Source organism: Neovison vison, chromosome 1 (assembly GCF_020171115.1).
Source record: "Neovison vison isolate M4711 chromosome 1, ASM_NN_V1, whole genome shotgun sequence".
NCBI classification, from domain to species: domain Eukaryota; kingdom Metazoa; phylum Chordata; class Mammalia; order Carnivora; family Mustelidae; genus Neogale; species Neogale vison.
In genome coordinates, this window is record NC_058091.1 from 283,124,132 (window position 1) to 283,700,847 (window position 576,716).

Below are 576,716 nucleotides of genomic sequence, written 5' to 3' on the forward strand. Positions count from 1 at the left end.
TGTTATAGAAACCCAGGCCTAGGGGATGCGTGGGTGGTTCAGTGGGTTAAGCCTCTGCCTTCAGCTCAGGTCATGATTTCAGGGTCCTGTGATGGAGCCCTGCATCTGACTCTCTGCTCAGCAGGGAGTCTGCTTCCCCCTCTCTCTGCCTGTCTCTCTGCCTACTTGTGATCTCTGTCTGTCAAATGAATAAATAAAATCTTTTTTTAAAAAACGAGGCGTATCTTTTGGAAAGGTGTTTTCATATTGGTGTACTTGAGCTTAGTAACCTTAAATTGTAACTGAATGGTGAAGAAATCTTTGCTGTGAAATAATAAGAAATATATGTATTGGTCTCTGTTCCAGGTTCCTGATACAGAGCTACTAAAACCCGTGTACTTTTCTGAGTGGTGGGGTGATAGGAATGTCTTACACAGAGCTCCGGAATCCCTTGGAACTTCCTAGGGGATAGGAGCATCTTTTATTCTAAAAAGGCAACAATTCATGGGTTCCTGGATGGGGATCTTGTTACCAGAAAGTTCAAGCCATGATTAGAACTTAGAGCCCCACCCCATATCCTCCAGGGAAGGGATAAAGTATGGGGACTGATTTAATAATTAATCATGAATATGTGATGAAGTGTCCATGAAAATCCTTAGACCCAGGTTTATAATAAACCAGTATTTTAAGTAAAATGCTTTACTGAGTTATGTGAGCTGTTCTTCTAAATTATTGAAATCAAGGTTGGATGGTGAAAACCCTAATTTATAACTGGTCACTCAGAAGTATGAAGATCAAGACTTGAGACTGACATTTAAAGTGGGGGTAGTTTGGGGGTACCTGGGTAGCTCAGTTGGTTAAGCACCTGCATTTGGCTCAGGTCATGATCCCAGAGTCCTGGAATGGAGTCCCATATCAGGCTTCCTGCTCGGTGGAGAGCCTGGTTTTCCCTCTCCAGCTCTCCTTTGCTTGTGTTCCCTTTCTTGCTATCTCTTTCTCATAAACAAATAAAATCTTAAAAAAAAAAAAAGTAGGGGCAGTTTAGTGGGACTGAGCCTTTAATTTGTGAGAGCTGATGCCTACTGCAAGCATAGACTGTTAAAACTGAATTGAATTGTGTGACAGTGTCTTGAGAATTTGAGAATTGCTTGGTGTGGAAAACCCACACATATGGTGTTGAAGAGTTTTGAGTAGAGTAAAACAAATAGATTTGTTTTTCTTTTATTTGTCTGACTTGCTGCAATGAAAGAAGTTATTGTTTTTATTGTTCTAATGTTAGCAGGATTACCTGAGAAGGAATAATTTCCATCTTGGGAGATTTGCTTATTTACACAAAAATATAGACTCCTAGAAGACTGCATAAAATCCTATAGCTGGGCAGCTGTTGAATCCTTGGCCTCATCTCTAGGAACAACAATGTGGAACTTGTGATGGGAGAAACAGATTCTCATTTGGAGCAGGTTTAGAATTCACCACCTCTTGAGATTGAACCCCAGCTGCCCTCTAGAGGACTCAATAGCAGAGCATGTGGGCCTGGGACAGCCTGGGTGGCTCAGTGCATTGAGCAACTGCCTTTGGCTCAGGTCGGGTTCCCAGAGTCCTGAGAACCCTGCTCCTTGCTCAGCAGGAAGCCTGCTTCTCCCCCTCCCACCACTCCCCCAGCTTATGCGCTCTCACCCTTTCTATCTCTCTTTGACAAGTAAATAAATAGAAATCTTAAAAGAAAAAAAAAAAAAAGAAAAAGAAAAAAAGAACAAGCTGGCCTGACTTTTCCATTAGGCAAAATGCTTAGAGCCCCACAATACTTTCATGGGCCCACGAGTGTTTTAATTTCTCTTATTTTTTAATTTTTAAAAAGCTTTTATTTATTTATTTGAGAGCGTGCAAGCACAGAAGGAGAGAGAGAGAGAGAAACAGGCTCCCCACTGAGCAGGGAGCCTAATGTGGGGCTCCATCCCTGGACCCTGGGATCCGGACCTGAGCCAAAGGCACACCCTTAACCAACCGAACTATCCAGTGGCCCGTGTTTTAAAGTCTTTAAACCAGAAGAAAAAAAAATTAAATTTTAGGTCAAAGAAAATGTATAATATTTAACATTAATATATTTTCTTAAAACCAACGCACACATGCATGTTTTCTGTTTTCTGTTTTGTTTTCTGGGTCAGGGGGCCCACGAAGGTAAAAGTGTGTCTAGTGTTCACAAAAATCACAATACTGTCACGGGAGGGGCGGGGACGCTGTTCCAGCAGGACGCTGTTCCAGCAGGAAACCGCTGCAACTCCTGATTGGGGGCACACTTGGGGCCGGAAGCTTTGGTGTGAGTCAGCCGGGGCGCCGAAGACCCGACAGCAGGGGAGGCGACTGCCGGGGCACCTGAGCCCGCGCCTGGCGGAGCGCTTCCACGCCGCGTCTGCCTAGTGCTCCCCAACATTACTTCCCTGAATTCTTCTATCGAGGTTTATTTAACTCTCCAGTTTTAAGTCACCTTCATTTGTTCCATGACAATGTCCCAAGGTCATCTATAAAATTCAGTGGCTAAAAGTTGCATTGGTTTTGAGGCATTATTTCGTAATGGCATTTTACCGTACACCAAAGCTTTTCTCTCAGGCGCTTGGGTGGCTCAGTGGGTTAAGCCTCTGCCTCCGGCTCAGGTCATGATCCCAGGGTCCTAGGATCGAGCCCCGCATCAGGCTTTCTGCTGGGCGGGGAGTCTCCTTCCCCCTCTCTCTGCCTGCCTCTCTGCCTGCTTGTGATCTCTCTCTCTCTGTGTCAAATAAATAAAATCTTTTTTAAAAAAGAAAGAAAAGCTTTTCTCCTATGTTTTGCAGAGGTGGTTGATTCCGAATTGGACAGCTGAGGCGGAAGGAGGGTCCCTCCGAGCGAGGGGTGGGTGTGAGGGCAGCAGAGCTGGCAGTTACCGCGGACTCGGGGCCAGGGTGGGGGTGGCGCTTTCCGGACCTAGGCGACCCCGGAGCCGCCAGGTGAGCGGGGCGGGAAGGAGGGCTGCGCGCGGGTGGGGGCGCGGGCGGCGCGGAGACAGGAGAGGCCTCGTAGCCGGCCCGCGGCGTTAGGATGCCGGGTGTGGGCGCGGACCCGGCCGCCGGGCGAATCTCGGCATCCTCCCAACCGGTGTCTAGGCTCCTGCATTCTGTCGGGGCCTCCAGTCAGGCCCGTGGTCCACGCGGACTCGGGAGGCTGACCCCGAGGAGGAACCTGTGAGGGCCGGGCGGAGCGGTCACCAAGGGGCCAATTGCGGAGCAGCAGATTTGGGGGACAAGGAGAAAAGTCTACCTTCCTTCAGGATGCGCAGCTTTCCTTCGTCGCAGTAGACAGCTCCAGAATTTCTGGGATGGGGCGGGGGCGGCATGATTCTCCTGGGAACCTTTTTTTTTTTTTTTTTTTAAGATTTTATTTATTTGACAGACAGAGATCAAAATAGGCAGAGAGGCAGGCAGAGGGGAAGGCAGAGGGGGAGGAGGAAGCAGGCTCCCTGCTGAGCAGAGAGCCAGCGCAGGGCTCGATCCTAGGACCCTGAGGTCACGACCTGGGCGGAAGGCAGAGGCCCAACCCACTGAGCCACCCTGGCGCCCCTGCTGGGAATCTTGAACTTTCCACTGTTTTTGGGTAACTCTTCACACTCAGGCTCACAAAACGTCAGGTCTATTAGGGAGAAAGAGAAGGAGATGGAGGGGGAGGGAGAGAGAGAGGAGGAAAGGAAAGGAAAAAAAGAATGGGAAAGGCTTTGGGAGGAGGGTGGTAAGAGACTAAACTAGGAGTGCTCGGAGAGCTAGGAGGCTTGGCTGGGCATTAAGCACCGCCCCCACCACCCGGTCCGCTGTTGGGGCTGGTTTCCTGCCCACTTCAAGGAGTGTGGCGGGCTCTTTCCTGCATTCTTTCTGAGAGTCACCCCGTGTTTTTCATTGCCCCGCTCTTCTCCCTTCCTTTCTCACGTTAACTTCTGCTCACCCGAACACCGCCGGCGGTGTTACATCCCTGCACCTGGTAGGGATCCTCGTAAGGAGAAGGGAAGTCGAAAAATTGCCGTTTTCATGCCATTGATTTGAGCCAAAAGTGGGAGAAAAGTTATTCAGCATCTTTTCCACAACAGTTTCTGAATGTGTCGGCGCCTGTTGGCGGCTTGGAGTGGGGCAGTGGGGCTAGTTAGGCCGGAATGCCCCGCACCTAAAGCCTTATAAGTTGCAGCCAAGGCTGCCCCCGTCCTCAATAATTTTCCCATCTTTCCTTCTATAGCATATTTTCCCGAAGCTATGGTGATAGATCGAATAAAATGAACCATGCTTATTTATCTGAATGCTATTAGGAAAATAAGTCTTCTACTAATATATGTTAATAGAGATGCATTAAAATTTTTGTGTAAAAATGTGGGTATATATTAGTATATATAAAGAAAAGATGTATTTTCAGGGCGCCTGGGTGGCTCGGTCGGTTAAACTTCTGAGTCTCGGTTTGGCTCAGGTTATGATCTCAGGGTGGAGAGATCCAGCCCCAGGTTGGATCCCGCTCAGTGTGGAGTTTCCTGGAGATTCTGCCTCCCTTCGCCCCTCCCCCTGCTGTCTCTCTCCTCTCGCTCAAATAAATAAAATCTTAAAAAAAGAAAATATGTATTTTCAGATGAAATAGAGAAATCAAACTGTAAGGGTTGTCTTGAACATTATCTTTAAGTTTTTAAGAAATTTCTATGAAGTTTTGCACAAAATTTGCATTAGTCTTAAAACCAAAATCTCACCAGATTCCTTGTTATTATTTGATCTTAGGCTTCCATTTTTTAAAAAAGATTTTATTTATTTATTTGAGAGAGAGAGAGAGAGCAGGGGGAGGGAGAGAAGAACAAACAGACTCTCCTCTGGGGCTTGTTCCCAGGACTTTGAGATCGTGACCTGAGCTGGTCAGATTCTTAATTGACTGAGCCACCCAGATGCCCCAAGCTTGTAGTTTCTCCCCTTATGTACATGAAATCTGGAATTTTTATCTGCACCCATATAAATTTTTGATTCTTGTTCTGAGCTTCTTGATATAGTACCTTTAGAATTTATTTCCATACACGTTCCAAAGGTTTCTGCCAATACAAATTATCTACCTATTGCAATTGTTTTGGTATATGAGCAATAAATCCAAATTTAGATTTTACAGTTGTCCCTTTGGGTCATTCTAGCATCTGCATCCAGTTATGGGTTTGGGATGTTTGTGGTTATAACTTGAGGGGAATGGACATTCTTCAAGCTAATTTTCTCAGGTGAGATCTCAGTGTCTTTAATCAAGAAAGGGCTAGCCTCCTCAAACAGAGGGGTTCTTTCTTTAAAGGAAGCTCAGAGAGTTGTAGAGATTCAAGGTTCTTGTATTTACAAAGATCCACCAGAATTAACCCATTTGAATCCACAAAGTTCTATTACTTGCTGATCAGCGCCGCCCCCCTCCTTGCACAGGAGAGGTGTGGTGAAGATGTGAGTTCACCTTATATTTTAATTCTGCCTCTAAAAGGATCAAAGTTGGGGTCTGATTTTTGACTCTCTCATCACTGTATTTGTAAGAAATAAGGCTTCTTTTAGGGGCATTACTGAAATTTTTGGTTCAAAAAATTTAAATCCGTGAGTCTTTCACTTTGTTTTTGTAAATCCTGCAATTCAGTGGAGGTAGCCATCACAGCCTACAGTGCCCATCAAAATGGTCAGTAGAGACAATTAGATATCCCGTATTTTGACTTCAGTAGATTCTTCACTACAGACAATAAAAGTTATTATCTGTCCACCGTGTTTCGGTACAAATGAAGCAATCATCGTGTTCAAGTTTAGCAAATTTATCAGCACTCATCATCTAGGGCTATGCTTATATTTAGTTCTGAAAACCAATTCTAAATTCTCATTTTTATTTTTTAAAGATTTTATTTATTTATTTGACAGAGAGAGAAATATTGAGAGGGGGAACACAAGCACAGGGAAGCTGGAGAGGGAGCTGGGGCTCCACCCTAGGACGCTGGGATCATGACCTGAGCCAAAGGCAGACGCTTAATGGCTGAGCAACTCAGGCACCCTAAATTCTTGTGTGTGTGTGTGTGTGTGTGTTTAAAGATTTTTAAAAAGATTTTATTTATTTATTTGTCATAGGGCACAAGCAGGCAGATTGGCAGGCAGAAGCAGAGAAAGAAGCAGGCTCCCTGCTGGACAAGGAGCCTGATGCAGAACTTGATTCTAGGACCCTGGGATCATGATCTGAGCTGAAGGCAGCGGCTTCACCCAGGTGTCCCCTAAATTCTTGTTTTTGAGTTGTTTTCTGAAACTGTTCCCGGTCACAGTTACTCTCCCAGTCAAGTTCGGTCAGGAAAGGAGGAAGTAGCTAATGCTGTGTGAGCCTCATTAACTGGGCTCCTCTTATACTGCCAAAGCCATAAGTGGCATGACTACTTCCTGCCTTGGCTCCAGGCAAGGGTGCCTTCCACTGACAAAGACTAACTGCAGCTTTGTTGGCAAGGAAAATTTGGAAATGCAGTTTTCAGATGTCTTGGCCTTACTATTCAAGGGAGAAGATGGGTTAATTGTGACTGAGTACAGAAGTACCCAAGCCACACTGTATAACAAAAATCTGATGAGTCTTAAAAGATCACACTTAAGAAATGCAATGCGTTATTACTGTAGTGAATACAGGATTACAGAATTTTAAACATCTTATTAGATGTTGCTAATCTATAGGTGCTGATGTCCTCTGAGTGATCACAATTTAAAAGTTGGGACATTGGGGCACCTGGGTGGCTCAGTTGTTAAGCACCTGCCTTTTGCCCAGGTTCTGATCCCTGGGTCCTGGGATCAAGCCCCTCATCAGCTCCCTGCTTGGTGAGGAGCCTGCTTCTCCCTCTCCCACTCCCCTTGCTTGTGTTCCCTCTCTCACTGTGTCTATCTCTGTCTAATAAGTAAATAAAATCTTAAAAAAAAAAAAAGCTGGGACATGACTATTTTCATTCCTGTCCATGAAAAATGGTACAACGTCAGTTCAAGGAAATATTTAATGTGTAAATCTGAGGATCCTTATGAGCCTGAGGCCTTAGCCAAATGACCCCTCTGCTGGCATCCCCCCTCTCTCTCGACCCCAAGCCCACCCATCTGATTAGCTTTGAACTTAGTCCTCTGAGTGGGCTCGGAACCAGAAGCCTGTTTCAAGGGACATTTCAGTTAATCTTTGTTGAGAATTTTTTAAAAAATGTATATTTCCAAAAGTGGTTATCAAAGGATAGCATAACACTTGTAATTAGAGGAAAGCTATCTGATATTCAGATATCAGGGACTCCTAACTAAAACTCCACTCTATTAACTTTTTAAAAAAACTTGACTCAGCATTCTAGTTTCTACCTCTAACCCTACATGGTTATTTCCCCCCCCAACTGTTTTCCTTAGTATGATTTCTTTGCAAACATGCATGATATTAAGCTTAATCTAGGTTTCTGAACTGTATTAAGTATTTAGTACATTTAGTATTTAGTACAATACTAAGCTAAGTATTTTTCTTGTTCATATTTAGTACAATTCAGAAACCTAGGAGAAATTTTATCTTTTTATCCCTTTTCCCTCCCTTCATCCTTAACAATAATCCTAACCTCAGAGGAGTGATTACTTAGTGTCTTATTACTTGTCACCTTCCTGATAAACTCTCCCCTTTCCCAGGGGAGAGTTATCTTTCTTTTCTCTTTCCTGAGCAGATGTTCCAGGTAAGTCCATCCAGAATGGTTCTCTTGGTATTTCCTACATTTTGGGGAAAACAGAATCTTCTCACAAGTTCTCCTGGGGTTCCCATTAACATCAGGACATTCATGGATTTGGATTACACTGTGAAATCTGAACTCTGCTTTCACAAGACCAGGCTCAGACTATCCCCAAGTAACATTGCTTTTCTCCCACAGGGACACATGTAGTTTTCAGCCAAGAGTTTATTACGAGTTAAAATTGGTTTCCCAGGTTGTCAAACCCTTATAGACAGCCCAACTGTCTTTGCAGAGGATAAGAAGCCAAAGTTCATATGGACTTATATCATTCAGGCAGCCCTCAATTCAGTCCATTGGCTGTTTTTATTACCCCCCCCAACAAGTCTCAAACCCCATAGTATCAGTCCGGGGTTGGAGTGCGACTGCAGTCCAGTGACTAGTATTTTCTTTACTAGAGCTATCTATATACCAAGCATCTTTAGGAATAGGGTATGTGCCTTCCTTTACTTATGGGGGGGGGCTCTCCATAAGAGGCTGGGAGGGATATTAAAGGTTTCATATTCTATGGACCCAAACATAGCATGTAATTCATCTCCCAATGGACTAGTGGAAAGAACACTCCGTTGTTGTAAGTAGGCATCATAGAGGCTTGTGCTATGACAGGTGCCGGTCTTGCAAACATCCCATCCATCCACCCCTTTATAGGCAAACCAGGCCAGACATTTACCAGAAGAGCAGCCATTAAGGGCTCCACTTACTAAAGGGTCTTATTGACTCAACACTTGTTCAGTAGGAGAATATCAGATCTCTGCTCCCTGCCAGTGTTGTGACCAAAAGCCCGATGGAGTTAACTTACCATGCTGTTCCTGCCATAATGGCCAATTCATCTAATCTTGTGTAATACACCTAGGGTCCAAGGATACGAGGTCAAGGACCATTCCATGATCAGAAGCCTGTGCTTGAGCAACTAATATCTTAGCTTGGTCAAAGGTAGCTTGACGTTCCTCTACCCAATGCCAATGCACTCCCTTTTTAACCAGATGGTGTAGGGAGTGCAGGCACGCTAAATGTAGTCCTAAGTGTTGGGGATTATGTGCTGGGGGACCACCCAGGAGGAAATATTTGAAAATCACAGTCCTATCTCCAGAACAGATCAAGGATGTTATACCCCAAGACTGTACTTAAGTGTGTGATTAAACAGAAAGAAAAAATGGGGAGGGTGCTACACTCAAGAAGTCTTCAGATCATGGAATGGTCATCATACTGGATTTGTCCAAGATAGTGTTAGCCTAGTGCACACATTGGGTAAGTACAGTTACTAACAGAGAAAGGGAAAACAAGGCACTGATTGTTCTGGACATAAAAGTTGAAGTTAGTAAAAGACTTCTATGGGTAACTGATTGTATTTTGCAGTGACATTAGGAAAAGAAGAGAAATTGATCACAGGGAGGATGAGAGGATGGATCTCCAGCATCATGGATAGATCAGAATCTTTGATGATAAATCCAACAATCTGAAAGGTTATCCCCTCTTAGCAATGGCCTGGGTGAGATGAATGAGGGTCGTCTTTCCAGGCCAATGACAAAGTAAAGGAAAAGAAAAGTGGGAGAAAGTATTTCATGTTTATAGTATGAAGTCTTGATCCCCTGTCTTGGGAAGAAGGTATCTTTCTTCCTTGCAATTTATTTCAGAGGTCTCCAGGGTCTACACAGGACCAGATAGCAGGTGGAGCCTTTGCTTCAGTTGTCAGATGTGTATCCAAGGCTCAATGCCTTCTAATTTTGCAGCAGTGTCCATGGTCAGGGACACCTGGCAAAGTCCCTTCCAACAAGGCTCAAGGGCTGTTTTTGTCTAATAATATTTCCAGAGTACCCAATCACCAGCCTCCACATTGTGACCAGCAAGATCCTTTAAACTGGTATCTGGGGAGGCTTCTTTAACCTATTGTTGATGGGGTTAAGCATAAGACATTAAAGACTTACTCAGCCAGTTATATTAGCATGAAATAATAAAGGATCAGCAGAAAGCTGTATTCCAATAGACATTGGTATGTTGGTAACTATCTAATGTGGAATGAGTTTATGTTTCACAAAAGGGTATCACTAGCATTCAGCAAAATCAAAAGCATATCTCAGGTTAGGGAAGTCCAGTTGTTTTGGCAAGTTAAGAGGTTTTAAGTTAAAGGATTCCATTAGTTCTCTCAACCTTCCTGAAGACTGAGGCTGATAGGGACAATGATAATTCCAAGAAGTCGCAAGGTTTTCATTAAAGTTCATATGATTTGCTTGGTGAAGGTGGGTTCTTCCATCACTGGAGACTAGGAAAGGTATACCAAGTGCAAAACACATTTTTTTAAAAAGATTTTATTTATTTATTCGACAGACAGAGATCACAAGTAGGCAGAGAGGCAGGCAGAGAGAGAGGAGGAAGCAGGCTCCCCGCTCCTCCCTGAGGAGCAGAGAGCCTGACCTGGGATCATGACCTGAGCCGAAAGCAGAGGCTTTAACCCACTGAGCCACCCAGGCACCCCAAAACAGATTTTCTAACAGTTTCTTTGCTACCAAGAGGACATCAGCTTTGCAGCAGGGGAAACCTTCAGCCCATCTGGAAAACCACATACAATAAAAAGGACATATTCATAATCCATAATAAGGGACAACTGAATGAAGTCCAGCTGCAGGTGTTCAAAAGGTCCAGAAGGAGGTCTGGGAACAAAACCAGTTTTATAGGACTATGGATTATGTTCCAAGATTATTGCTGGTAAACTATTTTTGCAAAATTATGAAAATTTTTCCATCAATGTCTCTTCATAATTTGAGTCATCTTAAATGTCCTAGGGTGGGTGAAGAAATACAAAAACCAAAAAAATGGGGTTTGCCAGAGAGCTGGGAAGAACCAAGCAGGTGTCTTGGGTTTCCCACAGCCCTGACTGTTCATTTAATTTACAACCATTGTTCACCCATCTTAATTTCTCTGATTCAGGAGGAGAGTGTTGTCATATTACAAAGACATTAAGATGACAAAAGCCTGGCTATGAGGGGACATTTCTTGCATAGGGAGAACGGACTTCATCCACATGTGCCACAATCTAAAAATACAATACAAAGAAGGCTTAGTATTACTTATTTGACAATAGTTCTCATGAAATTTACATGTCAAATAAGCCTAATTTAACAAATACTTTACACTTATTTACATGTCAAATAAGCCTAGTTCAACAAATACTTTGAAATCTTGCATGTCAAAAAGACTTGATTTACAATTTGACTTTGGGGAGTTTTTAAATAATATTTTAGAAAAGGTTTTAAAGTGCTTGTCTAAATAGGACCACAGATTTTTTAAAAAAAGATTTTATTTATTTATTTGACAGATAGAGATCACAAGTAGGCAGAGAGAGAGAGAGAGAGAAAGAGAGAGAGGAGGAAGCAGGCTCCCTGCTGAGCAGAGAGCCCAATGTGGGGCTCCATCCCAGGACCCTGGGATCATGACCTGAGCTGAAGGCAGAGGCTTTAACCCAGTGAGCCAACCAGGTGCCCCAGGGCCACAGATTATTATGAAACTTAATACTTAAAAGATAAAAACACTTGGGAAGTATAGTTAGTCGGTGGAGGGAGGCAGTGGTGTGCGAGAGGTTTGGTATTTGATGGTAGTATAGGCCCAGAAGCCTCTCTAATGCTCCCTCTGTCCCTCAAAGGAGTCACAGTAATATCCCTTCAAGAAGTCCCTTTGCAGACTTCCAGCTTTGCCCATGTCATCTCTCAAAATGTGGCCAAGAGCTATCTTCTGAATGCACACCTGGAATGTCATTATACCTTAACTCCATATATCTGATGGGTCCATAATCAAAGGAGCAAGACTGATACAAAGCGAAGGTCAAGCAAAGCTTTACTTCACTCCAAGCATCAAGAATCAAACCCACTGTCCGGTCACCTCTTGCAGAGAGGGCGACTCCTCCCTGCCTTACAGATTAACTTTTAAAGGGCAAAGGTCATGTGGTTGAGCCTGGCCACACACGGTGACCAATGAGATTGTAACACACAGAGAAAGCTGCACAGTCATGCTAGGTCACACACGGGTGGCCAATTGAATTACAATTTACCCTATAGTAGATAATTGAACTAGCCCATCACCTTGGTCATAATTGGCGCCCAAAAGGCGGGGCCCAAACTCCTTGGTAGCTAGGGAGACAGTATGCACCCTCCAAGATTGAATGTCTTCACCTGGCCTGACCCGCCCTTGTGTTTGGGCTCTGTTACCTGGGACTGGTTGATCATATTTTACTAGTTTCCCCGACTTGCTTTTAAGTAAGTTCCCCTGGGGTGTGGGGGGGAAGGGTCAGTTTAAGTTTTGCTGCATAAACAACAAAATCACTGTTTAACCAGATGGAATCGCTCTGGCTAAATAGGCACTTACATATCCATCTACATCCAAAAGATTGGGTTGGTATATTCAAGGTTGGAGGGAGTACTGCTTGTGATTATTACACAATTTTATGGTCTCCCAATCCTGAACATTACATAGAAGGATTAACAGTTAATTGTGTATTAGCATTTCAAGGATATTACCTTCCAAATGATATGGAGAATTTCATCAGTTCTGTTATGTTACCCATAAGGGTGAAATTCATGGAAGAAGTACACCTTTCCAGTATCCAGCTTCTCCAGTTGAAGTTACTTGCTATGGAAGATGAAGGAAATTCATCTTGGTAACCAAAAAGCTGGCCTTCCTGAGTTGAAAACTGAGAGAACTGTGAAAGAAAAGGAACTATTAAAGTTAATTGTTGTTCTGGAAAAAGAAACACCACAACTTTGAGAATAAGTTGGAAGCATGGAAAGAGAACTTAACCATCAGAAAGAAAGACATGACCAACTGCAAGCACAGCAGAAAGGTCTCATGGAAGAATCACAGAATTAAAAAGGGAAAATGAAGAATTTAAGAAGAGATACAATGATGCTACATCCAAAGCTCTCCAGCTTGAGGAAGATACTGTGTCAGTGAACTGAAAAAGAAACTGAACTAGACAGATTTTTTAAAAAAGATTTTATTTATTTATTTGACAGAGAGATTGCAAGTAGGCAGAGAGGCAGACAGAGAGAGAGGGAAGCAGGCTCCCCATGTGGGGCTCAATCCCAGGACCCTGAGATCAAGACCAGAGGTTCAACCAACTGAGCCACACAGGCACCCCATGAATTAGACAGTTTAAAGGACAACCTCAGGAAGACACAATATGAAAGAGAAAAACTGATGTCAGTTACAGATGGAAAAGAATGAAAAGGAACTTTATAAGATACATTTGAAGAATACCAAAATCAGAAAATACCAAACTAGTGTCAATGGTCCAGACTTTAAAGAATTTAGATGGGAACAAAGACAGCGTGATTACTCAGGGGCACCTGCCTGGCTCAGTAGGGGAAGTGTTTGCCTCTTCATCTTGGGGTTGGGAGTTCAAGCCTTATGCTGAATATAGAGATTCCCTCAATAAATAAACTTAAAAAAAAAAAAAGGCAAGCATGATTACTCATTTCAAAGAAGACATTGGCAGGCTGTAACTCTGTTTGGCTGAAAAGGAAATCTGCAAAGGACTTTCTTTGTTTACACTCTCAAGCAAGGAAGATACTTTTTTTCCCTCTCTTTTTTTCTCTTTCTTTCTTTCTTTCTTTCTTTTTTAAAGGAGCAAGTTCATAAGCAGAGGAACAGGTTCAGGCAAGAAGTTACCTTTCTGGCCAAAGAACTTAGTGCTGCTGTAATTGTGCAAGATAAAACAATGGCAGATCTCCACATTGCACACTTGGGAAAAAAAGCGGATGCAATGGCAGAACTTAAACTGAATGCTGTGGAGGGAAAAAGGTGGGTGGCGGGAAAGACTGGTGAACTGAGAAGAGAAGTTGATGATTTGAAACTTTGTCTTCAAATGGTAACAGATCATTACAAAGGAAAAAAAAATAAATCGAGGAATGCCAGAGGCTCCAAAATCAAGCAAATAAACCAATCAACCAAGAGCAACAGTGTCTTCACAAGGAAAACTGGGAATCAGCAAAAACGGGAATGATGCCTCCATAAACACAGACCCAGCTCGTGCAGGCTCTACTCAAGATGAGATAGAAAGTCGCCACCATCCGCAGCCAAGACAGATCCTGACAATGTAACAGAGGGGTAAGTCTGTGAAGTGACCAAAGAAACTGCTGACAAAACAGAAAAGTATAATAGAGGTAAAGGCCTCTTGCAGGATGAGAAAACAAAATTCAATAGATGTGCGGAAGAACTGCAAACACGGAGCTGAAACGGAAGGAGCAAGTGAAGTCTGCTGGAAATGTAACACCAGCGCTAGCTGAAGTGGAAACTTACAAGACAAAGATACATGGTCTAACAGCACATTTGAAAAACTTCTCTGTGGAGAAGGAGCTTAGAAGGAGTCTAGCAAATCAAGCAGAAAGGAAAATGGAAGGTCAGAATTCCCAGAGTCCTCAGATCTCACAGCCCTGCTCTGAGCAAAATGGTCATGTGGCCGCAGTGCCCAACACACAGCCGGTTCTGCAGTCTGGTGATGCTCGTGCGACACAGGAAACCAGAGATGGAGCCGAGAAAATCCAAAGGCCACCTGTGAGAGTACCTTCTTGGGAACTGGAAGATCCTGTTACCTGCTGCCAGCCTGCTGGAAGCGTTAGTGGGCCTGCTGGAAGCGTTAGTGGGCCTGATGGTTTAGAAGACCCTGAGGATAGTAAAGAAGATGAGAATATGCCCACTGCTCCCCATCCTCCAAGTCAGCATTTACATGGGTACAGAACAGACGTGTGCTGTGATCCCTGCTCTGACATTCACAAGAAGTGTCCCCTCTGTGGGGACACTCTCAACTATGATTTTGGCTAGTTACTTTTTCTTATGAGTTAGCAATATAGTGTAGCAATTGAAAGAAATCACCTCAAATAGACCACTATGGATACCACAAAGTATCACTTCTATGCACCCTCTGCCACACTTCTCTGAACAAGAGCTACTTTTGATTTTTGTGTTCCTAGGGTCAGGGTCAATCATTGATTTATTACTAAATAGAATTATAATCTCTGTTAATCTCATCAGTTTAAAAAAAGTTTTTCTGGGGTGCCTGGGTGGCTCAGTTGGTTAAGCAACTGCCTTCTGCTCAGGTCGTGATCCTGGAGTCTTGGGATCAAGTCCCAGTCCCACATCGGACTCACAGCTCCAGAGGGAGCCTTTTTCTCCCTCTGACCTTCTCTACTCTCATGTTCTCTCTCTCTCTTAAATAAATAAATAAAATCTTTCTGTGTTTGTATCCTTATTTAATCCCTAGTTTGCAAAACTATGTGACTAAAGAAAATGGATTATTTCAATGTTACCACATTGAAAATATATGCATGTAGAGTGTGCTATTTAGCAGAATATTTACAACATTCTGTTGACCTTCTTGATTGAGTTTGACTAAATATTATGCAATAGAAATAGTTTATCATAAAAAGAAAAGAAACTTTATACAATCTGTTATCAAAAACATACCAAAAATCCAAGAAAACTGTCCTTTTACCAGAGAAAAAGCAGAAAGTTAAGGAATTTTAATCTTAGCCATTGGACAACACATTAAAATTCCTTTTCAAACTTTCCTTTTCTATAACCCTTCCACAACTTTCTTTTCTACATTCCAATTTTATCTTGCTTTTCTTCTTTAAACAATCAGCTTCACTTTAAGACAAAATTACTTTCTTTTCCCTTAAGAAAACACACCCCCATTCTTCACACTTTGTCTTACTGAAAAGAACTCCTATGAAGATGCGGAATTCCCTTATTATTTCCAGTAGCTTTAATTATATCTATTATTTACAATTCTTAACACTTAGAAATCTTAATTTCTAGGGAAAACTAAGAAGTAAGTATTGTGAACTGAGGATTATACTCCCACCCTTTAAATTTGCAAATTTATAAATACATTCCATAATTTCTTTGTTTTTTCTTATTACTTATTTGACAGAGTGAGAGAGAGATCACAATTAGGCAGAGAGGCAGGGGGGGGGAAGCAGGCTCCCTGCTGAGCAGAGAGCCCAATATGGGGCAATCCCAAGACCCTGAGATTATGACCCGAGCCGAAGGCAGAGGCTTAACCCACTGAGCCACCCAGGTGCCCCCTTTTTCTTTTTTAAAAGAGAGGTGGGGAGAGGCAGAGGGAGAAGGAGAATCTTAAGCAAGCTCCATCCCTAGCAGAGTCCGAAGTGGGGCTCTATCTCAGGACCCTGAGATCATGACCTGAGCAGAGATCAAAAGTCAGAGGCTTAACTGACTGAGCCACAAAGGCAACTCTATATTTGATTATTTCTAAAAGCATATGCATTTTTCAATTTTCTCACATAGGGTCAACACAGCCAAAATCGTTAGTTTTTGTGCAATGACAGGACTAGATGATGCCTAGGAACTTGACAGATAAAACTGGGGCTGTGTAAATGTGGGGTATAAATGTGATTGTGAGAGTGACAATCTGCCTTCTCAGGGAGAATAATGTCATAAAGTCCCTCAGCCTAAAGGGAACTCTCTTCCTTAAGGAAAATTTGTTCCAGGGAGACTCTAGTGGCTTTGCCTCCAAAAACAAAAACAAAAACAACATAAAGGTTTCCTTGTACGGACCGGCTTGACTGGACAACGGAAAGTGGGAGCACTAGTGCCTGCATCACGTTCAGGTAGTTCATGGGCGGCAGCAACGCCTGGTTCGGAATTAAGGGCTTCGCACCGACCATGCAACTCCTTGGTGAGGGCTGGTGGTTACTCCGGCAGCGCAAGATGATCTGGGAGAGGCGATGTTGGTTTTGGCCACACCACAGGCATTCGCTGGGCGGGCGCTGGTGGTGTCCCAGCCGTGCCACTCCTTTCAGGGAGCCGCGGGACCCTCGGGCAGCTCCACGCGGGATCCAAGCACGGTTTCTCTTCATCACTAACGTTGGGAGCACCCAGCCCAGCGGCGGGTTGGGGGCAGCACAGCTCCCTCCCCCGAGCCGGACCCCACCTGCGCTGGCACCGCTCTGCCTGGGCCCTCCCTCCTCCCAGCTCGGTTCGGTGTCCCCCGTGCGCTCCAGGACGTGCGCAACCCCATCTTCTGGCAAGCACAGCCTGCCTGGCGCTCTCTCGGTGGTGGTGGCCCTGGAGGCACGGGGCTGGCATCGCCCCTCTTTTCGCCCAGCCGGGGTGGGGGGGTTCGTTTGAGGTCCCAGTGGAACGGGAAACAGGGCATCTGGGGACGGGGGCAGTACGTGGGCTGGCGCCGAGCCAGGAGGTCCTTGGCCGCAGCACCGCTCCTGTCCCCAGCCACCTGCTTCTTGCAACCGCTTTTCCTTTTCTTTTCTTTTTTTTTTTCTTTAAGATTTTTATTTATTTGACAGAGAGATCACAAATAGACAGAGAGGCAGGCAAAGCGGGGCGGGAGGGGTGGGCGGAGCAGGCTCCCTGCCGAGCAGAGAGCCCGATGTGGGTGGGGCTCGATCCCAGAACCCCGGAGCAGGCTCCCTGCCGAGCAGAGAGCCCGATGTGGGGCTCGATCCCAGAACCCCGGTTTTATGACCTGACCCGAAGGCAGAGGCTTTAACCCACTGAGCCACCCAGGCGTCCCTCGTCACCGCTTTCACCAGCAGCGCCCACCAGACGGTGGGATCCGGCGCCACTGACTACCCCAGAGCCAAGTTCAGGGTCGCCGGGTGCCTCTCCTCCTCTCTGTCCCTGGACGGCCAGTGCCGGCCTTTCTGCGGGTCACGCTTCCCGGCCTTCCCCTTAGCACCGTGGCCAGTAGCTCCGACCCGCGCGTGTCTGTCACCGCGCGGATCCGTGTCCACGTCGGCCGCAGCGCCGCCCATCGGTCACAGCCGGACTGTTTCGCTGGACAGCACCGTTGACTTCGCAGCGGGCTGTTTGTCGGGGCCGCACCGCCCCGTCTGCATTTCTCTGCTCTCCCCACCCGGCCGTTTCGAGGGTGCAGTGTCCCTCCTTGCTCCGACCTTAAGGTGTCTTGGCGGTGGCGCGGCGAGAGGGTGCAGCCCGCGGTTCCCTTCGTCCCCTCGCTGGTCCGGCCCGGCTCGCTCTCCCAGCGGGGACACGAGGGCAGACGCCTCGCCCCGCCCGGAGAACCGTTACTGACCGCGCCGCTGGGCTGTCCCAGAAGCTCCGACGTCGCGGCCATCAGCACGTCCTGCGTTTTAGCGGATTTTGACTAGCGGGGCGCGGCGTTTCTTGGCGGTCGCAAGTCCGGAGCGGTCGAGGCCGCTATTTCCGCGGCTTGCGGAGGTTCGCAGACCCGGCTTGGGCGGATCCCGGGTTTAGCCGTGTTCAGACTTTTGTGCCAAAGGAAGCGCACGACGACTCTCGGCGAATCAGTTCTAACCGGGCCGTGGGGAGGTTTTAGTCCGACCACGTCCGGGTTCCGCGATTTCTTAGGACAGTGTGAGGCGCTTTAGTCGAGCCAAAGTTTTCTGTTCAGTAAACCCGAAAAACGCACGCCTGGGATAGCTAGGTAATCCGGTGAATTCGGTTCAAGACCAAATATGTCCAGATTTTCCAGGAAACTGTACCGGTTTATCAGGCCTGCCACTTGTCAAGGGTAGCAAGTTGTGGTTTGGAAACAAATATGCTGGTTATCAGGTCCGACAGAAGTTAGAAGTCTCTTGGTAAAACGGATTTTTTTTTTTTTTTGGTCGTATTTAGTTTCGCTCTGCTTTGTTTTAGTTTTGTTTAGTTTTTAGTCTGGTTTAGTTTTGCTTTGTTCTGTTTTGTTGGCAATACGAAGTCTACCTTAGCTTTTTTTTTTTTTTAATGGTATCAGATTTTTAAAAAGATTTATTTATTCATCTGACAGACAGAGATTACAAGTAGGCAGAGAAACTGGCAGAGAGAGGAGGAAGCAGACTTCCCGCTGAGCAGAGAGCCCGATGTGGGGCTAGATTCCAGGACTCTGGGATCATGACCTGAACTGAAGGCAGAGGCTTTAACCCACTGAGCCAGCCACCCAGGCGCCCCTACCTTAGCTTTTATTACTAAGTCCAGGAGAAGTCCACTGCAGTGGACTACAAAAATTTCTTGTTCATGGGAACTTTTTGGAAATTCAGACTTAAGTGCTTTTGACGGTCAGCCTCACAGAAGTCGGTGTATATTTTCTAAAGCCATTTCTGATTTGGAGTAAGCTCTGGGGTGTTCTGCCTGAGCTATGGTTGCATCAATAAGACCTTAGAAGTCGATGTGTGCTGGCAAAAGCGATTTTTCAATCCTACCAATGCTGGATTCACTTCTTCAATGTTGGTATAAATGGGAAAAGAATAATTTCTTCATCCTAGCAACTTCTTTAAATCTAGATCTAGCGGCATTTCTGTTTATTATGCCAACAAAATCGATGTATATAGGCAAAAGCGATTTCTTAAATCATAGTAAGTTAGGAGTTGGAAACACAAGGTCAGCCAATCATCTGTTTATAAGAAAGTTTGTAAAATCAGTATATACTGCGGAAAACAATTTCTTCACTGTGGAAAGTTTTTGTTCTGCAAGAGACAGTTGGCTTAGTTGGTCATTCCTAGTAGTACCTTTGGCAATAGGAAGTTCCAAACCAATCATACTTCTTATTACAGAGTCAGTAGAAGTAGAAATCAGTGTCCATTAGCTGGAAAGATTTCTTGTGCTCAGCAAGTTCAAGGCAATCTTGATTTAGCTATGTTTTTGTCTAATGACACAGTAGAAGTGGAGTTCTTAACCATGGCAATGCTGTGTTCACAAGCAAAGGCAGGGACTGTGGAGTCCCTGCCCCCGGGGCTGATGAGATTTTTTTAGGTGTGAAAAATACCAGTTTAGTCATTTCTTAGTCCTACTTCCTCTCGGTTTGTGTGTAAGGAACACCGGATTCTGCTGGCAGGAATACCATAATCACAGGACAGCACTGGTTAGCATGTCTGCAATTTCTTTCCTTGGGTGAGTTCTTTGGAAGTATTTGCTCCGTTAAATTTCCCTGAAGTGTATTTTCCTTTGAAATCCAAGCGTGCTGATTTTCTTTGGTGTTGACAAGAGTTACCACCAATGTCTTTTGATTTCTCCATACATTCTGGCAGTTTATTGAATACTTATTTGTTACTTACTGGATTTCACTCTATTGTGCATTCTACTTATTTCCTTGAGCTTTTCACCGCTCAGCTGCCTGCCAGCTTGCATTCACCTATAAGCCAGAGGCCAGAGCTCCGTCTCAGCCGGGCGGGTGCTGGGTCTCTGGGCTTCTGCCAGACTTAAGGAGCACTTGTGTCTGCTTTATGGCCTGTAGCTTCACTCTGACCAGTCTTGGTTTGGGCACCAGTCCCAGTGCCTGCTAAACAGTTTCTCCTGCTCAGGACCCCAGCGTTCTCTGTGCCATCTCTTTCTCAGTCCCAGCACAGCTGCTTTTCCTGAGCTGGCCTGTCCATCGTTGAGTGACCACAGGTGAGGCCAGCAGGTTTGGAACTTCCTCTTCCTGTCTTTAATATCATATATTTTCTTTGTTGGGTTAGTTTCTGTACATTATGCTTATTTTTCCATTTCATTTTGGTTTGTTTTCTTTCTGCTTTGTTTTGGTAATGGGAAGAGGACCTCGGGCTTGGGTTCTGGTGTCCTCTACAATGGTATCCTGTTTCATTTTTGTCTACTGATTTGTTACTACCGGGTGCCATGACTTCTACCTTGCCTCCACCAACAAGCCCAGGAGAGCACTAATACCCAGTCTGTGGCACTGCTGCAGGCTTTGCCAACCTCATCTGTGCAACCTCATCTTCCCTGTCAGAGGCCTCTTCCGTGACAGAGCAGCATGTTCTTGGCCATGTGAAAGGTGCTGAGGTGCCACTGGAGCCCCAGCCTCCATCTGTGCTGTGCTCAGAAGATTCTGGGCTTCACCTGCTCCCTTTCTATTCTGTGCTGGGATAGAGTCCCAGGCCGCGGTGATGGTTTCGATTTGGGACTGCTTTCCAGTCTTGCTGGTGGCTTCAAGGGGGTCTACCTGCAAAATGAAGTCTGTCTAGAGCTCAGAGCAACTTGGAACCAAAGCCTGTTCTGCCCACTGCAAGCCTCTGGTCCAGGACACAGATGAACCCAGAGGCATTTGCAGGAGAGATGGACCCTGGAGAGGCACCCAAGTCACTCACCCACCAGCAGCTTCCCTCCACCAGGATGCCCCTCCTGGCCACACACCGCTGGATGGGGACTCCTGACAGTGGGGCATCCTCCGGAACTGGAGCACCACGGACCTCCCCTCCCTGCCTTCGGGAGGCACATCCAGGTGTTCTCAGGCTGCCTGGAGGGGGTCCCTTACACCCCGCACAGCCTGTGTTACAGCTGCTGCCCCTGCATCTTTGGGTCTAAGGGAGTCCTGAGATTGGGGCAGGAGCCTTTTTCTATCTTCCCTCAGGAAGAGATTGTCATCTGTGACTCGTGAATAAAAACATATTAAGATGTGGCTTCAGAGTTCAATGTCCAGTTCTGCTTCTCGGGCGAAGTTTCTCCTTTTTCTTACTGGTCGCTGACTACACTCAGGTTCCTTATATAGTCCACATTAAGAAGTATGACTTAGGGGCGCCTGGGTGGCTCAGTGGTTTAGCCTCTGCCTTAGGTTCGGGTCATGATCCCGGGGTCCTGGGATGGAGACCCACATCGGGCTCCCTGCTCAGCACGGAACCTGCTTCCTTCTCTGTCTGCCTGCCTCTCTGCCTAATTGTGATCTCTATCTGTCAAATAAATAAAATCTTAAAAAAAAAAGTATGACTTAGCTTTCTTCTTGTTTCTTCACTTCCAAAGTAGGTGTACACAGAAGCAAGTTGATTTCTTTCTCCTAGCCAGTCCTGGGAAATCAAGATTTAGTTTTGTTTATATTGGCCACCTCAGTGGAAATCATTGTATACCGGTGAACACGGTATCTTCTTGCTAGCAATACTATAAAAATTACCACATGAACTTGTTTATTTTCCCTCACATTTAAGAAGTCAGTGTATGGTGGGGGAACAAAGATTTCTTTCTCCTCAAGTTCTGGGATATCACGATTTTGTTTGTATTTGCCACCTCAGTGGAAGTCATTATACACTGGTAAACAGGATATCTTTCTGCTATCAATATCATAGAAATTACCACATGGACTTATTTTTCTTCACATTCAAGAAGTTGGTGTACAGTGGGGTAAAATGATTGATTGCTTTCTCCTTACAAGTTCTGGGATATCACGATTTAACTTCGATTTTTTTTGCCACTGCAGTGTAAGTTGTATACTGGTGAACACGGTATCTTTCTGCTAGCAATTTGCTTCACATTGAAGAAGTTGGCACACAGTGGGGGGAAACGATTTCTTTCTCACAAGTTCTGGGGTATCACAATTTAACTCTGTATTTGCCATCTCTGGAGAAGTCATTGTGTACTGCTGAACACAGTATCTTTCTGCTAGCAATGTCATAAAAATTACCAAATGGACTTGTTTACTTTTCCTCACATTTAGAAGTCGGTGTAGAGTGGGGAAAAAGCAATTTATTTCTTCTCAGAAGTTCTGGTATTGCTGGAGGGAGGGGGGTTGGGAGAAAGAGGGCGGGGTTATGGACACTGGGGAGGGTATGTGCTATGGTGAGTGCTGTGAAGTGTGTAAACCTGGCGATTCACAGACCTGTGCCCCTGGGGATAAAAATATATGTTTATAAAAAATTAAAAATTAAAAAAAGTTCTGGTAAATTATGATTTAACTTTGTATTTGTCACTTCGGTGGAAGTGATTGTATGCTGGTGAATACATACCTTTCTTTTAGCAATATTATGAAAAATACCACACGGACTTGTTTATTTTTCTTAACATTCAAGAAATTGGTGTACAGTGGGAAACAATGTTTTTTTTTTTCTCCTCACAAGTGCTGGGATATCACGATTTAACTCTTTATTTTTGCCACCTCTGTGGAAGTCATTCTATACTAGTGAACACAATATTTTTCTGCTAGCAATATCATAAAAACTACCACATGGACATGTTTATTTTTCCTCACATTCAAGAAGTTGGTGTACAGTGGGGAAAATGATTCTGGGACATCACGATTTAATTTTGTTTATATTTGCCACCTCAGTGGAAGTCGTTGTGATGAAGTTTAGAATATAAGTAAGGGGGGAAAAAAGAATATAAGTGAGTTTTAGTGGGGTGAGGTCTGGAGCTGATGACCAAAAAAGAATTCTTGAGACATCTTTGGTGCAAAATGGTGGTTTATTAAAGCACAGGGACAGGACCCGTGGGCAGAAAGAGTTGCTGCCCCAGGGTTGTGAGGAGTGGTCCATTATATACTTGCAAGCTGGGATGGATGGGGTCAGGAATAGCATAAGTCTCTAAAGAATTTTGGAATTCTTTAGAGGGAAAATGTCATTTATTACCATCTAGTAAAACCTTAGTCATGAGACCCTTCAGATATATATCAGTGGGCCATATGCTTGGGGATGATTGCCAGCATGTATCTTGGATGGTTTAGAGATAAAGAAAGTCTCCAAAGGAATTTTTTAAAATATATTTTTAAAAGATTTTATTTATCTATTTGACAGAGAGAGGTCACAAGTAGGTGGAGAGGCAGGCAGAGAGAGAGAGAGAGAGAGAGAGAGAGAGAGGGAAGCAGGCTCCCTACTGAGCAGAGAGCCCAACACGGGACTCAATCCCAGGACCCTGAGATCATGACCTGAGTCGAAGGCAGTGGCTTAACCCTCTGAGCTACCCAGGTGCCCTCCAAAGGAATTTTTATATGTTAAAGTAGACATATAGGATCCAGGTTGGGGGTGGGGGAGGGTCAGGCTAGGATTGTCTTTTGCCCTTAGCTAAGTATCGAGGTGGAGGCAGTTGAGTCTCTAGAGGAATGTTACTCTGTTTCAAGGACTTGTCAGTGGGCTTTAGATAGTAAGGAAATTAATGACTTTTTTCTATTTTTTAAAATTTTATTTATTTATTTGACAGAGATCACAAGTAGGCAGAGAGGCAGGCAGAGAGAGCGGGAAAGCAGGCTCCCTGCTGAGCTTGATCCCAGGACCCTGAGATCATGACCTGAGCCAAAGGCAGAGGTTAACCCACTGAGCCACCAACACGCTCCAACTTTTTTCTCTTTTAATAACTGTTTCCCACATCAGTTGTATACTGGTAAACACCATATCTTCCTACTAGCAGTATGTTTAAAAGTAGAATCTTGAGGGCCAGTGGGTGGCTCGGTCTAAGCGTCAGACTCTTAGGTCTCTCTCTGTGTTGTGAGTTCAAGGCCCACACTGGGCTCATGTTGGGTGTGGTGCCTACTTAAATTAAGAAAAAAATCGACTTTGAGTTTTTCTTTTTTCCTCACTATTTAGAAGTTAGTGTGCAGTGGAGGAAAATAGTTATTTCTCTTCACAAGTTCTGGGAGATCACAATTTAATTTTTTTGCATTTGCCATCTGAGTGGAAGTCATTGTGCACTGGTGAACATATCTTCCTGCTAGTAATATCTTAAAAAGTCCGACTTAGCTTTGTTCCTTTATCTTCATCCCTTAGAAGTCAAAATACATGGGTAAAATGATTTCTTTCTTCTGCCAGTTGTAGGAAATCAGGATTAAACTTTGTACTGTGTCTTCACTTCCTCTGTAGAATTCACTGTACATGGTAAAAAGGATTTCTTGGTCCTACCAATCTCTGAAAACCAGAATTGATCTTTGTTTGCTTGCTAACCCTAGGGATTCTTTGTATACTGGTGAAAACAGGATCTTCCTTCTTGCTGTATCTAAAAACACAGGACTTTGCTTGGTGTTTCTTGTCTTCCTATCCTTTCCCAACTGGGTGCTCTTGGCTCCCTTATCTAATATTAGTTGACTGTGTATATCTGAGCTCTCTATTCTGTTTATTGATCTATGTGTCTACATTTATGCTAGCACCATGCTATTTTTATTAGCTTATTAATTTTTAATTTTTCATATCTTTAGAGTATAGTTAAAATCAGGAAGTAGGATGCCTCCAGCTTTGTTCTTTCCCCTCAGAATTGCTTTGGATATTTGGGGTTCTCTGTGGTTCATATAAATTCAAGTGGAGACGAGGCTTGAACCAACCCCCCCCAGCAGATAGAACCATTTAAGCCACATGGGCAAAATTCGATCTAGCCTGTTTCATGAACATAAGCAAATCTTAACTTAGGTTATTTCTTTAAATGCTTCAATCATAAATGAAATTTGTCATCTTCCCAAAATAAAATAATATAATCACTTGCACCCAATTCCCTGCCATCTGGAACTCCCCACCCTTTTATAATAACAAATCACTGTAAAGGTTAAACAACTTTTCCATTGCACTTTATAAGCCATCCTATAATGTCATGCCTCTGAACTTCAGATTACTTACAGGTCCGTCCATGATCTCCAGAGTTCTCAGGGGAATACATCAGGTAATCCATGGCTGTCTCCCCCAGTAGCTATTCTGAGGTGAGTCTGCCCATTTCTGCTAAACAGGGAACATTTTTGTGGTTAGGGTAATATGATTACAAAGTAGTTTTATTTTTGTCCTGATCCATCGTTGGCAGTGAGTGGACTTCTCTGATGTTAGTGTTCTGTGAAACTTTATATGAAAAAGAACACCAATGCCTACCTGTGGGCTCCAGGCCATCTCCTGACAACACGAAGGTATAGAACATAGCACCACCCAATTCTTTTATTATTTATTTATTTATTTATTTATTTGACAGACAGAGATCACAAGTGGTGGTGGGGGGGAGGTGTTGAGGCAGGCTCCCTGCTGAGCAGAGAGCCCAATGTGGGGCTCCATCCCAGGCCCTAGGATCATGACCTGAGCCAAAGGCAGAGGCTTTAATCCACTGAGCCACCCAGGTGCCCTGAAGTTCTTTTGATTTTTGAGGTTGTTTTTCCCTTTCTCGGGTAGTATTTTCTCAGCCATATCTTTCATAAGCTAAGACTACATGCAGATATAAGGAAGAATTCCCTTTGATCTGAAATAGCAAAACTGCTATTTCATAGTGGTCAGACTTTGGAATAAAGTAACACCTTTTCAGTCTACCTGGAACAGATGGGGTCTTTAACCCTAAGAAAGGGCTAGGGGATAGCAAGTGGGGTCTTTCCGCAGGTTAAGGTCTCTCCACCACTTGCATTCTACTCGATCTACTCAGATGTTAAGGGTCACTTTTTTTTTTTTTTTTGAAGCCTACAGTGTGGCAGCAACTTTTGTTAATGGTTATGCTCACCCCTAAACCTGCCCCTCCTTAGGGAACATTCAAAAGCCAGGGAGGGGTAACTGGGGGGCTTAGTGGGTTAAGCACCAAGTTCTTGGTTTGGCTCAGGTCCTGATCTCAGGGTCCTGAGATCCAGCCCCGCATTTGCTCAGTGGTCAGCAAGGAGTCAGCTTGAGATTCCTTCACTCTCTCTGCCTCTTCCTCCCCCTCTAGAATAAAATAAAATCTTTCATATAAAAGAAAAGCCAGGGAACACACTTCTTAAAGCTTAGTCAGTCTAGGCCCTCAGGTGTTATGGGAGACTTGCTTTCTCCTTACACATTCCTCACTTCCACCCAACAGCCACGACCCTGGTACTTACAGCTAAAGCAAAAACAAACAAAATCCCCAAACAAACACTACCCCCCCAACACCCCTCCCCGCCTTTGATAATTCTAATTATACTGAAAAAGACAAGGAGGAGCATTTTGCAAAGAGACATGAAGGCAAACTTTTTTTTCCCCGTCAGGAAACGGAGAGTTGTTATTGCAAACGATATTTATTTCAAAGAGGAAGATACAGCAGAAGCCACGAGCAGAAATGTCAAGGCTCCTAGACCGGGAAAACTGCTGGCAACGCGGCAGCGCGCGCTGGGGGCCAGGTTGGGGAAGTAAGCCCGGGGCAGCGACCGCGGACTGCGAGGGGCGAGGCCACAGAAGGTCCTACCTGCCAGGCTCTCCCTGGGCACTGGTCTGCACTTTTTGCGACGGAGCGGACCAGGGGATGCAGCCTGGGTGAGCAGAGGTCCTGCCGCTCCAAGACCCACCAACAGCGCGATGGCTCCACCAGCGGTGCTGGGATCCAGAAAGCCCGGGTTCTCTCTTCACTCCGCTCGTGAGAGTGCTCTAGTGCTCACGCCACCTCCCAGCGTGTTGCTAGCAAGAGCCACTCGGCTTGGAGGAACGACAGAGCTGCGACCAAGAAACAGCCCATCCTAGGAATTAGCAGCGAGGGCACCCAGAAACTTTTGGCTTGGAGGAGTAGTGGTGCCAAGAAAAGGCCGACTTGGTGCAAATGCGCTCAGTGACACAAAAACAGGGACGCCGTGCTCCTGGCAAAAGTGCTAACAAAATGCCTGCGTGGGGCAAATGCGCGGCGGCGAGCGCGCGACAACCAGCTGCCGCAGCCCAAACTGCCCGAGGACCCAGCCCACCCCACGAAGGGAGCGCCTACCACCCAAGCGAACTGGACACCAAGTGCTCCTGGCCTGGAGCGGTGCTGCAGAAGAGAAGGAAGCTCCGCGGAGCCGCGGGCGAAAGCGCTGCGGGAAACCCGAGTGGGGCGGGGCCGGGCCGGGACTGGGACTGCAGCGCGGGGAGGAGGGGCGGGGCGGGGCCGCTCCAGGAAACGCCCCGCCTCCAAGCCCACCGGGTCTGCTCGCGCGCTGCCGAGACCCGCGAGGCGCATGCCTTCGAGAGGGGAACTAGGAAGAGGTAACGTAATACATGGAACAAAAACGTTTTATACAAGAAGTGGATTTCCCCAGTGCCCCTGAGGACGTCCCAGGGGTTAGAACCCAAGTCCTAATGCACAGAACTGGCTCGGAGGAAAAGCTTCTCTAAAAGCGCACACCGACTTCCAGGAAGGCAAAAATCAAAAAGCCAAGTCCTATGTTTTCATCACCCGGAGCAGGGGGACACGTCTTCCCCAGCATGCAAGGAGGGCGCTTGCTAACCCTGAAAACCTTTTCAATTTGAGGACTTGTCTTTCAACAGTGTGCTGGGACCAAGAGATGGTTTTCACCAGTATATATCGACTTATAGAGAAAAAGTGAAGATATAGGGACAAAGTTTAGTCGTGATTTCCTAGAACTTGCCAGGAGAAAGGAATTTTTTGCCCCACTGTACCTCTAGATAAGGAGAAAAAGGAACAAAGCTAAGTCGTACTTTTTAAGTTATTGCTAGCAAAAGATACCGTGTTTACCAGTGTACAATGATTTCCACTGCTGTGGCAAATACAAAGTTAAATTGTGACTTCCCAGAACTTTCGGGGAGAAAGAAATCGTTTTCGACCACTGTACACCGATTTCTGGGAAGTGAAGAGGAACGAAGTAAGACATACTTTTTAAGATATTATGAGCATCGTGTACATCAGTGTAAAATGATTTGTTGCACCGAGGTGGCAAATGCGAAAAAGGGTTAAATTCTGATTTCCCAGAACTTGGGAAGAGAGGAGAAAAAATTGCTTTTTCCTCACTGCAAACCAAATTCCACCAAGTGATTAAACAGGAAGGAAAATAAGTCTTTTTTTTTCCCCAGGTACTGCTAGTCATAAGGCAACGTGCTCCTTAGGTTTACAAAGACATCCACTTAGGTGGCGAGTACAAAGTTAAATTTTGATTTCCCAGAACTTCTGAGGAAAAAGAAATCGTTTTGCCCACTGTACACCAACTTCTATGAAGTGAAGAAAAGGAACAACTCTAAGTCATACTTTTTATGCTATTGCTAGCAGAAAGAAATGGTGTTCACCAGTATACAATAACTTCTGCGAGGTGGTAAGTTAAATCAAAATTTACCAGAATTTTGGAAGAGGAAGAAATCGTTGCTCCTTGCTGTACAGCGACTTCTAAATGTGAGGAAAAATAAACAAGTCCATGTGGTAATTTTTATGATATTGCTAACAAGAAGATATCCTGCTCACCTATATAATGACTGCCACTGAGGTAGCAAATACAAAGTTAAATTGTAATATCCCAGAAATTGTGAGGAGAAAGAAATCATTTTCCTTCACCATACGTTGACTTCTTGAATGTGAAGAAAAATAAACAAGTCCATGTGGTAATTTCTATGATATTGTTAGCAGAAAGATATCCTGTTCACCAACATACAATGACCTCCATTGAGGTGTAAAATAAACAGTTAAGTCGTGATATCCCAGAACTTGTGAGGAGAAAGAAATCATTTTCCCAATGTACAATGACTTCTTGAATGTGAGAAAAAATAAACAAGTTCATGTGGTAATTTTTATTATATTGTTGGCAGAAAAATATTGTGTTCATCAGAATATATTTTACTGTGGAATATATAAGGAACCTGAGTGTAGTCAGTGACTACTGGTCACGAAGGTCAAGAACCCAAACACTTCCAACCATTTTTTCTCATACATGTTCTCACATAAACATTCTGTTTTCCACTTCAGTATGGTATTCAATAAATTACATGAGATAGCCAACACTTTATTATAAAATAGACTTTGTGTTAGATGATTTTGCCCAAGTGTAGGCTAATGGAGTGTTCTGAGCACAGGTAAGGTAGGCTAGCCTAAACTTGATGTTCGGTAGGTTAGGCGTATTAAATGCATTTTCAACTTAGGTGTTTTCAACTTATTATGGGTTTCTTGGGACATAACCCCGTCATATTCAAGGATGATTTGTACTAAACCATCCTTGACTTAGTAGAATGTAAAAATGTAGAACTGTCCCTGTGTGAAAGGAGAAACGTCCTCATAGGGTGACTGAATTCATGCCAGCACCTAGTTTCTGGATCTGGATTTCTAATATTTGAGGGGACAGAAACCTTTAAAAGCCTAAAGTGTCCTTACTACAAGCTTTTTAATTTCTCCTAGCCCAGCCATTTTCACGCAGTGTGCAGGCTGCGTGTCTGAAGGTGTAGAACTCTTTCTCCTGGGACACTAGCTGGAAGGGGTAACTCTCAGATGCTGTGGGCCCTGAGAGGGGCAGAGACTCAGGGGCACAGCCTCACTGCACCCAAGGGCTGCCTGTATGAGCTTCACTTTCACTGGATCTTGAAGGAGCGTCTGCGTGGTTGCGGGTACAGGGCAGATCCCAAGAGAAAGCGGGAGAGGCAGATTCTGTAGCCGCTGGAATTTTCCGACCTGGGGCTGATGCCCTGCGATCCCAGGGCTGTCAACTGAGATAGCCCAAGGATTGAGATCTGTATCTTGTCCTGCCTAAACTTTACCTGCACCTTCCCCCTTGCTAACACATCCTTTAGAAATTCAAGGAACACCGTTGCCTGCTCTCTGCTGGAGGGTCAAACTCGGCTTGGAGAGAAACACCCCCCAACCCCGTCCCCACCAGCCAGGAATCCTCCACTGTTCATCCCCCCCCCCCAACACTTCCGAAAGAGCATTCTAGTTCGCCTCCAGCTCTTCCTGCCCTAAGGCCACCCCTTCCCAATCTAATGCCGCCCTCTGAGGGGGTAAGATCACACTGGACAATAGGAAAAGGGAGTATAATTGCTGAAAATTCAAAAAGAGAACCCTGACAATTACAAGTAGATCTAAAAGTTCCTTAGTATATTATAGATTACATTAAGAGTTTTTTTCTAACTTAAAGAATCTGTAAGCCGTTCAGAGAGGAAAAAGAAGGGATGCTCTCTATTGCAGTCTGAGAACTTCTACTGGTGTGTCTCTTGGCTCCTTCCAGGGCATCGGCTGAGGGGCTGCTGGGGGCTGGAATTCCTTTCCCGGCCGGGTTCCACGCTGTTTTAAGCTCCGGTTTTCAGCAGCTTCCGAGGGCTGCCCGGGCTCCTGGAGGCGATCTGGCCGCGGGTCGGTGCATCTCCGCAGGCATCTCGGAGCTGGTTCAGGCCCCAGCGGGCAGCGCTGTCTGTCGCATCTGCCTCTTGTTGCGGTGACCGCAGCTCCATCGCGGTTTCAGCCTGGACACCTGCGTCTCGACGGCGTTTCTGGCCCCTCTCGCCTGGGGGACCAGCTCCGTGCTCGGGGCAAGCGTGGCGCAGCGACCCGCGCTCCCAGTCGTCGTCCCCGCAGAAGTGGGCGCGTTGGCAGGAGCGGCGGCTCAGCGCGGGGAAGTTGTCCAGCGCCCAGGCCCAGGCCTGTTCTCGGTTCAGGCCGGGTGGCATGTGGGGCTCCGGCGGTGCCCACCAGCAAGACAGCTCGGCCGGCGCAGGCAGGTGCGGCTCCATGGCTTTGTCTCCGGAGCAGGCCGGGACGCGCGGCCAGGGCATTAGACGCAAATGATGGAGTTGGCGCGCAGCGCGCCTTTTATACTGCTCTGGGGGGTCTGGGAGGCGGGGAAAGACGACCTAAGTACGTAAGGTCGAGCCGTATTTACCTTGCAAATTGCTTCAGAGCCTGGTAGGATTAAGGAGAAAAGCGCATTCTGGCAGGCGCTGTTGAAATTCGGAGGGTTTTGATGATTGAATCCCGCAGAGGAAGGATTGAGGGTGGCGAGAGGGCTCGCGTTACCGACAGCTTCCGCGGAGTAAAGAAAGACTTGTTTCCGACAAGCCTAGAGAAGTCACACTTTATCTAATTCTCTTCCCGCGTATCAGAGAGACATTGTCTGGTAGAGGAGAAGAGACTGTGGTGAAGTTGGATCATAACCCAAGATCACGAAACTAGTTCATCCTAGAGCGGGACTGGCCACCTAGGTCTTTAAGCATCTGTCTCAGGTAAGGGAATGAGCAGAGAGGAATGAGGAGGTTGGATAGGGAAGAGGAGAGTCTCATGCCTACTTAGAATTGTAATTTTTCTATTTTTGTGTACACTAAATTACCTGAAAGGGACACTCAAAATTGCTATGATTTTCATATGCAATGCGTTGACTTAAAGTCACATTTTTCTTTTCTTTTCTTTTTAAAAGATTATTTATTTATTTATTTGACAGACAGAGATCGCAAGTAGGCAGAGAGGCAGACAGAGAGAGGAGGAAGCAGGCTCCCTGCTGAGCAGAGAGGCCGATGTGGGGCTGGATCCCAGGACCCTAGGATCATGACCTGAGCTGAAGGCAGAGGCTTAACCCACTGAGCCACCCAGGAGCCCTTAAAGTCACATTTTTCAATAGTGTTTTTCTTTTCTTTTCTTTTTTAAGATTTTATTTATTGGGACGCTTGGGTGGCTCAGTTGGTTAAGCAGCTGCATTCGGCTCAGGTCATGATCCCAGCGTCCTGGGATCGAGTTCTACATTGGGCACCTTGTTCAACAGGGAGCCTGCTTCTCCTTCTGCCTCTGCCTACCACTCTGTCCTAACAAATAAATAAATAAAACATTTTAAAAAGATTTTATTTATTTATTTGACAGAGATCACAAGTAGGCACAGAGATACTCAGGCGCCCCTTCAATAATGTTTTTGCTGAAAGCTATCCTTCCTGAATGCACTTATGTGCATTCTTAACTGTTTTCCTTATTTGCTTTCCTTTTTTCCACTGCATACTAATACTATTTTATTTTAAATGTGTATTTTCCTAGCAACCAGTCTTGTAATATGTGATTTAATTGTGTGTTTTGATTTTCAATTCATGTAAAAACTCTTAGATTGTATGTTATTTATTGCTTTGCACTCATTTGCAAATTTCTAAGATCTTCACATGGATATATTTGAACTGTTGCTTCCAAGTCTGGCATATTTGCCTCTAATGAGTCTCTGCCCCCTCTTTATCTGTCTGCTGTCCCCAGTGACTACTTAGATTGCCATATGGTCACTGTCACCATTACAGACCTATGAGAGAATTTCTCTAGGCTATAGGCCCATGAGCAGAATTGTGTCATAGAAAATAAATAAGCCTAGGCATGCCTGGGTGGCTCAGTGGGTTAAAGCCTCTGCCTTCAGCTCAGGTCATGATCCCGGGTTCTGGGATCTAGCCCAGGCTCTCTGCTCAGCAGGGAGCCTCCTCCCCCCCCTCTCTGCCTGCCTCCTCTGCCTACTTGTGATCTCTGTCAAATAAATAAATAAAATCTTTGGGAAAAAAAGAGAAAATATATAAGCTTAATTTTACTGAGTTCTGCCAGATTGTTCAGGAGCATGAATGCAGTATTTACCTTCCGACAGTGCATGAGGATTATTCCATGCACACAACCCTCACAAGCCCTTGGAAAGACCCAGCACTGGAACATTACCAGGGGTGGAGTTGTTCTGGGATTAGCTGTGGTGGTGGCTGCCTGATTGATTGTGTTCTGATTTCTGCCAGTGTCTCTCTTGGCATATGTGCTTTTTAAAATTTTAAAATTTTTAAAAAAGATTTTATTTGACAGAGAGAGACACAGTGAATGAGGGAACACAAGCAGGGGGAGTGGGAGAGGGAGAAACAGGCTTCCTGCCCAGCAGGGAGCCTGAGGTCGGACTGGATCCCAGCACCCTGGGATGGTGACCAGAGTCCTGAAGGCAGATGCTTAACAACTGAGCCACCCAGGCACACCAGTGCTTTTGAGAGCTGTTCTTTGATGTTCAGTCTAAAATCTGTGGTCACCTATCTATTGAATTTGAAGTTTTATTTATCTGCGCAAACCCTTTATTGCTTAAACTATTAAGTGTTTCTGTTAAAAAAAATGATAGTGACCTCCTGTTGAGCTTCATGCTTTTAAAATTTTTTAAATTTATTTTTAAGATTTTATTTATTTGTCAGAATAATTTATTTGTCAGAGAGCACAAGCAGGGGAACGTTAGGGAGAGGGAGAAGCAGTTTCCCCGCTGAGCAAAGAGCTTAATGCAGGACTCCATCCCAGGACCTTGGGATCATGACCTGGGCCAAAGGAAGATGCTTAACGGCTGAGCCATCCGGGCATCCCAACATCATGCTTTTTTAGCTTTTTGCAGTCTCTTTTCAACAACCTCGATAGAATGAATCTAGATTTTCCTCATAAAATAGTTATGTATTTGAAGTATTTTTTCTCTTTTCAGGGTATTTCAAGATTTTTTTTTTTTTTAGATTTTATTTTTAAGTAATTTCTACACCCAACATGGGGCTTGAACTTACAACCACGAGATCAGGAGTCACGTGTTCTACTGGCTGAGCCAGCCAGGCACCCCTATTTCAATGTTTGCAATGGTCTAGTATTTTTAGATGAGAAAAAAGTAAATATAAAAGAAAAAACAAATTCCCTTCATTATCACACCTTGAAATTTTACATTTTCCCTTTCCTATTAGTCCTTCCATCAAGAGTTAAATAAGTTATTTAAATAAAGGCATTTGGTCCTTTCTGGATGTGCTAATTTCTTTAACACAGGGACCTTGGGGCAGGAGCAAGGAGGGCTGCCTCCCAGGACCGCCTATGATCCTGGTGGGGAGGTTGCTGATCCAGATCATACACTTGCGGTGGACTCTGTGGCTAGGGAGTAGAGAAGGCAGAGAAAATGAAGACGTAGGAACTGTTCCTTGGCTAAACTCAGAAGAATTGTTCAAGCAGAAATATATTCTACTCAAGCAAATTCCCAGATTCCTGCCTCATTGCATATTCATGCCCTGACTTGCCCAGATTTTAAAGCTGACTTTGTGAGACTATAATTGGCCCTCCTTTGCCACTGGCCATGTTGAACACTTTTTACTCCCTGCCCAGGACCAAAGGAGAGGAGACCTCTAAATGCCAACCACCAGTAGGTGCCAAGGATAGCTCCGGACCAGCTCTCTTCCCCTCTTATAGTTATGTCTACTCTTGAGAAAGAACAACAAAACATTTATGAAAGCCTATAAAAACAACATTTATTGTATTATTAGTGACTAAACAAAGAGACTTCTATAACTGAAAAGCCTATCTAGAAGAGGATGAGCAAAATACAAGTTCCCTGGCTGACCCCTTAGTTTCCTAAGGCCATAGGGTCACAGTTCTTGGTTCAGAAGTAGCACGTTTCCGGGGAGAGGGAGGACTGCATCATTCTGGAAGCCCCTGCTGCCATAGATCTCAGTCTCCAGGGGTGTGTCCAGAGTTGGATGGATCTGGCTAAGAGCCAGCCATGGCAGGTAGCTGCCCCAGTGTTCTGCAGTGCCCTGTTCTCCGGGGGTTGACCGACTCTTGGGTGATGACTCCTAGGCAGACAAGTCTAAGACTGGCTCCAAAGTGTTCTGGGCTCTAGACGAGTGTCTGTGTTGAGGGCAGGCACGGCTCAGTGGTCCACACAGACTGGAAAGCAGTTCCCAGTTGAAATACAGACTGTCCCACCAGGGCTCCCCCAGCTTAGGGTAGAAAGGGAGTGGCCATGGCCCCAAATCTTTTGAGCTCAGAGACAAAGGCATCTGGGGTTCCAGCACCACCTCCACTGAATCCCAAGCCTGCTTCACACAGTGGCAAAAGGGCTGGTCCATGATCTCTTCCTCTAGATCTGGAGAAATGGCGTGTCTGGACAGAGAGAGGAGGCAAAGAACGGAGCTTAGCGTGAGAATTTATACTCTTTGTCTCTTGTGCGGTCCCAAATCACAATGCATTAGGTAAGGGCAGTGACACTACTTTTTGAGACAAACTATTTCAGAAGGCTGAGTTGGTGATGTTAAGTCAAAAGGGTAATTGTGTGGATCGCAATTTTATGAAATTGAACTGGTGTCAGCGACTAATTGGATTAAGGTTAAAAACAAAGACCATAAACGGGGTTACTGATTCTAAAAAACCAGATACATTGTGTCCTTTATACATGTGACCCCGGACGTTCTCATCACCTGAAATCAAAGCACAAGCCGCTCTAGAGCCGAGATGGAAACCAGGGTCTCGAGAGAGAGATTTCTGTAGAGGGACGACGGTTTGGAGAGGCGGTAATTGATGGATCAAGTAACTGATCGATTCTCCAGTCTTGGACTCTCAGCTTCCTGCTTTGGTCCTCTACGTTTGAACTCCTTAATTACAGCTAAGAGGAAAGAGACAAAGGAGGTTTAATATCAGAAAGTTAGATATTTTGGGTTCCAGTTCTTATTTCAATTGTTACTATTAATATATGTAATTCTTACTTAAACTCTCTAAGCCAGTTGTTTTTTTTTTAATCCATGAAGGGAAGACCAAAAAAAAAAAACTAATTTCAAAAAACAGCTGTGAGGATTTAATAAAATAATATAGGTAAGAAACAAAACAGGATCGTGAGGAAGAGAGGAAAAAATAAAACAAGATGGAATCAGTGAAACAAACCTAAGAGACTCTTAATCACAGGAAACAAACTAAGGATTGCTGGGGGTTGGATATTAAGGAGGGCATGTGATATAATGAGCCCTGGGTATTATATAAGACTGATGAATTACAGACCTGTACTCCTGAAGCCTATAATATATTATATGTTAATTAATTGAATTAAAATAGTTAAAGATAATATAGGTAAAGAGATAGTTCCTGATGCACAATATAATTCATAACCTTTGTAAAGTTATAATCATTATTTTTTTTTAAAGAATTTATTTGACAGAGAGTGAAAGAGGAAGAGAGCACACATGCAGGGGGAGCAGCAGAGGGAGAGGGGAAGCAGGCTCCACGTTCAGCAGGGAGCCTGATGCGGGACTCGATCCCAGGACCCTGAGAACATGACCTGAGCTGAAGGCAGAGGCTCAACCCACTGAGCCACGCAGGCACCCCTATAATCATTATTATTTGATCAATGCTATTATGGTAGAAGGCCATTGTTCTTTTTTTTTTTTTAGATTTATTTATTAGAGAGAGACAGCACACATGAGCAAGCACAGGGAGGGGGAGAGGGAGAGAAGTAGACTCCCATGAGTGCTGAGTTCAGGCAGGGATCCATTCCCAGGACCCTGAGATCATGACCTGGGTTGAAATCAAGTCCCTCGCTTATCGACTGAGCCACCCAGGTGCCCCCGATTCCCTATTATGGTTCTTCACCCATGAAGAACAAATAGAAAACGTGGCTTTTCAGAAATACCGCTCATATAAGTAGATTTTTACACTCTTGTATTGGATTATAGTAAAATTATAGCCAGTATACCTGTTCTCTGTTCAGCATTTTGCATGATTCAGTTTCCTCTTCAGTGTCATCGACATTGCATAATCATTCAATCAACAGGCATGTATCGAGGGGCACCTGGGTGGCTCAGTGAGTTAAAGCCTCTGCCTTCAGCCCAGGTCATGATCCCAGGGTCCTAGGATCGAGCCCCACATCAGGCTCTCTGCTTGGCGGGGAGCCTGCTTCCCCCTCTCTCTCTCTGCCTGCCTCTCTGCCTACTTGTGATCTCTGTCTGTCAAATAAATAAATAAAATCTTAAAAAAACAAAAACAAGCATGTATCGAGAGCCCTCCCTTTGCCAGGTATTGTGGAAGGAGATACATACACAGAGACAATGAAGGCCCATTTTGGCTCTTCTGCCTGAAGCAGGTGCAGGACTTTGCGGCCCTAGAATTTCAGCCTGAAAGCAATCTGCTCACCTGGGTAACTGCTCTCTGAAAAGCACGGAACAGGCAGGAACCCCAGCCAGCCTCCCTATGGGCTGCTTGGCCCCACTGGTAAAGACACTGCCAAGGTCTGGCCACGGAGCCTGATCTCTGCCAGACTCGTTGGGACCCAAGACCTGGTTCTGAGCCCGAGGCAGCAAAAAACCTCAAATAAACCGGATAATGCAAGTCCTTTGCACCCGCCTTTTGTCTTCCAGGTTAAGCCCTGACACGTTTTTGAAATCATTAGCATGCATTTCAAATCTAAATTTGCTTAAAATAAAACTAGTGGCTCAAGGACAGAGTATCATTAGCTAATGAAAAGAAACAAAAAACACTCACAGTAAGAACTAGCAGGCAGCTACGAGGATTTAAAGAACAAAGTTTAAGATTTTTTTAAAAATTTATTTGATAGATTACAAGTAGGCAGAGAGAGGAAGGGAAGCAGGCTCCCCGCGGAGCAGAGAGCCCAATGCCGAAGTGGGGATCCATCCCAGGACCCCGGGATCGTGACCTGAGGCAAAGGCAGAGGCTTTAACTCACTGAGCCACCTAGGCGCCCCTAAAGAACAAAGTTTAAACCTAACACAAGAATGGGGAGCACAGAGTGGATCCTAAGTGTTTCCAGCACACACACGCACATGCACGCAATGAAATGAAGTGATGGCGATGTTAATTAACTTGATTACGGTAATCCTTTCGTATTGTACACAGTGTACTAAATCATTATGTTGTACATCTCAAAAAACTTAAAGAAAAAAAAGAATGGGGACGCATAGAAAAGTTTGAACCAGAGAGAGAAGCTTCCTCCAGATGAAACAAATTTCATACTCTGTTCTCTCCCCTTCTGATTATATCTGTTATCCCGCAATATACGCTCAGCTATATAAGAATAACAATTCTGAAACCAGGATTGCGATTACCAAAAATAAATATTTGGGGGCACCTAAAAGGCTGGTCTGTCCCACTAGAAACAAATTAAGTTACTGTTTTTTAAAGCCACTTAAAAGAGTTCCTCCTGCCATGGTTAGGACACACATTTGTTACACATTTAGGACTTTTGTTGTTCATTTTGGTTTCAATTCTTAAGCATTATTTTATATAGGGGTGACTGGGTGACTCAGTTGGTTAAGCGTCTGCCTTCCACGCAGGTCATGATCCTGGGGTTCTGGGATCGAGCCCCACATTGGGGTTCCTGCTCTGTAGGGACTCTGCTTCTTCCACTGCCTCCCCTGGCTTGTGCTATCTCTAAAATAAATAAAAACCCTAAAAAATTATTTTATGTAATCACGAAATAATTTTTTTATAGTATTAAAAATTTTCCCAAACCAAATCTATATATTCAGAGGTGTTTAGCTTTTATTCAAGCATCCTCCACTCATATATGGAGAGAGAGAGAGAGAGAGAGAGAGAGAGAGTGATGATATTCATTTCTTGCTTTTCTTCGCTTTTTCCTCACCAGCTTCTCCCTTAGCTTTAATCTTTCCCCTACCTTTCAGGATTCTGTAAGGGAGTTCTCACTACATTTTCTTGTTGGCAAAGAAGATAATGTGTGAGGGAATATTGTGATTTCTCCCTCCCCACCTGTATTACTGATTTAGGATGAGAAAATTAGAGGGGTGAGGGCAGAGGGGGAAACAGGAGAAAGGGGATTCCCATTCAAGAATGAAGGAACTTAATTTTGATTAATAATTAAAAGCATTTGGAGTCTCCTTTCCTGGTTTCCTACCATGTGATATGAAGAGATAAAGACTCTTTTGATCTCTCATTGCTTATTGTTGTTTTGAGGTTTGTGAAAAGAGGTTTTAGGAAACAGGGAAAAATATTTAAAACCTGGCTAGACTGGAAAGTAGTGTTGATTCGTAAAGTGCATTTATAATCAATCACTCTACAGATGACTGGACCTAAAATGTCTTTACGGGGATTTTAAAATAGTTTTCACAGCCTAAAAAAAAAGAAAGAAAGAAAGAAAGAAAAACTCCTTATTCTCCAACATCCTTAAAACCTTGGTGTGCATTCAGAAATTTCAGACTGCAGTCTGACAGCTGTTGCTGCACTGTTGTCCCGAAGACAAGGGTTTCAACCAATTCTCAGGAGCATCCCTGTAAGAGCTTCGTTCATACTTAGATTCTATCCCCTTCCCCATGCCCAACCGCCAGGCTCCCGATTCTCATACCTCCCCTGGCAAAGACCTTGCCTTATTCTTCTCTGTGCTGGCTAGTCGGTGTTGCTGTAATCGCCCACTGGAGGGTTTGAACTGTTCATGGAAAGCAGAAAAGGCTCTCTCCCCCCTCCCCACCCTTCCCTCCCAGAGGGGCCAGAGGTCAGTTAGGATTTATAGTCTAACTTGCTACTGAACGTGTGGTCAGCAGACAGCACAAGCATCACCTGGGAGCTCGTTAGAAATACCATATCCCAGGCTCCCCCGCCAGACCTCCTGAACCTGGATCTCATCGGTGGCAGGTGATTTGTGTTCACATTCAACTCTGTGAGATCAGGTTCTGGGAGTCTGGGAACCAGCTCCTTGTAAGAGGCCCCAATGTGGTCATCAGATCCTTGGTCACAGGCTTTGGCACACAGATGGCACACCGGCTGCTCAGCCCAGAACCACTGTTCCTGGGAGAGGTCAGGCTGCTGCCAGACAGGCCCTGGGATTCAAAGCTAGATGAAGCTGGAGTTGCCTCTTGGTAAATCCCTAGGAGGCAAACTCCAGGCGGCTGTGGCCTCAAGAACCAGTGTCCCTCTCTCCTCATCCCCCTCCTCCCTCTAAATGTGAGGACAGTTACCTTTGTGTTATTGGGAGTTATTGTGGGCGGGATTGCTAGTCCATGGTACTTTATACATAAATTAAAATTGCTTGATTCTTATTGGGCAGATTGAACTAGAGGTTGAATCAAGAGGCAAATGGCAAAATCTTTGTAAGTGGCTGAAAATTTTTTTTTTTTTAGTATGAAAGAATATTGAATTTTCATCAAATGATTTTTCTCTATCTGTTGAGAGGGTCCTAAGATTTTTTCTTTTATTATTTTAATGCATGGAGTGCATTCATCAATATCCCTTGGATACACCCAATTTGGTCTCAATATATTTCTCTAAAAAAAAAACAACACACATATTGCTGGTTTCCATTTTCTCGAAGGAAGGGGAAGCTGAAGGGACTCTATAAAAATCTGCTCTTTGCCCCCTTTCCTGCTGGTGTTCTTGCTAGGACGGGCACCCCCACTTTACACATGTCTTATCAGACAAATAGTGTATGCCCTCCTTGTAAGGAGGAGAGTTAATGATTTCTTTAGAGCTTTCCAGCACAATAGAGAGTATCCAAGGAAGGACCGGGTGAGAATGGCTGGATGAAACCAATGTGTCCGGATTCCAGACAACTGGCGGCAGACATCTAGACGCCAGGACCCCTGGCTCCGAGGAGTAAGTGACTTACGGAGGACACCTGGACCCTTGTCCTTGTTCTCATGAGTTCCTGGATGCCTGAGAGGACACGTACACCAGTCCACAATCCTCAGTAAATACCCCAGGCCCCAAGCAAAGAGGGAGTCTCTCTCCTTTCCTTTCTGAACCTCATGGACACTCCGTGTGCGCCCGAGCTCTCTCTAAACCTTCGGCAAACTCTGCGCTAGCCTCCTGCTGGGTTAAGTTTGATTTCTAACCCGAGAGAACCGAAGGACGCTCTTGGTTCCCAGACCCAGTCAGCCTATATCACTAATACTGTGTTAGAATATTTGTATTGGGGCGCCTGGGTGGCTCAGTGGGTTAAGCCGCTGCCTTTGGCTCAGGTCATGATCTCAGGGTCCTGGGATCGAGGCCCGCATCGGGCTCTCTGCTCAGCAGGGAGCCTGCTTCCTCCTCTCTCTCTGCCTGCCTCTCTGCCTGCTTGTGATCTCGCTCTGTCAAATAAATAAATAAAATCTTTAAAAAAAAAGAATATTTGTATTACTGTTCATAACTAAGATTTGCCAGAAGATTTCTTTTTCTGGCAAAAAAGATTTCCCTTTTTTTTTTTTTAACAGTATCTTTTTCAGGTTTGTTTTTTTTTAAAGATTTTATTTATTTATTTGATAAAGAGAGATCACAAGTAGATGGAGAGGCAGGCAGTGAGAGAGAGAGATGGAAGCAGGCTCCCTGCTGAGCAGAGAGCCCGACGCGGGACTTGATCCCAGGACCCTGAGATCATGACCTGAGCCGAAGGCAGTGGCTTAACCCACTGAGCCACCCAGGCACCCTCTGTTTCAGGTTTTGTAATAAAGTTATTATGCCCTTACAAAGTGAGTTGGGAAATGTTCCCTTTCTTCACTTTCTGGAAGTCTGTGCAAGTATAGAGTTATTTCTTCCTTTGAAAAGCTGGTTTCCTAGAGGGACAATGTTGAAGGCAATGAGTCCTGGTAAGCAACAAGACTAAGTTGTTCCCCAGTCCCAGATCTTGGCCAGGGTTGGGGTGGATACATTCTGAACCATGAATGTCTACATAGCTCAATCTATAATGTGAAGAGATACCAAAAACCACAGCCTTTTTTTTATTTTTAAGATTTTAAAATTTATTTGACAGAGATCACAAGTAGGCAGAGCAGCAGGAGGGGGGGGGAGCAGGCTCCCCGCTGAGCAGAGAGCCCGATGTGGGGCTCGATCCCAGCACCCTGAGATCATGACCTGAGCCGAAGGCAAACACTTAACCCATTGAGCCACCCAGGCACCCCTAAAAACCATAGTCTTGTAATATACTTTGTGACTTAAATAGGATCATTGCTCAGTGAATTCAAATTATTTTTTTCAGTGAACTTCAGTTTTTTTTTTTTTTCTGCCAATAAGAGTGAATCACAGTGTGGGTCACCTGGGTGGCTCAGTTGGTTAAGCATCAGCCTTTGGCTTAGGTCATGATGTTTGGGTCCTGGGTTTGAGCTTCATGTCAGGCTCTCTGCTCAAGGGGAAGTCTGCTTCTTCCTCTGACTCTGTCCCTTTCCTCCTTGTGCTCTCTTGCTGTCAAATAAATAAATAAAATCTTAAAAATAATGAATCACAATGTTATTTTACTGATATAAAGAAACAAACTCAAATTTATCATAAAACTTTGAAAGTATTATACCTGGAAATTTTATGTAATTTAATATTTACTCTTTTCCTGAATAGTTTGTGTTTTTATTATAATCATAATATTAAAAAGTAATGGTTTTTAAAACCAAGCACCATAAACCTCTCCCCAGTCCCATTTGCTTTATCCTGGGTGCCAAATATTTTTGTCTTCTATGTATGCCAGGATATAAAAACATTGATCAGTGTTGTGTGAGATTATAGTACAACTTAATTACAAACCATATTTATATTCCATATTTTCCAAAATTGCTCCTATAGTTGTGTAAGGGCCTATTTAGCCAGAGTGACTCCATCTCGGTTAAAAACCATTTTGTTGTTTGTGCAGTAAAACTTAAACCGACCCTGCCCCCACCCCTTGAGAAACTTATATAGAAGCAAGTTTGGGAAACCAGTAAAATATGGTCAGCCAGTTCCTAATAACAGAACCCAGAATACAAGGACAAGTCAGGCCAGGTGGAGACATCCAACCAGTAAAAAGCACACATACTTTCTCCACCACCAAAGAATATAAACCCTGCCTTTTGGGTGCCAAACTTGAGTGCCAATTCTGACTAGAGTAATAGGTTAGGTCAAACAGCTACTATAGGGTAAATTGTAATTCAGTTGGCCACCTGTGTGTGGACTAACATGATTATGCAATATTACAATCTCATTGGCTATCTATGTGTGGTCAGGCTTTTGCTCTATAAAAATTAGTCCGTGAGGCTGGGAGAGGTCCCTGTCTTCAGAGGTGGCCCTAGCGGTTCAGTCTGATTTCTAATGCTTGGCATAGAATAAAGCTTTGCATAACTTTAACTTTGTTTCTGTCTCGTTCCCCTGGCCAATCAGTCTGACTTCTAATGCTTGGCATAAAATAAAGCTTTAAATAACTTTCACCTTGTCTCAGTCTCATTGCTTTGATAATGGACCCCAACAGTTGTAACTTATGTGACTTGGGAAAATAAATCTTTGATCGTTTAAAGCCTCATCCACTTCCATTATTATTAAAAAATGGTGTCTTTGTAAGGATGAATGTGTGCCGACAACCCAGTAATGCTTTCTGTGGCCACTTCACTCTTACCGAGTGCAAACTATTATGTCACTTTGGACTACAGGATTAAAAAATCCTGGTGTTCATAATTTTCAGAGACTTCACTGCTGGCCAGAAGTCCCAGTTAACGGCTTAGCTCTCCTACCCCATTCCAAGTGCTGGAATAATCACGACAAATTTGAAACACTTCCCCTGAACTCAGAGAAAGGAACATGTGAGTCCTAACTGAGCCACAGTTTCACCAGAACATTTCCTCCCTCTTTCTCATTCCTCTTCCTTGGTCCCATAGTTACCTTCTCCAGTACATCTTCTGCCTGCCCTTTGCCAGGTGACCACTTTTGTCAATGCAATTTCTTCTTCTTCCTCCTCTTCTTCTTTTTAAAAAATTTGTTTATTTGAGAGAGAGGGAGGGGATGAGAAAGAGAGGGAGGATGAAAGAGAGTGCTTTGGCCGGCATAGGAGCAGGGGGAGGAGTAGAGGGAGAAGCAGACACCCACTGAGCCGGGAGCCTAGGACTGGCTCAATCCCAGGACTGGGAGATCTTGACCTGAGCCAAAGGCAGAAGTTTAACTGACTGAGCCACCCAGGTGCCCCCAACTCAATTTCTTAACAATCAAAGAACAGTCAATAACACAATAAGCATTAATAGGCTGAATTTTAAAAGGAAATTCCCACCCCAGCACAGATACTATTTGCTCACAGCTAGGAGCGCAGGGATGGGGTTAGGAGGCACCCCAGGAATGGGGTCAGTCAGAGCTCTGAGCCTTACCACCACCAAGGAAAAAGGTCTGGAAGTCCTCCTGTCCTGTGGGACTGCAAATGGAAGAGCCTGAACAGGCAGGCAGTTAACTGAGTGAATCGGGCAGAAAAAGGTGGTGGAGTCACAGGGGAGTGAAATGATGATGTTGCTTTTGGAGGCAGGTTTCCTATTTTCCTTAAGGTCTGGAGTAACATCTTAAGAATTGGAAAAAAAAAAAAAGCCTTCTGCAATAGTGCTCATCTTTCTTTCTTTCTTTCTTTTTTTTAAGGTTTTATTGTTTTATTTGAGAGAGGACACAGCGGGAGAGGGAACACAAGCAGGTGGAGTAGGAGAGGGAGAAGCAGGCTTCCCACTGAGCAAGGAGCCTGATGCGGGGCTTGATCCCAGGGCTCTGAGATCATGGCCTGAGCCAAAGGCAGACGCTTAACGACTGAGCCATCCAGGTGCCCCCACTTTTTAAAATTAAACTCAATTGTGAAGAGCTTTTTTTTTTTTAAAAAAAAGATTTTATTTATTTATTTGACAGATAGATCACAAGTAGGCAGAGAGAGAGGAGGAAGCAGGCTCCCTGCTGAGCAGAGAGCCCGATGTGGGGCTCGATCCCAGGACCCTGGAATCATGACCTCAGGACCCTGGAATCATGACCAGCGCTGAAGGCAGAGTCTTTAACCCACAGAGCCACCCAGGCGCCCCTTCAATAGTGCTCTTCTATGGAGAATTAGCTCAGCTCCTCACCTGGGAAACCCCAGCCCTCTCTGCCCCTCCCATAACCTCCAGTGGACTTCTTCCTCCAGTCCTCACTCTGTGTCCCATGCTGGCCAGAAGCCACATCAATCCACAAAAATGGCACTGGAGAACTCTGGTGGGCAGAAGAGAGAGAGAAATGGAGATGACTGTTTAGAGGGTGTTTTGGAAAATAAGCAAAATGTGCTCTATTCTTGTGAAAGCACCTTATTCACTGCTACCTGCATCATTTCTATAGCATGTCCAGTGAATGTTAGCACTGGAGGGATACAATTTATTTCTCTATATTCTCCACTCAAGCAAGGAATTTCTCTTTCTAAGCTCATATGTCTATTATCTTCATTTGTATCTGACAACTTCTCCTAACAAGTCAAAAGCAAATGTTCACCATCACTTGTTACACTTCTTATTTCAATCAACTGAGAGTCAGAGGTTACAAATTCAGTTCTCTGACCATGAATATTTAGGTGCTTTCATACAGACCTACTTACACATCATATACCTGGCACCGTGCTATGTAGCAGGAAACTATGGAGAACAATACAGATATGGTTCTATACTCATCAACCACCGTCCCTTGTGATGCACCTGACTCTGGAGAGGGACCAGGAAGCTTTCTCAGTGTATTTTTTCTGGCAGCTCCATTTGTAACGGAAGATGATGTCCATAGATTCTTGGTGTATGCTACACCACCTGGTCCATCATTATTCCTATCTGCTTTTGAGCACCAAATCAAGTCCTGCAAGGATCCTAGGCATACATGAGGAACTGGAGTAAGATTAAGTTGTTAGGGCTGTGGTTCAATAGAGATAGAACTTCCCTGTGGCAGCTTTTCGTTTTCCATCAAGCAGAGTGAGCTGAGAAGCAAAAGCGAGTTGAGAGCTGGGGTCAGCACTGGTCTTCCTGGCAGGTTGGGGTTGTGGAAAGGCTCAGTTAAGCCCAGCTAAGTTGGATGGGGTTGGACTGAGGGACGAAATAAGGAACTGGGCTTGTCTTGGTTCCCAGCCTGTCTCTAATCTTAGATAGCTTGAGGATAGAGAGAGAGAAGTTAATCTTGCCCTGGAGTTGGAGGGGCTTCTGGCAGAACTAGCACAGAAAGCAGTGGTAGAGAAAGGAAAAGGACGTGGGGGAGCATTTACACAGGAAGTAATGAGACTTGGGAATCATTACATTTCCCTCGAGGGGTGGTTCTCCGCCCTTGCTAGAGCTACGGTCATCTGAGGGAACTCCTGGGAACACGGATGCCTGAGCATCATGTTTACAGATTCACTGGTTGGATGGTGAGCACTGGGTTCTGTCTTCAAAGCTCCACAGGTGATCTAACATGGAGCCAAAGTTGAGGACGAACAGCATCACCATAACGGGGGCTCATTCAAAATACAGAGTCTCGGGGCTCCTGGGTGGCTCAGTCGGTTAGGTGTCTGCCTTCAGTTCAGGTCATGATTCCAGGGTCCTAGGATTGAGCCCTGAGTCAGGCTCCCTGCTTAGTGGAGAGTTCCCTTCTGACTGCCCCTCCCCTTGCTCATGCTTGTGTGCTCTCTCTCCCTCTCTCTCTCTGAAATAAATTTTAAAAATCCTTAAAATAAAATGCAGTCTTTAGCCCCACATCTACCGAATTACAATCTGTATTTTAACGAAATCCTAAAGTGATCTGTATCTCCAAGTTTGATAAACACTGGGCAAAAGGAAAAAGGTCTGCAGATAAGTGGGAACTAGCTAGAGATGGGGCTGGGCATGCTCTCCCCTCCGGTTTGTCCTGTCTTCCCTTTTTCATGAAGGGCTGACCCATCTAAGCTCCTTCATCATCTTTTCTCTTATTGTCCCTCTTCTGTGTTCTTTGAACCATTTGCTGTCACCTTGCTCTGTTTACAGTCATCCCTTCTGATCCCCAGGCTTCCCCCTGAGGGATACACCGGCACTGGGGTGTGTTCTGTCCTTTGGTGTCCACACCCACCCAGGAGAGAGGGTCTCCACAGGAGTGTCATTAGGGCTATGCTGTTCTGTGTGTGGGTCTCCCTGATCCCCTCCCAGCCCAGAACTGTGCTGTCATAAATCTTTCATCCTCTCATCGGTGTGGCTGGCCTGTCGTTTGTGTGTCCCTCAGGGTCCACCATCGGCTGCCTATTACCTCAGCTTCTAGTCACGGCCATTTTGTGGGGTCTAAACTGGCTTCTCTGATTCCCTCCATTTTCTAAATTCTTGGCTTTAAGAAATGTCTTTTAGTATTTCACCTCAGTACACCATCATAAAATGTGAGCTCTTATAGAAGATACCATGAGCATTCAGCATGATCGTTCCGGTGCTCAAGTCAACCTTATGGGCGTCCTCTTGTTTCTTGTCTGGCTCTCCAACTAGACTGAGCGCATAAGGATGCTGGGAGCCAGGCCTCACCCACTCATTTTCTGTGTGCTCAGCATTCAGCAAAGAGCCTGGTGCAAAGTAGACTCTCAATGTCTGTTAATTGAATTAGACTGTGTTTAATGGACAGTGTTAGTTGCTTAATGGACAGAACTAGTCTATTAAACATAAACAAAGGCATGATCCATTTGTATGCTAAATGGAGGGACACTGTATTGGTTTCCACCAATATTTCTGAAAACAGAGGCTCAGGAATTGACTATACGAGCTACAAAGAAATTTCATGGTATATTCAATTTACAGAGTCTAAATTACCCTTTTACAGCAAAAACACACTAAAACTTTTTTTTTTTTAATCTTCATTGGTGGCTGGTTTTTACCTTAAAGAACAGCAATGGAAGCAGTAGACATTGACCGAGTGCTTTCTTTGTACGAGGAACTTAGAAAGTACTCTGAAGCAGGTACTCTTACTGGCCTCACTTAGGGGAAAAACCTAAGGTTTTCAAGGTGATAATGATACAAAGTTAATAAATGTTGGGCCCCATATTTGCACCCAGAGAGTTTGAATCCTAGAGTCAATGATCTTGTGCTTTTATTGCTTACTTGCATACAAGAAATATCTGTGTGCCCTTAGATTGGGATGTTCAAAAGTAGAAAATGAAAATAGGGAGATGTAAACTTATCTTAGAGGGATCAGTGTTTTTCCTGCTACCCTCTCTCTCTCCTCTCTCTGCTGCTTCCTGACATCTTTCAGGCATAAGCCTCCTTGGAGATCTGAATTCCACTCCTGTCCCAGCACTGACGAGTACTGTGAACTGAACCTCATCCAAAAAATCAGACAATTCTTGCTCAGAAGAGATGTCATTAGATGTAGACCCTATGAACATTCTAGAACAGACTTTCCATGATGGTTAGAAGCTATAATGGCCCTGAAAGAACTTTCTTACCAGGTCCTCTGTTGAAGTTTGTCCAACTCTGCTTCTGCTCCTACCCATATGACAATCAGTTCAACTTGACCTCACCCAGCATGGTCCAACGTGCCCCTCAATTCTATCAATTCTGGCTTTTTGAATCAAAGTCACCAAAGATTAATGCCAGCATCCACCATGCTGCTCTTTGTTGATTTCTGTCACCTTCAGAGTCCGGAGCGAATTTCACCTTATCTCTTAGCTCAGGCATGCTGCTTCTTCAGGCCTGGAGACTGGAGACTGATGCACACTCATGCGTTGCCTGTAGGAAACAGGCTTGGAATTCTGCACCTCAAGGGTTATTAGCCTGGTTCCAGGAACATTTTGGACTATGGTTGCTGCCTTACTACCCCAAGCTGGGTGACACCTTTCAGCACAGCCCCGAGTTGCTCTTGAATTCTGTTGGACAATTTCCGTGGCCTCTCATGCTGGAACAGCTCAGGCTGTGGATGTTTGTTCAAGGAAAGCTGTGAGGGCTCCCCATAGTGTTCCGAGTTTCATTCTGCAGCCTCCAACCCACGGATCCAATGGCAGTGGGGGGAGATGCTTGGCACCACAGACATATGAGCGACTGGTGCCTTGGGAAGCTCCCAGGAGGACAATGCCCAGGCCTGTGGGGACATGTTTGCTATCTTCCCCCACAGGACCCTCCCCAAGGCCCCTGCTACAAGGATTGTGGCTGATGAGGTAAGTGTTACTGGCCACAGATCTCCAGTTCATGTGTCAGTGGTTCATTTGGGTTGTATCAGCCCTGGTGACTGCCAGAGAAGAGAGAAGATGAGGAAAAGGGAAGACTTCCAGCAAGGCAATGGGACGTAACTGTGCAGCCTGTGCCTTTACCAGGCACAAGCAGCACAATTGGCTTGGCTCAGGACATGCAAGGAGAAGCCATGCCTTGGATAGTTTGCTGAAGGAAGAAAGAAGTAGCTTGTTTGCCTGGCTCCCATTTTTTACTGGTCCCATTTTATCTTTAGGGGAGCTGATTCTTGCACTCTGGGTCGCTTCATCTTGGCTTCCAGGCTTTGCAGGATGTTAGAGCCCATGCTTGGCAGGCCAGTGTTTCACCCAAGACCCAGAGTGGCATGGTAACCAAGAGAGGGACAAGTGAGCAATCTGGGGCTATCTAAAAAGCTGCATAATTTGTGTCTTAAAACTTGACCCTTTTCCCACTTAGATCCACTCATACCTTCTCAATATATGTAGCTCCCAAGCCACGATATGGGGCTTCCCTTTTCTGCCTTGGGAACAAAAATGTTCTCACTCTTTGCCTGTAAGAAGATCAAGTCCAACCAGGTACAGATTCTTCTTCAAGGCAGGTCATCATGATATCCTGGAAGAGGAAGGCAAGAGAGAAAACAAAGCGTTCTCCTCTTCCTGACTGGTCTCAAGGCAGCCCAACAGCTCGTCAGTGCCGCCACTAGGTGGAGCCATTGCACCCTCTTACTTTTTTCCAGAAGGCCGACTCTACAGCAAATCCTGGTTTTGGGATGTCTTCCTTAAGTTAATGGGAGCGGATGAAACATTTTAAGCAGAAGAAAGGCATGCTCAAAATCCAATAAAGAAATCATGGTGACATTTCTAAAGAGGTTGGATTGACGGAGGCCCATACCAGAAATAAGGAAAATTGTTAGGGATTTATTGAACTAGTCTAGGAGATAGATTATTGCAGATTCAAATTTGGGCCATAGTAGTGGAACAGAGAAGAGGCCACAGGAGTATATAGCACATAAAATAGTTAGGCCTTGGTGATGAACTGATATAACTTGATATAACTGGGTTTATATCTACCATCTTAATATTTGCTTTCTATTTGGCCCATTGATTTAGTTTCATGTCTCCTTCTTTTTTATCTTTTGGAATATCCAAACATTTTTATCTTTCCAATGTTTTCTTCTATTGACTTATTGGCTATACATCATTTTACTGTTCTTTTAGTGGTTACATAGAGATAATAAAAATATTCAAACTAGACTTATTTAGCCTAATAGATATTAATGATTTTACGGTTTTTCCTTTTTTTTTTTTTTGTTAGCGTCAGTATCTGGATGATCTGTGGGTTTAGTTCTATTATCTTTTTTTTTTCCACTTAATTATGGACTTGTCTTGTTACATATCATTTCACTTTATACAGAAAGCATGAAAAAAAAAGATAGGTGAAACTTCCATATGATGTGATCTTCCACCAGAAAGGGCTCCCTCTGTCCACTCTTAGGCAGATAGAATGAGGGGGGTCTGGGGAAGTTGAGGCTGGGTTGCAGTCTGTCTTTGTTGCCCTTTCACAGGAGAGCCATACTACTCTCCATCATCAGGCCTAGAAGACTGAGGAGATCCTGCTCTGTTCTTCAGAAGTTCTCATCCCAGCTCTGTAGCCTCCTGCCCTATGCCACTCCTATCTGGTATCTGGAAAGAGAGAGTGGCCATGGGCTCAAGAATGGCCTTCCCTGCTTGAGGGAATGGCCTTTATTCCTGAAAGGAATGAAACACTCTGCCTTCTAGAAGCTTTCTGGATAGCTCCTCAGCCTCTCAAATAATCCCAGAACTTAGCAAATGTCACCTAAGGAGAAAAGACTATGTATTTGAGGCACACCAGGTTTCCCATTTACCATTTTAGTCCTGCTAGTCTCCTTCAGAATTGACCTGGGCAAAGGTCAAGCCTGTTGTTTCCACTCAGGATTGACAGATCCCATATGTGTGAGTGTGTTTGGGGGTGGTAGCTGACACTGTCAGCATATCTCCCAATAGTTCTCTTTTCCCTAGAATCCTAGCTCAGCCGGTTTTCTTTGATTTGACAGCTCTCCAAGTTTTTTTTTCCTGTGTGCCCTTTGTTACTGAGCTGTTCTGACACTGGTCACCTGACCACTTCTTCTATTTCCTGTTATTCTCTGAAAAACATATGTGCAGGCTTGGCTTTTGGCTACCATTCAGAGACTGCTTTAAAGCACATTTCACTGGAAATCCCCAAGTGAAACTTCAGGAGAAGGACAACATTTTTGAAAAATCAGAGGAGGAGATCTGTTTGTGACTTGTTGCCTAGGAGGTCATTTCTCTCTGGGATCTATGTTCTGAGTCCCCTTGGTAATAGTCTTTCAGGAACCTGGACTGATAATTATTGAGCACATAGTAGGTGCCAGGCTCAGTCCTAGATGCCGGACATGTAGAATTTAACAATTCAAAATCTCCCTGCCTACACAGAGCTCGTATTTTCTAGCAGGGGAGAAAGAACAATAAACAAATACATGTATTGGATAATGTCAGGAAAAGTAAGAAGGAATAAAGAAATGTGAAGAGCATGAAGAGTAAGAAGACAGAAGGATTGTGATTTAAGACAGAGGAGTTAGGAAAAGTATCTCTGGCAATGTGGCATTTGAGCAGAGATTGGAACTATGTGGGACTATGAATCCTGTGTATGTCTAGGGAGAAGAATATTCCAGACAAACAGGCTAACTGACATAGAGTGAACTTGGCTCACCCTAGGGAAAGCAAGCAGGTTATTTTGGCCAAACTGAAGGGAATAAGGCAAAGAGTGAAAGGAGAGAAAGCTGAAGAAATAAGCAAGAGGTAGATGTTCTCGACCTTGTGGACCTGTTAGGAGTTTGGGGTTATTCAAAATGTTCCAAGAAACCATCGAAGCAGCAGTGAGATAAGATCTAACTTATGCTTTAGGAAGAGCATTCTTTCTATCTGAAGGTCTGACCACCGAGGAGTGAAAAAGGAATCAGGGAGTGTGGGTATGGAACTATCGCCATCATGTAGGTGGGCAAGGATGGTTTCTTTGGTCTAGATGATCTCGATGGAGTGGTGAAGTATAGTGGGTAGGAGATAAACTTTGAGGTAGAGTGAATGGAAATTTCTCATGAATTAGATGTGGGGCAAGAAACCCAAGGAAAACAGGTCTCATATTTTGGTTCTGAACAACTGGGTGAATATTAGGGCCATTTATTGAAATGAGTAAGGCCAGAGGGAGGGCTGGCCAAGGTGAGGGTTCACCCGACACAGGCCGCTGGAGACATGAGGCAGGAGTTCAGGGGACAGACAGGGGGTAAAGATGTGGGTTTGAGATTCTTCAGTATCTGGATGTATGGAAGGCCCTGGTTCTGAGTGAGACCATGTCACTCAGAGGAAGGGAAGTACATAGATAAGAAGGTTGAAGACTGAGCTTGAGATGTTGGAAGAAGAAGGGGGTATCTGGACAAGATCAAGTTCAGGGGATGGAAGGGGTGACCACTTAAGTGACTTGGGCTGAAACCACAAGGAGAAGAAGGTGGAGATGTAAGTCGAGACAATGCTATTTAGAAGGTTTGGGGTAAGGGAAAGCCGAGAAAAGAAGCAGCTGTTGGAGGGGGATGAGGGACCTAAGGAGGGATCTTTTCCTGCTTGTGATGAGTGGTATTGCAGCACGGTTCTGGTTTCAGAGCTCAGGGCTTGCTGAGCTCCTGGCAGGGGTGCTCAGAGGAGACTTTGCCTGAGAACTTCGCTTGGCCAGAAAGGATGGAGCCTGGTAGCTGGTGCAGCATAAACAACACTACTGGGCATATTGGGCTCCGCAGATCTCCTTTTTGTCCTGAAGTTTCATCATGAGTTTTTTAAAAAAGATTGTTTAGTAATTTCTATACCCAACATGGGGCTCAAACCCACAACCCCAAGATCAAGAATCACATGCTCCACCAACTGAGCCAGCCATCACCCCTTATAGTGAACTTCTGATGGGGGCCCTCCAGTGACCCCACATGTGTTATCCCTCAGTTTTTGGTGAAATTGGGTTCTATGCAACTGATGCATGGTTTTGGGGTCTTATGGACTGTGACAGGGCAGTGGGGCTATGTGCTGGGTGAGTACAAGGACAAAGGGCACATTCACGTGTCTCTTTCTCGAGAGGATAACAAGGGAGGACCTACTGGTGCTGTTCTCCCCAGCTCTTTCCCTTCTCTGCCTTGTATTTGAAGAGGATGTAGAAGCAGACCCTCTATACCCTCATCACACACGAAAAGTAAGTTAATGTGGACTGACCTCATCTGAGGTCATAGGAATCCCATCAGAGAGTATAATTAAAGCATCCAAATGAGAGTAGGATTTCCCAGTTATCTTGTGTCATTGTGGAAATTGCATTAAACTAAAATCACGGTGTGACCTTGATTGAGTGTGTTCTCTTTGGGCCTAAGTTCAGTCACCTACAAAATGACAGTCTGGGCAGGATGAGACAATAGCTAAAGTCTCATCTGCATAACAATTCCTAGTTCTACCATGTGTAAATTTTGGAGGCATAGTGTGAATAGAGCTCTGAGTTCTCAGCTTGGCACAGCAGAATCATCCTAGAGCTTGAAAATTTTTTGAGGCCAGGATGCAGGCATCACAACCTCTGTTCATAAAGTACCCCCCACCCCTCCCCCCTTACTCCTTCCCCTGTCTCCCCCCCCCCCCCCCCCCCCCCCCGCAGCCTGCAGGAGCTGAGGCTGAGAAGCACATCTTGGGAGCCTGGCCTCTCCCAGTGTGTTCATGAGCCAACAGAGGCGTCCTGGGACCGCGAATTAGACACAAGGACACACTGAATTAGAATTTACATTTTAAAAAATATTTTATTTAATTTTTTTTACAGTGTTCCAAGATTCATTGTTTATTTACGTTCTAATAAGATTCACCAGCTGGGGGGAAAGCTGTTTTAGAGTTCTGCTGACATCTACTGGAGATAGCAAATTTAGAATTCCCTAAAATGAGTTTTAAAATCTAATCGCAATATCCGTCAGCTTTGTAAAGAACCAGCTTTGTGAACTCCGAGAACACTGTCTAAGGGAATGACTATGCGCTTCTCAAGAATAAAGAGAGAATACAAGAAACATGCCAAACGTACTCCTTTTACTAGAAAAAGAAAGAAAATTGCTGGTGACAGCTCGTGACTTCTATAAATGTATGTCAAGATTTAGCTTTAGGCAATGCAGATTTTCTTGTCAGTTCCCTAGTGGCGGCTGGTGAAATAATTACCTCCCCTCAGTACAGTGAGATTTTGGATACATGAAGAAAGGTTCATGTCAATACTTAGTAAAAAAAAAAAAAAAAAAAAGCTAGGTACACACTTGTATACAATTTGATGACATCTATACAACAAACAACAGAAAGACAAGCCCAGGGGCACCTGGCTAGCTCAGTCAGGAGAGCTTGGGCCTCCTGAGCTCAGGGTTATGAGTTTGAGCCCAAGGTTGGGTGTAGGAATTACTTTAAAAAAGTCTTGAAAACAAAACAAAACAAAACAAAAACAAAATGAGGGGCGCCTGGGTGGCTCAGTGGGTTAAAGCCTCTGCTTTCTGCTCAGGTCATGATCCCAGAGTCCTGGGATGGAGCCCCACATCGGGCTCTCTGCTCAGCAGGGAGCCTGCTTCCTCCTCTCTCTCTCTCTGCCTGCCTCTCTGCCTGCTTGTGATCTCTGTCTGTCAAATAAATAAAACAAATAAACAAACCCCCCCCCAAAAAATGAAGCCCAAACTAGGAGAGAAGATTGAAAAGATTTGCATCTAAAGTGGTAATGGTGGTTGTCCATGAGTCATAGACATCTATTATTTCTACTATTTCTATTATTTTCTTTTTTTTATTTTTTAAAGAATTTATTTATTTATTTGACAGAGAGAGATCACAAGTAGGCAGAGAGGCAGGCAGAGAGAGAGGAAGGGAAGCAGGCTCCCCGCTGAGCAGAGAGCCCGATGCGGGACTCGATCCCAGGACCCCGGGATCACGACCCGAGCCGAAGGCAGTGGCCTAACCCACTGAGCCACCCAAAACGTTTCTATAACAAACATATTCTTTTACAATTTAATCTATCCCTCCAGACAACCTGGAATTTGTGTGTTAGGAAACTCTCCTGTCTCCGTGAACGAGCCACAGCACACCTACTCCCACATTTTAATCTCCGGCCACGATCCTCAGGTTTCACGGAAATCTGGTAGAGGGAACATAGCCGTGCAATGTGGTGGCTCCCTGACAATGTTCACTGTGTGTGTGTGTGTGTTTGTGTGAGTGTGAGTGTGTGTCTAGGAGACTGTCACACCTTGCATTCTCTGCAGATCCAATTCCACTCCAGTGGTTCATAGCAGTGGGTATCTTGGGATACGTGATTCTCTCTGAGGTAGGTGCGGTGCGGTAATCACCGCTACTGTGTAGAGACATAATTGTTGAGGAAATGTAATTAAAAACCAAACCCCCCAAGCTAACCAAGGGGTTTAAGACAGCACCCCTACCTCCCATGTACCACTTCGGCAGGGGATCATTTGGACCTGAAGGTGATCAAGTCCTCCATGGGCTTTGGAGAAACTTCTCTCCTCTCTTCACTACACAGAAGAATATAAATTGGGGGGAGGGTCTTCCCCAGAATAAGGATTTTTAGCAGAGATAAATTTTACCCGAGTGACCCATCTGTGTGGCAGGAAGCCATCTAACTACCAAACATCTCTTCTTACTGGCCCTGAAGTGCATTCCTGTCTTCTGAAGTCCCAGACACTTCTCTTCAGTCCACGACATTTATATCTCATTTTCCTGACTGTCTCTGGAATTCCCATGTCTGTGTGGATTCCCTCCTACAAACGCTGTTGAATTTGATGATCCGCCTCATGTCTATTTGATTCTTAGTCCAGCTGGAAGGGCCTTTGAGGGGATAGGAACTCCGGCTCCCTGATGCTAGAAAACCTCTTCACAAAGATTAAGAGTGAAAGAAAAGCAGTTTATTATAGGATAAGCATTCAACCAGAATTCAGCGAGCATCACAAGCTATCCAACGGATTGCAAAGACAGAAGGAAACCTCTCCTCTTATGCAGTCAAGCAGGTGTTCGTCTAGATAACACCTAGTACTCAAGTAAGAGTTAGCTCCGTTTGTCACACACAGACCATCCTAAATTCACCTGGTAATTAGGATAACCATTAAACCATTAAACTAAATAACCATAAAGCTCACTGGCTTTTTCGAAAGGAGAAACAAACTCCTGTCTTCATGGCAGGAGTGTACAATTTAGTGCTAGGCACCCACCCAAGTTGGAGTTGGGCTCCTACTTTCCCCCAGCCTGGGGCTCATGTTTACATTTCAAAGAGATGTCCTAAAGCAAGCTGAGGGAGCTGGGGTCCAGCCTGGGCCTGACCCAGGGACCAGGAAATCCCTGAGGAATTTGCTCCTTTTGATGTGTGGAGTTGGTGTGGCCTTGAATGTCCACTCTAGATCTAGGGGAGGCAGATTGCAAGATTTCTGTCTCTCCGTCAGAGCTGGAGCCTAGAAGGAGACAAAGGGCCCTCCGGGGAAGCTGTTTGTCAGCTGCATGCCTAAGTGGATTAAAAACATGCAGACGCGGGGGGTTTTCTGTATAACACAGACCTTGACATGGCCTTAGGAGTTAATGGCCTTCGCCGCTGAAGAGGCCTCGCCTCGATTCAGAAACACCTACTGCTGCTGCCGATGGGAACTGAAACCTTCAAGGGCCTCGGGGTTGTGGCGGAGAGACCTGCCCCCTCTGATCATGTCTCTGAGTCCAGTTCTCCGCATTTCCCATTTGAGTCACCAACAGCTGCTGATTTCTTTTCCCCTGGAGCTCCAACTGCACCCCCCTTCACTAAGGGTGCATTGATTCCATCTGTGCACGATTGCTCCCCAGATCCTTAGGTCCCTGTTGATGGAAACTCGCTGGGCTCCCGCTGCGCATGCGTGCTTTGCCGAGGCGCTCTAAGCATCCTCTGGAAGTTTAGGATCCCCAGGCCGTGGTGCAGTGGCTGAGCGCTGTTTCGACCCGGCAGCTGGACCTGCTCAGACATCGAGCCCTGTTCCTCTTACCAGCCTTCTATTTTGTTCCTGAATCTAAGCCGGTTTTTCATACCGGGTCAGCATCTTGCCCAACTAAGCCCCTTTGCTGAGTGACTACATTTATAATCTACCCAGGACTCTACTTTCTCTAAAACCTGGGCTCCCATTTTGCAGTTACTCTCTTATCCTTGAAGCACTCAGAGTCCGGGTTCCGTTCTTGGTGCTGAGAGCCCCGACGCGCCTCTGAGCTCTCTGCAGAGGCCTCTTTCCAATTCTTTCCTCATCCCTGGGCCCTCAGGACGCAGCCAGGCATCAGGCTTGTGTCCCCAGTAAGTGTCTTGTTGCTTCCTGGACATTGCACCCCTTGGATTGGATCTGGACTCCCAACCCCTAGTCATTCAGCATCTGCTTCACCCAGCATGCTGTAGCCTGTCTGGAATCCACTTCTCCTTCTTTGTCTTTTCTATTCCATTGGTCCTTCCCTTCCCAGTGTGGACACTGACTGAGCTTGGCAGTGGAAATAGAGGTGTTGTGTTAAAACTTAGTGGTCATAACGATGAATTCTGGAACACTGAAAAGAAATAATAAAATAAAATAAAATAAAATGTTAATGGTCTGTTTCAGGAAGAAATGTAACCCTGAAACCCTGGTTAAAACTTGGGTAGTATCTTCCTTTAGAATCAATATAACTAGTGTTCTGACTAACAATTGTACTTTTAAGAAATGTACTCATTACCCAAATAATATCCATTCATTGTACAATTAGAAATTATGCTTAGAGGAACAGAAACATTCACTTATGACCTCAGCTGGGCTCAGTGGTTTCCAGTGTTGCTTGTTCATCACCATATAGAGATATTGTTAAGAATACAGATTTCTGGTCTCTAATCCAGAACTGCTCAGTCAGTTTCCATGTGTAGGGCCTAAGAATTGATGTTTTAATTTTTTTTTAAAGATTTTTATTTATTTGAGAGAGAGAACACAAGTGGGGGAAAGGGCAGAGGGAGAGGGAGAGGGAGAAGCAGGATCCCCATGGAGCAGGGAGCCCGACACAGGGTTCCATCCCAGAACCCTGAGATCGTGAACTCAGCCAAAGGCAGATGGTTAACTGACTGAGCCACCCAGGCATCCGGAGAATCTATGTTGTAAAAATTTCTGATGTAGCAAATTCACTAATTTGAAACCACAAATCTAGATGGAGCCACTGTCAATGTTTGGCAGAGTCTACCATGTTACCTGTTTGCAGATAACTGTATTTGTTTATTTTTATAAAAATTTAGGATAATATGTATTACTCATGACAGAACCCCAACCCTAATTACCTTAAGCAAAAAAGAGTTTATTGACTCATAAACTGAGAAGTCCAAAGCTGGTTTTGACTTCAAGAGTATTCAAGCCATGGTGTCTGATGTCTTACCCACCTTTACCTTCACTTGGAAGTTAAGGCCCTCCTCTCCTTTAACAACTCCGGGAAGAAAAGTTCCAGGAATGGTCCTCATTAGCCTGCCTTTCATGTTGTGCCAAGGAATTCAGGCACTTAGATTTGATCAGATTCACTTCTTTGACCTACATGGGTTGGAGTCAGCACCACTTAAAACAAGTGCAGTTGTTTCTCTGTGAGAAGGAGAAGTTCTATCAGCAGAAGGAGGGGAAGGACATTTGCTGATCAGACAAAACCACAGATATCAACACATGCTGCACAGATGGCACTGCTTCCCACTATTTTCACTTAACATTGTATACTCATCACATTTCATGTCATCAAGTATTTTTTTAAAATCTATTATTTTATTGTCCCATAATGTTCTACTTTATAGGGACACAGTATTAATTATCTATTGCTGCATTACAAATTACCTCAAAATTTAGCAGCTTAAAACAAACAAAAACAAACAAACAAAATATTATCTCACAGTTTCGAGGGTTAGCAATCTCAGAGTGTTTCAGTCAGGTAGTTCTGGCCCAGGGTCTGCCAGGAGGTTCCGTTCAAGCTGTCCTCTGGAGCTAGTCTTTGAAGGCTTGACTGGGACTAGAAGAGCCTCTTCCAAGCTCACTCACATGGCTGTTGGCTAGGGGCTTGGGATCCTCATCCAGTAGACCTCTCCACAGGGCTGATAATAACATGGCTTCCCTCAAGTGAGAGATCCATGAAAGAAGACTAGAAGTTGGTGGGATGGATGTGGGGGCGTGTAGGGGAGCGGGGAGGGGCAATGGGGAGAGAGAAAAGAAAATTGTGGGCACCTGGGTGGCTCAGTGGGTTGGGCCTCTGCCTTCGGCTCGGATCATGATCTCAGGGTCCTGGGATTGAGTCCCGCATTGGGCTCTCTCCTCGGCAGGGAGCCTGCTTCCCCCTGACCTGTCTCTCTGTCTGCCTCTCTGCCTACTTGTGATCTCTGCCTGTCAAATAAATAAATAAAATCTTTTTTAAAAAATTGCAATTTTTAAAAATAACTTAACCTTGGACATGAAATATCACATTTGTTTTATTCTGTTGGTCACACAGACCCACCCTGGGACAATGTGGAGGGGCTACACAAAGCTGTGAGTACCAGGAGGTGAAGATCACTGGGGACCACCTTGGAGGCTGCCAACCACAGACACCATTTCTTTGTTGTCCGATAATTACGTCAGTTCCAGTTTGTCAAGAGTTACACTAATACTATAATGAGCATTTAGCATAGCAAGCATTATGTTTAAAATGGGGAGAATATTTTATTTTATTTTTTTAAAGGAATTAGAAGAAATTGTTGAGACCCCTGATGATCGACACAAACAAAATTATGTCTTGGCCAAAAGAGGAGATTCTCTATTATTCTAAAGAGAACTTGTGAATCTGTTGAGCTTACACAATGCAGATTCAGTTATATAAGTGGTTCACTCTGTGGTAAAGCTAGGGGCACCTGGGTGGCTCAGTGGGTTAAAGCCACTGTCTTTAGCTCAGGTCATGACCTCAGGGTAGTGGGATCAAGCCCCACATCAGGCTCTCTGCTCAGCGGGGAGCCTGCTTCCCTTCCTCTCTCTCTGCCTGCCTCTCTGCCTACTTGTGATCTCTGTCTCTCTAATAAATAAATAAATAAAATCTTTAAAAAAAAAAAAAGCTTCTGGGCTACCATCATGTCCTCTCAGCCCACCTCTGATTTCAGGGGTAGCTGCGATGGGCAGGTATGACTCAGTTTTGGCTCTGGCCTTGTGTCTTTCCATATTCTGCCCCAGGCTTTCTCCTATGCCCCAGAGCTTGTCTGGCTCCTGCTGAGTGCAGCTCAGAAGTGCTAAAGAGTTCAAGTCCCGGACAAATGCTTGGGGAATCTTACCATAGTATCTGTTCCACCTTCTCCCTTTCAGGAGAACCAGTGGGAAAACTCTGCCCACTGCTCAGGAGTCCCAGAAGAACTGAGCCTCAGTGGTCAATGGCAAGGACCTCAATAACACACCTTTATGTGAGCTCCCCACCTTTCCGATCTCACCACACCTGCTCGCTCCTGCTTCCTGGGATAACCTCTCCAGTAAACTCCTGCCCCAAGTGCTTCACTCCGGGCCTGCTTTCAAGGGAATATTAGATAAAGTAGCATGGTTTTAGAATTACATAGCAATCATCCTGTTGAATTAAACTGTGACGTCCCAGAAAAGACCCAAGATTGTTTGCTGTCCTATGAAGTACATAGGACATGGTATATATACCCTGTCTTACTGTGCTTTTGGGTAAAAGAAACATCATTTCCTTATTTCCTTTACTGAACACCTTACAATGGTCTACGTTAATAGTTGCTAATAGAAACCACTGCTTCCCAGATAGTTTTCTAGGCTATGTATTTCACATTATCACAACAGTGTCTCCTCCAGAAAAAAGAGAGTGGTTAAGATCCACCATCTGTGGCATCTTCTCTCCTGGGAAATCAAGGCTTCTAGCTCCTTCAGCAGGTCAAGGCCAGGAAGGAATGGGGTATCTCCATTTAAGCAGAAAGGGCTTACACTGACTGCACCATCATGGGCCGAGATATGGAACAAACCAAAGCTACTATTCAGGGCAACTTCCAGCTGTGTGATGTGTCAATGCTAACGAAGTACGAAAAACAGGCTGAGGTCCTGTGAGTTGGCCATGGACCAACCCCCAGCATTTTATGCAGAATCTATTGCTGGGGACGTGGCTTCAAGTTGAATCTGAATTACCCTGGGTTTATGGGAGGAACAGAAGTAAGGCATCTGCTCCATCAATGTCCTTTGTCCTCTCTGTACGAGTTCTTACAAATTACATGTATGCCTTACTTTATGTGATAGAATTTTAAATGGAAAAGTTCTGTGCAAATCTTATCACTGTTTAATAAGATAAGTATACTTCACTCTAAATGCATCAAGTTATATATGTTAATTATGTCCAGCTTTGTGTACGAATTTTTTTTGAAAATAAAAGCACCATAAGAATGGAGGAGGAAGGTGTTTTTACTCATGAAGAGATGGGATAGCTTTAGATTTAGATGTTACTCTCATTAAAATTTTTAACATTCAAAAAGGGTGCTAGCTGGTCTTTGGTCTATCTGTCCAGTAAAATGTTTGTGTCAGAACTTAACTGAAAACACATTCCCGAGGGACTTGGCAGAAGTAGAGCTATAAACTTGCTGTGCCTCCGTATGTATTAAAAAGTTAAGGGGCGCCTGGATGGCTCAGTGGGTTAAGACTCTGCCTTTGGCTCAGGTCATGATCTCAGGATGTCCGGATTGAGCCCCACGTTGGGCTCTTTGCTCAGTGGGGAGCCTGCTTCCCCCTCCCCCCCCCCGCCTCTCTGCCTACTTGTGATCTCTCTCTCTGTCAAATAAGTAAACAAAATCTTAAAAAAAAAGTTAAGATGAATGTATAAGAAAACACTAATATTTAAACACCAAATATTTTAGTCAAGTAAAAAATACTTTTATCACATAAGGAACCTGTCTGATTTATGTTTGGATTTTTCACATATTAGATTTTCTGCTGGATCACAAATTATCTGCATTACTGAAATGAATTGACATAATTTTAGCTAAAGCAAAACAACACAAAAACAAACAAACAAACAAACAAAAAAACCCCAAAAACCCCACCAAACAAAAAACCTTGGGAGTCTAGTAAATGTTTGTCCCATTAGGGTAAGGAAATGAAGGTAAGAGTTTATTGTGGGTTTTTTTTGTTGTTGTTGTTTTTGTTTTTGTTTTTTGAGATACAATGTTTTTAGAGCCCCCCCCATGATTAGTTTATATTTTCAATTGCATATATTAATACATTTAGCATATTTTTCCTTGCAAAAATATAACTAACTTGAACATATGAAACACTTGTACCACAGCATGGACTAAAAAATTCAAATAGATGCCATTGGAATACCAAGAAATGACATGATTGTTTAAGCATAGTAAAATTCAACATAATCACTTTAGCCTAATTTATATATATCTAATTCTGGATGACCAGGGCCCTCAGCTTGATTTGTACCAACTGACCCACATTATAATGTGTTTTTTCTTGTTTGACATCTAATGATTCTAGATGTGGGTTATCCTGGAGAAGAGCAAAATATATGGGCAAATAATCTCTCTTCTTTCCTAATGTTCTCTTCTTTCTCATTGAAGACTAAACACTGAATTCACAATATTTTTAAAAAGATTTATTTATTTATTTTAGGGAGAGAGCATGACCGGGGGAGGGACAGAGGGTGAGGGAGAGAGAGAATCCTCAAGCAGACTCCTTACTCAGTGTGGAGCCTGATGCACAGATTGAGCCCAGGACCAAGAGATCGTGACCTGAGCTGGAACCAAGAGGCAGATGCCTCACTGACTGAGTGACCTAGGTGTCCCTGAATTCACAGTTTTTATGATGAAGTCACATTATCTTTTTCTAGGTTAACACTCAGATTTTTATGTAGTTGGTTTTGGTCCTTAAAACAAAATTTTTGAGTCTTTTTCCCTTCCCGTCCTCCCTTAAGAAAACATCCAGAAGAGTTCATTTTGCATTTTGGATAGTAAATTTAGGATTATAAACATTCAAAAACAATGTGTGAATGTGTATCTTGGTCAATAGAGCAGCAGCTGGAATTCCTGCATAAAATCTGTCAGTGTGGCCCAGACCATTTGTTTCGGCAGATTTTGTTTTGTTAACTCTCTGGCTGCTGACCAAGGGTCAGTTGCTAGAATCTGATATTGGATGATTTTTCAGGGTTATATTTCTTCCTCTTGTCTCTCTCTCTCTCTCTTTTTTAAATTTTGGAGTCACCGTATGAAGATGATTAGACCCATACTGTCCCAGCAAGGATGCTGCCTCCCAAGGATTCTGTTTCCACCCCAAGGACAACTTTGCTTCTCTTTGCCTGTCACTTCCTGTGCTCCATCTACTGACCCTGAGTCCTTGTTGAGCAGGTCAAATGCTTGAGAGAGAACTTGATAAAACAGCCAAGAGGAACGTGAAGGTCTGACCTCTCTGGTCTCTGATCTGGACCTCCATGTACTCTTGAGTTTAGCAGGCTGCAGAATTACCAAAGATGAGAAACTTCTTGGCCTTGGCCTTCTCCTTGGAAAGGTCCTCTTTCCCATGTTCCAGGACCCTCAAGCTGTCTCCAGCATCCTGAAGTACAATGCCTGAACATAGCTTGATTAATAATGACTGCCAGCAGCACTGAGCATGTGTGCTGTTGGGGGGCATGCACTAGCGAAATGCTACCTCATTTCATCCTCAAGTAATCGATGCAATTATTACTGTGATTTATGGGGAATGAGGTCATCTATACAACTCTCCAGGTAGAACTTCTTCCTAAAGCCTGTGCCCCATGCCCATGGGCTTCTTTCTGAATGCCCAAGTAAGAGTAAAATTACCATTTATTGAAGGTAAAGTCCCAAGCATTAAACCAATAAATAAATAAAAGTAAATAAAGTCCCAGGCATTGTAACAGCAGCCTGAGATAGGTTATGTAACTCAGCTTATTTCTTCCTACCCCATCAGTCAGCTAGCGTTGCACCATGTGCTTTTGAGAAAGTTGTTGCTCAGAGTTTGATTTGCCCAGTTACCCAGCCAGTAAAAGAGAAAATATTCAAACCCAGTTTTCCTGATTGCAAGAAAAACATTGCCTTTCCAAGGCTATTAATTACGACCTTCCTTTCTTCACTAAAAATTAAGAAGTGAATTCAAATCATATTCAGTGTGCAATGGCGCCCTCTAATAGAATATTTAAAGTCATGATCGTCTTGAATGAATGATGGTCTTAAATGAATGACATGTTGACTGAACCCTACTTCACAGTGACCTCGTGTCCTGTCTCTCATATGCCCCAACCTGGTAGGTATCAGCTGGCCTATAGGAAGGAAGCAATGAGCTGAAGCAGGTCATCCCATTGAGGCTGCTGTGTTTGTTGGGTCGTGTTCTGTTTCCCTCCATGGTGTGAGCAACAGATGGCCTCAAATTATAAAATACTTCAAAGATTTTCCTGTTTTCTCATCACTGTTTTCATGTGGAATTTTAACATATGGGATTGCTAACTTGAGAAGAACTCTATCTTTTCCTTTCTTCTCTCTTCTTGAGGAACATACAAAAGATCAAGTTTCCTATTGGGCTCCCCCAGCAGATTCAAAGCCTACCTTCCTCTGCACTCTGGACAATGCAGCACTCTTTGATTGCTGACCAATTTCTTTTTTCCCTTAAATAATCGGCTTTGCAAAGGAAGGTAATTAACTCCGAATGGAACCTCTAATTGGTGGGTTTCTTGCTGGGGCAGTTTTCTGATTCCTCAGAAATCGCATACTGGGTGGGCATCTATGCACCTCAGGAGTCGAGTGAGTACTGGTGGAAGGAAGAGGGGGAGAGCCCACAAGCTCTCCAGGGGCGGAGGAGCTGACAAATCCAAGGATGCTGAGACCCCACTCCTATTCAGTTATCTTCTGGATTATACAGGAGACAGGCGGCCCGGGCCCGGGGGGTCTCAAAGTAATGGCTTGATCGTCTCCTCACCAAGACTGCTTTTCCTGGATTGACTCCTGGTTTCTTCTTCTTCTTCTTTTTAAAAGATGTCATTTATTTATTTGACAGAGAGAGAGAGAGAGAGAGATCACAAGTAGTCAGAGAGGCAGGCAGAGAGAGAGGAGGAAGCAGGCTCCCCGCTGAGCAGAGAGCCCAATGTGAGGCTCGATCCCAGGACCCTGAGATCATGACCCGAGCCAAAGGCAGAGGCTTTAACCCACTGAGCCACCAAGGCACCCCGGGTTAATCAATTTTTGCTCATTTTTTTCCCAACAGATATATTTCAGAAGCTTATCTTATGCCCACCCTCCTCCAAACTTCGGGGTTCTCAGTGAGCGTGATAGATAAGGACCCTGATATCAAGGCACTGACTGAGTATAGTGCGCCAGTGGTTTCCAATGTTTTATAAAACATTTAAAAATTAATTAATTAATTAAAACGCTCTCTCTCTTTTAAAGACTTGATTTATTTATTTTAGAGAGACAGACAGCACAAGTGGGTGTGGCAGAAAGAGAAAGAGAGAGTGGGGAGGGGCCGAGGGAGAAGGGGAGAGAGAATCTCAAGCAGACTCCATTCCGAGCAGGGAGCCCGATGTGGGGCTTGATCCCAGGATCCCGAGATCATGACCTGAGCCAAAACCAACAGTCTGACGCGTAAATGACTGCACCACCCAGAGGCCCTTATAAAACATTTCTTTAAAATTGGGTAACCCTTTGTGGATGGGATGACTTATTTGTAGTCATCTTCCCTGGAAGTCACTCTGTAAAATAAGTAAAAAGGAAGTAGCAGCAGAAGCTCAAGTTCTGCCTGCTTCTCCCAGCCCGTCTCCCAGGGAAATTTGGGACTGCTGTTTGAGAACTACCTCCAGAAGTTTCTTCACAGGTGCAAGAGGTGCAGACTGGGAACACGCTGACTCTCTGATGGGCAAACACTGCCGTGTGGACGCCTCTGGAGCCCGCCCAGACCCGTGATGCCGGCCGGAGCCCCAGCCTCGCTGCGGGAAGGGACTGCCCCTCGCAGCTCATCCCTGAGCCTGATCCAGAACTTTGTCCTTGGCTTTGGGGAACCTACTTATCCTGAGAATCTAAGGGACACCTCCTTCCTTGGACTCTGGTGCTCCTCCTGCTTCAGAGCGCTCGGTGGGATGCAGCTGAGACTGCCTTCCGCGGAGCCCTCCCCCCTCCTGCCCTCCTCCCTGCCTGCGCTGCTTCCTGGCCTCATTCCCCTTTCCCCGGGGGAACACTCTCTCTGCGAATCCCTACAGGAATTCCCATCGCAGGCTGTGCTGCCACGGAGCCGCACTGACCCCTGTGTCTGATTTGTTCCACACGATTAATATGTGGCACGAAGGTGTTGAAGCCCCAGGCTCGCCGAACACCAAAGGAACAGTGCAGAGGACAACCGGTGACCAATGTCCCGCAAGAGTCCTATCCTGTCCTTGCCGGGGATGGGGAGGGGACACAAAGTGATGCCAGTCACCACACCCCCATCAGGTCAGATAAGCAGGCATTCCGAAATTAGTCCATCTGTCTGGTCTGACTTGAGCTTTAATGAGAGACAGGGATGAGCTATCAGCTCCTAGAGGCACTTAGCGGGTTCCTGGTCCTGTCACTCCTGCGGAGCCGGCATTCACCTCTGCCTGGCTCTTCACAGTTTGAAAATGTTAATGTGTACTGAGGAATCTTGGTATTGCAATTTAACGGTGACTTTCCATTGGCGCTTATCTGACCTGATGGGGGGTGTGGTGACTTGGAGATGGCATCATTTTCCCCCCCTCCCCCATCCCCAGCAAGGACAGGATAGGACTCTTGTGGGACTGAACAATACGTGAGTTACAAAGCCCTTGAAAAATTTACCATTTCTGTTAAAAATGTATTTCACTTGGATACTTTTACAATTTTTTGGTCACCTTATATTTTAGTTCCATGGGCAAGGCAGAAACTTATAAAAAATAATGATTTCCTCTCTCGTGAGTCGTTTATTTTAGTGTAATTTTAAGGAAGACCGCCTGTGGGTGGGTTTTTGTCTGAAATGAATGTTATTTGTGTTACAAGAGAAACCATGGTGGTGTCCTGGGTCACTTGTGCCCTCTCGGCCCTGCAGGCTAGGGAAGGTGATGTGCATTGTACGCGGCGGCGGGGGGTGGTGGTGGAGTCTGAGACACAGCATTAGCTAAGGTGGGAGTCCCTCTTGATCTGGTCTTTCTGTGATATCTTGGGGAGAAAGCATGAGTGTGTGATGTGTATGTGAGTATGTATATATCTGTGAGAGTGTGTCTCTGTGTCTAAGTGTATGTGAGTGTGTATCTGTGTGAGTGTGTGCAAGTGTATGGAAAGACCTGGAACCATCAAAATCCAGGGGGGACTGTGGGGTCCTCCAGCTTCAAAAGGTTTCTCTGGTGGTGTAGAGGGTTGTTTCTTCAGACCAGAAGCAAGCATCCTGGGTATGTGTGTCTGTGTGTGTCAGGGGAGGGGTTTGGGGAGGAGGTGACCACATAAGTTCGCAGAGTAGAAAGCTGGGGTTCAAGATGAAGTCTGCTTTTCAAATGCCATGCTCTTGGGAAGACTTTGGCCTCTGAGACAGCTTTCATCCCTAAGCTGTTACCTGTGTATTTTCCTGAACTATATCATGTCGAAGAAAATTCTATGCATTTGTATAAATATTTATGTGCATCCTTATTGGTTAGGTACCAATCATAAAACACACGAAAGGAAATTTGTGAAAAGGGCTGAGTGAACAGAGTTTAATGGGGGAGTGTTTATAAAGGCAGGGGCATGATAAAAGGAAACTAACTTAGTGAGGATGGTGGCCCGAGGAGACACTGCCCCATGGTCCTTGTAGACTTCAGCAGAGGCTCTGATCTCTGCCTCTTCCTTCCCTCCATCTCCTGCTAATGTTCTCCACTGGTAGGGACCAACCTGAACCTGAAGACGAGGAGCCCCAGTGACGCAGACCTGGAGCAGGGTGGAGGAGAGTGGGGAGAGGTGGACAGGAAACGAGGGGCAGGTGGGGAATGTCCATGACAGCACCACGATGTGCCAGGATCTGTACAAGATGCTGAGGATACTCGGTGGGCTAGCTGCAGCCCCTTTCTAGAGGAACACAAGTCAGTAACTCTGGGAAAGTGTGATGAAGACTAGAGTCAGCTTAGAATGATGGTCTTTCATGGTCTAGATAGTGGCTGTCTTAGGACAGAGCAAATGACAGCTCACAATCAATCTTTGAAATTGGAATCCTTACATATAATATGGCTTTTATGCAGCAAGGGCCTTTGAGCCAAAAACCCGATGTTGATATGCAATATGTTTTGTCTCTTTCTCTGATACAACCCCGTCTGAGAAGTGTAGACCCTGACCCTTAGCTATTTGGCAACCTGATCTCCTTGTATAAGTATAAGCTGTTTTGCTAATAGCATTAAAGTGTTTACAGGGCACCTGGGTGACTAGGTGAGTTGAGTGTCTGATTCTTGATTTGGCTCAGGTCATGATCTCAGGGTAGAAGGATGGACACTGTGTCTAGCTCTGTGCTGGGTGTGGAGCCTGCTTAAGATTCTCTCTCCTTCTCCCTCTGCCCCTTCCTGCCCACCACCCTTCATGCACTCTCTCTCTCAAAAATAAAAATAAAGAAGTAAAAGGTGTCTGCAGTAACACAGTAGAAAGGAAGAAGGACCCACGCCCACTCCAAGCCCACACTGTGTGCCAAGCCAGCTCACAGTGTCCTGTATCTCGGGGGACAACTGGCCACTTAGGACACATGACGAAACATGCAACAAGAGAGTACATGATGTGTACATGACATTACACAACTTAGGAAACCTGTCACAGCTCTGTGGGCCAACAGGGTAAACATCACGTGTGTGTGGGTGTGTGCGCACATGTGATTTTAAATACTGAGAACAGGAAAATTACGAGGACTGTATAGGTCCACTGTGGCCTTAGATGACGCCCTTCTCATCCCAGCACATCTCTGTTGCGATGAGAGTGGAAGTGGAGGTGGGCGCGTGTGTCAACCCAAGCTGGCCATGGCAGGTCGCCTGAGCACGGATGTCCCTTTTTGTGCAGCAGCTGACAGTGGAAGGCAGCCCCCAGGAAGCCGGAGGGTTCGCCGGTGGCTCTCTGGCCCCTGGGGAGAGCACCCACAAGGGGGAACGAGACATCTCATTTTAAATGCTGTGTATGGGTCGATCTCAAATTGAAATGCTACTTGGATAGTTAGGAAACATTCAAATATATTTTTAATGAAGTAAAACGTGAAAATAATCATTTTTGGTCAGAAAACATTTATGGATCTTTATAAAGGCTGGTAAACGCGGCTAAGCCTCTGATTGATCTGATGCAAGACTCCATAATTCTAACTTGATTTTTCCAAGAATTTGAAAAGAAATCACTTCATTGAGATAGAAAGGAAGTGGTTAATCGACCCGCTCTCAGAACAAGTCTTCAAGGGAAAGGGAAAGGAGGCGCTAACCCATAGACTGGCAATCCTCCTCCCCATCAGAGTTCCTGGGAAGGCCGAGAGGTTTGAACCGACCCCGTGGGCTCCCTTGGCCATGCAAAACCTGACAGAGATGGCGTTTACAAGTTCCTTACTGAAAAGTAAGTAATACAAAAAGATCAGAAAGGTCCGTTTGAACACAGTCTTTGTCTTCAGAAGCTGCCGTGTTTTCAATTGCCTGAGACACTTCCCAGAGGGGCGCTGTGGAGGCATACCATGGAAGGTTCCTCTGGCGAGGATGGAGGGGACAGGGGCCCCACGGTCAGCAAACAACACGTCGACATACACGTTGCTGAACAAACAAGTAAGCCTACGCAGGAGGATGAAGGGCAGCTCTCCCACCAGCCGCTGGGCTGCTTGGTGTGGGCAGAGCTGGCGCCCCTTGTCACTAGGGACTGAGAAGGAGGCGGCGCCATGTGCCTGAGGAAACAGTCCCTGAGCGGTCCGTACTCCGTCTCTGGAGATTCCTTAGCGAGTAATCAGAGTCAGCATGCTGATAGCAAGGCTTGCTGACGTTCTTTTCATGACTGTGGGACTGGTACATTTTTTTAAAAAAATCAGAGGTTTAAAGTACCAGTATTATTAATGAAAAAACAGGATAGAAGAATGTGGTTCGGACTAAAGGCCAAACCACAGCTTCCTTCTCTTTTCTCCTTTGCATTGTGTTAACCCATTTAGCCTTTAAGAGTCGAAAAAGAGCCAGGGGAAAGGGAGCTGGGGCTGTCAGAGAGGGAGGAGGGCAGAGCACCCCTGCCTCTGGGCCCCAGCAGGTGGGGGTGGGGAATGAAGACGGGCAGGGAGCAGCAGCGGGGCACCTGTGTCTTCTTGCCCATGGTTTTTTCTTTTTTCTTTTCGTTTCTTGCTTTTTTTTTTTTTGGCTCAGTTGTCCCACCACTAGGATGGGGGAATGAACATCCTCCTCCTTTCCTGTTTGTTTCTGTTTATATCAGCCACACACACCACTGTACAACGCTGGCGTGTTCTTTGGGCAGGTTACTCAATTTTCGGGTTCCCTGTGTGTAAAGAGGAAATAACTCTAGTCCTTAAGCATTCTTTTTTTTTTTTTTTTAAAGATTTTATTTATTTATTTGACAGAGAGAGATCACAAGTAGGCAGAGAGGCAGGCAGAGAGAGAGAGAGAGAGGAAAGCAGGCTCTCCACTCAGCGGAGAGCCCGATGCGGGACTCGATCCCAGGACTCTGGGATCATGACCTGAGCCGAAGGCAGCGGCTTAACCCACTGAGCCACCCAGGCGCCCCCTTAAGCATTCTGAGCGTTCCTTGAGATAGTCCACTGAAAGCACCTAGAACTGTGTCTAGCAACAGCAGGTTCTCAGCAAAGACTGATGAAATCACCGCTCTTCCGCTTTGGATTCCCCCAGGTCCTTTGGTCACTGACTTGGGGTGAGGGAGGCCATGGGTATGAGCAGCTAACTGGGAAGTGGAGAAAAAGAATTTGTCAACAGAATCCTCTTCTTTCTGAAATTCCTGGATATGGTGAGGTCAGTGGCAAAGACTGATTTTATTTACTCATTGGAGAGAAAGAGAGCACATCAGGGGGAGTAGTAGGGGGAGAGGGAGAAGCAGGCTCCCCATGGGGAGCCTTGGGGCTCGATCCCAGAACTTGGAAGTCCTGATCTGAGTCAAAAGCAGACGCTTAACCATCTGAGCCACCCATGTGCCACCCAATGTGGAAATCTTATTCTTAAAATACCCATGGAGGGCGCCTGAGTGGGTTGAAGCCTCTGCCTTCGGCTCAGGTTGTGATCCCGGGGTCCTGGGATTGAGACCTGCATTGGGCTCTCTGCTCGGTGGGGAGCCTGCTTCCTCCTCTCTCTCTGCCTGCTTGTGATTTCTGTCGAATAAATAAATAAAATCTTAAAAAAAAATAAATAAAATACCCATGGCATTTCATAGCAATAATGTTTTGTTTTGCCTTAAGATTTTCCTATTAAAGTACAAATATGGGAATGTAACATATTTTGTGATTAAAAAGCATAATGACATTTGCCAAAATCAGAAACACATGGAAATGCGTAGATTTAACTATTCACTCGGTATTGAACAAGTGCCTACTCTGTGCTTGGCAATGGGCTGGACGCCAAAGGTACTGGCATTTTTTCTGATTGGTAGTTTGTGAAGGGCTTATTTACTAGGATGAAGGCGTTTTATTTTTATTTATTATATTGTTATGATTATGATTATTTTACATAATCCGTACACCTAATGTGGGGCTTGCACTCATGACCCTGAGATCAAGAGTCCCAGCCTTCCCTAGGACAGAGATGTTTTAGATCTAAATAATGAGAAACTCCCACTTTCTGGCATGCCTCCTCTCTAGTTTTTATTCCTCAGTCACACCGAGGAAGGACAAGGAAAGAAGGCCAAACTGTGAGTCTCTGGACTCAGCCTTTGAGGCCCCGGGAACAACCCCCTGGTGGAGAGGCCCTGGGCTGGGTGGGGGAAGGACAGGGAAACTTATGCACTCCAGCAGGGTGGGTGGGAGAACACTGTTTACTCATTTATGGTAAGACTTGAAGTCCTATGGAGGACTTAAAGGGAGCTTGGGATTCCTTGGAGTAGGGGCCTGTTAGAAGGTCTTGATGTCAAACAATGTTCATTCTGTACTCAAGCAAGCAAAAGCAGGGTGATCTCTCCTACCTATCCATATATGTTCGTAGGAATTCTTTCAGCTCTCTCAGTAAGACGAAGTTTCTGAGTAATGGGGGTGAGTCTCTGAAGCAGAATTTTAAAATATTATATGAGCAAATTCCATATTTATAGAAAGATAGAAAATCACCTTGGTGTAGACATTTGTTTCACTTTAATGAATGAGATCACTTGAATGGCCTCCTCATAATGAGAGTAGAATGCACTGATACCCGAGGAGGGGGATCCGAACTTTTGGTGTGACGAAGAAAGCCCTTTCCCTGGCTTGAACTTGCGGAGTTCTGGAGAAGGGGAGACCCGTTGCACAGAGATCGGGCCTCCTTACAAGAAAGGAATGGGACTGACCAACACTACCTCCCTGTGAGGTAGGTGAGGGCAACCTGAAGGAGACTCTGTTGGACTCGTGGACACCCCAGGAGATCTCACCAGGCGGACGGAGGATATTCTAGGCTCAGTGCAGGGGTCTAAGGGTTTTGGTTCAGGGCTGGTTTCAGGACAGTGTGTGTTGAAGGCAGGAATCCATCTAAACAGCATACCCTGGCAGGGTTTCAAGCCTTTGCAGAACTAACTGGTTGGGCACCAGAGGGTGGACTTGGGCCCATGAGATGGAAAAGCTGGGACCGGGAATTCTTGTTCAGAGCAGGGACAAGCAATCATTGGACGGAACAGGATCAAGCAGGCGGTGGTGCTAGTGAACTCTTGGAAGCTCCCTGTGCTCCTGGATAAGGGGGTGGGGTGTACTGTGGGAGGGGGAGGACACAGTGCTTGCCAGGATATTCTGCACATGAAGGACATATGGGACATATGAAGTAAAACAAAATAAAATAAAGGAAAAAATGAGGAAGGAAGGGAGGGAGGGAGAAAGAGAGGGAGAGAGAGGGAGGAAGGAAGACATGAAGGAAGGAGGGAGGAAAGAAGGAAGAAAGAAAGTTCTCGCCGTATTTTTATCTGGAATAGTCTACAGGAGGTTGAATGGGATGCACACGCAGTGAAGGAGTACAGGATTGCCGCTGAGGTGAAACAGACAATTTGACGGGCTGCCTTTACACAAACTGATACACCGTGTGTCTGCAAGGTCACAGCCGTGCTTTACAGCGGCTATAAAGACAGGACGGCTGGAGCTGAGCCCAGCTGATCACGATCCCAGACCACAAACGTGTCCCTTGCCAGCTTTGCCAGCGCGCTGGGCACGTCACCCTTCCTGCTTGTCGTTTTCTGTCGCTATGTGATTGTCAAAAACGCCAAGAAGCGGGGGTGAAAGGGGTGTTTTCTGGGTCCCAGGGTCGCAGGGTGTGGTCTGCGGCGAGATGCAGGGGGGCCTTTGACACTTCACTTCATCCCTCCACACATCACAACATACGGAGCAATTATACCTGGATTTTTCCAGGAAATAAACAACTTTGACCTCCTTAAAGTCCCATCTCCAGGGAGGGTCCGAAATAGGAACTTCTACCCGGGAGAACATCCCTCTGCTATTTAAGCACAAGGTGACACTTATTACAGAATAATGTTTCCCCAAAAGGTCTTCCGATTTCCCTCAGCTTTCCAGGTTCTCTGGAAACCGTCTGGAAACCAGGTTCTCACAACCGTCTGCCCCAATCTAAGCGGGAAGCAGAGTCCCGCTGCTGATGTTACGCAACAGGGAGCTTAAAGTCTTGTAAGAAACACAAAGCATGGGGGGGCCTGGGTGGCTCAGCGGGTTAACCTGCTGCCTTGGGCTCAGGTCATGAACTCTGAGTCCTTGGATCGAGCCCCGCATTGGGCTCTCTGCTCAGCGGGGAGCCTGCTTCCTCCTCTCTCTGCCTGCCTCTCTGCCTGCTTGTGATCTCTCTCAATAAATCTCTCTCAAATAAATAAAATAAAATCTTTAAAAAAAAAAAAAAGCATGTACAGATCTGACCTAATGCTGTACACCTAATAGTACAATACTATGTGTTATAGGGTTTTCTTCTTTACATTGTGCTTTTGTATACACACCTAATTTGATTCTCTAACTTCCTTGTAACATGCTTACTATTAGTGCCTAGGGATCACACGTTACCCTTAATTTGGTCGTAACATATGATGTGTGTATATCACAATGGACCCTGCGGTTAGCCGCCCTTCTTCCGGTAACCACTCCATGATTCATAATCGAATTCACAGCTTCTCGTGGAGTTTTTGGCACAGCGTTTCTCAGGGAGAAGGAGAGACCAGTTTTGCTATTTTGCACCCAGTGCAAGGATGGCTGGCGGTGTCTGGAGACATTTTCAGTGGCTGCCATTGGGATAGAGGTGCTTCTGACAACTTGTGGGTGGGTCAGAAATGTTTCTAAGGGTGTGACGATGCATAGGACAGTCCCTCACATCAAAGAATGATCTGTCGCGAAATGTCACTAGCGTACAGAGACATTAACTCCATGGCCGGAGCTAGTGGTAGGACGCACAGTTCAACCCTTGCAGAAAAATCACAGTCCCTTCTCCTTGTAACACTTATGGGTTCTGGGTGAACACGAGCCCACTAATGATCAATGAACCCAAAGAAAATGTCTTCTGAGGGCTTCTGGGACAGAGAAGCTTCCACACTGTTTTGAGAAGGATTTTGAAATTGACTCTCGATGGTTCACTTTCCAGCCAAGACGGAGTAGCAGAGACAGTTTTACCTTCCTTCTGGAAATGATTAAAAATATATATGAAACAAGGATTTTAAGATATTGGACATCAGATTGTACAGGAGGACAGTGATTCCTGAGAAAGGAGAAAAGCTGAAATAAACAGTATCAGTGAGCTATGGAACAATGCCAAGTAACCCAATTATCTGTTATGGGCTTAACTTGGGGGGGGCGAGGGCAATCAAAAAAATAAATAATTACTGAAATATTTCCAAATTTGATTTAAAAAACAAAAACAAAAACAAAACAGGGGCATCTGGGTGTCTCAGCAGGTTGAAGCCTCTGCCTTTGGCTCAGGTCATGATCCCAGGGTCCTGGGATTGGGCCTCGCATTGGGCTCTCTACTCAGCGATGAGTCTCCTTCCCTTCCTCTCTCTCTGCCTGCCTCTCTGCCTACTTGTGGTCTCTGCCCTGTCAAATGAATAAATAAAATCTTTAAAAAAATTAAAATTAAAACAAACAAACAAACCCGGAAACTCAGGATCTAAGAATTTCAATAAGCTGTGAACACAAGAAAAAAGATAAGGGAGAGAACATACCATTACAGTGAAAGTAGTTTATACCAGTAGTGGACATCTGTAAATTGTTTTTCCTTAAAAGAGGTCTGGATGAATTTTTGAAGAGCCTGTTTTAAATAAATTGCTTTCTCCTCTAAGCCATTACTGCAAAGGGAATAGTTTGATCTCTGTTCTAGCAGAACTCAAAACCAGCTTGGATATTGAATAGGTCTCTTGTTCTGCTAGTGTATTATTCTTCTTGGTCCCATGTTCCGGCCAGACCAGTCTTAGGATTGTTGACAAGCATGAGGAGGACACACCCGGCATGTTGGCAAAGATTGCAAGCAGCCCGTTTCTCATCGTCCTGAAGAGCTGGGCTTGGCTCCGGCAACATCTATCTTTACAACCAAAAAAAGCATGACTGAGATCATGCAGACCCACTGTATATTGGTTTATGACAATTTCCTAGTCAGATCATGAACATGATTCGTGCAGACGGACAGAGTCCTGGAAAGGACTTTGAAAGGCTAAGATTACTCTTCCAGGAGAATCTAAGTGATAATCCCTGATTAGCGCATGGAGGTCACTGGGACTGGTGGGGACAGGCTGAGACCGTTGCCAGGAGGTTGGTGCACCTGCTCAAAGTTCATATGGCCTCAGGGGACGTGGCACTTACAGAATCAGGAAGGAAAATATCCTCTACTTCTGCTTCTGCAGGAGGGAGGCCCCCACCTAGACAAAACTGAGTACGGCTAGCCTAGCCTCCTTATTCAGTGAAGGTTCAGGGATTATGGAGTATGTGATCAAGTCAAAACTGTCAATCAAAAGCACCAGAGGCTTACTCTTTATAAAAAATTTAATTGTATTTTTTAGACACTTACCTATGGAGCTAACAAATATTAATATTTTGTCATATTTCCTGTGGATCTTTTTTTTTTTAAGATTTTATTTCTTTATTTGAGAGACAGTGCACACGAAAGCTCAGGAGCATGGAGCAGGGAAGGGCAGAGGAGAAGCAGACTCCCCGATGATCAGGGAGCCTGGTGCAGGGCAGGGCTCCATTCCAGGACCCTGGGATCACCACCAGGGCTGAAGACAAATGCTTAACCAGCTGAGCCACCCAGAGACCCCAAACTTTCTTTTTGTCTGTAGAAATTAATCACACCTATAGTTAGTCCCACCCAACTGTGATTTTGAAGTTTTCTTACTTTGAAATTACAGTTATTTTAACAAAATCCTCTAAAGTGTCGAAACAATGATTTTAGAATTCTTTAGAACAGAATAGTCACCTTTCCAACTTCCATTTTTTTATATTTTAATTTACATTTAAATTAAGTTTATTTAGATCCCCCTCTTCAGTCATGTTTTTTAAAATAGATTTTATTTATTTATTTGACACACAGAGAGAGTATTTATTTGACACAGAGACAGAGAGAGAGAGAGATCACAAGTAGACGGAGAGGCAGGCAGGGAGAGAGAAGGAAGCAGGCTCCCTGCTGAGCAGAGAGCCCAATGCGGGACTCGATCCCAGGACCCTGAGATCATGACCTGAGCCTGAGGGAGATGCTTAACCCACTGAGCCACCCAGGCACCCCTTCAGTCATGGCTCTTATTTCAAAGAGTCAGTGACTATTTACCTGAGTACTTACCTGACTCTTTGATTCCTACTCTTTGTGGTTCAGTTCCTTTTCCCAAAGTACATCCTTCGGGGTCCCTTCAAAGACTATTGGAAAAAAGTATGCCACTCATTGTGTATGGCACACACTCTCAGACTTCCTTTATTCAATTTTATTCCTCCTCTTGAATAATAATGTAGCTGACACGTTTCCTCAGCACTCTCTCTATTTTGTGGGCTTGGTTTTTTCCTGTTGAGAAGTCTACTTTAGTCTGATTTTTGCTTTGTAGATAATCTTTTTGTTTGGATCACTATTAAGATCTATCTCATTATCAGCCGTGTTCTGCGGTTTCACTCAGACATGTCTAGATGTGGATTCATTTTTACTTTTGTAATTTAGTATTCATTGTGATTGTTCAATCTGAAAATGAAAGTCTTTCATTAATTCTGGAAAATTCCCATTGAATGTTGCCCCTGCCCCTGGGCCTGGTCATTTGATTCCTTTCTTTGTAGCTTGGACGCCTTGTCCAAACTCCTCTGTCTCTGTAGTTAATTTCATATACTTCATGGTCAATACGGAGTCTGACCAACGTAAGGTTGTACAAATTCCTACCCCAACATCTACAGATGTCTCAATATTTGCACCTCTTCTCATTTCTTTACCTCTGTTTACATAGGTGTTGGGAGGCAGATTTTGGTATGAAACTCAGGTTCACATTGGTGTTCTATTCCTACCATGTCACTTAACAATTTTCAAACCTCAGCTTTAGACTTGAACAGAGGGTTCGAGTGAATGGAGATAAAAAGAATATGTGCCTCTTAAGTTTGTCACAATAAAATAAGATAAACATGCCTGGTGCCGGGCAGAGTGAGCATTTAATAAAATAAAATAATTAAAATCATCCTCCCCATGTCATGTGCTGAAGGCAAATTCCTGCAAATTCCTGTTTTCAGTATCCATTTCCATAATGTGCAATAGTTTCTTTTTCTCATGTGTTTTCAACTTCTTTGGCTCTACTAGAGCCTACATCACAGGAAAGATGAATATTTGGGTTTCTTTTCTTTCAAAATAAAATGTTCTATCTCTGTTATCCCAAGGTCTTCTTCCAGCTACCATCTCCTTATTTTATCTTCCTTTCTCAGCCAAACTCTTCTTTTTATTTATTTAATTTATTTATTTGAGAGAGAGAGCGCATGAGCGTGCACTCACAGTGGGGGGAGGGGCAGAGGGAGAGAGAAAAAGAATCCTCATGCTCATTCTCCGCTGAGTGTAGAGCCCAATATGGGGCTCAAGTCCATGACCCCAAGATCATGACCTGAGCCAAAACCAAGTGTCAGCCACTCAACCGACTGAGACCCCCCAGATCCCCCAAACTCTTCTTTTTAAAAAGGGCTTCTATTATCGTCTACAAATTATTACTCTCAAGCCACTTTTCCACCAATTTTTTAAAAATCTTTTTTCACAAACTCACCTGTGGGTTGTAAAATTCTGTGTCAAAAAACTCCCTTAACTATTGAACATAGTTAACTAGCTTAATTATGATGCTGGATAAAAATAAATGGGCTAAGGGTATTATTACCATTGTTAGTCAGTAGGGGAACTGGGAACCTTGAACCAAGTTTCTTTGAAACTGACTAGTTGGAGTCCCTAGATAAAACCAACTAGGATGCCTGCTATACTTTTAGGATTCTAGTTACATCATCCAGTGGTGTTTAGTGTTTAAGCCTGTCAGGTTTTCTGATATGTGTCGTCTATCCTGTCCTATAGTTGATCTACAATGCTTCAGGGCCCCTTAAGGGCTGGGTTTCTGGTTTGTTTTTAATCTACAGTACCTGACTGGAACATAGTAAGTGGTTGAGTCTTTCTTGAATGAAAGAAGAAAATTATTTATTTATTTATTTATTTATTTATTAAAGATTTTATTTATCCGACAGACAGAGATCACAAGTGGGCAGAGCAGCAGGCAGACAGAGAGAGGGGGAAGCAGGCTTCCTGCTGAGCAGAGAGCCAGACGTGGGGCTCAATCCCAGGACCCTGAGATCATGACATGAGCTGAAGGCAGAGGCTTAACCCACTGAGCCACCCAGGCACCCCTATTCATTTATTTTTAAACCATTTCTGCTCATTAGTCCCTGTGTCAAGTATTCCATTCATTTGAATACTGAGTCCAGTGATTCCTGATTGTGCAAAGAGGTGGTTAAGCCACTGAAAGAAACAGGTTGTAATCCTCCTGTGTGTTAGGAGGGCAAAAGGTCCAGAACCCCTGAAAATCGGATATTCCTTTTTAAATATTTCACGCACACAGATCTTGTTGCTTTCAAAAGATTGTAAGAACTTAGCAGGAATTATTTCTTCATCTTGGAGATTTTAGACTCTCAGAACATAAAAACTATAAGGGACCTAGTATTATCTAGTCCATTTTTCATATTTTGCTGATAAGAAAACTGAGGCATTAAGAGTTTCAGCAATATGGGGAAACCTGGGTGGCTCAGTGGGCTAAGCCTCTGCCTTTGGCTCAGGTCATGATCTCGGGGTCCTGGGATTGAGCCCTGCATCAGGCTCTCTGTTCAGCAGAGCCTGCTTTCTTCCCTCTCTCTGCCTGCCTCTCTGCCTACTTGTGTTCTCTTTGTCAAATACATTAAAAAAAAAAAAAACCTTAAAAAAAAAAGAGTTTTAGCAATATGCCCATGGTTAAATCATTTGCAATGGCTAGCAAATTGTTAGGCACATAAAAATGTGCTTAATGGACACTCATTTTATGCATGAAAGAATTAAAAATAAAAATCAGATGGATATCAATGTTGGCTTATTTTCTACTGTACTTCAGGGGTTCTAATCTAATAACTTCCAAGTCCAGAGAATATGAAAATATGAATTGGACTTGCCCTATATCTGCTGATCTCTCTCAACTTGGGTTCTGGTGACTCTGTAAGATTTACTGTATGATCTAAGTGTTTCTCATTTTAAATATGTCTCAGCACATTATTGATGCTTTTCTGCATTTTAAATGTTCTGAGAGTATCTTAGAATGTATTGCTTTGCCTCTGTCTATCACACTCAACCCTGGGACAGGGTTGGGATATTAACAGTGGTTAACTCAGTCCTTCTTCATTGATTACTGATAGATTAACTGATGCCCAGCTTCCGAGTAAAGTTGTTATGCAGGTAACATCGACCTTCTTTGAGTTGAATATTGTCCCTTGACATAGTCTTAAAAGTAAATGAGTAAGTAAATGTTAAATTCTCTTCTAAGTGTAACTCCAGCAAATAACACATTGTGCTGACTTGTTCTTAGAGACTCAAAAATACCAAATTTGAAAGTACCTTCCTGTTCTTTAGGAACATGTGATCTTAGTCTGTAAACATTAGCACACTGGAGAATGAAGTCTTATTTACTTATTGCAAAATCACAGATCCACAGCCTTGTGAATGTTAATATTTTCTGGGAGTGACAACAGACTTTGAAAAGATAAAAGCTGCAGAAAGAGTCTGAAATTACCCACAGTACTGGACCTGAATTCTACTGCACAGGAAAAAACCAGGATGAAGAGCCCTGGAGTGGCAATAAATTAAATCCCTGTGAATCAGGAGATTAGAGTTCTCATTCTTCTTTGGCTTAAGCCAGCTGTGAGACCTTAGATAAGTCTATAAACTTGCTGGGCCTACAGCTTAAAACCAGACGATTGAATCTCATATGATTTGTAATCATCTCTTCCAAGTGTAAGAGTGTATCATTTATTTGAATCAATAACCACTGATGGTAGAATATATAATGGTGACAGAAAGTGTTAGCACTGGAAAGATGGACTGAAGGATGGAGAGAGATAAACTAGTAAAGGACTTACTCCTTTGACCTAAAAGTTTGAATTTCACAGCATCTGAACTGAATATTTATGTGATTATTTCCCTGTTTAAAAAGATTATGAGGGGGGGCGCCTGGGTGGCTCAGTGGGTTAAGCCTCTGCTTTCAGCTCAGGTCATGATCCCAGAGTCCTGGGATTGAGCCCCGCATCAGACTCTCTGCTCAGCAGGGAACCTGCTTCCCTTCCTCTCTCTGCCTGCCTCTCTGCCTACTTGTGATCTCTCTCTGTCAAATAAATAAAAACAAAAATCTAAAAAAAAAAAAAAAAAAGATTATGAGGGGTGCCTGTCTGGCTCAGTCAGTATAGTATGTGGACTCTTGATCTTGGGGTCATGAGTTCAAGCCCCATGTTGAGCACACGGCTTACTTAAAAAAATATTTTGAAGTCCATAGACATGTCCAACTACACATTAACTGATGAAACGAAGATATAAGTAGACATAAATAGAAGTTCGTAGAATTAGAAACTCTACCGCAGTTCTCATCACTTGTTTTAATTCTGGGCCTATGAAGACCAAGTCTTCATGGTCTCTATGCCCAAAACTTAGATCATTTCTGCGAAGGTTATCACCAAATTCAGCCAAAAGTCCAACTAATGTGGAAGGCAGCATGTTGCCCAGAATGACAGCCATGGCTTTGGAAGGCTAGTATGGGCGATGAACTCACACGCCCTTCCCCCCTTCTTTGAAGGTGTTGCTGATTGCTCTTTCTCTGCCTATGACTGAGGTGGTCCTGGGTCAGCATCAGGCAATGAGTGGGCTTAATATCTTTTAGCTAAAAGAGCTAACAAGACTTAACTCTGGCTGAGGGACTGTTGTTTATAGCGAGGATGAACCACAGTAGAGAGGGTCAACTTAAAAAGTGACTCTAAGGGACACAAAAAAATGCATGGAAAACCAGGAGAGGCTGGAGTGATAGGTTTCAGGGAGAGAAGAGGAACAGCATTTGGGAAGCAGAAGAATCAACCAGAGTTCGCATAGCCGGGTTATCTTGTTGAACCCTCAATACCGGACCTCGTTCTCCTCGTTAGAGTGTCGCCATCACTGTGACTCAGCCATGCCCTTATCTGTGTTTCTCTTTGCGTCTGGTTATTTCTACCCTCAAACTCACCAGTGTGAGGCTATTCTTGTTTCCCAAGTCATATTCCTGAGGCAGAGTTTATCAGTCCAGCTAATCATTATCACTTCTGTTTTGGTCTGTGTGCAGAAAGGAGTTAACAGGGCAGGCCTGAGACTGTCTCCAGAAGGGCCGGCTTGCCGGTGTCTGGGTGTTTCCACATTCTCCTAACTGATAAGGGTAGTTCTCTGTGCCTCGACTGTTTGCATAAACAATGCGACTTATGCTGAATACCTGCTTTCCTTCTTGGAGTCTGGAATTTGGAGTGTGATTCCAAATGTGGAATTTGGAGTGCAGATGTGACCATCCCCCAGTAAAAATGTTGAATGCTGAGTCTCTAATGAGCTTTTCTGGGTAGAAACACCATATACATGTTACTGCATTTTTCAGTGCTGGAGAGAGTAGCATGTGTGTCCTCTCACAGAAGAAGAGAGCATGGGAAGCCTGTGCGTGGATTTCTCTAGATTCTGCCTGTGTCTTTTTCCACTGTGATCTGATACTGATGCTTACTGTCATTGTAATAAATCTTAGCCATGTTAGCCATGAGTGCCCCTATGTGCTGGATCCCATGAGTTCTCCCAGCAAATCTCTACCTTTGGGCATGTTCTTAGAACTCCCAATCCAGGCCACCTCAAAGGACCCAGGCCAGCTTAGGTATTGGCTGTCCTTGGGCCAAGTGTTCTACATTGGTCCAAATAATTGTGTATGGGGGAGGAAGTGTGGGATCAAAGTTAGCCTGGCCACTCCAGCCTGTGGCATGGTCTAGAACAGTGGTTTTCAATCCAGTCTGCAAAATAGAATCTTCCGTGATGGCTTTAGTAATTAGACCCCATCCAAAATGAATTAGAATCTTGGAATTAGAATCTGTGGGAGTGGGGGCTTAGTGACATGTTTTCAAAGCTCTCCAGTGGGGCACCTGGGTGGCTCAGTGGGTTAAAGCCTCTGCCTTCAGCTCAGGTCATGATCCCAGGGTCCTGGGATCGAGCCCCACATCGGGCTCTCTGCTTGGCGGGGAGCCTGCTTCCCCCTCTCTCTCTCTGCCTGCCTCTCTGCCTACTTGTGATCTCTGTCAAATAAATAAATAAAATCTTAAAAAAAAAAGCTCTCCAGTGATTCTAATGTAGCCAGAATTCGGACTGATGGCCTGGAGCACAAGGCTCTAGGTGGCAGTTTCCTTTGGAAGGAGACACTAATCATGGGAGGCATCGTGATCCATTCGGCCAGGGAAATGTACATTTTTTACATGAAGAAATGAACTCATGTCTTCAGGCATCCTAAAAAAATATGTGAGTAAGATTGCGTAGTTGTACTTGTGAGGAATACTCTGGGAATTGTGTCATTTTAGGGGTTCTACTGGGGCCACTTTCATAGCACAAAGTTTATGTTGACAATTTTTATGCTTCCAAACTGTGGTAGAAAAAAAAGCAGGAAAAAAAAAAAGGCATTAAAATGTATGTGACCAGCTGCAGCAATATTTTGACATTGGCCCACATTCTTGAACATACTGTTCCACAAAATCTCTCTGTTACGAAATAAACAGTCACATCTGTTTCGTAGGGTTATTTAAAGATCCATGTTAAATTGTTTATCTTTAGAAAGATTCTTTGTCTTTAAAAAACCTGGATGGCAGAAAATCCCTACTGGACCACCTGCAGTATCATGGTGATCCTTTCCTTTCAGTGTGTGTGTGGGGGGATGGGCAGAGCAGTTGGGTATGGGGGCAAGAATGGGGTTTCCTCAGCCTGGCTTCCTGTTGCTGACTTCCTCACAGCCTCCAGTTCTTAAGCTGGCTGGTAGCTACTGCATGAGAGAGCTCCGAAATACAGGACACTGCCTTCATTTGGCAGATCAACCCTGATGCAATATCCTGTTCACAGTAGACACCTGGTAAATATTTGTTGAGCTGACTTGGCGGGATGGAGTTACTGGAAGAAAGAACTGCTGCTGATGGGCAGGCACCCACAGAGCTCTCTGCCTTCTGTTTTCTATAGAGCCCAAGCTCACTCCCCAAAGTGTCTCTTGGATAAAACCAGTTGTCTCTATGGACGCCGTCTTGGTCTGCATGTCCTTGGGAGAGATCCTGAAGCCCAGGACGAAGGTAGACTTCTCCTCATGATAGCTGCAGGGTATTTGTAAGAGACCTTGAGCACCAATCACGCCACCCTCCAGCCCAGCACAGCTTGGTCCTTGCACAGTTGGACGTAAACAGGACTTCACTTCCAGCCTCCCCTGTGGAATTGGTGCCTTTCTTATCCTCAAATGCCGCGTGTTCTCTCCAGCTGTTGCCCTTCCCCCATTAGGACCCGCTTTGGGAAAGAACTTAAAACTTATTTATCCTAAGAACTCAGGTTTAAATGTCTGATGCGTTTTTGCATTTTAGGAAACCTCAGTGGACAGAACTTCTGGTGAAGGAGGTTCCGTTTTGGTGGTAGTGCCGGCAGAAGGGCAGTGAGGGGATAGTTTTCTGGTACCCTTGGCAGCCCTACTGGAGTCTCCTCCTACAGGTCTCCTCACCCTGTGGCAGCCTAGCTCTGCTTCAGACGTGTGGGCTTGGGGCATAGCTGACCCTTGGAACCACTAAAAGTGCCAGAGGAGCAAACATGCCCTTGACTACTGCCATTTTGTGGGCTCCAGAGCATTTCCTTTCACAACCCCATTTTGTTTCCTCTCCCCACAAGTTAAGTAAGGCATCTGGCAGCAAAATGCAGAGTCAGCAGGAACAGGGCTGTTTATTCTTTGGTGCCTGGCAACGTCTCAAAGTCGAATGCGTTCTCAACCCTGACTGTGCTTTTGGAAGTTCTCCCAAACACCAGGAGCCTGCTAAAAGGCCAGTAGTCGTAGAATGGCATGGAACGCTCTACCGAGAGGCCTGAAGAAAGACTGTTCAAACAAAAACACCATGAGACCAGAAAAAAGCATTCTTACGTGTGGGGCACTTAGAAATAGCTAGTAAGGAAACTATACCAAACATGGGAACAGCCAGATTGCAAAAACAGCATGTGCAGAATAAACCCATTTTGGTAAAATATAGGCTGGCTATGTAAAAATATACAGAGTATTTTTTTGTTTGCCTACTGTGTACCAGGCACTTAGTGAGTGAGGTATATATACTTTGTTATATATAACTGACGAAAACCCCGGGGAAGCCATTCCCATTATTCCCATTTTACAGGTGAGCCCATGGAGGTTCTGACTTGGTCAGACTTGACTAAAGTCACATTGATAATATGTAGGAAAAGTCGGTAATCCACTAGAACATTGTGGACCATTACTGTATAGAGCTGCAAAGATAGATTGTTAGTGCTACATTGTAAGTTGGTTGAGGATAATGAGTGATTTCTAGTTCTTCATTTTGCGTATGTCTATTTTCTAATTTCTGTCCAAAGCACATCTTTTCTTAACGGAAAGTTACTCCTGAAGTAAAAACCTATATAGAGGCTTCCCCCACTATCCGAAAATAGAACATTTCTGTAAAACCTTCGATAGCCAAAATATTGTAAGGCGAAGAAGCAAGTACCATTAATTTATATGGAAACATTTTTGAGTGCTCGCAGACCCCCAAAATAACCTCTTCTAGATTTTTCTCCTACCTCATAACACATCTTACTAACAGATACACAACATCAAGGTAAAACAGAGAGATGCCGAAGATACAGTTTGGAGTTCTGAAGGCGTGATGCTGAGCTGCTGAGCGAAGCTGTCAGGGAAGGACCTCGTCGGTGGCACCGTTCTTGCCGCTCTGGCTGTGTCGCCTCTGCAAGACTCACTGCAAAACGGACGCTGTCTGCTATTGTCACTGTTTGCCTTTTTCCATAAAAGCAAAACTCCTCTTTGGATTTCTTCTGGTTAGCGAAAATAAGTACTAATTCAAGTCTCTCGTACAAGCAAAGAGCTGTGAGAAGGCAAACCTTCAATGGGATGTGGGGGGGGGGACATACCTGCCCCAAACTGTTTGTAGGTGAGTTAAAATACATTTACTGTGAAAGGATGATTTTTTAAAGTTTTAAGCAAATTCTTTTTATTCTGTTTGTGTAACTACAAAGATTTCAGTAGAGTCTGCCAGGGCTTCCATCACAAAGGACCACAGGCTGGGTGGCGAACTCTGCCAATACCTTGTTCTTGGACTTTTCGCTTCAGAATTGTAGGGAAAAAGATTCCCAATGTTTAAGCCACCCCGCCTGGAAGCTGAGGCTACGGAAGGAAATAAGAGGGCCATGATCCCGGATTTTAGTGCTAGAGGCAGATAATAAACAAATACAGAAATAAAGAAGCACCTAGAAAGTCCAGTGATGGTGTGAGGTGTGCCATGCATTTAAATAAGATGATGTGAGCGAGTAAGCTTGAAGGCTGAATTGTCATACAGGGTAGGGGGTAAGAGCAGGGACTTTGGAACCACCGCTCTCAATTCCTAGCTCTGTAACCTTAAGCACGTTATAATGGTAAAGAAAAAAAACCACATAATATAAAATTTACCATCTTAACCATTTTTAAGTGTACAGTTCAGTAGTGCTAAGTATATCCACATTGTTGTGACCTTTGACATATTTGTTTGCAGGAGTTTGCAGGATGGGAAGAATGCCTGGGCCTGAAAAAGACCGATTTCTTCAAAAAACCATGAGAACTGCATCTGAGGCAGGTATAGTCAGATGGCTCAGACTGAGGTCAAGGCCTTTGCTCCTGGGGACCTAGATCTCAGAGCTCATGAAACATTTCCCCTGTACGCACTGCTGTGATGTCCATCATGTTGCAAAGGGTGGCTGCTTGTTTGTTTCATTTAAACAAATGAAGGAAGGAAGGGAAAAAGGAATACAGCCAGTTTTGTTGTTCACCTGCTTTTAACATCTTATGCAGAACCAGGTTCTGTGGTGTTCAGTATTGGATGAAATGACATTTCTTGTGCAACTATAAAATGACTAGTGTGCATTCTCCAAGGGCTCAGGAATGCTGGAGAGATTGATTGCAAGCCTGCTTCCTGGAGCTTTCTTCAGGGAAAAATAAGATGAAAAGAAACATACTATTTTTCCTCCCTAGAGGCCTCTACCTGCTAGGCATAACTTTTTTTCCTCATATTTTCCAGAATACCTTGCCCTGGGACTAAGATCAAGAAAGGAAACCTCCAAGCTTTTCTCAGAGCAAGTGAAAATAAAATTTTGAGTGAAGTCTTCAGCTCTGAGGAACGCTGTGTTTATTTTCACCAAAATACACACTTCCCTGGCTCCAGGCCTGGGGGGTTGTAGCCGGGTGCCACCAGGAAACCCGGGAAGACAGGAGTCCCTGGAAATCTGCCAGAAAGCCAGTCATGGGCCCCTTCCCCCCCCCAGGCTATTGAGCCAAACTCACAAATGCCTCAAGTGAAACATCCTTTCCCAACACAAACACGGAACCCTCTGAAGATTCTTGATCCTTCTTTATCTGTCTCTTCTCTGCTTTTCATAGGGACTCTAAATTGTATGACTTTAGGGGAAAAGAATGGACTCCCTTTCCTTAGGACAGTAAATTGCATATAATATGCGTTTGTGGTCACCAAGATGGCAAGGCAGGACTTTTGAATCTCACTTGAAAGCAAGGAGGATACACAGGAGTCCAAAAACAACCTTAGAACAACTCTTTAAATTGAGTTTGGCCCTTCCTCTAGCCCCACACTCTTCTGGCCAAGTGTAAATGGTCCCTCCAAGCTCCCTTTTGAGCTCCTGGGCACCCTCAAGAAAGGGCTGATGGCTGAAAAGTCAGCGATTGGCCTTTGGAGAAGCTCTTCTGGACTGTCTAGGCTACATCTGCCACTCTAGCTGCCTTCCAATCCACTTCTCACTGTGCACTAAAGGGATCTTTGAAAATCCGACTCTGCTGTGTTACTCACAGACTCCCACAAGTTCCACACAGTCTGGCCTGGTCGGGCCCTGGTTCACAGCCCCTGTTTCGTTGCTGCCCCCACTCCAGCTGCTACACAGGCTTTACTCAGTTCCTTCTGTCTGCCCTGCTTCTCCCACCATAGGTCTTTGCTCCTGTTCTGCTAGCTTCCTCCAACTTCACATCTGAGTAACTCTTACTATTATCTCATTGGGTTGTAGCTCAATTGTTACCTCATCAGGGGAGTCTTCATCAACTCTATGAACCAGCTGCCTTCCCTGTTTTCTAACCTCTGTTACATAGCACTCATTGACCTTTGTTCTACCATTAGACCATAATAAGTGCCATAAGAGTAGGAATGGGTTTTCTTCTAGTTTTTCTTTTTAATATATATCCAGTGTTTAGACCAATATCAACATTTCTATAGTCAATAATTATTTGTTGGTTTAATTAAAAAAAAACACATCTTGGGGACATTGACCAAAATACTACAAATACCATGTCTTCCCTTCCTGGGATTTCTTAGGATTTTTGCCATACTTTTTATTTTTATACCACTTTTATATAACAGGGTATAATTCTGATACCCAGTTCCATTGTGTCTTTTCCCTGCACCACCAAGCAATTCCCTGACATCCACAGAATGTTCTACAATATCATTCAATTCTGGCACTGTTTACATGGAGATAGCATCGGATCCGGCAGATGAAGGGCTCAGTCCCACGAGATGCCCCTCCCCCATTCAGATGCCAATCACAAGTTGTGTTTCACCAACCAGCTGAGGGTGGAGGTGCCAATGAACCCCTTCCTGGGTTTGATTAATTTCCTAGAATGGTTCATAGAACTTAGAGAAACATTTTATTACTGGATTGTTCATTTTTAATGAAAGGATTTCACTCAGAAACAGTCCGACAGAAGAGATGCATAGGGCGAGAGATATGGGGAAGCAGGTGGGACCTGCCACACTCAGGGTCATGCAGGTCACCCGGGCAGTGAAGGAGAGGACAGGGTCTGAAGAGTTCACTGGACAGTGTGTTTTCTCCTCCACTCTTAGATCTGTTTATAGTCCGATTCCTGGGGTGAGGGTAGCTTGTTGGAATATTGTATCACTTGATAAGTAAGCAAATATGTATTTATAGCTAATGCTACTGTTAAAATCTATGTTGAATCAGTAGCCTTTCAAAATTTGCCACTGATAGAGTATTGGTTCTATAGTAGCCAAAAGCTAAAGAAAAAGAAAGTTTATTGCCTAGATAATTTCATAAAAGCCTCCTGGTGCTATAATTCCTCAAGAGAATTCCTTAGTTTTAAAGAATCTGGCCGTGAAGTGCAACAAAAATGTGAGAAAACAAACTTTCAAATGCTTCAGCCGTCCTAAAGTTCTTGAGCAAACAACTGATGATTCCCTGAGTAGCACCTGTATACACAGAACTGGGCTAAGCATTGGGGGGAGACCTGGGAGCATCACGCATTCCCCCTATAACATTTTATCCCCCTGCAGAAAAGTTAGGAAATACAAGTTCAATAACAACAATACCAGAATGACAGCAGTGGAAGGGACCTAGGGCTCAGCCAGTGCAGAATGTGACCTTGAGGGTCCACTGACGGGGGAGCTCTTACATGGGCGGGCGGGCTGCGGGGCCTTAGGGACTGGAGGAGGGGTTTGAAATAGAAACACTTTGTGAAACGGAAACACTAAACAGGCATTGTGCTCGGTGCAAGCGTGTATCTTCCTATGCAATCCTCACTGCAGCTGTAGGACGCTGTCAGGTAACAGAAACCCGGCCACAGCGGCACAGGGACGTGGGGCCTTATTTTTCCTCACAGAAGGAGGAGTCCGGGGCGGGCCGTCTGGGGCAGACGCAGGTGCTTGAGAAATCATCAAGCTTCCAGCTCTTTCTAGTTTCCTGTTCCAGCAGCTTAGGTGTGGTTTCTAGCCCCTCGGTGTAAAGCGGCTGAACCAATTCAGGCATTACTCTGGCGGATATCCCGGCAGAGAGATGACGAGCCCAAGTGTTCATAAATGGAGAGAAAAGCTTCCTTAGGGGCCCCCAGCAGACCTCAGACTCCCAGCAGCAGGACTGGCTGAGAAATGGAGGCCTTTTGGTTTTTATTGTTCAGCCTGAGCATGGAGCTGCCTAAAGACTTCAGAGCTGTGCAGTGAGGGAGAGGACGGAGACGTGGGCTCTGCAGCCAGCCAGGCCTCCACCGAGAGTCCTGTCCTTCTACCCAGGAGAAAGCCTAAGCAGTAAGTGTTAAGTAACTTGCCCTGGGTCATGTAGTTAATAAGTAGAAAAGCTGGACATGCACAGAAGCAATCTGATCGCAGAGCCTGAACTTCTAACCTCGAGCTGGGATCTGAACTCGAGGCCCGAGGGAAAGGTCCTGACCCTTGGTGATGACGGTGCTGACACAGGTGCAGAGGGCGACTGCCAGCTGCGAGCGAGGCCCTCAGGCTGGAACAGGGGAGCCGCTGTGAGGCGTGGTGGGAGAGGAGGTGGGAACAGTGGTCCGGGCTCCTTTTGTCCGCCTGGCTAAGCCTTCAAGATCATGAGAATTGTCAGTCCCGAGACCGAAATAATACTACTGTAAACAGGCAGGTGCTGGCAGGATGTGAAAACCTTGTCCCGAAGGCAAAAGCCAAGTCAGCAACTATGACCAGGTCAGTACCTCAGGAGATGCCAAACGCCCACAGTTTGCGGCAACCCCAAGGCTGAAGTTGGAAGAATGAAGCCAAAGCCAAGGCCAGGTCCAGGTGTGCTCTGAAGGCCAGGTAATTCCAAAGGCCTTAAGGATAGAGGAGCTGGAGGCCAGGGTCTAGGCCTGATGGTCTGGGATCAGAGGGTTGAAGAACTGGAATGCTAGAATATGGCCTACCTCAGGCCTGACTGGTTTTGTAGCAGTATCTGTACCTTCCAGTGCCTTTGGAACATGACTGGCCCCTTACTTTGCACTAGCTTTTGGCTTCTGGAGCTAAACACCTTTGAGGGGGTGTGATAAGCCCAGACTGTCACGATACCAAGGCAACATGGAGAGATGTTTTCCACTGGAGCTGATGACTCTCAAATATTAGCTTTGCCTTTGCTATCTCATAGGAGATGGGGACACAGAGGAAAAGGTAGGATTGATAAGGAGGGAGCTGTGCACAGCGGCCAGCCAGGTGGGTTTAGAGCATCTGCTTTCTGGAGCTCCTGAGCACGGACCTTGTTTGCCCCAGGAGACTTCGAGTGCATGTCAGGAGGCACGACTTAGGACATGGGAGACACGGCAGACAGTTTACCACCTCCGAGCGGTGACGTCCCACACCGGCGCTGTTATGAAGGGCCTAGGAGCGAGGTTTCAGAATGCCTTCCTGCAGGCAGTTTGAAGCCTTCCAGTCTACATCCTCTGTGATCGTAGGGCTCGTCTGGAAGCATCTGAGCTGTGGCTCCCCGGAGTGATCGGAGAGTGTGCTGCTCTGAGTTGGCTGCCAGGCAAGCAGTAGGAGAAGCTTTGCAGAACCTTCTTTCTCCTCCTGCACCTTTATTTTTCCTTCCGCTGAAAAAGCCTAGCAGTTACGGTAGTTTGGGCAAGTTATATTGACACTTCTCCAGCAACTGAGAAAATGTCATGCATTTTTTTCAATATACCAAGTCTCAGCACACATGTGTCTCTTCAATAAAACCAAACACGCACGATGACCCTTGAACAATGTGGGGTTTAGGGATGCCAACCCCCGAGCAATTGGAAGTCCGCGTAGTACTTAGGACTCCTCTTAAAAAATATAACTACTGACAGCCTCTTGTTGACCAAAAGCCTTGCCAATAACTTAGTTGATTAACACATATTTCATCTGGTATATGTGTTATATACTGTATTCCTACAAAAAAGTGAGCTAGAGAAAAGAAAATGTTAAGATCATAAGGAAGAGAAGATATTTGTGATGAATACAGTACAATACTGTGAATGCATCTGCAAATAAGTGGACCTATGAAGTTCAAAGCCATGTTGTTCCAGGGTCGACTGTACACACACACACACACACACACGTATATACATGCACACACATTTACAAGGAGAAGTAAGTTCATGTTTTTTGGAGCGGTTGAACCCTTGAGCTCTAGAACTGATGAGTTTGATCTCAGCTCCTCTACTTTCTAGATCCAAATCTGGGGGAGGCTACTCAACACCTCACTGCCTCCATTTCTCATCTATAAAGCTCGGATCCCAGGCTGCTGTGAGGATTAAGTAGGCCATGGTTGGAACGACGTAGGGTCATGGCTGGCCTAATGACAACCGTTATCATTGTAGGCTTGTTAGAAAAAAGCAACTGAGTGCAAAGAACTAAACATCATCCTATATTGAAGGAGAACTACTGTTAAATCAGTATATATCTTCCCACCCTTTTTCACATGCGTGACTTCTCTTTACTTTCCCTCTGGAGTCACACTCAGGGCACGTGAGTGTGTGCTCACACACACGCACACAGACACACACACTTTTATGCTTCTTTTAAAGGTTAGAATATGTGCATTAATGATTCGATAATCCTGCCCAAATATGTATTCAGGATTAAGCTATTCACCGAAAGGTCAAAACTTGCTTTAACAGTTATCATGGAGTTATTTTTCAAAAATGCCATTTTTGGAGCACCTGGGTGGCTCAGTGGGTTAAGTCTCTGCCTTCAGCTCAGGTTATGATCTCAGGTTCCTGGGATCAAGTCCCAAATCAGGCTCCCTTGCTCAGTGGGGAGCCTGCTCCACCCCCAGCACTCTGCCTGCTTGTGATCTCTGTCTGTCAAATAAATAAATAAAATCTTTTAAAAAAATGCCATTTTCTCATTAGTTCTGTAATCAGGGAAGTTATATACTCTGCTATTGGTTGCTTTGATTGTTTATACTTTTGAGTTACAGAACCATGGAAAATCTTAGGACTGAAACAGATACCTTTTACACAGCCTGTGTTTCATTTCTAAAGGGAAATCCAGTATATCACTTGTTCTAACTGTAAATTACTGACGAATTGCCAATAGTGTTTCAAATAGCTAACATGTCCCTTTACCTCCCTGATCTGCTCCTGTCTTCCTCCCCTTCCTTCCCAATGTAGAGACCATTCTATTTAAATGGGTCTCTGCTCACTTGTTTGTCGCTGAGGAGGATGAACTGGCCTGGGAGAGGTCCCCCTTCTCTGACAGCGTGTGATTCTAGGCTCCGGTGGTAAAAAACCACAGATACTGTTACACAAGATGGAAAACTGGAACAGAGGGTGAAAAAGTTTCAGTTTCCAGGGAGAACTATGGAGTGGTCTACCTCCTGTTTATTGTCTATCCTCCAGAAGGAACATTCTCTACCCAATTCCTTCCCCTTTTCAAGTGAGGATTCCCACAGACCCAGGGACCACGTGTCTCTTTGGTGAACAGCATCACTGGTTAAGTGCGGGATAACGTGTGATGATGACAATGGGACTATTTGTATTCTCTGAGGTTCTAAGCTCTAAGTTTCAGTATAAGACGCTCCTGGGCCTCATTTCCTTAGGCCCATGACCTTGTCGCAGGGCTGCGTTATGGTGCTGACAGTTGCCTTTGTCTCCACTAACCATTTGCTGTATCCCAGCGCTTCCTGCGGTCAAGGACAGGTTTACTGGGAGGACTTGAGGTTCAGAGGAAATATTTCTGTGCTTCTCAAACTAAACCACATAGACGATTATTTATCTGCCTAAAAAGATAGCTGGTTCCACAAACTGCTGTTTTCGTTATTTCTTTTTAAAATGCTTTAGAAAGACCATTTGAAGGACCCCTTGCACCAGCACTATTGAGAGGGCTAATAACGAGGCCATAACAGAGGAGAACCTGGAGCTAAATGAGAGTGCTGGCTTTCTGTATTTTATTTTATTTTATTTTTTGGCTTTCTGTATTTTATACTTATGCTGTGAGCATGAGGACCTCTTTACACTGAAACTCTGTTATAGCAGAATCTAGCTTGAAAGCCCAAAGGCTAGTAAGGAAGGCATGTGATGTGAGTTATACACAACTAAGGAATTGTTGGACCTTGCATCAAAAACTTATGATGTACTATATGGTGGCTAATTGAACACAATACATTTTTTTTTTAAATAAGAAAACCCAAAGAAAAACTGGGGTGTCATACTTCTATTTGGTATTTTAAGGATATAAAAGAAGTAAAATCCCTTCTGCACCTAGGCTTATCCTGTTCATAAGCCAGAATTTGAAAGATGCATGTATAGAAGTTGATACATGAAACAGCAAAGAAAAACACAAAGAGAAAGCACAATTTCCTTAATATACAAATAGTGCTTGTAATAAATTTAAAAAGTTGAACCAATTAATGGTAAAATAACCAGCTGGCATGGACAGGCATTTCACAGAAGAGGACATACAAATGGTCAGTATTATGGACTGAATTATATCCTTCCAAATTCATATGGATATGAATTTATATCAAACCTCAGAATGTGACTAGATTTGTAAATAGAGCCTTTAAAGAGGTAGTTAAGGTAAAATGATGTCACTCGGATGGTCTCTAACTCATCATAACTAGTGTCCTCTTTTTTTTTTTTGAAGATTTTTAAAATTAAATTAAATTTTTAAAGAAGATTTTATTTATTTATTTATTTGACAGACAGAGATCACAAGTAAACAGAGAGGCAGCCACAGAGAGAGGAGGAAGCAGGCTCCCCGCTGAGCAGAGAGCCCGATGTGGGGCTCGATCCCAGGACTCTGGGATCATGACCTGAGCCAAAGGCAGAGGCTTTAACCCACTGAGCCACCCAGGCACCCCATAACTAATGTCCTCTTAAGAAGATGTTAGGACGGAGACACATACCGAGGAAGACCACATGAGAACAGAGAGAAAATAGCTGTACAAACCAAGGACAGAGGCTTCAGAATGAAATCTACTCTGCTGACACCTGGATCTCGGACTTCTGGCTTCCAGAACTGTGAGAACTGTTGCTTAAGCCAGCCAACGTGTGGTACTTGTTATAGCAGTTGTAGCAAACTAATCAGTCAAACTAATCAGTAAACTTACAAGACAAAATACATTCAAATTAAACAACAATTTCGTGATGGAAACAAGTGTTACAGTATACTTTTGTGTGGGAGTATAATTTGATACACTTTGGAGTGCAGTTTGGTATTAACTACCAGATTTGAAAGATACATTCTTTGACCAACAATTTTATTTTATTTTTTTAAGTTTTTTTTTTTATTATTTATTTGACAGAGAGAGATCACAAGTACGAAGAGAGGCAGGCAGAGAGAGAGAGAGAGGAGGAAGCAAGCTCTCTGCTGAGCAGAGAGCCTGATGCGGGACTCGATCCCAGGACCCTGAGATCATGACCTGAGCCGAAGGCAGCGGCCTAACCCACTGAGCCACCCAGGCGCCCGACCAACAATTTTACTTGAAGCAGAAATTACATGTCATTCACAGATATGTATATATGTATAAATCTGGTCAATTAAATTTAGAAAACTGGAAAAAGTTTACATTAAAAAAGATTGTACAGGGACGCCTGGGTGGCTCAGTTGGTTGGGCAGCTGCCTTTGGCTCGGGTCATGATCCCAGCGTCCTGGGATCGAGTCCCACATCAGGCTCCTTGCTCGGCAGGGAGCCTGCTTCTCCCTCTGCCTCTGCCTGCCTCTCTGTCTGCCTGTGCTCGCTCTCTCTCCCTCTCTCTCTGACAAATAAATAAATAAAATCTTTAAAAAAAAAAAAGATTGTACATTATGCATGAGGTTTTGTGTAAATTTTTTTAAAAAAATGAGATAATGTGATACACATCGACATAGAAAGATGTGTAGTTTGAGAAGATGTCCATAATATATGATTAAATTAAAAATAGTTGTGAGACAGGCATGCCTGGGTGGCTCAGTCATTAAGTATTTGCCTTCAGCTCAGGTCATGAATCCAGGGTCCTGGGATCCAGCCCCGCATTGGGCTCCCTGCTCAGCGGAGGCCTGCCTCTTTCCCTCCCACTCCCCCTGCTGTTCCCTCTCTTGCTGTGTCTCTCTCTGTCAAATAAATAAAATTAAAAAAAAAAAAAGTTGTGAAACAGTATATGGAGAATGGCCATATTTATTTGTACCCCATGTATCATTTTTTTCACCCATTTGGAATATAAATTAAGACCACATTCTCTCTTTTGAAAAGTTGAGTTATTTTTTAAAGAACATTATATAAACTCACCTGATCTAAGTTATTGTACTCAACAGGTTCATTCATAAAATTTGCCTTAAGAGCCTATCAGAAACTCTTTAGATTTGACAAATCATCAACACAAGTCCCAGAAGAATACTTGGTAGTACATACATATGTAAAATGAAAAGTGGCAAATTAAGACCACCAGAAATTAATGTATGTAGTCTTGAAACATCCATTTAACTGAGATGAGAGGAGTGGTTCTGCAGAAAATGTTTCAACGGTATGAACCTGGCCTCTTTGCAAACTGGATAGCAGGTTAGACATGCAAGAGAAAGCTCTTCAGGTTTTAAGGAAAATGGGCATAAAAGGTTTTTGATAGCCAGTGTAAGGTATGATTCATCTTGGAAAGGAACTCATCAGGTTAACCTGTGTGTTTCTGTCTAGGATATGAGGAAATGAACATTCACATGAGCCTCATTGGCCACACGGCCCTTCTGATCACGACAAATGTTCAAGATAAGAACAAATGAATCACTTCTTCATTAGGTTCGAATGCTCTTTGGGTTATTAGGGATTTCATAGGGATTTAGTGGAGTCTCAAAATTCCAGAATTCAGACTTTGTTCATCATTAATTTACCTATTCCTTCAGCAAATATTTATTATGAAACTCTAATTTATCAAACTGCCCGGTGAGTCTTCACTGTTGTGATTCAGATCCCCCAAGGGCCGTGAGAATGGCTATGGCGTGTTCTCGTGCTTGTCCAAGACACCTGTCTGCAGTCCTTGTCCCACTGCCCTGTTAAGTACGTAAGAGCCAATAACCGTCAACATTGCCTATTTAGGTGTCTGTCCAGGTGTGGCTTCCAGATTACTTTTTTGATCCCAAACTCCCTGATCTTTTCTCTCTGCTCCTTTCCCCCAGTTCCATATCCAGCTTTTGAGCACGGCCACTGGCTCTCCTTGGTTTGTTGACCTATTTGTGTTCTTACAGACCTCAGCTTCTGACTCAGATTTTATCTCTATAGGCTCCTTGGACTTTAATGTCTCCTGAAGATCTGAGTCAGAGATAGTTCAGGCAGCCCTACCTTTCAGAACTCTCATCTGCCCACTAGTGGAAAAAATAGAAAGGGGAAGGGTCATTTATTAGAAATTACAAGGATAGGAGCCAGAGTTGCATTTCATTTTAGATTCTGGGAAAAATAGAGGGGACACTTAGGAAGAAATTCCATAAAACCTACTCTAAACACCAATCTAAACAAGGACCCAAGGACTGATCAGTATTATTATAGCTGCAAAATAATTGCCAGATTTGCCAAGAATAATTTTTTTTTATAAAACACAGCTTTCTAAAAGTTACTAGGTCCACAGGAAGAGTCCATGATCAAAGCCACACATTTAGCTGGGGTGCTGGTTAACTATGACATCAATATGTGTTTTTCTTCCAAGAGGACTGGCCCTCCCTGCCCATGCCCCCATAGTACAGGGCAGATGGTGTGAATCACGACACCACTGTCCCACATGACCTCTGCCTAGTGTGGCTGCAGCTGACCCAAGAATCTCCTAAGCATCTCTCAAAGCTCAACAGCTCTGTTAGAGCCTCAGGGCAGCTCTTGTCAGGTGGACACCACCCTAAGAAAACACCCTGCAGAATGCTGCTGCAGGGCTTAAAAAAAATGAGTAAGAGGATGCCTGAGTGATTCAGTCCATTGGGCATCTGCCTTTGGTTCAGGTCATGGTCCCTGAGTCTTGGGATCGAGTCCTGTGTGGGGCTCCCTCCTCAGCGAAGAGCCTGCTTTTCCCCTGCCTGCTACTCCTCCTGCTTGTGCTCTCTCTCTCTCTCTGACAAATAAATAAATAAAATAAAATAAAATTTAAAAAATACTGATATTTTAAAAGATAAGCTAAAATAAATTAATAGAACATTGATTTTTCAGAGTATGTGATTCTTAGTATGTCATCATCATGTTAAAAATTCCATGTTAATTAAAATGCTTTAAATTGAGCTAATATGGTATTCCCTATTTTTTTAAACAATGACTATTTTAGAAATCATTAATACTACCTCATTGTTCAAAAAAAACCTCTTAATAACTGTGCTTTAAAAAAAAAAAAACCACCTCAAAATTCTTCTACCAATTAGCAAATGTGTTCTAACACTTAAACGTGTACTTGGGTTTGCTGTAGGTCAAAACACAAATGGCATATTTTTCGAACGTGGTGTTTCATTAATTCGGGGGATTATCTCATTCGGGGGGGCCCTTACGATGTTGATGCCAACACTGTGTCCTGAGAGAAGCTGTGGGCACTAGCTCTCATTTCGACAAGTTTTTTTGTTTTAATCAATAACATCCTATTTCAAGCAAAATTTGTCTGGTTTACTACTCTCTGGATGTGTTCAGTCCCATACGAAGTCTGGCACTGTGTGTAGTTACCTTCATATAGCCAACAGTTCTCAGATCTGCAAACTCGTGAGCTGGAGGAAAGCTCCCCAGAAAGCATATTTGAGTTTCATACGACTCTCAAAGGATCAAATTCATCCTTATGCAACCAAAGCTGCTGTTTCTATGCCCTCCTTTGACCATTGTTCTCATTTATCTTGTTTACTTTGAAAACATCTTGCTTTTTCCCAGACATCTCTTCCACACTCTGTGGCTTATCTTCCAACATGGATACTCAAACAGTATTATATTTGGAACAATGCAGAAGACAAAGGCTAGGGCACCTTCTTGTACATGCAACAGAAAGGAAAAATCATTTCACTCAGCCAGAGTTATTTCTCCAAATATTGAGAAAAAAATCATTTCTTTGTATGTAAAACACCACTTAACAACCAAGCTAAGGGAGTTAATATTTTACACGGTAGTAACAGTCTTTCGCTTTTGAATATTTTGAGACATCAGTGTTTTGCAAATGTTAAGGGATTCAATTGCGTATGACCAACTATTATAGCTAATGAACTGATTGATAAAGTCATATTCATTGCTCATCTCTCTTTTCTCTTGGACTCAAATTTGTAGGGTCCTATCCTCCATGGACATCACCTACTACCTATAAAAGGGTGAGCATGAGGGGCACCTGGGGGGCTCAGTTGGTTAAATATTTGCCTTTGGCTCTGGTCATGATCTCAGGTCCTGGGTTCAAGCCCCAAATCAGGCTCTCTGCTCAGCGGGGAGTCTGCTCTCCCTCTTTTTCTCTCTCTATCAAATAAATAAATAAAATCTTAAAAAAAGGGGGGGTGAGCATGTTTATTACAAACATGGCTTAAATACATAAACATTCTGGGGACATATAATAAGATTGGGGAAGAATGAGCCAGTATTAAGAAAGTTCTTAGCTCCAGGGTTGGAAGTCATATGAGATGAGATCATTAGAATGAAGCTGAACTTGCAAGAACACAGTCAATGATTTTAATGTTCAATTGTGTGGTAGTGGCTGGAACAACGGGTCAAGAGATTTTAATCATTCAAGCAAATTGGAACAAAAAAGATTTCTAGACAGTGCTGTGGTCAGATTTGCTGGGTTCTCTGAAGTAGAGGGTAAAATCTAAGAAACCGCCTGTTGAACTTGCTTGAAGTGTCCTAATCTAGCGTGCTGGCCCTGTGTCTGGGCTGGGTTAAGGTGCTCCTTTTTTCATTTCCAAGCTTCCCACAGAACCTTGTGCATGTAGCCATTAGGACATGGTCACACTTTACAGTGGTTTTTTGTTTTGTTTTGTTTTGTTTTTCTGCTTGTTATTGGATTTTGAGATCTTTGAGGACAAGGGAACTTAGCATTGTGCCTACCATAAGCACCTAATAAATGTTTGCTTGATTTCATTTGACTTAATGTCAACTCATTTAACATGAAGTAAAGATTTATTTGAATATTCTGCTTTCTTAAAAATGCTGACTGGTCCCAGATTGCCTGGCACAGAAGAGGCTGTTGAGAATGGCTTCCCCTGGGTTATCAGACGCCCTCCATCTTCTCCTTTTGCCTCCCGGGATTTTAGACTCACACTGGCCTGAACATACATAATCCTGGGTACTTTACTTTGCAGCTCAGTGTACACTTGTCGGGGGGAAGCTTTTGGGGCAGGAGGCAGCTGCTAAGCCATTTGTAAAGAAAGGAGGTGATGGGAAAATGCTGGATTTCCTGCTACACACAGACCCAAGATGATTATTCCTGTAATTTGGGAAATGAGCTACAAGGGACAATCCGCTTTATACAAAGATTTTTCACAAGAGTCTTTCAAAAAGTGAGTTCGTATATTTGCAATTTTTTTCCCCACCGGGGGAGAAATGAAGTATTTCTCAAAGGGATCTGGAACCCAAAATGGTTAGTACCCACTGCTTAGTGTGAGTCAACAGAATTTGGCTTTCAAAAGTCAAGCATCTAATTTGATGTTCCTTTGTGGGAAGGCTAACATGTAAGCCTCTTTGTATTCATGGTCACGTGACATGACGTACCCAGCACACAACAGTCAATAGGGGTTTGTTTGGACAAAATACATTCATAGTCAAAGCAAGCCTTACTTGAAAGTCATCACTGTCCAGGGATGACATCATCTGATAGTGCTTTTTACTTTATACACCATGGTGTGCTCACATGTAGCAGTTAATAGAAAGAATTCACCCCTTTCTTTCTTTCTTTTTTTAAGCCTTTATTTGAGACAGAGAGGCAGAGAAAAAGAGCATGATGTTGGGAAAAGAAAAGGAGAGGGAGAAGCAGACTCCCTACTGAGCAAGGAGCCCCACATGGGGCTCGATGCCAGCCCCATGAGATTGTGACCTGAGCCGAAAGCAGTTGCTTAACTCACTGAGCCACCCAGGTGCCCCAACTTACCCCTTTCTGAATGAGTAAGAAGTTTCAGTTGAATTGGTGAAAAATTTGCAATTTCTCTACCTTTTCCATGTCCAACTACTACCACTAGAAACTTTTATTTGCATGCTATTTATATTTGTAAATATTTCATATTCAATTCTTAAAAAATTCTGTGGGAGGGGCACCTGGGTGGCTCAGTGGGTTGGGCCTCTGCCCTTGGCCCAGGTCATGGTCTCAGGATCCTGGGATCGAGCCCCGCATTGGGCTCTCTGCTCAGTGGGGAGCCTGCTTCCCCCTCCCACTCTGCCTGTCTCTCTGCCTACTTGTGATCTCTCTCTCCCTCTCTGTCAAATAAATAAATAAAATCTTAAAAAAAATTCTGTGGGATACATAGGCCCTCCAAGGAGTAGGACATCTGTGATGAGAATATGAGGCCTGGTTTTCCCGCAGCTAGGAGGCCTAGTTTCTTGTTCCTTTCCTTCAGTGACCCCGCAGAGGTGTTGTGAGATCCCACACAGATCCAGGTTTTAAACACAGCCAAACAATCCAAGCAGGTCTGTAACCACAGGAGACCAAAAGTTCTGCAACAGCAGGTGACTTTTCTAAGAAAGCTCACACAGTCTGGGGTAGGCTAACCTGGCCACCACAGAGCAGAAGAAAAAAAAAAAAGCCACAGGGGCGCCTGGGTGGCTCAGTGGGTTAAGCCACTGCCTTCGGCTCAGGTCATGATCTCAGGGTCCTGGGATCGAGTCCCGCATCGGGCTCTCTGCTCAGCAGAGGGCCTGCTTCCCTTCCTCTCTCTCTGCCTGCCTCTCTGCCTACTTGTGATCTCTCTCTGTCAAATAAATAAATAAAATCTTAAAAAAAAAAAAAAAGCCACAAAACCCTCTTTAAAAAAAAAAGCAGCAGCTTCACTTGCTGGCTCAGCAGATGTTTTTCCCTATTATAGTTTGAAAAAGAACATGACTTGGAGGCCCTTTTACCCTTAGTCCTTCCTCCCGCCCCCGACTGTACCATTAAATCCTAGATACTGGGGTGACTGAAAAGGATAGGGAATAAATCAGTAATTGCAAAAAAACTTTCTCCCCATTTTCTGCTTGGCAGGACTTGCTACTTTCTTCTAAGTTGTTTATAATGATCTGTTCAAGGGTTTGCTCTGCTTGTGAAGGTCACAGCCAGAGCAGGCAATGAACTTTGGACTATGGCTGGAGCGAGGTAAACAACAGCACTATAAATACCAGGGCTCTGGCCATAGCTTGGAGGAGCTGCCTGCGGAGCAGAGAGGGAGGAAGCAGGCTGTTTGGAAGGGGTTGTGTAAGTCGCAACTTTGTGTTTGCCAATATTTGATTCTTTGAGAGTTTGGTAAATAACTTGATTTTGAGCCTGATAAAACGTTTCTGTCCTTAGGATAGAGTTTTAAAAAGGGACATGGGTAAATGAAATAAAAAGAATACAAAAGGAAGAAATAAAAAGAATACAAAAGGAAGAGAACAAAAGAGTCCAGAATTGGGTAGGGTAGGTGAGGCTCTGCCTTGGGGACGAGGCACAGTCCTTGCAGATTTCTGCCCTGCCTGCTGGACGGGGGTAACTCTGCAAAGAGTTGTGTTGTTTTGTAGGCGATAATGCGTGTTCAGGCTTGACTGTCTCCCACGGAAATGCAGAGAATCTCAGGAACAATCAGATCCTGGGTTTGAGGGGGTCGAGACAGGTGTGTCCATTCTGCAGGACTGTGGAAATGTCCAGGGGGTACTGTGAGCAGTTTCAGAAATCACAGCACAGGACAACACAAGAGCTGGTGTGTGTGGGGGGGCAGGGTGTGTCCACTGCATGGAAGAGGTTGTCTTTGATGAAATGCAGGGGTTTGCAGCGTACAAGGCGAGCAGTTACTTTCAGGTGAACAAGGAAGGGCCTTCAGAGGCCAGCCTGGAGTTTTTTGGGGGGAGGGGCGGGGGGGCGGGGCGGGGGTAGTTTCTGCACATTTTGCCTTTTAATGGGGGAATTCAAAACAGACGTTAAGTCTGCATGTGGTCAAGAATCTTGTTTGGTGATTGGAAAGTGGTAGGACTAGTGAAATTGACAGTTACTTTAAATAGCTTCCAGTATTTCCAGCTGAGTTATCTATCTTCATTATTTTTAACATAGCTATCTGATAGCTATGGTAATCAAATGTTTATTATGCAGAAATGATCCTAAGAAAATAAAGTTGAACAGCCTATTGATTATACAATAGAAAAAAGTTTGTGTGAACTGCATAAGCCACTACCCTAGGCCAATGGTTTTTTGTCTTTTTTCATCAAAAAACTAAATGAGGCAAATAAGGGAAAGAGTCTTTTCATTTATTTTTACTATTTAGCCCCTTGAGAGGATATGTATATGGTGAAGTGATGAATTCACCAAGTGGTGAATTTATGCTGAAGATCCTATAGCTGCTGAAATTATGTTCTAGAAAGTAGGGGCTCGCCCTCCATTCTAGTAAGAAACAAAACAAATGGAAATACTTTGATGTTCTCTTTGCCTTCCTCAGGCATAAACCAGTCAAACCCTGGCTTCTATAGCTGTTAATGGATTTAGCAGAACTGGTTTGAATCCACTCTCTTTTGTGACTCACACCTGTGTGGACTTGGGCAAGATGCCGAACTCGCTCTCAGCCACAGTTTCCCGAGCTGCAGAAGGCGGGGTGGTGATGGTCCCACAGTCGTAAGGATGAACTGGCAGGCTATGGGGAGGTGCTTAGCACCACCGTGTCGAGTTCCATAAATGCTCAGTGAGTGGTGGCTATAATAAGGGTAATTGTGCCATCAGTAGAAATAAAATCCTAAAGAAATCCCTAGATTTAGTCCAGATGCAACCTCTATTTTAAAATAGTAGAATCTTAAAAATATTAGAATAGTTGGGATGGACTTCATAAATCCTTTAATTTCCCTCTCTTTTCTTTTAGTTAGACTCTTAACAAGATACCCTATACAGGTAGGAATTTTGTGGTATTAATGACATGAAAGATAGTCAGGTTTTAAAAAATTCTGTCCACATTGGGGCACCAGAGCCCCAATCTGGTTCTAGCCTTTCTATATGCATCTTAATTCTGGGCTCACTCTGGGTAACTGATCATTAGCTGCCCACCTTCTTTCCCTCCCCTGTGTCCTCCCAAAGTACTTTAACTTTCTTATCCCAGATTAGCGCCTGAAAGTGTGCCAAATTCCCAGTTCTAGAATGTTGTCTCTCCATGGACTTTTATATGAGAATAAGCCTGTTCCTGGGTGGATTTTTTTCTTTTTCTGCTCATCTCTGCTGAATGAGTTCCTATTTTTGCTACCTCTCTACAGATCCCTTGTTTTATGTGTACCTCACTGCTGGGAGAGTTAGCCTTAGTTTGGGGATATTTCTGGTCAGATACTGGACTTTTCTACTTAGAAGAGGGCATCTTTTTACCCAAGAGCATGCCATCTAGTCACAGAAACTTTCTGAAAGTCACGGTGGCCAATACATAGGCAGAGTTTGATTGCAGGGAGTTTGGAGTGGTAGAGGGACAGTGATTTGTGGCATATCTCCTTGGTCAGAGTTTTTTCTTTGGTCGTATTTACCTCAGATGTGGTAGTAACAATTTGGGAGGCAGTTTTATACCTGAAAAGATTCAAACCCTTTATTGTTAATGTAGAGCTAGACTTTAGAATATTTTTTTTTAAAGATTTTATTTATTTGATAGAGAGAAGTCACAAGTAGATGGAGAGGCAGGCAGAGAGAGAGAGAGGAGGAAGCAGGCTCCCTGCTGAGCAGAGAGCCTGATGCGGGATCCCAGGACCCTGAGATCATGACCTGAGCCGAAGGCAGCGGCTTAACCCACTGAGCCACCCAGTCGCCCCTAGACTTTAAAGAGTAAGAGGAACAAAAGAGCCATACCCAGGAGACTTAGAAATGCAGAATGCTTGAATCTGTGGAGCTAAGGGCCCCACCTCAACCACCTTCAAGGTGGCAAATTGCCCTCACTGCCACCTCCTTTCTTCCTGGGTTCTCTTTCCATGCTGGTTCTTTTCCTTCCTTTCTTAGATTGATAGGGGGCAGAAAGCCGGCAGTCAGAACTTGCATCTCCAAGCTCTTATTTATTTGAGAGAGAGAGAGAGAGAGAGAGAGAGACATGAGATGGGGGAGGGGCAGAAGGAGAAACAGAGTCTCTGCTGATGTGGGGCACCATCCCTGGACCCCAGGATCATGACTTGAGCCAAAGGCAGACCCTTAACCCACTTAACTGGCCCAGCCACCCAGGCGCCTGCATCTCAAAAAATCTTGTTTGCAGAATGTTACTTGACTATAGAGGCCACAGTCTCAAAATTTTTATAAACCTTTATCTTCTAGACAAGTAGTTGGCTGCCTGTTGAGGCAGGTCTCCAGAGCTTTACTAACGTTTCTGGCCAAGCCAGGTGGTTCAGAGATGCTTGGACATCTCTGCCTCTGGCGGATTTTTTAACCCCTTCTGGGTGGGAAGATTGGCGCGGGCAGGCCCAACATCAGGAGCCCCGCAACACTGGGATGGAATCCCGGGCTAGCTGCTGATGGGAAGGGGGAGGGCACTGGCTGGATTTATAGAAATCCCTGGTTATGACTGTGAAGTCACCCGTGGAGATGACAGAAAGGTTTCCTCTATTACAGGACAACCCCAGCAATGTGGAGAAGCCTGGGACTTGCCCTGGCTCTCAGTCTCCTCCCAGCGGGGGGAACAGAGAGCCAGGGACAGAGCACCATGTGTAAGCAACCTCCCGAGTGGAGCATAGGAGATCAGAATCCAATGCTGAACTCAAGTGGTTCAGTGACCGTGGTGGCCCTTCTTCAAGCCAGCTGATACCTGTGCATTCTGCAGGCGTCCCGGTGAGTGTCCTTCTGTGCTCCAGGACTTCTCAAGGGGAAAGCTCTTGAACACGTACATACACACATAAAAGAAACACAGAAATGGAAAAGATGTGTTTATTAAATCACATCTTTAGAAAACTATACATATTTGCCTAAAACATCTTAGAACGGAGTATACTAGGAGGGTCTATACCAGAGCATTTATAGTGGTTTTCCTGGGATTATAGAAAAATTTTCTTCATTTTATGGACCCATAGTTTATAATGTCTTACTAAATATATATTACTTGTGTAATGAAATGTTCTAAAATGTAATCCTGCAAATGTGTTAGTTATTTGGATAGAGAAAGCAACTGTGCTTTGCTAGAGGAGAATCAACACTAGACTTGCCATCAAATGTCCTGTGTCATTTCCTAAATACATATATGTATATATAAATGATATGTATAACAAATATATTTGTTAGGCTCTTCCGTAAGTATTTATTGGGTAGAATTCTCTGTCAAATGGATTAAAAAATGTACACTTTGTAAGATTAATTTGAGGACCAAATGAGTTATTGCTTGTGCAGTCATTTAGCATGAGGTTTTAACTGAGCACAAGTATTCAATAAATAATTGAAAAAACATAAGTTTTAGTTTTTTACAACAATGTAAAGAAGAGATATAAGTAAAAAATAGCAAAAGAGTTTCATGTAAAAAATAGTGAGGAGAGAGAAGACACTAATAAATGAGATTATTCCTTTTTTGCGTTTTCCCCAAATATTTCAGATTGGAAGACCTGCGAGTAAAACTGGAGAAAGAAGGATATTTGAACATCTCTTACGTTGTTGTTAATCATCAAGGACTTTCTTCTCAATTACAATATATGAATCTTAAAAATAAGGTTTCAGAGCATATTCCTGTTTATCAACAAGAAGAAAACCAAACAGATGTCTGGACACTCTTAAATGGGAAAAAGGATGACTTCCTCATATATGACAGGTGTGTATGACACACACCACACACACCAAATTAAAACATAACCTGCTTTGCATTTAATTTAAGAGTAGTGATTTAAAATAAGACATCTTCTTTTGTTTTTATTACCAGATACTCAGAATGAACACATTAAAATGTTTGGTTTTAATGTTTTTTGTTTTTAAGATTTTTTTATTTATTAATTTGAAGGACAGAGATCACAAGTAGGCAGAGAGGCTGACAGAGAGAGGAGGAAGCAAGCTCCCTGGGATCATGACTGGAGCCAAAGGCAGGGGCTTTAACCCACTGAGCCACCCAGGCACCCCGGTTTTAATGTTTGTTTTAAATTTTTTATTTCTTTTCAGCATAACAGTATTCATTGTTTTTGCACCACACCCAGTGCTCCATGCAATGCGTGCCCTCTCTAATACCCACCACCTGGTTCCTCCAACCTCCCACCCACCCCCTTCAAAACCCTCAGATTGTTTTTGAAATGACTTTCTTTTGTGCAAAAGAATCCACCATTCTAATAGGGAAACACAGAAAATTGACTATATGCCAGCCCTCCCCCCATGATTAGCATTCTGAAAAAGAAGGAGCAATTTGCATATCATAGACAATTCTTTTTTTTTTTTTTAAGATTTTATTTATTTATTTGACAGAGAGAAATCACAAGTAGACGGAGAGGCAGGCAGAGAGAGAGAGGAAAGCAGGCTCCCTGCTGAGCAGAGAGCCTAATCCCAGGACCCTGAGATCATGACCTGAGCCGAAGGCAGCCGCTTAACCCACTGAGCCACCCAGGCGCCCATATCATAGACAATTCTAACCTGAGAATTTTGCAGATGAGTAACTATACTTTGCAGACCACTTGCTTATCTCTGATCTGATTAATAGTTTAAGAGTGACATACCTGAACTTCTAAACTATAAAGTATGTTAATCATTTAGGTCTAATCTGCATAAATCTGCTTTTGATCCCTTGAAGAATAAAACATTTGTATTTTGAGGGAACCTAGGTGCTTACATTATTTGATATGACCAGCATGACTAGTTGATGCTGTTTTCTTCGGACTCTCCGAAATGGTGGGCCAGCCTCTGTTGAGGACTAAGCCCTACTTTATCTTACTCTAAGTATTTTTGTTTATTGTGTTATTTTAGTCACCATAATACTCTAAATATTTTTAATATTATGTGTTCTTTTCGGACTATAAACTCCTTGTTTAGATAGTTGCAAAGTGTAGTTCTTTGATTTTCACATAGTGTTATATATCCTGGGTAAAAATGTGGGCAAGAAGGACATTTCAACTCCACCATTTCTGAGAATACCAAGTATTGTAATTACATTTCTTTCATTAAGCTGGAATTTTCATTGCATCAGATATATATATATATATATATACACATATATATGTATATATATGTATGTATTTTAAAGATTTTATCTGTTTATTTGACAGAGAGATCACAAGTAGGCAGAACAGCAGGCTCCCCCCCCAAGCAGAGCCCCCGATGTGTGGCTCTGTCCTAGGACCCTGAGATCATGACCAGAGCTGAAGGCAGAGGCTTTAACCCACTGAGCCACCCAGGCACCCCTGCATCAGATATATTTTTTAACTAAATGGGCTACTTGCTAAGAAATGAGGATCTTTTTTGTTACACTGTAAATTTTTTGTTGTGTGGAATTTGTGCTGCCATAGTAGTTATGAAGACCTCATGTGATTTGCAGAGCCCAGTTTATAATAAGTCAATGGTTTGGGCATTGGTAGAGTTTATGTGTCATACCAAACTGTATTTGACCAAGTCATAGTGACTAAACTTAACATAGTTTTGATATTATTAATGTTGGTTTATCTATAACATTTTGAAATGCTTTTATTAGATTCACTGTATCCTTGCTGTGACATAAGGTGGTAGTAAGTGCTAGGGAGCTCATCTGAGATCCCATTCAAGGAAATTTACTGAAGTTATGAATGGATGGGTCTTCGTTATAAGACCATTAAGCCAACAAAACATGTCCCAAACTGCTTATATACAATCACGGTACAGAAACTATTGTAATGATATTGTGTTTGTCTTTTTTTTCAGATGTGGCCGTCTTGTATACCATCTTGGTTTGCCTTATTCCTTCCTAACTTTCCCATATGTAGAAGAAGCCATTAAGATTGCTTACTGTGAAGAGAAATGTGGAAACTGCTCTCTCACGGTATTTTATTTTCCTCAATTATTTTTACTGGGAGAAAAGAGAAAATCTTTTAGGAGCTATCTAAATTGTTTCAAGACCAATTAGCTAATCAGTGTTTCTGTTGGCTATATTAAAAATAAACAACAGTAATTTCTATAATTACACACTCTTTCTATTATGTAACATGTACTATAAGACATTTTTTCAAGATCCGTATTTCTGCTTTTATCTAGAAGTTTTGAAAAGTCAGTATAGATCACATATTTCAAATATCACCAAATGATACTGCATGTGTTCAAAGTGCTCAAAGAATTCAGCTAACATAAAATAACATTATTTAATATCCTGAATGTGTTCACATAAGAGCATACTGAGAGCAAACCTAATTCATGGCATTAGCTGAAATGGAATTGGGACCCAGACAGCTACTTCATTTGTCAAGGATCAGCTTTTCCGTGAAGCCCTTACACTGTCTGCCCATTTTTGTAGCCAGAATCACCATGTTTATTTCACAACAGAATAGATTTTCTACTCATTACTGTTATTTCTCTCCTAACAACTATGAGGATATTTCTTCCTTGTATAAGAAGCTCTCTTTAAATATGGTTTATGAAAAGATACTCAAGGAATTGATTTTAATTTATACTAACTAGAACCCCTTCCCCATGTTGAAAAGGAAAATAATTCCAAACAATTTTCCTTAATAGGGCAAATTGGAAAAATTTAAACTCAGGTTTAAACATAATTCCTTTCTTTAAAAAAGATTTTATTTATTTATTTGATAGAGAGAGATCACAAGTGTGCAGAGTGATAGGCAGAAGGAGAGGGAGATGGGACGCCTGGGTGGCTCAGTTGGTTGGACGACTGCCTTCGGCTCAGGGCGTGATCCTGGAGTCCCGGGATCGAGTCCCGCATCAGGCTCCCAGCTCCATGGGGAGTCTGCTTCGCTCTCTGACCTTCTCCTCGCTCGTGCTCTCTCTCACTGTCTCTCTCTCTCAAATAAATAAATAAAATCTTTAAAAAAAAAAAAAAAAAGAAGGAGAGGGAGAAGCAGGCTCCCCACTGAACAGAGAGCCCAACGCTGGGCTCAGAGGTTAATGGCAGATACTTAGCCATTGAGCCACCCAGGCACCCCTAAAAATAATCCTGAATTTAATTTGTGAGCTATACATCTTTCAGATTTTTTCATATGTAAAGAAAGCTATCTCAATTTTTAATGAAATACTTAATTAACTAATTTAGTTGTTATTAAGCACAATAGGTTAATTACTCTAGTTATATAATTTTCACATTTTAATCTTTGTCATAATCCTATGAAGCTTATTCTAATGCTTTTAAAGAGGGGAAGACTGAGATAATGCAAATAAAGTATTAAATCAATGTCTGACTTCTAAGTGCTTAATAAATGCTAGCTAATATTGATTCCTCATATTCTGGGATTATTTTAGTATTTTGCATTTTTGCAAGTGCCTAATAATTACAAATATACCCAGTTATATTTAAACAAAGGCAGAAATAGTTCCCATAAATGCTTAAAATTTGTGAGCCACCTGGAAATAGGAATAATATCCATATATATCTGATATGCCAAAGCAAATTGGACTTTTCCTATTTCATTGTATCCTAGATGCCATCAATTAAATGACACATTATTTTATATACTATTTAAAAAAATTCTGTCAAGGTAGGACACAATGTTGTAACACTATCAACAGTAGGATGCATTCTGATTTTAAAGACATTAAAATGTGAAAAAAATACATTGTAGGATCGATAAAATGTAGGATTGATAAAATATAGTAATTGGTTTTTTGAAATTAGACTACTGCTACCAATCTTTGAACATTTAGAACACTATGTGGTATATTTTAAACATTTATCAAATTGTTACTAAGTTTGTCAAATTGTTTATAGTATTAAATTCTCAAAAGTGAAGGAAATAGTCAAAACTAAAAGGCACCCTATGAAATGGGAGAAGATACTTGCAAATGACATATCTGATAAAGGATTAGTATCCAAAATATATAAAAAACTTCTAAAGCTCAACACCAAATAACCCTAGTAATCTAATTAAAAATGGAGCAGAGCATATGAATAGACATTTTTCCAAAGAAGACATATAAGAGGGCAAACAGACACATGAAGAGATGTTCATCACTGATCATCAGGGAAATACAAAAACTGTAGTGAGATACCACTTCGCACCTGTTGGAATGGCTAAAATCAATAACACAAGAAACAACAGGTGTTGGTGAGGCTGTGGAGAAAGGGGAACCCTCTTACACTGTTGGTGGGAATGCAAACTGGTGCAACCACTTTAGAAAACAGTATGGAGGTTCCTCAAAAAGTTAAAAATAGAGCTACCCTATGATCCAGGAATTGCACTAGTGGGTATTTACCCAAAGAATACGAAAATATTAATTTAAGAGGATACATTGTATCTCTGTTTATGGCAGTATTATCTACAATAACCAAATTACAGAAACAGACCAAGTGTCTATTGATTGATGAATGGATAAGGAATATATGTGTACACACACACACACACTGGAATATTACTCAGCCAGAAAAAGAATGAAATCTTGCCATTTGCAACGGTGTGGATGAAACTAGAGAGTATTATGCTAAATGAAATAGAGAAAGACAAATACCATATGATTTTACTCATATGTGGAATTCAAAAAACAAAACAAATGAACATGGGGGGAAAAGAGGCAAACCAAGAAACAGATCCTTAATTACAGAGAACAAACTCAGGGTTGCTGGAGGGGAGGTGGGAGGGAGGGATGGGTTCACCAAGTGAGGGGCATTAAGGAAGGCACTTGTGATGAGCATTAGGTGTTATATGTAAGTGCTGAATCACTCAATTCTGCACCTGGAACTAATATTGTACTGAATGTTAACTCTCTGGAATTTAGTAAAAATTTGGAAAAAAAAAAAGGAAATAAAATAAACAAAGCAAAAAAAAAAAGAAAAAAGAAAAAAGAAATGAGCCAAGGGGGAAAAAGAGGGACAGGGTAGCAAACCAAGAACCAGAAACAGACTCTTAACTGCAGAGAACAAACTGATGGATACCAGAGGGGAGGGGGGATGGGGGGGGGGAAATGGGTGAAGCAGGTGATGGGGATTAAGGCCTGCACCTGTTGTGATGAGCACCATGTGTTGAATGGAAGTGCTGCATCACTATATTGTACACCTGAACCTAATACTACATTGTATGTTAACTGGAATTTGAATACAAACTTTAAAAATTACATTGAATTCTTAAAAGTACCATTTAATAGTTGTATGTAAAAATCCAGTGGAATTTTTAACTTTTCAAAAACGGTGAACACTTAAAAGATCAGTGTGAGAGACCAAAGACTCACTAACTGTGCTTACAAATCACTTTAGGTAAAAGTTTCGTATGCTGCTGCTCTATCTGTAAGCTTTGAGGCTATGATTTTGTGGGTACACAAAACAATAAAAAAAAAAGACTTGCAGTAAATTAACTAGATTGATGCAGAATGGAATCTCTTGCTCAGTGGAAGATGGGTGGGATTTGCTCCTTGCCCCCCACAGCCTGACAGGAGGGACCTAGTAACAAAAGTAGTGAAGTTCAAAACATTTCCTGGCTTAAGTTGAGGCATGAAAAATGACTCATTTCGAGCAGAGTTTATTGGCATTTTTGAGTTAGCAGAAATTAGTTTGCGGGGCACCTGGGTGGCTCAGTGGGTTAAAGCCTCTGCCTTCGGCTCAGGTCATGATCCCAGGGTCCTGGGATCGAGCCCCGAGTCGGGCTCTTTGCTCAGCAGGGAGCCTGCTTCCTCCTCTCTCTCTCTGCCTGCCTCTCTGCCTACTTGTAATCTGTCTGTCAAATAAATAAATAAAATCTTTAAAAAAGAAAAAAGAAATTAGTTTGCTTCAGAATATAGCATTACATTTGAATAGGATGGTAAAGTGATACAGGTGTGAAAGGTTCCGTGTAGTTCAGCTGCTTCTAAGACTTGATATTTGTTTGACTTTACTGCAATCAGTGGTAAGTTCTTTTAACCAGTTAATCTAGTTTTCCTTCTGCAGATGTAAGTAAGGTCATTTGTGTTCTTTTTAAGCCTTATCTGTCTCTTAATTCTTCAGAATTCTTTTTTTTTTCCTTTGAAGATTTTATTTATTTATTTGACAGAAAGAGAGAGATCACAGGTAGGCAGAGAGAGAGGAGGAAGCAGATTCCCCACTGAGCAGAGATCCCAGGACCCTGAGATCATGACCTGAGCCAAAGGCAGAGACTTTAACCCACTGAGCCACCCAGGCACCCCTCTTCTTCAGAATTCTTAAAAATTTGGGAAATCTCTTGATAAGGAAAATTTGAATTCTGCTGTTGATTTAACCAGTATAGAAGCTTAGGTGAACTATTAAATTTTAATTGGCTTATGCTGTATTTTACGTATTTGCAAAGCATTAATGTTAATTCCCTTGTAAGAAGCTTGGGGAATCTTTGATTAAATGCAGATTTTGTATAAGAAGCAGTTTGTAATTAGGTATGACGGAAAGCAAATATTAGTAAGTCGAGGTGTTGAAACCGATTTCAGATTTGTATCTCATTAATATAATTCTAGAAAAACAAAGCCAGTTCAATCCTAATTAACTGGCTTGAATGTTACATATTGTAGCTCTGCAAATCATTTTTTGTGCACTCTTGCTAAATCTTTACATTTATTGATAAGTGATTGTAAATTTGTTCTAGACCCTGGAAGCTAAAGACTTCTGTGAAATGGTATCTTCGCCTACTGTGGGAAACACAACGGAGGCTCCCCAACCACACCATCACCACCACCTCCACCACCACCACCATCATCACAAGCATGGGCATCAGCATCATGGGAACAAGGAGCTTTCGGAGACTCAGCGACCAGAAGCCCCAGATGCGGCTGAGCATCCCGCTCCTCAAGGCCTTCATCAGCACCATAAACACAAGACCTACCAAAGACAGGGCCACCCAGAGAACTGAGATCTACCAGCAGGAAGTGAAGGTTTACAACTTTCTGTCCCACAAAAGAAGCTCTGACGAAAGGGTTGTATAAATCAGTTACTCTGCACATTGCCTAAAGATTCAGGGTTGGCCCCTAGCAGCTGATGCTGACACTGACGACATCTGATATTTGAAAAAACAGGGTCTGCAATCACCTGACAATGTAAGGAAACCCTCCCCTCTTTATGCAGCTGACAGGGCCTTTGGGCAGAGGAGAACGTCATTGAGTCTTGACAGTGACGTTTGCCTCCCGCTGCCTGACAAGCAAGTCAGCAGCTTCAGCCCACAGAAGCCAGCACCAATTGAAGCTGAAAAAATAAGGCCAAAATGTGAAAATGACCTTCAAACTAAATAGTTAAATAAGACATACTCCCCAAGTAGGTCTGGACAATTTCATTTCCAGCATTTTATAAGCTGTCTAATAAATACTGATCCAAAAATAAGAATTGGATTTGTACAAACATGGAGAAATCTATTACATTGGCTTCCAAATTTTAAAATTTAAATCAAAGAAATTTTTGCCCAAACCATGTTTTCATTATTTTATTATGAAGGTGATTGCAGCATTTGGTTAATATGTTTTTCTTTTTCTTTTTCCGCATTCTACTTGCTTTAATGAAAACAGAGACATAAACTATGACCTAGGGGTTTCTGTTGGATAGTTAGCAATTTAGAATGGAGAAGGAACAACAAAGACATGTTTTCCATTTTTTTCTTATTTCTCAAATATTATCTTAGTCTTTTAAATCTTATGTTTTTAATTGATTAAACCTTTAAAGAACCCAGTGAATTCGTCTTTTAAGTGCCAGAAATACTGACACATGAATATTTTGCTAGGACTACATTTTAAATATCTACTTACACTTTGTATATCTAAGAGTCTTGATTTTCACTATCATGTATGAAATGAAGCCCCTATATCCTATTTTCTTTATCTAGCATATCATACTCCTAAATTTGAGAGTCTGTCTTGAGAGTTGTAATGGAAAAGATAAAAGAATGTTGTCTGTCTGTTGATTGTTTAGAAAGTATTTCCATAGTCAATGATGGTTCAATAGGTAAACTAAGGCCTATAAACCTGAACTCCTTTATGGTTAATACTGTTAAGCAAGAATGTAGTACACGATTGGCCAGATGTGGATTTGTTTAAATAAACTCAATTTAAAAAGTTTGAAGCTCTCCTTTTTCTTTGTTATTATTTGGGCAGTATGTTCTATTAATGATAGAAGTAAATCAACTGCTTTTAAAGAAATTAGGTAGCAACTAGTGAATTTACTTTCCTACTCAAAACCGTCTACGCTTAAGGTAAGAACCTTTCCCAGTAGGTTTAAGATCAGAATCTTTGTTAAGGGAGAGACGTTGCTCTAAATCATGAATGGTATTCCGAAGAACTGCAATCTCCTTGTTTTTTTCTTCTTGAAGATGTTGAAGCTTCTAAATAAAGCAGAATGATATTTGTTACTGCAATTCAGAAAACAGGAGGATTAAATACAAGAAACAAACACAAAAAAACCCAGTAAAAACTGCATTTCTTTCTTAAGTAGGTATTTTTAAAAGAGCTTATTTTGAAAGGTTTATAATTTTATCTTCAGGAGGCTTATGGGGTAAAAGGGGACTAAGGATACCAAAATACGTATTAGCACCGTTTGTTCTAGTTTATTCCCTTCTCCCGACAGAGCTTGAAGTTATAAACCATAAAAGCGTTGAACAAAAAGAAACCTATTATCTGAGTGCCTAAATAACTTCAGAATAGTAGGTCACCCCTAGTTCAGAATGTATTACAGAATTCCTTAGATGGCCCAAAGAGTCAAAGACTTCTGTAATGTTTTAATTTACTGCTAAGATTTATAATTTTAAATTAAAGGTGACTTTTAAAGTTTTATCTATCTATTTTACAGAGAGAGAGCACTCAGTGGGGAGGGGCAGGAGGAGGGATAAGGGGAGAGAGAATCTCTCAAGCAGTTTTCATGCTCAGCACATGGCCCAATGCAGGGCTCAATCTCATGACCCTGAAATCATGACTTGAGTTGAAACCCATAGTTAGATGCTTAACTGAGCCCCCCAGCCACCCCAAATTGAAAGTAACTTTTAAAGATTATTCAAAACCCAAGATCTTCCTGATTGTGTGATATATTTTAAGAAAAACCATTAAGTATATTGTTAGTAAATACTAGACAGCTTTTATAGAAACACACTAAGAAAATATTTTCTTAAGAAACAGCTATGGAAGAAAATCTCACATACCCTTCTGTAGATACTCTGTGGCAAAACAGTAGAATCTGGATATGATTTTGATTTAGTTTGAACTCTTGCTAGTTTGGCATCAAACTGAATCAAGTTTAAAAAGAAAGTTATTGAGAAAATTCTAGCTAAACAACTAAAACAATTATTTCTGTAAATATAAGCATAATTCATTATATTTTTAACATAATCTGTGATTTAAGTATATTCTCTATATAACACAAGATAGAGAAGTCTTCCCTTAAAGGAACAATTTTTAAGAAAGAGTAAAGAACACCCAAACAAGATTAACCTTGCTGCCTGTTAAATTACCTGGAGAACTTTTTAAAAGTACCAAATGCCTGGGCAGTGCCTTAGAGATTTGGGGAATAGAGTCAGCATAATCTTTTTGTTAAGACATTAGGAAGGAATCTAGATAACCAGGATTAGGAATCTAGTTAACATAAAGATGGGTAAAAATATTTTCATGTTACCATGAATGTCCTTTAGTAAAGAAAAAATAGTGTAGTCAACAGTCATGGGGTAAAAACTCATATTACCCTTCTGTAAAATCATTGAGGCTGAGTAGTAGAATTTGGATAGAATTTTAGTTTGAGGGCGCCTGGGTGGCTCAGTGGGTTAAGCCGCTGCCTTCGGCTCAGGTCATGGTCTCAGGGTCCTGGGATCGAGTCCCGCATCGGGCTCTCTGCTCAGCAGGGAGCCTGCTTCCCTCTCTCTCTCTCTGCCTGCCTCTCCAACTACTTGTGATTTCTCTCTGTCAGATGAATGGATAAAATCTTTAAAAAAAAAAGAATTTTAGTTTGAACTCTTACTGGTTTGACATTAAACTGAATCAGGTTTAATAAAAATTCTCATAAGTTGTTCTTACAGGTCTTTTTTTTTTTTTTTTTTTTTTTTTGCAAAATCTTCCCTCCCCCCCAACCTTTTTTTTTTTTTTTTTTTTACTTAATTTGTCAGAGATAGAGAGAGAGAGATCATGTGAGAGCCCAAGCAGAGGGAATGGCAGGCAGAGGGAGAAGCAGGCTCCCTACTGAGAAGGGAGCCTGTTACAGGACTTGATCCCAGGACCTGGGATCATGACCTGAGCTGAAGGCAGATTCTTAACCAACTGAGCCACCTATGTATTCCACGATGCCTTCCCTTATAATTCTTCCCTTCATGCTGAGTTTAGTGTAACCTCTTTGTGGTCGAAAAACAAACTCAGTGAGATTGTATTCTGGTTTAGGGAGGTAAATAGATAGCTATGATAAAGATGAATAACAAAAAGTTCTGTGTATCAGTGTAAACAACAGACTTGGGCTAGACCAGTGACAGGGCACAGATGGCAAAGAGAACACATTTTCAGGAAATGGATTAGAAGTTGATGGTAAATCTTGAAACACGGCCTACTGTATCTCAGTTGGCTATCCAGCCCTTCCTCTCTGTGGGTTGTGGGCCCACTTGACCAGAGAAACTGGCAGCAGCAAAATGCTTGTCAAGTCAACATCAGTCCCCTTTGCACAAGGAGTATACAGATTTCACCGCTGTATCTTACCAAGCAGCCAGAGATACCAAGCTTTCATGAACATGAATAGTAAGCTAACTAAGCTGGTGAATTCTGACAGCAAAAGGTAAAGTGGGAGTCCGGCTGGGGAAAAACAATGGAAGAATGATGGACATGGAGATTGGTAGAATCTAGAAAAAAATTTTAAAGAATAAATACATTCTCAAAACATCCATGTCTTAGAGATTCTGACATCTGGTTAAACCACCTCCCGAAAGGGCTTTAGTTTGACCTTGGAACTGGAACTGTAGCCTTTGAGATGCCTTATTTGAAGTCCCTTGAACATTTAAAAAAAAAAAATCTGGTTTGTCTACCTGTATGGTAAGTATTTTCCACAAATTTATTAGAGAGCAACTTGTCTCTTCTTGCTCTTCTTCTTTTTTTTAAGATTTTACTTATTTATGTGACAGAGACAGAGTGAGAGAGGGAACACAGGAGGGGGAGTGGGAGAGGGAGAAGCAGGGGGAGTGGGAGAGGGAGAAGCAGGCTTCCTTTTGAGCAGGGAGCCCGACGTGGGGTTCAATCCCTGGAATCAAGACCTGAGCTGAAGGCAGACACCTAGACTGAGCAACCGAGGTGCCCCAACTTATCTCTTTTTAATAAAGCTGAAGGAATTTCTAAGTGGTTTATAAGCATACCACAGTTTCTGCTGAAGAGATAAAAATGTTAAGGATTAGAAACATTCGCTCCACCGCTGGAATGAATGGTGGCCCTCTGATGCTTGCCTAGACTCAGCTACACAGTGTGGGAAATGCTGAGTTGCAGTTCTCCTGTCCCAGAGGAAACAGTAGTCTCTGTGGACCTTTTCAATGACTGAAGAGTCCCACCTTCAGGCCAAGTGCTGAAAGGCAAGGTAGCTAGCTGTGTCCGACGTTTGAGAGCTGCATGTGAGGGAGAGTGAGCCTGTGTGTGTGTGTGGGTGTGTGTGTCAGTTTTATCTTCTCCTGAAATTTATCTCACTGTGATGGAAAAAAAAAGTCTTATTTAGACTAAGGGATGCATCTTCAAATTTAGCAAACTCGTGCATACTTACCTCTAACTGTAATTTGATAATTTCACTTTGTTTCTCCGTTTCTTGAGTTCTCAACTTTGCATTTAACTCTGAAATTTCTACCTCCTTTTTCTCTATCAGTTCTTTATGCCTTTTTTCATTTGACTCAACTGAACAAAAGTAAATAAAGTTAATTCAGTTTAACATCTCAACAATCTAATAAATTTATAGTTAGCATTTTAAATAATCCATAAGAAAGATTTTATTAATAAAAACATGTTTTAGAAAGAATTTATAAACAGGTAAGCTTCTATATATTTTTGGTAAGCCCCTGCAAACTGCTTGAAATGCAAAGATTACCTGTGAAGTGCTTTTGAACAAATAAACTGATTTGTATTCTTAAACATCGATTACATACATTATATATATAGAGAGAGACATATATGTCTATATATATACAATATACATAAATATTTTATATAGAATAAGGAATAGGAGACTTAGTAGTTAAAGAGGGACACAAAGCCTGGCTTCCTATATATAGAGGGCTCCAAATTACCAGATGGTTTCAGAGCTACATCAAACCCCCGCTAACCTCTATTCCATGACTGGGTGTCTGTCATATTCACAGCACATCTCTATGCTTCATCAAATTTCCTCTTCTCTCAACTTTCCTATTCCTACTGTTGATACCATGTCATTCAGGATGCGAGCCTCAAGGAAATTTCCAACTTTAGGGAGTCAATTCATCCACAAGCCCTACCAATAAGGGCTCTCCATCCAGGACCACTCCACTACATAGTTAGTTTCAAGCCTTGTTTTTCTTCACTTGGACTCTGTGTCCAGGCTCTCAATCACAAGTCCCTACACCCTATACACTGTTGCCAGGTTAGTCTTCCTAAAGCATACCTCTAAGTATGGCCATCACCTTCACAAAACCTTTAATCACTTCCATTTTTATCCTATAATTCAAACAAAGAATCCAGCCCTAGTCAGTTTTTGGCTTTTTACTTGCTAACCCTTCAATGGGGCACAAAGAAAAGGTAGGAGATGGATTATTATTCCACAGAATGTCCTATGTCTCCCCCTCTATATGTATTGGCTTTTATTTTTTTTCTCTGCTGAGAGCTTTTTTAAAAAAAAGATTATTTATTTATTTATTTGACAGAGAGATCACAAGCAGGCAGAGAGTGAGGCAGAGAAAGAGGGGGAAAGCAGGCCCCCCCACCCTGCTGAGCAGAGAGCCCCATGCAGGGATCGATCCCAGGACCCTGAGATCATGACCTGAGCTGAACGCAGAGGCTGAACCCACTTAACCACCCAGGCACCCCTCTGCTGGGAGATTTTTTCCCCCCATCTTCTCCAATGCTTCGGAGCTATATTCAGTCTTTGGGATCAGGGTCTAGTACTTAAGAGTGTTGAAGGACAGAGTTAGTAAGTTTGATAAAGTTCAATTTAGAATTTTTTCCTTAAAAAACAATTTTTTTCCTTCAGTGTTTGTGCATTTTAATTCTTTCCAAGAAGTTGTGGATAACTCAAGTTCACAAAAATTATCTTCTATGCTTTCTTCTAACACTTTGTAGATGTAGGTTTATATTCTGACTTATGCATTTCCAGTAAACTTTTTCATATATTGTACATAAGTATGAGTCCATACTAAGAAAAGTTTTTATTACTTTCGTGAAACCAATTAACGCTCCATGTAAGTTCATGAGACCTGCTTTAGTGAGGGAAGAAAACTTCATTACTGAAATAATATTCCATATGCAGACTAAATATCAAAGCTATTAATTATACATTTTGCTGTAATCTTATAAGCGCATTAGCTGTTTCTTATTAAGTAATGGCAAGTGCAAAAAATATAAATCCAGTTTGGAAATGTTGTAATTTATATCACATAAATATATAGAAACGTACAAAACTTAAAATGCATCAAGGCAATGTTCATTCAAGAATACTGGCAATTACTGAAAAATGTTTTACATGCACTTATTTATTTCTTTTCTTTTTTAAATTTTTTACATGCATTTAAATTATTTTGTGATGTCTTAGAATTCAGTAAGTTAAAAATAACTTACTTTTTTCCTGCATATCCTGATGAAGTTGCCTTATTTCTATCTTATATCCCTCCTCTTTGATTTTCATTTCACTCATAAGTTTGGCAATATTATTCTTATATTCCTAAAGATTTAAATATATATATTCATTCTTCAATTAAATATGTGTACACAACCTTCCATCAATTAGAAAGGTAAAATTCTAAAAATTCATGTTAATTTTTAATATGTAATCATATCTCAGGGGTATTGCTTATGCCCCGAATGAGTAGCTTTGAGAAGGATCAATTTCTGGTCCAAGGAGATAGAAACCTTCTAGAGACAACGTCTTCTTATCTTTGCTTCCTGAATATTCATCACCAGTGTTTAACATATCATAGATGCTCAAAATATTTTGCTAATTGTTAATGAATAAATGCCATGATAACATTAAAATATGTCCATTAAAGCTATACTTTAGAGAAAATATTTGGTTCTATTCGATAGCTGGTAAGCTTAATGTAACGTAAGATAAATCCTTTGAATGTGGTCTATTTCTGAAAATTATATACACATCCCTAATTCCCAGAAGAAGGTTAGGTACTACCCACAGTAAGGGTTAGTTTTATGAGGAGGAGACTAGAGAACAATGAATTTGGGACTGGAGAAGTTCTCACCAGGTGCCCGAGACTGGTTTCCTCGGTTGCTAAAGCATGGAAGTGATTATTGTGCTAAGGTGCTGAGGGGCAGTCAGAGATGTGTTGGAGAGAAAGTCACCCAAGATAAAATTTACAATTTTTCCAGAGGGACATTTCTACATAAAGAAACCACTCTTGGGCCCATGATGTAGGCAGGAAAAGGGAAAGCAGCAAGAATAAAAGTAAAATAGATGCTGAGAAAGGTACGTCAATGAAGGCACGAGGTTCAAGAAAAGCTTCTTCTCAACTAAACATCTTAACAGAAGGGACTTAGTTTTACTCATCACCGTAACTCCAACTCCCAGTGTATATCTCTGGGTAATATTTGTTGAATGAATAAGAGTGCCAGCAAGAATTACTTAAGTCAAAATTTCCTAGTCTAGACCCACGAAGTGGGCTTTTGAGGATCCATTAACTTTCTGAAATTGTATGACAGTTAGACACAGGTATGTATGCATGCGTACCACTGAGCATTTTTCTCCGCATGTTCACAGCTTTCAACAGATATTGAGCGGTACTGAGGTTAGATGTCCGTAATTAAACATGGAGGTACATGTGCCAAGATTATAGAAGTTCAAGGGAAGATAATGTTTGTGCTACTGCTGTGCTACTTAACCTGCCTGGCAACTTATAGGACTAGCCAAACCTATCTAACCATTGACAGTGATTAAAGCTTGGCAGGTGAATATAGGGGTGACTCTCAAAAACTGCCACCTTTCACATGCATGTATCTAGATTTCTAGATGGGCAACCAGAGTTGGCCTTCATAAACTACTCCTGACTCAGCACTTGCTGTTCTGAGGAACCACAAGAGACAAGTCTATGTATGTTTCCATTCCCCATTGATTTTGCCGTGGGAAGATGCTAACACTGAAGTGGAAAGCGTCCGTTAATCTGGAAAGAGAATTTTCACTTCAGCCTCCAGGCAAAAAGGCTAGTTTAATAGGTGGGCTCGGGCCTGGCTATACCTCACTTGGTTCTTCTCCCCAGCTTTAGCCTGTGTCAGCTCTGAGGAATCTAATTCTTTTCTCTTTCTAAGGGGACCAAGTCCCAAGAAGTTATTCTTGGTTGCCTTCTTTTCATTCACCTTCTGGGAACTTCAAATTACAAGGGGAAACCCCCATGTGGTGTTTTTGTTTTTATAAAATCTAAGGATCCTCTGTATGTAAGTTACAAAACCTCTTCCAGTCTCATAAATAAGGTCATTCAGTACCTCCTGAATGTTTTTCTAGAGAGTGGTTCTCCATATGTTTTGGATGTGCCTGGATATTTTGTGCTAGAGACTTCTCATTGGATTGAGGTCATCCTTAGTTTGCTTTGAACAGCTGCTAATTAAGAACTTCTGAATCTTGGATTATGGTATTTTCCCTTTAATTTCCACCCTTTGAAAACTCCTGAAGTATCCTAGGCAAAGCAATATTCTATGGTTTGACATTTTAGAAGAGAAAGAAGGCAGCGATTTCTCCCCCTTCTCTCTGCCCCAATTATACCCTTTTATATAGATAGTCGAGCTTTAGAAGCAAATATGGAAAGAATAGGAAAGAGGAAAAGAAAGGGATAAAGGAAAAGAAAAATAAAGGGTGGGATATATTCCAGAGATATTTAAATTATCTCAAGTGAGGGACCAGATTGAATTTGGAAATGATCCTTCAAGTTGAAGTTCTAAGCTTGATAAAGATCCAGTTTGAGTTTTGGAAACCTTAGGTCTGCCAGAATTTGACATATTGACTCTTGGGAGATGAGACAAAAATGATAATAAGCCTCCGAAAGGGCAGTGGGAACTGACATTAATGGAGCACTTTTTATGTTCTAGGTACTGTGTTATCTGTTTTATAATTGCTGTCATATGCTGTTCCTATGGGAAAAAAAGAAAAAGTAGCAGAGGGTATGGTAGCCTTTGGGAGAGAAATAATTGGTGATCCAAATAAAATCCTCCTTTCATTTGGATGATGCAGTAAAAGTACAACAGATTACTCAAAACAAAAAAGATTAAAGATGCATTTATTTTATAATAAAAATATTTTAAAGTGTTAATAGAGTACACTCTAGGGGTGTCTTTCTGGCTCAGTCAGTGCAGTGTGTGACCCTTGATCTTAGGGTTGTGGGTTCGAGCCCATGTTGGATGTAGAGATCACCTAAAAATAAAATCTTTGAAAAAATAGAGTATACTCTAGAGTAAAAATTCTGTTAACATAATTAAAAATATGTAAATATGTAACACAACAGTTACATTGCTTTTGGTGGAAATAAAAAAAATGCAAGTGATATATTAATGTATTATAGTCTCAAAGAGACTTGAGTCCTTCAAATTATTTCTTTAAAGATTTGTATTTGTTAAAAATTCTGGCACACATATACACATATTTATTTCCTTTCCAAATTTTGACTGTCCTCATTAATGAGAACAACCCCCCTTTGTCTCTAATTCAAGAAGACAAATGCTGTACAGCAATTTGATTGAATATAAAAGTATATAAACTCACCTGTTCATGAGATTTAAAATTTTCTTTCATAAGATCAGCACTTCTTTTCAGTTGTTCATTTTCACCTATGTAAAAATCACCAGACGGCATCCTAGTACATAGTACTTTTTAATTAAATGGGAAAATATTTAACATTTCAATTTTCCATTCATGAATGCATACAGTACATTCATACAGCCTCTACTATACAGGAGGGTCTGTGCATAGCACTGGGAATGTTAAAACAAACAAAATTATAGCTCTTCAAAGAAGAGTGTAATTGTAAAACAGATGGAAGTAGTTACAAAATGCTATGATAATTGCTCTGTAATAGCAGTGTGTCTGAAATACCATGAGAGCCTGTGGAAGAAAAGCATCAATCAGCTGGAGGTCAGGAAAGGATTTACAGAAGAGGAACCACTGGCAATGAGACTTAAATGAGAAGGGTTACTCCATGCTAAAGGGAGGCATTTCACATGCAGAAAACTGCAGAGACCTTGGATTTGAGTAAGTATAGCATGTTTGGGAAAATTACATTTCAAGTAGAGTACTGTTGGAGTGTAGACTGTGAGGAGGACGTACTAAATAGGGTGAAGCCATATCCTAACAGAAGGTGGACATATTCTGTATGAATGACTTTAAATTTTCTTTTATAGGTTATGGAGTCAAAGGATTTTTGGTTATAGGTTAAAAAAATTATCTGGCAGTGTAAAGGATGAATGGGAGAGTTTTGACCCTAGAGAAATGGGTATTAGTAAAAATAGATCAAGTAAGAAATAACAGGATCCTAAATTAGGTCAGTGGCAGTAGGACACAAAAGGAAAATGAAGATCATTTAGACAGTAAGGTGGTAAGATTACGAGAGACTTAGTGACTGCCTGCATAGCAGAGGCAAAAAGAAAGGGGGGGTACTTTGCTTTGTAGGTTGGGTAATTTGTTTAGGTAACTGAAAAATGTTCATCAGTTTGGGAAAAGTTAAAGAAGGAAGACTTTTTAGGAGTGAAATGATGAATGCAGATCTTTACCACGTTGAATCTGATTGCTTGAGATATTCAGGGAATATTTCTGGTAGGCTGAGAAATATTCAGAAGTGGCCAAAGCAAAGTATCCTGTAAAGGAGACTGAAAAGTGTCCAGAGATGCAGGAGAGTGATGATAAAAAAGGAAAGGTTAGAGGGGTCATAATCAATGGCAATAAATGCAATAAAAAGAGCAAATGAAAGCACTTAGAATCTGAAAACTTTGGGAAATGCCCAACTCTTGTCAGTTGAAGACCACATGAAGATGAAAACTACATGAAGATGAGGAAATGGATAGTGAGTACAGACCATTCTTTTGAGGTTTGATTGTAAAAGGAAAGAGTGAGGGCAATCGGAAGGAATAAATCCAACGACAAGGAAACGTTGTTTTCTTGTTTGTTTAAGAGATGGGAGAAAGCTGAGTTGTTTAAATGCTGAGAGGGATGGACAGCAGAAAGAGAAATGAAAAACAGAGAAGAGGGGACAATTGAAGATACAATACCCCAGAAGAGAGACAAGAGTTTAACCCAAGTGGAAGAGTTAACTTTGGATGGGAAGAAGGATTTTTTCTTTCTTTTCTTTTTTTTAAGTGAAGAAGGAAGATAGTAAGGATATGTCCAGGTATGTATATATTTGGAAAGGGTGTGGTGGGAAGAAGAGATAGTAGATGATAAGAATGAGGTAGTTTACAAGGTACTTGAGGGGCTCAGTCATTAACCAGCTGCCTTTAGCTCAGGTCATGATCCTGGAATCCCTGGATGGCTCAGGAATCATCTGGGCTCCCTGCTCAGTAGGGAGTCTGCTTCTCCTGCTGTTCCTCTGCCAGTTCGTGTTCTCTCTCTCTTTCAAATAAATAAAAATCTATAAAAAAGGATGAGGTAGTTTATGTCTGACAGCTTTCATTTTTTTTCTGTGAGATAGAAAGTAAAATAAGTTGAAAGAGAAACAGATTTAAAGTTGGGGGTTTGAAGAGTGAAAAGTTTGCAAAGCCAGGTAAATGAAGGGTATAATTGAAACTGAGACTTAAAATTAATATGGGTCTGTAATGTATGATTGGCTTGATCCATATCTGAGGATTAGTCTAATTGGTATTACAGAATGGGTAAGGGAAATAAAACCACTCCCAAAAGAGATGATAAGTGATATTCTAAGCTAGATATCTATGCTAAAAAGGAAGGAGAGTTTTATCCTACAGCAACATTATTGAGAGTATAGTTATATTTACTTAATGTCTATTCATGTAAAACTTAAATTAAAAAATGAAATGTATTAAAATATGGTTTTGCATCTTTAATTTGCCCTATTGTTTCAGACCTACCATAGTGGACATCTTTTTATATATAACCAAAAGCCCTCTCATGACACAGGATGATGAAGGAGCAGAGCCTGACAGTTTCCTATACTCATTCTTGTTAACTTCTAGGTGTTTTAAGGAAAAGCAGATATACTTAGACCAGGAAAAAGCCCATTCTGATATAGTGTGTGTGAGTAAGTGTTCAAAACAGAGCCAGGATCTGCACCTAAGCCAGACATAAATGGTGCTCAAAGTTAAAATTAGGCCAGGAGTAGGCATGGCACCAAGACTAATTCAAAACCATTGTGAAATAGAGACCAGAGCTTGAGTTCAGTAATTAACTAGGACCAATGACAAGGCTGAATCAGACACTAGATCTGGGTAACAATAATTCCAGTTCTGTATTATTTAGAATCAGTTTGTTGATAATCACAAATAACTTGAATTTTGATTGGAATCACACTGAATTTATAGATCAAGTTGGGAAAAACTGACATCTTGACAATATTGAGTCTTCCTATCTGTGAACATGGACTATTTCTCCATTTACTTAGTTCTTTTTTTATTTACTTCAGAGTTTTGTAGTTTCCCTTATATAGATCTTGTGCATATTTTGTTATATGTATACCTAAATATTTCATTTTGGGGCTGTCAATGTAAATAGTATTGTGGTTTTAATTTCAAATTCACTTATTCACTGCTGGTATATAAGAAAGCAATTGACTTTTATATATGAACCTTGTATATTGCAAACTTGCCATAACTCGTTATTAGTTCCAGGTTTTTCTTTCCTTTTTTCATATTTTTTGGATTTTCTACATAGATGATACTGTAATCTATGAACAAAGACCGTTTTATTTCTTCCTTCCCAATCTGTATACCTTTATTTCCTTTTCTTGTCTTATTGCATTAACTAGAATTTCTAGTTTAATGTTTAAGGAGTGGTGAGATAGGCTCTTTGCCTTATTCCTGATCTTAGTAGGAAGCCTCAAATTTCTCAGCACTAAGTATGGTGTTAGCTGTAGACTTCTATAGATTTTTTAATCAAGGTGAGTACATTCCCTCTATTCCTAGTTTACAGAGTTTATTTATTTTTTTTAAGCATGAATGGGTGTTGGATTTTGTCAAATAGTTTTTCTTTTTTTAAAGATTTTATTTATTTGACAGAGATCACAAGCAGGCAGAGAGGCAGGCAGAGAGAGAGGAGGAAGCAGGCTCCCTGTTGAGCAGAAAGCCCGATGCAGGGTTCGATCCCAGGACCCTGGGATCATGACCTGAGCTGAAGGCAGAGGCTTTAACCCCCTGAGCCACCCAGGTGCCCCTCAAATAGTTTTTCTGCATCTACTAATATTATCGTATTTTCAGTCTGTTGGTGTTCTGGATTAAATTAATGGATTTTTTGATGTTAAACCAGTCTTGCATATTTGAGATGAATTCTACTTTGTTGTAGTAATAAGCCTACTGAGCCATTCTTCATTTCTGTTATAGTGTTTCTAGACTCTAGCATTCCTTTTTGTTTCTTTCTTAGGATTTTCATCTCTCTTACTGGTATTGCCAGTATTTTCTTGCATGCTACTTGGTCCATTACAATCCTTAGCGTATTAATTATAGTTGTTTTAAAGTTCTAGTCTGGTAATTCCAACATCTCTGTCATGTCTCCATGACATGTGACTTCATGACAGACACTTGCTCTGTCTCTTTAAATTGTATGGGTTTTTTTGCTCTTTATTTTGGCTATTATAATAGAGAGCCTGGGTTCACCCTAACTTTTTTTTTTATTTAAATTCAACTGGCCTACTAACTGAATTGAAAATATTTTCAACCAAAACGCTTACCATACACTACTGCCTTTAGAACAAATGACTTCAGATATATTTCCCCCTCCCCATTCCTTTATTACTTATTTGTTTATTTATTCTTTTATTATTATGTTCAATTAGCCAGCATATAGTATATCATTACTATATGTAGTTTTTTTAAATTTATTTTTTATTTATTTTCAGCATAATAGTATTCATTATTTTTGCACCACACCCAGTGCTCCATGCAATCCGTGCCCTCTATAATACCCACCACCTGGTACCTTGAGCTCCCACCCCCCTATATGTAGTTTTTGATGTAGTGTTCAACTATTCATTAGTTGCATATAACACACAGTGCTCATCCCACTCCAACTGGATTGTCAAGCCATGGGGACACAGTAGTCTTGTAACCTGATAGTGGTGAAATATGTCTTGTTAGTAGAATGTATGTATTTTAGAATTAGGAAAACTGGAGATTTTAGAGGATTTTGATCTCTATAACAACAAAGGAGTTTTACTTTCTGTTATTCAGTTTTATATGATTTTCAAGTTTAAGGTTTTTAAAATTTGTTTCTGTTTTGTTTTGTTTTGTCACAATAATTAAGGGCTGGATGCTGCCTAAAAAATGTTGTGCTAACTAGGCAACTAATACCTATGTATCTATTGGAAATGTTGAATTGTCCATTATTGAAAGATGAAAGAAAAGGTATTTGATGTTTTCTAATTTACAAAGGTATACTTGCTTCTCTTAGTAAGTGAAGTATCTGTAAAGGGAAGCTAATCATCTCTACACACCTTCCCTGACCATTTAACTTCGGTGAAGTATCAATATTAGCAGCCTTATCTGTATTTTTTCAAAACTTTTCTCTCAGCTAATGTAATTATTTATAAACATATCATACATTTGTACTGGTTTTGTTTTTTACCAATATAAAATTGTATTATATATATTACTTTGTAAAAAAATATTTCCTAAAAATGGACATTCCTTCAAGTCTGTAATTTTTCTATGCATATATCTACATACATTTTTATGATTTTATATAAATAGGATCTATCATACTGAGTTTCTTTTAGGACACTCTTCCCTTCTCTTTCTTTCATTTTCTTTCTGCCTTCTTCTTCTCTCTCTTTTTTTTTCCTCCTTCTTTCTTCCACTTCCATAGCCCTGGTGTAATTGTGTTTCCTTATCAGTTTTTCCCCTTGCACTTAACCTCTGGATCATACAAATGCATACATATACACATTTCCATATATATATTTTTAAATATTTTATTTGATAGAGAGAGATGCAGTGAGAGAGGGAAAACAAGTAGGGGGAATGGGAGAGAGAGAAGCAGGCTTCCCGCCAAGCAGGCAGCCTTATGGGGGGCTTGATCCCAGGACTCTGGGATTACTACCGGTGCTGAAGGCAGATGCTTAATGAATGGGCCACCCACGCATCCCAATTTCCAGAGTTTTATTCATATATTTTACCCATTTAAAAATTCTATTTATTCCTGCAAGTCAATTTGTAGAACACGTTGTATATTGTAGATATAAATTACATAGGACAACAAAAGGAAAAATAAAATAAGATGAAAACAGAGAAGGAGGCAAACCGTAAGAGACTCTCAACTGAAGGAAACTGAGGGTTGCTGGAGGGGAGGTGGTTGGGGGGATGGGGTAACTGGGTGATGGGCATTAAGGAGGGTACAGGATGTGATGAGTATTAGGTGTTATATGCAACCAATGAATCACTAAATTCTACCCCTGAAACTAATAATACAGTTTATGTTATCTAAATTGAATTTAAATAAAAAAATTTTTAAAACTGCATTGGTATTTGAAAACATACTGTTTTTTTATTTCTAAAAAAAGATTTTATTTATTTGAGAGACAGTGAGTATTTGAAAACATACTGGTTTTTTTAAAATAATTTTTTAAAAAAGATTTTATTTATTTGAGAGAGAGACAGTGAGAGAGAGCATAAGTGAGGAGAAGGTCAGAGAGAGAAGCAGACTCCGGTGGAGCTGGAAGCCTGATGCGGAACTCGATCTTGGGACTCCGGGATCATGACCTGAGCCGAAGGCAGTCGTCCAACCAACTGAGCCACCCAGGCATCCCAGAAACATACTGTTTTTCAAATACCAATGCAGTTTTTAAAATTTTTTATTTGAAAACATTGTTTTTAATATTTGGAAACATTTTTATTTGAAACATACTGTTTTTCAAATAAATTACTTTCTTTTTACTTTTCTGTGACAAAATAACATGTAAAGTTTTCTTCTTCTTCTTCTTATTTTATTGTATAAAATAATCCTCAAGCTCATTTGACAGAAGAAACAAATAAGAAAACTGAAAAGTAAGAAGAATGTGGAAGAGGGGGAGTTTTGTTACCAGGTAACTTCATGCTCTGAAACTGCTGTGATGAAATCAATATGGGATTGGCATGGAAATTGAAACCTACATCCCCAGAAAGAATAGAGAACTAGATTCTAGAAGCAGGCCCAAATATTTGTTAATGTAAAATATGACACAAGAAGTATTTCAATTTGTTGGAAAAAGAATGGCATTTTAACATGGTGCTAGCACAACTAGCTTTCATCTGGAAGAAAAGGTTGGGACTCTTTCCCACCACATTAAAAATAAATTCCAGATGGATAAAGCTGCAGTGTAAAAAAGAACAATAAAAATGTAAAAGAAGGGACGCATGGGTGGCTCAGTTGGTTGGACGACTGCCTTCGGCTCAGGTCATGATCCTGGAGTCCCGGGATCGAGTCCCGCATCGGGCTCCCAGCTCCATGGGGAGCCTGCTTCTCTCTCTGACCTTCTCCTCGTTCATGCTCTCTCTCACTGTCTCTCTCTCAAATAAATAAATAAAATCTTTAAAAAAAAAATGTAAAAGAAAATTCAGGATATAACTTTCGCTGTATGCAGGATGCAACCTAGAGGTGTGGGGTGTCTTCTTAGTCAATCCGGAAGCCTCAGATACTACATGAAGAAGGAAGAAGGAACAAGGAAGAACTTTTTCTTCCAGATGAAAGCTAGTTGTGCTAGCACCATGTTAAAATGCCATTCTTTTTCCAAAAAATTGAAATACTTCTTGTGTCATATTTTACATTAACAAATATTTGGGCCTGTTTCTAGAATCTAGTTCTCCATTCTTTCTGGGGATGTAGGTTTCAATTTCCATGCCAATCCCATATCGATTTCATCACAGCAGTTTCAGAGCATGAAGTTACCTGGTAACAAAACCCCCCCTCTTCCACATTCTTCTTACTTTTCAGTTTTCTTATTTGTTTCTTCTGTCAAATGAGCTTAAGGATTTTATACAATCTCCCCCATCGCCAGTTTAGAATTTTAGTTAAAATGGAATTAAATGTATATATTAACTTGAGGAAAACTGACATTTTAACAAGAAATATTCCTTCTGCCAGCAAAACCGACGAACCTATCTAAATGTTAAACTATTGCACATTATCTGACTTAGGCACATTTATAATTATGCTAAATAGAACCACAGAACTTATCTGTGCACTAAAGCCATCTACTGAAGAAATAGCTAGCTTCCTTGATATTATATTACACTTCAGTTGGCTCTATGTAGCCTTTCATTTGTAGTACAAACAACACAGATTATTGTTGGCACTCTTGTGTTTTCATCACCCTACCAGAGTCTAGGTTAGATTTTCAAATACGGATTCCCACTCTGGCTACCTCCCTGAGGTGTAAGGCTCTTGCTGCTCTGGCTGGAGTATCTGTAAATTCAAATAGCATTTTGCATCATTGTAGAGTCCGCCTGCTCCTGATATTCTCTGGCCTAGGCAAAATTCATTTTATTCTCTTGGACTCTAATTTTGTGATACATTTTTCTAAAATTAGTTATTCTCCCTTGGTATTGAACTGGGAGGTCCATAAGTGTACATTGTCTTTGTATTCATTATATGATTACAGTGAGTTGGCTTTTTTTAATGTCATTGATGATTGAATTGCTTAGCTTTGTAATAATTTCATTCCATAATGAGCTAGATAGTTGTACATTAAAGTTCCTTACATGGTTGCCTGAATTAAGGCTGTGTTGATTTAAACTGGAACTCTCCTCCAGCAGAATTAACTCATTTCCCGGAAAAGTTTTTGTCTTTTAATTTAATTAACTGAGTGTTTTTATTTTATTATTTTTAAAATAGGAAATTAATAGTTATATAACTACCCAAGTTGTTCTTTGTCTTAATTTTGTTTCGCCTTGGTTTCTAGATTCAGTATTAACTTTTGTGCTATACTGTAGCAACTACCCTTTAGGTTAGGCTTCTGATCAAAGTATTTTCCTAACTCTCTTCTTATTTATCATCAGCAGGGCTTGCATTATCCGTGTACAATCTGTGCAGCTGCATGGGACCTCAGAAGGGGGCTATTCTTGCTTTAACATCCAGCCTTCAATGTCTAGACTTTCTTAACAATTGGGTCTTTGAACTTAATAATCTGGTCTCTGAACTTACATTTTTAAGTAAGTTCCAGTGGGACAATGGAGCATGTGTGCAAGCAGAGAAGGTAAGGGCATTGTCCACGGCCACTGCTCTTTGCCACTATATTCATACACTGTATTTGCAATGCCCCAGGAGCACAGAATTCTGGTGGACTTAGGATGCCTGGGAGCTCAGCAAAACTCAAAGGTAAAGTACAAGGTAAACATGTTCCATCAAAAACTAAGTGAGCAAGGGCCCTCATTTTCTTTTGACCTAGAACTTGCTTCAAATGCAGAAAGAAAGCAACAGCATTCTAAGAAAGATGAATGACCAAGCAGCTCTATCATAACCTTGGTTAATTCTGTTTTTTCCCTCTATTAACTATCTAATTATGCTTAAAAGGATGACATGAAAGGAAAGAGAAAGATAGGAAAATTTATAGTTCCTTTTCCTTTTAGTTCTTTGTTCATTGGGAAGTGAAGGTGGGGAGTATTGGTACAATGTGCAGGGACCAAGAAGTAAAATGAATAATAAATGGTTTAGGTAGTTTTGTGCAGCATTTTCACTATTGTGGTAAGAATGAAACAGATGTGCATGTGCATGTTCAAGCTATGAAGTATTAGTTGTGTGCTTTTGTGAATTAATTATGTATCTTTGAATTTAAAACTGGCATGTACAATATAAAGATGAATGGTAATATTAATGCTCCTAGTTAAACATTTTTATTTATTTATTTTTTGCCTAGAGCAACATTAACAGAAAGTACAAAACCCTGGCAAGTTGAGAGAGAACACAGAAGAAAAAAAGCTTTATATTTTAGAACCTTATTTATTTTTGAAGATTTTATTTATTTGACAGACAGCGATCACAAGTAGGCAGAGAGGCAGGCAGAGAGAGAGAGGAGGAAGCAGGCTCACTGCTGAGCAGAGAACTTATTATTTTAGAACCTGTAATGTTACTTTTCCCCTAACTTTTGCACATTGGGCTTCACATTTTCACTTTTGCGTGGGACCCTGCAAATTACGTAATTGGTCTTGTTTATGGGTTTTGTGCTTAGGTTTCTTTTAATGTTTTAGCAAATCTCTTTTGGAAGGAGGCAATTTTTAAATAATGAAGGTTCTGAAGTATATACTCACAGCAGATAATTTCCCCACATAGAATGTACTTATATAAATGTAGCATTTTTCCAAGGATATAATAGAAACTAATATGTTAAATTGTGTGTTGAAAGAAGTATTTCTATATTTTTCAAACTACTTTTAATTCGAGTAATACTTTTTTCTTTAGGAGAAAACTAATCTTTGATTAGCTTACTTTCTCAGATTATTCTTTCATAGAATAGCACTCAATCATGTGCTATTGTCCTTTTTTTTTTTTTTAAAGATTTTATTTATTTGACAGAGAGAAATCACAAGTAGGCAGAGAGGCAGGCAGAGAGAGAGGAGAAAGCAGGCTCCCCGCAGAGCAGAGAGCCCGACGCGGGGCTCGATCCCAGAACCCTGGGATCATGACCTGAGCCGAAGGCAGAGGCTTTAACCCACTGAGCCACCCAGGCACCCCTGCTATTGTCCTTTTAAAAATATTCTGATCAGTGATCAATTTTGATTAATCATTTTGCTTACTATGATTGATTGTTATGTATAGTACAACTTTACTGTACAAAATCAATGTCTTTCTGGAAACCTACATTGAAAGAGTATGGGCCTAAATACATTCAAGCTATTTAGGTTTAGTTCAGACAAGGAAAAAAAATATATTAAATTGCAAGAAATTATCTAGAGATAATTGGCAAAAGTAAGCTTGAATTCCACTGATTTTAGCGAAGCTCTATATTTACAGCTGATTTCTTGTGTTTCTTTTCTCTACAACACCCTGCCCATGTGTTTGAATTGTTTTTTTTTTTTTTTTAAGAATTTTATTTATTTACTTGACAGAGAAAGACACAGCGAGAGAAGGAACACAAGCAGGGCAAGTGGGAGAGGGAGAAATAGGCTTCCTGCGAGCAGGGAGCCTGATGCCAGGCTCCATTCCAGGACCCTGGTATCATGACCTAAGCCAAAGGCAGACACTTAAACAACTGAGCCACCCAGGTACCCCCATGTATTTGAATTCTTAAATTTCTGAATTCTCTTCTAATGAACAAAAATCTCTGAATCTTGTTTCTTTGCCCTGGTAGTAACTAGCCATAAGCTAGATGGCAGAATGACACTATCTTTCATACAATGAATTACTGAGGTTCTCCTAAACTAGCATATAATATAATATACAGTAATATAATATAGGAAAAATCCCTATCATTTGATACATTGTGATGAATCATACTCTAAGGACACATGTCCATGCTTTAAACTCCAAACACACATTACTTCTAAGAGAGGATATTATACCTGTGAAAAGATTGTATCCTTGACCATTGACCAATATTTGATATCTTTTTTACAAAAATAATTGTAATTCAGTAATGAATATATTAAACATTAACTTTCTGGGGCTTCAAAGTAACTTTACTTTCTGGTAGATGTTTTATTTGAACAAAATCCTGGAAAAAGTTAAATACCATTTGAATCCTAGAATAAGAGGACTGTAAGGATTATGAACATTCACAACTTCTAAAATGCAGTTAGGTGTATTTATTTAGTCACAGAGAAGGGAAAAGTTGTTTTGAACCTCAGCATTGAGATGGGAAAATTAAAGCCCAAACTAGGTGTGGGATGGGATTCAAATGCTGAAAAAAGTGAGCAGATAGCAATCTGGTGAAGATCTGTGGGACCTCAGGGGATCAGAAGTCTGAGGGACTCAGCCAAAAGAACACGCATTGGAGATGGTGTTGTTTCCCATCTATTTCCTTCCCTGATCTCCACAACAGCTTTTAGTGGTGTATCGATAGGAAAATAAATCCTTTCTGTACTGCAGATGCTGCTTTGACAGTGTAAATGTGAAGTCTTTTAGTACAATTTTTATATTTGTTCCATCAACCCTTGAGGAAATATTTTAAGGCAAAACAATGGTGGGGGGAGTAAGAACTAATAGTAATTCTTAAAGATAAGTCTCAATTAGAACATTCAAAAAACAATAAGGAATAACGTGCCAAAGCAAATAAATGATGTGTAAGATTATTGTGTTTCACCTCCATATGTAAAGTACTTTATGATAAAAAAGATGACTAAAATGAAAAATTCTTGTTTGAAGGGAGTTTTATATTGGGAGGGACTCTGAAGGCAGTTTCATCTAATCACCAATATAGTAAAAGAAAATCCCATAAACACTGCACTGTAGTTAAATCAGAACAGGACAAAACACTTGTTTGCTTTGTGCATTTCGTCAATGAACAAGCACATTGGGTTAGCATGACTAGCAAAAATAAGATAAGTGGAGATGTTGGCTTCATTTACACAAACATAGCCTCATTTATGATGAAAATTAAGTAGGAAACTATCATGCAGTTTGAGTAGTATATTCATCATGTAACTACTAGTAAGAAAATACCCTTCAAAACTGAACACAAGGTCTTTAAAGACCAAGAGTACCCCCAAGAATAAATATATTCCTAAACTTTTGAAAATAATAGAATTATTATGACCAATTATAAAACATCCCCCTTGATGTCCCTGTCAGAATCAGACTGAATTGTCCTGCTCCTAGTATTTATTTCCTAATAAATAAGGAAAGTTTGATTTGCTGGTGAGGAGTCTTGTCATTAGCTGATGAATTTAACAAGACCAGATTAGAAGAAACTTACAGTCAATGATGCAAAAACTCTATTTTTAAAGCTACTCAAATATAACGTATTTTTAGAGATTTTTTTTCTAACTTACCTCTCAAATCATGTTGAGATTTAATGGTCTGTTGTAGCCCTTTTATCATATTATGAAGAGTAGCACATTCTAAAATATGAAAGACATATTTGAAAATTGTTTTTATTTTAGAACTACTGTCACAAAGTTAAAAGGCTTCAAATACTTAATTGACAATTATGAGATCTTAAGGCAACTAGCAATCTCAAAGTAGATAATTTAAAGATAACTTAATAAGTACTTTTTAATCACCCTTTAAGTCAAGTGCATCCTGGGATTTGGTTATGAGTTTTCTACCTACAATAAATTCAGCATAGGAGGGATCCCTCACTCCATATGCTTTAAAAATATTTGCCTTAGAAGGAAGGAACACTTCTGGGGCCTTCACTGAAAGCTTTTACACCCTGTCATGTGAATATAAGTTTTCAATATACTCTTGGTTATAACTAGCAATAGATAAGCCTTTAATGGGTAGCAACAGAGCTGGAAACCTCTCTAAGTCAAGCAGTCCACTTGGCTGTAAGCCCCAGGATATCAGGGACTATTTTCCGTTCTGTTCACATTTCTTCCTAGTATTTAGAGTAGCTGTGGTCCATAGCAGACACTCCATAAATATTTGCTGAGTGATTGACAGACAGGCAATACTATAGTAAACTGAAGCAAGAAAAGGTTGGTAAAGCTCTAGTCTGAAAATAACACATTATATTGCTATTTTAAGTGCTTTGCAAATATTGAATAAGTTAGCCCTCCTAACCTTGAGGGGTAGGTCCTAATATTTGTTTCACTTTACTTCTGAGGAAACGGACATGCAGAAGTTTAGTAAATTGCCCAAGGTCACACTTATAATTAGTTAAGTAGTAGAGCTACAACTTGAACCCCAGCAGTCAGGCAGTAAAGACTCGAACTTACAAAGACCACCAGCCCAGGAGCACTCTAGAAGAGTGCTGAAAATATGAATTGGTTAGAGGCCCTGGAAAGAGGGCAGGAACAGAATCAGAGAAAGATTCTTTCTGATAGTAATTTCTACTGAATTTTTACTGAAGCTTCGGGAGCGCAGGTTGCACTAGTTTAAGTTTACAATTATACTAGCTAAATACATAGTGATGAAAAGTTCACAAGAGTAAATTAATATCTTTAAAATATCTTTAATATCTTTAAGCTTCAGTTTACTAGTTGAAGGACAATTTTCCTTTTTTTTTCTTTTAAAGTAGGACAATTTCAACCGAATGTGCTTGGCTTAACAGCTAATAAATATTAGTCTTATTCTCTTTCACTCAGTTTTAGAGGCCGAAGATGGACATTCAGCCAGTATGCACTCATATGACATTCTGACTGACATTCTAGTTTTGTCTGTTTTGATAGTTAAAACAGACAATAGGCATCTGTTTTGATAGTTAAATATTAAATAATGTATTTGTATCTAATAATAAAAAGTTATCTAGTATAAAAATACCAGTTATTGAATGTTCACTCTGTCAGGCATTACACTAAGTACATTATAAACATTATCCCAATTAGTTTTCAAAATGCTTCTGAGAGGCTGGTATTATTAGCCTGATTTTATAAAGAGGGGGGCAGTCACCCATAGAAGTTTGGTTACTTGCCCAGGATTCCAGAGTTAGTAATTGGAAAGGATGGACTTGAACATAGGTTTTCCCCATTTTAAATCCTGCTGTTAATCTGCTTTTCACTACTTCCTTAGGAATTATAGGATATGCTGATGAAACCATGAAACTTGGAGTCTGAGCGACAAGAATAGAGTTTCCTCTTTTTCACTCTCTAGCTATGACACGCTGGACAATCTACTTAACCTGTTTGATCTTTACATTCTCTATCTGTAAAATAAAACTATGGATAATACCCTTCCTCCCTCACATATAAGACTAGTCTCATATATATGATGGTTCTGACAACCAAATGAGAATACGATACTTTCTGAATTTATTCACAAACATTCAACACTGTTATTGTTTTTATTTGTCTCCTCTGTCTCTCAGGAATTTGTATATACCTCCTTTCCTTTGCTCATTTCATTTTAGTTGATTGTGGCTTCTTTCACTAGACGATGAATTCTTTCAGGTAAAGATCATTTCTTATTAATTTTGATATTTCCGTCATCTAACATGGTGACTATTTCATAGGTGTTCAATAGTATTTTTATTTATTGACTGAAGGAAAGAACCACTACCGTGAGGGGAGAATGAAAAACTTTGCCTTTCATTTAGAGGTCGGCACCGAGTCTCTATGTACTTTTTTCAACTAATCAAAGTGTTTTGTAGAGTTAAAATCTTTATGTAGATATAAGGTTCTACTACTGTGGTTTTTCACTCCTCCATGCATACCCTCTACCATCCCTACCACCTACTCAAAGTTCCTACCATTCCCCCCCACTTTTTCCCCCCTCATTTGGTATTCCCTAGTAACAGAATGATGGTTAATTCACATTTGACATAGCCTACTTCATATGTTGCTATGTTAGCTGCTACGATTAGAAAATTAAGGGGGTGCCTGGCTGGCTCAGTCAGTGAAGCATGTGACTCTTGGTCTCAGGGTTCTAAGTTGTGAGCCCCACCATGAATGTAGTGATTACTTAGTATCTTAAAAAAAAATTAAGGAGGCATAGATTCTGCCATCATTTCTCTTTTTTCCTTCTAGAGGAAGTAATCCAGCAATTCATGAAATACGGTGGCTGAAGCTATCTCAGTACAGTTGACCCTTGGGTAACATGGGGCTTAGAGCAGCTGACTCTTGTGCAGTTGAAAATCTGAGTGCAACTTTTGACTCTTCAAAAACTTAACTACTGGGGCACCTGGCTGTCTCAGTTTTTAGAGCATGTGATCTTGATCTCAGGGTTGTGAGTTCAAGCCCCACTTTGGATGTAGAGTTTACTTTAAAAAAAAAAGTTTGGGGCACCTGGGTGGCTCAGTCAGTTGGGCATATATGCCTTCAGCTCAGGTAATGATCCCACGGTCCTAGGACCTGAGTCCCACACTGGGCTTCTCGCTTTGCCTCTCTTCCTCTGTCTCTCGTGAATAAATACATAAAATCTTAAAAAAAATAAAGTTTGGAATCTTTACTAATAGCCAACTGTTGACTAAATCCTTACTGATAACACAAAATATGTGTTAATTGATTTTATGCTATGTATTATAGCCTATATTCTTACAAAAAAGTAAGCTAGGGAAAAGAAAATTATCAGAAAAATCACAAGGAAAATACCTTTACAGTATTGCACTGTACTTATGAATAAGCATGTGCATATAAGTAGATTCATGTAGTTCAAACCTGTGTTTTTCAAAGGCCAACTATAATCAGCAAATTGGAAACAGAACCCTGGAACTGAAACTCTCGATTTTTTTAAATGTGTATTTTCAAAATATGAACACAAGGTGGCTCTCTTGACACTTTTTCCCCCCAAAGGAAATTGGTTCAATAAAAACTGTTTATAAGGTAGAATACCTTATACGTTATTTTAAAATTTTTAAAAGATTTTATTTATTTATTTTACAGACAGGGATCACAAGTAGGCAGAGAGGCAGGCAGAGAGAAAGGGGGAAGCAGGCTCCCTGCTGAGCAGAGAGCCGGATGCGGGGCTCATCCCAGGACCCCAGGACCATGACCTGAGCTGAAGACAGAGACTTTAACCCACTGAGCCACCCAGGCGCCCCACCATTCATTATTTTAGAATAGTGGCTTTTAACAAACATTTAACAAACATTTTTAACAAAAATTTTTTTGCAAATATTTACCCACATCATTTCTGTTGGATTTTATAATGAATACTGTCCTATTCTTAAAAATTAGCATTCAGGGGCACCTGGGTGGCTCAGTGGGTTAGGCCTCTGCTTTCGGCTCAGGTCATGATCTCAGGATCCTGGGATCAAGCCCTGAATGGGGCTCTCTGCTCAGCGGGCAGCCTGCTTCCCCTCCTTCTCTCTCTGCCTGCCTCTCTGCCTACTTGTGATCTCTCTCTCTCTCTGTCAAATAAATAAATAAAATATTTTTTAAAAATTAGCATTCAGAATATTAACCTAGTTCTTAATTATACTATTGTATAATTTAGTAAACACATATTTATTTTGAGCTCAAATTTAGGCTCTGCCGTTAACTAGCAATTTGAACATTACCTATTTCACAAAGCACTTGGAAATGTTGAATACAATTATGTATGAAAAGGTTTTTTTGGCACTTAGCTCTCAATACTAATTATTATCTTGAACTGGTGGAAATTATCTGGTATCAAATGCAGAAAATACAATATGATGGTCTCGTTCTTTATTGTTGAAATCTAATCATATATGTAGTTTTTTCTCTCTTAGTGAACTAGTACACACTTGGCTCTGTAATCTGTTATTCTCACTAGTTCTTTTACTTCTCTGTATTATCCAGTGTAAAGGCCATCAGATTGAGAATAAGTAGAACTGAATTTTTAAAAGGTATTTAATTATTTTTTTCAAATAATAAATACACATGAAACACAGTAATATAGTGAAAAATGATTCTCTCTCCAATCTCTGGCCCCAGGCTAATCAGTCTCCCTTCCCCCAAAGCAAGCACTGTTACCAGGGTGCTGCAGCTTACCATTCTAGAGATACACAGTTGTGTAAGGCAGAGGATGTTTTGTGTGTACAAAGATATTTTCATAAAAATGATAGCATGCTGTGGTGAACATTGTTATTTCCATTTACTGTATCTTGGAGATTATTCTATATCATATGGAGCTACTTTATTCTTATCAGCTGCTTAGTATTTCAAATAAATGTGCCATAATTTATTTAATCAGATGACTGTCCCATTTGGAGAGGACTTCTCTGCACTAAAAAACAAATACAAAAGCCCCACAAAAACCCATATTCTCTTCTATTTTTTTTTTCCCTGTGGTTTCATTTTTCCCCCCGCTTTTTTTAGTATGGTTTTCTACTAAATATATATCCTGAAAAATCAGGAAGGTATTATAGAGAATTGCCAAATATCCTATGCCCAGTTTCTCCTACAAACATCTGACATTAGTACGGTATGTTTTTTAATAATTAATGAACCAATGTTGATATATTAAGTCAAATATATGTTTTATTCAGGCTTTCTTAGTTTTTAACTTATGTTCTTTTTCTATTCCAGAATCCCATTCATGGTACCACAGGACATAAATTCATCATGTCTGTTTGGGTCCTCTTGGGTGTGATAGTTTCTCAGAGTTTTCTTGTTTTTGGTAATCTTTGCAGTTTTGAACTGCGCAACCAGATGAAATTGAGGGAATTCAGGCTCTCTTGACTTCTCCAGATGCCCTGAACTGGTTGCACAGGGAAGCCAAGCACTATAAGGCCTTAGGGCTGCCGGTGCAGCTAAAACTCGTTTATCTGTGTGTAGTCCCAGACCACTGTGCCACAAAGCAAGGCGACATTCTCAAAGAGCGGCACCTTGTCCTGCAGAGAACCCAGGCTCTCAGGCTCCTGGGTGGGCAAAGAAGGATAGACCAAGAGCAGGGCCACGGCAGGGAGGGTAGCTGGCTGTTGGAAGCTTAGAGGTACACGTGGCCTGGCTGTCCCAAAAGTAAAGGGAGAGCTTTGGACTAGAACAGCTCATTTTGGGCCCTAAAATTTTTGACCCATCTGAAGTTTCTTTTGGTGTAATTGTAAGGCAGGAATTCAACTGTTATTTTTATCCTTGGTTTTGAGCCTTGGATTTGCCATTTCTTAGTTTTGTGGCCTCAGATAGATTAACCTCTTTCATTCGGTGTTTCTTCATTACCGAGGTGGCTGGGGTAGTACCAATCCCATCCATCAGGGCTACAGTAAGGATAAAATGAAATGATAGCCCAGAAAGCTCTATGTGAATTTAAAATATTTTACAAATATATGGTATAATATTAATCACTGTTTTCCAAAAAATACTCATTAGAATTAGCCTTTCTTTAGGCAGCAAAGAACTAACCTTCTTTAATTGAGACCTCCTTTGTTTGCATTACTTTTAACAAACAGTTAGCTTTTTCCAACTGTATATCCAGTATATTATTCTTTCCACTGGTTTCTATCATTTTCTGTAGAAGAAATAACATATTATTACCAGAGCAATGCTGCTATTTTATTTATTTTTTTTACCTAATGACATGAAGACTAATGAAAATACAAACCATTTAATACCTAAAAGTCTAATAATTAAGTCTGGCATATATTTTATGCAAGTCAACTTCCTAATTTATTTTTAATTTTAAAAGTAACATGGGAAAAAATTAAAACAGACTAACAGTTATAAAGAGTTATGAAAATCAGTAGGACTTAACTTGAATCCCCTTATTTCCAATTATTTAATCCACAGTCCTCTGGTTCACAATTCCTTACATATATTTCCAAAATACTTTATGACCACAACTCTAGGAAAGGATCATATTATACTCTATTCTGCACCTGGGTGTTCCACTTAGAACAGTTATCTTGAAGATGATGTCATATAAGCACATAAAGGTCTCCTTCATTCTTTTTAAGAGCTTCATTGAGTTTTGTTTATGAGTATACTGTAATTTGTGTTGTTTCCACTTTTTTTTTTGCTACTATAAACAATGAATAAACATCTTTTTGGTATCTTTATGCATCGTGTAATAGCTGCCATATACCCTTGGAAGAGCTTCAAAAATCATCAATTCATTTTATCTATATCTCTACCCACTTTCCTATTCTCTCTGCTTCTCAGTTTATCACAAAGCAACTCCCTGAGATTGTTATTTCACCAATAAATCTAATCATCTACATGTATCTCTAAGAGATAAAATTCTTAATACAATCACAATACCACTCACATGAAATCGATATTTTTTATTTAAAATATTTAAGGATAGGATAGATATTTCTGAATAATCTCTAAAAACTTTGCATCAATTCCTTTGCCACCAACAATGCCTCTTATTTCTTTCTCTATTCTCTCTTATTTTGGAAAGAGTCACTTGGTTAAGAAAATTCAAGTTTAGCATTTTAAAAAAGTTCCTAATGTTACCTCAAAATACCCAACATCATGATTATATATTTTATTATGGTCATACAACACTGTGCAGAGGAATAGAAGGAACAGAGAAGAATGGTAAGAGAGAAAATAGAGGTAGATATTATTCCTCTTCCCACCTTTGCTTCACAAACTCACTCCTCAAATCTTTCACTTATCTACCTACATCTTTTATTTTTTTTTTTAAAGATTTCATTTATTTATTTGACAGACAGATCAGACAGCGTAGGCAGAGAGGCAGGCGGAGAGAGAGAGGAGGAAGCAGGCTCCCTGATGAGCAGGGAGCCCCATGCAGCTCCATCCCAGGACCCTGAGATCATGACCTGAGCCAAAGGCAGAGGCCCAACCCACTGAGTCCCCAGGCATCCCTCAGATGGGTCCATTTTTAGGCAAAAGAGAAGGAAAAAGGATCAGATTAGGAAAAAGTTAAAAAAAAAAAAAAAAAGAATGAGTCATAATGGCAATACATTGAGGATTGAGTCTATTTCAATTCTTACTAAAACATTCCTGGGTTCATGGACATTTTGAACATTTAAGTATATATTTCCCCTTTAACTGTAGCCAAAGTATATCAACTGCTTCCTTGTCCCAAGAACATTTTGATGTATTAGTATAAATGATTCAAAACCAAATATATTTTAAATATGGATTTTAAAAATTAGAGAGAAGGGACTTAGCAGAATATATTTCCACTCTCTTTTTTGGTACATTTTTCTTTTTTCCCCAACTCCTTCCACTGGCAAAATCTGTTTCACTTTTTCCTTTTATACTACAACTGTTTTATATCTTTACATACCTTTTCTATCTGTGAGAAGTCATCTATAAGTTTGTCAAGATTCACACTGCTAATCTTTTTCACACATTCTTCGCTGCTTTCACTCATGTCTAAACTAGTGAAAAGTAAATAAGATGAAAAATAGATGAAATAAACAAAAGCTAAAGCATTATAATAATGGTAATAACTCAAATACTGAAGTTTCTGTATTTCACCCATGGAACACCTACTTGAGCTCCACTGCACTCAGAAATTTTTTCTTATACTCATTATTAATAACAGTCAAATGCATTTAGTCTTCCCCACTCCTCTCCACTTGACTTTCCCAGTCAAGTTTTCTCTAAGTAAATCTAAAACTAGTGCAATGTTATGTGTATATGTAGAAGTTATTTGTTCCTATTACACAAAAAACTGCCTCTGTTCAACTCATCTGGCCATCAGTATGACAGGACTTAAAATCTGGTGTATTATTAAATCTGATGTGCGACTTTTAAATATAGGTATTCTTATTTTAAGACATTTATAATATTTGTTAACTATCATGACACAAATATTTTTTGCTGTATTTCCTGGTAATACCAAATTATGTATGCTCCTGTCCCCAAAATTCCTCTGGGTAGAACCAAACTGTTTAAATGAAGAATGTGTTTTAATTCTATGGAACTAATCATAAGAAATTCGACAGAATTCCAGAGGTAAACTTATCCAGTCAGGATGAAGAAACGGACTTTTGCAAAACTGCCAACATTTACATTTGGGGGGAGGAGAGTGTCTAGAAGAATTAGGATTAATACAGTCTAAAAAAGTATGGGACACTTGTCTTTAGGCTTTTCACAAGCAAACTGGAAGGAGAAACTACAAATTTGAAATGTAGTCGTTCTAGACGGAGGAAAGAGCATGTGCCAGTGCTTGGTGTGTGAAAGTGGCAGCAGCAGCTAGTCCAAAGTAAAAGGTAAGTAAATTCCTAAAGTAATTACCTACAGTAATTTTAGGGGTCATATTCTTGTTTAAAATGAGGTCCCTCAAAACAGGCGTTGCTCTAAAATTTGTTACATCGCAAAGAAATCCTATTTCCTTTCTCTTTTTGATATTATATGTCATTAACAACTATTAGTGGTGGGACGCCTGGGTGGCTCAGTTGGTTGGACGGCTGCCTTCGGCTCAGGGCGTGATCCTGGAGTCCCGGGATCGAGTCCCACATCGGGCTCCCAGCTCCATGGGGAGTCTGCTTCGCTCTCTGACCTTCTCCTCGCTCATGCTCTCTCTCACTGTCTCTCTCTCTCAAATAAATAAATAAAGTCTTTAAAAAAAAAAAAACTATTAGTGGTTTTTAAGGGAGAGAATTTTAGCTATATATTTTCAGTTTATTAAATTATTATCCTTCATCACATTTTCAAGTAAAACTACAAAATCCCTTCGGAAGCTACAACGTGGTCTTTAAAGCAGAGGAATAATTGTAATAGCATCCCATAAATCCAGCAAAATTCTTTTTGGGGTAAAATTTAAAAATCACTATTTGATAAACTGTTATTCTTTAACAGAACTACAGGATAATTTGAAGTAATTAATGCAAAATTTTCCCTCCCATCTTTTTTTTTTTTTCTTTTTGGTTCCTAACATTTTAAATAAAAAAGGTTTTTACTTCGGTTCTGTCTCAGATCCCAGTTCTTGAATTAAACTCATTTTAATTTCAGCTTGATTATCTCCCAACTCCTCCGCTCTGATGCGACTCTTGGAGTGTTTTTCTTTATAAAACCATCGCCCATATTCATGCTCTTCCTCGTGGGGGTTTGTCACACGGGCTGAAAAGCCACCGGGTGCATTTCGGGTGCATTTCGAGGTGTCTTCAGAGCCTCCCCCCCCCCTCCAATTTCCTCGACCTTTCTCTGCAGTGGATGCGGCCTTCTTGCCCCTGAAACGAGGTGACAAGCTGGTGATTCCGTGCCCGTCACATTCTTTGGTGAGAAGTAGAGACTGACTTGTGAGCTCCGCGGCCCAGCGTCAAACATCCCCTCAGGTGGGTGACAGCCCCACTTTCTGCCCCGCCCTCCACCCCACCCCCCTGCCGACTAGCGTGGGGCCTCCCGGTCCCCCTTCCCTCACGGGGCTCTGAGGGGCCTGTGCTCCGCCCAGAGGACGGGCTCCGAACCTCCTCTTCTCCCCGCCCCGCAGCCCTCCTTGAATTCGTTCAGTCGCAGCCCGGGGCGCCGCTCCCTCCACCCGCGTCCCGGGGGCCAGAGGAGCCCAGCTCGACGGCGGGCTGCGTACCTCCGGGCCGCGGAGAGTCGCTGGGTCAAAACGCTGCCCGGGGCTGGGAGACTGTGAGGGGGTTGGAGAAAAGAATTTCCGAGGGAAACGTGGGAATTTCGAACCCACCGACCAAAAGCCTGGAGCGTACTTGCCTCGGCTCACAGGTCCCCCAAGTTTCCCACGCCTCCTCCTCCTCCTCCGCGTGCAGGTCCGCCCCGCACGGCTGTCCCCTCCCCGGAAGTCCGTTCCCGCAGCAACGGGCCCGCCCCCTCCTGGCCCCACCTGCGCCTCCACCCGCGTTCCACCTCCTCTCCGGGCTTGCCTCCTTGGTCCTCGCTCGCCTCAAGCATCTGGCGCGTGCCGCTAAGTTGTTTCCTCTAGTTTCTAGGACAGGACTCGACACCCAGTGGCTGCCAGATCCATAATTATTTCGCCATCAAAGAATAAATCACATTGGCTTTAAGTTGACCAGTGAGTCAGCGCTGTTGAATCAATAAATAATAAACTATATTTATTCGAGAAAACTTACAAAATAGGCTTATGAGGTACCCGAGGCTGTGCTAGGTGATGGAGATGCGGTCCAGGGTTGGCGATGGATCTGCTCTCCCACCTGCAAAGCTTTATCTTGGTAAATTAATGGTTAGGGGCATAGACTCTGTGTGGATTCCAGCCCCAAACTCTTGTTTATCAGCCGGGTGATCCTGGGCCAGTTTTTAAGTATACCTGCCTCCAATCCGTAAAATAGACATTAAATAATAATGCCTACCTCCTGGGGCTGTTGCAGCAATTAAAGGAAAGGATGCATTTTAAAAGAGCTTAATGCAGTTCTTGGCATAAAGTAAGTATTCAAAATTAATTAGTATAATCTAAAAATTTTGGTCAAAAGCAGTTTGAAATGGTATCCACTGCCAACTTTGCCCCCTCCCCCCTTTTTTAAGATTTTATTTATTTATCTGACAGAGAGCGAGTGAGCCCAGGCTGGGGGAGTGGCAGAGGGAAAAGCAGGCTCCACACTGAGCGGGGAGCCCAATGTGGGGGCTCCATCCCAGGATTGTGAGATCATGACCTGAGCTGAAGGCAGATGCTTAACCAACTGGGCCACCCAGGTGCCCCCCTATCTACTTTTTTTTTTAGTAGGAAATGAGAGATAGGTTTTCACTAAGTTCATTTTCTATGAAAACCAAAATTTGGCAAGCAGATACATGTAGACTATAATAGGATAATCCATACTTCCTTCGTTATCTGAAAAGCAGTATAGCATGGTGGCAAGAGAACTAGGTCAAAGGAGGAAATGGGAGATGGAGTCCTCTCTCTGTAGTTAGTAATCTGGGAAGGTTGATTCATCTTAGCAATCACCTTCTTCCCTTTAATTTTAAAATAAGAGCAGTGGACTAAATAACAAAGCTAAAATTTTAGGATTTAAAACTGTTAATGATAAAACATTGCTCATCAAAATGTTTTTTAAAATGTCATTTTCTCGTGTTTTTTAGCTCATTAATTGCACATAAAATATATATTATTTATATGTATGTTATCTATTCATATATGTGTTTATATATATATATGTTAAATTTTTTTTTTTAACTTCTGACTACTCGGTAAGCTTTCCTTGATATTAGCAACACAGACATATTAAAAGTGGCCTTTTCAATTGTTGGTTCTATCCAATTAGAAGATTTAAATGTTCCATGTAACCCATATCATAATGCTTTTTGAAACAAGCCCACTTTAAGGCCCATCTAAAATGCTACCTTTTCCATAAGGCATTCACTGATCATAGCAGCTGTGACCTACCTTTCCTTGCTCTGTGTTCCTATTACACTTTGGACCATGCTGGCCTTATTGTGGCTTTTATTAGGATCGTCTGAATTGCTATCTTTCCTGCTGTTTGGTCAGCTCCTTGGGGGAAGAAACTTTATTTTACATATATATGTATATATATTTCTCCATAGTGTCTAGCATAGTCATAGTAAGTAGAAATGAACACACTAGAAGTCAGAAAAATTTAACTTGATTTTTCTAGTTTGAAATGAGTCATAAGCTTCTCTTCTAGTTTATAGATACTAGCTTTTTCCTACAGTCTAGTGAGTCCAAAATAGGTCTGTCATTGAGAAACTATATGAGCTTCCCCTGATTTCATTTTGAAAAGGGAATGCCTTTCACAGTTGTATTCACAGTTTTATTTATCAAGTATCATCCAACTGAGAAACAGAAAGGATTCTTTGAGTATTTGCTCAAAAACTGACTGGAAAACCCAAGAGGAATAAATTACATTATTGTGCCATACTAACAAAGGGAGTATAAAGAAAGCAATGTTTGAATCCATTTTAAAAAAAGCCTTGATTTAGAAAATCAACATGAACACGAACCTACCCAATTGTAAAAAAAACAAAATAAAACAAAACCTGAGGCTACTTATTAATTCATATGAGGTTCTTAAGATGAGTGACACATTGATTTTTTTTGTTGTTACGAACAGCTTTATTATTTTATTCAAAAATATTTGTTAAGTACTCGCTAGGTACCAGTTATGGAGGGTTTAGGCACTATGGAGAGAAAGACAAGTAAGAGACTCTAATTTGGACCTTAGGGCTCTTAGGATAGCCTTCTTAAGACCATGAACACTTAACCATCTAGTTAGTCAAGAAATACTTTTGGGACCAAACCTGTACTGGCATCTGGGAGAAAAGGAATAAACAAATCAAGTGTGGTCCCTGACCCCAGAGGGCTTACAGTTTTGAGAGAAAAATAGATAATAACAATAAAAAAAAAACTGTAATAAGAGCAAAGAAAGAAACACAAATCCAGGATACGGACTTAAAAAGTGCATGGGAATTGCTTTAGATATGGTGGTTAAGGGAAGTCTTGAGCAGATGAGATGAAAATGAGATGTGTAGGGTACATCAAAGAGTTAGCTGTGGACAACAGACCAATGCCAAGGATGCCTTTCTCACCTTCTTGCTCTCTTGACACACTGCTCCCTGCTCTCATTTCTTTTCTTCTTTTTTTTTTTTTTAGAGATTTTATTTGTTTATTTGACAGACAGATGACAAGTAGGCAGAGAGGCAGGCAGAGAGAGAGGAGGAAGCAGGCCTCCCGCTGAGCAGTCCGATGCGGGGCTCGATTCTAGGACCCTGAGATCATGACCTGAGCTGAAGGCAGAGGCTTTAACCCACTGAGCCACCCAGGTGCCCCTCTGCTCTCATTTCTTTACCAGATTCCTATTTTTCAGTGTCTACTTCTGAACTATATGGTCTCAGCTTCAACTGGCCGTGGTGGGGGGTTGGTGGGGGCTGCCTGGCTGCAGCCCCACTCCTAGTCATTAGGTGAAAGCCGTCCATTGCACCAGCTCTAGGACCCTGTGCAACTATGTTATTTGGACTCACCCTCTTCCATCTCTTTATGGAGAGAGGAATGGGGACATGATTGCAGGTTAAAGTCTAAACCATCTAGAGTTATTTTTTGTTTTTTTTCCTCACTAGAGATAATCTGCCTTGATAGAAGGAAGTCATTTTTTCCATTTCTTTCCCGGGGTCTTTAGCCATCTCCCTCCCTGAGTTGTGCTTCTGGTTTACACAGTTGATGTTTTCAGACTGTTTGGGAAGGTTCTCTCTCTCTCTTGCTATCTTTTGGTTTTGTTTGCTTATAAGTAGTAGATTCCCTCTTCCACTAATTTTCTGCAAAATTTTATTACATATTCTTGATGCAGTTCAGGCGGAGTTCGACATTTTTAGCCGGAGCTTTTGAACTTCACTTTCAAATTGAGAAAGTGAAAAGCCACTTCTTTGCTTGTAAGTTCTCTGTCCCATGTCCTTGTCCTCAGCCCTTTTATCCTGACCCCAAATTTGCAGTTACTCTCTTAACCTGATCCCATCTCCTTAGGGACCATCTCTTAGGAACTCTCAGATTCCACCCCAAGTAAATTATTAAAAGATTCCTTCAAATCACACATTTGTCTGGAAGAGGAGTTCTGGGTGGTTTTCTTCATTTTGATACATTCCCTAATAGATTAGCACTCAAACACTGCCCCAGGTGGCTTTCTCTTAACTTGGCCATGCTAGAGTGGTCCAGGCAAACCCATCCTCCACCTTCAGCAATGTTCCTTGGAAATTTCATTGTCTTCATCCCTTCTCTGCCCACTTCTTAATGTTCATTTTCCCTGATCCATTTTTCTTATTCTTACTTTCCACTAATCTCTCTTAGTGGCATCTAGATCTCCCATGGCCACTATTTACAAGGCACTATCTACAAGGGAATTGGTTCTTGTCTTTTTGATTTTTAGGGCACCATTGGTTTGTAACCATCTAGGGTGCTTCCCTGTTATAATCGGAAACCTGCTACCCCCTACTCCGAGGGACCTAGGGAGAGACCAAAGAAAGAGGCAAGCCATTCCAGCTTGGTTGGTGGCCGTTTGAATAAACAAAGGGAACTTACGAAGTTTGTCTTCAGGGGCAGCGAGATGATGGACCACCGAATTCACCCGCTGAACCTTAGAAGTCTGCATAGAGACCATAACTAGTTTCAGTCATGTATACCATGCAGGTGTTCTCAACACCACATCATTAGCTCAAGGCTGTGTCCTCAAGGTTATGCAGCCTCTAGAAGTGGGAAAGGCAAGTCGACCCACTGCTCAAGGACAGCAGAGGGGGTGAAGAACCCCTGAATACCCAGTCCCAGCTCATGGGCCAGTCTGCAGTCACATCTTTTCCATGATTATCCCCAACAGGCACTTTGCATCTCATGATCAGGTTAAGAGAGGCTTTCAGCTTGATGGAGATTGAAGGGATGTAAATTCTAGTAATATGTATTATACATTCAAATACAAATCTCCTATTTTACCTTAAATTAGTTCATGACTCTATTTTGCCCCTGAATTGAAGACTGGGAATTAAGCTCTATACATTTTCCTGTATCTAGAAATGTGGGAACAACTTTGATGAAGCTGTTTGTAGCCTTTATTGGAAAAATGGGCCTAGCCATCTTCTCCGAGATTGTGTTCAACCTTCACTAATGGAATTTACCTTTTCATAAAGAACTTGTTCTGCTCAATGGGAGAATATCTTCATGACGTAGGTTCCTTCTCAGGCTGCTCGTGGATGCCCGGAGCTCGTGTCCAGCAGAGTCAGCAGGTGTTCACTTCATCTAGGGGCTTTTTCTACTACCCACCGCCTTTTCCATCATGAGGAACTATTTCTTTACTTCTTTCCATAGTTAGAAGGTATAGAGGGAAGTCTCAGGACTCTTCTCACTCCACAGTAACGTTTGTGGGTGGTGAGGGTGGAAAGAGGAGCCCTCAGTCACCTGCCTGTGTTATTCTCTTGAATAACCTGCCTGTGTTATTCTCTCACCTTTTAAAGTTTGTGATCTAGGGTTACGGCTTTTCTCTTATCTGGGTCTTGTTGTTGTTGAACTTGGTCATTGGTTTCACCTAGGATTTGTTCGTCTTGCTGGGTTATGGGATGGTGGGATTCTGTGATTTGTTTCTTATCTCGCATCTTTACCAAGAAGCATCAATAGCGATTTAATTGTACATCGATTATATATGCAGTTTGAAGAGATTTAAGGAGACCAATATGCTTGAGTATCATTTGCAACTCCTACGAAGCATTTTATCCACTGGCTTCATACGTGTTGCCAAATTCTCAGATTTCTTAGTGTCACCGTCTCCTCTGCTTCATGGCATGTGTTACGAAGACTTCATGTCCTTTTCTTAATTGATATCGCTGCAAAAAAGGCAATTTCCAGTTCCATTTAAGTCGATCTAGTAATCCCTACAGAGTTTATGTTTGAATTTTAAAGAGGGACTCTAAAGCCATAAGCCCTCCCTTCAACACCTTCATCGGCTGGTCTGGAGCCCACTGGGTGATTGCTGCTTGCAACCAGGTCTCCAACAGGAGCAGTCTTATTTGCCAAAGTAAGTTAACCCTCTCAAAGACTTGTTCTGTGACAAGACAACAAGGGGAAATAAAATAATGCCGAGAGTCAACACGACTAATTTCATCATCAGGAACCTGAGCTACCACAGAAACCTAAGATACCATGGCTTCACAGACTCAGCTGAAGGGTTAAGCACCTCATAGCTGTTGGGCTGAAGGCACTAACATTTCCACCTGGGTCTTTAGGCCAAACACTCTAAACCAGCTCCCAACAATGAAGTTGATTCCATCACAGCTGTTACAGATTAGAAAATATTGCCCCAAACAGGGAGAAGAATGGGAAAATAAGCACACAGGAAAGAAATGGAGATAATTCAAGGCCACCTGGATCCCCTTGCTTACTGAAGGAATGGAGACAAATCAGCTGCCTAGGGTTAGCAAGTGGTAAAATGAAATGGACTCTGCCAGGATATCTTCTAACCAATTTCAGAGGGAAATGGGGTTGAAAGGTTTTCTGACTGGACCTGGATTTAAAAAAAATAAAGTTGAAGAAAAGTCACCACATCTTTCCATAGGAAAGGCTAAATGTGGCTAAAAATGCCAGGCTTTAAATCTTTTGACCACAACAGGCTACATAATTTGTGGTGCCTTGTGCAAAAGGAAAATGTGGGCCCCTGTTTAAAAAAAAGAAAAAAAAGAATTTCAGAACAGAATAGCAGAGCCTTAAATCAGGAATAGGCCCTTCTCTACATGGGGCCCGGCCCTGTGCTACGGCACAGAGCATATACCCATAAAGCTGGTCCTGCCTCGTCTCCTGCACTGTCATCCCACAGCTTTGTACTTTTTTTTCTAACTCCCCTGTTTGTTTTGCTTGGAGGCTTAAGAATTAGTCTGTGCTCTGAGGAGGCTTGAGATGCCAAGAAGGAGGGGATACAGCGCCCCCTGTAGACACCTTTGGAGCATTGCATAACCTCCTGAGAGGAATGCGGGCATTGGGTTCCCTCTTGAGCTTTATCACCAACAGTCACTTTTTTATAGCCATGAACCAGTGCAAACAATTCTTTAAAATGAGCTCAGAAACTATTGTGTCAGCGAGCTCTTCAGAATGATACAGGTGAATCTGGCTGTTCCAAAAATTTCTTTGTTACGATCAGGGGAGGGAGCCTTGCTCTTTCTGTTGGTCAGATTTGATGGCATTATGCCCATAGAGGATACAAGGGGAGGTGAGACCACTAAGTCATTTCATGAAAAACAGCCTACACAGACTATCAAAATCTTCAGACCAGAGTTAAAGCTCAGCGTCTTGATTAAGGATTGTCTAGGTCGAGACAGGAGTTAGAAGTGCCTAGCGGGAAACTTTACCGCAGGCTGGGGCCACAGGACCCCTTTGCGATGGGCCCCCAAGCTAAGGAGGATAAACTTTACCTTGATGGCAGGGGGAGGTCAGCAACATGTTACAACTAAAGGATTGGCAGGACCCCATTTATATTTTAGAAAGATAGTGAGACCACAGGTTATGGAAGAGAAGTTTGGGAAATCAGACAACAAAAGTCTGAACGTTTAAAAGAGAAAATTCAAAATTCAAGGAGTATGGAGAGGTTAAATCTTGGTAAAGGAATGGGTGTTTGGAGTTCAGAGAGTGGATATTTAGGGCTTAGATATGGTGTAACTTTTAGGTCTTCATAAGTGCTGACTCCATTATTTGATATGGGGAGTGATGTAGTTTTTGAATGTAGGTGAGGTTTGATGGGGTGAGGTCTGGAGCCCACGACCAACAAAGAATTCTTGAGACCTCCGTGGTGCAAAATGGTGGTTTATTACCGCAGAGGGACAGGACCCATGGGCAGGAAGAGCTGCTGCACCAGTGTTGTGAGGGGTGGCTGATTATATACTTGGGAGCTGGGGGAGGTAAGGACAAAGGGAGGTTTTCCAAAGAACTTTCATATGCTAAAGAGGAACTACAGCTTCTGGTGGCCCAGCCGCCCCGTCAAGTTAGGGTAGTTTTCCCTGTAGGAAGGCATTAACGTGAAGACAAGTGGGAGCTTCCCGGAGCAACGCTCTGCCTGCCTCCAGTATTTGTCAATGGGCTGCAGGTTAGGAGGACCTTTAGTTTTATCTACATTTCCTTCTGGAAGCTAGGTTATGGATAAGAACGCTTTTCTCTTTGTAAATTACTAAGATGTTTGTAAACGGAGGGAGAGTCCTGTCCTGCAGGATAGTGATCTCTGTTAAATTAACCATTTGTTTTTCCTTCCCTTAGCTTGAAGCCAGCCAGAGGAGCAAGGGGATGGTCACAGATTCCCACCTGGGAGTTTGGTGGGGGAGGAGATTGGGGGGTATCAGCTTGTTTTGTCCCAGCTTGTCTTCTGTTCCGCGGGTCAGCGAGTACCAGAGAAAGAACACATCTAGAAAATTCCTGTGGCAAGGGGAGGGGGGAGTGAAGGGAAGGGAGGGAGGGAGGTCTCCTGCTCAGAAAGGTAGTAACAAACCAAGAGATTTAGCTTTTTGACTTCTGCCCTTTGCAGCCACTTCTTTAGAGATTTAACCAGTTAGTTTTTGAAATTATCAAGGAAAATTAAAGGTTGTCTAATAAACTTCTTTTAAATAAGGCTCAATACTTAGAACATAGCAGAGACAGAGTTCTACCCAAAAGTCCTGATAAAAGTTGCAGTAACACAAGGCATTGTACGATGCCCAGTACTCTTTGGCATATGCATTATTTTGAGCTGATTACTTTGGGAAACCACAGACACAGGAGAAGCTCTGAAAACCGAGAAGTTGCCTTTTTGCATCAGAGGGGAGGAAGAGAGCTATTACCAGCGATAACTCTGACTTATCTAGTTGTCAGGGCAACCCTTGTTTAACAAACATTTCCTCTTTCACCTTCCCATAAATTGCCTTCCCCCCACTTTGAAGCCCCAGGCCCTGTTAGGTATCTAAGCCTCAATCATCTGGCTCCCTTTTGAAGGGCTCCTGTCGGTATGAACATGACTTGGATTTTCTTGTTATTCTGTCTCACAACGGTTTAACTCTTAGACCCGACCACATAACCTTGAAAAGTAGAAGGAAAAATTTTTCCTCCTCAAAAATATTAACAGTCTAAAAATGGATTTTCTGACTCTAGCAAAGTTACCCTGTTATGTAAAAGGAGATTTCAAAACAGAGCAAGCAAGCCTAGCTAAGAGAGTCTCCTTTAAAATGGAGTTGGAGGAGGCACAAGGGTAAGGGAGGGGAAATTTATACTCCTGATTGGAGGAACCGTGAATTTTTGCCAGTTGCAAGTCCTCATATCAGCCTGGGCTTAACTCCCTCCTCACTGGGACACCTGAATCATTTGTATTCTTCACTTTGAAAGGAGCCAATGTGATTTGATAAGTTTCAGTCTTTCATTTGCATATTAACTCAGCCCAGCCCAGTTTATGTGCTTTCAAAGCCTATTTTGCATAAGGGACATGGTAAAGAGCTGTACTTTGGCCTTTATAATCCCACCTCCTCAGATAGCAACTCAGGTTTCTACCTTAATTGCCCAAATGAATGGCTGTCTGCCCCACTGTGGAAAACAGTATGGAGGTTCCTCAAAAAGTTAAAAATAGAACTACCCTGTGATGCAGCAATTATACTATTAGGTATTTACCCAAAGGATATAAAAATACAGATTCGAAGGGGTACATGTTTATAGCAGCATTAACAACAATAGCCAAACTGTGGAAAGAGCCTGTGTCCATCAACTGATGAATGGATAAATAAGAGATGGTATATGTCTACAATGGAATACTATGCAGCCATCAAAAAGAATGAAACAGTTGCCATTTGCAACAACGTGGGTGGAACTAGAGTGTATGATGCTAAGTGAAATAAGTTAGTCAGAGAAAAACAAATATATGATTTCACTCATTGTTCAACATTCACTATTGTTTCAACAAAACAAATGAACACAGGGGAAGAAGGTGGGGGAAGACAGAGGGAACCGAACCATCAGAGGCTCTTAACTATAGAGAACAAACTGAAGGCTGATGGAGGGACGTCAGTGGGGGATGAACTAGATGGGTGATGGACATTAAGGAGGGCACTTGTTATGATGAGCACTCGGTGTTTTATGGAAGTGATGAGCCACTAAATTCTACTCTGAAACCAATATTACACTGTATGTTAACTAACTAGAATTTAAATAAAAAATTGAAAAAAAATGCTTGTTTGCTTTATTTTTTTAGCAAATTCTTGTTCAACAATTAAAACAAATTCATTGTTTGTAATGAGTCATCTACGAGTCAATGAATTATATATAATTCATAGATTGATCTTATGACTGTGCAGAAGAGATATTGTGAGATTTTGAGCCCAGTTTTCAGCAGGCTTTGTACCTTTCACTCTCATTTTGTTGTTGTTGTTGTTCATTACTCCCACATAAGCAAGACAGAACTACCCTGTTTTAGAGGCCCAGCGGAATAACCTCTCAGGCTGACACCCTACCAAATGCCCAACAGGTGTGTCCATCTAGCCCAAGCCAAGCCATCACCTGACAGTTGAAAAGTTAATGAGCTTAGCTGAGACAGGCAGAAAAACTGCCCAGCTGGGTCCAGCCCAAATGGGCAACCTACCAACTTACCAGCTAATAAATGATTGTTGTGTTAAACCACTAAGTTTTGGAGTAGCAGCAGAGGCTGAGATATATTGCTCTTATTTGAAACGTGAGAGAGTGTAACATAGCTGCCATGGAAAGAAGTTTGGTTATTTTATTTTCATTTATTGCCATTTTCCAGAAATGATCCTTTGCAAACTGAACGAAAGGTAGCTTTCCTAACTAATGCAAACTGGGAGATAATTTAGGAGACGAAGGCATGAGATAATGAGAACCTGAACAAAGGTAGTGGAAGTGAGGATATTAATAAGAGGACAGGTTAATGGGTATTTAAGGGACTTCCAAGTCACATTCCTGAGCAGGGCCATGGATGACATTTTCATTTTACAAATATCCCATCTATTGTGAATAATTATAGATTTGTGTGCCAATGATTATCCTGAGCAGTCCCAATAATTGAAATTGCTGGAAAAATCCTAAATTCTGAAATAATTTGTTTTTTTTCCCCTTAAAGCACTGCTCATACGAATGAGGGCAATATTTCAAATAAGTTTGTGTGTATAAAATCTCAAAGAAAGTTAAAATAATAGGAAGAACAAAATATGAAAACCTCGATTAAGAAAAAACCACAAACTATGGGGTGCCTGGGTGGCTCAGTGGGTTAAGGCCTCTGCCTTCGGCTCAGGTTGTGATCCCAGGGTCCTGGTATCGAGTCCGGCATCAGGCTCTCTGCTCAGGAGGGAGCCTGCTTCCTCCTCCTCTCTCTCTGCCTATTTGTGATCTCAGTCTGTCAAATAAATACATAAAAATCTTTAAAAAAAAAAAAAAGAGAGAAAACCACAAACTAGAACTTTCATGTTCACTTCCCTACATTTTGATTTTGGGTAGAAAGAGGTATATGGTAGGAATATATTTCAGTAGAAAATTTAAAATATGTTACATATTATTTTATGACCCTAAAATAATAAATCTTGATTATAGACAATGCAGGAAATTACATCAAAGTAAAAATAAGAAAATTTAAACACCCATATTCCTACTTGCCAGAGATAATCATTATTAATATTTTGATGTATATACCATAAGTCTTCCATATAATATATACATCTATGTTATATATGTAAGTACTAGTGTATATGTTACATGTGTGCATTATATCAAATTCAGACCACAGTGACTATATTGCTTTATATCCTCCATTTTTCTCTTATTATGAGCATTTTATAGCCTTTAAAAATATGAATTTTAGCAGTGCCTGGGTGGCTCAGTTGGTTAGGTATCTGCCCTTAGCTCAGTTCATGATCTCAGCGTCCTGGGATTGAATCCTGCATCAGCAGGGAGTCTGCTTCTCCCTCTGACCCGGCTCCCTCTCATGCTCACTCTCTCTCTCTCTCTCTCAAGTAAATAAATAAATAAAATCTTAGAAAAAAGAATATGAATTTTAATAGTTGCACAGCATTCTATTTTATGGTGTATCTAAATATAACTAATGTTGGGTAATAAGGTTCTAATTTTCACAAAGTACATGTGATAGTTTTTTAGGTATATCATTCTTTGGATTGATTTTTCTGATTAGTCCTACAATTAAATTCCTAGATGTGCAAATACTGGGTAAAGTTTATGAATGTGGTTAAGGTTCAAGATACATATTGCCAAATATCCATCTAGAAAAGTTGTACCAATTTGGACGTGCACCATTAGCCACTAAGTATTGTCATTGATGACAATAATTTATAAGACTTTGAGGATATATGTGATTAGCAGACTATTTACATCTACAAACATCGAGCAACATAATTTGAGTTGAAATCCAGGGTAATGACCTTGATGCTTTATGAGACATCAGAGAAGTGGACTAAGATATTTAGTGACATTTGACAGAAAGTAGAATCAAGCATTCTGCAACTTGGATATTCTAGTTAATCGTTCAAGTTAACTCCTTTGTCATGTCTTATATTTATAGCAAAACTGAAATCATCCAGGGGGCGCCTGGGTGGCTCAGTGGGTTAAGCCGCTGCCTTCGGCTCAGGTCATGATCTCAGGGTCCTGGGATCGAGTCCCGCATCGGGCTCTCTGCTCAGCGGGGAGCCTGCTTCCCCCCCCCTCTGTCTGCCTCTCCGTCTACTTGTGATTTCTCTCTGTCAAATAAATAAATAAAATCTTAAAAAAAAAACAAACCTGAAATCATCCAGAGACCAGCATTTCAGTAACTATAAGCATCTTTAATTACTCTGAATGTAGGCAGAAAGAAGACAAGGAAAATGAAGTCTTTCTAGTGGTGAAAAAGGAACTTAGAGCAGCAAACAATCATGAAAACCTTCAAGAGCCAAAGGTAGTTTTTTTGACAATCACATGGCATTATTTCCTGAATAGAAGAAACCCTAGTGGTCTGGCTCTGTCTCTGAAGATAAGATTTTCTGAACAAGATCCAGGGCTGCTGTAGAATTAGCAGGAGACAGAGAGAGAGAGAGAGAGAGAGAGAGAGAGAAAGGAATAAATGTGAAGTAGAGGAAAGAGAAGTTGAAAACGGCCTAGGTGATTCTGGCTCCAAGGATATAGAGAAGAAAAGAAGTTGGAATACAAATAATACAAATGTCTCGGCAATGGTGGTCACAGTGAGCAGTCAAACCATGGAGGGGGGAGGCGGGAAGAGATATAATGATAAATAGGTTTGCTCTTTAGAGAGAGGGGAAAGAGGAGAGGATAGGACCCAAAAGACCCTGGAGAGAATTTTGGATTAAATAAAGAGATGGGAATTATTTGTAATTTTGGAGTGAGAATCACATTTTCAGGACTTTCACTTTTTTCCATTGGTTCATTTCTATCCTTTCTCAAAAATAACTGGTGTTTGCATTCCTAGGGAACCTATATCTGACCAGGATTCCTTGAAATAACTTATTTTTTTTAACAGTTTTACTGAGATACAAATGACACAATAAGAATTGTATACATTTAATTTTTTTTCTTTTTTTTGAGTGAGAGTGAAATCATGAGCATGGGGTGGGGAGGGGCAGACAGAGAAGGAGAGAGAATCTTAAGCAGGCTCCACACCCAGTTCAGAGCTCAACAGAGGAATTGATCTCAGGACCCTGAGATTGTGACCTGAGCAGAAATCAAGAGTCTGACATTTAACTGTCTGGGTCATCCAGGTGCTCCCCAAAATTGTATACATTTAAGACATAGAAATTGATGTTTTGATATATGTATACATTGTGGAATGATAATCACAATCAAGCTAATTAACATACCTCTTATCTCTCCACAGTTACCGTTTTGTGTTGGGGGGGGTGGGAGGGTAGAGATTTAATTCAGGATATATCCTCTTAGCAAATGACAAGTATACAATACAATATTATTAACTATCATCGCTATGTGGTACATTAGATCTCCAGAAATTATTCCTCTTGCAAAATTGAAACTTTGTACCCTTTAACCTGGGTCAACATATTTGCCCCTCTTCCCAACCCCTTAGCCTCTGTGCTTTTGTGAGTTTGACTATTTTAGATTACATATACAAGTGAGATCATGCAATGTTTCTCTTTCCATGACTTATTTTGCTTAGTGTAATTTCTTCTAGCTCCATCCACGTTGATACAAATGGCAGATTTTCTTTGTTTTTCTTAATACTATTCCTGTGTGTGTGTGTGTGTGTGTGTGTGTGTGTGTCTCATATGTTCTTTAGCCATTCATCCATCAATGAACACTTAGGTTGTTTTCACATCTTGGTTATTTTGAATAATGACACAGTGGTCGCAGGAGTGCCGATCTCTCCTTGTGATCCTGTTTTCAAGTCCTTTCAAATTCAGAAGTGAAATTGGTGGGTCATATGGCAGTTCTATTTTTAATATTTTGAGGAACCTCCATATTGTTTTCCATAGTGGCTGCACCAATTTACCTTCCCATCAACAAAGAACAAGGGTTTCTTTTCTCCACATCCTTGCAACACTTGTTATCATTTTCCTTTCAGGTAACAGCCATCCTAGCAGGGGTGAAGTGGTATCTCCTTGTGGTTTTAATTTGCACTTCCCTGGTGATGAAAGATATTGAAACTTTTTCAAATGCCTGTTACTATTTGAATTTCTTCTTTTGAGAAGTATCTTTTTAGGATGTTTGCTCATGTTTGTTTGTTTTTTCCAAATGTATTAGACATATGTAAGGGGACTCCACATAGACATGAAATTCCTTCTTTGCCAATGTTTTAATTGGGTTATTTTTATTTTTGTTACTGAGTGGTATAAGTTCCTTATGTATTGAAAGTATTAATCCCTTACTGGATACATGGTTTGCAAATATTTATTTCCATTCCCATTTTTCATTTTGTTGATTTTTTTCTTTGCCATGCAGAAGTTTTTAATTTGAATAGAATCCCACTAGTCTATTTTTACTTTTGTTGCCTGAGCTTTTGATGTCAGATCCAAAAAATTATTGCCAAGACCCATGTCAGGAAAGTTTTTTCTGATGTTTTCTTCTAGGAGTTTTTTAACAATTAAAATTGTTAATAAAACCCAGAATGAATATTCAAAATGGGCAATAAAACAGACAAACAACTGATGAGGTCAATGATGAAAAAATAGAAAGAAAACACAAATATCAAACAAATGAGAAAGAATATATAACTGCAGCTGAATAAGTTTGATAAAATTCTTGACCAATTTAGAGATTTAGATAAAATACTGGTAAAACATAGACAATGGACATTGACTAAGAGTTCAACAGTGTACAAGAAATTGAAAAATTTGTTAGTAATCTATTTCCATAAATGCATTGAATCAAGATCTATCAAAACTTTAAAGAAGCTCTGTTACTTAAATTATTCCAGAGAACAATGTCAAATTTCCCAATTTATTCTATCAGCGTTACTTTATTAACCAAGATATAGAATATTCTGGTTAGAAAGAAAAAGAATGAAGACCTATAAATTTAACATCAGGACAGAGACCAAATATTTCATACAGTGTTATCAAGCTTGTATTTAGACTGATGCTTTTTAATACACATAATTGTAATTCAATTAATACAGGTTGGTATCTTTCTTTGAAATTAATGACTCATTTAGAAATCACATATTTTTCTGTATACATTCACATTTGATTGTTATTAATAGGATAATCATATGAACAAGTCCAGACAGTTTAAATGAGTAAAGAACACAGAACTTTTAGTAAGAAGATTCTAACTAGTTGTGAGGCTCTAGGCAAGTCATTAAAGAACTGATAGGAGCATAATCTCTCTTTTATGTACCTCATAAGTAAGTAGAAAATAAACTTTCTGTGAAAAAACTTGGCTAAAGTTAGTAAACAAATGCAATTAATGTTCATGTGTAAGTTGCTAATTTTGCCTTAATATTTGGTTGACATTTTACAAATTTAAAATTTTAGACTATAAACTACTGCATACTTGTAGGACTACAAAACTCAGTCATCCTATAAGATGAATGAAAATATCCAAGTTAGTAATTACAAGACATATATTAATCTAGGCCATGATTTAATTACAGTAAGAATTTATAGTTACAAAAATACAGGTAAAATATCATAAAAACATTCCCATGTACTGTAGTTTTGGAGTTCTTACCCAGAGGCTGAGTTACCTGGTAGTTGCCATTGCTTTGGGTAGATTTGGCAGCGTGTCCAAGAGGTATCAGTCAGTCCACAGGCCAGATCTTTTCATCCTCCTCATCTGTGATTACATCTTCCCTCTCAGATATATGCTCTTCAAAGATGAGATGACAGCTAAAGCACTCCAAATTCCCTCACATGTACCCAAAATATCAACGTGTTTATTTTCTGCTCAACATTTAGCCAGGAGTCACCCATTTTTTCCTCTGATTTTTATGGGTCACTCTGCTGATTTTCTAAGAGCTACGATTCCTTCTGAAATGCTCTTTTCTTGCCACACCATGTAGTGATGTAGAACACTTGGTAGGTAAAGAATTGGCTGTGGTAAATTCAACCACGTAAATTAAGACTATTCTTTATTTATTTATTTATTTATTTATTTATTTATTTGACAGACAGAGACCACAAGTAGGCAGAGAGGCAGGCAGAGAGAGAGGAAGGGAAGCAGGTCCCCTGCTGAGCAGACAGCCCAACTTGGGGCTCCATCCCAGGATCCGGGGATCATGACCTAAGTCAAAGGCAGAGGCTTTAACCCACTGAGCCACCCAGGCTCCCCAAATTAAGACTCTTCTTAAGTAAAGAAGTTAACTTCTGGAAAGTTAATCAGAAAAAAAGGAGAAAAAAACGTTTTATCATATGCTTCAGTCCACTAAAATGGAACAGTTGTAAACAACAAAAACGTGCTTGGATCAATGCCCTTGGGCTGCACCACCAGAGAAACCTGGCTGGATTCTGTTTTCTTCTAGACTGGTGGTCCGGTACCCAGAGCCCAAACTTGGCAAGTGGCTAGTTCCTCTTTTCATACGTTGACCCTAGTCATCACTTGCTCTTCTAAAAACAAATTGCTCCTGTAAATCTCAAAAGGTCGATTCAGGATGTAAGTAAATGTAAAAGAATCTGGGCATAGATGTTTGTTTAATACCAAAAGGCAATGAGGAAAATAATGAAAATCTAGAATGAAAGAAACTTCTTCCCTGAGGGAATATAATTCTAGTAGATAGTTTTGTTTGAGGTCTACCCCACCCCCTTTCTCTGAAAATTTCAGCATCTCCAATTATGGTATGTGACCCCTTCCTCCAGAAAACAAAATAAAACAAAACACCAAACCTGACACATCAACACATGAATGAACATGAAAATCGAACTTAAACTGGGCAAAGTCCATTCTCCTCTTGATGTTCAAAATGGAAATTGAAACGTCATCAGTTATTCTTTTGATCATCTCTGGAAAAGAAGGGGTTTCAGCCAAGGAGCTGTGTGGAGGCTGCCTTCTTACTTCCAATTGCACTGGGGAACAGAAAATCAAGTTCTCAGGGGAGTGGGGAGAGAAAGAGAACGAGAGAGAGAGAGAGAGAAACCAAACGATGGAGTGAGGTTTCTTTCAGGATTTTGACACCTTTTCAATTTCTCATTTCAATTAATCATGAGACACTTCACTCCTGTTCTTGGATTTTCTGAGCTACCACTGTGACTTGAAAGATAAATCACCTTGGGGCACCAAGTGGCTCAGTAAGTTAAAGCCTCTGCCTTTGGTTTAGGTCATGATCCCAGGGTCCTGGGATCGAGCCCCGCATCGGGCTCTCTGCTCTGTGGGGAGCCTGCTTCCTCCTCTCTCTCTCTCTGCCTGCCTCTCTCTCTGTCAAATAAATAAATAAAAATCTAAGCTTTGCGCAGTGGCAGTATCGTAGCCAATGAGGTTTATCCGAGGCGTGATTATTGCTAATTGAAAAATCTTAAAAAAAAAAACAAACCCAGAAAGAAAGATAAATCTCCTTTTTTCTTTAGCCAGCCTTTGGTTTCTGTTACTTGTAACTAAGAGTTTTAACTAAAACAAAGAGCCAGTGAGGAAAGATAAAAGGGAAGGAGGTAGAAGATAGGGGAAGACATCAAAGAACCATTCATGGTGTCAAGAAGCCGAGGAACAGTTTCAGCACCAAAATGTGTGCTAGAAAAAGGCTCTTGGCCGCTTACCTGCTCCGGATTACTCTGTGTTGTTCCTTAGCCTGGAGGGTCTAAGCATATAAACGATTCAGAGGTCGGGGGTGGGGGGTCTATGTCAAACTATCCCTTTCAAAGTATAAAACTAGTTATTGCACCGTGAACTGGGAACACTAAAAAGCTTGGCAAGATTCTTTGGATTTTGGAGACCGTATGTACTGCTTTTGACTATGCTGCTTCGAAACATTTATTGAGTGGCACATACAGCTGCTGGATTTTAGGGGTCCCAGAGGAAGAAGAGGTGCTTCTGCAGCCCTGCCCCCCAGGAGCTGTGACACAGCAGCTTCAACACTACTCAAAGTGTCTGTGGCAGATGGAGATGTCGTATGGACTTTCTGAAGAGTGCCAGCAGGAGAATCACAGTCCAGATCCCGGGGGTTTTGGAGCAAACCATATTCTCTGTTGTCATCTGTGTTTTGGGAAATGGTTCCTGGTTTGATACTGGATCCTGGCAGAGTCTGAATGCCTGACCACGGGCATCAAACGGCCATGGAACTAAGCCACCAGTCATGGACTATGTGTTAACTAGCTCATTATGCTTTCAGTGTGGGAGTGTGCAGCAGCAACCCATCATCAAGAAGAAGGGGTCTGAATGTGGGTTTGAGTGGCCACTGAATGCACAAGGAATTTGCATGAACAGTTGGTTCAAACCCACGACGTCTCTTCCTGCCCTTCCTATCCCTCTGTGTATACTCTCATGGGCAATTCCTTTCTTTCTTCCTTTCTTCCTCCCTCCCTTCCTCCCTCCTTCCCTCCCTTCCTTCCTTCCATTTTATTTATTTATTTAGCACATGCATAGGGGGAGGGGCAGAGAGAGAATCTCCAGCAGATTCCATGTTGGGGGCAGAGCCCGGGCAAGGGCGGGTGGTGAGATTTACGGTCCTGAGATCATGACCTGAGCCAAAATCAAGAGTTGATCGCTTAACTCACTGAGCCATCCAGGCACTGCATCTCATGGCCAATTTCTTATAACCAGTTGACTAAGGAGAGACAAATTCACGTCCGGTACAAATGGTTTTATGTGATATGCTGGCACCGACTGCATTTATAGTCGCAATCAGGAGTGTCCTAGAAAGACAACAGTGAAGAAAAATCCTTCCAGTAGGCAGAAATGTGAGCAGTACATATGACCGCCCCTCTTTTTCTTCAGTTTATACCAAAACCTTCCTCAAATACTCCAGGCAGATTATTTCCCAGATTATTTGTGCTTTCGTTAGGTTCCGTGTAGAACGCTCACACAGATTACTCACAGTGCATCGGCTGTTTGACCATCTACACCGTGATCTTGAGGGCAGAACCTGTGTTGCACTTCTAGCCTACCCTTTTCATCTAGAAAATCCCTGGTGTGCAGTAGGAATACAGTAACTCTTCCTAAAACCTCTTTCTGGGGTTACATCCTGGATGATTATCTGTGGACGCTTGTCCCTGGAGTCAGTGACGCATGACGGAAGCATTGTGGTTTAATGAGAAGGCTGGCTCTGAAGACGGAGGGACAAGCCTGCTTCTGCCTCTCATCAGCATCGTGAACTTTTACACACTGAGGAAGCTCAAGGTCTTTACCTTTCAACTGTGAAGGAAGATGTATTGTCCACCCTTGGGGGTGGAGAGAGGGGTATGAGACACACCAACCTTTGTGGAAATAGGCAAGGATTTTCTTTTTCTTTTATTTTTTTAATTTTATTTATTTATCAGAGAGAGAGAGGGAGAGAGCACAGGCAGACAGAATGGCAGGCAGAGGCAGAGGGAGAAGCAGGCTCCCTGCCGAGCAAGGAGCCCGATGTGGGACTCGATCCCAGGATGCTGGGATCATGACCTGAGCTGAAGGCAGCTGCTTAACCAACTGAGCCACCCAGGCATCCCTATGTTTTTGTTTTTTGTACTGTCTTAGAAATCCAGCACGTGTTTTATACTTACAAGACCCATGTGGCTGAGGCTACTCTACTGAATGGCACACTGCTGGATTATCTGCCCAGGACATTTAACAAATGGGAAAAGCAAGGTCCAGAGAGAGGCAATGACCGGCTGTCGGCCCCCAAAAGAGGGCCATCCCTGGCCTCCTAGGAGAGGGGTTCCCTGTACATGTAGGCTTGAAGAGGCCTACACAGCCTCTTACCTTACCTACCAGCCCGTGATTATCTTCTGAGTGATTGTCAGCTGGAAGCACTGAGTTCATGGGCAGGGAATGAACACTTGGGGTCTGCTTCTTCCCTTACACCCCCACATTCGGTGACTGAAAGGGAACCATGGATCACACCTTCCTTCACAGCCTACTTTGGAGGTGCTTTGGTAAATAAGGGCGCAGAGAGTATCAAGAAATTTGGGGGCACCTGGGTGGCTCAGTGGGTTAAGCCTCTGCCTTCAGCTCAGGTCATGATCTCACAGTCCTGGGATGGAGCCCCGTGTTGGGCTCTCTGCTCAGCGGGGAGCCTGCTTCCCGCAACCCCTCCGCCTGCCTCTCTGCCTACTTGTGATTTCTGTCCGTCAAATAAATAAATAAAATCTTAAAAAAAAAAAAAAAAGAAAGAAAAAAGAAATTTGACCCACCCCAAGCCACTGCATCATTAGTTCAAGGAGTAGGTCTGTGGTCCAGTCCTGTTCATGGTCAGCGGCAAACTTGGAGCAAAGGGAGAGGCGTAAGATGAAATTATCATGATCCTATGGAAGACTCAGAAGCAGTCTTTGCCAACCTGTTTTCCCTAAAGAGTAAATCTATATGCTTATCTCTGAGGGTACGGGAGAATGATGCTGTGTTATATAAAGATTGATACTACCGAGTATGAATTATCTGCTTGGATTAGTAAGTACTCGGTAGTTGGCTGACTTTAGTCCCATCATGTACATCCAGTCTGGACACAATTATCATCGGGAAGGAGGTGAGCACTGAGTATAGAGCATAGGCTCGGGAGCCTATGGGGTCCATCCCATAACCCTGAGATCATGACCCGAGCTGAAACCAAGAGTGGGACGCTTAACTCACGGAGCCAGGCACTCCTCTGATATTTCTTAATTTTGTGACTTTGGTCAAATTCATTAAACTATGTCTGCCTCACTTTCCACATCAGTAAACTTGGAATAATAGAATTTACATCGTTGGATGCTTGTAAGGAGTCAACTAAATTCAGGTATGCTAAGTGCTTAGACCAGTGCCTGGCACATGGTAAGTGCTTTAATAAATGTCAGCTAGAAATGGTGTCTACTCATTATCAAAAATGTCTTCCATTAGATGGAATTATAAGGTTGTATAGACTCAGTGGTACGCTGAACTGGTTCACACGGTCTCACAAGGACCTATTATTGTACAATCTCTTCCCAATTTTGTGTTCAGTGATGAAACAGCTTGAAATCAGCCACATTGAGAGTATTTATTTACGTGACGGAAATTGGCAAACACCACAAATCTGACCTGCCTTCTCTCCCCCAGAGAAGTGGCTGTTGAACATTATCAATATGACATGGGTTACGCTTGTCAGGAAAAGAACCTTTCATCTTTAGCAGGTCGTTCTTTGGATCCATGGAGATTATACAACTATCTTCCAATTTCTCCACACTCTGAATAGGACCAGAATCTTCCCCAACCATGAAGAAATGTTATCGCCTCCCCTGTTTTTAGAATACAGGACTAGTCGAAGGTCTGTGTTTTTGTCTTACTAGTTAGTTAACTCCAGGAAAATCTCTTAGTTTTCTGAGCCTTGGTCTTCTCTCCTGCAAAATGTTTAAAGTCTGAGTGGCCTATAACAGAGATTTGTTATGTTTAAATGAAATACTACATATGAAAGTGCTTTATGAAATCAAAATCCTATGCAAATCATTTCTATCATTTGGTAGCATTAAAAAAAAAAGAAAGCTAACAATACAGATTCTTCTCTTTTGGATTTTTTTTTTATCACATTACTATTGGGAAAGCCAAAGTGCATGCAATTTCCTGATGAATTATTTCATCCTTACAGAAGATGCTAGTAAAATCTCTTCATGCCCACAGAATGATTCATGTACAGATTCTTTTTAAAAAAATTGATAGAAAATTGTTTTTCTATGTACCGTACAAAGACTGTTTCCTGGGACTACTGTGTAAAAGTCTATTACGTTTGAAGTTCTGTTGGGTAATTTTTTTTTTTAACTCAGTGGACAGCAGTAAGGAGTGAATTATTTTTGTTCAGGTAATACCAGGCATGTATTATTCTGTAGCTTTACAGCAAACTATGCTTCTCTTCACAGAGAGTGATATAAGCATCTCTGTGCTGTAAACCTTTCAGACAAAACTAGGTGCACCGAGGAAGACTGAGAATTTATTGATGTTGGTAAGTCCCATGTGTTCATCCTCCTCCCCCAGTCTTCCAGGGAAGAGGCAGGAAATGCAGTCAGTTTCAGCAAAGAGCCAGTCATTGCTATAGAGAAGACAACGAATGGTCAAGGACCTCTGAGTGCTTAGAAAACATCATTCCATGTATGAAAAACAGTTACATATCTGAGTTGCAAAGAATCTGTGGTTACTTCAGAAAGATGGCTGCTTTGCTTTTTACTTAAGACATTTTTATGGAGAAAGTAAGTTTAATGGCATCACATAAAGAAAGATGCTTTGTTCAGAATCATCTGAAAATCATTATAACTCTATTTCATGTTAGGTCTACGAATTCACAGCAGCTTTTCCCAAATGTTAATAGATACAATAATGGGTATTCTTTCACCATTGTATTTTTTGCTCTTAAATAAAGTAGGAAATGATGTGTTAAATTTAAACAGGTGTGTGTGTCTGTGCGTGTGTGCTGTAGAAGCTTTACAATGTCAAGAGGCACATGAGCTCTCCCAGACGCAAGTGTAGTAGGAAATGTTTTCCAAACTTACATGACCACAGAATTACTCATATAAGAACATTTCAGAGAACAGTTATGCCCCAGAAGACACGTTGGTAAATCCATCTTACATGGTTGTTAGTTGAGCTAACGACCAGAGTGTTATAAACACCACTGAAAATGGTCTAGAGCAGGGCATGTTCACTTACGCTGAAAAGAACTGGGGGTTGCATGAAGGCGGCATCTGAGCTGGGCCATGAATGAAGGATGAGGAAAATTCTGACAGGCAGGTTTGGTTAATTGGGAACTTCTCGGGTGCAGAAAGAGGCATAGGCAGATGGTAATTGCCTGCGTTAATATAGTTGGCATAATACTGTTACTAGATTTCCAGAAGGACAGAGCTGAAACCAAAGGTCAAATTTTTACTCAGAAGCTGTACCCTTTATACGCAGCCTTTCCATATTAAGCTAGCAAAGAAGACTGAGCAAATTATGTAGAATCTTGGATTCTAAGCTAAAGCATTTAGATGTAAGTAATGTGCAATTTCCCCCCTATTTCTTAGCCTACGCAGAGAACATAAACATTTAGTATTTTGGTGTACAACTATGTAAATATGTAAATACCATAACATGTGACTAGACTTCAGTGTTAGGATGTCTTAGTAGAACCACTGAGAAGTTTACACACAGAAACACATGTGTAGTCGTCTTCAACATGTCACTAAACTTCTGTCACAGAAAGGGCTGAACTCTTTCAATCCAAGGGAAGTAAACAGGCCTTCCCCTGCCTTCTCTCCTGATACCTCAAAGCACGTCATGTGAATGATAAGCCTGTAACATCACAGGGGGGACTTCTGTAGAGCGTATGTAAGACATCAATGTTGGGTGCTTCAAGTGGTGAGGTTTTGCTTGTAAATGTTAAGGCAGTGCATGTTCCAATACCTTAGTGACAGAAAGGAGATGATGTCCTAAACCATATCTCCAAATAAGGAAGTAGGAAATCCTCAGGCTTCACCCCTGGTTCTTTGAGGTAATAGTTGCTCAAAGGGCAGACACGACCGGTACAGAACTTTTATTTCCGTATTGAATGTAAACCCTCTAGTGTAAATGAAGAGTTGAGGCAATCTGCACTCAACTTGCTGCAGTAATAAATAATTGTTCCGTGGGCTTCTCGATGCCGTTACAGACTCACTCTTCAGGACCCAGTGCCTGTACAAGAGACTGTGATTGATTGGGTAACCCACCTGGAGCCTGTCTCCTGAGGAGGAATCTGCTTCATGGCTTTCCCGCTCCCTCAGGCTCCTACACAACCCATCTGCCCAGCCTCCCCACATAGGCCTGACGTATGTGCTTCCCACGATGACAAGCAGCTAGTCTGACAGAACGACTTGTGCTCATGTGTGCCCGGTACAGGAGGAGCTGCTTTTCCTCCTCCCAGGCAACAGGCTCCATTTAGAAATGTCACTTAAAGATAGCACTCAAGGAGCTCCTGGGTGGCTCAGTGGGTTAAGCCTCTGCCTTTGGCTGGGGTCATGATCTCAGGGTCCTGGGATCGAGCCCCGCACTGGGTGCTCTGCTCAGCAGGAGGCCTACTTTCCCCCTCTCTCTGCCTATGTGTGATCTCTCTCTCTCTCTCTCTGTCAAATAAACAAATAAAATATTAAAAAAAAGCGCTCAAGATATTTTCCTCCTCATGGCCCCCACTCCCCATGTCACGCAAACTATGACGCACCCAATGCATGGTTCTAAGAGCCTCTGCCCTTGGGGTGTGCAGCCTGAGGAGAAGGCACAGTCCAGGCAAACCAGAATCATATTTTTTGAGCTGGGCTCCTGTTTCCTCCAAAAAGAGAGGTAGGGAGCTGTCAGCACATAGTAAAAATCCCCACATCCACTGCCAATGTGTTCAAGCCAATCGTGCTAAGTACCCCTTCCAGTGAGAAGAACTGAAGAGTCTGCAGTCTGGTTGAAGGAGCTTTTCATGTGGGTGTTTGACGATAGGAGCAGGCCACGATGAATCCAAGAAAATAAATTTATTAAACTTTGAAGGAAAAAAATCCACAGACATAAGGAAAGTTAAATATAAACTGCAGGACACAACTAGTCATACTAGTGAATAATGGCTTGTGTGGCCAGCAAAGTACCAAAATGACATTCTGAGACTGATTGAGGTATTTAGCTATTTTTGGCTATAGAAATTGTTGTCAGCCTATTGTGAAATAGTAAGATAGTTTTCCCAAGCACACAGTTTTAAGTTGAATTAGGCTCTACACCAATGAAATTGTATATGAAACTAAATTACGTAGCTCTTAGAGAAAACCATAGCAGCAAGGTAGCAGAAAATCTATTAAACACCTATTACAAAGTAACATGTTGAACTTGGAACACCCAGTTCTAGCTTTTCACTGTCCTTCCTGCAAGAAAGAGGGAATTTAAAATTACCAACCATTAAGCCTGTTTCCTAAAAAGGTCTGAGCTAAATGGCAAATACTTTACAGCTAACTTTAAAGTTTCATTAAATGTAAAAAAAAAAAAAAAAGAAAGAAAGAAAGAAAACAAAACCAAACTTAAAGTGAGAAGCATTCTTCAGTGAGATGAGATTCTTCTCCTTTGACAAACCTTTTAGAAAGCAATCCCGAAGCTCCTACGAATGGTGCTGAGATCACTAAGGGACTGAACAATAATTTATACCTTACTTCAGGCCCCTTCTTTTCCTTCTGACTACCCGCTTTGAGGCCACGCCACTCAGAGGGGAAATAAAAAATGAGGAGACTTCTTTGTCTGCTACTTCAAATAAACCCAAGAAAGGGTTTGGTGAGGAAGAAAATCTCCACTATGGGTTTAAGAAATTTCTGACTTCTCGGTGGGGATTTAAAATCTCGTTCCGTCTGTTTCTTGTTACCAGGAAGAGTGGGTCTATGTCTGGCTATCGGCTTTGAAACAAACCTCTTTCTCGAAATTTTTATTCCACGATCTGGTTTAACTTCGCTTCCACCTGCTTCAACTTACAAAATGCTTCTTCTACTTTATTCCCTTCTTCGGTAACCATGTAACAAAATCAAGTCCTGTCTGAAGAGATGCTACAGTAGAGGTTCTGGGGCCTACCCCTCAAGATCTGCCCGCCCCCAAAACTCCCTCCACAAGCAGTGAAGCAGCCTGCCCCGAGGGCCTGGCTCGCCTTCCCACTTCTCCTAGTATGGAGCTTTCTGACAGGAACCAAAATTTGGGCAAGAAAGAGTTTTTTGTCTGCCTGTTTTGGTTTGACTGGTGCCTCTGTCTTTAAGTTTTCTCTACTAACAAATAGTTTTTAAAAAATTTAAATAAGATGAACCTGTTCCAGTAATGCAGGTAACTACAATCATTTCAGAACTGTTTAAGGGGGTTGAGGAGATATAAAAAGGGCCTGGTAAAAAACTAACTTGTTTATTTGTTTTTCTTTAGGTGTACTGACCAAAGCAGTAAACTAGCTTTCGACTGTAGTTGATACATTCTTTCCAGGGGTCTGCATGAACTACAGTACACAGTGTATCGTGTGATAGAAAATAGCCATGCTTGAAGTGTCAATTATTAAAAATATCTTTATAAATTTTATGTCAAAATAAATGTTTCACATATCCAAACTATTTTTTTGCCTTCTTACCTATAATTTTAGTTCCCAATTACTTAAAAAAAAAATTAGCCTGTGCTCTGATTTGCCTTCCATTTTCCTGAACTGCAAAAGCCACCTGATTTTTCGCTTTTTTCAAAAAGCATGATTCACTATACATTAAAAACAGCCATTCTATGCTTAGTATCACAAAATTAACACCCACATTAACAAGACAATCACCGCCACTAAACAGTCTTTGAGACAGTTCTTTAAAAATATTTACAATTCACAATAGGAATATCGATCTAATTAGGCCTTCTTCTCTTTTTTAATATCATGTTTCAACATTTCAGGAAAAGGCATTTAGAATCCACTCCCCTATCCAACCCCCCCCCCAAAGGTTTAAACATTGTTTTGGTTTAAGCACTCACGCCCTAGCTGACTCTTTACCATTAAATACGGACCTTGTGGGAAACCCGAGAAAGGCTACGGCATGATTTTGTTCAGTTGGTCTGTGCTCACGTAGCCGCACGATGAGAGAAACTCTTTGTCAGGCAAGGGCAAGGCCGTGGCATTGAGCACGAGGCCCCGCGGAGACTGCACGATGTGAATGGAGGTGTAGTCCGGGACAGGCCTCTCCGAGCTCGGAGCCTGCTCTGCTGTCCCAGATTGGCCAGCGGTAGTGGTAAGGCTTTCTATGGTGATGTAAATGTCTTCCTGGTTAAAGCTGGGCTCTGCACGTGATTCAGCCTCGACATGAGGGGCCACAGTGATGCACTTTTTGGCATCTGCCTCGCAGAAGTAGGCACTGTCCATGATGAAGTTCGCTTGGCAGAGTGAGACCACTTCCGGAGGACTGTCACATGGGGACATTCCTGCCTTATTCTTTTGGCCTGGGGAAAGGACCACACTCCCAGCTGGAGTAATGTCGCTTACCTGGGCATAAAAGTCAATGTTCGCCAGTGAACTTGGATTGCTCAGCTGAGGATGGGCAGCTTGATGAGTTGACTCAGATCCACTGATAAGAAGTGGTCTTGGTTTGTCTTCCTTTGCCAGGATAACACTGGGCTGCTGAGTGGTAGGGGCAGTATCAGCAGAGGGTGAGTTATTTTGACTCTTCTGGTCAAGGCACAAGAGATCTACTTCCCCTTTTAACCTCTGTGGCTGAGCAACCTCTGAAGTACTGTCACACACGTCACTGGCATTGAAGTCAGTCTCCAGAAGGTCAGGTTCATAACAGCTGGTACGTCCAGAGTCATCATCCTTTGCCCCAAGGATGTTAAGTGACTTCTCATGGTCATTGCTGAGAAGTCTGTCTGTGTCTGATCCTTCAGTCTTTTCTTCTGGGTCATCAATATCCAGCTCAATGAATTCAACCCAAGAGTCATCGTTGTAGAACTCAGGTTTATAGTTGTCATGAATGGCTAGGATTGTGTTTACCTCTTCTAATTTTCCTTCCTAGGAAACAGAAAGAAAATGAGATCTATGAAAAGAAACTCACAATGACAAAGGATTTGACAAATAACACTTGGACTGAAATTTTGGTTACGATAAGAACAATAGTAACAAAACCATACAATGAGAAACATGTTAGTGTAGAACTTTTTAAATATGTAAGACTTTCTTATGATTTTAAGATCTGTTATTTGGGAACATTTTCCTCCAGAGGGGTTAAAAATGAAACATGATACATAGAGCTTGCAAAAGCTCTCAACAAAAGACAATGGTCTTTGTCACTTAGATAATTTATTAAGTACCTTGAGGAGATCTGGATCAATTCCTTTAATCTTTGGAACTGGAACAGGGGGAAGAATCAGCATCTTAATCCTTGAAAACAAATGAAATTTTGGTTTGACATATCTATAGAATTATACATTCTCTTATATCAAAAGATAGGAATAAAATGTTGGTGGCAATATTACTTATTCCAAATTTTCTGGTGGCTCCACATATGCAGAATATGAGAAAGAAAATACTGAGTAGTAAATGATGAGGAAAAACTATAGAAGAAAAAAAAAGAACGAAAATCAATAGAAAAGCCCTCATGTGAAGCCAATTTAAGTAAAACATGGTTTCCTAAAATCTTTGTCCCCCTTTTGTCTTGAGAGCCACCATTACTATTTGTGAATGAGAAATTTGATTCCATCGAAAGCCAATTTCCATTTCATCTATAAGGATGGTAATTTTAATGTACATCTCATCAGTAATTTGCAGAGAAGAGGTAGAAAGAAAAGAAAAAGAAAGAAGAGCCAATACACATGGAATCAAAATTATTTGCATCCTCAAAAAAGGACGGACTGAGCTAAGTTTGCACTGCGTGGCTTACATTAATTATAAAATTATTTAAGATGATATCAGAAACCAGGTGTCATTGCAGGGTTCATCACAGTTGGGAAAGATTAATTTGAACTATCTCTAACTGATCAATATGGATCTATATATCCAATTCTATGATGCACTTAAATGTTCTGTTCTAAATATTTAAATTATTATTTTTAAAGATTTTATTTCTTTAATTGACAGTGAGCAAACAAGCACAAGTGGGGGAGCGTCAGGCAGAGGGAGAAATAGATTCCCTGCTGCGCAGAGTCCAATTTGGGGCTCCATCCCAGAACCCTGGGATCATGACCTAAGCCGAAGGCAGATGCTTAACTGACTGAGCCACCCAGGAACCCCTTCAAATTATTTTTTGACCATAATTCATTTCAATGTCTATTCTGCCTGCCTTGCACTTTATCGTATCCCTAGCACTTAGAACAATTCCTGGTACGTAGAAGGTGCTCAATAAGCATTTCCTGAATAAATCTGAACACCTCATTTATCTAGTTCGTTAATAGCATTAACTAGAATTTATGTCTTAAAATTAACATTGCAGCTCTGGAAAAAAATAAGCCTGGAGATTAGCAATTCTACTCAACTAATTTATTGTTTTAAAAAACCCTATGAGTCAGAGATGCTACCATTGGGCAGGGATGATAAACTGCTTTTGGGACATTAGCTGATGATATTCCATTAAATGTGAATGGACAGTAAAGTCTATTCAATAGGGAACCCACACTCTGAATATTTCCATCTGCCTTTTTACCTAACCAAGGAAAAAGCCAAATTGTGTTTTTTATATTGCTGTAAATGGCTTCCACTAGGTTTACTTAGCAGGGCAAGTGTTAAATCAAATTTATACCAATGAATAGAAGATACAGGAAAAATATAAATTATTAATAATAACTGCTACCATTTTTTTGAATGCCTCTGATAAACCAGATTCCATAAGATATATTTGGCATGAACCTGTGGACTGGCAAAGAATGGCCTGAAGGCCAAATCAGGTCTGCTTTCTGTATTTGTAAATAAAGTTTTATTGGAACACAGTCATATTCACTAGTCTACACACTGTTATGACTGCTCTCATGCCACGGTGGCAGAGCTGAGGATGTGTGACTGTTTAAGGCCAATCCAGTTCTTTCTCTCCTGATTAGTTCCAGCTCAAAGGCTGGGATGAACCGTACGGTGGGAACGACTGACAACACAGTACGGATAAACTGGCATGAAACTCTGTGACTCTTCTATCACTTTTATTCAAATCCAAATTACATTATAAATCTTGCTCCAGCTGATTCTTAATGATCTGGAAAGGGAGAAGTGGCATGGGCTCAACACTTCCAACAACAGGCAGGACCTGAAGCCCTTTCAAGCCCTAACATTCCAGGGAAGGCTGACCTGAGTACCTTGTTCTTTGGGGTATCATTTTAATGATTAGAACTTCATGTTCTTTCCACACCTGCTGAGAGCTGTCTTCTCCCATGTCCTACTTTCATTGGAACATAGAAATGGATACCACGACAAGGGTTTTTAGGAGCAAATGAAAGAGCAAAACTAATTCTTTTCTACAGAGAACTTAATTTAGTACAGGAAGCTTGAGAGTACAATAAAGATTTCAGAGCAATTTTACAATTTGGTAATTCTAAGCGTCAAAGTTTAGAACTTCATTATTCTTAGGGAACACACTTTTGTACAAAGGTTAATATATTTTCAAAATTCTCTTTGTTGAGCGAATTATTTTTTTCTTTGAAATCTTGTTAGCTAATATAATTAACATAACAAATTTACATGGCCTTCACAATGACTTAAAATTGACAGCTAATGTTAGGAGTGAATTACTTCATATATATATAGTGGGCATATGTACTGTAGTTACAGATAAATTAGCCCATCAACTGTACAGATCAATACACGCAAATTAATCAACAGAATAATCTGCCTCCTTTGTGGTTGGCATTACATAAATATATAAATTACTTGAGATTCTATAAATGTATTTATTATTTTTTCCCCAAACAACTGAAAACTGTATTGTCTTGCTTTATAATACTTATGTTTATAAAAGAAATGTTGCTAAAAAGCTAGATGCAAAATGGAATTCTGCAGAATGAATTTTGCTTTCCCACTGGTTTACATTATAGAACTGGAGATGCAATGCCAATTAAAAAACTTTTGCAATGTATTCACATAGATACTATTTTGATTTGCAGATGCCTCCACACTTCAGCTAGAGAAAGTGTCTTCAGTTCTAGGTATGGTGACCCACCATTTGGTTAGTCTGCAACTGGAGGTTTTCCAAGGCACAGGACTTTCAGTGTTCAAACTGGGAAAAGTTCCAGGCAAACTGGGAGTGTTAGTAACCCTCATTCTAGAAGAAGGGGCAGGATTAACCATGGGACTTGAAAAATACTCTAAATGTAAGAAAATTTGCAACTGGTACTAATAACTTCTCTGATATTTTCCCTCTATTTTGTATTACAATTTCCTGTAGTCTGTGTGGAATTTCTTTCAGGAAGAAAAACAGTGATAGTTCTACAGCTCAAGGGAAATTTAAGGGTCATACAGTCCAACATGCTTTTATTACACATGAGAACATGCAGCCCAGAGACTCAAACAAGATCAAACAGCAGTACCAGAATAATGACTGGGACCTGAGTTGGGATACCAAGAGAATACAGAACACAATCTCTACAAATTTAGAAAGAATTTTAGCTGTGTTTACAAATGTGGGTAATTTGTAATAATTTAATTGAATTTAATAATTTCAATAAAACCTGGGTTTACTCGAAAACTCCATTATATGAAGTCTAAACTGGTTTTATTCAATTGAATTATTTAGGGGGCTTTCGTTTGCCACTAACATTTGCTTGTCCAATAGGACTGTGTTAAACTTAGCTAAAGGTTCAGTGTCACTCCGTTGTCCTAGAATGAATGGGCCAGCTCATTCAGGACTTGGAACAGATCAAGGGGCAGCTCTGAGATGACAGTCCTGTTAAGGAGGAGCTGATCACAAGGTGTGTGGCCACTAGCCTCAGCCTCCTTGTCCTATGAATTTTCCCAGGTAGAACAGACACCCAGCGATTCTCGATGATGAACACAACAAAGTGGCAAATGCGTAACTAGTGATAATATTTTACTGCATTAATTAAAATTTTTACTCATGATTTACAAAAGAAATATCAAACAAACAAATGGAAACACATTGGGAAATCTAAACACTGGCAAAAACATCTAAATAGACTTTTTCACACCTACCTTTGCTGTTTAGAAAATATGAATAAAAATAATATCATCGTTAGCCCAAATATTCCAAAGATGATAATTAAGAACCATGGAAATGGGAAATCTGAAACACAAAAGAATATTATCTCACTCATAGAATTAGGAATAGTTGATGTTTACATTTTACTTTTCTATTTCACATAAAAATATTTCTTAACTTATATTCATCTAGTAAAGTCAGTGATTTCTCTTGACAACCACTAAAACAGATGTAATGATGTAGGAGTATCTGCTGTTTCAAGGGTATCTTTCTTCACTTCTTTAAATCTTTTCACATATAAAAAAAATCAAAATGAAGAAGAAGCAAACAGTTTAAGCACAATCCATGTTTATATAAAAAGTCCACAACAACTGTTTTAAGCACCTTATGTGCTCAGGGTGTATCATTAGTGGCTTCAGCTCTAGAAAGAAATGCTGTTTGTTAACATACTACTTTACCCAAATGATGTCCACTTGATTTATTCTTCTTTCCTTCCCCGCTTCCTCCCTCCCTCCATTTCTCTTCCCTCCTTCTCTCTCTCCTCCCCCCTTTCCCCTTCCCTTCCCTCCTCTCTCTCCTCCCCTTCCCTCCTTTCCTCTTTCCTTCCCTTGTCTCCTCCTCTCCTCCCCCTCCCTTCTTTCCATCTCCTCACCTCTGCTATTCCTTCTTTCCTTCCTCCCTCCCTCCGCTTCCCTCCTTTCCCCTTCCCTCCCATCCCCTCCGCTCTTCTTTCCTCCCCCATTCCGCTCTTCCTCTCTCCCTCCCTTCCTTCCCTTCTATCTATCTATCTGTCTATCTATCTATCCATCTATCTTATCTATCTATCTTATGTATGGTAATATTTTTTACCCTCCAGACTAAGAATCCATTAAAAAATAACAATGGGGGCAAAGCTTCTATGTCTGAATCAAAACTGAAACTTCTTAGACATGCAGGCATATTTTGCAGATTACAAAATATCCTTTGATGGAGGAAGATCACTACAGGGGTTCCCATCTTCTACTTGGTAGCAGAATTGGGGGAATTTGTTCATAAAACTTCAATTTCATTTCTTAAGACCAAGTGGCTACCAGCTACCCGCAGCAGGTTCCCAGTGTTCTCCACTTTTTAACTGAAATAAAGTTGATATACAATGTTCTATTAGTTTCAAGTGTACAACAGGGGATTCAACAATTTTATACATTATTCAGCGCTTACCTTGATAACTGTAGTTACCACCGGTCACCGTACAACGCTGTTACAATATTGCTGCCTACGTTCCCTATGCTGCACTTTTCATCCCTGTGATTTATTCATTTTGTAACGGGAAGTCTGCACCTCTTAATCCCCTGCATCTGTTTCACCTAACCTCCCACATGTCCTCTCCTCTGGCAACCACGAGTTTGTTTTCTGTATTTATGAGTCTGTTTCTGCTTTGTTTTGTTGTTCATTTTATTTTGGTTTTTTAGATTACACATATAAATGAAATCACAGGGTATGTGTCTTTCTCTGTCCTAATTATTTCACTTAGCATCATACCCTCTAGCTTCATCTGTGTTGTGAATAGTGAGCTTTCATCCTCATTACAGCTAATATACCGTAACAGATGAAGACGTGATCGATCGATCGACCGGTCTCTCTTTCATGCTCATTGCAGCATTATTTATAATAGCTAAGATAACAGAAGCAGCCTAAATGTCTACTAGTAGGTGAATGAATAAAACTGGTATTTTCATTGGGCAAATACCCAGTAGTGGAGTTACTGGATTATATGGCATTTCAATTTTTTAATAAAAGATTTTACTTATTTATTTGACAGAGAGAGAGAGATCACAAGTAGGCAGAGAGGCAGGCAGAGAGAGAGAAAAAGGTAGAAGCAGGCTCCCTGCTGAGCAGAGAGCCTGATGCGGGGCTCGATGGCAGGACCCTGGGATCACGACCTGAGTCGAAGGCAGAGGCTTTAACCTACTGAGCCACCCAGGCACCCCGATATTTCAATTTTTTTAAATTAATTTATTTATTTTCAGCATAACAGTATTCATTATTTTTTAACCACACCCAGTGCTCCACGCAATCCGTGCCCTCTATAATATCCACCACCTGGTCCGATATTTCAATTTTTAACACTCTATATTTTAATACTCTCTTCTTTAAGACTCCATACTGTGTTCCCAAGTGGCTGCTCCAATTTACCTTCCCAACAACAGTGCAGGAAGGCTCCCTTCACTCCACCTCACGGTTATCTGCTTTACACAAAAAGACAGGTAGAACTGACTTTAATGTTGCTTTATTAAAAGTAGGATTTTATGTTGTAATATTCCTTTGTTATTTTTATTTTCTTATTCAGTTGTTAAAATCCCTAAGGGAGATATGATGGTTATTATAAAGAATTAGTGGAGGAGAGAATGCCATTTAGTATCTTGTGATATCTGTAAGTTTTTATATCAATAACATATTCAGGAACATAACAAAGCTAGAACTTCACTTTTCTTTAAACATGGAAGGAAGAATCAGTTAAGAGATCTATGTTTAATTGAATTAAATGGCATCACAATAAACTTCAAGGGTGTGTGGCAAATGTACTTTTTGCTTTTTAAATTTTATTATTATTTTTAAAAAGATTTTATTTATTTATTTGAGAGAGAGCGAGAGAGCACAAGCAGGGGAGGGGCAGAGGGAGAGGGAGAAGCAGACTCCTCACTGAGCAGGGAGCCTGACATAGGGCTCGATCCGAGGATCCTGGGATCACAACCTGAGTCGACAGCAGATGCTTAACTGACTGAGCTGCCTGGGCGTCCCGCAGGTGTACTTTTAAAATCAGAATTTCATTATATTAAATACCGTTTAAAAGATCAAGCCTGTTAACTAAAACTTAGAAAAACAGGGCTACAGGCATTTTCATTTAAGTGCTCTCTAGAATCATGAGTTCTACCTATAGCATCAACACAGAAATAGCAGCTCAGTTCCTCTACAGCTTGTGATTTCGTCAGCAGGCCTCAGCAACTCAGACAGAGCTTCACTGCAGAGGTGCCAAGGCTGATTCCTATGTGGGGGTGACTTTATACACTTACTGCTCATTGCTAAGCAGACTTCTGTGTCTAAAGTTCTAATTCTTTTATTCTGAATTCATAGATCCTCATTTCTTTGAACTTGAATTATCTTTGTATTTTTCTTATATTTTTTTCTTCTTCTTTTTTTTAAGATTTAATTTATTTATTTGACAGACAGAGATCACAAACAGGTAGAGAGAGAGGAGGAAGCAGACCTTCCGCTGAGCAGAGAGTCCGATGCGGGGCTCAATCCCAGGACCCTGGGATCATGACCTGAGCCGAAGGCAGAGGCTTTAACCCACTGAGCCACCCAGGTGCCCTGGATCTTCAAATGTTCCATGTCATTCTGGCACAAACTAGCATGCGACTTAATAAGCCTGTCTCCAGGTAAAAGCCGTACCTAAACTTTCTAAAACCAGAGCGGCTGCCATTGACTACCTATGCTGACACGGTATTAGGCTTTGCCTTAGATGTCACGTATCTACCCATTCGTATGGATCCACTATTTCTACACTATGCATTTGAAAAGCAATTTTTTGGATTATCAATGCAAAACAGACTCATTATAGAAATCTTTAGAAATATAGAAAAGTATGAATAAAAGAATTATCTGAAATTCCGACATCCAGAGATCACTCCATTGACGTCTTAGTGCATCTTCCCCTCTCTAACTCACACCTACCCCTGGACATCCCCTGAATCGAATCATCACAGACTAAGTTCTCCACCCATTTTTGTAACGAACAGTATCTGTTAAAAAGAGTGAACTTGAGGTCTTTCATCCTGACATTTGAACGCCCTGAAATGTAGACAACGCATTACTCTATTAATAGACAAAAGCCACGTCGGCTGCCATTTTAAATCGTTTACCTTCTTCACATGCAAATGGGCTCATCTGAGGAAGTGCTACATACAGCGCCTCACTGAACTCGCCGTACTTTTCAGAATTTCGTTGTCTGGATCTCACACGCACTTCATATTCTTTATCTATCCTCAACGAGTAAACGGGAACTGATGTTGACCGTACAGGGTCCATCTTTCAAGACAAAATATAAAACTGATGGGTTAGTGAGACAACAACTTGACACAATAAACTCTACTAAGCGGTTTCTACATTTGTATTCAAAATGAATTCTGTAAAGTAGATATTTTAAAATGCACTTTTGGTTGGGGGGGGTTGTTGGGTGTTGGTCACGGTCAGCACCTGCGCAGCTGCCGCAATGGCATGATCGAGTAGAAAGATGGCTGCCGTTGGCTATTCTATTTTTCTTTCTATGTCAAGACTGTCATGGAGCCTGGATATTTCAGCAAATCCAGGATCAAAACTGACCGCAGAAGAACCTAACAGACCAGTAACAATGGAAGACGGTGAGCAAGTTATCAGAAAACTACCATCCCTCCAAACACCAGACCCAGATGGTGTTACAGGTTAAAAATATCCTCCACAAAGTAGAAAGCTCTTGAGCCACATGGTGGATTCAGGAGCTCCTGAAAAGAAGCCACCCATCCTAATACCTTCAAAACAAGATCTGTCACCTCCTGTTGCAAATGTTGGTGAAATGACACATTACTTGTGTGGCCACTGTGTGGCTTTCAGCAATGCCACAATCACATTTCCCACGTGGAAGTTGCTCTTTCAGCAGCAGCTGTATGGAACCCAAGCCCGGGACCCGGTGCTTCGGTTGTGGAGGGAGGGCTTTTGAAACTTGTACCGAGAAATCCTTCCCCCACTGATGCAGAAGACCACCACCCTGGCATTAGGTTGGTCTGACGGAGGACTTACCTTGCTTTCTCCAAAAGCACATCTGTACCCCTGAGTCAGCAACCCCTAGTGTGGCTGCAGTCCTTTCAGGGACAACAGAAGCAATTTTTACTCCCTTGGAAAGAGGTCAGACATTGCTTCAAGACTGCAAACATCATGACAAATTTACAAACACTTACCAGGTTTTTAAGGCACTCAGATGCCATGGAATGAGAGAATATTATCGAGGCTTGGTACCTGTTCTTTTCCCTAATGGATTCAGCAGTATCCTTTTCTTCAGCTTTTGAGGTCCCATTAAGGAACATCTGCCGACCGCCATGACTCAGAGCGCTCATCTGGACAATGATTTTGTCTGTGGAGGTCTGCTGGCACTACGTTGGGAATCTTGTTTTTCCCAGTTAATGTTGTGAAAACTCATCGGCAGTCTCAGATTGGTGGGGAATTCCAGTCATTACCCAAGGTTTTCCAGAAAATCTGGCTAGAGTGGTACAGGAAGCTGACAAATCTTCTCAGAGATGCTCACCTGAATTAATCATTGATCTCTCATCTCTTAGGGCATAATCAGTGCAACTTAGGAGTCTTGTTAAAGATTATATGAAAGAAACCATCATAAGCCTTGGCCTTCGGCCTAGGTTATGGTCTCAGGGTCCTGGGATCGAGCCCCGCATTGGGTTCTCTGCCTGGCAGGGAGCCTGCTTCCCCCGCCCCCCACCTGTTTATCTGCCTACTTGTGATATTTGTCTGTCAAATAAATAAATAAAATCTTTAAAAAAATCAAAAAAAAAAAAAAAAAGAAAGAAACCATCAGTTAAGTGCCATTTATTAACTGAATAGACCCAAGAAAAATGCAATTTGGCCATGTTCCTAATTGACCAAATGCAAGTTGGTGTTGTAAGTTCAGGGCACAACGAATTATGGGCAAAGCCCTTTTATTGAAGCGCTAACAGATTCAGAATTCAAGGTTCTAACAGGAAAAAAATAAGATGCACTGGAGGAGTTTGCTATTTAAAGGAAGCTCAGGGCAAATAACTTTGTAAAGAAACATTCTGCTACATTGATCACAGTCCTCAAAGTTATTGTGGTATAAACCCAAAGATATAACAGACTTGTTTAAAGAAATGTAGCTGTATCTTTGTACTAGGCTATCAAATATTCTATACAATCAAAGCATAATAGAATTATTATGGAACATGTTGGAACTATAAAGAAAATTGTGGCAATGGTGCTTACCCTTTGCAATATAATTTTGTACAAAGACATAAGAACAGGAAAAAAAAACATATTGCCACACCAAAACAAATCATATATACACATGCACAGTTTGTTCTTTGGAAATTCTGGGTAGTCATTCAGAAGATCACAGAGTTGGAAAGGGTATTAGAAAAACCAAAATTGTCTATATTATTCTATCAGAAGCAACTATATACCTATTCTGCTTATTCTAGAGGGCTTAAAGTTACCTCAAATGGACTGCTATTCAAAATTTGCAAAGAAATGTCCCTAGAGTCCTTGATAATAACAATCAAGGTCCCACAACCCTTAAGGTCAGGACATTCTTTTACCTTCCAGGAGAAGGGTAGTATGGCTATTAGACCTTTAAGATATAAGGCTATGAAAGAGGTAGGCCGAACTAATGAAAGTGTTTTCCTTCAAGTCAAATACTCAAAGCAGGTGTTCAATATGGCTTTTTCATATGCTTTCAGATAGAACACCTTGCTCCCATTTACAGAAAATGAGGAAAGCTTGTACTTTCAACAGCATGGAGTTTCCACATTAAGAGGATTCTTATAATTTGTTTTAAGTCAGAGACTGGGCCTGCAGCTTCTAAAATAAATTTACTTTCATCTCAGTTAGTTTCCTATTTTTTCCCAGGTGTACCATAGGATGGTTAGTTTGTATCTTTCATTGAAGCTTCTTTAAAAAAAAGAAAAAAAATATTTATTTTTATTTATTTTTATTTTTTAAAGATTTTATTTATTTGACAGAAAGAGAGAGATCACAAGTAGGCAAAGAGGCAGACAAAGAGAGGGGGAAGCACACTCCCTGCTGAGCAGAGAGCCTGATATGGGTCTCAATCCCAGAACCCTGAGACCATGACCTGAGTTGAAGACAGAGTAGCTTAACCACTGAGGCACCCAGGCACCCCTATTTATTGATTTTAGAGAGAGAGCTTGAGTGTGTGCATGAGTGAGCTCACGTTGTGGGGGGTGTGGTGGGGCAGAGGGAGAGAGAGAGAGAGAGACCCAAGCAGACTCTGGGCTGAGCATGGAGCCCGAAGCAGGGCTTGATCTCACAACCCTGAGATCATGACCTCAGCGGTAACCAAGAGTCACCGTGTAACCAACTGCGCCACCCAAGTGCCCCTGAAGCGTCTTAACATATGTTATATTTGCATGCCTAAGACGGTTTTTTTTTTTAAAGCATTCCCTAAATATTTTTTTAAAACATAGGTGTCCAGTTTTGAAGCCCTAATTTCTGTTATTGTAACCAATATTATTTCATTACAGATTTCATTAATAACAAAACCAAAAAGAGGATCTCAGTGATTTGATCTCTGGCCCCCTCTTTATCATCCCTCCACCCTCCAGAGCAGCCACACTAAACCTGATTCCATTTACACAGCCCCTACCGCCAACACTGAACTCTGCTACCTGCCTTTGAGGGTGGGCTCCTTCAGTCCATGCTCAGTGCAAGGACTGTTGATATTCTAAGATGTCGCTTTTGGCACATTTTCTTACTTCGTCCTGACAGACAGTCACATGTCAGATTACTTCTTATACTTGTATTACACCGTGCAAATTTCTATATTACACTGCAGATTCCCCGAAGCAAACAGTGCCTTCATTATCTTTGCATTTCCAAAGCCCAGCACAATATGGGTATAGAGTGGGTGCTCCGGAGATGGCCCATACAGTGTGGACAGTTCTTTGTCACCCATTACTTCTTCAAAAAAACAATACATTCTTAACTTGATTTAGCAGGTAAATAGCTGGGAACAACTACATCATCATTAGTTATCACTTTTATATTCCAAGTGCATTTAATTTAAAAAATGCACAGTGATATAAAATTCTACATTGTCAGTGGTAACTTGGATTCTGATTAGAATCAACAGACAGTAGGGACACCTGGGGGGCTCAGTTGGTTAAGCCACTTCCTTCGGCTCAGGTTATGATCCTAGGGTCCTGGGATCAAGTCCCACACTGGGCTCCTTGCTCAGTGCAGAGCCTGCTTGTGCTCTCTCTCTCTGACAAATACATACATAAATAAAATCTTAAAAAAAAAGAAGCAACAAACAGTAACTTTCCCTCCTCCACTTACAAACTTCACTTGTTCTTTGAGCTTATGGCACTTGTGCTCATTAACCAATTAGAGTGCAAATTTCTTCAGCAGAGGTCAATGCTTACAGATGAACTCTCGGTGTTCACGACAACTCTGTCTGAAACCGCTGTAAGAAATGCCAAGAGGATGTAACTTCACTTATGAAAGTTAAATGAAGTAGAAGTTAACCGACCCCTTTGGACAATCTAATGAGATTCAGCAGGCAGGCGATAAAAAATGCGACAAAACCAAGCTGGGATGCAGACTTGAAAGGCCAATGACTAAGTCCTATGCTCCCAGGGACCTGGCTCAGGTGCAAGCTTCGAACCCGTGCATCAGCTGAAACACAGCTAGATCACTGGACTTTCAGGGTTGAAACTATCATCAGTAAATCTATCAGTGCTGACGTTTGGATTCACATTCTTGCCTTCCCTAGACTGTCAAACTTTTTGTTTCGGGACTCCTTTACACTCCAAAAAATTACTGAGAAGCCCAAAGATTTTGGTTTATTTGGGTTATGCTTATCACTATTGACCACTTAGGAACTGAAACAGAAATTTTAAAATTAAAATAACATTAAATTGATTTTTAAAAAAATGAGTGTATTCTCCCAAACCACATAGAATTTTGTGAGGAGAAAGACACTGTTTTGCATTTTTACACTTGGACCGGTCTCTTTAATGGCAGGCTTAATACCAGATGGCTGTAGTTTTGCATCTGCTTCTGTGTTTGTTTGTTTGTTTCCTAACAAAGGGTTGCACGTATTTATTACTGAATCAACCTACTGCGGCAGAAGAATAGTAACAGAGAAAAATCATTTCCCTGATAAAACATGCCTATTGTTCAGGTAGTAGAGATGTTTACAGAGTAGCAGGATAGGAACACTGCAGAAATAGGGGAGCCGTCTCATGGGCGCGATCCCTTAGAGACACAGCTTGGTTCTTCTCCGATTTTACCAATTTTCATCCAAATCCAACAGGGAATGGGATGATTCTGCTTTTGTTTCTTGGCTAGGAATCGTTTGCTCCTGAAAGTCTTGTGAGAAGACAAGGCGAGGAATAGACTATGAGAAAATGAGCCACATCTGCTTCTCTATTAAATTTGCCTTACATCTGTTGTGTTGTTTTGGTTGAAGTGCATTGAATAGGATCTGGTCTCACACAGATACATAGTGAAGAAAAAGTGGGATATTTTATTTTATTATTTATTTATTTTAAAGGTTTTGTTTATTTATTTGACAGAGACAGAGAGTACTAGCAGGGGTAGTAGCAGGCAGAGGGAGAGGGAGAAACAAGCTCCCAGTCCAGCAGGGAGGCAACGTGGGGCTTCATCACAGGACACTGGGATCATGACCCGAGCTGATGGCAGATGCTTAACTGACTGAACCACCAGTTGTTCTTTCAAGATAAAATGGTGTCCCGTGCAAAAAAGCAGCCGGTTTGCTGGCAACTCAGCCATTTGAGTGTCTTGCTAAGACAACCATGGGCAGCTCAGTACCCTGCTGAAGTGCCTTATGCGCCCATCCCTGACATGCGGCACCCAGTATACTAAAAAGGTAGGTTATCAAAGGTACCCCAAGATGGGATATTTTAATAGCCTTTTCAAATAATTGTGGTTCTTCTTCTTCTTCTTAAGATTTTATTTTCAAGTAATCTCCATTATTTAATACATTCTTTTTTTAAAAATTTTTAAATTCATTTTCAGCATAACGGTATTCATTGTTTTTGCACCACACCCAGTGCTCCATGCAATCCGTGCCCTCTCTAATATCCACCACCTGGTACCCCCAACCTCCCATCCTAATACATTCTATTTTAATTTTTTAAAAAAGACTTCCTAACCTCAAGTTTCAGTCAAATGTTTATTCAGCAACTAGATATTGAAATACCTACTATGCGTAAGGCACTGCGAGGTGCTCCAGAGAGCAGTTCTCAGAGTATGAACTTGCGGAACCCCTGAGGGTCCTTGAGACCCTTTCAGGGAGTCTGCAAGGTCAAGACTGTTTTCATGCTAATACTGAAAAGTTATTTGTCTTTTCACCGGGTTGAGGTCTGTCTATGGTGGGAACATTGCTGTCAGCTGAGCCCAATCAAAGCGGCCATTCCACCTTTCCACCTAGCACTTTGGATGGATCATTTCCCCACTCATGACTTTGGTTACATCACGTATTACTCATTTGGAAATGACACAGTGAAAAACACTGGATCTTGAGTCATGTAAATTTTCTAAATGTTCACATGTTTTATTATACAATATAAAAAAAATCACTCTAGCTCATATCACCATCCATCTCGTCAGGAAAAGTCTTCAAGGACTTGGAAAGCTCTCAAGCTCACGGCTGCAGGTCTGATGCAAGTCTTCCCAAACTCCAATTTTCCTTTGAAAGCTCAAGTTTCATTGGTAACAACTACTGTTGACTGTTTTTCTTGGACTGATAAGCCCACCTCATTCTTTTTTAAGACATGTTTGCCAAGTCTGCCAACTTCACTATGAATAACCATCTATTAGTTTATCAGTTGTTCTTTCGAGATAAAACGGTGTCCTGTGCAAAAAAGCAGCCGGTTTGCTGGCAACTCAGCCACCTGAGTGTCTTGCTAAGATAACCGTGGGCAGCTCAGTACCCTGCAGAAGTGCCTCATGTGTCCCTGACATGCATCACCCAGGATACTAAAAAGTTAGATCATCAAAGGTTGAGATTTAATAACATTAATAAAATGTGTAGCTTCATCAGGATCATTCTTATGTGGGGCTGGCTTTCTCCCCATTACCATAAGCGCACAGGGGTGGTGAGTGTGGTGATGGTCACTGCAGTTTATAATGTATTATTTGTTTCAGGGGTATAGTGATTCATCAGGCTTACACATTTCACAGTGCTCATCAGAGCACATACCCTCCCCAAGGTCCACCACCCAGCCATCCTTCCCTCCCTCCTTCCTCCACTCCAGCAGCCCTCAGTTTGTTTCCTGAGATTAAGAGTCTTATTTGAATGGCACCTGGGTGGCTCAGTCAGTTGGGCATCTGCCTTTGGCTCAGGTCATGATCTCAGGGTCCTGGGATCGAGCCCTGCATTGGGCTCTCTGCTCGGTAGGGAGTCTTCTCTCCCTACATCCACGCTCTTTCTCCATCAAATAAATAAAACTTAAAAAAAAGTCTTATTTGACTCAACAACCAACTGGGCTTTTTTAAGTTAATGGAACAGATATCTAAATTAAAATGATGCTAGGGGCGCCTGGGTGGCTCAGTGGGTTAAGCCGCTGCCTTCGGCTCAGGTCATGATCTCAGGGTCCTGGGATCGAGTCCCGCATCGGGCTCTCTGCTCAGCAGGGAGCCTGCTTCCCTCTCTCTCTCTCTGCCTGCCTCTCTGCCTACTTGTGATTTCTCTCTGTCAAATAAATAAATAAAATCTTTAAAAAAAAATAAATTAAAATGATGCTAGAAACAGCACCTAAAGCCTGGTATGTTCACAGTTGCTCCAAACTTAACTTTAATGACAAAATTGGCTTCTTCTCCAGCAGATCCCTGAACAGACAATGCCTTGTGTCTCAAAATTCTGGGAGTGAATTTGCCAGGTCACAGGGCAAAACCCGCCGACTGGCCAGAAACCACTTGGCTTGGCCAGGGTTACGACTCTGTGATTAGACTGATTTAGAATGAGTTATATTGGGAGTAGCAAGATAATCCTGTTTTTCTCCTAGCTGTGTGCCATGTGGAACCTATCTAAGTGTCTAGTTCCCATATATTTGTCAAGGAGGTAAGGTGTTCAGAGATCAACCACCACCATGCTCCTCACCTACATAAAAATCTCTTAGCTCGATTCTTCCCTGACCTAGGTAACAAAACATTCTTCTGAAACCTTTAGGGGACAAACTCCCTTCCTCTGTTTCCCTCCTGAAGTCGCTTATGAACTAGCATTAATGGGGGTCTTGTAAGTAGTAGCAACGAAAATTGTGGGAGAATAGCTAGCCATAACTCACGGTTGACGTTGATCATGACTCTTTCCACGTTCAGCCACATCCCCAAAGATAGCTTAAGTGGCTAGAGTAAACAGGGCCCTGAGGATGAGTGGGGAGATAGTTTTCCTTTCCTTCCTTAGGCTCCCACAGAAGCTCCATGTAAGCATCTGCTGTTGGGCGGAATTCCAAGATGTCGCGGCTGGCGTGACAAATCGACCAGGAACGTGAGGGTAAGAGGATGAAGAGAAGAACTCGAGAAGCAGAGAGATGGGGGCAGAAGGAGCACTAAGGAGGATGTCCAACAGTGCTAAGTTTATTCAAAGCATTAAGGCCATATATATAGTGATAATAGGAGAAGCAATACATCTGTGTCTAGTTAAACAACCACGAGTTCCCATAATAAGTTTCACATTTGACTATAAGCAGACCTCGTGACACCAAATGGCTGATGCCAGTACAATTGTTCTGTATTGATACAGCAAACCTGAAAGTAATTTATGGGCTGAACTAGGGCCGCAAGGACCAGCCATGAACTTATGACCCCAACCAAATTGTCCTCATTTGTTTAGCAAGCGTGTGGGAAGTCACGTAGGCGAGCGCACAACACATAGTACAGACCCTTTCTCAGTGCTACTCAACTCTTCCAGTACTAAACCTTTTGTTAGGTTATTTGGACTTTAAAGGAGGCACAAGTCAGGGCCTGGTTTGGTCCTCGTCTCAAGCCTTATTGCGGCCTCCCACACCAAGATACTATTTTACTGATTATGTCTGATTATGCCTGTTTTCCTCAAATAAGAAAATATGGAGTCTATAGCATGAGCATGTGACCCGAGGTCAAAAGGCAGTCTAATGGTAAATGAGAGAGGTGTTGATACAAAGAAAGAGAAAAGATGAAGCATTTTTAAATGTCATATGGAAGGATATCTTACCATTTTCCACTGGGACTCGTTTACTTCTTTGTACTGCAGTTCATACTCCAGGACTATCCATCCCTTCTGAACATCTGCATTGGGTGGTGGTTCCCATCTCACTTGGATATCTGCATAAATCCCCGTTAAACTGACGTTCAGTAAAGTCCAGTTGAGGCTGATGGGTGGATCCGGTTGCACTGTGCATTTTAACAGAGAGTTAGGGCACAGAGACATGGACAGGTACAGCTTCCTTTGATGGATGGCTTTCTTCTGAAAGACCAATTACTTTATGCATTTTTATTATTCATACCCTTAATTCTTCCAATGGTCTTATTATACTCCCATTGTATAAGAGAGTATCACTTCTTTTTGACTAGAGTATGATCTGTTTTTAACTTTGAAGAAAACCCCTACACAAAAAAATTCCTTTTCAAGTTTAAAATCTGACCCAAAATTTTTCTTGAGGATTTGCCATGACTTACATTTCTTTTTTTTTTTTTTTTTAAGATTTTATATATTTATTTCAGAGAGAGAGACCACAAGTAGGCAGAGAAGCAGGCAGAGGGAGAGGGGGAAGCAGGCTCCCTGCTGAGCAGAGAGCCCAATGCGGGCTCTATCCCAGAACCCTGGGGTCATGACCTGAGCCGAAGGCAGAGGCTTAACCCACTGAGCCACCCAGGTGCCCCCTACATTTCTTTTAGCCTTGATAGGATTAATGCTTTGGGATTTTGGCAGTGGAATTCAATGTAACTAGAAACTGAGTTAAGACATAGAGTATTTAAAAATGGGGCTGTTTCGGAACGAGGGATAGAGAAATCTTTTTTTTTTTTTTTTTAAGATTTTATTTATTTATTTGACAGAGAGAAACCACAAGCAGGCAGAGAGGCAGGCAGAGAGAGAGGAGGAAGCAGGCTCCCTGCCGAGCAGAGAGCCCGATGCGGGACCTGATCCCAGGACCTTGAGATCATGACCTGAGCCGAAGGCAGCAGTTTAACCCACTGAGCCACCCAGAAATCTTTTTTATTCCAAATTGTTTATTACCTAGGGCAAGGATCTTGTCTTATTAATTTCTGTATTGCTACTAGAACAATCCTTCCAAACACTCAGCTAATGCTCCTCAGTTTGTTGTCTTCCTAGCCACGTGTGATGATTTTTTTCAGATCTAAGAAGGCACTGTGCTCTTCTCTCAAACAGTGATGAGTCAGGGTTTTCTGTCTGTTAACTGCATGCAAACAATCTGAAATAGCATTTTGCTTGGTTTCTACTGACATATGGTACATTCTCTAGTAAATCAGCTGTATTCTGCTTATCAGGACTTGCAGAGACTACAACTTCCCAAAGCCTGATGAAGAGAAATATGGATTCCAAAGCTAGGAGCTATATCCAAATTTACATTCTAGATAGTTCCCCATGAATTATTCTCCTCGGGTCTCAGTACTGATGTTTTCAAAAATCACTTGAATATACAGAGTAAAATTTACTTTCTTTTTTACCATGTGTAGAAGGTCACCTAGAGCGTTGCCAAGTCGGGATCCCTAGGGTTGGCCAGAGAATCGCCTACACATGTAAGTGTGAGGAGCTCTTTGGGAAGAGGAGCTCTTCCCAAAGGGGAAGCTCTTGCACTCAACCAGAGTGAAAACAGTCCTTACTGTAAAGGAGCGTGATACTGACCCTTGCAGAGTGGACACAACTTTAAAAAAATAGGGTATCCAAATATGACTAATAATGATCACTTTTGGAAATTAAATCAGAGGGATCTTCAGATTAGCTGAGCTGCATACAGCACCATCAGGACAGTAATGCTTTGCCGGTCTCGATTTGTTGGGGATGGAGGAATTCTGATAACTGAAGCTTAACCCTTTAAGAGACCAAAACATATAAATGTTTTTGATGGGAAAATCTCAACTTACTACTCACGTTTCATCTTAAAAACTCTCCTTTATATTTTAAATAGAAGATATGGAACATGGTTCTTTTTGGGAAGGCTTGTACCACTGTTAGACACATAATAACAGCCTCCCCCTTCCCTCTATACATCCTGCCAAGTGCTGTTCACAGTTCCCCTAAGATGTTGCAAAATCACCCGAGACTGAGTAGGCATCCCTAGGCAGCCCCGGTCCCCTCCTCAGAATGCGCTCCTCTGTCACTTTCCCTTTCTCTGTTAATGGTGGGTCCATTCCTCCAGGTGCCCAGGATGAAATGAGTGAGCTCTTCCTTAACGCATCATTTCCCTCACCACCCACACATTCTCTCGGCTGTACTTTCAAGATGATCCTGGAGTCCAACCATTGCTCGCCACCTTCACCTCCACAACCCAGTCCTGCCATGATGCTTTTTTGCCCATATCACTGCGTTAGCCTCCGAAGTGGTCTTCTCCTGGGGTCCCCGTCCTCCTTCACTCTATTCTCAATACCCTCCTCAATATACTGGTCATACTGGTTATTTTCACCCTTGAGTTAGACCACATCACTCATTTCAATCCTCCAAAGCCTTCCTCTCTCACTCCAGGTGAAAGCCAAAGTTGTCTAATGGCTTCATGCGTGCTATAGCTTTACCTCAAAGATCCCTCAGAAGTGGCCTCTTACATGCCCCTCCTTGCTCACTCTGTACCAGCTCCTCTCCCCACCGTGCCATTCCTCGAGTGAGCAAGGGAATGCTCCCACCACAGGAGCTTTACCCTTGCTGTGCCTTCTTGCTGTAGGGTCCATCCCTCAGATGGACACATTGTTCTCTCAATTTTTTCTTTATTCAGCAAAGCCAGTTCTGATGACTCTATTAAAATTGCAACATCTCCTGCACTCCTCTCCTCCCTCCTTATGTCATTTTTCCTCAGAGCATTGTCTCTCTCTACACTGAGATAAAATCCCAGGAAGGGAGGAGACATTTTCTGCTCCTGGCTCCTAGAAATGTACCTGGCCCAAGGAAGGGATTCAATAAATATTTGCTGAATGCAAGAATGAACAACAAATGTCTACTAATACAATACTTTAAATCCAAAGATGAGCCCTGTGAGGTAGTAGCAGAATGCTCACATAATGTGTGGGGAAGCTAAGGCCTGTGGTTGTCTTCTTCAGATCTACTAGGCTCACCTCCTTCCTTGTGGTCTCTCTCTCTTAGCTCCCTCCCTCCTTTCCTGCTATGGTTGTAACTGCCTATCACCACCTTTTGCCTTAATTATCACAAAGATTATTACCAAGTCTTCTAACCTTTCTAACTCTAGTCGGTGTTAATCTAATCTACCCTCTATGCTCTAGCAGGATGGATTTCCCAGAGGCATTAGTAACAACAGGTGACACTGGATAACTGAGATTAAGAGCATGGACTCTGGAGCTATTTTGCCTGGGTTCAAATCTCAGCTCTGCCTACTAGCTATCTGACTCTGAGTTAGCCTTTAAATGCTCTGAGCCTCAATGTCATCATCTGTGAAATGGGTATTATAATAAAACCTCTCTCAAAAGGTTATTATACTGAACCACAGGTAAGGGCTTTGTAAGCGTTAGTTAGCTGTTATTATCCTCAGGTCATTTCCCTTCTTAAATATCCTCAAATGCACCTCTTCGCAGTATAATAAAGTCTAAATTCTTCAGTGGGGTACACAAGACCCCTTATGCTTTCTCTGGCTGATCAGTCAGGCCTGCCTAGCTGCTCCCAAGTCCTTCAATGGTCTGTGTTGTTTGTCACTTCCGGAACTTAGTAGTTGGTGGAAGACACAGTCCATCTGGTATACCTGGCACTCGCACAGATGCTTTAGGGAGCAAGAGAACTGCCACCATTTCTGGGCAGCTTTTCATCCCTCAGGCCCAATCATTGTACCTTTGCCCACTACCTTGGCTTATTACACCCTCCACACACCTCAAGTCCAGCACCTAAAACGCAGCACTGCAATTCTTTACTTAACATTCCTGACTGCCCTACTTGAACATATCTTACTCATTCTGTAGCCACCACACCCCGCACAGCAATCCAGGGCATGGCAGGCCTTCCAGGAAAGTCAGCCGCGGAAATGAGTGGGGCTGGCTATTGGCAGGGACATGGTTAGAACACGGGTCTTGACCCGATATTCTTACTACTACTGGTTTAGCCACTCAGCAGCTAAGTCTATTGACATTGGGGCAAACACTGAATAGTGTCTCCAAGTTATACAGTTAGGTTCTCTTTTCTGCTTGTTCTTCTCCTTAACAGGCTATCAGATTTATTGTTTCTGCCTACAGCTTCTAGCCCCATTCTCTTAGCCTCTTCCAGTCTGCTGATGTGCTGTGTGTGGGAAACCACACACAAGTGTGTAAGGACAGAGCATCTCAGAGAAACTCCAAGCAATTTTTATAACAGATGAACTTTTGCGGGTAGAGATTCTGAAGTACCAACATCAGCTGCTCAAAGTCTTTCTTTGATTCTTTATATTTTGCTGTTTACACTATTATAGAATAAACATAAATATTCCAATTATGGCTGTTTGTTTTGTTTTGTTTCATTTCCCCTTGTGTCCACACGATGGGCAAGGGATAATTGGTCTACATCTTTCATTTAGCTCATTGAGCTCTGATTATTTCCAATGTTTGTCTTGAGATCTTATAAACATGTCTTTAAACTGATTTTGGATTGTTCTGTAAATATAAAATTCTAGAATTATTATGCTTTGTGAGAAAGAAAATCTAGGCTTTTATTACAGTGATGATAGGGATCAAAGGTCAACATATTTCAGATCTGAATATAACAATCATATTGAAAAATTAGGAAAGAAGGAATCTTAGGAGTCCACTGAGTTTGTCTGTTATGGTACTCAAGAACCCAAACCAGCTTGAAAGACCTCCTCAAGGAAAAGACTCTGCCAGGCTCCCATTCTTTTCTTGACAACACTTACTGCCAGGTTGTTTTACGTTAGAGCCAACTTTTATTCCCCCCTGCCTTCTCCCTCTTGTTCACTGGCTGATCTCATGCCCTATGAAGTAGACCTCCATTCACCTAGATGACAATGACGAAGTTTTCCTAGTTGAATACACTTGGACACTGAAGCTTCCCTGCTTATTTAATCTAAAGCCATGTCAAATAAAACACAAACCTGTGATTTACCTATTTCCTCAACAGAGAAACACTTTTGATCCACCGTGCCACCATTGCTGGTTAGCTTGATACAGTAGGGAATCCAAATGGAGGTATAAGATGAATTAAAGTAGCAGCTGTTTTCTCCAGCAGAGACATAATCAGGGCATTCTTTCCATTCTTGAGTCCATTCTTGAGTGCTCCTGAAATGGAGGGTAAAAAAAAGAAAGGATGAATTGTTCCAAAAATCATGCCATGGCTTAAGTCAAAGTGAGGTGCTCGATAGATTCAATAAGCTGGAACACAAATATTTTGCAAGCAAGTGTTTTAGCAGCATCACTTCCAAGAAGTATTCCATCCATGGCTCATCTGCAGGGTCTGCAGACTGCTGGAGGCCATTGGTTCTTGTACTATAGCAGAAACATCTGGACATTGGATGCAGATGATGTGCCAGCTCCTAGATTAAGTAATTTGTGGATAGGTCCTTTATTATCCACCTTTTACAGATGAGGGTTCCAAGGCTTAGGAAGGTTTAAAATCATCCTTTAGTAAAACACTACAGAGGCCTAATACCCAAACTGTGAAGATTCCCAAAGAACCATGACTCTTCGGAACCAGATGGTTCCCCAACTCATGATGGAAGAGACTAGGGAGGCACGCCGATGGCATTCTTCAAGCTGGGTGACTCTGAGATTTGGGGGGCTGTGAGGTGGAAAACTGGCTATCACCCTATTCTGAACCACCGCACCCTGTGTTTCCTCTCCCCAGGGCTGTCTTATGCTTGGGGGAGTCTTCCTCAGGTCTTGAACACGTTCCCATATTCCTGGCTTCTTTCCTTAACTACATGAAGAGCCACGAGAACATCGTAAACATGCTGGACCTCCAGGGTGACATTTATAAAACATGAGGGTCTAGCTTTTTTTCCCCCACCTTTAAAAGAGATAAAAGGTCATGAACCCAGAAATGAAAAACTCTTTCCAAACCCAGAAAGCATTTTTTTTCTATTTTGTAAGCAGAATGAATACCTCACGATAATATAAAAAAATGGAAACAAGAATGGGTCAAATTGAATTGATGTGTTTGCCTATCGGTTCCTTTTATTTTTGTTTTCTCTACAAAAAACAAGGTTATATTTTCCTACATCTTGGCTCAGCTAGAAACAAACGAACAAACATAAGAAATCATGGAGGAAAGAAGACACGTGGAAAACACTGAAGAAATCAGAGAAGCCCCTTGTCCAAGTTCACATTCCGCCACCCAGTTATTCACCTGTACCCCACTCTCCAGAGAGCATCGTGTGCTCGATGACTTAAAACATCTGCAGGGCCTGAGCTGAATGGAAAAGAGAGGCCTAGAAGTTTACAGGGGGAGAAAGCAGAGTTTGGGGAAAGGGAATTGCCTAGCCATGGGGGCCTGAACAGAAATGCAGAGCAAGCCAAGGATTGCCCCAACTCAAGGCCACCCCTGCAAGGACAGAGCAAGTGTGCTAGAATGGGACACAGCCCTCCCAGGTCCCATCTCACTGACTGACTGACTCCATGAGCCCGGCAAACCATCTCTGGGTGGCTACTGTATATGTACTAGAGAGGCATGCCATCTGCCACCAGCACTGAGTGGACATAATGATTAATATGATGTCGTTCCTATCTTCAGGCCAGAAGGAGACTCAAAATTACCATCTGAGTACTTTTTCTTTTTTGGTCTCCTGTATTCATCCCATTCATATTTAATAAGTATTGATTATATATAAAAAACACTATGCCGAACATTATGCGGGACGCACAGGTGTCTAAGGAATGACTCCTGCCTCAGAGGCATGACTGAAAACCTGTGTGACAAAGCAGTGTGGGTTATATGCACAGAGTACACATGGGGTTCCCTAAAAGTTCAGAAGATGGAATGATTGCTCTGGCTGTTCAAAGAAGCCTTCAAAGTAGAGGTGGTGTTTCTAGCCATCTTGAAGAACGGGTAAAAGCTTAATGCGTAGGGAAAGGAAGGAGGGAACCGAGTAGTCAAAAGTGTTGAGGTACGAGCATGAGTATGTGAGGGGAACAGAGGGCAATGGAATAAATGGGCAAACTTTTCTTAAATTAGAATTACTACTTGGGTGAGTTCTTCATTATTTACTCATTATTCAGGAGGTATCAGCTGAGAAGAACGTTTATAAGTCAAGAAGACATAAAGCCAGGTGGTCTGTGGCTGAGGGGGAAGAAGACAGGAATGACTTTGAGTAGGCTGAGGTGCTTGGGGCTGGTGAGCCAGAGTGTGGAGGTCTGTGAGCATCACCCTCGGGGACGGGTGCTGCGTAGCAAGGAACGACAAAGACACCACAGGCTATGCGAAGGGATGAGCTGGGAGACAACACACGCCTCCTTCTTTACAGCTGTTTCTCAGGCTGGTCTCTTTGGCACTAGGACGAAAGTTGTATAGTATGAGAGCGTCCTTGACACAGCTGCTCATCAGCTGTTGGAAAGAACTTGGGATTAACATGGCCAGTGAACTGTGGCTTAAATTCTGGCTGAGATTCTGAAAAGTTGCATACCCTTGGATGAGAGGGAAATTTATCCCTGATGGGGAATGCGAGTGGTATGAGTGTATATGTGTGTATACATGTGTATGTATATATATGTAGGTGTGTTTGTGTGTATTTGTGTATATATGTGTAGGTGTGTGTGTGTGTGTGTGTGTATGTTTAGAGTAGTAGGAAAAGGATTAAAAAATTAGGGATAGGTGGGTCATTGACCTACAGTATAATTTATTTTATCTTGACTTTCTAACTAAGTAAGGATATGTTGAAGAGAATGGTTTAGCAAGATTTCCCAGAGAAATGAGGCTCTTACATAATAAGATAGATAAAAAATATATTTAGCATAGTTGATAGTATAGAAGTATTGAATTGTAAAGCTATACTACAGTCCTTAGCAGGTTTGGATTTGTAATAGGAAGGTTAGCTCTGTGTGTTTTACAGTTTCTCAACCTCAACATGTCCCCATGGGGACTGCATGAAAAACCTTGTTTAGATTATTCCAGATCCATTAGTTCCACAGAGCAAACAACTTAAAGCACTTATCTGAAGCACAGGAACAGTTAGTTCAAAACACAACTCCCAGCGCCCTCCCCCTCATTAACTAAAGTTGAATTTTATTTTAAATAAATATTAAAAATTATTTTTAAACTCTTTTTTTTTTTAAAGATTTTATTTATTTATTTGAGAGAGAGAGACAGTGAGAGAGAGCATGAGCGAGGAGAAGGTCAGAGAGCGAAGCAGACTCCCCATGGAGCTGGGAGCCCGATGTGGGACTCGATCCCGGGACTCCAGGATCACGCCCTGAGCCGAAGGCAGTCGTCCAACCAACTGAGCCACCCAGGCGTCCCTATTTTTAAACTCTTAAATTTAGCCAAAAACAAAAGCAAAACAAAAAACCCACCAAACAAACAAACAAACAAATGGGCTCACAAAACAGAGACTCTGGCTTGCTTTCCCTGGGTTGAATTTCTTTTTTTTTTTTTTTTTTCCTGGGTTGAATTTCTACGCAGGCAACCAAAGTCAATTTATGGAAACTACTTTCTCCTTGTCATATCCCTAAGAGTTAAGGGCACGAGGTTTGCTCCTAGTCTATCTTGCGAAATGGAAGGAAGGCTGTACAAGGAGACTACTGGTAAAAATCAGAATAAAGAGCAGAAGAAGTACTTTCCATCCGAATGCTTTTACATCTAGCAACTAGAAGAAAAATACTAATAATAAAACATCATCTATGTTCTAAAGACAACTGTTTTCATTACACACAGATCATGTGTTTTGGCTTAAAATTAAATCTTTTCTCTAGAAAAAAAAGGAAAAGCAAGAGTGCCCTTTCTCCCTTCTTATCTCCCCCAGAACCTTGCATGGAAAATACACTTTCTTTTGATAGGCCAGGATAATTTGTTAAGGGGAGTGAGTGTGGGAGATGATAAAAGTGGGGGGTTAGAGTCTTAGGGACTGAGACTTCACGTGCCCACTTTCTTCATCAATAAGGCGTCTGTAGGCAAGGAGCTGAGGGCGGAGCCTCCCTGAGGGCCTACAATGTCATTCAGGCCGAGTCTTCTCCTAGCAGTGAGACTAGGCCCGGCACGGCAGCCATGACTGGGCGGGAGAGGCAGCTCCGTGTCAGCCGGCTCTCCTGGCCAGCAGCAAAGAGCCACGCGCATGGCTGCCTCCAGGCCCGCCCAGTGGACGGCCTGATGTGGTTAGGCTCCTTTGTGCTTTAGTTACCAAGGCCAGGCTGGTAAACTGAAAGCCCAGTGCACGGGCCCCTTCGCCAAGTCTTCCTGTCTCCCCCTGCTCCAGTTCTGGATGAAATCCTGTCCTGGCTTCATGTGTCCAGGAAGAAGGACACATGGGATTCTATGGTTCCGGGAGTTGCCTGGGACCTGAATTCTGAGAACTTCTGGGACCTGACTGAGAAGTCAGGAAGCACACCTGTTCCGTTCTCTTTGCACCAGGAGCCGGTGTGAAGGCTGACATGTTTGTGTACTCGCTGGTGCAGTCTGGGCCTGACATCCTAGCCCTTTGGATTCTACCCTTCCTAGATAAACCAGGCTGAAGGCTTCTGCTATTTTGGCTAGATAGAATAATTACATTTTTGTAGAGAAAACACAAAATACTGATTTTGCAAGTTGGGGCTGGCTCTCATCATGAGGTTGTGCTTGGAGGCTTGAAGATGGGACAGTGTTTTCCCCTGGGATCCCAATCCACACTAAGGCAACAATTAATGACGTCCTTCCAAATACGCTGGGATCTGCCCTCCACCTGTTCACACATTCTGTGGCATCTCCGTTAGCACAGAGCCTGGCTTCGGACTAGGTCTGCTCAGAGGCCCAGGTGTGCAGAGGAGGCCTGCAGGCAAAGGTATGTGACCTGGATGGAAGAAAGTAAGGGGCAAATATATATTTGTGAGGGCTTCATACCTTTGGGTTTATCTTTTGGCTCAAGTTCAGATTAGGTGACTATTATGGTTGGTAATAACCCATTTTTATAACATGGGTCTGACTCTGCCCTCTCTCTCTTCAGTTTTGTCCCTTACTACACAGATAACTTTGTTCTCACTGGGCCAGCTCTCTGTACCTCCGAAATCTCTCTCCATTTAACAGTCGACTCAGCAGATACTCCAAAGTGTTACAATCATAAAAGCTTCCCGTCCAGATGCATTTCCCCAAGCCAGCATAATCTCGCCATCCCTTCTGTAGCGTCAGCCTTAAAAGAAAAAAAGTGCTTTTGGGGTCCAGCCGTGTCATTATTTGCATGCCCTCTGGGGCACAGCCAAGTAACCTCCCTCACACCTGGGAAGTGGGGAAGGCCAGCAGGAGTTGCTAACGCAGAGCATTTATTTGTAAACTGAGGACCCAGTTTTGCACTGACAACAGCCTTAGAAGACCAATAATCATTAGCCAGAAAGAATCAGAAGTAATTATTGTAGGCCAGGAATTGGATTTCTTTATCTTTACCATTTTAAATTGTCACCATATCACCAATAATCACAGCAGCTACCATTTCTTGAGTACATATGCTGGGCCAAGCACGGCGCTAAGTGTTTTTCATGTATTATCCAATAAAACCCTCACAAGAAGCCATGAGACAAGGTCTACTATCTCCGTTTCGCAAATGAGGCATCTGAGTTGTGAACGGACTACTCTGCCTGGCATTCCTCAGCGAGTGCCAGAGTTAGGCCGAGATGCGGTGTGTTGGACCTGAGCCTGTGTCTTTAGCTGCTCCTGCATCTTTCCTCTGTTTCCGCACTCCTCCCGGGGTAGATGGCATCAGCCTTGGACTGATGAACACTCCTACCCTGGCTAACCTTGTTTCTTGGCTTAGGCCTTCCCTGGGGGTTGGGTGGAAAAGAGGAAGGGACAAAGTATTTGAACCTAAAACTTAGAAAAGGCAAAAAGGTACAACATAAGAGTAAACAGAAATGGAAATAATTCCAGGTGAGGGGTCAGAAAGAAACAAGCTGGATGGTGATCATATCGAGAGATCTTTGTTTCACTCTTCCTCTGTTATTTTACAAGACAACCAGTCAAAATGGAATAGAAAACTATTATAATTCCTTACTGAGAATCACTAATTTAATAGGAACATAGTCTGTTTTCTACATAAAAACACCAAGCTGAGTCTTTTAAAACATACATGTCTTCTCAAAGTCCACCACAGGTAAAGTCAAATTCAAGGCCTAGCCATGGCCAACAAGACTTGGCAGTCTGGCTCTGCCAGACTTCCTTTTTTTTTTTTTTTTTAAAGATTTTATTTATTTATGACAGAGCACAAGTAGGCAGAGGCAGGAAGAGAGAGAGAGAGAGAGAGATAGAGAGAGGGGAAAGCAGGCTCCTTGTGGAGCAGAGAGCCCTATGTGGGGCTTGATCCCAGGACCCTGAGATCATGACCTGAGCTGAAGGCAGAGGCTTAACCCACTGAGCCACCCAGGTGCCCCTCTGGCTAACTTTTTGACTTCTTCTAAAGTCACGTCCCTTTTTTATCTTGTGCCATCCATGCAGGCCTCCTGCTTTCTTCAAACAGATCAGCCTCAGGGCCTTTGCACCAGTAATTTCCTCTCCTGTAGTCTCCCCCTGCAGACATTCTTATGGGCCTCTTTCACTTCACTTCTGTCTCTCCTATAACACACCACATCAGCAAGGCCCACCGTGAGCTGCTCATCTAAAGTTTCACCCAAGCTCCCTACACACACGCATACCTGCCCACACACACAGACACGCTTTTCTATACTTCCATGTATTTGCTCTCTCATATACACTTATATGTTCACATCCTTGTGCACTTCCATGTACCTGCTTCCACACCTTCTCACACACACTCACCCTTGCACACACTTCACACACACACTCATGCATATTCACACTTTTACCCACTGGCACGTACCCTCATTCATACTCACACTCACCCTCAGACACTCTCATGTACACGCATGTCCTCATTCACAGTGTGGACACTTCCTATCCTCTGGCTTTTACTTTTCTTAATAACCCATATTACCAGCTGACATTTATTTATTTATTTATTTTTATGGTCTGTCTTCCCCTGGTGGAAGTGACGCTCCACGAGGCCAGGGTCTCTAAATTTTTTGCAATTGGCGTTGTATCTCTGGTGCCCTAGATAGTCCCCAACATGTAGTAAAGGCTTAATTAATACTTTTTGAATAAATGTACACATTTAAGTCATCACATGTCCACCACTGCAACTCAGTAAACTTTCATCTGAAAATCTATGGAGGGAAAAGTCAGGAAGGATGAAGACTGCACCTTCTAGTATAGAACAGCTGTATGGATCCTGGGTTCTTCAAACTATGATTAACCCCATCGGTCCAGTGGCATGAAAAAGTCTCTAGTTCAGGTGAACGGCACTTGGTGAACTGAGGCTTCCCAGAAGAATCTGCAGAATAAACAGAAAAGGCAACGCATGAAATCAGGAGGGCCAGGTATGGTCCTGATAAAACTCACACGTAAAGTGGTAAAGAAGAACCATTTCCTCTAGAGACACGGTTTTCCTGGGTTGTGGTTTCAGAGCTCGTTGTGTGCCAGTCATTTCTCTGTCAGCTCTCGATTCCAGGGACAAACTGTTTTGTCTTTATGTCAAACATTATTTTTAGGGCCTGTTGGAGAAACCAGAACTAGAGGTAGGGCTTATTTGGAAAGTGACCCTGGAACAGGAAGTAGGGCCAGGGAGAGAGGGAAGGGGAGGGTGGACCGCCACCAATGCATGTTGTCCAGGGGGCTCCCACAGTGGCCAGCCAGGGGACCTCCACAGAGGCCTCTGGGAGAATCTGTAGAGTGTGGAGTGTGTTCTAGAGAAGGAGGGGAGGCTGCGGTGTTTGTCCTCCTCACTCCCACCCTCCACTGCCTGGGGGCTGCCCTGGAGGCATTCATGCCCGTGGCCTTCTAGGGCACACCCACACATGGGTAGAAGATCTCCCGTGACTTGCTTGGGAAAAGCCTGGACAGGCTCCTGAAGGGGATGTGGCAATGTGCATGATGGTGGCCGTGAGCCCCAGATGCAGGCACTGGCATCAGATGGGACAAGGGATATGGCCTGGGACCATGGCATCCACTACGGAGCCTTTCCTCCTTATATATATATATATATATATTTTTTTTTTTTTTTTTAAATAAAGAGCCACTTATGTTTGCATTCTTTAAAAAGATTCAGCCAGTACGTCCATTAGGTAGATGATGACTGAAAAACTTCTGCATACTTATGTGTCAACTCTTATTTGGGAAGTGGTGATTGCCTCCTAGTGTTAGGCTATTAGCCCAAACACCTCCACATAGATGAAATTTGCAGCAGACAAGTCTGAGGCAAAACCAGATTTTTTGTATATCATTTTTCATTGTTCTCTGATTTCCACGGCCATTTGGGAGATGGTCAAGCTTCTTTTTTCTTTTTTTCCTCCTTACGGGATTAGTCTTCCGTTAGATTGTAAACTTAATATATTTGTTCTCTGATCTAAAGCTCTCATCTCTAGGCAACAGGGAGACTCTCAGATTTTATGTATCTTTATGAAGACTTTAAAACACAATTTAGAAATAAATAGCAGGCAGCCAAACACATAAAAACCCCTAATTCCAAGTTCCAGGTTCCTTTCTGGTGTTCTGAATCAAAACATGCCTCTTTTCCCCTTTGTCAGCAAAATCCTAACAAATGGGATGTTCTAAACCTTCTAAATAAATCCATCATTCAGACATCCACTCAACAAACACTAAACATCTACTTTGTTCCAGGCCCTCTCCCAAGAGTAGAGCAGGAAATAAAACTAACGTTCTGGTCCTTGTCGGGTTTCTCTTTTAGTGGAGGACAGGGGAATTCCGTGTAGAAAGATGAGCAGGGTAAGAAGATAAGGGGCTGGGAAATGGAGACCCCATCCTCCTTCTGCTAATACCCATATAAATGCAGCCAAAAAGCTCAGGCTGGGGAAATGTGTCCTCGTTTTAGAACATCTGCTGTCCCAAACTGTCTGGTCACAGGTAAATGAATCTTCAAGAGATCCTGAGTAGCAGATAAGTCCTTTGCCCTGAGAACACATCTTGGGAGTGACAGAATGTCTTAATAAAATTCCATAGTCACACCATTGTAAGAGATTCCTTTTTCTGTATTAACTAAGAGATTCACAAGAGTTTCGGGGCCTGGATAGGATCTGCTTGGTACCAAGGGCAGGTGCTCAGCCCTCTAGGTAGTCAGCATTTACAAATCTCTCTAAGAGCACTGACATGTAGGATCTGCTACAATTGAAGAGAGTGAAAAAGGTGTGTGTTTTGTTAGGTAAGCACCTATTATACAGTAGAGTACCTGGAAAAGTTCCTTCTTCTATTAGCTGAAGCACTGAAAAGGTTAGTTTCAGATCATCTAAGCATATAAGCGATTAATAGAACATATTTCAGCCACAAGTATTTTTAATGCCTGCAGATTTGAGGAGACTATTGCAGATTCTGGTTACTCCTCCACACAGAAGTTTAAGAAGAGGAAATGCACTGGATTACAAACTCAGAGATCTGTGTCTGAGTCCTGGCTCTGCTACTGTCAGCCCCGATCTCCCCAAGCCAGTCTCCTCAACAGAGAGGCTGGAAGAGATGAGATTCAAGCTACTAAACAACTTCACTTTTATAATAAATAACACGTACTACCATTAATAATAATGTACACAACTAAAACACAATTTTAGCATTTAAGCTGAAACAACCAGAGAACACCAAAAGCAAACACCCCTGAGGTTCTCATATTCCCTGTGCAACAAGCCTACCACATAATGGCAAGAATAGTAAACCCAACCCAAAAACTTGAAACAGAAAAGAAAAGTTTGCTAGCTGGGGAGAAAAAAAACTTAAAAAAATTAATTTGAAACACATTTTTATTGCTTAAACTTAGTCCGCTTGTTTATTCTGTTTCATTTTAACTCCAGATGTATAGAAAGCTCCCTATTATCTTCTCATTCTGAATAAGAAATAGGAAATTCATGGTTCATGGCTGTGATGCTAATGTTATGTAGTATGTACTCAAAGAAGAACTCTGATACAGGCATAGTGCAGCCAGGCTATTTTAAATGTCTGTTTTACTGCATGTCCTCCTTTCCCTACCTTCCTCCTTTCTTTCTCTTTCCTTTCACTCTCTTCTCCTTCCTTCCTTCTTCCTTTCATGTCTGGGTATGTGCCATTAAATGCTGTAGCAGACAGACTCTCAGATGGCCCCTATGATCCCTGTTTCCTGTTATTTACAAGATTTTGTATTTCATCTCCTTGAATAATTTGCTAATCTAATCCAATCTAATCTACAGAATATGGCAGGGTTGTGGGGATGTCATATCTGTGATTAGGCTACAAAGACTGTGACTTCCATCTTGGCAGCAGATTCTCATTCTTGTTGGTTTTGATGAAGCAAACTGCTGTGTTGGTGGAAACCACATGATGAACAACTGAGAGTGGCCTCTGATCAGTAACTAGCAAGTCGAACAACTCTTGAAGACCTGAATCTTGCCAACAACCATGGAAGCTGATCCTTTCCCAGTCCAGCCTTCAGATGAGACCACAGCCCTGGCAAACACTTTGATTACAGCCTTGTGAAAAAGTGTGAAGCAGAGGTCCCAGAAGATGGGTTAATTTAGAGGAAGGGCAGGGAATAATATTAATGCTGTTTATACAGAATAAATGAATCCAGTATATCAGAAGTTGAAAGCAGCATTCAACAATGGCATAAGCCACTTTTCTCAGCAAATGGAAGGCGTTGCAATGAGTGTGGTGAAAGTATGTAACTTTTTTGTTGGAGGCAAGAAGAACTGTAGTGTAGCTGGCTACTTAGCTCCTCAGTCACCTGCTGTTTCAGGTGTTATGACTGTGGATGAAGACAGCTGGCATTCCTGAAGTTCAGCTCCTTAACATCTTGCTGAGGTTTACCAAGGCTGAGAGGTACTGGCCTTAAAATGAGTACCTCTCTGATTATGTCTGAAAATCCTAGTAGAAGTTCGTTTCATATCTCACTTAAAGACAACAAATGGCTACCATACATTCTCAGGTCCTCTCTGATGAGCCACAGCCCGTAATTTTTGAAGTATTAATAATTCCTGCTCTTTCATGAACTTTAGCCTAAACCTAGAGACCATATAGTTCAATATCCATTTATAGCAACTCTGAAAAGAATGCACTTGACAAGAGAGCCTAGCTTTGGCCCTAAATTGATTCTCACTAGGAGAAATGAGTGTTCTAACTCAAGTGGTCTCACATTCTGAAAAAAAGCTAAGATTAACACTGATCAGCACTCAACATCCTGACAATAGATTTAGAATTCATTTTTATTTTCTCTTTGGAGTCTTCATTTTGGGAATGAGGATTTTGACTTGCAACTACATATTTATTTATTTATTTTTAATTATTTATTTCTTTTCAGTGTAACAGAATTCATTGTTTATGCACTACACCCGGTCCTCCACGCAATACGTGCCCTCTGTAATACCCACCACCTGGCTCCCCCAACCTCCCACCCCCCGCCCCTTCAAAGCCCTCAGATTGTTTTTCAGAATCCATAGTCTCTCATGGTTCATCTCCCCTTCCAATTTCCCTCAACTCCCTTCTCCTCTCCATCTCCCCATGTCCTCCATGTTACTTGTTATGCTCCACCAATAAGTGAAACCATATGATAATTGACTCTCTCTGCTTGACTGATTTCACTCAGCATAATCTCTTCCAGTCCCATCCATGTTGATACAAAAGTTGCGTATTCATCCTTAATGAAGGAGGCACAATACTCCATAGTGTATTTGGACCACATCTTCCTTATCCATTTGTCCGTTGAAGGGCATCCTGGTTCTTTCCACAGTTTGGTGACCATGGCCATTGCTGCTATAAACATTGGGGTGCAACTACATATTTATTTTAGTTATTGTTACATACATCATGTAACATGTTATATACATCACCTTCCATATTATATCACATTGAATTCTTAACATATATTGTCTCCTTTAATACTGACAGTAATTCCAGAAGGTGGGCATAATTCCAGAAGGTGTTCACTTAGAAATAGGTGAAGAACTGGAGTTTAGGGAAGTGAGTGTCCTTGTTTTTACTGCTGTACGTAGCAGAGATGGGATTAAAATACAGGTTTGTGTGATTTCAAACCTAAAATCAGCACCAGCAAAAAATAGCAGCTTTTTTGTTAGGCAATTTTCTCTTGCTTTTCAAAAAATTCCCAGAAGGGAAAAATGATAAGCTCAGATGTGCTCTTAATTCAATTCTCAGAAATCAGTAAGCTGGCGAGCCCTAAGAGCAGCATTTTCTAATTGTAACTGCACACCGGAATCAACAGGGGAGCTTTTAAAAGATACTGATGCCTTGGCTTGCTCCCAGAGACGTGAGTCAATTTGGGGTGCATCCTGGGTATCATGATTTTTAGAAGTTCCCCAGGTGCTTGCAATGTGTGGCAAAGGTTGAGTGCCACTGGTATAGAGAAATAAATTATAAGTAAGCACTGAAAAGTTGGCTTTCCACATTATTAGGTTGTCTGATCAGTTCTAGCAGAGATTTGTATCAAGAGAGACCTTTGGTTTGGGTGCCTGGCTGGGCCAGTCAGTAAAGCATACGACTCTTGATCATGGGGTTGTGAGCTGAAGCGCCACATTGGGTGTACAGCTTGAAAAAGGAAAGAGTGATATGTAGTATAAACTCCCATGAGTATAGTTTGAGAGGGTGTGGGAAGGATATGAATATTAATTATTACCTCAGAAGAGTAAATGATGAACAGTGGAGAACCATGAGATATTTAAATATATGGGCCTATGGTGCATATCTAAATGCTAATCCAAGTTTCTGATAGACTATAAATTGGTAATGGGAGTTAATTAAGAAGTTAAACTGGTATTCCTACTGAAACTATTATTTAGAGAGCTTGAAGAGAGTTTTGCTGAATTCTTTGATCAAATGTTGATATTGATAAAATGTTGACTGAGTGACAGTGTGTTCAAACTACACCAGCAGAAGGACAGCGTCAGAGAGAGCTGGAGGCACCGCTGGTTGCAACATGTCATCATTGACAGTGGCCGTGCTGCCACGGTCAGTCAGACTCGTTGGGCTGGCCAAAGCTCGCTCCCTTCTTCACTGCCCAGTAGCTCTCTCCTTGGAAGAAGATGGTCTTCCTGACAGTACCCAGAGAAAGGGACATCAAACAGCTCTTACACAATGAAGTAGTCTGTGTTCTTACCCTCCCTCACCAGACATACTTTTCTATCCTCTACTCATGACAAAGCAGAAACAAAACAAAGGAAAGCACACACCAGTTCCCAATGTTTGCTTGTGCTGAGTGTTAGGAGAGAGGGAAGAAGGGGAGCAAATGAAGTGGGAGGGGAGGGTTGGCAGGGAAGGACAACCTTCTTCAGAAAGCTCCGGATTGTGCAGTGGGTGAAGCCCCCTGCTCTGAAATGTGGTACCTCCACCACATCATGTCATGTGGACCATCTGCTGTCAACAGTCCCAGGCCCTGGTTATTGTCCCCGAACAGAAGCTGAGGAGGTGGATACCTTGTGTGGGGGCAGGAGCTAGAAGGGAAAAACCTTCCCCTCTGACCAAAGGGTAACTAAATACAATCAGTTGAGAATTTCCTTTTGAGTTGGGCAGCAGTTGGGCAATACAATGAGTCCTTAATGTGACTAAGAATTAAAACCTGTAAAGACAGACTAAAGAAAACAATTTTATGGAATAAATTTCAAACATGATTTTGATCATAAAAGATGAAAGAAGTGATAAGACCAAATCGAAGTATGTAGTTATATGTGCATGGACAATGAAGGGGGAAATACGATAAAGAGAGAAAAGCAAGACAAACATTGGACTGAATGACTTTTGGTCACCAAATTCCCAATTGGTGGGCCTGAGATCCGCGAAGAGTAATCATGTAAGTGTTTGCTGTTATTATTCCCATCGTTGCAAGTCAGGTGTAATTGTCAGTTCATGATTTGTTACCTGTTGTTACCCAAGAAGAGTAGATGATGAACATATTGCTAAATGTGAAATTCATCCTGCATTTTACCTGTAATTCTAAGACCTCTAGGGCTAGCTGAAACACCTGAGGTATATGTGGTCATATAGTGACAGCTACTTCCCTTGCTGGTTAGAGGTGATTTCTGTGGTTGTCATTTAGACCGTCATAACTTATTGAAGTCTGAGTAGTAGATAATTGGAGGATGTTGCTATATTATCAATTTAAATTAAAAAAAATCCAAGCAAAGTCTTTCTCCGTGTGTTCTTGAGAAGCGATTAAAATTCCTCACGCTGCAAGGAAAATTATCAGTGCCTCACACAGACACCGTGGGTCTGGCTGAAGAGGATCTCTGGAATATTAAGAATGCTATTTGATGCTTTTCCCCAGTGATCTGGGTACTCTGGAATCACTGCACAAGCCTTATCAGCTTCTTGGCAATGATTTTTCCAGAAAAAGCTCATTAAAGTTGAAATGGACCTGGGAGAGTTCTGGTTATGTCACGATGAGTCCATCCAATGATTCCACCTCTCTAAGCCAAAGCCTCCCTGAATGGAATGGGCTGGGGGGTTGAATCATACTTAAAATAAAAATTATGTGTCATTTTCTTGCAAGGAAAATGCAGCCTAAATATTTGCCAGGGCTTCCTGGGGACGAAGTTCTGCGTGGAGTGGTGATGAGTTTTGCACAGTGCTTGTAAATACTTAGATCGAGAGGACTAGACCCCTCCCCTAGCTTGCGGGGGTCCTCCCTTTTGAAGATCTGCTTTGAGGCCACACATCCTTCTCCAAAGTACTCTTACCATTTCCAGAGTGCTCTTCTGTATGAAAAGCTTCAGGAAATCAGTGATTCCTCCAACTAAGAGAACCTTTTACCTATCCCCTTTTACAGACGGTCACGTAATTGATGGATGCTGTTCTGTCAAAATACAGTAAAAGAAATCTGTACACTTCCTGGTTGGACACTGTGGTCAAGAGGAACTGAAGAGCCTTATAATGTAACATAATATAATTTCAGCAAGCACAACTAAAAAAACAAACAAACAAAAAAAACCCAACAGGGGTACCTGGGTGGCTCAGTGGGTTAAAGCCTCTGCCTTCAGCTCAGGTTATGATCCCAGGGTCCCGAGATCGAGCCCCACATCAGGATCTCTGCTCAGCAGGGAGCCTGCCTCCCCCTGCCCCGCCTGCCTCTCTGCCTACTTGTGATCTCTGTCTGTCAAATAAATAAATAAAATATTTAAAAAAGAAACAAACAAACAAACAAACAAACAAAACCTGGTCAGCATTTTTGTTTTTGTTTTTTAACCTATGGAATTGCTGAGCAGTTATGGAACCACAAATAGTGAGTTTGTAGGCTATTGGCAAACAAGGCCTTATATTAATGGTAGAAATTGGCAAAAAATTTAATAAAGTATTTCATACTGGACAATACTTTATGTACGGAATTCACCTTCCTACCTCCTTTCCTTTACAGTTCCCTGAGGAACTGAGGAAGGCATCACTGTAAGATCTAGGTACTTTGTGGTTTAGAGCGGAGAACAAGAATCCACAAGCTCTTGACCCAAATGTTCATTTCCCTCTATTTTAAATTACAGTCTAGCATACTTTTAACAATGGATTCCTGGTTCATTTAAAAAATGGTAGGGCTCACTAAAATAAAGGCTAAGTGAGCATGCCCAGTTACTTTCAGATGAATGTCAAATCAGCTGAACTTGGTCATTAGTATCTTGGAGAAGTGTTTACGGCACACGTGGTCCGGCAGGGAATTTAACTGCACACAGCCTGTAGAGACAGCTCACGTAGGCAGCAACGTCGGGATATAGAGTGCGTGTGTGCGTGCATTGTTATTATTTATTTATTTATTTATTTATTATTTATTTATTTAAGCATTTATCTTTTAAACAAAACTTGCTTTATGTTGCTTAATTTAGTTTTCATGGAATATTTTACAAGAATTTATTTTCCTTCTTAAATACTTATGATTGAACATAATTAATCCTAGTTTTCAACACTCAGGGGCATTAATCAATGATCTCTCTCCTCCATAGCATGTCTCTGGTGCATTTAGTTTACTTAGTGTTTTCACATTATTTCATTTACTTGTCCTGGACACAGTGAGCATATACTCTCCAAGCTGATTTAAAATATTCTCAAAAAATATTTTTTTCTGGGGGGGAGCCTGGGTGGCTCAGATGATTGAGTGTCTGCCTTCAGCTCAGGTCATGATCTCCAGGACCTGGGATCCAGCCCCATGCCGGGCTCCCAGCTCAGTGGGGAGCCCGCTCCTCCCTTTCCCTCTGCTTGTGCTCTCTCTCACTCTCTCTCTCTCAAATGAATAAATAAAACTCTTTAAAAAAATTAAAAAAAGGTTTTCTCTCTTCTTCATAGATTTCAGAGGCTCTTTACCCTCAATTTTCTTGAAAACAACCAGGCTTCTCAGGTAGAAGGACAAAGGCACTATTTTCCTTGGTGTTTTTTTCTCTGGCTAGAAGGGCAGATGTGCCAAGACAGCTACGGCAGCCCCAAGTTCCAATAGTGTAGCCCGCTGGAAGGTGGAAACAGGAACATCATCTTGAAGACACGCACTTACTGTCCTGCAGAACTAACCCAGGACTTACTGCCCTGCAGAACTAAGCTAGGAAATAGAACTGTCATGGTTTCATTGTTTAAAAACACTTTTTATTCTATATAGCATGGTTTTGAGATGTCTAAGAAACAATTAGCACTACATTCAGTACAATTTGTTTTCTGCTTGGTTAAGGGAAGGGACATCTTAGATAATAGATCAAATAATTATATATATGTAAAAAATAAAATAATTAACTATATTTGTATTATAATATTAATCAAGTATTAAAGATAATATAATCAATTAATTAAAATATAAGGCAAGAGGATTGATCGAAGTAATTAGAGCCCCTGGGAAGAATGTAATACACTACAGCTGCTATAGAAAAAGAGTTTAGCAGCTCCTCAAAAAAGTTAAAAACAGAGTTAGCATGTGACCCAGCAATTCCACTCCTAGGTGTATATCCAAGAGGACAGAAAACATGTTCACACAAAAACTTGTACAAGTATGTTCATAGTAGCATTATTCATACTAATAGAAATTAGAAAGAACCCACATGGCTATGAACTGATGAAGAGATAAGCACAATGTGGTATAGACACAGAAAACTATGTAGCCACAAAAAGGAATACAGTGTCGATACATGCTATAACACGGATGACCCCTGAAAGCATGTTTTTTCATGAATGAAGCCAGACACAACAGGGCACATATTATATTACTCCATCTATACAGAATGTCCAGAATAGGCGAACTCATAGAGACAGAAAGCAGATTGGTAGTTGCCAGGAAATGAGGCGAAGGAAAGTTGGAAGTGAGTACTAACGGGCACAGGGTTTTTTTTCATGTTAAAAGAATGGAAATGGGACTTGAATTGGTAGTGGTGATGGTTACAAAACACTGGGAATATATGAAAAACTACTTTTAAATGGTTAAAAAAGCAATTTTTTAAATGTGAGTTTTAGCTCAGGAAGAAAATCTATCTAAATGCACAAAGCAACAAGTTATACTTAACACTAAGATTTACCACATGTAATTTTTATTTTTTCTAAGCCTCTAATGGACACCTCTTCAATTTGAAAATCACTTTTTGTTAATTTTAACTTTAATCTCACTCTCACAAAAACAGGGATTGTAACTCACTAAATGAAAGAAAATAATTCCCTGGTCATATGAAAATATCCTTGATGAACCTTAACTAAAGCTCTTGTGAATGGGATTGTCTGGTTCTTTTTTTTTTTTAAAGTATTTTTAAAAAGATTTATTTATTTATTAGAGAGAGAGAGCATGAGCATGAAAGTGGGGGGAGGGGCAGAAGGAGAGAATCCAAGCAGACTCCCCGCTGAGCGGAACAGGCCTCCATCTCAAGATCCATGAGATCGTGATCTGAGGCAGAACCAAGAGTCAGATGCTTAACTGACTGAGCCACCTGGGTGTCCTGAGGTTGTCAGGTTCTATTTAATGAGATGACCCAAATTCCTGAAAACCAGTAGCTAAAGGAGGTCTATAGGCAGAGTGGACATGTTCCATGCTGGAATCACCCATGGAATTTAAAAATATGCTGATGCCTGAGTCCCATCCTTCAAGATTTCAATTTTAATTGGTAATTGGTAATTTATGAAATGACCATTTAATCATTGGAGTTTTAAAAGTTCGCCAGTGATTTTCAAGGGTGGCAGAAGGTACGAACCATGGACTTCTATCTTTCCCCTTCTGAGCCCAGAAGACACTGTGCTGGTTTTTCACAACTGGAGCCTCTGGTCTGGTTCTCATATGCAAGTTTTTGGCCAGGAACAGGAGAAAAAAGTAAGTGTGGGCGCATTCTGATCCAAGCCTAAAAGTATGGCAGTGCTTTGCCAACATCGCATCTCGGTCATTGAAAAATATGAACCTCCTGAAGTCTAAGGGAAACCCTCGATTGCCAGAAGAAACCAACTGACAAATGAGACTTTATTTTCCCCATCTTGTAATTTTGTTGAGGCCGGTTAATCCTCACTGATGATGATGATGATGTACTTTGTTATGTAATTTCATGTCTAGGGTTAGGAGCTCCAAAGGCAATCACACTGAAGTTTTTTTGTTTTAGGATTTATAGCTGCATTCACTGTTGAGTCATTCATGGGTTCCCTCATTCAACAAACAATCATTGAGCACCTGCTTATACAGGCCAGATTTCAGCTTAATGCCTTCATTTGCTGGAACACTGTTTCTTGGTCCAAGGATCACGGCACACCAGACAGACTGTCTTATATAAACAGGCTGGCTCAGTTCCCCGAGAAAGAGAATCAACTCGGCCCTTCTTTCTTAACTTTTGCTCTGTGTACACGGTCTTGCTTGGTGGGCTTGCTGCCACCACTTTAGGATTCTGAAGTCTATATTTGGATTTAAAAAATGTTCCATGTGTATGTTTCTATGTCCACAAAAGAATGGACAAATACGAAAGATGACAAATACAAAGATAAATATGGTATACGTGGACATGATCTCCAAAACGCAGGAACAGAGACCATTTTTTCTATAAATACACATAAATATACACGTTTCTCAAGAAAATACCTTGTCATTCTCTCATGTGCATGTTTTAATTTTTTAATGTTTTTAAGGTATTTACTGGGGCAGGAAAGCAGTTGTGTTATGCTTCATTCTAAACCAAGGGTTCTCAACCAGGGATGAGTCTCCATCCCAGAAAACATGGGGCAGTGTCTGGAGACATCTGTAATAGTCACAACTCAGGGAGGGGTGGTGGTGTCCTACTACCATTTAACAGGTAGCAGCCAGGGATCTCATGAAAGATGATGCACAGGCCCCACAACAAAGAATTCTCTGGTCCAGAATGTCAGTAGTGCCCTGCTTCAAGCAAATAAAGCCATTATATTATGAAATCGTTCTCCCAAATTCAAAGATGTGTTCATGGTGAAAAAAACGAATATAAAATTCTAAGTTTCCAATCTATCCCTTTACATCTCTAAACTCTTTTACTGCTCCACAAAGAAAAAAACCTCGCCTTAAAAAAAAATATTTTATTTATTCATTTGACAGAGAGAGAGAGGGAGAGATCACAAGTAGGCAGAGCAGCAGGCAGAGAGAGAGGGGGGAAGCAGGCTCCCTGCTGAGCGGAGAGCCCGAAGTGAAGCTTGATCCTAGGACCCTGAGATCATGACCTGAGTTGAAGGCAGAGGCTTAACCCACTGAGCCACCCAGGTGCCCCAAAGATCTTGCATTTTTAAGTCCTTCATATTTTGTTTTATTTTCTTTCTTTGTTTGTTTGTTTTGTTTGTTTTTGTTTTTTTTTTTTAAAGAGGCTTCCACACAGAAGTTCCAAGTTTCAGTTAATGAAGAAGCATTTACACAGCATCTGCTATGTGCAGGGCACTCTTCTTTGGGTGCAATGGGGACTGTAAAAATAAAATGACACATGGATTCTGCCTTGGAAGAGTTAGATAAGCTAGTACAGGAAATAATACATGTACATATGAGAAGTAGCTAACAATAAAAGGCAGTTAAAATAAAGATAATAACTGCTGTAAACAATCAGAGAAAGTAGTGATTACTAAGAGCTGAGAGCATAGGGACAGAAGGTTCCAAAGGGGACTAAGGAAAGGGTGATGAACTCATCCCAGTTGGCCAACATGGACACACGCTGACAGATGATCACGCATGAAATGCCACTAGTGGTACATCTGTACGCAAAGTTTTATTTAACCTCTTACCTACTGAATCCGAATCTGCATTCTAACAAGATCCCAGCTTTATTTGTATGTAACGACTGAGAAACATTGACTTAAGCCAACTGACTGCCAGCTAAGGGCTCCCATTGGACCAGGGGCTCTCAACTCTGCTACGCATAGAATCACTTGGGGATCTTTAACAAAATACCTTCTAGAAATTTAATTAGGATGGGTGATATCTTACACAATGTTATTTGTCAATTATATCTAAAAACAACAACAACACTATTTTCAACATATTGAGGAAAAAGACTGGGGTGATGCCTGGGCATTGGTACTTCCCTGAATGCCCCACGTGACTCTAAGGTACAACCAGGAGGATTGAGGACCACTGGATTAGAACAGTGAGTTTCTATGTTAGATTAATGCAATGAATTCCCTAAGCAAATAGACTGGAAGTCCCCTCAACTGCCAAGTCCTACGAAAAACAAACCAAGTAAGAATTAGCAAGGTGAGGTGGTGTGCATTAAATCTCAGGGGGAGCCGAACAAACCCACGTAGCAAGAGAATGTGATGTCAAGTGTGTCTGTGTTGGCTCGCGGGAAAGGCAGTGAAGTGGCAGCACAAGCTTCTCTTGTGGGTGACCTTGCTGGGTCTCTCAGTAAGGTCCAGCCTTAAATTCCACTTGTGTGGAGCAGAAACATATGCTCACAGCTGTGTTTCAAGGGTTCTAACGTTGCAGTTTCAAGTATATATGGCGGGGAGAGTGCAGCTGCCTTAATTGTGGGAGTCATGGAAGTTAGTGTTAGATTCTTTGCCATAATCCTGGGAGTGGAGCCAACTCTAGGCTCCAAGATGGCCCCGGGTCAGTCTACACAGGAGGACAGCCATACTCCCCTTTGTGGGAAACTTACGACTTCCCAGCAGAACACAATGTACCAAACCCTGGCATCACTTAACTGCAACAAATTTCCTAAGCCTCCACAGTTCTTCATTCATCCGCTCTTTCTGGAGCCCTTTGTTGGAGAGATCTCTGATTTTTAGAGAGATGCTTCTCAGACTTTAATGTGTAAAGACGTCACCTAGGGACTTTGTTAAAATGAGATTTTGCATTTCTCAGAAGTTCTCAGATACTGCCGAGAATGCTGGTGACGCATTCTGAGGAGAAGTTTGATCTGTGCTGTCCAAAATGATAGCTTCGAGCCTTATGTGGTTATTGAGCACTTGAGATAGGGTCAGTATGACTAAGGAATTGAATTTTTAATTTTATTAAGTTTTAAGGAGCTTGTATTCACATTTAAAAGTGAAACAGTACAGAGTATTTTCCATTACTATAGTAACTCTCTTGCTTCAGTAGGACTACATTTCACTTTACGGAAAATTCAGTATCCCAATTGAGATGTGCTGTAAATGTGAAATACACACTAGATTTTGAAGAATTATTATGCAAAAATAACATAAAAATCTCATTAATGTTTTTATTAGACTGATTACATGCTGGAATGATACTAGTTTGGGTATACTGGGTAAGTAAGATACATTATCAAAATTAATTTTACCTGTTTTTTACTTTTTTAAATGTGGCTACCAGGAAATTTGAAATTGCATCTGTAACTCCCATTATATTTCTATTTTATAGTGTTTGTTTAGATGGTAGAACTGCTTTTAAGGGAAAACCCACATTTAATGAAAAAGGAAGAATTTAGAAAATATATTGTATTAGGCTTCAATGTGAAATACCTAAAAAGTTGCTAATTTGGCATATTATGATTATGGTATAGTGCTAACCCCCATTTCAACAAATCCATCCCCTCTGGTTCACTCTCCTGAGAAGGCTCAGAATTTTCATCTAGTTCACGGATGGTCAAGAACTCCTCAGAAGGAGACTCAACCTAACCTTCCTGAGCAGAGACCCTAATATTCTAAAATTTTCTTTCCTACTTTGTTTTGTTTAAAACACACCAACCCCCATTTCCAATCTTAAATCCCTGCTACCTTAGGGAGGGCCAATATGGAGTAGTAGAAAGAGCCGTGGCTTAGAAGCCAGCTGGATTTGGGTTTGATTCCCAGGTGTGCAACTTACTAGAAATGTTACATAAATTTTCTAAGCCCACCTTCCTCATAATAAAATGAGAACAAAATACTTACACAGTTGATGAAAATTAAATCAGATTTACATATAGTACCTGGCACATGATTGGTTTTCAACAAAGAACCACCACCATTACTACAGGGAACAAATTCAGCAATTACTGTGGATAGGTAGATTCTGATTCTTTTATCTATTGACCTCCAAGGAAAATTCTGAAATATAAGAGGGCTTTGTACCTTAGCCTAAAAGTATGCCTCACAATGAGAATCCAAAGCACTGGCATAGTGCATTTAGAAAGATATTTGGGAAAAGGCAAATCTCTTCATAATCCACCAAATGGAAGCCACCTTCTTATTCATGGACCCACTTGGTCTTAAATGTAAAACAAAATTAGCTCAGAAGTAATGGACTCCCAGGGTGCTTGGTTAAGTGTCAAACTCCTTATTTGGCTCAGGTCATGGATAAACACATAAACACATCTTACCCTCATCATATGAAGCAAATAGGAAAAGCACCTATTATCAGAATCATATGTATTCCCTAAACAACAACGCTGGATCCCCTCATGGAAATGAGAAACAGTCCCTGCTATTGTGAAGTTATTAGTCCCACAGAGAAATAAGATTGATACATATGCAACAATCCCCAAATAAATCATTTTAGGACATACTGGAATAGAAAATGATAGTCAGCGAGGCCACCACTTCATTTTACAGATGAAGAAAATGATGTTTAAAAAAAAAAAGTGAATTGGCCAAGGTTGTAGAGCTGGTAAGAAGCCAGACTGTGTGTTTCATTCCCTCCATGAAGTAAAAATCATGACCACTAATCATGGCCATTATCATTTACTTATCTACTTCAGATCTACCAACATCTAAGGCCCCACATTTCCAAATGTCACATTTATGGAGAGCAAACCAAGCTTGATCCTGAGCCTAGACTCTACAACAATATTAAGACCATGTTCAGGATTCTAGTGATAAAAAAAACAGTCTCAGATTGTTTTTCAGGGTTTGAAGTGGCGGGGGGGTGGGAGGTTGGGGTACCAGGTGGTGGGTATTATAGAGGGCACGGCTTGCATGGAGCACTGGGTGTGGTGAAAAAATAATGAATAATGTTTTTCTGAAAATAAATAAATTGAAAAAAAAAACAGTCTCTGATGGGGCATTTTGAAAGCTTGTAAGAAACCAAACAAAACATTATTTTAAGTACTAATGTCCAACCATGTAATGAGTCCATAATTCCAATGCGATTGCTGGGTCATAGGGTAGCTCTATTTTCAACTTTTTGAGGAAACTCCATACTGTCTTCCAGAGTGGCTGCACCAGCTTACATTCCCACCAACAGTGTAGGAGGGTTCCCCTTTCTCCGCACCCTCACCAACATCTGATAATTAACCTATTTTACTACACTAGATGGCAGCAAATAGGTATCTAGGTGTATAATCAATTAGCTAGGATACTGAAAACTGGGTCTAAATTTGCCTGAATAAACTACGTTTTCATAAGTATTATGCTCTTGAACATTCTTAAAGAACATGTGGTTTTTCATGTACATTTTTAAAAATTGAGTTTCCTCCTTAAACATAGTAGGGAGCTAAATTTTGAAGAACTGCTGTAATGCTGAATTGCATGATCACTGGTTCTTGAGTAGGTACGACAATATTTTATATATTTCTAGAATCTTTTTCCTGGCCATCAGAGGCAGAGCAATAATCAAAGTGTAGGGGATAGGAAGTAGTGAAGAGAGGCCTGCAACAAGATGTTGAAAGACATGATATCAAGATTCATAGGACAGAAAAAGGGTATTAACAAAATCAGGAAGCGAATGATAGCAACAGAGGTTTTTAAAATTAGGAAAAATTAGAGGTTAGATGATCACCAATGGGACTGAAAGACTATCTATGTAATTCTAGGTTATTGTCTACAAAATGGACCATGCAAGCCAATTCACTGGAGAATGAAAACACTAACACTTTCATTTCTATGTGTTGTGTATCTAAAATAGGAAACAAACGAAAGTTTACTAACACTAAACATTTGAGTTGCATGGAGCCTTCACTCAGCCAATGTGTCAGAGTCACAAATCACATTTGGTACGAGAGGAATCCTGCATAAAGAGTGGGAGGGCCACAGTTCTGAAGGTGGATAAGCAGTACTTTTACTTGACTCTTCATTTATGATATTATTTTTTTTTACAGGTTCTATATGGCCCATTTAATGGAGAAACACATTATACTGATATTATAGTGGTTTGATCATGAAGTAACAAACAAGTGGCTTAAAATATTTACATAAAGAAATCTCATAATGAAGCTCATTCTAATGAAGCAAGCCTATGTCAAGGAGAAGGAAATGATGAGCTGACACTTTTCTTATTGTAGAATAAAGTCTAACCAAATCTGGTAGGAAGTTGACTTCCAAAATGGGAAATTATCCTAAAGGCCATTTGAAATATAGATTGGCACCTACTCCAACTACTCTTTATTTTTTGAATCTCTAACTTGGTGTATCTTGTGAGCATCTTTTCACATATGAGATATCTTTTCAGGTATGAGATAGTAATTAAAACCAAATATTGAAATAAAAGTAACACAGACCCAACTTTCAAATTGTGTTTCGTAAACCGTTAAATGAAGACTCTCCCTGCAAAAGAAGCAAACTTCTTGAAACTCACTGCAGGAAGTATTTTGTCCTAATAAACATTAAAGTTAAAATATTTTATAATATTGCTTGGTCCAACATTGTCAAGACTCTAAAACCTCTATTTTAAAATGAACAAAATATATTAGAACATTGTGCATCTATATAATTTACAAATGTATAAATAATGCATATTGTGAGTTTTTGTTTAAAAATTGCTTTATTAATGGCATAGAGAATCCAAGTTTTAGGAACCTATGATTTTGGTAAACTACGGTAACCTATAATCTTTACAGATACATTAATAAAATGAGGCAAGGGGCTTAGGGACTACCGATGTCCCTACAGAGAAAAGATCCAGGGCACAGACCTGGGCCCCTCATCCTTTTACAACTCTCCACATGCCTTCCTCCTTAAAGGATTGCTGTGTGGGAAGCATAAACAAAGGTAAAAGGAATAGAAGAGGAGGCATCTGCCCATCAGATAAAATGCAACTATGTGCAAAAGAAAGACTCAGATTTTAGAGCAGAAAGACACTACAGGATAAGCCAGATGCTTATTCTTATAATTAAATCTTTTCACATGAACATTCATAAGCAAGTGGATTATAAGAAAATGCATTCACTATTTTGAATTCCACAGGAGAATGGGGAATGGCTTAAAAATAAAAGGTTGACATGGGTATGGAGTAAAGAGTCTGACATTGTGGGGCAAGCACAAGAGGAGTTCCCTTCCCTGATGAGGGGTTTCCATGGCCTTCACGGTTTTCTTCTATGCTGGCTCCCTTTTCTTTGTAGAGCTTGGCTAACGGGTCATAATATCTGCATAAACTCTGGTACAGAAGATATACCCTTTCTATAGGCCAGTGTTTCCAAAGTGTGGTCCTAGGAGTCTGAATTTCCTAAACCAGAACCACCTGGACAAACATCCAGATTCCTGGGCTTAACCCTACCTAATTCTACCGATTCAAATTCTCTAGGAGGAGCTTAAGAATCACTATTTTTGATTCTCCTAATTCATTTATAAACTTTTGGGTCTCAATTCTCAGACTAAATGTGCTGTCTGGTAAACAGAAAAGATCAGAGGTTCCCCCACTGATCTGAGATCATTAGGAGTTCATCTTCAAAGACTATTTTCATGTTATGAGCTTCTGTAAGATATAAAACTTCTGGCTCATAAAGAAAATGAAACATTAGACTTAGATACATTGAAGGAGAGATTGCAAATCTTCATTTTGAAAAGGACAGTTCGTTTCATGTCTTCTGGGATAGGCCTTTGCCTACATCGTAGGTAGGGTATCAAGACAGATCCAGCTAATACTGTGCGCAACTATATTCCAGAAACACATACATTTAATGCCCAAGACAACCAGAGAAGACAGTTTGTAGATGGGAAGTGCAAAACTCTGAGAGGTTTCATGTCTTTCTAAATTCATCCAGTTGGTAAGAGGCAGAGGTGAGATTTGTACCAGATCTCTGAATTTAACACCACCACCACCAACAAAAATGCAGGCATTCCTTTTGACTATTTTATAGAACTACAATAACTTACAACAGAGGGGAAGAGAGGAATCTTGCTAGACAGATGACTTAGCACCCTTGAAGTTATAGGTCAACAAACAGGAAATATTCACTTGGTTTGAACTAGAACACAGAGTCCCTGTCTTAGAAATTTTATAGGACTGTCAACAGTGACAAGTGGTGGGGTCAGCTGTTGAGTTTCACATCTCCCAAGGACAGAGCAGGCTTACAATCCCTGAAGCATGGCTGAGCACTCATTTAAGAAGCCAGAGCTCTCAATTAGGAGCCACTGCTGCCACTTCCTATATCAACCACGATTTCTTGGGTGGTCTTCCAGTATGCTGCCATTATTAATATAACTTTATTTATGGGCTTAGACAGGTCTTAGCACAGAGCAGCATGGCTGTTACGCAATGAGTCAATACAGCTGCCATTACACTTGTTCACTTGCCCAGGATGTAATTTTAAAGCTTGTATTACTTTTTCTCCTGTTTTGTACTAGAATTTTTTGATCATCAGTCAGGTCTGAACTAGCTGAACAAACCTGAAGTTTAGAAAAAGGCAAGGGCGGTAGAAGGAGCTGAGGCTTTTGGGACAGTGTGTCCTGAGTCTGAATCCTTGCTTATTTGATTTTAGAAAAATAATATCTTTTCTTGGAAGTTTGAGTTTCCTCAAATTAATTGAGCTGGGAATAGTAAGAGTAACTTTACTGGATTATATGAGATTGAACTCTAAGAAGTGCCTGTATAAAATGTTTATCATCTCTCACCCAGGGAATTTGGCAAACGTAATTCATATCCCAAAGCTAATGTAAATATCATTTTTATGATGAGAGATAACATTTATCGGTATGGCCATCTGTTAGATCCTGTCCTCAGAGATTTTGGTGTATTACTTCATTCAATCCATTCAACCTTAGTATGAGATGGGGACTGACGGTATTCCTCGGTAAACATGGGAAGCACCATGCCCAGGAAGTCTCACTTTAAATCCCATGTTCTCAACCTCTATAATCTAGATCTAGACTTAGATGTACTTCCCATTATTCTAGAAGAAGAGTTCCACATCAAGATGATGGAAGGAGGTGGCACAGTACAGGGCTAATGAGTGAACGTGCATGAGTTAGGATGCCTGGGTTTGAATCATCGCTCTGTACTTCTCAGCTGTGGGCGCTTTGGCAAGTCACTTAGTCTCCCTGTGCCTTCATCACCTCATCTATTAGATAAGGATAACAGCAAGATCCATTATGATGACTACTAATGTTTTAAAATACGTGAAATGCTTAGAACAGCACATGGTAATGTAAACACTACTGTAATAATGAAGTATTATCCGGTGTAAGTCTGGCAATGCATGTCTTGAATGCTAACTGAAAAAAATTGTTTTTTTTTTTTCTCGTCCCTTTCAACGATTCAAACCTTCCTTATAATTCTGCATCATATAATAACTTTGCTAGTGCTTCATAAAAAATAACACCTCAATTTCCTTTTAACACAATAGTTCACTCTGGCCTCTTTGTGATGTGAACAGTAATGAAACCCATTTAGGTCAGTGAAATCATAGGGCAAGAAAAAGAGAAGAAATAAAAACATGGTCTTTAAAAGTAGATGCTCATCAGACCAGAGACTCATCTGACACTCTAGCCACACCCACAACAACGTGCAATCTGTGATTTTGAAAACACACTGTAGTACTCTCATCGCTTTTAAAGACATGTTTCATTTTTCAAGGTCAAAAATTGAAGTTCAGGATTTGACGTTAGAAAGTTCAGAATTCCCTACAATCATCACAACCACCTGTGATACAAAATCTAGTACTTTCATTTCATTTGTTTGTTATAAGGAGTGGGGGTGTGTGCAACATTTTCCTTAATTTTTGCAACAGGGATTTACCTCATTCTAATACCTCATTCTAATTCTGAACTTTTCTGTGGCCCCCAAATCTTGGTTTATGATTTGTAATTTGTTGAAAACTATCTATCAGCACAGTTATACAATAAAGGAGGATCTTTTTGAAAGAAATAAAAATAAACACAATTCAATCATATCCCAAATAGTTTAATAAACAGCTCATTTTATAGAATTTAAAACAGTGCCCTTTTGCTTTTGTACTTTTTATTGGCTAATTTTTCTTTTCCAACCAGGAGTTTAATTCAAGGGTGAGACAAACATATCATCAGGTTTAAAACCACATTAAAAAAAAATATTTGGGGCGCCTGGGTGGCTCAGTGGGTTAAGCCGCTGCCTTCGGCTCAGGTCATGATCTCAGGGTCCTGGGATCGAGTTCTGCATTGGGCTCTCTGCTCAGCGGGGAGCCTGCTTCCTCTTCTCTCTCTCTGCCTACTTGTGATCTCTCTCTCTGTATCAAATAAATAAATAAAATCTTTAAAAAAAAAATTTGTACTGGGTGTTGTATGCAAGTGACAAATTGCCAGATTCTACACTTGAAACTAGGATTACATTGTATGTTACCTAACTGGAATCTAAATAAAAACTTGAAACTACAAACAAAATATTTGTCCTGGGACATAATGCTGAGGTTGACAATGGAACAGAAGTCTCCAAATGAAAACAGTTAAGACAACTTTCCCTTTTAATAAAAAATACCATCCATCTTCTGGATTAATAATAATACCAGTCTGGGAAGTATTTCTGAGTTAAGAGCTTTACTCTGCAGATACGACTGGGAGAAGAGATGGAAGTGGGGGAACAGAGAGAAAAAGCTGGAAACACTTCAACAATACCCGAAGAAGTATGTCTCCCACTTCTCACTGCTCCAGGACATACTCTGGTCCAGCTGGGAGAGAGGCCCATCCCTTGGACCATGTGTCACTAACTTGGAGCCCCTGGCCTGCTCTTCTCAACACCTTACTGATAAATGGCTGCCTCACACCAAGCTTTCCGTTTCATTCTCAACACAGGGTATCCACTCAAAACCTGGTCCTGCCTTGAGAATCTGGAGGTCCCCTAACCTCTTTGGGATGTGCAAGATGTTGGGAAGGAAATAGAAAGATTACAGATGTGGTTGGGGGAAGACTGAAGTTTACTTGGGACCAAACCTCTCAGAGGCGAATCATACACCTTAAGGGAAGCTGTGAGCCATGTGGCTTCTTTGGCATCCCATCATGGGAAGGCCAAGGCATGTGATTTGTGAAAGACTCATCCTTAATACCACAGTGGGACCCTTTCTGCTAAGGGTGGAGAAACCAGGCAAACCCTATTCTCATGATGTCTTTCCCTCATTTGACAATCCCAGCAAAGTCCCCAATGGAACAGATTAGATTAAAATAAGTCCAACGTATTTTAATGAAAACCAATAACCATATAAAATCACCTTCGAGTCTATATGTATAAGCTGCCAGTGGCTACTTGAACTTATAATGCTTGGAAAGGTGTTCAAGATAAAGGCTATCTTACTCACTGACATGGGCGGTTTGGTTCAGAGTCCCAAAGGGACAAACACAATTACAGTAATCATGTGCGTCATAAAGACTTCCATATGCTGTATATGTTTTTATTGTATTCACTAATATCACAGAGTTTATTTCAACTCTTAGTACTTGATATGATTACAAAGTAAAAAAATTTATCATTTTAATCATTATGCCAGCACTCATAAATTTAAAAACCTTATCTTTAAAAGTGAGTAGACTGGGAAGTTTTAAATCAATCCCAATGCAGCTGTTAGTACTCAAAGGATTTTTAAAACTCTTCCTTGGGAATTATCTTTTGAGTTAAATTAATTCATGAGCCACCTAAGAAAATCAGTCTTACTACTTTCTAGCCCTAACCAATCTAACTTAATAATACAGTGAAAGTTTTTGGAGCAAATAACTTCATTATCTGGAACTGGCTGGTACTGACATTTTCCTGTCTTTGCTTGCAATTTCCTCAGGCAACTGAAGATAACTGGGGTAGTAAATATAATGGAGGCATTTAAATGGTACGATTGCTCACTGTTCTATTATCCCCAATAAATTTATGCCCTCTTGTATGACTTTGAATAACATCAGGGTGTAAGGAAAATGGGGACAAAGAGCCCTCAACAAATTGTAAGCTCTTCAGGGGCAAGGGCTGTATCTTCTTTCTAACTCTTGCCTCCCACCCAACCACTTTATGGGTCACTTAAGATAATTTTATGCTTGTAATAGGTGCTCAGTAAATACTCCCTATTTACTATAGGTTGAAGGTTGAAATCTATCTTTCTAATCTATTCTTCTAATTGGAATCTATGTTTCTTGAAGGAAAGGACCCTGGTTCCTCCCCTGGATGGCTGACTTACCACCAAAATAAACAGGATTTTCGGAACATTCTGTTTTCTCAATCTGTCACACTGCTTTAGAGCAGTCAAACAAAATCCTTGTATTGGGCTACTTTATTTCCAAAAAGTCTGCAGAAATTGCAGACTTGTCCATGTCCAGGATCATGCTTTTCAGATTTAATTATTTTAACTAGTTCTGATAAATCATTTCATCTCCTTTAGTTACTCTGGCTGTTCTTTTTGTGCTCAAGAAGGTTGCTTATTTAGAGTAGGAAATAAGGCCCAGGGAGCAGACCATAATTTTCCAGATGTCTTGTTTTCAAGGGCCCTTCAAAGAGAACCAACCTTTTGGCTTTGCCTCCTCTTAAATGGGGTTTTATGGCTCTGTATTACTTTGCAAATACCAAGGGCCCTGTACCTTATGACTTTGATAATTTCCTCTTTTGCTGAATATTAATTTTCAGTTTATTTTCTCCAAGTTCATTAGTTAAGGTATTTTGTTTGTGTAAAGTAGTTATTGCTTTTTTTTTTTTTTTAAACAAATTCTCCTTATTCCATTTATAAAATTCCAAATTCCAACCCTTTTTAAAAAAGTATTCTGTAAGGGTGCCTGAGTGGCTCAGAGGGTTAAGCCTCTGCCTTTGGCTCAGGTAACGATCTCAGGGTCCTGTGATGAAGCCCCACTTCGGGCTCTTTGCTCAGCAGGGAGCCTGCCTCTCCTACTCTCTCTGCCTGCCTCTCTGCCTACTTGTGATCTCTGTCGAATAAATAAAATCTTAAGAAAAAAAGTCTCTTATAAAAACGTATTCTGTAGGACCTTAGATCTTGGATTTGATATATTTATACACTTTTCACTTGTGTTAATGACATGTTCATGACTTCCTACACCACTCCATTTTCAGAGCTGGATAACGAAAGGAAAGGGAACTAACATTATGCATAGTGGAAACTTGCATGCAAGTGTACAAAAGTAGGTTGTTATTTATCCTTGTTTACAGATCAGCAGCTTGGGGTCAGAGGTTAAGTGTGGTCCCAAATCCCACAGCTAGTAAATAGCAGTCAGGATTCAAGCCACACCTACCTGGTTTTGGCTACACTTCTGAAAGGGCTACTCCTTTGAGATTCGACTTTCGAATACTCTCTCACTTGAAGGGAACTTTTAGGAACATCATGTGTGCTTCTGAACCTCTCAGACAGAAGAGAGTATAGTTACTGTGTCCAGGAACAACAAGTCCTGGTCAGGTTTAGGAGACGACGAGTTCCTCAGAGCTGGAGGTATTAACAGTCTGTCATACTTTGTTGAGGACACTAGCAAGTAAGACAAGTAAGACACACGTATTATAACAATGTCTTGTCTTATAATACATGTAGAACATTCATAGACGGAGGGAGGAGGAAGAGAAATAGACAAGAGACAAGTAAGAGACCAGAGAAGACAATTATAACAATGATAACGATAATGTTATTGATAATGATGAGACAAGCTACAACTCGGCTAGGTGAAACCTCAGCTTTCTGATGTTCATGAACATCAGAAGGAAGGTTAGGGGTCGTTTTCAGGCTTGGGGCAGAGAGGAATAAGGCTCTAGGAAAACCCAGCAGTAGAGATGAAGCCAAGAAGACAAACGATTTTCCCTTTTATCCTCCAGTACACACACACACACACACACCCTTGTGCCGCCAGCCATGTCCTCCTTCAACTAGAGAAAATAACCAGACCCAGTCACATGACTGAGATTCCTTGCCACTCTATTTCACTGTTTGGAGAAACCCATAATTTGCTCTCCTTTGAGAGTAAACCTGAAAACTCCTTATGATTTACAGAGTCCTAGAACACTTGCAAGGAATGTGTACATCGTCGTCTCACCTGATCCTTGGAAAGGCTGAGTGCTAAATACAAATATTTCCATTTTTGAAAAGAAAGAAAGTAGGCTTCAAGACTTTTATATGGTATAGCAGGAACTCTAGGCCACGTTTTCTGACTATGTCCTTTCTACTTTACTCTTGTTGCTGGAAATCTCTGGTCCTTAAAAACTTAGAATGTTTTATTTTATTTTTTATTTTTTTGAAGATTTTATTTATTTATTTGATGCAGAGAGAGAGATCACAAGCAGGCAGAGAGGTGGGCAGAGAGAGGGAAGGAAGCAGGCTCCCCGCTGAGTCGAGAGCCCGATGCAGGGCTCAGGGCTTGATCCCAGGACCCCAGGATCATGACCTGAGCCGAAGGCAGAGGCTTAACCCACAGAGCCACCCAGGTGCTCCAAAAACTTAAAATATTTTAAATCGAGATACTTCATGCATAGTGAAAAGCACAAATTTCATTTTACATTTCAGTGACTTGACACACCCCGGTCAAGAGATAGAATGCTGTCTTTTAACATCTATGTTAGCACAAAATCTTGGACCATTGGGAAAACCTATTAAAGAGGAGGGGAAAAAAGCCATATTCAGGGAAATAAAACTTTAGGCTCCTGATAGACTTAGGTGAGGTCCTTTTGCCTGGAGGGAAGGGGGTAAGGAAGCAGAGAGAGTGCTAATTTTTCTAAGCTAGCCCCTTGTGATTTTGTTTAGGTTTCCTGCAAGTTGGTAAACTTCTCTGCTCTACCTTACACTTTCATATAAGATTGCCTAGGAACATGTGAAAATAAAGAAAAGCATCAGACTGCCCCTTCATTTTTACTTAGGGTTTTGATTTTATTATAGTATTAATATCACACTGCAAAGCTCTTGTTTGCAGTTGCCTAATTAGCCTCATTCATGATGAGAAAAGGACCATAATCCCATCTTAAACTTTCCACAGTGCAGCTCAGTGTTTTCCATTCAGAAGGTTCTCCACCGTAATGCTGTAATTACACCATTTTCTCAGCAGCATCACCCACTATAATTACAGTCAAAGCTAAGATGATGTTTATAGTGTACCAAAGAGGGTGGAATTGTTTCATGTTAAGTGATTCATTTACCTCTGCTGGTAACAGAAATGTGTAGTAATGGAAGAGTCATGGTCTTACTTACATATTACTCTGAACAGCCATTTTGGACACCAAGAAGCCAAAAAAGAATATAGAAACCTCAAACCCCAATATGAGAATGCATGGGAGACATGATTCCTGGTGGGGTGGCCACAATGACTCCTAAGTTAAAAATCTAGGATGGGTCAGGTAATGGAGACCAGCATGCCTATGGGCACCGGGGGACCTCTGCTTGATTTACCACAAGCACTGCAAGTCAGTTTGCGGGACCTACACCGTGGCAATATTTTCTATCTAGGCTCTGAGGTAGATGATAATGACTCATCCAAGCACAGAACCATTCATTCATTCATTCATTCATAGTCACTACAGGCCACTTCTAGGGGCCAAGTACACGGCAAGGTAAAAAGCAAAAACCTCTGTTCTCATGGAACTTGACTGCTATGCATTTTAACCTGTCTTTTGCTTATTTAGCTGGGTGAATAAAAGAAAGCTCTTACTTCTACTATGAGGGATGTAGACTCAACCATATTAGCTTACATGCTGGAACCTTGCCCAGTCAGCTATAGAGAAAGCCATGATTTTCTTAATAGATGGGCACGGGGCCAGTCTAGCCAGGAGAGAAACGGGAAACGAGTGGAACATGCTGGGGTTGTGTTTGCTGGGTTCATTTGTTATCAGCTATGAGACAGCACCTGTCAACTCTGTGACACTGATAGAGGCAGAGACAGACACTTCATTTCCGGTGCCCCGCTCACTTGCTTGTCCAAAGCCTCTGCTTTACAATGTTTCATAAAACCTTGATATTCTTTGCCTTGTCCTCTCTGTGGAACCTTATACATGGGAGGAACAGAAAATGAACATCGTGGTCAACCATAAAGGATGACTTGGTGGGAAGACATATCTAGGTATGTGTTTTGTGGCTATATGTTAGGAATTATTTCTGGGGTGTATGGGGCTCTGTTCTTTTTCTTTTTAGAACAGGCCAAGTAGGGAACATATTTTGATAGCTTTTTGGCCAAGAAGCAGATGCACACGGTACAAGTGATCCCCTCCTTGGTTCTGAGACATCCAGGAGCCGAGCCTAGGGCTCCTAGAGATCAGTCAGTGACACTAAGGGAACTCAAGAGTCTTGGAAACGAAATTCTGTTATTTTTGGTCATCACCTGGATTTCCTTTAGTTTATGTGAACTTGAATGACTGTGCACTGCTCTCAGCTTCTAAGCTCCTGACTTGGGATCTGGGGGCAGAAGTGAGTAGGGAGAAAGCAGGCCATGTGGCACAGACAAGGGCAGGGGTGGCCATATTCCAAATGTTCTCTGTAGGCTTGTAAATGGCAAGCCCTCAAGCTACGGCTTCGAGAGCAAATAGATAGAAAGCAGAAATTAAGAGAAAGATTCCATTTCAAAAATTGCAACTAACTGCCTCTTTCTTCTCTCATCTCTCGTTTTGGTTTGTGACTTAATCAAAAGCCTACTGGTTATCTTTCTGATTTCTTGTTTTATGAGTGGTGAGACGCTAACCCACGAGGGCAGAATATAAACGGTTTACCGCCATATCATCCTGGAGGCTCTACTGGGACATAGCAGTTCACTACAGTGTGACTTCAGTCCTAGGAGAATGCTGGCCCCAATGTGAGACCTAGAGCAGAGCTCGTGTGCAAGCAAATACCATCGCGTTAGAGCACAGCAGCAACAGAATCTTTTGAAGTTGAGCTTGAAGAGGACTTAGAACCACAGGCTAAAATTTTGAGCCAAGCCATTTATTTTTCTTTGTCAAATGAAACCAAGGATGCCTTTCAACATTAACTCTCAGGATCACACCCCGCAGCATAACACATTAATGTCTAGTTAGCCAGAACGCAAACATTTTCTGGTTTTCCTATAGCAATTCTCTAAACTGATGTGTTCATGTAAGGGCTTTTCCTACTTCTCAGAGATAGCGCTCTGGTTCACTAGTAAGGCTAATTTCATGGGTTTCCCTGGGAGTGTGAATTGTTTTTACTAGGGGATGGGGATTGAGACTGTTCACGAGGGCTTACTGTACTTTTATTATGGAATTTGTAAACATAACACAAAATTGGAGAGCAAGAAGGGTGCTTGGGTGCTCAGTTAGTTAAGCGTCTACCTTTAGCTCAGGTCATGATTTCAGGGTCCTGGGATCGAGCTCTACATTGGGTTCCCTGCTCGGCGGGAAGTCTGCTTCTCCCTCTCACTCTCCCTCTGTGCTCTCTCTTTCTCAAAATAAATAAATAAAATCTTTAAAAAAATTCATTATAGAAAAAAATAGAGAGCATAGCTTAAGGAGTCATGTAAATATATATATATATAAAATATACATACAAATATATATAATATACATACATATATAAATAATATATAAATAAAAATAATGAATATAATAACAGCAATAGTAAAACCTTGTTTATTATTAGTAGTAATAATAATAAACCATACTTTACTTATCTACTTCTCTGTGGTTTTTTTTTTTTTTTAGTCATTTGCTTTCACCTATAACTAGCTACGTGTTTATTTCTAAAAGGTAAGGACTATTTCATTAAAAAAATAATATTATACCTAACAAATTATAATGATCACTCAATATCACTGAATACCCAGTCTGTGCTCAAATTTCAAGAATACCTTTAAAAAATGTCTTTTGACAATTTATTTGTTTCAATCAGGATGTAAACTAGGTCCACACAATGTCTCTTAAATTTGCTCAAATTCATGACATTTTGTCTCTCTCCTTTCTATTATGTGATTTTTTTTTGGTTGAAGATAATTTCCTTTAGCTTATTGCATTCTTAGAGTCATTTAAAATGTTCCTCTATCCCTCTTATTTTCCATAAACAGGCAGTAATACCTACAGACTTAATCTGATTCATTTCGACCCTCTAGAAAAACTCCATCATGGTGGGTGCAGCAAACTCCTGTATTATGGACATATAATCTCAAAACAGTTGTTCCCTGGTCAACTATTTTCAGGAAGTGCTATGGGTTTTGTTTTTTTTTGTTTGTTTGTTTTGTTTTTCCTTTCTCTGGGACAATTATAACACACCAAGCAGATTAGAGAATCTGGGCAATAAAGAAGCCTGTTTAACTTTGCATGTCCTAGCATTTTCAGGAAGTGCTACGTGTTTTGTTTTGTTTTGTTTTTCCTTTCTCTGGAACAATTATAATGCACCAAGCAGATTAGAGAATCTGGGCAATAAAGAAGCCTGTTTAACTTTGCATGTCCTAGCATTTTCTAAGCACAGGAGAAATGATGGGCTCAAACATTAAGAGCAGAGTTCTTTGTAGGAGTGTGCCAAGAATCATTTTTGGAGGTGATTTTATTTTTATTATGTATGTGTAGTGGGTTACATTGTATCCCCCAAAGATATGCCCAAATCCTAATCCCTAGTCCCTGTGAATGTGATCTTTGTTGGGAAAAGGGTCTTTGAAATAGCGGGCAGTACTACGCAGTCAATGAATACTCAGTCTTATTGTTGTTATTATGACATCTTCATCCTATCAATGTAGTGAGAAATTTTGGATTTTAAAATTTCAGTGCATAAATTATTATAATTGATAATTGAGAACTCACTGTAAATCGGTATGTGTATCTGTGTGTGTATATGTTATATGCATGTTATATGTGTGTATGTATCAGCTGGCACATTACGTACCTTTTTAAATTTTTTTTAATTTTAATTTTTTTAATTATTTAAAAAAATTATTTATTTATTTATTTATTTGACAGACAGAGATCACAAGTAGGTAGAGAGGCAGGCAGAGAGAGAGGGAGAAGCAGGCTCCCCGCCTAGCAGAGAGCCCAATATGGGGCTCGATCCCAGGACCCTGGGATCATGACCTGAGCCGAAGGCAGAGGATTTAACCCACTGAGCCACCCAGGCGCCTCTACGTACCTTTTTTTTAAAAAGCTTTTTTTCTCCTAGATGTTTATTATCAGACCTTAAATTTATTAAAAACCACTGAATTGTATATTTGCCCATTTAAAATCTACAATTCAATGGTTTTTCATAAATTCACACAGTTGTGAGCAAAAAAAAAAGGAAAGAAAAAGCGTCTTTGTAGGTATAGTTAAGGTAAGGATCTCAGAATGAGATCATCCAAAGTTAGGGCTCCAAATTCAATGATGAGTGTCTTATAAGAGACAGAAAAGGAGAAAAGACACAGAGACCTAGGGGGAGGCCATTGAGAGAGGCCACTGAAGTTGGAGAGAGAGAAAGGAGTGATTCATCTACAAACTGAGGATCATCAAGGATTGCCAGCAGTTCCAGAACGTAGGAGAGAGGCATGGAACAGATTCTCCCTCAGAGCCTTCAGAAGGAATAGACGCTGATGACACCTTGATTTCAAACTTCCGGCCTTCACAACTGTGAGAGAATAAGCTTCTGATATTTTAAGCCACCGGGGTTATGGTAATTTGTTACCTCAGTCTTCGGAAGGTAATATAATACACCTGAGCTCTGTCAGTGCAGGTCTGAGGCAGAACTCTGGCCTTTACATTTTCTGAAAATGTCCACAGATGACCCTGCTGGACACACACTTCCAGAACCACCACTTCAGAATCTTGGGGGTTGGAGGGTTCGTCATCTGCTTCTACTGACATCCTATTAGGATTCTGGGCTCTGGCTCTGGCTTTGGGGGCACCAATGGAGCCTCAGGCCCTTTATGTCCAGGTCTCTGTTTTTCAAAGAAAGTCATGTCAAGGAAAAGATTTTTGGATCGACCTTTAAGAGGTACAATGGAACTATCACAGGTGGTGGTGACGGTCAAGGTTGGGCAAGTAGAAGGAGGGAATTCTGGGCCCAAAGAGAGGGGAAACCAGCTTTTGTCAACGGAGTCCTGCAGATCTCACTTGAAGGGAAGGCTCATTTTGCATCCAAACAAGGCGAGCTTCCCTCCTTTAAGTAACTGAGAAATCTTGATGTCCTAAGATTTCCAATTCTTGGGCTCAGTTTCCTTCTTGCCCTCAGCTGCCTAAGAAGGTTGCTTCTTTCTTTCCAGATTTTGTCCATCTGGAAATATTTTATTTCTTTTCCTAATTGTTCTCTTTTCAGCAGCCTAGCTGCCCTAGGTATCTTTTTGATAGACCTCTTGCTCAGGCTTTTCATCTCTCCAAAAGGATCTGAAGAGATGTCTCTAGTCCTGTCAGCCACTGATGACTTACAACAAGGAATCTGCTCTTAAAAATACCTCAGCAAGGAGAGGTTTGTAATGCGCGAAGGCACGGGGGTATGCTATTCTGCTTTTCTGGTTTCACAGCTTCTCACACGGAGGCTGACTATACTCTGGGAGATTATTTAGTCATGATTTAATCATTATTTCAGTCAAAAGCTAGGTTTTGGGGCAGGTTCCAAAGAAAAAATGTCACCTAGTTCAAAATGCTTGCCGTCATCCAAGAAAGGCAGGGTATTCAGAGAGGGGCGTAGGGAGAAACGGAGGGTAGGAAGGGTGAGGTGGCCTCGAAGACGGTGGGAAACATTTCTCCTCTTTCTGTCCATAGACCTGCAGCTCCAGTGCTCAGCGCCGGCCACAGGTCAGCTGTCGGGCGAGTTAATGGGACTGTCATAGGCCACCCGGCGGGCCTCACTGCTACTTAACATATTATTTGTTGCTGCCATTAGACATGATCCAGGAAGCCTCCTTACAGCTGAACTTCTGAAGCAGAAACCAATTTTAAGTTAGAGACGCCATATAAGAGAATCCTACCAATAAAACAGGACACGATTATTGTCAAATGACTCATCTAGACAGTAAATGTTCCTTAGGACTGAGTATCATCTAGTAGGGGGTAAAGATGCTCTTTGGGGGGCACCTGGGTGGCTCAGTGGGTTAAAGCCTCTGCCTTTGGCTCAGGTCATCTCAGGGTCCTGGGATCAAGCCCCGCATTAGGCTCTCTGCTCAGCAGGGAGCCTGCTTCCCTCTCTCTCTCTGCCTGCCTCTCTGCCTACTTGTGATCTGTCTCTGTCAAAGAAACAAATATATAAAAAAAAAGATGCTCTTTGGAAGAGTAGGAAAAGTTTGTTTTCAGGGTACCCATTTTACTGATCTGTAGAGTCTTCTTTTTTCTATACTTGAGGATAGTCTTCCCAGAAAAAGAGGAAGGAAAGGGAACATTCTACTGGGTGCCAAACATTTTACCCAGTCTTGCCTCTGAAACAAGTAGGCCGGGCTCCAGGCTGCCCTCCTGCTCTCTTCTCCAGGTCTGTCTTCCCTGCCCAGAGCTCATGTCTTGTCCTCTGGCATCTGGAGTTCAGCAAGCCCTTCGCGCCTTCCCTTCAACGCTCCCTGCTTCCTTGCCTCTCAAGGGCAAGGAAAAGACATATCCCAAACATTAAAATTTGTTAAATCCAGGTTTACAAACTGGGCTGTACATTCTCTGGAGTCTGTGAGAACTGTATTTTCTTAAAATATATACTCCTCCAACGTGACATACACTATTCTAGATCCAGCCTCCTTCCTAACCCCCCGAAAATACAGATGGAGTGAAACTGGAGATGCGCATTGGTGAGGGGGTGAGGAGGTAGGTGGGGTACTTCCGGGGCCCCAGGCTGCTGGAACTCTTTCAGGAGCAGTAACAGAAGTAGTAGCTATAGCAGCAGCAGCAGCAGCAGCAGCAGCAGCAGCAGCAAAACCATCAAATAGCGAACATTCATTCCACACCGACGCTGTGCCAGGAATTCTATGTACCTATCTGCTCCTCACAATGACCCCCCGAGACAGGTGCCGACCTCTCCATTCAGAGATGGCCAAGCTGGAGCTCGTGGCATATTGGCAGGATGCTGGATGCGTCCGTGGAAGACAGCTCATGGACCCCAGCTCCCCAAACTCCACAGTCCTCCTCACACAGCCTGTGACACCAACTGAAACCAGATAGAATCTGTAAGACTGTCTGGTAAGAACAAACACCTCCAAGACTTTCGTAGGATCTTCTTGTCTGCTCTTCCCCAGGTAAAAGAAAAGTGGCATTAAGAGGAAATGCATCTACTGCTCTTGGGTTTGAGGAAATAATTATGTTTCGCACCTGTGTGTGTGTGTGTGTGTGTGTGTGTTGTGCGCGCACGCGCGCGTGCGCAGGCGAGTGCTGGGCAGGGCTGGGGTATCAGGAAGACAAACTCCTATCATGAAATCTATGCGAACACCTCTGCCTCCACTTCCTTTCTGCATTTGCTCTTAAGGAATTCCTAGAACATCATATGATATGCACTGAGCTCAAATATTGAGCTCCCATTTTGTGCAAAGTCCTATTTAAATTGTGAAGAAAGGGGCAGAGTATATAAAGACAAGAAGACTATCTCCTTGCTGTCAAAAGACACAATTGAGAAGGGAAGACACCAGGTGTACACAGGGCATCTGGGTTTAATGCTAAAGATGCACAACTTCAAAAGCTTTTAGAATTCAGAAAAAGACAAGCTTCAGTCACAGAAAGGATGTTTTCCAGGTGTTTCTCCATTGCTTTGGGGGTTTGCCTTGCGGGAGCTTTGCGGCGACAGGTGCGCGAAGCCCTCTGTGCTGACAACAGAGTACAGATGGGCTCTCCTGCAAATATTTGCTTTCACATTAATCCAAATTTGGAGTTAACGATTCTATTTATTTAGGAATGGTGAGAGAGAATAAAGAAGCATTCACAGCTGCTTTTCTGTAATACACGGAAAATCAGAAGTTAACCTGCAGCCGTAAACACACAGTTGCGACTTGAGAACAGTTTGAGGCCTCGCGTAAGCAATGCACCTGTATCCCAACATCTATGGTGATACAGGGAGATTCCAGGTTTATGAGTCTCTCACGTTCCACCATCTCCTAACGGGAGACTCTTCTGTCTTTATTCTCCAGCATGAATTCAGTGGCAGCAGTTTACAGATTTACAAATCTGCAAAGTCAGGTCTGTCCTCACACCAGAACCATGTAATCTACGGACTGTAACTCTCCCTCAGATAAATATTAGGTGAAAATGATGATGCAGGCAGATGCTGGGCTGCAAATGATGGCCTGCTCCATCCAGCACCGAGCATCTACAGACACTCAGTGTTCCTTTGATGGCACAGCAGTGCGAGTATGGCCACCACTACCCGTCACCATCATGGTCGTCATAAATGCACGAGTCCGTGTGGACAAGCAGAGACTGTTAATCTTACTCTACAATACAGTGTGTTTCAGAACTGACAGTGAAGCAAATTTGCATCTTGTGTTCCCATTAAGGTCAGTTACTGACGAGGAAGTAATTTTTGATGGGACATTAAAAGATAAGAAGCAATACAAACATGGTGACTAGTTGATCCCCAGAGCAGCCACAGACAATCCGAAACAAACAGGCATGTTTATTTACAAAGACAAGCATCTAGTCTGAGGACCATAGTTTGCCAGCCCCTAGTTTAAATAACGGTTGACCTCAAAAGAAAATAGCTTATTTCGCCTCACAGAAGCCAAATGACATGCAAATCTGTTCCTTATAAATCAAAAATTCTTGGAAAGTTGCATAACTTCTTTTCTAAGTGATAAGTTTTTGATTGAGTAATGAATCACCTCTTGAGGGGCGCCTGGGTGGCTTAGTGGAGTCAACATCTACTTTCAGCTCAGCTCATGATCCTGGAGTCCTGGGATGGAGCTCTGCATTGGGCTCCCTGCTGGGGAGTGGGGAGAGTCTACTCCTTCCTATGCCCCTCCCCCTGCTGTTTTCTCTCTCCCTCTCAAACAAATAAAATCTTAAAAAAAAAAAATCACCTCTTGAGTTACTTTTGGTTTAAATATATATTATTTCATACTGCATATATCTACCATGAAGCATGCTCTGACCTGAACTACTATTCAATGGCCCCTGTCCTTGAATTCCATAAATCTTTATAAATGTGATGTATCATCTGCTTTTACAGTATATAGATTAATTTGTATTAAGATCTGTGTCCACTGATAAAACGAATCCCAGTTTTTTCTCAGCGCACATGAGCACATTGTCTGAAAAAGTCATTCATCACAAGCAGGAGCTAGCGTGGGCCCAGATCTGGAGTTCTTTCCCTAGACAGACTCCCGTGTGCAGACGCCGGAGTTCCCTTGGGAGCCGTGGTTACAGGGCTGGTTTTCAAACAGCCAGCAGTGAGTCAGAAAGCTGCAGGCTAGAGGGACTCAAAGGTCACAACCAGCGTCGTGGGGAGGCTTTCACGTTCTAGAGTCTACAAAGCGGTCCCCACCCATCGAGGTCGCCCAGGGTAAAAGAACATTGATTTTGGATTTCATCCTTGAAAAATGTGTGTTATGCTTTGGAGGAGAAACAAAACTAGAAACTGGGTATATGGAGCACACAGAGGTCCAGGAGAACTCTGAGGAAGATGCTTCATCATCTTTCTAAGACTTAAAAAAAAAAAAATTACTTCTAAGATCAAGGCTTTGAGAGGTCTATGCCCACAGATTTCTAAATATTTTGTTACTGTTTGGATTCCAAAAGACATGAAAGACCCTGACATGTGTCTACAACCAGCCAGGAGCTGCAGGGTGGCTGGGGAGGCTGGCCTTGAACTGTGGGCTTAGTCCCCACCGCAGAGAGTTCACGAACGCCAGCCTCAGCCTAAGGCACAGTGAATAGGTCTCTGGGAAATTCAGTGGTAAATATCTCCTTACCACTGACACTGATTAGGGCTGAGCAAATTGCTTGGAGTTGAAGGAGGATAAAAGAGTTAAGGCCTAATATTTATCTTACAAAGAATCCTCGTCTCCCGACAATTACATGTGAACACAGGACTGATTGTGTATGATAAAACGAATAATGACAGGACACTAAGACCTGAAAACTAATGGCAGGCACTATCTGGGTATTTCAGGCTAGAAAAAAGTCCCTGCCAGGGCCACATTTTGAGGTAATTGAACACTTGTTATTTGAATTATCCATAATACACCATTATCTACGCTTTCTTTTGCTTCTCTAGGGACAGGTACAAAGTAGGACTCTGACAGTATCTTCTTCACTCTCACGTTGGTCGGTTACAATGCTTACGAAAGCTGTTTTCCTTGTACCTCCATTGCTTCTTGTGTAAAGTGCATCATTCTACTCGTCTTCCTCCTACTTCAGAGAAGCAAGGAAGGGGCGAAATAGCAGGATGCTTTGCAGTATCTGGAGATTAGTCAGGAAGGGCCACCACTAGTCTGGGTGCGAGAGAGAGCCAACATAAACATGGTTTCCTTAAAAGGGATCATAATAATCTGTGTTTACTTACTGCGTCGTTTACTGAATTATTTATAAACAGTAGCCTGTCAAGAATTCAGCGTCGGCTTCCATGTCTGAACCACTCTCCAGAGCACGTCCAAAGCTCACATTCTTGGTTACAGAGAAAAGCTGCGCTAAGATGCGGCCCTGCGGGCACACGCTCTCTTGGCAGGGTGTTCATTATGGCTACATCGCCAGCTAGCGAGCCCTCGATGAAGACGGACCCTCAAAGCTGAGACGGGGACAGTGGTGGGTCCCAGGCAGGAGCCAGACCCTTATCCCCTCGGCAGGTGACGTGCCCAAAGGACACACAGTGACGGCACAGAGAGGTCCTGCAGCAGATCCCAAGACTAGACTGTGACCCCAGGGCCTGTGGCCTGAACTTAAGGTTCTGTGGAAGGCTTCCTGGGAAAGAGGATATGTGTTTATAGTAACGGAGAAGAGAAATTTCTCCCCCTGTACAGCTTTAGCCCTCTCCCTTCCTCAATGCCTGCTGAAGGGCATGGAGGTGCTCTGTGCTAGCCAAAGAGTAATTAAGATATTGGGGGAAACCTGTTCTTTTGTTTTTTGTTTTAACTTTTGGGTGTGTGCATACAAAACCCAACAACTATTCATTAAACACTTGGTGTGTGCCGGGTACATCCCAGGTACTGTGGGCTACAAGGATGTGTAAGAGGCAGCCCCTCCCCCTGACGAGAGAACAGTCTGTTCTAAGGGCCTAGAAAGCATACCAAAGAACCCATAAGGTTGAAACAAATGACCGGAGATTAAGGCCCAAGTTGAGTGCAGGACATTTCATCCAGGTCAATCCTAATACTTGTTGGAATAAACTAAGGGCCATGAGAGAATACAACACCCATCATGGCCAGGTGCTATTAGAACTCTTTTAAATATATCAACACTTGTAATTCTCACAACAACTGTGAGGTAGGTACTACTAGCATCCTTATTTTATTAAAAATTTTTTTTTTAATTTTATAAGGATATTATTTATTTATTTGACAGAGAGAGAGAAAGCAAACGGGTGAGAGGCAGGCAGAGGCAGAGGGAGAAGCAGACTTTCCACCGAGCAGGGAGCCCAATACAGGACTCGCTCCCGGGACCCTGGGGTCATGACCTCAGTCCGAGGCAGACGTTTAACCGACTGAACCACCCAGGTGCCCAGCATCTCTATTTTAGAGATAAACACACAAAACAAAACAGAACCAAGATACAGACAGCTTATAAAACTTAGGGAAGTTCATTCAGGAAGTATGTGGAGATCTGGGACTACAATGGTCTGTCTTGTTATCAGAGTGAGTTTTTTTCAAGTCCTGTGTTACATACTATCTCTCCTTAAGAAAAAGCGAGAAAGGCCTACAGAGATTCCAAAATGAAAGTACTCATCCTCTGATGGGATGCTTTAAATATGCTTTAAAGACAAAATCCATGAAGGATGTCCTGACTCAGAGGAAAGAGGAGGGAAATTTCTGACGAAGGGGTCCGTGGGAAAGGATATGATGAAACAGGAAATGCAGGGACACAGACATGGGTGTCCACAGCATACAAGAGAGATAAGGCTAGAAAAGCACGGAGGATCCATGTCATGGACCTTCTTGAATGCCAAGGAGAGGAGTTTATTCATATCCTAGAAAGCCAGGGTGGGGGGCTCCTGAAGGCGATGGGGCAGAAGAACCACTGTATCACATGTAGGCAGGAAGAAGGAATATGGGAGCAGAGAGCAGGATGGCTGGGAATAGGGAAAAATGGGAGGTAAGAATGAGAAATGAGCAGCCAAGGACGGAGGTCCAGCTAAGAACAGAAGACAAGGGCCTGCAGAGATGACGACTTCTATCTCCAATTTCTGTCTCATCATCATGTTTTTACTTAAAAGTAGCTCATGGTTATGAAGGAAGTTGTTTGTGAACTTCTCAGACTTGAAGCAATTCTTATGTTGTGCGCATCTAAGAGGCTAGTCTTCTGGGATGCTTTCAAAACTTAACTCTGACCTCAGTCATTGATGTGTGTGTTCAGAATGCCTGTTTTCATAAAACCTTGGACGAATTTATGCCCCAAGTGCCAGTGAGTGAGACGTCCAAATTTTTTCCAGTTGGATATTCATTTTAATTTAAAGTGGAAATGCCACTGATCACAAAATTTACACTTTCAGAGAAGATGTAGTAAATTCAGTGAAAAGGAATGACTTAAACATGAGAGGGAAAGAAAAAATATTCAGAAAGATGTGCTGGATGTCTGTCTGTCAATGCTGTTCAGCAACAGAATTAGATTTATAACCTGCACCTAAAGACGTAGGAACTTAGGGGTTGACGGTTCCTGCCGTCCACACAGCTAGAATGTGCTTCCATCACTGGCTCACGACAGGAAACCCATCGGGAGGGGACTTTGGGCTTCCCGGTGCAGAGGTGTTAGGCAGGCACACAGGCAGTGGTTCCAAATCTGGAGACAAAGTGCAGCCTGTGTGACTGAGCAGGGAGGGGACAAAGAAGCACGTACTTGGGTCAGACTCTGATCAGTGCATACCCCTCGTCTACGGTTGCCATACTACAGCCTTTGCCTGTAAGGAAGCTGTCCTTGGAGCAGAAACCATTTGAGTCCCATGAGTCCTTTCCGTGCCAGAACATGTGGGGGTGGCGAATGTGTCATTAACACAGGTGGGGAGATCTGATTCTCTCTGACGGCTCCAGCCAGCTGAGAGGCTCCACAAGGGGTGTCTTTGGGACTTGCCAAGTGTGGGGAAGGATGGTAACCAGGGAGCTGTTCAGGCTGCTTCCATTTAATTAACTTATTTGCAATATCATTTATTCCTTACCGTATTTAAGGTACCATTTTAGGTGCTATGTGTTACACAGCTATGAATAAGATACAGCTTGTTCGCAATCCAGATGGGGGAGATGAGAGAAATATGCAATAACTCTACTGCCGAGCAGCCTCTTATCTATTCCTTAAAAGTGGTGCAAACTAGCACGATCTCTCTTGAAGACAAGTATGGAGAAGGGAGGCACTGTCTCAGGTCAAGGGTCTGAGTGTCCCCGATGAGCTTTAAAGTACGGGCAGGGTTTATAGTTCCAGAATGTGGGGTGAGGTGGCAGGAGGATTGTTCTGGAAGATGGGCTGACATGAGCAAAGTCCCAGGAGAGTACTAAGTAGTGTAGACTTACCAGCTGGGGTGAAGGATGTTGGATTTCAGTGTTTTGGGACAGGTTTGCAGTTTGAAATTTGGGTTGTTTAGAGCAGAGTGACATGTTGGGCTCTTAAAATTGTCACTGGCATACAAGAAAGAAGAGATGAGTGGGGGCAGGAGAGGCAGGGAGACAAGCGATGAGGGGGTTACTGCAGTAGCCCAGGAATAAAGTCAAGGGGGCCGGCAGAGGTGGGCAGCCTTTATTTATGTTAGCTCAGTTCTGGGTAGAACTTTTTCTGAGAGGGTTGTAATTTTTTTCCCCCCTCCGTGGGGGTTTTGCTTTGAATCTGAGAATTCAGAAAAGTGCAGAGAGGAAACGTATGACTTGTAACTGCATAATGATAGCACATTTCATGTTGAACACTAGCTTCTTGTGTAAAAGTATCTCCTGAGTGAGAACAGGCGCTCCCTGACGTCAGGACACCATCTTTCGCATTGCCTTCTTCCCCAGACTACAGAGCTGGTGCTGGGTGTGCAGCAGAGAGGCAAATGCTTGTCAAACAGTGACAGTGTACAAGGTGAGGTGACGTGAGCACCAGGGCCTGTCACATCTCAGTGAGATGCTCAGATGACAAAGGTGGCCGTGTGTCCCAGCCTGTGCTGTGTGGAAAGTGAGCGCTGACAGACACATCCACCGACAGGGGTAACTTTATCCAGTCAGTCTTGGAATGGAGGGGAGCTAACTTTTGATCAGGGGAAGCTACGACAGTATTCCTTTTTGTGTGGGCAGGTCAGGATCTACGTGATACGTCACAGATGAAGGATAACTAGGATTCTTGCTTACCACAAAGACAGAAAGTCAACATATGTCAAGCGACATAGCAGGGGTTTCTTCATACCCAGAGGCTGTACCACAACAAGGGCCCATGCTTAGGTTTCTTTCCCCGTGACTTCACAAATAAGACGGAAAAAACTGTACCCCCTTTGGGGGAAAGGGAAGGGCAGTGTGCTATGTTTGTGTGTGAAGGACGGACAAATGTGGGATGCAACATGCACCGTCAGTAGAACATTCTCCCTCTGTAAGTTTTTTTTTTTTTTTTTAAAGATTTTATTTATTTATTTGAGAGAGAGAGAGACAGTGAGAGAGAGCACGAGCGAGGAGAAGGTCAGAGAGCGAAGCAGACTCCCCATGGAGCTGGGAGCCTGATGTGGGACTCGATCCCGGGACTCCAGGATCACGCCCTGAGCCGGAGGCAGTCGTCCAACCAACTGCGCCACCCAGGCGTCCCCCTCTGTAAGTTTTTAACTTCAGTTCTAGGATAGTCAGTGCACGGTGTTACGTTAGTTCCAGGTACACAATATAGTGATTCAACAACCCTATTCATAAAAAAACATTTTTAACTGATTCCTTCTCATTCCCTTGCAGGAAGTAGCATTAAGTCACACCATCTGCAGCATGAAGACTTTGAAATATACTGGCTGGGATTACCCAAACATGACCAAAAAGACACCTTTTTTATAACCCCTCACATTAATTACGGAGCAGATGAACATGTCAGAGGCTTCTAAAACAGAGGGTTGTAAAGAGTTTGTGGCCTGGCCGACAGATAAGTGGATGCCACTTGCAAAAAACAGCACTAACCCTCCCTCTGAGTCACCTACAAGGATTTACATCTCTTTTTGAAATTTACTCTCCAGTTATGTCATAAAATCCAAATTATGGTTTCATGACTCCGGAACAGCCAATGGAACAGCAATGGCGTACGGTCAGTTAGGTACACGGTCTTCCCTTCCTTTATCGTTCATGAGGACTCCGGGGCATATGTCAAATGATGAGAAAATCCTTCCCTGGAATTTAATTAAAGGCACCTGCAACGGATGAGGATTTGCTTTAGGTCATGTGAGGAATTCAGAAGAAGCATAAAAAGTGGGTCTTGTCTTCAAGCTCAACGTAATCACTTTGTTCATGCAGCTACACAGCTCCTTGAGTTCCAGACACGGTACTACCATATATGCTCAAGTCCTGTAGAGGTACATCTATTGTGCAGCAACGGACCAAGTTTCACGGGAACAAGGAGGCAGAACAAGTCTTTGGTGTTAGATAATTTAGAGAAGCTTCCCCACAGAGCTGATGTCTGAGTTCAGTCTTGGGGATGAAGAGGAGATTGTCAGAGGCCACGAGGAAGATACGCAACGGCATTTTAAAGAGAAAAGATAGCTCACTTGAAGGCAGAGTTTTGGAGCATACGGTGACATGACTGACAACTTTAACTGTCAGTGTGATCACGAGGTATAGAAATATCTCACAACCATAATAACGATATAGTACCCGATTTATAAAAGGAGGTAGGTTCTTAAAGTCAATAAACTACCGTCAACACACACTGTTGGTCCACAATGTTATTTACTCTTTTTTTCCTTCTCATTAATTTGGTTTTACTTAACTTCTAAGGATAAGCAAATCAGAAAAATAAAGCAGCAGCCTCGCAGTGAGGCTGAAAATGACATCCTTTAAAAATATATATAGGGGCGCCTGGGTGGCTCAGTGGGTTAAGCCACTGCCTTCGGCTCAGGTCATGATCTCAGGGTCCTGGGATCGAGTCCCGCGTCGGGCTCTCTGCTCAGCAGGGAGCCTGCTTCCCTCTCTCTCTCTGCCTGCCTCTCCGTCTACTTGTGATTTCTCTCTGTCAAATAAATAAATAAAATCTTTAAAAAAAATAAAAAATAAAAAAAAATATATATATATTTTACTTATTTGTGCAATTTCCATCAGTCCTGCATCTGGGTACCAAATCTCAAATGCAGCAAAGAGAGGCTAGCATCCTGAATGACATTAAAGCATGGGAAAGATCACTTCTGATAGAAAAAGGACTGAAATTCTTACTTGTCCCTGGGTCTGGATTAACTCTTTGCAGACTCTGGGATGCTCTGCCAAGGATTGCTGGTGTGGCTGGAACAGAGAGAGACGAAAACCATTAGTCACCCCGCTGAAAACGGTCTGATGTGACCCCGTTACAATTTCACTTTCCAGTGACAAAATGTGACCTGGCCCAACCTCACAATACTTCTCGCCCTTGTTTTCCATCTTTCTTTTTAAAATTAAAATCACACCTACCCTCTAAAAAGAACTCATAAATATCAGAACACATGGAAACCCAGGGTTAGTCACCTCTGGTCTCCCAGCTAGATGTGGTCAGGAACAATGCAAAAATGCCTTCCTAGAACATTCAAGTCCAAGCCTGAGTCTTGCTAATGAAAATGGAGAGGAACATAAATTTTTTTTTTTTTTTTCAAAACCGTATTAAAAACAGTTTGGTCAAACAAGTTTATTCTTGGAAATAAACATGTGAGCAATCCCGGGAAAGGGGAAAGGATGAGGGGAACTGAAAAGTTAGCACAGACACAGAGCTTTGTGATGTAAGATGGGCAATGAGTCATCGATTCTAAAAGCAGTTATAAGTCTATGGATACTACTATTATGTTGCACTAAAATGAGAAGAACGGAAAAGGATTAGTGTAGTTGTCATTGAACTGTTGAACCGGGTTGTTTGGATACGAGAGCATGCAACAGTTATCTAGGCTTGGTGGAGAGGGGATTTTTCTAGGATTCTACACCTCCTTAGAGGGGCGATGTGGTCCAGGCTCACGATGAACTCTGAGCCTCACCTGAAAGCAGGGAAACTGCTGATGCTTCTGGCCCTTGGTAGAAATCCACAAACAATGTTAAGACATCTTTCTCCGATTATAAAAATAGGGCGAGGAACAAAACAAAGGTGCTCTGGGCAGGGAGCTGAAATTCCTGTCCTTAATTTCAGAGGCAGGTGAGTCCTGCCCACCCACCCAGATGCACTTTTCAGTGGCCCTTTTCACTAGCCTTTCCCACCAGCTACCAGTAGGAAGGCGCTCTCAGGGCTGGTGTTCATGATAATAGAACCGAACTGATGAAGTTAAGAGTCTCTCATTAAACTCCGCACAGTTCTAACCTTTGAAGCCCTTTCGGTCTGAGCATATTAGTGAGGGCATTTTTCCAAGTGAAGTTAGGCTTTGGGGGTTTCGTTGAGATCATATTTTAAATTCTGTACAAATATGAGTTCTGAAAAGTATTTCTTTTTATTCTCTAAGTTTCAGTATTAGAAGCTCATTTGCTGCCAAATGCAATAAAGAATTATGACAAAAAGCAAACAGAATACACATTTACCTAGAGTAGCTAATGTATTACACATTGATTTTAACGTGCTCAGAAGGAAAATTGCATTTTATGGAAATCCCCTCAAGGCTACTTGACTAGATGCCTTGAGAGCCTAAGTCTTTATTACTACCATCATCTAGAACTTGTCCTCCTCCAATTCCTTGCTACAAACCAGAGAACACTTTGTTTTATGACCCTCTGCCTTAGGTTAGGCACTAAAACGTTCTTCTCAGTTGAGGTTTGGCAAGTTTACATAATTTCTAACTGCAAATGACCTGTTTCACGGACAACTGTATACACCTTGAGAAACATCTGGTAGCTCAAAGGAAGAGTAAAATTAAGTCAATCACGGGAAGCCATACAATCATACGTGTTATTTTAGTCAAAATTATCCAGCAAGTGTGTCTCAATTTTCAGCTTAAAACTGGGAACACTTAATGGACACCATTTTCCAGGCACAGATCAGCAGCAAAGCTGACAAATTTCTCCAGAATGATGACTGAGATGGAATGTGGGGGTCAATTATGAGGCCCCAAGGGAGCATACAAAGCCAAACCTCGGCCCGGAAATGCCTGGGGAGCCCTGGCCACTCCTGACTCCTCGCAAACCAGGATTTTGCTTTCCTTGCAGACAGACATCTGGTGCTTTCCTCTTTATGATATCAGCATTTGGTAACATTTTCATAAAGCAAAAAGTCCTCCTCAGTTAACACTCTCCACAATATGTGATGAATCAAGACATAAAAGGAACAAATAGCGTCCTCAAGGGAACACCGCAGATTTGTGCCAGCCCCACGAGGGTGCTGTATGCAAAAGCAAACACGATAAATAAAAGTGTCTTCTTAGCAAACAGAGGGGTCACGCTAAGTTGCCAATTTTAATTAGCGTCAAAGCTGTCCTTTCGTCTGTACGTGCAGAGCAGTGTGGGAGAAACAAACACAGGGTGTTTAACAATAAGTAGCTAATGAAAACACCAATATATTTAATATAGAAGCTTTTAAGCGCCGGTGCCTTAAGAGATCAGCTAGAGCCCCTGCCCTCAGTGAGCTCACTGTCTTCTGGGTGGGAGGAGTGGCCAAACCATGGGGTGGCTCTTAACAGCTTCCGGGGGGAGGGGGACTCCTTGAGACAGGTGCTGAACTTGGGATGAACAGGCAATAGAGAGAAAGGGAAAGGCAGCTGGGACCAGGGGAGACACAGGCCAAGGCACCAAGGCCAAGGCGAGACACAGCTTGGGCAGGTAAAGAGCTCTGATCTGTCTGTCGGGAGTGGGCAGAGCACAGCTGAACTGGGGTGTGCTGAGTTGGGGGAGAAGTCAGGGACATCTTGGGGATGGTCTTTCCAAAGAACTTAATTTTGATCCTGCAAACACTGGAGAAATCCTGCCTTCCAGTGCCCTGAGCTAGAGCTCCTCACAGTGGACCTGCCCAAGAACAGGATCCCGAGACTAGAACTAATTGCCATCTAATCCTTCTTACTTATGCCCAACCTGGTACTCAACTTCCCAACTATGGTACGTATCTGTTTCTCCATCTATAAAGTGGGGACAGTGCCAGCATCTATACATGCAACATTCGATTCAGTTAGTACATGCAATATACCAAATATAGAATATAAGTGCTTAGTAAATGTTAGATTTTTTTTTTTTTTTTTTAGGAAGGAGGGGAGAAGGAGGGGGAGAATCTTAAGCAGGCTCCAGGCTGAGTGCAGAGCCAGACATGGGGCTTGATCTCACAACCCTAAGATTGTGGCCTGGACCAAAATAAAGAGTTGCATGCTTGGGGCGCCTGGGTGGCTCAGTGGGTTAAAGCCTCTGCCTTCGGCTCAGGTCATGATCCCAGTCCTGCTCAGCAGGGAGCCTGTTTACCCCTCCCTCTCTCTCTGCCTGCCTCTCTGCCTACTTGTGATCTCTGTCTGTCAAATAAATAAAATCTTAAAAAAAAAAAAAAAAGAGTTGCATGCTTAACTGACTGAGCCATTCGGGTACCTCAATGTTAAATATTCTTATCATAGCTATGATTATGGTCAGTTATTATTGCTAGCCACTACCCTGAAAGTAAGGCATATCTTTTCCCATGGAGACCTCGAAAGTGTTTTTACACTACACCATGTGAGCCGAGGGCTTCACACTTGAGGAGAGAATGCTGCCCTAAGTCCAGTGAGACCCCCACTATTTACATACAGCTGCTGTGCAGGCTGTATGTAGGTAGCGGGACTCTGGGGAAATGATTCCAGTAGCGTAGGGGATGGAAATCTACTTGTGTCCCAGATTCAGCCTGGCACTAAATGCAGTCACTCCCAGCTCTTGTAATTTAGTGACTACTCCATCAGGACGGGAGCTAGAGCAAGAGGATCCGTGTTCTGGGGAGTACTGTAATTTACCAGTTGTGCAGCAATGGCATCTAGAACCAGCCCCAGATCGACCCTACAGACACAAATAAGTAAACTTAGGTACTGATCGCGGTAACCATTCTACATGTGATGAGATATAATGTAAAGGGCCTCACACGGTGGCTGCTGTAAACCAAGCCTTGGTTAATGTCAGCTATTGTTATCACTTGTAGCTTACAGTAACAATAATGATGATGTAAGTGCTATGACATCTCTACCTCCAGACTTCCTCTGTGATCATCATTCTGCGATACATCCATCCATCAGATCATTATGCTGTACACCTTAAACACACACAATGTTTTATGTCAATTTTATCTCAACAGAGCCGGGAAAAAGAACTTCTTCTGAGAGCTTTTGCTTTCTCCTTCAGGCAGGTTAGTTGTTCTCAACCCAACAGCCCTGGATATTGACTTTTTTTTTTTTAAAAGATTTTATTTATTTGACACAGAGAGGGAGAGTACAAGCAGCAGGAGCAACAGAGGAGAGGTAGAAGCAGGCTCCTTGTTAAGCAAGGAGCCCAATGTGGGGCTCAATTCCAGGATCCCGGGATCATGACCTGAGCTGAAGGCAGAGGCTTCACTGACAGACCACCCGGCGCGGCTACATATTGCCTTTGCACCCCTTGAGGTCACTACTCCCTTGCCTCCCGTCACTCCCGTGATGCACATGAATTTCTTGAGGTGGATATTTCATCTTTGTACCCTCCGTGAGGAGAACATGCCATGACACCTTGTAGAATCACAGTGTTTGCTAAATAAATGAGGCAAATGAAGATGAATCACAAATCCTTTAAACTTTGGGGCTAAAAGGGAATCAAATAAAAATAATCTGTTCTCAGCAAATTGTGTTTCTCCCAGGAAATCTCAAGTTTGCTTGACTACTTTCCCTGTCTTGTTGACATCTATTTATCCTTGACCACACATCAGAAACGTTCTCTCCTTGAGTGTCCACGTCTAGAACTCTTTCCAGACCCACCCCTCGCCTTCTCTCTCCTTTTCTATCAAACTATGATCAGTATCACTACAGAGTATTCAGTTTAGTTATCTCCCTCCAACCTGCCCCTGCAGTAAGGTTCAAGGTCAAGCTCAGTGTTTGGTCACACTGATGCCGCACCCCAAACTGTCTTGCGGTCTGTGAAGAGGTTGGCTGATGGCCAAGTTAAAAAATGTGAGATGCTTCTATCTCACGTTTATTGTGTGCTTAAAATACACCAGGCACTATGCTTTCTGGACTTCCCCATTTTAACTCCACAACGACCCTCTGCAGCATTATTATGAGTTAGTTACATTTTATGGACGGGGGGTTGGAGGTTCTGACCAACTAACTAACCTGTCCTGGGCTTCCCAGCTGTTACACGGTAGAAGCCAAAATTGAAGTGGAGCCAGATTCTGACTGCGCCCCACTCTCCTGTTCCCCAAACTTCCTGACCACCAAGAACCACTATGGCGTTTGTTCAACACGTGGATTCTAAGGTCCTGTCTCAGATCTGCAGGATCTGAATCTCTAGGGAACTGGTCAGTCTATTGGCAAGGTCCTCAGAAGCTGTATGCTTCTCTTCTACGCCCCCATTCCCCAGCCAGGTGATGCTTAGGATGAGACACATTTGAAATGTTGCTCTGCTCAGAGTTACTGGGTCCTTTGGGGCTCCCCTGCTAGGACTGCTCACTGTGTGCCTACAGTTAATGCTCACCGGGACGCACCTACTACAGTATGGACTGATTTGTTTGAATACCAAGGACATCCTGGAAAGTTCTGCTGCTGGGGCCAGGCTACTGAGGCTCTGGGCAGAAATACCCCTCAGGGGTCAACTTATGAGAAGCCAGGTAAGACTAGAGACAGGCTGGCAGCCCGGATTTCTTTGGCTCTGTCATCCAGTGATGTTACACAGCAGGTCCTAAGGCTGTTACTGTCTTCTTGGTCATGACTGCCATCTGGCACACCAAATCGGGGCCCGACGGCAGTGATAATTCTACGCTGGAATTTCCTTTCCTTTGTGGCTCCCTGGGTTGGCTGAATACCCATTTGCAGTTTCTCCCGAGCCAAAGTATATTATCTCGTACATATTATGACTCTTGGCCGCGCTAAAGAAGACCGTGAAATCTGAGCAGGAAATCTCGGGCCTTTGGAACAGACCATCTTACCTCCCCAGAGCTCTGAGAGGGAGTGTGCTTCTCCTGGACCGGAACAGTAAATCACAGAGCATGGGAGATAATTTAAACAAGCGAACAGAAAAGAACCACAAAATAACGCGGGTGATTTCAAACACCTTCTAACGCTAAAGAAGCTGCTTTACAGACAATATCTAGCAATTTGGAAGAGAAATCAGCGTCAGGAAAAGTCCACATGGCTGAAATAAATCTGGAGTGGTGATATTTTGCTGTAAATGTATTTTGAGAGTAGCTGGGCCTCAAGGTAAGACAATGATTCAGGGAGAGATCTTAAAAGACCTTTTCTCACAGGCCAGCCCCTGGCTTTGTGGGCCTAATGGGGGAGGTTTCCTAATAATAACTTCAAGCTTCACATACTTCTTTCCTGTCTGGCAGTGGTCTCCTTGGTGAGTTTTTTTTTTTTTTAATCTTTATGCACATACTGAGGACATCTGCTTGTAATTAAAGGCAGATACTAGGGCCTGGCATTTCCCGAGCAGCCTTCTCGGCGATAACGCCAGTTAAAGGTGCTGTGATTAAAGGAGGACACAGTGGTGGGTTTTTGTTGTTGTTGTTGTTGTTGTTGTTGCTGTTTCTAAGAACTAAAAGGAGCAATTAATATGAATGCCGGCTCAGCTCTCGGCTGGCTGCTGGCTCGCATCTTCCTTCGCCAAAGCTTCCCAGCAATTTCTCTGGCTTTCCCTTCCAACCACTACAAGAACAGTTATACACTCTGCCCAGCTAGCCGCTCCTAAAGCTGCCTTTCATTATGGAGACAGCAGGGGTGTCAATACCAGGCGATGGGCAGTAAGCCAGCCCTCTGTGCCATGTGACAGCCGGGGCCCAGAGCCATTGCAGCCAACACTACGAAGGGCAACCAGAATCCAAGGTTGGCACTAGGCCAAGATCAATACTAGGTAGGCCAGTCGGGGACAGAGGGCTGAGAACAGATGGATAGACAAAGAGAGTATTCAAAGGTCAGACTGAGGCGTAGGGAGAAAGGCAGAAGTGTCTCTTCCCTTGCAATGTTGCTGTAGGTGTTTTTAATACCTGTGAATCCACTCATTAAAGCAGTAGAGTCAGAATGATTTAATCAAGTCCAAAGCTCAGACGGTGACTCAGAGATGGCGGGCTGGACCTGGCACCTCTTCTCAATTTTGTATTCAATGGCATCACGTCATCAACTTGCAATCAGCCATAGTGGGAATAGCGACCCAATAAATGTTGGCAAATGCTACGTATCGATGCTCCCTGCAATCTAATACTACGGAAATTCCACCCACCTTCCAAGATCAGTTTGAGTGTTTTCTCCTCCTTGAAGTGTTTATCTTCTCCCAGTTGGAATTCATCTCTCCATTCTTTGTGTTTTTATAACACTTAAGACAACAATAGCAACAACACGTGGACCATGGCAATGTTTCCTCCTACCATCTTAGGCATCTGACTTGTGCTGTGAATGATAAATTCCTTGTGGTTTGAAGGCAAGGACCACGTCTCACTCTCCTTTGGATTCACCATTCTTTCTTCATTGGATTCGCCAGTTTCTCCAATATCGTGAGTGCCTCATACATATTCATGAAGTTACTGAACATCTCAGCAGGAACTCTTCCAACAAGGAAAGTTGGGAGGTATTGTGACTTGACTTATATTATTACTTTGAATTATCAGATGTCTTGTGGCCCCTGGAGTATGAAATTGCACAAAAGATTCCCAAACACGTTACTAGATCCTATGATGAATGTCCTCCTGGGACCACGAATGCTCAAACTTGAAGCAAAGTCCACAATATTTTAACCCATTTTCAGGTACCTAGCTCTAACAGTATTCAGAGGGGGGAAAAAAAGAATGAAAATGAGATAGCTTAACTTGCTCATGTTCCTTCTGTCGCCTGGATGGTGTATTTGCCTGGTTTTGCTTACAGCAGCAAGCCAGCCTTTGGATATCATGGTGTATGGTACTTGCTGCCCCTTTAGGAGGCTGACGCTGGTAGGAGTTGACCCTAAGTCCTGGGAACTGATTGTTTTGGCAGATTTATGGATCTTTTTGTTTAGATGGGTTACTGTTTCAGAAGCACAGCATGTCGAGAGTGTCCTAAGAAAACATATATGTTGACAGAAGTTTTAAGGTGTATTTCCCTCTCTCTGGGCAAAGGCATCTATTGGCCTGGGTTCCTGCCACTCTGTCTCTTGTTTTCCAAACTCGACTTGTCAATTTCCATGTGACATTTCTTGAACAAAATCCTCCTCCCTTGGGAAATAGGTGTTTGAGAGCTAGAGAAAGGGATCTGCAGTCAGAATTGCAGTGTGTGAGCTCTAAATGACATGCTACACATTGTCCTAGACGCTGGGGATACCATGGTGAAGAGGACAGAGGGGATTCTGCCTCCTGGGCCCATGTTCTAGTGTGTGCGGGGAAGACCGTACAGGAGCTGCTACTGCTGTCAGACCTGACCCTTATGGTGTGTCCTGCCAGCTTGAATCCCTTACTGTAATGGTTTGGAATTGGGAGGTGCTGGCATTAGGTTCTGAGACTATTTCGTGGATGGTTTTTGTTTTGTTTTGGGTGTATGGTTTTAATTCATTAATTACCTTTATCACACTGTACTTGATCTAGGTTATCGATACAAACCAGAGGGCTTTTTTTTTCATTTAAGATATGTTTATATTAATATTTATATTGCGCACCTATTATGCGCAAGGCACTACTCTGGGCATTGGGATATGGTGGTGAACAGATTAACACGGGCCCAAGGTTCAGTCCTCCTTATTGCCCTAAATGGGTCCTTGGCCGCCAGATCAATGCATCTGTTTGCCATCTGGAACATTCTTGATTCTAGGTCTTTGCTCACCTTGTATCATTCTTCTTGCTTTCTTCAGAATAGGGAGAAGATCAGAGGTAACTCCCATTTTTGAGTGGGGCTAATAATTCAGGAAATGAAATAACGTACATCTGCTTAACAGAATGTCAGGCACATAGTAAATATGTAAGTTTAGTAATTATGTACTACTGAGTATTTATTATTATGATTGCCTCTCAATTAATGACATTTATTATTTTTGCTATTTATCTGATAGTGGCGTATGTCACTGTGTCTTGCACTATTTAGTTTGTATGTCTTTATATTCTTGCCCCCTCAACTAGATTGTAAGACCCCTGAAAGCAGAAGCCACATTTTATCTTTTCTAACACTGCACACAGTAGGCCCTCAGTAAGTATCTGTAGTATGATGCCCATCTGGCCTTTTACTCTAACAACCCCTCCTTTTGATGTGTACCTATCAGATTATAGGTATGTCAGTTAACAAAGAGTCTTAGTGGAACGTGATGTACATTTTATAGCTATATTTGTCTCATCTGTATATAGTAAAAACAAACCAAAAACAACCCAGAAAACTTTGACATAGCTTCACTCAGAGACTTGATTGAAAACGTTTAGATTCATTTTCTGAAGGCCAGTTTTGGAAAGAAATGGTTGGAACTCTGCTCTGTGGCTAACACGGGACCAGTTCCAAGAATTATTGTGCAATGGAAAATGGAAACTCTACCAAAAAGTGAATGGGGATGGATAAGGTGACAATCCACCATAGACACGACCCTTGGCAGCAAGGTACCTGATGGTTATTTTTTTGCACTTTGTCCTTTTCCTTGTGATTTCTGTTGTTCTTGGCTCCAGTAGAAGCAAGCTTCATGGAGGCTGAAGCTTACCTCTAAATCTAACTTTAGAGTTTCCAAAATGGACCCTTTCAATAGCGTCAAAACAGTCAATCAAATCACATAACATCAATTTAAAGTGGAAAATTATACTGGGTATGAAAAAAAATTTTCTGACACTTTTCTGGAAGGAATATGTTTAAACTGAAAAGAAGCTACCTTTCTTTGTAGCTATAGGGCAGGCACAGTCTTACAAGTCTAGAATCTTAGTTTTGTTTCTTTGCTTGAGTTATGTTTAATGTGATGATGATATGACATAAGAAAAAAAAAATCAAAAGCCTTATTGATAATCCACATGTGTCCCCGGTTCTGGCCATAGGCACCTTGCACAGTGTGTCTTTGTGTTAGCCAGAAGGGGCAGCCTGCCCATAGGCTTTCTGGCGGGACAGGGACACTGTATGGCTTTAAGTGTTCTCTGATCGAATGTGGGAAAAGAAGCAGCTAGCCAAATTCTGAACAGAGTTTTTATTGTGCTGTGGCCAGAAGGTGAGGGGGAGGGAGAAGGACACTTCTGCCCTGCTCTACTTTCTGGTGGATATAAGTTAAAGGGACTGAGAGGGACCCCTTTGGGTAGATGGGACAAAGCAAGACTGGGGACTTTATCGAGTTCAAGTTTAGGATCGGCAGCTCTTGCAAAAAGTCTACATATATTTATATTATTTAATTTACATTTATATTTATTTTACATTTGCATGTAATTTACATTTATATTTAGCAAATGTCCTAGCAGCAGCTGGTACAACTTAGGAGCAACCAAAATAAATGAGCACTGAGATCCCTACCGAGTCTTACTTGACCAGCTCCTTGCCCTAAATTACAAAATCTGGATTGCCGAGTTTCTTTTCAATGGGAGGAGTATGTAGGGAAAAGGGATCTATAGAAGCCATTAATGGTGGGGCCACCAACTTCATTTCAAATGAAGACCCCCCGGGGATGTTTCTCTTTTCTAAAGAATAGCACCAAAAAATAAAAAACTCCTCTGGAAATGATACTCTATTTTTGGGTTCCTAGGAGTTGTCCTCCCAGAATCTTCCTTCCTATTCCTGTATCTTTTAAGCCCTGTCTGAATGACTGACTCTACTTACGAGTTTCTTCTCCGAATCCCCTTCAGCTGTACTTTGACCCTTCCCCTTCCCCTCCACTAAAGCTGCTCTTACCAAATCCAAAGGTTTCTTCTCAGTCCTTAGACTATCAATTTTTCAGATGCATTTGACTTAGTAGGACCATTGTCTTAACGATATGCTCGTTGCCTAGCTTTCGTGATGTCAAATTTGCTCCTTTTCCCTTTTATTGCACCGGTGGCTATTTCTCCGTCCCCTCTGTTGGCTTCTCTTCCTCTGTCTGACCCCTGAATATTATAGTGTTATAGAGTCTTTGCTTCCACACATCCCTTTTTCCCCCCTTAAGAGAAATCTCCTCAAGTCTCATGGTTTGAAACATCATCTACATGCTGATGGTTCCATGATGGTTTCTATCTCTAGCTTTAGCCTCTCCACTGAACTCCAGACTCCACTCAACCCCTTTTGCATCTTCACTAGATATTCAATAAGTATCTCCATCAAAACGCAGAACTCTTGAGTAATCCCTGACAAAACCTATTCCTTTTCAACCCTTCACTGTCCTGTGAACTATTTTCCATCTACCCTGGAACTTAAGCCAAAAACCTGCAAGTCATTTTTGTTTCTTCACTTTCCCCAACTCCTACCCCGTGATTCAACCCATTGGCAAGCTATGTCGGTTTCATCTCAATTCAATGCTCTCCATCTCCTTTGCTATTTTTATAGTCCAAGCTCCCAACCTTTCTTGCTTGGACTATCAGCTTCCTACCCAGTCTTTCCACGTCCCCTTCGTCACCTTGCAATTAACCACTAAAATATTTCACAAGGTGATTTTTTTAAAACCATAAATCAGATCATGTTACTTCCCTGTCTAAAATTCTTCAATGGTTTGATGTGTACATGCACTAAAGTCCAAACCCTTATAATGGCCACCAAGACCCCTTATGTCACAAACATGGCTGGCTGCCTACCCAGACTGCCTTCTCTCTTCCTCTTTGCTAACAGAATCTTAATTTTGTTCACGTAGCCCTTCCTCTCCAAGCAGCTCATGTGCCTCAAGGGAAGCTGACCCAACCCCTACTGCATAAGCAGATATAATTGGATGGAGGGTCATTCCCATCTTCTTCTGCAGTTCAGGAGAGAGGATGTGGCCCAAAGGGAAACTTACTAAGTGGATTATAGAAAATTGAAGGGAAAAAAACTTATAGGATCACATAATCTCCTTCCTTTATCTATTTCACCCCAAGGCCAAAGATGAAGCTTATACACCTAACAGCAAAGTCAAGAAAACTCTTGGAAAAGAAATCTGGAGGGCACCTGGGTGGCTCAGTTGGTTAAGCAACTGCCTTAGGCTCAGGTCATGATCCTAGAGTCCTGGGATTGAGTCCCGCATCAGGGTCCCTGCTTCATGGGGAGTCTGCTTCTCCCTCTGACCTTCTCTCCTCTCACGCTTTCTCTCCCTGTCTCTCTCTCAAATAAATAAATAAAAAAATCTTAAAAAGAAAAGAAAAGAAAAATAATCTGGAGTCACTGGATTAAGTCAATCCAAAGCCTGCCCTACCTCGGGTTTTCTAATTATATGAATGAGTTTTCTTATTCCTTAAGTCAGTTTGAATTACCTCCTGTCACTTGCTCCTGATCCTGACTGATACATTCCAGGAATGGCCCCTGCTTTCCTTTTTCACTTCCTGCACCAATGTCTCCTTGTCATTATGCCCCAGGCCTGAAACCTCCCCAGCTTATTAGATACAAGGAACAGCAAGAGAGCTCTTGCTGTTCCTTGTACCTAAATTACCTGTGTGTGACCAGCTGATGTCTCAGGTCAAATGCTATCCCTCCAGGGATGCTTTCTCTGACCAAATAAACTGAAAGAGGCATCCCCAGTCACTTGTGGGACAGCAATGTTTTACTTTCTTCATAGCCCTTATTTATCTTTGCGTTGAGTTATTTTATTCATTTAGTTGTATTCTTGATTATTTTCCTATCTTTCCCCCACAAGACTATAAGGCCTGAAAAGGCAAGAATCTACTTTCCTGGCACAAAGTAAGCATTCTACAGATGTTTGTTCAACGGATATATACATGGATAAAGCCCTTGGCCCTGTAATTATGGGGACTTTATCTACTTCCTGTTTGTTACCATATCTGCAACAAATTTAAAATCTGTAGGCTATGTGTTCTAGAGATGCACCTGTAGATATTTTCCTGGAAACCTTATGACAAATTCTTAAAATTAGCAACAAATAAGTGGTTCTGATTTTTCTTAGCTGGGCGTAAAGGGCTGTTAAGCACGCAGAAGCTATGAATGCAAATAGTTGGCAATCTAAAGAGTAGTTAATGTCTTTTCCCTATCCCCAGCAATGGAATCATGACTGTTTTCTTGGACTGTTAGGCTTAAAACTTTGGACTTGTCTACAAGTCCTCCTTTTCCTATTAGTTGTCAGAACACACAGTTGGTTCTTCCTTTACCTTATGGATTTCCTGGCTCCTCCTCTCCTCTCTTTCCCACTTAACCCTTCCCTTTACCCATGCCTTACTCCGTAGCCTTGTGTTATCTCCACCCGGATCGGGGATTCCAGTCCATTCTTTGTACTCTTGCGGGATTAATCTTCCTAAAATACCATTTGCATTCTGCTGTGCCCCTCCTTAGGGACTCAACCAGTACCCCCTGGCTTGCTGGATGAAGTCCAAATTCTTCAGTCCAGCATTTAAAACATATCTTCACAAGCACTGCTTTCCTCCTCCAACGACTTTCTCACAACTTGTTAATGTAAACACAGGCTTCAGACAAGACAGCATCCTTGCGATCAGCCGTGTCCTCTTTTCTATCTTCTTAACTTTCTTCTCTTTATCTTCTGCTGAACGTTTCCATCCTTCCCTCCCAAGCAAAATCTCCAACTCCCTGCAGAACACCCCTCCTTCCTAAAACTTCTCATAATTGGCTTCATTCTGACAACTGCCAACATTTCACCCCTCCTCTTGAACTGGCCACTGAAGTTCACTGTCAGTAATTTTTCTTGAAAAAATCGCTGAGGAGGAACATGGAATGCAAACTATTTATACACAGTTACTATCATTAGGATGATCTCTCCAAACAGGAAAATATGACCCCAGTGTCTGCAATAAACGAGTGGCCTAACACTGTTAGAGGACACAGACTTCCAAAAAAGTTCCTGAAGTCACATCGGTATGTGGACTATTTGGAATACTTATTTCCAATAATTAGAATCTACCCAAGGCTTCTAGGAAATAAATGACATTGTTTTCTTTCCTTGGACACTTTCTTACAGTAGACTGGCACAAATCAGTATGTTTTAGAAATATTAAAAGTTATAGCCATGTAATTTTCTTTAATTAAGACCCACTAAGTCTATGATTATTTTTTTCAAATTTCTACTTCTAGGGTATAGTTTTAGCAGGTAACCTCCTCTTTCTTTAGCTTAACCACAATGTCTATTTATTATTCAGCCCAATGGCATGTATAATGGACAATATGTCCATATTTCTGAAAATGTCTTCTCTAAATCCATTTCTTCATATCACAAATACTGAGATAACAGACCAATTACACATAATCATTTCAGCCAACTCATTGCCTAAATGCCTAGCTCTTTGCTAGGTTCCATGGGCTAAGGAAGAGTCGTAGAAGATAGGACTCCTGGGCTTAGTCTAGTCTAAATGGGGAGCAGAACCAACAGAGCAGATACTAACAGAGGGCAATGCTTAGAACTTGTTGATGCACACGGTGTTTGAGTGGTAGGAGAGCGGAACAATCAGGAGCAAACCGGTAACTTTTAATGTAAGTGATGGGATTGAAACTGGTTTTGAAGGCTTGGAGAAGGGAGGAAACAGACACAGGTGAGGGAAATGATGTGCCCCAGGGCAATGATAAATGGGCAAGACCTCCTTGCAGGCACCCTGCTAGGAACAGGTAGGGCCATAATGAGAGGGGGTGTGTTCCAGAGGAGATGGAGGAAAAGTTGGATATTCGGTATGGAGTCACAGAGCCTCAAAACACAGATCTGAAGAGTCGGCAAGAGAGCCACTGAGATTCCTGAGCGAGTATGGTATACAAAAGGGTTATTTTAGGAAGCCAAGCTCTTCAGTTGAATACCTGAGGGACTGAGGAATCTAAGTGGCTTTTGCTATGGCCCGGGAATGATCTCTGGGAGTACTAAGATCATATCCATTATTCTCTATTGTTCCTACTTGACAAAATCTGCATGACTTGATTTCTATGTGGAAGTTTCATCCCCCTTCCTTCCCTCCTTCAGTGGGTGATGACTCCCTCTTCAGTACCACTTTCATCCTCATGACCACGAAGGGCTAAGACACATAAATGATCATAAATTTGGGTCTGCAGAAACATCAAACTCAGGAGTGTCCAAAAAATGAACAAAAATGTTAATTTCTTATTGAGAAATAGAAGTAAAATGTTATAAATTTCTATTGAATGTTCCCCACGTCCCTGCAAAGTGTGCTATGTCAAATTCCCCCTTCGTCTTGAGTTGGGGCTCCTTCAGTGCCCTGTGGGGAAGGTTCTAGAAAAGGTCAGATACTTCTGCATCATAGATTAATCTCATTCTGGTAGTAAGGACTCAGTCTCTTCCTTTGAAGGTAGGGCTGCTCTGACAGAAGAGGGAGTGGAAGGGCCATGTCTCCCCTCCAGGTAGCATTTATTTGCTTCCTCTCTGAAGAAGCTTATGAGAAAAGCTTAAAAATTAAAAAATGAAACAAAATATCTGATTCAAGTTACAATATTTCAGAGGTTATTGGTACAAATACCTGAAAATTTATGAGGTACTTATGACAGCAGAGTAAAACACTGTTTCTACTTATTCACTAAATCGATAAATAATAACCAGTAACTTACAAAACCTGCTGTGTCACTGGTAGGACTGAGAGCACTAAGGAGACAAGCCTGACTTATCCCTGCCCTCAAGAAGGTTACATTCTAGGCCCCACCCCAAGTCCATAGTATCAATCTGGTTAAAAATGTTCAAGACAACACCTGCCTTGTGACTTCTCGGAAGTAACCCAATATCTTCAATGACCAGAGAAATGAGATTATGATGATGAAAAAATGAGGGCATGAATAACCAAAATCTTAGTTAAATCTCCTTTACTTACAGAAACTCAGTATTCAACCAACATAGCTGTAAGTTGCATATAAAAACAATTTCCAGGGAACAGGCGATGTAGTAACCTACTAGTAAATGTCGGAAGCGACAGCATCATATGCTGAATGAGTATTTCTAACAAGGGTTCAAGTTTACACGGTGGGTTATTTACTCCTCCTCTACTCATCTCTCAAGGAATAACTGTGCATTAGTGCATGTGCACAAAAATATCCTTATTTTCTCTCTAGCATTTCTTGCTGTGGGGTTTAAAAATCTTAAGGGCATATTCTTGTAAACTGCCCAGGAACAGATTTCATGTGAAGCACGTATGAATTTTCTGCAATGTCTTCAGGGTGCAAAGAATGCCACATTATTGTCCTTCTCTAAAATTGACTTGGGTCTGACTCTGAGCATCCCCAACTCTTAACCAAGTCGGTGGGATATTCAATTCAATTTCCTATTCCTGGGTGCAAGGAAGGTCTTTGGAAATCTTACTCAGAAATAAACATTTATAAAACCAAAGTCCATGGTCTTTCTCCTACTTCTTCTCAGGTCCCAACTCTTCTTAAGTCTAAAGATGCTCACCTCTCTCCCCAACATCTGTAAACAAACCTAGGAAGAAAAGTCCATTCTGGATTTGTAAATCCTCTGGAGCCAAGAGAATATGATGACTTGGCTGTCTTTTGGTATGGGAGCTGGGACAAAACACAAATGAAAGCATCAATAAATGTTCCTGTCACTTTGAAATGTTAAGTGGCCCGTGTTCACCTTTCATTATTACTAAATGACTCAGAAGTGTTGAAAGGCAGCAATTTTGAGTGCTTATTTCCTTGGAAGTGTAACCTAGAATAGAGTAGTAATTTGTACTTTGTGCAACACTGTTCTCTGTGTCTTAGTGAGCTTGCAACGTCAAGTAGTGCGGTCTGGGGACCAGCAGCATCTGCATATCCTGGGGGCTCAGGAGGAAGGCAGAATATCAGTCCCCAGTCCTGCCTTTAAAACAACAATCTGCATTTTAACAAGTTCCCCAGGTGATCCATAAGCACTCCAAAGTCTGAGAAGCACTTACTTTATTTATTTATTTATTTATTTTTAAAAAAGATTTTATTTATCCATTTGATGGAGATCACAAGTAGGAAGAGAGGCAGGCAGAGAGAGAGGGGGAAGCAGGGTCCCCACCAAGCAGAGAGCCCAAAGTGGGGCTCCATCCCAGGACCCTGGGATCATGACCTGAGCCCTGAGTCAAAATCAAGAGTTGGATGCTCAACTGGCTGTTATCCTGGCGCCCCTAGGAAGCTTCTTTCTGTTCTACAATACTTGGATGAAAACTGGGTCAGAACATCTGGGATTATTAGGTAAGTGATAAGACTTCTAATGGGAAGTCCATTCCATTTTCTTCTGGAGGTAACAAGGCATAGTTACACTCTCGTTTCGTTTACACTGCTAATTTTACTAAATTGTGTATGGAGGGACTTCTGAGCTGGTATCTCTAAACTGTAAATTTGAGAAATGAAAGGTCAGCAGTTGGTCCAGGTTCCAAACACAGTTTACTCACTGCTTAGAACAGACAGCAAGAAAAACGCCCTTTGAGCCAGGGTATAAGTAATTTTCAAAAGTTATTGGGCTGTCAAAAATTCCATTTGGCCTATACAATTTATCCTTGGCTCAACCATTTACACTGTATAATGCCAGCTTATTTTCTAACCAGGTATCTCCTTCTCTGAATGTCCCTAACTTTAATATGGAAAGATCAGGAACAGTTGCCAATTACAAATACCCAGCTCTTCCCCACCCCCCACCCCCAGTGGAAATCAGATAAGGAAAACAGATTGGGTTAATTTTATTTTTTTAATCATTTCCACATTTTATGGGGTTTATGTACATCATTCACTCAGTTGTTCATTTTTATTTTTGTCTACTTTCTTTTTCTTTTTAAAAATTTATTTATTTATTTGACAGGGAGAGGGAGAGAGCATAAGCAGGGGGAGTGGGAGAAGCAGATCTTCCCTGATCAGGGAGCCTGACGTGGGGCTCAATCCCAGGACCCTGGGATCATGACCTGAGCCAAAAGCAGATGCGTACCCCACTGAACCACCCAGGCACCCTTTTGTTCACTTTCAAGTAGCTGTTTCTAAGGCAATTTTATGTCTTCAAGATGTCAAAATCAAATACTTGAAATAATTTACAAGTGATATTTTCTGTTTTCAAAATTATGTTCTCTAAATTATATAGCTTCCCATAGTGGTGCCTGGTAGAAAATGCCACCAAGAAATAATCGGTTTGCTCATTTCTTTCTTTCTTTTTTTTTCTAGTTAAGATTTTATTTATTTGAGAGAGAGAGAAAGCGAGTGTGTGTGTGTGTGGGGGGGAGGCAGAGAGAGAGGGAGAGAGAATCTCAGGCCGACTCCCCGCTGAGCACAGAGCCTGAAGTGGGGCTTGATCCCATGACTCTAAGATCAGAACCTGAGCCAAAACCATGAGTTAGCTGCTTAACTGACTCAGCTACCCAGATGCCCCTGGTTTGCTCATTTCTTAAAAGCACTTATCAAGTGACTATTACGTGCCCCAACAGTTGAGAAACACAGAATGAACAATATGAGGCAAGGGTTCTGAAAAGCAAAGGTGTAACACAAACCCCCGTGCTTCAGTAGATCACGGCTTTACTAGAGAAGCTTTGCTGACTCATATAGCGAGACATAGCAAGGATGAGTCAGAATTACCAAATCACTAGAGGGCCTTCCCAAGATGTTGCCTGATGAGTTACTAACTCGGTCAGTGACGTGCTCAATCCCTGAAAGTCGGAGCAGCCTGGGAAACCCACATGATAAAGTAGGACTTGAAGTGGAGCCTGGAGGATGGCGAAGGGAGGAATCAGAGGAAGAGAAAGACCAGGAGGGCACAGTCACAGATAATCTTATGCACTTATTTTGACTTTGAAACAGGTTTATCAAATAGTTTCTATTTCTGGAAGAGAAACTTGGAAACAAATCCCTGCATTTTGTGGGGGAAAAAAGGCTTGATTTGCAAAAGGTCCATCTTATACAGATAGTAGGGGAGACTTGGGGGGCTGCACTGAATGCTGGGTAGGCAGAGAATTTCAGGAGCCATTACAGACAAATACGCTTATGAAGTTAAGGACCCTGGAGTCAGATGAAAATCTCCCCTGGTGCAGTTCTCCCTCTGAGCAAGTGCAGTTCTAATGGAATCCAGGAAGGATAAATGGCTTCCTAAATCTCTCTTTTTAAAAAAAAAAAGATTTCATTTATTTATTTGACACAGAGAGATCACAAGTAGGCAGAGAGGCAGGCAGAGAGAAAGAGGGGGAAGCAGGCTCCCTGCTGAGCAGAGAGCCCGATGCAGCGCTTGATCCCAGGACCCTGAGATCATGACCTGCTTCCAAGCGGACTCCATACTGAGCGCGGAGCACAACACAGGGCTCCATCTTAGGACCCTAGGATCATGACCTGAGCTGAAATCAAGAGCTGGATGCTTAACTGACTGAACCACCCAGGCTCCCATAGAGTTCAGGCAAGTGTCTTGAGCTTAAATTATTTTAAAGGCCAAAAGTTTTATGATACTAAAAATCCAAGACAAATAACAAAAATAACACCACCTACTAAGTTCACACCAGAAAAATATCTGAGCAATAATTATATGACCTCAGAGAGGCTCTAGTTCAGCAGTTGGCAAAGACATTCGTAGTACGGTTTTTCCATTCTTCCCATTATCATCCCTCATTAGCTAATACTGCCTAATCGAATCACCATCTGACATTTGCACTATTAAGGCAAAGTCATTACAATTTCTTGGCCTCTATCCAAGGAACGGTCAAAAAAATTGTTAAAAATCAAAATGCCAGGAAAGAGTTTTATCTTTATCTGTGGGGCTGTGTCTTGTGAAGGAACCAAAGGACAGTTAACAGTTGTGAGGCATCGCCAATACTAATCCTCCATGTGTGGCAAATCACCTATCTTTGTGAAAATTATTAATGTTATGACAAAATTAAATGGCTTTCCTAGCAGGCTTACTGGAAGAACATTTCTAAGAAATATTATGCCTGTAACTCTAGGTCAAACCAATGACACAGCTCATCTTCCCAGAGACTTAAGTGAAATGCCTACTTTTTTTGAATTTCTGTAAATCACAGTACTATGGAAAGGCACACTGATGATGTCTTTGCTCTAAAACTATGTTTATAATGGGACTTAGACTTGATCTTAGCCAAAAGGCTGAGAAGCGATTCTCTGATTCATTTCAAATGGGTGATGTCCTGACCACTTGTTTCTAGGAGCTACTAAGGTTGCAAAAACCAGTACGGAAGTTGGGTAAGACCATGCTTACTTACTTGTTCTTTTAAAATACTTTGCATGGTCTCTTTAGTTCTAGGTGAGACCTGGCATGCATCTTTTCAAGCTTACTACTACAAGCAACTTTTGGGGAAGTAAAATTAGGTATAATAACACTGAATTTAGCACAAGGAACATTCCCATACTAGAGTGTCAAAACACCACCATGTGAAAATTGCAGTTCTTGCCTTAATGAAACTCTGCCTATGGTTGGAGTTTCCTGTAGGAAGGGAAAGGATATCATTTAAGTAGTCCTCATGAAGGGGAAAGGTCTATATTGAATAAAAGTGCTCCTCCAAATAAATTTTGAAACGACCGCCTCAAACGGTTGTCTATCAAAAATCTATCTGAGGGGTTTGAAGTGGCGGGGGGGTGGGAGGTTGGGGTACCAGGTGGTGGGTATTATAGAGGGCACAGCTTGCATGGAGCACTGGGTGTGGTGAAAAAATAATGAATACTGTTTTTCTGAAAATAAATAAATTGGGAAAAAAAAATCTATCATGTTCCTCCTCTTTGTTTATACCCCTGGTTTCTGAGAGGCTAGAGAAAACACCACAGAAAATAGTGATCTGTTATCAGTACTGCTATGCACTGATCTCCAAGTTAGCAGGCTACTCATTTGTAAGGCGAGGTTGTGTGTGATCACACATGGCCCTCTGAGACTGTGAAATACTGAAAAGCTGCTTCAAAATAGCAACTGATTCACTACTTAGCCAGGTGTCCTTTCTAGAACTTGCCATCTACAATAATAGATTTTGAAATCAATGATACACTTATAATATCCTATCCGGAAGGAACCTATGGTGCATTCCCTCAATAGAAATGATCTCTGCCAGAGATTTGCCTCTGGTTGAAGTTCAGAACTCTTTAGACCCATGAACTGTATTTTCCAACTATGGTCGTGGGATGCTACCAGAAGGTGTTATCCTAAACAGCATGCTAGATACAGAAACAGATAAATCAGACATGGTTTATCAAAACTTCAAACAGCTTGTAGTCTGATAGAAAAGAGGAGACCAACACAAAAACATTCTATAAGCTACAACATTTTATACATATATATACATTATGTATGCAAGGTATACATGATATGGGGCCAAAATGGTTGAGAGTCTGATGAAGAAACTCAGAATGACTATGAGGACCTCGGCCGTATCTTCCAGATGATGAACCGTGTACCCACAGGGCCTACGCTCTTTATGTAACTACATCTCCGTCCACATTCAAGTTTCAGGTTGAATGTCATTTATCCTGTGACTACTCTGTCTACAGAGCAGCCTCCTCGATTCTGCCAGAGCAATCTGTTCTTTCACTTCTGACATTCTTATGTGATTTATAAACGTGCATTTGTCTATGGACTATTTCGTATCCGTTGCTTCTCCACTAGATTCAGAACTCTGAGAGGACATCAACTACATTTGTTTTATTCCCTAACATAAGCAGGTGTATGCTAGGGAATAACATACAGCTACATAAGTAGGTAGCACTTGGCCTACGCAAGAGTAAATATATGTTATGAATGAAATCTAGTTGAAAGGAACAGTATAAGCAAAGACACAGCAGTAGATGAACAAGAACCACTTCGGAGATGGCAAGTATCCGAAGCAGTGGAATTACAAGGTGAAGTGAGGTGGTGGTTAAGGCTGGACGGTGGGCTGCAGCTAGACTTGGGAGACTGAACTCCAACGTAAGAAAATGTGGACTTTCTTATTTAGATGCAATAGCCGTATTTTTCCAACCATAAATTTTGATACATTGTACACTCACGGGCCAACGGGCTCTCTGAAAAAGGACTGTTTCATAAAACCTGGGCTATAAGATCACATATGTAAAGTCAAGGAGAAAGAACTGAAGATTCGTCGATAGAAGAAAAGAGATGATGGGATACTGAGAATGAATCCAATAGTTAATGAGGGGCTGTCATCAATGTATTTCTTCATCTGAAAGATAAGACATCTCCAGATTTTGCTTCTCCAACCCATTCCTCCTGAACGGGTTTTGGGGCAGCTGTGGTGGCCTGAAGATGCATGTCTCAGATCTCCTGCAGAAAGCTGTGCTCTGAAATCCCGCCAGCCAATGCCCTGGCATGACAATGACTGAAGGGCACGCCCATTCTTGGGTGATTGGTGGGGGTAGTTCCTTGGTCAGGTGACTTTGGCTTGAAGACTCTCCACTGACCGCCCAAACTTTCTTAGCACTGTACTGCAATCTGAGATCTTTCCTCCCTCCCTCCTTCCTTTCTTCTCTCCTTCCTTCCCTTACTTCATTCTTCCCTTCATTTCTTTTCTTCTTCCCAGGGGTTGGCCCTCTGGCCCTGCCTTGTTATCTGACAGTTAACCCAGTCTTGAGTTCCTTTTTCATTTTTTCTTCACAGGCACTTCCTCTAAAATAAATCTCTCGTGCCTCTAACCACCCAGGAAATCTCTTGCAGGACTGCGTCTCAGAAAACCCAGACCGACATGGCAACCAAACCTTGCATTCCCAGAATTGCAACAGCTTGAAAAAAAAAAAAATAAATGGTTTCAACAGGTCAGCCACTACCAAGCTGCCGAGGAGACCCCAAAACATTGTACCGTGAGCTTATGAGCCACTTAGCTTTGCTGCTTCTCCTGAGAATGAAGGGCATGCCCGGGGTAAAAAGCCTGGCAAGCACTGAAAGGTAAAAAGTCTCAAGGGCTTGGAGGGGTTCAGATTCAGGTTAGAGTCACTGCCAACAGTACGCTTGTCAAGGAGGACCCAGAGGATGGAAGAACATGGCAAATCTCAGCATCCAGAACCTTCTGTCTTCCTTTTCATTTCCCCTTTGAACATGCTATCCTCACATTTCTTCTGTACTCTTGTGATTTCTGTCTGGTTTTCTTCCTTTAGAAATTTCCTTTCCCTTCTGAGTGACACATGAATAAAACGAGAAGAGTAACTGCTATCTCCCACTTAAACAATTCTGCTTCCTACCACTCAAGGGCCTCCTGAGAGCCTTGGCTGTCAAGAGCCTTTCACGGTTCCCGACTTACTATTTAAAGCCATATTCATGTTTTAGTGACAGTCACTAAAGGCCACTTCACCTTCTAAGGTTTTTCTCAGTTACTAGACCGTTGCTTCCCCCTCTTGTGCACTGTACCAAATGATAGAAAACACAAGTTATTAAGGTTGAAAAGGAGGTTGCAATTTCAAATGATATCTGAAAAAGATTAATCTTGTGAAAGCAAAAGATGACTGTGTTCATGATAAAACAGAAATGAATCTGGCTGATTCTGTGTCCTCCTACCTTAATGAATTTATTTCCTTCTCTGAATCTGTGACCCAGAACTCGTGTTTATGGAATCAGACAGGATACTTCATTCTTTACTCTAGTTCTTCTAAGAAGTTCCTGCGGGCAGACACCATTGGTGGGCTACCGGAAGTACCCTACACATGTGCCCTAGATTGGGATTAGCCCAAACTAGTTAAGGTATCCCATTCATCTTCACCAGATGCTAACCCTTCTGACATCCTTTGTAATGGGAGGTGGCAGGAGACAGGGTACTGACTAAAGGGACTTCAGTGGAAGCTGACTGAAGACTTCTGGAAAGACCTCAGATGCCTCACAACACAGACAGGTATGGGAGAAGAGCTTGCTCTACACCACTCCCTCTATCTTCAGGCCTTGAATATGTATGTGATGTCTGGAGTGACAACTCCCAACTGGTCATCACACAGAGATAATCCTGAAGCCAGAAAGCTGACAGAAAAGGGGTAGAGCAGTAAACCAGGAAAATTCTGAGATCTTGATGACATCCTTAAGCTGCCCAAGCAAACCTGAGACCACTTACTTCTGAACTTATTTTCAGTAAGCAGTAAATGTCCTTTTAGCTTGAACCACTGTTAATGGGATATTTTATTACTTGTGCCCCAAATAACTTCTTTTAAAAGATTTAATTTTTGTGCATGCATGCACGAGAGAGAGAGGGAGAGAGAGAACACACACTCGCATGAGACTGGGGGAGGGGCAGAAGGAGAAGCAGACTCCCCACTGAGCAGGGAGCCTGATTAGAGACTCCATCCCAGGACCCTGAGATCATGACCAGAACTGAAGGAAGATGCTTAACTGACTGAGCCACCCAGGCACCCGAGTGAGCACCAAAAATAATTTAGAGCCCTCTCCCTGAGTCTCTCTGTTGCTGGCAGAGACTGTTCCGCAGCAACAGCTCCCACGGTTCTTCTCCCTCTGCTTCGGGTAAACTTTTTGCACATGGTGTCTCTGCCTCCTTGGATCCAGACTAGTAACACGGATTTCTATACAAACTGAGTTTTATTTTTTGATTCCACAATCCTCATTAAGAGTTGTCAAAAATAAGCAAGTGAAAAGCTGCTATAAAAAGTTAAGGTAAGATGAGGTTCTAGGCATATAGATTTTAATGGAAACAAACAACCCCACTGCTTTCTGTGCTAGATAGAAGTGAAGATAGAATTTGAGTATCAGCAATAGGCATTAAAAAAATGACAAATATTTGGTTTCGCGCCCTTTTTCATCCTCATGTCACTTTCTTTACATAGTATAAGTTATCTCTGCGATTTATGTTTTTGGCTAGTTTTTTTTTTTTTTTAAGATTTTATTTATTTATTTGACAGAGAAAAATCACAAGTAGATGGAGAGGCAGGCAGAGAGAGAGAGGGAAGCAGGCTTCCTGCTGAGCAGAGAGCCTGATGCGGGACTCGATCCCAGGACCCTGAGATCATGACCTGAGCTGAAGGCAGAGGCTTAACCCACTGAGCCACCCAGGCGCCCTGTTTTTGGCTAGTTTAACTTGAAGGTTCAAAAATGAAGACTGAATGTTTTGCATTTAAAGTACTGTATTATTATTAACCAGCGGCTTTCAATCTTCCTTGACAGAAGTCCACAAAAAGAAATATTTTATATTTGACCCATATATACATCACTTACATCTCTGTGTATCACCCAACAACACTTACTATGAATGGCATAATCTTCCATGCTAAAGAGTAAAATATACATCTTACTTTTCTGTTCTATGCTACCTTGTTTGAAAAATATTAGTTGAGCCTTGCTAAATAAATTTCATGGCAGTCTGATGGTTGCTGCTTGTAATGTAAAAACCACTGCTGAATACACATAACTTTTTAGTGAAAAGAATCTAATCCATGACATTAAAGTATGGTGTGGCAGAGAGGGTAACAAAAATACTAACCAAAATTTGTGCTGTTAGTATTTTTTTTCACATTTAGTAATATAATTTAATAGCCACAATAACTCAGGAAAATAGATAAGGCTGTCATTTACATTCCTAGATGAGAGAATCAGGACACCCAGAATTAAAGGATTGATTTGCTCACATCCACATTCCCAAACAGTGGAGAAATTTCCATCTTCTGACACTGACCCCTAGCTCTTTTGACTCTTCTAGGTTACCAGCAGGTAATTAGAATTAGTCTAAATTGTATTTGAGAAGGTCAATAATCTCAGTTGTAAATCGATAAAAAATATTATCTTCTTTCACTTTGCCAGGAAATCTTGAAAGTATATTCAGGTGTTGGTTATTTTCAATACTTGGAATTCTTAGGAGAAAGTTAGTAATAAGTTCCTATCAACATCAAACCTCTGATATTCCCACCTTGATGCTCTGAGCCTCTATCCTTGTTAAACCGGAAGGAGCCTCCTCCTTTTGTCTCTCCAAATCCCGCCCCTTTTGATATGCAAATTAACCCATTCCTTCTGGTAGTCTTCCTGAACAACTCCTATCTCCTCAGACCCCTTTCAGTTTTCTGAATTCTACCAGTATTTACAAACTATCAACAACATTTAGCAACTGATTCTGGGGCCTTGTTATTTTGCTTTTAATCTTATGGGTCAGTCTTTTCTTTCTGATTAGACTGTAAACTGTGTTAGAGTAAGGATAACAAAGCCTTTCTCAGCTGTATCTTTCTCAACCTTTAGCACAATATGGAATGCCTAGTTGGTGTGCTTAGGAAATTGGCTAATGATTAAAAAATGCCAGACTTACTTTTATACTGTCTTCTTCCCTCTTTCTTTTTATAGTCTGCAAATTTTCAAACAAGAGGAAGATTTTTGAGCTATAAATCCTATTAAAAAGAACCCTTGACACAAGTTTTCATTAAGTGTTTAGGAAATGAATAAAAAGCTGATTAAAAGGTAGGAAAGATAAGAATCAGCATTAACTGATATAGAAGCAGTTTCACTAGGATTTGATATCTAAGGTCAATTACATTACATACATTTAATATAGTACAAAATGATAATAAATCAGATTAAATGTTAGCAATTGATGACATAATCCTGTCAGGGACTGGAGAAGAGAGGAAAGCAGCAGGAAAATTCCATTTATTTGCATTAATGCTGTACTGAGATTTTGGAAAATAACAAATCTATGATGTGTTTGGGGCTGTAATTTCTTATTTGGAACAACTGCTTCAGAACCACTAGGAAAAAGATACCTATATTGGGTCAAGGTCTCTAAAATCCCTCTCGGAATGAAGTGAGATTTTTTTCAAATGCTTGTGGCAGTAATCTTCATAAATAGATTAAAATGAAATAAATAAAAGCAAAAAGTTACACCAGCAATTACACAAACTACAGTTGAAGACCTCTGATTACTCACTGTGTGGTGAACAGAGTAGAGTTATAGGTTTGGGAATAGAAGAGGGAAAACAACAAAAGAAAGAAGATTCTGGTCCTTAAGAGGTTAGAATAAGATATAGTAAGAGTTGAGTCAGATTTCTGGACACAGAGTGGAAACAGTTTGATGATCTAATATGCGAAGATGAAAACAATTTCTGCAGTGACTGAATAAGTCAGTAAATGGGATACAGAGAGTGTCATGGCATCATACTATTCTCTTTAGGGCCAGAACTTGCTTGATTCTGAATCAGTCCAAAGAATGTAGACACCGCCTTGGGTAACCTGTGGGACAGGGTCACATTGTGTGCCTAGAAGCAGAATAGATATTCATGTGCTATCACTGGTATAACTCTGCTTGTGATGAACACTATGGTTTGCTGCCCAGACCCCTTTCAATGAAGGACTTTGTTACTCCAGATGTTGGAGGTACTCTACGCCGAAAGCCTTCAGTTATCAGTCTCTTTGAGGAACGGCCTCAGCAGCAGAGGGTTGCATCAATCAAGGGCAAGACCCTTCCCATACTCAGTGAGTGATGCATGTTGGGGCAGAATGGCCTGGACATCTTAGTCTCATGGGAAACCATTATGAAGGCCCATCCAGGCTCCAGAGTTCAGAAGCTACTTAGTTCGAGCCAATTGTCTTAAGAATGCATGCCTAGGTTCTGTCCAATTAGTCAAAGGAAAGCCCAAAATAAGATAAATTTGTTTTTATTAAATCATTCAAATTTTTAAATGATATCAACCAATCTGACTTTATAAAAATGCTGCCTGGGTAAAATAAAACATGCCCATGAGCTAGATCTGGCCCATGGACATCAGTTTATGAGCTCTGTGACTCAAGATCTCTCTGGTTTACATGGTGCCAGGAGGTCAATTTCAGTAGGATTTTTGGTATATGGCTGATTTTTCTAAACTCTGCCTGGTCTGGCATATGCAGAAATGTGGAAACACCTGAATTTCATGCAAGTCAGAAGGCCAGGCTAGGGTCAAGAAGCTTAGCATAAAGCCTACCTCAGATAGTTGTAACTTTTTCAAAATTTAATTTTACTTTTAAGTAACCTCTACAGCCAATGTGCAACTCAAACTTACAACCCCAAGATCAAGAGTCGCATGCTCTAACAACTGGCCAGTCAGGTGCCCCAGTCATGACTTTCAAAGAGGTATGTGACATTGACCAAGTCTGCACTAAAGCTATTGATCTCTTACAGGATAGCTTTGTCCACAGCCCGGAAGTGGTTATATAGAAAGCTCAATAACTCAAACTCATACGTTTGTAATTATAAAACTGAATGACCCAAAGCTTTGAAATCATGGCAGATAATGTGATTGTAAGTGAAGCAGTGCTCTCTTGAGAGGCTCCTACTTACAGACACTTTTCATATTTTACATTCATATCTGTATACTCAGCTGGTATCTATTTTTTTAAGTTTTTCCTTTTAAGATGTTCTCAAGTAATTTTTAAAAAAAATTTTAAGAGGCTTTGGCTCTGTGTCTTTTTCTAAATTCTCAATCCAGATTTACAGAAATATAAATGGAAATGACAGGACACAAAATTATAAAAAAATATAAAACTATAGGCAGAAGATGGGTCTGATAAATTTAAGACACAAGCATAAAGAGTCCCGGGGGTTCGCAGCCATTTATATCCATCAAATCATCTTTAAAACTGAAGGCTGGTGGGGCGCCTGGGTGGCTCAGTGGTTTAAGCCTCTGCCTTCAGCTCAGATCATGATCTCAGGGTCCTGGGATCGAGCCCCGCATTGGGCTCTCTGCTCAGCGGGGAGCCTGCTTCCCCCTCTCTCTCTGCCTGCCTTCTGCCTACTTGTGATCTCTCTCTATCAAATAAATAAATAAAAATCTTTAAAAACAAACAAACAAAACACACAAAAGCTGAAGGCTGGTGGATAGTTACTTGAATGATGAAAGATTAACTCTCTTGATTAAAGTTATATTGCTTTTCTAATTTACCTTTTGGAAAGGAGTAGCATAACTTCAAATTTGAAGACTACTGTTTTGGCATTGAGCAAATGCTCTGTTTAAGAACAGGTTAGGGCCAAGCCCTAAAAGGCCCTGGTGTTGAAACCGCAGGCAAGAAGAAAGCCTCAAGCGGTCCCCGGCAGCCTGTGCTCTGACTTGGGAAATTTCACCATAATTAGCAGGTGATGGAGTGGTGCCCAACCACCTTTATTCATTGCTGGTTTTTTTTTTGTTTTTTTTTTTTAATTCTTATAAAAACACAGACCTGATTCTTTCAGTCCCTGCTTATTCTAAGGTCTTTCTGTTACTGAAAGGAAAAAAACCCGAAACTCTTTAGCATGGCCTAAAATGCCCTTGACAACCTGGCCCCCGAACTCCTCTTCCTCTTTTCCCTCTCCTTACAACTCCTGGCTAGGGAGCATTAGGGGACCTCTTTTACAAGGGCACTAATCCTCATAATGAGGGCTCCATCCTCATGACCCAATGACCTCCCAAAGGCCGACTTCCTCCTACCATCACCTTGGGGATTGAGATTTTATCATATGGACTTTTGGGGCACACAAACATTCAGATCCATAGCAACCCAAGACCCAGGTAGGTACATGGACAATACTGAAACACTCCATGCTCCTTCCTACTCCTATACTGTGTCTACCTTGCTTCTTCTGCCAGGGACACCCACTCTCTCATCTTTCCCCTCCAGCGTTAGTGGTGAGTCTTCTCTGTTCATCACTGAAGACCCAATTCTGCCATACCTTCCTTGCTTTACTTTTCTCTGACCCATTTCAGAACCATAATTACTTCTTCATGTCTGCCTACTGCCTAACTTACATTTGAGTCCTTCTAAGAAAAATGTTACCTAGACACTCTCAAATCCCTGATGGAGTTCTCAGCAAAGAGGTCACTGGGTTTCCTTCTGGGTACTGGACATGGCAGGGGGAGAGCAGGTAATCATTCTAGTGTCTCCCTGATGATAGGGCTCTGCTCTCAGGGCCTTCTGGCCTACCTCGTGGGTTAGCACCGCCCAGTACTTGCAAATGAAACTGACCGTCAATCATGGTTACCAGGACCTGAAGCTAGGTAGGCCACTGAGGATAGCTCACTCTTCTTTCAGAATAACAGTGTCCCTGGCCATTGGAAGAGACCTGAAAATGATACTGTAGCATCTAATTAGTCTTTCCTCAACCCCGGCACTGGAGCCATGAATGCCAATATTGGCACCTTTCTTGGAAAGACAAAGTATTTCTTCCAGGTTGTTCTCACCTATTGGTATGTTGGAATAAGCTATCGCCAGCTCATGGGCTGGCTGTCAAATTTTAAGGAATTTTGTGAGCTGGTTATTAAATAGTCACTATTAAAAATTAAAATATATCAACTTAAAATTAAACATTATATTAAAACCAACTGTAATAAACACTTAAAACCCATCAGTTCATAATTACTGTATTACATTTAATTCATATCTGTGACCTTGAGGTTACTGATGTCTGCTCTATCTGTATGGTGGAAATACTGTCTAATGGTGGACTGTTGTGCCTCTCTTCCCAATGCCATTTTCTTTCTTTCTTTCTTTTTTTTAAAAAAGATTTTATTGGTTTATTTGACAGACAGATCACAAGTAGGCAGAGAGGCAGGCAGAAAGAGAGAGGAGGAAGCAGGCTCGGTGCTGAGCAGAGAGCCCAATATGGGGCTCGATCCCAGGACCCTGAGATCATGACCTGAGCTGAAGGCAGAGGCTTTAATCCACTGAGCAACCCAGGTGCCCGCAATGCCATTTTCAATCATATGGTGGCTGGAAATTGGCCATCGAGGATGTATTTATGCCATGGAAAATCAGGAAACACTACAAATCGCTGCTTCTGCTTGCCCCCTACCTCCCACCAAGAGCAGTCGTTAAACATTTCCCAGCACCCCACTACCGAGAGTAGTTGCCAATCTACCTTGATGAGAGAACACAACCAGCACCAGACTGTTCGGACCATTTTCCACAGTGTCCTATGGTGACACCAGTGATCAGCGTCACCGGTCTTATAGGCTGGAACAGGTGATTGGCAAAGCGGAGTGCAACGCTTAGAGGCCACCTTCTCACGAGGCTGGTGCACTGAGATGAAGGACTAATGTGCTCAAGATCTCCCTACAAGCTGGGTCCCAAGAAAGGGAGTTGGTTTCCTGCAATGCTCTATGGCAGAGTTCTAGCCCCAAGGCTGGAGGCAATCCATTCTAGTTAAGCTGAAGGCTTGGACCTCAGACCCTTGCTCGTGCCACGAGAGAGGCTGGTGCTACCCGTAATGACAGACACTAAGCTGGCAGGCCTGGCCTGGAGCTAAGGTTCTGACATACATCTCAGTCGGATCCTGGCTCTTGACCACCAAGGGGGTGAAGCCGATGCTTCCCTCATGAGGTGACTTAAAAATCCCACAGTCAGGGGCCCTGACCCTGCACGCCTGTTTCTGAGCTACCACTGCATTGTGAAAAGGCCAAGCAGGGGTGCACATCTGCTTCTGCTGCTGTCCCCATGGGTTTCCCCAGCGGCCGCCGCGGCTCCAGGCTCTTTGCTGAGAACGCTGCTTGTCCTTGCGCATGAGACCCTCCCAAAGCAATGGATGTAGAGTTCGTTTTATCTACTGATCTACCTATCTGCTTCGCTTCATCTTCCTTGGAGGTAGGGACACACTGCATTCATCAAAGTCAACATTTCTGAAGCACCGACTATGTGCTCGCTCTACGCTGTGGAAAGCTCTGTCTACAGTGATGAATAAAGCAGACCTGGGGAAAGGTCAGTAAACAGGGCATTAATGTTAACTCAGGCCAGCTCCAAAGACTGGCTCCAATTCTCTGATTCCTCTGCATACTCATCTGTTTCTTCCTACTTGGGTTGAGACAGGCCTTTCTTCCAAATATACCACTGGAATTTTCTCCTAATTGGCCTCTCAGCTTTTAATTCTCTACCTTCTCATTTATTTTAGAAACTGAAGTGAAAATCCTTTCTTAACAGGAAACTGATCCCGCTTTTCCTTAGGTCCTATCCTTAGAGGCCTCTTCAGTCGAATAAAAACACAATAAGGCAGCCCGCTTTAGTAGGGCAGTCAGACAGATCTCGTTTCCGCCCGCAGGACATCATTCACTCAGTCCACAGCTGCATCTGCGTTAGAGCCAGTCACTCACAGGAAACACCCAGGCGCGTCCAGCAACGCTTCTAAGCTGAAGACTTCACTTAAGATCCATTTCATCCATGAAACCTTATACAGCTAACTCTACTTGGTCTGCCCACGCTAGGTACTCCAACAATCCCTCTAAACTAGATCACATATCCCTTTCATTCACTCATTCCCACTGGAGATTAAATATACAGTAAGATGTATTTTAAAACACATGCGAAGAAAAATCAGAACAAAGGAAAAACAAGATCCAAAGAATACGATGATGTCAGGGAAAATTTCATGTAGAAGTAATACCACTGGGCTCTGAATATTAAACGTAAGTTGGATTTTCAGCTCGTTTCTTCCTGGTAACCAAAGCAGACCAGAAAGCACAGTGATAAGATTTAAAGTGGCCATGAGGGGCGCCTGGGTGGCTCAGTGGATTAAAGCCTCTGCCTTCAGCTCAGGTCATGATCCCAGGGTCCTGGAATGGTGCCCTGCATCGGGTTCTCTGCTCAGCAGGGAGCCTGCTTCCCCCTCTCTCTCTGCCTGCCTCTCTGCCTACTTGTGATCTTGGTCTGTCAAATAAGTAAATAAAACCTAAAAAAAAAAAAAATGATTTTCAGTGGCCATGAGATGAAAACACACAAGACTCTGAGGAGAAGCAGAGTTTTCACTATAGCACTCACAGGTCATTATACCATTTCTCCCATGGATCATTACCAAGGGGAGTGTGTGCTCTCTATCATTTCTAAGGTTACGGTAAAACATTTCATAGGGCTGCGTCTTATAAAATGAAAACCAAATGGATCAATTCTTAGGGTAGGTAGGAAGAGAGTAGGCAATACCAAGAGGCTAATGAATCCATTCTGGCTTCTATCTGGTCTATACTTTTAGGATTATTGCAGGAAGCATCATGAAATCAGAATTTAGCAATATTTACTATTATTTATTTGGGGCCTTAGATTGTTACTTTCTAGACGTTATGGAAGGTGTCATGGATATATTCTATGGTGGTGGGTCCACACGTCAAAACTGTTACTATGATACTAAATCATCATGTCTTTACAAGTGTACTTGGAGTTTCCCAGAGGCTATAGGATGATGAAGTCATGCCTCTAATGGCTATGTTCTAAACGTTTCTCAGTTTTAATATCTAATACAGTAAATATCAACATAACTTCTATAAACAAAAGCTCTTCTGTGTCCTCTATCATTTGGAATAATGTACCTAAAGGGCTTCTGAGGCACCAAAGTCAGACCTGCTGTTCCACTATGTTGGTTACTTACAAAATAAGTATAGAAAAGTGTTGAAAGCTTAGAGTGGGTGTGTTTTAGAACCTATCATTACTAAAGTGATCATTCTAAAGGGAGTCTACGGTTGGCACTGCTATGTCAGTGGCTAAGGGGGAAAACATTAGCTTTATCGGAACACAGCAAGAGTTCATGACATCAGCTCTTTTTCTTTTCCTTTTTTTAAAAAAAACATTTTAAAGTTTTTATTTTAATTCCAGTAATTCCATATATCACCCAGTACTCATCATGACAAGTGCCCTCCTTAATCCCCACCCCCTATTCCACCCCCCCACCCCCTCCCCTCTGGTCACCATCAGTTTGTTTTCTATAATTAAGAGTCTGTTTCTAGTTTTGTCTATTTCCCCCCTTTGCTTGTTTTCTTTCTTAAATTCCACATAGGAGTGAAATCACATGACATTTGTCTTTCTCTGACTTATTTCACTTAGCATACTACTCTAGCTCCATCCATGTCTTTGCAAATGGCAAGATTTCATTCTTTTTTTGTGGCTGAGTAATATTCCATTGTAAATATACCACATATTCCTTATCCATTCACCAATTGATGGACACTTGGGCTGCTTCCGTATCTTGGCTATTGTAGATACTGCTGCTATAAACAGGGGTGCATGTATCTCTTTGATTTAGCATTTTTGTCTTCTTTGGGTAAACACCCAGAGGTGTGATTGCTGGATCATAGGACGGTTCTATTTTCAACTTTCTGAGGAACCTCCATGCTGTTTTTCACAATGGTGGCAACAGTTTGCATTCCCCTCTCACCATATCCTTGCCAACATCTGCTGTCCTCAGTGTTGTTGATTTCAGTCATTCTGACAGGTGTGAGATGGTATTGCATTGTAATTCTGATTCTTATTTCCCTGATGATAAGTGGTGATAAACATCTTTTCATAAGTCTGTTTGCCATCTGTGTGTCTTCTTTGGAGAAATGTCTGTTCATGTGGTTATGACATTATTTTAATAATATATAAATGCAGTCTTAGGATTTTAAGGAAAATGAAAAAAACCACATAAGAACTACAAAAAATGATGAAAGGTTCAGGGTTATTTAATCCAAAACCGATTCATAAACTAAGGACTGCATTCACTTATGGGGGAGAGAGGAAACACAGAGAGGGAGTTACTTGGACCCACGGATCCATGTCACCTCTAAGGCCTGTCTAATACCTCAGTAAATAAAGATACAACCAAGACATGGGTGGACTATAGGAGTTGACGCTAAATGGAGATCACATTTGAAAAGTCTGGAAACTTCTGATAATGTGACAGGATCCACACATATGTAAGATATTTTCATGAGCAGGGGCGCCTGGGTGGCTCAGTGGGTTAAGCCTCTGCCTTCAGCTCAGGTCATGGTCTCAGGGTCCTGGGATCGAGCCCCACATCGGGCTCTCTGCTCGGCAGGAAGCCTGCTTCCTCCTCTCTCTCTGCCTGTCTCTCTGCCTACTTGTGATCTCTGTCTGTCAAGTAAATAAATAAAATCTTTTTTTTTAAAGATATTTTTATGAGCAAAATGCTGACAAAACATTGGCAAAATTCTGGCAATGCAAATGCGTTCACCATTCACGAAGAGCCACATAGGTTAAAGACACAGGAAAACTCTGATGGCAAGGGTTTCCAACAGAAACAGGTGGCTCAGGGATTGCAAGGGATTTTATTTTTTTTTAATGTTCTAAGGATGATTCAGGAACAGTGTTGGGTGGTGGCCGGGGGCAGGGAATCTGAACTAGACTGTGCTCAATAACTTCAATGTCCTGCGCCCTTTTCATCCTTCAATCTCAAAATACTCTGCTTGAGAAATCAGCAGCTGAATCCCTAATCAGGAGGATACATCATTATCTCCAACCCTCCAGAATGGTTATTAGCAGACTCAATTCTAAAGAGGAAGTGGGGTTTGGACTGAGTGTCTGCAATCACCATTTATTTCCAGCTAAGGGGATTCTCCCACAGTGGAAAATGTGTAGGATGATCTCTCAGGGCCTCACTGGAAATCCCAAGTCTGTGCCCTATGTTCCAGTGCACCGAGTTCCACAGTAACGCCAGCAAGGCCATTCCTTTGGTGGCCCAGTAAACACAGGGAGGCTGTCCTACGAGGTAGCTCTACCATGTACAGTCTGGGATCCAGTTAGGGAAGGAAGAATGAAGTAACAGTGCCTCGTGTTTCCTCAGATGCCCAGTGTTCTATCTACATACCCATATACAGATATGTAATGTTTGCTGAACCAGCTGAATGTATTTGCTTATGCAAAGATTGTTTATGCAAAAATAGTTACATACGTATTTACATATAAGAGACAGCTTCCCTTGGCTTAACCCCCCACATCCTCAGGAAAACACAGCAAAATAAAGCAAAAGCAAAACTATACTGACTCATTAGCATTTGCTACTTGCCTACGTTAACACAAAGCACTTGGCTAGATGCTCTGTTGACCTCAAGACATGGTCCCTGACACATTGGTAACCAAGAGAATGACAACAGGGAATCACATTGCTGAAAGTTAAATCCCGTACTGATTTCTAGAAATGTTTTTACAATGTCTATAGCTTTGTAAAAATAAATAATAACGCTTGCATAATTAACTAGCATTTTAACAAAAATGATGTCTCCCCCATCAGTCTTTGCTTCTCAACTATAAATCTGTATAGAGTTGCTTCTCAACTATAAAGAATGTTGAGGGTAGAGGCCAGGTTTTCCACTGCAAAATGCTTGGCCTTCATGGAAAATCTTAGAAATCATTTCCCTTTTCCCATCACCTACTGGAGGGAAATTACTACCCTTCGTAAGCAGACTAAGGTATCTTTCTTTATCAGCCCTTCCAGTTGGTATTACTTTGAATTTGGTTAACAGAAGTTTTCTGAGGTTTTATAAATCTATAGGGAAGGATGTCAAGGAGTATCTTTAAGTGGGGAATAAAATGGTAGCCGCCCACCCCTGGTCCCCAAAAGCCTTTTTTATTTTCACTGACTTCAATGAATTTTGGCAAAGGTGTGAAGCTAAATGTTCTCTAAGACATGACTGAACGCTAGATCTTTGAAAAGAAAATAACAAGAAGCTGGATTAGGTGTTCACCCAGAGAGCATGACCTGAACAGCTAAGGAAAGAATCCCTTCTGTCCTTGAAATGTCCATAGCAGCTGGTACAGGAAAACAGAAATTGCAACATTAGAGATTTATTCATTTGAGTGAATCATGGTCCCCTATTAAAATGCTCATACCCCTTAATTATCATATTCAGAAAACTCAGCAAGTTACACCACAGCGTAAATTATGTTACCGGATTCTTTCCACAGGCCAATCGGTTTGAGAAACATGTAACTAGGAAGAGGTAGGAACCTCTTTGGGGAGGGCAGGCCTGGTTAGGGAGGGCAAAGGGAGCCCTGGCAGCGAGGACCATGGGAGGGTGCTAAGTCAGGCAGGCACGGGGAAGACAGGACACAGGATCGCGGGAGTCTCAGAGAGACAGGTGTAAAGGCCTGGAGATGATGAAAACAGCTGAGCCAACAGCACCAGGGACTCCCTCGCCAGCACGTCCAAGATTTGGTGCAACAGCCTTTGATGTGCTTTCCCCACTCCGGGGGGAGGATGCTGGACCCTGGAGGATAGCAGGATAGTCTCACTCCCTTGACCTGCAGCTAGAAGAACATCTCACTCGAAGCAAAAATGAAGCAGTTTAAAAAGCAAAGCTCCTACCACCCACTGGCTCTGAAGGAGAAAACTAGTCCCGGAAGTGACAGAACAAGAACCACAAGAGCCCTTTTGCCTCGTACAGAGTCAAACGCTCACTTCGTGAACCAGGCGGCTGCCGTTGCTTTGACCTAATGCGGAAAGTGTCTGCCCCATTTCTGGGCCTTCTGAGTGCTGTCAACAGCCCGCACGGCTTCGACAGACAACCCCGGACAATGTTACAGCTGTCTCCTCGCCTGCCAAAGCCCCTGCAACTTTCAGGGCTCCCTGCATTCTTTTCAGTGGGGCTGGGAGCTAGAGCTGACGGCGGACGGCTCAGCTCCAGTGTTTTTCATTGTGGTTACAGAACTGTAGATCCGCCTGATGGGGGGAATGCTTCGACACAGTGCTCCCTTCCAGACACTGTGAGGTGGGTGGCCAATGGGGAGCTCTCTTCTGCTCAGATTTTATGGAATGGAACTGAAAAACAAGTTGCGAGGCTTACATCAGGGAAGTCCACCCTGATCCCTGCAACACACCCCCAGCAGCATAAAGAAATCCCACACGGGGGGCGGGGGCGAGGAGTCCTTTCACGCCTGCCCTCCTGCGGGCAGCTGTCCGTCTGTCAGTTCCAGGTACATGTGAGCTACGTTTCTTCTTCTTCTTTTTCAAGATTTTATTTACATAGTTGAGAGAGAGAGCACAAGCAGGGGGAGCGTCAGGCAGGGGAGAAGCAGGCTCCCCGCTGAGCTAGGAGCCCAACGCAGGACTCGATCCTAGGCCCCTGACATCATGACCTGAGCAAAGGCAGATGCTTAACCCACTGAGCCACCCAGGCGCCCCTCTATGTTTCTGATGCTGCAAATCTGTAAGTCGCCTATTGGAATGCTAGTAACACACTCTTACTGTTATGAGTAACACGGATTCTTAATATCAGAATTGCCTCCTTTAGATGCTGGTTTATAGTCACATTTCCCACAGCAGACTTTAAGCAGCAGAAACCCAGGAATAATTTGGTAATAGAAACAGATTTTACTTATTTATTTGAGAGAGAGGGAGTATAGCAAGAGAGAGCATAAGCAGGGGGTAGGGGAAGGCAGAGAAGCAGGCTTCTTGCTGAGCAGGGAGGCCCACGTGGGGCTCCATCCCAGGACTCTGGGATCATGACCCGAGGTGAAGGCAGACACTTCACTGACTAAGCCACCCAGCCAACGCTATGATAGAAACTTTCTAACGTTCTGTAGCTGGTGTGCAATCCGAGTATGCGGCAAAGCCTGATGAACTGTGGGTGCAGCTAGGGAGACAGTAACCCTTGAATATTGAATGGATTTGTGTTCGCATGTCCTTGACCACATCTCTATCCTGCTTCCGACACAGCCGTCTGGCCATACCACACCCTAGCCTTGTATCATAAACTCCCCCCACAGAAACACTTACTTTCTCTGATTCTAATTTTAAAGCCTCTTCAAATGGCTACAGGTGGACTCTTCTGGAATCTGTCTTTTTGTTATTTTGAAACATTATGTGTCCAAGTACAGGCTATCTATAGCTTATTGCTTTGGCTGGTTGTGTGTTCAGAACAGAAAAGCATAGCCTATGTGGACTGACCCGGCGGTCTTTGAGGGTGGAGAGTGACTGCTTCTCTCATTTTCATCTTCTCATTTTGTCTCCCTCAGCATCCTAGTTTCACTAACAAGGGTGTAAGGCACCCAGCATGCTCCTAATAAACATTTATGAATGAATGAACAAATGAATGAATGAACGAATGAATGAATGAACGAATGAAGAAACTGGTTAATGTTGCCTTTTCCTTCCCCATCTTCCCAATGACCTGCTGACTCCTGGGGTCCCAGAGCCATCTACACATGTTTTCACCTCCAGCTGGCCCTCTCTGGCCCTGATTTTTCTCACCTCCATTCCTCTCCACATAAATTTAATGGTTTTGTGTTTCAGTAGGTCTTGCCAACTAATGGTACTGAATCTGATGATTTGCCACGTTCGGAATTTTGAAACTTCTTACTTACTCTAAGAATAATAACTCAAAGCAATGATCTCCACCTTAAATTAAACCTCATGCAAGGGTAGCTTATCAGTTCTCTCACATGTAGGAAAATATAATTTTTAAATATTCAGAATGCACTAAACGACAGAATTTTTAAAAATCCACACAAGTACACATGCACAGACACACACACACGTGAGCACACACGGAGAGAGGAAGGAGACACTATAGACTATTTTTTAAGATGATGCAGTAATCCACAGTCCAGAACTTCAACACTTAAATGCTAAAACCATAAACTGAGATATATTTTGTCTCATCGCATAAAACCCTAAGATAATATGAAAACAACAACAAAAAAAAGATGACAACTCTGAGAAGAAAGAGAAAGCAAATGCGAACTGTTGAGTTTTCTTCTTAGTCAAGGGTAATAACATGAAGACTGAAGGGTCCAGAATAAATGTAGTTAATAAAACTGAAGTCTAAAGTCAATGGGACAGGGGTGCCTGGGTGGCTCAGTTGGTTGGGCGACTGCCTTCGGCTCCAGTTGTGATCCTGGAGTCCTGGAATCGAGTCCCACATCAGGCTCCCTGCTTAGCAGGGAGTCTGCTTCTCCCGCTAATGTCTCTCCTCTTTTTCTCTCTCTCTCCCCCCACTTCAAATAAATAAATAAATAAATAAATAACAAAGTCAAGGGACAATAAGCACAATGTCAAACTAATGATGCGTTCAAACATTTGAGATCAGATGAGTTTTATCCTCTATCCTGGAAACATGAAATGGACCAGTAAACTCCTGATTATTTCAAAAGAGTTTTGGAGGACAAATATCACAATGTTTGAATAGGCTCAAGAGGTTAATTCGGAAAGTTATACCTTTAATGTCAGTCCCCTGCAACATTCTAGAATGAATTAGTAGATGGTTTCTACATCTAATAGTTTCTACATCTAATTATTAGATGGTGCCTACACAGGAAACGATAGGTTACCAACATGGAATCACTAAGAACGAATCACTATAGGAAATGTCCTTCATTTCTTCTCATGGAAGACTCATCTCACTGTTGTTAGAGAAGTGTTGCCCATCTCCTATTTCTCCATTTCAGTGAGACTGGTGATATAGATGCTCATGATGTGTTGTAAGGGGAATATATTACTGTGGCCTGAATAATTAGAAAGATGAGCAAATTTGCTGTTAAACAAATGACCCAAAAGTTAATTAGAGAATCCTGAACAGCCTGGGGCACAAGCTTCAAAGGTAGGTCATGAAGTTTTGAATTTGGTTTTGTATAAAAACTCTGGTAGAAGACCTAAAGAAAAAAAGGCATGCTTACACATTTACTAAATCCATGCATGAAAGAAAACTGGTAACGCTATCATGGAGGAAAAAGGGAGAGCAGAATTTCCAATCTGAAAGATCTCATTAGATGCTATTAATGGACTAAAATAAACTAAAATTCTCCAAAGTTAATTGGGAGAAGATGTAAAATCCCGAGTCTGAATTTGAAATTCTCCTGCAAAGGGCAAGGCACTCCTTATCGCCATGCGCTGCCTTTGGCTGGTGGCCTGTGCTCCCCTAGAAGCTTCTCTCACACCTCCGGACACCGCGTCAATTAGATCCTGACTCAAGGCATCATTTCAATTTTGAAGACAAGAATCAAAGAAGACAGAAAATTATTACGATTTTAAATACACACTGTAACACTGAGCATCTCAGTCTCCCTGACTCAGCCCTCTTGGGCAAAGACAGAAATCCTGGCAAGGAGGAAAAACAAGTTCATTCCCTTCTCAGAAGATTGGCACTGAGCCACTGGGTTACTCTTCCTGGGAGATTATAACTCACAGTAAGGGGCAGACAGGTACCCACAAAGCATGATGGAGACAGTGGTGGGCTAGGGTAGGAAGAAGAGGCAATGGTGGACGGGGAATAGGGGCCAGCTCCGGGGAAGGTATGCTGCCCCTCGTCTAAGCTCATCATCTTAGTTAGTTGTGGTTTCCATATGCTGGGAAGGGGTTTGTGAGAACAAGTCAAGTCTCTGTCTCTTAAAAACAAAAAACAAACAGCAGCAAAAGCTATCCCTCAAAGTTCATATTCCCAAATGAGAAGAAGGGAGCAAAACCTTTTGCCACTGAACAGGAAGATCGGACTGTTCTGTTTGCATCAAGTTCCCAGGGAGGAAGAAGGAGGGCTGCGGACCCGTGATAAGATCACAGCTTCCAGACTGAGTGGCTTTCCCTGACCCTCCGGTCTTGGGAGTTCTGGACCAGAATTCAGATCTCTTCTGGTTTGACAAAGCAAAAATAAAACCAAAAACAGAAAGGGAGAAAGAAAGAGAAAACTTTCCCAAGTTACTGATCTCCGTTCCCCTTCATTCCTTCTGTCTTTAGTCCATTCATCACCCCCCATAATTTGAAGGAGAAAACACCATTTCGAGAGGAGGAGGGAGTTGAGAGAAATTGGAAGGGGAGGTGAACCATGAGAGACTATGGACTCTGAAAAACAATCTGAGGGATTTGAAGGGGCGGGGGGGGGTGGGGAGGTTGGAGAAACCAGGTGGTGGGTATTGGAGAGGGCACGGATTGCATGGAGCACTGGGTGTGGTGCAAAAATAATGAATAATGTTATGCTGAAAATAAATAAAAGAAAAAAAAAAAAGAAAACACCATTTCGGTAAAATCCCTAGTATTTCCATTTCTGCAGCATCCCAGCCTTAGAGACCATCCTCAGAAAAGCACAACACCTTCATGGGATTTGTTTTGTTTGTAATTTGTTTTTGTTTTGTATTTGTTTTCAAATTATACACGTTTTTCAATGTATTCCAAATAAAAGGAATCCTGCTTAAGAATTTGACTTACTGGGCTTAAAATTAAGCCCAGGCAGAGTTCATTTTATCCAGAAAGTTCTTTTTTTTTTTTTTTTTAAGTGTACATCACGTTGGGGTTCAGTATTAGAAATGGTGAGACTGACCTCAAGTATTAGACAACAACTCCATATTTTGCCCTCTCTCCTTTTCCTCTTTCCATGTTATTTATAAACCATTTCTCCAACCAACTTATCTGCCATACCCACTACCATGTGTCTGGGCTTTTTTTAGCCATACATTTTGCACCTTCATTCAGCTTTGGCTGTAATCCCAGGCCTCTGGCTCAGATGTGCTTCATGGCCTGGCATGAAGGGCCCTTTGAGGTCAGGGGGCCTTGTCAGGAGGGGTGAAGAGCAGGGAGCCTGGAAAGACAGGCCAAAGGCACTGAAGGCCTCAGGGGACAAGCCGTTCTTAGATTCTGACTTCCATTAAGTTTCCATGAAAAATGCAGCAACTCACACCAAAGCTTGGTGAAGACAAGTGGGCTTTCCACAGTGAACTTTCCGAAAAGCATAAGTGACATTCCTTTCATGTTCAGCCTTTAGGTCCCCCAGTTCAACAGTCCTATTCTATGACTGAGTCAACTTTCATCTACCTGAACAAAGAGACCATCAATCAAAAGTTAAGCACATTTCTCAAGAAATAACTTCCTGATTCATAAAACCCGTTACTACTAGACACAGGTATACTTGGCTCTTAGAAAGTTTGGTGCCCTCCAAAGAACACAACTCTTCTTTTCTTCTAAACATTTTTTTTTTAAAGATTTTATTTATTTATTTGACAGAGAACATAAGTAGGCAGAGAGGCAGGCAGAGAGAGAGAGAGAGAGAGAAGCAGGCTCTGCACTGAGCAGAGAGCCCGATGGGATCATGACCTGGGCTGAAGGCAGAGGCTTTAGTCTGCTGAGCCACCCAGGTGCCCCTCTTCTAAACATTTTTGCTGAAAATTCTAAAGTTGTGCAGAAGAGAAATAGGAGGCAGAGGTGGAGTGGGGAAGGCAAAGGGGGCAGAGGAAAGGATCCCACCAGACCGAATGACTTCTGAGCTCGCTCTCTGTAGTTAAGGAACAATAATATCTTCTATCTATTGACCATTTTCGTGCTTAATAGGCTTGAAAGTTCTTCACACGGTTCAGATGATTTAATCCTCGCAATAAGCCTGTATGCTAGGCACCATTATCGCTTTTACATATTAAGGAAACAGAGGCACAGAGTGGTGACAGTGGTAGAGACAGGATTCAGAACTAGTCTGTTCTTGGAACCACTCTGGTTTATCGCCTCCACGTTCTATGGACGCCTATGATACTGGGCAGCTTCACACCCGCGTTCTCTCCCTTTCAACCTTACTCACTCCACGACTCCCTACTTTTCAAGTTTGTTACAAAGGTTACATTTGTACATTTATTTAGTATTTTGTTCATCAATAAAGAGATGGTGATATTCCTTAGAATCCTGAAACTTCAAATGGTCAAAATTTGGGGGATAAAGTTTTTAAAATTTTAACTTTAAACAAGTAAGCTATAACAACAGTAATAAACTGAAAAAGTGTGCACCGAAAGGGGCAGAAAGGTGTGTGGCTATAATTCTTACACCCTGCCAGCTCACCAGTCATTGAGCTGCAGGAAGGAACCACAGGAAGTTGCATGGAACATTCCAGAACGGGGGTTGGATAATGACTGACTGCCTAGAATTCATCCTTCAGCTATCAAGTCAGATGTGCCCTACACCTGAAAACTTTAACACACACACACACACACACACACACACTGAAATGAAAAACAAGATGTCATTATTTATATAGGCATTTTTGTTCCTCTAACCATGCTATGCCAGTGTAGTGCTTCTGTATAGGCTACTTATGAACCAGAAAAATCGTAAGAGAGAAAACCAGATTGAGGGAATCCTCTCACTGGAGTTCCTATCAGAAAGGAAGGCAGGCATCATGCAAGCCCATGGAAAAGCCTATCCAACCGACAGCTACTTAATTTTGATGAACACGGTTTTCATTTATCTATTCAGGGGTTTAAATGTTGCACAAAAGTGTTTAACTGAGCCATGCATATCATGTTATCCTGGGTTTACAGGGGCAACTGAGGCTTCAGTTATTGTACCTCACCAAGGCAGCAAAGCTTAAAAATGGCAGGAGGGCAGGGAACTGGAATCCAGATCCTAAGTATTATTCTTTCCAGGCTACACTGTTCATATATAGAGTACAGTGTGGGTCTAGGACTCAAAGCAAATTCTCTTATCTACATGGGTCTATGTGTTATACGGCAATATTCCAATAATAATGATCATCTACAATGGTAAGAAAAAATATCAGCCAAATGAAATCTTCTATTATTTGTGTTCCTTAAGAAAAAAACTGTATTAATAAAAGTCACTTACCAAGATATTAACAATCAAGGAATAAAGAAGAGTGAAAAACCACCATCACAAAAGGAGTAAACTCATGCTGGTCAATTAATCACGAAGGATCTCGAGGGGGATGAGATATGTGGGTACACACACACACACACACACACACACCACAGGGTATATCAGTGTTTGGCCTAGGAGTTCTGTTCTGTTGGTCTATGTAGATAACTACTTAGTTTCCTCAAAGCCTGCGGGAGAATATGGCATCTACTGTGTGATATCCAGTCTCAGCTTTGCATCAGCTTCGTGGCTTTTGCTGTTTTGCTGACCCAAACTTCCTAACCTGCCAAGTTCCTATGCTAAAGGACTCTCGATGCAAGTGTCCTAGAAAGGAGGTATGGGGATTGTGCAGAGACATGTTGATCATTAAACATTCACTAAAGAAAACCTGAATGATTTTACTATGAATATAGTAAGTGTCCACTACACTTAATGCTGAGTCCATGTCAGTGCCTTTCACCTGGTGATTGGGAGCTTCTAAACCGTCATGATTAAAAAAACAAAACAAAACACCAACTTTGATTTCTTTTAAGATTTGGAAAACCCAAAGAATGGGGGAAATAGGGATGAACCTCCTCCTTTCGCAAGAGGTGGAATTTGGGTAAATGATAGGAGAAATGGGGAGAAACAGGCAAAAACATCCCAAGGATCATCTTTCCCAGGTTGATTTCTGAAATCTGGGAAAAAACCCGTGAAGAGATGGCGGGGTCACTATAGAGCTCTTCTCTAAATGTAAGATGTGTGCAAACAGTGTCCAAACAGCTTGAGGCTTGCCTAATGATTCCTCTCATAGCTGTGGTCTGTGGACAGCCCCATAGGGAGCTGCACTGACTGATCCCTGTGAGCTCACTCACTCAGACTGGTCAACCCTGGGCGCTGGCATTGAAATATTTTGCTGCTTCTCGGCACCTCCACTAGAGGGCAGCAGGTGGAAAGAAGAGATGTCCACATGGATTAATGTGGGTGCTTGGCAGTAACAGCTGTGTGTGGGGGGGTAAGTGCTGGGGGTACAAGGGGACAAGTTAACTGAGTGGAAAAGATGAGAGCCTGGGTAATTAGTGGTTTTCCGTTTCTAAGTGAAGACAGGGATGGCAGGAGAAGGCGTTCAGCATTAGTAGGCAGCTGGAGCAAAGGTTTCCCAAACCCTAATCTTTAGGTTCATGTTCAAATTTTCCTAAAACAAACACAAACATATAACATGTAAACAAATTCCATGTCACTCCAAATCTTCTGCCTCAGAAACTCAAGGTAGGGAGCTTATGAATCTCAAACACTTCCCAGCTTATTCTGATTGGTTCCCTAAGGGTGTCTGAGGTCCCTTCCAACTCTCAGAAGACGATTTCACTAACAACAAATATGCTTACAGCAACCTTCAGAATAATGATAACCTTGTCTATCCCTCTGGTAAACTCTCTTTAGAGAAAGAAAGGGAGGAAGTAACCAGAACGGCTAGCGTGGACCACACTTACAGTGGGCAGAGCCCTGTGACAGACGCTTCTCCCTTAACCTTCGAATCCTCACAACAAGCCTGTAAACTGGAAGACTTAAAGACCCCATTTACGGTCAGGGAAACCGAGCTCCAGAGAGGCTGTCTTAGGCTGGTAAGTCTAGAAGCTGTGCCTGGCGACTACAGTTCATTCTACTTCATTATAGCAGGCAGTGCCCTGTCAGCTCCGTTCTTAACCTGGATTTGTAAACAACCTTTTCATCAAATGATTCGGTGGAGCTCTAAGAATGATGGCCAAGTCCAAGTTACATGCAGAAGAGAAACAGAGTCAAGACAGGAAGAAGAGAAAGCTGGGATGGCAGGGCCAACAGACTGCCTCTAACTGTGTCTTTTGGAGCTCCAGGAGGCGGAAGGAAAACAGTCAGTGATAATTTGCGAGCAATAAAGATGAAAGAGGGTGCATGAATCAGGGCTCCCGCTTCCACAGTTGGCCTGCCCCATGAAAGAGCAGAGTGATCTCATAAAGGTCTGGTCTCTCCCTCTGATTCGTACCTCTCAAAATCTTGCTGCTGTTGCCTTCTCTGCCATGTGGGTGCCACTCTGCATGCACCTTAAGACATGCCCAACTTTTCAGTGTTTCAAAACAGAATTTTCGAGTAGATTCCACCAACGAGGTCTAACCTATGGAGGAATGCACAAAGAAGCAGAAGCTTGGGTATTGGCCCTACTTCTGCCAGTAACTGCTGGAATCTTGGGGAAGTCGCTTATCCCTTCTGGGCCTGGGCTTCCTCACCAGTAACCAGGGGGTTGGTGCTGCAGCTTCCACACAGACCCCGAGGATAAGTTTAGTGTCGAATTATTTTGGATTGGTTTCTAACATTTAAAACCTAGGAGATTCCCATAAAATACTGAAGATCAACTTTGGTGTATACTCCTGTGAGGAACAAATGGAGTGGTTTTCCACAGCCCCTTCTAACATACTAGACAATTATTTTGTCTTACTAATTATTTTAAGTATTAAACTTAAATTACTAAAAAGTATAAAATTTATAAATTATAAAATTATAACTTATAATTTATTATATATAATAAAATTAATTTTATATTATATATATTACTATATTATATATTATATGATCTACAGTGATAAATCATATATAATAAAAATTATTAAAAGTATACAAATTACAAAAAGTATTAAACTTAAGTAACTTATTACTCTTATAGTCTATCATCTGCCTCACCCACCCTCATGCCCTCTGCAAACACACACATACCCTGTGAAGGAAAGCCCCAGGACAGAAGGAGTTTTTCTCTTTTTTGTTCACGGAGGCACTCCAAGCACCTAGAACCATGCTTGGCACATAGTAGATACTAAAAAACATTTCTCTGAATGAATTCGTAGCAACTTTATGAAAAATACAGTGTTTTCCTAGTAAGGGAAGCTGTATATAATCTGTTCAACCCAGAAATAAGACATGGATATATCCAATAAATTTGGATAATTTATTATATAAAATATTATATAAAATTTATTTTTATAACATAAAAATATTATATAAGATATAATCATAATTATAAATGATGATTTATAAATCATCATAGGGCCTGGTTTTCATGAGCTGCTAAGGACTAGCAATAATACATTTATGCTTATACGGTGTGTTTGGTTTCTTATGCATACAGCCACATTGAGATTAAAAAATAATGTTGGTGAAGTTTTCACAAGGATTCTGAATGTACCACGAGATGCACCTGCCAGCTGTTTGTCCCCCTTGTAATGCTTAGAAAAACAGCACAGCACGGGTAGTCTACAGGCATGTGACAGGCAGCTCGATTCGTGGAATGTTCCGTATCAGTGTGACCTTAAATATGAAGATTGATTTCTCTGGTGGTAAAAGGCAGGTCTTAAGACTGATGAAATCCAATCTCACACCAATTATATTAATTTCAACAGCTGGCTTTGCAGTGACCACACTCTCCCGTGCTTCTTTTAATAAACGCTCACGCATGGCCCCTTGTCCGCTCCAGCAGCCTTTCATTCTCAAAGCGGCGGAGGGAGAAGTGACAGGAAACATTTGCTGGAAGCAGTCAGATGTGACTGTGCATTCATGGGGATTTGTCAGCCGATGTTTAAGTCGTTGTGTTCCTCATAAACAAGCATGAGTGACAGTCTTTAAGGGTAATCTTCCAAAACAAATGTGACTCATAACCATTAGGGCAGCCCATGCTACAGCTAACAACTCTTGTTCCACATAACCTGTGAGTATCTCTGGAACATGAAATAGGTGTTTTTTCACAGGAGAGGTTTAGGGTAAAATGCTACACAGCCTTTAATGCAAATTTGGCCTCATCAGGCACACCAGCTTTTATATGGATTCTCGCCCACGGCTATTTAACTTAGAACACCTTCAAATAAATTTGGACATGCTGGTACTTTCGTGGTGGTCAACCCTACCTCCTTAGTACTAGCAGGACATCATTTAAGCAGATTATTTATTTTTATCTAAATATACAATGTCAGATTTAGAGTTTAAAATGGGTGTTCATGACGCTAAGAATGTTTTTGAATCAAGAGACTGAAAATGATCAACGTCTGAAGAATATACTCAGAACAGAGCTTGCTGGTGTTTTCTGGCTAGGGCTTCTGGCATCTGTGCTCTACTGAAGGAAATCTGGGTTGGAGTTTTTAGCTTTATCATTTTTGTTTGCTTGTTTGTTATCACTGGAGCAAGTTGAAAAAAAGTTGGGAAAACAGCAGGTTTCTGTGACAACTTCAGTTCTTTAATTGCTCTTTTAAGATTTCATACCAGTTTAACAGTAGCCCTAAGAAATGATAATACCTTCATCTGTGTTACATATTGACTGTCAGCAGGCATCTCAAACACTTCTGGCAAAACTGCATAAATTTATGGTATCGTGGGGTGCCTGGGTGGCTCAGTGGGTTGAGCCTCTGCCTTCAGCTCAGGTCATGATCTCTGGGTCCTAGGATCGAGCCCCATGTTGGGCTCTCTGCTCAGCGGCTCTCCCGCCGCTTGCCTCTCTGTCTACTTGTGATCTCTCTCTCTCTCTCTGTCAAATAAATAAATAAAATCTGTTTAAAAAATTTATGGTATCATATGAAAAAAAATTAGTCAATTAGCAATTACTATCACAGAGTTTCAGTTGTATAGTCCAACTCATTTTCTATGGTTTGGGTCAAAGGCAGCCCTTTCTTCCCTGGGACTCCCATAATATTTTGGGCATATTATATATATACATTCATTTTTGATGTCTCACATGACCTCTCTTTTTCTTTCAACCTCTTTGTTCACTTGACAAACCGTAAAGCCTCTCTAAGTTTATTTATTTATTGGTTTCCAGCACCTGGCCCCCCAAAAACCTTAGATGAATGAATATGGGAGCCAGTGAAAACATAAGAGATATACTATAAGCAAATGTGTAAAGATTTTATTTTTAAAATAAGGACTTCAACATGCTTTATGCAATTTGACTCCCAGAACAATCCTGGGCACTATCTGTCCAACAAGGATTCACCAGATCTGGACCAGTGGTTCCCAACTGGTGGGGGCCACGTGCCCTCCCCAGGGAATGCTTAGCCATGACTGGAGATGTTTTGGTTGTTACAGCTGAGGGTTCGAGTGCAGCTCTTACCACCTGCTGGGTAGAGGTCAGCAGAGGCTGCTAAACACTGTACAACACATAGGACGCCTCCCACTGCAAAAAAAAAGATCCGGCTTAAACCGTCAGTAGGCCGAGTTTGAAAAACCCTCATCTAGGTCCTCGGTCTCTGAAAACCAGTGTAACTCTATGATCTGTGAAGTCCTGTTCAACAATATTTTTCTGATTAAGTATATCCTGTAAGAAGTTATTCAGTACACCATATAAAACTACCTCTTGTATTCAGTCATCCTCCTTAAAACATACAAACAACGAGCCAAGAAGCACAGGACGAGCAAGTTCATGGTTTGAGTCCTAATTGTTGAGCCGGGAATATCTGGTTTGTCAGCACTGTTCTTTCAGAAAAAGCACTTAGGTGTAGTTACTACCTGGATACCCCCTTGTATTTCAAGAAGAATGAATTCAGAACATTTACAAGTTCAGCTGTTTCTTACAATCAGAGCTCCTAGGAGGTTAGCTAGAGAGGACTAGGCAGATTTAATGATTGGCTGTTTAAAGGAAACTTCAGAGTCAAAATGCTGGCAAGTGAATTCTACCTTTTGCCTTTGTGAAAACCATCCCTGAGCGCGTGGGAGTCCGCAGGAAGTGATGGTACTATTGAGAACGATGGAGGCAGCCAGAAAGCCCTTTTGTTTGTCACAGTGGAGTATCTTTCTATAACTTGCAAAAATGATTCCCTAACATAGTAGGTGTAATGGAGTAACATATTCGGATCTTTAATAACTTGGTCTCCAGCAATAAACTGTAGGTTTCAGTAAATATTAATTTCAACAATGCAGAAGACCATTGACCAGAGAGAAGAGAGGAAGCTCAGGGATCATATTACCCAGATTTTCTGCCTATTTTTATTTTTCTCATGTATTCACATGAAATCATACCTGGAAACCTACTGTGTAAAATCAAAATGATTTATTATATGAAGCTATGTTTGAACAAGAATACTGTACCAGAGTGCCTTGGCAAGTTAGCTCCAAACTCCCACATCTTAACTCCAGCCCTCTCTGACCTATTTATTCATCCCACTTTGGGATAATTACACTTGGCATAGAGTTCTTTTCTTGAACATCAACCTAATTGTCCCTGTTCTTCCCCTTTTGAAGAAAAGGTAAACAAAGAGGAGATTAGGCTTTACTGAAAACCTGAGCCTTACAGGGAACCATGCCACCTACTTAACACACTATCTTGTTTAATTCTCATGGATAATTTTATGAGCAAGGATTATTATCTTTATTTTAAGATGGGGAAACGGAAGTCCTGAGAAAATAATTTGCTGAGATTTGCAGAGTTGAAACAGGCTGAGCTGAAATTCATACATGCGTATGTTTGATTCCCAAAGTATATTACTTTGCCACGGTATAAAAACAGAACTGGTTAAAGCCCTCCTCAAGATGATAAAACCAACATCTTTCCACTGCCCCTTCCTCACTCTCAGACTGGACATCACTAGTTCCTTTCATGGGATCTCAAGAGTCTTCACCATTAAATCTGTTTTGTCCTGGTTTGTCAATATTCTTCTGACATCCTTGTGTCTGAATTCACCAGATCATTCTAGATATGTTGTGACCAGTGCAGAGTCCAGAGGACTGGTGCTTTCCTTGTTCTAGACCCTCTGTTTCCTTTTTAGATTTTTATTTGTAAATTTTTATTTATTTATTTGAGAAAGAGAATGAGAATGAGAGATCATGAGCAGGGGTCGGGGGAGGGTAGAGGGAGAAGCAGACTCCCCATGGAGCAGGGAGCCCCAAGTGGGACTCAATCCCAGGACTCTGGGATCATGACCTAAGCCAAATGCAGACACTTAATGGACTGAGCCACCCAGCTACCCAGACCCCCTGTTTCTAACAAAGCAGCCTGAACTTCCTTTGGCAGCTACATCAGAATAGATGAGTTATCTGTACTTGGAATTGAACTAAATAACCAAGTCTTTTTTACAAAGGACTTGCCATAAGCCAGGAATCTCACGTTCTTCAATCCTGAAGTTAAGTTTCTTAAACCTAGACACAGGACTTTACATTTATCCCTACCAAATTTTATCTTGGGAGTTCTGGCCCCCTACTGTAGGCTGTCAAGATGCTCTGAAGCCCAAGTCTGTCATTCAGCGCATTAGATCTCTTCAGCTTTCCTCCATCTGCAGATGCCATGAGCCTGCCTGCCTTGCCTGCACTCTAGCCACTTATGAAAAAAAAAAGTCTGGAAGAAGAAGGTCTATCACAAAAAACTGAAGGTAGGGCTTGTTAGGAGGGAATCTGTTCCAAAGTACCACATCCATATCTAAGAAATAATAGAAAACCTAATTTTGGAGTTGAAAGGGACAGATTAGATATTTTTTTCTCTGAAAGTTCTATTTATAGACAAGCAACTGAATTTAAAGAAATTAAGAGCTTTTGCCCAGAACCACAGAGCTGATTACTGATAGAACTAGATTCATGACCCGGGGTGCTGATTAATATGTGTGCGTGTGTGTGTGTGTTTTTCCCCATCACACCATTAGATGGGATCACTAGTGGCCAAGAAGACATCCTAAATTTGGTTTAAATAGTTTCTTGATACAATTTTTCTTTTCTAACACCTTGCCTTTTTCTCCTAAGAAAGAAACACAGAAAGAAATTCCAGTGAACTGAAGACTCTTGTTCCTATAAACTCAGTTTCACCACCACGGACTTACAGGGAGAAATCCTTTCAGAAACATGGCATATGAACAATGTTCACCCAACATAAATCCTATCTACAAAATAGGGCATGCTTATCCCATGAACAGCAAAACTTTGGGTAAGAAAGGGTAGATTCAGAAATAGGCAAAAATATATGGCATAATAGTGTCTCTTCTGTGTGTAGCCTAACTCCAGAAACATGTTGGTGGAGACCGGAGACAGCTTCCTTTTCACTTTTACAGCTTCTGCATTCATAGTGAATACGTGAAAACCCATGAATGACACAGAAGAGAAAACCCAGAGCTGATTTCATAAGCAGTCCTTATACCTCCCTACAATGATGAGGGGAGAGCCATGTGGATAACAGGACTGGACAGCATGAGAAGGGGTTGTTCAGTGACCCAGGAGGTACTTTTCACAGAGCTTTTTCCCAAAGGAGAAGAGGCAGTTCCTGTCCCCATAAACTTTGGCTGCTGATTTAGCCTCAGGAAGAGATGCCCATTTGCTTTGAGAAAACCACCCCCACCTCTTCAGAAGTTATATCAATTTATAAATATATAATTTATATGATATGTGAAATAATTTATATTATATATTATAAATTATAAATAAATGTATATTATATCACTTATTATATAAAAAGAGTATATAAATAATATATATTATATAAATAAGTTATATTAGATCTGAAGTAATGAGGTCCAACATCGGATGTCTAAGTACTGCATTAAGTGTAACGGCTCTGAATCTAAAGGACTTACTGAAGTAGTTCCTGGAATCGCCTCCTGCCTTTTTGACATAATATAACTATGATTTTTCCACAGGCTGATCAGGTAAACCAGCAGCTTCCAGGAAGGACATGGGATTCCCACAGAGGTATGATAGTTAGTTAGCCACTGGGAGAATCCTGGGACACGAGAGGCCGTGTAGTTTGCCCTCATTACCTCTGTAAACTAATTACGTAATTATTCTTGGTGTTCTTCCCTGAGGGTAATAATGGAACTTGCTGTTAGCATTGCTGTGAAGAGTAACTGAGGTAATACATATGAGGTACTTAAACTGGAGCCACTCGGGGCGCCTGGACGGCTCAGTCAGTTAGGCAACTGACCCTTGACTTCAGCTCAGGTCATGATCTCAGGGTGTGGGATCAAGCCCCACCCCGTGGAGCCCCAAGTCAGGCTCCGTGCTCGGCATGGAGTTTGCTTGTCCCTCTCCCTCTGCTCCTCCCTCCACTTGTGCTCTCTCTCTCCCCTTCTCTCAAATAAATTAATAAAGTCTTTAAAATATGGAGCCACTAAAATGGTTCTGTGTAATTATTGCCATGAATTTGTTTTAATTTGGTGTCTCCACATCCCTAGTTCACCGACGGACTAAACTGGGGTCCCGGCCTCACTCCCCCTGACATTGTCTGCCTCACAGCAAATGCTCAGGAAGCGCTCACTGGACTGAAGTGACTTTCCCAGTATCACCACCGGCACCAGAGCCAACTCACTAGAGACCCACCTGCTGACTTGGTCAAATTCAATTTTATTAAAAATACAAGAACTGGGGTGCCTGGGTGGCTCAGTGGGTTAAAGCCTCTGTCTTTAGCTCAGGTCATGGTCCCAGGGTCCTGGGATCGAGCCCCGCATTGGGCTCTCTGCTCGGCGGGGAGCCTGCTTCCTCCTCTCTCTCTCAGCCTGCCTCTCTGCCTACTTGTGATTTCTGTCAAATCAATAAATAAAATCCTTAATAAAAAAAAAAACAAAACAAGAACTAGAGCCCTACAGTTTTTTTTAAACAAACTTATCCTCTAAATATTCATTGTAAAAATGATCCCTATAGAAGTGTCTCATTTAATAAAAGTCTACGCTACAACATCGGTTCTGCTGTTGAAAACCCCTTAAACATTAGAATCTTCTTCTCAGCAGTTTCCTGAAGGCACTATTATAATTAGCTTCCCAAACTTTCTTGTGCAACTGCACTGCTTCTTTTAGGCACACATTGTTACTCATAAATGGCACAGCTGCATTTCAAACCCAATTCTGACAAAGTTCAAGATCAATACTCTGAAATCCCTAACCTGAACTGCTTCTTCTCATCAGGCGGGAAGAAAGACACAGGAGTCTGATACGACGGGAGGGAGACTTGCTTATTGACCCTTCCCCTCCGAGCACCTCTGCAGGCTCTCTGAGTATCAGCCAAGGCTGCCTGACCAGCCTCTTGTTTCCTCAGGGAGCTCCTTCCAGGCTCCCTCAACCCTCTCACAGTCTAAGCCTCTGGCTGGTTGTTGCTCCCTCAAGGAGGTGAGAGCCAAGGCAAGATGACAGCACCAGAGGGGCATCTTGCATAACCAAATCAAGTGCAAATCCAACTGGGTCCTACCAACTAAATAACTGAATGCCCACTGTGGGCTGGGAGGCAGCCGGTCTCATGACAGCCTGAAGTTTCAGTCTTTTCCTTCTACCTTCTGCTTTGAGGCATCGGTTGCCTTTCCCCATCTCAGAGGCTCTGACTCTGGATTCATAGCAACCCACTTCCAATGAACACGTTGGAGAAATCACCGCCTACATTCAACAGGGAAGAGTTCTGTTTTAGATACATTTCATGTTAAAGAAAGTGCTTGGTATTCTATTTTTTTCCTTAAGGTAAGTTTTTTGGACCCAGGAACCTAAGTTTTTAGCACCCATCCATGGAAATCAGACAAGACAGTCCAGGCATAAGAGGGAGTAGCTACACTTTTGCCTTTCACATCCATAATGGCTAAAATAAACATGAGTCTGCCATACAGATACAGCCTGGGTATGCTCAGAAATGAATCTGGCTCTTCTGTTCCTCGATCAGAGCTTTCCAGGAAGTCGGGCTTAATGATGACAGCAAAGGGTGGGAGAGTTAGTCCACTGTGCTCATGAAGTTCAGAGCAAACATCCAGAGAATATGGTGCTGGCACCGCTCACACGGGCAGCTGGGCACAGTCATACACCAGTTTGTGAGCCCAGCCAGGGCTGTCACAGCATGGCCCCTTGGGGACTTCAGTGCATTCTACTCCTTGCTAGATCTGGCCGAACTGCCCTGATGTGGAGCAGGGCTCTTGGACGGACTCCTGCCCATTTCCCTGTTTTCCTGCTCCCATCACAACACATTCTTCCATCATCATCTATTGTTAAGAAAAGCATGGTGCCTCTTGCTCCAACCAAGGAAGCAGCTGGGTCAGTGGCTGGGTAGAGAAGGGAGGATATGTCCTAAATGTTAACACAAAATGGTCCTTTCCTTAAAAGGTGGCCTCTTGTGTTTGGGGAGGCCAAAGTTCCCCCAAGTACAAAGTAGTCAACAACACTAATTCAATCTCCCATGATGTGAATCTGTTAATTTCTACACATAGTACATGGTTATCCAGAAGGCAAATGCTCTAAACATGATTTCTTGTTCCACAAATTTGCAAGATTTTATTAAAAAGTTAGGGAATACAGAAAACACCAGTTTTTTCATGTTCAGAGATCAAGAAACTAAGTATTTTAGCAATATCACTTTGAATTTTAACTTTGAGGGTTTCATACGTCAAGATGGGTTCTCATTGGAAAATTGAAAGACCTGATTTTTAAGGAAAGGAACTTGGAAAATTGATCCAGCTTTCCATATAATCTCTAATCAGATTTTTTGTAATCCAAAGGTCAATGTCCAAAGGGACAGAGAAAACTTGGATTTGGGATCTGCAGGATACCTCTCTATGTCTGTCAATATTTGAGGTGATTTAATCAGGTAGGTGGGGCACAGATAATGTGGTGTCAGAGGTTTGTGCGGGGTGACTGGTTCTTTCAATGTAGCATATTAGCCAGTGGCTGGTGCATGGGGTACAGAGTTCAGTTACCTGGGAAAAGACTGGCAAGACTCAGGAAGGGCATCTGGCTCTTTGGCTTCAGAGCATAGAGCAGAGTTCTGGCCTTCATGGCATGTGAGATACACAGTTGAACAACGAGATGATTCCATCCACAGAGAAAGCCTACAAATCAGGGCTGAGGCAAGGGCACAGGGATGCTTGGGGCTTCTTGAGGCCACTAGTTCTAGCTTCCACAGCTACACAGCTATTTCCAGACCTTTCCCACTGGAAGGAGGTCCTAATTCAGCCCCCACTCTGGTTAAAATGAGATAAAATGTTACAAAGAGTAACAAAGTGCTCTTTGTTACTGGAGCACTAGTAACAATTGTAGGCTATGACGGAGACATTCCAGATCAGAATTTACATTCTGATTCATTCATTCATTCCACAAATAAATCTACTGTATGTGACAGAATGCTCGAGGAGGGGGATACAGGGATGAACAAAACTTCCCTCCTAGATATTAAGGTTTAGTGAGTTTTACATCCATGATTCTTCATTAAACGAGGTACACAGGGGTCATTTGCCAGTCATTTGAAAACAATTCCATGGCCCATTTCAAGCTCCATCCAGACTTTGTCACACAGCTTGAAACACAGACGTCATTACAACCTCACTTAGAAGAGGGACACACGGCAAACAGCACTTCTCCTAGGCCCTGAGTCCACCTCCTCCTCCCACCCCCCTGTTCAGCCCGTTGGGGAGAGATCCTACTAACAACATCCTGAAACCTTTCCTCCACGGTTGGGACATCGTCATTCGCGTTCTAATACCTGCAAACCTGCCAAGCAAATGTAATGAATACACTGTCATTAGTTAAGGTAAAGGATTAAGGTCAGCGAGGTGTTGTATAAACAGAAAGAGATTCCCGACAGACGCACCTGGGGAAAGCCTGTGGATTCATTCGAACAGGTTTGAAAAATACGGACCAGAGAGAACTCTGATTTGCAGCAGACACGGTAGAAGGGCTCCAAGCCCCTGGGCCTTGCAGTCTGTGCCCTAACTGCCAGTCAGGGCACCCCAGAATCCTCTCTTTGTATGGTCATTGCATCAGATTTCAAAGTGTGTTTGTGTTACACATCATTAACACTCATGCAAGTGCTGGAAAAGAACAAATAAGAGGGCAAAAGGTGAGGCTTGTGGCTGCTGGGGTTCGCCTGATGACAAGTTAGAGGCACAGCATCTGGGTAAGCTGGCAGGTATAATGAGCAGGGGTTAGGCTTAAAAGATGCCTTCGTTGATGGCTCTGAAATGCCTAGCATTTTTTTTTTTTACCATAGAGAGATTAAAGTGAAGGTTTAAACTGAATTAACTCTGGCAAAATAACTCCTTGACTTAAATTCATAGTGAGGAGAAAACCACTAACCACAGGTTCTTCCCAAGAGGGTTTTCTAGTGAAAAGGTGCTGGGTGGTTGAGGGATGCTGGGTCCCATGTCCTGGAGGACAATCTCCCAGTCAGAGTGGACTCCTGCACAACCAAACCTGGGTTAGCTTCCGACCAGAGGCAGAAAACTCAGTGTGTCCACATGTCAGCCTCGTTCCTGTCGACACCCCATAACAAGAGCCCCAGTTTAGGCCGCTGAAGCAAAGTGACAGGGAGACATTGTGCAGAGCAGGACTGGCTCATGTCCAAAGAGTTGGGGTCCAAGGAGGAAGACTAGAAGTATCCTTTGAGGTCACTGGCATGCGTGAATTCCACACTCAAGGTCAGGCTATTCTTGGGTGGTCCTAGTCCTCTTATTTACTAATTAGCTGAGGCACAAACCTAATCACTCACCCTGCCAGCTGCTCTGCAGGGGTGAGTCACTTAGCTATGTGTAAGCCTCACCGACCTCCCAGATTCTGCCCAGCGCAAAAGCTTTGCTGCTGTCAACTTATCCTGCATATATTTTATTGAGCTCCATGAGGTAAGTACATACTCCAGTGATGATACAGGATCTGGGGGTACGTTCCAGGTCTCAGGATTGAGTCATGATTGTCCAGAGATGACACGGGAAAGGAGCCAGGCCTCTGCTCCGCTGTGGAGCCTGGGGGCACAGCAGCCTAAGCCATACCCCAGCCACACTGCAGAGGTGAGAAGACAGCCGTGGGACCCGAGCGAGGACGGGCAGGAGTTCTGGGAAATGGCCCGCGGCTACCATCCGTCTCAGCACATCGTCTCCCCGACAGAACCGCTCCCTGCAAGGCCCACTGGGCTGAACTGTGTTCTGAGACTTCGCCGTATTACAAGCGAGTCACTGCTGAGGTTGCTAACATTACCTACAAAGATGAGAATTTAGAAATGGATGAAGAAAGCTCCAATGGTTCCTGAAGTCCAAAACCCACACAGAACTGAACTCCATGTACGGATGGTTCTGTCTCAACATCCCTGTGATCTATTTTTCACAACGGTCACCTTTACATCGTCTCTTCTCTTGACCTATGATAATCCTCTCCCTCTCCAGTCATGTCTCTCAAATCCATGTTCATCCTACCACCAGGATTATTCCCCAAGTGAAAACCCAACAGTATTATTACTCTGTTTAAAACTCTGCAATAACCTAAGGGGATCAGAATTATGTTGACTTGTCTGTCTTCTTTTCTATAAACTACATGCTCTCTAAAGGTAGGAACATAAATTTAAAACCCATCCTTGAATCCAGGAAATTGCTCAATAAAAACCCAACAAAAGAACGTGTTGTGTCACCACCACCTGCAAAGGTCTGTGCTCACCCCCTCCACAGGCAGCATCCCAAAAGACAAGGCCAGGGGCTCCTCAACCTGACCGGCTATGTGTTGCTGAACTCCAGGGTCAAAGTGGTCAGCGATCCCGCAAGGATCCAGGACACAGGGTTGCTGGTGTACATGGATTCAGGCCATGGCATGAGAACAGACTGAAAGGTTTCTTCTTGCTCTTGGTGACAGTAAAGACCACAGCAATCTAAAGCTCTATGGTGGTTTTCTTCACTCTCAGTATGAAGAGAACTAGAACTATTCCTCCTTGAAAACATGCAATGGGCACACCATTGACTGTTTACCAACTATAACCATGACTCTAATACTTGCTTGATATCTATCCTCTATGTCTTGGCAACTTGTCAGGGCTCTGTGGAACCTCACTGTAAGGGGGTAAGGCTTTTTTTTTTTTTAATATAATGTTTCTTCCACTGGGTCATTATTTCCTATCTGTTAGCAATAAGAACAGAGGTGGTTCCCCCCCACCCCAAAAGTGCTGTATATATTTGCATATAAATGTTCAAAGATATAGAGACAACATTATTTTGAGGATCCAGATTCCTTTAGGACATAGCATCTTATTCCCAGTGTAAATTTTTAACTTGACTGATACAGAAGGATGTGGTAGTGCCTTTTAATCTCTGGAGTGATAAAATACTAATTATGTTCTCTGCCTGCAAACCATGCCATATATATGTGTGTGTATGATAGCCATTACACACAATACTACATATGCTATCTGTAAATATTACACACACACACACACACACACACAAATAATGTTCCATCATAAGCACTTCTGCCTGGCCTACAACTTTGGAAAGAACTATGACTTGAGGGATATGCCCCATACTTCTCTCGCTTCTCTTCCTCTCTAAATACCATCTTTCCCTCTCCAAGGCCCAGCAAGACCTGCCTTTTCCACAAAGCTTTTGTCATCTGTAGGCCCTTCTATAATTTAACTCAAATCTAGCAACCCAAGTTGACTTCCAAAGTGAGTAATTACAGATCTAGTTGCTCACGTACAACATACCCTGGCCAAATGAATCCTATGCTTTCTACAAAGTAAGCGCTCAAAAAAATATCTACCAAATGCCAAATATGTAAAATAAAGCCACTCGTTGCCTAGTACAGTGCCTGTACACAGTATAAACTCAGTAACCGAATGAGCCATTCTCTGCGTACCCCCCCTAGCTCTACCTGTGAGCTTCTGTTCATGTTATTCGACTACCACATGCGTCCTTTCTGTAGTCAACAGCTCTTCTCAGCCTTTTAAAGTCTTCACCTAGGGGCGCCTGGGTGGTTCAGTGGGTTAAGCCGCTGCCTTCGGCTCAGGTCATGATCTGGGGATCCTGGGATCGAGTCCCGCATCGGGCTCTCTGCTCAGCGGGGAGCCTGCTTCCTCCTCTCTCTCTCTGCCTGCCTCTCTGCCTACTTGTGATCTGTCAAATAAATAAATAAAATCTTAAAAAAAAAAAAAAAGTCTTCACCTATTATTCTAGGTCTGCTGAAATAACCCTGCCTTCCTTCAGGAAGTTCTCCCTGATTCACTACAGGAGAAGATGACTCTCCTCACCTCCCTCTTCCCAAACAGTGTAATTCAGGCTACTATTTTGATAGTTCATGGACACTGTCTCCTATGGTAATGCTTTGTGTAGATCCCTGATGCTTAGCTCATGCTAAATTCCTTGAGGGAAGAATCACTATTTTCCTTGTAGCCCTAAGTTGAATCTTTGAAAACAGAAAGCTCTAAAATCAATTGTTAATCAATCAATCTGTACACTGAATGTGAATTAACTATTCCAGTCCACCTTGATATATTCTTTTTCTGAGCATCATGACCACCTGTATTCATTACATAATTTAGACCTTAAAGCTACAGAGTTTCTCATTAATTTCTAGAAGTTTCTCATGTCCCAACGAGGCTGGACTTCTTCAGGGCAGGGGCCTGTGTGCTCCCATGTTAGGTTGGGAGGTCAAAGAGGATGCTCAGTTGTGGACTGATTAAAATAACAGAGGTATGACCCAATTTATAATAGGCCCTCCTCTCAAGAGCATTTATAGCTGTCTTCTCTTTATGCACATTTCTCCCTAAAATCATCATCCCAGGAGCAGTAGTTCTGATGTAACCAGCTGACAGTTTGACCCTGTGAAGCCCTCTGAAAATAAAGCATTGCTGGTCATTCCCAATTGGGGAGTAAGAACTTCTCCCTGAGACGATGTCACCAGTCACGGGAGCAGGTGTGGGGACTAACACTATGGATGGAAGACAAAGAGACAGCACCTATTACAACCCTTGGGCTGACACCATGGTGCACTGTTTGACGTTGGGTTCTCATAAATTGCCCACAGGCAATTAGGCGTATATTTATTAGGTGTATATTAATTTAATTAGGCATATATTTAATTTAATTAGGTATATATTAAATTGCCCATGGGGCAATCAGGGCCAGTATATTTCTAACGGCTTATCTGCCCCAGCAGGAAAAACCCTGCTCCAGGCTTCAAGTGCCAACCCTCCCGGAGCACACAGATCTGTCATCCTCTCCCAGCTCCCGGGGGACTCTACCAGGTCACACCTTCCAGATCCCTTATTCCACATTGTCACCTCCTTCCCCGGCCAAACTGAATTCAAATGAATGCCTGGTAAAACTACAGGAGTGTTTTGTTTTGTTTTAAATCCTTACCTATATTTTCAGTCTGCCTTATACAATGGGAGAGAACATTAAAAAAAAAAAAAATTGGCTACAGTCCGGACCTGGCAGAAAAAGGACCACAGTGCCTCTGAATGTCATCTGAGATTCAAGCCGTGTTATGTCACGTGATCACTTTGGCAGAACTCATGAGATAAATGGCCAGAACTGGTAAACACACTCATATGTGTGCACGCTCGTGTTCAAACACGTTCCTCCACCCCTTCTGATGGAAATACCAGACTCATCCTTAACCATCCCAGGCCATTTTAAGGTAGAACTCTGGAGTAGCCACATATTCCAAAAGAATTGGGTTAGCCCACTAACTTAGAAGAGAAAAAAAAGGAGGAGAAAGACATTTTTTTCCTTTGCTAAATTACTGTGTTTAAGTACTGGCCAGCTATGTGAATTGTTTGCTGTAAGCCACTGCATTTTCTTATCTCTGCTACTCCCAAAGAGACAAAGCCAACAGAACACTACCAGAAAGCAAAACAAAAAGCAAAGAGAAAACCAGTTAATGGTGTTGTTTTCTCCATTCTCCTTATGAAGTTAAAGGTTTATGTCAAAGCTAAAATGTTAAAGCAGCGAAAATAGATGCTCTTTGCAGAGCCTCTAGGTCTAAATGTAACTTGAGCTCTCATCTTGCAGCTGGGGACACATTTTTAATTTTCTATAAGATTGCCTCTGCCATACTTTTCATTTCACAGGTTTTTTAAATTCCTCAAGCCTAGCCCTTTGGAGTGAAAGCCACCTTAACGAAGAAAGTAGAGATTAAACCACCATGCCTCTGGAACAGCCGAGGATCTCAGCTGTAATTCTTTGGCTCAGAACCAGGGTCTAAAACCAGCCATGGGAAAAGTTGCTGAAATGGAGCCTGCAATTCTCTCCATGTTTCACTTGCATAATGTTGACATTATAACACCAGGGAGACCCAAAAATATTTCAAACAATTATGACTTCTTTTCTACAAATATTTTTAAATTGCTTTATAAGATAAAATAACATATTTTGCCCTTCTTATTTTATTTATTTAACTTTTTTTTTTTTTTTTGTACTCTGGTTGTCCTCAGCAGCTTACTACTACAGATTTATTTTTGGCACAAAGGTCAGGGAGGACATCTTAAGGCATTACCTCTGCTGGTTAAACTGTGTTTTCCAGCAGGAGTTGCCCAGTGAGTAGGAGAATCAGCTACTCTTAAAGCAACAACTGAATGTGGTGACACAGCACAGGAGAAATAGACTGTTTATTTCTCATGTTGATGACCGAGCAAGGAAAAAAAAAAATCAAGTACTCAAGACAATCTTTTAGGGGCACCTGGGTGGCTTGGGGGTTAAAGCCTCTGCCTTCGGCTCAGGTCATGATCCCAGGGTGCTGGGATAGAGCTCCACATAGGGCTCTCTGCTCAGCAGGGACCATGTTTCCTCCTGTCTCTCTGTCTGCCTCTCTGCCTGCTTGTGATCTCTGTCTGTCAAGTAAATAAATAAAATCTTAAAACAAAACAAAACAAAACAATCTTTTATAAAAGTCTCCCACCCCTTTAAAAGCAGTTTCCTTTCTGGACAGAAAAATCCTTCTTCTCATTCCCGTTCATTACTCTTTCCTGCTCCAGTTATTTGTGCCATGAAACATATGTTTGAATGTACTGAGACTTCTCCATGAGGAAGATGGCATAAAAAAAGGCCAGGAGAATTCAGAGACGGCCCAGGAACTCATGAGTTCTGAGCAAATTATTCAACTATTATCTGTTATGTCTTCCTTCAAACTTTGCCAAACAGTAATCACCCAGAACGTGAAAGGTGAAATTTATTTGAAATCTGCCATTTCCACTCTCAGAGACTCTGATTCCGAGACCTTAATTCTGAGCTCTGGAAACGGGGGATGATATCCTTAGTCACGGCTGAGCAGAGTGATCAGTAGGTTAATAACCAACCTTCCAGTGCCATTTTAGTGTCTCTCCCTGGACCAAGAGACCTGGCTCGCCTTCACTATAAATGCCCTCGGCATGGTTTGCAGCATTTATTTTTGATGTGCAAACATCAGATGCCGCAATTGCATTCCTCTTAAAACATCCATGGGAAAGTCCTCCTAGCTTATGATTTTAAAGCTAAGACAAGTTTCCCATGTGCTGTTACTTAAAACTCACCCCATTTAATTAAATCATCCAAAGAACTTACATTTAACAAGTAACGTTCAGTGTTACTTCAAAACACAGGGGGCGAGAATGGGAAAGCAGAACTCACCTTCACTCCCAGAAACAGCATTGCTCGAGCCTGCCACTGCCAAGGTCAACAGCACCTGCCAGAGATCCATACCTGTGGGACCTGCAAGCACACGAAAAAGAATCAGACACAGCCAACTAAAAGCAGACCATTATCGCTGCACACTATTTAAAAACTAGCTGAACACTATTTAAAAACTAGCTGAACCATGAATGAGCGGACGTGCATGCCAGTTCTTGAGGGAATCCTGGTACGTCTTTCATTGCCCCGAGTCTCATTGTGCTGTACTTCTCATGAGGGCAAACAGTAGGTTTATCATAAATTCCACTTCCACGGAAGCTTGCATTAGGAAACAGCATGGACACGATAGAGATTTTCACACCCTGGCCTACAGCCCTAGAACTACCTCACCACAGAAGACACCCCCCCCCCCGCCCCCAACACACACAACTGCTTCAATAACAGGGCCAGGTGGCTTCACTTTAACTAGATCTGGAAATAGAAAAACTCGTCAGCAGGATCACCAAGCACAGGGCCTTGAGCTGGACAAGCCATAAAAGGAAAAACACAAGACTGTACTGTAATAGTAAGGCTTCTCCAGTGCGCTTCCCCGTGGATGAAAGAGCTCCACTACTCGTCTGAAGCCTGCACTGACAAGCCATTATGGGACGGTTTAGCTAGAAGACAGCAGAAAGGAGAAGACGAGAAGCAACATACTCGGAAGCATCAGTGCTGCCTAGGTGGCCTCCTCAGGACACCTGGTGTCCTGGGTTCTCTGTTCTAGGAGGAGAGTGGTCTCTGAAAGGCCCAGGAACGTGACCACCCCAGACTCAAAGAAAGGTCGGTTCGCAGCCTTGCTAGTTATTTGGGATCGCAAGTGTGGCCACGCCTGGATCCCTTCAGTTTGATGAACAGGGGAGATATGCCTTGGCCAGCACACGCCATTACCTGGAGGAAATAAGCTTCTTTGGAACCAATAATCCAGGTGTCCACTTCTAGATCTCTGAAGAGACAAGCCTGGGCTGGTTTAAAATGAACTCAGCACCCTGTCCTTTGGGCTGCTGCTACCTCTGACAACCAATGCCAGCTCCTTTCCAGCTCAGCCGCATGATTTCCATAACATTACATGACTTCCTCATCGCTCGGGCACACCTGAACATCGCCCTGCGCTCTTCACCAGGGCCTCCCTCCGGCTTTATTTCCACTGTTACACATCCTTGACAAAAACGAAATAGCCCTTCTCGTTATCCCTAATCAGGCTAAAATGATGAACAAGAACGTTTGTTCTCATGGGTACTGGAGTGAACGGTGTAGTCCTTAGTAATGCTGAACAGGCATCAAATGTGATGTTTCTTATTTTCATTTCCAGATAGCGGAGGGCCCATCATTTTTCTGTTGTTGTTGTTCCATGTGATTTTATGTTCTTTTTTTTTTTTTTTTTAAAGATTTTATTTATTTAACAGAGACACAGCGAGAGAGGGAACAGAACACAAGCAGGGGGAGTGGGAGGCAGAGAGGGAGAAGCAGGCCTCCCGCTGAGCAGAGAGCCCAATGCGGGGCTCGATCCCAGGACCCTGGCATCACGACCTGGGCCAAAGGCAGACGCCCAACCAACTGAGCCACTCAGGCGCCCCTGATTTTATGTTCTTGAAAAAGTCTAAGAATACCCACCTCTGCATAAACTAAGCATCTCCCTGTGTCTGAACACACACGTGTGTGCTGAGTGTGTAAGGAACGGCCTCCAACACTGCCTCCTGGGGTCACAGGCAGAACCGAGCGGGACCCTGCACAGGAACACACTTGGCCAATTACGGGAGTTCATGCCAATGTGGGTTACGGTTATTGTAACATCCATGTTTTAAATTCCTCTGAGCTAATGGCCTTGAATCCTCATCAACTTTGCAAACGTGAACCTCAGAGCATCTCTCCTTAGATCCTTTATCAGTAGGTGAATAGGCCGTGTAATCCAAGTTTGACGCTTCCCGAAGAAATACGTAGAGGCTAAAAATAAATATGCTAAAGGCTGAAAATGCCATCCTGTTGGTAACTGGATATTTCCTTCTAAAACTGATTTTTAAAATATATATTTTTTTAAAGTAGGAAAAGCATGGAGGAATTGGGCTGTATGCATAGTGTTAGTTTTACTAGCAATCGCCCAATGCACGTAGTGTCAGGTAGAGAATCCTCTCTTGGCACGTGCTCTCTGGATATCAAGGTCGTAAAAGAATTCGAATTCCCAGGCAGGGTTTTTGGCCTCCCAACTGAATAAAGATATAAATATGTTTGCATTGCTCAGAAGGCTGCTTTCTCTGGTTTGGAAGTTGCCTTGTCAAATATTTCAAAGATACTTGGCAGATGCCCGACACGAGTGAATCTTGCTTCCGACGGATAGTACTTGCCTCCCTCCCATGCCCAAACTTTTGAAGGTTGCTGTCTGCAAATGAACTTCACAACTCTTCCAAATGATCACAACCTAGCTCCAAAGCACGCGATCTATCTCTTACAATGAAACAAACAAATCAGAATTTTCAAGCAAAGTCAACCAGAAATCTATTTCACACTCCCACAGCCAAAAAAGAAGGTATTTAAAACTGCCATTCTCCCACAGAGGAGCTGAGAACCAGTCACCACACTGAGAGCATCACGAACTGCCCCAACTCGAGCTCCAACTAGGGAGCAGAGAAAAGGATGGAGAGCTGGAGCGGGATTCAGGAAGAGCTCACTGCTTCATCCAAAACCGAGTTCCGCTTCCACGGCTGCTGGCTCAGTGGGGCTGACTGTGAAAGCTGTCCCCTAGTGATCTGTCCCAGGGCCAGCACACAGCCGGGCTAATGGACACTCTGTTCATTTGACTGGAACCTGCCCTCTTCCGTTTTGCAGGACTCCCTATGGCAGCTTCTAGGTAAGAGGATCCTTCTTTACTAGGTGTTCGCTGGGAGAAAACTGCCTTAGGAGAGGACAACGTGCCAAAAACACACAGTGTGAAACTTCGGGGTCATCTGTCAATAATGTGCCAGATGTGAGCAGGAGAAAGTCCCATTAGTCCCCTTCCCCAATATAAGTCTCTCTGTAGAGGCAGGTACTGTCCAGAGGAATCTACCAAAAACATACCTTGGCCAAATGGCTTTTTAAGTTTGCAATAGTTTTCTAGGAAAAACCTCTAAATTTCTGCTGATATTTATGCATTCTTGGGCGATAGTCTCATGGCAAGCTTTTTATTTGGGGTGGGGTGGTGGTTGGGTGGGGGAGACAAGCTTCCATTCTTGCATAATGGAACTCACGCCATTTCCACTTTCAAAGCCTGAGGCATTTTGCCTGACCTCCTCCACCTCCCCCCCAACTTCCTCAAGGGAGAGCCCGTTTGTTGAAAAGTTGGTGTGAGTTTTAATTCTGTAAACTGCCCAGCAGAGGAGCCTCTGAATCACAGTCAGGACTGTGATATACTGCCTCTTATTCCTGGCTATAAAACAGTACATAAACACATGAGAAGAGATGGAGATTAAACACAAGGTTTTTCCCAACATGTTATAACCAACTCCAGGCCAAGAAAGCAATTAGTTCAATTCTCTTTATTTTTAAAATTAGCAAGTATTTGTTGAACTCCTAGAATTGTACAGGGCACACTGGAGAATACCAAAGCAATCAAAATAATGGTTTTTTACCTCAAGAATTAAACAAGATAGGCAAATCAAATTGGGAAAAGAGGAAGCATACCTGAAAATGAAATAAAGAGTGGGTGGGCTGGTTGGGGGGGGCACGACAATCTGAAGGGCTTAAAATTAGATTTAAACGACAGAGAAGATTGTGATAGGTAAGGAATAGTGAGGGGTGGATGTGAACTTAACATTATGGGTAAACACTCAGATGGTACCAAAGTCCTGGGTATGGCTCTGGTCTGATTAGTTCAGAGTGGTAGCTGGAGGGGAGAGACAGAACAAGGTTTGAAATTATGAATAAAGGGGAATGAAATTGGATGGTAAGAGAGGACTAGGCCAAAATAGCAGTTCAATTCATATTTTTTTAAAAAAGATTAATTGATTAATTAATTAATTTAGCATGAGGTGAGGCGAGGAGCAGAGGGGAAGGAAGAGAAATCCCCAAGCAGACTCCCCACTGAACTTGGGAGTTCTTGGCGGGGGAGGGGGGGTGGCGGAGGCTGGATCCCACCATCCCAGTTCCCCGAGATCAGGACCTGAGCTAAAACTAAGAGTCGGATGCTCAATTGACTGCATCACTCAGGGGCCCCAGTAGTTCAACTCACATTAATCAGAAAGTCACCCGAAGTTTTAGGATAGGTAACACATGTGCAAAGTGGATTTTTCTTAGGATAAATCTGCCCCTCATACTTTCTTAACTTGGTATCACTGAGAAATACTGACAAGACTTGGAGATGAATGGATTCTGGAGATAATAAATAAAATGTGTCTATCACAAATGAATGAGTATATAGTTATATGTGTGGATGAAAGATGGTGATATTGATAGAAATCAAGATTTGGGGATCTGAGTTGCTCGGGAATGAGAAGATTAAATGACTATCTTGGGATTTTGGGTGTTAAAGTGATTTAATAGTGATTTAAAGGCTTATAGAAGTATAAGATCTGTCTGAGGGAAGTTGATGGTAGAAGACCCAAGACTGAATGAGAGAGGGAAGTCAGTACTGGATTTCAGAGATATTTACATAGAGATGATAGATATCAGATGAATTTAATATGAAGACTAGGCTATTTCAGAAGAGCCCCCCACATTAACTTTATTAAAAGTAATATTACAGGGGCACCTGGGTGGCTCAGGGGGTTAAAGCCTCTGCCTTTGGTTCAGGTCATGATCCCAGTGTCCTGGGATGGAGCTCCATACCCATTGTGCTCTCTGCTCTGCGGGGAGTCTGCTTCCCCCTCTCTCTCTGCCTGCCTCTCTGCCTACTTGTGATCTCTGTCAAATAAATAAATAAATACTTTTTAAAAAAAGTAATATTATAAAGTATATTAAGCCATATGGGGGAAAATGTGCTCCTATCTGGTTTGTAATTTGGCAAAGACAAAAAGAACCACCACCTAAAGCTACCTACACCCCCTGATTTGTATAAGGTTTTTAAAAGGAGAGTGGTCAACAGCATCTGTAGAAGAATGTCAGCATATTTATAGGTAGAAAAATGTGACAAAATGAGGAACTTGTAGTTTGCCTTAACAAAGGCAAAATACCAATATGGCAGCTGAATTGATAGAAATGATATTTCCCCAATTTTTTGTTTTACTGATCTAGCTGTCATGATACCAAAAAGGTAAGAGCTGATTAAAAAAAATCCCCACAGAAGCAGAATCATTTATATTGCAAAATCAAGACACTAGTCAGATAACATAATAAACGTGTACTTTCGATGCAGGTGTTCCTTAGTAATGAAATATTGCAAAACCGGATCTAGTTGATTTCCTGGTGAAGCTGTTTTAAGAATTCGATGTTGAAAAACAGGCGAATCCAAAATGGTATTTGAAATGACCCATTCTAATTAGTACCAGGCATGTATTTGACTAGTTTGCATTTGTTCATGTTATTACCCACTTTTTATGGTGCTGTTTATTTGAGAATTGGTCAGATCCAAACTGCCTTAGGTCAATTTCTTTCTTTCCAGTTAGGGAGAGAGAAAAAGTTCACAGACATTATTGACATACCTACTTTCACTGACATTTTTTCCTTTCTCAGGATCCATTGGGGAACAGAGGATGGGAAATTATTTTAAATGTGTAATGTATGAGGGGAAAAAAGGCCACTAGAAGTAGTATATGTAATAAATCTCCTTTTTTTATAAAACATTTAAAACATAGATCATATGTACCCAAGGTGACCAATTCAGTTATCATCAATCATCAGTGGCCACTGAGCACTGCAAATGTGGCTAATGCAACTGAAGAATTAAATAAGTTAAATTTTTATGTAATTTTAATTAAGTATTTTAATTAAGTATTTAATTAAGTATATTTGAAACAGGTTGTGATATATATCTAGTTTTTCAGCTGTGGATTAAATCCAAACAGATCAAGTATCTCTGATGCAAATTTAGAATTCAAATTAAGATGTGTTGTAAGTGTAAAACATACATGGGTTTTGAAGGCTTGGTACCAAAAAAACACATGCAAAATACCTCAACAAGGTCTATGTTTACTGTAAGTTAAACTTGTATTTTGGATTGCTGGGTTAAATAAACATATTATTGAAAACTAACAATCCCTATTTCATTTTATTTTTTTTAAACATGACCAGCAGGAAATTTAAAATTATGTATATGGCCTGCATTATATTTTGTATTTCTCTTTGACTATATGTGTGTATATATATATATATATATATATATATATATATATATATATTTATTTTAGGGTCTGTATGTCTGTACTTGCATTCAGAATCATTAAACTCCTACAGTGGGCATATATGTTTTTGTAACAAATAATAATATGAAATTTTGTACTTTTTTTTTTTAAAGATTGTATTTATTTATTTGACACAGAGAGAGCATGCACAGATAAGGGGAGTGGGAGAAAAAAATCAAAAAAATTTTTTTTGAAAAAAAATTTTTTTTTTTAATTTAAAAATCAAAACCCTGAGCAGGGAGCCCGATGCAGGGCTCCATCCCAGGACCCCGGGATCATGACCTGAGCTGAAGGCAGACACTTAACTGACTGAGCTACCCAGGCACCCCTAAAATTTTGTACTTATAATGACATAGAAAATCTTTATAGTTACATTTTAAGAGCTCATCCAGAATGCAGAATGATAGGGACTGAAGAATTAGGCATGATTATATTTGTAGGGTTTTTTTTTTGGGGGGGCATACCCAGTATGCCTCTGTTTACCTTTAGAAGGGTGACAATTCAAACTGTTTTCTCTCCTTGAGTCATAGCCAGTGGTGCACTGATAAATGTGTAACAACGGTCTCTCTGGAATTAAAGAGAGAGAAAGAGAGAGACAGAGAGAGGACCATGATTGGTATCATTTACCGGTTTCCATGGTGTAAAAACCTCCACCAAGGCTGATTTTAAGTCACCGAGTCACCGACCCTGGATTCCCTGAAGTCAATGAATGTGGATTTGCAAGCCAGTACAGACGACCCAGCACACCAGCAGCTGGGGAAGTGAATGATGCTATCTGGGCTCCATGTAGGTAAGAGGTCCAAAGATGAGGCAATCTGCTGACATTGACAGAAGATGTAAGAGACAGTACCACTGAGTGAACCCTGGACACTTGATTTCATTTGATGCCATCTGTTCCACTGTTAGCTGACCATATTTAGTTAATGATCACTGACAGACACTTTCCCAAGTCTTTAGAAATTAACATCAGCCTCTACCATAAATGCCATCCTTGATCTTCATGTACAGAGAGAGTGAGCTTGGGGTTCAGAGCATGTATTGGGGAGTCGGAGAGAGCTAGGTTCAAATCCTAGTTTTACCAAGCCTGTTTACTTTTCCTTAATATGAGAGTAAGAATATTATTACCTTTTTCATAGGAAAATCAAAAGGACATTAAATGAGATGATTTATTCAAAACACTTAGCATGCCCTCTGCATCTATCCAATAAATACGTTATTAGACTCTTTCTGATATCAGTAATAAGTAGATGATGTTTTATAATATTCCTGTGGGGTGGACAGGGAGGGGAGCCCTCATTTATATACCATGACATGGAAGCCTAGGGAGGTAGTAAAGCAATCAGCAAATGTGTTCTTGGGTAGCCACAACATGTAAGTAAGACTCCCTTCTTCAATCATGCACTTATATCACATAGGGGTCCCAGGAAAAGAAATAATCATCATAATGTAATGTGTGTGTCTCCTAGGCTAAGGCAGGAAGGTTACTCAGTTTTGCTTAGGTGTATGGGCAATTATGCACCTTCGAAACAGAGGCCCGATTGTAGGAAATAATCTAGAGGCTGACTTCACCTGTCATGATGATCCCATCTGCTTTAAGAAAAGGCTACGCTGTTGTTCCTGGGTCCAGATCATTTACTTTGTGAATCATGGATTTCTAGAGCTGAAAGCTGCGAAGATGAAATCCAGTGATAAGATGCTTGGCTTGAAGCTAGGACTCTCCCTGTGAGAATACAAAAGGCAGCTGGAATATAGGAATTTAGGTCTTCACCTCTTCCTTTCTGGAGAAGTTAAAAAACAAAAACTGACTTTTTGGCACTAAATTCTCAGTACTGCTCCCATTTTGGTGTGCACGGGTGTGTATTCTGCTGGGAGTGGTCATTTTTGGCACATGGGGCATTCTGTGGGAGTTCAGTAGGACTCAGTGGCACTCTGCAGTACCCCCGGGAGCAACCATCCTCGTGGCCGGCCACCAGACCCACCCAGCCTGATTCGCACGGCGTGCCCACCGATTCACAAGGCAAGAGTGATGATCCCGTGAAAGAGAAGTCAATAGCATCGGTGCTTCTTTGAACAGTGTGTTCCTCTTAACTGCATGCTTCACATCACGGCACCAACCAAGTCTTTTTTTTTTTTTCCCAAAACAGAATGTGAAAAAGCAAACCTCTTACTGAATTTCTGCTGTTTCTCTTTCTCAAGTGGCTCTTTTTAAAATCTATTTTTTAATTACTGTGATAAATCATATAGAACATGGGGAATATGCCTTAACCAAAGTCAAAGACATTGGAGTTTCTTTCAAACTCTCAGATGGAAGCTGGCTTTGTTCTCCCTCATTTAATAGGAAATACATAAACTGTTGAAGACATGATCTCATAGAATGAAGTCTCCAAACACCAATGTTATTATCTCGATGAGATGGTAATCTGACAATGCTTAGGACAATAACTCACAGCGCTAAAAGGAGCTACTAGCAGGCACGGATAACATACAGAGCAAGGACTGGGAGAAACTCTTCTTTCCTTTTATCAAGTCCAAAATGAACTTGTTCTTGTAAGGTAAACAAGTTGAGAAACCAAGAGTGAGGCAATGTGATCTTCTGGATGAAACATTTCTAGAGAGGGAGTCAGCCACCCCGTGCCCGGGTGCCAGCCTGCCCAACACAGCCGGACTCGGTAACTCGGGCAATCGCTTATCACTGTAGGCCTCAGTTGCCCCATCTGCACCCCATCCCATGATGATTTTGTGATAAGGCGAATCCCATGCTGTGAGGTATAATGAAAGCGGCCATTCACTGAGGATGCCCCCTTCCTGGACGCTGCCAAGTGCCTGTCCTTCTTTTCTTCCAGCTGTGAGCAACCAGGTGCAAGAGGGGGTCTCACTCATTCTCTCACTCACTGAATCCCACCAAGCAGCCTTGGGCCTGACCCAGGGTAGACGCCTACTCTAAAATCTGCCCGATGAATACGGACCCAGGGTAGACGCCTACTTTAAAATCTGCCCGATGAATATGTCGGCCAGGGTCTTACTACTCCCCTTGAAGTTTACACAGACCCTGCAAAAGACACCCTCATTTCAAACTGAAAAGTAAAAGCATAGAGGAACTTTGAGGGGTTAAGCGAATCCCCCAGACAGTTAACTGTGTTTGACATCTCCAAGGCCTGCCTTCCCCTTCCCATGCTTCGTCACACATGTGAAACTAGGCTAAGCATGTGATTAGGGGGATACCAGCGAGGCAGAAAAAGCTAGAGACAGTAAGAAAAAGAGAAGGAGTAAGGTTTACATTTGAGTTACGGACAGGGGCAGACACCACAGCTTTTTGGCGCTCTGGACCTGTCAAGCACAGGCATAATTCATAAATGCTGACACAGCAGTTTCTTTAGGAGTATCGCTCAAGGGATCTAAGATTCATCTCTAGGCCTCAGAGTCTCTAAGAGCACCTGGTCAACTTTCGGGTACATTACTTAAGAGCTATAAAGTATGCTCTTTCCATGACATGGGGAAAGTGTTTCCCCTTCCCCCACTTCCTCTAAGCCTATATGTATAAAGAGAAAGAAGTCTATTTGGCCAGACTGACTGGCTGCCAAATAGATAGTGGACATTGGGCAGATCAATGTTACATCTCAGCTCCAGGAAGTGTACATGGAGCCATTTCACTTTTCGAGACCACGGGAGGTGTCACGGCTTGGACTTGGACTGCTCCTTATTAAAAGCTTGAATAGAAAATGCCCTCTTGAACAGTGCTGTGTCACAGAAATATAATGTGAGAAGCAAGGGCCAGCCATGTATGTACTTTTAAATTTCCTAGGAACCATATTAAGAAAGAAATACAGGGGCGTCTGGGTGGCTCAGTGGGTTGAGCCTCTGCCTTCAGCTCAGGTCATGATCTCAGGGTCCTTGGATGGAACCCCGCGTCAGGCGGGGAGCCTGCTTCCCCCTCTCTCTCTGACTGCCTCTATGTCTACTTGTGATCTCTCTCTCTCTGTCAAATAAACAAATAAAATCTTAAAAAAAAAAAGAAATACATAAAATTTATTTTAATTGTATATCTTATTCAACCCAATATTATCCAAAATATGATCATTTCCTCCTACAGGTGATATGAAAGGTATTGAAGTATTTTACACTCCTTTGTTCATACGGAATCTTCGAACCTAGTGTGTATTTCACGCAGCACGTCACAACAGGCGCTAGCCAGACTTTAAGTGTTCCAGAGTCACATGCAGCCAGATGGAGACCACATGGAAGCATGCAACCCTGGGACATGGAGACACTGTGGATGTCCACGCGGCCAGCTCCCTGGCGGGGACAGACTGTATCCATGTTTGTTACTGCTTGTGAGCAGCTTCTGAGAAGGGACCTTTAAACAGTTATTTTGCAAGGTCTAATTCTTCAAGTCCTGGAAATAAATAGTCTTGCTACCCTCCCTTGCTGCTTGTGACACTCTCACATTCCTTTTGCATGTAATTACTGAGCACTGAAACCTACATCGAGTTAAATCATAAACTTTTTGTTTGGGGCACAAAGCTGGCACAGAGCACCAGCGCTGTCCCTAGTTATGAGACTTTAAGCAAATCATTTCTCACCCTTAGGCTCGGCCTCCTTATCTCCAAAACAGAAAGTTTGGAGCATATCAATAGTTCTCAGGCTTGACTGCAAATTAGAACCATGTGGGGAACTTAAAAAAACATGACCTATGGTTTATAGATAAATTAGAATCTCTGTGGTAGGGCCCGAGTATTAATCCTTTAACATTTGTTATGTGATTCCAAAGTGCAGTTAGGGCTGAGAATCACTGACCTAGTCCAAAGCAAATGTACGATGATTTTTCAGTTTGTGAAACAGTGCTCAGACGCCCCAGGGAGCCTTCCTCAGCTGAGTGGAGGGAGAGGGGGAAAAAAAAATCAATCTTTCCTATTTAGTTAACCCATAAGTGTAATTTTTGCAATAGAGGACTTTCTTTGCCAAGTGGCTGAAATACTAAATATAAAGGTAGAAAAAGAACATATTACCCCATGAAATGGCAAGATAAAAAGAATACACATGATGGATGAAATCAGCCATTCACAGATAAGATCACTCAAGGAATGACAAAACATTATTTCAAAGTGTTAATCACGAGGTCCCCTCAAAATGAGCACCCCTGATTTTTCAAACACTAAGTTAGGTACTTCTCGGAAGGAACTCTGCAAATGTAATTAAGGTTCCTAATCAACTGATTTTAAAATAGGGAGATTACCCTCGATTACTGAGGTGAGTCTATGTAATTAGCCTATAAAAGCAGAAGTAATCAGGGAGATGTGGCAAAAGAGGAAGTCAGAGAGATGAGAAATCTGAGAGGATTTGATGTGCTGTTGCTGGAGGGGGCGCCACAGAAAGCCTGAGAGGCACTGCAGGTGGACTCTGGGAGCAAAGACTGGCTCCTCCCGGACAGCGAGCTAGGAAACAGAGAAGACAGTCCTCCGACATCAAGGAATGAAATGGGTTAGCAACCTCAAGAAGCCTGGAAGCAAATTCATCCCCAGAGCCTTCAGAAGGTAATAAAGCCCTAAAAAATATTTTGATTTCAGCATTCACTAAGCAGAGAATGCAGCAGAGCCATGCACACTGGATCCGTGCATCTTACCTCAGAACTGTGAGGTAACAAATATGTGTTGTCACAAACCAATATATTTATGATAATTGGTCAGGGAAGCAAAAGAAAACTAATACAATCTCTAAAAGTCCACAACAGAGTCCAAGGTTGACTTCCTAAACATTAATCAGGAAGATTATTATCAAGTCACCATTGAGACATGTCCAACTGGAGAAGGGCTTTTTAACAGAGCATAGAAATTTGTGACTTGACATCAAGACAGTATGGTACTGGCACAAAAGAGACACAGAGATCAATGGAACAGAATAGAAAATCCAGAAATGGACCCACATCTGTATGGCCAATTAATCTTTAACAAAACAGAAAAGAATATCCAGTGGAAAAAATAGTCTCTTCAACAAATTCTGTTGGAAAAAACTGGACAGCCACATGCAGAAGAATGAAACTAGACCACTTCCTCACACCATAGACAAAAATAAATACAAAATGGATGAAAGACCTAAATGTGACACAGGAAATCATTAAACACGGGCAGCAACCTCTGTGACCTCGGCAGCAGCAACTTCTTGTTAGACATGTCTCCAATGACAAGGAAAACAAAAGCAAAAATGAACTATTGTGATTTCATCAAGATAAAAAGTTTCTGCACAGAAAAGGAAACAATTAATAAAACTAAAAGACAGCCTACAGAATGGGAGAAGATATTTATAAATGACATATCTGATAAAGGGTTAGTATCCAAAATCTATAAAGAACTTACCAAACTCAACACCCAAAACACAAATAATCCAGTTGAGAAATGGGCAGAAGACATGAATAGACATTTCTCCAAAGAAGTCATCTAGATGACTAATGGGCATATGAAAAGATGCTCAACATCACTCATCATCAGGGAAATACAAATCAAAACCATGATGAGATACCACCTCATTCCCATCAGAATGGCTAAAATGAACAAGACAGAGGCAGAGAAAAGGGAACCCTCTTATACTGTTGGTGGGAATGCAAACTTGTGCAGCCACTCTGGAAAACAGTATGGAGGTTCCTTAAAATATTAAAAATAGAACTACCCTATGACCCAGCAATTGCACTACTATGTATTTACTCAAAGGATATAAAAACACAGATTCAAAGGGATACAGGAACCCCAATGTTTATAGCAGCATTATCAAGCAGAGGCAAACTATGGAAAAAGCCCGTGTCTATCAACTGATGAATGGATAAAGAAGATGTGATACACACACACACACCCCACACACATAGGACTATTACCTAGTCATGAAAAGGAACAAACTCTTGCTATTTGCAACAACATGGGTAGAACTAGAGTGTATTATAATAAGCAAAATAAGCCATCCAGAGAAAGACAAATACCATATAATCTCACTCATATGTAGAATTTAGGGAACAAAACAAATGAACATATGGGAAGGGAAAAAAAGAGAGAGAGGGAAGCAAACCAGAAGAGATTCTTAATGATAGAGAATAAAGTAAGGGTTGATGGAGAGAGGTGGGTGGGGGTGGGCTAGATGAGGTATGGGGTTTAAGAGGGCACTTGTGTTCACTGGGTGTTATATTTAAGTGACGAAACACTAAATTCTAATCTGAAACCAGTATTATGCTATATGTTAACTAACTCAAATTTAAATAAAAATCTGGGGAAAAAATAATTATAGGCAAAAAAAAAAAATTGTGACTTGAGAGGCAATCTAGTCCAATCAACTAATGATGGATAAGGGATGCTAAAAAAAATTTAACTACCCCTGGCCAAGACTGCTTTAATCAGCCCATAAGAACGTCACAGTACAGGGGCGCCTGGGTGGCTCAGTGGGTTAAAGCCTCTGCCTTCAGCTCAGGTCATGAACCCAGTGTCCTGGGATCGAGCCCCGCATCGGGCTCGCTGCTCAGTGGGGAGCCTGCTTCCTCCTCTCTCTCTGCCTGCCTCTCTGCCTACTTGTGATCTGTCTGTCAAGTAAATAAATAAAATCTTTAAAAAAAAAAAAAAAAAAAGAACGTCACAGTACAGAAACACCTACAATAATCTCTCCGAGTTTGGTGATGTTCTCACCTGAAGTCATTCTAAAAAACTAATACAATAACCAGCTGAAATGAAATTGCTTGACAGTGGAAATGGAGAATCAATGAATGAATAGGTATTCTGGTATATTGGCTCATCTCCTAAGTTTGGCTGGTATAAACTGGGCCCCTAGAGTCTGATCACCTCTCAGTCAACTGATGCAACTTATTTTTTGAACACATAAACCTGGACGTGAGATGATCTCAAGGAAAGTGAGAAAGACTGAGAGAGCCTGTCTTAATCAGTTTGCTGGTCTCGCTTCTCATCTCAACCTCAGATCTAACCAGGGAATTAAAGAACAGATGATGTGTCAATGAGAAGGTAAACAAAGACCAGGGTAAAACTGTACAACAGAATTGAATGTGGGAAGAGAAGGACAAGCAGCATGTGTTTTATGGAGGAAAAGGTGGTGTGGAAGGGGGAAGTAGAGTCTATTTTTGTAACATGTCCTCATATCTAACATCTTGCCTCAGGAGAGCTTATTTTAATCCTTTGAATTAAACATTCAACTTCCAGGAGCCTTCTGTTTACTACCCGATGGGACCACCACAGCGTAACTCAGGAAACGAAGTTCAATGGCCTGGCCGTGTTTCTCCTCAATCATTCGGCTGGTGGATGATGCCTGGAACGAGCAGGCTAAGCCAAACTGTGAACCATTTCCCAGAGACTGTCCACCTACCACAACATCAAAGAAACAAACACCTCAGTACCTTTTACTGTAATCTGTTGCGGAAATTTCAATGATTTCACATCTTGTAGAACAGCAATACAACATTCATCTTTCAAACTGAGAAGGAATTCAGATGAATGTTACCAATGAAAACTTTACTTCCCAATGAGGAAGGAAAGTTCCGGGGAATCCCCAGGGCGGCAGTTTACATGGTGCCTCATGTGAACACTGAAGAACTAGAGAGGAGCAGGTTTCTCAGGCACAGGGAATGATACCTTAGGGTGCCCGTAAGCAACTAAAGTATCTGCTGTCCGAAGTGAAGTCAGAGTCTCCTACCTGCCCCCAATCCGAGCCTCAAGAACACACAGCCTCATTCTTCACAGTTCTTTATCTTGCTTGATAAAAGGAGGGTTTTGCAGCTACCTGAACTAGACGCTTTGGTTACACCATCCCTTCTCACAGGTAACTTGAGGCTGTGAGAGAGTGATTCTGCCTCAGAATTCTCTGTGGAACACAGCCCCTCAGGCCTTAATCCCCAATCTTAACCCCACTGCCTCTTCTCTGCCTTTTCTTTCTTTTCTTTTCTTTTTTTTTTCACTTGAAACAGCCTCCCTCATAGTGTATCTTCCCTTACTTTCAAGGCTGCTGCCAGACAAATCACAAATCCACTTACACTTAAAAATGTGCTCCAACATCCTCGCCTCCCCTGAAACGTAAGCGTTCACCCTCCTGTGCCTCCACACTTCTGCCATAAATCATGTCACAGTATCGACATCACAAGAGGACGAATGATTTGTGGAATAAATGAGTTTTCAGCCTTTTAATCAAAGTTCACAAGAACGGCACACTGACCAACAGTCCGGCTGATATTCCGGAAATGGAAGCTGGATTTTCGTATGGTTTCCTCCGGGCTCTACAGCAAGAAGTGTTTAAATTTCCTTTTTCATTCAGACCGTATTACACTAATTTGGTTAAAATCTGTCGGAGAAGGTGGGGTTGAAGGTGGAATATGGTGAATTTCCTGGTCACGGCTTGGCGTGTCTTAATGCTTAGCTTCTCAGTCTTGCTGCTTTCACTTACATACGATGGCAAAACCCTCCCCAAATCAGTTATATTCTCTCCTGCTCTCTCTCTCTCTCACACACACACATACACATGCACACACACACCCCTGGTACCAAAAGAGTAGATGAAAGGACACAACTCATTGCCTCACAGAACAATCCCCACCCGGATCGAACTTTGCCCAGAACTTCTTTGAGTTCTGCCAACTGCAGGGAAGGCCAGGCTGGGCTGGAGCCCCGTGGGACCCATCACACCATCAGCACAGAGCCAGCCAGCCGGACCAGAGGCGAAGGCAGCCAAACGTTAGAATTTGACAAAGACTATGAGTTGGACAGGCTGAAGAGAATGACTGGTGTATCCACCTCTTACCCCATGGCCTCTCTCAGGAGCGCCGGAATGACAGCTCTCGGAGGCAGAGGCGTCCATCCGCTGTTTCCACTCACAGTGCACGGAAGCCTCCCAAGTGCCCGGGCTGTAGACTTTGAATATTTGTTAAATCCAGGATGAATGAATTCCAAAACCTTAGTGCCCATTGGAAATCTTAACATGTTAACTGTAAATGTTTAACCATAGTATCAGCGGTGCAAAGCAGTAGACTAGAAAATGGTCAGTACTGCCTACATACTAACTGGATATTTATCTCATGAATAGGATATTTTGGTTGACTGGACAGGAGGATGCAACACTTGGATCACGTGTTTTTTTTCTTTTTAATTAGCTTCTAATAAAGGGAAGTAGGTGTTTCTATAAAAAAATCACGAGTCGACAAAAGGAGAAAAACATTAAACATTTAGTGAATGATGTACACAGCACAAGAAACAAAACGACTGCTTTCTCATTCTAGAGCTTTCCGTATTTTTTGCTGCTCCTCACATGGTTAGAGCAATCCCGATGACTGTCAGCACTGAGGGTGGGCTGAGTCATGGTAAACACAAGGCTAGGTGACCAACATTCCTGTGTGAGGCCAACAGCCCTGGCCATACTCTCCACATAGGAAGGCTGCTCCTGATTTACTGCCACAGCCAGAATCAGCAAGACCTTTTGTTGGTTAAGGCCCCCTTTGCCCGGCTGGCTTTCCTGTGACATGTCACCCACACAAAGCCCTGGAATAGAAGAAACCCTCACCGGGGAACATTCATTTGAATAGGTTCATTAACAGTGACTAGATAGGAGTCTCCCTGATTGTGAGGTGGAGTTTAATTTATTTTGAAATCCTATTTGGACAAGCAAAAACAGCCTGATCGAGGTCTCTAAAGCACATTTCCGAAGCTGAATTCAGGGCTCCAGAAACACTTCATTCCTCAACCTGGTGCTTCGGCGGCATGTGTGCCACAGGCCAGAATCCCAGGAGCCCCCTGGCTGTCCACTGCCCTGGCCCCCATTACAATCTGTCAGCATGACCTCTTCAGCAACCTTTGAATCCATTTCACCCCCTTTATCCTCTTACTGCTATCCCCAAGTCCCAGCCATTTCGTCTCACTTGGACTGGAATGTCATCTTAGCACCCACGAAGCTCCCTCCAATCTATTTTTCACACAAAAATTGTGTTTTGAGACACAATTACGATTACGACACCCTTCTGAATAAAACTCAAATGACTTCCCTTGTCCACAGGATTCATTCCACAGTCTATAAGGTGATCTCATAGTTACTAGTTGTGCTCAACAGTCACTCACTCTTTCAATTAGTAACAGAATCCAGTGCAAGAAGACAGGTCACAGCCAAGCTTGCAGCGAATTCTGGTCACGTGACTCAGTTCTGGCTGGAAGGATGTGAGCGGGAGTGGCCAGCGCTTCCTTCAGGGAAACACAGTCCCCTCTGCTTCCCCTTCTCCACTCTGCTGGCTTGGATATGGATGTGCTGGGTCACCAAATACACACATGAGAGCTACCTAGATCTGGGGAACACTTCTGGAACTCACTGTGAAGCTGGATCACAGATAATGTGGGTTTGAACACTGGCCAAGGATCAACTAGCTAGTGGTTTTCTGACCAGCTCATGTTCACCTATTTTTTTTAGGTTCAACTGTTAGAGTAGAGTTGGAAAGAGTAATCACACAGGACTTGTATCAAAACACAAGCTGGAATTTTATCCTTAATAGCTACAAAGAAAGAAAATTTACATGAATGCTTAACATTCTGATAGGGCTTTTTTACAAGTCTGAAGAACTAGGCCCTCCTTTTTTCCCCCTCTTTTCTTTTAAGTGAGTTATAAATCTTATTAGTGTGCTGGAACCAGAAGCATTTTTATACTTTAGAACTTGTGAATGGTTTTATCTGGGGAGTGATTAAGGCCATCTAAATGGCCATCCCAGCCAGACCAAAATATTTTGATCTAATAAGAAAACAGGGGAGGAGCGTCTGGGTGGCTCAGTGGGTTAAAGCCTCTGTCTTCAGCTCAGGTCATGATCTCAGGGTCCTGGGATCAAGCCCCGCATTGGGCTCTCTTGCTTGGCGGGGAGTCTGCTTCCTCCTCTCTCTCTGCCTGCCTCTCTGCCTACCTGTGATCTCTCTCTGTGTTAAATAAATAAATAAAATCTTAAAAAAAAAGAAAAGAAAAGAAAAGAAAACAGGGGATACTCTATCCCACACTATCCCACACTATCCCAAACCAAATTTTCATACCACAAGTTAATAAAAAGAGATAATAAATACTGGTTATACAAAGAAGAGCAGGGAAGGGTAGGAAATTAGGAAAAGGAGGCTGGCCTATTAGTGGGTTATATTTTTCCAAGTTTTGGCACCTCCCCCAAACCAAACTGTACACTGAATTCTGAAATGGTGCTACTGGGACAAGCATTAGGCTTTCTGCTTCCAACACAATTTTATTCACAGACACTTCATATTTGTACCAAGAAGGTGAGCTAAATCAAGAGTAGGAGTACACGAGGCTGGTGTGCACAATGACTGTTTTCCCCGAAGCCAACTTTATTCTTCTGATTATAAATGCACAATATTTCTTTCCAATAGAATATCTAAAGACAGTTGAAAACAAACCCTATACAAAAAGCTGTCTCTGTTTTTGTTTTTTCTTTTTTCCATTTAATGTTAGTGTCTTTTAAGTAGGTAATACAGGTTTTAGCAATTCTGTGTGGATTCAAATGAAATCAACCTGCCTTAGCTAATATGCACTGATTAGATTGAGAAGAAGGTCCTAATACCAATGGCTGACCAACAGGAAATACCTGACATTAAATGTTGGGGGACCTGAACAGATTTTATCAGCTTGGAGAAGCTGAACTAAGAGGATAAGGAGCTTGAGGACATTATAAAAGAACCCATGAAGGGACCATGATGTATTGAGAGATACCCGAGAATGGCTATGCACAGCAAAAGAGATCTGATGCCATTACAGTAAATCCCCACTACATACAGTAAATCCCCACTACTCTTACTTCCTGGCTAAAGGAGCATAATACCCCCTGCCCAGCCCCCCCCCAAATATCCCACAAAAACTGTGAATATAAAATTTAACGGCTGCACTAACTAATACTCCCTCATATTCCTATTACTGGCCATTCAATTCAGTGTTTTTCAAACTATGAGTCGCGACCCATTACACTGCAGGATCATTTTAGTGGGTCAAACCCAGCTTTGTTTGCAGGCTTATTTAAACAAATAGAATGATGCTATAGGGTTGAATGTTCATACCCCCTGCTCCAATTCGTATGCTAAAACCTTGTCCTCAGGATGATATTGGGAGGTGGGGCCTTGCAGGAGGTGATCAGGTAACGAATGGGGTTAGTGCCCTTACAAAACTGGCCCCACAGCTTCCAATCTGTGAGGACCCAGTGAAAATGGCTGTCCATAAGCCAGGAAGTGGGTCTTCACTAAACATAGCATCTATTGACCTTGATCTTAGATTTCCTTGATCTTAGATGCCTCAGCCTCCAGAACTGTGAGAAGTAAATTTCTGTTGTTTATAAACCACTCAGTCTATGGGATTTCTGTTCTAGCAGGCAGAACAAGATGAATGAGGATGAGAGGGGAGGGGACTAAGACAGTTTCTTCACATGGAACTTTGTGTTGCCCAACATGGCACTGGAGGCTTACACTTTCAACTTCCTTCTCTATGCCAACAACTGCAATGGTAGGTTTATTTATTTATTTTTTAAACTAAGACAGTAGTACTGGGAAATGTGAAAAAGTAATTATAAGTCATGGAGGGCAGAGTGAGGAGTTCCAAGACATGTATGATGGGAGATCCAGAAGGAGAGAATTTAATTCAACTGCAAGAATCAGTTTTGGAAAAGGTTATTCTTGATGATTTCATGAAGTTAAAAGAATAGAATGAGTTTTTGGATTCAAACCCCACAGTCATTATTGAGGATTATAAATAAAAATAAATCCACAATAGGGCATCAGGATAAAGAAAAACTCTTTAAAGGGACTTCAAATAAGAGGCAGATTATCCACCAAGGAATTCAAACAGACCTGCACCAGATTTTCCCTCACCAACAGCAAATGCCAAAATATAAATGAAAACCCTTCGGTGTTAGGGAAATAATCATCTGTTTAGAATTTGATATCTGGCTAAACTATCAGTAAATCTTGTGTTGGGTTGGGAATGGGGGGGCATATAAAAACAGAGTTTACTATCTAATGATTCTAACTTTTTTGTTTGTTTGTTTTTAAGAGAGAGAGTGAGTGAGCATGAGTAGGGCTGGGGGAAAAGGGGCAGAGGGAGAGGGAGACAATCTCTACAGGCTCCATGTTCAGCATGGAGTGAGTGATGGGGCTCGATCTCATGACCCAAGCTGAAATCAAGACTCAGACACTTAACTGACTGAGGCACCAAGGTACATCAAGATTCTAATTTAAATAGTGACTAAAGGAACTATTTTTGCGAGAAGATGCAAATCATTTAAAATACACACCGAAAGTCTTCTTAAAAAAATTCTCTCCCGGGGCACCTGGGTGCCTCCGTGGGTTAAAGCCTCTGCCTTCAGCTCAGGTCATGATCCCAGGGTCCTAGGATTGAGCCCTGCATCAGGCTCTCTGCTCAGCAGGGAGCCTGCTTCCCCCCATACCCCTCCTGCCTCTCTGCCTACTTGTGGTCTCTGTCTGTCAAATTAAAAAAAAAAAAAAAAACTATCGCCCAACTATTCCAGTTATTATCCCTGTAATTATTAATCCATTTCTCTGCTCCCCATTTAAAGCAAACCTTCTCAAAGGAATTGCATTAGACTCTTATTTTCAATTCCTCTTGTCCACCCTCCTAAACCCATGCAAACCAGGCCTTAACCTCTACCACCTGATGAAATAACTTTTGTCCTGGCCACTAATGACTTCACATTGCTAAATCTAGTGGTTACTTCTTAATCATCTCATTTGAGTTATTAACATACAACATAGTGGATGGCTCTTTGAAACACTACCTTAATTTGGTATTTGGACACTATTCTCCATTGATTCTCCCACCCCACTGGATGTTCCCTCTTGGTTTACTTTGCTGTGGCCTCTTCATTTTTGGTACCACATAACACTGAGATACTGCCCCCCTCCCTGTTTTCACTACCTACACTTACTCCCTAGGTGATTTCATAAAGTAATATGTCATTAATATCATCTATATAATTACATTCTCCAAAGACATAACTTTAATATAAACTACAGGCTCATAATCCAACTGACTAAATAATCCCTTTGGGTGTTTGACAGGAATCTCAAATTTAGAAATCTATAACTAAACTTTTGATTTAACCCTCTTAACCTGCTCACTCCACAGTCCTGGTCATTTCATGTCAATATCACCTTCACCCTTCCAGATTCTCAAGCTTTTCAGTCATACTATGAAAACTAATCCATCAACTAATTCTCTCAGATGTACCTTTAAATTATATCCAGAATGTGATCACTTCCTACTATCTCTATCTCCCTCATCCAAGTCACCAATATTTCTTATCTGTATTATTATACAGATTATTGTATTACTGTTATACAGAATATTAGAATAGTTTCTTAATTAGTCTACATGCTTCTGGTCTTGAAACCTTTTCCTCAAATATATAAGCCACACTTCAAGGTTTTGCAAAAACAAGAACATGTCAGTTTTTTGCTCAGAGGGCATCCCATCTCACTTTGAGTAAATGCCAAAGTGCTTACAGTGGTCTGAAAAACTACTTGATCTCCCTTGACCCTCTGCTCCAACAACAGTGGACTTTTTGATGTTTTTTGAAGACCTCATACAGCAAATGCTATTCCCTCTGCCTGGGATACTTTTCAGCCAGACTTTTATCAAGTATCCATTAAAATATCACTATGTCTTTGAGTTCTTTCCTGACTATCTAGATCAATAATAACTCTAATACCTCATTTTTCTCCATAACACTTATCTTTATTTGATATGTCATACATTTACTTATTTACTGGTTTTTCCTTATCTCTTCTTACTACAATGTCAATTATATTAAGTTCAGAGATTTTGTCTACTCTGTTCACTGCTGTATTTCCAAGCACCAATAACTATGGCAGACCAATAGAAGACACACAATATGGATTTATTAGATGACTAAATAAATAGTGAGGAAAAACAAAGGTAAAACCGGGTAGCCAATTCAACTAAATATTATTTGTAAAAACAATGTAGGCCAAATTTTCTACGGGTCAAAAAAGGTGAAAGAAAATTTTATACAATAAAAACAAGGAAAATAGGTGAAATTATCTCAAACACATAAAATGTGCTAGATTTTCTGCTTTGCTGGGGAGAAGGAGAGATAATCTGTGTCAAATGGAAACACTAATGTTGCTTTATGTGGCAGTGAGCAGCTTGACTTGGGGGGGTGCATGGATATATGGGTTTAGGGTAAACACCAAAAATGTCATCACTGCAGCCTTCTACTGCCTTAAAAATCAGCAGGTGGGAGGGGACCCACATCAGGGAGGACTGAAAAGATCACACTATGAATAACTCTAGGAAAGAAGAGAGAAGCTGAGTATAATCATACTCTTAGAAAAGTGACAGGAATCGCATAGTTTAGGAATAGAAAGAGGAGATGTTATAGACTTATGGTCTGTGGATGTTTTTTCTCAATAGGCAGAAAAGGAGAATCTTTAATGCTAGCTAATAACTATATTTGAAAAAAAAAGTGAAAGAAAAACCTCTGTATTTTTAGCACTGCAAAGAAACATTTCTGAAAAGTAATTATTGAAATCAATACCTATAAAAAGCAAGTCTGCCAAAATATGCTTTAAGACATTCTGGGGCGGGGGGGGGATCCCAAAAATGAATACAATAAAACATTGTGTTCAAGTAACATTTAGACAAGGAAGGTAAGGATAGTTAAATATCAGGAAGCTCCAGCAATATAATCTACAGCATTAAGTAATCAAATGAATCTTCTACCATGCAGAAGACCTCTGTTTATAAATTTAACACTTATGATAAACTCTTAATAAACTAGAAATCCAGGGTTTTCTGAATATGACCAAAACACGTCACCCAAAGATCTGTACCTAATGGCATACTTAAAATGAAACTTTTGAAGCATTCTCACTATTATGCAGTACAAGAAAAAAAGGGCTTATTATAAAAGTATACTATTTACATGACATGGTACTTTGTAAGGATAGGAAAGTTGAGATCAGCAGAAAAAAAAAGTCTCAAAAGGTCCAAAGCATACGTGAGATCTTGCTACACAACAGAGAAGGCAGTATGAATAAGGGAGAAAGAACGGAGCTACTCAGTAAATGGTATTGGGGCAACTTGCTTTTCGTATGGAATAACAACAGATCCATGCTTGACACCACACATACAAATTAATCCACGTAAACTCAAAGTCTATCCATTTAAAACAAGACTTTGAGAAGAAAATTAGAGTAATTTAGAGTATAGGAGGTATTTATATATAATATAACCATAGAGGAGAAAGTGATTTCTTAAGAAAGGCAGAAAAAGCAGAGTAATAAAAGAAATGTAATGATATCAAAATTTAAAAATTATCTGTGTTAAAAGATGACATGAAAAAATGCAATCTACAGACAGGATGTAGAATTTTCAATATATATAACAAAGTATTAGATATACATATGAAATATGAACACATATATAGATTTACACATGTTTCTATAAATCAATAAAGAAAACAGACAATAAAAGAATAACAAGTAGAAAGAGGGGTGGTCTGGATGGCTTAGTCAGTTAAGTGACCAACTCTTGATTTTGGTTCAGGTCATGATCTCAGGGTCATGGCATCGAGCCCCACACCAGGCTCTGCCCTCAGTGGGGAGTCTGCTTGAGACTCTCTCTCTCCCCCTGCTCCTCCCCCATGTGTTCATGTGTGTGCTCTCTAAAAATCAATTAAAAAAAAAAGGAGCAGAAACAGGTAATTGAGAGAGGAGGAAATCCTAATGGCCCTGTAATGATGATATCCCATTTTATGAATTAGAGTAATGAACACTAAAACAATGAGAAAGTCATTCATATCCACCAACCCACACATAATTAAATCTGATAATGAGTGCGAGCAAGGGCCCGGGGAAGTGAGGGTTCTCATGTACTGCTGGCAGGAGTGTAAACTGGTGTTGAGTACTTTGGAGAGCAATCTGGCAATGTCTACCGAACATGAAAATGCACATATCCTAGGACATGGCAAGTCCACTGATACATACTCCAGATAAACTATTATATGTGTCCTAAGGGAAAAGTAAAAGGTTATTTATCTTGGTACATACCTCGGTATAACTTATTTTGGTAAAACAACTGAATCAATTTAAATTCTGATCATATGGGAATGGATAAATTTTGACATTTTCATAAGATGGAATAACGTACAGCAATTTTTTTTTTTTCCCCAATTTATTTATTTTCAGAAAAACAGTATTCATTAACGTACAGCAATTTTTAAAAAAATGAACAAGGGTAATATGACAACATAAATTCTGAAAACAAAATGTTTGACAGTAAAAGTAGCAATTGCCAGAATACCACATTCCATATTTAAAGTAAAATACATGAAAATACACAAATAATAGGGCACCTGGGTGGCTCAGTGGGTTAAGCCTCTGCTTTCGACTCAGGTTACAATCTCAGGGTCCTGGGATCAAGCCCCAAACTGGGCTCACTGCTTGGCGGGGAGCCTGCTTCCCTCTCCCTCTGCCTGCTGCTCTGCCTACTTGTGATCTCTCTCTCTGTCAAATGAGTAGATAAAATCTTTAAAAAAATACACAAATAATTTGTGTTTCATGCATATAGCAAGCCTGTTTCATATATGTAAATATATAAATTTTCAAGTATAAAAACAGGACTGTACAAATGTCCACACGTGACAACTATTTCTCTGGGGCAGCAGAGGGTACAGGGTGAGACTGAGAAAGGCAAAACTGAGAACTATATTATTTGTTTCTTTATAAACAGTAGCTAGGAAGCACCTGTGGGAAGAATGTTTATGTCTGAGGTATTCATTGGGGTGGCGGCTCCATTATTGTAGAATCCTTAGCATGTTAAAAAAAAATAACCATATTAGAGAGCTCTAAATCTATTTCCCTGCTCAGAGTCAAAAAAATAAGCCCCTACAAATTTATTCAGATAGAAAGATAAAGAGAGGTTCTGATAAAGAGTTCATATAGTGCATTTACTCCTGGACAACACTGACAGGGGAGGACTGGAATGGTTACCCGGGTGAGTTCCAGTCACTGAATCCATGACTGTCACCCCCATATGCACCCTACTTACCCCTCATGGCTCACCAGAAATAGTGTTACATGACAAGGAGGGGGAGCTTTCTCAATCCTAGTTTCTAGGCTGAGGAACATTTTCTTCACAGATTCCAGAGGAAAACCACAGAGTGGACCTTCCAAGAAGAACAGCAAATCACATGAGATACTGTACAGGCTATGTCCTGTCCCAAGGCTTCCCAGAATTCTGGTGCCAGCTATGTCTGATTAAAACAAAAACAAAAACAAAAAAACCTGTATTTTTCATTAGCCTCAAAAAGCAAGTTAATTTAAGCACTTCAGTACTCTAATGAAAAACTCTGATTTGGGGCACAATGATTAGCAAATGGTTCTCAATCTCACTCCCTGAAAGTCACAAGCATGACCCATAAGCCCTAGGTAAGCTGGACAGGGCATCTGGTTTAGTCATGGCAAATTGCAACAATTTGAGTGTGCTAAGGCTGGTTGATTGTACCCAAGTGGACCACTGTGAAACCTGCTAGCAAATACCCATGAAAAGAAGGACCAAGACATTTCACAGACTACAATGTGTTTCAGTTGGTTGAGAAACATCACAACAATAATACAGTAACCATAAAAGGGCAGCACAGGCAGAAGCCCGGTAATGTGATGATCCAGGCTGAGCTTCACACATCTGTGGTCATCTCATTGCTTACGTGCAAAAGCACCAGAATGCCATGTTCGTGGTCTCAAGTGATTGCAGAAAATATCCCGAGAAAGTCCGTAATTCATTTTCTTTTTCTGCTGCAGTAACCACTGAGAATGAACTCAGAGGGTCCTGCTGAGATTTCCTTAGAAAGAGAATCACTGACTTCACTGAAAGGATTTTACTCTTAAAAAATACAATCGTTCCAAATAGGCTTCCATTTATAGTTTAATGTATGCAGAAGTATTTTCCCTATATATTTATTCTGCATGTTGTATTGTAATAGCCTTTGCAAAACATTTTCCACAGAACTGACCCGAGCCGCTTAAGTGCTTATCGAAGAAACACTCTATTTAGCTATTCTTCTCATTGAAAAGATGAAAAACCAACAAGACAGACAATTTAGTTTGTGCCAATATCTATCTCTGAATATGACAGAGCTTGTGCAAGACTGGCAATCCTTCTATTTTAATAAAAGATTTGGCACTGGCAGTCAGTTCTATAGCTGCAATTGAGTTGCATCAGTATTTAGAAAATTTAAAAGGCTGTGACTTTACAGCTAATTTTTTCCCCTGAAGAGGTAAAAACTTTGTATTTTCTGAGTTAATATGGTACTCGGTTTATAACAAAATGGCAAAATATGCAACAGATAATGCACGCCACAATTGTCACTCCGCGTTACACGATGGCTCGTCTTGTCCTTTTAGCCAACCTGACAAAAGCTAACACTCTAGAAGACAGTGTGGACATTCTCTCCCGTGTCACTTATTTCAGAGGTTGAGGGTCCCCATTCATTAACAGATGTTTGAGGAGCTTTTATTGTAATCACATGCAAGAGTGGATCTCTTTGCTCATTTTGGGGACGATCACCACATGGTCCTCAGTGGTCTCCCTGCTGTCCGACTCTTAATGTCTCCAATCCATCATTTACTCTGCTGTCAGGAATCGAAAGTCTGTCTCCAAACATAACATTTTCTTGTTTCATATTCTTTAATGATTTCCCATTGCTTAGGGAAATGTTTTCCAAACCATATTCCCCTCTACACCCATTTCATTAACTTTGCTGGATGGATTGGCCCAAACTCTAACTCAGTATGTTCAATACCATCTGGCATACCCTACTTCCCTTCTCCCCACACTGCAGCTCTTTTCATCTTTTAAGATCCACCAAGCTCTCCAGGTCCACCCCAACTGTCTCTTCCCCCGGGACAGCTATCCCTAGCCACTGAATCAGGAGGGATTTTTCTTGCTCTGTAGTTCTGTTGTCCTTTCTCTGCTACCGAGCTCACTCAGGTTATCATGGCCCGTCTAGGGTAATGAGTTGTAAACTGTCTTCTCTTTACCACACTATCAATGCCCTTTGGACAGAAGAGGCTTAATAAATAAAATTTGGTGCTAAACTGACATTGCTTCATATTGGAAAATGTGCCTGTGTGATCATCTGGTTTACAAAACAAAATCAATTTAAAAATGATCTAGAGCTTTTCAGTTCTGCCCTCCTCATTCCTCAGGGCCCAAAGGGAAATAGATCTGACACTTTGGAAGCAAGACTTCATCTCTGCCTCCTCTTATCTTGCATAATGCCATTAAAATCAAGAGCCCTGATAAAATGTTCTTTTTCTCCTCCAGTAAAGAAGGTCCGGTTAAACAAAAGCAGAGCCAACATTTCTCCACAAGCTGCACAGTTTTGGGTTCTGATCCTCTTTCTTACAAAGGGACAAATACCCTTGGGAATGAGAAAAGTTGCCCAACAATGACAACTCACCTTGGCAGCAGAAAAGAGTGATAATTAGACACCAATTTCTTTTGTAGGACAAGTTGGGAGTAGTGGGTGGGGGCTTTTGGATTTGTCATTTCTAGATCAGAGAGAAATATTTTTATATTTAGCAGCTTTATGTTGATCACCACAGCTAATATTGTTGCCAGGGTGGAAAAGTAGTAAAAAGATGGTAAGACTGAATTTATCTGTATTCACACTGTTGCTTTTAAGCTCCAAACAGAAAATGTCTTTGATCAAGAGTTTTAAACAGATTGCTGAAAACAGAAAGTTTCTTCTGGTAAGTACTAACATGCATAAATTTCTTACATAATAGATGAGAAAAAAATTTTTTTTGATATATGTATGTTTTTTTCTTGTGTTGACAGGAATTTGGCAGTTAACTGTGCACCACCCTTTACACAAAAAGTGGCTCAATCAACCACTGGCCTTTTCTTACGAATCTGGTAATCTGTGTCCCCTTAATAGAATAATGATAGGGATGTTTTCCTATTTGCAGTACAAAACTATGGAACAATGGAGTGTTTATTTTGGCCCAGTGACTTTGTACAAAGGTCCCATCTAAGTTTCCCCTTCAAAAAATCTTGCTTATAAATTCCTAACACCCAGAAAGTCAAGCTGAGAAAAACCGTGACTTTAGCATTTCCTTTTGGCCAAAGCTTTAATTTGGAGAATGCAAATAAGTCTTTCAAAATTATTTTTAAGCAGCTGAGAAGGCCCAAGAAGATGCCAAAACCTTTTCAACCCAAACTATTTCCTAAAACTGTCTGTCCCATTTTTGACTGAGTTAAGAATTAGAGAAATACATGTTATATAACTCTCAGCACAAGTAATAATCTTCACTTTTAAAAAGAGAAGTCAATTTTTTTCTCTTCCTTTATTACCAGGTTTTCCCAGCAAATAAGTAAGTAAGTAAGTAAATAAATAAATAAATATTTTAAAAAATCAACTTCAGTAATATGAAAAATACGTGCCAAAAGTATCTTCAGCAATCTGAATCTGCTTCTTAACTAGACAAACTCTTTGGCAGATGAAAATCATTAGCAAGAGGAACTGTGGAGCTTTTAAAATGTGCTGGAAAAGTTTCAGAGAAGATCTACAGCATAAATAGTTTTATAAACCCGAAGCAACGCTCCAGAAGACACCTGGGGCATCAGGTTATCTGAAAGCCTAGAATAAGAAATACGAATTAAATCCTGAAAGAAGCATAGGTAGGTATGTTTCTGGTGGCCACTGCTACACAAGGAGAGAGAAATGGGCTGGAGCTCGGGCAGGGGCACCTGAAGAATGACAGATACTGTTGCCAGACGTTTTCTTCCACAAAGAGCGTAACACACCATTTTCCGCGTCCTCTAGCCGCTCACACGTTCAATTAGTCATTCAATAAGCATGTGCGGGTGCCTATCGTACGCCACACACTTTCCGGGGCACTCAAAATCAGTGAGAAAGGTCCCCTATTTCATAGAACTGACATTCTAGTTAAAGAAAATTGACGAAAACCCCAAATAACTGGGGAAAAAAAAACCCTATGCCAGATGGAATAAATGCTATAAAGAAAGCAGAACAGGGTGATGGAGACGGGAGCTGAGAGCTGACTCATGTTACTCGGGTCACAGAAGATCTTTCAGTTGAACGGAGACCCGATGACGAGAGGAGCCAGCTATGCCAGAATCTGAGGGCAAAGCATTCCAGGCAAGGGAACAGTCAGGTGGGTGCACGAGGGAACAGAAGGGAAGTCGCTGTGATTGGAGCTCAGTCCCCAATTCGGTCATCTATAATTATGCACACTTAGGTCACTGTAACATGTTCTTCAAACTTGGGGCAAAACAAGGAAATCTAGAGACAAAAACATACCTACGCTGTAAAAGCACGAAGAGGTCTTAGAGTGCTTATGTGCCTAATAATGACCCTAACGACCCGATGTCAAGAGCCTGAGCTTCATTCTGGTTGATTTTCTAGCACTGATAGATCTGACCAGTTTCTCATGGTTGAAGGCAGGGACAGAGCGTGTAAGGCTCGTAGGATTGAGGAGTTCAGGATATGGCCATGAGAGGAGCTATAATTGCTTATCTCACGGGACCTCTAACCATCAAGGAAGTACTTTTCCTGATTCTGGAAATTTGCAAAAGATAACAAGACATCTTGGGGTACAGTGATCGCTCTCTTGCTTTTGACTCCCACCTGACTGTATTATATTTGACAGTATATCATAGTCATTTCAGTGTTGTCTTCTTGTCATTGTGAACCTCTAAGGGACTTCCTGGCAGAGACTCTTACTGATTGTTCTCTTTTCAGTAATACAGTGCCAGGCACATATGAGATGCTCAATAAGTGATAAATTCCCCGGGATTGGCTTTGGCTTCATTAGCCCAATATTCTAATTACAGGTACAGTAATGGTGCCCAAATAATGTAGTTGTTTTTGTTTTGCTGTGTAAGCAGTAAATCCTTAAGAATTTCTGTGCTATCTGCCAAAGCACAGATGGATTCCCAGCAATGCTTTGGCCCAAAGTAGATAATGACGCTTGTTGAATGTATGCACGTATGTCGGAGTGGATAAACCTATGAACAAATTCCAGCAAGGACAACCACACCCAGAGCCGTTTTATTCAATCAGCAACGGGTTCTACCACATGCTCAGCAGTACTAAGTGCTAAGCTAAGCCAAGTGCTACAGAAACAACGGTGAGAAAAACAGATGGCCCCACCATAATGGAGCTATCGGTATGGTAAGGAAGCACACTGAAGACATGGCATACATACATAAGTAGAAGACCCACAAAGGGATGATCAGAGAAGGCTTCTTGGAAGGCCACCAGAAAGACATGATCAATTTTATTCAAAATGTCAATGCCACCACATAATCATGAAGACTTTTTAGAAACCAGGCCTGTAGACATAGAGCAAGTGGTCAAGAAAGACCACTGATGGTAGCTGAAATTGCCTCTGGTAAGTGGGGATGGGTTACTGAGAAAATATGTGGAGTCTTCCCTTTAGGCTATCTTTAAAATTAAACTAGAACTTTTCATGTGTCCTGATCGTGTGTGGTCTTGTTTAGAGACAGATTATACCAAGCAACCTAAAATTGTCTTTTGCAGGCATTCTTTACTATACTATGATTCTTTTGTTAAATGCTTTAAATGTAGCAGCTCAGCTATTTTTCTGAGGTATACCAGGAAAATCTAAAATTTATTTTATGAGCTAAAAAACAATGCATTGCCCTTGTTCTCCCATCATTCAGGAAAAATAGCTAAGTGAAATTTTGGTCAAACTTTCCAAAAAGCCTTGGGCTGAGGACAAGCATGGAAAAATTCAAGCCCAAAGGAGAAATTTCCAGAAATTTAGAAGCAAGTGAAAACAGGGGGTTATAACAGTTCAGTACTTGCTGCCAGGAACAAAGTATATACGATATTATTTATTGCTGAAAGCTTTTCAGAGAGGCAGCATCTGGTTTCAGTGAGGTCTTGCTTTTTCATCCCATCCAGCAGCTGGACTGAGCGCCACAGCACAAGGAGATCAACCAATTGGCCAAGGTGACACGGCGAGTTAGTGACTCTTTCCAGATTAGACCACAAGAGCCTCTGGCTCCTTGAATGCCAAGAATAAGTCACATGACAAACAGAAAGTTCAACACTTTTTTATTGACTGGATTCTTTAGCTTTAATTTTCTATTTGTGTTTATATTTTCAGAGTCCTAGAGAATCATTCTTTCTCTCTTTTCTCCAGTGGACAGATCAGATATCAACTTGGTTTCCTGTGAATGCCAAAATTCCCCACCCAACCCCCAACCAGGAATTATTCATCTAGACTGAGTGTACTAATGGCAAGAAAAGTCAGAAATGGTCATGCAACGTTCCACTCACACTGGGAAGAGGAAGATGGAGATTGAAAGGCCGGCCAACTCTCAGCAGAGAAGCTGGGCACTCTGCTTTGGTCCTTCCAAATGTGCCTCTGAGGCAGGGAAAATGCTGATGAAGGTGAGGTTAATCTTCACAGGAGAAAACATCAGAGGCTATTACTTTTCTGCAAGCCTTTTTCCCTACCAGTGTTATCCCTCGCAGAGCCCCAGCAATAGAAAACACATCCCTTCATTTCATTTGCATATGTCTTCCATACCAACAGGAGAAAAGGAGGCTCTGTTTCCTAAGCGTATGTATCTCCCACATCCCCAGAAGACTATGTTATTTGAGTTGCAAAGGGAACAAACAAGCAACAATGATATACCCCCATGGCTTCAAAATCTGTTTAAGAAGAAACTTCACATTAATAAAACACCCAATGTGGCACTTAATTATTCTAAGAAGCAACATCAACTACCATTAGTTGTCATCTTTCTTGACCACTTGCTCTATGTCTATGGCTTGGTTCCCAATAACAGCGCATACATCCATTAACAGTATTAGTATTATACTATTAATTAAAATAATTATTAATATTATTACTAGTCTCATGAAATCAAAATACCATTCCTAGGGAAAGAAAGGGAAGGGAGGGCAGTGGAGGGAGAGGATTATAACCCTTCTTCTTAATGTGGAAACATCTAGCTGGTGGATAATCTAATATGAGAAGACTAGAGAACTCAGCCAGTTAGTCATGTCAAGAAATGTGACATATTCTAAAATGACCAAAAGAATATCAGGGAGGGAATAAGGCCTAATCTGGTTATCAGACTCTGCAACAGCAATAGGACCAGCATCAAGAGAAATCTTGCAAGCTCTTGGAGTATACAATTGTGCCCAGAAGGCATACCATTTTCATAACATGAAACATATGTCCACTGTGAGGGGCAGCAACCTAATTTCACTTTAAGTTGGAATGAACAATACCACGAAGAAACACATGACAAGTTCAATACTATAGGAGTTGGGGAATTTTTACTTACAACTTATTGCAGATGTCAAACACAATAGGAATAGAACATTTCATTTTGTTTCCTTTATATCACAATTTTCTCTTAATTGGAGCAGATGAAATAATTCCTGACCATAAAGAAGTGATGACATTTCAAGCATGAGAGCTTACGTTCTGTCTCATATAGGCATTCTATTCCCCTTTAGCTTATTATTGTTCCAAAGAACAGCCATGATAATATAAACATTGTGCTCATACATTTGGTATTTACTGAGTGCCTACTATGACCTGGGTCCTGATTTAGGCCCAAAGGCTGTCATAAACAACACAGACACATCCCTGTCCTCTTGCAACTTCTAACTTGGCTAGTTCGATCTTATTTCAAAGTTCAGTTATTATTTCGATAAGGTTCAGTTCAGGTTTTAAAAAGGAAACCCCCACTCTGAGGAAAATTCTCAAGTTATGACTGTCTTTCCAAAACGTTCTTTCTCAACCCTCCAATTAGTCCATTGCTATTAAACTCAATGATAAAGGGTTCTTTTTCTTTTTGAAGATAAGTTTCTCAACTACAGATGTCTACTGGGTTAGCCAGTAGGTTCAGCTGCCACATGTCAAACTAAGAAATGGTCACGGAAGCCTGGATAGGCCAACTGAAAAAGATGCCTCCAAATATTCAACTTAATCCTTTCTCTGCCCAAAACTCGAAACTGATATCCTTAGCAAGTGCTGGTAAATAATTACACATTTTGTCAATAAAGTGCAAACAACCAGGTTAAGTTTGCCCTAAACCTGTCCACAAGATCCTTTGGGCCAGCAGGGATCAATCTGAGCACAAGGGGTGCCAGGCAACAGTCTAGGGCATAAGGCACACAGGTCTACACTTCTGCTTGGGTGTAATTGTGAATGGTGATGAGCACTGAAGTGTTTCAAACCCACATGAACAAACCTAAACGTCTCCTCTTAGAAGAAAACAAAAAGTCGCCATTTAATGTTTGAGATTCTCCTACATGATTTCTTTAGCTTTCTCTCCTCACCTCCGCCCACTGCCCGCCCCCAGCCTTGCCTCCTTTCCCCCTTAACATTTCTCTCTTACTGTCCCTACAATAAGGTGAGACACTCTTTCAGCCCATTTCATGAAGCGCTGCAATCATCACCTGTCACAGGAGAGGACCCTGAAGCCCAAGGTCATACAGCTGCGAGGTAGCCAAACCAGGATTCCAATGAACCCATCTGATTCCCGAGTCCTTGACTGCTATACTACACTGCCTCTTTGGTGATTCCTGACTTAAGTCTTCATGGTAAAGATGGTTGTTTTAGGCATTAAGTAGAAGAGTAACAGTGAGACATAATAAGTTAGTATTAATCTCTGCTATACCCGAGAAAAATCCAACAAATTCGCTGAAGTACTTTAAAGGTGGTAATGAAGGGAGCAATTTATTAGGGTTATACATCTCAACTACACCAATTTCAGGCCTTTTTTTTCCTCCAGTTTTATTGAGAAATAACTGGTGTACAATGCTGTATAAGCCAAAAGCACACAGTGTGATGCTTTGGTTTACATACACTGTGAAATGATGAGTATGACACGTGCACCTAACAGCCATGTTCTCATACAGATACAATTTAAAAAGTTCTCCTTGTGATAAGAACTCTTGGATTTACTCTCTTACTAACTTACCTGTATATCCAACAGCAGTGTTAGCTATATTCATTACGCTGTACAGTCCATCCGTGGTACTTAATTTATTTTATAACTGCAAGTATGTACCCTTTGGCCACCTTCCCCCAAGTCCCTCTCCCCCATCCTCTACCTCTTTTTTTTTCTAGAAGTGTTTGTTTTAGATTCCAAACATAAGTGAAATCATACAATATTTGTCTTTCTCTGACTTATTTCACTTAGCGTAATACCTTCAAGGTCCAACCATGTTGTCCCAAATGGGAAGACTTGCTCATTTTTTTAATGGCTGAATAATGTTGAACTGTATACCACAATTTCTTTATCCATTCATCCACTGATGGACACTTAGGACTGCTTCTAGGACCGGGCTCTTGTAAATAATGTTGCTAAAATATGGCTAAAATATCTTCTCATATCATTCTCACATAAAATATCTTCTCATAAAATATCTTCTCATATTAGCATTTATGTTTCTTTTGGATATATTCCCAGAAATGGAACTGCTGGATCATACAGTATTTCTACTTTTAATTGTTTTCCATAGTGGCTACGCCAATTTACAATCCTACCAACAGTGCACCAAGATTCCTTTTTCTCCACACCCATGCCAGTAAGCACTATCTCCTGTCTTTTTTGATGATGACTATTCTAACAAGCATGTCAAATTGTGGTTTTAATTTGCATTTAATTTGACTAATGATGTTGAACATTTTTTCATGTACCCATTGGCCTCTGTGTATCTTCTTTGGAGTTAGGTCCTTTGCTCATTTTTTAATTGGGTCATTTGGTTTGTTTTTGCTATTGAGTTGTGTAAGTTCTTTATATATTTTGAATATTAACCCCCTACCAGGTATGTGGTTTGCAAATATTCTTCCCCCATTCCATGGGGTGTTACTTCACTTCGTTGATGGTTTCTTTGCTGTGAAAAAGCTTTTTAGTTTGATGCAGTCCCATTTATTTATATTTTATTTTGTTGATTACGTTTCAGGTTTCATATATAAGAAGCCATTGCTAAGACGCATGTCAAGAACATTTATTCCTATGTTTTCTTCTAGAGTTTCATGGTTTCAAGGTTCTACATTTAAGCTGTTAATCCACTTTGAGTTAATTTTTGTGAGTGGCATTAAGATATGGGTACAATTTCATTTGTTTCCATATGAATATCCAATTATCCTGCATCATTCATTGAGAAGGCTCTCTTCTCCACTCAGTATTCTTGGCTTCTTTGTCAAATATTAGTTGACTCTATATGCTTGGGAGTATTTCTGGGTTCTCAATTCTGTTCCATTTGTCTGTCTGTCTGTTTTTATGCCAGTACCATACGGTTTTGATTACTATAGTTTTACAGCATAGCTTGAAATCGGGAAGTGTGTCGCCTCCTGCTTCGTTGTTCTTTCTCAGGATTCCTTTGGCTTTCATGTTTCCATATAAATTTTAAGAGTTTTCTTTTTTTTCCTAGCTTTGTAACAACAACAAAAAATGCTATGGGAATCTTGTTAGGGGCTGCATTATATCCAAAGATGCTTTTAGTAGTAGTGACATTTTAACAATATTCATTCTTCCAATCTATGAATGCAGGATATCTTCCACTTATTTGTATCTTCTTTGATTTCTTTTATCAATGTCTTATTTTTAGAGTAGAGTTCTTTTAGCTTCTCACATTTACCTCTAAGTATTTTATTATTTTCATACTATTGTAAACGGGACTGATTTCTTTTTCAAAAAATTCATTATTAGTGTACAGAAATGCTACTGATTTTTATATGTTAATTTTGGATCTTGAAACCTTACTGCATTCATTGATTAGATCCAACTATTTGACTGAGTATTTAGGATTTTCTCTATATAAAATCCCATCATTTGCAATCAGAGAAAACTTTATTTCTTCCTTTTCAATTCTAATTCCATCTGCCTCTGTCTTTCTAATTGCTCTAGCTATTACTTCTAACACTATGTTAAATTGGAGTAGTGACAGTGGACACTGTTTATCTTGTTCCTGATCTTACAGGAAAGCTTTCAGTCTTTCACCATTGAGTGTGATGTTAGCTGTGGGTTTGTCCTACCTATATGGCCTTTATTTTTAAATTTTCTTTATTTAAAGATTTTTATTTATTTATTTGACAGACAAAGATCACAAGTAGGCAGAAAGGCAGGCAGAGAGAGAGGAAGAAGCAGGCTCCCTGTTGAGCAGGGAGCCCAATGTCTCAATCAGGAAGCAGGCTCCCTGTTGAGCAGGGACCCAATGGCTCAATCCTAGGACCCTGGGACCATGACCCAAGCTGAAGGCAGAGGCTTTAACCCACTGAGCCACCCAGGTGCCCTATGGCCTTTATTTTATTGAGATACATTCCTTCTATGCCTAAGTTGTTATGAATTCTTATTACAAACGGATGTTGGATTTCATCAAATTTTTTTTCTGCATCTATTGAGACAGTCACACAATTCTTTTCTTTCATCCTACTAATATGAGGTTTCACACTGATTGGTTTGCGTATGTTGTACCATCCTTACATGCTAAGGATAAAATCCATTTGGTCATAGTAGATGACCTTTTTAAGTGCTGCTGAATTTAGCTTGCTACTGTTTTATTAAGAATTTTTGCATCTATATTCATCAGGGATAATGGCCTGTAGTTTTCTTTTCTAGCAGTGTCCTTTTCTGGTTTTGGTATCAGGATAATGCTGGCCTTGTAAAATGAGTTTAGGAGTGTTCTCTCTTTTATTTTTTTATTTTTTGAAGAGTTTGAGAAGGATTGGTGTGAATTCTTCCTTAAAATATTTGGTACAATTGCCAAAGAAGTCATCTGGTCCTGACCATTTCCTTTGGTGGGAGATTTACAACTACTGATTCAATCTCCTTAACTAGAAATTGGTCTTCTCAGATTTTCTATTCTCTTCTAATTCAGCCTTGGAAAGTTACAGGTTTCTAAGAATTTTTCCATTGCTTCTAAGTTGTCCAGTTTTTTCATAGTAGCCTCTTGCAATCCGTTGAATTCTTTATCATTAGATGTAATGTCTCCTCTTTCATTTACAATTTTGTCAATTTGAGTTCTTTTTCCTTTTTTCCTTGGATAGTCTACCTAGGAGATTTTTTTTTTTTTAATCTTTTCAAAGAACAACTTTTAGTTTGGTTATTCTTTTCTGCTGTTTTTCTGTTTCTTATTTTTCCTCTAATCTTTATTATTTCCTTTCTTCTGTAAATTTTGGGATGTTGGCTCTTCCTTTTCTAGTTCCTTAAGGGCACACACTTAGGTAGTTTATTTGGGATCTTTCTTGCCTTTCAATGTAGGCATTTATTGCTATGAACCTCCCTCTTAGAACTGTTTCTGCTGCATCTTATATGGTAGTATGCTGTGTTTGCAGTTTCATTTATATAAAGAAGCTATTTTATTTCCCCTTAACTTCTTTGATCCATTGGTTGTTGGGAGATTGCTGTTTAATTTCCGTGTGCTCATGAATTTTTCAGTTTTCCTCTTGTCATTGATTTCTGGTTTCATGCCATCGTGGTTAACAGAAGATACTTGGTATGATTTCAATCTTCTTTTGGTGTTGGACTGAATGCCCTGTATATGTCTGTTAGGTCCATTTGGTCTGTAATGCTGTTCAAATCTGTTGTTTCCTTACTGATTCTCTGCCTGGATGATGTATCCATTGTTGAGACTGGGGAATTAAAGTCCCCAACTATTATTATATCACTGTTTGTTTCTTCTTTTGGCTCTGTTAGTGTTTGCTTTGTGTATTTAGGTGCTCCAATGTTGGGTGCATAAATATTTGCAACTGCTATATCTTCTTGACGTATTTCCCTCTTTATCATTACATAATGACATTTTTTGTATCTTTTCACCATTTTTGGCTTAAAGTCTACTATATATGTATAGCTACCCCTGCTTTTTCTTTTCTGTTTTTTAATTTTTTTGGTTACTATTTGCTTAAAATGTCTTTTTCCATCCCTTCACTTTCAGTCCACGTGCGTCTTCTCTAGGGATAAAGCAAATGTCTTAAAGCCAACATATTGTTGGATCTTGTTTTTGTTTGTTTGTTTGCTTTAAATGCATTCAGCCATTCTCTGCTTTCTAACTGGAGACATGAATTCATTTATGTTTAAAGTAATTACTGATAGGTAAGGACTTACTGTTGCTATTTGTTGCTTTTTGGTGTTTGTAGATTCATTATTCTATGTTTCTTATCCTGTTGTCTTTGTGTGTTTTGATGTCTTTTGTTATCAGTATACTTTGACTTCTTTATCATGTTCTTTTGTGTAATTATCATTGGATTTTCCTTTGTGGTTACCATGAGGCTTACATAATAGATCTTAAATTTGTAACACCCTATTTTAAACTGACAAAAGCTTCAATAAAATATGTAAACTTTACACTTTTACTTCTCTTCCCCTTACAATTTAAGGTTTTGCTGTTAATATTTACATGCTTTCATACTTATAGATAACTACAGATTACTGTAGTTCTGGTTATTTTTATTACATTTGATTTTAAGTTTTAAACTAGAGTTTTAAGAGAATCGTGCACCACTGTTACCATATTGTACAATATAACTATGACTATATGTTTACCATTACCAGCGAGATTTTCTCTACCTTTTTATGTTCTTATGATGTTTATCTGTGCCCTTTTGAAGCTATAGGATGAGCTCCACAATTGCCTGGATTCTCTGGTCAGGCTTACGAGATGGTTGGGACTGAGTACGACATGCAGTAGTAGATAGGGCAATGAATTAGCTTTCCTGCCCTGCCAAGACAGCAGAGCCTTTGTAACTCTTTGGTTGAGGGTCGAAATCAGTCTAGACTGTGCATTCAGTTTCCTGGTCAGGTGAGACTACCAAGTGTGCTCTGCAGAACAGAAAGTCATGGGCTGTACTCTCTGTTCAAGCGCCACTGCAGGCACAGCTGCAGAATGGGCTATGCAGCTTCCCACATGCCCTGGTTAGGTTCCCTGGTTTGACAAGCTAAAATCTGCATTTAGCAACAAGTGGGGTTATGAATTAGATTTTCTGCCTGGGCACAGGAGGAGAAGCAGCTCTAGAGTTGGTAAAGCATTCTGCTGGCTGTCTTAACTCAAGCAAACCTGCATCCCAAGTTCCCTGACCAAACAAGGCCACTGGCTTTGCCCTGCGAAGTATCAGCTCTGCCTGCTCTTGGCTCAAGGGCCACTGAGCTGCACAGCTTCCAGTAACTGTCTCCAGTCCTTCTGTCAGATGGGGCTGGAACATACTCTCCACAGGTGGGGCTGTCTCAGCTCCTTTGCCTGGGCAAGAGGGGCAGGAGCTGCTCCAGGCTGCTGTCGGTTTCCCAAACAGGCTCCCTGACTGGGAGGGGCTGGTGCTACCCTCAGCCTCGGGTATGAATTACTCCCCTGCCTATGCACAGCACAGGAATATTCCAGGCCGGTATGAATTTGCTCTGGGATGATCAGCTCTGCCTGCTGACTTCTCAAGCTCAAGTGCTGCTAAGCCCCACTGCTTCTAGAAGTTGTTGCCAGCCCTTCTGATCCGATGGGGCCAGAAGACATTCTCTACAGTGAGTTGGACTATGATACAAGCCTCTTGGCTAGGGCTAACAAAACTTCTCATTTGAGGATCCAAATCAGACCGAGCTGTAATCCACTGAGTTCCCTCGTTGGAGTACACCGTGGCTTGGTTCCCTGGTTGGAGTACACCCTGTCTTGGTTCCCTGGCTGGAGTACACCCTTGGTTCTGCAGATGAGCAAATCCTCCGGCTGAGATTATTATTTGGGCACTGTGCGCATGAACTTGGTCTGCTAAGATCCATGCCAAGTGTGGGTTGTTGCAAGTCCCTCCCCCTTTCACCATCACAGTCCTATTCCCAGGGGCTAAGCCCCACAGATTCCCCTGAAATCTCTATAATGCAAGATCGGAGTAGGGGCTCCGTCAAAGAAACCTACAATGCTGGGGGTGGGGGGTGCTAACTGTCCCTCCAGGGTTCTCTTCCCACTACAGAAACTGAAGGCTCAAGGGACACCTCTTCCTTTGGTGCTGCTGGCCTGGGGGAGGGGAAATGTGGTCAGTGGATAGTGGTTCCTCTTACCCTTCTCATTCATCTCAGTCTCTGTGGTGTAGGGTCATTCTCCAGCTGCACCCTGTGTTCTAGGATTCCCTCAGTGACATCCTGTTCTTGAATAGTTGTTGGTTGTTCTTCTTGTGAAAGGGAACAACCTACGTCATCTTGGTGATGTTAATCCCAACTTCAAGTCTTTTGTCTTTTCCATGTGGGAATACACCAACAAAAGTCAAGAACAAATACCAGTTAGAGGGTACCATGACCCACAGGAACACACAAGTAAAAAACAAAAATGTTCCCTATAATGTCACAGTTAAGCTCTGTAACCCACTCTAAAAGTAAGCCAAATGAAGCCTTTGTTTCTATTAACATTTTCTTTTGTTTAATTCATTTCCCGGGTCTGGAAGGGCATAGTTCTTTGATTTATACTAAGCAGCTCGATGGAGAGAAAGCTGGAATAGCAGCTCCCACAAGATCCACACACCTAATGCACTCATTTACAGGCCGTGTAAACACTGACGACATGGAAGTATTCCTACTGCCCTCCTTTACCAAAGCTTTTACAACCCAACTCCGTTCTTACTGGTTAGGAACGCTGGACCACCCACTAAATTTTGTCCAGCTAAATAAACAGCTACAGTTGAGAGAAGTATAAACTTCTGGGCTTACTGTTTTTAGATCCACCCAGTGTTCACTCAAGACTGAGTTGCAGCAGGTTGCAGACAAAATCCAACAGAATGAAACTCGGCTCTTAATGAAGCCCTACTGCCAAATGTATGAAATCATTAGGTTAGTTCTCGACCTGTGTCGACCATCACTCTTCTTTCCACTGGACAAACTGCCTGGCTCACAGAGGCCAGTGCTATTTAGATGAAACAGAGCATAATAACACTGATTCTGTGGAAAAAGAAAAACGCAGCGGCTTATAAAGTGAGTTCCATTAGTGAACTGGCAGTATTTAATGACAGAGAGACAGTGTACCAGGAGATGAAGAAGGAAAAACATGATAACAACAGCTGTAAACAGTAGCTGTCTGCAAGAAAGAGACACTAGCCTCTGCCAAAATAAACTACGATGAAAAGAAAACTGTTTTTACCAGTCAGGCAAAACTGCTTTCTGGTTTTTTAATCACTTCCCTTTGGAGTCATTCTTTGATTTTCTGAAAGGGACCAGGTTGAACATCTGTATGGAATTCTGATAAGATCAGGAGAAGAACCAGCAGCTAGTATGTACTTAGCAAACATATATTAAAGGCCTACTGTGTGTAAGACATTGCATTTAGGTAAAGTCTGCCTCATGCTTTCTGCCCTTGTAGCCCAAGTACTCCCTGCAATTTCAGTCTCTGTTCTTGACAAAAGATGACTGTCCCCTCCTGGCCACCTTTTATGGGATTGTTTTAAGACTCAGTTGTACCCATCACCTGCCTTCATTGTTCTTCCTCTCCTGAGATGTCACAAACTCCTAGTAAAAGGTCTTTAAAGGTCTCATTGGTCTTTTTTTTTTTTTTTTAAAGATTTTATTTATTTATTTGACAGAGAGAGATCACAGTAGGCAGAGAGGCAGGCAGAGAGAGGGGAAGGGAAGCAGGCCCCTGCTGAGCAGAGAGCCCGATGCGGGACTCGATCCCAGGACCCTGAGATCATGACCTGAGCCGAAGGCAGCGGCTTAACCCACTGAGCCACCCAGGCGCCCAAGGTCTCATTGGTCTTTAAAGGTCTTTAAAGATCCCACTGGTCTTTAAAGGTCTAATCCACTTTCAGATGACAGAGGCTAAACAGGAAATCCTACATAGCTCCTTTACCAAATTCGACTGGGAGCATGCTACTTCCCACAATCTTCTTTCCATCCTCCTCTCTCATTTGGTAATGACCACAGACCTTCACCAAAATTTTCACCATGGCAGAGTTCTAGAGATGGGTCTGGGTATTACTTCACCAGAGATTCCAGTGTATTTATTGCACTGGCCCCTCCTCTGACTTAGGCCCTACCCTTAAGTCCCACTTCTACTTCTCAAACCCATACCTGGTTCTACTAGCTCTGTACTTACGTTGGACTCAAGGTACCTTTATCTCTCTGAATCATTTCTTGCTTCCTGCATCTACAACCATTTATGGCCATGATCATAGATTACTGGGACTTTGCATAAACCCAAATAAAACTTGCTTTTTGAGGATAAATTTTAACAGGAGGTAAGACAGGCCTGGCTCTTACAGAAGCAAGGCTGGAGATCCCACCCAGTAGTTAAGAGTGTGAATTTATCTTTCCAATGTGGACTCTCTGGACCTTCCTATCCAAAGAGATGACCCTGCTCATGGTGGATTTGCAGAACAAATCTGGCCTGGGGACCTGCACCCAGAAGCCACACACAAGCAATCAGATTTCTCCATGCAGAATCTACAACATAGGTGTTCAGATGCGTCCGCTGACTTTAGTAAATCTTTTACTATAGTTAGACACCTATCTTCAAGACCAGTTCTAGTTCAAGAACATGCCTGACGTTGACTAGGAAAAATAACATTCCGAACATAGCAAGTTTTATTTTATTTTGATTTTCCTGTAAGTGATAAGATCATTTTTTCAAGGACCTACAGGATCGTAAAGAATTTTCACATTGGCCTCATTAATGTTCGTAACCAACTCATGCTTAATCACTAGAAAAAAGGAAGCAGGGAAAGGAGGAAGGTAACATACAGAAGCTAAAGTCACAGATAATCCCCAAACCTCTTTAATCAAGTTTTAACCTCTTCCTACTAAGCCCTTAATCAGAGCTGCAAAGAAATAACCAATGTGACATATTTAAGCTTTATCTCATCCATTTCCTCTCCCTGGCCTCTAGTTGGGCTGCTAATGAGCTGTGAAGTGGCCAAAGATAGCTGTCCATCCACACAGGAGGGAGAAACTACAAACTGGGTAATTCACAAAGTCACTTGGATACTATGGGAGAAGCCGGGTACCTCTTACTCCAGCCCTGGGAAATACGATGTCAGAGGCTAAGCAGGCATTTTTCTCCCAAGTAATTGCCCCTACACAGCTGAAGTCTCACCAAAGAGGCACTTTCGGGGTGATTGTTTAAAGTATTAGAGATTTTATTTATTTATTTGACAGAGAGAGATCACAAGTAGGCAGAGAGGCAGGCAGAGAGAGAGAGGAGGAAGCAGGCTCCCTGCCGAGCAGAGAGCCCGATGCGGGACTCGATCCCAGGACCCTGAGATCATGACCCGAGCCGAAGGCAGCGGCCCAACCCACTGAGCCAGGTCTCTAGTCACCATTTGGTCATCAAAATTTGGCTTCATTGGTCTACTGAGATGCAGAAATGGGGAATAACTTGTCAGTGATACAGAACCTATTCATGATGGGGCTGGGCAACGGCTTCCAGCTGGGTAGTTTTCATCAGAAACCTCACTAAGGGTCTCTCTGATTCAACCTTATTTCTTTGACCATTAAACTTTTTTTTTTTCTCCCAGAGCCATGAGTTCAGGACACCAAAGTGAGAAGCTTAAGGTGTTAAAAAATGTTTGGGGTGGGGGGAACACCACTTCAAGTCGAGAGATGAATCAGAACTGGCAGAAGCGACCTAAGAGATACCTGGCAACAGGATGTATCAGAGCTCTTAATTTGATTCGAAAACTATTTTTGGAGAGTTGTATGCTCTGTTATTTTTATTAATTAATAGTCTTAGACAGCCAGTTGCTAATGGGCAGCCTGTTATCCAAGTGTGGGGCCCTAAAGCATTTGGATACACAGTAAGTTTTGCTGTAGAAAAACATGCAGAGGGACACCCGGGAGGCTCAGTGAGTTGCGTCTGCCTTCGACTCAGGTCCTGATCCTAGAGGCGTGGGATCAAGCCCCACCTTGGGGGTGGTCCCTGCTCAGCGGGGAGTCTGCTTCTCCCTCTCCCTCTGCCTGCCACTCCCCCTGCTTGTGCTCTCTCCCTCTCTCTCTCTCTGACAAAAAATAAATAAAATCTTGGCCAAAAAAAAGAAAAGCATGCAGAAACAAATATCCATGGTTCATTTCTACATATACATACTGTATACATATATACATATACAATATACATACACATAGTTCATTTATACATACATACACATACATACATATATGCATACACATAAATGAATATACATAAGTATAAACATACACACATATACTCATGAAATAGCTTCAAAAACCAAATCGGAGAAGAAATAAAGACAGATGGACCATTCTCTAGGTAAGGAGGACATTCAGATGCATTCTAGAAGAATCTGAGTTTCATTCATCCCACAACAACTGAGGAAATGCCTTGCACATGCTGGGCCATGCTCTAGCCACTGAAGATACAGCAGAGAAAAACAAAGGAAGCAAATAAAACTGAAACCACACGGAGCTTATATACTCCGGCAATAAATGAGTAATATGGATCAGATGATAAGTACTATGGAGAAAAATAAGCAAGGACGGGCAGGGAGGAATGTCTGGAGGGGTGTGAGAGAGCTGTATAGGGAAGCTGACACTCTGAAGGAAACATGTGAAGAGAGATCTGAACGAGATGAAGAAATCCAGGAGGAGTCCAGGTGGGGGGAAGGGCTCCACGCATCTGAGAAAGGGCCAAAACGATAGTAAGTGGGGACAGGCTGTTCTGTTACAACATGTGTTTCTGCAACAGCAATTAGCTCATAGATTCCTGGTAAGTAGTAGGATCATGTTGGTAGAAGACGGAAAGAAGATTTTTCTTAGGCCAAAGGATCCAGAATAGGAGTAGAATTCTAATCTTAGCAGGAAAGGAGAAAGCCCTCGGCTTGGCTGCTGCACAGGCTACAGTGATTTCAGCTCTGTTTAAGAGAATTCAAAACGAGCACCCGTGCCAGAGCTATCTCCCCAGAAATGTGCCCCCTCCTCCCCGCCGAGCTCTCCCAAGCTATCCCTCAAGGCTCTGCTCAGTGCTGGAGGTTTTAAGTTATGTAAGATAGGAGAGGTCTGCTCCGATCCAGATTTTCCCATAAGCCCTGTTATTTTTAGAGTACATTCTGCAGAACACAAAGTTTTACAGGACACAGAGAGTGCTATAGCAGAAACTCTGTCCCAGTGAAGTCAAGGATTACAGAGAACCAGACCACAAGGGGCCGCGGAGGCCACTGTGAAATGGGGAGGCCCTGGAGAGCTTGGAGTGGAGGCAGGCGCTGATGTAATGTGCTGAAAACAAACTGTCGTGCGCGTGTGGGCGGGGCAGGGGGGAGGATCATAGGAGAGAGGAATAAGCCAGCATAGAAGCAAGCAGACCTGATAATAGCCTCTGCAATAACCCAGGTGAGAGAGGATGGTGGCCTGGACCAGGAAGGTAGGAGACGCGATGATGTGAAATGGTTAGGATTTGCTGACGAACCGACTTTGGGCAATGAGCAGAAGAATAGGGAACAGAGCTCCGGCATGTTTCAGCCTAAAAGCAACTGAAGGACGGTGGGGTCACCACCTGAGGTGGGAATGACTGAAGGCTGAGCCTACGAAGTTTGGTTTGGGTAAAGGCAATTCCGAGTGACTTACATAAAGCATTCAAATGGAGATTTCCACATGTCCAGAGCGCAGGGGAGATAATTTGAACTTTTCAGTGTATAGGTATTCTTTAAAGCCACAAGAGAAACGTATTCACATTCCTATTAATAATGGACTTCCCGGCACCCCACCGGCAGCTAGAGTACATGCTAATATCTACAAAGCCTATGGACTTCATTTTAATTCTCGGTGCAAAAGCTTGGACTCCTGGAATGGGAGTTGGAAGTGCTCATGGTAGCAGAGCCCACCAGGCAGAAAAAGGTCTAAGGCCTGGTTCTTGGGTCATCGGAATGGAGGTTGGAGTAATGAGCAAAAACAGCAAAGAAAGTTCATAAGAAAGACCTGTGAGATGTGAGGGCTATCAGGACAGTGCGGTGCGTCCCGGACACCAAGTGAAGAAGGGGCACGGTGATCAGACAGGTCGAAGAGGATGAACACTGAGGATTTGCTACTGCACTAAACAACCAAGACGGGGTGAGCAAATGTCCCTGGGGCCAAGTACGGTTCCAGTGTCCATCTGCCCTCCGGCAGTCATCAGTGGAATACAGACGACTCTCCCAGGGACATTTTTGCTGAAAAGAGGGATGAAAAACTAATGGGGCAGTGGCTAAAGACACAGGATCAATACCTGTTCTGTTTGTTTTTTTTTTAATAGTAGGGGGACATTACATGTTTTTACAGTGACCGGAAGGATCCAGTGAAGAGAGAAAATAGGTAACGCAAGAGAGAGGGGGAGAATCGCTGGGGTCCCATCCCTGAGTAGAAGGCAAGAGGGAAAGCCAAGCATCCAGAAGAGAGGTTTGTCTTGGCTCTTTACTAGCAGGAGGGAGGCACAGCATATGGGCACTGATGCTGAGAGATGATTTGTTGGTGGAAGCTTGTAGATTCTCTCATGGTTGCCTCTGGGTCCGTTTTGCTCTGCAGTAAAATGGAAAGATTGGTCATCTGCACAGAGGTGGGATGTGTCTACAGTTGGAGAGCTCGCCAGTACAGGCTTCAAGCAGTCGTCAGATAGCACGCTTTCTGCTGGGACATGGGTGAGATGTGTGATACCACCGTTCCTACCAAGAGGGGCCATCTCTCTGAGGCTCACTACTTACAATCAAGAGTCCAACAACCCTGCCTTCCAATGAGGACTCTGGAATGACTGCTGTCATTTTTCAATAATTTTGCTTAATAATCAACTGCTAACAACTACATCCCTCTTTCCTTGTAAGGACCTAGGATCCTCAAAGTCTAGGTAAAAATCTTCTGCTGTTACCCAGCTGATCTCAGGTCAGGGTGAAATTCCTAAAAGAGATCTATGAGTCCAATAGTTCCTTATCTTAAGGAAAATAACTTTTCATACTGACCAATGTCACCATGCAATAGACATCAACATTTCATTATGGTTTCATAGTCTGTAAAGTCTGCCTAGGATGACTAAAAATGTATTTTTGTTAAGAATTAATAAATACAGTTCAATCAAGTGATGGATCAAAATGTTTTGTTGTGGAAAAGGAAGAGAACAAAGTTTGTATGTTGGCAACTTTTTAAACCATTCGCTACTATAAAGTATGGTAAAATGAGCAAAATCAGACAAATCTCAGTTCAAATTCTGGCTTTGCCTGTGTTAGTTCATTAATCTTGGGCATTGTAAATTTACCGCACTAAGACCCAGCTCTGTCATCAAATATAGGAAAAAATATTCATTTCCTTGCTTCATGGGTACCATCAATCATGAGATGTCCTATCTCACTTAGAAATGTTTTTTGGGGAAAAAATCACCACATTAAATATACTTATTATATAATGTATCCTGACTTAAGAAATATTAAACTGGATAAAATGCGGCTTAGGAGATAGGACACAGGACAAGTTTATCTGACTTACTGAGTATGTCACATGGAATAAATAACAAAGAAAGTAAAGAACCCATGTGTCTCCCGGCTCCAAAGCAAGTCCTCTGTAAATACTGATGATTTCTTGCTAGCATTAGTATTACAAAGAAGCAGCATCCGTTGAGATTTTTACTCAATATACTCTAGTTCAAAATAACATGGAATTGGGGCACCTGGGTGGCTCAGTCCATTAAGGGTCTGACTCCTGATTTCTGTTCTGGTCATGATTTCATGGTCGTGGGATCGAATCCCACATCTGCAGGCCCCACACCCAGTGGGGAGTCGGCTTCTCTCCCTCTCCCTTTGCCCCTCCCCCTGCTCACATGTGCACCCTTGCACACGCTCTGTTTCTGTGTCTAAAAATAAGTAAGTACATACATCTTTAAAAAAACAACAAAAAGACAAACAAAAAACCAAAAGACAAAAACAAAATAACCTGTGATTTTGGAGGTAAAACACATTGTCCAGAGAGTGTTGTCCCCTTTACTTTATAGATGATCTACACATATGGTAAGATCAAGTGACTTACCAAAGCTCTCTGATAACTGCAAATCAAAACTGGAACCCTGGTCTACTATTTGCCTGGCTAGAGGATAAGTGCTTCCTATGGGCCAGGCACTATACTAATTACTTTCTGTATAAATTATTGAGTCATGATGGCAACTCAGCATGACAGTATAATGGGTATTATCATCCCATTTTACAGGAGAAAAAGCTGAGGCCCACACAGGATGAGTGAATCTCACAAGGCATGCTCTTGGTCAGAGTGCTGACCCAAACCCAGGTCTACCTAATTCCAAAGCCTGGACCCTTTCCACTGAGCTAATGCCTCCTGCTTAGCTTCTCACTTGCTCCTTCTTGGATTTTTTATTTTATTTTAAAAAATTAATTATTTTTTTTTCCTGGCAGAAATCTTATCTTTTTAATAAAATGATTAACTCCACAAGTGCAAGGACAGTGTTACCGAATTCTTTCAAATAGGTAGGGCACAGGACTGCATCCTGGGTAGATGCTCAAGAAATGTTTTCCGAAGGCACGAAAGAATTTTTTAAAATTATGACTCGTAAAACCAAAAAGCCATAAACACTGAAGCCCTTGAAACTCACAGACTGTGGACGAAATTGCTCAAGTAATGACTTGTGTCTGGCTGCCATCCCTTTGGAGGAAGTACCTCCTTGCTGCTTTAATCAGGCTTGATTCATCAGTCCAAGGACTGGGCTTGAACAGAAATTCTCTTCAGCTCCAAGTAGAATTTCAGCATATTCTCCTGCTGGTCCTGTGCCAGTCCTGCTTTAACAGTCAACAACTCCCAGCACGCATGCTCAACAACCCTGAAGGCAAGGCGAGACTGGGAGGCACACAGGTGAAATGTGACTGTCCTTGAGAACGGGGAAACCGCTTCCAACAGGCGCATGTGACCCCACTGCGTGGTAGGCATTCGAAAACCTGGAGCAATTCTTAGCTGAAAGGGGCAGGGTTCACTAATGCCTCTTTTCACGTTTAAGATGAATTAAGACTCTCCTGAGATAATGAGATGTAGAATATAAGGTAAGAATTTCTTAAAAGACTCTTAGAAAGGTGATAGGATTAAAGTCCTCGGCATCCTTGTCCTGGCCTGGAGAAGAACATTTTGCTCCTACTAATGACCACCATAAGGAGGGTCATTTGAGGGGTGTGAAGGAAGTACAAAGCCAGCTAACATGGGATCCTTACCTATTCTCTTCTGCTTTTCCTCCTGGAAACTGCCCTGCCCAGTAAGACCTCTTCCCACTAAAAATCAGGCACAAAATCTGGTCAAATAGACGAGGGCCCACAGTGAGACACAATCTGGTTTTATTCCTTCACAGCCCAGATTAGTAACATCATCTACCCTGGGCCATGTATAGGAACTACTGCTTTTTGAGTTCGTCTAAGCCTTGCAGAAGAACTCAAAAAGACAATCCCACGTTCATTATGACTTGGTTTATATGAAGACCATGATGCTTAGCAGGACTATGGGCTGAAAGATGGACAAACACATAATTCAGTTTTATGGTGTGTCTAATCAGTACCATGCATAAATTCCGTGGATACATTTGGTGTATCCCTACTACAGTCCCAACGCTCTCCCTCTTATCTTCCCTCCTTTCCTTCTAAGCACAGAGAGGCCTGCTATTCTGAGTCCTAATAAATTTTCGATTGGAACATTAATAACAGTTTCTGGTATCTTCCCCCAGATACGCATAAGGCTCCCTGTTTTATTTCCTTTAGTTCTCTGAGAAAATGCCACCTTGTTAGAGAAGCATTCCCTGACGATCCCATATAAAATACCAACTTCTTCGTCCATCTGCTCCACCTACCCTCTTACCCTCTTTCAGTTTCCCTATAGCACTCATCGCTACATGAGACAAGTCATATATTGGTTATTGATGGTCTCCCTTCACTCAATGTAAACAATGACTTCGTTTTGTTCATTGTATAATCTCTACCACGTATAACAGTGACAAGCTCGTAATAGCCTCTCTGTATTTATTAAACGCATTAACAGTCTTCAAAGGGATTCTTCATTCCGCATCACTGCCAAAAGGTGACAGTGTAGTCTACCACGGTTTAGGTAAAAATATCACATCTCTTTCAACCGCCTTGCTTCTGAAAATCTGGAACAGACTGCATCTCCACCCCCTACCCCTACCCTGGCAAAGAAGCATTACTTTAAGCAAATCATGTGCTTATTCTACTAGCACATTTCCTATTTCGACACTGTACCTGTTTTTGAATGAGATTATCCATGAGGTCCAAAAGAGGTCAAGGGCATTTCCTCAAGTCTTTTGACAACCTTTATACCACATTATAGCAAGAAATTTTCCTTTTATTGTTTGGGCACAGGGATAAAATTGGAGCATGGCCTGAGAAAACTTGGATCCACACCTGACCTTGAAGAATTCTGTTTCTGAGACCCTGGTAAACAGAAACTAAAGTTAGAGCCTGGGGCACCACAACAAGCAAGAGTACACCTTGTCATCCAAACTTCTACATACCAGAACGGCTTGTACCGTTCTTTTGGGGATGTTCTCCTATTCCAATTGAACACTATGTAAATCCGATAATTTCCCCCTATGTCCTTTATGCCAGGAGTGGACCACATGCACAGAACATGAATACTACATATTCTCTATTTAACACAGTATATTCCTCCAGTTTGTGAAAGAAATTTGGATAGAGTGGATAGCCTGTATCAGTGTGATGCCTTTGTTCCCATCACCTTAGATCAGAACTGTAAATCTGTGTGAAGATGATAATACCGCACGGAGGTGGGAAGAGAGATTGTGAGAATACTTGGTCTGACTCAAGGACAAATGAACTTTAAACTGTAATTTCTTTCAAGTTCCAAATAATTTAGTAGACATCATTTATAAGCATGATAAGGCCAATTCATGGAAATCTACTATTTCCAACTGGGTGATACTGTGCAATCATGTGTTATAAAGAGAAAACAAATATAAATTTGGTGATCCTGAAGCAAAAGGGACACTGATGGTATCTTTAGTTTTTTGAATTTGAAAATCATTTTTTAATTTTGTCCCTGGTTTCTCTTAACTCCTTGACCTTAAAACCTTGAAAATGGATGTAACAGTATATTTTTAACATCTCACTCATCAATAATTCCATGCCTCTAATTATACTAATTAATACTAATTATTGAAAAGTTCAGGCTAGTGTCTAAATCATGGAGGTTCATCATAATAAATTATGTTGCAAACTATTTTCTGGACCTCAGTGACTTGTCCTGTAAACCATAAATGGACGTGAACTCTGAGTTTCCTCTCTATTTTATGAACCTCTAACTCCCACCAAGTTTTTGTATGAAATACCAGTGGACAAGCAACACTCAATGTTTATAAGTCTGAATAAATACTTCAAGGGTGATATGGATGATCTGGGTGACAACCCAACCTTCTGGTTAGTCTGACAGCATTTAACACAAAGCATAGGAAAGCTGCTAGAAATTAGGCTTAGTAATCACCCACTTGCCAAGTACAGTCCTTACAGGATTTTTCTCTATAAGCATTTTGTCACATAACTTGCAGATAGGCTCAGTGAAAACCTTTCTATCTTTAGGGCCTTTTTGTCACATATACACACATACACTCACACACACTAAAACTCATGTTCACAAACCTGAACACATTTCCTAGCCTAGAGTGGTGGTTTCTCAACTGGGAAGATCTCCCCAAGGTGGTATCTGGCAACGTCTGGGACTTTTTTTGGTTGTCACAAGTTGCAGGGGGTTAGGGGGAGGGGGTGTTACTAGCAGCTAGTAGGTCGAGATAACGGACGCTGCTGAACATCCTACAGTGTGCAGGGCAGCCTCACCATAAAGAATTATCTACCCAAAATGTCAACAGCAGTAAGACTGAGAAAGCCAGGTCTAGAGAAAGCAGCCTCAGACTGACGGAGGCCTGGCCAGGTCTTCGTGAAGTACATAAGAATGGAATTCCCCGGGGTAATCCTTTTCTTTTCAAGTCTCATAGACACTCTTTATATTCGTTTAGGGCTTCCTGAGCATTTGAGGGAAGCTTAGATATTAATAAAGTGAGAGAAAAGTTAACTTAGTTGTAGGTAAAATTCAACTGGTTCTTGGATGTCCTTTTCTGGTCATGTTATAAAGTAAGTTGATGGCTGCCTCTTCTTTTAAAACATTATTGAACACTTTGACCTACAAGAGCAACACTCTGTCTCATTTCAACCCACACCCTTGCAACCAGCCCCAGATTCACTGGAGTCAGAGCTGACTTACCACTGTCTTCTCATTATAGTCTCCGTGATAGGAATCGAGCTTTTAAGCAGAGTTTGATGCCTGTCAGACACAAACAACTGTGACCGTTTTTCATGACCGAGTATCGACTCTCTGGCCTGGCCCCAGGAGAAGGGGCCAGTTCAGAAAACCAACTCAAGTAACTGAGCACATGTCTGTCAAACCCCAACACTTCTCACTTCTTTCCTGCGTAAATTATTCTACCATGTATCCCGCACACCTATGCCTTTTGCCACAGATGATGTTAAATTTAATCTCTTCTTAATGGTTTTAAGACATCACATGGATGTCAGTTGTAACTGCTTTATGCAGAGAGACAGAGACAGAGTTTTAAGCAAGGTTTTCCTTCACTAAGGTTCTTGTGGCCCGAGAAGGCCAGCTGGTCAGTAAGCTATTTTAAGCTCCCTGCCTTCACAAAGTCACCAGAGAAAGAGCCTCAGCATTTTCTGTAGAAATAGGAAGAACTCCTGAAGTTCTGAAATGTACCTTCTCATCCATGTCAGATGCTTTGACTTCTCCAAAACTTAACTTGCAGAGATGGGCCAATGATTTTTAACCTGATTCTGATATTGACTAACACTTATCAATGCTGCCCGTGAGCTATACTCTGAATGGCTAAGTGCATTTCAGGCATTATTTCCTTTCAACCTTGTAACAACCCTTAGGTAGGTAGGAATATGCATCCATTTTACTCAGGGGGCTGAGGCAGAGGAATACTGACTAATTTGCCCAAAGGATGGAACCCAGATTCGAAACTAGGCAGTCTGAGCCCAGAGCTTTCTTTTAACCACAACTCCAGGGGCTGCAAAATGATAGCCCGTGGGCTAAATGTGAACCATAATATAAATATTATGTGAGCCAAACAAAACATAACTTCTGGGGCCATGTCTAAAGTCGGGTAGCTGCTGGGGCGCCTGGCTGGCTTAGGCAGTCGTAGAGCATTAGACTTGGCCTCAGACTATGAGTTCAAGCCACACATTGGGGGTAAAGTTTACTTAAAAAAATAATAATAAAATAAAATCTTAAAGTTGGGCAGCTTGTGCCTGACCCAGAGGCTCGGCCAAGGGAAAAAGGAAGGTTGATATTCAGCCCGCACTTGACTAGCTCAGCCATGGGTCCTGGTGTGAAGAGGGGGGAGTTGCCATTTCCTAAGTTGGATGAAGAAGGCGGATGAGCTAGGGGCAGCTCTGGCCTCAACACTAACTCCACATTTATGGCTTCTCAGGGAAGGGAAGAGGAATGAAGAAGGAAGAAAGGAAAGGAAGGAGAGAGCTGGAACTAGTATTCCTCTGTGGTAATCATTTCTCTAGAAGGGACACTCGCTTGCCTGGGTGCCCACTGGCTCACTGATACCTAATGTTACCGCCAAGACGCTATAGGCTTTCCGAGTTTGTAAGCTCTGCCCTACACCACACTTCCGGCATTCTGGTTTACCATCCGCTCCCTTCTCCTTCTAAACAAGGCTCCAGTGACAGGGCTTCGGTTGCGTTGCCTGCTCTGCAGAGCCACGTCAAAGTCCGGCTCTCCTGAGCTGGTGGGGATTCCCCCAGGTGACCAAGCAGGGTGACTTCTGTTTTTCTTTGCAGGCTGAAATTCTTGTTTTTTTTTTAGGACACACTGTTCTCTTGAGGCTCTCTGCCAGACAGAAAACCAAACCAAATAAAAACACCCCCCCACACTCCACAAAGAACACAGAAAGGACTCTGTTGTGGGGAGCCAGGTGTGGGGCAAAGACTCACGCGTTTGATACCTGCTCTCCTTAGAGCCCTTCCTCATCAACGTGAAGGGGAAAACCACCCCCACGAGTGTTTACCTTTTGGAGGCATGACTTCTTCTCCTTACACCATAGCAGGTCTCATCCGGGCCTGGGGCATGTGGAAAGGGGATAAAGGAAAGCCACAGGGAATGGCGACTGGAAGATGGAAGCTAACTGCTGACTGAGCAGGAGTCACCTGGAGGACGCCAGAGAGTTCCCCATCCAGCTAGCGCTCCGACATATGCTACACTCGTCTCTGCAAGCTGATGCCATCCAGCCGTTCCAAGTGGCCTCCCAGTGCCCTCACCAAAGGGACTGCTGGCTGGTCTACACAGACACCTGTTGCTAATATACAGCTAGAAGCCTTGGAACGTCATCACACCTCCCCACATTTGGCTGTGGACATCAAGCAGTCACCACTCCGCACTGGCATGCACCTTGTTTGAGCATGGAAGCCAGATGGAAGTAATTCTATCTGTTGGATCTCTGTCTTGTACCAGGAGATTAGAGAAGGGCAGTAACCTTTATTCTATCAAATTCATTTGAAATGAGGAAAAGCAAGACCTAGGAGAGTTTAGACCAGAAATGTTTCATCGTTCCACGTATCAGAATGACCTCTTGAGATAAAGATTGTAAACGGCCTATTTAATAACATTTCCCCCCCACTGCTGTATCTACAGAATGTATTTTTATGGGAGCGGCAACGTGCCCAGCTTAAAACAAAATGAAACAAAACATACTGCATGTTTTCAGGTTCCCTTGCATTAAGGATGGCCTTGTGATGCTAACTTATGAGATGTTAAGTTGAAATCACCACACAGGACATCCAGGAAGAAAAACAGATGTGGCTAGCTTGTCTGTTCATCATCTTTTGTCCCTTATCCTTCACCTTCTTGCCTGAAAAGATGGTGCCTGGATCTCCCAATGGAAGCCATTTCACGCACGTGAGGAAGAAGAAGGCAACAGAGTAAGGAAGAAGACGCGCATGGCATCTGCTGATAGAGACTATAATTCTAGAGCATGGAAACTTTGCAATTTACTTCATTTTTCCGAGTGCCAGCTTCCTAAAGCATATTACCTCCCTTGCAGGGTTTCTTATGGGTGTTTAAATGAGACAATATGTGTCAAATTGACTCAGTCAACAAATCACTCCTTTGTCCCTTCTGATTAGATCTCCAAACTCAAGAGAAAGTTAAGCCAGACTGACGTACTACCTACTGACACTTTCAAAGTCGGCTTCTGTGTGAAGTGTTTTTTGTTTTTTGGTTTTTTTTTTTTTTTTGGGCATAGAAATGACTGAGTAAACAAGGCCGTCGGCAAGTGAAAGATTAAAGATTCCCTTCAAGGTGAGCAGTATGAATCCAAGGTAAGTAGCAGATTGGGCCTGGCCAGGCTGGAGCAGAGAGAATGTATGGCCCTTGCTCAGTTTAAAACTTAAGAATGTCTGAGAGAAAGCAACCATCATGAAGTATACCAAATCCCCTTACAGCCCAGGACATTCATTCCTCAAGGAAATTATGGCAAAATGAAAAAGTAAAAAGGGAAAGAAATCCACTACATGACCTGGGGCCTGAAGACCTTCATACAAAGAGAAGGCCTGTCATTCCCTCCCCCAATCACAAGCATACACATTGTTTTCATACCTAAGTGCATGTAAGGCACCTGTGAACAAGGGACTTTTCTGGTGTTTTCCACTTTTTAAGAAAATTATGGATTTCCGCAATTTCACTCTTCTAACCAATGGTTCTTTGGCACCATATAAATCTGGTAACTTCTTTCTCTTTCAAACAGCCATAAGCAAACTCTTACTGTGAAGGGCCAGAGAGTAAATATTTTAGGCCTTATGCTCTGTTGCAACTACTCATCTCTGCCGTTTGGGGAGACAATACTGGTAAGACATGAAGGAATGGATGCGGCTCTGTTCCCAGAAGACCCATTTACAAAAACAGGTGGTCTCTAGCTTGGCGGTTACTGCTTTCAAGGACACTGAAATCATGCAAAATTAAACAAGAAACATTCAGTAACAGGTTAGACTCTCTCACCAATGATTGTCACCATGAAACCAACCAGAGAGCTTGGAGGAAAGACCAACAGAAAGAAAGGAATGGACGGGAGAGGCAGGCATTCCGACAACACTGCAAACAGTGGCGACCATGCAAAGCCAAAGACTCCAATGTTCCAAGGTTATTGCAAACTGTGATAAGGAAAAGCAGAGAGTGCAACCGGATGGCATCAAAAGATGAAAATAAATATTCAAGAGAACCAAACAATCTGTGGACCACACGAAGAAATGAATGAATGGGTGAATGAGGCTCATCAGGCCTGGCACAGCTTTCAGGAAGGCTGATCTTCTGGCTGTCCTATGATCAAGGACCTTTGTTTCTACTCTTCTCCATGCCCTGAGCTCCCCTCTGCCTTCTTTCGTAAATAACAACTCAATGCCTGTCAAGTACAAGGGTCATGCCCATGTTCCAAGCACATTATATACATGTATGTTGCTCTCTTGAGCCTTGTAACCCTGTGAGGTAGGACTTATTATTGTTCTCATTGAACAGAGGAGAAAACAGAAACACAGAGAGGTCAAGTTTTCATCTTCCCAGGGCAATACAGCTCAGAAGTGACATAACTGAGACTGAAATCCAGATGGTCCGGCTCGAGTCTACATTTTCAGCCCCCACTTTACCCTGAGTTCACAGTCTCCCTTCTCCACTTCCTGGAACCAGCCCTGACCGGGTACCTCACACCCACCACTCCACGTTACCCTCCTGTGACTATTGGGATGTGTTTTTGTTTCTTCATTTTCTCAAGAAAGTAATTTAACACCACTTTCAGAGACAATTACCAATTTATAGAATGTAGAGAGAACAGAAAATCCCATCAAAGGATACCGTAGGGAAATAATCCATAAAATGCAGACAGGAGCAAACTCTCCAAACAGTTCAGTTTCTTCAACAAATAAATTGAAGATACTAAGAGGCACAGAGAGAGAGAGAGAGAGAGAGAGAGAGATTTGGAACTACAGATTAAAAGAGACTTCAAGATTTACAACCAATTGTGTCATGTGAAAATTATCTGAAGCCTGATTCAAACTATGAAAAACAAATTATGACATTTGAGACAATGGTAATTTGAACACTGGGTGTATATTCAGGGATTTAAAAGTGCTTATCTTGTACTAAGTGAGGTGATGGCTATGTCTGTTAAATAGATGAGGGAATCCCTCCCCTAGGCACATGTATAGTAAATCACCACAGTGTACACTTCAAATATCTCACAATTTTATGTATCGATGATACCTCAGCAAAGCTGGAGAAAAAGAGGGAAACAGGCTCATCTGGTAGAGATTTATACCAAAATACTAATGCATAAAATTAAATGATATCTGGGATTTGCTCCCACATAATGCAGAAGGGGGAAAATGGCAGGGGTGGGGGAAGGAGATGAAATGAGATGCCAACATGAGTTGCAAACAACGGAAGCTGGCTAACAGATATTTAAGGGTTCGTTACACAATTCCGCCTACTCTTATAAACTTGAAAATTTTAGATAACGAGAGCTTTATAAAAGTTTGAAGGAAAGACCCACTAGGGCTTAAAATTAGACTTCCATCAAGGAGGAGATTCTGGATTTATTGGTGTTTCATCTGGATTTATTGGTATTTTCATCTATGCATCTGTATATGCATAGCTTTTTTTCCCCTCTCAGTGGGGATTTTATAGTTTAGAGGAAGAGTTTAAGGGGAATGCAAGCAGGGGAGTAAACTGTTCTTATTCCTGAAAGCCTGGGAGATGCTGGGATAACCTGCAACTGAATTTCTTAATGAATGAATTCCTTGAATGGCACTAAGGGACTCTCACAGCAATGAAACTTAACCCTCTGCCACCCTCTGGCCAATACTTCATCGAGCTGCTGACAAGCTCTGGGTAGGAAGTATGAGAAGAAAGAACATCACACCCAGAGGTCCCAGGACTGGAGAATGAAAAGGAAATACTGAGTGGAGGGGATTATGGGACAAGTGCACACACAACAGCGGTCACACGGGGTCTTGTTCAAAGCAACAACCCGAGAGACCTAGGTTTCGATCCCAGCCCCACAACCAAATGGCTGCGCAACCTTAGATGATCATTCCACCACTGTGGTCCTTGACTGCTTTATTCATAAACTGAAGAACTTGGACTAAAATTCTTAGGAAGATCCATAATCTGAGAGAGGGGAAAAAAAAAAAAAACCAACTAAGGATTTTGCTCTTGAAAGCCAGCCTGAAAACACTAGGCACCACACATTTACCTAGTTCTAGTCCAGTTGTGAGATGCTTTGAAATGTCACCACTGAGCCACAGAGCACTGGCTTTTGGACAAAGAAACAAGGTGAAATCAGTGAAGTTTTGAAGAGACCATATTGGAGTAAAATGGAAAGTGAAAATTAATATGCCCTACCCTGGGATCAGTGCTTCAACGAAGAAGAGAAATGAAGGATGAAAACAACCGGTGAAGAGTAAATGAGCTTTCTGGGTATCAAACACCCATGGGTGCCAACTGTCCTGAAGGCAATCTGTCCTTCAACAACAGCAACTTATGTTCTGCTGCACAAGGCACACCTGACACTTAGGATAGTCACAGGCCAAATAATATAGGCTCAACTTCCAGAAACCAGGCCCCCACAACCCAGCGCATGGATTTCCACTTGACACCTCAAGCTCAGGCCCAGTTCCAGATCTGCACCATGATGTCAAAGCATCCTTCACACCTTGGCCTTAAACTCTCGGCATGCCATCAGCCCTCCAAAAAGATTTGAAGAAAATAGTTGGTCTGGTTTGCTAAAAATGACCTTCCAAGAGAGAAAACGTCATTGGAGATGCCGAAGAAGCTTGGCACATTGAATTAACAGACAATACTTTTGACCTTAACTTGCAGGAACTGTTCACTAGTCAAGAAGAATAAATTCTCTCCACTCAGAGTGTCTAATTATTTTTCTGCTTAGGCTTCCCCTTCCAACCTAAAATATCTCTTCACAAAGCAGGTAGGTTTCTGATTGCATTGCCTTGACTGGTCTTGACAAGAGGAGAGATGAATCACAGGAAGAGCCTGGCACCATCTCAACTTGTAATAAGTCTTTACCAAGGGCTCAGTCATAGCTGAGCTCCCAGATCCTGGGAGCTCTTTCTTTCTTCCTTTATTTATTTAATAAGAAGAGGGGCACTCACCAAGGATCAGTCCTACTTGACATCATTAGGAGAATCACTGGTAAATTAGCAGACAGAACTGTTGTCAAGAGTGGATCTATGCACACAGTGAAGGCAAGCACGAACAGGACTGACCTGATCTTCAGAAAAGCTTGTTGATGGCCCCCAAACTAATCTGTAGCAAGAAATGGAATCTTCAACATAATCTCCCACATAATGAAGGTGGAGAGAGCTAAATATCTCTGAGCATCACCTCCATGCAAGGTGCCTGAAAGTTCTTATTAGACAGCCTCTAAGTACTTAGTTGACAGATGGAGTGTCCTGAATGTGACATGGGCATACTTTCTTCTATCCATTATTTTCTCTTCTCTTCTTTGCTTGTCTATAAAAGTAACAAGTGCCTTCGAGCAGTATCTGCACCTTATAAATGTAACCTCTTTTCCTCTTCAAATAAATCAGTAAGTAAGAAGTGGGAGATATGTCATTTAGGTCCACACCCATGAAACAATAAAATATAGATGCTGGCAGAGTGCCTCAAGTAAGATAGCAGAGATTTAGAAACACGGAGAAACACTCAGAAACACCAAGACATGGGAGCTTTCATCACTTATCCAAAGGGGGTCCTAGGTCAGAAACTTAATCCCAACCATTTACAAGTTTGGCTCTCATGGCTGAGGACTACACAAGAATTCATGTATTTTTATAGTGCAAGTGAATACCTTTGCAGTTCATTATTCCACAAGAAATAATGATCAGAAATAAACCCCCAACATTTCAAGAAGACTCTCTATTAGACTTTTAAATTCTGCCCGAGGATGTCATCTGCCTAAGGTTCAGTTTGCGATACGTAAGTTGTAGTTAAGGCAGTATGTTTTCTCTCTTGTCCTCCCACACCTGCTAGGCTATGCTTGAAGGTACACAGAACTGACTTCCTCATTCCAAATTTACAGAAGACAGAGTGCTGGATGAACACTTAGGTTTTTAGGATTTGCCTGCTGGACACTGAGAGTTTCAGGTACATGTTTGATGGTGCCTGAGGAGTTCTAGACAGAACACAACATATGGCTCTTTCTTTTCCCCCTAACAAGTCTTGAATAATCAGAGTCACTTTCTCAATATTAGAACTTCAAACAGGGCTCCATTACATCTTGAACTATGTTCCTAGTACCCAGCAATGAAGATAATGAGAGCAGGGAGCAAAAACTTATGCACGACCTCTGCCCTCCCCCTAAAAACGACCATCCCACCCCTTCCAGTCAGTCAGGAAATGGTTGTCAACTGTTCCAACAGGAAGAGAAGTGTTGTGTCAACCAGAGACCCTCAGGGTCTGGTGTTGGTGATGATGTTCCCTTTAGTGCCTGTGGTTCCTTTTGAGTTCCTAAAATAGTTCAGCAATAGGGTTGATGGAGGGTTTGGTCATGAGACACAGAATAAAGTACATGGTGCTCTATGGGACTTCTACTCTCAAGCATTTCCCAGGCTTGAGAACACCCATTCTCTGCTGCAGAGAACAATATTCCCAAGAAAGTTTAAGATTTACTTCCTGGGGGCACCTAAGTGGCTCAGTGGTTAAGCCTCTGTCTTCAGCTCAGGTAATGATCTCAGGGTCCTGGGATAGAGTCCTGCATGGGCTCTCTACTCAGCAGGGAGTCTGCTTCCCCCTACCCCCTCTGCCTACCTCTCTGCCTACATGTGATTTCTCTCTGTCAAATAAATAAAATCTTTAAAAAAGAGAGAAAAGATTCACTTCCTGTCTTCCAAGTGTTCAGTATTGGTCTCTAAAAAGGCTTCCCTGTGTTGACTATGTAAAACCATGTTAGCTGACTTCCAGATCACTAGACCCACAAAACCATGATGGAGGGTCTGCAGCATGACCACGATGTGGGCAAGATCAGGAAAATGTTATCCACCTGGCTGTATCTTACCCATATTATCAGAGTCTATCTTGGCCAACGCAAGCTGGAAGAAATAGTTCAAGCCTAATACATGTAGAGAATGTATATAAAATTGGTAAGTGGGTATGTGGATACAGAAGCAGTACTCCTAGAAATATTTCTTTTTGCTCTAAATTTATAAGCATTAATAGACTCTGAAAGTTTAGTTTCTTTTCTGCTACCACTGTATATGATCTGATCAGCAAGAAACAGAAAATGCATGATCCTTATGGGTTAGATTCCCTCCACAAAAATCATCTCTAATTGGAGACCATGGTCCTCTCAGAAAGTTATATTCAGTTCTGAAACTACGCATCTTGCATGCCCATGTAACTACAAAAAAATCTTTTTAGGCATGCAACCTTCTGTAGAAACAGCTTTCCTTTTTTTTTTTTTTTTTTTTTACTCAAAGACTGGAAGTGTTTAAGTATTAAGGCAGTTGTTTTTTTTTTTTAAACAACTTGATAACCTGATAAAATTTTTAAAGTCTAGTATGAAAAGAACATTTCCCCTAATAGGGTATACTGAATTCCTCCTCCATTCTTTTTTTTTTTTTCCCCAATTTATTTATTTTCAGAAAAACAGTATTCATTATTTTTTCACCACACCCAGTGCTCCATGCAAGCTGTGCCCTCTATAATACCCACCACCTGGTACCCCAACCTCCCACCCCCCCGCCACTTCAAACCCCTCAGACTGTTTTTCAGAGTCCATAGTCTCTCATGGTTCACCTCCCCTTCCAATTTACCCAAATTCCCTACTACTCTCTAACGCCCCTTGTCCTCCATGCTATTGGTTATGCTCCACAAATGAGTGAAACCATATGATAATTGACTCTCTCTGCTTGACTGATTTCACTCAGCATAATCTCTTCCAGTCCCGTCCATGTTGCTACAAAAGTTGGATATTCGTCCTTTCTGATGGAGGCATAATACTCCATAGTGTATATGGACCACATCTTCCTTATCCATTCATCCGTTGAAGGGCATCTTGGTTCTTTCCATAGTTTGGCGACTGTGGCCATTGCTGCTATAAACATTGGGGTACAGATGGCCCTTCTTTTCACGACATCTGTATCTTTGGGGTAAATACCCAGGAGTGCAATTGCAGGGTCGTAGGGAAGCTCTATTTTTAATTTCTTGAGGAATCTCCACACTGTTCTCCAAAGAGGCTGCACCAACTTGCATTCCCACCAACAGTGTAAGAGGGTTCCCCTTTCTCCACATCCTCTCCAACACATGTTGTTTCCTGTTTTGTTAATTTTGGCCATTCTAACTGGTGTAAGGTGATATCTCAATGTGGTTTTAATTTGAATCTCCCTGAGGGCTAATGATGATGAGCATTTTTTCATGTGTCTGATAGCCATTTGTATGTCTTGATTGGATAAGTGTCTGTTCATATCTTCTGCCCATTTTTTGATGTGTTTGTCTGTTTCGTGTGGGTTGAGTTTGAGGAGTTCATTATAGATCCTGGATATCAACCTTTTGTCTGTACTGTCATTTGCAAATATCTTCTCCCATTCCGTGGGTTGCCTCTTTGTTTTTTTGACTGTTTCCTTTGCTGTGCAGAAGCTTTTGATTTTGATGAAGTCCCAGAAGTTTATTTTCACTTTTGTTTCCTTTGCCTTTGGAGACGTATCTTGAAAGAAGTTGCTGTGGCTGATATCGAAGAGATTACTGCCTATGTTCTCCTCTAAGATTCTTAAGAAAAGCTGGCTTTCTTCTGAGCAACAGCTTTCGCTGAACACAGTGAGTACTCCGTCTCCCCATCTCCAGTGACCTGCTTGGCACCAAAACCTGTTTTCTACCTACAAAATCCCTAAAACTAGAAAGCACCCTCAGACACTCATGGGAGAGACGGACTAAGCCCTTTGAATACACCATTTCCGTTTTACTTTAAATGTACCGAATAATGGAGTTTCTATGCAGTAAGACGACTTCTTCCTGACAGCGTGGATTCTGACTTCCCGTTACACATTCCATTACTTTACTTGTGGTGATCTAAACTGCTTTTGACATTCTTTGATGCCTCCACCCTTTACATGCCTGTAGGCTTATCTGTGTTTTAAGTTAACTGTTGCCCATTGTTTGCCAAAGTCCCATTGAACTCTCAAAATCTTTACCCAGACAGCACAGTTTTTGGTTCCCTTATCTTGAATTCAAATGCACACAAAAGTCACCCTTTCAGGATGGCCCATTTGTAAAAGCTCCCTCTTAGGAGTACCTTTAAGCTGTGATACTGAAGTGGGTCTCATAAAATAATATTTAAAACATTCTAAATATATTTCTGCAAAGATTTTTTTCTAAATAAGCAGCAGCAGCAGCAAAAAGAAAATCTGGATTCTAACCAACATTAACAAGTGTGAGTTTGTGATTTAGCATTAATTTTGTTTAAAATCTCTCCTTCCTCTACATAGAAACAAAACCTCAAGCCAAGTAGAACCACAGCCTCTTCCACCTCCTGGGGTCGCCCCAACTACTTCTGCCTACAGCAGGAAGACTCAAGACGCCTTCCCATTCTCAAACCAACAACAGGAACAGACTCCAGCTTCTAGCTACACGTATCAGAGACTCCGCTCCAACGATCCATTTCCATATGGCTTTAATCTAAATCATAAGTAGTTCTTTCCCCATATTTCACTTTACTTCTTACTTATTTCCACTATCCTTCGCTTTTCTCCATCCCAACCCTCACATTCCTCACCATTAGCCGCTCATTGCTTCCCTACCACTCTCCCTGTCCGCATCTGCTAGCCTTATAAACTCAACTGGCCTTTTTCCTGATCATTAGGGTCACCATCTAGTAGCTTGAAAAGCTTCACGGGGACCATACAAATGCACACAAAAAGGGATCCCTTTCTCCAGCTCTGACTTCTTCAAGTTGTTCACAGAAACAGAGTGCAAGGAAAAGCGGGACTTGCCGAACATGACATAGACAAGAGAGGGAGTAGAGGAGAAAAAGGTGTGTGATTTTTCTTTTACTTCAGCTAGTCGTTCCTCTTCGATGAACCCTTAGTCGGCTTGCTGTTCAAGATCCCCATACCCCGTCATATCTAAAACTTCCTAATCTTTTGCCCTGAAAATGCTGCATGCATTCCAGTCTTCATGCCTTGGCATGACCCGCACCTGCTCTCAGGAATGCCCTCTCCCTCTGCCTGCTTAGAGACATCCGACCCACATGTCCTGTCTCAGCTCCAGCCCATCCCTTGGACAGCAGAACACTCATCCACACCCCCTGTCTCCTTGAGGGCATAGGGAATTCTCTGACTCTATTCACTTCGCACTTTTCCTATTCTGCCTCATTGAGTAGAATGTATAGAAAAAGTTCTATCTGTTCTGGGAAAACAGCAAACAAGTACAGATCTAGGGCTAAACATTTCATATTCTCAAAAGAACTCTGTCACATGGCATCAGTATCTATATTTTAGAGAAAAGGAAAGGAAACCTCAGGAAATCTAAGTGACGAGCCCAGGACCATACCAGCCTCTGAAACCCATGACTGTTTCATTTTGCTAATTGCCTCTACTGCTGTAGTGAAAGTAAATGCTTTAAAACCAGACCTACGTCTAGTCTGTGAGCACTTAAGGAATATTCAAAGAAGCTTACAATCAAAAGAGATCACATTTCCCCAGTATACCACTATAGAGGAGAAGAGCCAAGAGGCAGAAGAAAGCAAGTGCGGGATTAAAATTTCTGCAGATAATCCACCAAGTGAATGATCCACGGGCATGATAATCCAGTGTTGGCTACATATCCAGTTCCCAGAGGTCTCCTGCTGCATTTCACCATGTCAGAGCACAAACACCAGCATTTACTTCCACGGCCATTTCTGCTCATCCAGTGAACATTGCTGGGCCTGGAATTAATCCTCAGTGGATGTTAGAAATATTATGACAACAGCTGGCACTGTCATTTGCGGTGTCCAAAATGGAACGTCCATTTTTTTTATTCCCCAAGGGAGATTTATGGGTTTCTTTTCAAGTACCAGGCTTACTTCAAAATTAAAATATTCACTTTCCCCTCAACAGCTGGATTCTTCTGATTATTTAAAACAAAGAAACATGGCTTTCTGACAACATGTTGGCCCCTGCGTCATATAGGCTGGGATATATTCATGTTTTACACACAGAGAAATGTTTCCGAGAAACGTGTTTCTGATTGTGATTTTGGAATCTGTGCAAGGAAAAGGTATGATACAGTGGACACCACCATGGTGCTTTTCAGAGGGATGAGGAGTAGTTTATATGAAAAAAAGAAAGAAAAAGAGAAGAAAAATGACTCAGTTTTTTGTTTGTTTTTCTTTCTGAAAATCAGTCATGGGAACTTTGGTCGAGAAAGACCAGGCAGGGTATCGGGGGCCAGGCTGAGGCTGAAACACTGTTCACTGGGGCAGCGACCTCTGTGGAACATGGGTCTCCTGACCACATCTTTTATTTTGCATCCACAGCCTGGGCACAGCAAAGCGGCATGTGCTAATGCAGGCCATCCCAGCTGTCACAACTGCAAAATACAATCAAGTGAACTTGAAAACAGACCCCTGCCAAGATCATTCAGGTTTCTAGGCCCGGGTTATAAGCAGTTTCTGCGATTTTGAAATAGACTGAGATCCTTCCACACCCCGGTACACACTATTCATAATGTCATTCATGTGGTGATCTCATTACTGGGATTAAATGTGGTGCTCGCTTCGGCAGCACATATACTGAGATTAAATGTGGTTTTAGGCAGCGCACAACTTAATCTTTCTGGAAGAAAAAAGGTAGAAGCCACGGGAGATCATATAAACCATTTCAGGGCTTTAATAAGCAAGTATTGGATCTCTGGGAACATTTCAATAATCAGAACTTAGCCACACCATTCCACAAGCTCAGAAGTTCATTCCATGTTTCTCCTTCCAAGTTCTACTGGTCAGCTGCAAGTACTTGCCCAATTTCTGTACTTTTCCATGTGGGAGTATCTCTTACCAAAACGTCCTTGCTATATTTTTCTTTAGAATCTACTGTGACTGTTAGGTTTTTTCTTTTCTTCCCTTCTTTAAAGAGAGAGAGAGAAAAAGGAGGGTGTTTAAATGAGATTTAGAGTTCAAAACTAAATAGAAGGGCAATCTGTCTAGCTGGGCATATTCAATGCTGGTTCTCACATGTTTATTTTATGGCTTTGTCCTACTTTAAAAGTCTTATTTAAAAGATGAATGGCCATGACTTCAGAATTTGGAGAGAAAAGCAAAATGCCTAAGCTCAGACAGCCAAATGAAACTCCAGTGATAATTCCTATTGATGTACAATGATCTCCAAAGCAACTCTGCACAACAGAACAAATGAAAGAAGGCCACATGATGAGCCTTATCCATGCTTCTGTATGATAACTCAGATGATTCTGTAGTTGCTGCTGCATGGCTAAAAATATGCTGCTCAATAAAACAGCAATCAAGGCATAAAACAAGGGTGTGTGTTTAAGGGGTGCCTGATCTACAGACTTAGAAATTATGTAGTGCAAGACATTATGGTCACTCATAATTTATATTTCTAATAAAAAAAATAAATTCTTTATTTCAATCCCATATTCTACTTCTTTTTTTTTTTTTAAGATTTTATTTATTTATTTGTCAGTGAGAGAGAGCACAAGCAGGCAGAGTGGCAGGGAAAGGCAGAGAAAGAAGCAGGCTCCTCGCTGAGCAAGGAGCCCGATGTGGGACTCCATCCCAGGACCCTGGGATTATGACCTGAGCCAAAGGCAGCGGCTTAACCTGCTGAACCACCCAGGCACCCCCATACTCTACTTCTGTTTTCACCTAGCTAATTATCATCTTACATGATAATAATTAGTACCAAGAAAGTGAAAGAGTCCATGATTAGGCTTGAAGCTGTTTTTTGTTTGTTTTGTTTTTGTTTTTAAGATAGATAAAAGGCTGTAAAAAATGAAAAGAAGTCCCCACAAATGAGCTGGGAGAACACTGGGAAGGCACAGGATAGGAGCAAAAAAGAACAGCAAGGAAAGAGGAAGATGGAAAAGACAGAGCAGGTGGGAGGGAAAGGGAAGGGAAGGAAGTGACGATCAGAAAGGACAGACATGAAGAGTGGAAGGACCAGGTGGTCGGGAGGCCCAACTCCAGTGCACTGGGAGGGGCATGGGGCAGTGCAGCATGTGGAATCTGGTGTTGGACAGAATCAAGCTCTACCACGGAGTAACTGGATGAACTTGGGCAAGTCTCTTCACCTTGGGGATAACAACGTAATCCACTTTACAGGTTCCTGGGAGAGAATTAATTGAAATAAGCCACGCAAATGTTTGGTACAGGGTAAACCCTGCCTCAATGTTAGCTGTAGCCGCTCTGGGTCAGGTATGTAGTATGTGCTTGGCTCCACGGAGAGGCCCTCAACAGGCAGCTTACCATGACTCTCCAGCAGAAAATCATATTAGGAAAAGAAAACGTGTGGGCAAAAGAATCTCTATTATGTAAAAAGAGAAACAGTGGATGGGTCTTCAATACGAACACACGCACAGAAAAATTCAGAACATGCACACATTGAAACTCTGCCAAGTGAAAAGAACTGAGAAGTTAAAATAGCGAGCAGGTGGGATGTGACGTGGGGCTTGCATCAGAGTCAGCAAAAAGGGAGGCAACAATTGTGTATGTAGTAGTTAAAAGGACGCGGGCCTTAGAACCGCAGAGACCTGGCTCCAGCGAAGCCGTTTACTTAGTAGGTGACTCTGAACATGGTACTTGTTTCCTGGACCTCTGTTTATGCATCTATAAAAGGAGACTATAAATCCCTACCTTATGCGATTGTTATGTGGACTCAGTGAGGAAATACATCAATTTAGCTCAGTGTTTATATGATAAACATGATGTCACTCTTACTTCATTAGAGTTTAGTACTAGAGTTAGAGTTCATCACAGATTTAGAGAATACTTGATATGAGAAAACTAAATAAAACCGGCTAACTAGGCTTAAAGAAAAGAAGACAGGAGCCAGAAGGCAGGGCATGGGGAGTAGACGGGGGTATATCCGCCATGGTGGGCGGTGGCAGGCAGTAGTGTACGCACCTTAAGGGTGGTATCAAGGAAAACAAGCAGTTGTTCTCACTTTCTGAGACGGCTAAGATCAGCCTGAACGAGTTTTAAGTTAAATGTTTGCAGAAACGTTTCACAATACGCAAAGGTTCAGAGCCAAGACAGTAATGGTCCGCAGATTAAGCTTCCTTTGGAGGGTTTTTAAAATATATAGGCAGTTATCTTTCCTAGGATTTTAAGTACTATTCTGCCTGCAGGGTGATGGAATAAATAACTCTCTCAGTAGGGTCTTCTCCTCTAGGAGACAAATCACAGTAGAAATGTACTTTTAGTAGGTGTCATGGAAGAAAAAGGAACAAATACAGCCCAAGACTGTGAGAAACCACATCTGACAATCTGGTATTACGGCAGGTCACTTGTGTTTGATTTGTAGCCACTCAGCAATCTGTCCACGATGGCCTGTTTTACTGATATTGTATTTTGTGATCTCTATTTGTTCTAATCCTACTGATGAACACTATTGTAGTATAATCTTTATTCAGTAAATTTGGAAACTAGGCACAAGGAAGTTAAATCAGTGTCCAAAATAACCATGGAAGATAGTGCTTTTGTTCAGCTTAAATCTACCTGTCAAAGCTTCATTTAAAAATAGCAGTGAATTGCCAATGAGTTATTAGACAAAGAAAAAAAATGTTTCCCATACAAAATACTGATGCTCTAAAAATATATTCAGGATTATATTCTATCTGATAAAAGTGCTCTACCTAGGAGAGAACCCTTCCATAGCTCTTAGAATCTGAAACCACTTTGAACCCTTAATGGGAGGAGGGTTCAATCATCAGAGCTGGCTAAGACTCACCATGAAAAATGATGATCTAACCCTATGAAATTTCCTGAAGAAGATCAATGTCACAATAATAATAGCATATGACAAGGAGAAAAAAATGAACACTGAAATATGGAGCTTATTAAGGATATCATTATGTAGAAGACTGTTACCTGAGAATTCATTAAGTGATGATTTGGAACTCATCATATAAATTAAAAATTAAAAAAAGTATTAAATAACAAGAACCGGAAATTTTTATAAACCGTGCAGAGAAAGAGGAGGGAAATCCTGAACAATTTCACAGTATTAAATATTTATTGAAATAGCATCATTTGAATTCAAACAAATGAGACTTTTGAAGGATAAAGTTAGAGGTTTATATTCTTTTACTCATGATTACCACTCATTCATTTGATTGGCACTGATTAAGCTCAGAGCCCTGTATCAAAATGTTATGTTATTAAGGGTTCAAATGGAATAAAACACATGGTCTTAATTTCACAGAATATATATATACCTCAGATAGGAAACAATGTTTCATTTAGTTTCTGCTAGATAATTTAAAACCTAGAGTTATATATAAATAAAGATAAAGTTGCATGAGCTTTAGGAATATAACCCGATTTTAGAAAATGAATAAAGCAAGTAAGTTTCTATTTATTTTCTATATCTTGCCCACATGTTTTATCTAATTCCTATGTATTCTAAATAATACCAGTACTGAATTAGGAAAAGAGCTAACAGTAAGAACACAGGTAGGAATGAGCTGTATAAATACCACTGTGTAAGATTATGATTCATTATAAGTAATCAAGATGAACAAAGTGAGATGAATACAAATGAAATGTGTAAGAGACCATCAAAGGAACAGACAAAGCACCCTTATGCAGCAAATTTCTTAAGTAAGGAGAATAATCATTAGAATGCAAAGTCTGTTGTGAAATGTTTCAAAGTACACTTGTCCTCTCTTCTCCCACCTCCAACTGCTTAACGCAAAGCTGCAAAGCCCCAGAGAGAAATACACTGGGGCCAGTGAACCAAGATTGCTACTCACATACCTAGAGGAATCATCCTTATTAGAATATAGGAAAGTACAAGTTTATGCTTTGGTGATGTGTCATCAGTGTCTTCCATCCACCTCCATAAAAATAAGCATGGCTTAAATTCTGCTGTCTTCAAGCTAATTCCCAAATTATAGTAGCTCAGTTTCTTTCTTTCTTTCTTTCTTTCTTTGAGACTTTATTTATTTGTCAGAGAGAGGGCGCGCATAAACAGGGGAGCAGCAGGCAGAAGAGGCAAAGAAGCTGATATGGGATTTGATCCCAGGACCCTGGGGTCATGACCTGAGCTAAAGGCAGACCCTTAACCAACTGAGACACCCAGGTGTCCCAAGCAGCTCAGTTTCTAACCAACTAGATTGAATCTGAAATTGTCCTGTATTCTTTTTTTTTTTTTTTTAATACTTGAGAGAAATCACGAGCAGAAGCAGGAGGGGCAGAGCTAGAGGCAGAGATAATCTCAAGCCGACTCCACACCGAGCACAGAGCCCAAGGTGGGGCTTGATCTCACAACCCTGAGATCAGAACCAGAGTCGAAACCACAAATTGGATGCTTAGCTGACTGCACCACCTCGATGCCCCCGAAACTCTCCTATACTCTTACAGCAATAATTTTGTTTATAACCATTAAGCATACAAATATATCTTAAATACTACCCTGCGAGAGGAAATTTAAACAGTTGTGTTAGTAAAGTAGAAAAGAAGTAAAGGCCATAGAATGAGTGATATAAAAGATACACAGACAGATGGGCTACAAGTCCCGAAACGACAAAGGGAGCTGGGATAAATGCTGTTGGTAAGGAGGATTGGTGTGGGAAGGGAATAATGCTTCTCTGAATTCTCACTCCCAAAGAGAGAGGAAGGCAATGATCCAGAGAGCTTTTGTATGAGACAGGATGCTCCATCACATACCATGGCCTACCTAAATCACTGTTTTGTTTTGTTTTAAAGTTTTATTTATTGGGGCCCGTGGGTGGCTCAGTCAGTTAAGCATCTGCCTCCAGCTCAAGTCATGATCCCGAGGTCCTGGGATCGAGCCCCGCATTGGGCTTCCTGCTTGTGGGGAAGTCTGCTTTTCCCTCTCCCTCTGCCTGCTGCTTTGCCTGTTGCTCTGCCTACTTGTGCTCTCTCTCTCTGTGTCAAATAAATAAATAAAAATCTTTTAAAAAAAAAAAGTTTTATTTATGTAAGTAATCTCCATACCCAACATGGAGCTCGAACTCACGATCCTGAGATCAAGAGTCACAGGCTCTTCCGACTCAGCCAGCCAGGCGCCCCCTCAATCAGTGATTCTTCAAGTGTGGTCCTCAGGCAAGCTCCACGGCATCTGTGAGCGTGTGCGAAGACAAATCCATGAGCCCCACCCTTGACCTACTGAATCAGAGTCCCTGAGGATAAGGCCCAGGAAACTGTTCCAACAAGCCTGCCGTGCGGTTTTCTCCATAGTAAGGTTGGAGAACCACTGACCTAAATCATCGCAGGGAGAGCAGGTCATCAGCTGAGAACCAGAGGGTGGGCTCAGGACTTCAGGGAGGAGACTCACAACAGCATTGAGGAGGAATGCAGGAGGAGAGAGGGGAGGAATTAATGAAAGTCCAGCTGGCTTGCACCAGGAAGCTACTTAGCATATCCTCATGAATTTATAAATCTTGTGAGAGGGCTTCTGCGTCTGTCTTCTCTGCATAGTAATAATGAGTCTATGTAAAACTGAATTCTGATTATCAAATAACTATGATTCTGGACAGACAGCTTGTTTATGACTTAGGGATTGCTATATATGGCACATATATATAATATACCCATGGGTGAGGGTGTGTGTGTGTGTGTGTACACACACACGTACACACACACAAAATGAATCAAATTAAACAAAAAAGAAGAAAGTCTCCAGAAGACAAGAAGAGAAAATACATTGGAACAACAGATCAGAATGAAGCCCATTAACTCTTCTTTGTGACCCTGGGTAAATTATTAAACTTGTTTATGGCTTATTTTCTCATCTGTAAAGCTGAATCTAGCATTTCTTATTCAAACAAAGTGGGGGGGGGATAGTCCATTAATAACCACAGCACAAAGCATTATGAGAAAGGCGTTGATGGGGGTCTTCATTGATAGTTACAGAATTTCTTAGAGAACAGTGAGGAATTACTCAATAAAATTAACAAGTAAAATTAATTCTAAATAAGGAAAACAAGGAAGCCTTCACATCGAAGAGACTGTGAAGCTAGACCAGGAAGAACACGAGAAAGGTAACAGATGGAAGACCATAAAGGCAGAGAGTAAGTGCAGGGCACGCACAGGGAACAGAAATAGCCCAGTGCGGATTTGTAGACATGAGGCTGTGCTGAGGGAGGGAGAAGGTCTCTTCTAGCTCTCCCAACTCATTTTTCAAAGTTTTTTTTCAGCAGCCTGAAAATAATGGGCACATTTGATAGTGTACTTTTATCAATCACTTTTTCCATTTTTGAACAGTTCATAAATACTGAATTTTGAATAAAAGCTTCTCCATAATTCTCCCTGGCTGGCTTTAAAGTAAAAGAATCAGGGCTGTAGATTGTCACAGGAGTGTCCAACCCTTCCATTTTCTATCCCCGTGGCATGGGGATCACAGGTATTCCCAGGGCCACTTGGCAGAAGGGCTGCTCACCTCTTTGCAAAATCTCGCAGTTCCAGAGGCCAGAGTTTAAACTGATTCCACCACAGGAAAGGAAGAACACACTGCAATGAACTTTTGACTATCCTTTTATAAGCAGACCAATTTTTAATTCTCGTAGTAGAATTTGTATATTGACTCGCTGGCAAAGAGCCCTTGCTAAGCACCCTTTTCTTGTCTTGGGTCAAGTCTCAGGAGACCCGAGTGAGCAGAAAGCAGTTGTCCTCTTGAATTTGAAAGCAGTTCCGAGCTCTCCCCAGGACTGCTCAGTTACACTTAAGACAACAGAATCGCAGGCTCTGAATTTCCGGAAGAGAACACACACAAGAAAAGCATCTCTTGCAGGATGATCGGATTTCACAATTCCAGGACAGAGCAGCAGGCCGATCAATCACAATACCATACCTCCTCTTCTAGAAAATGTTTCTTTCTGATCAGTCCCTTTTCACAACTCGGGAAAACCTTCCAGCTGCCAGACTGCAAGGGCATCCTAATGGTGGACACCTATCCATGGCTCTACTTCAGGAAAGAATGAATCGCTATTTTCAGTTAATGAATTGCACACCAGGCAGATGAGCCTTGAAAGTTTAGTCCAGTGAACAGCATTTCACTAAGTTCAAGGTTTCCATGGAATGAGTCACACGCCGGTCTATAAAGAGCACTTCTCTGGCCTTTTTAAGTCTGCCCACGGTCCGGAAGCTCCCAAGGGAAACACCCTCCCCAGAGCACCATGACCGGTCGGCAGGCTGACCGGAAGATACCATGAAGCACCTACTTTGTGCTCAGCAGAGACAATGCTGGTTGGTTCTAAACACACACAAAAAAATCGGAGTCATATCCTATCCCTGAAACAGAGCCCAGAATGTTACAACTGTTGGTTTTTAATCCTTTCTCTGACCACACTCTGCCAGAATGACAGTGAATTTTGAGAGTTCAGATCGGGGTGAACTGGTCAGACTCCTCTTCCCCTTGCTTTATGTTAATGATAATGGTTTGAACATGGGCCAGGCCTTCCCATTGTAAGTTCTTCTCAGCTCTTGCTACAATACTTGGCCTCATTAAATGGGCATCCGTTCCAGACCTGGTCCCCTCCCTGAACACGTTAACTAGATATTCAGGAAATAGCGGATATCATGAATGATTATTGCTTTCCTCAATCATCCTTATCATCATCCATACCAGATTTGGGATATGGTGAAGAAACAGGTTTGTCTTTTGTTTTTCCACGTCCAAATAAAATGAACCTTTGAGAGCTGACAGAATCGTAAACCGATGGACGGGGCTGAAGGAACTTTTATTCATTAAGCACAGGCTCCTTGGGCAGAATTCTCATTTGCAAGTGGTGCTGACAATTTAAAAGAGAGTAAGTGTGAATGCCAGCAAGAACCACCAGTGTGTGTGAGCTGAAGTGGGGTGGACGGCAGAAAAGACAGACCATGGCCTCCCGGGACTTCCCCGACAGCCCATCAGAGACAGTTACCCTCTGAAGCACAGTAAATCGTTGGAACCTCAGAAGCCTCCAATTTCTGTTGAATTTCTGTTGGCCATTATTTCTCCCTCAGAAAGGAAGTTTGAGAAGGGGCTTTCCAATTATGTAAAATGGTGGGGGGTGGGGGGGAAGAGGATACAGTTTTCAAACAATTTTTCTCTTCAGTCAGCAGTTGTCTCACCATTATTTTCACAATTAACTCAGTTTGCATTATTTTTAAAAATTCACGACTTTAAAAATTATTTAATTATATGTATTTTTCTCAACTAGTATGTGAAATTGTTTCATGTCAAGGGTGTTTCTGTTCAAGACAGACCCCAAAGACAAGGATAAAAGGCTCTGTCTCCCCGCTGTCAAATATCGGTAGCAACACAGACTCCTATTTACTCTCCCTCATGGCATCTCGCCATTTTTATTTCTGACTCTGATATTTTGGCTCTGATTCACAGGCAATTTCCAATTGTGAGCCACTCCATTCCTATCCCAGGGGAGGATCCATGTTTCAAACACCTGAAACTTCCTCCCTCTCTCTGCCTACCTCTCTGCCTGTTTGTGATCTCTGTCTGTCAAATAAGTAAATAAAATTTTAAAAATTAAAATAAAAAAAAAGTTTTTTAAAAAAAGGGGCGCCTGGGTGGCTCAGTGGGTTAAGCCTCTGCATTCGGCTCAGGTCGTGATCTCAGGGTCCTGGGATCGAGCCCCCCATCGGGCTCCCTGCTCAGCAGGGAGCCTGCTTCCTCCCTCTCTCTCTGCCTGCCTCTCTGCCTGCTTGTGATCTCTGTCTGTCAAGTAAGTAAATAAAATCTTTAGAAATAAAAAAAAAATTAAAAAATGTTTAATAAAGTTTTAAAACACCTGAAACTTATGCAATGCAAAGGATCTTTTTTAAGGAAAAAAAAAGTACCAAATAATGAATATAAAATACCCATGATCACTTGAAGGCCACCCAGGAGAAGGAGAAGCAAAAAGGATGGAAGTTGAATTCGAAAGTGACATCAATTTTAACAATTACAATTGAAATACAGTGTGTTTTACATTTTACAAAAACAAGCACCATGACAATACATTTCTAAACTCTTCCCAGGACTCTGCAAGAGGCTTGTGCAAATGAGCAGCCTAAGGCTTTAGCTTCTAAAGTTTCACAAAAACCTGCCTCAATCTTCCCTTCTAATCTCCATCTCCACCCTAATGCAAAGTGGGGAGTTCTAGCCCAAGAATAATCCTAACCCCCTTTATTGGTTTCCCTGAACCCACAGAAAGTCTAAGCTCTGGAAAGAGAAATAGTTCACATTAGTGCTTCATTTTTTCTAAGGTCAATACCCAGAAGTGGAATTACTGGTTCATAGGGTACTTCTATTTTTAGTTCTCTGCGATCCCTCCATACTGTTTGCCACAGTGACGGCACCAACTTACGTCCCCACCTATAGTGCACATGTTTCCTTTTTCCACATCTTCACCAACACTTTTTATTTCTCATCTTTTTGATGCTAGTCTTTCTGACTGGTCCCTTGATAGATGCATAGGTAAAGATGTGAGGTGTATATACACAATGGAATATTACTCAGCCATAAAAAAGAATGTGATCTGGCCATCTGTGAAACAGGGATATCCACAGAGGTTATTATACTAAGTGACAGAGTCACTTAGTCAGGCAGAGAAAGACAAATACCATATGATTTCCTTTATATATGGAAATCAAAAAACAAAGAGCCATAAAGAAAAACAGACACCTAAATATAGAGAACAAGCTTTTGGTTTCGAGGGGCAGGGTGGGGAGGGGAGGAGTTGAGGGGTGGAAGGATAGGCAAAACGAGTGAAGGGGATTAAGAGGTTCACCCTTCCAGTTGAAAACAAGTCACAGGGATAGGGGGGCGCCTGGGTGGCTCAGTGCGTTAAGCCACTGCCTTAGGCTCGGGTCATGATCTGAGGGTCCTGGGATCGAGTCCCGCATCGGGCTCTCTGCTCAGCAGGGAGCCTGCTTCCCTTTCTTTCTCTCTGCCTGCCTCTCCATCTACTTGTGATCTCTCTCTATCAAATAAATAAATAAAATCTTAAAAAAAAATAAGTCACAGGGATAAAAACTACAGCATGGGAAATAAAGTCAATAACCTTATAAGTTTGTGTGGTGACAGATGGTAACTAAACTTATCACAGTGAGCCTACAGGAACATATATAATTGTCAAATCACTGTTGTACACCTGAGACAAATATATGTCAACTACGTTTCTTTTTTTTTTTTTTAAAGATTTTATTTATTTATTTGACAAACAGAGAGCACAAGTAGGCAGAGAGGCAGACAGAGAGAGAGGGGGAAAGCAGGCTCCCTGCCGAGCAGAGAACCCGATGCGGGGCTCGATCCCAGGACCCTGAGACCATGACCTGAGCCGAAGGCAGAGGCTTTAACCCACTGAGCCACCCAGGCGCCCTGTCAACTATGTTTCAACTAAAATAACTTTTAATTTAAAACGGTTCAAGAATTAAAAGTGAAAACAGAAAAAATATTGTAGAAAATTAAAATCCCATTCCTCAATAGCCTGGTTTCTCCTCCTCAACATGCTACCCACGCCTCCTCGATCACTGTCCCAGCAGCCTGTGCTCATACGAAGCACATTAGCATAATGTTCCTCTTCATGGAATATTATATTTAGTGATCAAAATTTAGTTCTCAAATTCCCCCCTTCCCTCTCCCCACCCCCAACACGCTTTTTTTTTTTTTAAAAAGTTCGAACAGGATCTTCCATTGTGGTTCCTGGCTCAGGTCAGAGAGAGATGCTTTATTCAGAAATAATTTGCCAAAGACTTCTGCAGGCTTCTGGGGCTGTTTGTGAAGACTCTCACAGAAGAGGTTTTATAAAAGCCCAGTGTGGACTGTGTTCCAGCAAGTGACGGGCTCCCCAGGTGGTGGCTCAAGGTCATGGCCATCCAGAAAAAGGCGCTTCCACAGTCAGAAGACGGGCCTCTCCGAAGCACATTGGCAGACAGACCCACTGTAACAGACCATTCTAATTCATTTACCAGCTTTCCTGAGCTTTGCCAGAGAATAAGGCCTCATCTTCAGAAGGCACACTGTATGATTCACCTAATTAGGTTCTGGTTATGACCTACTATGTATCCAACACAGACCCAGAAAACAAATTCTTTCTAGCCACAGAGAAATCTTATTTCTGAGCCATTCATACCTCTCCTCCTTAGAGCAGTTTCATTCTTAACCTCGGCTGCTTATGTGGCAAAAATCTCATGCTGATGGCCACACAGTAATTCACCCCATCTTTAATCATAGTTGACTTTTTTTTTCCATTTCTGTTATTAACTGTTTTTGTGAAGTATAATTAACATACAGTATTACATCAGTTTCGGGTACACAGTATAATGACGCAACCATTCTACACATTGTTCAGGGCTCCTCAAGAGGACTCTTCACCCATCCCTCACCCACCTCCCCTCTGGCAACCACCAGTTTGTTCTCCGCATTTAAGAATCCGCTTTTTTTGTTTATCCTTTTTTCTTTTTCTTTTTTTTGTCCATTTTTTTCTTAAACTCCACATATGAGTGAAATCATATGGTCTTTCATACTTGTCTTTCTCTTGTCTGACTCATTTTCCTAAGCATCCTGGTCCAGGTCTGTCACTACCCAAAGGAATCTACACATTTAAATGCAATCCCTGTCAGAATACCAATGTTTTTCACAGATAATACTAAAATTTGTATGGAACCACAAAGGAACCCAAAGAGTCAAAGCAATCTTGAAAAAGAATAAAACTGGAAGTATCACAATCCCATATTTCAAGACATACTATAAAGCTGTGGTAATCAAAACAGTATGATCCTGGCAAAAAAACAGACACATATATCAACAGAACAGAACAAACAACCCAGAAATACACCCACATTTATACAGTCAATTAATCTACAACAAAGGAGGCAAGAATACACAACAGGGAAGACAATCTTTTCAACAGATGGTGCTGGGAAAACTTGACAACTACACGGAAAAGAATGAAATTGGACCATTTGCTCACACCATACACAAAGTCAACTCAAAAAGGACTGAAGATCTAAGTGTGAGGCCTGAAACCATAAAACTCTCACAAGAAAATCTAGGCAGTAATTTCTTTGACATCAGCCATAAAAACATTTTTCTAGATAGGTCTCCTCAGGCAAAGGAAACAAAAGCAAAAATAAACTATTGGAACTATGTCCAGAAAAAAAAAAAAAAAAGCTTTTGCACAGTGAAGGAAACCATCACTAAAATGCATACTAATGAATGGGAGAAACTGTTTGCAAATGATATATCTGATAAAGGGCTAATATCTCAAATACATAAAAAACTTATATAACTTAACACCAAAAACAAACAAATAATCCAATTTAAAAAATGGGCAGAGGACCTGAACAGACATTTATCAAAGGAGACACCTAGCCAGCACACGTAAGAGGATGCTCATCATTACTTCTCATTGGGGAAACGTAAATCAAAACCACGATGAGAGATCACCTCACACCTATCAGAATGGCTAGAATCAAAAAGACAAGAAATAATAAGTGTTGGTGAGGATGTAAAGAAAAAGGAACTCTCATGCTGTATTGGTGGGAAAGCAAATTGGTACAACCACTGTAGAACACAGCATGGAGGCTCCTTAAAGAATTAAAAATGGGATTAATGTATGATTCAGTAATTCCACTACTGGGCATTTACCCAAAGAAAATGAAAACACTAATTTGAAAAGCAATATGCACCCCTAAGTTTACTGCAGCACTATTTACAGTAGCCAAGACATGGAAGCATCCCAAGTGTCCATCAATAGATGAATGGATAAAGAAGATATATATAGATATATCTATCTATGTATATATAAAATAGCCAGCCATAAAAATGAATGCAAAATTGTCATTTGCAACACTGACTTAACATTAAAGTAACAAGCATAAGGGCAGCATCGGAGGAAATATCTAAGTCATGAAATCACAGAACACTGGAACCATCAAAGTGATCTGGTTGGACCTCCCATCCAGCAGGTAGGAGTCAGGTCCCCAGAGAAGAGGACAAGAACAAAAGCTTGTTCATCTGCCTGCAGCTGAAGAATCCACTCACGCAGTGTCAGAACACAATCCGGATCCTCGCCAATGTGACTGGGGTCATGTTCCAACACGCAGAGCTCCTCCTCTTAAATGGCAGGCAGTTTCCTGAGGGATTGATTCTAATGTTTAGAAATACCTCCTTATAGTTGTTCACTTCTAGGCCACAGTCCCCCAACTACCACGCCTATTCCAGAAGAAGCTAGGAACAGCCCTCCTCTTACTCTACCAATGACAACCCTTTTAACTCTTATGAGCAATATACCGAGTTCCACTTAGGCATCTACTCCTCTTTCTACTATTAATCATTTGGCATGGTTTCTTGCCTTTTCACTTTTCTGGCATCTGCTTCTTCTTCTTCTTCTTTTTTTTTTTTCAAATTTTTAAAAAGATTTTGTTTATTTATTTGACAGACAGAGATCACAAGCAGGCAGAGCAGCAGACGGAGAGAGAAAGGGGGAAGCAGGCTCCCTGCGGAGCAGAGAGCCTGATGCGGGGGCTCGATCCCAGGAACCTGAGATCATGATCCAAGCTGAAGGCAGACGCTTAACCCACTGAGCCACCCAGGTGCCCCTGGCATCTGCTTCTAAATGTTCTCCAATTTGTCATGTCCCCTGTGAAACATCTCACCTGGACCTAAAACTATTAACCTAGATGTGGTCTATGCACATTTGTATTAGATATTTCTATTTTGTGTAATAGAATTTAAACAGTCCGCAATCAAATTAACTTTGGGAGTCAATTGTGCCAAACTCTTGGCTATAATTAAGCTCATGACCAAGTATATTTAAAACCAGAATGTTCTCTAAACTAGATTCTCTAGAAGAGATGATCATGTGCCTCTAGAGGGAGTTAAGCCATCTTACAGTGATTATCTTCCTTGATGTTTAACGGATAGAATCCCATAATAATCTGCCCCACCCCAGTTTTGAACCCCTGCAGCTTGTCAACCTAAGGTCAACAAACTCCTCTTCAAATTTTGCCAAATATCTACATGCTTCCATGCTATATAAAAGTTGTCTTGAAATTAAAGACTACAGACTCGTCAGCAGAATGGTCATCAGGCTTAAAAAAAGGTCATCTACCCTAACCCAGGTTAGGTAAAGCTCTATAAACTTCTTAAATTTTTATGACTATCTCCACAACATTGATAGCGTTCCAAGGCCTATAGAGAGCATTAAGTTGTTATTTACTAAACCACTGGATAAATGAATGATGAATTCTGCTCTTACCCTCTCTTTAATAACATTGATTGGTTTTCAATGTATGTCCTTCCCTAAATCACTCCTAAAAGTTCTAGTTCTATGCTTCAGCACTGAGCAGGGATAATATTCTTGCCTCTGACATTGACAGATTCTGTTACCTTAGAAATACGTGTAAGTCCCTCGAGATCCTTGTTTCTCCACCTGAACAATAGCCCCAACATTCGGTGTATTTAAACAAAGACGGGTAGTACATCCTATGGACCAGGCACAGTTCTAAGCACTTTAAAAATAATAATTCATTTGGGGTACCTGAGTGGCTCAGTGGGATAAATCCTCTGCTTTCGGCTCAGGTCATGATCCTGGGATCGAGCCCCAAATCAGGCTCTATATTTGGCAGGGAGCCTGCTTCCTCCTCTCTTTCTGCCTGCCTCTCTACCTACTTGTGATCTCTCTCCGTCAAATAAATAAATAAAATCTTTAAAATAAATAAATAAATAGATAAAACAATAATTCATTTAATTTTCAGGAAAACCAAACTGAAGGACAGAAAGGTTAACTAATTTTGCCAGGATCATATCATTAGCAAGGGGTAAAGGTGGGATTTGAATCCAGGCAGTATGGCTTTTGCATGTGGTCTCTCCACATGTCTAATGGCATAATGTTTGGGTAGTAAGGGAGAACCTGATCTTCCTTGGGTAGTCCAAAAGATCACCAATCACACTGCTTACCTAATAAGTAAATCTCTTGATATATAAAAAGCTGCATGATTTTTCATTTGTTCCTCAGAGAGTAGCTTCTTCTGGGTCCTATTTTTCAAAGTTACTAACCAATGGAAAAATCACTCAAAATACAGTGCCTTGAACACAGAATGGATGCAAATGCCTTGAACTGATTTGGATTCCTTCCAGTCACCACTGTTGGAAGTATTTACCCGAAATGTTAAGAACCATGAGAGCCAGTTGACCTATAGCCAGAACAACAGCAAATCAAAAAAGTGCTACGCCAGGCACCAGGAATCTGAGAGAAAAGGAAAAACGCATTTCCTCAGAAAAACATCAAGGTACAGACTCTTCCAGAGCTGAGCACAGGAGCACGGGCCCAGCTGAAGATAGGAACAGAAAGATACTCCGATATCTGCAGGCAGTTTACAGTGGCCTCCAGAGTGACTTAGGGCCTCACGAACAAGCACTTCCCACCTTGCTCCAGGCCTGTCCACATCCACACACTCTTGGTCGGTAAGTTCACTATGGTTCAGGGTTTCCTGGGGGCTCACTCCTCTTAGGGCTCTTATCCCAAAGGGTTCAGGGCAATGGAATTTTAAAAAATAATTAAAGCCACTTCACAAAAGCTATAAACAAACTCTTTAAGAATGTGGACTGATAGGAAGAGAAGGAAAAGTAGGAAGGGAAAGTGGTCACAGAAGCAGTCCTACTGAGGAGCATAGTTTTACTCCAAATTTCAATTCGAACTATTCTTCCAGCTGAAGAAGCAGCAGGCTATACTACACAGAGCAGAGCCCTGAGGGGGATGTTTCTGTCTCACAGCAAACTTCATAGAAGGCAAGATCCTTCCACCTAGGACTAGGGTGTGTGGCAAAATAGTCTCTAAGTACAGAAATTCTCTCTGAAAAAGTTTCCTTCTGAAGGGAGTTTATGGTGGTCAGCTCTCATCATCGGAAAGACACTGATGGGCGTCTGAGTGACTAAAAGTCACACTTCAGTTGAATGAAGCAGCAGGATAAAGCAATACAACACGTGCATCCAATTAATGTTGGAGATGAAAGGATCCACCAAGATTCTGGAGGGACTCTTTTGGGAATACAGATACGAATGTGGATTTTTACCTCTGGCTGATCAAAGTATCCTGACATGGTAGATGAAGGGAAGAAAGAGCAGTTAACCACTGCAAGATATTTCGAAGCAAATTCTGCAATACATATGCATATCTACACTCGTTCACACACACACACACAGAGCTACATTCCTCTTCACCCCTTTCAGAAGGTGAGACTGTTAGGTTGTTGAGATAGGCTAATTCTTCACATGCTTTTCTAAAAGATAAAATGACTATTTGCCCCCCAATGAGTAAGTGTTCCTGGGAACTTTCCAGAAAGAAATTCTACAATGTGAAAACCAGTAAACAGAAGATAGAGCAATAGCCCAGATAAAGTTCAAATTTGAGGACTTGAACACAGCTTGCACTTCTTCTGGTACCAAGGGCTCCATTTCCCCGTTGAGGAGGTGACACACGTATCATGGGAACTGAGCCCAGAAATGCCCTGGGTCTCTGGGTCTGCTTTCCTGGCAGGTCTTCCCTGGGTTCTGGGCTGATTGTCCCGGGAATTAGGGGTCTGGGTGGGAAGGTGTGTGACCACTGGCCAGAGGAGAAGGTCTCATGAGAGTCTAAGACAAGGTGCTTGGACATGATTTGCAGAGGCTAAGGTGGGCTGTAGCCATGGCAAGGAGAAAGCAGACCTTTCTCCTGCCACCAGGAGATGCTCTCTTTCTCCCTCTGTCTCTTCTGGATCTCCTCAGAGACAGGCTGAGGCAAATAACTGACTGGTTGATGTGAAATATTAGACGTGAACAGATCCAAGCCTCAATCTCCTGATTTGTAACCTGGGGATAACTATACTGTCTCCTCTATCTCAAGAGCTTGCCAGAAAAATCCCAATGTGTACGATCTACCTGCTATAGACTGAATAGTTCGTGTTCCCCTCAAATTTATATGCTGAACTTGACACCCAAAATAATGGTATTAAGAGTTGAGGCCTCTGGGAGGTGATTAGGTCACGTGGGCACAGTCCTCATAGATAACATTAGTGTCCTGAAGAGAGGCCCCACAGAGCCCCCCACCCCTCAGCCACATGGAGACACAATGAACACATGGCTCTCGATGACCCAAGAAGCAGGCTCTTGCCAGAGACTGATTTTGGTGGTGTTTTGTCTGCTTATTTGTTTTTAAGATTTTATTTATTTATTTGGCAGAGAAAGAGAAGAGAGACAGTGAGAGAGGCAACAGAAGCAAGGGAGAGGGAGAAGCAGGCTTCCCGCTGAGCAGGGAGCCCAATGCCAGGCTCAATCCCAGGACTCCGAGACTGTGACCTGAACCGAAGTCAGAGGCTTTACCAAGCCACCCAGGCGCCCCTACTGGTGTTTTGATCTTGGACTTCCTAGCCTCAAGAACTAGGAGAAATTTCTGTTGTGTACAAGCCACCCAGTCTATGGTATTCTGCTAGAGTAGTCCAAATAGAGTAAGACAGTACCCTACTATTGTATTTCCTCCTTTATCTACAGCTTATAGGCCATACAAATATAAGGAATAATTTCCTCCTTTTCTCACTTCCCATCAGGCTATCATTAGACCTGGACCCACCTTTCCCAATTAAAAAGTGGGGAGATGCTGTTTGTTAGCAACAAGTAATAAAACAGACAATACCTGCCTTGTCTCAAGCTCTCACATTGCCTCTTTCCCAGGACAAGACAACTTCTTTCAGGAATAAAGTTATTTGGAACCACCATTTAATTTATCATAAACTCATAATAAAATATGACTCCCTTTCGTGGACTTCAAAAAACCAGATTGAAATTTACCTTGCCCGACATTTACAGACATTCTAAAAACAAATTTGTTCTTCAAAATCACCATATTCAATATAAGAAAAACAACCTCTGTCCAAAGTTACTGTTCTGGCTTTGCCAACCTGACGGCAACCTCCGGGGCCCAGCTGTTCTCTTCTTCCCCTTGACTGAGATGCTCATTACTGACCAGTGTATCCCAGTGCATTTCGTTGTATCTAATTTAGATGACAAGGACCTGGGGTCTGTGTCACACTGTAATGCAAGCACCTTTTTTTCCCATTTTTTTTTATACTTATTTATTTTAAGAAGAGGGAGAGAGAGCGCTAACGAGGGAGGACACATGAGCAGGAGAGGCGGAGGGAGAGAGGATCTCAAGCAGACTCCCTGCTGAGTACAGAGCCCAACTCAGGGCTGGATCTCACCACCCTGAGATCACAGCCTGAGCCAAAACCAAGAGTCGGAGGCTTAACAGACTGGGGCACCCAGGTGTGCCAGTGCAAGCGCTTTTAACAGAGTGATCATTCTCTGTGTTCAAAGCCACAGAGTTGGCACCTGGGTGGCTCAGTGGGTTAAAGCCTCTGCCTTCGGCTCAGGTCATGATCTCAGGGTCCTGGGATCAAGCCCCGAGTTGGGCTCTCTGCTCAGCGGGGAGCCTGCTTCCCTCTCTCTCTCTGCCTGCCTCTCTGCCTACTTGTGATCTCTGTCTAAGAAATAAATAAAATCTTAAAAAAAAGAAAAAGCCACAGAGTTGCTCAGTGGGCAACAGGAAACATTCCGCAGAAGAGAATCTCCTCCCATTTCTTCATTATTTTCCTGCAAATAAATCTATTCCAGCACACCTTTCCAGTCAGTTTAATTCACTCACTAGGTTCACTATAGCCTGGTCACTTCTAATCTGGGAAGAGTCTGATTCTCTTCCGTCATCTGTGATGGTGAAGATAGAAGATGCTCGTAAGGACAGACATTAGCAAGTGCCCTGTGTGTATCTGTGCAGACAGTCATGACTGAGAATATGGGCTCTGCCAAGGACACCAGGGATCCCCTGGCTCAACCCCCTCTGACCCCCTTTATAACTTAACAGAATGAGAGAACAACCGCTTCCAGGCTTTTTGGCTAAGATCAAGTGTAGAACCGAGACAACATGGCTGAGGCTTCCCTTCCCTTCAGTTCCTTCTTCCAATCCATTGGCCCACATCTGCAGAATGGATTTATGACCTTCCCACCTTTCCTCTGCTTCCCACTTGGCCTCTTTCCCTCTCAACTAGGTCCACGTCTCTCAGGCTGTCACCAAACCATCAACTACCACCTTCCAGGGACATCATTCACACAAAGCATCCGAGCTTTTCACAAAGGTGTTTTGGAGCACATATCCACACTGCCAATTCCTTAAAAATTCAAAAGTAAAAATAAACTTACAAGCAAGCGCTGCATATCAAGCAAAAGGGCAGTTTTAATCAGAACAAGACGAGAGTAAATCACTTGTTGAATCCGGAACGTGAGCTCCCAGTCACCATGACATCCCCTGCACCTGGAGCAGAACTAGCACATCGTAGGTGCTCAATAAATACACACTCCACGGCCCAGTCAGCAGCAGCCAGAATACCGTAGAGGCAAAGTGCATTAGAAGTCAGGAGACCTAGGATCAGTACCGGCTCTGACAAAAATAACTTATGTGGCCAGGAGCAGATTTTTTCCTTGGTAAAAAAAATCAATGGATCACCACTAAATTATTTCTAAGATGTTTTCTATTTTAAAAATTCTACGATGATAAAATGTATGAATTGCAGCTAAAGGCTGAAGGGCTCTGAAGAGGTTTGTGGTCGAGCTACCCGCCTCTTGCCTTTATTTTATATTTCCAGAAAGATGATGCACTATCCCATTTGGAAAATTTCCAAGAAAATATCTGAATCTCCTATTGTCATCTACTCTAAGATTTTAGTAAGAAAAAAAAATCATTCTCAGATTCATCCTAAAATCCATTTCTATGTTTATATTGCTGTTGATCAATTTAGGACTTAACTATTCAATTATAAAATTCCACAATTCTCATAATCTTGGAATGTAATTTTATTTCCAATGCAAGTATTAAAAGATATGGCCAATAAGGCATAAAAAACATTTTCCCTGAAGTCTTATCATTGACTAAATCATTAAGCTTGTCTACTGTGCTTCTCTGTAAATATACATTTGTAGCAGGACTTGATTAGTTTTCTACTAAGAAATACATGTTTATTAAATTATATCTCATGCACCAGGACTCCTTATTTATCTTAGTAATTTTTAATGGAAAAGTAAATGAAACATTATTATATAAATGCTTAGAGAGATGACAGTAATTTTATTCTAAATTAAATAAAGAAAAGGTTAAATAAATATTACAATCTTTCAGGAATTACAGTATAAGCCTTAAAATCATAAATCTCCCACTTACTTTTTTATAACTTATGCTTAAAATATTTATCAGTGTTATACTGAAACAAATTTCTCATTAATTATTTCCTGGCAATTTCTTGTTTTTTCAAAAGTTTAAGTTAGATGACATGTCAATTCCCATTCAGATCTTAAATATTATATTTTTAAACACATTCTAGCTCTCCATTTTAGTAATATATTTTTATGCCACCAGAAATGCTGACATTTCAACCTTTTATCATAATCTTTGGATTTGAGGGTCCCCTTATATATATATATATATACATATGTTCTCAAGCATACACACACACACACACACACATTTTGTTGTCAATTATCTAAAACAAAGTACTCAGTCTCATAACCATAATAAAACAGAGACAAAGGAAGAAGCTTGCTTTCAGTAATAAGGAATGGTGAATATCTAGATAATCTCATTATCTATTTGAAAATACACCTTCTCTTTAATAAAGAAATAATAATTTATATATTATGACAAAGTAGTTAAGCATATATGTGGATGAAGAAAATCATTAAAATCTAAAATCCCCTCCTACCTTGCATCTTTTTTGGGTACAAAGGTAACAAACAAACAAAATCCCAAACAAGTACTATTAAATTTAATTTAGCTTCATTTTTAATAAGTGACTTCATAATTCCCATAGCCATGCTGAAAAATAAAGCCTATCTTTGACTCAGAGAGTCTGAGCTGAGAAACATTAAAATAACTCTTAATGGCAGAAACACAGCCATGACCCATCACTGATGAGAGAAAACAAATAACTCAAAGAAGCTTTAAGCAGAGTAATTCCCAGTTTCACATTAAGGTCAGTGTCTGTATGTGGGCTGGAAGTGTGAACATTCGATCTGACGCTCATTTTTAAGACGCTCCTTCCAAAAATGTGGCTCTGAACAGCTTCATCAGAATTAGCTTCTTATGAGCCAGCTTCTGGTCCCTGAGTACCGGGTCTCTGAGAGAGGAAAGCACATACTGGAAGGATTCCATAAATAAATTCTTAGGTAGGGACCTGGAGGTGGTCTTCCGGAGATGAAACTGAAGAAGGTAACACTCATTTTCTTTTTTTTAATAAAGATTTTATTGATTTATTTGAAAGAGAGTACAAGAGAGCATGAGCTGGGGGGGGAGGGGATGGGGGGGAGCAGACTTCCCGCTGAGAAGGGAGCCCGACACAGAGCAGAGCTCGAATCCAGGACCCTGGGATCATGACTTGAGCTGAAGGTAGATGCTTAACCGACTGAGCCACCCAGGAGTCCAGTAACGTTTTCTGTGCTTTTCCACCTTCCTCAAGTAGTTCCCACCAGCCTTTCCTGCTAGTACCCCGCTTGCCTAAGATTAGGGACTCATATCTCACCTTCCCTGGATAAATCTTCAAGCATTTCCTTTCCTCTTTTCATGTTCCCTTCTATAAACAGTAAAAGTGCTCTGGTGAACCCAGCACGAAGCAAGGTGCTAGAGGTAGAGTTGGAACCAAAGTCCCACAGCCCCATCATCACGGAGCTGACGGACTACCACGGGAAGATGAGCACAAATCAAATAATCATAATACGGATAAACATACAGCCAGCCAAGAGGGGTGCGGGCACGCCTCCCCCAGGAAAGGACAACTGAGCGGATCATCATTACGGAAGGGGGGCACAGTGCAGAACAAATAGTCTCATGACCTGAAAGATGACAAGGGTGGCCACTGCCAAAAAGGAGGATTATGACATAAAGCTGGAGAGGCCATCAGGTGCCAGACCATGTGGCTTTTCAAGAAAGAAAGTAAAGATATATTCTAACAGCACTGGGGAACGACTAAAGAACTCCCAGTCAGGACCTGCCCTTCACTAGTGTGGGCTCCTCTTAAAAATCACCTGTGGCACTTGGCTTTCCCTATCGGCAAAGAAGGAAAATGCCCCTCCCAGAACGGAAGCATATCCCAGATATGAAATACTCAAGGGATGGTCCTTCCGGTCCTCAGCTACGTGACTGATGGTGGGGTGCTGGGAGGCTACACACCTTAGGACACATTCAGGAACGTGGGAGTGCTTTCATGCCTCTCCCATGATACTGAATAAGGTCCTGGACGTCACCTGAGGAAAACACGCTAGAGCTGTAATTTTGCCAACTGGTCTTCATTGATTCATAATGAAAGACAGCGACTCCTTACTGACAGGTACTCAAGTGAGCATTTTTTTCAATTTAGCCTGCATGATGAAACATGTGGTTTCTTTCAGATTCCCTATTAATCCATCAACTATTAACAAACATTCTGTATTGCCTTTGGGTTGATCAATGGTATTTGCAGATTTAACACCCTGCAGGTAAAAATGTTAAGTTTAACATGAAAAAAAAATTATCGCCATCAGTCACAGGACTCTTCCAACAGAAGGTGAATCCTTTGCAAAGAGGAATGAGCATTCCCAAAGACAAACGTTGGCATGATTAAGATCCACCCCAAACGTACGGACAATAAAACTAACGTTAAGTGCCTACTGTGGGTCAGCATTATGATAAGGCACGTTATGCGATTTCATTTAAAACTCACAACAAGGGGCACCTGGCTCAGCAGGTAAAGCAAGCAGCATTCTGGGTTTGAGCCCCACGTCCAGTACAGAGATCACTTAAACAGTTTTTTAAATAAACAAACAAACAAAACTCACAACAAAACCATTTGGCAGGTGAGGAAAAAGTAATGTGTCTATATAGCTAGTAAATGCTGGAACAAGGATTTGAAATTTTAAGTATTTACTTACCTACATAGTAAATTTAAGCAACCTACTTTGCGATGCATTGGTTTGCTCAGGCCATCAGAACAAAATACCACAGCCTGGAGGACTTAGGCAACAGAAAGTCATTTCTCAGTTCCAAGGCTGGAAGCCCAAGATCAAGATGCTACCAAATGGGTTCCTGGGGGGAGCCCTCCTCTTGTCTTGCAGGTAGCAGCCTCCCAGCTGTGTGCTCTGGAGTCCTGTCCTCTTCTTGAAGGCCACTAGTCCTATTGGATTAGGGCCCCACCCTTATGACCGCATTTAACTTTTATCATCTTTTCACAGGTCCCATCTCCAAACACTGCCATGCTGGGGGACAGGGCCTCAACACAAGAATGTGGGGGACACAGATATTCAGCCCACATATAACATGTGGCTAGACCACGGTAAGAGCAGGAGTTGAGCAGAGGCCTCAAACACCCATGATCACTCCACTTCTCAAGCTGTCCCTCTCAAAGCGGGAGGGGGATTAGCTGAAGCTTCAAAGAGCTAGACATCATTAGCGCAGTAAGACAGTAGGACGTATTCATCAAGTCTCCAGCCTTCCACATGATGAAGTAGCTCATTCATCTCACTGTCCGAGCGTCACACTCATTAGTCTTCCATTTCTTCTTTACCTTGATCACAGGCTCTTAAAAAATGAAACTAAACAAAAATTTTCACCATTAAGCCGCAAATTCCCCTGTCGAGCATTTCACCCCAGGGAGCAAAGTTTAGTAAAGACCTTTGACTGAAACAGGGTAACAACAACTGGCATTTAGCCTTTGAAACTGAAGTATAAACAAGCAGATAATTCATTATGTTGAATGTAGTCAAAAGATTAATTTATTAGTGCCAGAAAACAGGTATTTGGTGGTATGATTTGCATAGCTTCTCTAGTTTGGCATCATTCTCTTTCAACTTAGACATTACTCAAGAGGTTGGAAGGAAAAACCCTCTTCCTTAAGCAGAAATTCACATTAATGGAGTTTGAACAAATAAGAGTTATAACTTGCATTACTAAGCAGCCCTTAAAAGTTCAGACTGAAACCAACATACAACCTCAAAATACAGACATTAAAAAATTAAAACTCCTAAATTTCCTTTCTGTAGATCTTGAGAGATTAGAGTTCAGAACATTTATCCTTCACTATATTTATAAGAATTAACAAATACTGGGTTTTATGTGAGAAAGAACTTTATGAGAAAGTTGTTTTAAAATATTTATCCAATCCTACAATATGAAAAACAAGGAGTTTCTTGGGCAGTTGAAGTATTTACTGGGGAAGGTTATATTTCCTGGCCTTTTTCAACTTGTTGTCATTGTTGAATTCACTGCAGTAATTACATGTAGTTTTCGGTGTAATAAGCATGCATACATCCTACCTACCTATTAAGCTCATATTTATATATACATGTTTGCAGCTGCATATACATACCTACATATGTACACACATACGCGGGGACTGGGACCCACAAAGAACATAGATCCCTGTTTTCAGCTTTTTCCTTTTGTAAAGGCTGTTATCTGTACCATAAAATCAAAATCAGTTATGACGAGCACACAAGCACACAGGACCACATGAATGAAAGGTTCAACTCACAACTTAAATTACTTAGTAGATGAGAGACACTGGGCCCACCTTCCCCGTCCACCCCTGGCAAGTCCTTTCCTGACCAGTTAGCATGAGTTGTACAAGGAGGGGCGCATTACCCGCGTCCACTTACGACAAGGCCAGACGCACACAGAAGCAACCTCTCGGGACAAAGAGTAGACAGGCCTTCAACAGGAGGAAATAATCCATCATATTATCCATTTGCCCTGAAAACAGGTTGGCAGGAGGTGCCTCAAGCTGGCATGGAAGGAGACTGCTGTGGGAACCATGCAAGAATGAAATCAACTTTCAGCTGGGGTTTCAGAGACAAAAAAAGCCCCCCAAACTCATTGTCCAATCAATCCAAATACCTTGAGTGGAATTAAATCTCTAAAACGGAAAAATCCCCAAGGATTACTGTCTCTAAGCACAGATATGTCCACTTTATATTCTCCATCAAATGAATGCATCAGTAGCTAAGATACAGATGGATATCTTCTAGACTTGAGGAACAACATTTTCATTTGTTACACACTTGATCCTGGAAACGTCCCTGTGGGCTGAGGTTAGGCATATATTATAATTCCCATTTTCCCAACAAGGAAACTGGGGCAGAGAGGCCCAGGGTCATGTGGTTAGTAAGTAATTCGTTTGGGTTACCTGTGCCATTTTTTTTTTTTTAAGTTAAAAATAGGAAATACAGGCAATAAGCTTAAATTGAAGATTTTTTAAAAAGATTTTATTTATTTATTTGATAGAGATCACAAGTAAGCAGAGAAGCAGGCAGAGAGAGCGGGGGAAGCAGGCTCCGTGCCAAGCAGAGAGCCTGACACAGGGCTCGATCCCAGGACCCTGGGATCATAACCCGAGCAGAAGGCAGAGGCTTTAACCCACTGAGCTACCTAGGTGCCCCTAAATTGAAGATTTTTGAAGTTACATGGAATTCTGTAATCTACCACATGTGAACAGTATCAACAGATAATAAAAGTATGTCCACTGAAGTGAGAAGAGGAACCAGGGGGGAAAAACATTTAATCTAGAACAATGTGTCTTGTCTTTGTCAAAAACAATACCAACAAACTGCTAAGAGAGGTCTGGTTACACAGGTTAATGATCTCACCCTGGCTTTAAAATACAGGGAATCAAGTAACTGCTTTGAGCCTCAGTATTCCTCATCTGGAAGGCATGATAATAACACATATCTTATAGGTTATTTGTAAGAAATAAATCAGCTATTTTGTAGAGCATTTGGAACATTCCTGGCACAAGTGCTCATTAAATGTCATTTTTATTACGGTCATCACATGTAATATACCACAAAGTTGATAATGGAAGTTTTTCTTAACAGAACAAGGCACAAAGGATTATCTTCACTTTGGGGAAGAGGTCCTGCACAAATCAAGTGCATATTTTCAAATCCTATTAATTCAAATATACCCCCACTTAAATCTCATGCCAGGCAGCTGCCAATTAACCACACAAATCAGTCCTCTTTCCCACCCAGGTGTTTGCTCTCGGGCAGACACAGCAAGAAAACATAAGGAAGCTGAGGGAGGGCAAGAATCCCAAGAGCCTTCTGCAACCCAGCACAGGAAGAAGGGAGCAAAATCTCTGATAATTGCCTCTTTGCTCCCTAGGGAAAGCCGGTCACATCCCAACTAATGATCCAGCTCCCAAACAGGAAAGAATGAAAAAGAGGGGAGGAGGAAGCTTCATTAAAAATCACCGGAAAATGAATTAATACTCTGCTGCCCTCCCCCGCCCCGGCCCCGAGTCGGTGTCCTCTACCCAGTAGTACAGAGAGTTCTGCTGTTAACAAGATGCATCTCCCCCTCCACTGGACCCTGGGACTTTTCCATCTTCAAACATGAAGTTCTCTTTGATTTTATACCACTGGTTTATACATAAAGGTGTCATTTGTTTGCTATCAGTTTTCTGGCTTTGGAAACAAGCAATTCAAATAATTTGAGACTTTAAGACAATCTAGTTCCGTTTCACAAACGGAAATGTCTTCAAGAGCTAGGAAGGTAACACAAATGGATGAAGTCGGCCCGGCGGAAACTGGTTTACTTTGTTGAAATTTTTGCCATTCAAAAATATAAACTTAATTATTGCCCAATCTTGCCTTTTTTTTTTTTTCAAGAGAAACTGGACATGTTGAAATGTTAGCAACAAATTAAAAAAATAGTTAAGCTCTGTGCCCATGTTCAGAGAAAACTAACTTATAGATTTCCAGTTGGGACCTCCAACCCAGGCCAGTTTCAAAAGGAAACAACAAAAAATAGAAACACTGGGAGCTTTAAAAATATGCATGCCAGCCTCCTTTTCCAAAGGCAATTCTGATCTCATTGGTCAAGCGTAAGCTTTTAGGTGATTCTATTAGACAGCGCTGAACACCGCTAACCTGGTCTAACCTATTAACCTCCCCCAAATCATGCAATGTTTACATGGACTATGAACTTCAGGAAAGCAGAGAGCTGTCAGCCCCTCCCTCACCTGTGAGGTAGGTCAGTGTCTCCATAAATACGGAGTCAATGGATGATGTTATTAGGATTTTCAAAATTCTATTCTCACATAAATGGGGAATCAAGTTCCATGAAAGCTCAAAAATTAATCTCATGTCCGTAACTAAGTCTGATTCGGAGGAAACACATGGCCAAATCCTGGCTTTAATAGGAAGCTCCCTTCCATCACCCGACAGAGAGCCACAGACAGTAAGTGGAAGACCAGCAAGCTTTCCACGGGAACCCGTATCACTGGGTTTAAAGCTTCCTTTCCCTGCAAAGCACAAAATGCACAGACAACGCTACTTAGGTCACTCTCACTACCACTGACTCTGCGTATTTATTTTCCCTGGAGCTGAACCCTTGCCAAGACCAATAGCCATTGCTTAAATACCCTGTCTGGTTTCCTGACTGCCACTGCCAGGGGCTTGCCGCGTCCCCTTGACTGTCTGCACTTGAAACAGTCCTCTGCCCGCACCGCCGGGGCCCACGGTCCTCAAGCACCGAGTACCACAGCCCCCGAGACACGGTGATACATACCAGGCTTTCCTTTCATCCTCTGAAGATGTTGGCAGCATCCTACTCATTGTGCAAGAGTAAGACAAGTTATTGCTCATTCGGTTTATTATGAAAAATACACCTCCGCCCGCCCTGTCAGTTACCACAAGGCGAGCGTCTCTCCCTCACCGGGAGCCGTCTTTCTCCAATAACAAATCCGATCATGTCACTTATCTGCAGAAGGTGTTCTGGTGCGGCTCCCTACCGGGCCCTGGACAAAGCCCAAGATCCCTGACACAGCCCAGGAACCCCATCTCCTTTTCTAGCCTCATTTCTCATTTCCCCTCGCTCCCCTCAAACCACCCTCTAGTTCAGGCACTTCAAAGCGCTCCTTTCCCTAACACACCATCTTTTATATTTATTTACTTATTTTCAAAATTTATTTATTTTAAACATTTATTTATTTGGGAGATTGAGCAGGAGGAGGAGGGGCAGAGAGGGAGGGAGAGAAGTTCAAGGAGACCCCCCGCTGAGCGCGGAGCCTGGAGCAGAACCCAAGAGGCAGAGGCTTCCCCAACCTCACCACCCAGGCACCCCCACCATCTTCTTTCCTATTTCCCTGCTTCTGGGTTGTCTCTTTAAAGAACATACTTTCCCCTTTCCTCAGCCTAATGGTCTCTTCTAGAACATCCAAGAAACACCTCAAAAGGCACATTTTCTGGGAAGCCTTCCACGACTCTTCCAGGAGTAATGGGTCCCTGCCGACCCATCTCTGGGCCCCCAGTTGGGCCAGCTGTGAGGGCCATGTCATGCCTCTAGGCTGTGTTCCCCAAAGCCCAGGTCTGCTCTTGGTCCTATCCCTGGCGCCTGACTCACGCAGGCGCTGAGTTCACCCCGATGCTGCCATCTGACCTATGTGGGGAAGGCAGACAAAGGTGGGTTTCCTGGGCAGTTCTGCCTCCCATGGCAACTGTGGTTTCTGTCCAGAGCGAGCCTGCTGGTATCTGCAGCTCTTTTACTTTCACTTCAGTTAGGAATCTCATACGTTGGCCCCATTTTGACTCTCTCTTATAAAAGAAAAATACTGTAAGCTCTCACTTACACATGGAATCTGAAAAAGTCCAACTCGTAGAAACAGAGTAAATTGGTGGTTACCAGGGGGGCTGGGAGGTGGGTGAAGAGTCACCAAAGGGTAAAAACTTTCAGTTATAAGATGAGTAAGTCCTAGAGACCTAACGTACAGCATGGACTATAGCTAACGATACTGTAGTACGTACTTGAAAATCGCTAATAGAGTAAATCTTAAATGCTGTCATCACACACACAACACACACACACACACACGCACGTAACTATATGAGGGGATGGATGTATTAACCACCCTTAATGTAGTTATTATATTCATGTGTATTACTGATACACGATATACACAACAGGTCATCTCAGTGTGTACCTGACGCTTACACAATGCTGTTTGTTAATTATATCTCAATAAAAACCTTAAAATACATTAAAACAAACTAATAAAAAAATTGGCTCCCTTCCTTAAAGTACACGGAGCTTTAGTCAGACGCTCCTTGTTCGGAACCGTAGGTGACATATGGGTAAATGCTGAACTGAGTACATTTTTCAAATCAGAAGACAGACACCATAGGCAACCTCTGTTAATATTTATCCAAGGCTCTTTTGCTGTGATTTACATTAGGAGACATCAGGAACATTTTCACAAAACTCCCCACCAAAGATTGGAGGAAACAGAAAAGCCCACTATGTCAAGTTAATAAATTAAGAAACATTTTTTTTTGAAACCACAGCGATCACCAGACTACCACATCTTTTCCCGAGCAGGACACACTCCTACTGTTCTTCCAGGACACAGAGCGGACTGTGGGTGCTCTCAGGGTGGGGGAATCTTCAAGGGACACCGCCACCCACCAACAATATAGAGTTCAATGGTGGCACAATTCTGACAATGAATCTGACTTAGGACTGATCGATTTTTCTATTTCCTGGGCTTTAAAAGATACCACAGTTCTCTCATTACAAGTATCAGTAATCATGTTGCCTTTCGAAACCTGTCTCATCAGACCAAGCCTCGTGTAGCCTGAGCGCACCCAACAAACTTTATCAAATACGGAACAAATCCATTAATTACTAATTAGCAAACGCCCACTGTGGGCTCACTGCCTAGCACATGGCTAAGCGCTGTGGAAGAAATGCGAGAAAGTCAAGGATATGACGACAGATCATAATGAGGCTTTACACATTTGGTCCCTTCCTTTAATTTTCTCAGCAAGAACTTATGAAGAGCTCACCACGTGCAAAGTGCCCCAGGAAGGCTGCTGGGAGCTTGCAACATCGATCCTGGAGGCAGGCCACGGAAGGCGAGACAATGCCCACAACCAGCTCACGTGAGAGTCTCTGTCACTGTGCCAACGACATGCTAGGGAAAGGAAAAAGGAGCTTGTCGCTGGAAAGGTGACAGGGAGGGGCATGGGGAAGGGTCAGAGCAGACGCTGTGGAGTTTTGCGGCAATTGAGCTCAGCCTCCAAGGAGGAGAATGAGAGAATGCAAACATGGGAGAGAGCAGGGCTGTGGTGGAGGGGACGATACGCACAAAAGTTGCCGGGCAGAAATGAAGGAGAGATTTGGAGGGCAAAGGGGTAGTTCCGTTTGAAGCTCAGTTGGGCTGGGGTAGGTTGGGGTAGTATCACAGGGCTGAGTATCAGGCTAAGGGATCGGAAAGTCCATCCATAAGCTTGTTAGATGATTTTTGAAAAAGTGAGTGGATGAACAACATTCACAATTATTTGGCAGCTGTGAGACAGAATTGAAGGAAGCTACAGAAGGACCGCCGTGGCTGTTGGTCCTGCTCCAATCCAGGTGTATGAGCTGGAAACAGCAGCGAACCTTCTGGTTAATGTTTACAGCTACTGCCAAATTGAGATCTACTAACTGCTGTGGTGTCTTGTTTCACAAGGCTCTGGCTTCAAACACATCTGTATGAAGTCACCTGTCACTGGCCCTGAGCAGTATGCATGCTTTTGATGCACACAGAGCTACTCTAAGTGGTGTGAAGCAGTGCCGAAAAATATGTACAGAAAAATGCTCACCGTCTCAAAGAAGACCAGACTTGTGGTACAGCATCTATACTCTGCATAGCCCCCAATACACACAGTGTTTCTACAAATGACACACTGGATGGAATTCAATTCTGTTGTTGAATCCAGAGAAGACAGTACTATAACTCTGGTGTGATGGTTAAAGTTTGTGTTAACCTGACAGGGCCACAGCACCCAGATAGAAGGATCCCCCACTTTTCCAAAGTTCACATTAATACCATTTCACTTTTGTGAAAAGACCTACATTTGCCCTTGGAAATGTACATTCACCAATGGAAGGAAATCCGAAGAGGATTTTTGTTTTTACGAGAACAGGGGGAAAGTGAGAATATAGTGTTTAGCTGGCCATTTCCAAGGCAGTGTACACCCCAAACAGTGAGGGTGGCCCCACCGTGCTCCTTCACCGGGAGCTATACTCAGCATCTCAGCTACAAGCCACCACGGCTATAAAGTGTATCTATGAGCTTCTGTGCTTAACCTTGATTTCTTTCGTGCACCTGTTAGCAAGATATGTCCTATGGGATTAGAAAAGCCTAAAAGAGGTTATTCTGGGAACACTTAAAAAATTTTCCATATAAATTAATGATAGCTGCTTCTTTATTTTATTTATTTATTTTTTATTTATTTGATGGACAGAGAGAGATCACAAGTAGGCAGAAGGCAGGCAGAGAGATAGGGGGAAGCAGGCTCCCCGCTGAGCAGAGAGCCTGATGTGGGGCTCAATCCCAGGACCCTGAGATCATGACCCGAGCTGAAGGCAGAGGCTTAAACCACTGAGCTACCCAGGCGCCCCGCTGCTTCTTTATTTTATGCCATTTTAGTGTACAAAGGTTTTTACAGGAATGCTCTACTTTCAGATAGTGGGAGAAACCTGTATGTGGTCAAACATAATTCTGTTTCTGTGAGGGTGTTTCTGAATGAGATTAACATTCAAGTCAGTAGACTCTTGAGTAAAAGCAGATTTCTCTCTGTAATGTGGTGGGCCTTATCTCATCAGTTGATGGGCTGAACAGAAGAAAAGACTGACCTGCTCTGAACAAGAGGGAATTTTGCAACAGACAGCCCTGAGAACTGAGCTGTAACATTAGTTCTTCTCTGCCAGCCTATCAGCCTACCCTGCAAATTTTGGAGTTTCTAGCTTCCATAATTGTGTGAGCTAATTCCTTAAAATTAATCTCTTTACACACACACACACACACACACACACACACACACATTGGTTCTATTTCTCTGGAGAACTCTGCTAACATACTGGTAAAACATACTAATATTTTTACGTAACTCCATTGCTACCTGAATCTTCTTATGATGGTCTTCTCTAGGAGATGACCTTGATCTGTACAGTGGCCATCTATTTGACAAGGAAAGAACAGAGATAAGGTTTCTGGACAGAAGCACCTAGCAGTGATGATCCTTGTCACTGAATTCAGGTAAAAACCTTAACTAACCTTCACAGTGATTTCAATGAGTAGAATTATCAATTGTTCCAAGATGAGTAGACTGTAATAGAGCCACCAAGATCAAGAATCTGGGCTAACAGAAGGCCAACCAGGCCCCAAACAGGACCTGTGCCACACACTCAGACCTCTGCAGCCACTGTCTGTGCCAAGCGAGCCATGAGGTGCCCCTCCAAAGAAACTATAGTCCACAATTAGTCATCATGCTTCTCCATCTAGTTCCCATCAGCCAAATCTCAAAGCCTCTATCCCCCAGGTAATTCATCCTGAGTTATACCATCATCCCCATAATAAACTTTCTTCTTGGCCTTGGGCATCAAATATCAGAGAGAATGAGCAAGGGTTATGACTTCAATTTGTAAAGAAGGGAAGATGTAGTTTCAGTCTTTTTGTTTTTTTATGTTAAAGGCACAATTCTTTGCTTCCTCTTTTCTGGGTTTTCATTGAATTCACACTGCTAGTATCTTTTGCTATCCTGGGCTTCATAACAATTACATCAGCATGGGAGGTCCTTTTTCAAAAAAGCACCGGAATCACCTGAGGAGCTGTAAATAATCTAGGGGTCCTACTCCCAGAGACTTGTATGTAATTGGTGTGGGATGCTGAGCCCTGTTCTGGTCCCTGACTTCTGCTCCTACATCACCTTTAATCAATCACTCTCATAGGACCTTCACTCACCTCCCTCCCTCTCCTGTTTCCTTTTTGCTTAACTGGCTTTGATTCCTGATTAATCATTTTCATGGCTCCCTTGCTACTGCCATCTTCCCATCATCCCTCTATGTCAAAGCCCTAGGCCTAGATGATCCCACTTCCTCTGTACCTGTGGAACTGTGGAACACCTGCAGAAAGGGTCATGTATACTGGCCCACTCTCAACAGTGGTACCAGCCTGAATTTGTGATCATCAACCTCGACCAGGCTTCCAAGTAAGGACGAGCAATCCTATTAAGCTTTACTAATGTATTCCCTTTCCTGTGCTAGCTTTTCCTCTCGTCTTCAAATATCTGAAATTCTCTTTCTTTTCCAGTGCCTCACCTCCTTCCTCTCTCACACCTGACTGCCTTCCAAAGCAGATAGAGGCCATCAGATAGAAACCTTTAATTTTCAGCTACCACACCTTGGCACGCACACACATCCCTCATCCTTCTCTCCCAGGACAGAGGGGCTGGAACCCTTTCTCCTCTCTAATTACTCCCATGTGCTCTGGACCCAATCGCTCCTATCTTCCCAGGAACCCTGCATGATTAAGTATCCATCTTCTCTATCTCCAAGCCTCCCCATTGCTTTTTTCCATCAACCTTTAAACATACTTGAATCCCCACCTTCAGAAAATCGTCCCTTAACTGTTTCCTTCTCCAGTTAATGCTCTGTCCTTTCGACTCCCTTGTCAGTCAAATGTCATTTTTTTTAAAGTTTTTATTATTTGATATAGAGAGTGAGAGAGAGAGAGAGAGCACGTACAAGCAGGGGGAACGGAAGGTAGAGGGAGAGGGAGAAGCAGGCTTCCGCTGAGCAGGGATCTTGATGCAGAGCTCCACGGGGGGCTTGATTCCAGGACCCCAGGATCACAACCTGAGCCAAAGGCAGACACTTAACCCACTGAGTCACCCAGGCACCCTGAGAGTCGAATGTCTTGAGTTACCTCTATCTGTTGTCTACTTTGCTTCCCACCATTCTCCAGGGTGCTTCACTCTGGTCTCTGCCTCTGCCACTGCACCAGGATAGCTCTCCAACTTAAAGTCCTGTAAGACATCTACTCTACTAATGCAAAGGACATTTGCTGGACTTTCACTTTAACCTTATCAGCACTGAAACTGTTCTCTTTCCTTGGCCTCTCAGATGACATTCTATCATCTACTCTGTCACATTTTTCACTCTTATTTGCCAACTTCTCCTTTACTTAACCTTTAAATGTTGAAGTATGTTAGGGCTCAAAGCAGGCCTTCTACTCTGATTCCATGACCCCCTCTGTGATCTTTTTTGTGGCTTCAAGACTATGTATAAACCACTAACTTCCAAATATCTCCAGATACCTCCTCAGATTAAGGACCCAAGACTATGTTTCCCTGTGGATGTCTTAAAATGGCCTCCATTCAAGATGTCCCCAAACTAAGCTACTTTCTCAATCTATACCTGGTGTCCCTCCAGTGTTGCCTCTTCACATTAAGAAGCCCGACACCTGGGAGTTGGTCATGATATCCCACGCAGTAATATCCAAGTCAGCACTAAGTCCCATCTACTCTACTTCATAAATAATGGTAAATCTATTGACCATAAATAATGACAAATCTAGTTACTTCTTTCCATCTCTCCCATCACCACAGTGGGCCAAGCTACCAACACCTCTTCCTGATATAATCTATCTCCCTAGATATCTCTTTCTATTCCTCCTCCATTCATTCTTCATAATAGAGCCAGGTGACCTCCTTAAAATGCAGACTGAGATGTCACCCCCTTGCTTCAAGACCTTCTATGGTTTTCTGTTGCTCTTTTGATACATAAGGAAAGTAACACAGTCTGCAACTTCATGTAAGATATAGCCCCTTCTCTGGCCCCTTCTTAGATCATGCTCCTTAATCTCTGAACTCTGATCACACTGTGTTCAGTTCTCAAAAGTACCAGGTATCTTCCTGACTCCTGTTCCCTCTGCCCAGATTGCGCTTCCATCCCCTCCCCTAAACACACGCTTCTACTCTTGTAGATTTCAATGGTCTTCTTTCAAAAGCCTTCCCTAACCACCAAGCCCTAAACAGATCAAGTTGCCTTATACTTTGATTTCATGTAATTTAAGACCAGTTTTTAATTATACTTGGTTTATGTCTTTTTCCATCCTAGACCATGAACTCCGGTAGGAAAGAGGTTACTTCTGGGTTGTTTATCAGAGTATTCTAGAGGCCAGTCCACAATTCCAGGAAAGTGTAGATTAAATTAACGAGTGAACCTGTGAGTAGGTGAGCATGTGAATGAATGATGTGGGGCTAGATTTTGGCACTCAGGCTATCAATATTCCTCTTTATCTTCCCCTGCAGCACAAACCCATGAATCAAGGTCAAGCATATACTATCAAGTTCAGTTCAATATAAAAAGTGGTTCTGAGAACACCGGATATAAACTGTGTGGAGGGAAAAAACACGGAAAGGGAAGGACTTGGAGAGTCTGATCTGCATTCTCCAGCTTAGTCAAGGAAAAACCAGCATCTCTACCTTATTTTCATTCTGAATACCAAATAACAACTAGTCTTACCTATTTCATGAATGGATTCCTTGACTCACTTAGCTCGTTTTATAAATATATAGGAAAAAAAAAACTTCCACATAACTTTTTAAAGGACAATCAATTAGAATCTTCTGTAAGGACTTAGGGTACTCCAAATTCAGTACCTCTGCATGCACTAAAACCAATAGTAATATACCTTCCTCCAGCTTTCAGAGTCCATCTTTAAATAAGTTCATAGCACTATATCCCCAAGTCTTATATAAATTCCTGGTCTTGAGCCCAAAAGATATTAATCAAAGTCCAAGTCATTTATTAAACTGCAAGTGGCTATAAAGTAGAGTTAATGCAATTTGTCAGGCAGAGCAAACCAAGAAACGACTTGACCTCTGAGCTTTTAGGACCCTCTTTGAAAAACTGGGTAAAATCACCAGGGAAGAGGTTAAAATTCAACTTTGCTTTATGTCCCTCTTTAAATCATGTGAAGTGCAAGCATGGTCCTGACAATTTACGATTATGAGTGATAACTTACCAAACAGAATACTTCCTGAGTTTTCCCATAAGGATTTTTTAAAGTTCAAAATGAACGTTACATTGGCAATGTAATTATTATAAATAGCCTTCCTCTTTAAATCATGGATTTTTTAAAGCAGCTGCTATTTGAATTACAAAATCCCAAATCCCAGAGAAGTCACTGTAATGATTATGTTAATTGGGTTCTAATATTTTACTGCTTGTATTCAGCAGCCTGCCCCCCCCCCGGAAAATTCCTCCTAGCTGTGTATTTCAAAATTTAAGATTTAATGAAATTAAGACAATTTCTTATTTATTTTTATTTTTTTACGATTTTATTTATTTATTTGTCAGAGAGCGAGTGCTGGCAGGGGATGGGGGGTAGCAGCAGGCAGAAGGAAAAGCAGGCTTCCCTGCTGAGCGGGGAGCCTGAGGTAGGACTTCGTCCCAAGACCATACATAGATCATGACCCAAGCCAAAGGCAGACGCTCAACCAACTGGGCCACCCAGGCCTCCCAAGACAACCTCTTTTATAAAAAATAATTAAGACAGTGTTAGGCGGCCTTAGTTATCCATTGCTACATAACAAATTAGCAGCTTGGAACAACAAATTTTTATTATCTTACAGTCTAGGGCAGGGATCTGGCAGGGGTTTAGCTGGGTTGTTCTGGCTCAAGGTCTTTCATGAGACTGCAGTCAAGCTGTTGAGGGGAGGAGGCTACAATCATTCTGCAGGGGGACCGGGCATGAAGGCTCCACCTCCAAGGTCATTCTCATGGTGGTGGTTGTCAAGATGCTTTAGCTTCATAGTAGCTGCTGGCCTGGGAACCTAAGCTCTTCATTCCACACTGGCTGTGGGTCTGCCTTGCTTCCCTTCCATCTGGGTCTCTCCACAGGGCAGCTCAAAACATAGCAAATGCTTTCTGTCAGATTGAATGATCCAAAAGACAGAGCAACCAAGACAGAAAGCATGATGTCTCTGAAGGAGGTAGTCTCCAAAGCTACACATCTTCACCTCCACTTGACTCTGTTAGAAATGAGCCGTGAAGTCTAGCCTCTTGAAAAACTTGTGAATGGTTTAAAAACCATCCCATAGTGTGGTTAGAATGATTAGAAGCATGGGAGTTAGAGACCTTTGGAGTCTTGTCTGTGCTGCTTGCCAGCAGTGGGTCCTTGCACAAATTAATGAAACTAGGCCACAGTTCCACCAAATGTAGAATTTGGTGGCTCATAAGGGTTAAACAATATAACATGGAAAAGAAAACTGTAGAGCCCCTGATGGTGGTAAGCACTTCCTTAACGCTGCCCCAACACCAGTGATGGGTGAAGCAAACTACTGCATGCCCACGAAGCAGAGAACAGGCAGTCCTTTCCCCTGGAGGAGCTTATAGTCCAAACGTGTACATATAACAGCTAATGAGATTTTCCTTCTAGTAATCGGAGGGCTTTGCAAAAAGAAGCAGTCAGAAAAGCAGATTCCACCTAAGAAAATTGATAAGGTGTTAAAAACATTTTTGAGGGCTTGCTCTTTTAAAGAAGAGAGGCAGTTTCTTCAAGTTCAACTTTTTCAGTGTGTCAAAGCCTGGCATCTTGCAGGGGTGGAGGCTTGTGGTGCAGCCGGCCTGACCCACTCTTCCGGAGACCCCGAGAGCCGGGGGGAGCTGGTTGAGTTCAGCGGGCCAACCTGCATGAACAGACTATGCCTGTAATTGCGTATACAGAGGGTCAAAGGTCACATGCCACATAACCCATCACATAAACCCATGCCAACTTAAAGCAGCCATTTAAGTCAAGAAAACAGTCTGACACACAGGTCCTGAAAGATCATGTTTTTTCTCCTTCAAAAACGTGCAATTCTCTAAACATTAGAGCCTGAAGGGATTACTGTTCGGTCAACCCCCGCTTATTTCTTCTTAAAAAAAAAAAAAGAGCCCATTTTTACATGATTGTCCCTTTGCATCTTCTTAGAAGTCAGATTTCATAGTGAGCCAATAATTTGTGTTTTACACAGATTGTGTTATTAGATACTAACTCTAGGCTTCCAACAACTTGTAATCAAAGTAAAAATAAACAAAAACCCTTAAAGCATATTCTTTTCTGAATGTAGAATTAGAGGTTAGAGAAATTTCAGCATTGGTTAGCTCAGATACTCATGTTGTTTATCTTCCCAGAGTCAAAGCCCAAATAATTTATAAGAATTTTTCCTTCTGGATTTCATGTCCTGTGTTCTAAGACAGCCTAGACAAATTTTCAGTTGGGCCACTGCAAGTATAAAGATTAGTCAAATATTTCACTGAATGTGCCATATCCCTGATATAACACTAAAAAACAAACAAACAAAAAAAAAACCCTAATTATGGAAAGACAGAGAAATGGAGGTCAACTCTCCAAACTCAAACACATTGTAGGATAATACAATATTTTAGTTATTACACAACATCAATGCCCACTCTTTAGAGATGCTTGCTTCCAAACCTGTTACTAGCCCTATATCAAACTTCATTATTGGAGTATGGGTGACTTTCTGCAGAGCTCTGCTGCGGTCAATGTATGTGGCTATCAAGAGAACAGGTTTCACAATTGTTAGGTAGGCTTTGAAAAAATTCACAGATCCCAGGCTGATGCTTCAGCCAGCTGACTCTGAAATACACCATGCACCCATATCCACTGTGGTTTGGGAATACAGACTTGTGGAAGACCACATGCATAGGAGAATGGCACCCGGCAGTGCTAGGCAAGCAGAGAAGAATGGTAGAAACTGAATACCGAGGAGTAAGGGTGTAGGCTCTGAAGGCAGAAGACATGTTTTTCATCTCAGTGGTGTCATTTACCACCTGCAGAGCCTGGGACAAGGAGCTTAGCTGCCCCGAGTCCAACAGTCTCAAGGCTCCGTGATTCAGTCAGCAGAATTAACTACAACATGCACACACAATGTGGGGCACACTGGAAAGGCTGGATCATGTCTGATTCGGGGGTCCTCCTCCACATTTAATGATCAGGATACATGCTGAAAATCCAATTTCCTCCAAGTCATCACACCATTATGGGTATTTCTCAGCTAACTGATGGAGACTAAGCTACACATAGGTCGATGGAATACAGTTTTGTTCTTATTGTTGTTTTGATACATTTGTTTTGAGAACATAACCTTGTCTAATATGATATTGGATGTTGTCCATGTCATCGTATTTTTCACTTAACCATTATAGTTACAAAGCTTAACCATTATAGTTACAAAGACTACTTCAACATGAGAAGGCCCTAATACCAGAGTGTATGCGCAGTATTTAAATATCGTAGGGGCACCTGGGCAGCCCAGGCAGTTAAGCATAGGACTCTGGATTTTGGTTCAGGTCATGATTTCAGGGTTGTGAGACTGAGCCCCAATACTGGGTCCCCGCCCAGCACAGAGATTCTTCAGATTCTCTCTCTCCCTCTGCCCTTCTGCCCCCCTAAAAAATAATAAAAATAAAAAATAAAATAAAAAGTGTAAAACTGGGACGCCTGGGTGGCTCAGTTGGTTAAGCAGCTGCCTTCAGCTCAGGTCATGATCCCAGCGTCCTGGGATCGAGTCCCACATCGGGCTCCTTGCTCGGCAGGGAGCCTGCTTCTCCCTCTGCCTCTGCCTGCCTCTCTGTCTGCCTGTGCTCGCTCTCTCTCTCACAAATAAATAAATAAAATCTTAAAAAAAAAATAGTGTAAATCTAAATGCAATGTGAAATTCTGAATTAAATCCTGGAATAGAATAAGTACCTTAGTTGAAACAAAATGTGAATAAAGTCTGGACTTTAGTTAAAAGTTTGGTACTAATATTTGTTTCTTAGTTTTGATAAATATGCCAGGGTTATGGGAATTAACATTAGGGGGAAATGGGCAAGGAATATTCCGGAACTCTACAATTTTTCTTTGCAAATTTCTGTTAACCTGAAATTAGTCCAAATAAAAAGTATATTTGAAAAATATCACACTATATTATTCAGTGTAAGTTGCCTGCCCCCTTCCCAGCCACATCCCCTCACCTCTACTTTGCCCTAATTCCTAACTGCTAGCACCAGGTGTTTCTTTTCCTGAGAGTTCTTTCTTATCTGAAGACTAAATGCTTTGCCCTCCCCAGCATGAATGACCAGGAACTGATGTCTGGTGGAAGCTGGTGGGTGACTGACTATTCAGACCTTTGAATCCTGGAATGAGAGGACTCTGAGATATATTTGCCTGGGCTCCCAAAGTCTCTCTGGGAAAATAAGAAACTCCAGTTGCCAAAGGAATTTGCCTTCATTGGCTCCTTTCCCTTTCTTATTTCACTTTCCTAAATAAACTTTTACCTGCATTCTTATCTTACAGTCTGCTTCTGGGAGAAATCCAAACCAAAACATTATTGTTAATTGTATCTACTGACAAAGTGGCTACTCGATATATCGGTGCTAAGGTAATTTATAGGGAGATAGTATAGCTGTCCTGGATTATCTTTGGTCCCTGGAAAGAACGCCTCACTCCATAGCATGAGGAAAGTCACCAAATTATAAATATGCTAGGAACTAGCACATGATAGCCACACATTTTTGGATGTGTGAAAGAGAAATGTTTGGAAGAATGCTAAAAAGCTTCGATTAACTACTAAAAGGCATTCATTCATGTATTTAACCAAAAGTAACTAAGGATTTTATATGGGATATAAAGTGATCAAGACAAAAAGATTCCTACTATAAAATTTGTATTTTGTTGGTGGAAATGGACAAACAACAGGAAAACAAATTAATAAACAAGGTAATACCATATAATGATAAGTGGTAAGTGATGTCAAAACAAAACAAGATCATATGTAGAATGACCTCACTGGGGGAAGGTTACTCTATTAGACTGGGATCAGAGGGGTCCTGTCCTTTCTGAGAAGGTGACATTTGAGCTGGGGCCTGAATGACAAGAGAGAAAGCATCCTCTGAAGATAGATACACACACACACACACACACACACTGATTTTACTTTGTTGGGTCTCCCCCACCAACATAACACAAAGTCAGGCCTGAAGAGTACAGAGTTCTCGCATAAAGTATTCTCTCTCTTTGCCCATAAAACACAGACTCTATAGTCACCAGAAAATAGGAGGCTTACTTGATAGATATGCATGCTAAAGTACTTATATTTACAAACAAAAAGACAAGATGTCTGGGGATCACTTTAAAGTACTTGGGGACAGCAGCAGCATGGAAAGATGAAACAAAATTGGCAAAATGCTGATGACTCTAGAAGACGAAACTGATAAATTACTAAACACTACATCTGAAACTAATGAAATTAATAAGCTGGCTAGTTGAATTTAAATAAATTAAATAAATTTTTAAAAATGTTTTAAAAAGAAGCTGAAGAGGAATGGGTCCCTGAGGCTCGAAATACTATTCTCTTTATTTTGTATGTACTTAAAATTTCCCATAATAAAGAGTTTTTAAAAATAAAGCATATATTTCGGAAAGATGGAGAATCCCAAAGGCCACAGGAATTCCACTTCCCCAAATATTCATCAGCAAATTAGAGGGGGTCGAGCAGGAATGGGCTAGTGGAATCATAAAGGTATAAGGAAAACCTCTGACTTAGAAATGAGAAAGGTTACTGAATATCCTTTCAATGGAATGCTGAGGCCCCCGGGGATTAGCTGATCCTATGGGGATCAAAGCCTTTGTCTTGGAGGAGGCTATTTTTCACTTGGAGGAGTCAGAAGTTAACTTACAGAAATGAGCCATAAAAATAATTTTTGCCCATGCGGTGCAAGTCAGTTGTGTCCATTGCAATGTAATCGATTACTGTCCTAAGAATGGACAGATTGGATTCTGAAATTCTCTTCAATATTCCTTTATATACATTTGTGGTTCTCTGAGTTCTCCTTTGAAGTGGCTAGAATATTTTTTCAAGTTACTTCATTAATTAATATCCGTATGATTTTTACATCTGTTCATTTTATATCTGTAGGAGAATCATCATTTTACCTTTTTGGAGGTGCCAACAATGGGAAAGTGTGGACCTAGAGTCTGTCAAAGTCTGGATATTTCCTCAAAGTCAAGGACTGAAACACCCTCAGGATTTTGTGTGCATTCCTCCAGGTTCTTGTATCTTGTACCACATCACCATAGGCTGTTCTTTACCCACAAGGACCTTTTACCACAACACGACCCCTCCAACTGGCCAACCTTCAATTCTCCCTGACAGTATCACCTTGCCTAATGAGGGTCTTCCAACACTGGCAGAAATCTCCCTGACAAACACATATATCCAGAAATAATTTAATATTGACTTTCAAATCCAAGTTTCAGAAGCCACCAGTAACTGATGTGGGTGTACATGTCATTTCTGTTGCGGGGTAATAGTCTAGGCACACTGCCAGGGAAGCCGGGATTAGAGAAACTAATCTCTGGCCAGTAGTACTCTTCTGAAGGAGGGATATTTCAATAGTTCAAAAAAAGAAACACTTCAAGGACTCATTGAAGCCCTAAATTTGGGTGACTGGGGAAAGGAGAAGAGGGGGGGAAAAGCAGTAGTTGATATCAAGCGATCTTTTATGGGTAAAGGTATCAAGTCCCTGGGCACACAGCCTCTCAGAAGGGTGCGCACAGAAGTCTTCTCTTTCTGCAGCATCCAACATGGGCCAGTCATTGTTTTGACTTACTTACACTACAACAGCTTGGTTTTTTTCTTTTTTCTCTCTCTCTCTTTTTTTTTTATTATGTTCAATTAGCCACCATATAGTACATCATTTGTTTCTGATGTAGTGTTCAGTGATTCATTACTTGCATTTAACACCCAATGCTCATCACAACACATGCCCTCCTTAATACCCATTCCCCAGATCCCCCTCCCTCCCACTCCTGTCCATCTGAAACCCTCAGTTTGTTTCCCAGGGTCCAAAGTCTCTCATGGGTCATCTCCCTCTCTGATTTTCCCCCTTTCAGATTTCCCTCCCTCCCCCTACGGTCCTCTGTGCATCCCTTATGTTCCACATATGAGTGAAACCATATGATAGTTGTCTTTCTCTGCTTCACTTATTTCACTTAGCATAATCCCCTCCAGCTCCACCCACATGGGTGCAAATAGTGGATATTCATCCCTTCTGATGGCTGAGTAATATTCCATTGTATATATGGACCACATCTTCTTTATCCATTCGTCTGTTGAAGGACATCTCAGCTCCTTCCAGTTTGGCTATGTGGAGCTACCCGATGACCCGCCAATTGTGCTACTAGGTATTTAACCCAAAGATATAGAAATAGTGAAAAGAAGGGGTACATGTACCCCAATGTTCATACAACAGCTTTGTAATGTAAGAATCAGTATCCCCATTTTGCAGATAAAGCTCAGAGAGCTTAATTAACTTGCTGAGAGACGTAAAGGTAGAAAAGGGCAAAGCTGGCTTCAGACCCCATCAGACAAGCTCAGATTGTGTGATTTCAAAGCCTGTTCCATCCCCTTTCCAGAATGCTGACCTATCTGTAAACTATCACAGTGGCTGACGGGTTAGAGGGCATCTGCTGGCCCTGATTCACAGGCAAGTCTCAATGTGTTCCCAGTGAAAAGAACTAGTCAGGTGTCATTTGCCTCGGTTCTCAACCCACCCACTCAGGTAGTTAACACAGCTAACTGTCAGCCTCACATATGGACGACAGAAGTAAATAACACACTTTTCTATGGTTAAAGTCAATGCTTGTGGGTGGCAATGTGGTTCAGCAGAAAGTCCTGGAAAGAATGCTAGACAAGGTGGGTTATAAACCTGTCACTGTCGTGGTGGAGATTTAATCCTAGAGAAATCTTGTCACTTCTCAGTGACTCCCATTCCTCACCTATAAATAAAATAAGGATCAGTTTTCAGCAGCAGTCCACTGGTGTTTGAAGACATGTAATTCTTCCATTTGTAGGGCTGCTCCTGGCATTACAGAAATTAAGCACCCTTGACTCTGAGTGCTAAAAAAGCCTGTAATTCCTTTTTTAAAAATTCCAGTTAACATACAGTGTTATACTAGTTTCAACAACACCGGGACTCAACACTTCCATACAATACCTGGTGCGCATCACAAGCCCGCTTCCTCCTTAATCCCGACCCACCTCCCCTCTGGTAACCACCAGACTGTTCTCTATAGTTAAGAGTCTGTTTCTTGGTTTCCTTCTCTTTCTCTTCTTTTCCCTCTTTCCTCAATTGTTTTGTTGTTTAAACTCCACACGCGAGTGAAATCATATATCTGTCTTTGACTTATTTCACTGAGCATAATGCATAATACTCTCTAGCTCCCTCCAGGTCTTTGCAAATGGCTAAATAATAATCCATTAAATATCCAGATATATAAATACATAGATAAACCTCACATCTTCTTTATCCACTTATCAGTCGATGGATCCTTGGGCTGTTTCCATAATTTGGCTATTGTAGACAGTGCTGCTACAGACCTCAGGTATATGTGTCCCTTTGAACTAGCGTTTTTATATTCTTTGGGTAAATACCAAGCAGTGCAATCGCTGGGTTGCAGGGTAGATCTATTTTTAACTTTTTGGGGAACCTCCATACTGTTTCCCACAGTGACTGCACCAGTGTGCATTCCCACCAGCAGTGCAAGAGGGTTCCCTTTTCTCCACATCCCTACTTGCTGTTTCTTGTGTTGTTGATATTAGCCACCCTGACAGGTGTGAGGTGATCTCTCATTGCCGTTTTGATTTGCCTTTCCCTGATGATCAGAGATGTTGAGCATCTTTTCATGTGTCTGTTGGCCATCTGGATATCTTCTGGGGAAAAATGTCTATTCACGTCTTCTGTCTAGAACTTTTTTTAGTCCCTGTAACAATCATATTTCCAAATACCCCTAGGCACAGCCTAGCCGAGAGTCAGTGCCTTTGTTGAGAAACACTGATGGATGATTGCAAGTTCCATAAGGCCCTCTAACTACTGGGCCAAAACTGTCCTAATAGCATGTGGCAGGGAAGTGGTGGTAAAGGAGGGAATTACAGGCCAATTCTACCATTGCAGGGTCCAATTAAGATCATGTTCTTGAAAAGAAGCCATACTGTTGGTATCTTTTATTGATCTCCTGGAATAGTATTAAAGAAATTTTCAAATTGAATTTATATAATGTTCATATAAGATAAGTATGCAGAAGCATTCTGCAACAGTCACCCCCTTCCTTCCAGCAAGGACTAGGTTTAGGGTGGCCATCCCAATAGTCCCACCTTAAGGAGAGATGTATACACAGCATTAATGATAAGCAATGAAGAAGCCTTCTAGTGTAAAACAAATCCACTGCCTGGTCCACCCTCCCTACTCCCTTGAGCCCCAGTGAGCTCCAGATATGTCTCCTGGTGCTCAATTCCTAACCTTCTCACACAAAACATCGAGCTATCAAAAAATCAAAAAACAAAACAAAACAAAACAAAACAAAAAACCATATTTAAAGTACTGGCTCAGAAGCCACTTTGCCCATAAGCTCTTGCCCCAAATACTTCAGCCCAAACAGATCTCCCTTCTCTCAAAATAAATATAGCATTTGCGGTCTGTAATTGAATTTTTCACTAAATTGTATAATTGTCTACTGTTCCTTAATCGCACAACAAACATTATTAGTGTTGCCTTCCTAGCTTGAGTGCTAGCTCCCAAAGTCAAGGGTCATGTCTTATACTACTTTTATATTCCCCAGAGTGTCTAGCACATTCCTGGGAACACAGTAATGACTCAATAAATATGTGTTCTGTCTTTGATTTTTCACAGTGATCCCAAAAATACCACTAGCTTGGCCAAACTTACATCCTGCAGGCTAATAAAAAATTTTATTTATTCAGCATCTTTTCCCAAGTAGTTTTCAAAGTACTTTTCAGATGACTTTCCTAATTCTCACATACCCTACATGTACTATAAGGAATAAACACACTAAAAAGTTTGTAGGACAAAGGCAAAGAGAATTAAAATTGTCTGCTCTTTGATGAGGGACATACTCAGAGCTGGCAAACTGGGTATCTCCCAAAGCCCACTAAGTCCCACGGAAAAAAATTTCAATATGTCTCCATCTTGTTTCAGGTACTAAAAACTTCTTGACTTTGCCAAACCCTGAACAGGATCCATATGAGAAATCTGATAATCAAGTGGTGTTATCACTAATTTAAGGAGAATAATACCAAATTTGCATTTCGAGCTTAGATTCTCCTCAGTACCTGACTCCATCCAGATCCTTCTCCAACCCCAGCCCCCAGCTCGCCACATCCATCTTATCAACACTTCCATTTCTCTGTTTAACGCCAAACTAAGGTCATGAAAAAATATTTATTAAACAACTTTTCTATGACAAGCAAAGCACCTTTGTGCCAATGTCTCTAAAGGAAATAAGACGCTATGCTGAGAGCTAATATAAAAGAAATCATTCCTCTTCACTCTCGCTCCACTTTCTGTAATCTTTCTGACTTGCAAGGCATCAAAGTGGTATCTTTTCTTCATTCATCATCATCTTGCCCAAGGATTCTGGAATCTTCTTCTACCCCTAGGGCAAGAAGCCGCCGTCGGGGCTCTGTCTTCAGTACTCTTTTCATAATTTATCATTCGCATTGGCTTTCCAAGACCGTTTTTCACTTTGCTTTGCCAAATTGAGGTTTTCTGGGATAACAATAACGTAGCTTGCAGGTGTCTGAAGAAGCAGCAAATAGGGTGAATTAGGATCCCAGGTCATCATCCTGACCAGGGACAAAGGCTGCCTGGCCAGGGGCAGTCAGAACTGGAAGACCGGAGGAAGCTTATGACCAGCCATCGCCAAAGTTGAGATGAACCATTTAGTGCATCACTGGTAGCACCTTTTGTTTCAATAAGCACGTGGGGAGAGAACTCTGGATGTCTATTTTGTAATGGCCACATTCTACTTTTTTTTTTGGTACAGCAACCCAAAGGAAAAAAGATAGCTACGGTGCCTACTATATAATAAAGTACATTTCTTAAGAAAGAAAAAAATGAATTTTCCTTTGGACCACTGACTTTATGGTAGGAACAGAGTTCCCTTAGTTCTTTCAAGTTTTTAAGTAATATACTTTAAAAATTTAATTTTGTAAACAACTGAGGAAATAATCAAGGAGGAGTTACTAGAGCAAATGTCTAGCCCAGCAGGCCGTCCACCATAAGTAAGAACATATCAGCGCCTATTCCATCTGCAAACTCCTCTGGTGTTCTAGGGCTGAACGAGGCTCTCTCAGAGTATTCTCCGCCACCTGTGTCAAGTCTCCGTGAAGTGAGCATCTTCCCTGGGATATCCTTTTCACTTAGAAGCCCAGCCAGCTGGAGATAGACTTGTTTATGTTTAAACAAATTCACAATCTAAGAAGTATAATTCATTGGGATTATAATGGTATTATTCTAAAGAAAACTGACTGAAGTCTTGTCCGTCACAAAAGAAGTGATGCCTAATCAAAGCAGTACACACATCTGGAAGTTTTAAGAACTCTGTAGGAGAAATTATCTACTGATTTTGAAATGGAGCATTTGAAGGTAGGTTTAGATGCTAATTAAAAAAACACAGCCCAACAATTTCTGAGAAAATCACAGCCTTCTTATGAACCATTATTTGGGAAAATTGGTTCCTGACCTAAGGCTTCATTTGCCTCTATTAAAAGGTAGTGAAAAGCACTGACTGAAGAAATAAGTTGAAACTAAACAAGGATCCCTTCTGTCCTTTTAAGAGTCTGGTAAACCTCACAGAATTGTCTTTCCCTTAAAGCGAAAACAACAACAAACAACAGCAAACAACAACAAACAACGAAAAAAACCTGCTTCCCCAAAACTTTCTGCTTTGGACCATGATGAGCTGGTATTGTTTCAGGAAGCACAGCCCTGATTACGCTTTTACTGGTTTTACTTAACTGATTAAAAATATTAACAGTGGGAGAATAAGAAAAGCACACACTATTTCTTGATGCTTATATTGAAAATTGTTATAGCTTGTTAAATAAATGCTCTGAATTAGAGTTTGACTATCCAAAGCACTCCGTGTTAATTAGACTAACACTTTTTTATGACTGCCGTGTTTACAAGCTTTCAGCAAAAAGTGGGAAAACATAAAAATGAATAAAATCTATTTCCCGTTTTGAGAACTGTTCCTAGCAAGGAAGACCGATATGGAAAAACAGACCAGAAAACTGAAAACAAATGAAATAGGTGTTCTTAGAAAGTTTCAGTTGAAGTCCCAAAGGCGTTGAGAGAAAAGAGAAATTCAATAATTAAATGAACTCAAATCGTGGCCTCCCAAAGAATCCTAAAAGGACATCTTGTTTATTCCTCGCTTTTGTTTTTGTTCTCTGTTACTGACATGTAAGAAATACGAAGCTCAGGGAAGTTCAATAGTTAACAAAAATTACAAGCCCGCAGGTGGCAGAGCTCAAGGGGACCCAAGTTCCCTAACACCAACTTTACTATGGTTTCATATTATGCCATCCTGACTTCAGGGCTTCTTATATCAAAGTAGAACTTTGGTTTGGAAATTACATGTCTAAGTACTTGTCAGTGGGTCTGCCATAACTTTTTTTCCCTAGAGAGTGGGGGATGGATAGAAGGTAGAGAGTTGTGAAATGAATTTTTGAACTTAAAAAAAAAATAGGCACTTTATCATTGATTATTTCCTTCTTTTCTAAGAGAACAGAATAAAGTTCAGAAGCAAATGTGATAGAGATGGGGATCATAATGCAAGGGGATAAGTGAGGAATCTCACTGCAAACACACACATACAAGGGGGGCAGCATGAACAACGTCATCAAAGGGCACGGACTGTCACTGGCCCCTTGCTCTGACTAAAAGTCCACGTGCACAGGAAGACCTTCTGGTAGACCCAGATGTCAGTCCATATCACAGGTTGGTTTTCTCTCTATGCCAGGAAAAACGGCTCTTTCTTTCACGTTCAGCCTTGCTGAGAAAAAAACAACATCGTCATCATCATCAACCATAAACATTTCTTGCAAGAAGACAGAAGATTCTCAGCTGTGGCAAATTCTCAGCTGGTAGCTGGGGAAACATAACTTAGCTGGGAAGCCCCAGACAGGCACATAAAAGGGCAATCCATCGTATCGGGCAGGTGTCTAATGAGCAGTAGAGGCCATAAATGCTACAGGGGCTATGTGTCAATACCTCAGTCCTGGGTGTTAAGCATCATAATTTTCACCAAGGAGAAAAGTGAGTCTCAGAGTAGCTAACACGCACGTTGGTGGTAAAGCTCAAATTCAGACGGAGGTCCAAGGGGCCCCAAAGCTGTTTGTCTTCGAACCACACCCTCCCTCCCCCCACATCCCCACCGCCCCCCCTTGTATATACCAGCTTTGCTTCTTTCCTCCAAGAAGGCTAGAACTTGGTCAGTGAAAACCACCACAGCCTTTGTCTGACTTGGATCCAAACACACAACAGGAGGCAAGAACCTGTCTTAGAACCAACGCAGTAATATGTGTGCTTCTGAATTGCCTGCGACATGATGAGCCATTGACCTCCAGAAGAATGGGCTATTGACTCAGTCATGTCCTGTGTATACATCTTCAATCCCAGTCGCCTGAGGAAGCATTTCTGTCAGATGTACTGTCACCTCATTTAGTGCCAGACGGCATATTCTTTGAGACTTGGAGAGGATGAGCCTTCAGTAAATGCCTGATTGCTAGGACTGACTCATGCTTGTGGAAGCAGACACAATAAGCTCCAGGAAAAGAATACCTCGTGGTCCCTACCTGTCTGTGATATTCAATTTGCTTGTCTGCAGAACATTCTACATCTGGGTTTTTTTTTTTTTCTTTTTTTGGCTTAGTGTTCCTTTGATAGGGGAAAATTAAGTAGTAGGATTATACGGACTTCACTGTATTGCACCTTCCATAGATAAATAGGACATTCAGGCATGACAAAAAAAATTTTTTTGTTACTGCAGTACAGGTAACATGAAAAATATTCTGAAAGATTATAAAATGTCTTGACTGTGGATGACTAATCTAAAAAGAGTAAGTTGGTATCTTGTTTACAGCTTTGAAATTAGTGAACTGTGTAATGAGATGGTTAAAATAGCTCATGAATATTAAGCAGCCTGAACAGATGCAGAAAGTCCAGAACTAAGGATTTCACATCTGAGTTTTAGGTGACAAACATGACGAGGGATGTGGCGAATGTAGACTCTGGGGCATGTTGCCAGGGGAGGGAAGGGTAGGACCCCACTGTGGGTGAGAAGAGCTCCAAAGATAAGAAAAAATAATAATAACTCAGGAAGAAGGGGCATAATGTTTGTTTTCAAATATAGCACTTAAAGGGAAGAGAGATTAGATTATTGTGTGTTGCCCCAGCAACTGAACAGTAGGTCAATAGGTACAACAAAATGTTGATTTAGTGCAAAGCAGAACATTCTAATAATGAATCTCTTCTCGAATGGACTGGCCAGCGAGGAAGCAAGATTCCCAGCTGATTATTTTCAAGAAGAGGTGGGCTGCCTCATTTACAGAAAGGGCTGCTGAGGTGCACGTTCATGCATCTGCTAGGTACCTCTTAAATTGGTTACCATACTCTTCAACCATTTTATTGGGCACGTTATTAACATTATACCATTCAAGGTTGAAAAAAAAATCCCTTGCCAAAAAGATACCCTCATTCTTTGTTTACACAATGAGCAGACGGCTGACTCGAAAGCCTTACCAAGCTTCCATTCTTACCAATTCAACGCTCAGAAAGTGACTGGATGAGTTGAAATCTCTTATTATTTAAATCATTACCACAGAGATTATAGGGTTTTCTCTTTAAAAAGAAAAAAAAAAAGGTGAGGGTTTTATGGACACATGTGAACACCCTAAGTTATTTTCATTATTGACATACTTTTTAACTGTTCTCTAAACTAAACCAAGTCCCCATTACTGTGCAATTTACCAGTGGAGTGACCAGAGAAGTTTAATCTTCAGGTTAGCAAATTTAATCAATATAACCCATGCCTGTTTTTCTAAGTTAAACAATTTGCTGTGCCACATTCTCACTGTATCACTCAGATTTACCTTTACATTAACAATGCTTACTCGAAGATAGCCAAAAAACTCGCCAAGTTGGACCAACTTCAAGATTTGTTTCCATACTGGGGTATTTCATGCACTTGGCAGAAGTACGCTGCAACTGGGGCTCCATTTATTACATTATGCTATAAACATTATGTCCTGACCTAATGAAATACTCCACATGATAATCCCAGAGGTAACCAAGCACCTTAAACATCTGTTCAACACAAGCACCAGAGAGCATAGAGAAGATGCCTAGTATTCATTTTAAGTGGTTTATGATGTGGAGTCTGCTGTTTATGCACTAATAATAGAAAAAACACAGCCCCAAACTCTGCCTAGAACAAATATTTGCAAGGCAGAGTTATGCTCAGTTTGAAAAAAAAAATGCACTGGAAAGTCATGGCTTTGTCACTACATTTATAGACTTTCATTTCACACCTTTGCCTATTAAGTATCAGCTTTCCATCTCATTCAGCTGACCAAAACTATAATTTCACTGTGATATATTTACTCCAAATGAAAAACCGAATGTTGACTCACCACTTCCCTTAGACGTATGTGAATCAAGAAGTTTACAAGGGTGGAAGGAGAAAAAGGATGAGCCGTACTTAAACTACAAATAATGTTTTCTAGGGGTCTCTGCGTGAAAACACATCCTTCCAGCATCTGAAGTCCATCTGAAGAAAAACTATAAATAACCAGAGACCCCTTGGAATCTAATATGGGAGCACCAAGTTCTTCTCAAAAGGAAACAGCATCCCCAATCACAGAAAAGACGGAACCAACAATCCTGTATACTAAATCATTTTATTTTGCTTCTATCCAGCATTTTAATTTCTGGAAAATATTTCACACTAATTACCTCCAAGGTCTATATACCTTGGCACCCCCAGAAAAAAGGACTTGCAGGGTGACCCAGGTGGAAACTAGCCTAGAACACCAATTGCCCACGGCACAGCTGCCACAACATGTATGGAGAAAGGTGAGTGCCTTTCCAGGCACACGTGCCAGGGATTATAAAGGTAAACACCCCAGAGACCATCTAGTTTCTGGACTGTGCACAGCGCCACCTCGGGAATCTCAGACCTGCAGCTCCAACTTGGATCTGGACCTCCAGGGTTCTGTACCTACACATACACCCATGTCATAAAACCGTCGTCCTCGATCCCAAGTCTCAGGAGAGTTCCAGGAACCTCCACCTCCAGCCCGCAGCTCCTCAAAGGCAAGGGGTTTAGTGTTTTCAGAGTCCGTGGTATTTAAATCCTTTGCAGGACTCCTGCAACTTCCCAACCCTCTGGCCTCCCGTTACCTTTCCCTGTCCCTTCCAAGGTCTCCAGGCTGCACAAACGGGCGGGCGGCACCTCTCTGGCCTCCTCCTCCCGTCCACCTCCTCCCTGCACACCCTACTGGCTCAGGCGCCGACACGCCTCCCCAGGAGCACACACACGCGCGCGCGCGCGCGCACACACACACACACACACACACACACAGCGCTCACGTACACCCGTACAGCGCACACACCCGGAGCCAGGTTAACAAATCCCGCAGCCACGCCGGAGGAGGCGTCCCCACTCGGGTTATAAACAAAGCACTCACCCCAAAATAGACTCCCCCACGCACCCGCGAGTGGGTGACCCTGCCCGGCACCCTGCGCACGCCGCCAGCACCCTCTCCCCAGACGCGCGGCTCCCCCACTCACCCGCAGCTCTCATGCCTCGGGCAGCTCTGTCCAAACTTTGAGCCTGGTTGATTTCATAGCCACGACTGTGTCCGGGGCTGAGGGTGCTCGGCTCGCCACGCCGTCTCTACCCACTCCAGCTCCCGGGGACCGGTGGCCGCGACTCTACTAACCCCAGTTCCGCCGGTGCCAAAGCGTGACTGCAGTCTGCACAAACGCTCAGAGGGCGGTGCGCTTTGGGGAGGAGCGCGCGGTATCGACGCGCACAGCCGAACGACCTCCCCTCTCCTCCGGCCGCGCCGCCAGGGACCTCTCCTCGCTCGCCGGCCGCAGCCTCAGCCGTTCCTGCCCCAGCCCGGCTGACGTGGTCAAAGAGCAGCACTCGCAAAACTTTTAGGACTTTAACAATACTGGCTTCAGAGGAAGCCCCTCCAGGCACCGCAAACACTGGTCACAGCAGGCGCCAGCGTGGGATGGTTCGCCTATCGCCCCCAACTCCCTGACGCCCACCACCAAGGTACACACACACACACACACGCGCGCGCGCGCGCATCCATAGCGTGGATCGGGTTACAACAACCCGCCCGCAAACAACTTCTTCGCGAGGAGGAGGAAAGCATAACCAACCTCCAAGTCCCCCGGGGGAAAAAAAAAAGATTCCTGTTAAATACATAAGCCAGAGCCCCACTTTCATAAACAACTGGTCCACTCCCAGGGCCCCAGGCACAAAAGGGGGAAAAGAAGAACACGACTCCCTGAGGGCCCTACCCCGCTCCAGTACCTCCGAGTCTCGCCTCCGGATAGAGAGCGCGGGATCGCTGCCGCGCTGGGGCCGAGGGCGCGGGGGCCTCCGGCCTGCGCGGCCCCAGCCCGGAGTCCCCGCCGCCGCCTCGGCTCAGCAGCAGCCGCCGCCGCCGCCGCCGCTCCAGCCGCCGCCGCCGCCGCTCCCTAGACCGCCTCCTCTTCCCATGGCTGCGCCCTGCTTGGCAGCTCGCGGGCTGTCAGGCTTGGGGAGGAGGAGGGGGCGGGGTGAAACGGGAAAGGAGGACGGGAGGGGATGGGTGGGAAACGGCGGCCGCCGCTCACCAGGGGTCACGCCGGGCCCGGCCCGCCGCCCCCGCGACCCGGGCTGCAGCGGCGAGGGGAAGCGGGAGTTCGGGGCGACGGGTTCGAGAGCCGCTGCGGAGGCGCGGAGCGCGGTCCGGGCCAGGCATTCCGAGGAGCTGGGATGAAGCGTTCCCCGCCAAGGAGTTGGAGTTGGTGCGTGTCACTCTCTTCTGGGCCGCGCGGCTCCTCCTAGAGGAAAGTATTGGTCGTTGCAGGACGCTTCCTTCCTCTCCGCCCACCGCTGTTCCCAAAAAGAAGGCAGGACCTAAAAGAGCATTAAGTGCAGCCAACAAATGCAAAGGAGCGCTTCAAGTTAGCTCTCTGCCGGAATGGGGGGAAAAGCGAGCCGGATAGCTTGGAAGGCGTGATTAGCCAACTGAACTTGCCTCTCTCCACCTGCAACCGCTTTCCAAACGCGTGCTCCCTGGGTGGAAAGATAGTTAAAAGTAGGGAGGGTAGAAAAGAGAGATGTAATTTGCCGGAAAACCCGAGGCATCTGAGCAGAGACGTTATGTCCCAAAGCCAGAGCGCTAAGGTGCAGGGTGTCCGGACACAGGCCTCAGCCGGAGGACTGGCCCTGTGTTTAACTGTCCTGCGCAGGGCACAGCTCATCTGTCAAACCCGAGCCTGTCCCCCTCATTGCACTGTACGGAAATAAAGTGAGAGGAGAAGCGCTCAGAGTGTTTCAGAAAGTTACTGTCGTTGTGCAGAAGCGTGTCATGTGGTAAAGACTCCCACTCCCAGGCACCTCTTGCTTTTCTCAGCAGAAAGTACAAAAGTCCAGTTCCAGCTTGTGGTCTGAAGGACCAGCCAGTCATGCTATCTTTTTACTATTTACTTTACTCCTGACAGCCAGTTGTAATGCCATTTATCTAACAGCTTCTAACAGCTTCGGCTTACTAAATGACTTTTTTTTTATTGTTGTTATTACAGGGCTCCCAGACACAAAGCCAAGTTTATAACCAGAGAGAAATGTTTAATCTAAAGAAACTTAAGATTTTTAGCCCTGGAATAAAAGATGCCCGGGGTGTGGAGAGGAGCACATGTGAATGGTTCTCGGCAAGGAGTCAGGAAGGAGCACAGCTGAAGATGGGGGGCAGCAGATGTCACAGAAGAGACTCCTATTTTTTTAATTTTTAAAAAAGATTTTATTTACTTATTTTCTGGGAAAGCGCACACGCCCAACCAGGGGGAGCAGCAGGCAGAGGGAGAAGCTGGCTCCCCTCTGAGAAAGGAGCCCAATGTAGGACTCCCAGGATCCTGGAATCATGACCTGAGCCCAAGGCAGATGCTTAACTGACTGAGCCACCCAGGTATCCCAAGATACTCCTATCTTTAAAGGAATCAAAGAAGCGGAAAATTCTGTTCCTTGAAATCCTTTCTGAGTCTCAGCTGTGGCTCAACAACCTAATTGTTCTAGGCAAAATAAGACAGAATGACCAGAGGAGGAAAGATTCTGGAAGGGCTGTGTATCATCACTTTCCTGTACCATGTCAGGTGTCCCATGGATGTTGATTTTGAACTGGTCCTATTCTATCCCACCTGAGTATAAGAAGGCTTTCTTTCCCTAACACCCTTCCCCAGTCCCTGATTTCTGCGCTTTTCCAGAGCAATAAGAGTGCTTCCCGGTGTCTGGAGTTTTTTAAATGGGAGTTGCCCACACAGAGAAAGACTAGGGCAAAGGCAGGCAAAACTCCAGTCAGGTGGTCAGAACATGCCACACTGACCGAAAGGGCAATAGTGACAGGAGTGGAGACCAGGCACTGGAATGGAATGCTGATGCCATTCTTGTCTGACATGACCTTCCAAGTTAGCCTGTTAGACTCTAGTACCACCACATTCTCTCTTTATGTCCTTTCTGTGCCTTCTCATCCTCTTTCCCCCATCCTCCAGCCCAGAGAATCTTGATATAGTCTAGGAGGTAGCGGATGGACTCACAAAATATTTTCTAAGTTCTATTGTTCATGGCCTGAGATGATTTAAGGGCCATGCTAAAAAAGAAGGATTGCCTCCTTTTTTCTTCTGGGTTTAGCAGTACCTTCATTCTCTAAGACAGGAAAATGTAGACTGACGGCTTTGGCTCCTGTTCTATCTTGGGTAAAATAGTCCACGTACATAGAGAGGACAGGAGAAGACACATCGGTTAATATAAAACCTTATGGAACCAGATATAATCTTGCAACTTACATGGAATGCAGTCTTTATTTTCAAGTCCCAAGAATAAAGGTCTTTTGATCTCATATATGGCAATATGTAGGTCTATAGAAGTACATTCCTCTTTATATTTTCCAGATTATGGGGAGAAATGTATCAGGTCTTCAGTGGACTAATTTGTTTCAAGTTAAGGCCATGCCAAAGTCTCATTTGCTTACTCATGTCTTCCCCTCTTATTTTGACCACTTGGGGAGATTCTCCTTAACCTTCCAGTTCCAGTTCAATTGTTTGGCTTCTCTCTAAAGTCCTTCCTGGCTCTTCCCAGAGGTAGAATTAATTACTTGTCCTTGCATCTGCAACCTCATAGGCCTTTACACCTACTTTTATACAGATTTCAGGAGGTATTGCTGTGTCCACTGTCCCTATTAGTTACAAGAACCCTGAAGGAGATACTCTATATTCTTAGTATTTGTGCCTAAAATGTCTAGGTTAGTGCCCAGCAAATAGTAGAGGCCCAATAAATGTTGAGTCAAATTAAATGCGATTTATACCACCCACATTATCTCAAACCCAGATCTCTATACCAAGCTCCCCACTAAGAATCTGTTCACGTCTTATGAATCCCTCCATGACTGGCACCACCATAGTCTCACGTCGATGACTCCTGTGGTCTCCCAACTCCACTGGTCTCCTACATCAGCACCCTCCCTGCCCCCCACCAACCCAGAGTCCTGTGCAAACTCACTTACCAGAGAGATTGTTATTTTTTTTTAGTATTTATTTTATTTCTTTTAGAGAGAGAGAGAGAGAGCAGGAACAGGAGGTGCAGAGGGAGAGAGAATCTCAAGTGGATTCCATGCTGAGTGCAGAGCCCAGTGTGGGCCTGATCTCATGACCCTGAGACCAATGACCTCAGCTGAAACCAAGAGTCAGGTGCTCAACTGACCACACCACCCAGGTGCCCCAAGAAATTCTTTTTCAACTAAGTCATATCAGGGCATTCCTCTGCTCAAAACTTTCCAGTCATTCTCCATTTAAATCAGAGTAAAATTCAAAATGATCCATGACAACTGGTGTACCTAGAGGGACTCAGGAGTGAATGTTGGACTTTAAATCATTTAAGTGTAAAGATTTAAAAAATAAAAACTAATTTTTGAGATTATTTTCCCCCTCCTTTCATCAAATACAAAATGTTGTTTAAAAAAAAAAAGTGATAGAAAGTCATCTAGCTTCTGTCTGGATAATTGTGCTGAAGAATAACCCACTAGCTCCCTTACTGGGAAGCAAGCACATTCCATTTTGTGACTACGCTATTCATTAAAAGTACTTTAGCCAGACTCTGAGATTCCATTATTTGTACCCGGTTCTATCTCTAGAACTCACAGGGACAAAATTCGACATTCACATTTTTTTTTTTTTTAAATGAGACACTTTTCCATGTCTCACTGCAAGTTACCTCTTCTCCAGGCCAAACACACATAGGTCATTTCAATACCTGTCAGGTGATGTGGTTTCCAAAGCCAACATTACCCTGGTCCCACCCCTAGTGTGTGCTGTGGTTCCTCAAAATCCTTTATAAATTGCTGTCCTTGATATCAAATTCAAACCCCTGAGGGACACCACAAGGTAGAGGAGAACCATGAGCTTCTACCTTGGTCCTCTGGAGTAATGGAAATGGCAGGAGCCCTGGAGATTGGCAGATGCGGTGGGAACCTCAGTGCTGACCCAACTTCATCACTCAGTTTACTCTCAAAGGAAGTAAATTTAGCAATCTTTCCTTGATCTGGGCATTTCTATCTCCCCTTTCCCTTCACACGCAATCCTTTCCTACTTTTTGTCTTCACGTATTATTTTGTTCTTTGCTTCTATCCTTTTCATTTTTAGAAGAGGTGGAAATATAAAAGCAAAAAAGCATATGAATGAAAGGAATCTGAGAAGGTATGAAAACAAATTACTCTTAGCAACTTTCCTTTATAGAAATTAGGCATACAGAATATTTCCAATTACATAATGAACTATCAATCGAGTTTGTTAATCAGACTTCTCTGAAAGCATCATGAAAACCCAAGGGGAGGAACACATGAAAGGAACAGACCTACCTACCACCTGGGCTTTACCCAGTGAAGCCAAGAGAGGTCAGTTGAGGGAATTCAAGGAGGATTCCTGCTGGAAAAACCCATGGGTAGAGCAAGTACTGTATTGAGGAGAGAGAGGGCTTGCAGAGTAAATCACTTTTGTCAAGGTCAGTGGCTCTCTATAGACTTGCTGAACCAAGTGTAAGGTTGAGACACCTTACCACAGGAAAGCATGATGTCTTTAATAAAAGAATTTGAGAACTAAGGAAAACAGGTTTCAACTATAGTAGACAAATAATAGATCAGAATATCTGTGAAATTACATTTGCTTCATAAAATTAGTTTACCATAGGTTTTCCTAACACTGTATTCTAGGAACATTCACACAAATTATGTCAATTTTTCTTCACGGCAGTTCTGTGAAGAAAGTGCAATTATTCTCTGTTTATCAGTGAGGGAAGCTGGCCTAGAGAAGCAAAGGGACTGAGCCAAGTGCACAATTAGGTAGATGTAGGTTTGGATGGGAACCCAGAGACTTTCTGGAATGAGTCCATTCTTTGAACTCCTCTACTGCCCCTCCAGGTAGACACAGCTACCATCTTTGTTCTGTGTGTTTGTGTGTGTTTTATCTTAATTCCAGTAGAATTAACATGCTGTGTTTTATTAGTTTCAGGTATACATTCAGCAATTCTATACATTACCCAGTGTCCATCGCAATAAGTGTGCTCTTAATCCCCTTCACCTTTTCTTTTTTTTTTATTTTATTTTATTTTTTTTATTTATTTATCAGAGAGAAAGAGGGGGAGAGAGCAAGCACAGGCAGACAGAATGGCAGGCAGAGTCAGAGGGAGGAGCAGGTTCCCCGCCGAGCAAGGAGCCCGATGTGGGACTCGATCCCAGGACGCTGGGATCACGACCTGAGCCGAAGGCAGCTGCTTAACCAACTGAGCCACCCAGGCATCCCCTTCACCTTTTCACCCATCCCCCCACTCCCCTTCCCTCTGGCAACCATCTGTTTGTTTTTACACCACCAGACCATAAGCATCTGTCTGAGGCAAAAACTTTAAAATTTCCTCAAGTTTCCGGAAACCAAACTAATAAGGAGGGTGGTGGGGGGGACAGAAATTAGCAGTTGATTGCATTTTTAATGCCATTCCATGCAGGTTCACCTCTAACATCTGGGGGGTCCAGAATCAGGAAATAAATAAAACCCATATACCATAAGTCCAACTATTTATTTATTATATATTTTTTACTTAAAAGATTTTATTTTATTTATTTAACAGAGAGATCCATAGTGAGAGAAGGAACACAAGCAGGGGGAGTGGGAGAAGGAGAAGCAGGATCCCCGTGGAACAGGGAAGCCAGATGCAGGGCTCGATCCAAGGACCCCGGCATTATGACCCGAGCCAAAGGCAGACGCTTAATAACTAAACCACTCAAGCGCCCCAGGCCTAAATATTTAAAAGTGATAGTCAAACTAGCAAATTGTTGGGTACAGTATGTTCTATGTTCTCACCTTGAGAAATGTACCTTCCCAAGGGCCTAAGAGGACAGGTTTGAATTTCAGTTTCTCAGAGTTCTGCAACAGCAAGTGGTGGTGCAGTAACACCAGCTGGATCCTCCCCACTTCTCTTTCTGCTCGAGGATCCCCCCTCCACACAGAGAGGGTCTCCTCTTCCTGCGTGTTGAACCGCAGCTCACATGTCTAAGCTCTAACCAACCCCTTTCTCTCCAACCTCAGAACTTCAGGGCATTGAGTTTGGGAACTCCAAAGTCTGAGCTACCCAGGGGATAGTCTAAAGAGAAAGCACAGCCCATGGGTGGGCATTGCTCATTCGCCCAAAAAGTTTCCTGTCTTGTGAATTAGCTTGGCTACAAGAGAGTCAGTACCAGGACCTCTCTTGCACAGGCCTGAGTGCGGTACTTATTATTTGGTTTCATTTAGCTGCAAGTATGTTTCTTCAGCGGAGACACTGGTCTAAGGGGATCTTGGAAAGAACGTCCAGTCGAGGAGCCCCGTGCGGAATGCAGCATACATTAAGTACTTAGAAATGTTTGCTTAAAAAGTTGAATCTCATTTCTTAAAGCCATTTGATGCTAGATATTATAAATCTAGGTAAAAGAAAAGCGAAATATTACATAGTATATTTGAAACATGTATCCAGAAGACAACAGCATCTAGTAGAAATGCTACTAGATGCTACAAACAACGAGTAAATACTACAAACATCTAGTAGAAATTCTAGAATTTCTAGCTAGAAATGTAGTAGAATTTCTAGCTAGAAATGCTAGAAATGTAGTAGATGCTACAAACATCTAGTAGCAATGTTAGAATTCACGGGCATTTGGGTGGATGGCAATTTTTAGTTATAGTAAATAGATCTCCTATGGATTCTCTGGTGTGTTTCTTTTGGTGAACATTTGTGCGCATTTCTGTTGGGTGCCTACAGCCAAATGGTGTTCCAAGTGGCTGTATGAATCTGCGCTTCTGCCAACAGGGTATGAGAGCGACTGTTCACATCCTCGTCAGTTCGTCATGCTTTTCACCTGTTTTGGTTTCAGCCATTGTGGGGTCCGTGGACGAGTACTATATTCGGATTTATTCTGAGTATGTTCTTGATGTCTAAGGAAGCTGAGCATCTTTTCATGTATGCTGGTCATTTGGACCTCCTCTTTAGGAAGTGTCCGTTTAATTCTTATCCATACTCTCTATATAGTAATTTGATTTTTTTTTAGTTATTTGGAGAAATTACATTAAATTATTAACTGTGGTTTCTTTTAGGAAGTCAAAATTTTTGGAAAGGGGGAGGCAGGTGGGAGGCATGAAAGAACAAGGATTTTTATACTTTTACACTCTACTTTTCTTTGAAATCAAGGAACCTGAATCCACATAACCAAAAAAACCTCATCCAGGGACGCCTGGGTGGCTCAGTGGGTTAAGCTGCTGCCTTCGGCTCAGGTCATGATCCCAGGGTCCTGGGATCGAGCCCCGCATCAGGCTCTCTGCTCAGCCAGGAGCCTGCTTCCTCCTCTCTCTCTCTGCCTGCCTCTCTGCCTGCTTGTGATCTCTCTCTGTCAAATAAATAAATAAAATCTTTAAAAAAAAAAAAAAAAAAAACCTCATCCAAATCAGAAGTTGAGTATTCATTTAATTCTGTGTCTTATGAAGTGCTTGAATGGAAATTTCCTCTAGTAGATTAAATATATAATTTTCTTTATATAATTTGATTCACAAGAAACTTTCTAGAAATATATACATTATATAATGTGATATGAAGTACAGTCACTAGTTATTTCTTATATAATAAAAAGCATGGATAAACCAAAGTAGTGGATGTATAATAATCATTTTATTTCTCTTGACTTTGATAATTTTCTAAACCAACATATGATGTCACAGTTTTTTAATGTGTCTGAACGTCTTCTTAACTATTTTATCATTCATTTGTCTTGTTTATCTATTTAATGTTTTTCTAGCCCCCTTCTTCTAGAGGAGGACTTGAGATGGCTTGTGGAGAAATATATAAGCCATGAAGATGAATAAAATAAAGCAAATGAGAAAATGGGGAAGGAAGGAAAAGGGGGAAAAATTAAGATAACGGGCAGGGATAGTTAGCCTTTGGAAGCGTATCATAATGTCCTGTTCATTTGCCAGAAGTCAGCCACAGTATGGACTCTGGGCTTCCTGGTGGCTATAAGAAATAAGAGAAAAATTATAACAAATAAAAAAATATCTTCAAGATATACAGTGCCCACAGGTGAAAGCCAAGCATTGTTTAGAAGAGCACCTTCCAAAACCAAAGCATTCAAGAAGTTGTTCCTGGAGATCACCTTACATGGATTTGATGTGGAGGACAGGATGACATATTGGTGACATTGTTTAAGATGAGACCAGGGGACTTTCTCTCCCTCTGAAAATTTATGTGGAGCTACCCAAATGGGAAAATGCTGCCAGAAATTAGAGGCAATCTCACATTCACCTTTAACTTCTTTTCAACTCAAAGTCATTGGTAACCTTTAATTTTAAGAAACAAAGTGTTTACTTCATAGTAACCACAGAAAGTTTGGTTCAAAAGTTATTTTAATTTACTAATATCTTAGATTTGAGAATATTGGTATTTAAAAATATAATTGCATTCATAGTTCACAAAAATCTTAAAGAGTCTGTGGAACTCTGTGTTCCAGGGTTTAAGCAAAATCCACGCAGATAAACAAAAACCAAAATGAGCATGATAGCTGAGGTTTATTTACAATTCCCAGCTTTCTCGGGATTGTTTGAAGTAAAAGGTTGACCTAACTACTGCCTTATCTGGGGGTTTATTAAGTTTACTAGAAATATGTTGATGATTCCATTTATGCTTATCACTCACAGAAGAGTTAATAAACAATTTAACCACATTTACATATTTTATACATGATGAATGTTGATTTCAAACTGAAAACCATCAAAACACCACCTAGAGCCTGTTTTTTACCCCTTGAGATCACTATCTGAAAATAAGTTTGCAGAAATAAACAACATTAGTGACTTTAAATTATTGTTAAGTGTCCATAATAGGACCGGTGGAATCAGCAGCCGAATATTTGTGGTCATCAAAGTTTCTCTGATAAAATTCCCCACTATTCTCTCATGCTGCTCTGCTCCAAATTTGTCTTTGTGAGCATGAAACTTCAATTTTAAAATCCCTTCTTTGATCAAGGCCTAGTTTGTAGTGGTCTTGTCAAGACTCAAATATTTATTTGAGATGAGCAACAAATTAATTTACTAGAAGCTAGTTATATTTTCATAGGGACTAATTAAGTGGTTATACATTTTTAAAATAAATTATCTGCTTCATTTATGTTTTTACCCAAGAATTCCATATTTTGAAGGAGATTGTATGTCAAATATTAAGTTCATTTATTCATTTTTATTAATCTATCCACACACATACAAAATTAAGCTGCTGATCACAATAAGATAATATTGAGTTAACATAGTTTCATTCAATGGGGAGGAATTGGGTGTTTTGTATTTTCTATATTGCTTTATTATGGAAATGTATATTTTGCATTAGAAGAAAGTGACTATACATAGATTTAGATGTAAATATCTCATAATACTATGTGTATATACATATATATTCTAGAACCTTGCTTTAATTTTGAAACATAACTCCATGGTAAAAAAAAAAATCAAACAACACAAAAGGATATATAATGAAAAATTATTTGCAATAGATAAAACAGAAAAAAATTTAGTTAACATAAAAGGAGATCTTAAAAACTTATTTATTAAAAAAACAACTCATTAGTAAAATCATCATTTCAAAGATGGCTAAGAAGAGAGAATTCACAAAAAAATAAAAATAAAGTATTATAAACATATGAAAAGATGCTCAAATTCATTCACTACTAAGAAAATGTAAATCAAAATAATAAATCTTTTTTAGTCTATCAGATTGGAAGAGATAGAGCATGTTAATAGCATACATTATTAGTCAGGGTGTGGGGACAAAGACACTCTTGTTAAATGTCAACTGAGAATAAAATCTATTTTCAGGACAATTTGGCATATCTATAAAACTTTAAATACATGTATCCTTTTGGCCAGAGATTCCAGTTTTAGAGGTATATATTTATAGACAAATTCACAAAGTTTTGCTAAATTACTGAATGAAAGCAAGTTAAAAATAATTCTGCATTCTTTGTCTTTTAACTTTTAAAAAATGATATATTGTTTCTCTGTGGAAGAGTTTAATTTTTATGTGGTCATACTTATCCATTTGCTTATCAGAGGCAATTTATTATCTTACATGGTTAACTCTTTTTTTTTTTTTTAAGATTTTTATTTTTTGACAGACAGAAATCACAAGTAGGCAGAGAGGCAGGCAGAGAGAGAGGAGGAAGCAGGCTCCCCGCTGAGCAGAGAGCCTGCTGCGGGGCTCGATCCCAGGACCCTGGGATCATGACCTGAGCCGAAGGCAGAGGCTTTAACCCACTGAGCCACCCAAGCACCCCACATGATTAACTCTTATGATATAGAACAAAGTACCACCACTTTTTATTTGAGGAAACGAAGGCTCAGAGCATTTACCAGAATGAGAGTAGAGATTTGATGTCAGGTCTACCTGACTTCAAAGCCTGTGATATTTTCACTGCATCCTTCTCAATCTTGAAAATCTACAAGATGGAAACTTTGAAGGTAGTTTGAGCCTCTCCACCATGGTTTGAATTCCTACCAGTTTGGGGACCACCTAATGGGAAACAACTACTCTTGTTGTTTCCTGTGGCTGACACAGTTCCACTGGCAGTTTCCCTTAATTCACCTCTCAGGTTCTGGTATATCAAGTATGCATTCACCATAGAAAGCTGGAATAAATGAAATCACATGTCCATATTTGGAAATGTATCTCTGAAGTTGCTAATGTTTTCTGAGATTTCTAAATGGGAAACTAGCATGTCAAAAAGGTTGTGGGAACAAACACATGGGGAGAGAGACACCCCCATATAATGATGGTATTGTATGGTTAATAACATTTATAAATGGCAATGTGACAATATGTATCAAAATTCAAATTTGACATGTTCCTAGAATCATCAATTCTATTTCTGGGATCATCCTACAGTACATTTACACAGTATAAAAACATTTGGACAATGATACTTCTTTCATCTTTAAAGATTTTATATATTCATTTGACAGACAGAGGTCACAGGCAGGCAGAGAGGCAGGCAGAGAGAGAGGGGAAAGCAGGCTACCTGCTGAACAGAAAGCCCGATGGGGGGCTTGATCCCAGGACCCCAAGACCATGACCTGAGCTGAAGGCAGAGGCTTAACCCACTGCCTATTTGTTAACCTTAACCCATCCCTATTTGTTTCATCTTTAATGTAATAGAGGTAACTGGATGACAAAATATTCCTTAATGTGGACCAGTTAAATAAAGAGTTCATGCAATGGAGTACTTTGCAACTAAAGAATGAGATAGACCAGTCATCACTGATAAAGGCTGCTGACAGCGATTAAATAAAAATAGTTGCAGGGAAAAAAACCCCAAAACCTAAAGTAGGAGCAAAATTCTGTAAAAATGCATAACAAAAAATCTGGTTACCCCTAGGGGCAGAAAGAGGGGAATGGACAAGTGGGGAAAGGTGAATGTTCACTCTTTATTCCATATTGTTCTGTGCACTATGTGAATTTTTTTCCCAATGAGTATGTAAAAGTTTCATAAATTCATGCCTTATATAGTTTTGTTTTATTAGATTTCTTTTTGATGAGCTAGGACAAGTTCTGTAATTTTTTAAAAGGCAATGAACTTTTTAAAAAGGCAATAATTTTTATAAAGATAAAAGTAGTACATATGCTTTGGTTTAATAAACAGGTACTGTGGTCAAGCTGTGTTGTCTACATATTGGGATAAACCTTTGAAGCAAAGTGAGGATGAAAGCTGGCTTCCATTAACCTCACAAAGCAATAGATTAGAGAGATTTTCTTTCAATAAAAAATATTTACATTAAAACTTGGCATTGTTATGAAACCAACTTTCTTGAAATGGCCTAATACCCTTGAAGCAAAAATGAATCACAGAATGATAGTTGTGTTAAAAATTCCCATGGTGGGGGGGCTGGGTGGCTCAGTGGGTTAAGCCTCTGCCTTAGGCTCAGGTCATGATCTCAGGGTCCTGGAATTGAGTCCCGCATTAGGCTCTCTGCTCAGTGGGGAGCCTGCTTCCCTTCCTCTCTCTCTCTCTGCCTGCCTCTCTGCCTACTTGTGATCTCTGTCTTTCAAATAAATAATTAAAATATTTTTTAAAAATTCCATAAGGGGGCATCTAGGTGTCTCAGTGGTTTAAGCCTCTGCCTTCAGCTCAGGTCATGATCTCAGGGTCCTGGGATCGTGTTGGGCTCTCTGCTCAGCAGGGAGCCTGCTTCCCCCACCCCTGCCTGCCTCTCTGCCTATTTGTGATCTCTGTCAAATAAATAAATAAATAAATAATCTTAAAAAAAAAAAATTCCCATAAGGACTCCCTCGGGTTCATAGAGATTCAACCGGTTCGTATACTTTGAAAGAAGGAAGAGCTCAAGAGGAGTAAGTCTGGTCATTATTCCAGCTCCTACTAGAGATTAATTTCTTTCCTTTCTTCTGAGTGCTGGCACCCAACCCTGTGCTTGGCAGAGTAATCTCTCAGCAAAAGTCAGGGAGGAGTGGCTCGTTCTTTCTCATGGAAGAGTTGTCAGAATCCTTGGCGCATTTTAGGTTACGGTTGGATTGTGCTATCACGGTAAAAAGTTTAGCTCAGAAGGTAATCTGTACTTTGTTCATTTCTCCAGGCACAGGATTTACCAAGGAAAAACTCTGTAGTGTTGCTCCCTCGTGAAGTCAAAGCAGGCACAATACCTTTTCTCTTGCATGCTTCGTGTGCGATGTTTGTTAACCTACAATTTCTACACCAAATGAAAAGTTTTAGTTGGAAGCTTGAGATGATTCTTTTACAAATATAAATTCTAGACATGCCAGAGAGGAGGCTGGGCTGACCAGAAAGTGCGGGGTGGTGCTGGTATCGTTTACATTTGGTTGTTATGAATTGATAGGAAAACTTCTGGGTGTTGCAGCGAGAGGTTCAGCCGTGTTATCTAGAAGCAAAGTGTAATGACTCTAGTCTCTTTCTTCTCAGACTCTATCCCCACAGTTATTTTGCCCCTCAAAGACCAGAACATAGAACCCACACTCCTGCCCCACTGCCTTACCTTCTCTGGGGAAAACAGAAGTAGCTCAGAAACAGAACTCTGTCGGATGCCATCTTCATTCCCACATAATGATCATTGTCAAAGAAGGACGAAGGATCTTTTTTAAGTTTTCTGAAATCAGGAACAGTCATCAAATTATTGAAATGTTGGACAAAGTCAGAAATCATGAAATAAGAATTCTGTGCCGCGGAGACTTATCTTTTTTGTAGTGTTATTGGCAACAGAGTCAATTATTTGATGGAAAAGCCATTTCAACATAGAACTGCATGGAACGCTGATGGAGGGGATGAAGGAGACCTGGGCCCAGAAAGAGTCAAGAAGGAAATCTAATCCTATGCAATAAAGGCAATGACCTAAACCATGCTTCTCAGCCCCAGTGAATGTCTCTATCTCATTGTATGTAATACTATCTAGAGTAAACTGCATTTCATTATTTCAACCATCCTTAATGATCCTCTTGTCTTTTTAAGAAGCCCAGTTAGAGAACGCTGTGGGCATTATCTTAGAAAGGCATCTATGGCAGCTGTGGTGGTGCTCAGATTTCCCTTCCAGAAGATGTTAATGACTCTGTGTGTGTGCATGTGTGTGTGTGTGTGTGTGTGAGAGAGAGAGAGAGAGAGAGAGAGGAGGGGGAGAGAGAGAGAGAACACAACAGGGCAGAGCAGGGACAGAGGAAGATACAGGCTCCCCACTGAGGAGGGAGCCTGATGCAGGACTCGATCCCAGGACCCTGATTTCACAACCTGAGCCAAAGGCAAATGCTTACTGGACTTGAGCCACCCAGACGCCCCTCCAGAGAACTCTATATGCAACTACCGGGGTTGGCAGACAGTCTCCAGTGACCACACCTTCGAATCTGCCATAATGTTCATTCTGAAGCCACACCTCCTCTAGGTTGCTCCCAGCCAGTGACTGGCTACTAGAGCTAGGCCATTTCTGCCCCAAAGCAGACTCTACCAAAGGGCAGTCTGTGCCTGGGGCTCCCCATCCACCTGACGGAGGGACTCTCAGAGCTGCACTGAGTCCGAGGCTCTTCCCACAGGATCATCTTTCCTTCGTCCTCTCTTTAGGTGCTCCAACTCTTCGTGGTGTGATGCTCTCCTCGCCGGTTCTGCTCCCTCTCCCCATGTCGTTCACAGTGGTCTCCTACAATAAATCTTTCTAACATCTAATTCTGTCTTGGCTTCTGCTTCTCAGACAACTTGAAATGATACAGCATTTGAATCATGTGGACTCCAACTTGCAATGGAGATAAAAGTTCTCCTATGTACTTTTTTGAAGAATTTTAAGCGCTGCTTAAAAGCTTGCTCCAACAACAGTCATTGCTGTCTGGATGTGTTTTAGATTATTCACAAGGAGGCCTTGAGTAAGGGGCCCCTTAGACGGAACAATGGAGCTATTGCTGTTTAAATACTATGGATAAGAGAATCCTCAGGGACTTGGCTTTCCTTCTGACCCAGATACAACGTGCCTATCAGCCAAAAGGAGTTGCATCAAAGCCAGTTGGCCATAACTCTTTATTGGCATCTCACTGGCGATACTTTGCAAACATATGTTTGATGTTCAGGTTCAGAGTTCTTACATGTTGAAATCCAACAACTGGGTCCATCAAATTCTCAAGCATACGAGTATGATATTGGATTTTTCTTACATTTGCCTCTGCTTAAAATGATAACCTATTCATTGAGGATGCCAAAACCTGATTTTAATATGATTACATGCAGTTCCATTTAATTAAAAAAGATAAATCAAGAGGGCCAGTTTACTTAAAATTTTCAGTTACATACATATGTATCTATAATTCATTCATCGACCCTATAGATGAGTTCCTGCATCACCCTCTTTTTACCTCCCATAGATCTCCTTTCAAAGTGGCTTGGTCTTATATAGAAAGTGCCCCCAGGTTCAATATAATACCCTGTGCAACTAATGAGATTCACAAATATAATTTAAACAGCCTGAAGTATTTCTTGATCAAACTCTATTCAGATTTAATTTTTAAGCTAGTAAGAGCAGACTTCATTTACTATGTTTTACAACACCATCAGGAATTTTAGCATAATGAATTTATATATTTCCTGGGGTATTTTATTATTTTCTGTGTGTGATGATCTATTATACCGATTAGCCCACATAATTCACATTATGACCTTATGTGGTAGGCTATTTATTATCTCCAACCTAAGGTACAGAATCTGGGTTTTAGAGACATTGAGAGACTTAATCAAGGTTACATAGCTAGCTATCAGTTTAGCAAGAATATGAATGTGGCTTACTCTGACCCCAAGCCTATGCTTTTACATACATGTGGTACTTCCCAAATGTCCCACCCAATTAAAGACAGGGGCCATGCCCCACATTAATAAAACATTGTTTGAGTCTCTTAACTTCTCTAGGAGAGTTCATAAAAGAGAGTTTATAAAACAAGAAGGGTGGGTTGGCCTCAGGCCCTAGACTCTCTCTAGGGCTCCCTTTTGATCTCACATTCTTTTACTCTAGAACTAATCTGGATATGTTCCTACCAAAATACAATACGAAAAAAAAATTATATACAGTGTAAGACACAAGCATTCGGCACCTGCTGATTGGCTGTGCGCAGTCTTCTGAAATGTTCTCAAATTTTATTCCTCCCTTTACAAAATAGAGTATATATGGCAAGAAAAGAAACGTGTTTATAGCTTTGATAAATAAGTGTTCTGTGCTCCCCTTGGGGAACATGATTAAGTTAAAAGCCATGAATAAGTCTCAAAACCAAGACAACATAATTGAAGATGAATGAATAGTTGTAAACTATATATTAATATGCAAGTGAATTCACCCAAAGATTTAAAAAGGCCCTATATCCTAGAAAATTTACATGAGTGTTCTTTATGATAAATTCTAGTTGAAGCAATAGTATTTGGGTGATATTTCTTTTTTTTTTTTTTAAAGATTTTATTTATTTATTTATTTTTGACAGAGAGACACAGTGAGAGAGGGAACAGAAGCAGGGGGGGGTGGGAGAGGGAGAAGCAGGCTTCCCACCTAGCAGAGAGCTTAAAGTGGGGCTTGAGCCCAGGACCCCAGGATCATGACCTGAGCTGAAGGCAGATGCTTAACGACTGAGCCACCCAGGCACCCTGTGTGACATTTCCTTACCTGCACTCATCCTGAAGTTTCTAGCTTGATGATGCTATTAAGTTATAATATCTGAGATAAAGGCCATTTGGGTCTAGAAATGGCCACTTCAAACTCTCCAATAATCAGGGAGTGATCCACATGGAAAGTCTCCTACAGGCTAGTATGATATAAATTATCCTTTTGGAAGGACTGGTATCTCAAATTGATCTTCTACTTGAAAAGACATAATTTCCATATAAAATATAGTCAATTCCATGTTTGTATTAACAAACTGTTGCCATGTGGGCAGCCGATTATTTTGTATAGGCCAGGTGGCCCTGTGACACAATCACGTAATTTACTCCTCAGAGTTCTCTTCTGAGTAAATGAGTTTCACTCATTTACTCCCATTGTTGTATCCTGCTGGAGGCCTAGTGTGGATTTTCTGCCATTTTGGACTGTAATAGATTATTGTTGAATGACCGCTCGTCCTCCACTTGCTATCATTAGACAAGCAATAGGAGTACTGAAGAGTGAAGTCGATCTTTAACTCGGCAAAGCACTGAGAGTCCTAAAAAATACTGAGCCCAGGATTTACTTTATAAAATTACTCTTTTCACGCCTTCTCCCTCCGTCTGTTATTTTTTATCATCTGCTTCAAGTTAAAGCCATAACTTTTGCCCAATGGACCTGCCATTGCATTTTTATTATTTGTTTAAAAATCAAATTGTGCAGCTTATTGAAAACATATTGGGTGATCAAAATGAAATAAGTCTGTAAAACAAAGTCTTCCTTTCCTATTTTTTTTTCACAGTAGCAGCTGGAAGAGAAGCTTTCATGTTCTTCAGCAACAGAATGAAATTGCTCCTTCTCTTCTTGGATACATTAAAACAGACCTGAAAATGTAATTTCCTTTTCTTTTCCCCATGAGGGGAGATAACCCAGATTTTAATATGGCAAAGGGGCCTGTAAAACTAAATGGAGCTATCTCAGCTCCATTGGATGGTCTCCTTTTGATACATTGTCACCAAAAGGAAGCAGAGAAACATACACTTTTCTTCCTAGTTGAAAGAAAGAATTAACAAAAGGAAATGGAAGAAACAAGCTAACAATATTTATTTTTCTCTCTTGCCAGAAACACACATGCCCACCCCTTCCCTGGAGGTGCCACACAGCCGATAGGGCTCTTGTTAAACAGTAACTAATAGCAAAATGTCAGGAGTCTAAAAGGAAATTGGCTTATGGTTCTCAGTCCCAAAATGAAATGCTGTAATGAAAGTCAAATACAGCAAACATGTAACTCAATGTCTTGATGTTAAGCCATGAAGGTAACTGTCAGAATTTGGGTTTTGTGAGAGCAGTGAGTTCAGGCATGCCCGTATTTTTCTCAGTGAATAATGCTTGAGTTTTTAGCTGTTCAATTTTCTGACTAATGCTGCTTCCTCCCATTCTGAGCCCATTTAGAATGACTTACCCATCATATAAAAGACATATAATTTCAGATGATTATATCATGTTCATTAATCTCCCCCTTAAACCTGCCACGCCTCTTCTGCACCCTCATTTTTGGCTGCTGACATTGTTTCTCAGTTCACTAAGAAAATTGAAGTCATCAGAGGAAAGAGTCCACAGAACCGCCCTCCACCACCACCACCTTCCGGCACCTATTCATATGTATCTGTTAGGATGGGTCCGTTTTTTTCACTCTTACTAAATCCAGACTTCTTTCTTGTGCACAAATTTCCATGTCATTTCCCTCAGAACATTACTGTCTCCATTCTCTCCTACTATCAACGTTTGTTTTCTCCTCAGTCATTCTTATAAGTAGGCAGACTTATTTGCATCAACTTTATATTAAGAAGAAAAACTGGGGGCGCCTGGGGCCTCAGTCAGTTCAGCATCTAACTCTCAATTTCAGCTCAGGTCACAATATCAGGGTAGTGAGGTTGAGCCCCCATTGGGTTCCACACTGGTTAAGGAGCCTGTAAGATTTTCTCTCTCTGCCTTTCCCCCTCCCCCTTCTCTCTCTGTCTCTCTCTCAAAAAAAGAAAAAGAAGGAGGAGGAGAAGAAGGAGGGGGAGGAGGGGCAGGAGAGAGAGAAGGGGAAGGAGGTGGAGGGGGAGGAGAAGAGGAGGGGGAGGGGAGTAGGAGGAGATGAAGAAGAAAACCTGTACTTTTTTTTTTTTTTAAGATTTTATTTATTTATTTGACAGAGAGAGAGATCACAAGTAGGCAAAGAGTCAGACAGAGAGAGAAGGGGAAGCAGGCTCCCTGCTGAGCCGAGAGCCCGATGCGGGGCTTGATCCCAGGACACTGGGATCATGACCTGAGCCGAAGGCAGCAGCTTAATCCACTGAGCCACCCAGGTGCCCCAGAAAACCTGTTCTTGATCCCATTTCCCCTCCCTGCTATTACTCAATTATTTTACCTGCCCTTGACAGCAAAACTCCTTGGAAGAGTTACCTACACTCACTATTTCCAATTCTTCTCAACCTGCTCTTACTTCCACTCCACTAAGTCATTTCCTAGACCACTCCATTAATACTGGCTTTGCCTAGGTGATCAATGAACTTTCCATTGCTAAATCCGATGGTCAGTTCTTAGCCTTCATCTTATTTAACCTACCAGCAGTATTTGAAATAATCAAGAGATTTTAACTCCAAGATATTGCTTCTTTATTAGGCAATAGAGACATACAGATGGTTTTGGAGACTCATTTGTTCTTCCCTTTGGGTAGCTTAGTGAGACTGAATTAGCTCAATAGAAGAACTGGTGGATACCAGCTGCTAAGCCCTGGAGTGGACTTCGTAGGAGAGACACTTTCTCAAGAAGGAAGTTTTCATTACTTGATAATCTAGACATTGCTGCCTATTCTTAGACATACACAGCACATTAGAATGATGGTGTCTTCCTCCTGGAGTCCTGTCTGTGGACATGAGAGCTCAGGGGACCCCTGGGTGCTTTGCTACTTACTGGTTAGTTGAGATTTTGCCTGCTAAAACCTATTCTGAAGGTAAGACAGTGCTCACAGGTAGTGCATGCTTGAGGCTTTTTCACTGCCAACAGGGAACTCTTCATTCAAATATTTTCCCTCCTACCACAGTGGCCACTTTCGTAATGATTTCATCCAATCTCATGACTTCTGCTGCTAGGCCAGACCTCTCTATTGACCGTGAGAGAGCAAGAGTGAGGATATTGGGCACGTCAGAATTCACTGGATTGTCTACAAATTATCTGTTCATATTTCTATATGTATGTTATCTTTCGATAAAAACGTATCCAGGGACACCTGGGTGGCTCGGTTGTTAAGCGTCTGCCTTTAGCTCAGGTCATGGTCTCAGGGTCCTGGAATCGAGTCCCTCATTGGGCTCCCTGCTCAGCGGGAAGCCTGCTTCTCCCTCTCCCACTCCCCCAGATTGTGTTCCCTCTCTCACTGTGTCTCTCTCTGTCAAATAAATAAAATCTTTAAAAAAAAAAAAAAAGTATCCAAAAAAGTCATGTTGGAGGTTTTTATCTTATCTCTAAATGGAAATAATAATACTTCATGGAAATGCTATGATTAATAAAAGAGGCAACACATATACAAAATAATGTCAGTTTGTAAGGTGGTTAATAACTTTCATTTTACTCCTTCATCCTTCTTCTCTTTAACAAACTGATTTTACTCACTTTTCTATAAGCAAAACTTCTTAGGCATTTAAAAAACTAGTGGGTCTTATGGAGGCTACTTTTGTCACAGGCTGGAACTCTTGAGTAGCCATGAAAACATCAGTAAGGAATTACAGATATCTTGAGATCAAAGGAATATGGGTTCTAAGAAGAAAGTGATCAAGTGAGTGTCTGATTAAAAGGAAAAAGGGGTGTGTGTGTGTGTGTGTGTGTGTATGTCTGGTTTAAAGAGAATGAGATGAATTAATCTGTGCTCATTTGGAGCTGCTGAGTAAAAGTGAAGTGCTGAGTAGTGTGTAGAGTCTATCACCACACCAACCTCTGTGTGTGTGTGCACACACGTGTGCATGTGAAAACACAAACCCACACAGATCCTTATATGTCTGCATATGCACAGACAGTTAACCAAGGTGCTGATTTCTTCTATGAACAAAAGTAAGGGGCAGGGTTCCCTGGCACCATGCAGCTACTGTATTAACTCTGGACTGCCTACTCCAGACATTACACTTGTAAGAAAAATAAAACTCTATCTTGTTTAAGCCATTGCTTTTGTAAGATATCTGTCATACGTGGTTGCACCTAATACCAGCTCCCACAATTCTATTTCATACGGATTAATTTTTTTTTTTTTTTACTCTGAGTGGTATTTTTTGAAAATAGTAACATAAATGAAAAATTGCCTTTGAATCTATGGTGAGAAACCAAAAGTAGATTAATTGACGGAAACTAAGAAATCTAGAAAAATAGATGGGACTTATGTCATGTATGTGAAAAGGTCAAGGGAGATGATTTAGGTGAATTTAGCACATAGGTAAATTTTGTCCTTCGTGTCCTATCAATTGCTTTCATCTATACTTTCTCTCCTTCTTCTGTAATCTCTAGTTTCTCTTCTGCCCCTAATCATTATTATCCCCAACCCTATTTTCCAATGTTCTTTCCGGTTCTTTTCTTTCTTTTTTCTTTTAAGATTTTATTTTTAAGTAATTTATACAGCCAGTGTGATGCTCCCAAAATCAAAATCCCGAGATCAAGAGTCAATGCTCCACTGACTGAGCCAGCCAGGTGGCCCTCATTCTTGATCTTTGTTGACCTCCACCAGTGCCCTCTTAAGAATTAAGAATTAATTAGCAGGAGTGTTAAAAGTGAACTATTATCATCAGTTATCTGCTGGGATTGTGGAGAGATGGATCTATATGGAATGAGGTACTCTGGTGTAGCAGGAAGAAGCTTCCATTATTCTTGCCTCTTCTCTTTGATATGTTTGATATATACATTCCAAATTTCAAGGCATTGTTTTTTAGTCAGTGGTGTATGCTCAATTAATAGTTGTGCATTCAGTTTAAGAGGGCCATGACCAAACTAAAAGTGGAAAACCAAATAAAATAACATTTATTTGTAAGAGATTCAAACTGGAAATAATCCAAGTGCATAGTAACATATTAATAGATAAACAAATTGTGGTATATCCATATAATGAAATTACTCAGTTAAAAAAAATGAACTGTTGACAAGTATAACAACATACATAAATCTCAGAATAATACATAATTAGTGAAAGAAGCCAGACAAAAATGTATACTTTATTATTTTATATTTATAAAAATCTAGACAGTGAATATTAATCTATAGTGAAAAAATTAGTGATTATCCGTGGGTAGGGGAGGAAAAAACAGGATGAGAAAGTTTAACAAAGGAATGTATGTTGGATATATTATTTAATTCTTTACTTAAATTCAATTTAGCTAACATATACTGTATTATTTGTTTCAGGGGTAGAATGTAGTGATTCACCTGTGGCATGTAACACACAGGGCTCATTACATCAAGTGCCCTCCTTAATGCCCATTACCCAGTTACCGCAGCCTCCAACAACCCTCACTTTGTTTCCTATTGTTAAAGAGTCTCTAATGGTTTGTCTCCTCTTTGTTTTATTTTTCCTTCCCTTCCCCTATGATTATCTGTTTTGTTTCTTAAATTCCACGTAGGAGTGAAAGCATAGGTATTTGTCTTTTTCTGGCTTATTTCAATTAGCCTAATACCCTGTAGTGCCACCCATGTTGTAAGTGACAAGATTTCATTCTTTTTGATGGCTGAGTAGTATTCTGTTGTGTGTGTGTGTGTGTGTGTGTGTGTGTGTATCACATCTTCTTTATCCATTTATCAGTCAGTGGACATCTGAACTCTTCTCACAGTTTGGCTACTGTGAACATCAGAGTGCATGTGCCCCTTTGAATCACTGTGTTTGTGATTTCCCTACCACATTTCCCTATTCACTAGGATAAATACCTAGTAGTGCAATTGCTGGTTCATATGGTAACCCTATTTCTAAATTTTTGAGGAAATTCCATACTGTTTTCCAGAGTAGCTGTACCAGCTTGCATTTCCACCAAGAGTGTAAGAGGGTCTCCCCTCCTACGCATGCTCACCAACATCTGTTGTTTTCTGAATTGTTCATTTTAGTCATTCTGACTGGGGTGAGGTGGTTTTGATTTGTATTTCCCTAATGTTGAATGATTTTGAGCCTTTTTGCATGTGTCTGTGGCCATTTGTATATCTTCTTTGGAGAAATGCCTGTTCATATCTTCTGCCCATTTCTGGACTGGATTTTGTTGTTGTTGTTGTTGTTTGGGTGCTGAGTTTGAGAAGTTCTTTAGAGATTTTGAATACTTGCTCTTTATCTGATTAGGCATTGCAAATATCTTCTCCCATTCTGTAGGTTGCCTTTTAGTTTTGTTGACTATATCTTTTGCATGCAGAAGATTTTTATCTTGTTCAAGTCCCAATAGTTCATTTTGCTTTTGTTTCTCTTGACTTTGGAAATGTGTCTAGCAAGAATTTACTGTGACCTAAGTCAAAGAGGCTGCTGCCTGTGTTCTCCTCTAGGATTTTAATGGATTCCTGTCTCACATTTAAATCTTTCATCCATTTTGAGTTTATTTTTTGTATGGTGTAAGAAAGTGGTCCAGTTTCATTCCTCTGTATGTAGCTGTTCAATTTTCCCAACACCATTTGTTGAAGAGATGAGTACATTGGATATTTTTATTATCTTGATTGTGTTGATGACTCTACAGGTGTATACATATGTCAAAACTCATCAAAATGTACACTTCAAATATGTGTAGTTTATTATTTACCAATTATGTCTCAACAAAGATTTAAAGAAATTGATAACATCAGAGTGTATCACACAGTGAGTTTAAACTTTGTCTTCATTTGCTCCATAGGTTCATTTGCCCCTCAGCCCTTCTTTGTCTGTTGTATTTTGCAGAAGACCAGCCCCTACTGACTACATCATTTAGCTTCTTTTGCCCTCTGGTTTTGATCATCATGACAAACCAACAAGAGATTAGGAGCACGAGGAGTGAGTTTGAGGTATTTACTCACCTGCTCCCTTCTATCAGCCTTGGTTGGGGCAGAGCCTGCATTCCTCAACCAAATGTCATAGTTCCTTTTGGATAGCATTTCTTCCATGCCTGATAGAGTAGAAAGATAATATACAATGGGGTTTTGTAGTAGGGTATACCCCCAGGAGTTTACTTAGGAAAGGACGGACAAGGAAACCTTCCCATTGGAGGTAACTCTTAAGCAAAAAGACCAGTTATATGAAGGCTGAAGAAAGAATGGTCCAAACAGAAGGAAATATAGAGCAAAAAGCTTTAGGTAGTCTAGGAATGAAAAAATGTCCATTGTGACTAGAGTAGAGTGGGAAAGGCCAGTCATGGCACAAAATGAAGACAAGCATTTGAAGTGTAATGGAAAACCATTTGAAGGCTTGTTACCAAAGGGAGATACATATTCTTAAAGGACTGCTTTGAATGGAGGGTAAATAGGTTGTAGAAAGGCAAAAGTCAAAATGGTCAGTCTAGTTAGTTGGCTATTGCTGGAGTTAGTGTGAGAGATGTGGCCTGGAGTAAGGTGATAGCAGTAGATTATTCCTGAAAAGATTTGTTGATTTACTGGATGTTATGGTAAAGGAAGAAAATGACTCCACAGTCTTTTGATTGAAAAAATAGAACCATTTATAGTAATAGGAAAGATGGTAGAGAAGCAGTTATGAGGTAAGCCAAAAAGTCATTGGAAATATCAAGAGGGAGTTTTTCATATGAGACAGAATCTCAGAGAAGTCTGTTCTGGAAATATAATTTCAACACTGTTAACACAAGAGCAATGTTCAAACCAAGGGATGATCTGGAGAAAGAATGTATAGATAGAGAAAGGAAAATGGCTCAGTTTTAATCCCTGAAGAACTGCAGCACTAAGACCTTGGATGGAGGAGGAGTTTCTGGGTGGCTCAGCGGGTTAAGTCTCTGCCTTCAGCTCAGGTCAAGATCCCAGTATCCTTGGATCTAGCCCCACATGGGGCTCTTTGCTCAGCAGGGAGCCTGCTTCCTCCTCTTTCTCTCTGCCTGCCTCTCTGCCTACTTGTGATCGCTATCTGTCAAATAAATAAATAAAATCTTAAAAAAAAAAAGACATCGGATGGAGGAGTTGACTGTGAAAGAAATGTAGAAGAAATAGTCAGTATGATTAAAAAAAAATCCCAAAGAACAAAATGTCAAAAAGTAGAAAGTAGAAATATTTTCATTAATAAAGGAGTACAAAGTATATAAAAAAAAGCTGAGAAGTAATAAAGAAGAAGGTGTCTACTGTATTTTGTAATGCATAGATCATTGTTGTTTTTCATAAAAACTGTGTCAGTGGATATGTTGGAACAGAAGCCAGATAAGGTAGATGGAAGCATGAATATTTGATGAGAAACTGGAGAAAATGAATGTAAGGAACACTGAGATGGTATGTTATGAAAAGTAGGGAAAAATGGTGTGGAAAGTGGAATAAGAAGTTGTGTAGTAAAATGAAGACTCTTATTTAATTATTATTATTTTTTAATCAAAGAAACTAAAGTTTGTGTTTAGGCTTAAGGGAATAAACTAGAATAAAATGAAAGCTAATGATGAAGGAGAGAAAGAAGAAATTAGCCTGAGTAAAGTCCTTGATTTGGCAGGTAGTATAGGTGGAGGGATTGCAAGATTGACCTTTGATGGGACTAGGGAGATGTCCTCTGCTATAAAAAGAGAGAAGAAAGAAAAAATTGTAGTGAGTACTGCGTAATGTACAGAATTGCCGAATCACTGTTTTACACCAAGAACCAATACAATATTGTATGTCAAATTTACTTTAGTAGTAAAAGAAATTTAAATATAAGCAAAGTTTAACTCTAATGTTTAGGAATCTATGGCCTGGAGAAAGAAACTATTAAGAAAGTAGTTACCAGGGGCGCCTGGGTGGCTCAGTGGGTTGAGCCGCTGCCTTCGGCTCAGGTCATGATCTCAGGGTCCTGGGATCGAGTCCCGCATCGGGCTCTCTGCTCAGCAGGGAGCCTGCTTCCTCCTCTCTCTCTCTCTGCCTGCCTCTCTGCCTGCTTGTGATCTCTCTCTGTCAAATGAATAAATAAAATCTTTAAAAAAAAAAAAAAGAAAGTAGTCACCATAAACATTAGAATAGTGGTTATCTTGGGAGAGAAGATAATAATGGGAGGAAGGGAGAGGATTTGGGGATGAAGTACTATTTCTCACATGGATGGTGCCTACAGAGGTATATACTTTGTGATAAACCATTGAGCTATATATTTCATTCTGTGTATATTTCTGTATACCTGTTATATAACTAAAATGGTAAAAACAAAATTCTAAGTTAAAATTTTGAGCCTAAAAATATTTTAGGTTGAAAAAAGCATTTTAGGTTAAGGAGGATGATTCTTTGCATGTTTTTTCATAAAGATACAGATCTATACCAGTCAAAAAAACAAAAATACAAAAACAAAAAAACAAAACCATAAGCAGGTCTGCATGTTTGGTGTTATCACTTCTTATTCTTCATCCATGAACATTATGTTCAATTGAACTTTCATTTTTAAAAAAAACCCTCTTTTGAAAGCATGTGTTCTTTCATATATCCGGGCAGGTCTTGTTTTTATTATTGTTTTAAAATTCTTCCCTCATCTTTTTAAAGGGAGATCCATGATTGTCTAAGTTGAGAGTTAAAATAGGTTCTTTCAGATATCATGTGAATTTCTGTTCATTCTTTAGAGTTCAGAAAAAGAGAGAAGAGAGAAATTGGAGATTGTTGCAGCTAACTCTGGTAGTTCAAATATCCAGAAATGTGGAGAGAGTGGGAAGAGAGAGAGCTAGACAGAGTAGTGACAAGAATCCTTACCTATATAAGGAATTATTTCTCTGTCATCATTATTGTGGCTGGGGGTAACCAAAGCAAGATCTCCGTTCTTTTATTAAGAGCCCAGTGCAGTTGTGCCTGTACTTTCCATCAGTCATGGTCCATAGACACGCTAAACTTGCCATAAGCACCATAGGTGTCTCATATACTATGGTCTTGGAACTGTTATGCTTCCTAAGACTATGGCAAGTTCCTTCTGGGCTCACTTGGCTTTCCTTCCACTCCTCACTCTCTGATTTAGAGTCATAGCAGGTTTTCTGTTATTCTGTTTCCAAACAAGCTGCTGGGCAAATTCTTCTAATCTATTTGCTTATACAACAAAAGTATCTGGAGAAATCCTTCCAGTGTTCTGATTTGGGAATATTAGTGCTTACAGATTCTCCAGACTGAGTGGGCTTTTCCTTTGTTATTATATGAGATGGTCTTTTGATTGGGAATCTGGCTATAAGGGGGTAGAGTGAACCTCTCTTGTTCTGGAGGCCCTACACCCAGTCAGCTTTTTGTTGTAACCATAAATCACTTTTCCTTTGGGGAGCTAATCTGCAAGAATTACAGTGCACATGCTTCAGGACCAGTGAGTGAGACAGATCAAGGCTTCGGTGCACTTTCTGGGAAGAGGTCCTTGCACTGTCTCCAGGGATCTGTACCTGAGAGGATAATGCAGATACACTGCTTCAGTGCTCCTTGCAGTCATGAGGGGAGAGGCTGGGTAAGAGTGGACTTTCCTAGTCAGTGGTAAAACCTTAAACCAGGGGCCTGGCACTATCATCTGAGCCTTGGAATATCAAAAGTCTACTCTCTAGATTTTTCAGATATGTGAGCCAATTAATGTCTTGTCTGACTGAAGACAATTTGAGTTGGGTTTCCTTTCATTTGCAGCTGCAAGACTCCTAATTGATAAACATAGAAGTAGGAATCTAAGCTCAAGACAACATCTTACCTAGAAATCTTTCCTTTTATTTTTTTTGTATAAATTAATTTAATATTTTTAATGTATTCCATTTGATGATTTTGCATTATGCACTCACTAAAATCAATTCTAAAAAATTTGATTTAAAGTCAAATGACTAAAACTTTGAATTTCATTTTTTGAATCAAATGGAAAAGTATAGAATTTTAATCAAATATCATTGAATAAGGCATTCAAAAACTTTCGTCAATAATCATCTTATAAAACCCATTCATCCATTTGTTTGTCTGCAACCTTTCAGTTTGCTATAAATTTGAGTAGTCCCATTATGAGACAAACTGCATCCGAAATATTCTTACCTATTTTCTTCTTCAGGGTGCCATGTGGTGTACTTGTTTCAAGATTACCTGGAGTGTAGAAAGAGTACCTACTTAAAGTCTGGAAACTGTTAAAAATTAGATATATAATCTTGGATACATCAAAGGATAAAATTATATTTCTATGCATATACATATACAAAAATAAGTTTCACATGGACAAAAAAGAACCAAACATGAGAACAAAATTTTAATTTGCCATTAGAATAAAATATGGTGGCAAATATTTATGTGTTGGATGGAGAAAAGCTTTTTAAACAAGGTCCAAAAAGCACAAATCAAAAGAGTAAGTTTTGATTATATCACCAATTAATCCTTCTATATAATTAGTAGTTGCACAAACTAAGTGAAAAGGCAGTAATTAAACTTGGAGGAAAATATATTTTCAATGTGTGTAACAGATTATGGGCCAGTATCTATAGTGTTTTGAAACAAATTTTAAAAATCAAAAAGAAAAAAGACTACTAAAGGAAAAATTGGGGAAAGGCAAGAACAGGCAATTCACAGAAGAAAAAGCTCAAACCATCAAACAGAAAAAGGTGTTCAATTTCATTAATAGTTAGAGAAATAAAAAGTAAAAACAAAAATGAGATTTCACTGTTTACCCATCAGATCAGGTAAATATTTTTAAATGGATAAGATTAAGGCATATAGCTTGTGGCCCAGTAGTCCTGCAACTATTCATATGAATGCTAGAAGAATACTTACACTATAGACACACATACAAGAATATTAATTGCAGAGATGCCTGGGTGGCTCATTCAGTTAAGCCTCCGACTCTTGATTTTGGGTCAGTCATAATTTCAGGTTGTGAGATTGAGCATTGGTCATGGAGCCTGCTTAAGATTCTCTCTCCCTCTCCCTCTGCCCCGCCCTTCTCCCCTCTCTTAAAAAAAAATTAATTTCACGATTGTTTATAGCAATGAAAACTTTAAAATATGTCTGTGGTGGCCACGAAAAGCTTGAGCTTGTCCTCTGAATCCATCATTGCCTTTATGCTAAGATCAGACTTCCCATAGGCTGTTCTTAGCCAATGACTGAGCACAATGGCAATACTAAGGCAGCCCCTTTCTTGTGAAATGTAGGATGTATCTGCAGGTGACATTGGCTCAAGAACTCCCTATAAACACTCTTGGAACTGCAGCACATCTGGTTTTTCCTTCTTCCCTTCTCTCCTGCACAGGACCCAGACCTGCATCCCAGTCTGATGGCTTTCCCAGCCTTCTATAGCTACTTATGCATGTCCCTCATAGATAATTTCCCCAATAAATCTGTTGTATAATTAACCCTATGTTGACATATGTTTCTTGGGAATCCTGAGCTGACACAAGGGATGCCAGAAGTGGTCCAACAACACAGGTGGTAAGATGATATAGAGCTTGTTACAGGCCCAACTGGTACCAATTTCACTGAAGGTGACCTAGGAAAACTTCTTATTTGGGCAGAATGCCTTTATAAGTGCATTGACTCATTAATTTAAAAGATGGTGGTGGTAATGTGGGTGCTTACAAAGACAGCAGAGCTGGCTGGTTACTGCTAAATTATACTGATGTTCTTCAGAGCAATAATGAATAACTTAGATCCACTAATAACAAGTTTTACATTAAGAGTGAAGACTAGAAGTCTTCTCTGATAATGAACAAAGAGGGACATATCCCCTACAGTGAGATTTTTGACACAGTTAAGCAACAGAGAGTTGGTAGTTAATAGTTACAGGGTTACAGAGATGTTCAAATATTCAGCCAAGGCAGAACTCTTACACAGAGTTCTGTTGGGAAAACCAAGGGCTCTGAAATATTGGATAGAAATATCTGGGTGGATATTCCTGAGAAACCCTCTCAGCTTACAGAAGTACCACAGTCCCTAGCAAGTTTCAGCGCTTGCTGTGTGCTGCAGACCACTGCAGAGGTCCCTCTCCCACAAGGCAGCAGGTGCCCACCCCTTGGAGTTGTCTGCATCTCCTCTCCTGGCTGCTATACCAATAACTAGCAAGGCCTTGCCAGGGCAGTGCTGAATCTATAAAGAAGGAAAAAACATTATACATAAAAGGACCTATGAGAATTAGCTAGGTTGTATTGGCAGGAGCCATTGGAATACCACAGGGATTGGATCTTGAGGTGCGTGATCAAGGTGGCCAGCGTGTAAGACCAAGCAAGTATTTACTGACTTAGGGTCAGTTTATCAATACACAGGATTTATTAACTTGCCCAGGCTTTAGTGAATGGGGCAAACTCACAGTGAGGGTGGTCCTTAGAGGTCTGGAAGAAGCTATAACCAATGTTGAGTGAAACAGAAATGCCCAGACTTCCCTGGCAGACAACAAAGGAAGAAATGAAGAGGCTGATGAAAAGAAGGCCTACCAGAATGGATATATTATATGAGGCCAGAAAAGCCAACAGAGGACTGTGTTCCACCAGAGCCTAGAGGACACACCACTCACTAAGGCCATTAAGAATGGACTAATGAGAAGGACACTGGCCAGCAAGACCCAAAAATACAATAGTAGCTCTTCTTTTTTGACCTGTGTTAATAGTAGAGGAAGTAGTCCCAGAGTTAGGTTCATTACTATCATGGGGAGATAAAAGTCAATTGGCCATGCTTAACTAATAGGAACCAGGCAACTGAAATTACCAGAATGCCTGGCAAGGTTGCAAAGGTAGCCAAGAGGGCTCACCTGGCAAGGAGTTGCAGAGAAGGTAAATAGACCATGACATCCCCAGAGGCACATCTGAGGGCAGTCAACAAGGGTGTGGCTTACCATCTGCAACCAAACCAGACCAAACCAAACCAAACAAAAAACAACCAAAGTCATTCTGGAATGCTGGCTAAAGTCCAACTCCTAGTGAGTGCACTGTGATTATTTCCCCAGTTCCTGAATGTATAATTGCATTGTATAATTGGAATTAATGTATAATGCCAATGTATAATGTATAATTAATGTATAATGTATAATTGGCATTAAAGTCATATACTCCACGAACACACATACAAACTGGTCCTTTGCCTGGGCAGTAAGAGCCATCATAATGGAGACGGTCAAGGGGAAAACTGAAAGGACCCCCCACCCTCGTTAAGAGAGTAAGTCAAAAACAATGTGACAGTTGGCTGAGATGGCAGAAATAAGTGCCTCCGTTAAAAACCTAAAAGATGGGGCACCTGGGTGGCTCAGTGTGTTAAAGCCTCTGCCCAGCATCCTGGGATAGAGCCCTGCTGAGTTGGGCTCTCTGCCCAGCAGGGAGCCTGCTTCCCTTCCTCTCTCTCTGTCTGCCTCTCTGCCTACTTGTGATCTCTGTCTGTCAAATAGATAAATAAAAATCTTTTAACAAACCAAAAACCTAAAAGATTGCAGGGGTAGTGTTCCATTTCACATTTCTGTTCAGTGTGCCAGCCGGGCCTCAGCCGACTCTATGAATCCTTGGGAATGACTGAGGACTACGACAGCTTAACCAGGTGGTAGCCTCAGCACAGTGGGAGTGCTTAGGTAGCCAGGGAGGGCAATGCCACTGGAAGAACAGATGAGTAATGCCTCAGATACATGGTATGCAATCATTCATGTGATCGTTCATGTGCGGAAAACATCCTTTTCGATGTGAATCAGGAGAGAGGATCAGAAGCGGATTGCATTCTTGTGGGATAGCGTACTTCATTTATGGTTTTGCCTCAAGTCTCTGTTAACCCTTCTGCTCTCTGCCATGATATGGTCTGAACGGCCTGGGAATTCCACAGAACATCACACAGATTACATAAATGACATCATGCTAATTGGGCAAACAAACAAGAGGTAAGTAATACGTTGGAAGCCTTGGAAAGATATACACGTTGCAGAGGGGGGAAGAGAAACCTCATGAAGATTCAAGTGCCTGCCATTCAGTGATGAGCTTAAGGATCCACAGTCGGGGAATGCTGTGATATTTCATACAAAGGAAAAGCCAAATTTTGCACTTCTCCTCTTCCATAATTGGGATCTCTAGGCTGGGTAACTGGTAGAGGGTAAAATCATTAAATGAACTAGGAGAAGTAGCGGAGGAGAGTGTGTTTTGTTTAAATTTTTTGTTTGACAGTTTTGCTTGAGGGTTGAGGGAGACTTGAGGCTGCCATACACACAACCTCTGACTCAGATCAGAAAAGACACCAAGGCACAGAATGGCTGTTTGAGTGTAGGTGTAACAGGGGACAAATAGCCTTATGGAAGAGAGTTGTGGGGATAGAAACGCGCATGAACATTCTCCTAGCAGGACACTGCTTAGAATGTGTAACAATTTGGGGGGGGAGTTATTTCACTAAACGCATTGTGTGATGTTGATGTAAATAATGTTTTTTTACTTTAAGTTCTTACTAGTTAGTAAGCAATAAAATAATAAAAATAAAATAAAAAATAAAAATAATAAAATAAATAAAAATAATAAAAATGTCCTTATAAAAACTACATTTTATAAGGATATTGTAAAGCTTTTGTTTACTCATCAAGATTAGATAAGTTTATGAAAACATCCTGTATTAGTACCAAATGTTTTTAGTGAGTTCGAGAAGAAGGTTGAACCACCAGAAATGATGGCTATGTCAAAATCTAGACATAATTAAATGACAGTAGGTTGAAAATCCTATGTAATACCTTTCTGCATATGTATGTAATTTATTTTTATAATGTGAAGATGAAACTTTCTCGGTTTTAAAGTTGTATAAGAGCCTTTTATAAACCATGCAAGGGAGGGAACCAAAGAAAGGTGTTGGAGGAATTTTTTGCTGGATACTCTTGAGTACACTTTTAATTTTGATCCATGTGTACATATTTTCTATTTTGAAACAAATAAATATTTAAAAACAAACAGAAATGAAAAAAAAGTCCTATTCACAAAGTTCCCCAAATTATAACATGCATAGGGATAAAATTTAGCAAGAAAGGAACAGACTTTTATAAGAAAAGCTATAAAATATACTTTAAAAACATACAATAAAACTTGAATAGGAAACAAAAATCTGTGTTCCTGGTTGAAGGATTTACTATAAAATATAAATCTTTCCCAAATTTAAAAAAAATCAAAATAATTCCAATCAGAATTTTAATGGGTTAGGATAAAAGCTTTTAAAGTATATATGGAAGCATAACTGACTAATAACCAAGACAATTAAGAATAAGGAATATTGGTGAAGAATCTGATGTTACTGGATATTAAAAATTTGCTATAATATATTTATAACTTACTATTTTGAATAGTATACCATTGAAATTTATTTTTAATTTATCAAAAACATACCATTATTTTTTTAAAGATTTATTTATTTTTTATTATTATTATTATTTTTTAAAGATTTATTTATTTGAAGAGAGTGTAAGGAAGACAGCATGAGAGGGGAGGGGGAGCACATGGGGGGAGGGAGAGGGAGAGGCAGGAGCAAACTCCCTGATGAGCAGGGAGCAGGATGCAGAGCTGATCCCAGACCCCACCACCCCTGCTGGCCCCTACCCCCCACCATCCCCTCTGCCCCCTCTACCCCCTGACGAGGACCTGAGCTGAAGATAGACACTTATCTGACTGGAGCCACCCAGGCAACCCTTGTAGACATAGTTCTAAATGCTTTACAAACATTAACTCCATTCTTAGATGACTCCATAAGAAAGATACTGTTATTATTTCCATTTCCATAGGTGAAGAAACTAAGTCCAAAGCGCTTAACCCAAGGTCACACAGTCAATACATAGGAGAATCTATATCCAGACATGCCCTTGATTAGCATATTATGCAACCTCTCAAAAGCAAATAAATCTGTGGACCAGAACAGAGTCTAAAAATAGATCTGTTACTGGGTGGTGGGTTATGGAACTCCTCAATCCTTGACTTCTCCAAGGAACGAATTCAGCCCTGATACTCAACAAAGAGTTAAAGTAGTAAAGTTTTTATTTAGCACAAAGCAACAGGACTGACCAGAGGATTGGTGGCCATGCTGAGCTTCTCACTGTGTTCTTTTATGAGGGTTTATTTGATGTCTTCCCTCCCAACTCATTTCATTGCTCCAACCTTGGATCTGCCTTGTTTTCCTACCCTTCAACCTTTTGTTCAAGTTTGTGTTAGTCATTTTCCCATGACTGCTTAAACCCAACCTATGGCAGTGCAATGATATTATATTATAGTGGCCTCAGGGTAGTTAACAGACAAGGTCTTTCTTAAGTGAGCATGCTCCAAAGTTGGGGAAATCCCTGTAGCCTGTATCTTCTGCATGTCAGTCTCTGCTAAACTGCAAAAGGGGGTAATTTGGGGCAGTCTCAGGGTAGAGATCAGGTGTTCTCTGGCAATTGTCCATTTGTTATTCTGTCATTCCCCTTTTCCCCTCCTGCTCCTATCTATCGGACGACTCTAACAGATCCACTGGCAAACCGGATTTTATTAAATGAAAAGAGTGGTGTTTCTGTTCAGGAGAACATTGCTTTCTGGTGCTGATACAACTGATTCTTCAACAAAATAACTTTCTCAGAGTCATATCTGTATGGCCAGAACTGGGCAATAGTGAATCTTCATCAGTAGTAGAATTGCAGAGTAGAGTGAGATATTAACACTATGGAATATGACACAATTTTTAAAAAGGAATCATCTACTGACCTGACAGAATGACTGCACTTTTAAGTGGAAAAAAAAGAGCAAACTGAAGGATAATATGTATGTAAATATAAATATAAATATATGTATAAATATAAATATAAATATATGTATGCATTTGAATGAAGAGGGAGAACTGTATATAAGGATATACACCATGGTATCATCATTGCCAACTTCAGGAAATAGTGAGTGAGACAATGTTGGTGACAGGGGGACTTGTTAATGATTTCCTTATTTTTTTTTGTTCTTCACTTGTTACACTAGTTTTCACTTCTGAAAAATCCAAGCTAAATTTCGGACTTTGTAAAAACTGAGCATTTTAACTGAGTATTTAATACTTTATTACATAAAATGTTTGGTTACTGAACATTTTTTAAGATTTATTGTTTTATTTTAAAATTTATTTTTTGAGATTTATTTTTAAAATTAATTTTTTAAAAGTTTTTTAAAAGATTTATTTATTTATTTTAGGGATGGGGCAGAGGGAGGGGGAGAGAGAGAGACAGTCTCAGATAAACTCCCCATTGAGTGCTGAGCTGGACACATGGCTCAATCTCACTTACCAAACTTTTAATGTCTGCTTCTAGTGTACAAATTTTATCTTTCAACGCTCACTTTCATCTTCAGTTATTTACTATAAATAAAATATTTGTCTTCTATTTGAGAAAATGTTCTTGTAGAATCAACATTTTCATGTATAAAGTTGAATATAAAATGTATTCTTTCTTTAAAAGTAAACTTATTTCCTTTTTTTAAAAGATGTTATTTATTTATTTGAGAGAGAGAGAGCACGGGGTGGGGGGGACAGAGGGAGAGGGAGAAGCAGACTCCCCGCTGATAAAGTAAACCTACTTCTAAAAACAAAGTACAACTCCTACTGAAAAAAGAGCCAGGGGCACCTGGGTGGCTCGGTGGGTTAAGCTTCTGCCTTCAGCTCGGGTCATTAGGAGATTGTAATGTAAGGAATTTAGCAAGATGGAAACTAAATTCAGATAGATTGGGATTGTTCTCTTTTTTCTCTCTGCTGGATAATTTCTGTTTATGCCTCCAGACCACTGTTAATTCTTCTCCACCATGCTCTAAGCCCAGGAGACTGACTTCTATGGGTTGTGTCAACTAGGTTCCCTTCTCCTCTGGCTTCCAGTTGGGTTCACCCAATGGGAGACATTGGTGAGAGACTGGAGGTCAAGAAGAGAGAACACTTTGAGTACTTATTCTCTCCACCCCAGCCCCACTTCCTCTCTACTGGGCTGACAGTAGTTGTGTTCCTCCATGTTAAGCGAGGGGTGATCAATCTCCCATGATTTTAGCTCTTTTGTATTCTGGTCATTGCAATTCTCTCCTATGCTCTTGTTTCCTCCTACATACCCTTGGGGGAAACCATACATTTTGATTTCCTTTAAACTTTTCCACATCTTTGTAAATAATCTCCTCAGTCACTCCTTTAAATATGCCATCTGATTCCTGTTGGGATGCTCACTAATATGTTTTCTCACTGCTTACATGTGGGAGTAATCTATATCACTATTTTTTCCTACTTTTTCCCCTCTGGTAAGATGATCCCTTTCTGAAACTTCAACCACAAATTTTTTAGTCAAATTATGTTTCTTCTGTTTTAACTAGCATAATGCCAATCCTGTGAAGATACCACTGCATCTCTATAGAGAAAGAGGAAGAAGATTTAATGATCTGATCATTGCCAGTATATCTGGTAATGTTCAACGACTGGAACTGAAGAGGTGGTTAATTACTTTAACTTTACATTCCATCTATGGTTAGGAAATGGGAAGGAGTTTCATTGTGCATGACCTCCACACTGTAGGTGTCTGGCTTAACCAGTTCTAACTAATCAATCCCTTAGTTGGGGATTGCTGAGGGACACATTTGCTCAGCAACTCTCCCTTTCTGAGAGTTGTAATTGCAACAGTGGCACTTAATCCATTGCTGTTATCGTGGAAAAGGGGTAGAAATGTTATGGGGCACAGATGAAGTATAGTAACTGGGAATCACTTGAGCTTGAATCATCTGGAGAAATAAATCTTGGATGCAGCCATTTTTATGGAGTAATCATAATAACTCAAACAAATATGAACCTTTTCAATTAGAGGCATTTTGTGTCATCAGTTTTCTGAAAGACTCTGATAGCTGGACTTCCTTCATAAACTCTCTCTAGAAGAAGTTGTCTGGTTCAGAATCACATATGCTAAAACTTTAAATGGTGTTGAAGAATCAGCCCTTAGAAATGGAGATCTTATAGGCTTCTACTAGGCAAATCCTAGTAGATCTTTTGTCAGATTTAGGAAATGCACAAGAAAAGTTATTTACCTGTTTCATTAATTTAATTGTTGGTAAAATCCCTTTAGTCTTTTTTTGCATGATCTTATGATGACTAAAATCATTTGGAAAAGGGGTTGCCAAAAAGGTTTCTTGGAAGTGAGAAGAAGGTATGGAATGATTCTTTTATAGTTTTCTAATCTCTGTATCATAAACATTGATATATGGAAGAGCATTTGCACAGATACTAATCTGCTGCTTGGGGATTATGTGGTGGAGATCCTGTGAAAAGAAATAGGACCTCTGGTCCTGACCAGCCGGACAGGGATGTGAAGATCAGAGAACCATCTCAATTTCAAGGAATTGGTAGTAAAAATAATGCTTCGCAGCAATCAGCATGAAAGTATCCAGGAATTCACTAAATATGGTTAATACCCTACTTTTTTTCCATAGGCAATTATTCTATTTCTTCTGTTATTTTAGCTATAAAAATAGGATTTTTGTTGATGCATTTGAGATCATCCAGCATAAAAAGTTGTTTCATTCAGATTATGCTTTAGAAAGTGAGTAAACTTTTAAATGCAAAAACCTGCAAAATGGTTGGGTAGACTGCCCTTTCCATTTATCCCTCCAGGCCAAAGAATAGCAGTAGTGTGGCCTATCAGTGAATGTAACATAAATGCAGACAGTGGGAAAAGGGAGCCAAGGATGCAGGGTTTGTGAGGTCAATGAAGAGGTCATCCTCTCTTATCTGCTCAATGGGTCATAATTGGAAGTATGAAAATGGAAGAAATCTGGAGGGCAAAGAGGGAAAGTGATAGAAGTGAAGGTAGCACCATCATATTTAGGGAAAAGGTAAACATAAAGTCACTATCAAAGAGAGGCAGAAAGAAAGAGAGAGAAAAAAAGAGATAGAGACAGAGTAAGAATGGTCAGAGAGGTAGAAGACAGCATGTCATGGGAACTCATATTATTTATCAGCATTCTGTGTTCCATTTTAAACTAAAAAACAAATGCAAACATTCCCTAGTAGTTTAAAGCAGGAGGATTATAGAGACCAAGGGAAAAGAGCTTCAAGAATGAAGAATTGGTCAACAGGGTCAAAGACCAAGTTATAGAGAGCTGGGAATTGGATTTGGCAATCAGGAGGTTATTGCTGACCCTTCTGGGAACAGTTTCAGAGGAGTGTTGGAGGGAGATGCCAAAGTGCAGTGGGGTAAAGAGTGAGTGGCAGGTAGTCAAGTAGAGGGAAGGCAGTGAGTTCAGCTTTGTTTTTCAAGAAGTTTGGTGGTAAATAAAGTTACAAAAATGTGTGTTTTATTCTTTGTTTTGTTTTGGTGGGAAGACTCATAGCAATTTCAAGTTATCTTAGGGAAAAGGGAGGGTCGGGTACCTGAGCCAGCTGCATCACTGAGTGACTCTTACTCAGGGAAGGCACTTTTGATATGCCAATATGCTCAGTGCTGAAGGTAAGTAAGTGGTGCCAGACAATTTCACCTGTTAAATTAACAGGTGAGTTAAATTGGGCTCATAAACATATGCTTTTAAACTCATCTTTTCTTATATTCCTCATTTTCTTTTGTGCTCTCATGGGGTTTTTTTTCCCCTTAAAGTTTTATTTTAAATCTTTCACCTCAATTAGGCTGAATTAAGAAGAAAATTAATTTTTTCTCACTTTAGTCAAGATAGACTAGTATATAGTTGGAGAGAGAGAGAGAAAGTCTGTGTGTGTGTGTGTTGGGGGAAGCACGGGTGATGGTTAAAATGACTGAGAGCAGATGCGTCAGAATTATATACCATGACCAAGTGGGTTTTATCTCAGGTATGCAAGGCTGATCTAACTTTTGAAAATCAATTAATGTAATTCATCACATTAATAGGCTAAAGAAGAAAAATCACTTGATCATATCAATACGTGCAGAAAAAGCACTGGACAAAATCTAATATCCATTCATGATTTTAAAAAACTCTCAGCAAACTAGGAATATAAAGGAACTTCTTCAACTTGATAAAGAATATCTATAAAAACCCTACAGCTAACATGATACTCAATGGTGAGAAACTCAAAATTTTCCCAGTAGGATTTGGTATAAGGCAAAGATGACACTTTTCACTACTCCTTTTCACTACTAGGAGTTATAGCTAATGTAATAAGACAAGAAAAGGAAAAAAGTATACAGGTCAGGAAGAAAAATATAATTTTCTTTGTTCACAGATGACATTATGACCTACATAGAAAATTTGAAAGGATTGACAGGGAAAAAAAAAAAACCTTTCTGGGACTAATAAGCAATTATAATAAGATTGTAGGATACAAAATCAATATTTGAAAATCTATCTTTTTAAAATTATGTTATGTTAGTCACCATACAGTACATCATTAGTTTCAGATGTAGTTTTCCACGATTCATTGGTTGTATATAATACCCAGTGCTGGGTGTCCTTAATACCCATCACCAGGCTAACCCATCCCCCCACCCCATCCCCTCTAAAATCCTCAGTTTGTTTCCTGGAGTCCATAGCCTTTCATGGTTCATCTCCCCCTGTGAAGCCTCCCTCCTTCATTTTTCCCTTCCTTCTCCCAATGTCCTCTATGCTATTTTTTATGTTCCTCAGATAAGTGAAAACATATTGTTGCTTTCTCTGCTTGACTTATTTCACTTAGCATAATCTCCTCCAGTTCCAGTCACGTTGATGCAAATGTTGGATATTCATCCTTTCTGATGGCTGAGTCATATTCTGCTGTTTATACAGACCACATCTTTCTTATTCATTCATCTGTTGAAGGGCATCTTGGCTCCTTCCATAGTTTGGCTATCAAGGACACTGCTGCTATGAGCATTGGGGTGCATGTGGCCTTTCTTTTCACTACATCTCTATCTTTGGGATAAATACCTAGTAGAGAAATTGCCAGGTCATAGGGTAGCTCTATTTTTAACTTTTTGAAGAACCTCAATACTGTTCTCCAATGTAGCTGTACCAGCTTGCATTCCCACCAACAGTGTAAGAGGGTTCCCCTTTCTCCATACTGCTCCAACACTGTGGTTTCTTGCCTTGTCAATTTTTGCCATTCTAACTGGTATAAGGTAGTATCTCAATGTAGTTTTTTTTTTTTTTAAGATTTTTATTTATTTGACAGAAAAAGATCACAAGTAGGCAGAGAGGCAGGCAGAGAGAGAGAGGACAAAGCAGGCTCCCTGCTGAGCAGAGAGCCTCATGCGGGGCTTGATGACAGGTCCCTGGGATCATGACCTGAGCTGAAGGCAGAGGCTTTAATCCATTGAGCCACCCAGGCACCCCTCAATGTGGTTTTGATTTGAATTTCCCTGTTGGCTAATGAGGATGGACATATTTTCATGTGTCTCCTAGTTATTTGTATGTCTCCTTTAGAAAAGTGTCTGTTCATGACTTCTGCTCATTTTTTGATGTGATTATCTGTTTTTTGGGTGTTGAACTTGAGAAGTTCTTTATAGATCTTAGATATCAGCCCTTTATCTGTGGTGTCATTTGCAAATACTGTCTCCCATTCCAAGGGTTGCCTCCTTGTTTTGTTGACTGTTGCCTTTGCTGGGCAGAAGCTTTTTATCTTGATGAAATGCCAAAGTTCATTTTCAATTTTGTTTCCCTTGCCTTTGGAGATGTGTCTTGAAGGAGGTTGCCGTAGCCATTGTCGAAGAGGTAACACTTGTGTTCTCCTTTAGGACTTTGATGGATTTCTGTCTCTCATTGAGGTCTCTCATCCATTTTGAGTTTATCTTTGTGTATGGTATAAAAGAATGGTCAAGTTTCATTCTTCTGTATGTAGCTGTCCAATTCTCCCAGCACCACTTACTGAAGAGACTCTTTTTCCTATTGAATATTTTTTCCCGATTTGTTGAAGATTAGTTGACCATAGAGTTGAGGGTCCATTTCTGGAATATCTATTCTGTTCCATTGGACTATGTGTCTGTTTTTGTGCCAATCCCATGCTGTCTTGGTGATCACAGATTTGTAATATAGCTTGAAGTCAGGCAACGTGATGCCACCAGGTTTTTCTTTTTCATCCTTCCCTTGGCAATTTATGGTCTTTTCTCATTCCATACAAATTTTAGGATTGTTTGTTTCAGCACTTTGAAAAATGTCATTGGTATTTTGATCAGGATGGTGTGAAAGTAGAGGTTGTTCTGGGGAGGACAGACATTTTAACAATGTTTATTCTTCCAATCCATAACCGTGGAATGTTTTTCCATCTTTTTGTGTCTTCTTCAATTTCCTTCATAAGTAATTTCTAGAGTATAGATGCTTTATCTCTTTGGTTAGGTTTATTCTAAGGTATCTTATGGTTTACCATGCTATTATAAATGGAATCAATTCCCCAATTTCTCTTTCTACAGTATCATTGTTAGTGTATAAGAAAGCAACTGATTTCTGTGCATTGATTTTGTATCCTGCCCCTTTACTGAATTGCTGTATGAGTTCTAGTAATTTGGGGGTGTAGTAGAAGAGAGAGAGTTTGACTTCTTCCTTTGCCAATTTGAATACATTTTATTTCTTTTTGTTGTCTGGTTGCTGTTGCTAGGACTTCTAGTACTATGTTGAAGAATAGCAGCAAGAATGGGAATCCTTGTGGTATTCCTGATCTTAAGGGAAAGGCTCTCAGCTTTTCCCTATTGAGAATGATATTCACTGTGAGCTTTTCATAGATTTTTTTTAGATGAAATTGAGGAACGTTCCCTCTATCCCTGTACTCTGAAGAGTTTTAATCAGTAAAGGATGCTGTATTTTGTCAAGTGCTTTTTTCTGTATCAATTGAGAGGACCATGTGATTCTTGTCTCTTCTCTTATTTATGTGTTGTATCACATTGATTGATTGGCAAATGTTGAACCACCCTTGCACCCCAGAGATAAATCCCACCTGGTAGTGGTAGATAATACTTTCAATGTACTGTTGGATCCTATTAGCTAGGATCTTGTTGAGAGTTTTGGCATCCATATTCCCCAGGGATCTTGGTCTGAAATTTTCCTTGTTGATGGTGTCTTTGCCTGGTTTGGGGATCAAGATAATGCTGGCCTCATAGAATGAGTTTGGCAGTTTTTCTTCTCTATTTTTTTAAGCAGCTTCAGGACAATAGGTATTATTTCTTCTTTGAATGTTTGGTAGAATTCCCCAGGGAAACCCATCAGGCCCTGGACTCTTGATTTTTGGGGAGGTTTTTGATCACTGCTTCAACCTTCTTACTGGTTATTGTTCTATTAAGGTTGTCAATTTCTTCCTGGTTCAGTTTTGGTACTTTATAGGATTGCAGGAATGCATCCATTTCTCCCAGGTTGCTTAATTTATTGACATACAGTTGCTGGTAATAATTTCTAAATATTATTTCTATTTCCTTTGTGTTAGTTGTGATCTCTCCCGTTTCATTCATAATTTTATTAATTTGGGTCCTTTCTCTTTTCTTTTGAATAAGTCTGGAATGGTTTATCAATCTTATTAATTCCTTCAAAGAACCAACTTCTAGTTTCATTGATTGGCTCTACTGTATTTCTGGAGTCTAATTCATTGATCTCCTCTCTAATCTTAATTATTTCTCTTCTTCTACATGGCTTAGGCTCTATTTGTTGTTCTTTCTCCAGTTCTTTAAGGTGTAAAGTTAATTTGTGTATTCAGGATTTTTCTGGTTTTTTTTTTTGTTTTTTGTTTTTTTTCTTTTTTTTTTTTTTTTTTGAGGGAGGCTTGGATGGCTATATATTTCCCTCTTAGGACCATCTTTGCAATTCCATAGGTTTTGGACAGATGTGTTTTCATTCTCATTGGTTTCCATGAATTGTTTAAGTTCTTCTTGAATTTCCTGGTTGATCAAAACATTCTTAATCAGGATGGTCTTTAGCTTCCAAGTGTTTGAATATCTTCCAATTTTTTTTTCTTGTGATTGAGTTCCAGTTTCAAGGCATTATGGTTAGAGAATATGCAAGGAATAATCTCAATCTTTTGGTATCAGTTAAGACCTGATTTGTGGCCCAGTATGTGGTTTATTCTGGAGAAAGTTCCATGTGTATTTGAGAAGAACAAGTATTCTGTTGTTTTAGGGTGGAATGTTCTGTATATATCTAGGAGATCCATCTGGTCCAGTGTGTCATTCAAAGCTCTTGTTTCTTTGTTGATTTTCTGCTTAGATGATCTGTCTATTGCTGAGAGTGGAGTGTTGAAGTCTCCTACCATTAGCATATTATTATCAATATGTCTCTTTATTTTGGTTAACAGTTGGTATACATAGTTGGCTACTCCCATGTTGGGGTCATAGATATTTACAATTGTTAGATCCTCTTGTTGAATAGACCCTTTTAGCATGATATAGTATCCTTCTGTATCTCTAACTACAGTCTTTAGCTTAAAACCTAATTTGTCTGATAGAAGAATTGCTACTCCAGTATTCTTTTGAGGTCCTTTGGCATGAAAAATTGTTCTCCATCCTTCACTTTCAGTCTGGATGTATCTTTATGTTCAAAATGAGTCTCTTATAGATAACATATGGATGGGTCATGTCTTTTTATCCAATTTGCAATCCTGTGCTGTTTCATCGGAGCATTTAGGCCATTCATGTTGAGAGTGATTATTGAAAGGTATGATTTTATTGTTATCATATTTCCTGTGAAGTACTTGTTTCTATAGATTGTCTGTAAATTTCTGATCTATATCATTCTTGGGGGTCTTTCTCCTTTTATAGAATATAACATATTCTAGAGAGAGGCACCTGTGTGGCTCAGTGGGTTGAGCCTTTGCCTTCGGCTCAGGTCATGATCTTGGGTTCCCAGGATCGAGCCCTGCATCGGGCTCTCTGCTTGGCAGAGAGCCTGCTTCCCCTTCTCTGTCTGCCTGCCTCTCTGCCTATTTGTGATCTCTCTGTCAAATAAATAAATTAATTGTTTCAAAAAATAAAAAAATAAAGTATTCTATAGAAATATAAGTATGTAAATACAATTATATTTATGTATATAATTACATATAGAATATATAATATAAATATAAATATATTCTTTTATACAAATATAAAAGAAGCATATGATATTTCTTGTAGTACCAGGTTGGTGGTCACATATTCTTTCAGTTTCTGGTGGTCTTGAAAGCTCCTGTCTCTCCATCCATTCTGAATGACAGCCTTGTTAGATAAAGTATCCTTGCCTATATGTTCTTCACATTTAGTACCCTGAATATGTCTTGCCAGCCCTTTCTGGTTTGCCAGGTCTCTGTGGACAGGTCTGATGTTATTCTGATGTTCCCCCCTCCGTATGTAAGATATCTCTTCCCCCTTGTCACTTTCAAGATTATTTCTTTGGACCTAAGATTTGCAAATTGTACTAGTATATGTCATGATGTTGGTCTGTTCTCATTGATCTTTGGAGGGGTCCTCTCTGCTTCTTGGACATGAATGCTGGTTTCCTTCCCCAGATTAGGGAAGTTCTCAGCTATAATTTGCTGAAATATACCTTCTAGACCTCTCTCTCTCCACCCCCTTATGAATTCCAATAATTCTGATACTGGAACATTTATCGAGTCACTGATCTTTCTCAGTTTTATTCGTTGGGTTTTAATTTGTTTTTTTTTCCCATGCTGCCTCAGTTTCCTTCTTTTCTATCATCTTATCCTCTAGCTCACTAATTTGTTCTTCTGCCTCATTTACCCTGGCAGTCAGAGTATCCAGTTTAGACTGCCTTTCATTCATAGCATTTTTAATTTTGGCCTGATTAGATCTCATTTCTGTCCTTAGAGATTCTATATTGTCATTAATATTTTCTCAAGCCTAGATATTGTCTTGATAATTGTTACTCTGAATTCTATTTCTGATGTCTCATTTATATCCATATCCATTAGTGCTGTGGCAGAGGCCACATTCTCTTGTTCTTTCCTTTTTTGGGGATTCCTCCACTTAGTTATTCTGTTGAGGGGTGTTGAGAGAATATACAGAGTCCAAATTATTGACCACAACCAAAGTAAGATGCATATGTTTTATAGGAACCTTAGGGTTGTCAGCCTCTTGCTCTTCCAGCCTGTCTTCTGAGGGAGGGGTCTGCTGCCACTATTACTCAGGCAACCCTATTTGGGCAGAGTTGCCTTGCCCCCTTTGGGGGGGGATGGGCTCAGTGAAAACAGATTTTTTGGTGCTTTTGTTCTCTAGTGACTTTGCCTGGTAGCTTTCCACATCTCTTCTGAGAGTCAGAGCAAAAGTGACTATATCCAAACCTCTTTCTCAGAACAGAGAGATTGCAGTCTGCTCTTCACTGAGCTCTCCAGGCCGTAATGTCTCTATTTCTGTCTGTGCTGCTTAAAACTGTAGAATCCTGGATTGTGTGACCCAGAATAGCACTCCTAGCCCTTGTTCTCAGGGCCCGGCATGTCTCTGCTCTTTGTGCTTCTAAAACCGCAAGCTTCTGACAGTTTGCATATGCGCCCCTATAGCTCCGGGTTTCAGTCTGGGGGGCTGCCCTAATTTCCTTTTCCTGTCACTATCAGTCTGTGAGTCTGTGCCTGGTATCCAGCAAGGAAGGTTTTTGCACTCCAGTACAAGATTTTAGAGTCTCCTTCCCCCCTTCTGTTTATCTTCCAATATCTGCCTACAGAATCATGGCTCCCCTGTTTCATACCTCAAGACCAACCTCTGGAGATACTCTGTTTGTAGAGATCCAGATATATCTTCTTACATCTCAGGCTGATTTCATGGGATTTCAAAATGGTCAGATAGATATGCAGCTCAATTCAAAGGACTGGTTGAAATAGGGTCCCCTACTCCTCTGCCATCTTTCCTCGCCTCCCCCTTTCTTAATATACCAGCAAAGAACAAGTGGAATTTGACTTAAGAACACAATACCATTTATATTAGCACTGCCAAAAATGAACAATCTAGGTGTTACTCTAGCAAAATATATAAAAATTCTCTGAGGAAAACCACAAAACTTCAATGAATGAAATCAAAGAAGACCTAAATAAATAGAGGAATATTCCATGTTTATAGATAGGAATACTCAATCTTGTCAAGATGTTAATTTTTTCTAACTTGATCTATGGATTCAAAGAAATATCAATTAAAAATTACAACATGTTTTATCATGGATATTGAAAAACTGACTTTAATGTTTATGTGGAGAGTCAAAAGACCCAGAATAGCCAACATAATTTTGAAAGTGAAGAACAAAGCTGGAAGACTGACACTACCCAACTTTAAGATTTGCTATGGGGTGCCTGGGATGCTCAGTGGATTAAGCCCTGCTTTTGGCTCAGGTCATGGTTTCAGGGTCCTGGGATCGAGCCCCACACCAGGCTTTCTGCTCAGCAGGGAGCCTGCTTGCATCCCCTGCCCCACCCACTTGTGATCTCTGTCTGTCAAATAAATAAATAAATATTTAAAAAAACGATTTGCTATGAAGTTATAGTAAACAAGACAGTATGGTATTACTGAAAGAATAGACAAAGCAATGAGTGGAATGAATAGAGGCCCAGACACAGGTTCATAAACATTAGTCAACTGATCTTGGGCAAAGGAGCAATGCCAAAGAAATGAGGCAAAAGTAGTATTCAACAAATGGTGCTGGCAGAACTGGACATCAAATATGAAAGAAAAAAAAAAGAATCTTGATATATATCTTACACTCCTCACAAATATTAATTCAAAATGGATCATAGATCTAAAAGTAAGAGCTATAACTATAAAACTCCTAGAAGATTCCATAGGAGAAGTCTATGTAGATGACTTTGAGTATGGTGATGGCTTTTTAGATACAAAACTAAGGACTAGACCCATGACAGAAATAATTGATAAGTTGGACTTGACTAAAATGAAAGCTTTTGCTCTGTGAAAGACAATGTCAACAAAATGAGATCATAAGCCACAGACTGGGAGAAAATGTTTTCAAAGGACACATTTAATAAAGAACTGTTATCCAAAATATTTAAAGAACTTTTAAACTCAGTAAGCAAGCCAATTAAAAATGGCCCAAAGACCTTGACAGACACCTCACCAAAGCAGACATACAGATGACAAATAGGCATATGAAAATATGCTCTGTCTCATATGTCATCAGGGAATTAATGCAAATTAAGACAACAATGGGATACTACTACACACTTATTAGAATGGGCAAAGTCTGGAACACTGATAAGGCCAAATGCTGGTGAGGTTGTGGAGCAGTAGCTTTCATTCATTGTTGATGGAAATGCAAAGTGGTATCTCACTTCGAGAGAGAGTTTGGTGGTTTCTTAAAAACGAAACACACTCTACCATTCAACCTAGCAATAATATTCCTTAGCATTTGCCCAAAGGACTTGAAAACTTATGCCCATACAAAATCCTGCACATGGACGTTTATAGTAGCTTTACTGGTGAATGTCAAAAGTTAGAAGCAACCAAGATGTCCTTCAGTAGGTGAATAGATAAATAAACTGTGGTACACCCAGATGATGGGTTATTTGGTGCCAAAAAAGAATTGAGCTATTAAGCCATGAAAAGACACAGAGGAAACTTAAATAGTATGACTAAGTGAAAGAAGTCAATCTGAAAATGCTATAGTCTATAGAATTCCAACCCTATGATATTCTGGAAAAGGCAGAAATATCAGTGGTTACTGCAGCTGGAGGAGAGGAGGAATATATAAATGCAACACTAAGGATTTTTAAGGTGGTGAAAATACTCTATATGGTACTACACTTGAGACTTGAACAACACAGGTTTGAATGGGTTCACCTATGTGCAGATTTTTTACAGTATAGTACTATAAATGTATTTTCTCCTCCTTATGATTTTCTTAATATTTTCTTTAGCTTATTTTATTATAAGAATATAGGTTATAGTACATATAACATAAAAATATGTTTAACTGACTTTATTTTATCAATAAAGCTTCTTCTATTTAACAGTAGGCTACTAGTAATTAAGTTATTCAGAAATTATATGTGTACTTTCTCAAAGGATTTGCACTCAATCCCTGAGATGTCCAGGAGTCAACTGTATAATGATGGATATATGTCATTATACATTCATCCAGATCCATAGACTGTGCAACACTGAGAACCCTAAGGTAAATCAAGGACCTTGGGTAATTATAATGTATAAATCCAGGTTCATCAATTATAGCAAATGTACTGTATCCCTCTGTTTGGGGATACCGACAATAGGAAGTTATGCGGGTGTAGGAATAAAAGTGTATGGGAAATTTCCATACCTTCCTTTCAATTTTGTATAAACTTAAAACTGCTCTAAATAACAAAGTCTTAAAAAATAAAGTCTACCAAAAATAATTTATAAAACTTCACTGAAGTTATCATTATAATCTTCTTTCCATCCCTTGTAAATTACCATCAGGGATTCTATTTTTCTTCATTACACTTTGTTTTAAATCAAATGTGACTTCAGTTAAACTAAGAGAACTAGAATTTGAGGCTAGAAATAAATATAAAAAATTAATTTTCATCGCATATTATTAATGTTTAATCCTTGTTTTGAGTATTATTGATATCATGTATAATATACCAAAGTTTAAAAGCTGCAGTATTCTTCCTTTATGTAAAGAATTTTAGAATTATTATTTGTTGTCTAAGAAGAGATCTTACCCTCTCCCCTTTAGATATTCTACTCAGAATCACACACTCAGGGAAGCTGTATATTATAAAAGTATTAAGTTGCATTTAAAGGAAATATTTGTTTCATATTCTTACAAAACTTGTAATCTTACATTGTCTCAATTCCCATTCTTATAATCACATGTTTGAGTTAAGGCTGTTATTACAATGTGGACAAAAGAAGTGAAGTGCATTATTTTTCAAAATGAAAACAAAAAAGATAACTTTTTGGGTGGGCATTTTTCTAAAATGTATTGCTTATGTTCCTAGATTCTTAGAGTATATAGGATATAATGACAAATGTTATTAGATATTCGTAATCATTACCAGGACCTAACATTGTGCCATTTGGTATGGTACTCTTAGGGCCTAATAAACTATAAGTATAAGGTTTTATGGATTTGCTTATAGGTATATTTAATAGCAATCATTTAACATACAAATTTCATGTCTGCTTTTTATGTATCTTTATTTCTTCTCTTTCTTTTTCCTAATAATATTGTACTTCTAACTACTTTAAGCCAATCTCATAAAATTACATATAATAGGCTTATATTAAAGATCTGAGAATTTCTTCTGGGAAAACTTATTATGAGTTTGAACATATAGTTTTGGAGTTTTTGTTTGGTAACTGAGATACCTCTTGGTCTCAGTTGTCTTCTGTAAGATGGAAATCACCCAATGAGACAGCTGGAAATGTGAATGTTACAATATGCTTTAGTTTTTTTTTTTGTTTTTGTTTTTTTGGTTTTTTTTTAAAGATTTTATTTTATTTATTTGACAGAGCGAGATCACAAGCAGGCAGAGAGGCAGGCAGAGAGAGAGGAGGAAGCAGGCTCCCTGCTGAGCAGAGAGCCCGATGTGGGCCTCAATCCCAGGACCCTGAGATCATGACCTGAGCCGAAGGCAGCGGCTTAACCCACTGAGCCACCCAGGCGCCCACAATATGCTTTAGTTTACTAATGACTTTATGAGTATTCCTAAAGGATTGGTAAACTTTTCCTCTTCTTCTATGACAAAATATTTCAAGAAGGAAAAAAAAAGCAAAAATATTATTTTTAAAAGTTAATTTTAATATATGCATATATGACAAGCAGATTATTTAAATGTTGACATTTTCCCATATTAAGAATTTTTGTTAAAGAAATAAAATGCAGGAGGAGTCAAGATGGAAGAGAAGTAGCAGACTGAGATGACATCAGGTAGCAGTAGATCGCTAGAGAGCTTATCAAACCATTTTGAACACTTACAAATCCAACAGGAGATCAAAGAGAAGAAGAGCAACAATTCTAGAAACAGAAAATCGACCACTTTCTAAAAGGTATGACAGACAGAGAAGTGACTCCAAAGCGACGGGAAGATAGACCACGGTGGGGAGGGGCCAGCTCCTAGCAAGCGGCGGAGCAATGGAGCACAAAATCAGGACTTTTAAAAGTCTGCTCCACTGAGGGACATCGCTCCAGAGGCTAAACCGGGGCGAAGCCCACGTGGGGTCAGTGTGGCCCAAGTCCTGTGGGGTCACAGAACAATCGGGGGTGTGTAAGTGTCACAGAGCTTGCCGGTATTAGAGCAGGAAAGCTGGCTACAGAGACAGAGATGAGGAGTGAGCTCTCAGCTTGGGGTTACTTGAACCAGGCACAGGCTGGGTGAGCTTGGAGCGTGGCCAGAGGCCAGGGAGATGGGAGTGATTGAGCGCTTTTCTTTGAGGGTGCATTGAGGAGTGGGGCCCCGAGCTCTCAGCTCCTGCAGGCTGGAGATTGGGAGGCCGTCATTTTCATTCCTGTTTTCCAGAACTCTACGGAAAGCATTCAGGGGACAAAAGCTCCTGAGAGCAAACCTGAGCGGATTACTTAGCCTGGCCCCTGGGAAGGGCAGTGCAATTCTGCCTTGGGCAAAGACACTTGAGAATCACTACAACAGGCCCCTCCCCCAGAAGATCAATAAGAAATCCAGCCAAGACCAAGTTCACTTACCAAGGAGAACAGTGGAATTCCAGAGGAGAAGAAAGCAAAGCATAGAATTCATGGCTTTCTCCCCATGATTATTTAGTCTTGCAGTTAATTAATTTTTTTTTCTTCTGCTAATTTTTTTAAACTTTTACCCTTTCCTCTTTTAACGTTTTTTAACTAGTTTATCTTAACAATACTTTTCATTAAAAAAAAATCTTTTTTGAACCTTCATTATTATAGTCATATTTTATCCTTCATTGTATCTAACTTTATTTTTTGTATACACATAGGGTTTTTTCTTCTAAAAATTTTGGGGTACAACTTTTTCTAATAGACCAAAATATACCCTAAATCTAGCTCCGGCCTAGTTCTGTAGCCTGAGCAAATTCTCTCCACTTTCTTTTTCTTTATTCTCCCAACCAACTTGCTTTATCAACTCCTTTTTTAGAAATTAAAAAAATTTTTTTTCATCTTTATAGGAATATTCCATCCTTTCATTGTGTTTACCCTTACATGTTTTTCATTCTTTAAAATTTTGGGAGGTAGTTTCTTCTAAAGACCAAAATACTCCCAAAATTAAGTGGGTGACCCTGTTCTAGTCACCAGTTTAATATATAGATATATACATATTTTCTTTTTTATAATTTTTTTCTTTTTTTAATTTTTTCTTTTTTCTGAACTTCTTTTTATCCCCTTTCTTCCCCCTACATTTTGGTGTCTTTTCTGATTTGGCTAAAACACATTTTCTTGGGGCCTTTGCCACCCTTTCAGTATTTTATTTGATCCTTCATATATTCTTATCTGGACAAAATGATAAGACAGAAAAACTCACCACAAAAAAACAAAAACAAAAAAAACCCAAGAGGCGGTACCAAAGGCTAGGGACTAATCAATACAGACATTGGTAATATATCAGATCTAGAGTTTAGAATGATGATTCTCAAGGTTCTAGCTGGGCTTGAAAAAGGCATAGAAGATATTAGAGACACCCTCTCTGGAGAGATAAAAGCCCTTTCTGGAGAAATAAAGGAACTAAAATCCAACCAAGTTGAAATAAAAAAAGCTATTAATGAGGTGCAATAAAAAAATGGAAGCTCTTACTGCTAAGATAAATTAGGCAGAAGAATTAGTGACATAGAGGACCAAATGACAGAGAATAAAGAAGCTGAGCAAAAGAGAGACAAACAAATACTGGACCACGAGGAGAGAATTCCAGAGATGAGTGACATCATAAGACAAAACAATATTAGAATAATTGGGATTCCAGAAGAAGAAGAAAGAGAGAGGGGAGCAGAAGTTATATTGGAGAGAATTACTGGAGAGAATTTCTCTAATATGGCAAAGGGAACAAACATCAAAATCCAGGAGAAGCAAAGAATGCCCCTCAAAATCAATAAAAATAGGTCCATACCCCTAGTAGTAAAATTTACTAAATAAATAACTAGTAAAATTTACTAAATTTACCTAATAGTAAAATTTACAAGTCTTAGCACCAAAGAGAAAATCCTGAAAGCAGCCCGGGAAAAGAAGTCTGTAACATACAATGGTAAAAATATTAGATTGGCATCAGACTTATCCACAGAGACCTGGCAGGCCAGGAAGAACTGGCATGATATATTCAGAGCACTAAACGAGAAAAACATGCATCCAAGAATACTATATCCAGCTAGGCTATCATTGAAAATAGAAGGAGAGATAAAAAGCTTCCAGGACAAACAAAAACTGAAAGGATTTGCAAACACCAAACCAGCTCTACAGGAAATATTGAAAGGGGTCCTCTAAGCAAAGAGAGAGCCTACAAGTAGTAGATCAGAAAGGAACAGAGACAATATACAGTAACAGTCACCTTACAGGCAATACAATGGCACTAAAATCATATCTCTCAATAGTTATCCTGAATGTTAATGGGCTAAATGCCCCAATCAAAAGACACAGGGTATCAGAATGGACAAAAAACCAAAACCCATCTATATGTTGCCTACAAGAAACTCATTTTAGCCCGGAAGACACCTCCAGATTTAAAGTGAGGGGGTGGAAAACAATGTACCATGCTAATGGACATCAGAAGAAAGCTGGGGTGGCAATTCTTATATCAGATTAATTAGACTTTAAGCCAAAGAGTATAATAAGAAATGAGGAAGGACAATATATCATACTCAAAGGGTCTTCCCAACAAGAAGATCTAAAAATTTTGAATATCTATGCCCCTAACGTGGGAGCAGCCAACTGTATAAACCAATTAATAACAAAATCAAAGATCTACATCAACAATAATACAATAATAGTAGGGGACTTTAACACTCTCCCTCACTGAAAAGAGAACTACAGACCAATATCCTTGATGAACACAGATGTGAAAATTCTTACCAAAATACTGGCCAATAGGATTCAACAGTACATTAAAAGGATTATGCACCACGACCAAGTGGGATTTATTCCAGGGCTCATGGTTGGTTCAACATCCACAAATCAATCAATGTGATACAACTCATTAATAAAAGAAAGAATAAGGACCATATGATACTCTCAATAGATGCTGAAAAAGCATTTGACAAAGTACAGCATCCCTTCCTGATCAAAGCTCTTCAAAGTGTAGGGATAGAGGGCACATACCTCAATATTATCAAAGCCATCTATGAAAAGCCCACCGCAAATATCATTCTCAATGGAGAAAAACTGAAGCTTTTCCGCTGAGGTCAGAAACATGGCAGGGATGTCCGTTATCACCACTGCTATTCAACATAGAGCTAGAAGTCCTAGCCTCAGCAATCAGACAAATTCAGTAAAGTGTCAGGGTATAAAGTCAATGCACAGAAATCAGTTGCATTTCTCTACATGAACAACAAGACAGAAGAAAGAGAAATTAAGGAGTCAATCCCATGTACAGTTGCACCCAAAACCATAACATACATAGGAATAAACCTAACCAAAGAGGCTAAGAATCTATACTCAGAAAACTATAAAGTACTCATGAAAGAAATTGAGGAAGACACAAAGAAATGGAAAAATGTTCCATGCTCCTGGATTGGAAAAATAAATATTGTGAAAATGTCTATTCTACCTAAAGCAATCTACACACTTAATGCAATACCTATCAAAATACCATCCATTTCCTTCAAAGAAATGGAACAAATAATCCTAAAATTTATATGGAACCAGAAAAAACCTTGAATAGCCAAAGGAATATTGAAAAAGAAAGCCAAAGTAGGTGGCATCACAATTCCGGACTTCAAGCTCTATTACAAAGCTGTCATCCTCAAGACAGCATGGTACTGGCACAAAAACAGACACATAGATCAATGGAACAGAATAGAGAGCCCAGAAATAGACCCTCAACTCTATGGTCAACTAATCTTTGACAAAGCAAGAAAGAATGTCCAATGGAAAAAAGACAGCCTCTTCAATAAATGGTGCTGGGAAAATTGGACAACCACATGCAGAAAAATGAAATTGGACCATTTCCTTACACCACACATGCAAATAGATTCAAAATGGATGAAGGACCTCAATGTGAGAAAGGAATCCATCAAAATCCTTGAGGAGAACACAGGCAGCAACCTCTTCGACCTCAGCCACAGCAACATCTTCCTAGGAACATCGCCAAAGGCAAGGGAAGCAAGAGCAAAAATGAACTATTGGGATTTCATCAAGATCAAAAGCTTTTGCACAGCAAAGGAAACAGTTAACAAAACCAAAAGACAACTGACAGAATGGGAGAAGATATTTGCAAACGTCATATCAGATAAAGGGCTAGTGTCCAAAATCTATAAAGAGCTTAGCAAATTCAACACCCAAAGAACAAATAACCCAATCAAGAAATGGGCAGAAGACATGAAGAGACATTTCTGCAAAGAAGACATCCAGATGGACAACAGACACATGAAAAAGTGCTCCACATCACTCGGCATCAGGGAAATATAAATCAAAACCACAATGAGATATCACCTCACACCAGTCAGAATGGCTAAAATTAACAAGTCAGGAAATGACAGATGCTGGTGAGGATGAGGAGAAAGGGGAACCCTCCTACACTGTTGGTGGGAATGCAAGCTGGTGCAACCACTCTGGAAAACAGCATGGAGGTTTCTCAAAAAGTTGAAAATAGAACTACCCTATGACCCAGCAATCACACTACTGGGTATTTACTCTAATGATACAAATGTAGTGCTCTGAAGGGGCACGTGCACCCAAATGTTTATAGCAGCAACGTCTACAATAGCCAAACTATGGGAAGAACCTAGATGTCCATCGACAGATGAATGGGTAAAGAAGGGGTTGTTTATATATACAATGAAATACTATGCAGCCATCAAAAGAAATGAAATCTTGCCATTTGCGACGACGTGGATGGAACTAGAGGGTATTATGTTTAGCAAAATAAGTCAGTCAAAGAAAGACAACTATCATATGATCTCCCTGATATAAGGAAGTGGAGATGCAACGTGGGGGGTTTGTGGTGTAGGAAAAGAATAAATGAAACAAGATGGGATCAGGAGGGAGACAAACCATAAGAGACTCTTAATCTCACAAAAGAAACTGAGGGTTTCTGGGGGAAGGGTGGTCGGGAGAGGGTGGTGGGGTTATGGACATTGGGGAGGGTGTGTGCTATGGTGAGTGCTGTGAACTGTGTAAACTTGGTGATTCACAGACCTGTACACCTGGGGCTAAAAATACATTATATGTTTATTAAAAAATTAAAAAAATTTAAGAAATAAAGTGCATGGAGACAATTGAAATTTTTTTATATTCTCACAGATTCTCTTCTCCTTTTTCCTCAGATGTAGCCACTTTCCTAAAAATGACAGATGTCCTTGAAAGTTTTATATACTACAGTGTACATGTATTAATAACTCATTTATATAATAAAGTATTATATGCTTTTTAAATTTTAAATAAATAGTGTCATACTTGGTGTAGTTTTTGCAATGTGTTTTTCATTTCAAACTTTTTCAAGGTTTATCTATAAAATTCATGTAGTTCTAGTTTATTAATTTTAAATGCTGTGCAATATTCCATTGTATGACTAACACAATTTATATGAATTTTTCACTCTTTTCAACAGGGCTGCTATAAACATTTCCATACTTACCTCATTATGTATAGTGCATCTTAATATGTATGTGGGAGAACTTCTCTAGGTTGTACAGCAGGCATTAGAATAACTAGGTTATAGAATAGACATGTCTTCACATTTACTAGATACAAAGCACGCTGAAGGGGATGCCTACTTTTAATTCCTCCAGCAATCCTTTGATGGTCCCATTTTTTTCAATTCCTTGCTAACTGTTGATTTTGCCAGATTTAAACTTTTTTTTTTTTGTCCAAGCTGTTGGATGTGTTATAGTTTGTCCATGTTGTTTTAATTTGTATTTCCATCATTATCAGAGAAGTAGAGCATCTTTTCTGATATTTATTGGACATTGGGGCCTTGGTTTCTGTGCACATTCATATCCTTTGCTCATTTTCCCATTTGGTTGTTTGACTTTTCATATTCATTTGCAGTTATATTTGTATATTTGAAAAACAATCATTGGCTAGTTATTTGTGTTACAAGGATATTTTCCTAGTCAGAGATTTGTTTTTTAAATTTATCTGTGGTGACTTTTTTTCACATGAAATATTCCTGTTTGTTCTTGAATTTAAAGGAATTGAATATATTAGTCTTCTCCTTCTTGGTATGCGTGTTTGTTTCTTAAATACTTTTCTACTCCGATGTTGGTGTTAGAGACTGTGTTCTTTCACCTGGGATTTATTAATGTGCATTGTGCGACATAGTTATCACACTTAGTTTTTTTCACACAAAGAATCTATTTAAGATCTCTTTCAGAATCATCAACATCTTTTGGATATTGAGTTTTCATTATTGTTAAATATTCATTTTTTTCTAATACTGTGATTATGTTTTACCTTTCTTTTTTGAGTTAGTTCTTTGGATAAAGTGACCTTTCATTTTTCAACTTAATAGTGATAGTGACAAGTTATATTCAGTGGGAATGCAATACTCATAATTTCTTCAGCATCAGGGTCCCATTTTGTGCATGAACAAAGACTAATTCATAAAGCAAATTAACAGAGCTACAGTTAATAATAATGATTAGTTACTATATGCCAGACATTATACTTAATATTTTACTTGAATTGGGTAATTTAATTGTCACAAATATTGTGTTTTCCAGAGGATGCCATAGAGGGTTTTTAAATATATTTTTAAAATATTTTATTTATTTGTTTATGAGTAAAAGAGGAGAGAGCACAAGTGGGGGAGCGGCAGAGGGAGAGGGAGAAGCAGCCTCCTCTCTGAGCAGGGATCCAGAGGCAGGGCTTGATCCAGGGTCCTGGGACTATGACACAAGCTGAAGGCAGATGCTTAGCCAATTGAGCCATCCAGGTGCCCTGATGAAGAGGTTTAATAAAGTCTGAGAAGTTGCCAGTTTGACCATGACCAAAAACCTACTTGTTCCAAAGTCTTCACTGTTACTTAGGGAGATGGTTATTATGAAACCAGTAGGAAAGGGAAGTATCTACCCAAATTATTTGCCTTTTGTTGTGATTGTGTCTATAACCACACGAGAATTATTAAGTTGTGCCATAGCCCATGTTTTGCCCTCCCTTGAGAATAATTCTTGGTACATCAAAGACAAGACAAATTGTTAGTTTATTGTTAGTTTTTCTTTTTAAATCAAAGTAGCAAGTCCTAATTAATCCAATAATTGACAGAACCAATTGAAGATGAGATTTTAAAGATGGCTTTAATAGGATAACATATAAAGAAATTGAATCACTATGTCATACATCTGAAAATAATGTAACATTGTGTGTCAACTATGCTCAAATAAAAAATAAAAATAAAGATGGCTCTTTCTTAAGTGGAGAGAAAATGCATACAGAGGAAAACTTCAATAGCTATTTCATCACTGTGTGAAATATTCTAAAAATAATCAGGTCAAAGAAGAATGATAAACCAGGTCTGGGTTTAAACCATGCAGAAAATAAAAGAAACCTAAAATCATGTTATGTTAATGCAGGTAGTTCTACCTCTCCATTCTGAGAATTCCCTAGTTATATTAGTTTAGCTGCTGTTGTCCAGCTATTAACTGAAAACATTCTGCTGCTCATTAGTGAAGAAGCATATTGAGTCCCCAGCATAACATAAAAGAGTTACAAGCTAAAAAAAGATTTAAAAAATATGCTATGTAGTGTAACTACAGCTTTAAAAATTTCCAGGTTTGTGTAATATTCCAAATAAATACAATTGTATTTTATAAAACATATTCTTAAATTGTTTACTTAACTCTTAGAGAAGAAAGGGTAGGAAAGACATTTTCTACAGTAAACATTAAAATGTCTTTGTAAGTTAGTTCCTGTTGTTTCAACAAATATTTACTGAGAGCTTGCTTTAACCAGAATACCAAGATTAAAGACTTAGTCATCCTTATCCTTGAAGAGGTCATCTTCTTGATTAGCAGGTTCTTATTAGCCATCACTTAGCTATATCCTGAGAGGGCAGACTAAAGGACAGATGAAGTTTGGTGGTAGATTGGTTGTATAAATGGCCCTAACTATGTATTCTCAGTAATCATGTCTTTTGCAATATGACTCTGCAGTTCCTCCCATTAAGAGATGGAGTCTCACCTTTTTTCTTGATTATAAAGTGTGACAGAAATGACAGCATACCAGTTCTACATTTAGGCCATAAGAAATTTCTACTCTCTTGAACCCCTACCACATCCATGAGAAGAAGATTGGAATAGTCTAGATCAGCCAACTCCTGTTGATTAGCTAGTTGACCACAGCATGAATTAGGAGCAAACATATTTGAGATCAGTTTATGTTGTTCTAGATGAACAATACTGCCCAGCCCACCCACTCATGAGAAGTAATAACTGATTATTATTTTAACTGATTATTATTTTAAGGCTTACAATGTAAGGCAGTAGGTTTGGGGTGGTTGGTTATATAATGGTAGCTAACTGATAGAAATATGAAAAATATCTGTGGCTGTGGGATATGGCTCTAGAAGTCAAGTCCTTCCAGAGCAATTTAGGAAGTTTCAGCAATTGGGAACCTGTAAGATTGTTCCGGAGCAGGTATTTGGTGGAGAAATACTGAAATGAAGACAGTTGAGGAACTGACAATTCCTTTGCCAAGCCACTAAATATCTTTGTTTACACTTTTCACAGTCAGTTTTTAGGCTCAAAAATCTAGTGTCAAAAGATCATAGAATGTGAGAGTTGATAGAAACTTCAGAGATTTCACACCCTCACTTAATAAATAAATAAGAATAAAGACCCAACAGTGATCAATGACCTGTCCTCAGTCACACAGATAACTAAGCTCTCCTTCTTATTTGTCACTCACACTTAGCTATAATGTTATCTCAACTCTTGTCAGTCTTCTATGATCTATGCCTCCTTTTGGTGCTTCCTCCAAAATTTATGGCTTCATTGGCATTTGATTTACTTCAATAGACTATTTCTTGGTATTTCTTCTTTTTGCAGTTTTTTATAATAGGAGCAGCACTGGCATTTTAGGTAGGAAAATTTCTACTGTGGGACACTATCTTGTGTATTGCTAGACATTTTATCTCCTTGATCCCAAGGTAACAAATGGTTTTTCTCCCTGGTATGTTATTTATATTTTGCCACATCAAAAAAATAAAAAATAAAAAAAAATCCCCACGTAGTTGGAGTTATGCCCCTCTTCCACTGGTACTACAGAGGGTATGCTGAGTTACGACTGTTGGTTCCGTAATCAAAGGAACGAGACTGATACAAAGCAAAAGTCAAGCAAAGCTTTATTTCACGCCAAGCATCGAGAATCAAATCGGGGCCACCTCTTACAGAGAGGGCAACCCGTCCCTGCCTTACAGACTAACTTTTATAGAGCAAAGGCCATGTGGTTGAGCCTGGCCACACACAGGTGGCCAATGAGATTGCAACACACAGAGAAAGCTGCACAGTCACACACGGGTGGCCAATTGAATTACAATTCACCCCATAGGAGCTATTTGAACTAGCCTATCACCTTGGTCAGAATTGGCACCCAAAAGGCACCCAAAAGGCAGAGCCCACACTCCTTGGTAGCTAGGGAGGCAGTATGCGCACTCTACTGATTGGATGTCTTCACCTGACCTGACTCCTCCCTGCATTCAGGTTGTTATCTCCACCTGATCTGCCCCGCCCTTATATTTGGGCTCTGTTATCAGGGACTGGTCGACCACATTTAACTGGTTTCCTGGACTTGCTTTTAAGTAAGTTCCCTGGGGTGGGGACAGGGTCAGTTTAAGTTTTACTGCATAAACAACAAAATCACTGTTTAACTGGATGGAATCTGTCTGACTAAATAGGCCCTTACAACGACAAACACTCTTGAGAAACCCTTTGTAAATTACTCCTCTTAATGCTATCCTTGCTGAAGCTAGCCCATTTTATTCTTTGAATTTTCTGTTTATAACAATAATTGACACTATTATATTTATTCAAGGCTTCAAATTATTAGTATCACATAACATGTTATATTATTTTATACTTTTTGCTTCATTAAATGACTCTTGTGGATAAGCCCTGTGTTCTGGGCTAGACCTTAAACTCCTTGGGCTTTTGTCTTTCTCATAGCACCTTGCACAACACTAGGGGGTGGTTTATATTCCACACCTACTTGTAGATCAATGGATTATTTGGTGACTTTACCGGAGAGCAACATACAGCTACTGGAGTAGTGGTTACTTTGGATTTAAATTTGTCCCATTCTGTACTTTGTTTAGCCTTTGTCTGCATTTTCTACCTTGCTACAGCACTGTGAGTTGTGTTCTCCTACAAACTACAAAAATATACCATTGTCCTATGGAGTATGAGTCTTGCTGCCTAGTTAATACTGAAAATCACAAAGACCTCTTTAAGCTTGGGCTCCCTTTATCCATGTGACACACAGGATGGCATTTAAATCCAGTGTATGTTCTAGGTCCTCCTGGGGGAAGCACCCCTTCAGTTATCACATTCACTAATAACACCAAACCTTTCTTACCTGTTTGCATTTGCCTTTTCATTCACTATTCTTTGGAACCATTTCAATCTTACTGTCAAATAATAACCTGCCATCATGTAACTGTGTACATTATGGCTGTCATCTCTCCTCCACATCTCTTCTTTCTCAAGCATTCAACTCTCCTCCCGACTCCAATCCTTAAACTGGACATCACTGAAAAAGAGCCATGAGGTTCTCCAGTGTTTCTCCACCCTAACCATTCATTTTCAGAATCATAATGCATTTTATCTTTCTAAATTTCTCTGACCTTCTTAGGCTTTCATGCAGGAACATAATGCTCAGCTTGTCAGAGTAAGTAGCAGAGAATTAAAAAAAAAAAAAACCTTCGCAGTTGGGTACAGGGAAATGTAACCCTGAAAATCTATTTGAGGCATAATCATCTGACAACTGTCCAAATCCCAAATGGAGCAAATCAGATTTATTACTGCTTCAAAATACACCTTCAATTTTGATTGAGTTTCTCTACAAGAAAAACAGTCATTTCATGCTGATGTTACTTTTTACAATTTTGTTCAATTTTAACAGCCTATGCAAGAGCAGTAACATTTGCCTCTAGTTTCTGCCCTTCGTATTCATAGGTCATAAACCCTACCAGCCATTGATGCTCATCCTGACTAATTTATTTTGCAGAACTTTTGGTGGAGTCCATGATTTTAGCTCACACTGGTGATGAATTATAAAGGTCCTGTTTTCAGCACGAGACTGTGATTCCCAGTGTTAACTTGAACATCTGTTGATTTTGATATCTGCTTACCCAGAAGGCATGTGGCTCTCTTTTGAAGAACTCCCATTAAATGTTAATTGGCTCCTTAGGGGAAGACTCCTATGTAAATAGGAGTGTATATAGAAGATATTTATGTAAATAGAAGATAATTTGTGCTTTGAACTCAACATTTTTCTTCCTGTTGATTTCCAAAATTTATGGCTTCATTGCCATTTGATTTACTTCAATGTTTCCTTTAGCCACAGGGAAGAGGTGAGGCTGGTGGGGTAAAAGATTCTATTTACCTGTTTCCTCAATATACATTTATTTCCAAGGCAATGTTTCAGGACAGTAGAAAGTCTCTTGGAGGACAAATGTTGATAACACATTTTTCAGGGCATAATATTTAGTAAGGTCCAAATCCATTTTTGTTGGGGCTGTATCAAGTAGTCCTGCTATGTCATGAAGCATGGAATTCCATGCTGCATTAGGAAAAGTTGGCTATAAATGTGATGGAGAAAAAGGCATGTATGTTTGGCACATTTGTATATGGTTTCTAATGTGTGATCTGAACAAATGACAAGGAACGTGTAGAAATCCCTATCTCCCGGTCTTCTAGCAAGTTGACCTCTGTGCCATCGAGTGAACAAGATGACCATCTTCCTTTAAAGGAAGATGGGTTGTTATGTTGGCAACCCTGTCAATAAATCAATCCTTAATTATTCATACTGACTCGTTCAACACAAATGGCGAATGTTTTTATGAATCCAAATCTGCCAGGGATTGAGGTCACAAAGAATTCTATTCACTTCACTAATTGCTAGTCTCTGTACTGCTAATCTCATTATTTTAAAATTAGGAATTATTGGTTCTCCCCTTCTAGGTGTGTGGTGTCCTAAAAAGTTGCCCAACACTACATGAAACAAACCTATATCTGCTGCATAGTCATCCTAGGCTAACCCTTCACTTAGTGTTCTTGAGTTTCATGGAAGAATTACAACATAGCTTAAAAATGTGTGAGCTGTGAATTCATCTGTGTGATTACCAAACTATAAACCATTTTATGGTAGTTCTACAAGTCCAGTGTGGACAGAGACTGAAAGCACATGCCTCTTTCTTCCTGGCAGTTAGATTCAAAGTGACTCCCATACAGTCAAAATGATCCTCCGCGAATGATAAAGTGGTGATTATTCTTTTGAGAGACAGAGAGAGAGATAGAAAGAGAAACAGAGAAAGACACAGATAGAGTGAGGCCTTAGATTATACTCTGGAAACTCCTGGTGACAGTGGTGCATGCTTGGCGGTCAAGACAACTCCAGCCACAGCTGGTCTATCTTGGTGTCATCTACTTATTGGTTTCACGTATAAGCTTTTATTCGGATTAAGAATCCAAAATGTTAAATCCATGACAAAAAGCATAAAAATGACTTTTTAGCATATTACAGTTGGCAAAATTAATTTTTGAATTCATGTCTCACTTCCACTCTCTATGTCCTTATTTTCTTGATCTTTATTCCAATTAGTCAAGCAATCAATCATGCCTCCATGGCCTCCTCTTTGAAAGCTTAAATTGTAGTAGTAATTAAAGATGGCATCATTTTAATGACTCAGAACCCTTTTTGCCAGATCCTTCTCACTACTCCATAATCATCTCTTTGCCTTTCTCACTTTGACTTCTACTTTGTCCTTTATTCTATTACCACAGTATTCTGCTTTCATTTAAAATGTTCTCTTTCTCTCTTTCTTTTTGTCTCTCTTTTCCTTCCCCTTCCTCCTTCTCATCCTCCTCTAACTCTTATTTCAGGTGGAACTATAAAAGACTGAGATAGAGAGCAGGAGTCAGAGATAGAGAAAACTGTGTCTACAGTATAGATACAGCTATTCTTTTCTTGTTTCCTGTACCCTAATTTGTTCACATTTTACTGAGTCTTAGTTCTTTCCATTAAAAATATGCACAGAACTCTTCAGGGCAAAGCAAGGAAACTGTGACCTTGGCAAATGTGCCTCCTAAAGCTTTGCCATGTTTTTCTTGGCTTGCCTCCTCCACTTCCTGACAACATTGGGCCTGACCCACTTGTGCTCCACGTCAGTGCTGCCCATCACTGGGTGAGAATGAATTCTCAGTGGATAAGGAATAGGGGTTGACAAACTTTTCCCATAAAGGGCCAAATAGTAAATATTATAGGCTTTGCAGGCCATCCATGGTTTCTCTTGCAACTACTCAACTCAGCAGCTGGGCCACAAAAACAATACATAAATGAATGGTCACGGCTGTGTTCCAGTAAAACTATATTCATGTATATTGAAATTTGAATTTCAAATAATTTTCATGTGTCACAAAATATTCTTCTTTTGGTTCCCCCAGACGTTTAACTGTATAAAAACAGGGGCACTTGGGTGGTGTGGTTGGACAAGCAGCTGGCTCTTGGTTTCTGATCAGCCTGTGATCTCAGGGTGGTGAGATCAAGTCCTGTGCTGGGCTCCACTTGCAGCATGGAGTCTGCTTAAGACTCTTTCTCTTCCAGTGGCACCTGGGTGGCTCAGTGGGTTAAACATCTGCCTTCGGCTTGGGTCATGATCCCAGGATCCTGGGATCAAGCCCCACATCAGGCTCCCTGCTCAGCGGAGAGCCTGTCTTTCCTTCTCCCTCTGTTTCCTGCTCTGCCTACTTGTGCTCTCTGTCAAATAATTAAATAAAATCTTTTAAAAAAAAAGACTCTCTCTCCCTGCCCTTCTGCCCCTCCCCAACCCATGTGTACCCACTCTTTCTCATAGCAATAAATCTTAAAAAAAAAAAAAGTATAAAAAGCAGTCTTGGGGCACCTGGGTGGCTCAGTAGGTTAAGCCTCTGCCTTTGGTTCAGGTCATGGTCTCAGAGTCCTGAGATCAAGTCAGGCTCTCTGCTTAGCAGGGAGCCTACTTCCCCCTCTCTCTTTGCTTACTTGTTATCTCTCTCTCTCTCTGTCAAATAAATAAATAAAATCTTAAAAAAAAACAGCAACAGTTTTAACTGGTAGGCCAAATAACAACAACAACAAAACTACCCAGGTTTAGCCTGAGAATTATAGTTTGCAAGACAAGTAATATAAAGGATAAATTCTCACAGGCTAGGAATTTTATGTGAATGGCATGAAGTTTAATCTACTTCTATTTTGGCATGGGCCATGTGCTCAAGTGCGGCTCTCTACGTATGATCCATCTCAAAACTCCGTTATGGCATCCAAATATCTCAAATTGTAAGACAGGAGAGAGAAGTATTCCACCTTGAAAAAACAAAATCACTCAGGAAGCTAGATTTTAGAGGATTATAATCCACACAGGACACCTTCTAAATTCTCATGGCCACAGGTGGTCTCTTTCCTGTGCTGCATTTACCTCCATCTGAAGGGAGCCTGGAAAGGGCGGCTACCTAAGTGATGTCACCCCCTTCTAAGCATGAAGGAGGGGGAGCAGCAGGGTTGGGAAAAAAAATCACATGAGGGGAAGAAAATATTTGGAGATTTATAGCCAAAACCAGTAACAGCCATGATCCAAATCTAAAATGGGGATAGAAGTTCAAAAGTTGACTCCAGGGCCCTCTAGGATTATATATACAATACCACACTCTCCTCCTCTTCCTTCAGTAAAAACTGTTTTCCAAGAATAAAATTCCCAGGGAGTGCCCTTTGTGGCACTCACTGGTCAACGCTGCTTTTCACCTGGGCCAGACTTTGATCTCTTCAAAAATACAAAAGGCCTATGATCCTGCCATTGCACTCCTGGGTATTTACCCCAAAGATACAGATGTGAAAAGAAGGGCCATCTGTACCCCAATGTTTATAGCAGCAATGGCCACAGTCACCAAACTGTGGAAAGAACCAAGATGCCCTTCAACAGATGAATGGATAAGGAAGATGTGGTCCATATACACTATGGAGTATTATGCCTCCATCAGAAAGGACGAATACCCAACTTTTGTAGCAACATGGACGGGACTGGAAGAGATTATGCTGAGTGAAATAAGTCAAGCAGAGAGAGTCAATTATCATATGGTTTCACTTATTTGTGGAGCATAACAAAAAGCATGGAGGACATGGGGAGTTAGAGAGAAGGGGGTTGGGGTAAATTGGAAGGGGAGGTGAATCATGAGAGACTGGACTCTGAAAAACAATCTGAGGGGTTTGAAGTGGCAGGAGAGGGTAGGAGGTCGGGGTACCAGGTGGTGGGTATTATAGAGGGCACGGATTGCATGGAGCACTGGGTGTGGTGAAAAAAATAATGATACTGTTATGCTGAAAATAAATAAATGAAAAAAAAATTTAAAAAAATACAAAGGGCCTGCCTGGACAAAAGATTAAAAGGAGAAGTTGGCTTCTGGTGAGCTTTTCACCAACTTTGTTGCTTTCAGAGCTGAAGCCTACCATCTATATCCAAGCAACGAAACAACTGCATCATTTGAACAGCAGAAAATAGAGTGGGAAAATTGAATTCTGAAGCTGAAGGACAAAGTACAGAATCAAAGGCCATTGCTTAGAAATGAGTTCTGTTCAATCTTGCTTTTCCATTTATCTTCTTTTTGTTGTTGTCGGACTATTTTCCCAGCTAGATATTCATACTAGGACGTTCTGCTTAAAGGCAATTTGATATTTAGAGGGAAAAACAAAAAACAAAAAACAATACACAGCTTGAAGAAGAGGTGGGTTTTCAAGGAAATTAAAAGAACCATTTGTTGCAATGGCTTGTGAAAACCCTGTGGCAAGGACATTGTATTAGTACAAAGAGTTCCCAACTTATAAGTGGATTGTGAGCCAAAAGTTTGTTTCTAAGTCAGTTGTTTGTAACTTGGAAGGCATGTGCTTATAGAAACAGTATTGTAGGTGGTGGCTTAACACTGGCATTTTGTACCACAGCTTGTGTAATACATGGTTTTACATCTGAAATGGTAAAATAACATTGTTTGAGGCTTTCAGACTGAAGTATGCAGGGACATGGTGCATCTTTCTGGTATGTTCATTTTGCTAAAAAATTTAGGGAACTATCCCTTCTGAATTAAAAATAGGTAATGCATAATTTATTCAATAAAATGTCAAAACCCTGAAAATTTCAAAGGATGGGACTTCAAAAGTATCTTGGACTTGCAGCTTGAAGATTTGGTCTAAATCCTCAGATGTCCCTGATTTCCCTATTATGCAAACTGGAGATGCATGAGAAGCAAAGCTGTCCAGCATTTCACCGACATTCACCTGCAGAGTGAAGTAGACTCCAGTGGCCATAGCCAGGCTAAGACAATTAATGAAAGGCAGCTTTTCCTAAAGTGTAAGTTACCATCTTGCTGGGTTAGAAAGAAAGAAAGTACCCAAAGATGTATGGAGACTGGAGCAGACAAAGGAGACATGATGATCCTAGACTGGATTGTACCATAGGAAAAGGGAATTAATGGGAAAAACCTGCTGACGTTCTAATCAGGACCAGAGATTAGTTATAGTACGGTAATAAAGGTAGAATGCAAGAGAAGAGCGAGGACGTCAGAAGCCCATGCTAAAAATGAAACTCCTAGAAACAGTGCTCTTATCAATTTCGGTCTTTCTCCTTTTATTTCTTTATTTATGCTTTTATTAATTGATAAGATATGGGGATATTCTGATATTGTTTCCACATCTCTCACCTCCAGAGATAGGGATGGTGAAGCAAGGCTGGAAGTAGTTGGGGCTTTAGTGTAAAATGAGCTTTCTTTGGATGGTTCACACATCCAAACTGGATAGTCCGCAGAGACAGATGAAGTTTTCCAGACTCTACTGTGGCTGGGAAGCGTTGCGAGTCAAACAGAGCTTTGTGGGAGTCTTTTTGTTAACTTTCTCAGTCCGAGGTCTTGTTCCAAGACAGTTGCCCTAAGAGCTCAACCCTGTCCGCATGGCATTGGTGGAGTCAGGAGTATTTCCTGCTCACCAGGGATCATGTAAGACTTAGTAACATTTTGGCATTATGTGCAATTTACCAAGCCCTAAAAAAAATTCATGCCATCTATGAATGGAAAGGAACTATTATATTAGCCTGACAAATACACTGTCAGTATAATCAGTGCTATTGAATCCCTTTCTGCTAACGGAGGGAATGGGAAAGACAAAACAGAAAAGAGCTGGTCATGTAAAACGGAAAGGCAGATGGGGGCATGCCATTTAAAGAGAAAAGGGGAACAAAAAGAGTCTACAGCAGCAGGTACGAACCTATTGACTGCACTTTTTTTTTAAGATTTTATTTATTTATTTGACAGAGAGAGATCACAGGTAGTCAGAGAGGCAGGCAGAGAGAGAGAGAGAGGGAAGCAGGCTCCTCGCTGAGCAGAGAGCCCGATGCAGGACTTGATCCCAGGACCCTGCGATCATGACCTGAGCTGAAGGCAGAGGCTTAACCCACTGATCCACCCAGGTGCCCCAAGACTGCTTTTTATACTTTTTTTTTTTTAAAGATTTATTACTATGAGAGAGAGTGAGTACACATGGGTTGGGGAGGGGCAGAGGGGCACGGAGAGAGTCTTCTTCTTTTTTTTTTTTTAAAGATTTTATTTATTTATTTGACAGAGAGATAGAGAGCACAAGTAGGCAGAGCAGCAAACAGAGGGAGAGGGAAAGACAGGCTCTCTGCTAAGCAGGGAGCCTGATGTGGGGCTTGATCCCAGGACCCTGGGATCATGACCCAAGCCGAAGGCAGAGGTTTAACCCACTGAGCCACCCAGGCACACCCTGACTGCACTTTTACTATTCTTCTGTGGATGGGCAAATGGAAGTTTGGAGACTGGTGTCATGAAAACTCCCTAAACTACAGACACACTTGGACACTTGCATACACACGTGTGCACATTTAATGGGACTTTTCCTGACCAATGCTCACTTATCTTTCACAGAGTAGAGTCTATTTAGGGAGGGTGAAAAGGGCATGATGGAGGGAAGAGTAAAGTATGTTCAAGATTCTTAAGGTAAGTGGAAAGGACAGAAAAAACCCTCTCAATGTAGCATGGAAGGCTTCCTCTGGTACACAGTTATGTCTAAGAATGGTCCTTTATGTCTCCAATTATTTAAGCATGAATAAAAATTACTCCCAAAGGTGTTCTAAACCATTTATGGAGCATAAAAAACCAATTTCTCCACTTGATTGTTCTATTGCTGGTTCTGAAGGCTACAAAGCAATTAATGAGACTTTGAAGTCTCCAAGAAAATGCTTTCCTCTGCAGCGCAAATCTCCCTGTCCCAATATGGCCTAGTTCAGCCATCCAAAGGGGGAGTTATTTGCAACGGCTTTAGTAAAATCAGGATATACTTATCCATTGTTGGAAGAGGTTTGTTTTTCCTTAATATTTAGGTGGTTTTTTGGGAAACATTTTTAAACTTAAAGAAAAGTTGGAAAACTAGCACCGAAATATCCCATGGACCTTTCACTGAGCTATTCCCAATGTTACCATCTTACATAACCATGACACAATGACCAAAACCAGAAAACTAACATGGGCAAAATATTGTAGATAATATACTGATTTTACTCAGATTTCCTTAGTTTCTCCACTGATGTCCTTTTTCCATTTTAGGATCCAATCCAGGATGCCATGTTTCATTTAGTTGTCATGTCTCTTTGGGTCTGCTTTCTCTGTGATGGTTCCCAGTCTTTCCTTGTCTTTCATGACCTTGACACTTCTGAGGAGTAGCAATCAGCACTGAAGTTATGCCTTTTTGATCAGGAGTACCACAAAAATGATGTAGTACCTTTCTTGGAGCATCAAGTTGAGAGTTTATGATATGGTATGTTTTATTATTAATGATATTAACCTTGGTCAGGGTGGTGTCTGCAGGATTCCCTACTGTAAGGTAATTATTTTTCCCTTTTAATTAATTAGTATATTATATTGAGATACTTTGAGGCTCTTCAAATATTATTTTTCTTTACCTGTTACTTACTAATTTTAACACCCATCAGGGGTTTTCCTTTGTAACAGTTATTACTATGACAATCACCTAAAGGTGATTTTCTATTTCTATCATTTCTTCTATGTTTATTCATTGGAATTGCTACTGCAAAGAGGAATTATCCCTTCTCGCCCATTTATTTACTTATTTAATTATTTATATCAATGTGGATTAGGGAGGTTTTTTAATCTATAAATTATAATCCAAAATTATTATTTTTTTGAATATTTGTTTGTTTTTGTTTTGCTGTTTAACCTCCTGCAGTTCCTAAAAATGAAAATCGGGGAAAAAAAAAGATCTTCTCATCTATCTTTAGACATTAAATTTTAGTGCTAGACTTGAATGGATTTTTCAGAGATACTAAAGAGAGACTGAAAGGCATGGGAAAATGTTGGGTACATTTTGGTAATACATAATTCTAGAGAGCCTTATCTCAAGCAAGCAATTTAAAGATATACTTTTTGCTAAAGATAAGATTTTAAACCGGGAAAAAAGAGAATAATTGGGAAGATGAACTCCATATTGGAATCCTCAGCATTTGGCTTTGAATGCTTGGAATTGTCTAAATTGTAAATGTACAATTTATTTACTTCAAACTGAACCCCTCTCCTTGTTCTTTCCCACTTACTAGGGAAAAGTGAAAGAACACAAATCCACAAGTATCCCATGTAGAAGAGGGATTTCCTCCTATGTACTATTTCAGAGCCACTTTTCTGAGAAAAGCCAAAAGCAAACAGTTGTAAAATGTGCTGAATGCTGATTCTTTCCCTTGGGTGAGATGTTCTTTAATGCTGGAAATCATTCTCCTTTCTCCAAACTCCCAAAGTTCCTTTGCACTTTTCTTAGGACTATATTAAGTCCTCTCTTGTAACTTCTGTATATGTCTAAACTTCCCAATCATTCATACTAAAAAATAAGCTGCTTTCATTTGATGATATTAATAAATTATTCTTACTTTTTTTAAAGCTTGATAGTGGTATTGTGGAATTTTTTAAAAAGATTTCATTTATTTGCAAATGCTTCTGCTCATTCCATAAATTGCCTTTTCAGTTTGCTGATTCCTTTCTGTGCAAAATCTTTTTAGTTTGATGTATACCCACTTGTCTATTTTTGTTTATGTTGCCTGGGTTTTTGGTGTCAAATCTAGAAAATGATTGCCAAGACTAATGTCAAGGAGTTTTTCTCTGTCTCGTTCTAGGGTTTTACAGTTTCAGGTCTTATGTTTAACTCTTAAAGCCATTTTGAGTTGATTTTTGTGTATGGTATAAGAAAACAGTTCAGTTTCATTCTTTTGAATGTGGATAACCAATTTTCCCAGCGCCATTTATAAAAATGACTACCCTTTCCCTATTGTATATTCTTGGTGTTTTTGTAGAAAATTATTTGATTCTATATGTATGGGTTTATTTTGAGGTTATTTTATTCTATTTTTCTATGTCTCTGTTTTTTAAAAATATTTATTTATTTTAGAGAGAGGGGGGAAAAATGAGTGGGTGGAGGGGCAGAGGGAGATATTCTTCAAGCAGACTCCTCACTGAGTGCAGAACCTGACATGGAGCTTAATTTCATAACCCCTGAGATCATGACCTGAGCCAAAACCAAGAGTTGGATGCTTAACCACCTGAGCCACCCAGGAGCCCCATCTATGTGTCTGTTTTTATGTCACTGCCATACTATTTGATTATTAGAGTTTTAATATAATTTGAAATCAGGAAGTAGGGTGCCTCCAACATTGTTCTTCTTGCTCAAAATTACTTTTTATGGTATAGTTTTATGGTTCCATATGGATTTTAAGATTTTTTTTCTCTATCTGTGAAAAATGCCATTGGTATTTTGATGGAAATAGCACTGAATCTGTAAAACATTTTGGGTAGCATGGATAGAATGACAATATTAATTCTTCTAATCCATGAACATGGGATATCTTTCCATTTATTTGTATCTTCTCTATTTTTTTTCATCAGTGTTTCATAGTTTTCAGTGTATAGATCTTCAAATCCCTTGGTTGATTTATTCCTAGATATTTTATTTTTACTGATGCTATTGTACTTATGATTGTTTTCTTAACTTCTCTTTTGGATAGTTCATTGTTAGTTCAAAAATTAAAACAACTGATTTTTATATGTTGATTTTCTATGCTGAAATTTGATTGAATTTATTCATTAGTTCTAAGAATCTTTTTGGTGCAGCCTTTATGGTTTTCTATATATAAGATCATGTCATCTGTAGAGACAATTTCATTTCTTCCCTTCTGATTTGGATATCTTTTCTTTCTTCCTCTTGCCTAACTGCTCTGGCTAGGATGTCCAGTATTATGTTCAGTAGAACTGGCATGTGTGGTCATCCCTGTCTTGTTCTCGATTTAAGAATAAAATCTTTCAACTTTTCACTATTGAGTATGATATTAGCTCTGGGGTTACCATATATGGCATTTACATTGAAATACATTCCTTCTATATCTAATTTGTCAAATTTTTATTATGAAAGGATGTTGAATTTTGTCAAATGCTTTTTCTCTATGTATTGAGATGACTATATAACTTGTATCTTCATTCTATTAATGTGGGTTATCATATTGACTGATTTGCTTATGTTGAACCATTCCTTGCATTCCATAGATAATATCACTTGATCATGGTGTACTGTCCTTTTAATGTGCTGTTGAATTCATTTTTTTGTACTTTTGGGGGGTATTTTTGCATCTATGTTCATCATGGATATTAGCTACAAGCTAATATCTTGTACTGACTTGTCTGGCTTTGGTATCAGAGTAATACTGGCCTCATAAAACGAGTTTGGTAGTATTCCTTCCTCTTAGATTTTTTGGAAAGGTATGAAAGGGATTGGCATAAATTCTTAAATGTTTGATAGAATTTATTTGTGAGCCATCAAGTTCTGGGATTTTCTTTGTTCAGAGATTTTGATTACTTATTTAATATCCTTACTTGTTATTGGTCTGTCGATGTTATCAATTTATGATTCAGTCTTATTAGGCTGAATATCTGAAATTCATAGATTCCTTCTGGATTATCCAATTTGTTGGTCTATAATTATTCATAGTACTGTCTTATGATCTTTTACATTTCTGTGGTATCATTGTAATATCTGCTATTTCATTTCTGATTTTATTTATTTAAGTCTTTCCTCTTTTTTACTAGCCCAGCTAAAGTTTTATCTATTTTGATTATCTTTTTCAAAACAACCTTGGTTTCATGTACCTTTTCTGTTTTTCTTACCCTATTTCATTTAATTCTACTCTGATCTTTGTTATTACCTTCCTTCTAACTTTGAGCTTAGTTTGTTCTTCTTTATCTAGTTCCTTGAAGTGTAAATTTTGGTTGTTTATTTGAGATCTTTTTTAATAATATACACTATCATTATAAACTTTTTTCCTAAATTTTGCTACATCCCATAAATTTTAATATGTTGTGTTTTCATGTTCATTCATCACAAGGTATTTTTTTGTTTCTCTTCTGATTTCTTCTTTGACCCATTACTCGATCAGGAGTATGTTGTTTAATCTTCACATAGTTGTAGATTTTACAGTTTTCCTTCTGTTATTGATTTCTAGTTTCATATCATTGTGTTAAAATGGTATGTGGTTGTGGTTAAAAAAAAGTGGTTAAAAAAAAGATACTTGAAATGAGATGCTTAATGACTAGCCACCTAGATGTCCCTTGGCTTTTACATTCAGACACTTAATCTACTTGTGATTTTTTCTATGTTTGGTGTGAGGTAAGAATTAATCTTTTTTAATACATGGATAGTTAGTAGTCCTGAGACAATTCATTTAAAGGTTTGTTTTCCATTAAAAAGAGAAGTGGTTGCCAGGAGCTGGAAGTAGGAGAAAGGGAAGGTATAAGCAGAGCACAGGAGATTTTTAGGGCAGTGCAACTATTATATATGATACAGAAATGATGGACATATGTCATTATACATTTATCAAAACCCATAAAATGTGCAACACAAAGACTGAACCCTAATGTAACTATGGATTCAATTAATATATAAACATTGCCTCATCAATTGCAATAAGTGTTACAGTTACAAAACATAAATAATACAGGAAATTGGTGGTGAAGTGAAGGGCATTTAAAAACTCTCTGTTCTGTAGTCTCACTGCTCAGTTTTTCTATAAACCTAAAACTGCTTTTAAAAGTTTATTAATTTTTTAAAAAATTGTATCTTTTTATGAACAGACACTTCTCCAATGAAGACATACAAATGGCTATCAGACACATGAAAAAATGTTCATCATCATTAGCCCTCAGGGAGATTCAAATTAAAACCACATTGAGATATCACCTTACACCAGTTAGAATGGCCAAAATTAACAAAACAGGAAACAGCATGTGTTGGAGAGGATGTGGAGAAAGGGGAACCCTCTTACACTGTTGGTGGGAATGCAAGTTGGTGCAGCCTCTTTGGAGAACTGTGTGGAGATTTCTCAAGAAATTAAAAATAGAGCTTCCCTATGACTCTGCAATTGCACTCCTGGGTATTTACCCCAAAGATACAGATGTCGTGAAAAGAAGGGCCATCTGTACCCCAATGTTTATAGCAGCAATGGCCACGGTCGCCAAACTATGGAAAGAACCAAGATGCCCTTCAACGGACAAATGGATAAGGAAGATGTGGTCCATATACACTATGGAGTATTATGCCTCCATCAGAAAGGATGAATACCCAACTTTTGTAGCAACATGGACGGGACTGGAAGAGATTATGCTGAGTGAAATAAGTCAAGCAGAGAGAGCCAATTATCATATGGTTTCACTTATTTGTGGAGCATAACAAATAGCATGGAGGACAAGGGGTGTTAGAGAGGAGAAGGGAGTTGGGATAAATTGGATACGGAGGTGAACCACGAGAGACTATGGACTCTGAAAAACAATCTGAGGGGTTTGAAGTGGCCGGAGCGGGGGGGTGGGTGGGAGGTTGGGATACCAGGTGGTGGGTATTATAGAGGGCACGGCTTGCATGGAGCACTGGGTGTGGTGAAAAAATGATGAATACTGTTTTTCTAAAAATAAATAAATTGAAAAAAAAATTGTATCTTTTCTCAGTGGTCTGAAGTACTGTATCTATTGTAAATGGATATGTATGGCACTATTTCTGGGTATCTATTCTGTTTTGTTAATCCTTTTGTTTATATTTGTCAGTAAACACTGGCTCAATTATCAGAGCTTTATAATGTGTCTTCCTGTTGGGTAGTGTAAATTCTTCCACCTTTGTCTTTATTTTGAGGAGTGTTTTCATTAGTTTGGACCTTTTGAATTTTCTTACATTTTTTGGCAACTATTTTTGAATTATCACGCACACACACACACACATGCGTGTGCGCACACACACACGTATGCATTTGGGATTTGGCCTGAGATTGCTTTGAGTTTATAAATCCATTTGAGAGAATTTATACCTTTGTAATATTGAGTCTTCCTATTTATGAGTAGTGTATATTTTTCTATTTGTTTAATTCCACTTTCATATTTTAAAAATAAGGTTTTAGAATTTCCCTGTAGAAGTCTTGCATATCTTTTGCTAGACTTATTCTAAGCACTTTCTATTTGTTTATATATGCTTACAAATACTCTCTTAAAATGTTAATTTTAGGGGCACCGGGGTAGCTCAGTCGTTAAGCATCTGCGTTTGGCTCAGGTCATGATCCCAGGCTCCTGGGATCAGCCCTGCATCAGGCTCCCTGCTCAGCAGGAGCCTGCTTCTCCCTCTCCCACTCCCTCTGCTCATGTTCCCTCTCTCGCTGTGTCTCTGTCAAATAAATAAATAAAATCTTCTAAAAAAGTGTTCATTTTCTGTTTGATTCTGTTATATTAAGATATGGTTTATTTTTTGTATATATATTTTTTTAAATTCTGAGACTTTTCTCAACTCTATTATTAACTTAATAGTTTACCTTAAAATTCTTTTGGATATTCTGTGCACATCATCATATCATCTGTGAATAATGGCAGTTTTGTATTTCCTTTCTAATCTGTAAATGTTTTTAAAATTTTTTAGTATTTTGCCTTTTAGTGCTTACTAGATCTTCCAGTGCAATGTTGAATAGAAATGGTGATATCATGCATTCTTTTCTCATTTCATATCTCAAAGAGAAATATTCAAAAAGTTTACCATTAAGGATAATATTTATTGTAGAATTTTTTTTAGATACCATTTATCCTATTAGGGAAGTTCTTTTATTTCTAATTTACTGTTATTTTTTTTCCTCATGTTGTTGAATTTTATCAAATTGTTTCACTGTATTTCCACTCCTAGGTGGGAAAGAGGCTGAAAACTAGAGTCTTTATGCACTGTAACCATTTGCCTGGCTAATAACTGGGAATATAATGTAGGAGGAAAGGGGAAAGGGGGAAGAGAGACTATGCCAGGGGGACACCGGCAATCTCTGCTGCAAGCTCCAATGCGTAGTGCCTGTTTGCTGTTTAGAGTTGTTTTTTTATTGGTAACTCTTGGTATAAGTATTGGTATAGAGCTACTATAATTTTCCAAGGAGGAAAACCTGTTTACTGCATATTTTGGATCTCAAATCCTAAAATCCTAAGGACAAGTCTCCTTGATGACTCCTTCCTGGGATCCAGAGTCATATCAGAGAAGGAACTTGCCAGAGAGGGAAGGATTAAGCCTGGATGTATAATGTCTTTTGGACAACAGGCAGCTATTCTAATTGACTGACTTTAACTTAATATAGTCCTCTGTTGTATTTTGAACTAAATTTGACTTTTCATTTCTGGAGCTTATTTTCATGGTTCCTGAGTTACTCAGAGAAGAGACATAATCTCAATAAATGACTAATGGAATTGAACTTTAATAAAGGTGGTTGCAGTTTAAATTTTAATAAAGATGACTGCAATGGCTCTTTTAAAAGTTGTGCTCATCCTCATTTGGCCCTTTCCCTTAAAAGTTAGTGAAGGAGAATCACTAGGTTTTCAAAAAGATACTGAATGTAGTTATCAGATGCAAGGAGAGGAAAAAACTCTCTGGCTTCAAAGGCCTTGGATTCATTGCAGGCCTCAGGTCACCTGATCTTTCCTGGACTAAACAGGTATATAAGTAGCATGATGATCTGCATTTATACAGAAAGATATTGAGGCAGAAATTCTTAAATATTTCATATTTAAGAATAAGTATGAATATAAAATAATATAAAAATATAAAAAGTAGAAATAATAATATAAAATATTAATATATGAACAGTATAATACTAATATAATATTATATAATGTAATTATATATTTAATTGAATTATTAATTAAATACATTCATATAATATAATATTATAAAATATTATATAAATTAATATTAAAATATAATGAATAAAGAAATATAATAAATAATATATAAAATATAATAAATATCATATAACTATAATAAACATATTAAATAAAATATAATAAATAATAAAAGTAACAAATATAATAAATAAATAAATAAATATAAAATATAAAAAGTATGAATTCATCAAAGGTTCCAGAGTCAAACCAATATTTTAAAATTTAAATTTGTATAGTTTTATTGAGATGTGACATATAACATTCCGTAAGGTTAAGATATACAATATGATGATTTGATATACACATATATTGCAAACCAAGAATCTGATAAGGGGTCAATATCCAAAATAAGGAATTCATACAACTCAATAACATAAAAACAATCTAATTAAAAATGTGAAGCTCTGAATAGAAATTTTTCCAAAAGACATACAAAAATGGACAACAGAGTATGTGAAAAGATGCTCAAATCACTAGTCATCAGGAAATGTAAATCAAACCCATATTAAGACATCACTTCACACCTGTTAGAATGCCTATTATCAACAAGACAAGAGATTTCACTCTGACAGTGTATCTAGTATGTCAAAAAAGAAAGGAAAGAAGGAAGGCAGACAGACAGACAAGAAATAACAAATGGTGGTGAGGATGTGAAGAAATGGGAAACCTTGTGCACTGTTGGTGAGAATGTAAACTGGTGCAGTCACTATGGAAAACAGAATGGAGGCCCCTCAAAAAGTTAAAAAAGATATTATGTGATACAACAATTCAACTTCTGGATTTATATCTGAAGGAAATATCACTATCTCAAAGACATTATCTGCACTTCAGTGTTCATTGCAGCATTATTCAAAGCAACTTTTAGTGGAATTTTGTTTTCTATTCCACAATGCCTTGGCTTTAATGACATAAAAAGAAATATTTTTATGTTTCCTCATACATATTTTTATGTATTTGTGAATTCAAGAGGCCCTGACATTTTACCTTTATAACCATTCCTTCCTTAGCCAAATTATCTTTTCTTCATGTTGGTACCTTTAGTGACTTTTTTGGTAGCTGTATTGTGAATTTGTTGGCAGATAAATTCCTGTCTTTTCCTCTCAATGATTTGATGTTTATAAAATTTTATATTTTATTTTATAAGTTTATTTTGATGGTTTTCCATTTATCCCTGAGAACAGTAAAAGATATATTGATCATTGTTCTCCTTGACTTGGAGATTTCCCAGCCCACAATCGCCTCCTTTTTCTAGATTTACATAATTTTTTGGGGGTGGATTCAGAGAAGTAGAGTTTGGGCAAAACTTTTTTTAAATAGAGAGCGATCATGTGAGGTGAGGATTTTAATATTTTTTTGAAGAAGAGGCTCATACATGTTCATGTAGTCAATCAACAAGTCTGTGCATGTGCATATGTGCATACAACCGAAAAGAGATCCTTCAGGGCAGGCAACTTAACTGTAGAGACCTCTACCTCCCGGTGCATTAACTAATGAGTTCTGGTAGAGGTAGATTAGAGTAAGAGACTAGTTTACATTACACATATTGACTTGAAAACATCTTCAGAATTCAGATATATTTTTTCTATATTCCTGTTTAGTTTTTTGTCCTTTATATTCCCTTCCTCCCTGAAAGTACAATTAAAAAGTCTCACTGATTATATATTCTGGTTTTCTGGTTAACTTAAGTTTTACTACACACAATTTTTACCATTTAGACTCTTCCCATTAAAGAGCAAAGAAATAATAAATAAAATATTTAGTCCATTTCTATTCAGAACTATTATGCAACTTACAGCCTTTTGGTTTAAAATTTCTTTAATATTTTGGTCTGCATTAAAATCTGTAGATGGCCAAATTACAGAATATTTCATCCATTCATTCTTTCATCCACAAATATGATTGTCTTCTGTCTGCTTTGCATGGTATAGAATTGGTACATGGAGTTCAGAAAAATAAATATATGAAAGGAGAATCATGGTCCCTGCTCTCATTGAACTAAATGTCTTTTTAAATTCAGCTGGATACATTAATTATTTACGTCCTTGAGATCCTTTGGAAAAATAAGAGCTGAATTTGCTGCATTTTTAAAGAGGTGATTATAGTTGAAATGTACAATCTATAGCCTTAAAAGATAAAGATGAATTTTATGCCAGAGTGTTATAGCTGTAGTCCCATGATGGAATCCTTATACCTTTGGAGACAGTGGAGGCAGTTCAGAGGCCCTTTCCCCCAGGTCTGGCCAAATTACAAAAAGATGTGAAATTTCTCAGGAAGGCATGGTTCTTTGAAGTATTTCCTTAAACAATAAAGATGTCAAGAAAACAGTGAAATAAAAGGAAAGAAAAAAAATAGAAATAAAGAGAAAAATGTACGAAGACTAAAAGAATAATGAAAGGAAAGGACAGGACCAGTTAAAAGAGAAAGGAGAGAAGAGAAAAGAGAAGGGAGGGAGGGAGTGGATAGGAGGAAAGGAGGAAAAGGAAAGGAATTTGTGAAGAAAGAGGATTCAGAAAGGACTGGTGGTTTCCTGAGACACATGGAAGGAAAATGACCAGTAGGATGTATGTATATATGTATTTTAAAGAAACATTGCACAGTCATCCTTTCCTTCTCTGGTGCCCCAGTTCAGCCCTATTCTCTGAGGCATTTCCCCGGGGAGCTTAGGTCTCCTTGGGCCACTTGACTGTTTTTTTCTCCAAAGTGTCTCAACTAGATGTTTTTACCCTTCTCATTAATGAACTCTAGACATTCTGGCTTTGTTAAGTGTTTGCAGAGAAAAGTATTTCTGACCTAATTCTGAAATAGATTTAATTAGATAAAATAAAACCAGCCTTTTAAAAACATGGCTTCATTAAAATCATCTGCTTCTTTATTTAAATAGCTTTTCTCTGAATTCCTTCTATGAGGGACCATGCAATGAAGAAAGACCAGAGAGAGAGCATGAGTACATTTTAATGAATATATTTTATTTTGGCAACTGGATTTGATGGAGTCACAACATTTAAGCACTGAATGCAATCTTCAAGATATTTTTATCCAGAAACTTTGTTGTGTATGTCTTTTATGAGGCAACACATCTATATATTTTGTTTCTCAATGATTTTTGACAAGAAGCCCATTTGGGAGGAGGAAAATGCTGTCATTTATAGACCTATTGACTTATGTGATTTGTACTCAGTGTGGATTCCTGCCCAGGTCTAGGCCTATTGTGTGATTCAAGGCACAGAACCCAAACTCTGTAAGCTCCAGTGATTTTCACTTATAAAATAGAAAGAATAGCATTTACCTTTCAGGATTATTAGGATTAGGAAAGACCTATTCAAAGGCAGTGGAATGCAAAAAATAAGTGCCACTTTCTATTAGGGTGCTTGCCCAAGGTGCTTCCTTTTCTTGACCTTCTAACTTTTCTGCTTCTTTTGGGGGTCCAGACATCATACCAGCAAGAGTGTTAGACAATGACAGAGTCAGAGTTAACAACAGCTGACAGGCTGTCATAATGGCAAATTGTATCAGCTTAACGCTGGGAATCCTTAACCTCTGTTGGGATGCTCAAAAGCTTCTTTTGCCTTTTTCCTGGTCCTCAGCCAAGTACAGCATTCTGTAAGTGGTCTCTGCCTAAGTCACCTATGGCTATAGCTTTAGTGATCCACTGGGAGCTCTTCTGATTCAAGTAAGCAGTTTCATTTTAGTTTAGAAAGCTTGAAATCTTCCCCACGGGGAAATCACTCATTTTTTTCCAATCCGAGTAAAGTAGTATCGAGGAGAGATGATGTAGCTCTCAAGAGCAAGTTGTCTTAAATAAAAGTTTTAGACTCTCCCATGTCTTCTAACAGGGCATTTCCTCAAGCTGTCAATTATATTTTGTAGTGAGACTACTGACCCTTACTCAGTCTGGGTTCCAACCACCCCTAACCTGTTTATTTCAAACAACTTGGGTAAATGCAGACAGATATTAAACACTCCAAAAGGATTTTATGTATGTATGTACATATGTATTATTTTATTTAGTTTCTTTTTCATTTTCTAGCAGAGAAGGCAGTGTAAGATACTGAATTTATATATAAGACGTGAATAAAAGTGTTTTCTCTGTTTCTCCCTTTCCTATTAGAGCCTCTTAGGCTCCCACAAAACCCCAGCATCTTTTGAGACCCATGTCCTTCCAGAATTATCTTCTCTGGTCTGCTCTTCCCCAAATGACTCTCTTATTCATGAATCCTTGTTCATTTTTCATTTTGATATGAGATTTATTTATGCCATGTCTCTTTTATATATTTGTATAGTCTTGGAGATTAGAGGACATGATTATCTACTAGAATTAGGAGTTCCTATAATGATAGTAGTTCTGAGGTGGGTTTTTTTGGTTTGTTTGTGTCAGTATCCCTTTTATCCTCTTAAAAATTGTTGAGAACCCCAAAATTTGCTTATGTGGGTTATAGTTATCAAGATTTATCATATTAGAAATTTGAACCTAGATCTATTACATGTTAATATAATTAACATTTTTTATGAGAAGTAACTTGTATTTTCCAGAAGTTCACAAGAATGGTGCTAAAAGAATAATGAAAGGAAAGGACAATACTAGTTAAAAGAGAAAGGAGAGAAGAGAAAAGAGAAGGGAGGGAATCTTTTTATGTTAGCTTACAAAATCTTTTTATGTTAGCTTAATAGCAGGCAGATGGATTCTCATATCTGCTTCTGCATTTAATTGGTTATATTATTGCATTCAGATAGTTTCTGGATAATCTGGTCATATACTCATGAGAGAATGAGAATGGAAAAGCCAAACAATATCTTAGTATTTGTATAAGTTTTCTACTGCTGCTATAACAAACCATTAAAAACACAGTGGCTTAAAACAACACAAATTTATTGTCTTCTAGTTGTTGATGTCAGAAGTCCAAAAAGGGTCTCATGGAGGAAAAATCAAGGTATTGGCAGGGTTGTGTTCCTTCTGGAAGGTCAGGGATAATAAGTTTTTTTGTCTTTTCCTTCAAACTTCAAGAGGCCACTGTTACTAAGCCTATGACCTCTTCTTCATCTTTAAAGACAGCAATTGTTAAACCCAGTCCTCTCATACTGCCTTCTCTTTGGTTTTCTTCTTTAGATTCCCTCTTCCATTTTTTTTCCAATTTATTTATTTTCAGAAAAACAGTATTCATTATTTTTTCACCACACCCGGTGCTCCATGCAAGCTGTGCCCTCTATAATACCCACCACCTGGTACCCCAACCTCCCATCCCCCCGCCACTTCAAAACCCTCAGATTGTTTTTCAGAGTCCATAGTCTCTCATGGTTCACCTCCCCTTCCAATTTACCCAAAAGCACATACCCTCCCCAATGTCCATAGCCCTACCCCCCTTCTCCCAACCCCCCTCCCCCCAGCAACCCACAGTTTGTTTCGTGAGATTAAGAGTCACTTATGGTTTGTCTCCCTCCCTATCCCATCTTGTTTCATGGATTCTTCTCCTACCCACTTAAGCCCCACACAATGGAATACTATGCAGCCATCAAAAGAAACGAAATCTTGCCATTTGTGACAACATGGATGGAACTAGAGCGTATCATGCTTAGCGAAATAAGTCAAGCGGAGAAAGACAACTATCATATGATCTCCCTCTTCCATTTTTAAGGACACTTATGATTATGTGGGGCTCACCCAGATAATCCAGGATAGTCTGTTTTAAGTTCAGGTGATTAACAATTTTAAACCATTACAATCTTAATTATCTTTGCCATGTAATGTTAATATATTCACAAATTTCTGAAATTAGACTATGGACATCATTGGGAGAGCTTTATTTTACCTACTGCAGTATTATTATGAAATTCATTTTGACTTCATGATTCCCATGGATCAAGGTATATACAGATGTGTATACACACACACACACAGACACACACACACATATATATATACATATATATATATACTTTAGACCTTTGAACAACATGGGTTTGAACTATATAGGTCCACTCACATAAGCTGGGGAGAAAACCTCTTTCTTCATGAATCAACACAAATGTTACTTTTTATATAAAGACTGAGAAGAAGAGGAGAAACAGCACCCGTAGCTTCCTATCCTCTCAAGCAGAAGCATTTTCCTCCTCTGAACTCATGCAGGGAGACAGGAGCAAAGGTGGCCATTCCTCTATTTTCAGAGGCATAAAAAGCAACAAAGCATTTGCTTACAGGAAGGAGGATGGAGGACACTTATCAGATACCATATGAGAGTGCAGGAGCCAGAGCTTACACTTGGAAGATACAACGTAAACAGAGGAATTGGGCTTTGAATGGGGGCATGGAGACCCCAGAACTGTGAATAGGGTAGAGCCAGGAGAAGAGAAGTTATGTTTCGGCTCCTGTTCATTATCTCCAGAATGGTGTAGCCCACCGAAATGCAAACTACAGCTGCTAATACTGACTTGACTTGCTCACAGCTTTGCTTAACCAAAGGAGGAATCTTGGTCTCCCCATTTCCCACTTATTTCCACTGTTACAACGGTTCTAGCACTTTGCCATAGGGTTAATACTTAGCTTCTTCTGCAAACATTTGAGTCAGCTCTTATTGGAATCAATTTTTTTTTCTTGAAACCAAATCTGTTTATTATTAACAACTCACAAACTATTCAGACATATTAGCTTCAAACTAATTAGAAACATACATGGTGTGAAAAGCAAATAAATATTGTAATTCATTCCTTGCTTATTCATTAGTGAACTTGGATGAACACACTCATCTTAGTATTTTAATGGCTGAAGTATATACGTGGCACTAACTACATAATGACCCCCAAATTAAGTAATCAAGCTCCATTCAACAATTGTGTAGCACTAATTTTGGTCGAAGATTAGAGGTATAGAAAACACAAATGCTGCTCCGCACCAGATGAGAAGAGCATTGGTTAACTTCCTTACCCTCCTCATCCAGACATCTGTGTCTGTACCCATCTTTAGTTATTGAGGTTTCTTTCACCAGTTAATGCCCACTGCAGTGAGTACTGAGGTGTCCCCAGTCCACACTAGCCTTTACTGTGGTGTAGCTCCTCTTTATGTGTGCTCTGATAGCTGAGATGTGGTTAGTACCACTGGGTTTTCAGACACTGTGTACTCCTGGCATCACAGGTAACGTATCCAAGTCTCTGCCTGCGTCTCAGGTTGCAACATCTAGTGTCATATTCACACTGACACCATAATCTTGTGGATTTCCCAACTCATTCCAAGCCAGATTTTTGGATGCTGTATCATATTACACTAAGCCAATCTGCCAAGATCCCTTTGTTTGTCATTGGCCTTTGACCACCCATATGTTGTATTAGACTTGAGGCTTGACTCTTGGGCTTGCACTCTCTCAGGTGAGAAACAAGGCACAAGTCTTCTCTGCTGTAAGATTTCCTCTAATCTGATATGGGTTCTGTGGTGATCATGAAAACGTGACTTTCAGATCTCTGACTGTGGAGAATATATCTGATCCCCAACTCTACCTGCCATGTTCAGAAATGCATCACTGTATTTGAGGGAAGCCATACTTTCTAAGGGCTGCTCTCAGTCAGTAAGGAGCATGGCTGGGATATTAAGGTCAGAAAACCACCTGGGAGGCATAGGGCTCATCTGATGGGTGACTTCAGCTTGAGGACTCCCTGTAGTCTTTACCAAAATCTTAGATTTTGCTGTCTATGTCTTCCCTCCCTCCTTCCCTCCTTTTCTCCTTCACAGGATCCAGATGATGGTCTGACAACTCTCTTGGCTCTCCCCATCCCCGCAGTTTCCTTATTCCAATAAATCTCTTTTATTTCTAATCCCATATTGGCATTTGTTTCTTAGAAGACAAGCACTACAACAGTTTAGAACAACTAAAATTTTAATCCTCCTGCCTTATTTCTTAGAGATATTCTCTTTAAGATCTAAATATTTCCAATCTCCTTCACTTCATCTCTTCCCTCTTTCTAATTGAACTTTTCTCATGGGTGGGAGAATAACTAACATTATCATTCTGTAAACACTTCAATTTTATTGTTTATTTTTGAAACTCTGTAATCTAGTTTTTAGCTTTCATCTTGCTTAGAATAGTCAAGTTTTTGGAATTTCAGAAAACAAAATCTCCAAACTAAGCAAATAAAACAAAAATATCTTTGCTTCCCACAAAACTTGGCTCTTACTTTTGCTTCCATACAATGTGTTCAACAAAAGCCCATTCAGAAATTCATCTGTCCCCTGGTTTTGGGATGTCTTCACTCTTGTTTTGTGGGCAGAGCAATGAAAAAAGCTTTCACTGCACTGATAATTAAATGGTGGGAGAGGTATAAAAGAACTGTTGGGGGGGGGAATGAAGTAAAAAGAATAAAAAAGAACATATAATTTAGAATCCAAATCACTAAAGTATATTTTAATATCATTTAGCATCAAAATATTTTTATTCCCATATAGACTTCATCTTTCCTTTGTGATTCAGGAATGAAGGGGAGGAAACAAGGGTTCCTTTCTAGGTATACTTCAATTGTAGGAAAAGATTGTATCTATTTTTGCCCCCTTCCCCTCTATTTCTTTTGGGAACATCAATCCAGAATTTCAAAAACTTTTGTGCAACATGGACTATTATAAACCATACCTGAGAATCGGAGCAAGTCAGCTTGAGGCCAGGACTTTGACCCTAGGAGAAATGATTTATGCAGAGAGGAATCAGATTTGGGTTTTAGAATAGTGGACTTAGTAATATTTATCTTGAAAGTATACTACAGAACACTTTAAATCCTCAGAAATAATAAGCAGAAGTAACAAAAGAGGGGGAAGGGAGCAATGTCATGAAAAATTAGGATTCTAGAGCCCCCTCCCCCTCGGATGTGGCTGGAGCTTGAGGCGCGCAGGGCCAGAGACGCCGCAGACCCGGGACCCGGAGCAGCTCGGAGGCGGTGAATAATAGCTCTTCAAGTCTGCAATAAAAAATGGCCTCCAATAAAACTACATTGCAAAAAATGGGAAAGAAACAGAATGGAAAGAGTAAAAAAGTAGAAGAGGCAGAGCCTGAAGAATTTGTGGTGGAAAAAGTACTGGACCGACGTGTAGTGAATGGGAAGGTGGAGTATTTCCTGAAGTGGAAGGGTTTTACAGATGCTGACAATACTTGGGAGCCTGAAGAAAATCTAGATTGTCCAGAGTTAATTGAAGCATTTCTTAACTCTCAAAAAGCTGGTAAAGAAAAAGATGGTACAAAAAGAAAATCTTTATCTGACAGTGAATCTGATGATAGCAAATCAAAGAAGAAAAGAGATGCTGCTGATAAACCAAGAGGCTTTGCCAGAGGTCTTGATCCTGAACAAATAATTGGTGCCACAGATAGCAGTGGAGAATTAATGTTTCTCATGAAATGGAAAGATTCAGATGAGGCAGACTTGGTGCTGGCAAAAGAGTCAAACATGAAGTGTCCTCAAATTTTAATTGCTTTTTATGAAGAGAGACTAACTTGGCATTCTTGTCCAGAAGATGAAGCTCAATAATTGTTTGCATTGCGATATATATATATATATATATATAAATAAAATCTGGGTCTTTGTTTTTTGATTTATTAGTGTGAAGAAATAACATTCTAATGAAAATCAAGTTTGATATGTTTGTTTTGAAGTAGTATTGGGGGAGTTGTTGGGGTTTTTGCATCTATAGCACTGGTTACTTTAAACAAATAAAAGCTTTCTGTAGTTGCTTCCTTTATCGGAAAAGAATATTTGAGACCATGATATATTATCCCCTGCATTAGAGAACATTTTCTAAATGTTGGGGGAAATCTTCATAGTCTTTACTCAGTCAGAATTTGTGTTTAACTCCTATATGCCTAAGGACCATTCTGGGTTTTTTGTTTATTTAGGGGTTTTTTTGTGTGTATACTTAAAATACATAAGTGGTTTTTGTTTTTAACATTCACCGAAACAAAAACAGCATTTTATAACCATGGATAAGCCCATGTTTCCAGGATGCTATCATTTTCAGCATTTTAAGAAACAAATCGCTTAAACTGAAGTTTTTCCTGAGGCCTTAACCTTTCAAATTTTGTAATTAATTGGACAATTTAAATATAATGTAAACAATTTAAATTGGACAATTTAAAAGCAGCCATAGCAGAATCCATATCCTTCTCTACAGCCATATAAACGCAAGTATATTTGCAATATCCCTGAAAGGAAAATTTTATCACTACCAACAACCTCCCCACCCAAATGACAAAACTAGACAAGTCCTTGTGTGTTTTACTTAGGTAAGCAATACTTTAGTTAAATGGACATGTAAAGGTTCCTTCTAGTGAACCATTCCTTTTTAAGAAGTTGAAGTTCTCTGTGCTGTATTGACTCATGGACTGTCTACAACTTCCTTCATGGAAGCTAATCATAATCAGATGGTTAGAGATGTTGGCAGTTTAGCACCTGCTGGAGTAAATGGGTGGACAGGCTTGTATAATCCAAATTCTTCACCTGCATGTTTTTTCTTTACCCCAGTTCATTCCTGACATGTAGGCTCAGTCTTTTCAGTATTTGAGTTACTGGTTCAGCAGAAACCAGGAAAAACAGTAACTTTGTAGTCAGAATGTTATCCAACTCTATATTGTTTACTTTATTGTAAATACTGGTAAACAGTGGTCAATAAATAGTTTTATATTCCTTTAAAAAAATTAGGATTCTATCTTAGACTGTGAACATTGACAAAAATTAAAGCTTTCCAGCAACAGCAATCAGAAAACAAAGAGAAATAAAAGGTATCCAAATTGGCAGTGAAGAAGTCAAACTCCCTCTCTTCGCAGATGACATGATTCTTTATATGGAAAACCCAAAATACTCCACCCCCAAACTACTAGAACTCATACAACAATTCAGCAACGTGGCAGGATACAAAGTCAATGTACAGAAATCAGTGGCTTTCTTATACACTAACAATGAAAATACAGAAAGGGAAATTAGAGAATCGATTCCATTTACTATAGCACCAAGAACCATAAGATACCTGGGAATAAACCTAACTAAAGAGGTAAAGGATCTGTACTCGAGGAGCTACAGAACACTCATGAAAGAAATTGAGAAGACACAAAAAGATGGAAGACCATTCCATGCTCTTGGATCGGAAGAATAAACATTGTTAAAATGTCTATACTGCCTAGAGAAATCTATACTTTTAATGCCATTCCAATCAAAATTCCACCAGTATTTTTCAAAGAGCTGGAGCAAATAATCCAAAAATTTGTATGGAATCAGAAGAGACCCCGAATCGCTAAGGAAATGTTGAAAAACAAAAACAAAACTGGAGGCATCACGTTACCTGATTTCAAGCTTTACTACAAAGCTGTGATCACCAAGACAGCAGGGTACTGGCATAAAAACAGACACATAGACCAGTGGAACAGAGTAGAGAGCCCAGATATGGACCCTCAACTCTATGGGCAAATAATCTTTGACAAAACAGGAAAAAATGTGCAGTGGAAAAAAAGACAGTCTCTTCAATAAATGGTGCTGGGAAAACTGGAAAGCTATATGTAGAAGAAAAAAACTCGACAATTCTCTTACACCATATACAAAGATAAACTCGAAATGGATAAAAGACCTCAACATGAGACAGGAATCCATCAGAACCCTAGAGGAAAACATAGGCAGTAACCTCTTCCATATCAGCCACAGCAACTTCCTTCAAGATATGTCTCCAAAGGCAAAGGAAACAAAAGCGAAGATGAACTTTTGGGACTTCATCAAGATCAAAAGCTTCCACACAGCAAAGGAAACAGTCAACAGACAAAGAGGCAACCCACGGAATGGGAGAAGATATTTGCAAATGACAATACAGACAAAAGGTTGATATCCAGGATCTATAAAGAACTCCTCAAACTCAACACACACGAAACAGACAATCATATAAAAAAATGGGCAGAAGAAATGAACAGACACTTCTCCAACGAAGACATACAAATGGCTATCAGACACATGAAAAAATGTTCATTATCACTAGCCATCAGGGAGATTCAACTTATAACCACATTGAGATACCACCTGACACCAGTTAGAATGGCCAAAATTAGCAAGACAGGAAACAACATGCGTTGGAGAGGATGTGGAGAAAGGGGAACCCTTTTACACTGTTGGTGGGAATGCAAGTTGGTGTAGCCACTTTGGAGAACAGTGTGGAGATTCCTCAAGAAATTAAAAATAGAGCTTCCCTATGACCCTGCCATTGCACTACTGGGTATTTACCCCAAAGATACAGATGTAGTGAAAAGAAGGGCCATCTGTACCCCAGTGTTTATAGCAGCAATGGCCACAGTCACTAAACTGTGGAAAGAACCAAGATGCCCTTCAACGGATGAATGGATAAGGAAGATGTGGTCCATATACACTATGGAGTATTATGCCTCCATCAGAAAGGATGAATACCCAACTTTTGTATCAACATGGATGGGACTGGAAGAGATTATGCTGAGTGAAGTAAGTCAAGCAGAGACAGTCAATTATCATATTGTTTCACTTATTTGTGGAGCATAGCAAATAGAACGGAGGACAAGGGGAGATGGAGAGGAGAAGGGAGTTGAGGGAAATTGGAAGGGGAGGTGAACCATGAGAGACTATGGACTCTGAAAAACAACCTGAGGGTTTTGAAGGGGCGGGGGGGTGGGAGGTTGGAGGAACCAGGAGGTGGGTATTAGAGAGGGCACGGATTGCATGGAGCCCTGGGTGTGGTGCAAAAACAATGAATACTGTTACACTGAAAAAAATAAATAAATTTAAAAAAATTAAAGCTTTCCTTTAAAAGACTGATTCCATTGATATTAGCCCAAAATGCAAGAGAAGGATCTTGAAGAGGAAGATTTCCATGGTTGACAAGTAAGATTTGGTCTCCTTTCTGGTGTCCTTTTGGTAGGGAAATGGAACTGTGATAGCAGTTTTATACCAAAAAAGGGGGGTGGGGAGCATCTAGGCAGAGTTCAGATGGAAGTTGGGAGTTTTCTGGAAGTCAGAGGGAGACCAGAGAATGGAGCCTACATCCTGAGGTCAGGCCAGGCTAAGCTGATGCGTACTCTCCTTCTAGGTCAAAGCCAGGATCTGAGCAGTGACTCATTCACTTCCTGTCACTGAAACCTGTGCAGTTAGACTCACACACAGGGAAGCTTCCCATGCTCCTGAGGCCAGCCCCCTTGAGGCTGTGGGAGTAGTATGAACCACCAAGAAGAAGCAGGGAGATGTAAGGTTGGGGGTGGTGGTGAGTAATTCATCCAGTATCTAGGTCTTAATATAACATCTCAGTGAGATTGGCATTATATTCTAAAGAAACAGATTCTGGAAAGAGTCATAATCCCACCTGCTTAGAAGGGAAGAATTTAAATGAGCTTCCCTACGACCCTGCAATTGCACTCCTGGGTATTTACCCCAAAGATACAGATGTGAAAAGAAGGGCCATCTGTACCCCAATGTTTATAGCAGCAATGGCCACAGTCGCCAAACTATGGAAAGAACCAAGATGCCCTTCAACGGATGAATGGATATGGAAGATGTGGTCCATATACACTATGGAGTATTATGCCTCCATCAGAAAGGATGAATACCCAACTTTTGTAGCAACATGGACGGGACTGGAAGAGATTATGCTGAGTGAAATAAGTCAAGCAGAGAGAGTCAATTATCATATGGTTTCACTTATTTGTGGAGCATAACAAATAGCATGGAGGACAAGGGGTGTTAGAGAGGAGTAGGGAATTTGGGTAAATTGGAAGGGGAGGTGAACCATGAGAGACTATGGACTCTGAAAAACAGTCTGAGGGGTTTGAAGTGGCGGGGGGGTGGGAGGTTGGGGGTACCAGGTGGTGGGTATTATAGAGGGCACGGCTTGCATGGAGCACTGGGTGTGGTGAAAAAATAATGAATACTGTTTTTCTGAAAATAAATAAATTGGAAAAAAAAAGAAAGATAAAAAAAATAAATGAGAATAAACATCAGGTGGTGGTTTACAGGGGGGAAAAAAGAAGGGAAATTTATATTATGAATTATGTTAGTAAGCTATATATTTCCCAATTCACTTTCTTTTTCTCTCCCACCATTTAATGGTGATGAAGGTTTTCATCTTTAAGCCATGACCACTAGGATGGGAATGATAGAGAAAAAGATTAAATTATTGTGTTTGAATTATTTTATTATCTTCTATAACCTATAGCAGAAGCAACATTTTTGAAAGACATGACTATAATTGCAAAAGCAAAGCATCTAAAAGAGAAAACTATTTTATTTAGCTACTATTTATGTATATATTTTTTATCATTTCAAAAGCTTCTTTCAAAATAGTAAAAGCTATAGTCTGATACAGAGATAGAGAACACAGAGTTGACAGCATGAACCACAAAGTCTGGAATAATCCTTTGATTTAAGAGAAAATTTCTCCACCAGGACAAGAAGAGGTTCCTTTCTGGATTGGAAGAAGAAGCTTATAAAGGAGAACAAGATTTTAAGTCCAGTTTTGGGCTCTGGTCCCTGCTCCTCTCCTCTCTGGGAGGTGAAATACTGGTGTGTGTGTGAGTGAGTGTGTGTGTGTGTGTGTGTGTGTGTGTGTGTGTGATGGGGGTTATGTGGTATGTGATAGAAATCTCTGGTTATGTTTGAATCTCCAAAAGCTGATAGGTCTTGTGTCCCGTTTTTACCTCTGAAATCATAGGAGATAAGATTATAGGTTTAAGTTTGTTTCTTTCCTGATCCCATTTAAAAGATAAAGAAACTCTGAAAAGAGTAGCAGGTAACATCACTAATACCTTTGGGCAGTATAATTCTTTGTGTGTGGGGGGGCTATTTTGTGCATTGTGAGACAGTGGAGTCTTTAGAGTATCCCTAGAATCTCTATCCCCTAGATGTTAGTTGCACACCTCCTCTCCTAGCTGTGACAACGAAAAATGTCCTCAGACATTGTGAAATGCCTCCTGAATGGCAAAATTAGTCCTGGGTAAGAACCAGTGCTCTTATAGTAAATTAGAGTTAGTTGATATAAGATCTCAGTGAGATCATTCTCTTTCATGCTATGGGGACCAGGATGTTCCGAGACAGTAAGGACAAGAATGGAGAAAGGGCATTAAAGGGGAAGTTGGGGCCCAAACCCCAAGTTTCCTCTGCCATCATTTTGTCTTGGGTTGGGACTTTGTTCAGTCTTCAGATTTTTATGAGCATCTTCTTAACAAGATGCCAAATCTAAGGAACGAATTCATCTCCTTAGGAACCTTTCCAAGTATGTGGAAAGAAGAATTATTCCAAACAACAGGAAATAAAATAAACAATGTGTGTGTGTGTGTGAGAGAGAGAGAGAGGGAGAGAGAGAGAGAGAGATGTCCTGGGGTTGGTTAGGTTGCAGTGAGCAAGCTAGTTTCATTTAATGGCTCATTGGTGGACTGCTGAAAAATGTGTAATAGTCCTAAAACAAAATCTGCAGCTAGACCAGAAAGCAGCTTGAGTCCCAGACATACATAAAAGTGTCCCAAAATAACAAATTGGAATTCATTTCACAAAATATTCGCTAATGCATTTGAAAAAAAGCACACACCACAGATAGTTTGGTGAACAAATATACCTGGTGAGTAACATTGCCCCCCCCCAAAAGCCCAAGAGTGTGCACACAGAATGGATTTTGTGATCTGACACCCAAATAAGAAAGATCAAAACAGTGTTTAGTGGTATAAGGACAGGAAAAAGCATTAGCTTCATAATGCTCTAACCCTGAGACTCAGGGTGGCAAATATATCCAGTTGAGGTCACATCTGGAATTTTTTATTTACTTTGGTTCATTTCGGGTCTGGATAGATGTAAATTTTGGCAAGCATTTACGTGTGAGCCGTGATGAAGCTTGGGAAAAGATGGATAAAATAGAGGAGGAGGAGAAAGAATATTACCAGGAACTTCCCCCAAGTAACAAGAGTAAATGCTATACTATATGCACACATTGTCAGAGACTGATTTATAGTGGAACTGTTTAAAGTGACTCATATTCTAGCACGTGGGGCAGCCATTAACAATGTACTACTGCACCCAGCAGCCAACCCAATCTGAAAGTAGCCTTATGGAGACAGAGCTCTATAAGAACCTGAGCAGAGAGCCTGATGTGGGCCTCGATCCCAGGACCCTGGGATCATGACCTGAGCTGAAAGCAGAGGCTTTAACTCACTGAGCCACCCAGGCACCCTATACCACACATTTTACTGACCTCAACAAATTGTTACAAATATATGTATATGTATATGTATATGTATACATATATGTATATGTATACATATATGTATATGCTTCCCCTTTTTCTCTTTCTCTCTCTCATTCATATACTTTGATATCTATTTCTTAATCAAGGCATTAGAAATAACTCATAAATAGCATGGTCAAGAGAATAATCTGCACCCTTGTCTGATGTGGATCCCTAGTTCCTGTGTCCCACCCTGTGTTCCTCCCAAGCAGTCTGTGTTGAGGTATCCATTTCTTATTGAAGAGGCTTTGAATTAATCCTAAAAAGGGGACACCAAATATAGGCTGGGTGTGTTGGAGGTGAGCTGATACGTTTCCTTATAGCATAGTTTTTCAAAAAATATTTTATTTCTTTATTTGGAGAGAGGGAGAGGGCACAAGCAGGGGAAGTGGCAGGCAGAGGGAGAAGCAGGCTTCCCACTGAACAAGGAGCCTGATATGGGACTTAATCCCAGGCCCATGGGATCATGACCTGAGCTGAAAGCAGATGCTCAATGCACAGAACCACCCAGGCATCCCTAGCATAGATTTTAATATGCTTTGGAGATGCTGCTTTTTATGGAAAGACACCTGTAAATTTTCCTTGATAAAATTAGATTCATTATACATAACTATTTTTAAGATCATCCTCAGGAATATATATATTCTACATTAAGGGTCATTCACATAAACTAAAATGATTCGATTCCACTAATCTTGTCACTTTTACATATTCAAAGGAACTTAAAAACCTAACTATGTGAATCATCTTAAAATGTTCAAATAATCAAATAAGAACTTAAAAAAGACTTCTGGAGGAAGAGTTAAAGTGGTGGAAGAGTAGGGAACCCTAGGCTCGCCTCATCCCTTGAACACAGCTAGATAAGTATAAAATCATTTTGAACACTCAAGAAATCAATCAGGGGACTGAGAGAGCAAAAATGCACAACTAGAGGTGAACAAACCACCGCATGGTGGAAAGCAGGAGCTGTGGAGAGTTGACTTGGAGCAGAGAAGAGCTACAGGTGCTACCGTGGGGAGGGAGCCCTGATCATGGAGAGAGGAGCAAGAGAGAAAGAAAGAGAGACATAGAAAGGGTGAAAGTACATGTGGGGAATTGCACAAGAATAACTCTTGCTCAGAACCACTGACTGTGAAAAGAAGAGGGGCTGAATACCGCAAGTTTTTGTAAACAGCAGAGTCCAGAGGCTGAAGTTTCTGAGATACATGCCATTGCCAGGGTCACACCTGGAGGGCTCAGTGGTGCTCTGGTATGGAAGGAAGGCAGAGACCCGCGAACAGGCAGTGTGGTCTGAAGATCCCCGGGTTGCATGGGGAGAAGCTTGGAATACATTTGGGAGAGGTATCAGAGCCTCTCCAGGGCAGAAGACCGAAAGGGTGCCATTGAACTTCCCCATTCAGTAAGAAAGGAACAGGATTGGTGGCAGAGGGCAATGAGGCTTTCTGTTGAGCTTTATCATGAATTCTGAACCACTGTGCAGTCATACAACCAATTTCTGGGACAAGCTGGCACGGGCCACAGTGCAGTGAGACCATCCCCCAGAGGATCAGCCTGAGTCCATGCTGCTTGGATCTCTAAAATTTGGGGTTTTGAAACCCAGCCTCCAATTTGAATAAAACACAGGAGTGCTGTGCCGCCTGGCAAGTGGACAGTTCAGATGCAGGCAGGGTGAAGGTGGGGAATTTGGTGGAAGCTGGGGACACAAGAGAGGCGATTATTTGCTCTTCTATGAGGGTTTCCTGAAGAGTGATGGGCGTGAGCTCCCTAGTCCGGGAAGGGAGAGCAGGCTGCACCATTTCACCCTGCTCGTCAGTACTAATAAACTTCAGTGATCAAAATAGCACTGCCAAGGAGGACACAGTCACTTACATGAAGCCCTGACCTGCACTCTGAAGGTGCATCTCCACTAGGGCAAGTCCCTCTGAGAATCAGCACAATGGGCCCACAACTCAGGAGACGAGCACACCCCTCACATGCACCAAGTCTATTGATCATAGAGTGTTACAAAGCTTCAGCTCTAGGTGAAACAGGGTCTAGCTTCCTTTGTCCCCCTCACCACCTTGGGATACAGAAAAAGCAAGTTTTAATTTTTTCTGAATTTATACATAATTTATATATAGGATCTAGTTTCTTTTAACAAGCAGATCAAAACATACCTAGAATCTGATCCCCCCCCCATCTTGACAATATGGGAAGATGTAGGGATTCACCTACATCTTCCAGGGATTTAATCAATATGGCCAGGGACTTAGTCAATGTAAGTAAGATGTCTGAACTAGAATAAGTAAGTATAAGTAAGATGTCTGAACTAGAATTTAAAACAATTGTAAGGATACTAGATGGACTTGGAAAAAGAATAGAAGACACAAGAGAATCCCTTACTGCAGAGGTAAAAGAACTAAAAACTAGTTAGGCCAAAATTAAAAATACTATAACTGAGATGCAAACCTGAATGGATACCATAATAATGAAGATGGATGAAGTAGAGGAATGAATATAGAAGATAAAGTTGTGGAAAAAATGAAGCTGAACGAAAGAGGGAAAGAAAGGTATTGAATCACGAATGTAGACTTAGGGAACTCAGCAACTCATTACACATAATAACATTCTTATCATAAGAGTCCCAGAAAATGAAGAAAGATAAAAAGGGGGCAGAAGGTATATTTGAGAGGGTTTATTTTATTTATCCCGTAGCCTTGAGAAGGAGGCAGACATCAAAATCCAAAGGACACGGCAACTCACATCAAATTTAACAAAAGCTGGCAATCACCAAGACATATCAGAATCAAACACAAAATAATACACAGACAAGGAAATCTTCTGAATGCAGCAAGGGGGAAAAGCATCTTTAACCTACAAGGGAAGACAGATCAGGTTCACAGCAGATCTGTCCACAAAAACTTGGCAGGCCAGAAGAAAGTGGCATTATATATTCAAAGTGCTGAATAGAAAAAAATATGTAGCCAAGAATACTTTATCCAGCAAGGCTGTCATTAAGAATAGGAGAGAGAAAGAGTTTCCCAGACAAACAAAACTAAAGGCATTCATGACCACTGTACTAGCCCTGCAAGAAATACTAAAGGGCAGTCTGAGTGAGGAAAAAAAGGACCGGATCAACAAAGACTAGAAAGGAACAGAGAACATCACTAGAAACACCAACTTTACAGGTAACACAAAGCCATTGAATTAATGTCTATCAACAACCACTCTGAAAGTAAAGGGACTAAATGCTCTACTCAAAAGACATAGGCTATCAAAATGGACAAAAAACCAAGACCCATCTATATGCTGCTTGCCAGAGACTCATTTTAGACCCAAAGACACCTGCAGATTGAAAGCAAAGGGATAGAGAACCATCCATCATGCTAATGACCATCAAAAGAAAGCTGGAGTAGCCATATTTATATCAGACAAAGTAGATTTTAAACCAAAGACTGTAACAAGAGATGAAGAAGGGCACTGTATCATAATTAAGGAGTCTATCCCTCAAGAAGATACAACAATTACAAATATTTATACACCCAACTTGGAAGCACCCAAAGTATAGAATTCAATTAATAACAAACAAAGAAACTTATTGAAAATAATAATAACAGTGAATTTTAACACCCCACTTACATCAATGCACAGATCATCTAAGCAGAAAGTCAACAAGGAAACAATGGCTTCGTATGACACTGTACTAGATGGACTTAACAGATAAATTCAGAACATTTCATCCTAAAGCAGCAAAATACACACTCGTTTTGAGTGCACATGGAACATTCTCCAGAATAGATCACATACTGTGTCACAAATCAGCCCTCAAGAAATACAAAAAGGTTGGGATTGAGATTATACTGTGCATATTTTCAGACCACAATGCTATGAAACTCGAAGTTAACCACAAGAAAAAATTTGGAAAAACCACAAATACATGAAGGTCAAAGAATATCCTACTAAAGAATGAATGTGTAAACCACAAAATTAAAGAAGAAATTAAAAAGTACATGGAAGCAAATGAAAATGAACATGTATAGTCCAAACCCAGCAAACTGGGTCCTAAGAGGGAAGTATATTGCAATACAGGCCTACCTCAAGAAGTAAGAAAAGTCTCAAACACACAACCTAACCTTACACCTAGACCCTGCATTGCACTACTGGGTATTTACCCCAAAGATACAGATGTAGTGAACAGAAGGGCCATCTATACCCCAAGATTCATAGCAGCAATGGCCACAATCGCCGAACTGTGGAAAGAGCCAAGATGCCCTTCCACAGACAAAGGATAAAGAAGATGTGGTCCATATATACAATGGAGCATTATGCCTCCACCAGAAAGGATGAATACCTAACTTTTGTATCAACATGGACAGGACTGGAGGAGATTATGCTGAGTGAAATAAGTCAAGCAAAGAGAGTCAGTTATCATATGGTTTTACTTGCTTATGGAGCATAAGGAATAACACAGAGGATATTGGGAGAAGGAGAGAAGTGAGTTGGGGGAAACCACCATATTGAAAGGTTGGTGAGGTATCAATATTTTAGTTCTTGGCTAGATCTGCAACCGTTTCTTCTCTAATAAGTATAAAACTGAAGTAGGCAGTGATGAATATAGAGTAGTTTGATAGAGATAATTAAAGTTAGCATTATCTTTTTTTTAGGGACACGAGATAATTTCTTTTTCCATCTGAATGCTTATTTGAATCATCTCAAATACCTAAAATTTGCCTACTAGTCTATGGTTATCTAACATATTCAATCCAATAAACATTGCATTTTCAATCCAATAAACATACTCTTTAACTCTGTGTTACATCTTAGGTTGGGTTACTGAAATCTGTAGCTACTGACAATTATGGTACATTAATAAAACTGTAGTAGTTTGAAAAGGAAATTTTCCTACTTCTTCCCAAGAAAAAAACAGTGTAATTTCATAATTGCAAGGGACAAAGTATTCAACATCTTCATTTTATATAGGAGAAATAAGATTTAAAGAAATGGAAAAATTTGTCTATCAAACAACCAACTGGCCCTAAAATCTAAAATCTATGTTTCTTTATTCTGGGTCCAAAGTTGGTCTCCCTATATCATTGTTGTACCATATGTAAGACGTCTCTCACCATATATCTGATAGCTAATAACCAAGGAAGGAACCTCTACAGAGGCAGAAGAGCTACCATCAGCTGAGAAGAGTCTGATTTGGAAGCCTGGCTCTACTGGATGTGATTTTAGGTAAACTGCTTAGCCTCTCTGGCCTCAGTTCCCACATCTGTAAAATAGAGTTTATAATATCACTAAGTTTACAGGTCCCTGTAAGGATCAAATGAGGACCGGACACATATTACAAACACAATATGTTTCAGAATAAATATTCTAACCCTGGTTTTGATAACCATGAGTGCAATTCAGTGATTTTACCTTCGAGAGTTTTATTTCTTTATTTTCAGACAACATAATTCAATAAGTACAGAGTAGAAGGATCCAAACAGTTTTGACTAAAAGACTGGTTCTAATGCTTTGATCGTCAAAGCCAGCCAGGCTGTATAAATTAAAAATCTGAGTTCTTTCCCAGAGATTCAGATAAGTATTACCACAACCACTGCAGGCAGCATAGTGTCTACTTCAACTTGTGACATCTCCAGAGATAGAGATTTGAGAGACCTTTGGTGAACCCATTTTTGAGCTGTAATCACCATCTTCTTTTCAGTTTACCTCACTAATAAAATATGAAGAATAGAAGAAAGTTGAACTCAAATTTACTGAATGCTTGTACCAATATATAAAAGATTTCCTGAGTATGTGCTTTGGAAGAAGCAGATGCTAAGACGAAGATTTGAGAGCAAGTGCTTTATTTAGGAAGCTATCTCAAAGGGAATCCATAGGAGAGCAGAAAATAAGACAAAGAAGGGAAGGAGGTGCATTATCAAGCAGATTATTGCTGGAAACAACTGGAGCTCAGTTTCTCTGGGGAAGTGCATACAGAACACACCTGGATTTAGCAAACCTGACAGGTTGGGGAGGTTAGGGTATTTATCCTTCAACATCAGCCATGCCTGAGTGAGAGCTGGTCCTGGGAGACCTAATTCCCCAACGTTTCTGGCTTTTCTAATACTGGGCTGATAGTGAGCCATGTGGCAGGGTATTGTAGTAGAATGCTGCACCAGTGAGTATGCCGGGAATATGGGTTATGTCCAGTGCGGCATGTCTTATGATAAAAATAACAACCACTGGAAAGTATTTAGCCCTAAAATGTGATATATTTATCTCCTGAACTGTCACTGAAGAAATGGGATTATAGACTATATTATGTTCTTCTTTGAAAAAGCAGGGGAAGGTGGATGACAGATGCCCTTTTGCACATTCAGAGGCATATCCCAAAGCCTACATAATTTCAGTTCCATCTTCATTTCTCATTTCACTGATACTTTCTGAAAATTTACCCTATTGGAAATCATTCTAAAACGCAATAGGCTGTTATCTCTGTGGTGTCCATTTTCCACTCAGCACACAGGGACAACATGTCTATCAAGTTGGTGAAGAGTCCAAGACTTCTCCCTCCATATCACTATATCCTACAAAAATTCAGTTGAGGAGTAATTATAAGTTGACCCAGAGGGCTAATATAGATAATTCTGAAAAAAAAAAAAAACACCAAAAAACAAAATAAGGATAGTTAGCATGAATCTAACTCAAAGTTCAGAATAAGTTCAAGCTGTTGCTCTGGCATATGCTTTCAGTTGGGACCAGAGTGAAGGGTGGGAAATTTCAAAATTACTCAACATGTTTTCTTGTTATACTTGGAAAGATGTCTAGTGTTTTTTTTTTTTTCCATTTATGAAATGAGCCCAGTTCCTTGTGTTTCTGTGATGCATCATACCATTAAAAATTAAAGCACTATCTGGGTTCTTTCTTCTCCTCTACCCAGGCTTGCTAACCTACTAATTAGGAAAGTACATTAATAGTAGGTTTTGAATTTATTTGCATGTCATTATTGTTACATTGCTGTAACAATAATGCACTGGTATCTTTACCTTTTTCAGTCACGATTTTAAACAAAGGAGCCCTGTTAAGGATGTCTTATCAAGACCTTTTGATAAGACAGAGTATTAATAACTATCCTCCAGAGGTAGCCTACGGATAAGAATTTTAGATTAGAGTATCAGCTAAATGATCACTATAAGATCCACAGCTATAGAGGTAAACTAATTTCTCTTTTGGTATGCCCTGTGACATGGTAGGAACAGTAATCCCAAACTATTTAAAAGTGTGTCTATGATGGGGTGCCTGGGTGGCTCAGTGCACTAAGCCGCTGCCTTCGGCTCAGGTCATGATCTCAGGGTCCTGGAATCAAGCCCTGCATCAGGCTCTCTGCTCAGCGGGGAGCCTGCTTCCCCCTCTCTCTCTACCTGACTCTCTACCTACTTGTGATCTCTCGCTCTCTGTCAAATAAATAAATAAAATCTTTTTTTTTTTTTTTTAAAGTGTGTCTATGAGAACAGAATATTCATTTCCATTAGACATTAAGGTAGGGGATTAGTCATAAAGTTGGGTCTGGTCAACAAAATGCTTTACTTGATTGTTTACAGATCAACTACCATAAGGCAGAATAGGAACATTAGCTATTTTTTGGTTGCTTTTGATCACTGTGATCAGTTAGTGGATTGTTAGTGAAATGACAATTGAATAGCTGACCAATGACTAAGCAATCAACTACAAAATGGTTAAATCTTTTATTTTAATTTTTTTTAAAAAATGAAGGCATTATAAAGCAGGGGTTTGGCAAACTATGGCCCATGGCCCTAAGCTAGCCCACTCTTGTTTTTGTTAGTAAAGTTTTATTGAAACTTTAGCCATGATCCTTGACTTATTCTTTAGGCTATTACATTACAACAATAGGGTTAAGTAATAGTGACAAGACCAATAGTTCCCAAAGCCCAAAATATTAACTGTTTGGCCTCTTAAAGAAAAAGTTTACTCACCTCTACTAGAGCGATATACTCGTTTTGTTGTTGTTGTTGTTGTTTTGTTTTGTTGTTTTTGGTACAAAATATGCTTGATAGACTGTTACCTAAAAAGACCAAAGATGTGGGTTTCACTACCATGTACAGATGTTAATATCTGTACCTTATGGTGCAGATTCTTGCCTTCCCTCTTAAAAATAAAGAGAAATTGTACCAAAAATAAAAATGTAAATTATTAGAATTGGAAGCACACCATCGATAGAGTTTGAAGTTCTAATTTTATAGATGAAGAAAATGAAACACAGAGAGGTCAAGAGGTTTGCCAAGGTTACTCAGCTAATGGCAGAGGCAGGTCACCATTTCTCCTAAAACAAACAATCAGCAAAAGCCCTTCTGATGAAGCCCAGTCTCTCTTGATAAAAAGCAGGGAATATTAATTTTGTTCTGTCAAGAACAACCCTCATTCTATGCTAAGTAAATTCAGTTACTCTAATACAGTCGTTCTCAAATTTCATTATGCATCAGAATTACCCATGAGATTGGTTAAAATGAGGATTGCTGGACTTAATGCCTTCTTTTCCCAAATTGCTGATATAGTGGGTCTCAAGAATTTGCCTTTCTAACAAATTTTCCAGGTGATGCTGATGCCTCTTGTCTTGAGACCACATTTAGAATGCGGTGGGAATGATTACTTTCTGTCTCTCTCATGTGTAGGGACTTTGCTCTAAAGTTGAATCAACAATGACCTGCTCATGGTTTATTAGAGGATGGTAATTAACAAAGAGTTAGCAACACACTATTGTACTATACCAATAAAAGCAAAAAGAACAAGAACTAGTGAGACTAACCAAGTTAGTCTAGTTGGCAAGCTACTGGAGGGGGACTGGGACAAAGGTAAAGGAAAGATGATGTAGTAAGTTTTTCTGCTATGGGATATAGCAATTAACAATAGAAGGAAGGAGTCTTCGTGAGGGTAGAAGAGATCGGACATTATAAGGAGTCAGGGTATCAATATGCCCTCAACATTTTTAAGTACATGATTTATTAGGTAGCAAATCAGAATTTGTGTTGTGAGAAATCACCTTGTACTATCTTCTCCACATACAAATATGAGTTAATTTAGTATGTGCAGATTTACATAAATACTTATTCCATTAAAATTTCATGTTAAAGAAAATGACGAATGCTCATACAGTCACAAAATATTTATGATCAGATTTCTTTTACAACTAGAAACACAAGAAACGGAAATTAGATTACCTAACATCGTGCAGCAAACCATAAAAAGACAAAGGAAAATGCTAAATTCCCTTGATTCTTAGTGAAAAAGGCAGCCATTACTAGAAATGAATAGGAATAGAGGTTTATTTTTCTTGGATACTTTATAATTTAAATTGTTTTGCCTTTTTTTTTTTTGAGAAAAATGGGGGGAGATATTTAATCTCAAAAGATTAAATTTGAACTGGGCAGTGGCGATGAAGAAATATAATTCACACCCCACCCTCTCACCAATCATCAATAAACATGATTGAAGTGGCCTCTTATAAGAAGATTCTCTAAAAATTTAGAACTGGGAAAATTTAAACCTGATGTTTCTCATTTCCTTCCAATTTCTCCTATGTCTGTTGCAACACTTGACTTTTCCTCTGCATCTGTGCCCGTGGATTACTGGATTGCTGGCACCGTGGGCTCCCCTGCTATTTCTCTCAGGGTTTTGAGGCCCAAGTTGGGCATGTCTGAAACTGAGCTCATCTCCACCCTGGTCCTCTCTTTCCCCCAGTTGTTCCCTCTGCACTTCTTTAGTTCTGTCAGAGTTACCATCATTCTCCAGTCACACAGCTCAAATCCTCAGTGACCTCTGCCAACTCCTCCTTCCCTCTCAAATCTAGCCTACTCCCAGTCCTCTTGATTCCTCTTTTATAATGTCTTTCACACGTGTGGCCTATTTCTCTCCCTCTTTTCCACACCCACCCGCTCCCTCTGAGCCCTCCTCAGGGCACAGTGATTAAGAGCACAGGCTTCAAGTTCAGGTACCTAGATGTGCTGCCAGCTCCAAAGCCCCCTACCTGGGTGACTTTCCATCATGAAAGGTCTGAACCTCAAAGTCATCATTTTATTTCTAAAATGGGCATTACAATATTGCCCACAGTTGTTATGTGGATAAAATGGCATACTCAAAACGCTTAGCACAGCATCGCACACAATACTGATAGTCACGTACAGAAATTCCCCAAATACAGTGACTGTAAATTACAGTTACTGTGCAAGAGGAGGACTTACTGTGTAGCTTCAATTTTCATTTGCCCCTTATATACAAATATTCACTTTCATATATAATCTTATATTTTGTGGTGCCTGACAAAGGGCTTGTTTTCAGGACCCTACGATCATGAACTGAACTGAAATCAAGATTTGGACACTTAACCAACTGAGCCAGCCAGGTGCCCCTATAATCTTGCATTTGAAATTTTATTTTACTTTCTCATATATAATCTTTATTGTTTTCGATGAGTGATTCATCCTCCATGTTAGGTGAGAAAGAACCCTGTGGAAAGAGAAAAACAACTATTTCCTTCCAAATTTACAGTGTAAGGATAACGGTGAAAATTAACTCATGCAAATGTCTAGAAAACAGAGAAGGCTCTTCCCTTTTCCCTCCAGTAGTATCTATATATCAAGCTCAAGTTCCCATGGTGCTTTCACATTTGTCATTTCTCTTGAACTCTACTGTATGGATCAAATTGTGTCCCAGCCCCAAATTATTATGTTGTGGTCCTAAGCCCCAATACCTCAGAATGGGATGTTATTTAGAAATCGAGTCATTCCCTATATAATTAGTTATGATAAGATTATTCAGGAGTAGAGTGGGCCTCTAATCCAAGATGAAATCTGGACATAGATGCACACACTGAGAGAACACTACGTGAACATGAAAACATGCGTGATACAGCAAAAGTCAAGGAACACCAAAAATGGCCAGAAAACTACCAAATGCTAAGAGAGAGGCATGGAACAGATTTTTCTTTGCATTTCTGAGGAAGCATGGCCTTGTTGACACCTTGACATCCAATTTCTAGCCAAGAATCCCATGAGTTGATAAATTCCTGTTGTTTTAAGCCACTCACTTTGTGGTAGTTTGTTATGACAACTAGAAAATTAATATACCTACAGAGATGCTATGAGCCAGACAGAGCAGGTGATAGCTCTAAAGCTAGCTAGGGTCGCAGAAGTTACTTCCAATAGCAGCTGAGGGCTCTGGTAGCTGAGGACCAAGCAAGGTGAGAGCAATGAGTTGGTGCCAGGTGGAGGTCATGGTTTGGATCCTCATGCCACACCTCTGCTTCCCATTTTGCTCATGTCTGGCAAGGAAAGGAATAAGGGAATAGATTGAGAATGGAGACCTGAATTAGCCTCTGAGAAGCCTGAAAGTGCAGGTAGCTATATCCTCATTGCTGAAGGTCCATTACTGTAAAGGAGTGGGTTCTACAGAGACACTGAAGAGCAGAAGGTTTCATGTTCCCAGCCCAACCACCCTGGGACAGTCTTTAGTTTGTAGAATTTTCCAACACAATTTCTCAGTGCACTGAATTCTCAGATTCAACGAACAACCTCCCTGCTGCTTTTAATCCAGAACCAGAACAAATCCTAATCACATTTTAAAGGCGATAAGGGTAAGCTTACTCATGATCCCATGTATATAGGTATGGAATGTATGCTGGCACCCTCTTATTTTCTACTTCTAAAGATTGTCCCCTTTAATTGTGAAGTTATGGTTGTTTAATGGATAACTGAATTGGCTGGACATCTGATATCAAGAAAAGGGGGATTTTATTTTAATCAGAAAATAATCCCTTTCAAGTTTACCAACTGAAAAGCATGTAGGTCTTCTCCCTGATAATTATGGGAGCTAATTATGGTATTTTCATAATGAGAATATCAGCTCAGCTTGGCTTAGGAAAGAGATCTTGTCCTAGGTAATATGGAGCATGCTAGTGGATTCTATCTCAATACCTTTGCCAGACTGAACTATATTCAGCTGGAAGGGAGTACCTAGCAATATATTTGCTATGAATGGTGCAGAATTTTTATTCTTGTTTCCTATGTTTTTTTTCTTTAGTTTTAGATTAAAAAACTTTTTCATAATAAAATATGCTATCACTCTTCTGACATGAAAATGAAAAAGGCCCTTTATTATGTCCAATTGGGCCTAGACAAACATGAGTGCAAACTTAAAAATCCATTAAATTAAAACTTGTTTGCCCTCTCTATAACATTGCCAGATAAAAGAACAGATGCCTAAGTAAATTTGCATTTCAGTTAAACAATGACTAATTTTTTACCACAAGATCTCCCAAATATTATATGAGACACAATTATCTGTTGCTTATCTGAAAAAAAAGGTCCATTATTTATTTGGAATTCAAATTTAACTATATGTCTTATGTTTTTATTTATTAAATTTGGCAACCCTACTTTACCAGTGATGGGGGTCTTCTTTCCCTGTTTTTCTATTCCTTTAATCAAATCAGATGTTGCTTCGTTCCTTTTTTTATTTTCCTAAGTAAAGAAGTACTTTGAGTATGTCTGAGAACAATATTTTTCAAAATGACTTCCCTGATACTAAAATAAATCACAGATACCGGTTAAAATGCCAGTTTATGAGTCCCACCTAAGTCAGGCTTACTAATTAGATTCTCAAGCACTCCAGGAGAGCCTTATGCTCTGTAAATATAAGAAGAAACAAACCCCTCACATCAGGCTTCAATAAACCACTTTAAAGCCTGATGTGTCTTTTCTCACTGCAAAATGTATTACTTCAATCCATGGCGGTCTCAACCAGAGAAGACACTGAGTAAATGTTGAAATTTGATAGCACTAAGAGACTAATGATTTTTTTTAATCATGTCATTATTTAAAATAACAGTATTTACTTCCAATGCCTTTTGAGAAATTGTCAAAATACATACTCATATTTAATTACATTTGTAAAAAATAAACCCAAAGATATAGTTTTTTTTCAAGGGTACAGTTTTTAATCTATCAAAATAATTTGCCTGTACGTTCATTGCTGTACCCATCTACAGGCCTAAGTTTAGGTACAAACTATCATTTGTAATAGTTTTATATTTCTAGGGCTTCAAAACATAAAACAGGTGCTAACACTACTTGGAATAATAAATAATCCAGAAAGATTTGCTATGATGTAACAAAAAGTTGTTACATTGACATTAAGTGATACGTGGCATAATTTTAAAAGCACATTCTAAAAAATTAAAAAATTAAAGCTCATTCTAGATAGCAAATTATATTCTAGTGCAAAGTACTGACTACACTAAATTTGCTTTTTCATCTAAACAATAATAGTAATAGCACTATCTCATGGGTTTGAAGGGAATTAACTTAAATGCTAGGTATAAAGAAATTAGCATTACTGCTTGACATAAATACATAGCAATGTGCTCAATAAATGTTAGCTGCTGTTATTATCATCGCTATGAAAACCATCCTTTCACTTATCATGAAACTTCCAAAAGATATATAATCAGAGAAGGCTTTTCCAGATGAGTTTGTTCCTAGTGTTGAATTTTAGGACTACTGTGGAAAGACACCACTTCAAAACCAAAGCACTGCACTATGGATGTGATGACAAGTCCTAGCATAAAGTCTTCCTTCTTTCCCCTGTGGCCTGCCATTGAGAAATTTTGATGCTACCAAAAGCATTTTATGGTGCTCCACTGTTTTTGACGTGCTACAGAGGGGCTCCTTTGACATATAAACACAACACATGCAACCAGTAGGCAATTTAATGAAAATATTTATATTCTACCTCCTATTTGAATTGAAGACCAGCATGGCAGACACACAGTGAATAAGAGATAAAATAGGAGGATTTAAGACTGGCTGAAAATCTGGAGATTGGCTTGAAACACTCACATTTTATGTTTTATTTTGAATGTGATGGGGAAACCATTAGAGGGATTTAAGTAGAGGAGAGACATGATCTGATCTGCTTTTTGAAAACATCATTCTGGCTTCCCTACTTCCTTCTGGCGATAAACAACCTCTCCTCTTCTCCTTTGTCTTTATTGTTTATAGTTATTGGTTCTGTTTTCTGTGTATAACTTCCTTGACTAAATGTGAAGTTAATAAATATGGGGAATTATCTTATTCATCTCTATAACTCCTATATTACAAGATACCTTACAAATAAGAGCTGGTCAACCAGGGTTTTTTTAAATGTATGACTAGATGGATAGATGGTTGAAATGTCAGGGTGGTCCAAATGTGCATTTGATTTAGTAAGAGCAAGTAAAGGTTGACACTATAATGAATTAGTACATGGAACCAGGGAAAGCAATGAAAGCAATACAACCAGCCCAGATCTTTGAAACAGGGTAAGTGACAGACACTCAGGGATTGACACTTTTCTGAGGACGGCAGGGTTCACGCTGTGTAGGGATCACTCTGTACTGCATTGGGCCAGACAGTTTTGTCGCAGGCATTTTGATCTATCCAAAGTGAAAGCATTTATCATCTCAGTCACTGTTTTGTTTGAATCATCACAAGGAAATGACACACACTGAGAAGGCGCTATGTCATATGGAAAGGAGATTCTCTTATACTTATAGTATGCACGTGTTTTGCTGTTAGCCATGGTCAATTGTTACTGACTCGTGTCTTTCCTGTTTTTCCACGTATAGGCCAGAATCAAGGAAGCAAGATGAAAGAATAGCAACACCTTGTAATTTCATGGGACCACAATTTTAAAAAAATATTTATTTATTTATTTTAGAGAGAAAGAGAGGGCAAGCATGAGCAGGGAGAGAGAGGGAATCTCAAGCAGACTCCCTGCTGAGCATGGAGCCTGGGGCCATCCCAGGACCCTGGGATCATGATTTGAGCTGAAATCCAGAGCCAGCTGCTTACCTGGTTGAGCCACCCAGGGGTCCCCACAGCACCACAATTTTTAAATGTTGTCCCCCAAATTTCCACAAATGCTCAAATTTATGGGGAATGTGTAGCAATGAGAAGTTATGGGCTCAAGGAGTCCTGATTCTAAACTAAATTTTTGTTAATCAGAGTTAAGTATGCAAAAGGTATTTCTCACCTTTCTGCTTATATATGCAATGCCTTAGACAAAAACTTACCATCTGAAGTTCTGGTAAAGTATGGAAGGCTGGTCAAGCCCACAGGACTGCTACTGAGAAAGAAATGGGATCAAAGATTGAGCTATCTTTCCCACTAGGCTGTATATGCATCAGGAGTGTTTGCTACCTAGAGCTGGACTTTGGAAGACTGTGAAGCACAAAGGATTTAGCCAGGAAAATGAGGGAAAGTATCAGAGTGGGAAGACCTCAGATTGCTCTGAAGCCAAAAAGAACCTAAGTGCAGAAAAAAAAAATATTGAAGGGGGTGTTTATTGAATAGCTGCTCTATGGTATTTGAGATAAAACTACTTTCCCCAAATCTTCAGAAAAATACATATTGCTTATTCTTGCCTCTAAAGGCAGTTAATTCTTAAGAGTAAATATGGGAAAGTGCTGAATTCAGCTTTAAGGATAAATGTAGGCAAAACCAGATGCTCCTGAAGCCCGCAAATCCAAAATCAAATGCCATATTTTACCCAATCTGGGCAAATTGTTGCCAAAACTTTCTGAAGACCACCCAGAGGGAAAAAAGAAAAAAAAGATGAAGTATTTTCCTGGAGTTTACTCTAAAGAAACAAATTTACAAGACATGTAAAATCTGAAGTGGTGGTAGATTCTCAGCTCGTATTTTGTAGAGATAATTTTTATTGAGGAACTATTTAGAGACCACTGTTCATGAAACCAGCCTGGGCAGTATCCAGACAAGCTCAGTCCTGTAGTCTCACAAACTGTTTTTGGAAATAAACATCTATTTGACTTGTAACCTGTGGCACATGACTGCCTTTTCCTGCCCCATGCTTTTTCAGTCCACTCTATTGAGAGCTGCTTCCTTAGGTTCTCCAAAGGGAACGTATGCTCTGAGAAATAACAGAAAAATATAAGGATGAGAAAAGGAATGCAGAAAACCTGTTTTGTATCAGTTCTCATGAGGAAGTGGGGATTGGAGGGCTTTATTTTATCCAGTTTTGCAGAACTCTTCTGGTATCCATCATTTACCCTCCCCTCATGAATCTGATTTTAACTGTTTATTTACTTTATTTATTTATTATTAAAGATTTTATTTATTAGAGAGCGTGTGTGCGCATGTGCACATGCTAATGGAAGCTGGGAGAAGGGCGGGGGGTGGGAGGGAGAGGGAGAGAGACTCTGAAGCGGACTTTATATTGAGTACAGAGCCTGGATGCGGGGCTCGATCCCATGACTGTGAGATCATAACCCAAGCCAAAACTGAGAGCCAGACACTCAACCAACTGAGCCACCCAGGCACTCCTTTCCTGTTTTTTTTTTAATAAATTTTAAATTAATGTATAATATTTATTGAGCAACACATAAGTCTAAAATTCCATAGCATTTTATAACAACACTCGTGTTCACAACTAAGATCAAGGAATAGACCACTAGCAGCACCCCAGATGTCTCCTTCATGCCTTTTAGTCATAACCAGTGTCCTTTCTCGAAGGCAGCTGACTTTACTTCTGATTTCACAGATTAGATTTTTTACTAATACTTGATATTGAATCATGTTAGTCTCCTCAAGCTGACATAACAAAATATCATGGACTAGGTGGCTTAAATAACAGAAATTTATCTTCTCACAGTTCTTAGGCTGAAAGTTCAAGATCAAGGTGTTGGCAGGGTCAGTTTCTGGGGAGGGCTCTCTTCCTGGCTTGTAGATGGACTCCTCACTGTGCACACCCACTCCTGGTATTTCCTCCTCCTCTTATAAGGGCACCAATTCTGTTGGACTAGAGCCCCACCCTTCTGATCTCATATAATCTTAATTGTCTCCCTTAAGGCCCTACCTTCAAATAACAGTCACATTTGGAGCTAGAGCTTCAACAAATGAATCTGGAGGGCACTGGGGGGCATAGTTTAGTCCATAACATACATTATGTTCTAAATTTTTGCTCAACATCATACTTAACAGACTCGTTCATGTTTTTGTGTAACATTCATTCATTTAATTTTAATGCTGTAGTGTTCCATCGTATGGGTAGAATATATTAACCACCTATTATTGATGAACATCTTTGTTGATTCCAGTTTGGAATTATTATACATGAGGTTATTATTAACATTCTTATGCATTTCTTTATTAACATTTGCACACATTCCTGTTTGTCGTTTCCCTCAGTAGTGGAGTAGTTGGGTCATAGGGTGTATGTATTTTCAGTTTTAGTATATATTGCCAAAGAGTTTCCAAAAATATTTGAACCAGTTTACTTCATCAGTGTATGAGAATGGTAGTTGCTCCATATTCTCACCAACATACCTATTGTTGTCCTTTTAAATCTAGCTATTTTGTTGTAAGTTTAGTGATATTACACTGATGTTTCAGTTTACATTGGTGACTAATGATTCTGAGCACCTTTGTGTATTTACCTTTTGATATACAATTTTGTGAGTGCCTAGTCAATATTTTGCCTATTTTCTTTGGCATTAAATGTTTCTTATATAGGTTGGCCAGTGTTCTTTATTCATGTGTGTTGTTTTATTTTCTCCAAATTTGTAGTGTCAAAGAACAATTCCTAGATTTTAAGTTAGCTCTAACATAGAAATATGTTAAAATTTGTAGTGCCAAAGAACAATTCCTAGATTTTAAGTTAGCTCTAACATAGAAATATGTTATTCACATATACAAGTGAGAGCTATCTTTAGACTATTGTTAATGAACAAAGACAAAAACTGGATTTTTACAATAGGGAAGAAGAGAAATCTATGGACAGTCTGAGCAGTTTGATAATAATAAATATTGTTTTAAATATATTTTTGCTGGAGAGGTAGATTGATGTTGGAGAGTAATTCTCCAGGAGTAGACACTGAGATGGAATTTAGGACCCAAGATGCTTGTGAAGGATCAATGCCTGTAAAAGGAAAGGGAATAAAGCAGGACTGGATAGAGGGAGAAGTCTAAATGCAATTCAGGGTAAACAGCGAAACTGCCAACCTTGAAGAGGACAGGGAATTTTGCCTTCACATTTTGTAGGTAAACTGATAAGCATCCAGGAGGGGATACACACACACACACACACACACACACACACACACAAAGCAGGACCTGCCATGAAACCCTCTCTCCCTTTCCTTATCTGTGGGTTGCCACATGATTCCTGAAATAATCATTATCAAATTCATTCTTGAAGCAAAACCACATCTACTGCTTTGGATAGTCTTCTGAGTCGTGACTGTCGACAAGGACATTTGGAATTAAAGGTGTTCAGTTTAACTTTATTAAATCTACTATGGTGGTAGGATGTCTGGGGTAACTCAAAAGGACTGCTATAGCAGCACAATTCAACTATGTTAGATGGAACTTTCTGTAATAATGGAAACGTTCTATAACCTGTGCTGTCCAATAGGGTAAACACGAGTCCCAGGTTGCTACTGAAGTTGAAATATAGCTAGAATGAAAATTTTATTTTCAAAATTTAAAAACTTAATTCAGTTAAATTTAATTAAGCACATGAGACTAGTGGCTAGCTGAATTAATTTCCCTCTGTTGCGGCAACAAATTACTACAACCTTAGTTGTTTAAACAACACAAGTTTATTATTTTGCAGTTCTGGAAGTCAGAAGTGAAAATGGGTCCTATGGAGCTATAATCAGGTTGTTTGCAGAGTTGTGTTCCTTCTATAGACTCTTCCCCAGGTTCTAGAGTCTGGCCATGTTCCTTCACTCCCAGCTGCTTCGCTGCATTCTCTGGCTTCCATTGTCACATTTCCTTTTCTGATTCTAACTCTCCTGCCTTCCTATTTCTCTTATTTAAACTATTTACTTATTTATTTGAGAGTGAGAGAGACAGAGCTCACAAGTTGTGGGGAGGAGCAAAGGGAGAGAGAGAGAAGCAAACTCCCTGCTGAGCAGGGTTGGATCCCAACACCTGGAGATCATGACCTGAGTCAAAGGTAGATGCTTAACTGACTGAGCTACCCAGGTGCCCAGCCTCTGACTCTTAGTTTCAACTCTCTCTCTCAAATAAATAAATACAATCTTAAAAAAAAAAAAAGTTGGATGCTTAACCAACTGTGTCACCCAGGTGCCCCTTATAAGGACCTTTATGATTACATGGACCTACCTTAGTAATTCAGGATAATCTACCATCCCAAGGTCCTTAAGCACATCTACAAAGTCCCTTTTGCCATTTAAGGTAATGTAGTCACAGGTTCTGGGGATTAGAATGTGAACATCTTTGCAGGGTTGATGGGGTTTGGATTAATCTGTCTACTATACTACTATATTGAATGGTGTGGCTCTAGAAAGAAGTCAGGACTGGGCAAGTGGGAAAAAATCTGAAAGAATTAAAGGCATAGAGTGATATGTCAAAGATTTCTAGTTACAGAGATAGAAGTTAAGGTATGGACACTGTCAAGTTGTTATTAGATCCCATAGGAATCCTGATGGAGAAGAAGGGGTATGCGGTCTGAGGAAATGAGGACAGAGATGCATTTATTTACCTCAGTAAACTTTATTGTAATAACTATTACAATAATATTTGCCTAATATCAGCTTATCTAAAAGTTCTGTAATGGTAAGATAGAGTCCTTATCAAAATTTTTATGCTTGATGCTTCCTAACTCAGTCGATTGTGTCTGTGAAAGCAGCCTGGGAGGGAAGATGGGTGACTATAAAGGAATGGGTTGGATTTTTACAAAGATAATACTGAAGCTTCCAAAGAAATCCTGAACTCTGCTAAATAGGTCCTTATTCAAATGTTGTTTTGGTTGCTCCTAATGTTTCTGTACTTCCTCTTTTGGACTTGCCTTTCAAGTAATGTGGAAGAAATAGCATAATTTTGTTATTTCATTCTAAAGTGTAATTTCTAACTGAACTAGTATCATACGTGGCTTATCATTTTGGTTGTTTTCTTTAAAATAAGTTCATTCCCAAAGAATGACTATTTTCTAACACTCGGGATCAGTTTTTAAAAGATGGTCACATTATTAAAGGGATTACAGAACAAAGTATTACAATCATTTTGATCAATGAGAATATAACTTATTAAGTCACCTAGAATATTTTTAATATTCTTTTTCAAAATAAAATAAAATGGAGGCCTGGCTTGAAGACCTTCCTCACAGACAAAACCAGTTAAGCCCCATAAGCAGAACTTCAGTGTATCTTATTTCGTAAGTATAAGTGAAACTTAGGTTTTTTCTTGAAAATGGCTCCAATAACCATAAATAAAACTTAAATTATGTTCCTAAAATGATACAGGATAATCACAGTTAACCACTTGTCTGGTGTCTGCAAAACCCCACTGTAATATCCAATCACTGTAAAGGTTAAACAACTTCATTTTCACTCTATAAGTCATCCTGTACCAGCACACCTCTGAGTTCCATACGAGTTTCAGATTTGAAGTACCCCTCTTCACAGTTTGTTTCTCACTGATTAAAATAGTCACATCAAGTAAAATTCTCTGCATTTTCCTTTGATAGTTTGCTTATCAAAAAAAACTAAAATATTCCAAGGTGACTATTTAGAGAGGAACAATAAGAGTTAGGCCCTAATTTTTAGTGTGGCCGTTAATAATAATCAGTGGGATGTGATCAGATCTTGTGTCCATTTCAGTGGAACAATTTAATCTTATAAACATGTGCTGGATATTCTTATGTGTTGATGAAATACGAATGTACATGACACAGTCGCTGTCTGACCTTCAATTCTCTCACAGTCCAGAGAAACACAACTAAACCAATGGTTTCCCTTCTGAGAAGAACTCCTCCGGGATTCTGGCTGGTCTCTTCCAGGGAAGACTTGCATAAGGAAAGTTAGCAGAATGAAACTGGAGCCTCCATGATCACAGTGTGACCCAGAAAGGGACTGGAGCTGCAGAGGCCTGTCCAGCAAAGACCTGCCCTACCTCACCCCCAAATTGCAAACACTATTGGACCAAGCACATTTGGCCCTGAAATTTGAATACTCTGATTAAGAATTAACCTAGAAATTTCAATAGTCAAAACTCACAGGGATTGTCCCAGGAGCCAGATTCATGTGCATAGAAGATAAACTTGTCAACTGTCACTAAATGAGGCTCCTGGGTGGCTCAGTTGGTTAAGCAGCTGCCTTCGGTTCAGGTCATGATTCCAGGGTCCTGGGATGGGGCCCCACATCAGGGTCCCTGCTTAGAGGAGAGGCTGCTTCTCTCTCTCCCTCTGCCTGCTGCTCTGCTTACTTGTGCTCTCTCTCTCATCTCTCTTGTCAACTAAATAAATAAAATCTCAAAACAAAACAAAACAAAAACCTCTCACTGAATGCTCTTTTACCCTTTTACCTGTGGCAGGGTATCCATGTTGTAGATTACCTTCCTGCATTTTTCTCTTATCTTCAGTTTCATTTTGTTTTTAAATATCTGGGTCCATATCCTACTGAAAATTGAATTTTAGAGCATTGTCTTTACATCTTTGACCAAGAGGCTCCTTTCATATCATGTTCTTGCCCTATTCTGTAAATAAAACCTTTAATTTGTATAAAGAAATAAAAATTAAAACACAAAACTAATTTCTATAGGAGTATAATCTCTGTAAAATATTTTAAAAGCATGAAGTTATGCTTGTTGCAGATTCCAGAATTCAAGAAGCACAGCTAACTTTCATGTGCAAGTCATTTAAAGAAAGCCTATTGTTTGAAACTAGCCAATATGGAATCAGGGGCCCCCTCAATGTCACTGGTTGGTCAACATTGGACCCTAAAATGGTCTACTGTGGCAACTTGAAAACAAACCAAATAAAGAACCAAACCTGCTTTTCCCCCTGTATCCTCTGTCTTCCTTAGCAGTGACCTAAGCTAGAGTCATAGGGATTATCTGAGATTTCTCATTCTCCCTTAGGTCGCTTCTTCTATTCATCTGGTTTATCTCATGTTTTTAATGTTTCAGATGCTGATCTTTTTTCTTCATTACTGCTGTCTTGCTTTGAGGACCTTGTCAGTTTTTGTCTCAATTGCTACAACAATCATTTTAACTTTTCTCCCAATACTTGATCTTGCTATATACTACTACCAATATAATATTTTTATATACTAATAATCCCTGTACTAATGCTCTCTCTTGCCTTCTCTGTGTTGTGTTACCATAGGTATCAGAGATGCACTTCCCTTCTCTACAAGACACTACCAGTCCAAAGCATCTGGTTCCAAAGGGAGAAGGCTTTCATGAGGGAATACAGCTAGGTGCCTCCTGGTCACTTTTATTCTTTGTACCAAGACCACCAGTTAGGCAAGGAAGAAGCACCAACCTAACAGGAGTAATTGACCCTCATGATCAGGAGACGGTAGTGCTGCTGGTACACAAGAGTAGCAGAGACAATATATTTGGCACCCAGATGATTTACTATGGTGTCTCTTGGTTCTCTCCCAATCTTTATTGTAAATGGACAAGTGTTGAAGCCAGGTTCTCTCCTGTCTCATTATGAAAGTAAATAGGACAAGTACAGAAGCCCTATTTTTTTGGGAAAGTATGGCACTCTAAAACTTAAGGATGAGAGTCAGGGCCACCCCCTCAGATAAGCTCTTTAGACTAACAGAGGTAATAGATAAGAGTGAGAATTTTCTAAAACTATTCTAGTGAAGTAAAAACATGAGAAGCACAACTGTAGCCTGAGACTAGCTACAATCATGGAGGCTCCACTTTCATTCTGTTAACTGTTAACTTTCTTTATATAAGTCTTCCCTGAAAAAGAGACCAGCCAGAATCCTGGAAGAGTTCTCAGATGGGTGAAGCCAGCGGATGTGAATGATGCAAGGGGGGAACTCCAGTGGAGGCTGAGGGACACAGCCCAGGTGACTGCCATCCATAGGACCAAGGCACCCATACTCCTGCCTCTCGGCAGTGTTGTCTTCTCTCTGCTCCAGGCTGATGCCCTCCTCAGGCTATAAAGGCCTAGCATCTGCTATAATTTGGGACACACCTAAAGAACAAAACCAGACCCAGGGCTCCGTGTGGGAGCGGCTGAGCAGCCTGCAACGAATGCATCACAGTTCAACTTCTCCCCGTGCCCAGCCCTGCCTCCCTCACTCCTTGCAAGTCCTGTTCCTGCAGAACTCCACAAGAAGCCACCCACTTGCAAGTCGCCATTCCCATGTCTGTTCCCCCGGGGTCCCAACTTTTTTTTTTTTTTAATTTTTTCAATTTATTTATTTTCAGAAAAACAGTATTCATCATTTTTTCACCACACCCAGTGCTCCATGTAATCCGTGCCCTCTATGATACCCACCTCCTGGTACCCCAACCTCCCACCCACCCCCCGCCACTTCAAACCCCTCAGATTATTTTTCAGAGTCCACAGTCTCTCGTGATTCACCTCCCCTTCCAATTTATCCCAACTCCCTTCTCCTCTCTAACACCCCTTGTCCTCCATGATATTTGTTATGCGCCACAAATAAGTGAAACCATATGATAATTGACTCTCTCTGCTTGACTTATTTCACTCAGCATAATCTCTTCCAGTTCCGTCCATGTTGCTACAAAAGTTGGGTATTCGTCCTTTCTGATGGAGGCATAATACTCCATAGTGTATATAGACCACATCTTCCTTATCCATTCGTCTGTTGAAGGGCATCTTGGTTCTTTCCATAGTTTGGCGACCATGGCCATTGCTGCTATAAACATTGGGGTACAGATGGCTCTTCTTTTCACTACATCTGTATCTTTGGGGTAAATACAGGAGTGCAATTACAGGGTCATAGGGAAGCTCTATTTTTAATTTCTTGAGGAATCTCCACACTGTTCTCCAAAGAGGCTGCACCAACTTGCATTCCCACCAACGGGGTCCCAACTTATGACATCAACGTTACAGCATTTTCCAAGTTGATAACTAGGGAGGTACCACTTCAAGTCTTGGAATCAAGTAAGCACATTTTTCATGAATGAAAACAGTGCTCTTGATTCTCTGGAAGTTCAGAGCACATAAGCTTACTCTCTACTGCAGCCTATCTGCTCACAGGCCAGTGTTCTCAGCCCCTGATCGTGACTTCTCCTCAGGCACATCATTTAAGTTCCTTGGTCTCATTTTAAACCCTCCAGGAAATGGAGCCCAAACTCTAGACTGGAGACCTTTGAAAATCATGTTAAAGCCTTATTAATTCAATTTCTGTGACTTTGGTTTTATTTTATGATAGATTTCAAACTGTCCCTTTTTAATTTTCCCGATTTTCATTTTTTATTAAAAGATGAATGATGTACTATAGCCTGATTCAATCAACTGGATCAAATATGTGAGATGAAAGCCACGTAACGTTGAAGAGGCTGCTGACCAAATAGAATTTTCCAGGATACAAATCAAGTAGGTTAAGGAAGTCAGTGTTTTGCCTCATGGTCACTTTATTGCAAGAGTCAGTAATGAAGATAAATGGAGTCTGGAATTGTGTCCATGTTATGTATTCCGTCAACACAGCCTAATGTGGAGGAAGAACACTTACAAGGTTAATACGGCCACTGGCATTTGAACAGGTGGCAGCCCCTGTTCAAAATATTGGCTGACCCAAAATACTGGCTGTCAGATGGCACAAGAGCTCACTCTGGCCTCTAGCACTTACGTTTAGTGTTTAAGGAGGTTGCTTTGAGTTACATGTTCTTGGTCCTTTCATTTTATATCATGTCCAAACCTTACAAGGTTCTGCATTTCTTTGGTTAAGATTTTTCTGTTAGAGTTAAAATCTGGAATTTTTGAGTGGTCTTACATTATAATTATTGACCGAATTGCTTGCCTTGCCTTCTGGATTGGAAAGCATCTGTGGTTAGAAATGGTGTATTACTATTTTTTTATATCCTCTGCAAAGGAATTTGCAGGCAGTGTTTAACAATAGGTGTTCTGAATTTAATCAGGGCTAGGAGAGCATTTAGAATTCAAGTAGGTCAAACTTCTCGTTTTTAAGTTGAAGAAAATGAAAGAGCAGTAAGAAATAATTTCTTTTGTTTCGTGGAAGAGCTAACTGGGAAACCATATGATATGTACTAACTAAGATCAGAAAATATAAGAACTCAAATATTTATTTCCTGTTTTTATGCAATTACTTACATCTGATTAGAAAGTAAATTGTCCATAATTAATTAAGTGAAATCTGCTTATTAAAAAGCACCTCGTCTCACAGGATGTCTTCTTGTGGTTATAAATTTTGACTGACAAACTTCTGTTTCCTAAATAATTTTTCTTTTTTCAGCAGAAGGTACAATATTATGGGCTAATTTATAAAAAAGGGAAAATCTGATGCTTCTAATTAAGTATCTAAAGACCAAATTATCTTCTAAATCTTAAAGTCCTACATATCCATAAAATGTTATTGATAATCTGATTTCTAAGATTTTTTTGGTAATTAAGTTATAAATATTAGGCGAAACATTTAAAAAAAAATATTATGTCAGTTTCCACAGCAGTTGCTTAGATGATATTCTGATAAAATTTGTTTACCTGCTTTCCTGGTTACAGTTATATTTCCCCCTCTATTAGGTGTTTTGCTTCATCAAGTATCAAATAAAATCCTAAAACAAATCAAATGAATCATAAGCTTAGGGCCAGGACTGGCTTCATGGGCATGACGCCTATGTGTTTGTATAGAGCCCCCAGCTTAGAAGGGCTATGTGTTGGTTTTAATGCTCTACTGTTACTGTCTTAAAAGTTCTTCAGAATTCTTTAACAAGAATCCTGCATTTTCATTTTGCACTAGGTCCCACAAATTAAGTAGCCAGTCTTTTATAATAAATATTAGAAATATATCTTTTGTAAAACTTCAATTACAGAATGCTTGAGAATTGGGAGTTGGTCTCTAAAACTTAAAAATTTTTTTTGAGTTAAATGCATTCAGCTACTTTTCTGTCTTTGTAGATTTAAAAGTGAATAATTTTATTGTTGGAGGACCTTGGGTATGTGTGTTCAAATCCAAGGTTTGAAGGTATATAAAATAGGACAAGTGTTTTTGGAATGGCCAGTAAACTTCTCGTGTCTAGAAGCCAAATCTATCACATTCACAACTATTTCCCCAGGGTTTTGCACAGTGCATGGCATATAGTAGGAAGAATTGCTTTTCTAATCAAATTTCTTGTTTTTACAGCTTTAATTTGATCTTCTTTCTCCTATTATTAAGTGTAGAAAATCCAAGTGAATTGATATTGCTAGTTATCTGGGACCTGGTTAAATGAGATTTTACTGAATATTGTGCCCATTATTGGCATATATGCCAAAAATGTCAAATTGGTAAATTTTTCTACAGAAATTCTTAGACAAAATGTATGGGAATAGAGGACTGAGATTTAGAAAACACGGAGCGAAAGGAAATAGAAGAAGGAAATTGATAATGCTCAGAGAAAACTGAATCCTTGATACCACCTTATAATATGAAGAAATTAGCTGAATCACATATGCATTAAGAGACTCAACTTCCCTCCTATTCTCTCCAGAGATTCCTTGAAAGAGGAGAAGGAGTATATTTCTTGGAGTTGCTTGACCCTGAGTTCCTGCTTCTGCTAAATCAATTGAGTTTGAAAATTATCTTGCCTTTTTCTTTAAACACTGTCCTTTTTCCATGCCCTGGCTCTTCCTGTGGGAGCCTACACAAATAGTAACATATTCTTATGAAGATTTAGGATACGGGAAGGACTATGCTTCTCATAAAAACTTGGAATTTACTATTAATGTGTTCCCATTCTTTTTTTTTTCCAATTTATTTATTTTCAGAAAAACAGTATTCATTATTTTTTCACCACACCCAGTGCTCCATGCAAGCCGTGCCCTCTATAATACCCACCACCTGGTACCCCAACCTCCCACCCCTGTGTTCCCATTCTTAAATGTTCATCTACCATCCTAAAAATAGGAATTTCTCACTGAATAACATTTCTCCTTGGGCTCTAGTCACCTGCTATGTCACTCTGTTCCCTCCTATAATCCATGCCTATTTCCTCCACGCTCCTCCCTTAGTACTTAATCTATTAACTGTCTTCCATCTCCTTCCACACCATGCCCACATGTGTATAATCTCATGCTTTGTAAATATAGACAATTCTCTCCAGGATGGGAACTCCAGTAAAAACTGAGAAAAAAGACTACAAAATACATACTTACAATTACTATATTTACCTTAAATAAAAATAGGATAGTACACACAGTTTTTGACTTGCTCGTCTTCCTTAAACATTTCTTTCCTCATCCTTCACCTTTCTGTTACATTTCTCTTAATCATGGAAGAAAAACTACTGTTACTGTGAAAATAATTTTATGAGAATTTTATTCTCACATTATAGCTAACAAAATCATGTTTTTCAAATTATACAGATGTGTATAAATAACAAATTCATAACAGTTAATTAGTAAAGGTTTTCAGAGTTAGAGATTCTGGTTTCTTTTATTCCCCATGCCTATTTTATTTTACTTACTCCATTTGTTAAACCACTCCATTGAGTTACGAATGATATACAAAAGCTGTATATGTCTAAAGTATACGAAGTGATGAGTTTGAAGGTAAGTATATACCCATATAAGTATATCACCACAATCTATGCCATCAAATTATCTATCACCTCCAAAATTTCTTCCTACATTCGTTATTATTATTTTGTGCATGATTAGGACACCTAGCATAAGATCTACACTTCTAGTGAATTTTTAAAACTATAACACAGTATTATTAACTATATGCACTATACTGTACAATAGACTTCTAAAATTTATTTGTTTTGCATAACTAAACCTTTGTACCCTTTGGTGAATAGCTCCCCTTTTCCCCCTCCCCCAGCCCTGGCACTCACCATTCTATTCTGCGCTACTATCAGTTTGACTATTTTAGACTCCTCACATAATTGGTATCATGTACCATTTGTCTTTCTGTGTCTGGGTTATTTCACTTAGCACAATGTCTTCTAAGTTCATCCATGTTGTTGCAAAGGGCAAGATAACCTTTTTTGTTGAGAGATTTTATCATGAATGGATGTTGAATTTTGTCAAATGTTTTTTTCTACATCTGTTAAAATGATTGTATGATTTTAATTCTTCACTCTGTTAATGTGGTATATCACATTTATTGATTTGCCTATGTTGAACCATCTTGCTTCTTGAGGATAAATTGCACTTGATCATGTGTTTATACTTTTTAATGTTCTGTTGAATTTGGTTTGTTATTATTTTGTTGAGAATTTTTACATTAGGGTTATTGGCTTGTAGTTTTCTTGTGGTGTCTTTGGATGGTTTTGGTACTGGGTGATGCCGATGTGACAAAATTAATTTGGAAGTATTCCCCCTTCTATTTTTTGAAAGAAGTTAAAAAGGATTGATAGTCTCTTTTTAAATGTTTGGATTAATTCACATGTGAATCCCTCTGGTTCTGAGATTTTCTTTTTGGGAGGTTTTGATTACTGATTCGTTCTTCTTATTTGTTATTTGTTTGTTCAGGCTTTCTATTTCTTCTTTTGTCAGCCAAGGTAGATGTATGCTTCTAGGAATTCATCCATTTTTTTCTAAGGTGTCCAACTTATTCGTGTGTCATTGTTCATAATAGTCCTTTATGATTGTTTTTATTTCCGGTCATTAGTTATAATGTCTTCTCTTTGGTTTCTGATTTTCCTTATTTAAGTCTCCTCTGTTCTTGATCAGTCTCGCTAAGGGTTTGTTGATATTGCTTGTCTTCTTTAAAAACCAACTTTTAATCAGGAACGGATGTTGGATTTTGTCAAATGCTTTTTCTGCGTCAATTGAGAGGACCATGTGGTTCTTCTCTCTTCTCATATTAATTTGTTGTATCACATTGATTGATTTGCGAATGTTGAACCATCCTTGTAGCCCAAGGATGAATCCCACCTGATCATGGTGGATAATCTTTTTAATGTGCTGTTGGATCCTGTTGGCTAGGATCTTGTTGAGAATCTTAGCATCCATATTCATCAGTGATATTGGTCTGAAATTCTCCTTTTTGGTAGGGTCCTTCCTGGTTTGGGGATCAGGGTAATGCTGGCTTCATAGAAAGAGTCTGGAAGTTTTCCTTCTGCTTCAATTTTTTGAAACAGCTTCAGGAGTATAGGTGTTATTTCTTCTTTGAAGGTTTGGTAGAATTCCCCAGGGAATCCGTCAGGTCCTGGGCTCTTGTTTTTTGGGAGGTTTTTGATCACTGCTTCAATCTCGTTATTAGATATCGGTCTATTCAGGTTGTCGATTTCTTCCTGGTTCAATTTTGGCTTCAAAGTATAGGGATAGAGGGAACATTCCTGAACCTCATCAAATCTATCTATGAAAGACCCACAGCAAATATCATCCTCAATGGGAAAAAACTTGCAGCCTTCCCATTGAGATCAGGAACAAGACAAGGATGCCCACTTTCACCACTCTTGTTCAACATAGTATTAGAAGTCCTAGCAACAGCAATCAGACAACAGAGAGGAATAAAAGGTATCCAAATCGGTAATGAAGAAGTCAAACTCTCTCTCTTCGCAGATGACATGATTCTTTATATGGAAAACCCAAAAGACTCCACCCCCAAACTACTAGAACTCATACAGCAATTCAGCAATGTGGCAGGATACAAAGTCAATGTGCAGAAATCAGTGGCTTTCTTATACACTAACAATGAAAATATAGAAAGGGAAATTAGAGAATCGATTCCATTTACTATAGCACCAAGAACCATAAGATACCTGGGAATAAACCTAACTAAAGAGGTAAAGGATCCATACTTGAGGAACTATAGAACACTCATGAAAGAAATTGAAGAAGACACAAAAAGATGGAAGACCATTCCATGCTCTTGGATCGGAAGAATAAACATTGTTAAAATGTCTATACTGCCTAGAGCAATCTATACTTTTAATGCCATTCCAATCAAAATTCCACCGGCATTCTTCAAAGAGCTGGAGCAAATAATCCTAAAATTTGTATGGAATCAGAAGAGACCCCGAATCGCTAAGGAAATGTTGAAAAACAAAAATAAAGCTGGCGGCATCACCTTACCTGATTTCAAGCTTTATTACAAAGCTGTGATCACCAAGACAGCATGGTACTGGCATAAAAACAGACACATAGACCAGTGGAACAGAGTAGAGAGCCCTGATATGGACCCTCAAATCTATGGTCAATTAATCTTCGACAAAACAGGAAAAAATATACAGTGGAAAAAAGACAGTCTCTTCAATAAATGGTGCTGGGAAAACTAGACAGCTATATGTAGAAGAATGAAACTCGACCATTCTCTTACACCGTACACAAAGATCAACTCAAAATGGATAAAAGACCTCAACATGAGACAGGAATCTATCAGAATCTTAGAGGAGAACATAGGCAGTAATCTCTTTGATATCAGCCACAGCAACTTCTTTCAAGATACGACTCCAAAGGCAAAGGAAACAAAAGCGAAAATAAACTTCTGGGACTTCATCAAAATCAAAAGCTTCTGCACAGCAAAGGAAACAGTCAAAAAAACAAAGAGGTAACCCACGGAATGGGAGAAGATATTTGCAAATGACAATACAGACAAAAGGTTGATATCCAGGATCTATAATGAACTCCTCAAACTCAACCCACACGAAACAGACAAACACATCAAAAAATGGGCAGAAGATATGAACAGACACTTCTCCAATCAAGAAATACAAATGGCTATCAGACACATGAAAAAATGCTCATCATCATTAGCCCTCAGGGAGATTCAAATTAAAACCACATTGAGATATCACCTTACACCAGTTAGAATGGCCAAAATTAACAAAACAGGAAACAGCATGTGTTGGAGAGGATGTGGAGAAAGGGGAACCCTCTTACACTGTTGGTGGGAATGCAAGTTGGTGCAGCCTCTTTGGAGAACAGTGTGGAGATTCCTCAAGAAATTAAAAATAGAGCTTCCCTATGACTCTGCAATTGCACTCCTGGGTATTTACCCCAAGGATACAGATGTTGTGAAAAGAAGGCCATCTGTACCCCAATGTTTATAGCAGCAATGGCCACAGTCGCCAAACTATGGAAAGAACCAAGATGCCCTTCAACGGATGAATGGATAAGGAAGATGTGGTCCATATACACTATGGAGTATTATGCCTCCATCAGAAAGGATGAATATCCAACTTTTGTATCAACATGGATGGGACTGGAAGAGATTATGCTGAGTGAAATCAGTCAAGGAGAGAGAGTCAATTATCATATGGTTTCACTTATTTGCGGAGCATAACCAATAGCATGGAGGACAAGGGGCGTTAGAGAGGAGTAGGGAATTTGGGTAAATTGGAAGGGGAGGTGAACCATGAGAGACTATGGACTCTGAAAAACAGTCTGAGGGGTTTCAAAGGCGGGGGGGTGGGAGGTTGGGGTACCAGGTGGTGGGTATTATAGAGGGCACGGCTTGCATGGAGCACTGGGTGTGGTGAAAAAATAATGAATACTGTTTTTCTGAAAATAAATAAATCGGAATAAATAAATAAATAAATAAATATGGAATAAAATATAGTGCAAACTTTAAGAACAAAAAAAAAACAAAATAAAACAACTTTTAGTTTCAAATGATTTTTTTCTATTGTTTTTTGTTGTTGTTCTCTATTTCATTTATTGCTCTTCTAATCTTTATTATTTCCTGCCTTTTGCTAACTTTGGGCAGGTTTTGGAGCTCCTTGGAAGGGAGGGACACACAGAAAAAAATTATCTGAAGTTGATTTATACAGTGGGAAATTAGTAGCATATGAGTTGTATGTTCTTTGGAGGGTGGGGCCATTTGTTAATTGTGAAAACGGAATAGGCGATTTGTGTGTCAGTTCCCTCAAATGGTTTAAAAAAAAAAACTGGCAATATTTAACAAAGTATAACTTCTCTGAGGAAGTACTCCAATCACATTCTTACCCAGCAACATTGTCTGGCTCTGTTAATGTTTGGGCAGATGAAAAGGGAGTCACAATGATACAGTAAGTTAATATACTTCCAAGAGACTCTTGTGAAATATTAAAGTATCCTTCCAAACCAGAAATGGCTAATTACACATTATTCATGTCAATAAATGATTTAATTTTTGAAACTTTTCTGAGGATCCAGAGGGATACCTCATGAATTATAGCTCATGAAATGAGAAGATTAATTCAGTTCTAATGGTTTTCACATGTGTATTGCATGTGAATCTGCACCTCCCTAGACATAGTTATCACAATTCTGGCAGAAGATGCAGATTCACATGCAATACACATAGCAGATGATTATTATGCAAATGGTCCACACTCTGAGATACACCAGAAGAAATTCTACCTGGTGTAATCCAAAGAGTGAAATCATTTTAAAATGCTCCCTGGAGCATTATAATAATTCATTGGTTTCCTACTGGATTTGGGATCCAGTGCCCCAGAGCACTGTCTGTCAAAGTTGGTTCAAGAATCACTTGTATCGGCGGTATCACCTGTGAGCTAGATAAAAATGCAGATTTTGGAGCTCCATCTTAGGCTCATGTACTCTGAGACGAGACCTATAAAAACAATTTTAACTAGCTCTTTCCTTGATATTTGAGAATATCCTAAGATATTCTTGAGACCATCTTGGGAAAACTAAGTTTGTTCCTGGTAAAGCAATAAAGTAAAAACAGCTATAGGACTGGTTGTCTTACTAAGCATGTCGAAGATACATATCAGGCAGAGTGTGAAAACCACAGGATGCCAGCTTCATATTAGGCAGGTATAAGAGAGATGGGCTTAGTCAATATTCTGTAATAGGGGCGCCTGAGTGGCTCATTTAAGTGTCTATCTCTTGATTTTGGCTCAGGTCATGATCTCAGGGTTGTAAGATCAAGCCCCACATCAGGCTCCATGCTGGGTGTGGAGCCTGGGTAAGATTCTCTGTCTCCCTTTCTCTCTGCCCCTCCTCCCTTTAAAAAAATAGTCTGCAATAAAAGAATAGGGGGAAATGGTGAGAACCAGCAAGAGGCATTCACAGGAGGACACAGAAGTCTCTTCTGGGGAGTTCCAACTGCTGCAGTCTCAGTAGAAGGATGAATTCAAGAACTGCAGAGCTCACCCTCAGAGTCAGAGTTAAGTCATGGAATATTAAAATGAATGTTTTGAGATATCTTCTTTGTATTGTCTTAATCAGGGGTCCTTGGTTTGGAAAATAGGGCTCTCCAGGCTAGTTTAAACAAAAGGAAGTTTACTGTAAGGATGCTTATAGAGTGAAAATCAGATGAAATCTACAAAAATGCAAGGGCTCAATGTTGGATATGGAGAGCATTACTGGATTGAAGGAAGCCCTAAATGCCTAAAAACAGAAACTTAAAAGACTTTCATTCTGGTGCCCTGTCATTAGCAACACTCAGTTGTTCTCTATCTGTCTAGAGTATTCCAAGTTTTCTGCTTTAAAATTAGTATTTTTTTTCCATTCATTTTTTTTCAAACTGGGACTCTAACTGGCTAAGCTAATTGTTGGTGTATTTTTCTCCAAGTTGGCCAACCTATGGATCAGGTTGTACACATTGGTCTAATGATTGTGGTGGCAGAGGATGGGGACATGGAGTTGGGGGTCAGGCATATGAATGAAAGTGGCTCCTTCAGAAGCAAGGGGTGTTGGGAGAGACAGGTTCCTTTAAAACACAGAAGACACTAAAGAGGGCATGATTGCATGGAGCACAGCGTGTTACACACAAACAATAACTCATGGAACACTACACCAAAAACTAATGATGTACTGTATGGTGACTAACAGGAAATAATAAAAAGAACTTGTTTTAAGAAAAAAGAAAAGAAAAAAGAAAACAGAAGGTGGGCGGCAGACATGGAGAGTAAACATGTTTGTGACCTTCCTCTTTTTTCCTGAATCACTTAATGTCAGCATTTGTTTTCACCTGGGAACATGATAATTTTGCTTGACTTTTCATTTGGGGGTGTATGAGCAAAACAGACACATTGACCTGGCTAAGAACTCAGGGAAAAAACTGGAATCCTGGTATCTGGACAGGACACTGTCTGGTGACTGAGATTCAGGGAGGCAGAGCCAACCCACTGTTTTGGCCTATATGTCAGTAAACTTGTATGCCTTGGGATTAGGTCTGCACAAACCAACCTATCTATCTATCTATCATTTCTGAGAGAGAGAGAGAGAGAGAGAGAGAGAGAGAGAGAGAGTGTTCATGAGCAGAGAGGGGCAGAGGGTTAGGGAGAATCTTAAGCAGACTCCATGCACCACCATGGAGCCCAATGTGGGGCTCAATCTCATGACCCTGAGATCATGACCTGAGCTGAAATCAAAAGTTGGATGCTTAGTAGGCTGAGCTACTCAGGTGACCCACGACTTAATAGTTTGTTTGTTTTTTTTTTAAAAACCTTACATTTTATTTCATTCTTTTGTGAATTCAGGTAAATGTGTACAATCTCAGACTATGATTCAGTACCCTTCCCCCCAACTGCCACACTCTGCTGACTTTGAGATTTCAAATCTTGCTAAAAATACAATGACTTCTTTCTGGATACATTTCAGTAGATATATATAACTTTCTTGTAGCCTTGGTAGCTAGTTGGAAAAAGTCTATGTGATGCCAGCAATTCTCATGTCTCAATATGACATTTTTTTAAAGCTCATATTCTATAGTGAATCCTTTTGAGACTCAGCAAAAAACAATTTTATTTAAACTTGTGAAAATGTACAGATGTTCTAGCCACTGGTCTCCTCTTACAACAAATAATGTTCCACTTCCTCCACCATCAGAAATCCTAATCCTACATTATCTGTATGCCTTTGAGAAAAATCAGTGACTGGCTTTCTGAGGCCAAATTAGAAGAAGAACAATTATTAAATTATCTCAAATATGTTCAATAATGAAGAAAGGAGAAAATATATTTAAAAGGGTAAAGGTGAAACATCTAGAAGTGAAAACACTGCATCATAAGTTCAGGGGCCAGAGTCCAGTCCCAACTGTGACATTAACCCTGTCTTCATGGACAAAGTCATCTAAAATTCCTGAAAAACTAAGCAGTTACATTGGTTCTATAAACTGTAGAGTATTAGAAGTTATTACGGGAATATATATGCATGTATATACACATGTATTTTTGTATATGTAAAGAGTATATGTATATTTGTGTAGGTGTATATTTTTAATATCTATGAAATATGTAATTTATATAATATATATTACATATATAAAATATATACAGCATATTAAGCATATATATAGCTGTATATATTTTATACATATTAAGTATATAATATGCTGTATATATTTTATATATAATTATATGCATATTGTGTATATATACACAGAGAACTGTGTATATACAGAGAACTCAAACTTTCTATATTATTTCTTTGTAAGATCAAGCTCCCTTCTTTGGAAGGCCAGGACTATGTGCTAAGGACTTTGAATTTCAGGCAGCGCCAGTGTTCATTAATCCATCCATCCACCCATCCAACCATTTATTGGTCACCAAACTCTAAGGGGTTAGATAGTGACATGGTAAGGTTTGATATCTGAACGGAGAGGAAATAAATCATTCCAATCCTGTTTTATTGTTGTTTGTTCATTATTTAAGTCCATTATTTTAAGACCTGGTTTTCATTTTATGGAAGGAATTGAGGCAATGTATCCCTTAAAGGAAGTAGCATGTATCTTTATCCCAAGAACTAGTGAGGTAGTCAGTAAGTATTTGAAAGCGTGTATATATGAACCTATGTGTGAATGTATTTAAAAGCCACAGTGCTAGAAATTTCTCTATGATCCATGCCCGTTGAAGAGCTCCTATCCAAGATTTACTAAGAAAGATAAAACCAGGGACTTGAATAATGGAATATTTCTCATTCTTCTTTTGTTCCAACTTTACTATGTTTATGTAGTGGAGGTCAATGAAGAGAGGAGAAAAGAGAGAACGAACTGAGAAAACATTTTGGAATGTTGTATGCACAGTTGAAAGAAGTCAAAAGTTAACATTTTGACTTTAAAAGTTAAAGACTCCAGATGGTGCTTTGAGTGGCATTGCCCCTAATTCTTCCAAGGCTACCACCTACCTCACTTCAAATCCAAATCTCTTTTAAGAACAATGAAAATGTTGTACTGATGACATGGATGAATAGTAACCCAGCTGAAATACCAATTTTGTAAAGGCAGCTTAGAAGTAAAAAGAATTCTATCCAATCCCTCATTCCTGTGGCTAGTCAAACTTTTCCTAGGTTTAACAGTAAGGAGAGAGCAATATTTATAGTTGGCTTTGTCATTGTTGGAACACATGCAACCTCAGCCTGAAGGGATGCTAAAACTTCAGAGGCAAGCTGGCAAAGAAAGGAGCGTATGTTGGGACAAGCTGGCATAAGAGAACTGGAGAGAAATGTAAACTAGGCTACTTGTGTTTGTCTTTGCTAAGGCATTTAGCTTTTAGGTCGTTTTTACCACAGCCAGAATCCAGTTACAGTGACGTGGCCATGGGAGCTTAAGGACCAAGCATAGCCACTCTATTTTGTTATTGTTGCTTATATGTTATAAAATGGATGAGTTTAATCCCTAGACCTTTGAGTACATGATTTCTACCAGAGGCATGATAGTCTCGATGCTTTCATAAATGCCATCTAGTCACCTTCATTCAGGCACTCAGTGGAATTCTATACAAAGATAAGAAATGGAGTTAAATGATGGGGCACCTGGGTGGTTCAGTGGGTTAAGCCTCTGCTTTTAGCTCGGGTTATGATCTCAGGGTCCTGGGATCAAGCTCTGCATCGGGCTCTCTGCTCAGTGGGGAACCTGTCTCTCTCTCTGCCTGCCTCTCTGCCTACTTGTGATCTCTGTCTGTCAAATGAATAAATAAAATCTTAAAAAAAATATAGGGGCACCTGGGTGGCTCAGTGGATTAAGCTGCTGCCTTCAGCTCAGGTCATGATCCCAGGGTCCTGGGATCGAGCCCCGCATCGGGCTCTCTGCTCAGCGGGGAGCCTGCTTCCTCCTCTCTCTCTGCCTCTCTGCCTAGTTGTGATCTCTGCCTGTCAAACAAATAAATAAAATCTTTAAAAAAATATATTAAAAAAGAGAAATGGAGTTAAATGAAATGCATTTGGATTTTAGAAACTGCCCTTTATTGTCCATGAAGTACCCAGAAGTTTCTTTTTAGCATAGGAAATATCTCTTTTAGTCTTATGGGCGATGGTAGCAATTATAGTCCATTATAGAGTAAAATTAGCAGTTAGGAAAATTTGGTCATTTTATAAAATCCTAAGGAGTCTATGATGTTTCTAGTTACCAGAAAAGATTCTGAAAAGTTATCTATGCTGTGGACACCATGTATATAAAAGTAGGTCCTGAAATGTATCACATTGCTACATTTCAATGAGTAGACTCAATGTTACTATAAATCTAGTAAGCTGAAATCTTTTCAGAGGTAAAAATACAGGAAGAGGGAATATTTTCAAAATCTAAGAATAATAAAATTTGAAAATTACCCCACAGAGAATAATAAGAAAATAAATGAGATTTTGTGTTTGATCTTGGTCATAACACGAAGAATTTTGCTTCTGAGAAAAAAGCGGCTTATATTCCCCTATTTAACTGATCAGCAAATAGAAAATATTGCACCTGTAAGCAGTCAGGGAATAATAGCAATTAAAAATTAACCCTAGTATTTAAATAAGACCTGATCAAAGCCTGCTACTGGCAATCCAGAACTTGACTTTTAAAATAATTCTTTTCAAAGGCTAATTTTAACTGACAGATTCTTAGTGTTCTTTTGTGGAAGTTGTTTCAATTAAAAATAGGAATTTGAATTTGGGTAAATTGGAAGGGGAGGTGAACCATGAGAGACTATGGACTCTGAAAAATAATCTGAGGGGTTTGAAGTGGCGGTGGGGGGGGTGGGAGGTTGGGGTACCAGGTGGTGGGTATTATAGAGGGCACGGCTTGCATGGAGCACTGGGTGTGGTGAAAAAATAATGAATAATGTTTTTCTGAAAATAGATAAATTGAAAAAAAATATTTATTAAAAAAAAAGAGAGAGAGAGAGAAATCAGTTATGATCCTCCAAAATGAGGATCATAATAATGGAAAGCAAAGACTTTAAAGCAAAAAAAAAAAAAAAAAAAGAAATAAAATCTTAAAAAAAAATAGGAATTTGTACCTTGGGCTCAATTACCCTTGATCTTTCTGAATTAAATCATTAGTAACAGGAATTATCTAACCTAGAACATATTGAACTGGAGACAAATCCTGGTAAAAATCTGATACCTTAAAGTAATTCCAAAACTTTTCTGAGCCTCCTCTTTGAGAGTCTAATGAGAGCAAAAGTAAGAATTCAAATTTAGGAACAATGTATCAAAAGTTCAGCAAGTAAAAACAAACAAACCTTGCAACCCTTCATAACTCACATGAAAAATTCTTCAACTATAGCCTAGGCTACTACAAGGCCTGGACGCCCAGGTATCCATACCAGCTATTGCTATTGAGTCAACAGCAAGGATTCCTGAAGATGGACTTGTAAAAGAGTTTTGCTATGTCTCCTAAATCTAAGATACTGCCAAAACCTGTTCAGTTTGTTGTGCTCAAAAGAGTTCCAAAATATTACACTGTTGATTTGCCATATTCTTCTTGTAATTTGAGGAGGAATTTGTGTTTTCATTCTGATATTCCAGGGAATCATTCAAGATGAAATGTTGCAAAGGCCGTATCCAACTTGGCAGAGTGTGGGGATAAATGAGGCATACCTTCCAGCTACCCAGGGAGGGTGTGTGAATCAGCAACACTATATTATATAATCGTCTGAGGTCGCTGAACCCATTGTACAACCAAATCCAGGAATCCCCTCAACAGTATTCCTTGACCTATAGTTTTCATGCCTCTACTTAGATACTCCAGTGAAAGAGTTTATTTACTCCTCAAATGCTTCATTGTATTTTTGCAAGCATAAAATATTAATATTAATAAAATTCACTAATAAATAATAATAAGGTAAATTTATTCATTCACAACTGGAGCTAAAATCTTCCTTCTGCTAACTCTCATTCTATAATCTCCAATTAAAATAAATATGTATAACATTAAAAAAATACAAGCAATGTTCTTTTGTGTTTGCTCCTTTTCCTTAGATTTCTTACAGAATTATTAATTTACATATATTCTTATGCAATTAAGAATTCATTAAAGTTGGGGCACCTGGGTGGCTCAGTGGGTTGAGTCTCTGCCTTTGGCCCAGGTCATGATCTCAGGGTCTCGGACTGAGCTCCACATCGGGCTCTGCTCAGTGGGGAGCCTACTTTCCCCTCCCTCTCAGCCTGCCTCTCTGCCTACTTGTGTGATCTCTGTCTGTCAAATAAATAAATAAAATATTTTAAAAAAAGAATTCATTGGGGCGCCTGGGTGGCTCAGTGGGTTAAGCTGCTGCCTTCGGCTCAGGTCGTGATCTCAGGGTCCTGGGATCGAGTCCCGCATCGGGCTCTCTGCTCAGTGGGGAGCCTGCTTCCTCCTCTCTCTCTCTCTCTCTGCCTGCCTCTCTGCCTACTTGTGATCTCTCTCTGTCAAATAAATAAATAAAATCTTAAAAAAAAATAAAAAATCAAAAAAAAATAAAAAAAGAATTCATTAAAGCAATGCCAGATATTGATAAGAAGAACATCACAGCAATGCATCTCAAAGCTAGAGAGTGATAAATTTTGGCAACATGCATTGTGTTTAGGAGCATAACCTCTGGGGCTAAGCCACCCTGTTTTGAATCCCAACTCTGCACCTTACTAGATGTGTATGTTCTGATGAGTTACTTAACCACTCTGTGCCTGAGTAAGATGGTAATTTTATTATCTACCTCATGGTGTTGAGAGGATCAGAAGAGTTACTCTAAAATATCTAGAACAATGTTTTGCTTATAAAAATAAATTTTGGGGTGCCTGGGTGGCTCGTGAGTTAAGCCTCTGCCTTCTGCTCAGGTCATGATCTCAGGATCCTGAGATTGAGCCCTCCATTGGGCTCTCTGCTCAGAGGGGAGCCTGCTTCCCTCTCTCTCTCAGCCTGCCTCTCTGGTACTTGTGATCTCTCTCTTTCTCTGTCAAATAAATAAATAATAAAAAAAAATTTTGGCTCAACGTGAAGAAAAATGTTAACAATCAAAAGATAAAGTACATTTCTCAGCACACATAGAAGTTTGAACTGAAACGAGACAGCATTTGAAAAGAAATGGGACAGCTTTTCAGCATTAAGTAGGAAGTCCTGCATCATGTACCAGTTTGAATTAAGACTGAATTAAGAATGAATTAAGTCATCTCCCAAATTTAAGAACTCAATTTAATTATAACTAATTCAAGGCAAATTCATGGAAGATCAGGCTTGATCAGCAGTGATAATACCTTCTATAGCTATAGTCCCATCTCATGCTTTAGGCCGTCTTTATTTTTTTAGGCCTCATGCTTCGGCAACGTTGTGATCACTCAGACAGGGAAAAAGATGGCTTGTGGAGTCGATGAAGAAGAACAATGCACATACTTAAAGAAACTCATGGTGCCTTCGCGTGGGAATGGTAAATGGCCTTCATCTGCTTGCACCAACAGGGCGGGCAGCTATGAAATTAAGTGCTCTGAAAAAACAAATCTTGGGGTGCCTGGGTGGTTCAGTTGGTTAAGCGATGGTCTTTGGCTCAGGTCATGATCCTGGAGTCCCCGGATTGAGTCCCGCATATAAATAAACAAACAAATAAATAAATAAATAAAATCAAAATAAATAAATAAAATCTCTCTCTGTCTCAAATAAATAAAATTGAAAAAAAAATCTTCATTTCTTTAAAAATACTTTACTATTCACCAACTTTGCCACTAGGTTTGGCTTTTTATCTTCCCTCCCCAGGGAAGGGGTTTTTATTGTTAAAAATAACAATAATAACAATAGTTAAAGGTATTCTTAACTGTCCTTTTATTTTTTTCCCCCAATAGGGATTTGGCAGAACCTATGGACATTCTCTTTCAACAACTTGTCTAGAGCTCTCAGCACTTCCAAGTAATATAACTCTACACAGAGCTCTTGTGTCATCAGGCTGATTTATTTTCCCTTGTAGCTCTATTTTCAAATAATTCCATCCCATTCACTGGGTTCCATAGGTGGCTTCTGATTTCTCAGGGCTAGAAATAGGCCCATAGGGGATAATGAAGGCTCCCATGGTTGGCTGCAAGATTCCCTTTTACACTGGATTCTTTTTTTTTTTTTTTTAAGATTTTATTTGTTTATCAGATAGAGGTCACAACTAGGCAGAGAGGCAGGCAGAGAGAGGAGGAAGCAGGCTCCCCGCTGAGCAGAGAGCCAGATGTAGGGCTCAATCCCAGGACCCTGGGATCATGACCTGAGCCGAAGGCAGAGGCATCAGACCACATCAGAGGTCTGACACCCATCAGCATCCAAGGGCCCTATCCCTTTTACACTGGATTCATAAGACTCCAAAATAATCATCAATTGTCACAGCAGATCGTTTACAGAAGATATTTGGCTTTATAATCAGCAAAACGGGTTATTTTAGTGCAAGGAGTTATGGTCTGAGGTTGGGCATGAAGCTTATTTTCCATTTGCTACTGAGAGATCAGTGAGTACCTGAATAAGAATAAAGAGTTAAGTCTTGCTGCTTTTTTATTGAATCACCCATCAGCAACCTCTTCTGGTTAAGGTTATTATAAATTGGGAAGTTGATCTTAATTTTCTATGGTTATTTTCTCCTCTCCTAACTGTCAAGATAGAACTTTAGAACTTGTAAATTGTATGAATACCCCTGGAGAAAACACAGACAATGAAGATTTCAGTATAATCCCTGTTCTTAGAAACCAGAGAGAAGGGTAATCTGCAACAAGCCAATCTATTTCCAGACAAAATGGGGTTCAACTGAAATCTCATTTTAAATGGCTGAAGTTAAGAGTACAAGAAGACATGCTTGTGGTTTCCTTGGCTTTGTCCCTTTAGAATCATCTTGCAATTGTATTCACCAGAAGGCACTCCTGGGCAATATACAGGGGACTGTTTTTGACATTGTCAAGATTAATAATGCCAAGATTAAGGGTTATGAACATGTAACACTAAAAGTTGAAAAGTACACACAATCTACTCCTTATCTAAACAAGTTTGATGGTGCAGTGAGTCTATTTACTAACCCAGTTTTATGTTTTGGTTTGTCTTCGAAGTCAGCATAGAGCTCCATGCAAGTAGAGTGATCTTTCACCATATAATGCCCAATAATTTTCTTGATTCTTATTATTTCTTCTCCTGTCTCTTGTTCATATGTTTTGTTTGTATACTGCTGGTCTGTCTCTGGATGCAAGTGAAGATTATGAATAACAGAATTTCCTCTGTGAAAATCCCCCAGACAAATTTGAAAGAATTTTTAGAAGATAAATAAGCCATATTCTGAAAATTATTTGGTTAGAACTGAGAAAATAATTCATTTAGAGAAATAAAGCTGTGATGGTTGGTCAGTAGCTAGCCCAATCCGCAAAAGCCTACTTTTTGTGTTCCCAAACAACTTTAGTAATTCATTCCATCAATAATTGTTTATTGAGTATTTGTGATGGGTCAGGCACTGTGCTGAGCACTGAGAATACTACAAAGAATGAAAAACTTCCTCTGTCCTCAAAGAGTTTACAGTTTATGAGGGAGACAACAAGTATCAGACAATTAGGGGATAGTAAGATAAACTGTATTTCAGAGGCAGATTTAAAATCTGGGTCTTCCTTTCTTACTTTTATGACATAGTTAATAAAAGTGAGTCTTCATTTCCTGGCCCAAGCTCACTGTTTTCAAGAGAAAAAGGAGAACATAATTGTGAGACTATTAACCTCTGCTGGTAAACCTTGAGAATCATGGAGAATGTAAAAATTATTAGAAGCTCAAAACAGAAATAAATATCTTTATGTTATCAAAAAGACTAAGACACAATTTCTATAAAATATTAACTAGTGGATGTGATGCCAATCTCAAATAAGCTTTTAGGAAACATCAGTGAAGAAATAGTTTGAAAGGACCTAGAAGTGAAATTAGAGATTACTACAGCTTCAAAACAATGAAATCTTATTTTAAGAAGATTATTTGAAGAGAAAAGAAATGCACTTGATGGAACTCTGAATTTTACAAGGACACTTGACAAAATCTATCATTATACTACTGTGCATAAACAAAAGTTGGAGTAATATGGTTCTCTTAAAATACAATTCACCCAACTGAATCATTTAAAATATATATATATAAGCTTGCAACAGGGTTCTGTCCTAGCCAATGTCTATTAAGACTTGGAGAAGATATAGAAAGTATGATCATCCAATTTGAAGATAAATAAATCAAATCTGGAGGGATAGAGAGTGTTGAATAACAGACTCAGGAGTTCCAACAATTTTCACAGGCTATAAGGAAACAGACAAATTAAAGCTATTAGAAAGAAGATTACATGTACGGTTGACAGATTAAAATTACCTAATATAAAAATAATATTAACTTCCTGGATGGTTATTACCTTTGCTTTTAATATAATTGAATTGTAAATGTATATAATTAAAATTTTATTTATTTAAAAAAAAATAATATTAACTTCAAAGTAAAAGCTTCAATCAATGTAAAAGGAAATATATGTAGAGTTGAAGTATATAATTCATTTCAATTTTTCTTGAAATGAGGAACTAAGTTTTTCTTTACATTACATGCCAGGAAAAAACTGAAACAGAAAGTTGGGCACTAAAACACATCCTGATTATTGAATGTCATGGTTAATTTCAGCAGAAAGTTTGATATCAAGACATATTCTAAACTTTTTTAGAAGATATTACTAAACCTCAAAAAGGGTAAGTCAGATTCAAGTGGGAAGAATTAGGCTGGCTCAATTTTCTCTCTAGTGATACTCAAATCTCAAAGACAAAGGAGAATTGTCTCCAAACTTGTGGGGAAGAAAAATGACCCCAGAATTTTGTTTCCAGCCAAGTTGTTGAGCAGAGAACCTTTATTCTCTGACATAAAAGACATCAAGAAAACTTAAACCTTAAATTTTAAACTTAAAACTTAAATTCTTTTTGAAAATAAAATCTGACCAACTAAAGGATAATTTAAAATTAAAAAAATAATAAGAATATATGGAGAAAGGACTGAGAGTGAGCACTGAATTCATTTAAACATAAAAACTATGCATAATATATTAGTAGCTGAAGAAAAGAATGTAAATGTTATGAACTTTTTAAAATTACAAAAATAAGCTATAAAAACTTGGAACTAAAGAGAAGTTAGTTAGTAGTAAGTTGGAGGATATATAATCTTTTTTTATTTTAAGAATACTTTACATCTATTTTTATTTTTATTTTTTTGTATTTTATCTCTGTTGACCCTTAAATTTTATTGTATTTTTTTGGTTAAAGTATAATTAACATACAGTGTTATGTTAGTTTCAGGTATACAATATAATGACTCAACAATTCTATATATTGCTCATTTTTCATCAAGATAAGTGTACTCTGAATCCCTTTTATCTATTTCACCCATCCCCCATACACACCCCTCTAGCAACCACTAGTTTGTTTTCTGTATTTAAGAGTCATTTTGTTGTTTGGTTTGTCGTTTTTTTCCTTTTCATTTGTTTTGTTTCTTAAATTCCACATGTGAGTGAAATCTTAGACTTATTTCACTTTGTTCGTTTTTGTTTTTAATTAATGATCTTTTTAAAAAGAGTAATTTTAGGTTTACAGAAACGTTGAGCAGAAAGTACATAGTGTTTGCATATACCTCTCTCCCTAACCACACAGTTTCCCCTATTTTTAACATCTTATATTTTCGTGGTCCATTTGTTACAATTTATGAGTCAATACTGATAGATTATTATTAACTAAAGTTCATTGTTTACATTAAGGTTCACATCTGGGTGAACATTCTCTGGGTTTGAACAAATGATTGAACTACCATTATAGTATCATATATAATAGTTTGATTGTCCTAAAAATCCCCTGTGTTCTATCTATTCATACTTCTTTCCTTTTTTAAGAACCCCAACCCCTTGGCAAACACTGTTCTTTTTCCTGATCCATAATTTTGCCTTTTCACATAATACCTTAAGTTATTAATTTAATAGAGTCTATCTAAAATTGAAACATGTACTAAAAAATTCATGTGGCTTCCATCTCTGTTTTCATTTCCTTCTAATTTTAGAAAAAGTATCTTGTATAAAGAAACACTTATTTGAAATGTACAATTAACTTTAATTTCAATTCTTTTCCTTTTTACAGTTCAATAAAAATACTTTTATACTGTTAATTTTAAAAGAATATGAAGAGGGTAGACATATACAATGGGATATTACACAACCATAAAAAGGATGAGGCCCTGCCATTTGCAATAACCTTGATGGACTTAGTATTATGCTAAGTGCAATAAGTCAGACTAGGAAGAAAAATATCACGTGATTTCATTTAGATGTAAAATCTAAAAAACAAAACAAATAAATAAAAAGCAGAATCAAAACAAACTGATAGTTGCCAGAGGGAAGGGAATAGAGGAATGGACAAAACGGGTGAAGGAGAGTTAGAGACATAGGTTCCCAATTATGGAATGAATAAGTCACTGAAATAAAAATCAAGGCTTAGGGAATATAGTCAGTGATATTGTAATAATGTTATATGGTGAAAGATGATAGCTACATTTATAATGAGCATACATCATGTATAGAGAAATTGAATCACTATACTGTACACCTGAAACTAATGTAACATTGTGTGTCAACTTTATTCAAATAAAAAGTAAAAAAAAAAATTAAAATAATATGCATAGTTGGATCATAGTTTAATTTTTTTTAATATATCTATCTGTCCACTTGCCCAACTGCACATATGCATAGAAATATATTTGGAATCATGTTCAGCAAATATCATAGTTATTTCAGGGTACTGAAGTTTTAGGTAATTAGTTAGTGCACATGAGTGGTTTATGTTTTTTAAGTTTTTTTCTTTATGTGTGTCATGTGCATGTATTTTTCATATGCAGTTTTTGTTTGTTTGTTTGTTTGTTTTGAGAGAGCGCACACAAGAGGAGGAGGGGCAGAGGGAATGGGAAAGAGAGACTCTTAAGCAGGCTCCATGTTCAGCAGAGAGCCCATTGTGGATCTCCATTTCATGACTCTAATGTCATGACCTGAGCTGAAATCAAGAGTCAGAAGCTTAACCAACTGAGCCACCCAGGCACCCCATGAATTTTTTGTTTGTTTGGTTGGATGTTTTTGGATTTTTTTAATTTATTTTTTATTTTTTTAATAAACATATAATATATTTTTATCCCCAGGGGTACAGGTCTGTGAATCGCCAGGTTTACACATTTCACAGCACTCATCATAGCACATACCCTCCCCAATGTCCATATCCCCACCACCCTCTCCTGTCCCCTCTCCCCCCAGCAACCCTCAGTCTGTTTTTTGAGATTGAGTCTTTTATGGATTGTCTCCCTCCCGATCCCATCTTCTTTCATTTTTTCTTTTCCTACCCCCCAAATCCCCCACATTGCATCTCCACTTCCTTATATCAGGGAAACCATATGATAGTTGTCTTTCTCTGATTGACTTATTTCGCTAAACATAATACCCTCCAGTTCCAACCCTGTCGTTGCAAATGGCAAGATTTCATTTCCTTTGATGGCTGCATAGTATTCCATTGTGTAAATATACCACATCTTCTTTATCCATTCATCTGTTGATAGACATCTAGGTTCTTTCCATAGTTTGGCTATTGTGGACATTGCTGCTATAAACATTTGGGTGCACATGCCCCTTCAGAGCACCACATTTGTATCTTTAGGATTATACCCTGTAGTGCAATTGCTGGGTCATAGGGTAGTTCTATTTTCAACATTTTGAGGAACCTCCACACTGTTTTCCAGAGTGGTTGCACCAGCTTGCATTCCCACCAACAGTGTAGGAGGGTTCCCCTCTCTCTGCATCCTTGTCAGCATCTGTCATTTCTTGACTTGTTAATTTTAGCCATTCTGACTGGTGTGAGGTTATATCTCATTGTGGTTTTGATTTGTATTTCCCTGATGCCGAGTGATGTGGAGCATTTTTTCATGTGTCTGTTGGCCATCTGGATGTCTTCTTTGCAGAAATGTCTCTTCATGTCCTCTGCCCATTTCTTGATTGGATTATTTGTTCTTTGGGGGTTGAATTTGCTAAGCTCTTTATAGATTTTGGACACTAGCCCTTTATCTGATATGTCGTTTGCAAATATCTTCTCCCATTCTGTCAGTTGTCTTTTGATTTTCTTAACTGTTTCCTTTGCTGTGCAAAAGCTTTTGATCTTGATGAAATCCCAATAGTTCATTTTTGCTCTTGCTTCCCTTGCCTTTGGCGATGTTCTTAGGAAGATGTTGCTGTGGCTGAGGTCGAAGAGGTTGCTGCCTGTGTTCTCCTCAAGGATTTTGATGGATTCCTTTCTCACATTGAAGTCCTTCATCCATTTTGAATCTATTTTCATGTGTGGTGTAAGGAAATAGTCGTTTCATTTTTCTGCATGTGGCTGTCCAATTTTCCCAACACCATTTATTGAAGAGGCTGTCTTTTTTCCATTGGACATTCTTTCCTGCTTTGTCGAAGATTAGTTGACCATAGAGTTGAGGGTCTGTTTCTGGGCTCTCTATTCTCTTCCATTGATCTATGTGACTGTTTTTGTGCCAGTACCATGCTGTCTTGAGGATGACAGCTTTCTAATAGAGCTTGAAGTCCGGAATTGTGATGCCACCCACTTTGGCTTTCTTTTTCAATATTCCTTTGGCTATTCGAGGTCTTTTCTGGTTCCATATAAATTTTAGGATTATTTGTTCCATTTCTTTGAAGGAAATGGATGGTATTTTTATAGGGATTGCATTAAATGTGTAGATTGCTTTAGGTAGAATAGACATTTTCACAATATTTTTTCTTCCAATCTAGGAGCATGGAACATTTTCCCATTTCTTTGTGTCTTCCTCAATTTCTTTCATGAGTACTTTATAGTTTTCTGAGTATAGATTCTTTGCCTCTTTGGTTAGGTTTATTCCTAGGTATCTTACAGTTTTGGGTGCAATTGTAAGTGGGATTGACTCCTTAATTTCTCTTTCTTCTGTCTTGTTGTTAGTGTAAAGAAATGCAACTGATTTCTGTGCATTGACTTTATACCCTGACACTTTACTGAATCCATGTACAAGTTCTAGCAGTTTTGGAGTGTAGTCTTTTGGGTTTCCCACATATGGTATCAAATCATCTGCAAAGAGTGATACTTTTCCTTCCATTTCTATTTTTTGGAACAGTTTCAGGAGAACAGGAATTAATTCTTCTTTAAATGTTTGGTAGCATTCCCCTGGGAAGCCGTCTGGCCCTGGGCTTTTGTTTGTTTGGAGATTTTTGATGATTTTTTCTTTCTTTCTTTTTTTTTTTTTTTTAAAGATTTTATTTTATTTATTTGAGAGAGAGAGACAGTGAGAGAGAGCACGAGCGAGGAGAAGGTCAGAGAGCGAAGCAGACTCCCCATGGAGCTGGGAGCCTGATGTGGGACTCGATCCCGGGACTCCAGGATCACGCCCTGAGCTGAAGGCAGTCGTCCAACCAACTGCGCCACCCAGGCGTCCCTGATGATTTTTTCAATCTCCTTCCTGGTTATGGGTCTATTCAGGTTTTCTATTTCTTTTTTTTTTTTTTTTTTGGAATAAATTTTTTTTCCAATTTATTTATTTTCAGAAAAACAGTATTCATTATTTTTTCACCACACCCAGTGCTCCATGCAAGCCGTGCCCTCTATAATACCCACCACCTGGAGGTTTTCTATTTCTTTCTGGTTCAGTTGTGGTAGTTTATATGTCTCTAGAAATGTATCCATTTCTTCCAGATTGTCGAATTTGTTGGCATAGAGTTGCTCATAGTATATTCTTATAATTGTCTGTATTTCTTTGCTGTTAGTTGTGATCTCTCTTCTTTCATTCATGATTTTATTTATTTGGGTCCTTTCTCTTTTCTTTTTGATAAGTCTGGCCAGAGATTTGTTAATCTTATTAATTCTTTTAAAGAACCAGCTCCTAGTTTCATTGATTTATTATATATTTTTTTCTATTTCATTGATTTCTGCTCTGATCTTTATGATTTCTCTTCTCCTGTTGGGTTTAGGCTTTCTCTGTTGTTATTTATCCAGCTCCTTTAGGTGTAGGGTTAGGTTGTGTGTTTGACACCTTTCTTGTTTCTTGAGAAAGGCTTGAACCACTATATATTTTCCTCTCAGGACTGCCTTTGCTGTGTCCCACAGATTTTGAACCATTGTGTTTTCATTATAATTTAATTTGTTTCCATGAATTTTTTCAATTCTTTTTTAATTTCCTGGTTGACCCATTCATTCTTTAGAAGGATGCTGTTTAGTCTCCATGTGTTTGGGTTCTTTCCAAACTTCCTCTTGTGATTGAGTTCTAGCTTCAGAGCATTGTGGTCTGAAAATATGCAGGGAATGATCCCAATCTTTTGATACCAGTTGAGACCTGATTTAGGACCCAGGATGTGATCTATTCTGGAGAATGTTCCATGTGCACTAGAGAAGAATGTGTATTCTGTTGCTTTGGGATGAAATGTTCTGAATATATCTGTGATGTCCATCTGGTCCAGTGTGTCATTTAAGGCCTTTATTTCCTTGTTGATCTTTTGCTTAGATAATCTGTTCATTTCAGTGAGGGGAGTGTTAAAGTCCCCTACTATTATTGTATTATTGTTGATATATTTATTTGATTTTGTTATTAATTGGTTTATATAGTTGGCTGTTTATATAGTTGATTTTGTTATTAATTGGTTTATATAGTTGGCTGCTCCCATGTTAGGGGCATAGATATTTAAAATTGTTAGGTCTTCTTATTGGACAGACACTTTGAGTATGATATAGTGTCCTTCCTCATCTCTTATTATAGTCTTTGGCTTAAAATCTAATTGATCTAAGGATTGCCACCCCAGCTTTCTTCTGATGTCCATTAGCATGGTACATTGTTTTCCACCCCCTCACTTTAAATCTGGAGGTGTCTTCTGGTCTAAAATGAGTTTCCTGTAGGCAATATATTGATGGGTTTTGTTTTTTTATCCATTCTGATACCCTGTGTCTTTTGATTGGGGCATTTAGCCCATTAACATTCAGGATAACTATTGAGAGATATGAATTTAGTGCCATTGTATTGCCTGTAAGGTGACTGTTACTGTATATTGTCTCTATTCCTTTCTGATCTACTACTTTAAGGCTCTCTCTTTGCTTAGAGGACCCCTTTCAATATTTCCTGTAGAGCTGGTTTGGTGTTTGCAAATCCTTTCAGTTTTTGTTTGTCCTGGAAGCTTTTTATCTCTCCTTCTATTTTCTTTTTCTTTTTTTTTTAAAAGATTTTATTTATTTATTTGACAGAGAGAGATCACAAGTAGGCAGAGAGGCAGGCAGAGAGAGAGAGGAGGAAGCAGGCTCCCTGCTGAGCAGAGAGCCCGATGCGGGACTCGATCCCAGGACTCTGAGATCATGACCTGAGCCGAAGGCAGCGGCTTAACCCACTGAGCCACCCAGGCGCCCTCTCCTTCTATTTTCGATGATAGCCTAGCTGGATATAGTATTCTTGGCTGCATGTTTTTCTCGTTTAGTGTCTGAATATATCATGCCATTTCTTCCTGGCCTGCCAGGTCTCTGTGGATAAGTCTGTTGCCAATCTAATATTTTTTACTATTGTATGTTACAGACTTCTTTTCCTGGGCTGCTTTCAGGATTTTCTCTTTGGCGCTAAAACTTGAAAATTTTGCTATCAGGTGATGGGGTGTGGACCTGCTTTTATTGATTTTGAGGGGCATTCTTTGCATCTCCTGGATTTTGATGTTTGTTCCCTTTGCCATAATAGGGAAATTCTCTCCAATAATTCTTTCCAATATACCTTCTGCTCCCCTCTCTCTTTCTTCTTCTTATGGGATCCCAATTATTCTAATGTTGTTTTGTCTTATGGTGTCACTTATCTCTCAAATTCTCTCCTCGTGGTCCAGTATTTGTTTGTCTCTCTTTTGCTCAGCTTCTTTATTCTCTGTCATTTGGTCTTCTATGTCACTAATTCTTTCTTCTGCCTCATTTGGTCTTGGTCTTGGCTGGGTTTCTTGTTCATCTTCTGGGGGAGGGGCCTGTTGTAGTGATTCTCACGTGTCTTTGCTGGAGGTGGAATTGCCCCACCTTTATCAGGGCCCAGGCTAAGTAATCTGCTTGGGTTTGCTTTTGGGAGCTTTTGTTCCCTGGACGATTTCCATAGAGTTCCAGAGGACAGGAATGATAATGGTGGCCTCCCAATCTCTGGCCCAGAGGAGCCAAGAGCTAGGGGTCCTGCTCCTCAGTGCACCCTCAGAGAAAAGCGCCCAATCGCTCCTGTCTCCCTGGCCTCCTGTCGCACTTGGAGAAAAGCATTCAGTCGCTTCCATCTTCCTGGCCTCCAGCCGCACGCTTGGAGAAAAGGGCTCAGTCACTCCATCTTCCTGGCCTTTGGCTGCACTCCGAGCTCACCCAGCCTATGCCCGGTTCAAGGTAACCCCTAGCTGAGAGCTCACTCCTTGGCTTTGTCGCTGTAGCTGGCTTCCGCACTCTAATACCTGTGAGCTCTGTGACACTCAGACACCCCAGATCGTTCTGTGATCCTGCCAGACCTGGGGCCATGCTGACCCCACGTGGGCTTTACCCTGGTTTAGCTTCTGGAGTGATGTCCCTCAGTGGAGCCGACTTTTAAAAGTCCTGATTTTGTGCTCTGTTGTTCCATCGCTTGCCAGGAGTCAGCCCCGCGGTCTATCTTCCCATCACTTTGAAGTCACTTCTCTGCCAGTCCTACCTTTCAGAAAGTGGTCAATTTTCTGTTTCTAGAATTGTTGCTCTTCTTCTCTTTGATCTCTTGTTGGATTTGTAAGTGTTCACAATGGTTTGATAAGCTATCTAGCTGATTTTCTGCTACCTGATGTCGTCTTAACCTGCTACTTCTCTGCCATCTTGACTCCTCCTTCAAATTATTATCTTTAAAAAAGCAAATCAAGGGGCACCTGAGTGGTTCAGCTGGTAAGTGTTGGACTCTGACTTTGGCTTAAGTCATGATCTCAGGGTCAAGATACAGCTCTCTATCAGGCTCCACGCTTAGTGGGGAGTCTGCTTGAGATTCTCTCTCTTCCTCTTTCTCTGTTCCTCCCACCCTGCTCTCTCTCTATCTTTCAATACATCTTTCTTTAAAAAGCAAATCATATATATTAAAATAAATGTAATGAGATTATGTAAAATTTTCACTCATGTCAAAAAAGGCATCTCATAACTACAAGATAAAGAAGTGAGTGCCAGAAAGTTTTAAAATACTTTTATTATAGATGAAAGTGAGCTTAACAAGTACACTTTGAAAGTTTAACAAAGTATTAGACTATTTTAATAGTGTCAGATGAGGAAGTTCTTTGTTTTCTAAAGACCACATGTGGGAAGTTTAAATTCAGCTCTGGATTCAAATTCAACTGCTTTCAGAAAAAAGGGACTAGGATTTTTAAATAATCAAAACTAATTCATGAAATGTCATGTCAAAAATGGGTAGTAGACATGAATAGACACTTCTCCAAAGAAGACATAAAATGGCTAACAGACCCATTAGCCATCAGGGAGATTCAAATCAAAACCACATTGAGATACCACCTCACACCAGTTAGAATGGCCAAAATCAACAAGACAGTAAACAACAAGTGTTAAAGAGGATGTGGAGAAAGGGGAACCCTCTTACACTGTTGGTGGGAATACAAGTTGGTGCAGCCACTTTGGAAAACAGTGTGGAGCTTCCATAAGAAATTAAAAATAGAGCTACCCTATGACCCTGCATTTCACTACTGTATTTTTTTCCAAAGATACAGATATAGTGGAAGAGGGACATATGTACCCCAATGTTCATAGCAGCAATGGCCACAATTGCCAAACTGTGGAAAGAACCAAGATGCCCTTCAATAGACGAATGGATGGGACTGGAAGAGATTATGTTGAGTGAAATAAGCCAAGCAGAGAGAGTCAGTTATCATATGGTTTCACTTACTTGTGGAGCAAAAGGAATAACACAGAGGACATTGGGAGATGGAGAGAAAAGGTGAGTTGGGGAAAATTGGACGGAGAGACAAACCATGAGAGACTGTGGACTCTGAGAGACAAACTGAGGGTTTTGGAAAGAGAGTGGGAGGTGGGTGAGCCTGGTGATGGGTATTGTGGAGGACACGTATTGCATGGAGCACTGGGTCTGGTGCATAAACAATGAATTTCAGAACACTGAAAAAAATTAAATTAAATTAAATTAAAAAATAAAAACTAATCATGAAAGACTAGCTGTGAAAGTGTTAGTGTTCTTATGCTTTGTGATTTCAAAGAATTCAGTGTGTATTAACATGTAGAAACTATGGAGAGAAATAATTTGATTCAGTGATGCAAAAGCCTCCTGAGAGGATTCTCCACCATCGATGTCTGAGCATAAGTTTGTTAACCTTTTGATACAAATTCAAACCTCAGGCAGATGAAAGAGTGAAAGTCTCTAAAATGATCTCTATTCCCAAGTCTGGAAACAAGCAGGGATGATATGGTAAATGCAGTGTTTTCTCAATCAAATAAATTCATTGAAAGATATATTGATGCTATACAAAGTTTGAACCACCAACATTTCAACAAGCAGTTGTGAGCCTTCAATGCTCCAAATTTTTGCAAAGATTTTTCTTCTCAAAGGGCAGTGGTAGAAAAATGGGGGAAAACTTTGTGCTAATTAAGATGTATTTGTTTAAGGGTTGAGTTTTTATGGCTGATGCAAAAACAGCATTCCTTGTTCCCAACTCTTCTTAGCTCAATTCTCAAAATTCAAATTAAGGAGAAATTTAAAATTTGTGTGCACATGACATATGCAGGTATATGATTAAAGAGCAATATTTGTGGAAATAATATAGAAATACCTACTTCTGTAACTCTATTTTCCACATACTACACCTGTTTCTTTCTAGATTGTGGAGATTTATAGCTCAAAGGGTCTTGGAAATCACTTAATCCAACCACTATGTTGAACCTATAAGGTAACTGAGGCTCAGAAGAGTAAACAACTTGCTCAAAGTGACATAGTTCCTGAAGGAGATGATTCTATACCTCAGTACCCCTTTCAGCCCATAGTTCTTTACCTTCCATCAGGTGCTGAAATTTCTGTGCCTTTATTCTCTCTCTTCATTTTGGCATCCTGATAAAGTGCTATGCTTGTGTTAAAGCCTTTTCCAACATACCAACAGGTATGTTGCAGACACTTTGAATAAGCTACAGTCTTTGACACTTTCCTGGTTTTTTTTTTTCCCTAGGTACTAGAGTGCTGTGCCTGTCTAGCCTCGTTGAATTTTGACTGCTTTGCAAAAATCATTCAACTTCCTTTGTTCAAGGGAACATATTATTTAAGGCAATTCTTGGATTTTTGTTTTGTTTTGTTTGGGAATATTGTATAGAAGAAAGGATACCTGCATAGGTCAAGGTTCTGGTTTGCCAACCCTTATTTCCCTTCTGCCTGATTTCTTAGGCTTAAGCAACAAGGAATTGATTTCAGAACACTAATTAGCTCAGAACACAAGATGAAGGTGAACTTTTTTGAAAATCACAAGTATTATGGTCACTAATCCAATTTATGATAACATTCCATTCAACTGAAAAATTTGGAATCCCTATTATCAATAGAATTATATCAGAACAAAAGATGAAATTTCTGATGTATAATTGAAATCTAGTATGTTCCACTAAGTCTAGACTCAAGTGAACATAAATGCTTGGACATAGACAAGCAGGTGAAACCTAATCCATCTGAAATTCGGCCAGATATATTTTCTGCTAGAAGAAAGAAATAAGTGGCAACAGTTGGTGAGGAAAATTCACTTCTGAATAAAGAATTTATTTAACATCCATACACAAGACTTGGCATCAATTCATTACTAATATATGTCATCTCACAGGACAAGGGTTTTCAAATGGATATAGATTAATAATGCTCCAGAAAGATAGATGAAAGAGAATTTGTATACATACTGAATATGTCAGTTAATTAAACAATGTGTTTCTATTATGTGAAGTCATCAGTGGAGTCTTGGGGTGGATGGGCAATTGCTGGTTTGAATAGTAGTGGAAACCTTAGGGAATGTGAAGTTTTCTCCCTTCGTGTTATTTGTGAGAGACTTGGATTTAAAGAGAACTTTGAATGAATATTCTGGAGTGGAAAGATATTCCAAATCTAGTAGAGAAACAGACATTGGCTCAGAAATACAGCAGAATATTAGTCAGCTTTATTGCTGTAACAAACAATCTCAACAATTCACAAACATTTTTTTCCCCTGCTCTCATTACATTGGGGCTACAGGTGAGGTGAGATAAATCAGGCTTGGCTTGGCTTAGCTTCATGCATATTTTGATTCTGGAACTCAGGTTATTCGAGTAGCTACCACTAGGACATGTTATTCTCATGGTCAAAAGTTGTAGAATAGGTGAACAGAAGCATGTGATGTCATTATAGCCTCTGTTCAGTACTCACACACTGACCTCTCTACCCACTTCCTATTGGACCAGATCAAGTCACATGGTCAAACCCAAAGTCAATGGGTGAGGATGCCATTCCA

General features: G+C 40.9%; 4 protein-coding genes, 1 long non-coding RNA gene and 3 pseudogenes across 7 annotated transcripts; 6 read left to right on the forward strand and 2 right to left on the reverse strand.

The window, feature by feature from the left end:
* Positions 1 to 11,359: 11,359 nt before the first annotated feature.
* LOC122893756 lies at positions 11,360 to 14,554 on the forward strand (annotated as a pseudogene).
* A 54,562-nt stretch (positions 14,555 to 69,116) lies between these two features.
* LOC122902220 lies at positions 69,117 to 86,732 on the forward strand. Of its 2 annotated transcripts, none has more exons than XR_006383773.1 (3): positions 69,117 to 69,257; positions 86,122 to 86,202; positions 86,644 to 86,732. It is a non-coding gene; the product is annotated as an uncharacterized LOC122902220 (long non-coding RNA). The 2 variants fall into 2 exon arrangements; XR_006383774.1 differs by lacking the exon at positions 69,117 to 69,257 and adding an exon at positions 70,576 to 70,657.
* Positions 86,733 to 101,576: 14,844 nt separating this feature from the next.
* On the forward strand, positions 101,577 to 114,512 carry LOC122894587 (selenoprotein P). Its single transcript, XM_044232373.1, has 5 exons — positions 101,577 to 101,666; positions 104,997 to 105,212; positions 105,964 to 106,176; positions 108,237 to 108,354; positions 113,057 to 114,512. The coding sequence occupies exons 2-5, from the start codon at positions 105,010 to 105,012 to the stop codon at positions 113,690 to 113,692; spliced, it is 1,170 nt and encodes a 389-aa protein (XP_044088308.1). The 5' UTR covers positions 101,577 to 101,666; positions 104,997 to 105,009; the 3' UTR covers positions 113,693 to 114,512.
* Positions 114,183 to 146,033, reverse strand: CCDC152 (coiled-coil domain containing 152). Its single transcript, XM_044232365.1, is given in 12 exon segments — positions 114,183 to 114,775; positions 115,586 to 115,669; positions 118,159 to 118,286; positions 120,195 to 120,297; positions 123,334 to 123,398; positions 135,687 to 135,755; positions 141,597 to 141,702; positions 143,455 to 143,548; positions 145,583 to 145,631; positions 145,634 to 145,766; positions 145,768 to 145,952; positions 145,955 to 146,033. Coding segments are annotated over 12 exon segments (1,245 nt in total). The 3' UTR covers positions 114,183 to 114,625.
* Positions 146,034 to 163,418: 17,385 nt separating this feature from the next.
* On the forward strand, positions 163,419 to 163,583 carry LOC122897147 (annotated as a pseudogene).
* Positions 163,584 to 170,558: 6,975 nt separating this feature from the next.
* GHR (growth hormone receptor) lies at positions 170,559 to 429,051 on the reverse strand. Of its 2 annotated transcripts, none has more exons than XM_044232381.1 (10): positions 428,943 to 429,051; positions 309,030 to 309,110; positions 245,662 to 245,727; positions 203,017 to 203,146; positions 195,757 to 195,929; positions 190,705 to 190,883; positions 181,610 to 181,775; positions 177,704 to 177,794; positions 173,887 to 173,956; positions 170,559 to 173,587 (listed from the first exon to the last, which is right to left on the reverse strand). In XM_044232381.1, the coding sequence occupies exons 2-10, from the start codon at positions 309,097 to 309,099 to the stop codon at positions 172,616 to 172,618; spliced, it is 1,917 nt and encodes a 638-aa protein (XP_044088316.1). In that variant the 5' UTR covers positions 309,100 to 309,110; positions 428,943 to 429,051; the 3' UTR covers positions 170,559 to 172,615. The 2 variants fall into 2 exon arrangements, with proteins under 2 accessions (XP_044088316.1, XP_044088312.1); XM_044232377.1 differs by lacking the exon at positions 428,943 to 429,051 and adding an exon at positions 325,148 to 325,162.
* Positions 182,197 to 183,076, forward strand: LOC122894616 (annotated as a pseudogene).
* An 84,712-nt stretch (positions 429,052 to 513,763) lies between the features above and the next one.
* Positions 513,764 to 514,389, forward strand: LOC122902228 (chromobox protein homolog 3-like). Its single transcript, XM_044241405.1, has one exon. It carries the CDS (start codon positions 513,831 to 513,833, stop codon positions 514,380 to 514,382), a length of 552 nt encoding a protein of 183 aa, XP_044097340.1. The 5' UTR covers positions 513,764 to 513,830; the 3' UTR covers positions 514,383 to 514,389.
* The last annotated feature ends 62,327 nt before the right edge of the window (positions 514,390 to 576,716 follow it).

What these genes read in the sequence shown, in the direction of transcription:
- LOC122902228 (XM_044241405.1), top strand. Translation starts at nt 513,831, where the DNA reads ATGGCCTCCAATAAAACTACATTGCAAAAAATGGGAAAGAAACAGAAT.
- GHR (XM_044232381.1), bottom strand. Translation starts at nt 309,099, where the DNA reads ATGGATCTCTGGCAGGTGCTGTTGACCTTGGCAGTGGCAGGCTCGAGC. An exon ending in TTTCTCTGTTGAGGAAATAG is followed by an intron (nt 190,884 to 195,756) that starts GTAAATCACAGG and finishes TAAAATGCACAG; the next exon opens with TGCAACCGGATCCACCCATC. An exon ending in TTGATCCAGATCTCCTCAAG is followed by an intron (nt 173,588 to 173,886) that starts GTACTTAATAAA and finishes TCTGTTTCCTAG; the next exon opens with GAAGGAAAATTAGAAGAGGT.